At 44.7% G+C, this 567392-nt stretch overlaps 2 protein-coding genes across 2 annotated transcripts; one reads left to right on the top strand and one right to left on the bottom strand.

The window, feature by feature from the left end:
• The first annotated feature begins 221236 nt into the window (after positions 1–221236).
• On the top strand, positions 221237–517287 carry LOC115480232 (fibrillin-2-like). Its single transcript, XM_030218752.1, has 64 exons — positions 221237–221409; positions 287671–287753; positions 294037–294135; positions 300819–300914; positions 304913–305008; positions 336199–336396; positions 337931–338056; positions 339714–339839; positions 345929–346081; positions 358376–358567; positions 359490–359633; positions 361482–361601; positions 362309–362434; positions 369717–369839; positions 375428–375703; positions 376192–376245; positions 379548–379673; positions 380764–380889; positions 386278–386397; positions 387762–387899; positions 388060–388110; positions 390115–390240; positions 391716–391943; positions 393679–393804; positions 395741–395869; positions 398764–398889; positions 400207–400332; positions 405016–405138; positions 415742–415867; positions 418963–419088; positions 421799–421921; positions 422009–422131; positions 425054–425179; positions 428167–428289; positions 432196–432318; positions 432719–432880; positions 433242–433310; positions 434445–434570; positions 435787–435912; positions 436446–436595; positions 437475–437546; positions 439382–439507; positions 446105–446230; positions 449442–449567; positions 454911–455027; positions 457614–457742; positions 458162–458281; positions 465043–465168; positions 466210–466362; positions 468008–468073; positions 468209–468334; positions 470997–471116; positions 472626–472748; positions 473570–473701; positions 474583–474708; positions 476828–477034; positions 478211–478336; positions 483419–483541; positions 486531–486647; positions 488199–488327; positions 490025–490144; positions 497389–497623; positions 500919–501104; positions 512990–517287. Exons 1-64 carry the CDS (start codon positions 221237–221239, stop codon positions 513360–513362), a joined length of 8637 nt encoding a protein of 2878 aa, XP_030074612.1. The 3' UTR covers positions 513363–517287.
• Positions 517288–536210: 18923 nt separating this feature from the next.
• LOC115481081 (cortexin-1-like) lies at positions 536211–536486 on the bottom strand. Its single transcript, XM_030220096.1, has one exon. It carries the CDS (start codon positions 536466–536468, stop codon positions 536211–536213), a length of 258 nt encoding a protein of 85 aa, XP_030075956.1. The 5' UTR covers positions 536469–536486.
• Between the last annotated feature and the right edge of the window lie 30906 nt (positions 536487–567392).

Here is a 567392-nt window from a genome sequence, read left to right as displayed (position 1 = left end):
ATCATAAAACAAAAAAGAATTCCCCACCTCTACTAATAATTAAAAAAAAAAGCCTTACTAAAACAAGGCTCATCCTTACAAGAATACAACAGACCAAAATTATATACCACTGTAAAATAAAGAACACAATCCATTCCCTCCCCAGACTTTGCTTTATGTCTGATATCAGTTACCCTGAGCTCTACTGTAATGTGGGGGAGGGAAGGGGGAGGTATTTCTTTCTCTTTGTGTTCTGAGCACTGCTACAGCTAGGTTGGTTCTTGTGTCTGACCTCGAACACCCCTCCTGTGTAACTAAACAGGAAAGAACCCTAGATACAACAGAGAAAAGCAGGGGCAATGAACAAGATACAGGAACTGCTGAGAAGGCAGGAGAAGAGCAAAACTAATAAACATACATTTTTAGAGCTGGGGATACTCCATGAAACTAGTAACAGATTGAAAATAAATTTGAGAATATATTTTCAGTCAAAACAATAAAACCTGTGGAATTTGCTTTTGCCAGAGAACATGATCAAGGCACGTAATATAGCTGTGTTTGGAAAAGGGTTGGAAAGTCTTTCTGAAAGACTTGTCCATTGGCAATTATTAGCTAGAGAGAAGGGTTTCTCCACTTCATAATTCTGGGAATGAGCATCATAGAATTTACTTTCCTGTAGGGATCTTTTCAAAAGACATGACCTGGCACTGTGAGTGACAGGATGGTTGAACTCATTAGAACACTAATCAGATCCCACCCAATTGTGTTCTTAGGTTGAAGTCACCAGTACTTACTTTTTATTTATTTATTTATTTATTTATTCATTCTTGTATCCCACTATTATCCAAAAGCAAGTTTTGGTGCAGACCTGAACTTCTCAAGGAATAAGTTTACAAATCTGTTATTGAGAATGTGGAGTTTGGTTGCCTCCTGTGCAGGCAGGATAGGTGTTCATGAGGGTTCCTTACTTCCTTCAAAAACCTCCCTTACAATCTTTTGTTGTTGTTGTTGTTGTTGTTTGTTTGTTTCCTGTCTATTCTGGTGATTCCTTATTTACCTTCTCAGCTCTGCAATCTGTATTTGATTTGTAGAACAAAAGAAGACAGGCTGAAATGAGCATGGTCCTAGAGCCTTGACCTGTTGGTGCAGAGTGAGAAAGCATGAGGGAGATGATGGTCTCCTGATGAGAACTTGATAGGAAGGCATAAGGAAAGAGTCCATGCATAGTGGGTTCTTGCTAAGAGCCAAAGGGAAAAGCTGTAGGATTCTGATATGTGATACTACCTTGGGGGACAGGCAGAGTTGAAGCTACCCTTACAGTAGTAACTGCAGTAGTTTTACTGTCTGTAAGCATTCCAGAAAAAAAAAAAGGGAGCCAGTAGGAGAAAGAGTTGCCCCTTGTCCCATTTTCCCCCCAGCATAGCTCAGTAATATGCTGTAACCTAGCACTTGTAGGAGGGGGAGGGGTGAAATTCATTCTGCTTTCATCTGTATCCAGAAATTTAGTGGCAGTGTAAAGCTACAACAAATATGCTGGCATGGCTCTTCTCCCATCAGGCTACAGAAGTCTGACCTCAGTTTGGGCAAAGTCCATGCAATGCTTTATGTGTCATGAACATTACTGAGCAGGTATATCCCATCCAGACAAGCCTAAGGAGCAACATGGGATAAGTAAGAGAATGCTATGAGACATCTACTAAGTACAGAGACACATTAAGAGAGTGCAGTGAGACATCACTACAAGATATGTTAAGAGAGTGACATGGGGGTGGGGAATATAGCATAAACCATGGAAGATGCAAAAAATAGAGTACCATAGGATATGCTCAGCAAGTAGTGTGGTGTATGTCAGGACAGCGTCATGGGCCTTATCAAACACCATGGCATGCATCATGAGTGCCAAGGGAAGAGCTAATAGGATACATTCAAGGATCACTGCAGTACATATTAAGAGAGTATCATGGAACACACACCAGGTATAGCAGGACATCTCAAAACAGCACTATGGGCGTCAGTCATAAACAACACAAAATGTATAAATCATAGAATATGACGAGAGCACCATGGGATATTCTCTGCAAACCAAAGCATAAAAATGTACACAGTTATTATGTGCAGGTGAATCTTCATAAAATAAGCTCCTGTATAGCCAAGATATACTGTATTTTCAATTCAGTTATTAGGAAGGGAGGCCGCAGGAGCGGAAGACCTAGGTCCACTATGTATAAAGATATACGTGAGGAGGAGTAATGTGACCAGCAAGGCCCTTCCAAGAAACACCAGGAGACGAACACATTTTAAAACACTTGCTGTCTTTAAAAAGAAGGGAAGTGTAACCAAAAGATGAATGCAGTATCGGTGATTGCTGCAAAAGCAGAAAAACACTAAAGCAAGTGTTTTAAAATTTGAAGCACATACACTTCAATCCATTTTCACCAGATTTTGAAGCACATATATTTCTACCCATTCTACTGAGACCCCTGAGGCAGGCACTTAGCCGAAACATGGTGCCATGTCGGGTATTAGACGAATAAAGTTTTTTCATCATATTGTTCGTCTTCTGGTGTTTCTTGGAAGGGCTTTGCTGGTCACACTCCTCCTTCTCACGTGTATCTTTATACATAGTAGACCTAGGTCTTCCACTCCTGTGGCTTCCCTTCCCAATAACTGAATTGAAAATATATCTTGGCTATACAGGAGCTTATTCAGTTATTGACCTGCTTAAACTATGGTATGACCACTCAGGGTTTATAAAAACAAAAAATGTATTCATTTTATCCCTTTAGGGTTCAGTGTCAACAAAATCTAAATCACAGCCTGGGAAAATAATGCTCAGAAAGTACAGCAGAAGAGTTAATGTTTACTTTAGGAGGGCCAGAAGACCCAAGATGGCCACATGAGAGTTCTTGCTACTGGAATCATGTTTCCTGATTTTTGTTTCAGTTTCCTACTATTTTCTTTCATATTGTGAAGAGTGAAGGCTTTTCCTTAGAGTCCACCATCCATCCTCCTCTTATGCAGCAGATTTTAGACCATTTTGCCAGCATTACATCTGGGGTTTTGGAAGACAGGGCCCCCACTACTAGTGGCAGCAGGATGTTCAGTTGGGAGTGGTTGTGTTATTCAGTCTTCGCCAACCCTTACAGCTTGCTGACTGCCTGCCCTTCTGTGGATAACTTTTCTCTCCCCTTGAAAGACTCTATTAAAATCCTGGGCACCATATTTGATACCAAGCTCACTTTCAAACTGCAAAGTGACTCTGTCTCATCCGATCCTCTTTCTATGCAATGCATCGAATCCATTCTGCACGTCCTTATCTCTTCACCTTCCTTAATCTGCACCCTTATCTTTGCACTAATTATGTCTCACTTTAATTACTGCAACTTACTTTATGCAGGACTTCCCTTTACTTTCTCAAATGTTTACAATTCCAGTCTATGGCTGTCAAGCTTCTCCATAGATCTCATCATTTTGATCATATGACACTGTTGCTCCATTTGGAACACTGACTTCTGATTTCCACACACATTAAATTTAAAGTCTTATTTTTAGTCTACAAAGGCTGACTGCCTCTGCTCCTTCCTACATCAATGATCTTCTCATCCCTTATGGCTCTCCACACAGTCTTTGCTCAGCTAAGAACAACCTCCTCATCTAACCATCCCTGCCAGCCCTCCACGTGACCATCTCCCGTGAAAGCATTCAGTTACCTGGGTCCTGAACGTCTAGTAACGCTATAGAAATGATAAGTAGTAGTAGTAGTGAACTCTGGAACTGTCTCCCACTGCACCTTAAGAATCAGCAATCAGTCTATGCCAGTGGCATAGCTAGGTCAGAATGGGGCCTGGGTGGAAAAATTGGGTCTCCCCTAAAACACCATCTCTTCCAAGGTGGTAAGGACTGGGGGGGGGGGGGGGGGGGGGGGGGGGAAACGACTGTTAGAGCTCCAGTAAATAAACCCTGCAAAACACACATTCCACACCTATGTAGAAAACCTGTCACAGTAATAAAAATTGAAATCCAAGCTATCAGAGATGAACATTTCCCAAAGCTGATATATATTACAATTAATAAATTCAGAAACAAAACATATTTTTTTTTTCTATCTTTGTTGTGTGCGCATTGTTTTGGTCACAGTGTTTTCTGCTTTACTCGGTTTTTTCTTAACTTTCTCCATGGCTTCCTGTCCTTTTGACATTTTTTCTCTCTGTCTGTCCATTATCCATTTTTCCTCTTCATCCCTATCCGTCCTGTCCAGTGTCTTCCCTCTGTGTCCCTGTCCATATTCTCCCTATATGTTCAGTATCTCTTCCCTGTCCCCAAATTACTCTATACAGCATCCTCTGTGCTGCTATCCCTCCTCTTGTATATAACATTGACCATCTGTGTCCCTGTCTCCATGCCCAGCATCTCTTCTCTGTCTTCCTGTCCCTCCCCATGTCCATTTTTCTTGCACCTCCCAACCCATGACCCCCTTCCTTCTTCTTTTCTTTCTCTCCCTCCCTCTTTAGTCCAGAATGCCTCTCCTCTTCTTCTTCTTCTCTCTCCCCCCTTCACTTCAGGGTGTCTGTCTTTCTATCCCCCCTCACTTCGTGGTGTCTCTCTCTCTCCTCCTTCTTGGTCCAGGGTGTCTCTCTCTCCTCTCCCTTCTTGGTCCAGAGTATCTTTCTGTCCCTCCCCCATTGGTCTAAGGTGTCTTTCTCTGTTCCTCTTCCCCCTTGGTCCAGGATGTCTCTCTCTTTATCCCCCCTCCTTGGTCTAGGGTCTTTCTCTCTCTCTCTTTGGTCCAGGGTCTCTCTCTCCCCCCCACCCCTTGGTCCAGGGTGTGTCGCTTTCCCCCTCTTGCTGCAAGATGTCCCTCTCTCTCTATCTCTTCCTCCCTTCTTGGTTCAGGGTCTCTCTTTCTCTCCCTTCCTCCCCTCTTCCCGCAGCCAGATGGGCATCTCTGTAGCTTCCCACCCGCTGGTTCTCTAGATAATAAACACAGTTATGCACCCTGGAGTAGAGTCAAATGGCAAAGGCCATAAATCGTGAGGCCCAGGAACTTACGATCTGATCTTATATCCTTACAGGCAAACAGGCCTGGGAAAGGAGGAAGCATAAACAAACATGGGAATGTGGTTTAGCAGGTGAGGGAAACCGGATGGTTTTGAAAGAAGACCAGATGATCCCGGGTAAGATAGCTTGTTGAAGCGTTGTAAATCATTGTTAAATACAAAGTGTATAAAAATAGCTGTTTCAGTTCAGTATGTTGGAGTGATAGATACAGAGAGCATATGTATGCAGTAGTTCTATCCTCCCATGAGAAACTATTAATTGTATTAACACTTGGTAAGTAAATAAATTGCTTTTCTCATAAACAGCAGCCTTGGTCTTTTATCTCTACAAATTGTGGGTAACTGGTATATGAAGATTTTTAGAGGTAGTAGCGCTATAGAAATGATTTGTAGTAGTAGTAGTAGTAGGTGGTAAAAAGACCTAAACATTTATGTGGGTTTAATTCAGTTCTCCAAAGGCTGAAAGCTGCCTTTCTTTGGCTGGTGGAGCCTTTTTTCTGTGCATCTTGCCCAAAGAAGTTGCATCGGAGAGGTGGGATGTGCAGAGGAATAAGACACAAAAAGGTGCCCTAAATGACCACTGGAGGGATTCAGAGATGACCCCCCCCCCCTCTTACTCCCTCAGTGGTCACTGACCCCCTCCCATCCCCCCCCCCAAATATGAATAAAAATAATACTCACTAGCCTCTGTGACAGCCTCAGATGTTATAACCAGGTCCATTAGAGCAGCAGACAGGCCCCAGAGTAGTGTAGTGGTGGGTGCAATGCACTGTAGACAGGTGGACCAAGACCCATACCTCTCCTACCTGTTACAATTGTGGTGAAAACTGTAATCCCTCCAAAACTCACTAAAACCCCACTGTACCCACATATAGGTGCCACCTTCACCCATAAGGACTATTATAGTGGGGAACAGTTGGGGATAGTCTATTTTGGAGGGCTCAACAGACAAGATAAGGGAGCAACAGTGAGATGTGTACCTGGGAGCATTTATATGAAGTCCACAGATTGCCCCCTAGGGGCACTGCTCTCCTGGGATGTCTGGGGGACCAGTCTGCTAAAAATGCTGGCCCCTCCTACATCCCAATAGCTTGATTTTCTATGTTTTTCACTTATATGTTTTTTTTCTTCAAAAATAGCAAGAAAAGATAAATGCACAGAGCACAAAACCTTGTTACAAACAGTATTTTTTGGGAAAAAAAAAGATAGATGTTTTGCGGTTTCAAAAATTGCCATATTTCCTATTCGGATTTTGAATGTTTAGTGCAAAATGTCCAAAGTCTGACTTAGACGTCATATTGAAAATGCCTCTTCTAGTGAGTCATCACTTTGAGAAGTTTTTCTCTGCAATGCATGCATATCACAAGAAGGAGTGTTAGGGGTGGAATTTGGGTGTTTCCAAAACATGGATGTTTTTCTGCCATAATGGAAGAAAGCAAAAATTTCCAGGGCTGATAGTTAGATTTTTTGGTCTAGACCTGTTTCAATCATAACTAAGTCAAAAAATGTGCCCTAAATGACCACTGGAGGGATTAAGGTGAGACCCTCCCTTACTCCTCAAATGGTCACTGACCCCCTCCCAATCCCCAAAGATGTGAAAGAAACAGTAAATACCAGCCTCTATGACAGCTTCAGATGTTAGAGCCAGTCCTATTAGAGCAGCAAACAGGTCTCTGGAGTAGCCTAGTGTTCAGTGCAGTGCACTGTAGAGAAGGGAACCCAGACCAATATTCCATTCTAACTGCTACACTTGTGGTGGAGCGTGTGAGCCTTCCTAAACCCTACTGTACGTACATAGAGGTGACACCTGCAGGCATAAGGGCTACTGTAGTGGTGTATAGTTGGGTACAGTAGGTTTTTGGTGAGTTTTGGAGGGCTCCCCATACAATATAAGAGGTCAACAGTGAGATGTGTACCTGGGACCTTTTATATGAAGTGCATTGCAGTTCCCCCTAGGGTGCCAAAATCCTGGCTGGTGGCAGTAATAGGACATTCTTGAGAGGTCATTATCCCTCTTGCCTGTGCTTCTTCTCTTGAAATGGGAGTCATGGTTGTTACCAGCGCTGTCACCTTGTATATCTGTAGGCACAATACAGATACACTCTTTTTGGGGCGTTATTGGGTACCTAACCCTTAGTGTAAATTCTGAAAGAAATAGGTCCCAGATAAGACTAACATTAGTAAGGTGTCAGATACAATATGTATTCCCCTTATCCTTAGATCCAAGCCCACTGCATCAAAATAATAGAAGGAACTAACTCCACACCCAAGTATTATAAAAATAGGGCAATTTATTTACAATAGCAGCAAACATGGAATAAGAAAGACAGAAATGAAGACAAAGTCAATCTCATTACAGAAATAATTTAGAGTAAACACACATAAATCCCTTACTAAACTCTGATATGCAAAGAGTCACTCTAAACCACAGAGCACTACAAAGGTACGTGGCACATATAAACTGATGAAGTCCTTCAGATATCAGCATGTCCCTCAGATGTCAGGCAGGTCCAATGCAGGTCTGCTCCTTGAGATGGGCTGTTGACACAACAGCCCTCTATCTCTGATAACAGCCTTTTTATAGAGAAATCAGAAGCTGTAAGTGTACTGCTGATGTACTTTCTGTCCTTGTTGTAATGTAAACAGAACATTGTAATTCCCCCATTGTTATGACTTCAGGGGTCACATGATTGTCTCGCTGACACCACATTCAAGGGCACCTTAACTAAGAGCCACGGTTGCTTAAACAATGTACAGTTTGGCCAGCCACAGTGTCTCCAAGAGTCCTTGGCTGTCCCAGCCATGACGTCAATGCTGATAACAACCTTATTGTCCTGGAACATTGGGAACCTTGTACTTTCCATGTGCCAGGTACAGTAAACAAAAGTGCAAACAGTTGTTCTGTCTTTATCAAACTGGATGTCTCTGCAATGGCTAGAGATGAAACCACTGAGTTTGCAAATTGTAATCAGGTTGTTAATGCTAGATTGTGCCATATATTTATGACCTATATATTTGGCCATATAGGCACATGTAGGTCTGTACATAGTGCTTGTTTTGCCCTTACATATCTAGCAGGGAGGCTAGTACGGTGTTAGCAGGTGAGGTCTTCTATGTAGTTAGCATCTATTAAATAAATGAAACAGTTCTTTGATAAGGTGCAGTTGATCTTTAAATATGGTACAATCATTGGTGCTTTGTCACATGGACTACTGCAATGGTACATTAGCAGGGTGTAAGGGCTTTGACTTGAGAAAACTACAGACTGTCCAAAATACGGCAGAGAGACTTGTCTTCAATAAAGCCCGGTTCGATAGCACGACGCCTCTTCTTGCTAAACTTCACGGCTTCTGATCAAGGAGCGCATTGAATTCAAGGTTTGCACCATGGTTCACAAAATCATCAATGGGGATGTCCCAGGTTACATGCTGACTATGATTGACTTGCCAGGCAGAAATGCTGACCCGTCCTCAAGATTATATCTCACCTTGCACTATCCCAGCTGGAAAGGCTGTAAGCACGGATCTATTCAGGTGTCAAGCTTTCCCTTCATCAGTGTGCAACTGTGGAATGTACTTCCTAGAGACATCACCAGTCTGAGAGACTACCTTACCTTTTGCAAGGCACTAAAAATGCATCTGTTTACCAAAGCATTTTCTCCGGAAACAATATAGGACTATCGCCTCTGCCAGCTGGCATTCATGGATCCTGTTTAGTCCTATTCTTTTGTACTGTTATATGTAAAGTATCCTTTCTTTCTTGCCCTTCTACTCTACTGTTCTCATTTGTATCTAATATCACCCAGAGTTCTCTCTCTCTCCGGTTTATGTAAGCCACATTGAGCCTGCATGTCTGTGGGGATAATGTGGGGTATAAATACCTTAATAAATAAATAAATGAATATTTATGTTTTCACGTGTATTGTTGCACTATGTGTGTTCACTTTATAATGCTTTTATTAATAAGTCCTTGAGAGATGCCTGAATAGTTTTCATTGCTCTGGGCACAATACCAAGTGAAAATATCGCTCCATATTTGTCTAATGAGCATTCTAGGAGGTTTTTTGGTAGATACGAGAGACTTGATTTCAGTTTTCATAAGTCTTTGTAGGGTTTAGCAGTAGCAAGTTAATATAACATTCTTATTTTCATTGTTTCCAAATGGAGTTGAGTTGTGCAAATACACTGTCTGGAAAAAAAGTGAGTTTCCTAAACATTTTGCAATAACTTCGAACTTGTACAGAATTAATACAAATTTTACGTGCACAAAGTGACATCTGTTTGTGTCACCAATGCCAAATTACATAGAAATCCATTGTCCTGTTTAAAGAGATTTTTTAATTTTTATAAACTGCTGTCACAAATCTCAGTTTATGACTTGACTTACTCGCTGACATCATCCATGATGTTACTGTGCATTGATAAACAAACAAAATTTCAAAAGAAGTTCGAGTTTTAATTAAAATACTCACAGTTGAAAAAGGATACAGTTCTAAAAGATCAGATTTAAACATTCAGACTGTTCAGGTGAACATTAACTGTATTAGAAACTCTAGCTTTTGGGTAATGTTATTTAAAATTTGCCATCTCAGTAACGTTAAGGAGGATTTCTACAAAACCAAACAACATTGCTTGAAATAGATGTCACTTTGTGCATGTAAAATTTTAATTAAAACAGTGCAGGTTTGTAGTTGTTATTGCAAAATGTTTAAGGGGCTCACTTTTTTCCAGACACAGTGTAGATTAGATCTTTTTTCTTTTTTTGGCTCTGCAGTTTCTTCTGGTTCTGTCTCAATGGCAGCTTTCATTGGTAGGCCAATGGCTGAGACTCTCCTCAAAGGCTGTGAAATGCTCCTTCAGCAGCATCCCTAACTCTGGTAAACCTGGAGAGCACAAGCCAGACCTGGGATGTGAATCTGGATTTTCCACATGGCTGCATTCAGTGCTGCTGCTGAGCCATTGGGGCCAGTCCAGGGATGAGGGGATATTTTAAATGAGGCAGGATGGTGACTAGACTATGGGCAAGCATTTGTGGCTTCTTGCCCTGGGTTCAAGCTGATACAGTGCCAAAGTCATCTTCCAGATGACTTTCTGTCCCCAATTACACATGCTGGTGATATCAAGAATGTGACTCTGCATATTGGGAATTGGAAAATGAGACTCACTCGTATTGTAATGGAGCGGATAGTGAACTGCTTTATTCCAAGCAAGGGAGCTTATTTAAAATTTTTTGTAAAAGAGAGATCCCCCCCCCCCCCCCCCCCCCCCCGATATACAGAGTCTCTGAACTACTTCAAAGTAACAAGTTTTGGTGATCCAAGCCCACAGTGCATATGAACATTTCAGCAAATCAAAGGGCAAGAAGATATTTATGAAGTCTTGCATGCCCTAACCACACTGTAATCCCAGCTGTGTGCCTGCAGAGATCTGTGTGGATGATGCTTTCTTGATGAGGACATGCAAAGATTCCAATGTTTACACAGTGCTTTCCCCCAGACTTGCTAGAAAGAATACTCAAAAAATCTCTGTAGCCCAGACAGACTATTGGTTTGATTTACAACAGGCACACTAGGCAGAAGAATTCCCTTCAACCATGTCTGTTTACAGCTGCCAGTGCCTGCGGTTGATGGCCAGGTTGCGAATATTTATTTTTGGATACATAGCAGACTGAGAGTATGGTTGTTGATCGTTACTAGGATAAAGTGAATTGGTTTGCAATCGCATGAGATGAGTGGGATCATACTTGTGTGATGGTAGGAACTGGTATGAACAGGATTATGTGTTGGTGTGAGAGTATGTGATCGAGGGATTATTCTGAGATGGTACATGATAAATGCCGATATGCAATACTGAGAATGGTGTGTGACTTACTTCCCCTGTTTGCTGAGCTTTCAAGAACCAGAATATTGCTCATCAGACAATGGCATGCTGTATTTATACAGTCATGGCTTTTCACCAAGAAAGACACTTGAGTGAGCAAAGCTTTCCCCAGACATCTGTTGCAAGTACTTCAAAGTTTGATTAATTGACTCAGATAGCATGTTACCATTTGGTAACATTTAAAAACAAGAGATCAAGTGTAGCAGAGCTGAATTCAATGAGGAATACTTAATCTAAAACAAGATTTGCTGAGAATGAATGTAATTGTCCTCTGGGAATTACTCCACATTTTTTTCCCTAAATTGCAGAGCTGTGTCTCATTCATTCACTGGTTCATTGGCACAATCGTCTTTCACAGAGCTCCTTCCCATCTTTAAGATCTTGGCGTCATGGTTGAGTTTTTCTTCTGGCGCCTGAGTGTTGGGTGAGAGCAGGGGCGTAGCCAGACCTCACGGTGGGAGGGGGCCAGAGCCTGAGGTGGGGGGGCACATTTTGGTATGCTGCCACCCCCCCCCCGCTGCCGCCCCACCATTCCTTGTCACCTCGCCGCTGCAAATACCTTGGCTGGCGGGGTCCCCAACCCCCACCAGCTGAAGCCTTCGTCCAGCACTGGTGTCCGGCACCACTGTGTTGCCTTCACTGCTCTCTCTTCCCCTCACGTCCTGCATGCTCCTTTTAGTGAAATTGAGCATGCTTAGTTTCACTAAGAGGAGTGTGCTGGAAGTGAGGGGAAGAGAGAGCAGTGAAGGCAACACAGTGATGCCGGACACCAGTGCTGGACGAAGGCTTCAGCTGGTGGGGATTGGGGACCCCCGACAGCAATACCAGGGGCCAAGAAGAAATTTGAAGGGGCCCAGGCCCCTGTGGCCTACCTAGGCACACCACTGGATGAGAGATGCTGTGAAAGGCCACTGCAATGGAGCCAGCAGAATTCTATGTACGCTCTGAAAAGAGACAGAACACAGAGGTTTCACCAGGCAATTGGCTGCCAGGGAGGAGGAGGAGTTTTCACCATTTTTATTTTAATTACAAAGGTGTCTGTCTACTGAGCCTGTGCATGAATAAACCCTACATGTAGTATGAAAATAAAAAAGCCACCAGATTATTCCATCATAGGGCTGATCAGTGTGTTTCACACAAACAATATAGAAATGTAATGTCGACAAACGCGTGGAGGGGCATAATCGAACGGAAACGCCTATCTCCATGGGCGTTTATCTCCGAGAACGGGTCCGTGAAGGGGCGGGCTGAACCGAATTTTTGAAAAAATGGACGTTTTTGAGCTGGGCGTTTGTTTTTTTTTAGTGATAATGGAAACTAAAAACGCCCAGCTCAAAAACGTCCTAATCCGAGCCATTTGGTCATGGGAGGGGCCAGGATTCGTAGTACACTGGCCCCCCTGATATGCCAGGACACCAACTGGGCACCCTAGGTCAGTGCGGTGGACTTCAAAAAAAGCTCCCACATGCATAGCTCCCTTAACACGGGTGCTGAGCTCCCAACCCCCTCCCCCAAAACCCACTACCCACAAATGTACAACACTACCATAGCTCTTAGGGGTGAAAGGGGCACCTACATGTGGGTACAGTGGGTTTTGGAGGCCTCCCATTTACCAGCACAAGTGTTACAGGTGGGGGGAGGGATTGGCCTGGGGTCACCTGGCTGAAGTGCACTGCGGTACCCACTAAAAGTGCTCCAGGGACCTGCATACATGCAGGCCTCTAGGACTGGTTGCTGCTATATAACATTGGCACACCAGTTGACACCTGGACTAATCTCTCCGAAAATGTCCTTTATTGGAATAACCGCCTTTACTCACAGTTAACTGCAGAGCAGAGGTTGTGCCCCACTGGCAACGAGTCTCCCTGGTACTGAGATTAGCAGCAGTGGCGTAGCAAGGGCGGGGCGGTGGGGGCGGTCCGCCCCGGGTGTCATCGGGTGGGGGGGTGCTCCGCTCCCGCTGCTCCGCCTTTAACATTTTTTTTTCAAAGCGCCGGAGAGTGGCAGGCAGCGCGCCTTGTGTCTGCCCTGCTAGTAAAGAAGATCTCTCTGACGTCGTCGTCCTTCCCTGAGTCCCGCCCGCCCTCGCGGTAATAGAAAGTTGCCTCAGAGGGGGGCGGGACTCAATGTGGGAAGGGCGACGACGTCAGCGAGATCTTCTTTACTAGCAGGGCAGGCGCGCTGCCTGCCACTCTCCGGCGCTTTGAAAAAAAAAAAAAAGTTAAAGGCAGGACAGGGTAGGAGCAGCAGGAGAACGGATCTCGGGGGGGGGGGACTCAGAGGGGAGAAGGGGATTGGGGAGGGGGGGGGGACCTCAGAGGGGTGCTTAAAGGGGATTAGGGAGGGTGGGGGAGCTCAGAGAGGGGAGAAGGGGATTGGGGAAGGGTGGGGAGCTCAGAGGGGCGCTTAAAGGGGGTTAGGGAGGGTGGCGGAGCTCAGAGAGGGGAGAAGGGGATTGGGGAGGGGTGGGGGACCTCAGAGGGGTGCTTAAAGGGGGTTAGGGAGGGTGGGGAGCTCAGAGAGGGGAGAAGGGGATTGGGGAGGGGTGGGGGAGCTCAGAGGGGTGCTTAAAGGGGATTAGGGAGGGTGGGGGAGCTCAGAGAGGGGAGAAGGGGATTGGGGAGGGGTGGGGAGCTCAGAGGGGCGCTTAAAGGGGGTTAGGGAGGGTGGCGGAGCTCAGAGAGGGGAGAAGGGGATTGGGGAGGGGTGGGGGACCTCAGAGGGGTGCTTAAAGGGGGTTAGGGAGGGTGGGGAGCTCAGAGAGGGGAGAAGGGGATTGGGGAGGGGTGGGGGAGCTCAGAGGGGTGCTTAAAGGGGATTAGGGAGGGTGGGGGAGCTCAGATGGGTGCTCAGAGAGGGGGGAAGGGGATTGGGGGGAGGGGAGGGGAGTGCTCAGATGGGTGAAGGGGTCTGAAGCTGGAACTGGGGTCTGACATGGGGGCAGGAGGGAAAATGGGTCCATGCCTGGGGCAGGTGGGAGAATGGGTCTGGGGCTGAAAGGGGGGGATGCAAGGCATGTGGTGGATGAAGGGGACTGGAACTAGGGGCAGAGAGAGGGGACAGATCCTGGATGGAAGGGGGGCACGTGAGGGAGGGCAGACCCTGGACGGATGGGAGAGGGAGGGCAGACGGATTGAAGGGGCAGAGAGAAAGGGCAGATGGTGGGTGGAAGGGGAGAGAGAAAGAAGGCAGACTGGGGCAAATGGTGGATGGAAGGGGCAGAGATAGAGGGCAGATGTTGATGGAAGGGGGAGAGAGAGATGGCAGACTGGGGCAGATGGTGCATGGAAGGGGCAGAAGTGGATGGAAGGGAGAGAGGGCAGACAGTGGATGGAAGGGGCAGAGAGAGAGGGCAGACACTGGATGGCAGAGAGAGAGTGAAGACAGATGCTGGATAGAAGGAAGACAGTGAAAAGATGAGGAAAGCAGAAACCAGAGACAGCGAACTGTAAATATATATTTTTATTTTTTTGCTTTAGGACAAAGTAGTATTGTAGCTGTGTTAATAAATGTTTATAATAGAACATGTAAATAAGGTAATCTTTTTATTGGACTAATTTTAATACATTTTACTTTCGGAGAACAAAACCCCCTTCCTCAGGTCAGGATAGGACACTGTAACAGTACTATACTGAATTGACCTGAGGAAGGAGGTTTTGGCCTCTGAAAGCTAAATGTATTAGTCCAATAAAATGATATTATTTGTTTTATTTCTATTTGTTAATTTGTAAAGTGGTGATTGGTATTTGTTAGTTTTTTCAAATTTACATCTGCTGTCTTTATATTTTGCACAGTACTAGAGGACATTTTCTGTTTCTGTGGTGTTGCATTGTATGCAGAGCCTGGCATCTTGGGGGTTCAGTTTAATTTTTGTCTAAATAGAAAGTTTATGATTACTTATTCTATAGTGGATTAGGGTGTATCTATTTGTGAAAAAGACATGGCTTTCGGTTGGCATTGACTGTGCAGGATCGACGATCTGTACTAATCTGTCTGTTTTCGTTTTACAATAGGTGAATTGATGTTCTAGTGCTCACTGTAGTGTTTAAGATGCTTTCCTTTTCCTTGTGTGACTCGTACAAATTACTGCTTATGGTATGGTAGAATTGCTCTATAGGTCCTGAGTGTTTTGTATTCTCGGTATGCCTAGTACTGGATTTCGGGGGGGGGGGGGGGGGGGGGGGGGGGGGGGGGGGGGGGGGGGGGGAGGGTGTTAAAAAATGACCGGCCCCGGGTGTCAACTACCCTAGCTACGCCACTGATTAGCAGTAGGTCAGAGCTGGCAGAATGCTGTACAATGCCCTCTTTCAGTCACATTCAAGAGAAGAACTAAGTTCTCTAACGTGGCTAACACAGGAAAGGGAACTAAAACTGTCTTACAAAAATGGCCACTACCACATGGACTACAACAGGAAACACAACAGGGCACACTCTGACCCAGTAGGCAGGGGGAAAAGCACCATGGGAGAAGAGCCTACCAACATCGTGAGACTGTAACACAAGCTAATGAAATTACGGGGCCCAATACCCTACACCCACCACAATGCAATGCTGATGTGACCCTGTACTGCACCCGAGAGCCACATCTGACCCAGGGAAAGGCTGTGAGAGGATCAAACATATTCTGTTGTCATGGAGGTGGGTACGGCATTTGAGGCTGGCATACAGGCTGGAAAAAAAGTTTTTAAAGTGGGGTTTTTTTTCGTGGGAGGGGGTTAGTGACCACTGGGGGAGTCCGGGGAGGTCATCTGGGCAGTTGGAGCACTTTTTTGGGACTTGTTCGTGAAAAAAAGGGTCCAAAAAAAGTGACCCAAAATCGCGGTCAAAACGCCTTTTTTTTTGATTATCAGCTAAAGACGCCCATCTCTCCTCGGCTGATAACCACGCCCCAGCTCCGCCTCCACCACACCTCTGACACGCCCCCGACAACTTTATTCGTTTCCACGACGGAGTGCAGTTGGAAACGCCCAAAATCGACTTTCGATTATACCGATTTGGGCGCCTTTGCGAGACAAACGTCTATCTCCCGATTTAGGTCGCACTATAGGCGTTTTTCTCTTTCGAAAATAAGCTGGAAAGTGATGCATATTGGGAAGAATAATCCGAATCATAATCTGATGCTAGGAGTCAGCACTCAAGAGAAAGACCTAGGTGTCATTGAGGGGCATTTTCTGAACAGGATAGAAGGTCATTTTCGAAAAAGATAGACGTCTATCTTTTGTGTTAGAAAATGCCATGGACGTCTTGTGATTTGGACGTCTTTTTTTTGCGTCCATTTTCAAACAAAAGACGTCCAACTACAAGCCTTCCAAAACAGATGAGGAGTGGCTTAATGCTTAGTGCAGTGGGCTTTGATTTTGGGGAAGTGGGTTCAATTTCTACTGCAGCTATGCATTATAAAAACAGGTCTAGCTCAAAACATCTTAGTTTTAGTCTTGGATGTTTTTGTTTTGTTCCATTATGGCTGAAAGACGTCTAGTCTTAGGAATGCCCAAGTCCCACCTTGAACACACCCCTGGCACCCCCCCTTGAGATTTAGACATCCTTCTGACGGACTTCAGAGAAAGACGTCTAAAAATAGGTTTTGAAAATACTGATTTGGACGTCTTCGTGAGATAAACGTCCAAATGCAGACTTGTATCACTTTTTGGACGTTTTTCTCTTTTGAAAATGAGCCTGATTGTAGACAATATGCTGAAATCTTCTGCCTAGTGTGCAATGATGGCCAAAAAAGCAAACAGGATGCTAGGAATTATTAGGAGAAGAATGCAAAATATTATAATGCCTCTGTATTGCTCCATGGTGCAACCTTACATTGAGTATTGTGTTCAATTCTGGTCGCAGTATCTCAAAAAAGATATAGCGGAAATAGAGAATATTCAAAGAAGAGTGATCAAAATGATATAGGGGATGGAACTGCTCCCATATGAGGAAAGGCTAAAGAGGTTAGGGCTCTTCAGCTTGGAAAAGAGATGGCTGAGGGGGGATATGATTGTGGTCTACAAAATCCTGAGTGGTGTGGAGCGAGTGGAGGTAAATTGATTTTCATTCTTTCAAAAAGTACAAAGACCTGGAGACACTCAATGAAATTGCATGGAAATACTTTAGAAACAAATAGGAGGAAATAATTTTTCACTCAAACAATAGTTAAGCTCTGGAACTCATTGCTGGAGGTTGTGGTAATGGCGGTTAACATATTTGCCTTTAAAAAAGGTTTGGACAAGTTCCTGGAGGAAATGTTCACAGTCTGTTATTGAGATGGACATGGGGAAAGCCACTGCTTGCCCTAGGATTGGTAGCATGGATGGTTTTACTAATTGGGTTTCTGCCTTTGTGACCTCGATTGGCCACTGCTGGAAGCAGGATACTGGGCTAGATGGACCATTGGTCTGACCCAATATATACACTCATCCTTCACTTGGACTAGCTAACTACAGTTCCTTATATCTTGTTTAACTGTACAAAGAACTTGCCTTGACTTTAGCTATCCATCTATTTATCCCAACTGACTGTAACACCCAAACCTTATTCTACCACAACATTACTGTATTTGTTCATACCAGAATTGGCGAACACCTTTACGGTACTATGTAAGCCACATTGAGCCTGCAAATAGGTGGGAGAATGTGGGATACAAATGTAACAAATAAATACATAAATCTTGTCCCTATCTATATATCTGCACTTGGCCCCTGGGCTACGTGGTGAGCTGTGATGTAGAAAAGCATTAGCATCATATTTATATTATTTGAATATTCTAATGCATGCTTATTAGATGCTTCATTAGTATTACGCTGACACGTATCATTTGAATTTCAGTGAGTGTATAGTTTTGATACTATTTCATGGTAGTTCTATTATTAGGTTTCAATTTGCTGTTTTCACATTTACCTCATTTATTATATTTGGTCATTTTACTATTGTCATTCTGTTAATAAAATTGTAAGTTTTATATTAAACTGCACCTGCTGTATACCACCGTGGGTGAATCTCTTCATAAAGATGGTTTGTTAATTAATTAACAAACTAATAAATAAATAAATAAATAATAAATCTTGCTGCTGTCAGGTTCTCAGGTTCAGACCAGCCCACGGGGACGGGCTCTGGAGCAAATGTGAGCCCTTGGGCTGCTGACGAGGAGCAACAGCAGCAGGCAAAACCCACCAACCAACACTGGGCTAGCACCCCGGCACCAGCAAGGACTGCAGGCACCGCCCAGCAAGCCGGAACACATGGACTGGAACCCCCTGGACTGGAGGACACTGGACTGGTCTGCACTGGACTGGAACACACTGGACTGGAGTACACTGGACTGGAGTACACCGGACTGGTCCACACTGAACTGGAACACACCGGGCCGGAACGACTGGAACACACTGGACTGGAGCACACAGGACTGGAGTCCACCGGACTGGTCCACACAGCTTCACCTGCACTTAACCACTGACCCCCCAGGAGTTGAGCTCCTGAGTTCGAGCGGCCGGCAGGACTTACCGGATACAGGATAACACAGGGACCAGGATACCAGAACAAGCTTGAAACAGGAGTGCTCCTAGGTACTGCATGAACAGAAGTGTCCCTATGCACTAAACTAACAAAAGTGCTCCTAACAGTAACCCAACAGAAGAGCTCCTAACAGTAAACCAACAGAAAAGCTCCTAACAGTAAACCAACAGAAAAGCTCCTAACTGTAATCACCAAAAGTGCTCCTAAGCACTAAACTAACAAAAGGATTTCCTAAGCCCTATACTAACAGAAGTGCTACTAATAGCACCACTAGGGTAAGCAGGGGAGCCACAGGGAAAGAGCAGGGATACTAAACACCTAAACTACCACAGGTGATACTAAGCACCAAGTCACAGCAGTGCTCTACAACACTAAACTAACCAAGGTGCTCTTAAGCACCAAACTACCAGAAATGCTTCCAAAGCACCAGACACAGAAGTGCTTCCAAAGCACCACACACAGACGTGCTTCCAAAGCACCAAACACAGAAGTGCTTCTAAAGCACCAAAAGGGAAAGCAGGGGATCCACGAGGGAAAAGCAGGGAAGCTAAACACAAGTCAAAAGTGCACACTGCACTAACACTAACCTCGACCTAAAGCAAGACGCAAACGCAAACGTTGCAAAGGCCCTGAAGGAAAGAACACCACTTCCTTATCAAGGCCATGCCTGATGATGTTACCACTACCAGACAGCGGCAGCCAGCATACTGAAACAGAGCTAGAGCTAACTCAGGCAACATGCACAGGTGCAGTATAGTGAAGCAATTAGAGTCATGCTGCTGCAAGCAGCCAGCACAGAGAGACAGAGCTAGCTCAGAAAGGACAGACAGAAGAAACAGAAGCCAGCTAAGAAGCTGACCACCAGAAATAAGGTACGTCTGGGAGAGGTCACGGCCACAATCGTGACAGCTGCTGGCTTACACTGGTTTTAAGGCGAGTTAAGAGAGAATTAAGGGTATCAGAGAGAGTGTGGAATAAAATAAAAGATAATGAGAATTTAGAGTCGTACAAGATTAAATTGAGTGAATAGCAAGGACTCTGCGGAGAAATGAGAAATGCTTTGAATAAACCAAGAAATTATTCCACCCTGTAAATTTTTTTAGTTTAATGGGGAAAAAGATAACTTAGTTCAAAATGTAGATCCCCAGGTATATGCAGTTTGGTTATATCAGAAGCTTAATGTTAAGACATCAGTTGTTGGATCTTTGAACTCGAACGGATCTTACTTGGACTGTTTTGATCACACCACATGGCCCCTAATATGTAACCTGTTTTCTCTTAAGTTAATTGTAAGCCACATTGAACCTACCACTAGGCTGAAAAATGTGCGGTATACGTGCAATAATTAAATAAAATAAAATAGTTGGGTAAATGCATTGATTATTTTTATTGTTGGTTATGTTTTTGTGTTTTATTGATTATGTATGTTTTTCTTGTTATCCACTTTGGACAAAGATAGGATACAAATATAATAAATAAATAAATCTCTATATATCTATTTGTAATGTGCCAACAAGAGATTTAAACTTTCTGTACCATTTCCCACCTTTGTGCAGGCTGGTCCCTTGCTGGTCTTCTTCAGCTTATGTTGATTTGAGATGTTACTATTTGTCACGCGCCGCCCACTTGTGGACCTGGGCCTAGTGACCGTGAAGACCTCTAGTACTGCACCATCCACCTGTAGGTGTGGGCTGAGTAACCATGAAGACCCCTTTCCCACTTAAAACACTTCAACATTGTCCAAAACATTGTAGTCCAGAAACACCCCCCCCCCCCCCACTATATTCCAATAAAGACAGTTTCGTTTCCAAGCATCCACTTGTAGAGCTGTAAGGACTTTCTTATAAGTCAAGGGTCAGACGTAACTTCGGAGCCTGCCCTCATCCCTTATTCCTCTTAGTTACATCCACCCACAGGCAAGATTCCAACAATCCATCAAGTAAGAATCACAAGGAACAATAATAGCGGTTCAGTAACTCCTTCATTGCAGTGCAGTGCAGTCTTCAGCTTTTGGTCCAGTGTCCTCTCACTCAGTCTTCACCCAGGAAAACTCTGATCTGTCTCAAGTTCAAGTCTCACTCTCTTGTAGATCAGTAGACTCTTCCTCCAAACTTCACCCTGTTATTGGATTGGATAGAAACTCTGGTCCCCTGCTGTGATTGGAGGAACTAGGTAGGCTGTCTTCAGGTGATTTCCCTTCACTGCAGTTATTCCCAGGGATTGATCTTGTGCCTGGGACCTCTTTTATATCATTTCCAGTGGGGGATGAACCTAATTCTGGGCATCTAGTCCCCATTTCCACTCTTCCTTATCCCCAGGTTCTTCCTAAATGATGGGACATAGACCCCATCACACTGTTATACCAGCATATTTCCCATTCAGACAATATTCCAGTGAACTCATATTTCAATACTGCATGAGCACAGATGGAGCTACTTCTGGGGTGGTCTAGCTGAACCTTTTGATATTTGGATGAAATCAGAGACAAGGATATTTTAAATCATAGCAATCAAAAGGGTGAGACTGGATATGTCATGATCTGATTTTTGGATGGCAAAATTTAAAAAAGAAAAAGAAAAGGTGCTTACACTGAAAAGCTCATTCAGGCCTGGTTTTACCCCACTGCATGCATGGAGAAGTAGTATCTGTTTAGGAAAATCAGAACTACAATTTGACAAAACTAGGACATGGATCAGCCAGCGGAGAGAGTGGGGCACTGTGAGCTTTTGCTGTGGAGCTGTCAGGGGATGAGCTAAGGATACTAACAAATATCCCTACAGAGCACAGATCAGCTTGGCAGACAGGGTTAGCAAGCCTGCTGGTTTTCCACATACCTTTCACCAGTAAGACAGAGGGGCTGATTACATGCACACATCTAGCTAGGATCCTGGGTCTGTGAAGTACAGAGCCTGGTTTGTCTCCTTGAATCCGTGGAGATAATTTTACTAAATCAAAATGGAAAGCATGCCAGGCCTACAAACTATAACTGAACACAAGACCCTATCACTGCACCCCTCCCCCCATTTCCTCCTGAAGATGTTGTCATAGTGCTCAGGTGGGTTGTTACAATGATGATGAGATCAGTGCATGCATGTAGGCACAGCATTCCAGACAGTGGCTTCAATCATACGGGGGCAAACTACCCGCTAGTCCTATAGAATACGCCACTCTTCTAGACTGTCTAGATCCAGAAGAAGGAACACACCCAGCAGACAGAACCTGGACCGAATTCGAACTACTATCAGAAGACCTCATCTCTAAAACTCTCAAAAGATATGCCAAATCCAATTGCAAACTAGACACATGCCCAAATAGCCTCATGAAATCTTCTCCTCAACAATTCATAATAGACCTAAAGAACCATGTAAATTACATGCTACAAAACGGACTCTTCCCAAAAGAAAAAGGAAAAATCTTACTCACCCTAATTCCTAAAGATACAAAGAAAAACACAAGCGAAATAACCAACTACAGGCCAGTAGCATCCATACCACTAATAACCAAGATAACCGAAGGAATGGTAAGTAAACAACTCACAAACTATCTAAACAAACATTCAATACTGCATGATGCCCAATCAGGATTCCGGTCGAACCATAGCACAGAAACAGTATTAGTCACCCTTATGACTAAATTTAAACAAATAATAGCAACTAGCAACAATATACTCCTCCTACAATTTGACATGTCAAGCGCCTTCGACATGGTCGACCACGGAATCCTACTACACATACTTGAATACTTTGGCATTGGAGGAAATGTCCTGAACTGGTTCAAGGGGTTCCTAACCCTGCGTTCGTATCAAGTCACATCAAATTCAACCACGTCCAAGGCATGGACACCTGAATGTGGAGTTCCACAAGGATCACCTCTCTCACCAACTATTTTTAACCTAATGATGATCCCTCTAGCAAAACTCCTATCAAACCATAACCTCAACCCATATATATACGCCGATGATGTGACGATATACATCCCTTTGAAACAAGACATCAAAGAAATCTTCAATGAAATCATCAAAGTCTATACATCATGAACACGTGGGCAGATGCATTTCGTCTGAAACTAAATGCAGAAAAAACTCAATGCCTGATACTCACCTCCCAATACAACACAAATGAATTCAACGCAATAAACACACCAAACCTAAACCTTCCAATCTCAGAAACGCTAAAAATCCTTGGAGTCACTATCGACCGCCACCTAACTCTCGAAACTCACGCAAACAACACAACTAAGAAGATGTTCTACTGCATGTGGAAATTGAAAAGGATAAGACCATTCTTCCCAAGATTCGTCTTTTGCAACCTAGTGCAATCCCTCGTCCTCAGCCATCTGGATTACTGCAACTCACTATACGCAGGCTGCAAAGAGCAAATACTGAGGAAACGTCAAACAGCCCAGAACACAGCAGCCAGACTGATCTTCGGAAAACCAAAATATGAAAGGGCAACACCACTACTAAAGAAACTACACTGGCTTCCACTTAAGGAACGCGTCACTTTTAAGGTATGCACATTAGTCCACAAGATCATTCACGGTGAAGCCCCAGCCTACATGTCCGAGTTGATAGACCTACCACCCAGAAATGCTAAAAGATCATCCAGAACATACCTCAACCTCCACTTCCCTAATTGCAAGGGCGTGAAATACAAGACGCTACACGCGTCAACCTTTTCTCACACGAGCACGCAGCTTTGGAATACACTGCTGCGCAACTTAAGAACGATTTACAAACAAGCTTCCTTCCGCAAATTATTGAAGACCCATCTGTTTGAAACAATTTATGGAAAGAGCCAAAACACATAGAGTCCACACTCACTGATCATCAATGCATCATACATCCACTTCTGACTCTCATCCCCCGTAATTCCACATCACTCATATATTTACTCACAGAAATATGTACACCATATGTCTTTGTGTCTTAATACTGCCCTTTAAGCTTCCCATTGTCTCTTTCCAATGTTTCAATGTTGATGTCTCATTGTTATATTCCTAACGATACTTCGATGGTCTCGCATAACTTGTACAATGTAACCCATAACCAAGTTGTAACAAATGTATTTTCATTATTCATATATTATTGTAAGCCACACTGAGCCTGCAAAGAGGTGGGAAAATGTGGGATACAAATGCAATAAATAAATAAATAAATAAATAAATAAAGATCAGAGCATTGAGACAATAAAGTACTGAGAAGTCCCCGCCCCCTCCCCCGCAGGTTCTGTCCCCATCCCATCCCTGCGGGCTCTGTCCTCATCTTCGGAAGTCTCAAAAACTTATGATTTTATATTTAAATCTTTTTATTAAAGTTCAAAAAGGAACAATATGCTGTGCAACTGTTGTTTATAAATCACAAATAGAAAACAATAATAACAACGAGCAACTATAACAACCCTCCTCACCACCACCCTCTATCCTTACTACTATTACTACTTAACATTTCTAAAGCACTACTAGGGTTACGCAGCGCTGTACAGTTTCACAAAGAAGGACAGTCCCTGCTCAAAGGAGCTTACAATCTAAATGATGAAATGTCAAGTTGGGGCAGTCTAGATATCCTGAATGGAGGTATAATGGTTATGTGCCGAAGGTGACATTGAAGAGGTGGGCTTTTTTATTTATTTATTTATTTATTTATTTATTTATAAATTTTAATCACATTACAAGCTTCAAAAACTTGAGTAGGAAAATCAGAAAGAAAACTTTTATATAAGAGTATATACTTAAATAATGTAATAAGTAAAGAAAAAAAAAATTTTTTTTTTTAATCTTGTCTTAGACCACCAAAGTGGGAGGGTCGGTTAATTATATTTAGGAGAGAATCATAATACAAAAGAAAAAAATCACAAAGAAAGGCTTAACGATATATCCACTGTATAATTATCCACTTATCCCTGGAACCTATACTAGATTTCTCCAAAGAGTTTCATGACAATTTTTTCTGATCGATAAATTGTTTTAAGTGAACAGGATTAAAGAAAAGATATTTAACACCCAGATATTTTATGTTGCATTTACATGGGTAATTCAAATTAAAGGTAGCTCCCAAAGCCAAAATAGCTGGTCGCAGTGCTATAAATTCTTTTCTTCTGGCCTGTGTCAGTTTGGTAACGTCTGGGAAAACCCAGATCTTCCCTCCATAAAAAGGAGTCTGTAAGTTTCTTAAGGCCATTTTTCTCACAAAATCTAAGTCTTGTTGGAATACGAACGATACCAGCAATGTTTGTCTGTCTGTTGTAGAATTCAAAGAAGTTTCCAACAGTTCTGAAACATTAAGATCTCTTTGTAAGTTCGAAGAGTCTTGTAAGTCTGCATTTGTTTTGGTTTTTGTTGGGAGATAGTAAATTTTGTTCAATGGTGGTATATCAGTTGAGGCAAATTTTAAATTTTCGATCAAATACCTTTTAAATATGTCTAAAGGCGAATACACTGGTGTTCGGGGGAAATTTAACAATCGGAGATTTAATCTCCGATTGTAATTTTCAAAGTATTCAAGTCTATGATGTATCTGTGTATTGTCCTGTATCAATTTTGAGGTAATTTCCTTCATCTTAATAGAGTCCACACTTAAAAGGTTTATCTTTTCATTCATTTCATTTTTCATATCTTTAAATGCAATATTTAAATTCTGTACATTTTCAGAAAGTTTGTCAATCTTGCCTGTTGAAGTCTTCATAGTATTGTCCAAACGCTGGAGGACTTCCCAAATCGCCTCCAGCGTAACCTTCACAGGTGGGGCGCTTGTTGTTGTTAGCCTTTCTCGAAGGGTCGCATTGCACTTTGGCTCCGTTGTTAAGGGAGCTCCGGCAGATATTTCGACATGCTGGCCCAGCAGCGAGGCTCCTTCTCCGCTTTCCGAAGTCAGAGAATCACCTTCCAGGTCTTGTACTGTTGGCTGTAAAGGCGGGAGCTGTGTCAGGGGAGACAACGAGGTGTCTATTCCCAGGATCTCGGCGTCTCTCCGTACCGATAGATCAGCGGGACCACCCGGCATCAAGGAAGTGGATTGCCGCATTAGGAACCGCTCCAAAGTCTGCTGGTTGGGCGTTGATGTCAGGGACGTCTGGGCTACCACCCTAACGGTTCCCTTCCTCTTAGTATGGGGCATTACGTTGAAATAAGAAAAGTTTTTTCTGCTGTATCTTTAATATGTCTGTGATGGAATTTGAGTGGAATCTTTTGTTGTGCTGTGAGAGAAAAGGCTGAAGTTAGTTCCTCTTGAACGTCCTCTGCTAAGTCTTCCCACGGCAAAGATTGCACATAATGCCTCAGTTGGAGGTAATGGAATTTGTCCGAGGGACGTAAAGAGTATTCTTTCTGTAGCTCTGGAAAGGATTTAAGTTTTCCCTCCGGGGTAACAACATGTAGTAAATATCGCATCCCACTGCGTCCCCATCTCTGAAAAGCTGGATATAGTAAGCCAGCCTCAAAGGCCGGATTTCCACATATGGGTAGGTATGGAGTGGTCCTCGCTGAAAAGTTGTGAAGTTTACAAATCCATTTCCACACCATTCTTGCTGTCTTCATTATTCCAGAAACTCTCAAAATGTAAGGTATCTGGGGCCCCCTTACATGTAAGTAGGTACTAAAATGTATTTCAGGGTGCTGCTGTAGTTCAAGTGCTGTGTTTGTGAAATCTTGAGTTCCTCTGAACCAGTCATTTATATGGCGCATGCCACTGGCCACTGTCATAAATTTGATGTTCAGGAGTCCCAAGCCGCCATATTCTGTCGGGATACATAGCACTGAGTATGGGAGGCGTGGTTTTTTCCCCCTCCATACGAAGACCTGCACTGTTTTTATCAATTGTTGCTCATCAGTCCTCTTTAAAAAGAGCGGGAGGGTCTGAAATGTATACAGCCATCTAGGAACTATGACCATATTGACCAGGGCAATTCGTCCCATTAGAGAAAGTGGCAGCGCCCTCCAGGCCAACAACTGTTTTTTTGTGTCCCGCAAAAGCCGCTGTACATTGAGTTCATAAAGTTTGGACAAATCCATGGGGATGTGGACTCCCAGATAGGTCAGCGAGATCCGCGCCCATTGTAGGGGAAAAGTTCCAGGCCAGGTTGTTTGTATCTCCGGGAGCACTGGAAGTGCTGTGGATTTGTGTAGGTTTAATTGGAAGCCAGAGAGACTCCCATATTGTTCAATGATCTTTAGTAATCGTTCTAGGGTTCTGGAGGGCTCCCTCAGTACCACCAATAAGTCATCTGCGTAGGCCAGAATTTTTATTGTATGACCCACTAATGTAACCCCTTGTAGGTCTGGGGCTGCGAGGACCGTTCGTATCAGGGGCTCCAGAGACAATAGAAACAGCAGGGGAGACAGGGGGCAGCCCTGCCTGGTACCTCTGTAAATCTGAAACTCTGTCTCCCTGATACCATTCACCAATACACTCGCTCTGGGTTGACAGTATAGAGTTTCTACCGCTTGTGTAAACCACCCCCTTATACCCATCTTTTCCAATGTTTGAAACATGAAGTCCCACCCGACCCGGTCAAAGGCTTTCTCAGCATCAAGACTCAGAATCAGGGTGGGTACCTCGTTTTGTCTACTTGCTGCTATTGTCAAAAGGAGCTTCCTGACATTATGTACCGCCTGTCGGCCTCTCACGAATCCCACCTGCTCTGTACCTATCAGTGAGGGCAAGCATTGTGCCAGCCTATCTGCCATTATTTTCGCCAATACTTTTGTGTCTACATTTAATAGCGATATCGGTCTATATGATTCCACTTTGTCTAAGGGTTTCCCTGGTTTAGGAATGAGCGTTATCAACGCTGTGTTCGCATATCGTGGAAAACTCCCTTCCTCAATGACCTCTTGGAAATATTCCAGGAGTGCTGCTAAGGCTTTACCAGGCAGGATTTTATAGTATTCCCCAGAAAAACCGTCTGGGCCCGGTGCAGACCGCAATTTTAACGCTTTGACCCCCCTCTGCAGCTCGGACATTGTCAATGGCTGGTTTAAAGTTTCCAGCTGTTCCTCCGTTAATTTGGGGAGGTCTATGTGCTGCAAATAATCTCGTATTGCATGTGCATTTGGAGGTGATTGCTTTTGATATAAAGTAGTAAAATATTCTGTAAATGTCTGTCCTATCTTTCTATTGTCAGTTATGAGTTCTCCCTTATGGTTTTTTAGGGAGGTCACCATCCGTGGACCGCCTACAGTTTTAATTAATCGCCCCATCATTCTGCCTACCTTGTTCCCAAACCTCTCTAATTTGTATTTATAAAACAAAGAAGACTTCACCTCTTTCTCATGCAGCAGACTATTTAATGCTACCCGAGTGGCTTTTAAATTTTCCAGGGTAACCAAAGAGGGATGATGTAAGTGTATCTTTTTAGCCCTCTGTAGCTGTCGTTCTAAGAGTAATATGCTAGCTGCTTTTCGTTTATTCTTAACGCTACAGTAAGCTATGATAGCCCCCCGCAGAACTGCCTTTGAAGCTGACCAGAACAGCTCAGGTTGGAGATCTGCATGTATACCATTATGCTCTATGTATTGCTCCCAGCTGTTTTGTACATGCGCCCGCAGGTGCGGGTCGGTATGTAGATGAGCCGGATACCTCCATCCTGTCCCCCCCTTGAACTCTGACCTAAGCTTAAGGTCTACCCATACCAGGGCGTGGTCGGATATTTCTTCGGAACCTATGGTTGCTGCCTCCACCAGATGAAACAAGGGACGGGCCAACATAATATAGTCTATCCTGGCATGAGAGCCATGTGCCCTTGACCTATGTGTATAATCGCTCTCCCCAGGGTGGAGCACCCTCCACGTGTCCACTAAATCTAACATAAGAAAAGTTTTTAAGGTAAGTTTTAGGGAGAAACCAAGAGGAATCAAAAGAAACTCAAGCAGCGATGGAGTAGTCACCAGCGCGAGCAGTTGTTAGCGCCGCCATCTTGCTCCGCCCCCTTTGAAGAGGTGGGCTTTGAGTAAGGATTTGAAGATGGGCAGGGAGGGGGTTTGGCGTATGGGTTCAGGGAGTTTATTCCAAGCATAGGGTGAGGCGAGGCAGAAAGGGCGGAGCCTGAAGTTGGCGGTGGTGGAGAAGGGTACTGAGAGGAGGGATTTGACCTGAGAGCGAAGGTTTCGAGTAGGAACGTAGGGGGAGATGAGGGTAGAGAGGTAGTGAGGGGCTGCAGATCGAGTGCATTTGTAGGTAAGTAGGAGAAGATTGAACTGTATGCGGTACCTGATCGGGAGCCAGTGAAGTGACTTGAGGAGAGGGGTGATATGGGCATGTCGGTTCTGACGGAAGATAAGATGAGCAGCAGTGTTCTGAATGGATTGAAGGGGGGGATAGATGGCTAAGTGGGAGGCCAGTGAGGAGTAGGTTGCAGTAGTCAAGGCGAGAGGTAATGAGAGAGTGGACGAGTGTTCGTGTGGTGTGCTCAGAGAGGAAGGGGCGAATTTTGCTGATGTTCCAACCCCAACAATAGCTGATTTCTACTACCCCCAAGGAATCCTAAACCACCCTGTTAAAATGTCCAGGGGTACAAAACACAATTCGTTCTGTATGCCCTAGCGAGAGAGAAATATGCCTTATTAAGCACTTTTATGATTTTTCAATATGTGGATGAATAATAAGTTATCAACAATCTCAGGATTCAGTCTGTTTCTACTGTCTTTCACAGTCCTTCTTGCAATAGTTTTTCTTTGTTAATTTGTACAGCGCTGCGTAACCCTAGTAGCGCTCTAGAAATGTTAAGTAGTAGTAGTAGTAATATTGCTGGTAGCAGGAATATACAGGAGCCCCCATGCAAATTTTGTTAGTTGCGGCCAGCATGTTTGCTTGTTTTTCCAAAAAAATCAAAATATCATTGTCTGCATCACTCAAACATAAATAACAATTCAGTTCATTAACAGGCTTCAAAGTAGAAAATGACACGGGGACAAAGTTTGTCTCCGTCCCCACATGCTCTGTCCCCATCTCCGCCCCGTCCCCATGGGATCTGTCCCCATCCCCTCCTGTCCCATCCCCGCGGGTTCTGTCCCTGTCCTGTCCCCATCCCTGCCCCGTCCCTGTGGGCTCTGTCCCCATCCCCATCTCCGCGGTTACCACGGGTCCCCATCCGCATGTCATTCTCTACTACAGATCCTGCAGTCTGCAGCCACTGATCCCACAGACAGTCCTAATCTATCCTAACACCAGAGACTATCCAAGGTGATTGACTCAGGAGCATCATCAGAAAACACTCCTTGATGGAAAAGCCAGGGGCTGAATAGCATGGCTTCTTGGAGGAGGGAGATGGAAGCAAAATCAAGAGCAGAATTAAAGCAAGTCATGGCATAAGCACAGAAGTTATGAAAAAGTATAGGGAGGGCAGCATTGAGGTTGAGATTTCATGATTGCTGAGTTTAATTATCAGGGGCAACTTGCTTGCATTCCCTCATAAATAAAATAGCCAAGAGCAGATGTGCAACGTATCAATTTTAAAATTTGCCGAGTCAATGTCCAGCAAAAGATTGCCATAATAAGAAAATATTATACAATTCAGTCCCCATACTTACCTTGTAACTGAAACATCTGCACAGATGCTGCATAATCACAGACCCAGGGCCGGTCTTAGGTAGGGGCAACAGGGGCAGTCACATAGGGCCTTGCGCTCCCAGGGGCCATGTGCCGGCCTTGGCATGTCCCTCTCTCTCCTTCTCCCCACCTAAAATCCAGTCTCCCTTCCTGTGGGATCTGGTACTATTCTCTCGCTTCCCGCTCCCTACATCGCTGTCCTCGTTTAATCTTCCGTGCCACTGTCCTCCGGCAGCATCAGTGAAGTAAGCAGACTGCCTTCGGCAGCCCCAGAAGCTTTCCCTCTCCTACAACGTATCCTGCCTATGCGGGGCAGGAAGTTGTAGAAGAGGGAAAGCTTCCGGGGCAATAATAATCAAACGTATATACATGTGTCAATTTTTACAGGCGGGTTGAGGTTGGGCGGGGGCCCCACTGAACTGGACCCCACAGTTGCTAAGACCAGCCCTGCACAGACCCACCAATTAATGTGAAAAAAGATGCAAAACACGAACTGCAGCTCCTCCCGCCTTGCAATGCATTTTGGCAAATACGCTTCTATTGAGGGGCCAGATATCTTGACAGTTGCAGACCGTGATCTTACCTCGGTGAGACTGCGTTAAAATATATGGAGGAGTAGCTTAGTGGTTAGTGCAACAGACTTTGATCCTGGGGAACTGGCTTTGATTCTCACTGTAGCTCCTTGAGACTCTGAGCAAGTCACTTAACCCTCCATTGCCCCAGGTACAAAATAAATACCTGTATATTGATCAAACTTATGTCATCCACAAATCAATTTTGCAGCTGTATTCTGCAAAATTTGTAAACGGCTCCAAGATAAATGAGAACACCCAATGTAAAGTGTGTTATAATAATCTAGTTGAGACAGCACCAATGCCTGAACTACTACCTGAAAGTTTGATGTATTCATCAGGCATTGTCACTTTTATCTTATCCTTCTGTCTGTCCTTCCCTTATCCTTATTGATCCTGTCTGTTTGTCCTGATTTAGATTGTAAGCTCTTTTGAGCAGGGACTGTCTTTCTTCATGTTCAATTGTAAAGCGCTGCGTACGACTGGTAGCGCTATAGAAGTGATTTATAGTAGTATATAATATGGAAACCACTTTGATTGTAGCCACAGAAAGGCAGTATATGAAGTCCCATTCCCATTCCCCTTTTCTGAGTCTTGTAAGGTCCTCTTTCAATTTTTTCACAATCCTCTCGTGATTGAACAACCTCAAATAACTTTGTGTTATCAGCAAATTTAGGGGCCCTTTTACAAGGGCACAGTAGGGCTACCGCATGGGTAGCATGCACCAAATCAAGCCTGGTGGTAGTTCCGAAGTTGGCGCATGCAGTTTCCCACAGTAGAAAATAATTTTCTACCGCAGGGACGTTCCCGGCAGTATTTGACAGTGCAACCACATTGACGCGTGCTGCTCGATTTCCATGGGGTTAACGCATGAGCCCTTAACACCTACTAAATAGGTGGTGGTAAGGTTTGCCGCTTGCCAATCCAGAACTGCCACTTGGCTACCGCAGGAGCCCGGGTAGTTCCCACCCCCAGCACACGCTATTTCTGGCACTACAAAAATATTTCTATTTTTTATGGTGCCAGCGCTTACCCGGTAGATCTCAGGCAGCGGGCTACGCCTGAGTTAGCACAGGAGTCTTTACCACCACCCCGAAATGGTCTCACAGCAAGTTGCTCACTTACGGCATGGCCATTTCTTTTCCAGCAAAAGAGACAGTTTTTTACCCGCTGCAGTAAAATGGGTCTTTTTACCAAGCTGTGGTAAAATGGGGCTTGCTCTAGCATCAGTGCGTGTTTTGGATGTAAGATGTGGTGCCCTTTTACCGCAGCGGGTAAAAGGCTGTCTTTTTTTTTTTTTGCTGGAAATGGCTGTGCAGTAAGTGAACCACTTGCCATGCAGCCATTTCAGGGGGCAGCACTTACCGCCTCCTATTGAGGTGGCAGTAAGGGCTCCCTCGCTAACCTGGCGGTAACTGGGCAGCAATTAATGCCGGGTATGACAGTAGCTCTGGATTGGCGCATGGCAACCCTGTTGCCATGCAAATCCTTTAATAAAAGGACCCCCCAGGCAGTAAATTAGCTGCATGCTAATTTTAATATTCACGCACTGACATTTACTGTCCTATTTTAAAAAGTCCTTTTTCCCGCCACAGTAAGAAGTAGCCCAGCGTGCACCAATTTCATGCACCAAAACTAGCGCAGGCCACTTTTTTCCATGGCATAGTAAAAGGGTCCCTTAATTACCTCACTAGTTATTCCCATCTCTAGATCATTTACAAATATATTAAAAAGCAGCATAAAAAAATGAACTGCACAAACTTGGCAGCTTCCATATAGAAATGGCAATTGTGCAGCTTCCATATGTAAGTAGTGCCGATTCCATGTGTAACGATCCCATTTAACAAATCTTAGACATGTAAGTTCTGCGAATGAAGTCGTGTGACCACACGTTTTAGTTTGCTTCATTTGAAGGGGGGGAAATAAACAGGGGATTAAGGACAATGCAGCGAGAAATTGTAATTTAAGACTGATTAACTTTATGAAATTGCCTACAGTTATCAGCTAAGGACATGTTTTTGAAGTATCTCTCTGAATCAGCTCCACGTTTGGTTATATTCCTGCACAAAAATGAATGGGTGGTGATAGTGGTAGCCAACTTGAGACATTTAATCCATCTGAAGGAATGGAAGTTTCTGTATTATTAGAGAGAAAAAGAAGACCAACACTTCCACAAGGGAAACCAGACAAGTCAAAACAATGGAAGATCCAAAACACCAAGTCGCAAGATGATCAGCATAAAAAAAGTTTATTCGTCAACAGTAAAACAGGGTATGTTGGTAGAAATGACCCAACACGGGCCATGTTTCGGCTACAAAGCCTTTTTCAGGGGCCCTGTAAACAACGCCACTAGCACATAGGGGTAATTCTGCTACTTATCTTGAAGAAAAGAAGGTGCATTTAAGGCAGTATTGCTGAAAGGGTCACATCTTGGGTCATTTGTACCATCGCATCCTGTTTTACTGTTGATGAATAAACTTTTTTATCCTGATCATCTTGCAACTTGGTGTTTTGGATTTTCTACTGTTTTTGCTTGTCTGTGTTATTAGAAACATCAAATTCTGAGTTAGCGCCACAATGATTGTGGCTTTGGTTTTGACTTCTGACAAAGATTCCTTGAATGTTCTTTAGACAAGAAATTGAAAATTTAAATCTATCCAAATGTTTGTAAAGATACTCAAAGGAAGAAAAACCAATCCATGCTATCATGGCCTGGGCTTTGCAAATTGGAGAACTGTTATTTTATTTGTTTGTTTTAAATTTTCTTACAAATGTATTATAAAGTACAGATCTATTAAATATGTGTGTTTTGATCCTGTGCAATTATTAGTTTTCACTTCTAACTGAGGGGTTGCTGAGAGAGAAAGGAGGACCTCTTCTCCCTGTTTGTCACCAAGTTAATCCTCTTATTGCAGAGGGTGTGGTCTAGAACTGTTAGACTGGCTGTTATTATTTTTGTATTTTGGGGGGAAATATTTTTGATTTTGGACAGCTCTTCTCATACATTATGGAATTTAGGTTATTTGACTGTTTTTTTTTTAATTTCTTTATATTTTTTATTTTGATATTTGAATATTTATGTTTTTTTCTGTACATGTGCTTGTACTTGGAATTCAATTTACAAAATAAAAACAAACTAATATAAGAAACAAAGAAAAACGTGCAAAGACCACCATCAGAATTTTTAGCAGCACAGAACAATAACCAGCATATATACTGGGAATAATTCAACAAAATAACCGCCAGCAAAGGTACCCGACGGCAGGAGAGGGTTGGCGGTGGGAGAGGAGGTCAAAGGGGTTGGTGGTGGAGGGGCCAGGGCCAAATCTACGGGGGCCCATGCCCCCGTGGCCCCACGTAGCTACGCCCCTGCTATCTATTATACAGACAATGCAACTGAATACAAAGAATACTCATATTAAATATACATAACAATATGGGGGCAGAACAGAGACAGAAGAGTGATGTTAGATAGTGAAGAAAAAGAGGGGTTGAGAGAGACAGAGGGACAATGTTGAGTGGGGAGTATAAGAGAGACAGAAGATCATGGATGACTGGGTGGGGGGTAGAGCTGTACCAAATAGCATATTTTACTATCTGCCAAATACAAATAATGAAAAATATTATTTGGCCGAATATGAATAATAGGAATTGAACTTTAACATAACTAATAATAAAAGAAGCAATGTGAAATCAGAGATCCAGTGTTTATGTCAGTAGGATGTAGTACAGTAGAGCCCTGGATTATTCATATTCAAATTTAAATCACTATTCGACAAAATACTAATAATGTATTTGGGGTACTATTCGGGGCAAATTGAATTGAATGCAAATATTCAGTACAGCCTTAGTGTGGGGGGGGGGGGGGGGTAAGAGAGAAGGAGGATCTTGGATGAATATGGCAAAAGAGAGAGAGAGAGAGAGAGAGAGAGAGAGAGAGAGAGAGAGAGAGAGAGAGAGAGAGAGAGAGAGAGACGATCCTAAATAGCCTTATCCCAGAGTTAGTGAAAGACTGGGAAATAAGAGAAGAAGAATAGGAGGGCCTGAGTGAGGGAAAGAGATGGAAAGCTGTAGGTAGATGGCAGTAAAAAAACAAGATTGAATGATATTTGAGTGGACAGAGAGAGAGAGAGAGAGAGAGAGAGAGAGTAAAACAGAGAGAGCTGAATGGAAAATATCAATGTCAGAGATGGATTTATTTATTACTTATTTAAAAAAATTATATTCCGGACTATCCAACGTTCTAGGCGGATTACAACCTTACATACACAATAAATCACTTCATACAATTTTTCCAACATTACAGACAAACGCTAGACACATATAATCTGCTTTACAGTATACATTATTCTCAGTATTCTATTGTTAAAGTACATCAAAACGTTGTGCTTCTCATATCAGCTAGCTAGATTCCCCCATAAGCCTCAGTGAATAGCAATGTTTAATTTGTTTCTTAAAATCAAAGTTTCAAGTTCTCTCAATTGTTTTGGAATTTTATTCCAAAGCATTGGACCGGCAGTATAGAAGATTTTATTTCTATATTCCTCCAATCTAATAAAATGATAGGATACCACATCAAACAGACAGTGCTCTCCAGATCTCAGTGAATGTCTAGGTTGGTACGCATGCAATTTCAGTGCCAGTGCAGGAGATACTAGTCTGTCCTGCAGTGGAAGAGGTGAAGAAGACATGAAGAGAGAGAAACTTGACAAATGGATAGGAGACCCTGGAAACAGTTAAGAAAAGATAAGAAAACAGTAACCAGAAAGTGGGACCTACACAACTAGAAAAGTGGCCAGAAAACAAAGGTAGAAAAAAAGAAGTTTATTTTTCATTTAGGGTGAAATAATGTGGAAGTTGTGTTAGTCCACATTAAGATTAAGAATAAATAAAAATAAAACAAACAAACAAACAGAAAATAAAGTGATATCTTGTTATTGGTCTAAATACATTTTTGACCAGATTTTGGAGGCCAAGACCTCCTTCCCCAGGTTAACTAAACTATCTTGACCTAAGGAAGGAGATTTTGGCCTCCAAAAGCTAGTAAAATATTATTAAATTAGTCCTATAAAAAGGTATCAACTTATTTTCTATATATTTTTCTATATTAATTTTTAATTTAGTGAGTGGAATGTATCAATTTTTAAAATTTACATATGCTATCTTTATTTTGTACAGTACAGAAGAAAATGCATCACTGTTTCTATTTCTCTGGAGTTACACTGTATGCAGAGGTCAGCTTATTGGGGTTTCAGTTTAATTATTGACTACATATTACTGATTTTAGTTTGTGGTTACTTTTTCCATACTGTGTTCTGAATTTGTGAAAGAAGCCAGTTATTCTGATAGCATTGAATGTCAGTGTAGAATCGATCTGTACTAATCCAGTTTATTTAGTAGGTATATTAATGTTCTAGTGCCCACTGATATGTTTACAGTACTACCTTTCCCTAGGTAGGCCCTTGTTGTGTGACTCCTAGAAGTCAGTGCTATTATGGTATTGTGGATTTGCTTATTACTAGATTTTGGATTTGGATTTAACTCACAACATTCTTGATTGTAGCTCAATGTGAGTTACATTCAGGTATGCTAGGTATTTTCCTGGAGGGCTTACAATCACTAACCACTTATGATCAGAGCCGGTGTTAGGGAAGAGGAGAGGAAGTACAACCAAGACACTATCTGTGGGCCTCTATGCCACAGGGAGCCCCAACCCTGCCCAAAACTAAAGAGGGCACAGCCTACCATAGGGCTTTAGTGTCTCTTCTCAAATTTACTTCATCTAACCTCAGCCCTTTGTGACATGGAAAATTATGTGGGGAGTAGGGTGATTGTATGTGGATTAATATGTGTGAGAAAGTGTGAAGGCAGTAGGAAGTGAGAGCATAGGAACTTTGAAAAATAAAGTGAGAGGAAGGTGAGGTGGTTAGTTATAGTCGGTGGCTGTGAATAAATGGAAGGCAGAGTGCTGAAGGAAAAAAAGGGTAGAAGTGGAGGTGTTTCTTTCCAAGTGTTATGCTTCTCTGTAGGGTTCCAAAGAAAACCAAAGACTTACAAGGAGAGCCTTTGTGGGTGGGAGATGTGAGAGGTGACAGTCTGGAGCTGGAGATGGTGATACAATAAGTTGGAAAAGATGAGTAAAGGAAAGAATGCATGACCCAGGACTGAGACAGTCCATATGAAAGCAGTACAGAAAAGGAGCAGAGACTGAAGCCAACAGGCAGGGTAGAGAGGACAATGTCTGGGAGAACAGAAGGCCCAAAAGAATAGACTTGACCAAAGCTGCCTTAGCTGGGAATATGTTTTTCACTGTGAAAGAAACCAATGTGGCAGGCCAAGTAACTAGAGATGTTCAGCCCTTCCGTGGCTCTGGAATTTGGCAGAACTGAGGCCAGAGTGGTCCAAGAATTTGTGGGTGAAAGAGAGTAAAGCATGAATTAGTGGCACTGCACAGTACTCCATCAATGATATCAGTCGCTCTGCATGCTGCATAGACCCCAGTGGAAGTTGTTGGAATGTGGTCAGGGCTGGAAAGAGAGTCTAAAGATGTCTGCTTGCAAACACCGATGGGGAGCAGATACCTGGCCAAATACGTAGTGGCTAGCAATAGATGAATGGTGGTTCCAGAAATCAGTGCTAAGAAAAATTCATTAGTCTTTACTGTTCTGTACATACACAGGAAAAGTCCAGAAACAGGCTTAAATTTAAGCATTTTTAAATCACCTCTCTGAGACTTAGCTCATACAATAAAGACACAGAAATATAAAATCCACACGTAATGACATATAGCATAGGAACATAAGAAACATAAGAATAGCCATACTGGGTCAGACCAATTGTCCATCTAGCCCAGTAACCTGTTTTCAGCAGTATTTAATCCAGGTTACAAGTACCTGGCAGAAACCAAATAGCAGCAACCAGTAGTGTAGCCAGGTTGAGGACGCGGGGGGAGCGGAGAGCGGACTGCTGACGGTGCCGTTGGAAGTCCATTTGGGGGAGTGGCCGCTCCCCTGGTGACCCACTTATCTACGCCTCTGGTGGCAACATTTCATGCTATGAATCCCAGGGCAAGCAGTAGCTTCCCCATGTCTGTCTCAGTAGCAGACTATGGACTTCTCCTCTAGGAAGTTGTCCAAACCTTTTTAAAACACAAGAACGCTAACTGCTGTTACTGCATCCTCCAACAAAGAGTTCCACAGCTTACCTATTCGTTGAGTAAAAAAATATTTCCACCTATTTGTTTTAAAAGTATTTCCGTGTAACTTCCTTCAGTGTCCCCCGATCTTTGTACTTTTCGAAGAGTAAAAAATCGATTCACTTCTGGTTCTCAGCTTCTAGAATAGGAGGTACTGTACTGGTCAGTTTCCATGGAGCAGGAAACTGAGAAGATCTAAACTGCTCCCCTCCTTTCCCCCACACCTTGAACTAGATAGTGAACATGTATGATATGGTGACTAGACCTATGAGGCAAGAAGGCTCCTAGGACACTAGTTCAAATCCCAAGTCTTGTCACTGACTTTGTGTGACTTTAACACAAGTCTACCTATCTTCCTATATCTCAGTTCTAATCTTTTCCTCTTCTGTCCTCTTAATAACCTTGGGTGTCATTTTAGAAATAGAGAAAATGACAGCAGGTAAAGGTCATATGGCCCATCCAGTCTGCCCATGCATATCATCTACTATCCCTTCCATTCTCTAAGAGATCCTATGTACTTGTCCCATGCTTTCTTGAATTCAGATAGTCTTCATCTCCACCTCTCCACTGGGAAGTTGTTCCTTGCATCCACCACCCTTTCCATAAAGAAGTATTTCCTTAGATTATTCCTGAGTATCCCTTTCACCTTCATCCCATACCCCCCCCCCACCCCATTCCAGAGCTTCTTTTCAATAGAGGCTCGCCTTTCTTCCAAACTATATATATATTGAAATCCTTGTCTGTCCCCATACTCTTTTATAATAAAGACCATTGATTATGTTAGTAGCTGTCCTCTGGACCAGGGGCGAACTGACAGTGGTCGGGGTCCCCAGGCAGTAAGGGTCATCACCTCCCCCCCCCCCCACTACTGCCCGCAGTCCCACCACTCCACTGCCACCCCCTCATGCACATCACAACCTCACCACCACCACCACCACAATTGCTGCTCCCATCCCACACACTACAGACCCCTGCAAGGGGGTTCTACCTTGAAGGTCCCTGGTGGTCTAATGGCTTCTTTGGGGGCAGCTGAGCAGGAAAGAATCCGACTCTTTCCTGCCCATGGCTGCTAATGTGCCTGAGGCCAGCTCCAGCGTGTTTTCAAAATGGCTGCTGAGACTTCCTGGGGCAGTCTCACAGGTCTCGGGATTCTTACGAGACTGCCGCAGGAAGCTTCGGCAGTCATTTTGAAAACATGCCAGCGTTGGCCACAGGCATACTAGCGGCAGCAGGCAGGAAAGAGTGGGATTATTTACTGCCCAGCTGCCCCCAAAGAAGCCACTAGACCACCTTCAAGGTTGAACTACTGGCAGGATGGGCAACTGGGTAGAGCCTCTTGGCAACCTAGAGCCTCTGGGCCATTGGGTACTGCCCGGTTGCCCGAATGGTCCGTCTGTCCCTGCTCTGGACCAACTTCATCCTGTTTATATCTTTTTGAATGTGCATTCCCCCCTAAAAGGAGTTTCATCAGAAAATTATAAAGAGGCACTATCACTTTTTTTTCCTGCTGACCATTGCTGTCTATACACCAAGCATCCTTCTGGCTTTTGCCATCACCTCATCACCTTTTTTACCTGTTTGGACACCTTAAGATTATTATGATCACTCCCAAGTCCTGCACAGAAGTACTTCACCCCATATACTGTACTGCTCCCTTGAGTTTTTGATGTCAGGACCTCCCACGGCAACCTCATAAGGTTGCCGTGAGAAGTCTCAGCAGCCATTTTGCGATTGGAATCAACATGGGCAGGAGGAAGTCTGCTATGGTTCTCAAAATTAGCAGCTGAGAAGGTAAGGAAAAAGATATAAACTTCATAACTATAAAAAATTGCAAAAAGAGTAAGTCAGTAGGTTTGATGAGTCTCACAAACTCTACATAATGTCTTGAATCTTGGCACTAGGCAGACAGCACACTTCCCGGGATGTCATGTCTGATTGGCAGATGAATGCCTCTGTACCCCTCAGAAAGTAAACACCAACCACCACTACACTTCACTTCCTAATAATCAGTGATCTGGCAATGTTGGGATTTTTAAGCTTCGGGTCCTCCTGTTCTAGGGATATTTTCACCTCTTCCATTTCCAGGACTGCATATTGGTTCCTTTGTGTCCAGTTGCCATGTTTCAGCATAGCTTCTTCATCCCTGTGCTGGAGCTCCTTGATCCCTCACAAAAATTTAATTTTTTGTTGTTATGGATGATTCTCAGCCTCGCCACCTCCTTTCTCAGTTCTTTCACTTCTTTCATGAGGGATTCATTCAATCCTGTTTCTTCTCCCTTCTGTCCATATGAGACATACTGAGGGGCATTTTCAACATGATGTCCAAATCTAATTTTGGACATTTTGCAAAAAAAAAAAAGTCCAAATATCCAGTGCCAAACTTGGTAATTGTTTTCAAACCAGAAAAACATCTATGCTTTTGGTTCAAAAATCACCTTATTTTAGACATTTTTGTGCTCAGTGCGTGGGTTCAGTAGGTATTTTATGGTTTGTGGGGTCATCACAATTTCCACCACAAGTGTAACAGTTAGAGTGAGATATGGGCCTGGGTTCTCTTTTCTACAGTCTACTGCACCGACCACTAGGCTACTTCAGGGACCTGCTTGCTGCTCTAAGAGGAATGGCCATTATTATCTGCAGCTGTCATAGAGCCTTGTAAGTACTTTCACTTTCACTTTGTAGGGGGGGTGGGAAGGAGTCAATGACCACTGGGGAATCAAGGGGGGGACCATGCCTTTATCCCTCCAGTGGTCATCTGGTCAGTTTGGGCATCTTCTCGTCACTTAGTTGTTATTGAAACGGGTCTTGCAAAAAATGTCCTAGTTTTTGCCCTGGACGTTTTTACAATGTTCCATTATCACAGAAAAACATCCAAATTGTAAGCCTGCTCTGGTCCTACCCAAAACACGCCTCCAACACACCCCCTTAAGATTAGATAAACTACATAGAAAAACATCTTTAACATAAGTTTGAAAATAGCGATTTGGACACTTCTGCTAAAAAAAAGTCCATCTGCCGCTTTGTGCCATTTTTTGGACATTTTTCTGTTTCGAAACTGAACCCCATCGTGCCCTAGCACTATGTGTGTGTGCGTTTGTGTGTGTGAGACACACCGGTTTTTCCCTGATCACCATTGCTGTACAGTAAATGATCCGGTTGATGTGTTCCAAAGTTGTTGATTCTATAGCTTCAACCAATTTGTTCAGGTTTCTCAGTGATTGTATTAGATCTTTTATAGCAGTAAATTTGAGTGCAGGGAGTCTTTGACACTGTTTTTGTTTTCTCTTGTGGTTTAGGATCTACTGTCTTCTCCAGGTTTTTACCATTTCTATTACTAGGTCTTAAAATTGATGAAATAGCGTGAGACCTGTCAATAGAAATAGCAAGAAGCTAGAGACAACCATGTCGGGTGCAAAAGAAATGCAAATCACAAGGATGAAATTTCTTTATATCACAGGGCTTTATTTTGACATCGCTCAACATGGCCATGTTAGGGGACAAGACAACAGAGGGAGAAAGGGGACAAGACAACAAAGGGAGAACTAAGAACAAGATCCTCTAGAAAAGTCAGGCACCGGTGTTTGGTGCCTCTAGCAATCACAGCAAAGTTGCTCACATCATATAATTGTACTGAGTAACTGACTCATAGTTACTGTAAGTGTGGGGCCTCTAGGAGCACTGGGCCCTGTGCAGCAGCAGCTGTCCCTGTTGTTCCTGCTTAAGACTTGCCCTGCAGAAACAACTATTGGGTTCATACCATTGAAAAGGTTATAGAAATGGAGCAGGTCAAGATCTTATGAGACTAGTAGCGCTATAGAAATTATTTGTAGTAGTAGTACTTTAAAATGCAAACACTGACCCTATACTTTCTCGGATAGCGTCTTTGTCAAGACTGTTTTCCAGAGATTACAATTACCTATGCTCTTCAGTGATCTTGTTTATTGTTGAAACACAGTGCTGTGTCGGGTCTTGAAGAATAAAGGTTTCAATTACTTAATTCATCATCCTGCTGTTTTTTTCATGGGAGAGCCGTGCTGGTTACACTATTCCTTTTCCGGATACTTACAGCACATCATGCTCATAGAAAAGAAAAATGTATGGTGTATAGAAGTGGCAATATCCAGTGGTAATAGAATTGATGAAAAACAGGTGGGAAAAGTAATAAAATGTCATGATTTAAAAACTGCAGTGGAAAGATTTTGGATGAAAAAATTATTGATTAATATTAATTGTGATTGGAACTCTTGGAGCAATATTTATTTATTTATTGCATTTGTACCCCACATTTTCCCACCTTTTTGCAGGCTCAATGTGGCTTACAGAGTGTTGTTATGATATAGTCATTACATGATCTTAAATACAATCGATAATAAGCTGAAGGTAGATGAGGATTTAGATGGAAAGGTGTTAGGTAAGGTCGCGTGTGAGGTGTTTTTTTTTTTTGATGCACTTGAATGGTTGAGTCAGTTGGACTCCTAAAATATTTGGAAATTGTAAGTTTAAAAGACATTATCCCACTAATTTTGAAAAAAAAAATCCTACCCTACTTGGAACAACATACATTTTGGGCAATATCTCTATCATTCCCAGGTCCTTGGGTAGGACCTGAATTAATGGAGTTAAAACCAATCAACATTGGCTGTGATGGGAGGATAGTAATAATAAGTCCAATCACTGCATGTATCATAACTGGTCATAAACGATTATTGTTAAATACGGTTATAAACTATTGTAGTAAACTTCAGAGTCAGTTGTTACTTATGGGTTGAATCCCAACATTCATTGCTTACAATTTGGGTCTTTTATTTCAGCAGTGATACATTGCCCTACCCAGCTATAAAGTACACTTCCCCATGCATTCTTCATACCAGTAGCATGGAACTGGTATGAAGAATGCCCAAGAGAAGGAGGTACTCCATGGGTATAAAGAACAATACGCACTGTACAAGGCATAGATTAAAGAGAACACAAGGACACTTATTAGGCAGCTCCATGGTGTTGAGAATGCATTTAGTTCTGGTCGCAGTATGTCAAAAAAGATGTAGTGGAATTAGAAAAGGTTGAAAGAAGAGCGACCAAAATGATAAAAGGGATGGAACTCCTCTCATATAAGGAAAGGCTAACAGGTCTGCAAAATCCTGAGTGGTGTAGAACGAGTAGAAGTAAATCAAAGACTAGGGGACACTCAAGGAAGTTGCATGGAAATACTTTTAAAACAAATAGGAGGAAATATTTTTTCACTCAATGAATAGTTAAGTTCTGGAACTCTTTGACGGTGGATGTGGTAACATTGGTTAGTGTATCTGGGTTTAAAAAAGGTTTAGACAAGTTCCTGGAGGAAAATTCCTTAGTCTGCTATTGAGACAGACATGGGGAAGCCACAGCTTGCCCTATGATTTGTAGTATGGAATATTGCCACTATTTGGGTTTCTGCCAGGTACTTGTGACTTGGATTGGCCACTTTTGGAAACAGGATACTGGGCTAGATGGACCATTGGTCTGACCCAGTATGGCTACTCTTATGTTCTTAAGTCACATGAGCAGTAAAGTTGGAATACGATTTCATGTTGGGCTGGGAGTCATTGCAGTTTACACAGTAGGGGCACAGTGAGGCAGACAGAAAAGGGGTCTGGCAGTGGAGTCATGAATAATTTGGCATAAGCATGCAATCAGGTCTGGGAGGCCAGCCAAGATGTAAGTGATGTGTTGTAATTGGGAAAGCACAAAAGACTGTAGGGAGTATTCAGCAAGCCTCAGATAAGAGAGAACTCAAGATTTTTGGCAAAGGAAAGTAGTGTGGTTGCTTTATTAATCCATTTGAAGGCATAGAAGTAAAGGTCAGTAAACAAAAAGTAAAAATAGTGAATACTTCAGAACCTAAGGATTTTTGTGAAGGGAAAAAAAATCTGCTAGTTGCCTAGCTGAGCATTATCAAGATGTAGAGCTGAATTCCTTGCTGACAGAGACGTTGTAGAAGGAGAGAATCCAAAAAAGTAGCTGAGTCCTTGGAAGGAGTGAGATTGAGGATGAGTAAGAGGAGAAGAGGACGTCAGTATTGCTGGCGTTAACCTTTAAATGATGGACAGAGAAAACCAGCCTGAAACTGTAGCTAAACAAGATGACAGTTAAGAGGCAAAAGCAGGAATGAAATGAGAAGAGGGGTTGATTGCCCACATGGAGAAATAGCATGATTTGGATGACAGTCCTGAGAAAGAGTGTGTAGATGGGAAATTGAAAAGGATCAAAGAAATATCTGCAGAAGCTAGAAGAATGGTCTAATGTTTGGCAATTAAAATTCAATGCGAAGAAATGCAAAGTGATGCACTTAGGGAATAGAAATCCATGGGAGACGTGTGTGTTAGGCGGTGAGAGTCTGGTATGTACAGACGGGATCTTGGGGTGATAGTATCTGGGGATCTGAAGGCGACGAAACAGTGTGACAAGGCGGTGGCCGTAGCCAGAAGGTTGCTATAGACAGAGGTGTGACCAGCAGAACATAGTAACATAGTAACATAGTAACATAGTAGATGACGGCAGAAAAAGACCTGCATGGTCCATCTAGTCTGCCCAACAAGATAAACTCATATGTGCTACTTTTTGTGTATACCCTACCTTGATTTGTACCTGTCCTCTTCAGGGCACAGACCGTATAAGTCTGCCCAGCACTATCCCTGCCTCCCAACCACCAGCCCCGCCTCCCACCACTGGCTCTGGTACAGACCGTATAAGTCTGCCCAGCACTATCCCCGCCTCTCAACCACCAGCCCCGCCTCCCACCACCGGCTCTGGCACAGACCGTATAAGTCTGCCCAGCACTATCCCCGCCTCATATTTATGTGCAGAACAACAGGCACTGATGTGGGCTGCCGATTTTGTTTTCTTTGAAAATGCGCACGGTGAAACCACCCTTGCTGCAGAACCTTTGTGCCCATACATTTGGCAGGCTTTGACTGATTAGCTTTCAAGTTCTGTGTGGCTTGAATTTTCATCTCATTAGCTTACTGCATAGCTGCAAAATATTTTCTTGATCTCACAGTAGAAGATGCTTACTCCACTGCTTTACCACATAGCTTTCTGCATCAGCCCATCTGAAGACAGAGAAATGCCTACAGTACCTGAAACATAGCTTGCATTGAACTCAGGTTTGGAAAGGCAAGTAATGAAATCTTGTGTAAATTTCCCATTTCTACACTGCCCTGTCAATCTACAATCCATCCAATGATATTGCCACTATGGTGACACTTAGTGACAGCTTTAGTAGTGTTCTTAAATATAAACTCCTGCCACATGGGATCAAGACCACCAGGTCTCACATGTCACCTAATGGCTAGCAGATGACCATGGCTGTTAGTTTTCATTTAATTTTGATATTTAATAATATTATCTTTGCTAAGTAAAAAAACAGCAGTACACATGGTTATAATTAGAGGCTCCAGTCTTGAAAGTCATGCTAAGACAGGAAATTTCTTTATATACTGGAGGTGGCAGTGAAACAGATAGGAAGTGATGTCATCTTTCCCCATCCACCCACGCACGACGTTGCACCTGCATGGTTTCCAGTCCTGGGGCTGGAGAAACCCTTTCAGCTGTTCCTGGAAAGTTTGTTCAGCCTCACCCACAGGGCACTAATGGACATTAGAAAGATTTTTCCAAAGGAATAGCCCACAAAGAAATGTTTGTGCTCCTCTCTGGGGTAGTATTGCAGAGTCAGCGTTCAGTAAGCTGCTTTTATGCAAAAGCAAGTTCCTGCTGTATGGGACTAGCAGATGTTTTACCAAAATGCAGTACTGGAATGAATTATTTTGGTGCCTGGGATATACTACAAAAATTGCATCCTCTAGCCAAGGCTCAAATCTCCTCTTTCTCCCCTCCACAGCAGTGCTGGGAAGCATTGTTTTAAGTATGGTGCCCTGGTCAGCCCACCCTAATTCCAGCCCTGCCAAAATGTTAAAGCAGTGGTGTGTACAACATTTATTTATTTATTTATTTATAATTTATATTCCGCTCTATCCATAGTCTTCTAGGCAGAGTTCAACAAACACAGGCATAATAAGAAGATCTATACATAAAAACTAAGCCATTAACATAAACTTGGCCTAAACAAGACAGAAATACAGTCAATTAAAATATAAAGTAAATACAACTAAGTCCCCACTACAAAGACCCCCCTCAGTAAACATCAGTCTGCATTGTATGCCTGTTGAAACAGAAATGTTTTTAACGATTTCCTGAATCCACTCATCTCCTTCAATTCTCTAATGCACAAAGGAAGCTCGTTCCAAATTGTGGCTCTGCAATATAAAAAAAATTGAGTGTCGAAATTCCTCCAACCTAGCATCCTGGTAATTGGGTAATCTAGAACTGTAGCCATGTAGTCGCTTGAGCATAGTTGTAATGTGCTTGAAGCAACTTCACTCCCCTAACAGCTTTGCCACATCATTTTGGGTGATTTGCAGTGCCCTGAGCTGACATTTCCTGATACCCAGGAACAAATCATTGCAATAATCTAAGCTAGGAACAACTGCACTCTGTACTACTGTACGAAAAGTGTCTAGACTCAGTAGACCTCTCAAATGTCGCATTGTCTTCAGTTTACAAAATACGTTTCTAATCACATTTAGTACATGATGTTTCAGTGATAGAGTGGCATCCATTATCACCCCCAAGTTGTGCATTTTGTTAACAATAGGAATAGATTCTCCCTTAAAACAAACTCCTTTGGAAAACTAGAATCTAACTGGTGTAAGCAAGAAAGTAAGTGTAAGTAAGTATAAGTATTAATTAAGTATAAGTAAGTAAGTATAAGTAAGTAACTAAGTAAGTGTAATTAAGTATAAGTGTAAGTAACTAATTAAGTAGGTAAGTATAAGTAAGTATAAGTAGGTAAGTAAGTATAAGTAACTAAGTATAATTAAGTAAGTATAAGTAGGTTAGTAAGTATAAGTAAGTAACTAAGTAATATAAGGAACTATAATTAAGTATAAGTAAGTAAGTGTAAGTATAAGTAGGTAAGTGTAAGAAAGTAATTAAGTATAAGTAAGTATGTGTAAGTAAGTATAAGTAAGTAAAAGGGCCACTAAGTATAAGTAAGTATAAGTAATTAGCTAATTGTAAGTAAGTATAAGTAAGTAACTAAGTATAAGTAAATATAAGTAAGTATAAGTAAGTTAGTATAAGTAAGTATAAGTAAATATAAGTAAGTAAGTATAAGTATAATTATAAGTAAGTATGTAAGCATAAGTAAGTATAAGTAACTGCAAGTAAGTAAGTAATTATAAGTAAGTATAAATAAGTAATTAAGCATAAGTAGGTAAGTAATTATAAGTAAGAATAAGTAATTAAGTATAGGTAAGTATAAGTAAATAAGTTTAAGCATGTATAAGTAAGCAAGTGTAAGTATGTATGAGTAAGCAAGAATAAGTAAGTAAGTATAAGTAAGTAAATATAAGTAAGTAAGTAAGTATAAGTAAGTGTAAGTATAATAGGTATAAATAAGTGTAAGTATAAGTAAGTTTAAGTATAAATAAGTAAATAAGTATAATTAAGTAAGTAAATATAAGTAAGATTAAGTAAGTAAATTTTAGGTAAGTAAGTAAGTAAGTATTAGTAAGTAGGTAGGTAAATATAAGTAAGAATAATTAAGTAAGTTATTATAAGTATTGATAAGTAATTATATCTAATCTAAGTATAAATAAGTATAAGTAGGTAATTAAGTATAAATAAGTAGGTAAGTAATTATAAGTAGGTAAGTATAAGTAAGTAAGTAAGTAAGTTAGTATAAGTATTAGTAAGTAATTATATCTAACTATAAATAAGTATAATTAAGTAAGTATAAGTAAGTGTATATATAAGTAACTATAAGTAAATAAGTATAAGTAAGTAACTAAGGGCCCTTTTAACCAATCTGTGGTAAAAGTATAAGTATTAGTAAGTAAGTATATCTAAGTATAAGTAATTATAAGTAAGAAAGTACAAGTAAGTATATTTATGTAAGTAAGTATAAGTAATTAAGTATAAATAATTAAGTAAGCGTAAGTATATGTAAGTAAAAGTAAGTAAGTGTATGTGTAAGTATAAGTAAGTAACTAACGGCCCCTTTTACCAAGCTGTGGTACAAGGGGGCCTGCACTGGTGTTGGCATGTGTTTTTGATGTACGCCATGGCCCCCTTTTACCACAGCTGGGTAAAAGATAGGTCTTTCTTTTCTGCAGGAAATGGTTGTGCCTCAATAAAGCACTTGCTGTGTCACCATTTGGGGTGGGAGCCCTTACCACCACCCACTGAGGTGGTGGTAAGGGCTCCCATGCTAACCCAGCAGTAACTGGGCAGCAAGCAGCACTGTCCGATTACCACTGGGTACACACCGGCACTACAAAAATATACAAAAAGTAAGTAAGTATAAGTAAGTAAAAGTGTGTAAGTAAGTATATGTAATAAGTGTAAGTATAAGTAAGCAAATAATAAATGTAAGTATAAATAAGTATAAGTAATTAAGTATAACTAAGTATATGTAAGTAAGTCAGTGTAAGTATAAGTAAATAAGTAAGTGTAAGTAAGTAATAAGTATAACTAATAACTGCAAAATACAGCCAGCAACAGTCAGTGTTTCTTTAACACTAGGCCACTGCTAGATAAGTTAGACCAGATATTCAGTGCTGGGCGCTATCTGGGCACCAGCATTGAATATTCTTCTTTGGCGGCACACGGGAACTATCTGGGTAAGAAACATAGAAACATAACGGCAGATAAAGGCCAAATGGCCCATTTAGCCTGCCTATCCTCCATAATCACTAACTCTTCCTTTTCCTAAGGAATCCCACGTGCTTACCCCATGCTTTCTTAAATTCCGACACAGTCCTCGTCTCCACGACCTCTACCGGGAAGCCATTCCATGCTTCTACCACCCTCTCCGTGAACGAATACTTTCTTAGATTCCTGCTAAGCCTATTACCTCTTAACTTCATCGTATGCCCCCTCGTTCCAGAGTTTCCTTCCATTTGAAAAGGCTCACTTTCTGTACATTAATAACCCTGAGATATTTAAACATCTCTATCATATCTCCTCTCTCCCTTCTCTCTTCCAGCATATAAATGGTGAGGTTCCTGAGCCTGTCCCTATATGTTTTATGTCCAAGACCGCTTACCAATTTTGCAGCCGCCCTCTGGACCGACTCCATCCTGTTTATATCCTTCCGTAGGTGTGGTCTCCAGAACTGCAATATTCAGAGCTATACCCACATAGCTAACCAGCTTTTCATGCAATCCGACCTGCTCAGTTAGCTATGTGGCTATGGCTCTGCAGATCACTGGTGTCTGCACCACCTCTGGACTGCCTGAGCACTAATCAATGCCGTGGCAGTAAGAGAGGATATTAGAGTTCACAGTTTATTAAAACTTGCCAGATTGCGCTGAGGCCCCCTTTTACAGCAGCAGGTAAAAGGTTGGGGTTTCTTTCAAAAAGAAATGGCCATGCGGTAAGTGAACCTCTTGCCGTGTGGCCATTTCCGGGGGGAGCCCTTACTGCGATTTAGGTGACGGTAGGGGCTCCTGCACTAACCCAGCACTACAAAAATGCAAAATATTTTTGTAACAGTGGAAATGGCACACGCTGGAGGTTGGAACTACTGCTGGGTTCCTGCAATAGCCGACAATAGTATTGGATTAGCGTGCGGTAAGCCCATTGCCTCACGCCAACCTTTTAGTAAAAGGGCCCCTATGTGAATTTTTTTCTTTTGCTTTCTATGAAAAGGAGACTAGAGAATGACACGGGGACAGGGACCCGTGGGGAAGGGGACAGGGACAGAACCCGCAGGGACGGGGCGGGGACAGAGCCTGAGGAGGTGGGGTGGGGGCGGCGATAGATCCTGCTGGGACGGGGCAGGGGTGGGAACAGAGCCCGTAGGGATGGGGACAAACTTTGTCCCCATGCCATTTTTTACTTCGAAGGCTGTTAATAAATTGGACAGCTATTTATGTTCGAGTGATGCAGGTGATGATGTTTTCATTTTTAGGAAAAACAAGCAAAAGTGTTGGCCACAACTGGCAAAATTTGCATGAGGGATCCTGTACATTCCTGCTACCAGCACATCTTCTGAGAAGACATTTTCTATTGCAGGAAGGACTGTGGAGGACAGGAGAGCTAGACTGAATCCTGAGATTGTTGATGACTTTTTCATCCACAGATTAAAAAATCATAACAGTGCTTCATATGGCATATTTCTCCGCCACCATGGCATACAGAATGGGTTGTATTTTGTACCCCTGGACATTTTAACAGGGCAGATTAGGGTTCCTTGGGGTAGTAGAAGTCAGCTATTGTTGGGATTGGAAGGGAAGAGGGTGGTTGTGGTGGTGGGGGGTTATTATAATTGCTCGTTGTTATTATTGTTTTCTATTTGTGATTTATAAACAACAGTTGCAGAGAATGTTGTTGTTTTTTATACTTTAATAAAAAGATCTAAATATAAAATCTTAAGTGTTCAAGGCTTCTTCAGATGAGGACAGAGCCCGTGGGAACGGGGACGGAATCTGCGGGGGCGGGATGGAGACAGAGCCTGCGGAGATAGGGACAAAATCTGTGGAAACGGGAACAGGGACGGAGACAGAACCTGCAGGGGTTGGGTGGCGATGGAGACAGAACCCACAGGGATGGGATGGGGACAGGGACAAACTTTGTCCCCGTGTCATTCTCTAATGGAGACTGAACATCAATAAATCAAAAATGTAAAGGGACTTTTTACTAAACTGTGGTTAGAACTAACAGGTGCTTACTGCAGGAAAAATGTACTTACAGCGGGGTGCGTTCAGGTGCCTCGTGGTAATTCTTGCTTGTGCCTGTTCTACCCATGCTCTAAAAAAATAAAATGTATTTTTTAGCACTGGGGGTGGGTTGGGGGCAGAGAGTAGGTGATTAGCGTTTGGTTAGCACATGAGCCCTTACCGCCTACAAAATAGGTGTAGGTAAAGGCTGACGAATTAATGGCCACGTGCGAATGAGAAAATTAGTGCACAGCCATTAATGCTGGAAATGGAAAAATCAGCCATTTTACCTAAGCAGTAAAGCATGGACTTAGCACATGGGAATGACACATGTTAGCACACGCTAAGGCCAGTTTTTTTTTTTTTTACCACAGCTTAGTAAAAGGGCCCCAAATTTAATTTCTGCATATACTTTACTATGCCTGTCTCAACCTCTCCCTGCCCTTTTTCTACAATACGCTTTCTGTCACCTGCATATGTGGGACAGACAGCAATTTTCAAAGGAGCTTTTTCTGCATGTAAACTCTTTTTGAAAGTTGTCCCACTGTTACTGTGGCACTTGGCAAAGTGCAGAGATTCTATGCTGGTTGTTGTCTGGTCTCCTAGTAAGTAATAGTATCTTAGGGTGGAGAGTTCCTAGATGCAGTGAAGTAGCAAGGTCGGCTGCCACCCGGGATGGATCACCGCTGCGCACCCCTCCCCCCCGGGTGCAGCGGCGTCCGTCTCCCCAGGGTGCAGCACGACACCCCCCCCCGGTGCAATGACACCCCCTCCCAGGCACATCAAGCCCCCCCCCAGCGCAATGACACCCCCCTCCCCGGGTGCATTCTTGGCTGTTGGAGGGTGCAGAGAGCAGCCGTGCACCTGTCGGCTCCACTGGCTCCCTGCTCCCTCTGCCCCGGAACAGGAAGTACCCTGTTCCGGGGCAGAGGGAGCAGGGAACCAGTGGAGCTGTCAGACGTGCGGCTGCTCTCTGCACCCTCCAGCAGCGTGCACCTGGGGCGGACCACCCCCACCGCCCTGCCATTCCTACGCCACTGCCTAGATGACTCAGGCACCAGTTTCTTTCAGCTCTGCTTTTCCGGTCACAGTGCCCTAGTGCTATTCCTAACCTGCAGGCCGAGACTCAGAACTTCCATGGTAAAGCCAACAGTGCAGAGCCCATACTGCTGGGACAGCACAGAAAACTAGCTTGCCAGTGATCAAAGGTCATAGTATTCAAATTATATGTGCGCTGTGAAAGCAAAAGCAAGAAGGGAGGGGGAACATGCTTGACACATGCACAGAAGAGTTTTGCGGTAAGCTCAGCTCTTGTGCGCATGCGCCAGGCAAACCCGAAAGCACACACTAGCGCCTGTTTTTGGCACATTTAAATATAAACTCTTCAATTTTTTTTTTACTTGGGCTTGCTTGGACTGGCAAACATTTATTTGTTAGTACCAGTGTTCACAGGCTCGCACAGACTTTCTTCCATTTCCAAAAGAAATCATAATCAGCAGATTTAAACATCTGCTCTGAGCTGACAGGTTAGGTTTATAGCAGTAAGGGCAGCTTTTGTTTTCTATGCTGTTCCTTGAGGGGAAAGGGAAATGGGACTTCAAATATTGCCTTTGTGTGGTATCTGTAACTACATTCAAAGCAGTTTACATGGTATATGCATGTACTTTGGGGTAAATGGAGGGTTAAGTGACTTGCCCAGAGTCACAAGGAGCTGCAGTGGGAACTGAACCCAGTTCCCCAGGACCAAAGTCTGCTGCCCTAACCACTAGGCTATTCTTCCACTCTAAGCAGTGGGAGGAAATAAGAAATGACCTCATTAACATCTGATTGCCTACATTTGCATGCTATTTGCATTAATCTTTGGCTTGCACATAATTGTCTCTCATGCTAGAGTCCTTTGAGCATTCTGCGCTCACTAATGCTGGCACTAATCACCTGTAGCATCGGCATTACATTTTGAGCATTGACCTGTTGGCATGAGAAATTAGGAAACTCTCTGCAGTGTCTGATGAAGTCAGGTGCTCACTTTAAGTTTCCAGTTCAGCATTCCCAGCACTTCCTAGGCACCCTGTTAGTATACAGTCAAATAATGCAGATTTTTCCTGCTGTTTGTAGACCTCTGTTGTGTTACAGTAACATACATAGTAACATAGTAGATGACGGCAGAAAAAGACCTGCATGGTCCATCCAGTCTGCCCAACAAGATAAACTCATATGTGCTACTTTTTGTGTGTACCTTACCTTGATTTGTACCTGTCCTCTTCAGGGCACAGACCGTGTAAGTCTGCCCAGCACTATCCCCGCCTCCCACCACCGGCTCTGCCACCCAATCAGTGAATTGCAGAGCAAATTACTTTAGTTTGTGGGATGAGCTGGCCTGGCGGCACAGTGGCAATGCTGTTTACTACTGTGTGATTTTATCCCTGGGCCAGGTCTTCCATTCCCCAGGTCGATCAGGGCCAGTAATGGAGGCTGTGTCCCCTCAGCCATGGTTTGTGGCATGTTGCTGAGGACTGTCCGTGTGATGGCTGAGCTACTTGGCAGATGGACATGGGTTAAAAATGTGTGTGTGTGTGTAGTAGTAGCTCAACAGAAGCCAACAAACATAGGGAAATTGCTGAGCCAAAAAAAAAAAAGGAATTATTAGGGAAGGGATAGTAAATAAGACCAAGAATATTATAATGCCTCTGTATCGCTCAATGGTGTACTCAATGCACCTTGAGTATTGTGTTCAATTCTGGTTGCTGTATCTCAATAAAGATATAGTTGGGTGCTTCCAGGACCAGGTTTGGGAACCACTGGGCTAGCTGCTAACTGGTTATTTTGTGTGATATAGGCGCAGATTTGGAGGGGCACCAAGAATAAAAAGTAGCACCCAATGCCAAAACTCGACTGAAGATGAAGAAATTGTCTTTGTCTGGCCTGAGTGACTCAAGATACATCAGGAAATATCATCCATGAGCATTTTTAAAAATGCTCCTCATTGCTGGCTGAATATTGACCAGGTAATTTAATATCTGATGTGGTACAGTGAGGACAGAACTAGAAACCCCCGCGGTAGACAGCAAGAAAGGAAGAAAACAGAATCTCCTTAACTCTGGCCCAGTACAGGATGAGTTCTTAATCTTAATTTCAGATTGTGGACCAGCGGAAATGTGATTCCAAAGAAAAGGTGTTGGCTGTTTAGCAAACCCAAACACAGACACTGAAAATGCTCAAATAGACAGTGCATTGCACTGTCACGTCTTTTAAGTGTGCTTAAATCTGTTAACACTCCCTGAAGTGTATTACCACACTTAGGGCCCTGTTTACTAAGCCATGCTATAGGCGCACTAGCGTTTATAGTGTGCACTAAAAATTAGCACTTGCTAATGCTAGAGATGCCCATAGGAATATACAGGTGTCTCTAGCGTTTGCGAAAAACAGAAGAAACCAGTCTTCGCAAAAAACAAATGACAAAACAGCGAAGATGACTCAAAAAAATTTCAAGAAGGCAATGTTTTTAATGTAAATACAATAAGACCAAGTTTATTAAACATAAAACAAAAAAATATAAAAATTAAAATAAGGAGGTGGGTGAGTGAGACTCAACACAGCTGTGTTTCGGCCTATCAGGCCTGCATCAATAGTCTTTTCACCATAGGAAAGCTCACTTCCTATATTTACATCATTTAATCCAGCAATTGAGATGGCGGTAATGGCTCTCATGCTAACCTGGCAGTAACTTGGCAGCATGCGGCACTGCCCGATTACCGTTGGGTACACTCCGGCACTACAAAAATAGATACAGTGGGGGAAATAAGTATTTGATCCCTTGCTGATTTTGTAAGTTTGCCCACTGACAAAGACATGAGCAGCCCATAATTGAAGGGTAGGTTATTGGTAACAGTGAGAGATAGCACATCACAAATTAAATCCGGAAAATCACATTATGGAAAGTATATGAATTTATTTGCATTCTGCAGAGGGAAATAAGTATTTGATCCCTCTGGCAAACAAGACCTAATACTTGGTGGCAAAACCCTTGTTGGCAAGCACAGCGGTCAGACGTCTTCTGTAGTTGATGATGAGGTTTGCACACATGTCAGGAGGAATTTTGGTCCACTCCTCTTTGCAGATCATCTCTAAATCATTAAGAGTTCTGGGCTGTCGCTTGGCAACTCGCAGCTTCAGCTCCCTCCATAAGTTTTCAATGGGATTAAGGTCTGGTGACTGGCTAGGCCACTCCATGACCCTAATGTGCTTCTTCCTGAGCCACTCCTTTGTTGCCTTGGCTGTATGTTTTGGGTCATTGTCGTGCTGGAAGACCCAGCCACGACCCATTTTTAAGGCCCTGGCGGAGGGAAGGAGGTTGTCACTCAGAATTGTACGGTACATGGCCCCATCCATTCTCCCATTGATGCGGTGAAGTAGTCCTGTGCCCTTAGCAGAGAAACACCCCCAAAACATAACATTTCCACCTCCATGCTTGACAGTGGGGACGGTGTTCTTTGGGTCATAGGCAGCATTTCTCTTCCTCCAAACACGGCGAGTTGAGTTCATGCCAAAGAGCTCAATTTTTGTCTCATCTGACCACAGCACCTTCTCCCAATCACTCTCGGCATCATCCAGGTGTTCACTGGCAAACTTCAGACGGGCCGTCACATGTGCCTTCCGGAGCAGGGGGACCTTGCGGGCACTGCAGGATTGCAATCCGTTATGTCGTAATGTGTTACCAATGGTTTTCGTGGTGACAGTGGTCCCAGCTGCCTTGAGATCATTGACAAGTTCCCCCCTTGTAGTTGTAGGCTGATTTCTAACCTTCCTCATGATCAAGGATACCCCACGAGGTGAGATTTTGCGTGGAGCCCCAGATCTTTGTCGATTGACAGTCATTTTGTACTTCTTCCATTTTCTTACTATGGCACCAACAGTTGTCTCCTTCTCGCCCAGCGTCTTACTGATGGTTTTGTAGCCCATTCCAGCCTTGTGCAGGTGTATGATCTTGTCCCTGACATCCTTAGAAAGCTCCTTGCTCTTGGCCATTTTGTAGAGGTTAGAGTCTGACTGATTCACTGAGTCTGTGGACAGGTGTCTTTCATACAGGTGACCATTGCCGACAGCTGTCTGTCATGCAGGTAACGAGTTGATTTGGAGCATCTACCTGGTCTGTAGGGGCCAGATCTCTTACTGGTTGGTGGGGGATCAAATACTTATTTCCCTCTGCAGAATGCAAATAAATTCATATACTTTCCACAATGTGATTTTCCGGATTTAATTTGTGATGTGCTATCTCTCACTGTTACCAATAACCTACCCTTCAATTATGGGCTGCTCATGTCTTTGTCAGTGGGCAAACTTACAAAATCAGCAAGGGATCAAATACTTATTTCCCCCACTGTATATTTTTGTAGCGCTGGATATGACAGCGTGCTAGGGGTGGGACGTACCGCCGGGCTGCTGCGGTAGCCTGGCGGTACTTCCTGTTTAGTGAGCGGTCAGCCCGCACAGGGCTTAGTAACAGGGGCCCCAAGTAAGGGCTTGAGTTGCTCAGATTCATTTTGGAATGCTTGAGAATTCAATACACACAAAAACCCAAATAGTAACTGCCAAAAACTTTGATATGTAGGAGAAATTTGTCAGTAAAACCTTGAAAATATTCATCTTGGCCTTGAATAAAGATGGAGGCATTGGAAGAAGAGCCATCATAGGTGCTTCATGAATATCCTACATTTATCCAAATTCACAAATGCTTTTTCGTCACCTCTGACATCCCACTGCAGGAGTGTAGCCAGACAACAAATTTTGGGTGGGCCTAGGCAAAAAGTGGGTGGGCACCAAGTGTTCTCCCCCCTCCCAACCACCACCAAAAAAAAAAAAAATTTCAGCTGGCGGGAAAGTGCTTCTTTCCACCTTGGTAGTATGCAGCAGGCATGCTCTGAAAACTGAGCGTGTGCAGGTGCCAGTATCGTGGAGAGTAACGTTTTTGTTACCATCAGGGGGAAGTCTTCAGCTGGCTGAGCTTGAGATCCCCATCAGCTACCGCTAAATGTGTGCTACTGTTGGGTGGGCCTGAGCACTAAATGGGTGGGCCCCAGCCCACACAGGCCCACCTGTGGCTATGCCACTGCCCCACAGAGCCAAAAGTATTAGTATTGCTCAAGTCTGAGCCTGAGCCGGAGTAATGCCACAGTGGAAGTGATTTTGATTGATAAAAATTTCCTCTGCTTGGGGTCAAATAGGAAAGTTACCTACAAAATGATAACAGCCTTCTTAAGGGGCCCTTTTACTAAGCTGCAGTAGGGCTAATGCGTGGGTAGTGTACGCCAAATCGACACCACCGCCCGGGTAGCACTGGCACCCGGCAGCAATTTTGAAGTTGGCTGGCTGTTTCCTGTGGTAGAAAATATTTTTCTAATTTCTACCGCGGGGGTGTTCCTGATGGTAATTGGCAGCATGGCCACATTAGCATGCAGTAACCACATGAGTAGCACATGACCCCTTACCGCCAGGTCAATGGATGGTGGTAGTAGTAAATAGCCGCATGCTACTTTTGCTTTTAGCGCACGGCCATTTACTGCCCCATAAAAAAGCCTTTTTTCCCAGTCGCAGTAAAAACTAGCTCAGCGCACACCAATTTCAGGCATCCAAACTACCGTAGGCCACTTTTTACCGCAGCTTAGTAAAAGGGCCCCTAACTTTCTCATACAAAGCTGTTTTTAAAGGATCTGTGCCATTCTCCCTGATTGGGGTTAAAGCATTCCCGTTTCAGAAACAACTTTGGTCATCCCTAATTTCAAGATTCTCATCTACAACAAGCCAAAAGCAAGGCTTGTTCAATAAACATTTTTTCCATAGGTACGTAACTGGAAAATGTCCTTCTTGAACAAGGCTTATTGTTTCCTAATCAAAGTCAACAGTTTCCTTTTTTCCACAGCTATATTACTCCTTTGATGTATTTATTTATATATTTAGGTTGCCTAGTAGGTCTCTCCTGTGCCTTCTTTTCTTTTAAGTTGAAACCTGGCTTGGATTTGGTACATAAGCCTTCATTTGCACTACTTGGGCAGCGCTGGTCTTAGGCAGGGCAACAGGGGCGACCACACAGGGCCTTGCGCTCACAGGGGCCCCGCGGTCATGTTTGGCCGGTTGTGTCCCCAGCATGAATTTTGCACAAGTTGAGAACACCCGTCTTGCCCATCCCCACTCCTGCAAATTGCCTCAGCTGCCTGTGTACTTGCACCCGGCAAAGTCACTTACTGTCCTGATGCCTGGTCCACTGATGCCGGAACTTCTATCTGCTGTGGCCCACACCCTTCTTCCTCAAGGTTGGGCCGCGGCAGAGAGAATTTCCAGCGTCAGCGGACCAGGCCTGAGGAGAGTAAGTGTGGATTAGTCAGCTGAGCTTTGTTCTTCTTCTTCTTACTGTGACACTTGCAGGCAGCACAGCACAGATTGGTGATAGTTGACATTTGGCAATGTCAGAAGAATGTACCTTGGTGATTAACATCTTTCCTTTGTTTGTATATCTTTCTGGGGCTAGGTGGGGCGTGGGGGACACCACCAAACTGGTCTGCTCAGGGCCCCACACTTGCTAAAACTAGCCCTGTACCTGGGAGTTTCTCCCCTCCCCCTATTTTGTATTCTTTCCTTGCTCCGTCCCCTCCCACACAGAAAAACATACTTATTTGGGTCATTGCACTGATTAGGGGCCCACAAAGCTTAGGGGCCCTTTTACTAAGCTGCGGTAGGACTAACACGCAGTTAGCACATGCCAAATCGACACTACCACCGGGCTAGCACGGGCGCCCAGCAGTAATTTTGAAGTTGGTGTGTACTATTTCCCACAGAAGAAAATATTTTTCTATTTTCTACCGTGGGGGGTGTTCCCAGCAGTAATCAGCAACACAGCCACATTAGCATGTGCTAACCGATTACCACATGAGTAGCATGGGGCCCTTACTGCTAGGCCAATGGGTAGCGGTAAGTGCTCAGGTAGTGAATGGCTGCATGCTACTTTTAATTTTAGTGCATGGCCATTTATTGCCCCACTAAAAAAAGCCCAGGATAGGGCAGCCACTCCCCCCCCCCCCCCCACGATCGTCACCGCTGCTGCCCCCCCTATCGCCGCTGCTGCCGCCACCGCAACTTACAAATACCTTAGCTGGTGGGGATCCCGAAGCTCTGCCAGCAGAAGAGGTCTTCCTCCAGCGCTGCTCTTCACTCTACCCATTGCCTGCCCCTACGACTGTGTTTCCTCTTAGCGCATGCTTGGTTTCAAAATGAGCATGTGCGGCCTGAGGAGAAAAGGAGCCGCTTGGCAAACATGGGCAGAATGAAGAGCAGCACTGGAGGAAGACCTGCAGTGTCTGATCCTCCAGGTCCTCCCCAGCCTCCAAGGGGGGGGCCCAATGCCGGAGTTTTCTTTCTCCTGCTCCTGTAGGGACGCAATCACTTGGGTTCTGTCAGGAGCAGGAGAGAGAGAGACCCCTGGCGCCGGGCCCGGGGCATTTTGCCCCCCCCCCCCCCCCCCGGGGCATCTGTTTTCTGCACCTTTAAATATAAACTTTTCAATTCTTTTTATTTGGAAGGCTTACATTTAAACACAGGAAACAGGCGCCAATGTGTGCTTTCACTTTTGGGTTTGCTCGGACTTGCCCACATTTGTTTCTCACTACTGGCGCTTAGGGGCTTGCAAAGGCTTGCTTCTGCTTCAAAATTAATGAAAAACTGGCAGATTTTAAAAGAACGAATCGTGAGAAATTCTCTCTTTGAACTACCTAATGCCTGCTCTTAGCTGGCATTATTTTATTTATTTATTTGTTACATTTGTATCCCACATTTTCCTACCTATTTGCAGGCTCAATGTGGCTTACATAGTACCGGAGAGGCATTCATCAGGTCTGGTAAAGAACAAATACAAGGTTATGTTGTGGTCGAATAAGGTTCATGTGTTTCAGGCATATTGGGATCAAGAGGAGGAAAGATAATGTAATGACTCTACGAGCTTTGGTTTTGCTGTGTTGCAGAGTGTAGGCACTTATGTTGGGTTGGTAGGATATGCCTTTTTGAACAGGTTTTTTTTTTTTTGTGATTTCCTAAAGTTTAGATGGTTCTTTTCACCGCTTTTGGCAATGTGTTCTATAGTTGTGTGCTCATGAAGGAGAAGCTGGATGCATAGGTTGATTTGTATTTGAGTCCTTTGCAATTTGGGTAGTGGAGGTTTAGATATGTTCGTGATGATCTGATTGTGTTTCTAGTTGGTAGATCTATGAGGTAAGGGCTGCTTTGTTTTGTGCACAGTTCTCTGAGCATTGGGAGAGAATAGGAAATGACCTCATTAAAATCCATTTGACTACATTAGCATGTTATTTATACTAATCTTAGGCACACTCATGGTTTCCCGTGCTGGAGCCTCTGAGCAATCTGCGGACACAAATGTGGGCGCTAGTCCGGTGCTAATGGCCTCTAGCGTCCGTGTTCGCTTCTGAGCATCAGTGCATTGCTGTCTGAGCTACCAGCCAACTCATAGCTATATTGCTTCCATCTCATACTCACATACTCACACCCCTCACACACTTTCACTTACATACCATTAGAGCAGAAGATCTCAATCCTATCCTTGATACACACCCAGCCAGTCAGGTTATCAAGATATCTACAATGAATATTCATGAGATATATTTGCATGCAAATTTATCTCATCCATATTCTTTGTGGACATATTGAAAATGAGACTAGCTTGGTGTGTCCTGAGGACTGGGTTGAGAACCAGTGCATAAGGTAGTCACCATCGACATGTCAACATGAACAGGCTGATACAGGCCTGGTTTTTGCCTCATCGCCTACACAGAGTTCTGATTGCCCTGTGAAAAGTAGGACTACATTTTCATGCATGCAATGAGGCAAAGCCTGAACTGGATCAGTCTGTTCACGTTTGACGTGAGTGAAATGACCATCAAATCCAATACACAAGAGAAACAAGATGGTCAAGTCAAACAGCTTGATTCAGCTCTGATTTTCACACAATGCATACATAAATTTGTAATCCAGGTTTTCATAAGAAAACCTGACTATGAGACTGGACACGAAGAGCACCAGGAGTATACTGGGCTGTTTGATTCATGTGGGTCAGTTGACAAACTTGGGGAAGTGGGGTGGAAACAAAACTTTCAGTCTCTGCCAGTGGAAGAGTTTTGTCAACTTCACTGCTCTCCCTGGGTTTCTCTTTGATTTTTGGAATTTAAAATCTCAAAAAGAAAAGGGAGGAGGAGTGTGTACGAGAAAGGGCACTGTGTCCCAGCTGTGGAATGCAGAGGTAATAATTTCCAGGGTTTTCTTTTTTTTTTCTTCCAGCAGGCATGCAATTATTACAGTGGAATGTGAAATGTATAGGTTTATCCATTTATATAATACAGTCCATAAGAGTGCAAAATAAATAAGATTCTACAGGATGAAACTGGGCAGTGCCCTTCTTAAAGATGGTGGATTATAAGACCTATATGTTGAATACAGAGCATAGTTTTGAGGAGCAAGAGGCAGCTTTTTTAAGGGGTCATCAGTAGCCCTTTGGCCTCTCCCCAGAGACAGAGCTGCATTCCAATCAGATACCTCTCTTCCCCAGCCCTGAGAGGCAGAGGATCTGCGGGAGGCTTTCCATCTGTGGACCACATCTTGTACCAGTTAATGTGTTTTGCTTTCTTGGAAACTTGGCTAATTTCCAAGGTTTACACACTCAAATTCAAGGCCTAAATGTACGTTTTATCTTTCAGAAGTATCTAGGCAAGGTGTATGCTCTCGTATTCTCCCCACCTCTGTGGGATTTATAGACATGGGCAGGGGCAATGGAACATCTTTTTTGGCTGGAGGAGCCAAACAAAACAATCTCTGGTCCTGCTCCAAGATCTCTAGTTGCTGATTCTGTGTTTGGCAAAATATTGGTCTGGTCATGACCCAAGTGGCTGACCCCCCATTCCGCTCCCTGTAAGTTGTCAATCAAAGGTAACTTCTGTTATTAACCAAAGGTGAAAAAAGACTCAGAAGACTTTTGGCAGGAAGTTAAGAAACAATTAGATCCATCGGTTTCTACCCCTGAGCAGATGTTAAACAATTGGAATGATACTGTCACCTTAATTTTGAAGGATAAAGCTCCCTTTCAGACTAAAAAAATGCAGACAGTTAATACTACTACTACTTATCATTTCTATAGCACTACTAAGCAGCACTGGACAGTAAGAGACAAGAAGAGACAGTCCCTGCTCCAGGGCCGCCGAGAGGGGGGGGGGCAGGGGGGGACAAAATCTCCTAGGCCTGGGCCTCCAAGGGGGGCCCAGCGCCAGGGTCTCTCTCCTTCGCTCCCAGGCTGCCGGCGCTGCAGTGCCCGGTCTCACCTGCCCGCCCTCGGCTCCATCAACAGCACCCCTCCGTCTGCCACCAGGCCCCTGCATTCAAATCTGCAGTGCCTCACCTCCGTGTGAAAGCGGCAGATCGCCTCCCTTCGGGCCTTCCCTCACTGTGTCCCGCCCTCGTCTGCTGTAACTTCCTGTTTCTGCAAGAGCGGGGCACAGTGAGGGAGGGCCCGAAGGGAGGCGATCTGCTGATTTCACATGGAGGTGAGGCGCTGCCGATTTGAATACAGGGGACCCAGTGGCGGACAAAGGGGGGCTGTCGACAGGGCTGGGGGTGGGCGGGTGGAGACTACAGCACCGGCGGCCTGAGAGCAGGAGAGGGAGGTGACAGTGGTAGCAATTGGGGGTCAGGGGTGGCCTTGCCCCAGGCCCGGCTCAGTCTCTCGGCAGCTCTGCCCTGCTCGACAGAGCTTACAATCTAATTAGGACAGACAAACAGGACAAATAAGGGAATTACTAAGGTGGGAATGATAAAACATGGGTACTGAACAAGTGAGTAAGAGCTAGGAGTTAAAAGCAGCATCAAAAAGGTGGGATTTTAGCCTAGATTTGAAGACAGCCAGAGATGGAGCTTGACATACCGGCTCAGGAAGTCTATTCCAAGCATGTGGTGCAGCAAGATAAAAGGAACAGAGTCTGGAGTTAGCAATGGAGGAGAAGAGTGCAGATAAGAGAGATTTACCCAGTCCGGGGAGGAGTGTAGGGAGAGATAAGAGTGGAGAGGTACTGATGAACTGCAGAGTGAATACACTTGTAAGTCAATAAGAGGAGTTTGAACTGTATGCGGAAATGGATAGGGAGCCAATGAAGTGACTTGAGGAGACGGCTAATATGAGCATAACGACACTGGTGGAATATAAATTGTGCAGTAGAATTATGAACAGATTGAAAGGGAGCGAGATGGCTTAGTGGGAGACCTGTGAGAAGCAAGTTGCAATAGTCTAAGCAAGAGGTGATAAGAGTGTGGATAAGGGTTCTGGTAGTGTGCTCAGAAAGGAAAAGACAAATTGTGGTGATATTATAGAGAAAGAAATGACTGGTTTTAGTAGTCTGATGAATATGTGCAGAGAAGGAGAGAGAGGAGTCAAAGATGGTACACTGAGACTTTAGCACTTCTTAAAGGAAGCTGTAGGAAATTTGAAAGAACGTGGAGAAAATTGAGGGATCAACAATCTATATATATAAAACTCACCCTCAACGTTCTATTTTGACTGACGTCACTGAAGCCAGGTTCGTAAGTTCGAAGCTCTGAAGCCACGAAAATCACAGTCTCTGGCCCCACCCTCGCATCAAACGTTATGATGTTGAGGGCGGAGCACATTCTCACCTCCAACGTTCTACTGCACTGTAGCTCTTCTCCGCCCTCGCCTCAAAACGCGACGAAGTCGAGGGCGGGGCAGACATTACTCTATGGGTTCGTACTGCAGGGGCATTGACATCACGCTAAAATCTTCTGTTTCTGTTTCGGCAGGTCAGTGGGGTGGAGGGGCCTTCGGAGAGGGGGGAGCGCCGGCAGCGACGACATGGGTGGGGGTGGAAGGGGGTGCACTGGCAACAGAGACATCAGGGGGAAGGGAACGGTGACGGACGCTGGGGGGGGCGTGGCAAAAGGGGCAGGGTGAGAGGACATTCTCAGGGAGGCTGCAGGGGGGCAGGGACACAATATAATCGCTGGTTGGCTGCACGGGGGGGGGGGGGCAGGAGACACACCAAAATCGCAGGGTGGCTGCAAGGGGGCAGGGGACACAGGAAAATCACTGGCTGGCTGGACGGGGGGGGGGGGGGGCAGGGGAGACAGCACAATCGCTGGGTGCCTGGAGGGGGGACATAGGAAAGAGGACAATCGCTGGGTGGCTGCAGGGGGGCCAGGGGACACAGGACAATAGCAGGGTGCCTACAGGGAGGGCAGGGGAGATAGGATAATCACTGGGTGGCTGGAGGTGGGGCAGGAGACAGACAACAAATGCAGGGTGGCTGGAGGGGAGGCAGGGAATATAGAAGACTCACTGGGTGCCTGGAGGGGGCGCAGGGGACACAGGAAACTCGCTGCATGGCTGCAGGGGGGCAAGGGACAGAGGAGACTCGCAGGTTGGCTGGAAGGGGGGCAATGGAGAGAACGCCATCGGTGGGTGGCTGCAGGGGGGCAAGGGAAAAAGTATAATCGCTAGGTGGCTGGAGGGGGAGCAGGGGAGAGAGGAGAATCGCACGGTGGCTGCAGGGGGACCAGAGGAGACACACTCGCACCCAGCACTCTCGCTCTCTCTCACACACACACACTCGCACATTCACTCTCACTGTCTCACACACAGTCAATCTCACACATACTCTCTCAAACATACACACTACAAGGAAAACCTTGCTAGCACCAGTTTCATTTGTGCCAGAAACGGGCCTTTTTTTTACTAGTCTTATAATAAATGGAAATACAGACTTCAGTCGTTACAAAATTGCAGTTTCCAATGCTAAGAAATCCTATTTTGAAACCATGATAAGGCTCTAGAAATGTTAAGTAGTAGTAGTAGTAAGTCTATAATCCATCTAAAACATTTTTTAAGATAGTTAAACTGAAACTAATCATTTACTGTCAATCCAGAAGCTCTACAACCAAATGCTCAAGAGCTTGCTTTATTTATTTCAGCTAAAAGTTAGCAAAATTAGACAATCTTTTTCTAATATGAAATCTATTCAACAAGTAGAGTTGGAACACAGTGATCAGTTAAATAATATCCCTGGAGATATATTATGGGACAGTTTCGCTGAAGTTTCTTTAAACTCTGCCACTTCAGTCATCAAGAAATTGTTTGCAAAATCTTGCCCATTGGACACCTGCCCCTCTTATCTTTTGAAAAACATTCCTATGAAAGTCTTACACTAGTCAATTAAATTTGTAAATTTATCTCTACCAAGAGGTTACTATCCTGATCAATTGTCTGATATAATAATAACACTTATGCCAAAATCGCTAGAGGCAGATTTTAAAAGGTTGACAATTATAGGCCAGTTACCAGTATTCTGTGGCTTGCGAAATTCTCTGAATTCTGTATTGATGTCCACCTGAAGGACTATATGCTCTTTGATATATTACATAACACCCACCACGGATTCACACGTCTGCACAGTATGGAAACACTGCTGCCAGCTCTCACTACAATTGTCAGAGCAGAATTGAGTAGAGAAGAACGGATTGTGCTCCTTCAGTTTGACATCTCCGCAGCATTTGATGTCGTAGACCATTTGTTATTGTTAGCTAGATTAAGCAAACTGAGAATAGCAGGAGTTGTTCTGGAATGGTTTAGCAAATTTTTAAGAAAACAATCATATGTGCTAAAGAAAGATATATTCTTCTCAAAGAGTTCCACAGGTTTGCCCCTCTCACCGCTGCTTTTTAATATTTATCTAAGTTCTATAGGCAATTTCTTTACTAACCTAGGAGCGTCTGTACTATCATACACGGATGATATTTTTTCACTGAGCCCAGTATTAGGTAGATTCAAGCACACTATTGCTTCTTTAAATGATCATATTGAATTGGTCAACACTTGGACAAGTCAGAATTTTTTGAAATTAAACAAGTTAAACACAAAGTCTGGAGACTATCGACTCCATTCTTAAAAAGGAGTTATTATTGTCTTCAGGGGAATCTCTTAAAATTGAGAACAAATCTAAGGTATTGAGAGTTATTCTAGACTCCAAACTTATGGGAATCAAATAAATGACTTGATAAGGAAATTCTTCTATAAACTCAGACAGCTTACGGCAATTCACTCTTTCCATGACATTAAAACATTTAGAATTCTGGCTCAGTCAGTTCTCACATTACAGATTACTGTAATTCGCTGTATTGTGGCCAGGGGCGTAGCCAGACACCCAATTTTGGGTGGGCCTGGGCCCAAGATGGGTGGGCAGAAGAACTCCACTCCATTCCACATGTGATTTGGTCTCTCCTTTTCTCAACTACATGCCATATGGTCTCTCAAACATCCCCCCTCTCCCGTATACCTTTTACATAGCAGATTTTCACCAGCAGCAAACAGCAACTAATGCACACTGTTAATGTTGGCCCCACAGCCTTCCCACTGATGCAAATTCCTGTTTCCGCATAGGCAGGAATATGTCAGAGGGAAGGCTGTGGAGCCGGTGTGAGTAGTATGTATCAGTCGCTGCTTGCTGCAGGCGAAGATCTGCTATTTACAAGGTATGCAGGAGGGACAGTTGTTGGGAGTTTTCAGCTGGTGGGGCTTGGGAATCCCTGCCAGCCACATCATAGGTGTGTTGCTACTGGGTGTGCCTGAGCCCAAAGTAGGTGGGCCTGGGCGCACCCAGGCCCACCCTTGGCTACGCCACTGCGGCATTTCCATTATTTATTTATTAGGATTTATTTACCACCTTTTTGAAGGAATTCACTCAAGGAGGTGTACAATAAGATTAAATCAAACTTGAGCAATAGACAATTACAGCAGTAAAAATATTCAAATAACAATACAAAGTATGGCATAGTATGGTAAAATTATGTATAATACCTGATAATTTTCTTTCCATTATCATAGCTGATCAATCCATAGACTGGTGGGTTGTGTCCATCTACCAGCAGGTGGAGATAGAGAGCAAACTTTTGCCTCCCTATATGTGGTCATGTGCTGCCGGAAACTCCTCAGTATGTCGATATCCAAGCTCCATCCGCAGGACTCAGCACTTAGAGAATTACACCCACAAAGGGACACTCTGCCCAGCTCACCACCACCGAAATGGGGGAGGAGAATTAACCCAGCTCATCCCCACACAAGTGGGAGAGGGGAATCCGTCCAGCTCATCCCCGCGGAGCGGGGGAGGGACACCACACCCGCCGATGCGGGGGGATCTGGCTTATCCTGCAACCGCAACTGTGGGAGGAGCTGACTGACCCTAACACCGCCGAAGCGGGAGGGGTACAAAGCTGCCCTACTGCCGCACGAAGCGGGAGGGAGCGCCGGCAGAATTTAAGTCTCAATCCAGCCCCGTAAAACGGAGGGGAGAGGAATGCAGCAGCTCACTGTAACACAAATTCGTCTCAACTCTTGAAGAATCCATTGAAAAACTTGAACACGAAGTCCTCCTGAACAGGAACTGAAGACTAAACTTGAACCTGAAATGCAACCAGAATATAAACAATACAGATATCTGGGAGGGGCTATGGATTGATCAGCTATGATTAATGGAAAGAAAATTATCAGGTATGATACATAATTTTACCTTCCATATCATCATGCTGATCAATCCATAGACTGGTGGGATGTACCGAAGCAGTACTCACCCAGGGCGGGACATAGAAATCCCTGACCGCAACACTGAAGCTCCAAACCGGGCCTCCGCCCGAGCAGCCACAGTCAAGCGGTAATGCCTGGAGAAGGTATGGGCCGATGCCCAAGTTGCCACCTTGCAAATCTCTTCCAAGGAGACGGACCCGGCCTCTGCCATCGAGGCCGCCTGAGCTCTAGTGGAGTGAGCCTTCAGCTGGATAGGCGGCACCTTCCCCACGGCCACATAAGCCGCTGCAATGGCTTCCTTGACCCATCTTGCCACTGTAGGCTTAGCAGCCTGCAGACCCTTACGAGGACCTGCAAACAGGACAAACAGATGATCCGACTTCCGGAAATCATTGGTCACTTCCAAGTATCTGATGATGACTCGTCTCACATCCAGATATTTGAGAGCAGAGTATTCCTCTGGGTAGTCCTCCCTACGAAAGGAAGGGAGACAGAGCTGCTGATTCACATGGAAGCGAGAAACAATCTTGGGCAGGAAGGAAGGCACTGTGCGAATAGACACTCCTGCCTCAGTGAACTGCAGAAAGGGCTCTCGACATGAGAGTGCCTGGAGCTCGGAAACTCTTCTGGCTGAAGTGATAGCCACCAAAAAGACTGCTTTCAACGTCAGGTCTTTCAGAGATGCCCTCGACAAGGGTTCAAAAGGCGGCTTCTGCAAGGCTCTTAGCACCAGGTTGAGATTCCACGCAGGCACCACTGAGTGCAGAGGAGGGCGCAGGTGATTAACTCCCTTGAGAAAGCGCACCACATCTGGCTGCGAAGCCAGGGAAGCACCCTTCAGGCGGCCCCTGAAGCAAGCCAGAGCCGCTACCTGGACTTTAAGGGAACTGAGCGACAGGCCTTTCTCCAGACCTTCTTGCAGGAACGCCAACACTCAAGAAATTGGAGCAGTGAAGGGAGAAAGTGAGCCTGCTTCACACCACGCTGCAAAGGTACGCCAAACCCTGGCATAAGCAGTAGAAGTAGAGCGCTTCCTCGCTCTCAGCATAGTGGCGATGACCTTGTCTGAGAAGCCCTTCTTTCTCAGATGCTGCTGCTCAATAGCCAGGCCGTAAGACCAAAGGGGGAGGGATCCTCCATCACCACGGGACCCTGATGCAACAGGCCCTGCTCCACTGGCAGCCGCAGAGGATCGTCCACTGAGAGCCTGATCAAGTCCGCATACCAGGGACGTCTGGGCCAGTCCGGACCCACCAGGATTATCCGGCCCGGATGCTTTGCCACCCGGTCTAGCACCCTGCCCAACATGGGCCAGGGCGGGAACACATAGAGAAGCTCCTGTGTCGGCCACTGTTGGAGAAGAGCATCTACTCCCAGGGATCGAGGGTCCTGTCCTCTGCTGAAAAAGCGCGGCACTTGGCAATTGGCCGATGACGCCATCAGATCTAGGCTCGGCTAGCCCCAGCGCTTCGTGATGTCCAAGAACGCCTGAGCAGATAGCTGCCACTCTCCGGGCTCCAAGGTATGGCGACTGAGAAAGTCCGCCTTGACATTCATGACTCCGGCAATGTGGGCCGCTGACAGCTGTTCCAGGTTCGCTTCCGCCCACTGGCATAGATTCATGGCCTCCTTGGCTAGTGGGGCGCTCTTGGTACCTCCCTGGCGGTTGACATAGGCCACAGCCGTGGCATTGTCCGACAGGAACCGTACTGGCTTCAACGCCAGTACCGGGATGAACTCCAAAAGCGCCAACCGAATGGCTCTGAGTTCCAGGAGGTAGATAGACCACTTTGCCTCTGCAGGAGACCAGAGCCCCTGCGCTGTCCTTCCCAAGCAGTGGGCTCCCCAGCCCGACAAAGAGGTGTCCGTCGTGACGACAATCCACTCCGGGGTCACCAGAGGCATTCCTGCAGACAACTTGTCTGTCTGCAGCCACCAGCTCAGTGCCTTGCGCACTGCTGGGTCCAAGGGAAGGCGCACAGCATAATCCTCCGACACCGGAGTCCAGCGCTGCAGCAGAGAGTGTTGTAGTGGTCTCATATGAGCCCTGGCCCAGGGCACTACTTCCATCGTGGCCGTCATAGAGCCCAACAGCTGCACATAGTCCCAAGCCCGAAGAGGAGAGGCTACTAGGAACTGGTCCACCTGAGCCTGAAGTTTGACAATCCGATTGTCTGGCAGGAACACTCTGCCCACTTGGGTGTCGAATCGAACTCCCAGATACTCCAGGGACTGAGTCGGGCGCAGCTGGCTCTTCTCCCAGTTGATGATCCACCCCAGGGAGCTCAAAAGAGCAATCACCCGGTCCACAGCTTTGCCGCACTCTGCATAAGAGGGGGCTCGGATCAACCAGTCGTCCAGATAAGGATGGACTTGTACTCCTTCCTTTCGCAGGAAGGCCGCGATGACCACCATTACTTTGGAGAAGGTCCGCGGAGCAGTAGCCAACCCGAAAGGGAGGGCTCTGAACTGGAAGTGTCGGCCCAGGACTGCAAAACGCAGAAAGCATTGATGAGGAGGCCAGATGGGAATATGCAGGTATGCTTCCTTGATGTCCAAGGAAGCCAAGAACTCCCCTGCCTTCACTGCCGCTATAACAGAGCGGAGAGTCTCCATGCGAAAGTGCCGCACTTTCAAGGCCCGATTGACCCCTTTGAGGTCGAGGATAGGCCGGACAGAACCTCCTTTCTTTGGTACCACAAAGTAAATGGAGTAACGTCCCTTGCCAATCTGATTTTCTGGCACCGGAACGACCGCACCCAGGCGTATCAGGTTGTCCAAGGTCTGCTGCACTGCCACAGCTTTGACCGGAGACTTGCAGGGAGAGAGTACAAACCCGTCTCTTAAGGGCCGGCAGAACTCTAGCTTGTAGCCGTCTCTGATTACTTCCAGAACCCAAGCGTCTGAAGTTACCCTGGTCCACTCGCCCAGAAACGAGGACAGGCGTCCTCCAATCTGCACTGGGCCATGGACCAGGGCCCCGTCATTGGGTACGAGACCCTGGGGGAGGACCGGAGGGCGCACCTCCGGGACGGCGGTCTCTGCGAAAGGAATGCTGCTTGGGGGAGAAGTTCCTTTTGAAGGAAGAGGGGGCAGAGGAGCCCGACTTGCCCGGGCGGTACCGACGGGCTTCCTGAAACCGTCCTCTGGAGTTACCAGGGCGAGCACCACTGGCCCGAGCCCTGACCTCTGGTAACCTCTTGCCCTTAGACGTGCCGAGATCGGTCACAATTTTGTCCAGCTCGACCCCAAAGAGCAGCTTGCCTTTAAAAGGCAACTTAGCCAGGCGGGACTTAGATGCGTGGTCAGCAGACCAATGCTTCAGCCAAAGCCACCGCCGCGCAGAGACTGTCTGAGCCATACCTTTAGCCGAGGCTCTCAAGACATCATACAGTAAGTCTGCCAAATAAGCCAAGCCCGATTCCAGGGCCGGCCAGTCAGCCCTCAAGGAAGGATCCGAGGGGGAAGCCCGCTGCACAATCGTCAGGCACGCCCTGGCCACATAGGAGCCACAAACTGAGGCCTGCAAACTTAAAGCAGCCGCCTCGAAGGACGACCTTAAGGCCGCCTCCAATCTTCTGTCTTGGGCGTCCTTTAGGGCCGTGCCACCTTCCACCGGCAACGCCGTTTTCTTAGTCACCGCAGTGATTAAAGAATCCACGGTAGGCCAAAGAAAGGTCTCCCGTTCACTTTCAGGCAAAGGATAGAGGCGGGACAAAGCCCTAGCCACTTTGAGGCTCGCTTCCGGGACATCCCATTGAGCCGAAATCAAGGTGCGCATGGCATCATGCACGTGGAAGGTTCTAGGCGGGCGCTTCGTCCCCAGCATAATGGCGGAGCCAACAGGGGCTGAGGGAGAGACGTCCTCTGGAGAGGAAATCTTCAAAATGCTCATGGCCTGCATTAACAGGTTGGGCAAATCCTCTGAGCGAAAGATCCGCGCTGCAGAGGGGTCATCCGCTCCATCCGAGCGGGAATCCGTCTCCTCCAAGGAATCCCCAAAGGACCGTTGGGAGAACTCAGATACGCTGCCCTCATCTACATCAGAGGAGACAGAGTCCTCTAAGGCCTGGAAATCCACCCGAGGGCGTTTACTTCCGGGGGCCTCAATCCCTTTATCGGACAAGGGAGCAGGGGCAGCGTTTTGCATAAGGAAGGCCTGATGCAGCAGCAAAATAAACTCGGGGGAGAAACCCCCCAGACTGTGCACTTCAGCAGCCTGGGCCACAGCCCTAGACGCACCCTCAACCGGCGCTCGCAAGAGCGGGGGAGAAACATGCTGCGCATCCAAGATGGCGTCCAGTGAAGGAGCCGCGCGGGAAGAACGGCGCTTAACTTTAGCCGCTTTTCTGCCGTCGCCCAAATGAAGGGCGGCCATGGCATTAACGTCTCCCACCTCAAGGGCGGCCCAAGAAGAAGCCGTCCGAGCAGCGTGGCCGGCCAAGATGGCGGAGGCGAGCAGCGGGGGATGGGCGTTTATGGCGGGAAAAACTGCCGCACCGGAGGAAGAACCGGGACACTGACCGGCCTCCAAACTGACACCCAACAAGGGCGAATCAGACTTTAAAACCCCCGCATCCCCGCTAGACGCGCACACGCGGTCCGGGGAGTGATTCTTTGCGCCCTCGCCCTCCGACGCCATCAGCCACGTGGAGATCAATCGGGGAACCCCCTGCCCGCTACAAAAAGGTAAAATTACCTGCTTTCCGCTCCGAGCTGTAACGACCTGGTGTCCCAGTGAGTAGCTGCAATAAACGTTTAAATAAACGTTGAAATAAACGCCCTTAAGGACGTCCAAAATTTTTTTTTTTTTTTTAAACGGAGCCAGCGGGAGGGGGGAGAAAAGGAGGGACCTGGCACCACCAGGTTTGCACTTGCTCAAGAAGAGCCCTCAACCCCAGGCACTCAACAAAACCTAAAAATTAGGCTTGGAGACCTAGCCAGAGCTGCTGCTGTGTGTGACCACCACCTGCTGAGATAGAGAACATACTGGGGAGTTTCCGGCAGCACATGACCACATATAGGGAGGCAAAAGGATTGCTCTCTATCTCCACCTGCTGGTAGATGGACACAACCCACCAGTCTATGGATTGATCAGCATGATGATATGGAAACTACTTACAATGTGAACACAATATGTAATAGAACATTTTAATTGACAGAGTAGGGTATAAGCAAAGATGGAACATATAGATAGGTAAGAGAGTAAGAGGATTTAGAAAATAAGGTGACTGATTTAAAGAAAGGTGTACATAAGGTCAGAGAGATGGTTAAATATTATCTCAGGAGTGGCTAAACATGCCCTGCTGCAGTATGTACAACCCGTGCCACTCCTTGTGGGTGTGAGTGAGACTAACAAGTTAGTCACTTCTTCCATTAAAGGCCTGGTTGAAGAGCCAAGCTTTCACCTGCTTCCTGAAGTAGAGAGAGAATTGTGTTAAGCGGAGCCTTTCAGACAGTGTGTTCCAAAGTGTGGAGGCTACTCTAGAGAAGGCTCGCTTGCGGGTATCACATTGTGTAATGTCTTTTGGAGAGGGTGTGGTTAGTGATAATCCTTGAGAGAACCTTAGTGTCCTTGGAAGTGTGTAGAGGATCATCCTATTCTTCAGGTACTTAGGGCCATTTCCTTTAAGGTTGCCAGGTTGAGTCCTGGGAAAGGTAAATTTGCTAGATCTTCTCCACTCTTGAGTGATTTACATTGGCTGCCAATAAAAAAAACAAGTGAAATTTAAATTGGCAGGCTGAGGGAGTGACACAATTACTTTGTATTACTAAAGACATAATACACCATTTTTACAAAATATGCAATTGACTTTTCCATCTGTTTGAAATATTTGTTACAAGTGTTACTTTTTTGTACCAAGGAGCCAAGATCTGGAATGCTTTACCCAAAGAATTAAGGCAGATAACTTCTTTTATTAACTTTAGGGAAATACTGAAAACCTATTTGTTTTCTGATTAACATAATGATCTTATTATAAATTGGATGTACGTTTGATACTGTAGTTCCCTTTTTGAAGAGGCTTTGTTTATGTGATCTGCTTTGAAACCTTTCAGGAGAATATGCAGACTAAAGGACAGTGGAGGAGTGGCCTAGTGGTTAGAGCACCGGTCTTAAAATCCAGAGGTGGCTGCTTCAAATCCCACTGCTCCTCCTTGTGATCTTGGGCAAGTCACTTAACCCTCCATTGCCTCAGCAAGTACAAACTTAGATTGTGAGCCCTCCTAGGACAGAGAAATATCCAATGTACCTGAATATAACTCATCTTGAGCTACTACTGAAAAAGGGGTGAGCAAAATCCAAATGAATAGAATAGACCTCAGAAACTGAGTCCAGTACAGTGCTGCTGTTGTTAACATTTTCCACCAGCAGATTATGGATCTGTTTTGCTAAGGACTCTCCAGATCATCATCTCCTCATATTTTCTCAGAAAAGTGATGTTTATTAATCCATGACTGTGCTGTAGGAAATATACTTCCTCCTTAGGTTCACGCTTTCTGAGCCAGCCCTACCATTTAACAACTGTGTTTTTCATACATGGCCCTGCTTTCTGCCCTGCTATTCAGCACCTACTGACTTCTGCAAATGAGACCATGTAATTAGTCTTTGCGCATCCCCCATGGACTGCCTCTGCAAGCTTTCCTGCTCTCCTGAGCACATAGCTGATGACATCACAGTTTGGCTCATTGCAGTGACTTTCCATGATGTAATCACCATGTACATAAGTACATAAGTAATGCCACACTGGGAAAGACCAAGGGTCCATCGAGCCCAGCATCCTGTCCACGACAGCGGCCAATCCAGGCCAAGGGCACCTGGCAAGCTTCCCAAACGTACAAACATTCTATACATGTTATTCCTGGAATTGTGGATTTTTCCCAAGTCCATTTAGTAGTGGTTTATGGACTTGTCCTTTAGGAAACCGTCTAACCCCTTTTTAAACTCTGCCAAGCTAACTGCCTTCACCACGTTCTCCGGCAACGAATTCCAGAGTTTAATTATGCGTTGGGTGAAGAAATATTTTCTCTGATTTGTTTTAAATTTACTACACTGTAGTTTCATCGCATGCCCCCTAGTCCTAGTATTTTTGGAAAGCGTGAACAGACGCTTCACATCCACCTGTTCCATTTCACTCATTATTTTATCCTCTATCATGTTTCCCCTCAGCCGTCTCTTCTCCAAGCTGAAAAGCCCTAGCCTCCTTAGTCTTTCTTCATAGGGAAGTCGTTCCATCCCCACTATCATTTTAGTCGCCCTTCGCTGCACCTTTTCCAATTCTACTATATCTTTCTTGAGATGCGGCGACCAGGATTGGACACAAAACTCAAGGTGCGGTCGCACCATGGAGTGATATAACGTCATTATAACATCCTCACACCTGTTTTCCATACCTTTCCTAATAATACTCAACATTCTATTCGCTTTCCTAGCCACAGCAGCACACTGAGCAGAAGGTTTCAGTGTATTATCGACGATGACACCCAGATCCCTTTCTTGGTCCATAACTCCTAACGTGGAACCTTGCATGGCGTAGCTATAATTTGGGTTTACTTGCATCTTTAGGGCTAATACTGGCATTCTCTCACCAGAGGCACCTCCTTTGTTTACTGACACTGCCAAAGAGAGCTTGATATTCCTGAAGCAGAACCATTATACATTTCTTGGGCAAATAACAGTATCACCTCTATTAAGGACTGTACCAAGTCAGAATCATCGTCTGTGTGACACGCAAGCTGATGCTCCTGCCCCACCTATTGCGTCGTGGCCAAGAAGAAGAGACAATGGATGGGAATCAATTTTGAAGTCCTCACCTCCCTTGCACCCTGTGCAGTGGAACCACCCACGCAGCCCTCAGTATGGCCCTTGCTGTACTCAAATGATGTGTGTGTTTGTTCTTGTATTACATTTTAATTTTTTGACAAGCTAAGAAAACCCTTCCATTCTCATTTCCACCCTTAGACTTTCTGCTAACATTGGTTTACAAATCTGGATAAGCCCTTAGCTAAGTCTCCAAGAAGAAAGATTGAGGAAAACGCCAAGAATTTTCTAAGTTTGCCTACAAAAAAAGAACAAGGACATCTTCAAATGGTAGCAAATGTTGGTACAGATGGGGGTAACATTGTGTTGTTGATTTGCACATTAATGTTATCTTGATGGCTAAAGGAAAGAAAGTGGCAAACACTCACAATATTTGCTCTTTTGTATTTCTTACCAATGGTTGTTTACTTTGATCTTCTCTTTTATCCCAACACATGGTTTCAACATGGTTGAAACAGGGCCGTGTTATGATTTTTGTAGACTTTAGACACTTCCCTCCCTTGTCCAATTTGCAATTTTTGACACCCCGATTTTTGACATTTTGCTTCACAGTTTGTCCGAGTCTCCACCATGCATACTGAAGAATAAAAGAGTAATACTCAAAAAAAGCTAAGTCTACCTCATCTTCAGGAGGAAGCTAAAATCTTTTCTCAAAATATTCTTTGTGAACTTCCGCACTGCACTCATGAGTCTTCCTGACCATATCTTCCCCTTCCTACTCATGTCTCTCTCTCCTCTCAAGGGGGCCCTTTTACTAAGGCACGTAGGCACCTATGCGTGTCCAATGCACATCAGTTTGGAACTACCACCTGGTTACTGTGAGCCCCGGGCGGTAATTCCATTTTTTATGCGCGTCCGATACACACGTCCAAAACTATTTTTTATTTTCTACCGTGTGGCGCTAACCGGGCAGTAACTGGCAGTGTACACGCACTGATGATTACTGCCTGGTTAACATGTGAAACCTTACTGCTTTGTCAGTGGGTGGTGGTAAGGTCTCAGGGCCAAAATGGACACGCACCAATTTTCATTTTGCCACACAATTTTCATTTTGCCACACATCCATTTTCGGCCAAGAAAGGCCCTGTTTTGCAGGTGCGCTGAAAGATGAGCCTGCGTACGTCCAATGCACATGTCTACACCAGCGCAGGCCACTTTTCGGCACACCTTAGTAAAAGGACCTCAAAGTCTCCTACCTGGGTTCATCTTGTCACACTCCATTTATTATATTCTAAACGCTGTAACCCCTAAAATGAGGATATTAGCAGTATATAAGACTTAATTTGAATTGAATTTAATATCCATTGAAAATATCTCTTCAGGACACTGGAATGCTGGAGAAAGTTCATAAGCTTTCAATATAAACGTCTAGATTTATTTTTCAGAAGTCTCTTATTGTTTGCAATTCGTGCAACGTCGAAGGGTTGCACCACAGAAATTTGGGGAGTAATTTTATAAAGCCACTGTTGCTTATATAAGGCCACTTGTGTGCATACATGTACCTTTAAAATACTGACTGATGTAAAAGGTTTGGACAAGTTCCTGGAGGAAAAGTCCATAGTCTGCTATTGAGATAGATATGGGGATGCCACTGCTTGTTAGAAAGTAAAAATGTACAGTGAACACCAAAATCCTTCTGTAATACTAAATGTCTACTCTCTTCTTATTTCCGCTAGTGTGGAATAGTGTGTCAAATGTCCGAGTGTGTGCACATCTGGGAAACAGTGACCATCAAACGGTTTGGTTTGATATAACGGCTGAAGTGGAGGGCGGCCACTCTAAACTCAAAGTCCTGGATTTCAAGCGTGCTGACTTTAGTAAAATGGGGAATACCTGAGGAAGGAGATGATGGGCTGGGAGGACGAACAGGAAGTGGAAGGGCAGTGGTCCAGGCTGAAAGAAGCAATAAATAGGGCCACAGACCTTTATGTAAGGAGAGTAAATAAAAGCAAGAGGAAAAGGAAACCGATATGGTTCTCCAAGCAAGTGGCTGAGAAAATAAAGGCTAAAGAGTTGGCGTTCCAGAAATATAGAAAATCTCAAGAAGAGGAACACGGGGAGGAATACCGGATGAAACTGAAAGAAGCCAAGAGAGAGGTACGTCTGGCGAAGGCGCAAGCGGAAGAACAAATGGCTAGAAATGTAAGGAGGGGTGACAAAAATTTCTTCAGGTATATTAGTGAAAGAAGAAGGACTAAAAAGGGGATTGTGAGACTAAAAGATACAGCGAACCGCTATGTAGATAATGATGAAGAAAAAGCCAATTTACTAAATAGCTACTTTTGTTCGGTTTTCACTGAAGAAAATCCTGGAGAAGGACCGCGAGGGACTGGCAAAAGTACACCTGAGAATGAAATGGATATAGCACCGTTCACGGAAGAGAGTGTGTATCAACAACTTGGAAAGCTAAAGGTGGACAAAGCCATGGGACCGGACGGGATCCACCCCAGAATATTGAGGGAGCTCAGAGAGGTCCTGGCGGGTCCTCTTAAAGATTTGTTTAATAAATCCTTGGAGACGGGAGAGGTTCCGAGGGACTGGAGAACGGCGGAGGTGGTACCTCTTCACAAAAGTGGTGATAGGGAAGAAGCTGGAAACTACAGGCCGGTAAGCCTCACTTCGGTTATTGGAAAAGTAATGGAAGCCATGCTGAAGGAAAGGATAGTGAATTTCCTAGAAGCCAACAAGCTGCAAGATCCGAGACAACATGGTTTTACCAGAGGGAAATCGTGCCAAACGAATCTCATTGAATTCTTTGATTGGGTAACTGGAGAATTGAATCATAGACATGCTATAGACGTAATCTACTTAGATTTTAGCAAAGCTTTTGACACGGTTCCTCACAGGAGGCTCTTAAATAAACTAGATGGGCTGAAGATAGCTCCCGAAGTGGTGAACTGGATTAGGAACTGGTTGACGGACAGACGACAGAGGGTGGTGGTAAATGGAGTTCGCTCGGAGGAGGGAAAGGTGAGTAGTGGAGTGCCTCAGGGATCGGTGCTGGGGCCGATTCTGTTCAATATATTTGTGAGTGACATTGCCGAAGGGTTAGAAGGTAAAGTTTGCCTATTTGCGGATGATACTAAGATTTGCAACAGAGTGGACGCCCGGGAGGGAGTGGAAAGCATGAAAAGGGATCTGAGGAAGCTAGAAGAATGGTCTGAGGTTTGGCAATTAAAATTCAATGCGAAGAAATGCAAAGTGATGCATTTAGGGAGTAGAAACCCACGAGAGACATATGTGTTAGGCGGGGAGAGTCTGATAGGTACTGAGGGGGAGAGGGATCTTGGGGTGATAGTATCCGAGGATCTGAAGGCGACGAAACAGTGTGACAGGGCGGTGGCCGTAGCGAGAAGGTTGCTAGGCTGTATAGAGAGAGGTGTGATCAGCAGAAGAAAGGAAGTGTTGATGCCCCTGTACAAGTCGTTGGTAAGGCCCCACCTGGAGTATTGTGTTCAGTTTTGGAGGCCGTACCTTGTGAAGGATGTTAAAAAAATGGAAGCGGTGCAAAGAAAAGCTACGAGAATGGTATGGCATTTGCGTTCCAAGACGTATGAAGAGAGACTTGCTGACCTGAACATGTACTGTATACCCTGGAGGAAAGGAGGAACAGGGGTGATATGATACAGACGTTCAAATACTTGAACGGTATTAACCCGCAAAAAAATCTTTTCCGGAGATGGGAAGGCGGTAGAACGAGAGGACATGAAATGAGATTGAAGGGGGGCAGGTTCAAAAAAGATGTCAGGAAGTATTTTTTCACGGAGAGGGTGGTGGATGCTTGGAATGCCCTCCCGCGGGAGGTGGTGAAGATGAAAACGGTAACGGAATTCAAACATGCGTGGGATGTGCATAAAGGAATCCTGTGCAGCAGGAATGGATCCTCAGAAGCTTAGCTGAAATTGGGTGGCGGAGCAGGTGGGGGGAAGAGGGGGTGGTGTTTGGGAGGCGAGGATAGGGGAGGGCAGACTTATACGGTCTGTACCAGAGCCGGTGATGGGAGACGGGACTGGTGGTTGGGAGGCGGGAAATACTGCTGGGCAGACTTATACGGTCTGTGCCCTGAAAAGACAGGTACAAATTCAAGATATGAGTTTATCTTGGGCAGACTAGATGGACCATGCAGGTCTTTTTCTGCCGTCATCTACTATGTTACTATCCAGCTTATAATCGAACGAGAAAAACGCCCAAGTTCCGACCTAAATCGGGAGATGGGCGTTTATCTCACAAAAACGAATAACGCGGTATAATCAAAAGCCGAATTTGGGTCGCTTTCAACTGCACTCCGTCGCGGATGCGGACAAAGTGGACGGGGGCGTGTCGAAGGCGTGTCGAAGGCGGAACTGGGGCGTGGTTATCACCCGAACAGAGATGGGCGCCCTTCGCCGATAATGGATGCGTTTGTAGCTAGAATTTAGGGCACTTTTCCTGGACCCTGTTTTTTCACGAATAAGGCCCCAAAAAGTGCCCTAAATGACCAGATTACCCCCAGAGGGAATTGGGGATGACCTCCCCTGACTCCCCCAGTGGTCACTAACCCCCTCCCACCACAAAAAAATGATGTTTCACAACTTTTTATTTTCACCCTCAAATGTCATACCCTCCTCCCAGGCAGCAGTATGCAGGTCCCTGGAGCAGTTGTTAGGGGGTGCAGTGGACGTCAGGCAGGTGGACCCAGGCCCATCCCCCCTACCTGTTACAATTGTGCTGCTTAATGCTTATTAGTCGTCCAACCCCCCCAAACCCACTGTACCCACATGTAGGTGCCCCCCTTCACCCCTTAGGGCTATAGTAATGGTGTAGACTTGTGGGCAGTGGGTTTTGAGGGGGATTTGGGGGGGCTCAACACACAATGGAAGGGTGCTATGCACCTGGGAGCTCTTTTACCTGTTTTTTTGTTTTTGTAAAAGTGCCCCCTAGGGTGCCCGGTTGGTGTCCTGGCATGTGAGGGGGACCAGTGCACTACGAATCCTGGCCCCTCCCACGAACAAATGCCTTGGAGTTATTCGTTTTTGAGCTGGGCGCTTTCATTCTCCGTTATCGCTGAAAAGCAAAAACGCCCAGCTCACACATTGGCGAATAAAACATGGGCGTCTATTTTTTTCATAAATACAGTTTGGTCCGCCCCTTCACGGACCCGTTCTCGGAGATTAACGCCCATGGAGATAGGCGTTTCTGTTCCATTATGCCCCTCTATGTATGTTATTCATGATGTATTGTAAGCCACATTGAGCCTGCAAAGAGGTGGGAAAATGTGGGATACAAATGCAACAAATAAATAAATAAATACACTCATCATTTCATATAGCTTTCTTGTAAAGAACAGCTTGTGTATTATATTGTGCATTTTATAAATGTATTTTATACACTCTTTTTTTGTAAAAGTACAGTACGTACAGGTTTTTGATGTAACAATACTCACGCACAGCTCTATGAATATCTTCTTCCTCATGGGAACCCACTTTATCTTCCATGAATAAGCAAATCCATGAATACTAAACATGCAGATAGTGACAATGGACTGTATTCATATTTATATTTGGCCATTTTTACTATTCTTATGCTGTTAACAAAATTGTTTTATGTTAAACTGTACCTGCTGTACACCACCTTGATTGAATCTCTTTATAAATCCCAATAAATAAATAAATAAAGTTACATGTGGTTTATAGAATAAAACTTATGCACAGGAATTGCACATAACTTTAGGCACAGCCATTTGCATCAACTGGAAACGTAGTGCAAATCCTCACACCTAAATCAGACACATATTTCCTTTATTCTATAACTGCATGTGTAAATTCTAGGAATGCCCCTGATTCGCCTATGACCCTATTTCCATGCTCTCTTTTTGGACTTGCATGTAAAACTTAGGCATGGATCTGGCACCAAAATTTATGTGCGTAACTCCTAATTAAATCCAGTTAGTGTTTGTTAGGATGCCAATTATCAACACTAATTGACTCATTCAATTAAGCTGTGCACACGCCTTTCAAAGCATCATATATCAAATCTGGGGGTTGATGGGGGTGCAAGGGTCTGAATCTCTCAAAAGATTCCCAGAGAGTTTTGTTACAGGTAATTAAAAGTCAGTGACAGGACTTCTCAGCACCAGGTTAATCACGGACTGAGCTGAGCAGTCTGCAGCACTTTCATGTGTGTTGACAGCTACATACATAAGAGCGCATCTCACGAATAGAGCTCAGCAGCAGTGGTGTGCTGTCTCACCATACCAGAACTCCATGACCCGGGCCCTTTTACTAAGCTGTTGCAAAAAGTGGCCTACGAGAGTGCGAGCACATCTTTTGGGCTGCGCTGGGCCAGTTTTTACTGTGTCCTGGAAAGAGAGCCCAGAAATGGATGTGCGGCAAAATTAAATCCAGCGCGTGTCCATTTTTGGCCTGAGACGTTACCGCCATCCATTGACAGTGTTAAGGTTTCATACGCTACCCAGGTGGTAGGCATGCAGCATGCACCCACTGCTGTTTACTGCCAGATAATATTTTCTACCACGTGTTTTCAGAATTATCATTCATGTCATTCTGGGTCAGGCCAGTAGTCCATCTAGCCCAGTAGCCAATCCAGGTCACAAGTACCTGGCAGAAACCCAAATAGTAGCAACATTCCATGCTACCAATCCCAGGGCAAGTAGTGGCTTCCCCATGTCTGTCTCAATAGCAGACTATGGCCTTTTCCTCCAGGAACTTGTCCAAACCTTTTTTAAACGTTAACCGCTGTTACCACATCCTCCGGCAATGAGTTCCAGAGCTTAACTATTCTTTGAGTGAAAAAATATTTCCTCCCTGATCCACCCATGCCCCCTTTTGTGTTATGCACTACAACATTTAGGTGTTACAGAATAGGGCACAGGGCAGATCCATGTATAAGCCCAAACATGTGTCAATTAACAGCAATTATTAATGGCTCATTAACTAATTAGTTTGCATGAGGAACTGGTATCCACGCCCACATTTGGGTGCCCAAATTTTGGTGACCTATATAGAATCCGGAGGACACTGGTTTCTTTGTGAGAGCTTACATCTCTTACTGCTGCTGGAGTGGCAACAACAGCATGGCACATTGTTACCCGTCTCTCCCCAGCTAGATGTCCTAGGTGATCATTAGTTTTTGCAGCCCTGATTTTATGCTATGTTCTTTCTTAAATAGGTCAGAGGACAATTCTTAAAAAACAAACAAACAGAGCTAGGCCACCCTAGATGAGAGCCAGACAAGAAGGAGAAAGGAAACACTGTGATTGGTGGTTCCTTGATGACCAACTCCGCTCTTCAAGTCATTTCATTGGCTCACTCTCCATTTCCGTATACTGTTCAAACTCCTCTTACTGACTTACAACAAGTGCATTTATTCTGCAGCTCCTCGGTATCTCTCCACTGTTCTCTCTCCCTACACTCCGTACCGGGAACTCTGTTCATCAGGTAAGTCTCTCTTATCTGTACCCTTCTCCTCCATTGCCAACTCCAGACTCCATTCCTTTTATCTTGCTGCCGTTCCTAAGTCGTTATGTCAAGCTTCATCTCTGACCGTATTCAAATCTAAAAGCTCATCTTATTGATGCTGCTTTTAACTCTTAACCCCTATTCACATCTGTTCTGCATCCATGTCTATTTTAATCATTCCCACAATAAATAACTCCTTAACCCTTTAGTTGTCCTGCTTGTTTGTCCTGTTTAGATTGTAAGCTCTGTAGAGCAGGGACTGTCACTTACATGTTCAAGTGGACAGCGCTGTGTGCATCTAGTAGCACTATAGAAATAATAAGCAGTAGTAGTAGTAGATATGAGCTGGGATCCTCTTTTGACCTTGAGATGACCTCTGGATGTTCCTGGGACAGATAGATGTAGAGATGTAGAGAGAGAGAGGGGAGGGGGATGAGACAGCAGAGCACCTGGATGACCCTGCTGTGATCCTGAATACCTATCTCTCAGTGAAGCATGATATCTAGAATTAAGAGCAGCTAGAGATGGACGGGATGTTACTGGAGCCCTGAGTCTTGACGTGTGTAGTTTCACGACTGAACAGTAAATGGAACAAATTACACCCTATTTCGAAAAGAAGGCAGACTTAGGAAGGGTGGCGGTATCTAAATTAATTAAATTAAAAAAATAGTTATATTCTACCTTTTCAGCCAAATAGGATGTACCAAGAGGATTAAAGATATTAAACATCATAGGCAAACCTTCAGCCCTGTGCCTCCTCCAATTATCTGTGAGGCCTCTTTGCCCCCTATCAATCATGGTCACCCCTCCCAGAATAATCTTGGTAAATGGTCTATTTGAAAACTACCCACCATTCCTAGTGGTAAAAATACTTAATTATTTTTTTCTTTTGGGGGTTGTCAAGAACTAGTATTTTGCTTTGACTGCAGCTGCTTGTGGTGCCCCCCCCCCCCCCCCCCCAGGAGCTGCTGCCCTAGGTGATCGCCTAGTTCTGCCTAGTAGTTGGGCCAATATACAGGGTGAGGCACAAAAAAGTAACCCTCTAGAGTTTTTTGCCGTTTTCTCAGCAACCACTTTGAATTTCAATGATAAATTTTACTTATTTAGTCACGCATTTACGTATTACTATTAAACAACATTTAATTATCTTAAGCTATGTTGATGTTACTGACGTTTTAGCATTATTACCTAGCGTCTCTGCACTGGTCACTGACCCCCTCCCACCCCCTCTAAGAGGTGACAGTGAAAGTACATACCAGGCTCTATGACAGCTTCAGATGTTATGGCCAGAGCAGCAAGCATGTCCTTGGAGTAGCCTAGTGGTCGGTGCAGTAGACTGTAGAGAAGGGGACCCAGGCCCTTATCCCACTCTAACTGGTACACAAAATACCTACTGAACCAGTGGTGTGCTGGAGCCGGCTTGCACCAGCTCGCAAGAGCTGTTTTTTGAGTTTTTAAGAAGTTTCGGAGTGTGGTTACTTTAATGACCAGCTCCCAAAATTTGGGCTTGGGCTCCCTCCTGAACTCACTTTTACTTTGCTGGTGTGGATGCCGAGCCCTGCCAGGCAAATAGACTGCCGCAGCTCTGAGCATGCATGAGATGTCCCGGCATGCTGCTCAGAGCTGGAAACAAGCATCAGGGAGTAGGGACAGTCCATTTATTTGGATGGCGGGACTCAGCATCTCTGCCAGCAAAGGTATGCCTAGCATACCTACATGGGGTAGGGGTGGGGTGGATGGAGGGACAGAAAAGAATGCATTCCCCCCCCAGTCTACCCCTCCCCCCCAATTACAGGGCTGGCTATACCTGGAAAGAGAGCTCATTATTAAAAATTTTCTAGAACACCACTGTACTGAACCCACATATAGGTGATAACTGCAGGTATAAGGGCTATTGTAACATAGTAACATGGTAGATGATGGCAGAAAAAGACCTGCATGGCCCATCCATTCTGCCCAAGATAAACTCATATGTGTATATCTTACCTTGATTTGCTTCTGTCATTTTCAGGGCACAGACCGTATAAGTCTGCCCAGCACTATCCCTGCCTCCCAAACACCGGCTCTGGGACAGACCGTATAAGTCTGCCCAGCAATATCCTCGCCTCCCAACCACCAGCCCCCCCCCCCCCCCCCCCCCCCACCGGCTCTGCCACCTAATCTCAGCTAAGCTTCTGAGGATCCATTCCCTCGGAACAGGATTCCTTTATGTTTATCCCACGCATGTTTGAATTCCGTTACCATTTTCCTCTCCACCACCTCCCGCGGGAGAGCATTCCAAGCATCCACCACTCTCTCCGTGAAAAAATACTTCCTGACATTTTTCTTGAGTCTGCCCCCTTTCAATCTTGTATCGTGCCCTCTAGTTCTACCGCCTTCCAATCTATGGAAAAGGTTCGTTTGCGGATTAATACCTTTCAGATATTTGAACGTCTGTATCATATCACCCCTGTTTCTCCTTTCCTCCAGGGTATACATGTTCAGGTCAGCAAGTCTCTCCTCATACGTCTTGTAACGCAAATCCCGTACCATTCTCATAGCTTTTCTTTGCACCGCTTCAATTCTTTTTACATCCTTAGCAAGATACGGCCTCCAGAACTGAACACAATACTCCAGGTGGGGCCTCACCAACGACTTATACAGGGGCATTAAAACCTCTTTTCTTCTGCTGGTCACTCCCCTCTCTATGCAGCCTAGCAACCTTCTACTTACGGCCACCGCCTTGTCACACTGTTTCGTCGCCTTCAGATCCTCAGATACTATCACCCCAAGATCCCTCTCCCCGTTGGTACCTATCAGACTCTCCCCGCCTAACACATACGTCTCCCATGGATTTCTACTCCCTAAGTGCATCACTTTGCATTTCTTCGCATTGAATTTTAATTGCCAAACCTTAGACCATTCTTCTAGCTTCCGCAGATCCTTTTTCATGTTTTCCACTCCCTCCCGGGTGTCCACTCTGTTACAAATCTTAGTATCATCCACAAAAAGACAAACTTTACCTTCTAACCCTTCAGCAATGTCACTCACAAATATATTGAACAGAATCAGCCCCAGCACCGATCCCTGAGGCACTCCACTACTCACCTTTCCCTCCTCCGAGCGAATTCCATTTACCACCACCCTCTGGCGTCTGTCCGTCAACCAGTTCCTAATCCAGTTCACCACTTTGGGTCCTATCTTCAGCCCGTCCAGTTTATTCAAGAGCCTCCTGTGGGGAACCGTGTCAAAAGCCTTGCTGAAATCTAGGTAGATTATAGTCTATATCACATCCCTGATTTAATTCTCCAGTCACCCAGTCAAAGAATTCAATGAGATTCATTTGGCACAATTTCCCTTTGGTAAAACCATGTTGTCTCGGATCTTGCAACTTATTGGCTTCCAGGAAATTCACTATCCTTTCCTTCAGCATCGCTTCCATTACTTTTCCAATAATCGAAGTGAGGCTTACCGGCCTGTATTTTCCAGCTTCTTCCCTATCACCACTTTTGTGAAGAGGGACCACATCTGCCGTTCTCCAATCCCACGGAACTTCTCCCGTTTCCAGTGATTTATTAAACAAATCTTTAAGAGGACCCGCCAGAACCTCTCTGAGCTCCTTTAATATCCTGGGGTGGATCCCATCCGGTCCCACGGCTTTGTCCACCTTTAGCTTTTCAAGTTGTTTATACACACTCTCTTCCGTGAACGGTGCTATATCTACTCCATTTTCATTTGCACTTTTGCCAGTCCATCGCAGTCCTTCTCCAGGATTTTCTTCTGTGAATACAGAACAAAAGTATCTATTTAGCAAATTTGCTTTTTCTTCATCATTATCTACATAGCGGTTCACAGCATCTTTTAGTCTCACAATTCCCTTATTTGTCTTCCTCCTTTCACTAATATACCTGAAGAAATTTTTGTCACCCCTCCTTACATTTCTAGCCATTTTTTCTTCTGCTTGAGCTTTCGCCAGACGTATCTCTCTCTTGGCTTCTTTCAGTTTCCTCCGGTATTCCTCTCTGTGTTCGGCTTCTTGAGTTTTGGTGTATTTCAGGAATGCCAACTCTTTAGCCTTTATTTTCTCGGCCACTTGCTTGTTGTAGTGGTGTACAGTTGGGAACAGTAGTTTTTTTGCTGCTCCTGGAGGAAACACCATACAATATAAGGGGGTTATGATGCGATGTGTACCTGGGACCTTTTATGTGACATTCACTGCAGTACACCCCTCCCCTCCCCCACCCCACCCAGGATGCCCTACTGCTCTGCTGAGCTGTCTGTGTGGCCAGTCTAGTAAGATTGCTGGCCCTCAGACAACCGAATGGCTTGTTTTTGTGCATTTTTCCATTGGACATTTTTTACTTGAAAATGGCCCTTAAAGGAAGGCGCACTGAGCACAAAAACATCTAAAATATATCGACTTTTGAACCAAAAACAAAATGTTTTCTGGTTCGAAAATGACCATGTTTGCCATTGGAATTTTGGACATTTTTTGCCAAGCGTCCAAAATTGGATTTGGATGTCATATCGAAAAAGCTTCTCTACATGTGTGTATTTGCGCATGCCCATCAATAAAGTACACAACACTAAATCGATGCACATATTTTTATGTGAGTCACAATTCTATCAGACGTGCATAAGTGGCCAGTTTGGTGTGTAAATGATTAGAATACCACCATTTGCATGCATTCATGTAACCTAGTGGTTAGTGCAGCGGTCTGAGAACCTGGGGAACTGGCTTTGATTCCGAGCGAGTCACTTAACCATCCATTGCCCCAGGTACAAAATAAGTGCTTGTTTATAATATGTTAACTCAAAGATCCTTCTTTATTATGCGTAATCTCCGTCAAGTATGTAAATCTTTTGGACAGGAACATTTTCGTTTAATAGTACAATCATTGGTCTGAGGGCTTTTTTTCAGGGGGTACTGTGTACCGGCACCTTTTCAATTGTCTGCTAAAATTGACCCATTTGTGTGTAGAGCTCAGGCTCAGGCTCTACACACAAATTCTGCCTTGTCATAGATTCTGTGACTGGTTGCAGGGGGCCTGGTTACTGTGGGGTGGATCGCTCAGTGATCACCCCACCCTTGAAGGGTGGCCTGACATTTGAGTACCTGCACCTTTTACGCTAGAAAAAAAAAACACTGATTGGTCTTGAGTCTCCTGGATTATTACAATGTCATTTACTTGGGTTCCTCTAAGCAGCTGCTTAAAAAGCGTCAATCTATCTCAAATACGTCATTACATTTAAAGAACCATGAGAGTTTATGAACACATTGTATAAAATGTGGCTGGCTTCCTGTATATGCCATGGTTCTTTTTTAATTTTTTTCTTATTTTATATTGAAAGTACTTTATTGGTTGGCTCCATCCTATCTTTTAAATAACTGAGGGGCCCTTTTACTAAGGTGTGCCGAAAAATGGCCTGCGCTGGTGTAGGCTTATGTTTTGGATGCGTGTAGGTCCATTTTTCAGCATGCCTGCAAAAAAGGCCTTTTTCTGTGGCCGAAAATGGATGTGCGGCAAAATTAAAACCAGCGAGCGTCCATTTTCGGCATGAGACCTTACCACCACCCATTGACTTAGCGGTAAGGTCTCACTCTTTAACCAGGCAGTGATCATCAGCAGACGTACACTGCCAATTACTGCCAGGTAAGTGCCACGTGGGAGAAAATTTCTACTGTGTGTTTTGGACGCACATAAAAAATGGAATTACCGCCCAGGGCACATGGTAGCCGGGTGGTAGTTCCAATTTGATAGATGTTGTTAGTGCATAGGCACCTATGTGCTTTAGTAAAAGGGCCCCTTTGTTTTTCAAAAGAAGACTAGGATGACTAGATTTGTAACTTTATTCACTTTTCCATCATTAAGGAATATGAAAAGGTCTAAATTATTGGATAATCTTTTCTCATTTCAAGCAGCTAGACTAGCTAAAGTTATTCAGACTCTTGCTTTCAGCTACGTTATAGTCATTTTAGAAGTCAAATTAAGACATACAGTAATACCTCGGTTTTCGTTGACTTGGGTTATCGTTGGTTTCGGTTTTCGTCGATTTTTTCTGCGAAAAATTTGTCTCGGATTTTGTCGGCGTGTCCACGTGATCTCGGTGCTAATTTTGCAAAAACAAAGGGCGACCCATGCGTTCTTATGCTCAGTGTGGCGTTGTTTCTCATTGTGTGAGCATCACCCCGCACGTCTAGCCAAACAATTCCATTGCTTACCAGTGTTTTTGTGCTTTTCTTATTGATTGCGAGTGCTAATACTATAATTACATGTAAGTGATTACTGCGTATAGAGTTTTTAGTATTAAACACTATATTTATTCCCTATAAAATGTGTTTTTGGTATGTATTTTGGAGTGTCTAGAATGAATTAATTGGATTTACATTGATTCATATAGAAATAATTGCCTCGGTTTTCGCCGATTGTTAAGTTGTGTGCACTAATTTGGCCACATGACCAAATTGCATACACCTTAATTGATTAACAAGCCAATCAGCGCTGATAATTGGTTCTTAACAACCAATTAGCAGCACTAATTGTCTTTAATTAGAATTTAAGCGCACAACTTTCTAGGCATATTCTACAATGTGGTGCATGTAAATTCTAGTGCATACAGTCAAAAATGGGGTGTGGTCATGGGTGGATTGTAGGCATTTCAAAATATGCGCATTATTATGGAATACACCCGATCTGCGCCTAACTTAGGCGCAGGTATTTAGACCTGGTTTTAAGTGGTCTAAATGGGTGCACCTAAATTTTAGTCGCAAGAACGACGCATGAGCATATTCTATAAACTAAGCCTAACTTATAGAATCACGCTAACCGCATGGTTTTTCGGTGCCAGTTTTGAAGGCACCATTTGTAGAATTTAGCCCGATATGTTTTGAATGTTAATAAGCAATTATGGGTAAATGCAATCAAATGTTATTATTTGCTTTATTTTCCTGGTTATGTAAATGCCAGAATATAAGTTGTACTGTTATGTGTGGAGGAATGGCCTAGTGGTTAAAGTACTGGCCTTGCAATCCAGAGGTGGCTGGTTCAAATTCTACTGCTGTTCCTTGTGACCTTGGGCAAGTCACTTAACCCTCCATTGCCTCAGGTACAAACTTAGATTGTGAGCCCTCCTTCCTATCTATTTGTTTAAAAAGACTAGTGATCAGTGCTTTTCATTGCCAATTTCAGCCTAAATTGCAAATACAATTTTATTCTGCTAGCTTTGTAGAAATGAGGAAGGGGTGACAGTGAAGGACTGACACAAGAAATAAAGGGAAGAAATTATCAGACAGCAAAGTTCCACGTTAGGAGTCACAGACCAAGAAAGGGATCTAGGTGTCGTCGTCGATGATACATTGAAACCTTCTGCTCATTTTGTTGCTGGGGCTAAGAAAGCAAATAGAATGTTGGGTATTGTTAGGAAAGGAATGGAAAACAAAAATGAGGATGCTATAATGCCTTTGTATCGCACCATGGTGTAACCGCACCTCGAATATTTTGTTCAATTCTGGTCGCCATATCTCAAAAAAGATATAGTGGAATTAGAAAAGGTGCAGAGAAGGGTGATGAAAATGATAAAGGGGATGGGACGACTTCACTATGAGGAAAGGCTAAAGCGGCTAGGGTTCTTCAGCTTGGAGAAAAGGTGGCTGAGGGGAGATATGATAGAGGTCTATTAAATAATGAGTGGAGTGGCATGGGTAGATGTGAAGCGTCTGTTTACATTTTCCAAAAATACTAGGACTAGGGGGCATGCGATGAAGCTACAATGTAATCTGAGAAAAAGTTTCTTCACTCAATGTGTAATTAAACTCTGGAATTTGTTGCCAGAGAATGTGATAAAGGCAGTTAGCTTAATGGAGTTTTAAAAAGGTTTGGACGGCTTCCTAAAGGTAAAGTCCATAGACCATTATTAAATGGACTTGGGGAAAATCCATTATTTCTGGGATAAGCAGTATAGAATGTTTTGTACTTTTTGGGAATCTTGCCAGGTATTTGTGACCTGGATTGGCCACTGTTGGAACAGGATGCTGGGCTTGATTGACCTTTGGTCTTTCCCAGTATGACAATACTTATGTACTTAGAAGGAAAATTATCAAATTAGGGAACATGATAGACCCAGAAACACAATAAAAATTTCACAAATGACTTTCTATTAAAAATCCATAATGTTTTATGCTAAATTTTTGTCACAATAATTGACCCTGAAGGACAGTACTAGGGTGAATGGAAGTCCCAGTGCATCTTCATTTTACTATTAGAAACAAGAGTTTTTTGTATAGCGATACCACAAACATGGATTTAATTAATTTGGAGTTCTGGTCTCACGATAGCAGCTTGTAATTTAAATCAGTCAAATTATGTTGTTCCTTCACTGTACAAAACTATAATTTCTTAATTGTAGGGGTTGTTCTTTTTGCTTAGTGTGGTTTCAAGATGACAGGAAACCACTGTTTTGAGGATAATTTTAAAAAATTTCTCTCATAATATCCAAAGCCTGCACCTCCTATACTGAAGGTTGAATCTCTGCCCTTATAAACCTAAGCCTGAGTCAACCACAGCTGGGACAATATCCAGCAGGTCGGTGAATGGGTAAAGCTATCCAGAGAGCTTTAATGGACTTTTTAATAGACTTAGGGGTCCTTTTACTAAGGTGCACTGAAAAATGGCCTGCGGTAGTGTAGACGCATGTTTTGGGTGCACGCAGAATTATTTTTCAGCACACCTACAAAAAAATGCCAGACATGCGGCAAAATGAAAATTGCCGTGCATCCATTTTTTTTGTTACATTTGTACCCTGTGCTTTCCCACTCATGGCAGGCTCAATGCGGCTTACATGGGGCAATAGAGGGTTAAGTGACTTGCCCAAAATCACAAGGAGCTGCCTGTGCCTGAAGTGGGAATCAAACGCAGTTCCTCAGTTCCCCAGGACCAAAGTGCACCACCCTAACCACTAGGCCACTCCTTTCATGTTGGGTCTAAGACCTTACCGCCAGCCGTTGACCTCAGGGGCGTAGCCAGACACCCAATTTTGGGTGGGCCTTAGTCTAATATGGGTGGGCAGAAGAACTCTGCCTTGTGCCACAAGTGATTTGGTCTCTCCCTCTCTCGACTGCATGCCATATGGTCTATCAAACATCCCCCCTCTCCTGCATACCTTTTAAATAGCAGATTTTCACCGGCAGCGAGCAGCAACTAATACACATTGCTCATGTTGACCCCAAAGCCTTCCCTCTGATGCATCTTCCTGTTTCCGCATAGACGGGAATACATCAGAGGGAAGGCTGTGGGGCCAGAGTAAGCAGTATGTATCAGTTGCATCTCACTGCAGGCGAAGATCTGCTATTTACAAGGTATGCAGGAGGGACAGTTGTTGGGAGTTTTCAGCTGGTGGGGCTTGGGGATCCCTGCCAGTCACATCATAGGTGTGCTGCTACTGGGTGGGCCTGAGCCCAAAGTGGGTGGGCCTGGGCCCACCCAAGCTCACCCTTGGCTATGCCACTGGTTGACCTAGCAGTAAAGAATCCAGACGGTAATGACCTACCTGTGTCAAATGGCACTTTACACGCGCCCGAAAATAAAAAATATTTTTCAGATGCACTTATTGGATGCATGCTAAAAATGAAATTACCTCAAGAGCCATGTGATAGTCGGGTGGTAACTCCATTTTGGCGCACATTGGGCGCGCGTAGACGCTTACGTGGCTTAGTAAAAGGGCCCCTTAGCTGGTTAAGTCCTATCACTAAATATAACCGACTAAAGTTATCCTGGAATGTTAGGAACTGCCTCCCTTTGATTTATAGTCACTCTCAAGCTCAGGAAATGCAAACCTAATAAAAATATGATTATGATCAAGTGTCCTGTTTACCAGTACAACATTCATTATAAACGTCCACAGCTAGCAGAGAGAACAGAATTGTATTTATAGCCCTTCCACCAAAGAGAGGTTTACTACAGAGCTCCTGAACCTCATTCACCCCAGTGAAGCTTCTTGGGTTCATTTCAGCCAACTGAAAAGACCTGGGCCTTAGGTTAGGGTTGTGATACTGCTCTTAGGATCCTTTTTACAAAGTTGCAGTAGGCTTAACGTGGGCCAACTGTGCCCTAAAAGGGCACTACCACAGGATGCGCTAAGGCATTCTGTGGTAGTTTCCTACTCAGCGTACACTAATCCTGCACTGGAAAATATTTTTTATTTTCCAGCTTGGGAGGCATGCCCATGGGCAGAGAGTAGACATGCCTGCACTACTTGGGTAGTGCGGGCACATTACCATGTGCTAGCCAATTAGCGTGGGAGTAGTGTGGAAGCCCTTACCGCCTCCTAAATAGGTGGAAGTAAGGGCTCCCGTGGTAATGGCCACATGCTAATGGGGAAATTAGCTCATGGCAATTACAAGAAAATATGGCAAGGTGGCCATTTTAGTTCCACGATAAGTGGCCACAGTGTGCAGAAGACCTACATGTTGACACCAGTGTCAGCCATTTTTTAGTATGGCTTGGTAAAAGGACCCCTTAGAGCCTAATTCTCTAGGGTTATTTTTCCCATTCTGTGTCAGTGGGAAAATGCTTAGACAATAGGGTCCTTAAATAATTATGGGTCAATATTCAATTGCCCTTATATGACAGGTTAGTTTCCACAAAATCCAAATCCACAGCCTACTCCTTGATACGCTGTCCTCACTTGGATTCCAGGGCTCTGTTCTTTCCTGGTTTTCTTCTTATCTCTCCCAGCGTACCTTTAGTGTATACTCTAGTGGATCCTCTTCTACTTCTATCCCACTGTCAGTTGGTGTACCTCAGGGATCTGTCCTGGGACCTCTTCTCTTCTCCATCTATACTTCTTCCCTTGGTACTCTGATCTCATCTCATGGTTTTCAGTATCATCTTTACGCTGATGACTCCCAGATCTACCTCTCCACACCATAAATCTCTGCCGAAATCCAGACCAAAATATCAGCCTGCCTGTCTGACATTGCTGCCTGGATGTCTCAGGGCCATCTGAAACTAAACATGACCAAGACTGAGCTTCTTCTTTCCCCCTAAACCAACCTCTCCTCCTCCCCCATTCTTTATTTCTGTGGATAACACTCTCATCCTTCCTGTCTCATCAGCTCGTAACCTTGGGGTCATCTTTGACTCCTCCCTCTCCTTCTCTGCACATATTAAACAGACTGCTAAAACCTGTCGTTTCTTTCTCTATAATATCAGCAAAATTCGCCCTTTCCTTTCTGAGCACACTACCAGAACCCTCATCCACGCTCTTATCACCTCTCGCTTAGACTATTGCAACTTGCTTCTCACAGGTCTCCCACTTAGCCATCTCTCTCCTCTTCAATCTGTTCAAAATTCTGCTGCACGACTAATATTCCGCCAGGGTCGTTATGCTCATATTAGCCCTCTACTCAAGTTACTTCACTGGCTTCCTATCCATTTCCGCATTTCAAACTCCTCTTATTGACCTATAAGTGCATTCACTCTGCAGCTCCTCAGTACCTCTCCACTCTCGTTTCTCCCTACATTCCTCCCCGGCAACTCCGTTCACTGGGTAAATCTCTCTTATCTGCACCCTTCTCCTCCACTGCTAACTCCAGACTCTGTTCCTTTTATCTTGCTGCACCATATGCCTGGAATAGACTTCCTGAGCCGGTACGTCAAGCTCCATCTCTGACCGTCTTCAAATCTAAGCTAAAAGCCCACCTTTTTGATTCTGCTTTTAACTCCTAACCCTTGTTCTCTTGTTCAGAACCCTTATTTTATCATCCTCACTTTAATATTCCCTTATCTCTTGTTTGTCCTGTTTGTCTGTCCTAATTAGATTGTAAGCTCTGTCAAGCAGGGACTGTCTCTTCATGTTCAAGTGTACAGCGCTGCGTACGTCTAGTAGCGCTATAGAAATGATAAGTAGTAGTAGTAACTCCCACTCCGGATCCAACACCCCCCGATCTCACCTCAAAATTTGAGCTCTACCTACAATCCAAACCTTGCCCCCCGGACCTCTCTTCACCCCCAGGTCTTACCTGGGGGAGGGGTTACCCTGGTGTCTAGTAGGAAGAGGCTGGAGTAGGCCCCTTTCTGCTTCTGCCCCATTGGCTCTTGCAATTGCCCTTATATGACAGGTTAGTTTCCACAAAATCCAAATCCACATAGTAATTTGATGTTCCAACAGAAATAAGATTTCTTGAATTAAACAGCTAGATTATGAAAGTCTTGAAAATGTGTGTGTCTGTTCAGGAAGATGAATCCTTATTTTTCTGGTGCTTCTTTTAGAAGCCATATTCGCTGTTTGGACTTGCATTAATCACCAGAGGAATTGCGTTTGATTCCCACAAGTCACCCACCCTCCATTACACTAGGTACAAAACTCAGACTGTGAGCCGACCAGGGACAGAGAAAGTACCTGCATATAATATATAAACTACTTTGGCTGTATCACAGCAAAGATGGTATATATGATGGTCAACAGTGGGTTGAGATCCTGGGGAACAAGGTTCAATTTCCTCTGCAGCACTGTGTGACCCTGGGCAAGTCACTTAGCCCTCCATTGCCCCAGGTACAACATATATTGTGAGACCATTAGGAACAGTGCAAAGTACCTGTAATAGAAACTGTAAACCACGTGGAGGGGCAACTGGGATGACCATCTCTAAGGGCGTCCATCTCCAGGAACATCCCCGCGAAGGGGCGGGGAAATCGCTATTATCGAAACAAGATGGGTGTCCATCTTTCGTTTCGATAATACGGTCGGGGACGCCCAAATCTCAACATTTAGGTCGACCTTAGAGATAGTCGTCCTTAGGTTGTCCTTAGAGATGGTTGTCCCCAGTTTTCAGCAATAATGGAAACCGAGGATGCCGATTTGGGCGACCCTGAGAGAAGGACCCCATCTCCCGATTTGTGTCGGAAGATGGGCGCCCTTCTCTTTCGAAAATGCCCCTGATAGTCACCTCAAGGCATAGCCGCTGAGAGGGGGGGGGTCAGAGGGGGCAAAATTCCACAGGCCCGGGCCTCCCGGGGGGGGGGGGGCGGCACAGGGGTCTCTCTCTCTCTCTCTCTCTTTCCTGCCCCTGATGGGACCCGGGTGATCATGTCCCAACAGGGACATGCTCCTGCTCCTGAGAGAGAAAACTCTGGCGCCCGGCCCCCCCTTGCATTGCCTGCCTAGCAGCTGCTGGGCCCTCAGGCTACTCATGCTCAGTTTTGAGACTGAGCATGTGCGACCTGAGGAAAGCAGCCACAGGGCAAGCAATGATGGGCAAGAGGAAGAAGCCACGCTGCCTGCAGCTGGCGGGGCCAACCAAGGTAAACTGGTGGCAGCGGTGGTGATGACGATTTTGGGGGGACAGTAGCGGCAGCAGTGGCGGCGATGACAATTTTGCCCTGGGCCCAGCGGCGGCGTCCCTGCCCTGGGCCCGGCTCAGTCTCTCGGTGGCCCTGCCTCAGGGATCACTTGTGGTATATCAAGTGCTGAAAATAATAATAATAATATATCAAACACTTCACCCTTATTCACATGATTAATAGCATTTACTTGCATGATTGCTGCCACTAATTGCAATTATGCACTAATCCTGGGATTCTATAAATGACGTGCAAAATTGTGCGCAATCCTGAGATGCACACGCAACTAAATTGGCTAACGAGCCAACTAGTGCCAATAATTGGATGCTAACGATCAATTATTGGTGTTCATTGGCAACAATTTAGATTTGTATGCACATCTTGCTTAGTGCTATTCTATAAAGATCCGTGTGCAAATCTTATAGTGCACAACTCAAAAGGGGGCGTGGCCATGGGAGGAGCATGGGTGGGTCAGGGGCGTTCACTAAAGATGTGCACAGTGTCACTGAATACCAGGGGTCCACGCCTAAATTATGCACCAGGATTCAGTTGTTGTAAATCCTTATGCCCAGACTTCGGCACAAAACACTGTTTATAGAATAGTGCTCCATGTGGATTTTTTTCATTGCTGTCTTTTCAATGCCATTTACTGAATCTAGTCCTTTACTGCCTTTGCCAACTTAGCAGATCAAAGCGATTTACATAAGATTAAAAGAATCAAAAGAAACAGAAAGGAACTACAATATTCACATAGGAAAGATAAAAGCCAACCATACAGTTAAGGTCAAAGATAGAGTTGGGACCTAAGGAGAGGAAAGGGGAGGGGGAGGGAAAAAGAGGAGCAGGGTATGGTACTCCTGTAAACAGATGGTCCAAGAAAAGAGAAAAAGGAAGCCCGGCTAGATGGTACCAAAAGCTAACGTAAAAAGCCAATGTCTTTAAGGATACTTTAAAATTTTCATAAGATAATTCACCTCGAATTTCTTTCAGAAAAGAGTTCCAATTGAACAGGCCATCAAAAAAGAAGGCACAGCAATGTGTTAATTTCAAGCTGGCCTTTTTTGGCCTAGGGAGAACCAAACGGTGGTCATTAATTGAATGTAAAGTGCCAGCAGGGGAATAGGGAATGATAAGAGTCAAAAGATAACATGGAAGACTTAGCTGGAAAGGCTTGAAAGTGAGCGTGAGAAGTTTGAACAGGATTCTTTGCTCGGCAGGAAGCCAATGGTAATTTTTTTTAACAGAGGTGAAGAGCACTTTGAAACAACATGCATGAAAGAGAAGATGAATGGCACTGTTTTATAGTAAATAAATATAATCACTTCCAATAAGAGAGTAATAGGGGTACTAATATGTAACTTAACACTGAGAATGGATTAAGGGAAGAGTATCCATTATAAAGACTGCTGCCTTGGCTCAAAAAGTCAGATTTAATGAATGGGCCACTTTTAGGCAATCATTTAGGCCCTGATGTCCGTTATCTATTCTTCCCTTAAAGTCCTTAATTTCCATGTGAACTTCTACCAATTGAGTGCACAAATTTATATGTTTATATATGAATAAACCTACACCAATTAGATGCACAATTTTTGACACACACACACACACACACACACACACACACACACACACACACTCACATATATATATATATATATATATATATATATATATATATATATATATATATATATATATATATATATATATTTTGGGCTAGCTATTCAGCTTGCCAGGAGTAGCTCCTGCCTGATTAAATAGCACTTAACTAGTTAAGTTATTTGGTTATCACTGATGAATATTAGTGCTTAGCAACTAACCGTTAACCAGCTATGGCGTACGGCTTAGCTAGTTAAGCACGAGTATTCAGCGCTAACTAGCTAAGTTTAGCAGTTAAGATAGGCCATTTTATTTCAAAGGGCTTTTCCAGCTCTTTAGTTTAGAATTTCTGTATTAGAAATGTTATTTGTGATTGTTTCTGGATAGTCTTGTGATAATGTTTTATGTTTATAATTACGATTGTATTTTGTTGCCCGCTCAGAAGTGTAGATTATGCAGGCTAGAAATGTTACAAATAAATAAACAGCAGGTCTATCTTTAACCGCTAAGCACTTAACCAGTTAGTGCTGAATATTGGCTTAACTGGTTAAGTTGCTGTGCAGAAAAGTGAAACCAGATATTTAATGCCAGTCGCTGGATTCAGCCTGACATTGAATATCTGGTGTTGGCACCGGCAGTGGCAGCTAACCACGCTGCCAGCTGAATATGGGGGGAGGGGGTTGTGTATAGTAAGTATCCCTTAGGATACTCTCAGTTTCTGCTATAAAAATAACACATATCAATTCATCGATACCAGTATATTAAATCATTTTTCTTCAATAAACAATTTGAATGTAATGGTACTTATCTGAACCACCCTACTACAGAGTAGCTCATTTGGTATTCCTTCATCAGGGACAGATTTACTCCATCCACCCCTCTTTTGCATAGATTATGCTCCTGGTAGATGCTATCTTTTTGTGCACCTACTTTTGATGTGCTTATAGTTTTTCATTAGCCATTGTCCACACATAAAATCTGATTTATGCAAGGGATAGGCTGTGAGGCATATTTTCAAAGCACTTAGCCTTCCAAAGTTCCATAGAAACCTATGGAACTTTGGAAGGCTAAGTGCTTTGAAAATATGCCTCTTTATCAAATTTCTCCCAAGGTGGCCACAGCTTCCCAAGGCTGCTTAGGCCCGTCTGATGTCACAATGCTGGCCCCTCCCACTCACAAATGCAGATGGCTGCTAAGGTGTTTTTGTGCTGTATTCTTGATGTTGATACTCCCATTTTGATTCCTGGAGGAAGCAACTGTGAGCGGCTAAAGGAGAAAGAGGTAAATTTCACTCCATATGATGAAAATTTCTGCAGCATTATTTGGGTGGGGTTCAGGAGGAATCGGGGCCTAATTTGTAATTGTTGTTTATAGTTTGTGTTTGGTAACTGGCATTTGGCAAATGCAGGGGTTGATATAAAGCCGGTGGTGGTGATCATTTTATCAGTCGCTGCTAGTGTTATTCCTGGATATTCAGTGCCAGGCCATGTCCGGACACTGGCATTGAATTTTCCTGTTTCTGTGACTGGCTGTTATGTGGTTATGTTCATATTTATTTATTTATTTATTTATTTCAGTACATTTATACCCCGCCTTTTGCCGTGATAGTGTTACAGCCCCAAAGCGGCTTACAATGAACTAATTTGCTTATTTCCGATCTGACGAAGAAGGGCAACCTTCGAAAGCTAATCAAGAAATGTATTAAGTTATGTCCAATAAAAAAGGTATCATCTTATTTTCTTTTCCATGTTTTATTTTGATTGATTTCTACTGATAACCTTAAGAGTGGACTAACACGGCTACCACACTCCTCTACTTAATGAACTAATTAAAATAAATCAAAATAAATACATTACAGTTACATTTTAGTAATTCAGCATGTAACCACATAAAGATAAGACTGACTTTTATGTGGTCTGATTGTAAGTGCCGACTCCACCCACAAAATAGCCAGCTTTGAGTTTAACATTCTGTGTGATATCCAGCGGCACAAACCAGTTACATGCTGCTCAATATCAGCAGATAGCCCTGATCAAGTGATTTAACCAGCCAGTAGCCATTTCTAGCCGGTTAAATCGCTTTGAATATTGGCCTTGCAGTTTTGTAATTGTAAGTTTTTGGCCACGTTTGCTCTGTATTCCAATGTAAAGATCTATCGGCCCAATATTCAAGCGGTAGCAGTGGGGGCCATTTTTCCCACGTGCCAGGGCCCTTTTTCTTGCAGCTGGTAAGCCAGTTGTCTTTTTTCTGGAGCCATATGCTAACCCTAATGGTAAAAAGACCTAAAAAGATGGCCATGCAATAAGATTACTCTTACTGCGTGGACAGGTGGTGGGAAGCACTTACTGCCACCCATTGAGGTGGTGGTAAGGGCTCCCGTGGTAACCCAGTGGTAACCAGGTAACACATGGTGCTGCCCAATTACTGCCGGGTTAGTGCCACAGTAAAAATTCCAAAAATATTTTTCATTGTGCCAGAAATGGTGTGTGCTTGAGGCAGAACTAACACCGGAGGCCACATTGGGTCTTCAGTAGTTCCAGGTTGCTGCATGAAAACCCTTTAATAAAAGCGCCCCATGAGAATAAAGTTAGGTCAGGGAAAAGGCTCTCCTAATGACATAGCTCTGTGCTTAGCAGCTGAATACCACCCCTGTCCTTATAGCTAGTGTTGGTCACCAACAAATACATATATTCATCAAGGCTGCTCTTCTGTGGATAGTGGCACTGAATATATGTGGAAAATTAAAAAGCTGTAGCTGGCATTTAAAACAAATGCTGACCACCAGATCTGAACATTAAGCTGTTACGTAAATGCTCAATCTGGTTGCATACCTGTTTCTTTTTATCTAGTTTAGGATTATATTATTACCTGATATTGTGATTTATTTTTTCTGTTTGTTGTTAATTAGCATCTGTATAGCCAGCCTAGATGTTTTATGACTTTTAATGAAGCGTTACAAAACAAATCCTCAAGAAGAATTACAAGAAGCCTATGCCTACTTTGTGTTAGACTGAATTTTTTTTTTTAAAGTTAGGGGTAAGTTTTCTGCTCTGTCAGAAAAGACACCCAGGGCTCTGTTCGGGGTCATGTGTTTGATAATACTGCTTTTCTGTGGTACAGTCAAAGCAGTTTACATGTTATATACAGGTACTTCTCTGTCCCTAGTGGGCTCTGGAGGAGTGGCCTAGTGATTAGAGCACCTGTTTTGCAATCCAGAGGCAGGGCCGCCGAAAGGGGGGCAGATCGCTTCCTTTCGGGCCTCCTTCCCTTCCTGTGTCCCGCCCTCGTCTGACGCAACTTCCGCGAGGGTGGGACACAGGGAGGGAAGGAGGCCCGAAGGGAAGCAATCTGCTGCCCTGCTGCCTGCAGCGCTTTCACATGGAGGTGAAAGGCGCTGTGATTTCAATGCAGGGGGCCCGGTCCGGTGGCGGACGGAGGGGGGAGCGGCGACCTTGGGGGCAGAGGGGGCGGGGCCCGGCACAATCTCTCGGCGGCCCTGTCCAGAGGTGGCCAGTTCAAATCCCACTGCTGCTCCTTCTGATCTTGGGCAAGTCACTTAACCCTCCATTGCCTTAGGTACAAACTTAGATTGTGAGCCCTCATGGGACAGAGAAATACCCAATGTACCTGAATATAACTCACTTTGAGCTACTACTGAAAAAGGTGTGAGCAAAATCCAAATAAATAAAATAAATCTAAGGTTTTGGTACCTGGGGCAATGGAGGGTTAAGTGCTGTGGTGTGCTGGAGTGGAGTCTCATGGGCTCATGACAGCAGCTGTTAGCCCATGAGAGTCTGCTCCAGCACACCACCTCTTTTCATCATACACAGATCCCACCTGCCAGAATGCTGCAACACCCGAGAACGCTTCTTTAGACTTTATACATCTGCTGAGACATTATGGAAATGAGTGTTATAAATGTCCATTCATTAGAGACCATGATAGGCTGTTTGTGTCATAAAATAAGGGGAAAAAGAATCTCCACAGCAAACTAATCCCATGAAAGATTTTCCACTCAGATCTCTCAATCATGCCAATGATTCCACCTGTAAGATCTCCTGATACTGTGAATGATTTCAAAAAGAGGAAAAAAAGATTTATATGATATACTTTTCACTGATCTTTTCCAGATTATGAAACATACAGTCAAGCACTTTCTCCAAGTATAGAGGGGTATCTAGTCACGATTTCCCTTGAATTAGTGTGTGTGGTGGTGGTGGTGGTGGGGGGGGGGGGGGTAAACAGTCCTAGTAATGTAATCCCTTTTTCCATAGGGAACAATACTGGTTGAGGATATGGGGTTCAGAGGCTGTGACAAAACTCACCAACTGCAGCGTCCGGAACAGGTTCTGGGAAAGGGACCAGCAACGCTGGGAGGTCTCAGTCCTAGGGGATCACTCACTCCTTTACAATCCACTCCAAAAATAGTCCACAGTCACAAGGATTATTCCAAACCAGAGAAGTTTATTGGCAAAAATAGCAAAACAGCAAGCAAAGTAGGAAAATACAGGAAAATTAAGAACCTGAAATCTCCACAGTTTCACACTGCAGACACAACAGAGCTGTGTAGTAAATGAAGACCCCAATCCACTGTAAATCCAATTGCCATTGAGAGCTTGTCTCTTCTATCTCAGGGCTAAATCTCAAGAAAATCCTCTTCTTTTTCCAAATACCATCAATTCTCAGTACCTGTTGGAGACCCAGGTCTCAGGCTCCTATCCATCTGTCCTAGGAATCCACAACCCCCCCCCCCCCCCACCTCCAGGACACCGCTCATAATGGGCTTCTTCCAAAATCACATAGGAGACATTTCTTCTCTCCACTGTGGAAGAAACAGATGTCTTCCCTTTGCAAATGAGAGCACAGCCTCTCTTGGCTGTCTCCAACTGCTCATCGAGTCACCAATACCCATACCTTAAGTTTCACTGATCCCCTCCTTTAAAAAAAAAAAAGATCTACTAGGAGAAAGGTGAAAACCTTCATCTTTATTATGGAGTCTCTAAGGCCTATCCAGCCTACCCATTTGCCCATCCAGTTGTAATGTTGCAGACCAACTTGATCTCTGGCTTTCCTTTCACCTTACCTCACTTAAGGCTCCTCTAGGCTTATCCCAGGCTTTTTTTTTTTAAAGTCTGTTTCTATTTTTGCTTTCAGCCTCCTCTCCCGGAAGGCTGTTCCATGTTTCCACTACTCTGTCTGTAAAGAAATCGTTCCTCATACTACTCTTGAACCTAGCCCCTTTGGGGACCATTGTACAACAGTGCACTTATATGTAGGTGCCTAGAAGGTACGAATGAAAAAAGACCACAGAGGTGGAGGAACAAACAAACCACTATGGTATTGCAGCAAGGAATGGGAAAAGTAGGGTTGTAGACGGTCTTCCAACACAGAAAACAGATTAAAAACATTGTTCAGATCTTTATTGGAGCTGTTGCTCCTCCAATAAGGATTTGAACAACGTTTTTAAACTGTTTCCCGTGTTGGAAAACCATCTACAACCCTACTTCTTCCATTCCTTGGTGCCTAGAAGGTGACTATTTGGCACAATACAGGCCTATAATTTAGGCATGAGCACTTATGCCAGCCATAGAGCTGGTGTAAATGTGATGAAATGACGGAGATACATGTGTAACTTATGGTATTTAATGGCACCCAGACTCCGCCCATACTTTTGCCCCCCTTTCAAATATGTGCTATGTAAGATATGCGCATATTTACAGAATAGCACATAGACAGTTTTTGGCATTTATGCATTGTGTACACTCATATGTATCTATATGCTATTATTACAGTCGTTTACGCATGCATCTTTCACAGAAATATTAGCGTCTAACTTACAGACTTGATCTCCATGAGTCTCATACCATTATCTCATGTTCTACAACTCCCTTCTATCTGAAAAATGCTGAACTATTTTGTGTACCTTACAACATCTCCATCATATCTTTCCCCCCTTTCTCTCCTGACATTCTCCTAAACCTTTTGGAGGGTGGTTTGGTTACTGGTTGCCTAGGCTATCAAGGCATATAGAACACATAGTTGTGCTCAAAGCGTGATCATGTGGGTGATGTAACTCTGGGGATTACTTTGCTTGGTAGCTAAGTATTGCTTTGTTAAAAAATATATATTTTTGGATTTACACAAATATTGGTTTAGACACTTAGGGATTAAATTTTGAAGAGAAAAACATCCAAAAAGTGTCATAAAGCACCATTTGGATGGATTTCTTCTCAAATCGTCCAAATCGGTATTTTCCGAAACCTGTTTTGGAGATATTTATCTAATGCATTTCATGTGTATCGAGTCCAATTTACAAGGGGGTGTGCCAGAGGTGTTTCAAATGGCGGCCTTAGGGCGTGCCTAACACTTGGATGTTTCACAGCAAATAGGTGGTAAATAAATCCAAATAAACAAATAAGTAAATAAATAAATAAATAATGGAACAAAACGAAAATGCCTAGGATGAAAACTTCAACATTTGATATATCTCTCAGTGCATACCAATAAAGCAGTGTGTAAATACAATACAAGATGGGAAGTACTGTATGTGGATGAGGGAAGAGACAGACTAAATGGTCCAGGTGGTCTTTATCTGCCCTTAGTTTGTTTCCATGGTGTGACTTGATGGAGCCAGGTGTCTGCAAGAGAAAGACAGGGGTCTATAGCAGCAGGAGAAACAGGCGGCCTGATAAATGATCTTCAGGCCAGCAGGCACCCCACAGCTCCCAGCAGTAGAAATGTTACAAAATCCATATATCTAAAGCTGTTTGGGGAGAGGATAAAGAAAAAGTTTTGACTAGCTATGGGGGTTGTTCATTTGGTAGTACAAAGAAAAAGACCGGAAGATTCCTATTTTTGAATTCATTCAGTAGGAGCAATTACTTGTCAAATTTTTGCGGAGTGCTTCCTGTGTAACCACCCCCAGAGTGATGAATCAGAATAAGGCCAGGTGTCGCTGGGCTACTGCTACACCTGCATCCTTATTCCAGGCAAATGCTCCTGTTCCTCAGGTGACCAGAATTGCACACAGTATTTGAGGTGTGGTTGCACCATGGAGTGATACAAATGCATTATAACATCCTCATTTTTGTTTTCCATTCCTTTCCTAATAATACCTAACATTCTATTTGCTTCCTTAGTCTCCACCGCACACTGAACAGAGGGTTTCAATGTATCATCAATGATGACGCCTAGATCCCTTTCCTGGTCAGTGACTCCTAATGTGGAACTTTGCATTACTTAGCTATAGTTTGGGTTCCTCTTTCTAACATGCATCACTTTGCACTTGAGCACATTAAACATTATCTGCCATTTGGATGCCCAGTTTCTCAATCTCGTAAGGTCCTATTGCAATTTTTCACAATCCTCTTGTGATTTAACAATTTTGAATAACTTTGTGTCATCAGCAAATTTAATTACCTTACAAGTTACTCCCAACTCTACATCATTTATAAATATGTTAAAAAGCAGTGGTCCCATCATAGACCCCTGAGGAACCCCACTATCTACCCTTCTCCATTGAGAATACTGACCATTTAACCCTACTCTCTGTTTTCCATCTTTTAACCGGTTTTTAATCGACAAAAGAACACTACCACCTATCCCATGACTCTCCAATTTCCTCTGTAGTCTTTCATGAGGTACTTTGTCAAATGCCTTTTGAAAATCCAGATACACAATATCGACTGGCTCACCTTTATCCACATGTTTGTTCACCCCTTCAAAGAAATGTGATAGATTGGAAAGGCAAGATTTCCTTTCACTAAATTCATGTTGGCTTTGTCTCATTAATCCATGCTTTCAAATATGCTCTGTAATTTTGTTCTTTATAATAGTCTCTACCATTTTGCCTGGCACCGATGTCAGGCTCATCGGTCTATAATTTCCTGGCTGGATCACCTCTGGAATCTTAAAAAAAAAATTGGCATTACATTGGCCACCCTCCAATCTTCGTGCTTGATTTTAAAGATAAATTACATATTAGTAGCAATAGTTCTGCAAATTAATTTTTCAATTCTATCAGTACTCTGGGATGAATACCATCTGGTCCAGGTGATTTACTACTCTTCAATTTGTCAAATTACACCATCACATCCTCCAGGTTTATAGAGATTTCATTCAGTTTCTTTGACTCGTCAGCTTTGAATACCATTTCTGGCACTGATATCTCTCCCAAATCGAAGGACGGTCTTAGGGCGTGCAAAGAATTCATTTACTCTCCTCTATGGCTTTGTTTTTCCTGAGTGCCCCTTTTACCCCTCGGTGATCTACCAGTCCAAATGATTCTTTTGCCAGCTTCTTGCTTTTAATATACCTAAAAAAAAAATTTACTATCCAGCTTATTTTCGAAGGAGATCGCCGGCCATCTTCTGACACAAATCGGGAGATGGCCGGTGATCTCTTGAACCCGGCCAAATCAGTATAATCGAAAGCCGATTTTGCCGGTGTCAACTGCTTTCCGTCGTGGAGCCGGCCAAACTTCAAGGGGGCATGTCGGTAGGGTTGCGAAGGCAGGATGGGGGCGGGATGGGGCGTGCTCATGAGATGGCTGGCTTCGCCCGATAATGGAAAAAAGAAAGCCGGCCCTGACGAGTATTTCGCCGGCTTCACTTGGTCCCTTTCTTTTCAGGACCAAGCTTCAAAAAGGTGCCCCAACTGACCAAATGACCACCGGAGGGAATCGGGGATGACCTCCCTTTACTCCCCCAGTGGTCACCAACCCCCTCCCACCCAAAAAAATTTTTTTTTTGCCAGCCTCAAATGTCATACCCAGCTCCCTGACAGCAGTATGCAGGTCCCTGGAGCAGTATTTAGTGGGTGCAGTGCACTTCAGGCAGGTGGACCCGAGCCCATCCCCCCCTACCTGTTACAGTTGTGGTGGTAAATGGGAGCCCTCCAAACCCCCCCCCAAAACCCACTGTACCCACATGTAGGTGCCCCCCCTTCTTCCCTAAGGTCTATGGTAGTGGTGTACAGTTGTGGGGAGTGGGTTTGGGGGGGATTTGGGGGGCTCAGCACCCAAGGTAAGGGCGCTAAGCACCTGGGAGCTATCTTTGAACTCCACTGCAGTGCCCCCTAGGGTGCCCGGTTGGTGTCCTGGCATGTCAGCGGGACCAGTGCACTACAAATGCTGGCTCCTCCCATGACCAAATGCCTTGGATTTGGCCGGGTTTGAGATCGCCGGCATTAGTTTCTATTATCGGCGAAAACCGATGCTGGCCATCTCAAACCCGGCCATCTCTGACATTTGGCCGGCCCCAACCGTATTATTGAAATGAAAGATGGCCGGCCATCTTTTTCGATAATTCGGTTCGGGACTGCTCTTTGCGGCGCCTGCCAAATAGATGGCCGGCCATCTATTTGGCCGGTGCCGTTCGATTATGCCCCTTCACATGTTTTTAACGCAATCTTTTTTTCAAAGTCCCTCTTTACCTTCCTATCAGCACTTTGCAATTGACTTGCCATTCCATATGTTGTTTCTTATTATTTTCAGTCGGGTCCTTCTTCCATTTTCTGAAGGATTTTCTTTTGGCTCTAATAGCTTCCTTCACCTCACTTTTTAACCATGCCGGCTGTCGTTGGTCTTCCTTCCTTCTTTTTTAATACACAGAATATATTTGGCTTGGGCTTCCAGGATAGTATTTTTGAACAGCATCCACGCCTGATGTAAATTTTTGACCTTCAAAGTTGCTCCTCTAAGTTTTTTTTTTCCACTGTTCTTCTCATTTTATCATAGTCCCCTTTTTGAAAGTTAAATGCTAAAGTATTGGATTTCCTGTGTGTATTTACTCCAAAGCCAATATCAAATCTGATCATGTTATGATCACTGTTATCAAGCGGCCCCAGCACCATTACCTCCTGCACCAGATCATGCGCTCCACTAAGAACTAGGTCTAGAATTTTTCCTCCTCTTGTTTGCTCCTGTACCAGCTGCTCCATAAAGCAGTCCTTGATTTCGTCAAAGAATTTTACCTCCCTAGCAACAATATTGGGGTAATTGAAATCACCCAATATTATTGTGTTGCCTGTTAGCCTCCCTAACTTCTGATAACATTTCTACATCTGTCTGTTCATCCTGGCCAGGTGGACGGTAGTACACTCTTATCACTATCCTTTTCCTCTTTACACATGGAATTTCAATTCATAGGGATTCCAAGATGTGTTTTGTTTCCTGCAGAATTTTCAATCTATTTCATTCAAGGTCCTCCTTAACATATAATGCTACCCCTCCACCAATTTGATCCACCCTATCACTACAATATAATCTGTACCCTAGTATGACAATATCCCACTGGTTATCCTCCTTCCACCAGGTCTCAGAGATGCCTATTATATCTAATTTTTCATTTAGTGCAATATATTCTAACTCTCCCATCTTATTTCTTAGGCTTCTGACATTCACATACAGATATTTCCAAACCATGTTTGTTGTTCCTATTTACATTTTGCTCAGCAGTTGACAGTGTTAATTTGCAATCTTTTGTCTGCTTTTTATTTAAAGACCTGGTCTACTATTGTCCTTTTTGCAACCTGGCTATCAGGATACCCTATCTTCCCTGTTTTGGTGATAACTTTGAAAGATACCTTGCTCTGAACCATGCACTTTTGAATGACTGTCTGCTTTCCTCCACCTCCAGGTTTTAGATTAAAAGCTGCTTTCTCTCTCCTTTTTCAATGCTAATGCCAGCAGCCTGGTCCCACTCTGGTTAAGGTGGAGCCCATCATTCCAGAATAGGCTCCCCCTTCCCCAGAATGTTGCCCAGTTCCTTACAAATCTAAAACTCTCCTCCCTGTACCATCGTCTCATCCACCATTGAGACTCCAGAGTTCTGCCTATCTCTTGGGCCCTGCGTATGGAATGGGAAGCACTTCGGAAAATGCTAGCCTGGAAGTTCTGGATTTGAGCTTTCTACCTAAGAGCCTAAATTTGGCTTCCAGAACATCTCTCCCACATTTTTCTATGTCATTGGTACCCACATGTACAAAGACAGCCAGCTCCTCCCCAGCACTATCTAAAATCCTATCTATATAGAAAAGTAGGTGTCTACATTCCTTTAGAGAACAGAATCTGACTAGGTGCCCTCTGTGTCCAGTTTTAGGTACCATGTTATAGAATGGTGCTTTTTACGCCTTCTTTAGTGCTGATATAAATGTCTGTGTTGGCATTGCTGTGCTATTAGAACTGGATCTGGGCAGGGGCATAGCCAGACACCCAATTTTGGGTGGGCCTGGGCCCAAGATGGGTGGGCAGAAGAACTCCGCCTTGTTCCACAAGTGATTTGGTCTCTCCCTCACTCTCCTGCATGCCAAATGGTCTCTCAAACATCCCCCCATCCCCTGCATACCTTTTAAATAGCAGCTTTTCACCATCAGCGAGCAGCAACTAATACACACTGCTCAAGTTGACCCCACAGCCTTCCCTCTGATGCAACTTCCTGTTTCCGTATAGGCAGAAGTATATCAGAGGGAAGGCTGTGGGGCTGGTTTGAGCAGTATGTATCAGTCGCTACTCACTGCAGGCGAAGATCTGCTATTTACAAGGTACGCAGGAGGAACAGTTGTTGGAGTTTTCGGCTGCTGGGGCTTGGGGATCCTTGCCATCATAGGTGCACTGCTACTAGGTGGGCCTGAGCCCAAAATGGATGGCCCACCCTTGGCTACACCACTGGATCTGGGAGCCTATTTTATAAGTGCACAGAGGCATCTGTGTTGCCTTTTTAAATTCTCCAAAAAACAATATAGTGGAATAAACCATGTAGTGATACACACCTTTCTTATAATGGAGGCAAAGACCTGAAATTAATCCCACGTGGTACTTCACAGAACTTCTCTGATATATAGTAGCCACTAGATAGATCGTCATCATAGGTCAAAAATCTCCAATTTTTTTTTCATAATTTCTCATGATTTATTTATTTATTTATTTGCTGCACTTGTATCCCACATTTTCCCACCCATTTGCAGGCTCAATTTGACTTACAAAATGTTACAACAACATTCACATTATTAGAATAATATAATTATGCATATTTGCTTCATTGTTACATAAATCTTTTTAAACCATCTTCATCAGTCATAGAAAACGGGAGCATCCGAGTGAAACACACTTATCTTCAACATCCTAACAGGGTCCTGTTTCGCCCGTGGCTTTATCAAGAAAATTGGGAGCGGAGCACTACTTTACATAAAGAAACGGAGCGTGTTACAAAGAAGATTGTGAGGCCGATATTCAGAACGCAGGATTTAAACCGGCTAACTCCCACTGTCAGCCCTAAATCCGGATATTCAATGTCGGGCAGTTTTTGGGGATTTTGTATTGAATATCCGGTTTATTTTTGGCCGGTTTAAAGATAACCGGCTACATTGATATTTAGACTTAGCCAGTTATCATCAAACTGGCTAAAGATATTCCACTGTTTGATGCGACACTAAACCCAGTATGAAAATCGGCAGATAGTCTGTTATATCACATAATATAACCTACTAGCCACTAACCAGGGCTATTAAGCAGCGGATAGCCAGTTAAGCGCTATTAAACCGGTTAGCAGCTTTTCCGGCCCGTTAAATAGTGCTATCAGGTGGATTGTGATTGGAGCACAATAGATCTCTGGAGCACAGTTATTTGGGAATGTAGTGTATCCCTTGATAAAGCCACAGGTGAAACAGGACCCCGACGGGATGATGAAGTTAGTTGTGCTTCATTCTGATGCTCCCATTTTGTATGACTTTGATGAAGATGTTTTAAAAAGGTTTATCAATTCAACATCAAAATGAGTTTGAAAAATACGTTTTGTAAGTGTCTCTCTTTGTTATTAGAGGATTAAACCAACGAAATCCTTAATTCTCAATTAATCAACTAGGAACCTCAAAGCTCCTAATAGGGACAATACTAAAAGTATCTCATAAACCACTATTACAGTCAGGAGTAGAGTACTATCATAGGTCCCAGTGAAAGGAACAAAGGAGAAAAAAAGATCAAATGCAAAAACTCACGTGTACATGAGAAAAACAAGTGATCTTAAAAAACTCTCTCTTTCCTTCACTATTTATTCTAATAAACAAAGTGAGACAATAAAACTACAAAACCAAAATGCCAGGAATACACCCGGGCAAGCTACCAACGATTCAACATGTGTTAATTAAGGATTTTGTTGGTTTAATCCTCTAATAACAAAGAGATACACTTGCAAAACGTATTTTTCAAACTCATTTTGATGTTGAATTGATATTGTATTAGTTTGAATATCCCTTGTGAAGTATAGAGTTTCTTTAAAAAGGTTTATGTAATAATTAAGCAAATCATGAAAAGATTGGAGTTTTTCAACCTATGATGACGATTTATCTAGTGGCTACTATATATCAGAGAAGTTCTGTGAAGTACCACGTGGGATTTATTTCAGGTCTTTTCTTCCATTATAAGAAGGGTGTTTAGCACTATATGGTTTATTCCACTATATTGTTTTTTGAAAGTCTTTTTAAATTTGACTTAAAATACGTGCCTTTGCAGACTTCTGACCTAGGTGCCCTGGTATCAAATCGAGCCCATGTAGTGGGACTACAACTAGCATGGTTCCATTTTGCAACTCAGGGTTAGAGCACATTTCAGCAGCTTTTATGACTTAAATCCAGGCCCTCCCCCATGTCAAAGCCTTATTGATTTGAATGTTATCAATTATAAATACATTTTCTGAAAACTCTTTCTTGTCTTTGTTCTGATTAGGCGGTATAGAAGCAGTAAAGAAAACTCTTCAGAGCATGTGTTTTGTATTCTGAGGCTTTATTAATTAGGGCTGGAACCTTAATGGAGGATTATGATTGAGGAATTCAAAGATTGCAAGGGTATCAATAGTACAGAAGTACAAGCATTTTTTTAATTGGAAAAAGAATTAATAATACGGGAAGAGGGGGATATTATTACACCACATAACCCCCAGCTCCTTAGTTTTAGAAAGTGTAGCCTCATGCATGCGTCCACCTGTAGGTACTATCTCCACCATCTTTGGTATATGATCTGACAAGTTTTCATACTAAATCTAGTACTTAGAAGCACCCCCTCCCCCTGCCAAAGTCATGCTGCCAAGCATGTAAGCACCTAAACAGCTGCCAAAACGTTTGAGGCTATTGCCCAAATATCTGGCTAGTTAGGTCCCCTGATCATGCTGGAGGATACAGAGTCACTCAACGTGTAATTCAACTCTAGAATTTGTTGCCAGGGAATCTGGTAAAAGTAGTTAGCTTAGCGGTGTTTAAAAAAGGTTTGGATAGCTTCCTAAAAGAAAAGTTCATAAGCCATTATTAAAATGGAATTGGGGAAAATCTGCTGCTTATTTCTAGGATAAGCAGCATAAAATATATAGTACTGTTTTGGGATCTTGCCAGGTACTTGTGACCTGGATAGGCCACTGTTGGAAACAGGATACTGGGCTTGATGGACCTTCGGTTTGTCCCAGTATGGCAACACTTATGTACCACCAGCTTCCTCTAGGGCCATAACAAAGTATGTGTGGTTGCACAGGGTGTAAGGGATGTGGGGGGGGGGGCACCAAAATTGCGACCCAATGCCTCCTCTGCTTCGTTGCAACATGGTGAGCAAGGCAAGAACACTAGAAAGTGGAGTGGAGGAGTGGCCTAGTGGTTAGAGCACCTGTCTTGCAATCCGGAGGTGGGCGGTTCAAATCCCACTGATGCTCCTTGTGATCTTGGGCAAATCACTTAACCCTCCATTGCCTCAGGTACAAACTGAGATTGCAAGCCCTCCTGGGACAGAGAACTATCCAGAGTACCTGAATGTAACTCACCTTGACTACTACTGAAGAAGGTGTAAGCAAAATCTAAATAAATAGGAAGTATGTCTCACAAGACACATTTCCAGCTTGGGACACTCCTGGCCTACCAACATGGGCCCAGTTAGTATCTGGAGAGCTGAAGTCTGTTTGTTCCAGCCCAACTATCCCATGCCTTGTGGTCATTCTGCCTTTCATTTTCTTAGCATCTGTCTGGATGATGCATGGCCACTGCATAGATGAAAATAAGCAATTATGGGTTTCATTTACAGTAATATTCTTAACCAAGAAATGTGTGTGGTCTCACTTAAAATTTGCCAGCACTATATTTACAATGTAACACACATATATATTTATATATGTAATTTTATATAGTGCTTTACATTCCATATTTTCTGTAATTTTAATAAATACTCCCAAGGTTTCTTGGAGACTGTATTGTTTGACGTTAGTTTAAAAGGAGCCTATATACCATCTGAAAGCTATTAGTGTCCACAAACTGTTAGCAATTCAGAAAATCCTTTTGTTTTGCAAAATTGCACAGTCCAATCAATGTTTTCTGATTACCCCTTTACCTGCAGTGTTTTGCTTTTCAGCATGCAGCATGTGTGGACCAGAGAGCACATATAAGACAATTTTCAAACAATTTTACCTGGGTAAATAGCCAGGCACTATTTAGTGGGAGATAACCGGTAATCTCCCATTGAATATTGCTGGATAAACCGGCCAGAAGCAGTTCCTGGACCCGGGGGGGGGGGGGGGGGGGGGGGGGGGGGGAGGGCAAGAAAACATCTACTAGAAGTCTATTCTATATAAGAAAAGTAGGTTCTTACTTTTATTTCCAGCATGGTAGTGCAAAGCACTTTCTGCATGCCTATTTTGTGTCAGGGAAGGTGAGTCATTGGACCACTGCCGGATACCGACTAGTGGCAGGCAAACCACCCAGGCAGGGCAAAGCACTAGGCAAGAACCAGGCAAGGCAGACCCGGCTCAGCTGGGGGCAAGTCGGGCTAGCCAGGCAGGGTCCAAAGCAAGGTTCGAGCTGGAGCTGAAGACAAGCAGGGCTGGAACTGGAGCTGAAAACAAACAGTACTGGAACTAGAGACAGGCTGGGCTGGAGTTGAAACTGAAGACAAGCAGGGCTGGAACTGGAGACAAGCTGGGCTGGAGCTGAAGCTGGAGACAAGTAGGGCTGAAGCAGGGCTGGAGCAGGGCCGCCGAGAGACTAGGCCGGGCCCGGGCCAAGGCCGCCTCGCCTCCGCCCCCCACGCCACTGCCGCTCCCTGCCTCTGCTGCCCCCCGTCGCTCCCCCCGCCACTGCAGTCCCCGGTCTCACTTGCCTGCTTCCACGGCTTCAGGCCCCCTGCATTCAAAGCGGCAGTCGCAGATCACCTCTCTTCTGGCCTTCCCTCCCTGTGTCCCGCCCTCATCTGATGTAACTTCCGGTTTCCATGAGGGCGGGACACAGGGAGGGAAGGTCCGAAGGGAGACAATCTTTGATTGCCGCTTCGAATGCAGGGGGCCCGGAGCCAAGGAGGCAGGCAGGTGAGACCGGGGAATGCAGCGCCGGTGGCCTGACCCCGGCGCCAGGCCCCCCTTGGAGACCCGGGCCCGGGGAATTTTGCCCCCCCTCTCGGCGGCCCTGGGCTGGAGCTGGAGACAGGCAGGGCTGGAACTGGACCTGAAGATAAGCAGGGCTAGAGATGAAGCTAGAGATAAGCAGAGCTGGAACTGGAGCTGAAAATGAGCAGGCCTGGAATTGAAGCTGAAGACAAGGAAGGCTGGAACTGGAGTTCAGATCAGGAAAAGCATGTCAAATCAGAATGGAGACAAAACCAGGCATGCACAACTAGGCAAGAAACCTTGTTACAAAGGCCGTGCCCGAAAGTCCCATGGTTCCTTATAAAGGCCCTCACTAATAATGTCACATCTTCTGGTGCCCTGGAATGAGGCTTGAAACGCACTGCAGAACACAGCAGGGGCATCAATGAGGTTAGATTGAGAACTGGAGACGGTATGAGCATATCTAGCCCATTATAAGGGTTGAAGACAGTAGGCGGAGCTTGCTGGTTGCAGGGGCGTAGCCAGACCTTGGCAGGAGGAGGGTCCAGAGCCCGAGGTAGGGGGGCACAGTTTAGCCTGATGCAGGACCCCCCTAACCACTTTCAAACACTCCCCGCCGCCCACCCTCCCCTGCCGCCACCACCACTGCCAGGTACCTTTTCTGGCCGGGGTCCCCAACCCCCGCCAGCTGAAGTGTTCTTCATCACTGGTCTTTGGCGTGTTCGCTGATCTGTTTCTGTGAGTCCTGACTTCTGACATCTTGCGTGCGCACGTGCAGGATGTCAGGAGTCTCAGGACTCACAGAAACAGCTCAGCGAACACACTGGAGACTGGCGCTGAAGAAAACTTCGGCTGGCGGGGGTTGGGGACCCATGCCAGCAAAGGTACCTGGCGGGGGAGGGTCGGCTATGGGGGAGGGGGGTCAAAAGTGGCAGGGGAGGATCGGCAGCGGGGGGGGGGTCGAAAGTAGAGGGGGCCAAGGCTAAATCCGTGGGGGCCCACACCCCTGTGGCCCCACCTAGCTATGCCCCTGGCTGGTAGTAGGCAGAGATTGCCACCATTTTCACTCACCCATAACAATAGCAAATGCTACTGAAAGCAGTAGCAAAAGATTATTAGAAATAACGGACTGCTTGTGTGTGGTCCATCTGTAACAATTCAAAAGCTTTTCTAGTTGGATAGGTAGTGCCTTAAAAGGTGGAAGACAAGATATTTTTTTAAAACTTGACAGCTTTTTAATTTATTTGAAAGCTTCCAATATGTAGATATAAATATCATGCAGTAAAAATTGAATATCACTAAAACAGCTTAAATAATTATTGTAAACAGAAGAAATGAAGATGTGATTCCATGTGCCCCAATGAAAGGAGAGTTTCATTTTACTTCCATTTAATTTCAATATATTCCATCTTTATAACACCAGGCTTCCCAAGGCAGTTAAGATGAACCCATCAGGAAATAGGATATCCTCACTGAAATTTGGCCATCTATCTTGTAAAGAACAGTGTAGAAAATGAGCACAAAATATAGAGTTTATAACTGCTGTTTCGTAGAGTTTACATTTTAGATACACAGATGGGATTATTCTGTTTTGAGCATGTTTCAGGGACAAGTGGTTTTATAAGTCAAAATAAAAATATTTTTTTTTCATGCAGATGTCTTTTGTTTATACATAACTAAATGGGCTATAATCCCCCAATGCATGTAAGGACTGGATAAAGGAATTAAAACAAAGTTTAAAGCAAATGCCCTTAATATGTAATATTTGGTAGCAATAATGAAACAGTGATGGAATATTCATGTAGCAAGCAGCCTGGGCCAACAGATTTATTTTCCACTGAGCATAATTAACTTTGTGTGAACTTGGCAGTTGATAGTGTGCTGATCTGGATAATGTTGGCACATTTAGACTGACTCTGGACAGAACTTCTGCATGAAGGAAGCCCTTCCCTCATTATTCAATACCCCCTCCCCTATGAAATAGTAGTAATAAAAAGAGGCAAGTGCATTTTTATCGTATACCACTGCATTACAAAAAGAGCAAGGTGCCACATGCCATCTTTTTCTTTTGATGTAGGCACAGGAAAATAAGATGTTAAATGCTCCCATGTTTCAACCTAATTAATGTTGTTGTTGTTGTTTTTAATTATACTTATAAGTAGTAAGTTTTATTGTTAAGCACCTGATTATGAAAATATGATGGCCCTTTACTAGATGAAAACATCTCTACATGAATACAGGGAGCCCCTATAACCAGCCCCTCCAAATGACACAATGATTTACAATTTAGAGCTAATTACTACTCTAACTGTACATCCATATGCTGCACAAAGTGGCATGTTTGAAAATATAAGTGAAATCAAATATAAATGCTACCAACAATAAACCAATGTGGATGCAGAAGCTCATAGGTTTGCTTGCTTTGTTTCAGGTGAATGGGGATGACAGCTCCATGGAGGAGAGGGAAAGGGAGACAAACCTAATTGGCTTCAGATTTTTGATGTCATGCTGTCCCCTGTTCTCAGTCTACTCTCCTTGATGGGCACCAGGGAGAGGCTAGAATACTAGGACCAGGGTTGCCAGGTGGAAAATTTTTTTCCAGCCCAAAGGAGCCCAAAATCCAGCCCAAAACCCGCCCAAACTCAAACCCCGCCCCTGACACCCCCGCCCCGCGTCATCACCCCCGCCCCCGCCGTCATCAACCCCGCCCCCGCCGTCATCGGCCCCGCCTCCCCCGTCATCGGCCCCGCCTCCCCCGTCACTAACCCCGCCTCCCACGTCACTAACCCCGCCTCCCACGTCACTAACCCCGCCCAGAAACGTCATTAACCCCGCCCACCGCGGCCGAAAAAGCCTGCGAAAAAACCGCCCCGAAGCCAAAAAGGAGCCCAAAAAACCGCAACCCGCCGCGGGCAAAAATTTCCCGCGGCGGGTCGCGGAAAACCGCCCAATTGGGCGGTAAAACCGCCCACCTGGCAACACTGACTAGGACATCAAATTTGAATAGTCTCTGGAAGGAAGCTAGAATGCTGGAGCATCAGAATGAAGCTTGGATAATCTCTAGAATGAGGCTTGGAAAACAGGGAAACAGGCAGCAGAGGCATCAGTACGGGAAAAACGTAGTGCCAGGGAGGCAGTCTGGAGAAGCCACAGAGCCTGACCACTGGAAGAAAAGGTGAGTTGGGACGCGGGGACACGGCCATGGAAGTGACACTTTGCAGACGCAGATATTTATATCAGCCGTAGAGACCATGCTCCTCCCAAACTCCACCTATATGAACACCCACCTGCAAAGTATGTGACACATAGAAATAAATCAAGGGCTTATTTCCAAAACCCGCTAGGACCATTTTAGATGTGTCAGTGAAAAATCTATTTTTCATGTAACATATTTTTCATTTCCCTTAAGAGGTGGAGTAAATATGCATTCCAAAAGCTAAACCATGATAATTATGACTGTTTAAAATCTTTCATGAATTATCTGTTATGTATGTACCATCAAGCCCAGTATCCTTTTTCCATCAGTGGCTAATCTAGGTCACAAGTACCTGGCAGATCCCAAAAGAGTAAAACAGATTTTATGCTGCTTATCCTAGAAATAAGCAGTACATTTTCTCAAGTCCATCTTAATAATGGCTTATGGACTTTTCTTTTAGGAAATTATCCAAACCTTTTATAAACCCTGCTAAGCTAACTGCTTTTAACACATTCTTTGGCAACAAATTCCAGAGTTTAATTACACATAATGAAATATTTTGTCCAATTGTTTTACATTTATTTATTTGTTACATTTGTATCCCACATTTTCCCACCTATTTGCAGGCTCAATGTGACTTACATAGTACCGTATCGGCGTTCACCAATTCCGGTATGAACAAATACAAGGTGGTAATGTGGTAGAATAAGGTTCATGTGTGACAGATATATTAGGGGATCTTAGAGAGGAAGAGTTAAGTTATGTCCATTACGAGCTTTGGCTTCATTGTGTTGCAGATATTCAGGCTTTCCGAGCACTCTACCAAAACCCTCATCCACACCCTTGTCACCTCTCGTTTAGACTACTGCAATCTGCTTCTTGCTGGCCTCCCACTTAGTCACCTCTCCCCCCTCCAGTCGGTTCAAAACTCTGCTGCCCGTCTCGTCTTCCGCCAGGGTTGCTTTACTCATACTACCCCTCTCCTCAAGACCCTTCACTGGCTCCCTATCCGTTTTCGCATCCTGTTCAAACTTCTTCTACTAACGTATAAATGTACGCACTCTGCTGCTCCCCAGTATCTCTCCACACTCGTCCTTCCCTACACCTCTTCCCACGCACTCCTTCTTATCTGTTCCCTTCTCCACTACTGCCAACTCCAGACTTCGCGCCTTCTGTCTCGCTGCACCCTATGCCTGGAATAAACTTCCTGAGCCCCTACGTCTTGCCCCATCCTTGGCCACCTTTAAATCTAGACTGAAAGCCCACCTCTTTAACATTGCTTTTGACTCGTAACCACTTGTAACCACTCGCCTCCACCTACCCTCCTCTCTTCCTTCCCGTTCACATTAATTGATTTGATTTGCTTACTTTATTTATTTTTTGTCTATTAGATTATAAGCTCTTTGAGCAGGGACTGTCTTTCTTCTATGTTTGTGCAGCACTGCGTATGCCTTGTAGCGCTATAAAAATGCTAAATAGTAGTAGTAGTAGTTATGTTGGGTCGGTGGGGTATACCTTTTTGAACAGGTTTGTTTTTAGTGATTTCTGGAAATTTAGGTGGTCATAAGTTGTTTTTACTACTTTTGGCAGTGTGTTCCATAGTTGTGCGCTTAACTAGGAAAAGCTGGATGCATAAGTTGATTAAATAGGAAAAGCTGAATGCATAAGTTGATTTGTATTTGATTCCTTTGCAGCTTGGGTAGTGGAGATTTAGGTATGTTCGAGCTGATTCTATTGTGTTTCTGGTTGGCAGGTCTATGAGGTCTGTCATGTATCTCGGGGCTTCGCCGTAAATAATTTTATGAACCAGGGTGCAGATTTTGAAAGCAATACGTTCTTTGATTGGGAGCCAGTGCAGTTTTTCTCGGAGGGGTATTTACTGCTTAGTAGCTTCATTTTGTGTCCCCTAGTCCTTGTATTTTTGGAAAGAGTAAACAAGCAATTCACATGTACCTGTGTTCAACTCCACTATTTTATAGACCTCTATTATATCTCCCATCAGCTGTTTCTTCTCCAAGCTGAACAGCCCTGGACTCTTTAGCCTTTCCTCATAAGGAAGTTGTCCCATCCCCTTTATCATTTTCGTCACCCTTCTCTCTACTTTTTCTAATTCTACTATACCTTTTTTGAGATGCAGTGACCAGAATTGCACACAGTTGAATTTTAGAGAAACCTATGCATTTCATTTTATGCCAGTCCTATCACATAAATCTTGAAATTGAATCATATGAGAGGCATTTTCTATATGACGTCTAAATCCAAATCCAGTAGCAAACATGGCTATTTTCAAACCAGAAAAACGTCCAATTTTTCGTTTTGAAAATGGCCACTAGGACTGGTTGAAAAATCTCCCATCTGTAACTGGATCACTTGGCAGCTCTATACATAGCTATTTGATAGTGGGGACATAAAACAAAAGATCAGTGCCAAACAGATGTAGAAAAGGAAAAGAAAAAGACAAGAGGCGAGAGAAGAAATGGAAAGGTCAACCTGGAAAAGAATTTGTACGTTTGACTCATGGAACATTGAAAAAAAGACTGGGACCAGCCAAATTCCCAAAGGTAGAAAAAATATTTTTATTTAATACTTTGTAAGGACTGAGATGTACCTGCTTTCTAAAATGTACATTTTTTGTATTTTTATTTTGCAAAGTACAGGAGAAAATGCATTTCAGTTTCTTTTTTACCAGTATTGCACTATTTATAGAGTCTGGCTTCCTTGGGCAGAGAGGAGGGGGTTCTCTATTTCAATTGTTGCTACTGTTGTTGTTGGTGGTTTCTTTTGTTTTGGGTTTTTTTGTTTGTTTTTTATTTATTTTTTTTTGTGGCTCCCTATTCTATATTAGATTGGAATATTGTCACAATTTGGGTTTCTGCCAGGTGCTTGTGACCTGGGTTGGCCACTGTTGGACACAGGATACTTGGCTATATGGACCATTGGTCTGACCCAGTATGACTACTCTTATGTTATATAGATGAGGATCTGTCCATGTTCTGCATGTGTGCCTGAGGTGAAGAATTCTGCTAGCACGTAGCATCTGTGTAGGAATATGTAACAGTGCAGCTTGTTCCAGTTTCCCAATAGTAGGTTAATTGGTGCTCTAGAGCCCAGTGTAATATATATAGCACTGCCTGTTCATAGGTGGGTTAGGGCTGTTATGGTGTGGTAAGTTTTGTGTTCTAGGGCAGTGTTTCCCAAGTTGGTCCTGGAGTACCCCCGCCAGTCAGGTTTTCAGACTATCCATAATAAATATGCATGACATTGATTTGTATATACTGCCTCCATTACATGCAAATCTTTTTCATGCAGATTCATTGTGGATAGCCTGAAAACCTGAATGGCAAAGGGGTACTCCAGGACCACCTAGGGAAACACTTCTCTAGGTCCCACTGTAATATTTATAGCGCTGTCTTTTTGGAGGTGGATTAGGGCTGTTATGGTGTGGTAAGTTTTCAGTATAGGTTTTGGGTGTCTTTTTGCAGGGGTTTGTGTTATTTCACAAAATGTCTAGCCCTATTTGAAAGTAGGCTCTGGGGCAAGGGCCGCCTTTGGTGGCTCTTGTCACCTAAAATAAAAGCTCAGGACTAGTGTTCTTCACATCCTGTTGAATCACCACACAAACAAATGCCCATCTGATTTAAACAAGGTGTCTAGCAGAGGAAGCAATGTGTGTGCTATTCCTGAGGTGATGGTCACGATTTGAATATTTTTACTTTGTAGTTAAGAAGACAGGTTGCCTGCTCTGGCCAGTCCAGGGATCTCTTCTGCGCCCTGCCTCTTGATGTAACTTACTGTTTCCTAGTAGGCAGGACGCAACTGAGACAGCCTGTATTAATCAGTGCCCACTACAGCCCCTGAGCAACAACACAGACACTGCTGTGTAGCTGACACCAACCGGTGCCTATTTTATAAAAGTCTGCTCCCCCTGAGATCAAAACCTGGCTAAGCCTCTGCACCGCTCTACCAGCCAGCTCACTTATGGATACTGCACCTCCAGACCTACTGTCATCTGCCGGACAAGTCCCTTGCTTTCTACAGAAGTTTCCCGTTTATGTGCCGACTTGTCAGGTCTGGAGAAGAGAGATTTTTGGAGGGAACCTTGTCTTTCCTTCCTCTATTTTCTGCTTTCCAAAAGCTGGCTGAACAAACGGTAACCAAGGTGCTCAGGCCTTGTGGATCTCAAACGCTAATCCTGGCTTGGGGTCAATTAAAAAAAAAGTGACCCCCAAGGAGGTCCCATTGTGGGACACCCTCAAAAAAATGAAAAAAAAAAAAAAAAAAGATCCAACAGAGAGTGATGATACCTCATAAAAGTGGAGAATTTAGTCTGCTCTGTTACCTTATTTCTAAGCAGATAATCTGAAGAGATGCAGAGCTTCCCTAGTCAGTGGGATTGAGGCCACTGGCCAAGACCCAGAACAGAGTAAAGAAGGGCAAAATATGTTGTGTGGATACTGCCCCTGAAAATCATTAGATATTATTTGAATATTTGCCCTAGGCAATGCTGACTGCTGCTTTTGGATTTTTGCCATGGAATATGAACCTGGTAGCATTTGTTTAACTTCTGAGATATGTCATTTATATTTACCTACATTTTTTTCTTTCCTTTTGCTCTGTTTAATATGTATGAAAAACTTTAGGGCCGAAACAAATATCTAATCCAATGGACAGATGGAATGGATAATGAAACCATGGCTATATTAGTTTGTGCTGGCAGGCAACCTCAAAGCCCAGCACCATATTTGGGGTGAGGAAAGAATTTCAACACTGCAGAATTGGCTACAGATGCCCAGTGATGTCTCTCACTTACTCCTGGAGATAAGACTGTTTATCCCTGAACCCATTCCCTATGCTCTCCGGTTCTAGAGGCGACATGCTCTGAAGCCCTTAGCCCTCCTGTCCAGAGCCAGCCCAAGGTATTGGACACCCTATGCAAACCTTCAGCGCTGTATCCTCCCAAGCGGCTCAAGGCCTTGTTTCCCTCTCGCTTCACCCTAATGCAGCATCTTTCCTTCCCTTTTTTACTCCCTCCCCATCTCCAACATCTCCCCTTCTCTTCCTTCCCATTAGGTATCTAGCATCTCTTCTTCCCTTCCCTACCCCACCATCCTGCATTTTCCCTTCTCTTCCGCCCTTCTCCATGTCAAATATGTCTCTGCTCTTCTTTTACATGGACTATTTTTTCTCTTCTTCCACTGCCAGTGCCGCTCCCCCCCTCCCCCCCCCCCCCCCCCCCCCCCCCCCCCCCCCCCCACTACACACACCTCCACTTGGGCTTTCTGACTCCTGCAACTCAAAGGTCATTGTCAGTCTGGTGGCGGACCTTCTGCACACACACCCACTCAAGGCCTCCTCCAACATAGATTTCCTGTCGGAGGGGATAGGGCATGGTAGGCCTTGAGAGCTTGAATGTTCTCAAGGCTTGCTGCTGCACTGGCAGAGGCTTTTAAAGTGCTGGATTGCTGCTGTTTTGCAGGCTGTGCCAGTGTTGCACCACTGCCCCCTGCCCCCAGTTCTGCCATGTTCCCATCCCAGAGGTGACAGGCACAGCATCCCTGATCCCATCCCCTAAGTCCTCCAGTCTAGAGGTGCCAACCAATCCTTGAGCCATTCATTTTCTATTCATTTTTACTATATTTTATCCAAGTCAACTGAATCATACAAAGCCGATTTATTTTCTGTTGATGAAAATAGTCTATGATATTGCTGTCAGTAAGGAAATTATGTACAAGATGGGCCTGAAAGCCTTTTGTCCGCCTTTGTTTTTTGTGTGTTTCTATTGCATCAGAATTCAATATACATTTAGAGGTCCTTTTACTAAAGGTTAGTGCATGCTAACTGAATTAGTCCACATTAAATACTGTAAAGCCCATAGGTATAAAATGGTCTTCTTAGCATTTAGCGCATGCTAATGCCATTAGCACGTGCTAAGCTTTAGTAAAAGTGCCCCTTAAAGACATATCAGATTCTTATATTTTACTACTGAAATAAAAATTCTATACAGAGTGACCTTTCTTACATAGGAAAGATGGAACATTGGGAAAACTTACAACCCATGCATTCCTCCAGCTTGTGCACTAGATAAGAACAATCAGATTTGCCCCTGGCGGATTTGGCCTTCTCTGGCGACACTAAACAGGAAAGAAGTAAGGCCTGGAGGACCTAAAGCTACAAACATTCCAGCCAGGAGTGGTCAGGCTCTGACATCAAGGGCTTCACTTAACTCAGAACAGAAACAGACTCGTGGCAAATTGCAGCCAGCTTTCATGAAAATAGCTCCTCCACACGAGCCAAAGAAATGAAAAGGCAAGTCTATTTCTAACAGACTGAAATAAAAATAATATTACCAGGTTCCAGTGATGATGCAACCCCCACCCCAGAGGAAAGAGCGCAGTTTGGAAAGGAATTCCTGGCAGCTGCCGTCATGAGAATCACAGATGTGAGCTGCTGTCTCATAATTTTGAAAGCCAAGAGAAAGGCCAGAAAGCATTTACGCTAAGCATGTGAAAACTAAATTATTGTGTCCATTTTTTGGACTGTTTTGCCCTGCTTGTATCTGTAAAGCATGTTGGGTGAAGGACTGATAAATTCTGCTCATATACAAGTACATATACAACCCACTACTGTAGGAGCCCTTTTACTAAGCTGCGGTAAGGTGAGGTGCACTCAGGTATCCCTTGGTAGTTTTTGGATTGACATGCACTTCCTATTTGTTAAAAATACTTTATACGTAGGAATGTGCAGGACGTCAGGACTCACAGAAACAGAAACCAGATCAGCGAATGCGCTGGACTCGGAGACCGGCGCTGAAGGGGACTTCAGCTGGTGGGGGAGGATTGGCGGCGGCGGGGAGAGGGGGGTCAAAAGTGGCAGGGGACGGCGGCACCAGGGGGGGCTAAAATGTGCCCCCTCACCTCGGGCTCTGTATCCTCCTCCTGCCGAAGTCTGGCTACGCCCCTGGTTTGGGGATAGAGTGTAGGTATATTCTGTGTTTATCGGTTAGCACAGCTACATTGCCACACGCCAGCTGACTAGTGCATGATTAGCACAGGAGCCCTTAGTGCTTAGAAAATAGGTGTCAGTAATTGCTACCATGTTACAGGAAATGGAAAACACGACTATTTAAGGTCCAAGAAAACAAATAGGCAGGCGATTCTCAAGATCCAGCACGGAATAGAAAAAAGATGCGAATCGCCGATGGCAATGTTGACAAAAATAATTTATTCACCACATTATTTAAAATAGGCCTGACATGCCCGCGTTTTGACCTCCTAAAAGGCGTGTTTCGCCCTCCTAAATGGCTGCGTCAGGGGGCTAGCATATAACAACCCAGTGGTGCAGTAAACCCAATTCCATCTACTGGACTAAAACAACTCCTCTCCTGAGAAGCAGCAGCAGCAGCATTTCGTGGTGAATCTGGCTAAAGATGGCCTCAGTGCGTGGAAAAGCCCTGTGCTAATGATAGCACGGGCCACCTTTGAGCACAGCTTAGTAAAAGGATCCCCTAATTTGACAGAATATTTCATTGCTGTAGCCCAAATATTCTGGGTGTTGATGCTTAATCAGCCCTTCATCCCCACACCAATATGACATCCCCATTTCCCCTATGGGTAGGGTGTATTGGATTATGTTCCAAAACCTTTGCCTCAAATCCACGTAACATGCACATTTAGATCAAATTCATTAGATTGCAATCATAAAATGGAAATGGTGCTTGCAATCCGCTAACTCCTATCAACAGGTTCAAAGCAGATAACACAAAAATACAGATTACAAATGAGAAATAATAAAAATGGAAAACAGAAGCTAAAAAAAGAACTGAAACCCAACAAAAAATGTTTTAAAACAAATAAGTCTTCAGTTGTTTTCAAAATAATAAATAAAAAGAAATTATCCTTATCCCAGCAGGCAGAGAAAACCACGCTGAAACTGCCTGATAGGGAAATGAAGATGATGTGGAGGGGCATTTTCGAAAGGGACGTCCAAGTTGCGATTTGAACATCCTTGCAAAATGGTGAAATCCAGGGGTGGGGGAAACCTGTATTTTCGAAACAAGATGGACGTCCATCTTTTGTTCGAAAATACCGTCAGAGACGTCCAAATCCTTAAATGTGGACATCCCTAGAATGAACGTTTCTGACTTAAAGCAATTTTCGAAACCAAAGACGTCCATGTCAAAAACGTCCTAATGCAAGCCATTTGGGCATGGAAGGAGCCAGCATTTGTAGTGCACTGGTCCCCCTCACATGCCAGGACACCAACCGGGCACCCTAGGGGGCACTGCAGTGGACTTCATAAATTGCTCCCAAGTACATAGCTCCCTTATCTTGTGTGCTGAGCCCCCCAAACCCCTCCCAAAACCCACAACTGTACACCACTACCATAGCCCTCACGGGTGAAGGGGGCACCTAGATGTGGGTACAGTGGGTTTGTGGTGGGTTTTGGAGGGTTTGCTGTTTCCTCCAAAAATGTAACAGGTGGGGGGGGGGGGGGGGGGATATGGGCCTGGGTCCGCCTGTCTGAAGTGCACTGCACTATCCACTAAAACTGCTCCTGGGACCTGCATTCGCTGTCTTGGACCCGAGTATGACATCTGAGGCTGGCATAGAGGCTGGCACGACATATTTTTATTTATTAATTTATTTTTAAAGATTTTTTTTTGAGGGTGGGAGGGGGTTAGTGACCACTGGGGGAGTAATGGGTGGTCATCCCCGATTCTCTCCAGTGGTCATCTGGTCATTTCGGGCATCTTTTTTGCCTTATTCATAATAAAAACACGTCCGGGTGAAGATGTCCAAGTGTTCATCAGGGACGTCCTTGTTTTTCTCGATTATGGGTCAAGGATGTCCAAGTGTTAGGCATGCCCAAGTCCCGCCTTCACTACGCCTCCGACACGCCCCCTTGAACTTTGGCCGTCCTTGCGACAGAGTGCAGTTGGAGATGTCCTAAGACGGGTTTCGATTATACTGATTTGGAAGTCCCTGGGAGAAGGACGTCCATGTCGAAAGATGGAAATCCTTCTCTTTCGAAAATGAGCCCCATAGACTTTTATAGTTAACTTTAACAAACAAAGAGAAATAGACCAAGCAAGATTCCACAGCCCGTGACAAAAAAGGAAATAATGGAAAAGAGAACAAAGAGTATATGTATTCGGGACAAGTACCTCTAACCGTTTTATGAACCCAGCGTGATAATTTGAAAAAATATGTGTGCTTTAATGGGCAACTGATGAAGTTCCGTCAAGGCAGGTATAGCATGGTCAGATCTTTTTTTCTCAAATTCATCTTAGCTGCAATATTTTGCATTACGTGTAATCTATCAATCAGGTTTGCCGAAAGAAGACAATATAGCCAATCACAGTAATCCAATTTAGCAAGTACCATTGCCTGGACCAAATTAAAAAATGCTTTTCCTCAAAAAGTGCACAAATTCTTCTAGAACAATGGGGCTCACTTTCAAAAGAGAAAAATGTCCAAAAAGTGGCATAAATCTACATTTGGATGTTTTTCTCACAAAAATGTTCAAATTGGTATTTTTGAAATCAATTTTTAGACGTTTTTCTATGAATTCCATCAGAAGTGCATTCAAATCACGAGGGGGTGGGATCTGGGCGTTCCTAACACTTGGATGTTTTTCTGCCGTAATAGAACAAAACAAAAACATCCATGGCTATAAATTGGATGTTTTTGTTTAGACCTGCTCTATTAACAAAGAAGTCACAAAAATGTGCCATAAATGATCAGATGGCCATTGGAGGAAATTAGGGATGAGCTTCTCTTACTTCCCCAGTAGTCAGTAACCCCCCCCCCCCCCCCCCCAAAATGTGATTTAAAACATTACTTACCAGCTTCTATGCCAGCCTCAGATGTTATACTCAGGTCCATTAAAGTAGCATTTAGGTCCCTGGAGTAATCTAGTGGTGGGTGCAGACAGGTGGACCCAGGCCCATACCTCCCCCTATTTGTTACACTTGTGGTGGAAACTATGAGTCCTCCAAAACTCACAAGAAACCACTGTACCCACATATAGGAGCCCCCTTCACCTATAAGAGCTATTGTAGTGGTGTACAGTTGGGGGTAGTAGGTTTTGGGTGAGTTGGGGGAGGGGTTCGGAGCAGCAGTGAGATACGTACCTGGGAGCATTTATTTGAAGTTCAGTGCAGTGCCCCCTAAGGTGCTTCATTGCTCTCCTGGGATGTCTGTGTGGCCAGTCTACTAAGAATGCTGGCTCCTCCTACATCCTAATGGCTTGATTTTGTACATTTTTCACTTGGACATTATTGTTTTGAAAATGGAGCAAAACGATAAACACACAGAGCACAAAAATATCTAGCAAGAGACCATTTTTGAAAAAGACATTTTTCTGTTTTGAAAATGGCTACATTCCCCACTGAATTTTGGACATTTTTAGCAAAACATCCAAAGTTGGACTTAGACATTGTATCAAAAATGCTCCTTAATGTAACTTTAAAAAAGTAGTTTTAATAACTGCATCAACATGTGCCTTCAAAGATAAAGATGTATCTAAAATGACTCCAAGAATCTTAGAAGTGGTTTCAACTTTTTAAGCCCGTCAGAAAAAGATAATTCTGTAGGGATATTATGGCCTACCCGGTCTAACCAAAACAGTTTTGTCTTATCTCTGATAAATTTAAATCTGTGTGCTGAATTTAGCATTTACAGTGTTATGATAGAAGATGTGATCAATGGTAAGGATAGAGGTAAGTTAATTCATCGAAATTCAGATCTGTGCGTCCCACTCTTTAAATGTTTCCTCCAGATTTTTTCTCTGGCACAATCCTGGAACAATTCTATCCTGAAAGGTCTTGATTTGTTTGTCCTCTTCACAAGTCTTCCCCTCCCCCACCCCTCATTCTAATCCCTGATTTCATCCAGGTTTGTGTCTTCAAAAACAGCACCTTAGATGGGCTGAGCATGTTTGGCATAAACTATGGACTCTTAATATCCGATCACAATTCAAACTTGAATTTAAATCTTTAAACTGTCAGCTTAAGTGGGCAGAAAGCAATTTTTTACCAAGCAACTTGCTTCCTCTCACAATCCAGCCAGAATGCTTTTTCGATTTATGCAACAAAATACTTCACAATGTGTGTCCCCTGTTCCTATTTAGGCCCCCCTTCATATCTACTAGCCAAATCTATGAGCCACCCTCTGCTCATACAGTCAATAACTCCTCTCCCCTGTCTGTGACATCTAGTTCTACCCCCTGGACTGATTTTTCTCTCCCTACCATCACTACATTTACTTTCTTCAATGCATGTCACTGCAAATTACCACCCTATATCCAGTGTGTTTTTTTCTAGCAAAAAAGGTGTCAGTACTCAAATGCTAGACCACCCTTCAGGGGTGGAGTGATCACTGAGGGACCCACCCCACAATAGCCAAGCTCCCTGCAATCAGTCACAGAATCTATGACAAGGCAGAATTAGTGTGTAGAGCCTGAGCTCTTTCATTAAAACGGGGAGTCTATAGGTCAATTGTAGTAGACAATGGAAAAGGTGCTGTTACTCAGTACACCCAAGTACCCCCTGAAAAAAAGCCCTGCCTATATCAAACCTCTGTTTTTCAAAATTAGCTGAAAATATTGTTTATCAACAGCTCCTGGAGTTTGTCGAGAAAAAGCTTATTCTCCATCCTCGTCAGTCTGGCTTTCGTTCACATCATAGTACCGAGACCATTATTAGTGCTTTTCTCAATGATCTTGGCTCTGATCTGGATAAGGGCTATATCTCCTTGGTTGTCTTGCTTGATCTCTCTGCTGCATTTGACCTTGTAGATCACTCTCTTCTTCGTGCTCATCTTTCTGATTTAGGTATCTCTGGGTCTGTTCTAAATTGTTTTTTCTCATTTCTTACTAACCATTCATTTGTGGTCAATTCCAATTCATCACCTTCCTCTTCCTACCCTCTGTCTTGTGGGGTTCCTCAGGATTTGGTGCTGTCGCCGCTTTTATTCAGCATCTTTGTCAGCCCATTAGCCACCCTTATTTGATATTTCAAAACTGATTTTTCCAGTTTTACCTCATATTGACATACAACCTCTCCAAAGATGTCTCATTTTCCTTACTGAATAGATCACCCAGAATAAACTGAAGTTAAACCCTGAAAAGACGACGGCTTGCTGGGTCTCTGGCCCTTTCTCTCAGCCCAACCTATCATCTCTGCTTTTTGACCCCAGTTTCTACCTTTCGCTATCTAGGCACATGGTTTGAATCTCAGTTGATCTTTTCAAGACATATCTCTGAAGTCATCAAAATTGGTTTCTTGTCTCTTCACAAGTTACATTCCCTTCGCTCCATTCTAGACTTTCCATCTTTACATAGAGCCATACATGCCTTCATTACATCTAGGTTTGACTATTGTAATACGATCTGTTCTTGGCTTCCAGCTGCTCAACTTAAACATCTCCAGATTCTATAGAACTGTGAGGCTCGCTTCTTTTGTAAAGCTAAGAGGTTTGATCATACCTCTCCACTTCTCTTTCATTTGCACTGGTTACCCGTCAAGTTTTGTATTTCCTTCAAGATCTTTTCATTGGTTCACAAGATCTTATATTCTGGTGAACCTGTCTATCTTTCAGTATTGATCATCCCCTATACCCTGTAAACACTTCTCATGACGCTTGGCTGTGCTTCGACTTTCCCAGACCTGGGCCCAACTCCATACCAGGTTTACTAGGTAACTCTGGATACTTGGCAGTTCAAACAATATCAAACCAGTCAGAAATTCCTGTATTTAATTAGGAATAGTCTCTTCCCTGGGGCTACATGCGACCGCCTCCCCGGGCTTAGTTCATAGCTCCAGCACTCTTATAGCTTCAACTCAGCAACAAAAAGGAAAACAGAAAACAAGCTCTTTTCCCACGGGTACTAACCCAGCCCCGAGTCCCACAGTCCAAATCCTTTCCTCACCGAGTTCATCAAGTTCATCAAGGTTGCTAGCAGGCCCTGAGATTGCCACTTTTCCACCCGGGCTAAAGCAGAAATATCCATGGGCTCTACCTGCATTCCTTCACCAACCTCTTTAGCCTTGGTAATCACCTCCTCAGGCATCCCACTCCATAGGCTCTATCTGTCTCTCCCCTCTCCCCAGCTGCTCCCAATCTTTATCATGAGCATGCTCAAAAGCCTCCTCCTCCTCCCCCCTGGAAACCTGGGAGTTGTAGTCTGATTCCCCTTCTCTAAGGGAATCTAGTGGCCTCCTCTGGGAGTTGGGGGCATTACCGCATTGGCTAGTCTTCCTAGAGGGTTCAGGTGATCCTTCCCAAGGATGCTGGGATTGGTAGTCCCTCCATTGTTCCCACTCACGCCGGCCTTTCCAGCTCCCCGGTCCGGAGTTCCGGCTCCTGGATCTACCTAACCCCTCACAAGTGCCACAACCCTGACATTCAATCTCTGGTCACTAGATGCCAGTTGACTTGTATTTCCTCATACAAAATGGAGTTGGCTAGTGGTCAGAGCACCAGGCTTGATAGCCAGAGGTGCCTCGTTCAAATCCTACTGCTACTCCTTGTAATCTTAGGCAAGTCACTTAATCCTCCATTGCTTCAGGTACAAACTTAGATTGTGAGCTTTTCTGAAACAGGGAAATGCCTTGAGCTACTATTGAAAAAGGTGTGAGCAAATCCAAATAAATACACGCCAATCTGTTTTTTCCTAACTAGCACCAAAGCTTTGGAATGATCTTCCAAACAATATTTGTAGTGAAGAGTCTTTCCCCAAATTTAAAACTCTTCTGAAAACACACTTCTTTCAGTCAGCGTTTCATTAAATCCCATACAGTTATGAGTCGGGATCAGGTATGCAGGGTTTGTTTTTACATTGCACTTCTGAATGACTAATGTGTCCTCTTTCCTATGTTTAATGGTGTTCTTTTCTATTTTAGTTATATGTTTTTAATGTTTTATGTACACCGCTGAGATACTTGGAATTTGCAATATATCAAGCCTAATAAACATAAATATAAACATATCATTGGCATATGAAACAAAATTGACACCAATAGATAAGAAATTGAAACAGCATGGTGGAGTCCAGCTATCTGAAATATTATCAGCCATTTTGACCTTATAATGCCTGAGTCACTTCAAGAATTACATACATAGTAACATAGTAGATGACGGCAGAAAAAGACCTGCACGGTCCATCCAGTCTGCCCAAGAAGATAAATTCATATGTGCTACTTTTTATTTGTACTGTCCTCTTCAGGGCACAGACCGTATAAGTCTGGCCAGCCCTATCCCTGCCTCCCAACCCCCAACCCCACCTCCCACCACCAGCTCTGGCACAGACTGTATAAGTCTGCCCAGCACTATCCTCGCCTCCCAACTACCAGTCCCGCCTCCCACCACCAGCTCTGGCACAGACCGTATAAGTCTGCCCAGCACTAGTCCCGCCTCCCAACCACCAGCCCTGCTACTCATTCTAGGCTAAGCTCCTGAGGATCCCTTCCTTCTGCACAGGATTCCTTTATGTTTATCCCATGCATGTTTGAATTCCGTTACCGTTTTCATCTCCACCACCTCCCGCGGGAGGGCATTCCAAGCATCCACCACACTCTCCGTGAAAAAAATACTTCCTGACATTCTTCTTGAGTCTGCCCCCCTTCAATCTCAATTCAATCAAGAATTATACAATGTACCATCAAATGAACACTTCAGTTGGTCCTTCATTATAGATATAGTGAATTATGACCCTACATCCTCTAAATTCTCAGTTTGGCTTCAGTCTCTTCTTTACACATGAAAAACTGCTTCAAAAATATACCATTATTTACAACAAGCCACCTCTAACTTATGTCTCCCCTTACAGTGTGACTGGGAACAAGACCTAGGTCATCAACCAGATCAAATTGATTGGAAAACCTTCTGGATGAAAGTATGAGACTTACTATGTTTGCATCTATCTCACAAGCCTCGTATTACATTACTCATAAGGCATGTTGGATGCCCTACAAATGATCAAAGTTTCCCTCTACTACTACCATCTCACCTATATGTTGGTCATGTAATCACTCACCTGGAGACTTACTTCACCTTTTATTCCAACGTTTGGGAAAGGATAACTTCCATTACAGCTGTTGAAATTCCTGACCAAATAGCATTATTTTGCGTTCCTTCCTCATGTCCTGAGATAACTCTTCCCGACTGCTTTTCTAACTTATTTAACATTATGCTAGCCATAATTTCTCACATGATCATCCTTCAATGGAAAGATAGTTCTAAAATTACCTTCCTGGAATGATGGTCATAACTATGTGCTATTAGAAAATATGAGTTAGCAAACTTCTTACGCTTTCATAATTTTTCTCATATTCAAAACGTGTGGCTTCCTATAGACAAATTTAGTGTCAATGACAGCAATAGGTCCTGAATGTTGTTTGTTTATGAACTCAATGACACTCACTTTTTTATATCTTTATATATAATACACAGTGAAATCATTATTATCATCCAACCATATACTCTTTTATTTCTTATTCCTTAATAAATTATTATTGTTGTTGTTAATATAACCATATTGTTAGATGCTTTGTGATTATTACTTATAGACGTTCAAATATTTGAAAGGTATTAATCCGGAAATGAACCTTTTTTGAAGACGGGAAGGCGATAGAACTAGAGGACATGACTTGAGGTTGAAGGGGGCAGACTCAGGACTAATGTCAGGAAGTATTTTTTCATGGAGAGGGTGGTGGATATGTGGAATGCCCTCCCGCAGGAGGTGGTGAAGATGAAAACGGTAATGGAATTCAAACATGCTTGGGATAAACACAAAGGAATCCTGTTTAGAAGGAATGGTTCCACGGAATCGTAGCCGAAATTGGGTGGCGACACCGGTAATTGGGAAACAAAATGGGAGCTGGGCAGACTTCTATGGTCTATGCCCTGATTGTGACTGAATAGATAGGGATGGGCTGGAGTGTAAATTTTAAGGGGCTTCGACGTTAGCTCCAGAATTTAGTACAAGAACATTGCTGGGTAGACTTCTACGGTCTGTGCCCTGAGAGAGGCAGGGACAAATCAAACTCGGGCATACATATAAAGTATCACATACCACGTGAATGAGTTTATCTTGTTGGGCAGACTGGATGGATCGTACAGGTTTTTATCTGCCGTCATTTACTATGTTACTATCTTTTGACAGAAAATTTCAATAAAAATAAGTAAAAACAAAAGGACCCCCTCATGTTACCATGGTGTCTAAACGTAGGTGCCTTGTTGTCAGTCCTATGCTATACTATATGATTCTTATAGTCTGTTAAACTCCAATTGGATTCAAAGTGGATAACACAAAAAGAGATCCCACATAATAGGAGAATTACATTCAATCTGCATCATCTCATAAGAAATCAAACTTTTTCAGAAAATAAGTAAGTCTTAAAAACCTTTTGAGAAGAAATATGTATCTGAATTTTCCAAATCTTCAAAGGTAAGTTGTTACAAGTTTTCAGTCCCTGATATAGAAAAGTAAACTCTAAGAGCCTGTTTTACAAAGCAGCTTTAAGCCCAACGCGGGCTTATCGCTCGCTAAAAAGGAAGTACCGCCGGGCTACTGCAGCAGCCCGGTGGTAATTCCTACCCCCAGCGTGCCATTATATCCGGTGCTACAAAAGTATATTTATTTTTGTAGTGCCGGTGTGTACCCGGCGGTAATCGGGTAGTGCCTTGCGCTGCACGGTTACCGCTGGGTTAGTGCGGGAGCACTTACTGCCATCTCAATGGGTGGCAGTAAGGGCTCCCCCCCCCCAAATGGCCACATGGCAAGTGCTTCACTTGCTGCATGGCCATTTCCTGAAAAAGGAAAGACCTACTTTTTACCTGCTGCAGTAAAAGGGGGCCTTGGCGTGCATCAAAAACGTGCACCGATGCCAGCGCAGGTCCCCTTTTGCCGCAGCTTGGTAAAAGGGGTTGGGGCCCTAAGTAAGAGTTCTTCAGAATCTTCTTAACAGATGGTTAGTTTAACTTTAAGTAGCATTATTTTGGGGCTGAACAAAAAGATGATGAGAAATCAAGATAATGAACTAAATTGCTAAAATTATCTCCATACAGAGATTTATGTATTAAGCAGGCCAGTTTAAATTTTATCCTAGACTCAACAGAAAGCCAATGTAAATCATACAGCAAAGGCATAGCTCTCTTGTATCTACCCAATCCATAAATCAATCTTGTCACTATATTCTGTAAAAACTGCATTCTCCCGACTAACTTAATCATAATTCCCCCATACAGTGAGCTACAATAATGCAGGTATAGAAAAAGAATGGCTTGTGCCAAACTTCTAAAACCATATGGATGAAGCATAGAGGTCTAGATTCTTTATATGACACCTGAAAAATTTGCGCAGTAAAAAAATACACGTAGGCGTATTTTCTAAAGTACACCTGCATTTTATAGAATAGGCTTAAATTTCCAAGCGGTATATAGAATACGCTGAGCGCCTCTCCATGCGACCAATTTTGTTCCATTTAGGCCATGTTTTATTTGACGTAAATCCCAATGCCTATATTAGGCATGGAGTGGGTGTATTCTATAATAATGTGCATAGATTTTAGAAATGCCCATTCCACGTCCATTACCATGCCCCCTTTTCAACTGTGCGACTTGGAATTTACACACACCATGTTATAGAATACACTTGGCAAGTTGTGTGTGTAAATCATAATGCCAATCAGTGCTGATAATTGCTTGTTAACATCGAATTGACAGCACTGATTAGCTAGTTAACCAATTAAGAGGTCTTTTTTTTATAAAGCTGTGGAAAAAGGGCCCTGCAGTAAGATTACCATGGGGGGAGCACTTACCACCAACCATTGAGATGGAGGGAAAGGGCCATGTGGTAGCGGTGGGAGTTGTTTTTACTGCAGTAGGTAAAAAGCCCCTAAAAACACATGGCCAATGCAGTAAGATTACCATGGGGGGAGCACTTACCACCAACCATTGAGATGGTGGTAAGGGCTCCTGCGGAAACCTGATTATCGTTGGGTTAGCGGCATGCTAGAAATGATTGTTCGTAGCACCAGAAATGCCACATGCTCAGGGTGGAAATACTGCCGGCAGCCACGTTTGGCTGGCAGTAGCTCAGGGTTGCTGCACGGCAACCCTTTAGTAATAGGGCCCCTAAGTTATGCCTATTATAAAACATGCTTTGATTTCCACACGGAAATTAAGGTATGATATACAGAATCTGGGGGAGAGCGTATTGCCCTCAAATATCTCAGCCTAAAAAAAATTTTTTTTGTTAATGCTTTTAATTGTAATTTAAAGGACAAATTTGAATCAATAATTCCTAGTACTTTGGAATTATCTTCAGTTTTGTAATTTTTCTCCTAAAATAAGATTGTTTAATTGGCAATAATTCATAAGCTCCACACCATACTATATTGGTCTTCAGTCTATTTAACTTCAAAAAAATTTCCATAGCCCAGTCGTCTGTCTTCTCAATGATCTCCTTCAAAAACTTTCTACTAACTTCAAATTTATCTAAAGCTGTACATAGCAAAAAAAAAAAAAATCACCCGCGTATGAGAAAACCATAAAACAGCCCATCTTACTCAGATAGATATTAAACAGGGAAGGTGATAGTGGGGAACCTTGCGGAACCCCACAATTAGATTTCCATTCCAATGATACATGATCTCCATATGATCTTTTCTGTAAAAATTCTCCAAACCAATTTAAACTTCCCCACCCACTCCAAACTAACTCAATCTAGTCAACAATTGTTTATGGTCCACCACATCAAAAGCAGCTGAAATATCAAATTGCAGCAAAATCATCTGTTTTCCTCTACTTAAAGACATCCAGGTTTCTGTAATCATCACTAGCAACAAGGTTTCTGTACTATGTGAAAATCTAAAACCATGTTGTGAATCATGCAATAGATCAAATTTGGTCATATAATCTCTGAGTGGAGTATTGACAATAAAGTGTAAGGGGCCGATATTCAAAGTGATTTAAGCGGGCAGGAGCCTCTCTAACTGGGGATATTCAGCGGCTCTTAACCGGAGAGTGCCGCTGAATATCCTCTCAGACTGCCCAAACCAAAAGTGGGCAGGTCAGGGGTGGGGCTGGGGAGGAGCTCCAGGTTATGTGGGTGCCAGCAATATTCAGTGCTAACACTTGCGTAGATAAGCGGCTTAATTTAGTACAGTTCATAAACTGTGCTAATAAGGCTGCTCAGCCATGTGGGTGCCGGCAATGAATATTGGGCCAGCATCCATATAACATTTGTTTTGTTTTGTTATTTTAAGGTCCCCGAGCCCCCACCCACCCTCTCTTTCCCTCCCCATCGCCCAGTCCATGGCAAGACCCCCCCCCCCGCTGCAAGACCCCCCCACTCCCACAGCCATCCAGATGTATCCCTGGTGGTCCAGCATGGTAATTGGGGGTATGAGCTTAGCCCCCTCACTCTCGCCCCTGTGGTACCTGCATAAAATGGCTGCAGTGACCTTGTGTAGCAGATCACAGTACTACATGAAGTACTGTGAGCTGCCGCGAGAGGTTGTGGCAGCCATTTTAGACAGGTGCCACAAGGGGCAGGAGCAAGAGAGCTATACTCTTGCCCCCAACAACCCTGCTGGACCACCAAGGGTACAGGTAGGCCGGGGGAAGGGCTTAACTGGATGGCTGGGGGGTGGGGAGTCTTCTAGGGGGGTTCTTGACATAGGCTGGAAGGAGGGAGGAGGGAAAGAAGTGGCATTGTTGGGGGTGGGAGGGGACTTGGTGGCTTAAAAAAAAAGTTATGCGGGCCCTGGCCCAATATTCTGCTGGAGCTACATAACTCTTATGCGGGCCCGGCTGAATATCAGTGAGGCCCACATAAGTTACAGTGCCCAGGCTGCCCAAAATTATCCCCAGATATTCAGTACTGATGCCCGGATATGGCCCAGCACTGAATATTGAGGGATAATTTAGCCAGCGATGATCAACGTTTAAAAAAACACTGACCACCACCAGCTGAATATAGGGGGGAGTTTAGCAAGTCAAGGAATACTTGTAACTGGTCTATATTTTTCAACTTTAGACAGGTGCACCCCTATTGACGTAGGAATTCGTGTTAACATAATCCCCCTGATTCTATAAAGGTCGCAAAAAAATTGTGTGTGCAAATTTAGGCGCAGTTTCAATTTGCACACACAATTTAATTGAATAGCAAGCCAATTAGTGCTAATAACTCTTTTTTTTACAACCAATTAATTGGCACTTATTAGATTTAATTGGGTGTTATGTGCGTAAAGTTAGGCGTGGGATCCGAGCCTAAAATTTATATGAGGCCTGAAAAAGGGGGCGTGGAAAGGGGATGGTCATGGGCGTTTTGGGGTGGAACAGGAGCATGGTTTTGAGTTATGCATGTATTTACAAAATAAGGGTGCTCCACGCCAAGCATTTGCACCTCGTTTTCATTGCTCACATAGTCGCGTCTAAATTTAGGCATGACCATAATGCATAAGTGCTATTCTATAAATTTTGGGTGTGGCCTATAGAATACTGCTTAAGCAGTTTTTTTTTTTCCGGCACCATTTATTCCTGCATCATTTATTGAATCTAGCCTCATATGTGCTGTCAGATGGATGAACCCCAAGATGAAACTGACAAATCTTGTCAACCAAGCGACCATATGAGAAGGTGCAGCCTTCAGTAATAAGAGGGATAAACATCTAAATAACTAGTCCTATAGAATTGCCCCCCATACAGGGGAATTCTATAAATGGTGTCTAGTGTTGCGCTATTTCTGCACCGATTTTTTGGTGCGGAAAAACATGACGGAATCAAGGCGCTAAAATGGCCCAAAAAATGGCACTACACTTACATGTCCTGTTATAGAATAGCACCTAAGTGTTTCTGCGCAGATATGAAAAGGGGCGTAATGATGGACCGGACATGGGAGGCACAGGGGCGGTTGTTTAAATTGCATGCAGTGCAATTCAGGGGATCCAAGCCCAACTTGCAAGCCAACATTAACACCTGGTTTTAGTTGGTGTAAAATGCTTGCACCAAAAGTTGGACGTAGATTCAGGCGCTATGCGCTATTCTATAGAGGGCACCCATTTCAGAGAATTCTTTATTAGAATATGAATACCATTCAGCAATTATTTTTTTGGTGCCAATTTTTCATCACCATAAACTGGATCTAGCCCATAATGCATGCATATATTTATCCCCTATGTTGTAAAATTACCACCTTAATACCTCCTCTTTACTGCCTTTGTGGCCATTTTCATACTCATAAAAACATGTTTTCCTCCTTCATTGTATTTATGGTTATACTTGTACATTTTACTATTGTTATACTGTTAACAAAATTGTAAATATGATCTTAAACTGTACCTACTGTACACCGTCTTGGGTGAATCTCTTCATAAAAGCAGTTAATACATCCCAATAAATAAAGCGAAGTTACTTACCTGTAGCAGGTGTTCTCCGAGGACAGCAGGCTGCATATTCTCACATGTGGGTGACGTCACGTCGGCCCGGAGGATTTTGTAGCAAAATCTTAAAAGTCTCTTCACGAGTGTTCTGTCGCGCGAGCTATCCCATCGCGCATGCGTGCGCACGTCTTCCCGCTCGCTGCGCGGACACGCCCCTCAGTTAAAGTACAACAGATGAAAAGAAAAAGAACTCCAAAGGGGAGGTGGGAGGGTTTGTGAGAATATGCAGCCTGCTGTCCTCAGAGAATACCTGCTACAGGTAAGTAACTTCGCTTTCTCCGAGGACAAGCAGGCTGATATTCTCACATGTGGGGTATCCCTAGCCCCCAGGCTCACTCAACAGAATAAACAATGGTCAATAGGGCCTCACAACGGCGAGGACATAACAAAGACTGACCTGAAACAAGAAACCGCTAACTGAGAGTGCAGCCTGGAACAGAATAAAATTGGGCTTAGGAGGGTTGGAGTTGGATTCTAAACCCCAAACAGATTCTGCAACACCAACTGCCCAAACCGACGACAGCGTCGGCTGTCCTATTGAAGGCAGGAATGAGATGTGAAAATGTGGACTGAGAACCACATCGCAGCCTTGCAGATCTGTGCCATAGTGACTGAGCTCAGAGGAGCCACTGATGCAGCCATGGCTCTAACATTGTGAGCCGTGACATGGCCCTATAGGGTCAGACCGGCTTGGACATAGTGAAGGAAAAATGTTGGCAAGACAATTGACTAGTTCAGATGGAACCCTGACACCACATTCGGTAAAAACGTAGGGTGCGTGCGGAGGCTACTCTGTCACGATGAAAGTTTAGGTAATAAGCATGAACCACGAGAGCCTGAAGCTCCGTGACCCTACGAGCTGAAGAACAGCCACTAAGAAAATGACCTTCCAGGTCAAGTACTTCAGATGGCAGGAATCCAATGGCTCGAAAGGAACTTTCATCAGCTGGGTGAGAACGACGTTAAGATCCCATGACACTGGTGGAGGTTTGACAGGGGGCATTGATAAAAGCAAACCTCTCATGAAGCGAAGAACTAAAGGCTGTCCAGAGATAGGCTGACCGTCTACACATTGAAGGTAAGCACTAATCACACTAAAGTGAACCCTTACGGAGTTGACCGGAAGACCAGACTCTGAAAACAGAAAAGGTCCTCAAGCGCGGACTGTGTAGGATAAGAAAAAAGGGTCTAGGGCCTGGTGGGCACACCAGACGGCAAACCTCTTCCATTCAAAAGAGTAACATCTTTTAGTGGAATCCTTCCTGGAAGCAAGGAAGACTCGGGAGACTACTTCAGAAAGACCCAAAGATTCAAATCCTACGCCCTCAACATCCAGGCCGTGAGAGCCGAAGACTGGAGGTTGGGATGCAGAAGCGCCCTCTCGTTCTGAGTAATGAGAGTTGGAAAACATTCCAATCTCCACAGTTCTACGGAGGATAACTCCAGAAGAAGAGGGAAGCAAATCTGACGTGGCTAGAAGGGAGCGATCAGAATCATGGTTTCAGGATCTTGCTTGAGTGTCAGCAAAGTCTTCCCCACCAGAGGTATGGGAGGATACGCATACCGAAGACCTGTACCCCAATGTAGAAGGAAGGCATCCGATGCTAGCCTGCCGTGGGCCTGAAGTCTGAAAAAGAAATGAGGGATCTAGTGATTGGTCTGAGTGGCAAAAAGATCCACCGAGGGAGTGCCCCACGCTCGGAAAAACTTACTGGCAACTGTCAAGTTCATTGACCACTCGTAAGGCTGCATTACCCTGCTCAACCTGTCAGCCAGACTGTTGTCTACACTGTGTAGATAAATGGCTCGGAGAAACATGCCGTGTTGGCAAGCCCACAGCCATATGTGCACGGCCTCCTGATATAGAGGACGAGATCCGGTACCCCCTCACTTGTTTGTGGAAAACATGGCAACCTGATTGTGAGAATAACTCGGTTGGATAGCCGATCTCTGAAAGCTTGTAGAGCGCTCCAGATCGCTGGCAACTCCCGGAGAGTGATCTGAAGACGCTTTCTCTGAAGGAACCAAGCTCCTTGAGTATGAAGCCCATTTCCATGTGCTCCCTACCCTAGGAGGGATGCATCCGTCGCTATCATTGTTTGTGCTAGGGAATTGGAATGGGCGTCCCAAAACCAGATTGGATCGAAGTATCCACCACTGAAGGGAATTCCGAAAGTCGATGGACAAATTCCCTGCAGCTTGATACCACTGGGAAGCTGGGGTCCACTGAACTGATCTCATGTGTAAACGTGCCATGGGAGTCACATGAACTGTGGAAGCCATGTATCCCAGAAGGTTCAACATCTACCGAGCTGTGATCTGTTGAGACGCTTGAATCGTGGAGGCCAAAGACCGGAGGTTGTCCGCTCTTGCCTCGGGAAGATAGAAACAAGCTGTCTTTGTGCACAACAGAGCCCCTATGAATTCCAATTTCTGGACTGGAATGAAATGGGACCTTGGGTAATTGGTAACAAAGCCTAGTAGCTCCAGCACTTGAATAGTCATCTGCACAGACTGTAAGGCTCCTGCCTGGGAGGTGTGCTTCACCGGCAATCGTCTAGATAAGGGAACACCTGCACTCCCAGTCTGCATAGAGATGCTGCAACAACTGCCAGGCACTTGGTAAAGACCTGGGTGCAGACGCCAAGCCAACTGGCAATACACAGCACTGAAAATGCTGCGCTCCTAGCCGAAGCCGTAGATACTTCCTGTGAGCTGAAAGTATCGAGATGTGGGTATAAGCATCCTTTCAAGTCCATAGAGCATAGCCAATCGGTTCCTGAATCATGGGAAGAAGGGTGCCCAGGGAAACCATCCTGAACCTTTCTCGAACCAGACAATTGTTTAGGCCCTTCAGGTCCAGGATGGGAGGCATCCCCCCTGTTTTCTTTTCCACAAGGATGTACCTGGAACAGAATCCCAGCCCTTCTTGCCCTGGTGGGACGGACTCGACCGCATTGGCACTGAGAAGGGTGGAGAGGTCCTCCACAAGTACCTGCTTGTGTTGGGAGCTGAAGGACCGAGCTCCCAGTGGGCAATTTGGAGGTTTTGGTTGTAGATTGAGTGTATCTTAACCGGACTATTTGAAGAATCCACCGGTCGGAGGTTATGAGAGGCCACCGTTGGTGAAAACATTTAACCTCCTTCCAACCAGTAGATCCTCCGACACGGAGACATGCATTGCAGCTATGGTCAACTGGAGCCAGTCAAAAAACCTGTCCCTGTTTTTTGCTGGGGAGCTGCAGGGGCCTGTTTAGGCGCACTCTGTTGACGAGAACGAGCGTGCTGTTGGATTAACCAAACTCCCAAGCTGCCGCACTGAGTTCCACAAATGAATGCTCGTAAAGATCTGGTAGGATTTTGGATGCGAGCATGCCAATCTGATTCACTTTCTTCCCTTTTTGGGAAGAGGTGGATAAGAAAGAAGTTTCTCCCAGTTCCTCATCAGCACTTCCCTGAGTGTATCATGACAGGAGCTACGGCAGAAGACTTAGGTGGAGATGTAGGATCCAAACCCTCGAGCATCTTGGCTTTAGGTTCATTCACAGTCTCCACAGGGAAGGGAATAGCCTCAGACATTTCCCGCACAAAAGATGAAAAAGACAAGCTCCCCGGTCGAATTAGATGGAAGACCTGTAGAATCCTCGGCAGAGAAAATCCATGACCGTCATCTTCATCAGATGAGCCCTCATCGGATGGGATGAGTAACTCAAAAAGAGCAACCTGGATCCGAGCTCATCTCGAAATGGAGGTGCTGTGACCTCGATGATGATATCAAGAAGTGAACTCCTCAGGAGACTCCGGTGAAGCTTCTTCCACCGACGCCGATTGAGAATCGACCCAGGAGGCTGCCGACACCGATACCGGAGGCAGTACCGGAGGCGGTGGGAGATATGGTGCCTCAGGAGCATCCAGCACCGTCGGTACCAGTCCTTCCAGTGCTGAGCGCAAATGGTGCAGCATCTCTTCCCTGAAGACTGGAAACATAGCCTTGATGCGCTCCTCTACAGAAGCTATCGGGAAAGGCTGAGGTCCCGATGCGGACATCGGAAGCAGAACCTGCACGTTGATACCACCATAACAGAGGGAGAGCGATCCTCTCGGCGTCGACGCTTCTCGGGTGCCAAATGCTTCGACAACCCGGAGCTCCCAGTACCCTGCGGGAAAGAGAACGATGACGGTGCCTTGTGGCCTTGTGGACTCCTTGGTACTGGCGAGGAGGACATGGAAGGGGCCTGCAAAGCAGGAGGCACCGAGTTTGAGACCCACTGGATGCATCACTGCTGCCAGCATGCATCAGTCTCTGCCCTCGACGTCGACGGTACCGATGTCCTCGACGTCGATGGTACCGATGTCCTCAACGTCGATGGTACCGATGTACAGTACCCATGTCCTCTACGTCGATGGTACCGATTCCCCAGGGGGGCCTGCAAAGCAGGAGGTACCAAGGCAGTTTGAGACCCACTGGATGCATGCATCGGTCTCTGCCCTTAACGTCGACGGTACTGATGTCCTCAACGTCGATGGTACCGATGTACTGTATCCATGTCCTCGAAGTCGATGGTACCGATTCCCCAGGGGGGCCTGCAAAGCAGGAGGTACCAAGGCAGTTTGAGACCCACTGGATGCATGCATCGGTCTCTGCCCTTAACGTCGATGGTACCGATGTCCTCGACATCAACGGTACTGATGTCCTCAACGTCGATGGTACCGATGTACGGTACCCATGTCCTTGACGTCGATGGTACCGACTCCCCAGGGGGGCCTGCAAAGCAGGAGGCACCAAGGCAGTTTGAGACCCACTAGATGCATCACTGCTGCCAGCATGCATCAGTCTCTGCCCTCGACGTCGACGGTACCGATGTCCTCGACGTCGATGGTACCGATGTACGGTACCCATGTCCTCGACGTTGATGGTACCGATTCCCCAGTGGGGCCTGCAAAGCAAGAGGTACCGAGGCAGTTTGAGACCCACTGGATGCATGCATTGGTCTCTGCCCTTAAAGTCGATGGTACCAATGTCCTCGATGCCGATGTCGATGCCGATCTCCAGACTGAGCAGGTTCGCTCTCTGGGCCTCTCTAGAAAGCTGGGTGCGCTTTTTCATTGCAAGGCACATCTTACAGCTTTCCTGAAGATGGTCAGGCCCGAGGCACTGAATGCACCAGGAGTGCGAATCAGTGCCAGAGATGATCCGGCTGCAGCGGTGCATAGCTTGAAACCGCTGGGCGTCGTTGATGACATCGCAGGAAAAAACACCTCAGCGAAATCATAGGACGCAACAGACACAAAAAAAGAAAATTGAGGAAAGAAAATTCCCGACCGAGCTACCTAAGAACGGCCGCACGAAAAAGAAAAAGAAATCTAGAAAAAACCACGATAACCAAGGTTTTTTTTTTTTTAGTATGTTTTTAAAACAGTACCCAAAAGGGTAGAATACGAAGAGAACTTTAAACCCCGAAGCCTAGAGAAAACATGAAGCGCTAAGCAAACTCTGTGTCTCCTCAGACTTGGAGAAAGAAAAACTGAGGGGCGTGTCTGCGTGGCGAGCGGGAAGACGTGCGCGCGCATGCGTGATGGGATAGCTCGCACGACAGAACGCTCATGAAGAGACTTTTAAGATTTTGTTACAAAATCCTCCGGGCCGACGTGACGTCACCCACATGTGAGAATATCAGCCTGCTTGTCCTCGGAGAAATAAGAATAGCCATAGTGGGTCAGACCAATGGTCCATGCAACCCAGTATCCTGTTTTCAGCAGTGGCCAAACCAGGTCACAAGCAACTGGCAGAAACCCAAATAGTAGCAACATTCCAGAATTCCAAAGAGTAGCAACATTCTGGAATCCCACAGAGTAGCAAGATTCCTGAATCCCAAATAGTAGCAAGATTCCAGAATTCCAAATAGTAGCAAGATTTCAGAATCCTAAATAGTAGCAACATTCCCTTCTACCAATTCCAGGGCAAGCAATGGCTTCCCCATGTCTGTCTCAATAGCAGACTATGGATTTTTCCTCCAGGGACTTGTTCAAACCTTTTTTAAATTCACAACGTTACAGGTGCGTTTTGTTACACTACACAGCTCCCTAATTTTTCACTTAAACATCGCAGGGTGGCTGGAGGGGTGGGGAAAGAGGGGGGCAACTACCCTGGAACTGGGAGGGAGGGAGGGAGGGAGAGAGGGGGGGCAACGACCCTGGAACTGGATGGGTGGGAGGAAGGGCGGACCCTGGAACTTGGAGGGGGGCTGGACCCTGGAACTTGAAGGGGGGGGCAGGCGGACCCTGAAACTGGGAGGGGGGTGACCCTGAAACTGGGAGGGAGGGGTAGAGGGGGGTAATGACCCTGGAACTGGGTGGGTGGGTGGGTGGACCCTGGAACTTGGAGGGGGGGGCAGGCGGACACTGAAACTGGGAGGGAGGGAGCCCCTGGCACACACTCTCATTCTCACACACACACACACTCACAGCTCCCTAATTTTTTACTTAAACATTGCAGGGTGGCTGGAGGGAGGGGGGGAAGAGGGGGGGCAACTACCCTGGAACTGGGAGGGAGGGAGAGAGGGGGTGCAATGACCCTGGAACTGGGTGGGTGGGTGGGAAGGAGGGCGTACCCTAGAACTTGGAGGGGGGCCAGGCGGACCCTGAAACTGGGAGGGAGGGGGAGAGAGGGGACAATGACCTTGGAACTGGGTGGGTGGGAAGGAGGGCGGACCCTGGAACTTGGAGGGGGGCGGGCGGACCCTGAAACTGGGAGGGGGCCCCTGGCACACACTCTCATTCTCACACACACACACACACACACACACACACTCTCGCACACAGTCTCACTCTCTCTGTCACACACACTCACACATTCACTCTCTCTCTGTCACACACTCACTCTCACACACAATCTGTAAAACACACACACTCCGAGGAAAACCTTGCTAGCGCCCGTTTCATTTGTGTCAGAAATGGGCCTTTTTTCCTAGTGTTCTTATATTCTAACTTGGGAGGGGGAGGGTTCGTTACAATCCTGCTACAAAAGTGCTGAGCAGCCCTCCAACTACCCGGGTGAGGCATGTTCCTTTTGTTCTTTCGTGCACTGACAAAGCACAGCTAGTAAGGTGGATGCAGAAGCAAAAGGTATGAAAACTGACATGTTCATCCTTTCCTAAATCATTTCCAAGCCATACCCCCTCCCCCCACCTTTCCAGCTGAACATCTCATTCGCTTCTTCCAAACTACTACTCACTACCAGAAATAGTCAATTCATCTCATTTGAGTTTTTCTTAGAAAAGGCATTTGAGCTTGCACTCCTGGGCCTGTTCATCTGGTATGTTTCTCTGGTAGAACTCACAGAGTATATTTGTAGTAGTGATTCAGCCTGAAAGAATGAGGATTGTATTTCTCTTTCATACAATGTCTCCTTGGCATGTGTTGGGACATAGAGGCAGACAGACAAATGTTTTCCATAATAGACTTTGATTCATTTTTTTTTTTTACTTGTGTTCAAGGAATAGTGAACCAAGAGTGGAGACCAGCCAGTTAGTATGCCGATCATTACATTATTTTTGTTTCTTTTCAGAAAAATTCTGGAATGCTGCATTGCTCTGGGATGAAAGCCTTTGTTTTCCAAGCCATTTCTACCGTTTCCCAGGGCCGCTTCATCTTTGTGTGCCTGTTTGCAAAAAATAAAAAAAACAACTTTTATATTAAGAGGCCATTAATTCACCAATTGCACTGAAAATCGACCCTTTCATTCTATAACTTGGCATTCAAACTTATGCACTGTCTGTGTGCACAAATTTATATCATACTAGTACTTATGTCAGTAAGTACACATAACTCTATATAGAGTGAGTAAACAAAAAGTAATCCCCTAGAGTTTTTTTTGCTGTTTTCACCGCAATGCTTAGAATTTCAATGTGAAGTTTTACAGCTTTATTTGTCGTTACATTTATGTGCCGAGCGAAATGAGATTATCTTTAAATACAGTGATGTTACACACTTTTTAGCCTCACCATCCATGATTTTCACACATTGGAAAATGTTTGTAACTGTAAAACTACCATTATTTAAAAAAAACAAACAAAAAAACCCCCCAAGGTTCCAGCTTACTCTTAATGGCGTCACAATGACATAGACCTTTGTCTGGGGAGCAATGTTGGAGGCCTGTCACAAGCTCCACCCGAAACCACAAGCAATCACTGAGCTCAAGGAAGCGCTGCAGATGATCTCGGACAGCCTGGCACAGGGACTGATCGACTAGGCTGTTAAGAACTTCTCAAAGGGGCCCTTTTACAAAGGCGTACCAAAAAGTGGGCTGCGGTAGTGTGGGCGCGTGTATTGATTGCGCACTGGACCATTTCTCCACCGCGTCAGGGAAAAAAGGTGTTTTGGAGGCAGGGAAATGGACATACGTCAAAATGAAAACCAGCGGGTGTCTATTTACGGCCTGAGCCCTTAACGCTACCCATTGACTTAGTGGTAAGGGCTCATGTGTTACCCGCACGGTAACCGTCTAGCGTGTGCCAACTGCAGATTACTGCTAGGAACGCTCCCGCAGTCGAAAACAGAAGATTATTTTCTACCGTGTGTTTTTGGCGCATGCCAAACTCGGAATTACCACCAGGTGCATGCGCTAGCTGGGCAATAATGCCGATTTGACATGTGCTGTACTTACGTAGGCCCTCACGTGCCTCTGTCAAAGGGCCACAAAGTGACTGAAGGCCTGTGTTGGGGGTGGACACTCTGAGCATTCACAGTGATTGTGAAATTCTGACACCATGTTAATTTGTATCATATGAATGATGCTATTTTACTGTGTTTTAGCTCGAACATTTTTAACGTGCAAAAATCGCTAGGTAGTAATGCTAAAATGTCAGTAACATCAACATTGCTTAAGATAATTAAATGTTTAATAGTAATACATAAGTATGATGACTAAATAAGTATGTAAAATTTCTCATTGAAATTCAAAGCGATTGCTGAGAAAATGGCAAAAAACTCTAGGGTGGTTACTTTTTCTTGCCTCACCCTATAGTGCAATTTGAGCACTAAAGTCTAACTTCTACATATGGAGTCTGAAAATTCCGAATGGAAAAAAAATACGCCTAGGCGCATTCTCTAAAGTACGCCTAAATGTTGAAGAATAGACAAATTTCCGCACAGTATATAGAATTACGCTGAGCATCTCTCCAAGCGATTAAATTTATTTGTGGCCATTTATGCCGCACTTTACTTGGCATAAATCCCGACATCTAAATTAAGTGCAGAGCAGGTATCCTATATAATAAAATGCACCTCCAACATTCTGAAGCCGAGAAAGTGAAGCCTTCAAGCCTTGAAGCTTTCCTGCAACATTCTGGAACTACGCGTCGTCAATTGAGGAGATGGAGCCTTACAGAGCGCACGAATGCTTCAAGGCTTGAAGGCTTCACTTTCTCACACACACACTCTGTCTCTCACATACACTCTCTCTCACACACTCTCTCACACACTCTCTCACACACAGACTCACACACACACTCTGTCTCTCACACACTCTCTCTCTCTGACACAAACACACACACACACTCTGTCTGTTTGTCTCTCTCTCTCTCACTCATTCTCTCTCACATACACACTCCATCTCTCAAACCCACACACTCTCTCTCAAACATACACACTCCGAGGAAAGGAGGCATGGAACTCGGAGGGAAGGGGGGGCCAAGAACTCAGAGGGGAGGAGAGGGAGGGAAGAGAGAGGGAGAGGAGAGAGAGGGAGAGGAGAGAGAGGGAGAGGAGAGGGAGGAAGGGAGGGAGGCCTGCACCTCGGAGGGGAGGAGAGGAAGGGAAGGAGGGGGTCATGGAACTCGGAGCCCCACACACACACACACTCACTGTCTATCTCTCACATACACTCTCTCTCAAACACTCTCTATCTCTCTGGCTCTCTCTCACACACACACACACACACACACACACACTCACACACACATACACTCTGTCTCTCACACACTCTCTCTCTCTCTGTGACACAAACACACACACACTCTGTCTGTCTCTCACTCATTCTCTCTCTCACTCACACTCACACTCCATCTCTCACACACACTTTCTCTCACACACACACACACTCTCTCTCTCTCAAACATATACACTCAGAGGAAAACCTTGCTAGTGCCCATTTCATTTGTGTCAGAAATGGGCCTGTTTTACTAGTATTCTATAACAGTGTGCATAGATTCTAGAAATGCCCATATGCTGCCCATGGCCACGCCCTCTTTTCAACTGTGCGACTTAGAATTTACCATGTTACAGAATACACTTAGTGAGTTGTGCGTATAAATCTTAATGAATGTCAATTAGTGCAGATAATTGCTTGGCAAAATACAATTAACATAATAACATAGTAAATGACGGCAGATAAAGACCTGTACGGTCCATCCAGTCTGCCCAACAAGATAAACTCATTTACATGATATGTGATACTTTATATGTATACCCGAGTTTGATTTGTCCTTGCCTTTCTCAGGGCACAGACCGTAGAAGTCTACCCAGCACTGTTCTTGTACTAAGTTCTGGAGCTAACATCGAAGCCCCTTAAAATTTACACTCCAGCCCATCCCTATCTATTCAATCACTCCTTCTAAACAGGATTCCTTTGTGTTTGTCACACGCATGTTTGAATTCCATTACCGTTTTCATCTCCACCATCTCCCGCGGGAGGGCATGCCACATATCCACCACCCTTTCCGTGAAAAAATATTTCTGACATTACTCCTGAGTCTGCCCCCCTTCAACCTCAATTCATGTCCTCTAGTTCTAATTATAACAACGCTGATTAGCTAGTTAGAACGATAAAGTTACGCACATTGCTGAATTCGTTGCCAGAGAATGTGGTAGAGGCGGTTAGCTTAGCGGAGTTTAAAAAAGGTTTGGATGGCTTCCTAAAGGAAAACTTCATAGACCGTTATTAAATGGACTTGGGGAAAATCCACTATTTCTGGGATAAACAGTATAAAATGTTTTGTACTTTTTGGGATCTTGCCAGGTATTTGTGATCTGGATTGGCCACTGTTGGAAACAGGATGCTGGGCTTGATGGACCTTTGGTCTGTCCCAGTATGGCAATACTTATGTACTTATGTACTTCGATTTCTGTGTGGAAATTAAGGCACGATATATAGAATCCCAGTATAAGCGCTTTTCTGTATTTAACACACACAACTCACTTACCCCTGGATTCTGTATAGGTCACCCAAAGTTGGGCACGGATCCCAGATCTGCACACAAACTAATTAATCAGTTAGATGCTAAGAATCAATTATTGGAGTTAGCAAGCACTTAATTGGCAGTAATTAAGAGTTATGCATGGATATGCCCTAAGCCCTATTCTATAACTTGCACACCTAAATTTCATAGAGCACAACTCCAAAGAGAGCGTGGCCATGGGAGCGGCATAGACAGGTCAGGGGCATGTCCAGAATTTAGATGCAATGTTATAGAATACCTGCATTTGCACACCTAACTGCTATCACTTGGGCACTAACATTTATACCAGCCCAAAGAAGGACCAGATTCTATATATGTGGTGCCTGAAAAAGCTGCACTGTAAAAAAATACGCCTAGGTGTATTCTCAAAAGCAGTGATGGCGAACCTTTCAGAGACCGAGTGCCCAAACAGCAACCCAAAATCTAATTATTTATCGCAAAGTGCCAGTACTCATTATGGGTGGGGTCACCACATATGACTCCACCCCTATGATAGCCACACCCCCGTACACCAGCCATGGCTCATATAAACAGACATCATTGAAAATATTATACTAGTATAGGAGAAAAAAATAACATGATTTTCTTTCATTATAAATCATTTCTGTAAGTTGTTACAGCTCCAGTATACCCAGTGCAAAATAAGACAACAGATGTAAATTCTCAAATTGGACATATTCCAAACACTAAAATGAAAATAAAATGATTTTTTCTACCTTTGTTGTCTGGTGATTTTGTTTTTCTATCCATATTGGTCCTAGTCGCTGATTCTGCTGCTCTCTATCTGTTCTCTTAACTCCGTTTCCAGGACTTCCTTTCCATTTATTTCTTTACTTTCCTCCTTTCTTCTTCATTTCTTGCCCTCCATCCATGTCCAGCCACCCTCCTCTCCCCTCCAGCCACCCATGTCCAGCCACCCTCCTCTCCCCTCCAGCCGCCCATGTGCCAGCCACCCTCCTCTCCCCTCTGCCCTCCGCTCCAGCCACCCTCCTCTCCCCTTGCCCTCCCCTCCAGCCACCCATGTCCAAACACTCTCCTCTTCCCCCTGCCCTCCCAATGGCAGGCCTCCCTCCCACCCAGCACCAGGCAGGCAGGCAGGCAGGCCTCCCTCCCACCCAGCACCAGGCCACCCAGCACCAATCCTCCCTCCCACCCACCCAGCATCAGGCACCAGGCCACCCTCCCACCCAAGCACCAGGCAGGCCACTCACCCACGCACGCACCCACCAAAGCACCAGGCAGGGCACCCACCCACCCAAGCACCAGGCAGGCCTCCCACCCAAGCACCAGGCAGGCAGGCCTCCCACCCACCCACCCAAGCACCAGGCAGGCCACCCTCCCACCCACCCAAGCACCAGGCAGGCCTCCCTCCCTCCAACCCGAGCACCAGGTCTCTCTCCCTCCCACCCGGCACCAGCCCGCCCGGCCTCCATCCCTCCCTCTCTCCCTTCGAACCCGAAGAAATTTAAAAGTCTTCCCTTGTCCGTCCGAGTAGGCGGCATCAGCATCAGCAGTAGCAGCGAAACGCATGCTGCTGGTTCGGCGCGTCTTCAACCTTCCGTCTCTCAAGCTCTCTGGTCCCGCCCTCATTTCCTGTTAGGTCAGCCTATGGGAATCGCTGCTGCTGCTGACACATTTTGGAAAAGAATAAAATAAGGCAAATGTGAGGAGAGGGTTGAGGAGGGAAGGAAGGAGATGCCAGGCATGTCACGGACCGAGAAAGGGATCTGGGAGTCATCGTGGATAGGACGTTGAAATCTTCAGCTCAATCTGCTGCGGCAGCTAAGAAGGCGAACAGAATGTTGAGTATTATTTATTTATTTATTTACAACATTTATATCCCACAATATTCCCACCAATTGCCTCCATTCCCCTTTTCGTAAAACTTATGGAGAGCCTGGTGAATAAGCAACTCAATGCTCACCTGGACAAATTTAATGTTCTGCATGCCTCACAATCGGGATTTCGACCGCTCCACAGTACTGAGACCGTGCTTGTCACTCTCCTATCTAACTTCAAGCAAGAGATAGTTGAGGGGAAGAGCATTTTATTCTTGCAGTTCGACATGTCCAGCGCCTTTGATATGGTTCACCATGATATACTTCTGCGGCTCCTCGATTACTTCGGTGCAAGCGGAAATGTATTAGCCTGGCTTAGAGGTTTTCTAACATCCAGATCCTACCAAGTACAAGCCAACTCCACTCGGTCATCTCACTGGAAAGCTGACTGCGGAGTGCCGCAAGGCTCCCCGCTATCACCTACCCTGTTCAATGTGATGTTGATCCCCCTGGCAATGGCTCTCTCCAAATTGGGGCTAAACCCGTTTATCTACGCAGATGACATCACTATCTACATCCCGTTTGAGGAGAACCTGAATGAAATTACCAGTCGGATTCGTCACAGCTTTAACACCATGCTTGACTGGGCCAATTCTTTTCGATTCAAGCTCAACGCCGAGAAAACGCACTGCTTGGTCCTCTCCTCTCCTTATTGCAAACTCTGGCCTCCTGCGCTAATTACTCCTGAGCTCACCCTACCTATCTCGTTATCCCTAAAAATCCTGGGTGTCTTGGTTGATCGAACCCTGATGTTGGAGCAGCATGTGAACTCTACAGTCCAGCAAATGTTCTACTCTCTCTGGAGGCTTAAGCGTATCAAGCCTTACTTCCCTCGGGGTGTTTTCCGCAATCTGGTCCAGTCTCTGGTGATTAGCCGTCTTGACTACTGCAATAGTATGTACGGAGGTTGTGCAGGTATGCTCCTAAATAATTGCAAACGGCCCAGAATACAGCTGCCCGGCTCATCTATGGGAAATCCAGATTTGAAAGCTTGAGACCATTGCGTGAGCGGCTGCACTGGCTTCCTGTGAAGGACTGCATCGTGTTCAAGACCTGTGCATTGGTGCACAAAATTATCTATGGAGATGCCCCTTCCTATATGGTCCCTCTTGTTAACCTACCGCCCAGGAACTCCCAAAGATCAGTCCGCTCGTACCTCACTCTCCATTACCCTGCTTCTCGTGGCCTCAAATATAAGGCCATCTATGGTTCCTCTTTTCCTTATCTCAGCACTCAACTGTGGAATGGGCTGCCTCGGGAGATCAAAATCACTTCAGATCACCCAACCTTTAAGAAACATCTCAAGACCTTCCTTTTTGGCAGAGCATTTACCAGAGTCCTGCAGGAGCTGCAGCCTTTTAGCCCACAGCTCACTTTGTGATACCCAATCACCCACCCTCTCTTCCATTCCCTCATCAGACTTCTCTTTCCCCCTCCTGTGACCCTGTCCACTGTACTTTGTGTTATTGTGTTATGGTTTGTTTATTAACTATTGTATGCCACATTGAGCCTGCCCATGGGCGGGAATATTGTGGGATATAAATGTTGTAAATAAATAAATAAATAATACTCAACATTCTGTTTGCCTTCTTAGCTGCCGCAGCACATTGAGCTGAAGATTTCAACGTCCTATCCACGATGACTCCCAGATCCCTATCTCGGTCCATAACTCCTAAAGCAGAACCTTGCATGACATAGCTGAAATTCGGGTTCCTCCTTCCCACATGCATCACTTTGCACTTGTCAACGTTGAACTTCATCTGCCATTTGGACGCCCAATCCCCCAGTCTCACAAGGTCCTCTTGTAATCTTTCACACTCCTCCCGCGACGCGATGACCCTGCACACATTAGAAGTTAGGCGCACCTGCATTACAGAATGTGCTTAACGAGTTGTGTGTGTAAATTCTAATGATTGCCAATTAGTGCTCATTATTGCTTGTTAAAATCTGGGCATTTCATGGGCGTTCTGAAATTTACGCTCACTGTTATAGAATATGACCCAGTGTTCCTAAATTTGCATGCGGAGATTTACGCTACGTTTTCATTGGTGTAAATGGAGGCAAGTAGTTTTAGGCGCTGAGATATCAACTAGGCGCCACTTATAGAATATGCTTAGCACTGATTTCCGCGCCAATGTTTTAGGTTCCATATATAGAATCTCCCCCTTAGTGTGTAAATGCAAGGGGGGATTCACAGGGGAGACGCATGAGTGGGGCATGGGCAGATCAAACATTTGAAAACAACAAAACAAGCGGAAGATATCCAGAAGGACCAGACTGAAGCCGCAGATGTTGGAAACCAAAATAATTTATTACGACCCAACACGGTCCGTGTTTCGGCCGAAAAGGCCTTCTTCAGGGGTCTTCAGACTGGCATATACAGGTATTCCTCCAAAGGATCTCACAAAAGTGAGACGATCATCCAGTCTACCAAGCACCTTCTCCTTCCCTCTACTGTTTCCAGTTGGTGTGAGATCCTTTGGAGGAATACCTGTATATGCCAGTCTGAAGACCCCTGAAGAAGGCCTTTTCGGCCGAAACACGGACCGTGTTGGGTCGTAATAAATTATTTTGGTTTCCAACATCTGCGGTGGCGACAATGCAATTACAAAAATGCTATAAGCAATGGCGGTGGCGACAATGCCACTTAAATAAATAAGATAAAGGAAATGATGTTTTTTGAAAAACGTCATTTCCTTTATCTTAAGTGGCATTGTCGCCACCGCCATTGCTTATAGCATTTTTGTAATTGCAAACCGTATCTACGAGAGGAGTACAACAGGCTAGTTTCTGTTTTAATATCTAAAAATTTGTCTAGAAGAGAGGAGGTTATAAGGACCCCTGAGGCAGGCCTTTTGGCCGAAACACGGCTGTGTTGGGTCATTTTTTATGTGAATAAACATTTTTCTTGGTATCCTCACTTATTCTCCTCACTTTTTTGTTTCACAAAGAGGATGGAACTCCTCCCATATAAGGAAAGGCTAAAGGGGTTAGGGCTCTTCAGCTTGGAAAAGAGAGGCTGAGTGGGGATATGATTGAAAACCAGCAATTTTGAGAGTCAGGTTCTTGAAATCCCTGTAACTGGTCCCTATTTCTGCTTCCCCACTACCCCCAATAATAACTGCTGTCTCCAGATGCTGAAGATGTTGCAGATCTGATGTCCGTAGATTCTGAGTAGCATATTTGCAGGTTTTTGTGTCATTTCACAGTATCTGGCAGTGGAGGAATTTTGTGTTGCTATTCCTGAGGTGACATTAGAATTTGAATATATATTTGTTTTGTATTATGATAGGTGAGAAATTTGGGACTAATGTGTTACATACAGCTTTTTGATATGGGATAGGCAAATTCATACTAAACTTACAGTTAAACAATGAAATATTTGGATGTGCTTTGTTCAGCTGTGAATTTTAGTGTTATGTGTGTCAAATAAATGAACGTTGTCTGTCAGGTGTATCACAACAGAAGAAAGGTTGAGAACCAATGGATTAGATCAGTAAAGAACTTGGGGGTCCTTTTACCAAGCTGCAGGAAAAAGGGCCCTGCGCTAGTGGTGGGGGCTGTTTTTACTGTGCGCCAGGACCCTTTTTACCACAATGGGTAAAAAGTCCCCAGACAAACATGGGCATGCGGTAAGAAAACTCTTACAATGTGGCATACGGCGGGGAGCCCTTACTGCCACCCATTGAGGTGATGATAAGGACTCTCATGGTAACCAGGCAGTGCGCGGCGATGCCCAATTACCGCAGGGTTACCCCGTGCAAGCTATTTCCGGGAGTTTTCTTTTTCCCTCGGAAATGGCGCATGCTGGGGTTGGAACTTCCACCAGTGGCCGCGTTGGGCCAGCGGTAGTCCTGATTTAACATTTGTAAAAGACCCCCTTAAGGCAGTTTAAAAAGAATTAAAAACTTTGCTGTTTTAACAAGCTTATGGAGCAAACTGAAAAAAGATAGATTGAAGCTGATACACATAATTAGAACCTGGTATATTTAAGATGTACTGAAAGGTAAATGGTTTTGGTTTAATTTTACGATTAGAGCTATTTTGTTTTATATGTATGTTGATTACTGTACTTTTATCATGTATGTTTTATTGTTCTCCGCCAAGAATTCCTAGATTGTGCAGATTATAAATAGGTAAATAAATAAATACGCTCCAGACTGACATTCTGTGCTCCCCTGTGCACCACAAAATGTTTATTGGTCCGGCAGTCAGTAGGCTCGGTTGATTTTTCACATTATAGTAGAGCAAGGTAAGAGATCCCGTGGCTAGCATCCAAAATGTGACTTCCATCTTGGATTCCATAATCATACAATTAACTAGAAATAAGTACAATATACTAGCTGTAGGGCAACAGATGATAATAGTATTCTTAGAAATCTAGCAAATAGCATAGCAATTTCCCCCCTCCACCCCTCAAGAATAAGCCCTCAACTTCCTAAAACGTATAAGCCAAGCCAGCAAAAAGGCGACTCCACAACCTAACTGTAAAACACCATTAACAGTTCCCAAATGCCTCACATGAAGGTGAATTAGTTTTTACCCAAAGGCGGATCTACAGTTCATGGGTCAACAGACCCTGCAGAGATACCTTCCATCAAAGGGCTGTCCAAAAACTCACTCACCTAACCAAGTCTTTATTTTTTTTATGGAATGTCATATAATTGAGTTCCGAACAGGCCTGTAGGGGGACTGAGTTACACAATATTGGGGCAAAAAAAAAAAAAAGACAAAGCACAGTGCTTCATGCCTATTAGTTTTACCATCAGTGTTATTCTCTACTAGAATAAAGAGCCCTTCCTGCCTGTGCTATTTAGCTGGTGCATTATTGAAATGCAGGGACAGAGCCTGATACCTAGACTGAGGCTAGGTGTTTGTAGGCAGGCAATGATAAGGTACATGAATTACAAAGTAACATATTAACATAGTAGATGACGGCAGATATACACCTGTATAATCCATGCACAAAGTATGATATCATATCATACCTTGTGCTATGAGTTTATCTTGTTGGGCAGACTGCATGGACTATACAGGTCTATATCTGCCGTCATCTACTATGTTAATATGAATACTTGATCTTGATTTTTCCTTGCCATTTTCAGGGCACAGTCCATAGAAGTCTGCCCCAGCACTGACCTTGTTCTCCAGTTACTGAAGCTGAATCGGTCTAGTTGCCTGTGATCAGGGCACTGACCAAAGAAGTCTACCTAGCACTGGCTTTGCTTCCCAATTACTGGTGTTTTTATCTAATCACCAAATAGCGAGGTGTGGTAGCTGTGTTAGTCCACTCTTAAAAGGTTATCAATAGAAATCAAACAAAATAAAACATGGAAAAGAAAATAAGATGAAAAAAGGTATCATCTTATTTTCTTTTCCATGTTTTATTTTGTTTGATTTCTATTGATATCTAATCACCACTAAGCTTATTTGGTTCTATGCCTTCCATACAGGATTCATTTGTGTTTATCTCATGCATTTTTTCATTCCGTTACCGTTTTTATCTCCACCACCTCCTGTGGCAGTGCATTCCAGGTATTTACCACTCTCTCCATGAAAAAGTACTTCCTGATGTTATTCCTGAGTCCCCCCCCCCCCCCCCCCCGCAACCTCAACTCATGTCCTCTAGTTCTACTACCTTCTCGCCTCTGGAAAACGTAGATTAATACCTTTCAAATATTTGAATTGTATGTGAACATATGAATTAAGCTGCCATAAGCATCATGAAAGGTGGGCTAAAAATTCCAAAGTTATTGTTAGGCAGGCAGCAGAAGTCACAGAAGCCCCAATATGAAAACTTCTGTTCTAACATCTGGAACTGGACTCATTCCATATAGGCAAGCTGAACTGGGATTTAAACTGATGAAGGTAAAACATTCTATAATACTGGGAAGAGTGCCCTGAGCCATTTTCACTTAAACAGATGAGGTGCATGGTAAAATCACTAGAGATCTTAGAGGTTTTGAAGAATAAGACAGAAATTGAGGGCCACAGAGAAATGAGAGACAGAGAGACAGAGAGAGAGAGAGAAAAATCCTTTAAACACAGAGTTGGGGGACGGAGAGAAATCCTCCACAGATAGACCGGGGGGGGGGGGGGGGGCGGGGAATAGAAATCCTTCATACATAGAGTTGAGAGAGGGAGAGAGATCCTTCAAAGATGGAGAGTGGGGGGGGGGGGGGGGGGGGGAGAGAGAGAGAGAGAGAGAGAGAGAACCAGAGCGAGACTTAAGAAATCATTCATAGTTGGGGAGGAGGGAGTAAAACCTCCACAGAAAGAGAGAGAGAGAAATCAATCCTCCACTGATAGACAGAGACAGAAGGGGGGAGAAGGGAAATAAATCCTTCATACATAGAGTTCAGAGAAGGGAGGGAGAGAGATCCTCCACAGATAGAGACAGAGAAAGATCCTTCACAGAGAGAGAGAGAGAGAGAGAGAGAAACCCAGAAAGAGACTTAAGAAATCATTCATAGTTGGGGAGGAGGGAAGGAGTAAAAGCTCCACAGAAAGAGAGAGAGGGGGGGGGGGGGGAAGGGAGAGAAATCCTCCACTGATAGACCGAGACAGAAGGGGGGGGGGGGGGGGGGGGAGAGAAATCCTTCATACGTAGAGCTGAGAGAGAGAAAGAGAGACTGACTTAAGAAATCATTCATAGTTGGGAGGGGAGGGAGTAAAACCTCCACAGAGAGAGAGAGAGAGAGAGAGAGAGAGAGAGAGAGAGAGAGAGCAGCAGCTGCAATCAGTAGCTACAGCACACAGATAAATAATCAGATAAGATGCAAAGATAGATGGGTGGGTTGATAATCAAAGAGGTACCCAGACAGACCCTGCAGATATGAAGGTAGATATTTAGACAGATGGAGAGGGTAGATGGTTTAGAGAATGCCTCTGCTTTATACTTTTTGATCTGTTGACTCTACAGATGCTGTCACCTCTTGTTCAATCAGATCCCCTGGGGGTCACAGCTGCCCCTTTGTGGAATGTTTGTTTTCTTTTCCAGGGCTTCTTTCTCCTGCAGCCCCCTGTGGTTCTGCTTTTCCTCTGTCCTGTTCACAGAAGAAAGCTCTTTTACTTATATAGCACTAACATACATTGTGTGTGCGCACACACACACACACACACACACGCGTGTGTGTGTGTGTGTGTGTGTGTGCTTCTGTGTACACAGCTGCTTTTTGCCCCCTCCTTCCCTCTTTCCCATGGCTCTTTCCACTCACACCTGAGCACATTGTCTGCATTGCACACCCCCAGATTCTGCCCTTGAGATGAAGCTTTGGCTTTGGCCCTGACCACCCACAAAAGCAGCCCCCACTGCCCCCCCCCCATGGTACGCCACTGCATTATGGTATTGCATAGAAGTTCCTGAGTGATAGAGTGAGTTATAACATAAGTTAGGAAGGTGGGGCTGGTGTTTCGGAGGTTGGGATAGTGCTGGGCAGACTTATACGGACTGTGCCCTGAAGAAGAAAGGTACAAATCAAGGTAGGGTATTTATTTTATTGCATTTGTATCCCACATTTATCCCACCTCTTTGCAGGCTCAATGTGGCTTACAATTCTTCAAGGGTGATGGAGGTAGAAGAGAACATACAATTGGTTTAACAGGTATACACAAAAAGTAGCCCATATGAGTTTATCTTGTTGGGCAGACCGGATGGACCGTGTAGGTCTTTTTCTGCCGTCATCTACTATATTACTATGTTAGATAATCAGCTATAGAGAGTTCATTTTCAGCATGAGAAATAAAGTGGTAGTGCATATTGCGTAACTTTCATTAGTAGCAATGAGGTTAACTAGTCGAACCATTGCAGTTTCTTAAGGAAAAGAGTGACATGATCATTCTTAGTTAACCCATATAGCAAATTAATTATCAAACACGGCAACTGGATTTTTCAAGGCATGTACTTCATTTCATGAGCTTGGGCCACTTTCTCCAGTGCAGTGATCTGTTCTCATCTTCTCTCCAGGAGTCCTCATCAGCACAGACTGAGGATACCTTCTTTACATTCATGTTGGTCCTTGAGCAAAACTGGTTACTTTGTCGGCCATGATGTCTTTTATTGCAGCAACATGAAACTTGTCCAGTGATGTTGATATCTGTGAGATTTGGGCCCATGCAGATGCTTTGTTCAGGTGACCTAGAAGTAGGGACCTAAATAGACTCAAAAGCTTACTACTGAACAGAACATAAGAACTGCCATACTGGGCCAAATCAAAGGGCCACGTACCCAGTATCCTGTTTACAACAGTGGCTCTTGCCAGCAGAATCCCCCAAATTAGCAAGATTCTATGCTACTGACTCCCAGGGATAAGCAGGGGATTTCACCAGGTATCTATATAATAATTTGTACCTCAGGTTCTCTGTCTGTCTGGGTTTGTAACATGTTGCTGACGTCAGCTCGCCTCCAGCGTTCCCTTCCCTCTCACTGTCCCGCCCTCGCATAGAGACGAAATGACATCAGAGGAGGGCGGGACACTGAGAGGGAAGGCAAGGGAACGCTGGAGGCGATGCGAGCCCAGCCTGCTTGCTGCTGCTCCGACCTTAGGTAAGATGGACGGCTTACAGGCAGGATGGCAGCAAGGACAGAGTCACTGGCCATGGAGGAGAGGGGAGAATCGTTGCACATGGATGAGATGGGAGGGCAGGGCACAGGACAATCACTGCACATGGATGGGATGGGAGGGCAGGGCAGAAGCGAATTAATGGATTTCGATGGGATGGGAGGTGAGGGGACATTTGCGGGACACGGATGAGAGGGGAGGGCATGGTAGAGGAGAATCGCTGGACATGGAGGCGAAAATCGCGGACACGGAGGGGAGGGCAGGGCACAGGACAATCGCTGGACATGGAGGGGAGGACAGAATCGTGGGACATCGAGGGGAGGGGAGGGGAGGGCAAGGCAGAGGAGAATCGATGGACATGGAGGGGATGAGAGGCGAGGGGAGAATCGCAGGCAGTGGCGTTCCTAGGGGGGCTGGCACCCGGGGCGGATCGCCGATTCGCCCCACCCCCCGGGTGCAGCGCCCCCCCCGATGCAGCGTGGACCCCCCCCCAGCGAAAGGACACCCCGCGAAGGAACCCCCCCCCCCCCCCCGCCAGGTGCACACCTGTCCTCCGTTGTTCCATGCTTCTTCTCTGCCCCAGAACAGGAAGTAACCTGTTCTGGGGCAGAGAAGAAGCATGGAACAACGGAGGGCAGGCGCGCACGGCACCCCCCCGGCGGCGTGCACCCGGGGTGGACCGCCCCCACTGCCCACCCTAGGAATGTCACTGATCGCAGGACATGGAGGGGAGGGCAGGGGAGAGAGGAGAAATCACTTAGACGAGAGCCTTTCTATGGCCCGTTTCATTTTTGACGAAACAGGCTTTGTTGCACTAGTAGCTTAATAATGGTTTATGGACTTTTTCTCTAGGCATTTATCCAAAAGTTTTTAAAACGCAGCTACATTAACTGCTTTTACCAAAACGTCTGACAGCAAGACCAGAGCATAACTATTCGTGAGTGAAAACATATTTTGTTTTAAAAGCATTACTAAGTAATTTCATGGTGTACTCCCTAGTCTTTGTACTTTTTGAAAGAGTACACACTTAATTCATGTTTATGCATTCCACTGAAGTCAGAATTTTGTAAACCTCTATCCTATTACCTCCTATCCCCCAGCTGTATCTTTTTCAAGCTGAAGAACCCTAATCTCTTTCCTCATATGAGAGGAGTTCCATCCCCTTAATCATTTTGGTCGCTCTTCTTTGTTCCTTTACTAATTCCGCTATATCTTTTTTGAGATACAGAGATCAGAATTGCACACACCGTGGAAAGATATAGAGGCATTATAATTTTCTTGGTATTATTTTCTATTCCTTTTCTGGTATTTCCTAACATTCTATTTGCTTTTTTGGCTGTTGCCGCACACTGAGCAGAAGATTTCACTATATTATCCACAATGACACCTACATCTTTTTCCTGGGTAGCGGCTTCTAATATAGAACCTAGCCTCGTGTATCTACAATTTGGGTTATTTTTCTCAGTGTGCATCACATTGCACTTGTTCACATTGAATTTCATTCTCATAAGGTCTTCCCGCAATTTCTCACAGATCACATGTGCCATAAAGAAGTACATGGCTCTGACTCTGTGGCAATTGTATGCAATAAAAGTTTTCTAAAAAGAAGGCCTTGCTATTCGCTTCCCATTGTAATGAATACCCGCTAGACTCCGTCACTCTTCTCAACCAAAAGGATCCCCATCAGTAAATCAGTGAGAATTTTAGGAGTAGTCCTTGAGTCTGATCTGACATTTCATTCACACAATTCAAATGTTATGGGGAAATGCAGGGTGGAAGGCGATTGTAATGGTGTACAGATATTTACAGTAGGTTTTGTTCTATTCCTGGAGGGCTCAGAAAACAAAATAACTCCAGACTTTGTTCCTTTTCCCTCGCTGCACCTTATGCCTCCTGGAATAGACTTCCTGAGCCTGTACGTCTAGCTCCATCTCTACCTGTTTTCAAATCTATGCTAAAAACCCACCTTTTCACCACTGCTTTTGGCTCCTAGCCACTACTCAATTTGCCCTCCCCTTGTTCCTTCTCACCCAGTACTTCCCTTGTCCTTAATTGTCTTGTCTGTCTGTATTATTTTTAGATTGTAAGCTCTCTGAGCAGGGACTGTCTCTCTATGTTGGATGTTCAGCGCTGCGTGCGTCTGGTAGCGCTATACAAATGTTAATAATAATAATAAAGGCATTATGCTGGGAACTGTACCTGGGAAGCATTGTTTAAAGTCCATTGCACTGACCACTAGGCTGCCCCTCCAATCTGCAGGGATGTCTGTGTGGCCATTTCTCTCAAAATGATGCCAGCCAGCCATTCTAGTGCCTGACTTTTTGGCATCTATAAGGTGGACATGCTACTTTTTTCTGTTTGAAAATGACTCTAAGATAGACTTTTTTTTTGACGGAATGAGCTAAACATCTCAATTCTGACTTGGACTTTTTTTAAAAAAAACCCTTTTAGGGGCCATTTTACTAAACCGCGTAAGCATCTACGTGCACCCAACGTGCGCCAAGATGAAGTTACTGCCCAGCTACCGTGTGGCTCTTGCAGTAATTTCATTTTTGGCGCACGTCCGATACACATGTCAAAAAATAATCTTTATTTTCTGGCGCGCGTCTGCTATGCACGCCAAGTGGCTTTCGATGCGCCAGTGGTGTAACTAAGGGTGGGCCTAGGTGGGCACAGGCCCACCCATTCTTGCCTCAGGTCCACCCAGTCAGCAGCCCGTGAAGCCCCCCAAACTCTTCAGTGGTGTTGCCTCACTACTCTCTCTCCCGCTTCTCCACTCATGGCTTGGCATCTGCCCGTCTCTCTCTGTAACTCCCCCCCACTCCCCGTTCTACCTCAGAGCTATTGCTGGTGGCAATTCCTATAGGCATCCTGCATCAGCCCTGCAGGCTTCTCTCTATCATATCCTGCCCTTAATGATGTCACTTCTTGTTTCTTTGACGGGAATGTGGTAGAGAGAAACCTGCAGGGCCGGAGCAAGTTGCCTATAGGAATTGTGATGGGCAACAGCTCTGAGGTAGGACTGGGGGAGGGGGTTCAGAGAGAAATGGGCAGGCGTCAGGTAATTAGAAAAACCCACTATATTGTATGTATGTACAGGTGTAGGGGTGGGGGTGGGAAGAGCCCACCCAGGTTAACTCTAGGCCCACCCAAAATGGCAGGTCTGCCTACGCCCCTGCGTTGCGCGTAGGTCATTACCGCCCAGTTCCCGCATGAGACTTTACTGCTAGGTCAATGGCTGGCGGTAAGGTCCCAGACCCAAAATGGGTGCACCAATTTTGATTTTGCCGCACGTCCTTTTTCAGCAAAAATATAAAAAAGGTATTTTTTGCAGGTGTGCTGCAAAATGGATCTGCACACGCCCAAAACACATGCCTACACTACCGCAGGCCATTTTTCAGTGCACCTTAGTAAAAGGTTCAAGTTTTAAACCTATGGGGAAAAGGCTATGGAGAGTAGCTAATAAAGTTTGTTTGCTTTTTTTTTTTCATTTTAAAATTCTAACTGTTTATGAATATCCTACAATTCCTCTTTTAAAACCTAATCTTTAAGCTGTGGCAGAAACTTCAAGTTTTAAACCTATAGGGAAAATGCTATGGAGACTAGTTTTTTTTTGTTTGTTATAGTTGTACCCCGCGCTTTCCCACTAATGGCAGGCTCAATGCGGCTTACATGGGGCAATGGAGGGTTAAGTGACTTGCCCAGAGTCACAAGGAGCTGCCTGTGCCTGAAGTGGGAATTGAACTCAGTTCCTCAGTTCCCCAGGACCAAAGTCCACCACCCTAACCACTAAAGTTTACTTGCTTTTTTTATTTTAAAATTCTAACTGTGTTCATCAATACCTAACAATTCCTCTTTTATACCCTAATCTTTAAGTTACCAAGCTCAGAATAAAATAATGTCACCCACAGAGATGTCCTCTTCTCTCAGAACTTCTCAGAAAGAAAATTGATTGGGACCTTTCCTCTCTATATAGTTTGGATTCTAAGGAGACTATTTCAAACAATCCCTTTGAAGCTAGCCCAGTTATCAAATTACCCATAAGTACATAAGTATTGCCACACTGAGAAAAGACCAAGGGTCCATCGAGCCCAGCATCCTGTCCACGACAGCGGCCAATCCAGGCCAAGGGCACCTGGCAAGCTTTCCAAACGTACAAACATTCTATACATGTTATTCCCGGAGTTGTGGATTTTTCCCAAGTCCATTTAGTAGCGGTTTACTACACTGTAGTTTCATCGCATGCCCCCTAGTCCTAGTATTTTTGGAAAGAGTGAACAGACGCTTCACATCCACCTGTTCCACTCCACTCATTATTTTATATACCTCTATCATGTCTCCCCTCAGCTGTCTCTTCTCCATGCTGAAAAGCCCTAGCCTCTTTAGTCTTTCTTCATAGGGAAGTCGCCCCATCCCCGCTATCATTTTAGTCGCCCTTCGCTGCACCTTTTCCAATTCCACTATATCTTTCTTGAGATGCGACGACCAGAATTGAACACAATACTCAAGGTGCGGTCACACCATGGAGCAATATAACGGCATTATAACATCCTCACACCTGTTTTACATACCTTTCCTAATAATACCCAACATTCCATTTGCTTTCCGAGCCACAGCAGCACACTGAGCAGAAGGTTTCAGTGTATTATCGACGACGACACCCAGATCCCTTTCTTGGTCCATAACTCCTAACGTGGAACCTTGAATGACGTAGTTATAATTCGGGTTCTTTTTTCCCACATGCATCACCTTGCACTTGCTCACATTAAACGTCATCTGCCATTTAGCCGCCCAGTCTCCCAGACTCGAAAGGTCCTTCTGTAATTTTTCACAATCCTGTAGAGAGTTAACGACTTTGAATAACTTTGTGTCATCAGCAAATTTAATTACTTCGCTAGTTACTCCCATCTCTAAACTGTTCTACTTCCTCACACCTTATTTCGCACTTAATTCACGTCAACTGCAGTGCTACCTCTCCAGCTGACAAGAACAGAGAATAACTATCTTTTAGAACAGTTCAAGCCTAGGTACTATCATTTTTATACTTTCTTTCCCCCCTAGTTTTAAACTGAACATTTCTCTAGAGGTAGAAACTAAACAGCCGGCTGTTTAGTTTCTACCTCTAGAGAAATGTTCAGTTTAAAACTAGGGGGGAAAGAAATTGTACACTATGGAAACTAGTTAATAATACTTGCTTCCCTCTCTTATATTTTTATTTTCTTTCTAAGACTGAACTGGGCCCTTTTGTGTCTTCTAGAGACTATCTGTTAATGCTGTGACAGAAACTTCAAGTTGGATAAAGGCGAGCCGGTTGATATAGAGGGGCATAATCGAAAGGGCGTCCAAGTACGCAATAGGACGTCCTTACGAAAACGTCAAAAATCAGGCATGTATAATTGGAAAATAGTATGGGCATTTTTCGATAATCGATTATCCCTGTAGCAAAACCACCAAATGAGGAGCGCATAAGCGTGACTAAATTGGGCGCCCTAACACGTTCGATTATCGCAGGTGCAAATGACCAAATCAGAAAGTGTGTAAAAGAATGTACATAGGTGTACCGCAAGTACAGTACATGCTGTTCTGGACATCCAGGTACGGGAAAATATGAGGAACGTTTATACGCGTCAACTACAGAAAGATCATGCTGCTCCACCGAATATTCCTCATATGTGCCCTTTCTGAATGTCCGGAACTGCATGCAGCTATATGCATATTGTGTATATGTGAAAAGGGTTGGGTGCTTCATACTCATCTATATAAGGCAAGTTCCGCACGCATAACAACCAGGCATGCACGTCAAAGACGTCTATGCTTACGACGGCGTCCACGTGCTGATAGGGCCATATATGGGATGGTCATCCGTATATGGAGCTGTGCACGAAACGACATCCGTCACGCAAGGATGTCTATATAAGGCACTTGTTTTCCAACACGTGAAAAAATGGCGCACCGACGTGAGCCTAATTTCGGGCACGAAGAAAGCCTACTGCTGGTGCGGCTATGCCTAAGGCACCGCCATCGGCTATTTATCAGCCACCACCACCTGCCCCCCAGGCTCCAGCCCATGAGAGCCTGGTCCCGCATTAGGGACAGGCTTGAAAGGTAAGTGTTTGGCCCACACCCCCCCCTCCTTTGCCTACACGTATAACAGCTCCGTCATCAATGTAACCAGTAACTGGAGTGTGCATGCAAGGATAATGAGTACTATGGGTACATACACAATCACTAATAAAATGTATGTTCTTGAAAGGACGACCATTCCCACATCCCTACAATAATGTATTTCGTTATTTAGTTATTTCTTGCCTGTGAACCCCACATTTTCCCACCCCTCTTTGCAGGCTCTATGTGGCTTACAACACATCTGAATAGTGGAAACATGATAGCAATTAAACGTATACCATACTTTATAACATGGTAATGATAACACATATAAAGTAGTTTTACAAGCATAAATTATAATGCATACAAACGGTACTTTCTGGCCTCATGGCCACCTCTATGGCATCATCTGCATAGGAGCCAACTCGGTGGCTGCTGTGGGTGCTTGAGCACCCCCAATATAGAATAAATGCCTTGTATGGATCCAGGGAGGGGTGATCTCCACTGGGGGTAGCACCCCCAAAAATTGTAAAAAGGAGGCTTCTATGAATCTGGACCAATGGAGGTGATCCCCTCCCCCCCCCCCAACAGTGTTGACCCTCTCTCTGCTATTTGAATAACAAATGAATGTGTGTGCAGAGGGCAAGAAGGACCATCCCCTGACTCCTGCTCTACAAACTTATATCTTACAGACGCTTCGGCGTTCACCGGGACCTCGAGTCCCTACGGAGGAGGTTCCACCATGTGAGGCGGGAGAGGCCCGAGCTCATCCGGGCAGTGCGACGGCACCTCAGGGCTCGCCGTAAGTATTCAAAAACAGGACACCTGTACTGATTTGTAAATATATTTATTGATTAATGCAAATGTCCTGTACAATATGTGGCTAATAGCCAACTAATAAGTAATAACATATTTATTGGTCCCAGATCAAGGATGCAGGTTGCAGGTGCCCTCCCATGACCGTGGCTGCAACTTCCAACGACCATCCCCCCCCCCCCCCCCCCAGATGAATGAGATGACATGCCTCACTTTAGTCTCCCCCTTTCTGGGGTGGGTGGATAGTGTGTCCTGGTAGACCTGCCTGAGGTGCTAAACACCCTTCCCACTGCCCCCCTCCCCTTAAAAACAACAAAAACAGGTCACCAAACCCTCGTCGCATCTCACAATGCAAACATGCTGGTCACCAATGAGTGTGGTCTGCCAACATGTCCTGTGTGTTTTGTGTCAGTGCAGCTTCCAGGGTTCCCTGTCATGTCATCTGATGCATCTCAGTCCCCCATGGGTATAGGCCACGCCTCCTCACACCTTCCCCCATCCCCTGGCTCAGGCCACCCAGCTACTGCACTATGCAAGCCATGTTGCATGTGCTCATCTCATCCATACTCTATTTACATACACAGGGCTCCAGCACCAGCAGGAGGAGCAGGCTGACAAGGAGGGCCACCTGCAGGAGGAGGAGCCAGGCCAGGAGGAGGACTTGGAGGAGGAGGAGGAGGCAGGCCAGGAGGGGCACCTGGAGGAGGAAGAGGAGGAGGAGCCAGGCCAGGAGTCCCACCAGGGGAAGGAGGAGGAGGACTCGGAGGAGGGGGTCCTCATCATTGATGAGGACATTCTGGAGGACCCCTCCCCACCTGCAGCTCCGTCTGAGCCATCTCCCTCCCCTCGGCCATCTCCATCCCCTGAGGCAGCTCCATCACTTCAGGTAGCTCCATCCCCTGGGCCACCTCCAGCCCTTGGCCCTGCGACTGTTGTGCACCTCCTGCAGCACCTGGTAGATGGCCAGAACCAGGTGCTGCAGGAGCTACGAATCATACGGCAGGGTAATGAGCAGCTGCAGGGCCCACTTAGGGTGGTCCTGCTGCTGCTCATTACCCTGCTACAGAGGGCCTTGATTAGAGGCCATGGCCACCCGTCCTAGATGGGGGGGGGGGGAGGGGGAGGGGGTGACAGTTTGTATTTTGGGAGGGGTTGTTGGGTGGGTGGGGTGTTTGTATGTTGGGGGGAGGAAATGTTGGAGGGGGGGTTGGGGGGATATGTAGGGGTGTTGGGGAATTTTTGTGGGGGGGGGGGGAATTTGTAGGGGTGGGTGTGGGGGGAATATGTTGGGGTCTGTACATAAAGAATATTTTTCACATTTTAACTAACAGTGTGTGCGTTGTGCATTACATATAACCACATGGTGCTGTTGATGTGAGAGGAGGCAGCAATATGCATTGCATGAAATGTGGTGTGAATTTGAAAGCTGATGCATGTCTGTGATAATGGTGCCCATACAGAAGGCCACCTGTTCATTCCAACCTCCATGGCCCTATGTGCATGGGGGTGGGCCGTGGATGGCTATTTACTGTTGAGGGACACAAATGGCCATCCAGCCTCTCTCCCTCCCCCTTACCATACAGCCCCACAGCACAGAGTGGCATTAATAATAGATTTGTTGTCTAGCACTTGTGATCTGCCAAGTACACTCTTGCACATAACCCTAGGTAGCACATACATGATGTTTCCTCAGTGTGATCACCAGACACCCTTACCCACAAGCATACCAAATTGGTGGTGGGGGGCCCACCAAGGACCTACAAACAGCTGCCTCATCTTTTCACATTCTATGCATCTGCAATGGTATATAGTGCTGAGGAGAAAAGGGAAAACAATGGGAAAACCATTAGATGGAGGCTTACTGCATCACAGTTGCAATATAATACAAGAGTTACAGAAGGGCACAAATAAATATGGTGTTCATTATTTGCTCACACCTTTTTAAGTAGGAGGTCAAGGTGACCTACATTCCAGGTCTTTCCCTGTCCCAGGAGGACTGTAAGTTTGTACTTGAGGCAATGGAGGGTTAAGTGGCTCGCTCTAGATCACAAGGGGCAGGAATGGGAATTGAACTGGCAACCTTATGATTACAAGGCTGGTGATCTAACCACTAGGCCATGGCAGCCATCAGGTAGGTTGTAGCTACCTGCAGGTAATTTGGGTTTGGACCTGTAACCACAAACTCTCTCCCTCACCATGTCTTAAGGGCTCAGTAGGCAGTACCTGTGGCCACCTTGAAACTAGTTTACAGCCTACATGTTAGAAATGTTGTTGTTCCAGAACTATGGAGGTTTGTAGGACTGTGTTCAATACTGTGCTAAAAACATGATTTGCCTATATAGTTCCCCCTCCCTCTCCTATCAAAAGTGAGAATGGGTGGCCATTTCATAAATGGGGACTGGGGTTCAGCACACAAACAAAGGATTGAACCTACCGGGAACCAATACAGCAGCTGCAACAGCTGGCCCACAGCATTGAGGACCTGGCAAAACCACACAGTACGGGGCTGATGGCCTCCAACCAGTGCACAGGAACCTGCTGAAAAGAAAGCTAAGACATGACTGCAGACTACATACAGTGAATGAACACTCCTTGATAATGAGCAGAAAGAGAAGAGGTGGCAGAGAAATAAGAGCTTACCATGAACGTCTGTTTCTATCTTCTGGAACATTAGCTGGACATCTGCCTCAGTGAAATGACCCTTACCGAGGGAGGGGTGCCTGATTTGGAGCGATTGTAGCAATTTCTTAGCTCCCACAGACTGCCTGCTACAACCAGGCACAGAGAATGGGAGACAGGAAGAGGGCCAAAGGATGGATACGGAAGAGTTGTGGGCTGAGGGCAACCACAAATAACAACCCACCCAAAATACACAGGTGTCCCGAAGCATACCTTGCCAAACACAAACCTTAATATAAATGTGGGTAACACGTGAGAACTCACGTGAATCAGAAGTCCCAGCGCATAAAATGGCGGTTTAAATGGCAATCAAGAAGGGGAAGGCAGGTGGGGACGCCCATAGTTATCTACCCATTATCGAAATCAGGAGCTCCAAATCGCTTTCTCAGCTGGGCACGTTTAGGAATTATGTGTATAATCGAAATTACAGCGTCCATATCAGACACGCCTATCCTCCGTCCAAAATGGGCGTTCCTGGCGACGATATAAACGCCCACTCCGTATTTTCGAAACCCCATTGGTACAATGCCGCCACGCCAGCCCCCAACCCGGAAGGGTAATTTCTCCGATGCCGAGGTGGAGCTTCTGGTGCAGGAGATACAGCAACGGCACACCAACCTGTTTGCTCCCCACAGGGCAGAGACTGGCTGCGACCACCAAGCAGCGGGAATGGGAGGCGGTCCGTGACAGGGTGAATGTGGTCTTCCACTGTGCAAGGGACGTGGAGGACTGTAAGCACAAGTGGCGCAAGCTGAGGAGGGATGTGAGGAGGAAGGCTGGGGCCAATCCCGCAGCACATGACACAGCCAACCTCACCCCCATGGAGCTGATGGTCCACGCTCTGCTACCCCAGGAGGGCATCCACGGGATTGGGTCCCTTGACACCTCGGCCCAGCCTGAGGGCTCAGGTAGGTTGTCCATTATGATGTTGGGATATCTGTTGTGCTGCACTACACTGTGTTATATCACCTTTATGATGGTGTCTCACCTCCTACCCCCTACTCTGTACCCTTACTCTCTATTCCTACCGTAGTCATTGGCTTCCCTCTTACTTGTCCTGTGTGTGCAGCTTAATTACAGTGTAAGGTGTCTGAGTAGTGGCAGTATTAATGTGTGTCATAGGAGCAGACTCAGTGGGTGTTTGAGCACCCCCAATATTGAGGAAATATCATGTAGGTGTCCAGGGAGGGCTTATTTGCACTGGGCTTAGCACCCCCAATAATACTTTACACTTGGCTCCTATCCTATGGGTGTGTGTAGGTTACTACTCTACTCTGTGGCACAACTTTGGGCCTCTTCCTTCCCTACTCCCTCCTATTTTCCCATCATCACCAAACTGTGCCTATTTCCTTCTGTCACCTTTGTGCTTTAGTTAGTGTGGGCCACATGCATGCAACTTAAGGAGCCTGTAATCGGGGTCATCAAGTAGTTCTAGGCAGTGTACCAAGTCAGTAGTAACACAAGACACGCTCAAATGTCCTTCACTTTAACTAATATACAACAAACAGCTTGTCCGGGTCCACAAAGTTGTGAGCGGTGTCCTTGTCTTGGCTGTCCATCCACCAGCTGTACCCAGCTGCCTGTGGGGCTGTCGTTCACATGGGTCTCAAACCCAATCCTCCTCACCATCTCTTTGCAGTGTCATCAAGTGTGGGGCTATGTAGATGAATGCTGAAAGACAAAAGTGGGTTATTTTCACCAACACACTTCCTCACCCTTGTGCTATACAGGTGATGACTCTGATGAGGCTGGCCCTAGTGGCCTCCAATCACAACAAAGGCCTACACCAGCAGGACAGCCTCAACCTCCACCGCCTGCAGCAGCAGTCCAGCCTCTACCACCACCACCACCTGCACCATTGCAGCCTCTACCTCCACCACCTGCACCAGAGCACCCTCTACCGCCACCACCTACAGCAGCAGTCCAGCCTCTACCACCACCACCTGCACCAGTGCAGCCTCTACCTCCACCACCTGCAGCAGCAGAACCAGCACTAGAGGCCCAACCTCCACCAGCACCACCACCAGCAGAGGCGGCACCTCCACCACCGGTTGAGTTTTCTGATGTGGAGGATGCATATAGGGGGCCAGCTCCTCGCCAGAGGCCCTCCAGCCAAAGGAGGCAACTCCTGCGGCTGGCCACTGATTTGCTGTGGCACAATGTGGGCTTGGAGGAGTACCGGCAGCAAAAATTAGAGCTGCAGCGGGAAGCACTGCAGGCGCAGCGCCAAGCCCACCAGGAACTGCTCCAGGCGCAGCGCCAAGCCCACCATGAGGTGCTCCAGCAACTGCAACAGCTGCAGCACAGCATTGAAGGCCTGCGCCCTCAGGTCACAGCACCTACTCCACCGGTGGTGGTGCAGCAAGACCTGCTATCCACTTCCTCCTCCAGTGGGCAGCAACCACCACCAGCTAAGAGGTGGGCCTTGAGATCAGGCGCCTCCGCAGCCACTAGTGCAGCACCCACCAAACCAGCTTCCATTCTGGGTCCTGTGGCCAGGCTACAGCCAACAAGGTGGCCGGATTTCCACAGCGCAGCCGAAGCCGCAGGCTGCTGTGTGGATACGGAGGAGGATAGTGGGAGTAGCCCATCGGAGGAGTCTGAACAGACTTCCCCTGCAGCACCAGCTGCAAAGGAAGTCTGTGGGAGGGGTAAGAGGGGACGGGGGAGGGGACAGGGAAAGTGATGGCACATGCTGGAGGGTGAGGGTTGATGGGTGGTGGTGGTGGTGGGTGTGATGTGATGGTAACACTTATGTGAGTATTACAAATAAATGTGCACTTACTTTCACACAAAACTTGTTTCTATGAGTCTTTGTCTGGCTCTGACGCCAAGCTGGTAAGCAGTGAGCTCTGCTCTGTGGGCTGGGGGTGGAGGGGGCTCCTCTTCCTGCTCATCTGGGGCCTCCTCTGGTGGCTGTGGCTCCTCTGGGAGGGCCTGTCCTCTGCGCTGGGCCAAATTGTGCAGCATGCAGCACGCCACGAAGATCTTGGCCACCTTTTCTGGACTGTAGAGCAGCTCTCCTCCAGACCGGTCCAGACAGCCGAACCGGTTTTTCAAGAAGCCAAAGGTCCGCTCAATGATCCCCTGGGTGCTCCGATGCCTCCTGTTGTAGGTTTCTTCTGCCCCTGGTTGTGGATGCACCACGGGGGTCATGAGCCATGTCCTCTGCGGGTAGCCTCGGTCACCTTTGGAGAGAAGCAGAATGAGATAGATGAGTGTGTATTGCTTGGAGCAGGTACGGGGGGGGGAGGGGGGATTAGGATAGTGGATTGTGGAGTGAGGTGGAGGAAGGCAGGGCGGAGGGTTGCCCAGTGGAGGAGATATAGTATGGGTACATCCAAGTTGCACTTACCTAGTAGCCATCCACCGGTGAACTCCCCTCGCTCAAACCTGCGGAAGATGCCCGAGTGCTGTAGGATGTAGGCATCGTGGGTGGAACCGGGGTACCTGGCACACACGTCTAATATCTCCCCCTGGGCATCACACACAACTTGCATGTTCATCGAATGAAATGCCTTCCTGTTTCTGTAGGTGGCTTCGTGTGGCCGGGGGGGTCTGAGTGGGACATGTGTGCAGTCAATCACACCTATGACCGAGGGGAATCTAGCAACAGCATAGAAGGCGGCCATGTTGTTGTGCAGGGCCTGGGGGGTGGTGGGGAAAGTGATGTAGTGAGAGGTGTGAGTTAGAAAGGCATCCAGGAACTGGGTGAGACAGTGTGAAATAGAAGCCTGGGTGAGCCCTGTGTTAGCAGCTAATATAGATTGAAAACTCCCAGTGGCCAGGACAGAGAGAGAGGCAGTGATTTTGAGGTGGACAGGGATGGGGTTATTCCTATGGGTCTGGGGCTGAAGGAGGGGTTTCAGCTGCTCACAAAGCTGCACAATGGTGGCCTTATCAAACCTGAACCTTGTCAGACACTGCTGGTCAGTGAGTTGTAGGAAGGTGGTGCGGGGCCTGAACACTCGGGGCCCGTGAATACCACCTGCGGTGTGTGGCCTGTTCCTCTAACATGGAAGCCACCAGTGAATTTAGTGCATCCATTTCCCCACCAGTGCAAGTATTAGTAGTAGTACTGAAACAACAGCAGCACACAGAATCTCACTCCGAACACACCCTCTGGCCAGTCACTCCCCAAACAGTACAGGGAACACAGAGACAATGGGAAGTCAGGCAATACAATATACACGTGGGAACAGTGAATGGAGAGGGATAGGGGGAAGGGACCGATAGAGCAAGGAGGAGGAGTAGGGAAAGGTCAAAAGGTAAGACACAAAAGAGGCAGGTGAGGGTGACAAGGTTTCGGACTAGGGCAGACAGACCAAAGTTACAGGTACTCCACACACTCAGCTTTCTCTGCAACCACCAATTCAGCTCTCCAAACACCGATCGCGCCACTCTCCAACTCCACACAATCGCTAATGGGTCTAAAGACGATTCCCCCCTTGCTCTGGTCGCTTTTATTTTGGGTCTAAGCAATAACGCCCATGTTCGCGCCCACCCTAAGTCATTTCGCTATACGTTGTAGACGCCCACCTCGTAACACCGCCCTTAACATGCCCCGACACGCCCCTTATTTGGGCGTTTGTATCTGACCGTACGAGCGAAACGGACGCACTTAAAGTTTTGTTTCCATTATACTGATTTAATCGTTTTTGTGAGATAAACGTCTGTCTCCCGATTTAGGTCGCACTATAGGCGTTTTTCTCTTTCGAAAATAAGCAGGATAGTGTATCTGGATTTTCAAAAGATGTTTGACAAAGTACCTCATGAAAGACTCCAGAGGAAATTGGAGAGTCATGGGTTAGGAGGTAGTGTTCTATTGTGGATTAAAAACTGGTTAAGAGATAGAAAACAGAGAGTAGGGTTAAATGGTCAGTATTCTCAATCGAGAAGGGTAGATAGTGGGGTTCCTCAGGGGTCTGTGCTAGGACCGCTGCTTTTTAACATATTTATAAATGATTTAGAGATGGAAGTAACTAGTGGGGTAATTAAATTTGCTGACGACACAAAGTTATTCAAAGTGGTTAAATCGCGAGAGGATTGTGAAAAATTATAAGAGGACCTTACAAGACTAGGAGACTGGGCATCTAAATGGCAGATGATGTTTAATGTGAGCAAGTGCAAAGTTTTTTTTTTCTGTTTCTGATACAAATCAAGGTCAGGAATACATATAAAGTAGCACATATGAATTTATTTTGTTGGGCAGACTAGATGGACCGTACAGGTCTTTTTCTGCCGTCACCTACTATGTTACTATTACTATGTTAGTTGAGTAGCAGAAACTGCACCTATCCTGCAGACATAGACACTTTCACCTGTTCATGATTAGGTGTAAATGTCTGCATCTAGATTGTTCTCATACATGTATAGACTATCGTATTTTGTTATCTATGTATGTAACATATAGTAACATAGTAGATGATGGCAGAGAAAGACCTGTATGGTCCATCCAGTCTGTCCAACAAGATAACTCATATGTGCTACTTTTCTGCCATTTTCAGGGCACAGACCGTAGAATTCTGCCCAGCACTAGCCCCACCTCCCACCACCGGCTCTGAATTCTGCCCCTGTAAATGTCACGATGCATACTTTTATGCTGATCAATATTTTATAAGAGGCCATTTCCATGTGTATGTGGCCACATGAAAATGAAATTACTTACTCAGTGGCTAAATTCAACTCTCATAATTGCAGGATCCCAGGAAGACCCCTGGAACTTGGCTCCTGGACCTGAAGTGTCACTGCAGTGATCAGATTAGGTAGGGCTGTATTCATTTTATAAGCACAAAAAAGGTAGACCCCGGGGGGGGGGGGGGGGGGGGGGGGGGGAGGGGGGAGTGGGGGGGGGGGGGGGGAAAGATATAAAATAGTGTCAAAAACCCCAGGTAGATGCAGATGAAGTCTCATGGTGTTAGATCCCAGAGCTGGAAGCCAGAAGGAACAAAATTCATAACAGATAAAGTAACTGTGAACTTTTCAGCTCACCCAGTCCAACCTCATAGTCAAACAGAAATCACCTACATAATTTGTATTTGAAGATCAGCTGGTAGTACAGATCAAAAGTAGGTGCATTCTTTATTTCAGCTTTCTTAGGAATGTAAAGCACACCGGCATTATTTAAACTTTGAACATCCTACTACTGCTGCTTTAAAGTGCTATCAGATGTACACAGTGCTGTACAGACACACCCAAAAGAGAGACAGTCCCTGCTCCAGAGAGCTTACAATCTAGTCAAGACAAACATGCATAAAAAACGAGAGCCTACAAAAATATATTTATTAGAGTGTTGCTTAAGATTTAAACATAACCTTGAACGTGTGAGTGGAGGCGTAGCCAAATGTGCAGTGACCTGAGAACCAGCGGGATTGGGTTCAATTCCCACTGCAGCTCCTTGTGACTCTGGGCAAGTCAACCCTCCATTGCCTCAGGAACAAAATAAGTACCTGTATATAATATGTAAACTGCTTTGACTATAACCCCAGAAAGGAAATATATCAAATCCTGTGCCCTTTCAGTCTGAATTTGAATTTGGCTAAAGACAGAGAACAGGATGCACTGAGCCTCTGATATAAACACCTTCTCTTGAGGTGTTGCCAGAGCTCTCAGTACAGGAAATCTGTTCCACATAAATGGCACAGCAAGGTTGAAAGAGCAGAGCAAGGAGTTAGCAATGGAGGAGAAAGGAACAGATAAGACTGGGTGGATGAATGGAGGTCATGTGGAAGGGAGTAAGAAGAGAAAAGAGAAGTAATGAGGAGCTGCAGAGTTTATGCATTTTGTAGGTAACCAATACAAGCTTGAACTGTATGTAGAAGTGGATGGGGAGTCAATGCAGTCACTTGGGGGGCTACATGGTCATAACGATGCTGAAAAAAGATTAGTTATGTGATTCATTTTGAAGGGACTGACAACCAAAATGCAAATGAATGTGATGAAGTAGACTCTAGAGGCTAACTGAATTTTGGTTGGGTTCAGCTTTAGCACTGAAACAGGCCTGAAATTTGGATTTAACCATGTTTTGCTTTCAGCTGAAACTGAAATTCTTTCCCCCACCCCAACCGAAAACACAACCACTCTCTGCACCCCTGACCAAAAGCACTGCGCTTTTACCACCCACAGGCCCTCCCCAGACCTACCTTAGAAGCCCAGGTGGTCTACTGGCCTAATCAGAAACTATCCCCTGGCATGGGCAGGAGTGACTGGGGATCACTCCTGCTCTAACTAGGACACTAGACCACCAGGGCTTCTAAAGTAGGCCTATGGGAGGGTGTACTTTTGGTCAGGGAGGGGGCAGTGGCTTTCAATAATGGGGGCTGAGTACCGGGGGGCCATCTTTCTTTTGGGGGGCCAGGGCCAGGGGGGATTATGTGACCTGCTTTTGGTTGGGGGACCATAGCCCCCCAGTTTCAATTTTGGCTTCGGTTTTGACCGAAACTGTGTGGTGAATCTCAGCCACAGATTTGGTTTCAGTCGCCCTCTAGTGGACTCTTGTCACCAAAAAATGTGCCTCAATACATTGGTTAGTCTATCAGTCTGTCACTTTGAAAACAGGCAGCTCAATATTGGTTTATTTCTGCCGTCATCTACTATGTTACTATCCAGCTTATAATCGAAAGTAATCGCCGGCTAATTCCCGACACAAATCGGGATATGGCCGGCGATTTTGCAAAAGCGGCGAAAAGCGTATAATGGAAAGCTACATTTGTGATAGCTTCGCCGCTTTCCCTTCACCTCGCCGGCGAAAGTTCAAAGGGGCGTGTTGGCGGTGAAGCGAAGGTGGGACATGGGCAGGCTTGGGTGTGGCTACCAGATGGCCGGCTTTCGCGGATAATGGGAAAATAAAACCCGGCGATAAGCAGTATTTCGCCGGGTTTACTTGGTCCTTTTATTTTCACGACCAAGCCTCAAAAAGGTGCCCCAACTGACCAGATGACCACCGGAGGGAATGGGGGATGACCTCCCCTTACTCCCCCAGTGGTCGCCAACCCCCTCCCACACTAAAATTATTAAAATACAAACCTTTTTTGCCAGCCTGTATGCCAGCCTCCAATGTCATACCCAGCACCCTAACAGCAGTATGCAGGTCCCTGGAACAGTTGTTGTTGGTTGCAGTGGACTGCAGAAAGGCAGAGCCAGGCCCATCCCCCCCTACCTGTTCCACTTGTGGTGGGTAATGTTGAGCCCTCCCAAACCCCCCAAAACCCACTGTACCCACATGTAGGTGCCCCCCTTCAGCCCTTAGGGCTAGGGTAATGGTGCACACTTGTGGGCAGTGGGTTTTGGGGGGGATTTGGGGGACTCAGCACACAAGGGAAGGGTGCTATGCACCAGGAAGCTAATTTGGTTGTTTATAAAAGATGTTTGAAGTGCCCCCTAGGGTGCCCGGTTGGTGTCCTGGCATGTGAGGGGGGCTATTGCACTACAAATGCTGGCTCCTCCCATGGCCAAATGCCTTGGATTTTGCCGGGTTTGAGATCGCTGGCAGTATTTTCCATTATCGCATAAAACCAAAAGTGGCGATCTCAAACCCGGCGAAATCCAAGGCATTTCACCGGGCCACACCGTATTATCGAAAAAAAAGATGGCCGGCCATCTTTTTTGAAAATACGGTTCCGGCCAGCTGTTGCGCCGCCGCCAAAATAGATCGCCAGCGACCTATTTCACCAGCGACGTTCGATTATTCCCCTCTATGTTATTTTAAATGGGTAGCAGCACCGGCTACTCAAATAAGTGCCACTTGCTGGGGCAACCATCAATTTTCGGTGGCATTTTCCAGATAATGCCGCTGAAAATCGTTACAGACCACCATAATGCTATCTGGGAGGAACAGGAAATTAACCAGAGTGGTGATATCCAGTGCCACTATGTGTATAGCTCTCTGGATAACAGGACAGAAAAATTGCTTCTCTTGAGTTATCCGGATAGTGGCACTGAAGATCGCCATTATCAGGGTGACTCTGTGGTCCGTGGCATGCTTAGACATTCAGAGCTGCTATCCAGATACCTGCTAATGCTTAATATCTGTGAATAGTTTTAAATGTTGCAGCCGGTGTTTAGGAGAAAACTGCGAAGTTTAAAATTAACCTGAGTGCTTTCTGACCTACTTTGGCTCAAGCTGTAGTTTTGGACCCTGTGCAGCCCCTACCCCCTCACACTGCCCCCCCTCTCTCCACAGACTGTCCCGACCCTCCTGCTCTGGGGTTACTGATAGTGTGCTGGCAGCCAGCTGCTTTCCCATGGAATTCCAATACAGTGGAGACCATGTGCTGGGAGGGGGGGATGGGAGAGGCAGAGCCCCCAAAGCAATACACATTCCTTACCCAAATTAAGAAAACATTTGCAAAAAAAAAATCGTCCAAAAAAACAAAACAGAATTTGTTATGGAAACAAAGAAAATGTGTTTAGGGAAAGGAGTAGTTCTTTGATCAGCTGTGGGAATAGAGTTTTACAAGGCTCTGTTACCATGTGTTTTCTGAGGGCTACAGATGAATAGTCAAGCAGATTCTGAAAGAAATGGGATTCTCTCCAGGCTTTCAGGACCATATAATTTTTCTTTTTCACACATTTGAAGACAAAGGGACCCCATGTGATCTAAAATAAACTCATGTACATGATAGGAGAATTCTTGTGGTGGTGGAATAAAATGCATCATAGCTTGCCAAAAATTCATGTGTTCTCCAGCAACCACAGATCAGCTTAGTAAACTGGGAGGACACAACCTGTAACTGCTGAGAAGGGCAATCAAAATGATAAAGGGGATAGGACAACTCCCCTTTGGGAAAAGGCTAAAGAGGTTAGGGCTGTTCAGCTGAAGAAGAGATGGCTGAGAGGAGATATGAGAGAGATCCGGAGCTGTCAAGTTACCCATTCCAGCAGGAAGACTTTTTTGGCCAGTCCTGGATTTCTGCCAACCTCATCATGGTGCATTATGGGACCTGCAACACTGATTTCAATGGATAGAATCATGAACTACAAATACTACACTGCTTTGAGATGTAAGTTTAAAACCAGGACCGTCCGAAAAGCCTCCCTCCTGGAATGGCTAACTTGGCAGTTCTGGAGAATCTATAAAACCCTGTGTATTGGGGAACAGATAAACATGAATTGATTGTTTGCTCTTGTAAGAAATATAAAGACTACTGGGCACATCATGACCTTACTAAGTAGTAAATTTCAAACAAATGGCAGAAAATAGTTGCTTATTCAACACATAATTTTAAGCTCTGGAGTTTGTTGCCAGAGGATGTGGTAAAAGCAGTTAGTGTAGCTGGGTTTTAAAAGGGTTTGGACAAGGTCCTGGAGGAAAAGCCTATAAATCCTTAATATGGTAGGCTTGGGAAAGCCACTGCTCATCTTTGGGGATAAGCAGCATGGAAACCTGTTACATTTTTGGGATTCTAGAGCTGGGATTAAACAGGAAATGGATTTTCCCATTAAGAACTGTTGGGTAAGTCTTCTAAATGATTCAGACTAGCAGGAGACAGGATGCTGGACTCAATGACATTGGGCTGACCCAGCTGGGCCAGTTTTATGTTATTATAATTTTAAATACTTTATTACATCGTCTTTTCATGCAACAAACCAGCAAATAATGTGTTTTGGCTATTCATTTGGCAAAATCATTTAGGTACCTCATTTTAGTTTTGTTTTCAGGTGTTTAAAGATTTGGAGGCAGACACCATGGGGCAAAAGGTGGGGAACGTAAGGAGCAGGATTCCTCATAAGTACTAAGTATTGCCACACTGGGACAGACCAAAGGTCCATCAAGCCCAGCATCTTGTTTCCAACAGTGGGCAATCCAGGTCACAAATACCTGGCAAGTTCGGAAAAAAGTTCAATACATTTTATGATGCTTATCCCAGAAATAAGCAGTGGATTTTTCCCAAGTCATTTTAATAATGTTCTATGGACTTTTCCTTTAGGAAGCTGTCTAAATCTTTTTAAAACCCCACTAAGCTAACCGCCTTTACCACATTCTCTGGCAACGAATTCCAGAGTTTAATTACACGTTGAGTGAAGAAAAAATGTCTCTGATTCGTTTTAAATTTACTACTTTGTAGATTCATCGCATGCCCCCTAGTCCTAGTATTTTTGGAAAGAGTAAACAAACAATTCACGTCTACCCATTCCACTCCACTCATTATTTTATAGACCTCTACCATATCTCCCCTCAGCCGTCTTTTCTCCAAACTGAAGAGCCCCAGCCACTTCAGCCTTTCCTCATAGGGAAGTTGTCTCATCCCCTTTATCATTTTTGTCGCCCTTCTCTGTACCTTTTCTAATTCCACTATATCTTTTTTGAGATGCGGTGTCTAGAATTAACACAATATTAGATGTGCGGTCGGGGTGTGGCAGGATTAATCTCTATGCTCTGGTAACCATGGCCTCTGCCTTCCCCAGTATTTCATGTAGCTTAGCTGCCATGTCAGGTGATATCTTTCTATTAATGTAATCAATTTCTTGTTAGCATTCAGGAACAAAAGATGACATTTTACCAGAAAATACATGTGAATTGTAAACTGCATTTCAATCAATGGGTGATCAGAAGGTATTCCCTGTCCCCAGAGGGCTTACAATCTAATTTTGTATCTGAGGCAAGGAAAGGTTAAGTGAATTGCCCAGGATCACAAGGAGCAGCAATGGGATTTGGACCTGACTTTTCTGATTGTCAACCTGGTGCTCTAACCACTAGGATCTCTTGTGATAATGATCAGCTGTTCCTCTGATAGTGAACACCCTCTCATGATAATGATCAGCTTTTCCTTTCTTTGATAGAAAGCATCACCTTTTGTGATAATAATCTGCTTTTCCTGTGATAGTGAACAACTCTTGTGATAACGATCAGTTCCTTCTGTGACTGCATCCATATGTGTAATCTACAGTGATGGGGATTAAGTAAGGTTTATAAAATGGCAACTGGGTCAGGAACAGGGAGGGAGGAAGAAGGGGGAGGAGGTGGTAAAGAGAGTTAACCTTCTCCCCAGTCCTTTAATCAGCACAGAGAACTGCATAATAAATGTCTGAGTCACAGGCTGGAGGATAAAAGGAGAACAGGTCCACTTTCTCTTTACTTGAGATTTTTCTTTACTTCATCTGTTTTATGAAGAGACAGGAAATTCCCCTAGCTTTACTTGGCTCTCCTCTAGTGTACCCTGTTCCTCTCTGTGTGCTTCTTGCACTTCTAGTCGGTACCACACTGCCTAGTCAAACTCAGTTCCAGTGTACCCCATTCCTGCCTGTGTGCATATTGCACTGCTAGTCTGTTCCAGTCCTGCCTGTTTAGTCCAATCCCAGTTGGAAGGTTCACCTGCCACTGCCGTTTGTGGGCAGTGGCCCAAGAGCTCACTTTTTTCTATGAGTCCCTGCATAGGAGCCGACTCTGTGGGTGCTTGAGCACCCCCAATATTGAGAAAATTCCTTGTATGTGTCTAGGGAGGGGTTATTTCCACTGGGCTTAGCACCCCCAATAATTTTGAAAAGTTGGCTCCTATGAGTCCCTTACAGTTTGCAAAGGCTCCCCCCCCCAGGCCAAGGCCCTGACCATGATAGTGATAAACCTTGAGAGCAGCAAGCAAAGGGGTGGATCACTTTCTCTTCTACAGGAGGTAATGGGCCCTCAAAATAATGCCCCTAAGCTATGCTGCTCTCAGGCTGTGAGGTAGAGGTGAAAGGGTCTAGGCTAGTTTTAGTGCTGACTGGGCAAAACCAGCCTGACGGTGTTGCACTGTAACCCCTCTCTATCCCCTTTTACATCTGTTTCAGCCCCACTCTCATATCACCATCTCTTGTCTCTCCTTCCACCCTACCTCCTGTCTCTCCTCCACTTTCAATCCACATCACCTCGTGGCTCTCTTCCACTCCCCACCTGCACCTCCTTCAGCCTCCCTTTCACACCATTTTTTGGCTCTCCTCCGCTTTTCTCCCACACCTTCTGCCTCCCTCTCACACCATCTCCTGTCTCTTCTCTACTCTTCTCCCACACTACCTGCTGTCTCTCCTCTGCTGCCCTCCCACAAGGGTTACCATATTTGCGGAGACAAAAAATAAAAATGGTTCCTACCTTTGCCAAAGAAATATTTAATCATAGTAAATGTGTACATGGCTTTTAGTTAATGAACACATCCAACAGTGACTGACTTACAGTACAGCAGTAGACAATAATCTACTTTTCCAAAACTTCCAGATATAGGTTTGACTGAGTCTGAATCCAAGCGTACTAATCCAAAGAGCAGATCCCTCAATAACGTTGGCTGGCTTCTGAGATACATGTGAAAGTCTTCGCATGACATATGCTTAAAAGTTGTGCTGCATGAACAAAATTCCTTGGAGAGATTCAACCAGCAGGGAAACAGAGAGATCAGCAATATCTTTCTGTCTTTAGCACCCACATGTCTCCAGACTGACAAATAGAACAGAGCTGGCTTCTGTCCTTATATGGGTAGATGTGTTGGTCATAGGCACATAAAAGAAAAAGAGGATATTTTCTTTAAAAAAAAAATCCTGGAGGACACATCTGAAGAAGTCCAAAAGGAGGACATGTCCTCTTAAAAGAGGATGTATAGTAACCCTACCTCCCATTCATAGGAACATAAGAATAGCCATACTGGGTCAGACCAATGGTCCATCTAGCCTAGTATTCTGTCTCCAACAGTGGCCAATCCAGGTTACAAGTATCTGGCAGAAGCCCAAACAGTAGCAACATTCCATGCTACCAATCCCAGAGCAAGCAGTGGTTTCCCCATGTCTGTCTCAATAGCAGATAATGGACTTTTTCTCCAGGAACTTGTCCAAACCTTTTTTAAACCCAGATATGCTAACTGCTTTTACCACATCCTCTGGCAATGAGTTCCAGAGCTTAACTATTTTTTTAAGTGAAAAATATTTCCTCCTATTTGTTTTAAAAGTGTTTCCATGTAACTTCATTGAGTGACCCCTAGTCTTTGTAGTTTTTGAAAGAATAAAAAATTAATTTACTTCTACTCATTCTACACCACTCAGGATTTTGTAGACCTTAATCATATCTTCCCTCAGCCATCTCTTTTTCATGCTGAAGAGCCCTAACCTCTTTAGCCTTTCTTCATACAGGAGGAGTTCAATCCCCTTTATCATTTTGGTCACTCTTCTTTGAATCTTTTCTAATTTTGCTATCTTTTTTGAGATACAGTGACCAGAACTGAATGCAGTACTCAAGGTGAGCTCGCACCATGGAGTGATACAGAGGCATTATAGTATTTTCGGTCTTATTTACCATCCCTTTCCTAATAATTCCTAGCATCCTGTTTGCTTTTTTGGCCACCGCCGCACACTGGGCAGAAGAGTTCAGCATATTGTCAACAACACCTAGATCTTTTTCTTGGGTGCTGACCCCCAAGGTGGACCCTAGCATCAGATAACTATGATTTGGATTCAGATTATTCTTCACAATGTGCATCACTTTGTATTATTTCATCTGCCATTTGGATACCAAGTCTTCAAATTTCCTAAGGTCTTCCTGCAATTTTTCACAATCTGCATATGTTTTAACAACCTTGACTAGTTTTGTGTCATCTGCAGATTTAATCACCTCACTTGTTCTGATCTCCACCTCTTCCCAACCCAGCTCATGCTCCATCTCCTCTGTAGTAATTCTCTGTCAGCACTATAACTGGGAACAGCTTCAAATCTCATGATCAACCCTTCCTGCCTGCCTGACTGTTCCAGAATTTAAAAAAACATGGGATAAGCATGTGGGATAGCTTAGGAACAGGTGGAATTGGGGGTTACAGAGGATGGGCAGACTGGATGGGTCATTTGGCCTTTATCTGCTGTCATGTTTCTATGTTAATCGGCAGTGAGATCTGACGGTGTTCATAGTTATGTGCAGATTATGAAGAAATTAAGTGGTTGGTCCTGACTCTCCCTGTTCTGCAGGAGTTTCCAGATTTTATGCAGGAGATGGCCCTCTAAAGCAGGAGTCTCTGCTACTCAGTGAAGGAGACTTGGTAGGTCTGCGTTCTCCAATGATCAACACTTTGTGTTCATGCCATGTACAAAACATTGGTATCAACTTGGTTTATGTTTCTCAGGCTGGCATGCACAGGCCCTAGGGTGAGGGCTGAACCAACTATTGCTTCACCTAGTGGCCAATCAAAGATTAGGGGCTGACCAATGGAACACTAGTAACATTTTGTACTAAAATGAAGAAAGTCCAGATTCAAGGACAGAGTGTATCATAGGGGCAAAAATCATAGTTGCATGGGCAAGGAGGTATAAGCACCATGGTCCAGTGGTGCACTGTAGCCAGAGGTGGTAACTTCAGCTAGGGGTTCCAGAAGACTTGCTGTGGTCCCAAGTGGCTTGAGTCAGAGTTTCTTGAAAGCAGTGGCATACTATGGGTCTCCAGAGCCCCATATTTACAAGGCCTCCTCACCCCTCGGCTTGCTTTCTGCTCTTGATGTCCCAGTTTCTCTTCTGGTGCCTGGATGCCATGACCCCCTCCTGTCCCCCTCATTTTGGTAATGAGGGGGAAAGGCTTGAAATTGTGCATGGTCAAGATGGTATCAATGTAAATGAACAAAACTTGGTCATCATAATCAGTGGTCCTAAGGGGCTTCAATGTTAGTCCCTCTTTTCAAGTTTTAAAGCTTGTTTGGGGGGGGGGGGCACAATTGGATCTTCATTGCTCTACTCAATAGTTGCTTGTGAGTCTTTGAAACAGGAGCTAGCTACAGTACGTTTTCTATGTATGGGAGAAATATCAGAAAATACAGGGCACTGTTCATGATGTCTCCCCGTTGATAACCAGATGGGAAGGACTAAGAGAGACTGTGTAGAGAGATATAGATAGGAGGGAATAAAATAGGGAGACCATTCATGATGTCTTAGTGGAGGAGTAGCCTAGTGGTTAGTGCAGTGGACTTTGATCCTGTGGAACTGGGTTCCAGTCCCACTGCAGCTCCTTGTGACTCTGGGCAAGTCACTTAAAGCTCCATTGCCCCAGGTACAAATAAGTATCTGTATATACTATGTAAACCACTTATAGTTGCAAAAATCCACAGAAAGGCAGTATATCAAGTCCCATTTCCCTAAAACACAGATAGGTTGAAGCAGGGTCAACCTTGGAGTGGGAGGAATCTTGGCAATCACTCTAGGTAGCTGCCAAATGTCTGACATCAATTGTGGGCCATGAGCAGAGTGGACTGAACAGCAGAGGGAGAATATAACTAGAAGAAACATTTCCCTACCCTCTGCTCTCCCATCTTGGGGAGCAAAGAAAGAAGTCATGCCTGATGGCTCCCAGCTGAAGAAAGGAGATTGCCATGCCGGGAGTATTTATAAGATGGTTTTCACCATAACATAGAAGCATAGAAAATGATGGCATGTAAAGACCATACAGCTTAGTCAGTCCGCCCATCCACACCAAGTACTTATCTCTACTATCCTTTCCTCTCCCTTAGAGATACTCTGTGCTTTCCCCATGCATTCTGAAATTCTGATACAATCATCTCTCCACCACCTCCACTGGGAGACTGTTCCATGCATCCACCACTTTTTCCGTAAAGATGTATTTCCTTATGTTACTCCAGAGCCTATCCTCTTTCACCTTCATCCTATGTACCCTCATTCCAAAGCTTTCTTTTAATTGAAAGAGGCCCACCTCCTGTGTAGTATGCCACAGAGGTATTTAAAAGTCTCTACCATATCTCCCTTATCCTACTTTTCTTCCAATACTTTTTCAGATCTTTTAGTCTGTCCTCATACTCTTTATGAGAAAGACCAACTGACCATCTTAGTAGCCATCATTATAAAGCATATGGGAAAGGATACGAACAAGCAAATTTTGTTGACATTTTTGGTTTTGTTTCCAGTGAAAGCACATCCCAATTTTCTACACAACTATCTTTTTGCTCCTCATTTGTGAAATTAAAAAAAAAAAAGCCTGAACTCTCCCTTCACTACTACATCAAAAGACTGTTTCTAGAAACATTTATACTGTTCTTGGCCCAGTACATGCTGGCTACCCCCTCCCCCCCAAAGGCTGATCTTACAAATGAAACACATACTCCACTCTTCACCTAAAAAATGTCCTGTCTAAAAGGGACATTTAAATAAGTGAATACTATGACCAGGCATAGATGGTGTGGTTCTCTATATTGCAATTCTCACATATGGATGGGGATTGCTCAGTCCTCTGGGAGAGTTTGTGGAGATGAGATATGGGAGAGGGAACAAGAGAGAAAATGCTGAATAAAACTTATAATTCTAGATAGTGGTTTTCGCCTGACACAGGTTGAAATGGGGAAGAAGCCCCTTGGCTCTTGCATTCTCTCTGCTTCCTCCTCCTCCTCCTCGGTTTTCTTTTGACTTGCCCTGTTCCAGGACATGCTGAAACAATCTGTGGTTTCTCTCCTGGGCAGAGTCAGATTCCTAGAAAACAAAAAGGGCCTCTCACAAGGAAAGAGCAGCCCAGAGTGGTGGAGAGGAAAAAAGGCAGAAACATGGCCCTTCTCATAGAGGTTCCAACCATCCTGCATTGTCAGGGTTCAGCACTCTTTCATGTTAGGAAGGGATAGAGATACATGGGCAAATGGCCAGTAATTTGGCACCAGAATAGGCAGGTGTAGTATGCTATCAGAGGGGTGATGCTTGCTAAAATCCAGGAAAAAGGACTAGGGATATCAATGTTTGAACTGAGAATGAATGGGCAGAGCCAAGCAATGGTAGCCAAAGCTGGTGACATGCTGACCTGCATTTAACAGGAGTAGAAGTGAGGAATAAGGAAATCATCCTACAGATGGACAAGGCATTATAGACCCCATTTTGAGTATGGGATTCCGTACCTGGGGGCCCTTTCAATAAAACATAGTGCGCAGTACTAAGTGGCCCCTAGGTATAAAATAAGATACGTAGCATTTAGCATGCACTAAGCTTTAGTAAAGGTGCCCCCTAGTGTTAGAAAATTATAAAGAAGGGAAAGGGACTTGATACACTGCCTTTCTGTGTTTTTTGCAATTCAAAGAGGGGCATAATCGAACGGGGCGCCCAAGTTTTCCTGAGGATGTCCCCGCGAAGGGGTGGGGAAACCCGTATTATCGAAACAAGATGGGCGTCCATCTTTTGTTTCGATAATAAGGTCGGGGACGCCCAAATCTCAACATTTAGGTCGACCTTAGAGATGGTCGTCCCTGATTTTCGGCGATAATGGAAACCGAGGACGCCCATCTCAGAAACGACCAAATTCAAGCCATTTGGTCATGGGAGGAGCCAGCATTCATAGTGCACTGGTCCCCCTCACATGCCAGGACACCAACCGGACACCCTAGGGGGCACTGCAGTGGACTTCAGAAAAAGCTCCCAGGTGCATAGCTCCCTTACCTTGTGTGCTGTGCACGTCCATTTTGGCCCCTAGACCTTACTTCCACCCATTGACTTAGTGGTAAGATCTCACGCATTAACTAGGTGGTAATGGTCTACGCACGTAGAATGACGATTACCGCCCGTTTTCCCCCACGCACTGGAAAATAAAAATTATTTTCTGGTGCATGTAGCGGATGCATGTAAAAATCAAAATTACCGCCCAGGCCATGCAGTAACTCTGAATTGACGTGTGCTGGGTGCAGATAGGTGCCAATGCATCTTAGTAAAAGGACCCCTAAGTGTCTTGCCTAGAGTCACAAGGAGTTGTAGTGGGAATTGACCCCAGGTCCCCAGGATCAATGTCTGCTGTACTATCCACTAGGTTACTCCTCCAAGGACAGCTAAACTACCAAAATGGACCCACATGCTATAAAATTGTCCAGCCTGGAATTATTTACATTAATGGGTGGAGATTTAGTTACACTATTTATTTTATTGCATCTGTATCCCACATTTTCCCACCGTATGGCAGGTTCAATGTAGCTTACATATTGCTAAAAAGGTGGTTACAAAATTTAGATTTGTAGAAGTCTAGTACATAATACAGAAGTACAACAAACGCTTGGGTTGATATATTAGCATATTGTGAGAGAGGTTAATATTATTGTTTTCCCATTTCTGAACTTTTCGTGATGTATGGTGGTGTGGGATTAGGCAGATCCAGGGGGGAAAGACTTCTTGAAAAGATGTGTTTTCAGTTTTTTTCTGAATTGTAGGTAGTTTTCTGTGAGTTTCAGGTCTTTGGGTAGTGAATTCCAAAGTTGTGTGCCTAAAAAGGAGGGGCTGGTGGCATGTGAAGATTTGTATTTTATACCTTTGTAATTGGGGTAGTGAAGGGTTAGGTAGGTTTTTGCTGTTCTTGCCACGCTTCTTAATGGTAGTTCGATCAGTTCCGTCATGTAATCTGGTGCGAGTCCGTAGATGATTCTGTGGACTATTGTGCATATTCTGAATGTTATGCGAGCGTTAATAGGAAGCCAGTGTAAACTTCTTAGGAGGGGTTTTGCGAGTTTGAAGCGTGTTTTTCCGAAGATGAGTCTGGCAGCCGTGTTTTGTGCAGTCTGTAGTTTTCTTATGATTTGATCTTTGCAGCCTATGTAAATACTATTGCAGTAATCTACATGGGTTAGCACCATGGTTTGGATCATGTTGCGGAATGAATCCCATACACAAAGGACTCTGCAAAGGATGTCACAGGTGATCTTTTTAGCAAAGCAGCTAGAAACAAAACAAAAGGGGCACCTTCTAACATTAAGGGGTAATAAATTCATCACATCTGAACAAAGGAATTTATTTAGCGGAGAAATTACGTAACAATTTACCAACAGAGTCAATCATAGCTATAACATAAAGCAACCTTGAAAATAAATTGGGCAAGGTTTTGGAGGAAAAAAGATACTGGTGGGAGGACTCCAGGCCATCAGAAATAGGCTGACCCTGCCCTGGTTTTGCCCCATTGTATGTTGGATCTTGTAGTTCTGATTTTTAGGGAACATGACTGGAAATCAGAACCAAAATCCCAACATGCAATGGGGGGATAACTAGGACTGGTGCAACCTATCCTGGATGACCTGGAGCCCCTGATAACCCTATCGATGGGGCTGATGCTGTAGTTCAGTGGTTCTCAACCTAGTCTTTGGGGCACACCTAGCCAGTCGGGGGTTCAGGATATCCACAGTGGCTATGCATGAGATTTCATGCATGTATAATCATGGATATCCTGAAAACCCGGATGGCTGGGTGTGGCCTGAGGACTGGGTTGAGAACCACTGCTGTAGTTGAACACCAGAGATACCAAGTTACTCAGTTCCAGGCTGGAGAATTTAGGACAGTCCTGGATTTGTAACCAGCCCATCCTGTTGCATTATGGAACTTGCACTAAAAATAGTACATTGCTTTGGGATGTATATTTGAAAACAGGACTGGCCAAAAAGTCTCCAGACTGGAGCTAGGTAACTTGGTATGTATGGAGCACTATGAAAAGGCATAGATCTAACCCAATCACCATTATCATAGTCAGGAGAGAATTCTATTATTTACTTTTTTCATTTTTGCAGGATCAGTTGTAAAGGTCTTACTTGAGATTATCACATAGAGATATGCCTGCCTTCACTGCTCCTCAGGTCATTCCAATCCATGCAATCCAATCCATGAGAAAGGCATTCTGGAATTTGTGCTTCCTGCTTTGTCAGTATAAAATGCAGGACTAAAACTCCTTGAATGTTTGCAGTTGGGTGGGTGGACTGAAAAATCCAGATGTTATCAACATGTAAATTCTATGTGGAAAATACATCCAGGTCAGAGACTTTGAACTGGATCCCAAGGTAGTTTACAATGATGAGCTATTCATATTCTTTGTAAGGCAATACAAGTTTCTAGCATTTGGTGTCTCTGGCTTCCAACACAGTGTCTCTTTTTTTCTTATTATCTGCTTCTTGTCTCTCTTTTTGTTTATGGCTTGTATCCTCTGTTTTACTTTTCTGTTTCAGTTCTCCCCAGGGATGACCCTGCCACTAGGTGGAGTAACAATCTGCCTAGGGCAGCAGAATAAAGGGGAGGGGGGATTTGGCAGCATGGCGTCGGCATTGCCAGCAAGAAAGGCAAAACACCAGCAGTGCAGTGGCAGACCTTTGAGTACCCATGCACACTTATGAGCAGCCCTGGCCCATCCTCTGATGGGATATTTATGTTTAAGGGTGCAGATCGCTGCAAGTCTGGAGCACACGTGGGTACTCAAAGGCCCCACACCAAATTTCTTCCTTGGGAGGAGGATGGAGATACAGTGGTGGCAGCAGGGGGAAGGTGGAAAGGAGAGAGGGAGGGGAATGTGGGTGGGAAGGAGAGAGACTGGATATGGCGGCGAGATAGGGAGGGAAAAGCAGATGGTTAGCACAGTGTGGAGGGAGGCGAGAAGGAGAATACTGGATACCTGAGAGTAAGGAAGGGGAGATGTTTAGACATTATGGATAAGCCGCCAGAAAATTTCCATCTATTTATTTATTTGGATTTATGCTATTTCCCTTGTTGCTTATGGGAATTGTTGTTGTATTCTTGTTTTTCTGGCTATTTTATCATTCGCCAATAACAGTGCACACTCTTTAGAAAAAGTTGCACGATGTGGAAACAGGATGCACTCTTTTCTCAATAAGGCATGCATTCACACACATGTTTGCGCATCCGCAATGGTTTGCACATGTGTGCTCTCTCTCTCTCTCTACGTAGTGTGCACCGTTATCAACGAATGACAAAACACAAAATATTCTTTTTTTCTGCTTGTTTTCATTTGGTAATGACATACAATGACATAGTATCATTGACATCTCCTGTGTCATTACATTTCCTATGTCACTACAACTCCCAGTCCCTATTAGACACCGGTGGGGGGGGGGGGGGGGGGGGAGGTGTTAGGGATGGAGAGTTGCTGGACTATAGGGGGGGAGGGTGGTAGGGAAGGGGAGACACTGCACCACTGGGGGGGGGGGGGGGTGTACGGCTGAAGGTTCACCTAAGACATCAGATACTGTTGGACCAGCCCTGGTTCTCATGTTCCCTTCTTTGTCTCTTTCTTTCAGAGAAGATAGTTTAATACTTTTTCTTTCTTCCATCTCTTTCTGCTCAAATCTCCTGCTTCTCTCTTATTTGTTTTTCTTCCTCCTCTCCTCTCCTCTTTCCATTTTCATTTTTCTGCCTACTCTCCCCATTCCTTTGTTTTTATTTCTTCTTTATGCTATGGTGTCACCTGGGGTGGTGGGAGAGCATTGGTGGCAGTATATCAAAACTTTTAATAAACATAATGAGCATAGCAGCCCTGGTCTGGGAAAGTGAGTTTGATTCACAGTGAAGATTTTATACAATTGTTCACTTGTAATTGCAGAGCATCATTTTGCTCCACCCCCCAACAGTCAAAGCTGAGGTCACAGTGTCAGAAAAAGCTTATATATAGGAGATAAATCTGTTTCTTGAGTTACAGACAGCCCAGGATTCTAAGAACAGGCGTTGTCTTTGGTATATTATAAGGGTGGAATTAGAGCAATGGCTTCTACCATACCTGCTCTGCTTTTGCCCCCAGCACTGAAATGTCTTAATGCCAGCCTTGGAGAAAAGTCTAACCTCTCTCCCTTCTCTGTCCTGTTTCCATCTTTCTTTCTCTCTCTGCTTTACAGAGCCAGGTTTAGTCTTCCTCTTCTTCAACTGAACAGCACTCAGTTCCCCTCACTCACCACCACCACCACACACAGCCTCTCTTCCACCCTCCCGGACCCACCCATCAGCCCCCCCCCCCCCATCCCCTCAGGCCTACCTTAAACCCTTGAGATATAGAGGCCTAACTAGGGCAGGAGTGATTCACGATCACTCCTGCCCTTGTCGTCTCTACTGCCAAAGTGGCTGCCAAGACCTTCAGCAACAGTCTCACTCCTGCCCTGGTTAGGCCACTAGACCACCAGGACACCCAAGGTAGGCCTAGAGAGGGGGTGGTGGGAGGACATTGGTGGTTTAAGTTGGGGGGGGGGGGGATAAGATGTGGGCAACAATTTTGGTCAGAGAGGAGTTTCAGTTTTGGCCAAAAATGCACCAATATGTTTAGCCAAAATTGAAACGTGGCCAAATTAGAATTTCAGGCTGCTTTTGGCGCCGAAGCCACAATTTGGTCAGCCTCTAATTAGAGCATCGAGTCAGTATTAGCTCAGAGGAAAAAACTGCTCCTTACTACTACTACCTAGTACTATTCAATGATGGAACAACCAGGACCTGATGATTCTCCAAGAATACAGACCAGCTGAAGGATGAGGCTCCTCCATGCTGGAGTCTGCATTCTTCTTAACTTCTTCTGCATGCTCTGATTCCACTCTCATAAGAAGCTGAAGTCCATTAAAATTGTTGACCATGTCTCTGAGCATCTCCTGGAGTCAAATGCTAGGAAACATGGCAGCATTACTCCACCCACCTGTGATGTCATCAGGGGGGTATTGAGAACATATAGGGGGCAGCCTCATACCGGAGGTAGGCGCACTGACTTTGTCGCGCTGATAAAGGAGTGCACTCCTTCATGCGGACTTTGGGAGCAAGTTATTGTTTATTGTTTATATTCGTGGTATAGTTTAGGTTGATTATTAATAGAAAGTGTTTTAATAATAGCCCTGTTATGGTTGGGATCGGTAGATATGAAGATTTAGCCTTCAGCTCCTATGTTGAGAAAACTAGAAATAGGGAGTTGATTCTTATTATTATATCTAATGAGGTAGCACAGTTATCTGTGGAGAATTTAAATTTAGTTTTAGTGAATGCCAGATCAGTTAGGAACAAAATTCCCCTTATTTTTTTTATTTAATTCAGGAAGAGACAATTGATATTTTTTGTGCAATGGAGTCATTTTATTTATTTACTGCATTTGTATCCCACATTTTCCCACCTCTTTGCAGGCTCAATATGGCTTACATTATGCCGCCATGACTATCGTCATTAGCGAAATAAGAAGAACAAAATATTATTTCAGTTAAGGTTCATAGGAAATCATAAAAATTAGAAATAAAGAAAATGATTAATACATTACAGATGTGCAAAGAGTAAAATGACAATATGATTAAAGTAACCAATTTAAGGAATTCAGTGTTGATTGTTCTAATACAAATGTGAAATGAGTCTTTTATGAAGAATTCATATTATAGGTCTTCTTGAATAAGTGTGTTTTCAGTGACCTCTGGGAAGTTGCTAGGTCGTGTGTTGTTTTCAAGGTATTCGGCAGTGCATTCCAACGTTGCGCGCAGATGTAGGAGAAGCTGGATGCATATAATGATTTGTATTTGAGTCCTTTACAATTAGGGAAATGGAGGTTTAAGAAAGTACGTGAAGAACTTTTAGTATTTCTTGCTGGTAGGTCTATTAGGTCTGACATATAAGTTGGGGCCTCTCCGTGGATGATTTTGTGAGCTAAGGTGCAAACTTTGAATGTAATTCGGTCTGTTAATGGAAGCCAATGTAATGTTTTCCTAAGGGGTCTAGCACTTTCGTATTTCACCTTTCCAAATATGAGTCTAGCTGCAGTATTTTGGGCTGTCTGAAGTCTCTGAGAGGAGGATTTAGTTGTGGTGAATCAACTTTGTACCCCAAGTTATTCTGCGTTCTTTCAAGGTAGGAAAGGAAAAAAGAGTGGGGGTGTATTGGTTATTTTTAAGGATTGTTTAGATTTTGTAAAATTTGACGGGATTGGGGAAACTGGTATGGAAATTTTAGTACTTACATCTTTTATGCTTAATATAGAGCCTCTTTTACCAAACCGCACTAGCGATTCCCAGTGTCGCAATGCCGACAAAGCCCATTCATGTTCAATGGGCTTTATTGGCACTGTCTCGCAGTTTAGTAAAAGAGGCCCATAATTTTAATATATGCAACACCAGGTGTCTTATATCAAGATTATTCTCCACTGATTGAGTTTTTAGTTACTCTTAAATTGTTTTGGGCAAAGGCTTTATTGCTTGGAGATTTTAATTTACAGGTTGATATGGCATTAGAAGATGACATTATTGTTAATTTTTTTTACTTCATTAGAGGTGCTGGGTTGGACACAGGTGATTGAGGTTCCCATTCATATTGCTGGCCATATTATAGGTTTAGTGTTTGTGCCAAGACTTATGCAGCGGAAGACTTTTGTTGATTGTTTGTTCTATCCCTTGAATGGGAGAAAAAGGAAGGAGAAAGCCCAAACCTCACAGTCAAGTGAACAACACCAAAGGAGTGAAGCGAAAAAAATGCAAGGATTCCAAACTTTCAGTATATAGGATCTTTAATATAGTCACCGATTTCGTATAGGTTTAGTGTTTGTGCCAAGACTTATGCAGCGGAAGACTTTTGTTGATTGTTTGTTCTATCCCTTGAATGGGAGAAAAAGGAAGGAGAAAGCCCAAACCTCACAGTCAGGTGAACAACACCAAAGGAGTGAAGCGAAAAAATGCAAGGATTCCAAACTTTCAGTATATAGGACCTTTAATATAGTCACCGATTTCGACACATGAAAGACCCAACATGGCTGTGTTTCGGCGTGTGAGCCTGCTTCAGGGGTCAAAGAGCCTATAGCATATGTTGGTGCAAGATGGTCCTCTGTATGTGTGTCAAAGTATGATTGATAAACCGTACTGGCAGAACAACTCTTTCTGCGCTCAACATTGTGGCTCCTGGGAAACCCAGCAAATTTGCATGCAGTATGCTGCCAGGTTTCCCAGGAGCCACAATGCTAAGCACAGAAAGAGTTGTTCTGCCCAGTATGGTTTATCAAATGTACTTTGACACATATACATAAGACCATCTTGCGCCAACATATGCTACAGGCTCCTTGACTCCTGAAGCAGGCTCACATGGTAAAACATGGCCATGTCGGTCTTTCATGAGTCAAAATTGGTGACTATATTAAATGTCATATAAACTGGAATTTGGGATCCTCACATTTTTTTGCCTCACTCCTTTGATGTTGTTGCTGTCCCTTAGTCAGACCATGCTTTAATTTCTTTGGTCATATCCTGTTATAAGGATTCTGCCTCTGCGAGGGTGAATAATGTCATTTTAAGTTGCAAACCCTTTGAGATTTGTGATTTGAGAGGGGCACTGGTTGATAATACGTCTTCTGTGGAATTATCTGAGAATGAAAGCGTAGACTTAATGGTGAATAAATGGAATGGAGTAAGGTATTATCTGATTCATTGGATAGTGTTGCTTCTTTTAAGAAATATAAACACAAGCGACTAAATAAGGTTCCTTGGTTTTCAGAAGAGCTTAGATTGTTGAAGCAAGAATTAAGAAGGATTGAAAGAGAATGGAGAAAGTGCCATCAAGGATTACTCAGGTTAATTATGTGGATAAAATGGTTGAGTATGAGAAGGCTACATCTGTTGTTAAATGTATGTACTTTGTGTTGGATTATTTGTAGTAAATAATTAGCAGATTTTAGTACACACAGCTTCAGCTTTAGAAATGTTAATTTCTTTCTTCATCTCTCTCTCATTCACCCCTGAATAATTCACTGCTGAGTCACTTTAAAGTTGAAGTAACAAAACATCTGTTTACTCACAGTTTGTAGTTAGATTATAATCAGACAGGCTTATATATACATATTACTATACATTTGTATTATCAGCTCCTTCCATGTGCTTAGATGGTAATGGATGCTCACACCACCATAGATCCTCTCAGGTTAGGAGAGATCATGAGCTCCATGTGCTCCATGTGCTGCATGTGCTGCATCTGCTGTGTCTAACCCCCACAGGAAGTTGCATAGCTGTGTGACCTCTCTAAGTAATTCACATCAGAGGTCACAGAGTAATCACAGAGAAATAATAGGTGACAGGCAATGCATGTAAAATACAATTACATTCCAACAAACCCCTTCTCATGCATAACTGTCATGCAATTATTTATTCATACAAAGTCCAAGCTTTATACGCAGATTCACAAAATGTTCTCTGGGTAACGGTTTGGTCATGATGTCAGCTGTCATCTCACTGGTGTGACAATAGTGTAGACTGATGACCCCTTCTTTCGCCAACTCTCGCACGTTGTGGTATTTCGTTGCGATGTGCTTGGTGCGTGACTGAACCTTGTCATTCTGTGACAGTCGGATGCAGCTCTGATTATCTTCCATTATCTGGATTGGTCTCTTTTCAGCTATTCCAAAATCCAGCAAAAGTTTTTCAATCCACATCAGTTCTCTGCACGCTTCCGATACAGCCACGTATTCAGCTTCTGTAGAAGACAAACTCACAATACTTTGTTTATGACTGGCCCATGAAATTTGTACATTTCCATACATAAACACATATCCACTTGTGGATTTATAATCAGAATGATCCCCTGCCCAATCTGAATCACAGTAACATATTAGTTTTGGATTACTATTGGCTGAAATCTTTAATTTACAATCAATGGTACCCTTTAAATACCTTACCATCCTTTTAACTGCAGTCCAATCTGATTTGGTAGGTGAGCTGACCCTTCTGCTCAAAATTCCTACTGCATTTGCTATATCAGCCCTGTATGTGGTAGCTAGATATAAAAGCTTACCTATGGCTGATCTATATTGGATGTTATCTGGTAAAGGTTCTCTTACTGTTTCATCCTTCAGAAAATCAGTGATCATGGGAGTGCTTACAACTTGGGCATCTTGCATACCTAAACTTTCAATAAGCTCATTTATTTTCTGCTTCTGGCTTAGAAGATAAGAACCATCATTTTGTTTCTCAATTTCTATACCAAGATAGTATGACACATTTCCAAGTTCTTTTATCTCAACATTGAGGTTTAAACACTTTACAATGTCCTTGTACTCTTGCTCACTTTTGCTTGCAATGAGCAGATCATCAACAAAAGCTAAAATGTATGCATATTGTCCATTTGTGCACCTAGTGTACAAGCATTTATCTGCTTCACCTTGCTTAAATCCTAAATTTGTCAATATTTCATGCAATTTTTCATTCCAACATTTTGCACTTTGCTTTAATCCATAAAGACCTTTGTTTAATTTACACACTAGCTGTCTTTGTTTTGTATTTATGAAACCTGTTGGCTGTTCCATGTACAAGTCTTCAGTTATATCCCCGTGAAGAAACGCTGTTTTCACATCAATGTGGTTGACTTGCATGCCTTTTGAGACTGCAATGCTCAGAAGTGTTCTGATTGTCGTGTGTTTCACTACAGGTGCAAACACTTCATCAAAATCTTCTCCATATTTTTGAAGATATCCCTTTGCCACTAATCTGGCTTTATACCTTTCCACTTTTCCTTGTGCATTCCTTTTTAACTTGAATACCCATTTGCATCCTATAGCTTTCTTGCCAGGAGGTAATTTTGTAAGAATCCAAGTATTATTTTTATCCAATGCATCAATTTCTTCTTGTGCAGCTTTATGCCATTCAGCAGCTTCTTCTGCTGGCATTTTCTCAATCTCATCCCATGTTAAGGGCTCTTGAGCTTCTGCTGACTTTGTTAGGTAAGACAGTCTTGGGGTTGGAACACCTTTGTTTTCCCTGGATGAGCGTCTGACAACAGGTTGGTCCGACCTTTCTGCATCCTCTAAATCTGAGAGTCCTTCTCCAATTGATTCCCCTTCTCCAACTGTACTGTCTTCTTCAATGATCCTTTCTGTGTCTGCTTCCTCTGCCTGTTCCTCGTTAGATACAGATGAGTTGCTTTCAGACATCTGCCTTGGTATGGCATGTATATACACTGGCATGTCTATTATGGTTCTAGTTTCATATTCTGGATGATAAGGCTCATCTGGGATAATCCAGCCTTTATCAACCCTCTTGTTTTCATCAAAATATGTAACATGTCTTATGCCAACAATGCCAGTTTTCAGATTCAAAATTCTATATCCTTTGTGTCCTGGAGCATAGCCAACTAAAATGCCCCTTTCTGTTGTGGAATCCAGCTTATGCCTTCTTTGCTTTGGTATATGAGCATATGCTGTACTTCCAAATGTTCTTATGTGTGACAGGTTTGGCTTCCTACCATGCCATGTCTCATGTGGTGTGCGCTCAGCGCCTTTAGTTGGCATTCTGTTTTGTAGGTACACTGCTGTGAGAATGGCTTCCCCCCATAGTCTTTTAGGGAGATTGCTATCTGACAGCATACATCTGGTCATTTCCACAAGTGACCTAAATTTTCTCTCTGCAACAGAATTTTGCTCTGGTGTATAAGCTACTGTTGTGATATGCTGAATGCCTTCTTGTTCTAGAAATGTGCGCATGCTTTGTGAAGTGAACTCACCACCATTGTCGGTCTGAAGAACCTTTGGTTTTCTTTCAAATTTATTGCTCACCATGGTTACGTATTTCTTCAGCATGTCTGTGACTTGACTTTTCTCTTTCAGCAAATAGGCCACACAATATCTAGAGAAATCATCCAAGAATATTAGCACAAATCTGTTATTTCCCAATGATGGGATATTAAACGGTCCACATAAGTCACTGTGTATTAAGTCCAGCACTTTATTACTCCTATTTCCTGTGTATGCAGGAAATGAGGGTCTCACACCTTTTTGAGTAACACAGTCTATGCATTTCTCCATTTTACCAGCATCTGCATTTATCTGAATGCCGGTGGCCAGTTGCTTACTGTAAAGATCCTGGATCACCTTAAAATCACGATGTCCCAGGCGGCGGTGCCAGATTTCCAGACTACATTTACCATCATTCTTCCTTACTTGCGCCAGATGTGAGGCTTCACCTGAAATGTTCAGCTTATAAACATCATTTTGCATAAAAGCTTCAGCATACACTTCATCATTTTTAGAGATTGTGCACTTACTGTTTTCAAAATGAATCACAAATCCCTTCTTATCTAATGTAGATACACTAAGCATATTGCAAACTGCTTGGGGAATATACAAAACATCACTTACAGGAATTTCTTTAACTTCATTAGACACTTTGCATTTTAAGAATCCAATACCTTTTGCTTGGATCTTAGCAGTCCCTGCGTTTGCAGTTTTAAGAATACCTTCCTCTGGACACATTTCCTGAAAGAAATTCTTACAATTGGTTAAATGGCATGTGCTCCCTGAATCCAAAATCCAAGTACTTTCATTTGAATTATTATTTACCATAGTCAAAGATTTTTCTGCCATTAGAAAGCCCTTGTGTTTATCTTTGTCCTTCATACATTTCCTGGTTTGAAAATTCTTTAGTTCCATTGGCTTAGGTGAGCTAGAGGGAGTGTTTTGTGTTTCCTTACACCATTTAGATACATGTCCCTCCTTTCCACATGAGTAGCAAATCAGCTTGCCCTTGGGTGGAGTTTTCCCATAGCTCCGCCTTCCTCTGTTCTTTGCCAAGAAATTTGTTTCATTTCTCTCTGACTGACTTTGAGAACACATCTCCTCAGAATCATTTATTATGCATTCCTGCCTTAGTTTTGATGTTGTCTGTTCAAAAGATTGCCCTTCAATGGCCTCATTTACAGACCTAAAAACATCAAACTTCTTTGATAGTGAGGTAAAAAGAAATGCTCTTTTCAATGCATCACACATGGGAATTCCAGAAAGTTCTAACTTTTGAAATGAAGACATAAGATGCATAATGTGATCATTACATTTACTTTTATCCCTTAATTTGGTTTCATTCAACTCTGCTAACCAAATTGGTTGCTGCTTTGCATATGTAGTTGCATACATAGTTCTCAGTTTATATAAAATGTCCTTTGGTGTATCTTTTCCCTCCACTAATATGGCTTGTTTCTCTGAGAGAGCTTCCAAAAGCATGCACTTCACATAATAGTTTGCATTGTCCCATTCAGCCATATTTTCATCTGTTCTGTCTTGGTCTAAGCATATATTTAATCTTTTTGCTCGAAGGAGACATATGAATCTTAATTCCCACTGCTGATAATTAAACTCAGTTAATTTAGGCACCTTGAGAGAATAGAACAATGGTGAATTTCTTCCCTCAGCCATTTTCTTAGCCTTCTGTCTGCTGTGTGGGGGGAGAGAGAGACAGACTGAATCTTTCCTTTAAAACTTAAGAGAAAAATGTGGCCTTTTTTTCTGCCTGGTAATATTTCTCTTCTTTTTCAATTCCTGAGCCCTGGGCCCATAACCCTTTTGTTGGATTATTTGTAGTAAATAATTAGCAGATTTTAGTACACACAGCTTCAGCTTTAGAAATGTTAATTTCTTTCTTCATCTCTCTCTCATTCACCCCTGAATAATTCACTGCTGAGTCACTTTAAAGTTGAAGTAACAAAACATCTGTTTACTCACAGTTTGTAGTTAGATTATAATCAGACAGGCTTATATATACATATTACTATACATTTGTATTATCAGCTCCTTCCATGTGCTTAGATGGTAATGGATGCTCACACCACCATAGATCCTCTCAGGTTAGGAGAGATCATGAGCTCCATGTGCTCCATGTGCTGCATGTGCTGCATCTGCTGTGTCTAACCCCCACAGGAAGTTGCATAGCTGTGTGACCTCTCTAAGTAATTCACATCAGAGGTCACAGAGTAATCACAGAGAAATAATAGGTGACAGGCAATGCATGTAAAATACAATTACATTCCAACACTTTGATGAAGTAATCAAAAAAGCTTCTTTGAGTTCAAAGGAATTATTTTCTGCTGTTTCCACATTGGTGCAAGAGGAAGGAAGAAATCATATGTTGCTGTCCTCAATTTCTAGTAATGACTTTGCTGATGGTTTTGTGCAGAAGGTACAAAAGATCACCAGTCAGTCTGATTTGAGGAAATTACCAGATGAATTGAACTGTCCTTTACTGGTTAATGAATGATGAACAACTTTATGCTCTGTATCTTCGGATATGGCAAAGAAAACTTCCTCTAAAGTTAACAATAGTGCCTGAAAAGTAGATATTTGTAAGCATGCAGTGATTAAAATACTTAGGGCGTCTTTTACTAAGGTGCGCTGGCGTTTTAAATGCACATTAAAATAGGCATGCACTAAACGCTAAAGACGCCAATGTATATGCTTGGAATGCCCTCCCGCGGGAGGTGGTGGAGAGGAAAACGGTAACGAAATTCAAACATGCGTGGGATAAACATAAAGGAATCCTGTTCTGAGGGAATGGATCCTCAGAAGCTTAGCTGAGATTGGGTGGCAGAGCCGGTGGTGGGAGGCGGGGCTGGTGGTTGGGAGGCAGGGATAGTGCTGGGCAGACTTATACGGTCTGTGCCCTGAAAATGACAGATACAAATCAAGGTAAGGTATACACAAAAAGTAGCACATATGAGTTTATCTTGTTGGGCAGACTGGATGGACCGTGCAGGTCTTTTCTGCCATCATCTACTATGTTACTAACTATTTGTGTTGTCCGCCAACAGCAGGGTTTCTGTGCCATGCCCTTTTGTCATATGATTTTGCTTACATGATGAGAAAAGGAGTGTTTCATTCAGGATTGTGAAACATGGATTACAGCATTCTACAGTTTAAATCTGGCAAAACTGTTCATTCTCAACTCCGCCTTCCCCAGAAGAGTAGTCAGGGACTCCCCCTTCCCTCCCCTTTGTAGACTGCCTGAGTGTCTTTAGCATTTAGCGCACACCTATTTTTAACGCATGCTAAAAACGCCAGCTCACCTTAGTAAAAGACCCCCTTAAAGAGTTAACAGTGCCTATTTTTTTCAGAGCTTATAAATAAAAGTTTTGATACCAGTGTAATTCTAGTGGTTCTGAAGAAAGCAGTAGTGAAACCGCTATTGAAGATTAGTAAAGCGGATAGGAGTTCTGTTGAAAACTATAGGCCAGTTTATGGTTTATGGCTAAAGTAATGGAAAGAATAGTATATGAACAACTTGTGGGATTTCTTGATACACATATTTTAAATCCTAATTAATTTGTCTTCTGGTCACACCATGATACAGAAACTCTGCTGTTATCACTATTTGATATAGTGTGTACTGGTTTTAGTGAAGGCCAACATTTTTTGTGGTCATTCTTGATATTTTGGCTGTGTTTGATACCATTAATCATGTAATTTTGCTTAACAGGCTGCATTCTATAGGCCTAGACTAGAAGATAAGGATTTGAGATGGTTTTCTTCATTTCTTGATGGTAGGCAATTTTATATTTCTTAGAGGAAAGATGCTTCAGACTGTAAGCGGATTTCCACTGGTGTGCCACAAGGCTTTTGTTTATCAGCAGTCTTGGTTAATATTTTTCTTTTACCTTTATATTGGTTGCTTAATTGTTTGGGCATTCAGTTTAGACCAGTGATGGGCAACCTTTTGAGCTTGGTGTGTCAACATTCGCCAAAAAACCGAGCATAACTCGGGTGGTGTGTCACTTCGAGAAAAAAACCATAATTTCGCGATATTTATAGTTTAAATAACAAAAATGTATAATTGTAATATAAAACTGTATTTAATAAACCAAAAACTAATTATTTAACTTACCTACTTAGTGACTTCTTTGTTCATCTGTCAGTCGGTTTCTTTTGTTGGTCTTGATATTATTTAACTTGTGTGGGGTGCCATGAACTAAGATAAGTGAGGGGGAGGAGGAATTCTTTAACTAATCTGCCTATTAGTGACTTTTTTGTTGCTGAATTTCATTGGCTAAATCTTCAATTGAAGGTTGGTATTTTGTACACTTCAAGCCCAAGCAAGCGCTACTAACTTCATCTGTCAATCTGTTTCTTTTGTTGGTTTTGATATTATTTAACGCTGAGAATAAGGTTTCACAAAAGTACGTAGAGGGAAAAATTGTGAGTAAAGCCATTGCTATATTTTTCAGGGTGCTAAAAGTGTCTGGTAATCGGATCCAGGCACTCCAAATTTCCTGGTAACTCAGATATTCTCTTAATAATTGCATCTTTATTCTGCATATCGTGAAATAGAACTGGTGCACATCTTAGGAGAGTTTCTTTAATAAATTCTCCCTCACTGAGTGCTTTTCCATGCTGAGCTATGGAGTGAGCAATGCTCAAACTTGCAGATGTTAAATTTGTAGAACCTTTTACAAATTTAAGGATGGACTTAGATTGGCTCTTATAAAAGTGTAGCTGCCTGGAAATGTATTCCTTCCGTTCATCCTCACTTTTTTTCAAGAGCTGGGAATGATTAGTTTCAAAATGTCTATTTATATTCCACGTTCTGCTTACTACCGTTTCAGTACATAGAACGCAAAATGATTTGCCATTTTTTTCTATAATGCCATACATCTCGGTCCATGTCTCTTGAAAGGGTCGGCTACTGCTACTACCACTTCCTTTACTTAACCTTGGTTTTTTATTTTTTGAGTTCTCCATCAGGGGGGCAGAGACAGAAGATAGAATTATAGATAGCCTGTTAGCCCTAACTAGCCTAACTGACCACCTTATGTAAATTAAGATGGCTGCCGCTATTTCTAATGGCGGGAAACGGCACCCATAGCACATGCCCTCGCCTCTCCCAGCCTCCCCCTCACCTATCTCAGTAATGGTGGTCAATTACAAATCCACGACACCCCAGAACAGTGGATTGGATGATGGTTGCTGGTAATGGTGATCACAGGGCCCTCAGAGATGCGTCCCCCACGGCATTCCGCTGCTCTCTGCTCCGCCGGCCGGAAGTGAGGAGCCGGGGCAGAGGGAGCAGCAGGGAGGGAGCCAATAGGAGCGCACACGGCACACCCCCAGCGGGTAAACATGCACCGGGTGATTTCGCCGGGGGGGGGGGGGGGGGGAGGTCGCGCTGCACCGGGGGGGAGGGGGGGCGCATCGGCGATCCGCCCCGGGTGTCAGCAAGGAACTCCGCTGCTTCTCTGTATGCGGCCACATGCGGCCGCGTGTCACTGAAAATGGCTACGCGTGTCAGTACTGACACGCGTGTCATAGGTTCGCCATCAGGGGTTTAGACTATACGCAGATGATATCCAGTTTTTGGTGCTGTTTGACAATGATGCTTAAGTGGAGGAGTGGCCTAGTGGTTAGAGCATGGGGCTTGACATCCAGAGGTGCTGCTCCTTGTGATCTTGGGCAAGTCACTTAACCCTCTTTTGCTTCAGGTACCAACCTAGATTGTGAGCCCGACAGGGAAATACACAGTGTACCTGAATTCAATTTACCTTGAGCTACTACTGAAAAGTTGTGAGCAAAATCCAAATAAATAAACAAAATAAACATTTGATATTTTGAGGGGCCCTTTTACTAAGCCACTTGGAGGGGCATAATCGAACGGGGGCGGCCATCTCTAATGACGGCCCCGTAAAGTGGTGTACCCGACTGTATTATCGAAACAAGTTGTCCGGCCATCTTTCGTTTCGATAATACGGTCTGGGCCGGCCAAATCGCAACATTTGGGCCGCCCTTAGAAATCAGCAGCATTAGAGATGGCCGCCATTGGTTTCAGAAATTGCTCCCAGGTGCATAGCTCCCTTACCTTGTGTGCTGAGCCCCCCCCAAAAAAAACCCACTACCCACAACAGTACAACACTACCATAGCCCTTAAAGGATAATGGGGGGGGGGGCACCTACATGTGGGTACAGTGGGATTCGGGTGGGTTTTGAAGGGATCTCAATTACCACCACAAGTGTAAGAGGTAGGGGGGATGGGCCTGGGTCCGCCTGCCTGAAGTGCACTGCAGTACCCACTAAAAACTGCTCCAGGGACCTGCATAGTGCTGTGATGGAGCTGGGTATGACATTTGAGACTGGCATAGAGGCTGACAAAAAAATGTATTTTAATTTTTTTTTTGGGTGGGAGGGGGTTGGTGACCACTGGGGGAGTAAGGGGAGATGATCCCCGATTCCCTCCGGTGGTCATCTGGTTAGTTCAGGCACCTTTTTCAAGGCTTGGCTGTGAACAAAAAGGGACCAAGTAAAGTCGGCCAAATGCTTGTCAGGGCCAGCCTTCTTGTTTCCATTATCGGCCGAGGCTGGCCATCTCTTAACCACGCCCCCGTCCCTCCTTCGGTACACTGCCGACATGCCCCCTTTAACTTTGGCCGTCCCTGCGACGGAAAGCAGTTGAAGCCGGCCAAAATCGGCTTTCGATTATACCGATTTTGCCGGCCTTAGGAGAAGGCCGGCCATCTCCCGTGTCGGAAGATGGCCGCCCTTCTCCTTCGAGAATAAGCAGGATAGGCACCTACGTGCACCCAGTGTTCACCAATTCGGAGCTACCGCGTGGTCCGGGTGGTAATTTCATTTTTGTTATGCGTCCACTAATTGGGCGGTAATTGGCAGTGTGCGCACGCTGATGATTACTGCCTAGTTAACGTGTGAGAACTTACCGCTAAGTCATTGGGTGGCGGTAAGGTCTCAGGCCCAAAATGGACGCACGCCATTTTTTATTTAGTTGCACATCCATTTTCAGGCACAAAAAAGGCCTTTTTTACAGATGCGTTGAAAAATGGACCTGTGTGCGTCCAATACACACGTCTACACCAGCACAGTCCATTTTTCAGTGCACCTTAGTAAAAGGACCCCAAGATTGATAATGTGCTCAATTCACTGCTGGATGACAGCAAAGAGTCTGAAGTTGAATGTTAACAAAACGCAAATTTTAATGCTAACTACCCACTTTTCTGCTGATGTCTTTCATTTTGATGGTGATGATATTCCTGTAGTGCAAAAATAGCAAAATCTTCGGGTTATTGTAGATGAGGGTTTAACTATGAGAGCTGAAACCCTGAAAATTATGTATTTACTTATTAGGATTTATTTACCACCTTTTTGAAAGAATTCACTAAAGGCGGTGTACAGTAAGAATAAATCAAACATAAGCAATAGACAATTACAGTTACAGCAGTAAAACTATTCAAACAGCAATACAAAGTATGGCATAGTATACTACTTACAATGTCAACATACTATGTAATAGAACATTTTAGTAGGCAACGTAGGGACGTATTTTGCAAATTCAGGTTAGTAAGACATTTGAAAGAGCAGTTGAAGCCATGCAGTTTTTGAACAGTTGTGCAGACTTGTGACTCCCTGTTTCAACTATTACAATACACTATTGCTAGGGATTCAGAAACCCCAAATTAAAGCACTAAAAGTGGCTCAGAATTCACTTGCGAGGGTTTTAACTGGTTGTAATCAATAAGAACATATTATTACACCGATATTAAAAAGGCTTCACTGGCTTCCTTTTGAATACAGAATCCAATTTAAGATTATTTGTCTGGCTTTAAAATTTTTAGTAGGACAAATATTTAAGGTTCTGGCTGTCAAACTCCGCATATATCAGCCAACTCGGTCGCTTAGGTTAGCAGATCAGTTAATATTGGATATACCATCTTATCAAATCAAAATGAGTTTAGGAACTCAAATTTTTTTTATATTGCAGGTCTCTCTTATTGGAATGGACTTCTCAGGATGAGAAAGATTCAGGCTGTAAAAGAGTTTTAAAAAGAATTGAAAACTCTTCTTTTTTTTTTCAAGCATTTGGTGGTGGTGGTGGGGGGGGAGATGGTGGGGGGGGGGGGGTGAATGAGTGATAATTTTGTCCCTTTTCATTTTTGGGAATATCAGTTTCATCTGATGTGTATTTTGTAAGAAAATGTTATGTTAATGATTTTTATGTGTGTATAATTTGTGATCTACCAAGAACTTTGGATTGCACAGAATATAATTTTTTAAAAAATAACTCTGAAACACTGTCCTAGCAAATTCCAAAGTCCTCCTGTTCTTACATTTCTACCCTGTGACCTCTGGAATTTCAGAATCTCTGCCCACTACTGCTCCTTGAATCCCAGGCAGTCTACAAAGCGGAGGGAAGGGGGAGTCCCTGACTGCTCTTCTGGGGAAGGCGGAGTTGAGAATGAACAGTTTTGCCAGATTTAAACTGTAGAATGCTGTAATCCATGTTTCACAATCCTGAATGAAACACTCCTTTTCTCATCATGTAAGCAAAACCATATGACAAAAAGGCATGGCACAGAAACCCTGCTGTTGGCGGACAACACAAAACCACAGAAAACAGATACAAGCAGCCTTCCTGGCCCGTATCTAAACCCTGAAAACTGCATCCTTAGAATGCCTTAATCCTGTAAAAGTATTATCTCAGTCTCTATCCAGTGACTCTGCTGGGGTTTGTATATCGCTTAAATTTAATCTAGGGAACCTGGAATTTATAAAACTCAATATCCTGTCCTGAGAAAGGATGCTGGACTGGAAAGGCCTTTGACTAACGACCAGACCAGTTTGGCAAATCATATTGGGACCCTTTTACTAAACCGCGTAAGGCTGTATACGTGCCTAACGCACACCAAAATGAAGTTACCGCACAGCTACCGCGTGGCTCTTGCGGTAATTTCATTTTTGGTGCGCGTCTGATAGGCACAGCCGAAAAATAATTTTTATTTTCAGCCACACATAATGGACGCGTGCCAAGCGGCATTTGGCACGTGTAGGTCATTAGCGCCCAGTTACCGCGTGAGACTTTAACACTAGTTCAATGGCTGGTGGTAAGGTCGCAGGCCCAAAATGGATGCGTGGCAATTTTGATTTTGCCGCACGTCCATTTTCAGCAAAATTTTTTTTAAAAAGGCATTTTTTACAGGTGAGCTGAAAAATGATTCTGCGTGCGCCTAAAACCCGCGCCTGCACTACCGCAAGCCATTTTTCAGCGCACCTTAGTAAAAGGACCCCATTATGTCTCTGTCAAATGAGCTAAAAAGCAAAACCCTTCTATCAGCCAATCAGTGCAAGGGGCCCCTTCAGTCTGAAGACATCAAGAAATTGCAGACGAAGGCAGAGAAAGTAAATAATAACCTAGTTGAACTTACAATACAGCTGCAGTGCTTGCTGCTACAGCTGCTGGCTGCCCTTCCCACGGGTGACAAGGAAGGGGGAAGAGGACCGAGGTGCTAGAGCCTTCAGCAGAAAACCCAGCCCCTTTCCTTGAAGTGAAAACCTTTTGGCTGAAGAATGCAGGAGGAGGCCTGCCCCTGCTCCTCTCCCTCCTTCTGCACCCCGGCTGCAAAGCCCTCCCCTCAGCCCAAGCTAGAACAGCCTCTCTACCTATTCCCTTTCCTCCTAGAGTAAGGGGCATTTCCACTCACTCGCTTCTCTGCCCTCATCTCCACCAAACAAAGGATCTTGGGGTACCCCACCAATTCCAGCAAAGGTATTTTCATCTTTTTTTCCCCCCTCTCTTCCACAAAATTCAGTCTCAAGCCTTCTTTGCAAGCTAGGATCTGATCTATTTCTGTTCAGCTGGAATTGACTTTAGACCTTTAATGTTCACTAATCGTTTTTCCCTTTTCTTTCCATCCCTCTGGTTTGACATTTATCACTTTTCTTTCCTGCTCACATCAATATCCGCCCTCCGGCTTTAGACTTTAGCTGTAGGCACATCCCTTGCACAAAAGGACCACTTTGAAATATCTTTTGCCCTGGTTAATCATAATCAATATTTTATTAACAAGTTTCCACCAGGGCTGGTTTTTAACAGCAGGCAAACCTTTGCCTCCCCCTCCAGAAGGAATTTTCTTTCATTCAGCTAAAGCTCTGTTTCAGGCTTTAATGTTTTCTGAGTATCATGCCTCAGAAAAAGAAAGACAAATATATTTTACTGTGGTTGCTCACAAAGAAGAGAGATTTGGAAACTTTGTGGTTAACTTCTTTGACATTTTAAACAGAAAAAAAAGTTTTCTAAAATAAAAAAAATAAAATAAAAGTTTAGAAAAGCTTTATTCTTTGTAAGCCTTAGTTCTGTTCCAGATAAAAGGATTTTTTTTTTCCTGGCCAGTGTACTGGGTGGGAGGGTGTTTCTTTGTTGTAGTGAGTTATCTATTTGCAGCCAAAACTTTTTTCTGCTTCTCTTTCTCTCTCCTTGCAACTTTTGCCCTGTCCTGTCTGTCTTCCTTGGCCTGAAGAAGCACACGCTTATCTCACTTTTTATTTTTTTTCACTTTTATTCTTCAAAGAAATGCTCTCATATGATGCTTTCAGGGTTATACTTTTGTCTGTGTGCTTTGGAGAGATGTAATTTAGCACTGGTCAAATGTGGCGTTCTGGCTTGGATGGGTTATTTGGGGGAGGGGGTGCTGGGATATTTGAGACGCTTAAAAATCATCCCTTTTGTTTCCAAGCCTTTTATAGACCCCTCACCTCAGTCATCACTACAGTGCAGCCCCCAGAAACACTTTGGGGCTGCTACAGAGAACAGAAAAGGAATTTTGGCTTGACCAGAATCTCTCCAGTCTGCTGCTAAAGGGAATTCGAGCACAAGGTCTCTGTCGAGTTAGGACAAAAGATCTGACTTTTAGTGTTTTCTTTTGAATGAATTAACATAAAACTTCAAATGATTAGGCATTTCAGAAAGCTGGAGTGGGACAGTAGGTCTGTAACCCAGCTTCCAACTGAGATGTTATGCTATTACTATTATTATTTTTTATTTTTTGGCTGGAGGTTAAGCAGACTTTTTTTTTTTTTGTAACGTAAGAGAGCTGAAGAAGGCTTCAGATTTTTTTGTCCTCTGTCCAAGCCCCGCTCACCACAATGCCGGGCAGTAGAAATGTGTTTGCACTTAGTATAAACTTCCTCTGGAGTTTGAATGAAATAATTCTGCCTGAGTGACTTATGGGAAAGACCAAAGCCTTTGCTTGCTGATAAAATCTTCTGTTCAAGCCTGGCTTGGGGGGGGGGGGGGGGGGGGGGGTGCCTTCCTTCCTCCTTGATGAAGGGTGGGATTTTCACCCCCATGTAGTTATCTTAGTCTGACTGTGTTCTTCAGCTGAGGTTTGTTCCCTGGGGTCTGCACACATATATACATAATACATATCCATATGATATACAGGGATACAGGGACATCACATGTCCCCTTATATACACATAATGGCACATAAACATGGGAGTACTCACACATACATATGACTCACCCTCAATAACTTCAGATATTAATACTGTTTCTATTCATTCAGTTTTGAATAATGCAGGGTCTATGATCAGGAGTGATATAATATATATCAGTTCACAGTCCTGACTTGTAATAAATTTGGGGTCCTTTTTCTGAACTGCGCTACGAAATGAGTTAGCGTGCCCTTAATTTGGGGTCCTTTTACTGAACTGCGCTACAAAATGAGTTTAACGTGCCCTTAATTTGGGGTCCTTTTTCTGAACTGCGCAATGAAATGAGTTTAGCGTGCCCTTACGAGTGCTAAGCCCATTTCTAGCATAGCCGTGCGTCCATTTAAAAAAATTATGACAGGAACACTTATCACCTCCTATTTAGGTGGTGTTTAAGGGCTCCCGCATTATGGATGCACTAATCAGTTAGGGGCCCTTTACTAAAGGTTTGCCACGTGGCAACCCAAAACTACCACCAGCCCAATGCAGGTGCCGGTGGTAGTTTAACCCCCCCAGCGCCTGCCATTTCTGGTGCTAGCGGAAATATTGAAAACATATTTCTGTAGGGGGTTATCCAGCAGTAATTGGGTGTTGCAGGCTGCCCGGTTACTGCCAGATTAGCGCGGTAGCCCTTATCGCTACCTCAATGGGGTGGCGGTAAGTGACCCCCTGGAAATGGCCGTGCAGCAAGGAGGTCTTTTATAAATTGTCAGTAAGCCCACGTTGGGCTGAATCGGAACTACCGCTGGCCCGATGTGGCCGCTGGCGGTATTTCTGCCCTGAGCACACGCCATTTCCGTGGAAAAAGAAAACCCCTGGAAATGGCTTGTGCGGCAGTAATCTGGCGATAACCAGGCATCGCCGCGTGCTGCCCGGTTACTGCCGGGTTACCGCAGGAGCCCTTATTGCCACCTCAATGGGTGATGGTGGTAAGGGCTCCTCGCCACATGGCCACGCGGTAGTTCTCTTACCATGTGGCCATGTTTGGGGGCTTTTTACCCACCGCAGTAAAAAGGGCCCTGGCACGAGAAAAACGGTCCCTGCCACTAGCACAGGATCTTTTTTCTTGCAGCTTGGTAAAAGGACACCCAAGTGCAAACTTACCGCACGGCCATTTCATTTTTGGTTATTTTTCACCCACTGCGGTAAAAGGGGCCCTGGCATGTGGCAAAAACAGCCATCGCTGCTACCACAGCGCCCCTTTTACCATAGCTTAGTAAAAGGTCCCTTTAGTGTGACGGTAATGTGCACACGCTCTCTGATTAGCGCATCCATGTCCATTCTCTACTCCTAACAGGCCCCACCACAAAAAAATAAAAATGATTACCATGTGAACGCAGATGGCAAAACTAGCATGGAACACTTTAGCGCATCCTGCATTAAGCCATTTTTGCTCTGTTAGGTGTGCATTAGCGCCTAACTCAACTTAGCAAAAGGGCCCCTTTATTACTATTTTATTATTTATTTATTCTCTTTAATGTGGCTCATCTTTCCTCAACATCATTTCTAGGGACCAAGTTTTGATCTCTGTTTATTTTCAATAGTTTTAATCTAGCTTCAACGAGGGGAATTTTATAACAGGGTCTCCTAAAACAAATTTGGGAAAATGCATAAAGACCAATATTATAACCCCTAAGACAGTCCAAAATGCATCAGGACCATCAAACACAAGACTTCAGAGATTGTATAATTCATGCCTCCGATGCTACCAGTTCTTTGTAATTGTAGGTCTTTTCTGTAGCGTATCAAAGCTTTTTGAAAAAGGTACATTACTAGCCAACTCTATTCAAAATAAAAAGGCAAAAGAGCTCTACTTAGCTTTTATTCCAATCAATCCCCAGAATTATGAGTCACCAACATGATCGTGTTTCGAGCAGAGCTCTGCATCAGAGTAAACTGAATCTGAAAAATAAAGTTCTTATGTTAGTGTTCCATCTAATATCTGTAATTCACAATAATACTTTGCTGCAAACTCAAGAGCAGTTTCCATACCAACGCCAAACCTCTACTTGATTCTCTGTATGACTGCTTGACTGAGGGAAAGAAGCAAACATGGCGCCCCACTTTATATACAAACTTTCAAAATTAGGTCACCAATCAGAGAGCTGGAAAAGTTCAAAACATCCAATTACAAGAGGGACAGTTATTATATCCTTTCGTTCAAGCCCTCTGGTTGGATGGTCTTCAATCTATGAATCCATTGTTGCTCTTGACTTCAAATCAGTTCTTGTTTACCGGTAATATCCCCTTTTCAGCCAGGGTTCAGTGCGGTTTACATTCTAGGTGAGACAAAAGCAAATAGTGTTAGTGTGAGGTATGAGAAACATTAGAGACTAGGAAAAAATGCCCGTTTCTGAGCGCAATGAAATGGGCGCTAGTAAGGGGCCCCCTCCCCCGAGCTACTTGCCTTGTTGGGGGTTGGCGTTCGCCTCGCGTTTTGGCCCTCCGAGTGTTATAGCTCCGCCCTCGACGTCATGACATTTTGACGCGAGGGCGGTGCAGACCCTCCCTCCATCCCATTTGCGTTGTTCGGGGTTCACGTTCGCCTCGCGTTTCGGCCCTCCGAGTGTTATAGCTCCGCCCTCGACATCATGACGTTTTGACGCGAGGGCGGTGCAGACACTCCAGGGCATACCGGATATCTCGGGCGCCTCAACTTCCGTGGAGGCTTCAGAACGTTGGGGTTGCCTTTTATATATCCGTGGAGGCTTCAGAACGTTGGGGTTGCCTTTTATATAGAGAGATCATTGTTGTAATGCATGAGACTAAAAACATTAAGGAAAGGATAATGGATGATACTAGGAAGTAGAAGTCATGATGGATTGTTATGAAGCAGTCTTTGGGAAGAGAAAGGTTTTTAGCCTCTTCCTGAAGCTAAGGTAGCTGTTTTCTGTTCCAATGGCAATAGGTAGAGAGCTCCATATTTTGACTCCCAAGAACAGGGAATAGAGAGCTGAAAATCTTCTGATTTCTAAGTGACTTTTGGAATGGCGATGCTAGCAACGGTTGTTGTTTCAGTCTGTTAGACTGGACCAGACATAACGAAGCGGTCTTAGTCAGAAGTTCAGAGGTGAAGCCCTGTAGGATTTGAAAAACTAAACAAGCTGCTTTGAACCTGAGTCGTTCTGCTATGGAAAGCCAGTGCAGTTTGTTTAGATGAGTTGAAACGCTAATATCTGTTCAATCTGTATGTTAGTTTAGCAGATGTATTCTGTATGATTTGCCATTTTTTTCTGATATTGACACTTAATACCAAGAAATAGAACATTACAGTAATCCAAGTGAGGTAGGACTAACATTTGACGATTTAAATATCTAATCAAATGTCCTCTTCAAAGACATTTTATGAAGGTAACATCACAACTCCACCCCAGGAATGCCTATACACAGCACGTGTAGAAGCACATATGTTATTGTTGGCATGTGTAACCATCTGCCTCATTTCAGAAGAGCCCTTTTTCCATACGTAAAAGAAGCTTTACATACGAAAAATCCTTTCTAAAATGACCTTTGTAATGTTTGGAAAATACTAAGCAAAATGCTTGAGTTTGTTACAAACTGAGTTTATTCTATCATAAAAATCAAGATGCAGCAGGAAGCTGAAAGAGGACTTTATTTTGTATATGCTATAGGGCTTTTCAGCTTATGACTTAAAAAGAAAGTGAGCAGCATCTCCATCATGAGAACAGGAATTGAACAGAAAGCAACCAACACATTTCTTTTCATTTATTAGTTTTCTATTTGGTCTTATCCAAAAAAAAGTTCTAGCATATGTGGTGAGTAAGCTAATGGAAACGCTTCTAAAGAGGAGGATTGTGAGATTTCTTGAACTAAATGGAATGCGGGACCCGAGGCAGCATGGCTTCACTAGTGGCAGGTCATGTCAGACGAATCTGACTGTTTTCTTCGACTGGGTGACCAAACAGTTGGATGTGGGAGGGGTGCTTGATGTGGTATACTTGGATTTCAGCAAAGCCTTTGACACAGTTCCACACAGGCGACTGATAAATAAATTAAGTGCCCTTGGTATGGGACCTAGAGTAATGGATTGGGTTAAAAATTGGTTGAATGGTAGGAGACAGAGGGTAGTGGTAAATGGAGCTTGCTCTGAAGAAAAGGATGTCGTCAGTGGAGTACCGCAGGGATCGGTCCTAGGGCCGGCTCTTTTTAATATCTTTGTGAGTGATATTGCGGAAGGGCTATGTGGTAAGTTTTGCCTCTTTGTGGATGATACTAAACTCTGCAACAGGGTGGACACCCTGGAGGGTGTGAATGACATGAGGAAGGACCTAGCAAAGCTGGAAGAATGGACCGATATTTGGCAACTAAGGTTTCATCCCAAAAAATGCAGGGTCATGCACTTGGGTCGCAAGAATCCGAGGGAATGGTACAGTATATGGGGTAAAGTGCTTCAGTGTGCGAAGGAAGAGCGGGACTTGGGGGTGATTGTGTCTGATGACCTTAAAGCTTCCCAATAGGTAGAAAAAGCGACGGTCAAAGCCAGAAGGATGCTTGAGTACATAAAGAGAGGCATGACAGCAGGTAAAAGGAGCTGATAGTGCCGCTGTGTAAGTCTCTAATGAGGCCTCATTTGGAGTACTGTGTGCAGTTCTGGAGACCGCATTTACGGAAAGATATAAACAGGATGGAGTCGGTCCAGTGGGCGGCTATGAAATTAGTAAGCGGTCTTGAACACAAAAATTATAGGGACAGGCTTATGAACATCAACATGTATTTTATTTTTGTTACATTTGTACCCTGCGCTTTCCCACTCATGGCAGGCTCTATGCGGCAGGCAATGGAGGGTTAAGTGACTTGCCCAGAGTTCACAAGGAGCTGCCTGTGCTGGGAATTGAACTCAGTTCCTCAGGACCAAAGTCCACCACCCTAACCACTAGGCCACTCCTCCACTCTACGCTGGAAAAGAGGAGTGAGAGAGGAGACATTATAGAGACATTTAAATATCTCAAGGGCATTTATGTACAGGAAGAGAGCCTTTTTCAAATGAAGGAGAGCTCTGGAATGAGGGGGCATATGACAAAGTTAAGAGGGAATAGGCTTAGGAGTAATCTAAGGAAGTACTATTTCACAGAAAGGGTGGTGGAGGCGTGGAATGGCCTCCCGGTGGAGGTGGTGGAGTCGAGGACTGTTCCAGAATTTAAAAAGGCATGGGATAAGCATGTGGGATCACTTAGGAACAGGAAGAATTAGGGGTTACAGAGGATGGGCAGACTGGATGGATCATATGGCCTTTATCTGCCGTCATGTTTCTATGTTTAAAAAAATCCCCATGCACATATATCAAATACATACCAGACAAATAAAGCACAGTCAGTTATTAACATAAAAACCTACTAAAACAGGCAATGAAAACATCATGAAACATCTCCAAATGCCTGACTGATTAAAATAGTTTTTTAGCCTGAACTCCTAAACAGAACAGTGCTACCTGGTGGCCTCACAATAGATGTCATCTTCAATATAGTAGGTTTAAATATGGCTGCTGTAGTGTTCAACCAAGTTTATCTCAGAAGAAGCACCAGTATCTTTTAACACAGTACGGAAGCTCTCTGGGGCCCAACTATTTCTTAAAAGCAGCCCTTCACTCCAGGAAATCACAGATGAAGAACATTTAGATCTAGTTGAAGCTTAAAAATGCAGGAATTGTGCCCTAAAACATAACACAGTGCAAAACATCCAAACATTAAAATAAAGGAAGAAGCTTATATTGAAAACGTTTATTGTGACAGAGCTTAGGGCTTAGGCTGCTGTTGGATATCACTAGTTCACCCAGCTGTGCCGATTTGTGTCAGAAGATGGCCGGTGATCACTTTCGAAAATGAGCTGGATAGTTACTGGTCTCCTGCCAAACAGTAAAGGCAAAACAGTGGAACGACACTCTTGAAGAACCAAAATAGCTTTATTCCAACCAGCATCTGTAGCACAAAGAAAAGGACCTGACATGGCTGTGATTCGGCAAACAATGCCTGCATCAGGGGTCAAAAACATCTAAAAAGCAAACAAATCAATATATCAATAAAAACATAAATAACTATATTGAATCAATAAATATATAGGCATAAAAAAAGCAATAAATACATAGGCATAAATAAATAAAATCAAATACATAAGCATAAATACAATGTTAAATAAAAGAACAACAAAAGCATTGATGACATAGCAATCGTGAGCAAAAACTAAAATGAATAAATGAAATGAGATTGAAGGGGGGCAGACTCAAGAAAAATGTCAGGAAGTATTTTTTCACGGAGAGAGTAGTGGATGCTTGGAATGCCCTCCCGCGGGAGGTGGTGGAAACGAAAACGGTAACGGAATTCAAACATGCGTGGGATAAACATAAAGGAATCCTGCTCAGAAGGAATGGATCCTAAGGAGCTTAGACAAGATTGGGTGGCAAAGCCGGTGGCGGGAGACAGAGATGGTGCTGGGCAGACTTATATGGTCTGTGCCAAAACCGGTGGTGGGAGGCGGGGCTGGTGGCTGGGAGGCGGGGATAGTGCTGGGCAGACTTATATGGTCTGTGCCCGGAAAAGGACAGGTACAAATCAAGGTAAGGTATACACAAAAAGTAGCACATGTGAGTTTATCTTGTTGGGCAGACTGGATGGACTGCGCAGGTCTTTTTCTGCCGTCATCTACTATGTATGTTACTATGTTTCATGCACATGTTTCTCCCTCCCCGGGAACTCAGCCTCTTAGTTCTGTAGGAAAATGATGCAATGCTTAGTGTTGTCAGCTGAGTTGTATTTCTTTCTGGATTGATGTTTTATCACTCCCCACATTCTTTAAACTAGAGACCTAACGTCAGTCTTGAGACGTTTTCCACAGCATTTTTGTGCAGTGATCAGTTGGATCAATAGCGTCTTCCACCCATCTTTTTTGTTTGAGTTGTGACTACAACTAGTTTGATACATTCCATCACAACCAGAGATACAGACAGAATAATCTATACGGCACAAAAAGACTCCTGAGGTAGGCCACTGGGCCAAAACACGGCTGTGTTGAGTTGAGTTTTTATTAGATCTTCTAAACTACATAGCATCATTGTCCCATTTTGTCATATTTGCTGTCTCCTTATTGTTATCACTCCCCACCCCAGTACATATATGGACTTCTTTAGATTTCCCTAGGAAAAACAAAACATGCAACCTGGTAGAAACCTGGAAAATATGGAGCTAGTAAATAATGCATAGGTAAGCGTGTAATGAGTTTTTGTTCTGAGCTAATACAAGAGCAAAGAAAGACAATTTAAATATATACATTTTTGACTGGAAAAAAATCTAAGAAACATTTTAGTTCTGGTTGTCCTGAGCTTGGTGTGTCTCATGCCTCCAATTCTCTCTCTCTCGTCCCATTCCTATACCCAGCACTTTCCTTCCTCCTCCCAGTTCTGAATCTGCTGCCCCTGATTGAGCCATCACTTTTGCCATTTCTTCTGGTCCCCCTGTGGGCTAATATTTATTTGTGACATTTATATCCCACATTATCCCAAATAAGTTTGAGTTCAATGTGGCTTACAATAAACAGTATAGGAAACATACCAAAGAATAATACATAAGAAAGTAATTTGTTGTAGGAATCCAGTTTTACAATACAGTATCATAAACATACTGGGATAACTATGAATCTATTATGAATGAGAAATTGTAAATGAAGCAGAGAGAAAATTAATGGTAAATAGAGTAATAACCAATTGTAATAATTAATTGTTTGAGATATGGTTGTTCTTTGTGAGGGTTTGTTTGAACAGGAACGATTTGAGGATTTTGCAGAATCTAGTCTAATCCTGTATATTTCTTATTTTGGGTGGTAAGGAGTTCCACCATTTGGTTCCCAGGTAAGTGAAGTCAGCAGAGTGGACAGTTTTGTAGATCACTTTTTTGCAATTTGGGAGGTGTAGGCTGAGATAGTTTCTTGCCTCATATTTAGTATTTCTTTGAGGTAAGTTTATTAATGGTACCATATAGTCTGGAGCTGTGCCATTTAGTATTTGAAAGATAAAGATGTCAAGCCTCTTAAGACTTGTTAACTGTAAACTCTCAATATCTTGAAATATAACCTTGGCACACCAGCACACACCTGAAGTCTCTATATTTTCTGAAATTTCCTTTATTTAATAAATATAGATAATTTACTCACAGTCAGATGTTCAGAAGTGTTGCCCCAGGGCACAGAGACTCCGTAATTCTGAGAGCAGTATCAGTGGTTGGAGATAGAAATCTGGAGAAAGGCAGCTTTATTGCAGAGGTGGGAAAATAGTTGAACAGGTAGCTCAGAGCTGGGTGGCTAGAAAGTGCAATATCTTATTATTAAAAGGTATGTTGCAAGGTAAAAAAAACAACACGAGTTCATTCCAAGGACTTTAGGAGGACAAGTGCTGCCACCACCAGTTCCAGCCTCTTGGACCAAATGGGATAAATGGGATTTGAAACCCCATTCCAAAGCCATAGAGCTTTCCGTGAACTGGGTTTCTTGCATTATTCTCCCCCAGTGAAAGGCAAGTGGCCCCGGTTATATCTGAAATTACAGAAGTGATGGAGTAGCCTAATGGTTAGTGCCACAGGCTTTGATCTTGGGGAACTGGGCTTGAGTCCCAGTGCAGTTCCTTGTGACCCTGGGCAAATCATTTAACCCTCTATTGCCCCAGATACAAAAAACACCTTAGATTATGAGCCCACTAGGGACATTATATAATGTGTACAGCACTATGCATGGCTAGTAGCACTATAGAAATGATAAGTAGTAGTAATGATCCCATTACTGGGGGAGACATTAGCTATTCTTGCTTTTTTGACATTGTGTTCCAATGCATTGTGGTATTTGTAGACCTATTTGCAACTTGCCCTGTGGCCACCAGAATGCATCAGAACGGTGTTGAGAAGAAGCCAGGACAGATCTGAAGACTTTTTCCAGAAACTGGGTCATTCAGCAGCTCTGGAATTACAGTCCTATTCACCCCATTCCAAGCCTAATCCTGAGATTTGGGCTGGGATTTTGAATCATGTTCTGAAATCATGATTTGTTTGGAATAGAGCAGCTTTAGACTGCATTTATTTATTTATTTATTTATTGCATTTGTATCCCACATTTTCCCACCTATTTGCAGACTCAATGTGGCTTACAATATTACAACATGACAGGTGTCAATCAAACATAAGTAAACGAATTACATATAAAGAAATAAATGTAACATAGAAGGGTATAATCTATTCAGAAATCAGAAAACAGTCAAACTATCAAGCAAGTAGTAATGTTTTACAGTTCTTATAACTAAATTAATTATGGTAAGCCTTATTAAAGAGAAGTTTTTAGTGTTTTTTGAAAGTTGGTGTAGCAAATCAAGGGTTCGGATATTGCTTTAAAGATTGTTTATTCACACATCAATAGGCACACACATATTACATAACACTCTTATGCAGTTCACACATCAGTAGGCACCCACATATTACATAACACTCTTATGCAGTATACATACATCACCACAGGATTGTAGCCTTCATCTGAGCTGCAACATCAATCGGGGAAGCACCGATGACCGCCCAGAGATTCTGCGGGACAATTCCACACTGGAGAGGCGTCCCTCAACCAGGTACAGAGCTTCTGTTTCAGCCAGGACTTCACCTCTTTTTATAACAGCTCACAAACAAGTGTGCCTAGAACAGAACAATGAGTGGCCAATCTGCATTCCTCTCTCCTAGGCACCCTCTGATGAAAACACCAGCCTTTGGACTTGTTTCTCAGCACAGTCCTGTAGTGAGTTACCCACCGCAATGTGGGTGCCTATTGATGTGTGAACTGCATAAGAGTGTTATGTAATATGTGTGTGCCTATGAATGTGTGAATAAACAATCTTTAAAGCAATATCCGAACCCTTGATTTGCTACAGTTGGTTAAGTCATAAATAGTTTTCATAATTTGTACTGTTAGATTTAAAATTCACGTTAGTACAGTGGCCAAAAAGAAGCAGCTCACTTTCTGACAAATTGGAAAGTATTTCTGGTTTTATATATCTGATCTCTAGATAGGCCCTGTAATATTGCATGGGGAGGGGGTGGATTGGATGGGTCATAAGAACATAAGAGTAGCCATACTGGGTCAGAACAATGGTCCATCTAGCCCAGTATCCTGTTTTCCAAACAGTGGCCTAGCCAGGTCACAAGTACCTGGCAGAAACCCAAATCTTGGCAACACTCCATACTACAAATCCCAGGGCAAGTAGTTGCTTCCTATGTCTGTCTCAATAGCAGACTATGGAATTTGTCCAAACCGTTTTTAAACCCAGACATGCTAACCGCTGTTACCATATCCTCCTGCAAAAGGTTCCCGAGTTTAACTCTTCATTGAGTGAAAAAATATTTCCTCCTATTTGCTTTTAAAGTATTTCCACATAATTTCCTTGAGTGTCCCCTAGTCTTGGTACTTTTGGAATGAGTAAAAAATCAATTTATTCTACTCGTTCTACACCACTCAGGATTTTGTAGATCTCAATTATATCTCCCCTCATTGGTCTCTTTTCCAAGCTGCCATTTTCTGTATTTCTTTGTTGACTTCTAGAAGTTACATCTCATTGCTTTGTGGAATTGCTATCTTTATGTTTTCTGTTTGAAATCAGTACTAAAGGTTGGAGAATTCTGGAGTATCCCTCCAGAAGTGGAGTGTCTAGCCGCTCTAGGTCATGGTGGCCAGGGAACACCAGCAATGGCACTGCTGTTTAACTGTAGTGTTCATTATAATCCATTTACAGCACCTCAGAAGTTCAATATAGGGTTGAATTTCTCAATCAATAGTAGAGTCTCCAGCTGAGCCTTTTTCTGTGGTGCACTAATTGTTTTATCTTTGTTTCATTGATCTGCCTTTCCAGTCTGAAGAGCTGGCGATATCTGTAATTTATTTATTTTTTTACTTCAGGGCTGTCATCTGGAAGCTCCGTGAAGGGTAACCAGGAGGATCCAGGTCAAAGGGGTGGAGGAGGTGGGAGAAGTGCTCATTGACTGCCATCATGGTGGTGTCATGGTTGGCTAAGTTTCTGCTGGGATGCACATTGATGTCACATCTGGAACATGCCCAGGGCCAGCATGACCAAGGAGACTTACCCTTGGACAGATTTGCAGGCTATGAGGACAGACAGACTGTCAACAGAGTAAGGAGGCGAGGACAAGACACTCTGAGAGGGTAAGGCCCAAGTTTATTGCTTATTATCATTTACTAAGGACTTACTATACCACCTTTAGTGTTTACAGACTAAAATCAGAAAGGAACGCAATCATCAAAAAGATAGAGAAAGTAGGTGTAGAAGAGTTGCAATGATAGTATAATACTTTCAGGAGACAAAAGAAACTAGGTAGATGAACCAGGTGAGCAGATCTGAACTGATAAGGTAAACTGTGGTCTACTAATTTGGTGAATAGGTGCTGGTAAATAGATAAGCCTTGAGATGAGCCTTACATTTTGTATAAGACAGTTAAGCTCATTGTGCAAATGGTAGTGAATTCCCTAAAGTTGGAACTAAAAAGAAAAATGTTGACTGACTTGTTGAGTCCAAGCAAGCACAAGACGGAAGTGGCAAGAAGAACAATAAGATGTTAATTGAAATGCCAATTAGAGTGGAAAACTGCATGGAGTTCTTTGTGTATGAGAGTAAGGATCTTGAATTCAGAATTTTATTTATTTAGATTTTGCTTACACCTTTTCAGTAGTAGCTCAAGGTGAGTTACATTCAGGTACTCCGGATATTTCTCAAGGAATCAATGATGTTAGTAAAGGAGTGGTATAATTCAGTCAAATTTACTTACAAGGCAATATAATCCTGATGGTTGTATTCTGGACAGTCTGTAAACATCTAAGAGCTGTTTGGTGGAGACTAGCAAACACTACATCACAGTAATCCAAACAGGATGTGATAGTAGTGTAAAGAACGGTTGGTTGGTCAGGTTTATCCAGAAAACTACATATAGATCTAAATTAATGAAGAGCATAGAAACAATGTTTCACTACAGAAGAAATGTGAGGATCAAAATTAATTTAATTGAATTCAACACATTTATATTCCGCTTGACCAGCCAGTTCTAAGCAGATTACAGGCAATATTCACATACAAAAAAAAGACAACAATAAAATACAGTGCAGAACCAAACTGATCATAACAATACATAACAAAAATATAATAATAAAGGCCAACCCCCCCCCCCCCAAATTATAAACATCTTTATAGACCCACTGCACTCTTGAATTACAAAAACCACCTGTTACACAGAACCAGTCAAATATTTATGAAAGAGCCAAGTTTCTAAACCATGCCAAATTATCATATAGCCCTTAAAATGACAAATAAGAGATGAAAGAAGATTCCAAAGCTCAGTCTCTTTACCAACTAATGTATGTTGTTCCATAGTTTTCAATGTACAAAGGGCTTTGGATCGATTCACCAGTTTTATTTCTGTCACTAAACAGAGACATTTTGAGGGCATATACATTTTCACAAAATCAGTTAAGTAACTAAGACTGAGACCATAAAGAATTTTATAAACCAAAACCAAAATCTTAAACTCAATTCCAGTCTTTAAGGGCAACCAATGTAACTGGATCACATGGAGGGGCATAATCGAACGAAAACGGCTATCTCCATGGGCGTTTATCTCCGAGAACGGGTCCGTGAAGGGGCGGACCGAACTGTATTTTCGAAAAAAATAGACGTCCATGTTTTATTCGACAATGTGTGAGCTGGGCGTTTTTGTTTTTCAGTGATAATGGAAAATGAAAGCGCCCAGCTCAAAAACGAATAAATCCAAGGCATTTGTTCGTGGGAGGGGCCAGGAGTCGTAGTGCACTGGTCCCCCTCACATGCCAGGACACCAACCGGGCACCCTAGGGGGCACTTTTACAAAAACAAAACAAAAGGTAAAAGAGCTCCCAGGTGCATAGCACCCTTCCCTTGTGTGTTGAGCCCCCCAAATCCCCCTCAAAACTCACCGCCCACAAGTCTACACCATTACTATAGCCCTAAGGGGTGAAGGGGGGCACCTACATGTGGGTACAGTGGGTTTGGGGGGGTTGGACGACTAATAAGCATTAAGCAGCACAATTGTAACAGGTAGGGGGGATGGGCCTGGGTCCACCTGCCTGAAGTCCACTGCACCCCCTAACAACTGCTTCAGGGACCTGCATACTGCTGCCAGGGAGGTGGGTATGACATATGAGGGTGAAAATAAAAAGTTGTGAAACTTCATTTTTTGTGGTGGGAGGGGGTTAGTGACCACTGGGGGAGTCAGGGGAGGTCATCCCCGATTCCCTCCAGTGGTCATCTGGTCATTTAGGGCACTTTTTGGGGCCTTATTCGTGAAAAAACAGGGTCCAGGTAAAGTGTCCTAAATTCTAGCTAAAAACGCATACTTTTTTCCCATTATCGGTGAAATGCGCCCATCTCTGTTCGGCAGATAACCACGCCCCAGTTCCGCCTTCGCCACACCTCTGACACGCCCCCATCAACTTTGTCCGCATCCGCGACGGAGTGCAGTTGAAAACGTCCAAAATCAGCTTTCGATTATACCGCTTTATTCGTTTTTGTGAGATAAACGTCCATCTCCCGATTTAGGTCGGAACTTGGGCGTTTTTCTCGTTCGATTATAAGCAGGATGGTCAAATCTCCAACACCCTAAAACTAATTTCGCTGCAGCGATCTGCTTGTACTGTCTGTATTTGTTTTTGTAAGAGACCCTTAAAAACCACATTACAATAATCTCCAAGATATTTGAATGTGTGTGTGTATGTGTGAGGCGAGGAGGAGATGACCTTGCTTAAGGAGGACAGTTTGCATTGCCTTTCAACCCAACACCTCCTCAGATGCTAAAGGCAGACCGTCTTACAGGATAAAAACCAGACTCTCTGGATGTCACTCTAAAGAGAGAGTGACAATTCATGGAGTGTCTCAAGGATTGATTCTGGGGCTGGATCTGCTCAGTATCTGTGGTATTGTTATTGCAGAGGAGTTGGAAGGAAATATTTGTCTTTTTGAATGATACTACAGTCTTGGACAGCGCTGAGGGAGTAGACAGAATGAGAAGTGATCTTAACATGTCTAAGGAGTGAACGAATGTTTGGCAGCTAAAATTCAATGCAAAAATACAAGATCATAGGGTTACAGAAATCTAAAGAAACAGTACATAATGGGGGTGGGGAGGTGAGAAGCTAATTAATTAGTTCTTATTTATCTATCTATATGTTCCATCTTTGCTTACACCTTATGCTGTCTATTAAAATGTTTTATTGTGTATTGTGTTGACGTGGAGGGGCATAATCGAAGGGGATGCCCAAGTTTTGCTGAGGACGTCTTCGCAAAACGTCCCAGTGGAGGGGCAGGGAAACCCGTATTATCAAAACAAGATGGACGTTCATCTTTCGTTTCGATAATACGGTCGGGGATGCCCAAATCTTGACATTTAGGTCATCCTTAGAGATGGTCGTCCTTAGACTTGGTCATTTCTGATTTTCGGCGATAATGGAAACCAAGGACGCCCATCTCAAAAATGACCAAATGCAAGCCTTTTGGTCATGGGAGGAGCCAGCATTCGTAGTGCACTGGTCCCCCTGATATGCCAGGACACCAACCGGGCACCCTAGGGGGCACTGCAGTGGACTTCAGAAATTGCTCCCAGGTACATAGCTCCCTTACCTTGTGTGCTGAGCTCCTAAAACCCACTCCCCACAACTGTACACCACTACCATAGCCATAAGGGGTGAAAGGGGGCACCTACATGTGGGTACAGTGGGTTTCTGGTGGGTTTTGGAGGGCTCACATTTACCACCACAAGTGTAACAGGTAGGGGGGTAGGCCTGGGTCCGCCTTCCTGAAGTGCACTGCATCCACTAAAACTGCTCCAGGGACCTGCATACTGCTGTGATGGACCTGAGTGTGACATTTGAGGCTGGCACAAAAGATTTTTAAAGAGTTTTTTTGAGGGTGGGAGGGGGTTAGTGACCACTGGGGGAGTAAGGGGAGGTGATCCCCGATTCTCTCCAGTGATCATCTGGTCATTTCGGCCACCTTTTTATGGCTTGGTCGTAAGAAAAACAGGACCAGGTAACGTCGTCCAAGTGTTCGTCAGGGACGCCCTTTTTTTCCCATTATGGGTCAAGGACGCCCATGTGTTAGGCACGCCCAGATCCCGCCTTCGCTACGCCTCCGACATGCTCCCGTGAACTTTGGTTGTCCCCGCGACGGAAAACAGTTGGGGAAGCCCAAAATCGGCTTTCGATTATGCCAATTTGGGCGACCCTGTGAGAAGGACGCCCATCTTCCAATTTGTATCGAAAGATGGGCGTCCTTCTCTTTCGAAAATAGACCTGATAGTAATGTAGCATACTACGCCATACTTTGTATTGTTGTTTGAATATTTTTATTGCTGTAATTGTCTGTTGCTTATGTTTGTCTTATTCTTACCGTACACCACCTTGAATGAATTCCTTCAAAAAGGCAGTAAATAAATCCTAATAATGAAATCATTAAATAAATAAATAAATAAATAAATAAATAAATAAATAAATAATGTGCACTGATCATAAGAGGTGGGCTCAGCCAGAGCAGAACAGTGTTAAAAGATGGGGACTAGAGCCAGAGGGATGTCAGGATGAATAGGGAGAGGCAAATCCAGCTTAAAACAAGGAAGGGATCAATATTCAAAGCTAGTTATCCAGGTAGCAGCAGCTGTGACCCAGATAACTAGCACTCACAGGGACCAATCAGTGATATGCTGCTGAATATCATGTCTGACTGCCTCAGCACTACAAGGGTAATTCCTAGGGGCAATGTCTCCAAAAACGCTGACCACCATAGGTTAAATATTACCGCCAAAGTGATCATACTTTGGAGTGGCAGAGTAGTCTAATGTTTAGAGGAGCAGGCTGAAAATTATAGAAGCCCAGTTCAAATCCCACTGCTGCTGCCTGTGATTTTGGGCAAGTCATTTACGGCCCTTTCACTAAGCCGCATAAGCGTCTACGCGCGCCAAAATGGACTTACCATGTGGCTCTTGTGGTAATTTTATTTTTGGCGTGCGTCTGCTATGCGCGTCTGGAGAATATTGATTTTGCCGCATGTCCATCAGAGGTCACCTAACCTACTGGATCTTGCATGTGGCAACCTCTCAGCACACATTGCCAGCGAATCAGAAGAGTGTTACATGTGTGCACCAGAGTGTTCCAAGTTCCGTTCCTTCCTTGCCAGCAATGTTGCTGCTCAAACCCAGAGAGAGTCGACCGGAATTTTTTTTTTAGGTACAATTAAATTCTTGTGGGGATGAGTGGAGACAGGTAAGATTGCAGTGGGGATGGGGTAGGATTCCAGCAGGGATGGGTTAGATTTCTGTCCCAGTGCAACTCTCTACGAAAAAGCCCATTCAATTCCCACAGGCTTCTTCGCATTCAGCGCATGCTAATTGGTAGCGCTGCTTTGTAAAAGGAGCCTGTAGGCTGTAAGGTCTCCGGGGACAGGGAAATACGTGTAGTGTACCTGAATGCAACTCATCTTGAAGCTACAACTAAAAACAAAAAAGGCATGATCTAAATACCAAATCCCTTCCGTTCCCTTTGCACAGATTATTGATGAGGTTTTAGAGGCTGCCTCTCAAAATGGATATAGAGAGAGGTTAGAGGACATCCTGAGAAAGGCAATCAAAATGGTATGGGCTCTACATCAGTAGTCATGCAAGAGAAAACTAAGGGGCCCTTTGACTAAGCCGTGGTAAAAAGTGACCTGTGGTAGTGTAGGCGAGTGTACTGGGTGTGTGTGTGCTGGGCCACTTTTTACCGCATCTACAAAAAAAGGGCTTTTTTTAATGGGACAGGAAAAGGGCCTACGGTAAAAATGAAACAAGTGCATGCCCAAAATCAGCCTGAGCCTTAATGCCATCCATTAATCTAGTGGTAAAGGCTCACGCGCTACACGCATGGTGACCGGTTGGCGTGCGCCAAGTGCCGATTACCCGTGTAGGAGGAAATAAATAAATAATTCATCCACGCGTTATGGGTGTGCGCCAAATCTGAAATTACCGCCAGGAGGAGTGGCCTAGTGGTTAGAGCACCGGTCTTGCAATCCAGAGGTGGCCAATTCAAATCCCACTGCTGCTGCTTGTGATCTTGGGCAAGTCACTTAACCCTCCATTGCCTCAGGTGCAAACTTAGATTGTGAGCCGTCCTGTGACAGAGAAATATCCAGTGTACCTGAATGTAACTCACCTTGAGCTACTACTGAAAAAGGTGTGAGCAAAATCTAAATAAATAAATTAAATAAATAAAAGGGCCCCTAAGGGATCTAAATATACATACCTTAGAGGAGTGACAAGGGGTGTAAATTAAGAGGCCCTTTTACTAAAAGGTGCTCAGCCCTTGGGAGCCCTTTACTAAAGGGTTGGTGAGCCGAAATAGACTTGCTGTGCGCCAATCTAGAACTACCGTCGGGCTTTCGCAAGAACCTGGCAGTAGTTCCCACCCCCCAGTGCGTGCCATTTCCAGTGCTAGGGCTTACCTGGCAGTAATGGGGCAGCCCCAACAGTTAGTCTGACAAGACATCAAGATCATTTAAAAGCTAAGTAAAGATGACATTTTTGTCTTAGTAGTAAACGGTAGAAGAAACTGAATTTTAAAAAGTATATAAAGAAAATATAGTACAAATACTCATAGGTATTTTATACCCAGTGGCAATCCTAGGTCGGCTGCCACCCAGGGCGGATCGCTGCTGTGCACCCCCCCCCCCCCCCGGGTGCAGTGGCGTCCTTCCCCCCAGGGTACAGCACGACACACACCCCCCCCCCCCCCCCCCCCGGGGTGCATTCTTGGCTGCTGGAGGGTGCAGAGAGCAGCCATGCGCCTGTCGGCTCCACTGGCTCCCTGCTCCTTGGAACAGGAAGTAACCCGTTCCGGGGCAGAGGGAGCAGGGAACCAGCGGAGCCGACAGTCGTGTGGCTGCTCTCTGCACCCTCCAGCAGCGTGCACCCGGGGCGGACCGCCCCCACCGCCCCACCCTTGCTACGCCACTGTTTATACCAAAGACCGATGACTAGAAAAGGTGGGAAATATTCACCATATGTGAACTGCTAATGGTGTACCGCCAGCTAACGGAGTACTGCCTCTGATGGTCTGAAGATACCATATATGTGTGAATAAGTATAACAGTAATCAAACACATAGTACTATATAATATATTTATTTATTTGTTACATTTGTATCCCACATTTTCCCACCTATTTGCAGGCTCAATGTGGCTTATATAGTGCCGTATCGACGTTCGCCAATTCCGGTATGAACAAATACAAGATGATATTGTGGTAGAATAAGATTCATGTGTGATAGACACATTAGGGGTTCTTAGAGAGGAAGAGTTAAGTTATGTCCATTAAGAGCTTTGGTTTCATTGTGTTGCAGGTATTCAGGCTTTTATGTTGGGTCGGTGGGGTATGCCTTTTTGAACAGGTTTGTTTTTAGTGATTTCCGGAAATTTAGGTGGTCATACGTTGTTTTTACGACATTTGGCAGTGCGTTCCATAGTTGTGCGCTTAAATAGGAAAAGCTGGATGCATAAGTTGATTTGCATTTGAGTATAACATTCTGATTACTGAATATATAAATAAAGTGGGCACTTTTTGATACTTTAGTAGTGGGGCAGTGCCACACGCTGCCCAATTACCTCCAGGTTAATGCAGAAAACCTTACCATCAACTAAATAGGTGGCAGTAAGGACTCCTCCCCCCCTCCCCCGGAAATGGATGCGAAGCAAGTGGTTCACCTACCATATGGCCATTTATTTTCGGAAATCCCCAGCCTTTTACCCGCTGTAGTAAAAGGGGGGCCTCGGCGCGCATCAAAAACACGCACTGACACCACCGCAGGCTCCCTTTTACCACATTTTGATAAAAAGGGCCCTTACTGTGCAGTTAGTGTGCAAGAACAGGCTATCGCAAAATGCATTAAAGTAGTGGTTTCCAAACCTGTTCCTGGAGGCACCCCAGCCAGTCAGGTTTTCAGTATATCCACAATGAATATTCATGAGATAGATCTACATGCACTGCCTCCACTGCAAGCAAATCTATCTCATGAATATTCATTGTGGATATCCTGAAAACCTGATTGGCTGGGGTGCCTCCAGGATCAGGTTTGGGAACCACTGCATTAAAGCATTTTGTGGTATTTTGCCTGTTTTTGCATGGTAAATCCTGTATTACTGATTTAAAAAAATATTTTGTCAGAGAAGGCGTGTCATGAGTGGAGAGTAGCGCTGCTGGTGAACCATTCTTGTGGTCCATGAAATGGGATAGCTTCAGTAATGATTGGAATTACCCACTTTAGTACACAGCTGGAATTTCATGTGGAGACTGAATCATCCTTTTGAAATGTTTATGCTTATTAAAATTTGATTAACCGCCCTTTAAATATACAGCACACATCAAGGTGGTTTATGGATTTTTCTTCCATGAATTTGTCTAAACCCTTTTAAACCCAGTTATGCCAGATTTATTGATACATTTCAAAGCATTTATAGCTTGCCAAGCGAAATCAAATGTCCTCGGCAGGTCCTAAAGCTAACATAAATGGATATAAATTACAAAACAATACATACGGTAGACATATATACATTTTACAGTTATTTAAATAAAATAATGAATGTATTAGCATAAGTCACATTACACTGAACTAATATAAATACCTTGAACAAAAAACAGGCCTTTGCTTTTGTACCAAATCTAAGTAGGGCCGTCGAGAGACAGACCGGGCGTGAGGCAAGGCCACTGCAGCTGCCGCCGTCCCCCCATTGGGTCGCCACCACCACTCCCCCCCCCCCCCCCCACTTGGGCTGCTGCTGCCCCTCGTCTCCTTTCCTTCCTGCGTCTGCTCCTTCCTCAGTCTATCACTCTCCTGCTCCTGTGTGCCCAGACCCAGGTTATTGCATTAACGTAATCACCCAGATCCCAACACACAGGAGCAGGAGAGAGACAGACCAAGGAAGCAGAACCTTCTGGTACCGGGTCCCCCTTGGAGGCCAGGCCCTGGGAATCTGCCCCTCCCCCTCTCAGCAGCCCTGAATGTAAGATAATCTTCCAGGCAGATCTCTTCTAGTCTCTTTGACCATTTCCTTCAGCAACAAATTCCACAGCTCGATTATTCATTGACTGGAAAAAATACTTTGTCTAATTTGTTTTACATGCACTTCTCATTAGGTGTAAAACTAAAGGACACCCTATGAAACTATTTGAAAGGCTAAATTACTGTGTCATAATTTTGAGACCTCTATCATATCTTCTCTCAGCAGTCTCTTTTCCAAACCGAAGAGTCACTCCTAACCACTTTATCCTTGACTCATAGGAAAGTCCTTCTGTCCCCTTTGTCATTTTTGTCACCCTTCTCTGAACCTTTTCTAGTTCCTCTATGCCTTTTTTGAAATGGAACAACCAGCAGGACCATTCTGAGCTATGGTTACAGTTGCACCCTGTGGGGTAGATTCTATAAGTTGCTCCTAAAAATCAGTGCTGAAAATTTAGTGCACTTCGCACGATTCTGTGAGGAGTATGAGTCCTTTATAGAATCACACTTAGGTCATAAACCACGCCTAACTGTAGGTGCCTGCAATTAGGCCTGCTTAAATGCCAGCGCCTATATATTTTGGAAACGTCTCCAGAAATGCCCCTATCCATGCCCCCAAATATTTATGCGCATTTACACACAGATCCTTATAGAATATGATGTGCATGTAAATCCTAAGTTTTGCCAATTATTGCTGATAATTGTGTGTTATCACCCAATTATCAGCACTGATTGGCTCATTACTCAATTAAGCTATGCACATAAATTGGGCACATGTCATATATAGATTCCGGACCTTCGAGACTCACCCACTGAGAGGAGACCGTGGACTGGGAGCAAGTTTTGTGTCCTTTGTGTTTATATCAATTGCATAGTCTTTGGTATGGCTCTGGCAACCAGGACTGGTCATAATTCTCAAGATAGTCACACCATGATTCGATAGAGGGATTATAAGATTCCTCATTTCTTTCTGAATAACTCCTAATATTCTATTTGCATTTTAACTGCTGCCACACACTGAGCTGAGAAGTTAAACATGCTGGATTGGATTTATTGATTTTATATACCACATTTATACCTTAGTGTCAAAGTGGTTTACAGTTTACAGTTATTAATGCAAAATACAATAAACATACAGTTCCATGGTAAGACACATTAGGTAAAGAGTTCCAAAGTGAAGGTTCAGCATATGAAAACACTCTTTTTCTAGTCATTGAAAGCTTAATGTTATCAAGACCTGGAAGAAGACATTTTTGTGATGAACAAATTCCCACCGAGAAATATGCTTTGTCAGTTTTTTAGAAAGATAGACTGGAAGTCTCAAATGAATCGATTTGTGTACTAAACACATCTTAAGGGTGATGTGAGCAGCCACAGGCAGCAGTGCTGTTGGTACAACACTAATGTAATATGTTTAAATCTTTTAGACCCAGCTATTAATTGAGCTGCTGTGTATTGCCCCAGTTGCAGGCTGGATTTACTCAATCCAATCAAAAGGGAGTGACTAGAGCATGCATTATCTTTATCAAATACCTTGTCAATACAGGTTTCAATTGCCGTATCATATGAAGCTGAAAAAAAGCAAGATTTTACAATATTACCAATTTGAAGATTCCATTTCAGTGCATTTTTACATTGAAAGCCTAAAGTTGTTATGTCTTGCAATAGTGGAAGGGATTTACCGCACTAACCACATTGCTGATTTGTCAGCATTTAAAATTAGGTCATGCTTCCACACCCAGACAGTAAAAATTTGAAATGTCTTCTTGTTAAAGCCAGAGATGACATCTTCTATACCGCTTGCAACTTGTCCAGAATATGGCTGCTAAACTTATTCAAGGAGCCCAGAAATGTGATCATGTAACACTCCTTCTGAAACCCTCTCGCTGGTTACCATCTCACCACCGCATCACCTTTAAGATCCTCCTCCTTGTGTTCAAAATTAGCACTTCAGGGGAACCCGATTTCCTCCCCTTATATCACCACGAAATCCCTCCGATCCTTAACACAGCATCGTCTTGTGACCCCTACCTTTAGAGACATTGCCCATACGAAAATTAGGCACTCTGTCTTTTCAGTACAGGGACTTGAGCTCTGGAATAAGCTGCCGAAGCACCTCAGACTTCAATGTTCCCAGAACATTGTAAAGACAAGCTTAAAACCTTCCTTTCTATGGAAGTATTTCATTGCTCTCTTTCCCCCCCACCTCCTGTAGGAATGGAGTTCTCCCCCCTCCCTACACCACACTATCATTTCTGTCTAGTCTCACAATTTTCTTATCTTTAACTGTAAGCCGCCTAGCTGGTATTTCTGATGGGTGGGGTAGCAAGTCATAAATAAACTTGGAAACTTCTTGATTATCTTTCATGACACTGACAAGCTGAATGTCATCTGCTATAATAATTCCAAGTTCCTTTTTCCTGGGTGGTGACTCCTAATGTGAAACCTAGCTTTGTAAACCATGTATACCACCAGGGCGTGTGCGTCTGCTGTGCTCATTTTCTTCTTGCAGCCTGGGCATTTTTTAAAAGCTGGTTTCTTTTGTGCAGGGTCTGCCATGTTGTAGAGAGAGCAAGAAATCCGACCGTTTGCAGGGCGGATAAGGTAAACTGAGGCAAGACGCTCAAGCAGGGACATGCTCAGAGGGACCTGCTCAAAAGGTTCCTTTGAGCTCTGGGAGAGCAAATCCGATTCTGGCTCGTCGGATGACGTCACCAGTGTGTGGCTGACTCATCCTGCTTGTCCATGGAGAAATTCTGTGACTGGTTGCAGGGGGCCTGGCTATTGTGGGGAAAAGCCGGATTAATGTTTTCCCTGTCTTCAGAGCACAAGTACAGTATGCACGCCGACGAAATCCGAGGCAACCGATGAAAACCGAGACAAATGTTTTGAAAAAAAAAAAACCGACGAAAACCGAAAACGACGATAACCGACGTCAACGAAAACAGAGGTTTTACTGTATTTATATTTTGCATTTGGGCAGGGAGCATGGGGAAGGGTGGGGAGAAAATTTGGTGCCCACCCACTTTGGGAGGGTCACTGCCCCCTCCCTCCCTTCCCCACATCAGCTGTTTGACTAAGCCATTGAACACAATACAAAGATCTGTGATTCACATATCCCAATTAATAAATTCAAAATAAAACACTTTTTTCTACCTTTGTTATCTGAACATTTTATTTTTCCATCATGTTGGTCCCATTTTGTCCCTTCTGCTTTCCTTTGTGTTGTGATAACTCCCTTTCACAGTGGTTGATGTCCATTTGTCTTTTTTCCATTCCCTCACTACACTTGTCTCTGATATACAGATCTTTCCTTTTTAGCTGTTCTCTCTCTTTTTTTTCCCCCTGCCTCTTGGTCAACTCAGATTTTACCCATTTCTCACCTTTCTCCTTCTTTTTACTTTTCAGCTACCTGCCAGCTTTCCTTCTTCTTTCTCCCTTTCTCATGCTCTAGCTCTCCCATTTCCCATCTCACTCCTTCCCCAGCCTCCTATTCCCTTCTATCTTTCATCTACTCTTCATTACCACATTTTTACCTCTGTACATACAATCCTCCTCTCATTCATTTCCTTGCACTCTCCCCTCCCCCGGCATCTCCCACATGATTCCACAATTTCCAGTATATGCCCTTCCTCCATTCTTGTAGCTCAGCATCTCCTCTCCCTCCTCCTCATGACCTGACAGAACTCTATCCTTTTTCCTCTTCCATCTTCCTGTCCCATCTGTCTTCCCTCCTGTCCCTCCCCCCCCCCTCCCCCCCCCCCCCCCCCCCCCCCCCCCCCCCCCCCCCCCCCCCCCCCCCCCCCCCCCCACCAGGTCTATCATCTCACCTCCTCTCTCTGTCTTCCCCTTCATGGTCCAACATTGTTCCTGCTCTTCTTCTCACCTAAGAACTTAAGAATAGTCATACTGGATCAGACCAATAGTCCATCTAGCCTAGTATCCTGCTTCCGACAGTGGCCAATCCAGGTCACAAGTACCTAGCAGAAACCCAATTAGTAGCAACATTCTATGCTACCAATCCCACAGCAAGCAGTGGTTTCCCCCATGTCTGTCTCAATAGCAGACTATGGACTTTTCCTCCAGGAACCTACCTAAACCTTTATTAAATCCAGATATGCTAACCGCTGTTATCACATCCTCCAGCAGCGAATTCCAGAGCTTAACTATTGTTTGAGTGAAAAAATATTTCCTCTTATTTGTTTTAAAAGTATTTCCATGTAATTTCATTGAGTGTCCCCTAGTCTTTGTACTTTTTGAAAGGGTGAAAAATCGATTCACTTTTACCTGTTCTATACCACAGGATTTATAGACCTTAATCATATCCCCCACCCCCACCCCAGTCGTCTCTTTTCCAAGCTGAAGAGCCCTAATCTCTTTAGCCTTTCCTCATATGGGAGGAGTTCCATCCCCTTTATTATTTTGGTCACTCTTCTTTGAATCTTTTCTAATTCCACCATATCTTTTTTGAGATATGGCGACCAGAATTGAACACAATACTCAAGGTGAGGTCGCACCATGGAGTGATACGGAGGCATTATAATATTCTTGGTCTTATTTTGCATCTCTTTCCTAATAATTCCTAGCATCCTGTTTGCTTTTGTGGCTGCCGCTGCACACTGAGCAGAAGATTTAAGCATATTGTCTTCAATCAGTGGCGTAGGAAGGGCGGGGCGGTGGGGACGGTCCACCCCGGGTGCACGCTGCTGGAGTGTGCAGAGAGCAGCTGCGCGCCTGTCGGTTCCGCTGGTTCCCTGCTCCCTCTGCCCGGGGCAGAGGGAGCAGTGAGCCAGTGGAGCCGACAGGCACGCGGCTGCACTCTGCACCCTCCAGCAGCCAAGAATGCACCCGGGGGGGGGGGGGGGGGCTTGATGCACCAGGGAGGGGGGTGTCGTGCTAAACCCTGGGAGGACGGACACCGCTGCACCCGGGGGGGGGGGGGGGTGCAGCGGTGATCCGCACCGGGTGGCAGCCAACCTAGGATTGCCACTGTCTACAATGACACCTAGATCTTTTTCTTGAGTGCTGACTCCAGGTGGACCCTAGGATCAGGTAACTATGATTCAGATTATTCTTCCAAATGTGCATCACTTTGCTTTTGTCCTCCTTAAATTTAATCTGTCATTTGGATGCCCAGTCTTCCAGTTTCCTAAGGTCTTCCTGTAATTTTTCACAATTCACATGTGTTTTGACAACTTTGAATAGTTTTGTGTCATCTGTAAATTTTATCACCTCACTAGTCATTACGATTTCCAGATCAATTATAAATATGTTAACTAGAACTGATCCCAGTACAGATCCCTGCAGCTCTCAGCTCCTTTGAGCAGGGACTGTCCTTCTATGTTAAATTGTACAGCGCTGCGTAACCCTAGTAGCGCTTTAGAAATGTCAAGTAGCAGCAGCTCTCCATTATTCACCCTGCTCCATTGAGAAAAAATAGCCATTTAACCCTACCCTCTGTTTTCTGTCCAATAACCAATTCCTAATCCACAATAACATTACCTCCTATCCCATGACTTTTAAATTTTCTCAGGAGTCTCTGATGAAGAACTTTGTCAAACCGGCTCACCTTTATCCACATGTTTATTTACGCCTTCAAAGAAATGAAGCAAATTGGTGTGGCAAGACTTTCCTTGGCTGAACGCATGCTGACTTTGTCCCATTAAGCCATGTTTGTCTACATATTCTGTAATTTTATTCTTTATAATAGTTTCCACTATTTTGCCCGGCACTGAAGTCAGGCTTACCAGTCTGTAATTTCCCTGATCACACCTGGAACCCTTTTTAAAAATTGGCATTACATTGGCCACCCTCCAATCTTCAGGTACTATAGACAATTTCAATGACAGCAGATCAGTAATTTCATGTTAGTTCTTTCAGTACCCTGGGGTGTATACCATCCAGTCCAGCATCTATCCCTCCCTCCCGCCCCTTGGTCCATTTTTCCTTCTCTTCCTCCCTCTCATCTCCTGGTCCAACATATCTCTGTTTCTTCCTGACTGCCTTTCCATCCAGCATCTTCCACTCTCTTTCTTCCCGACTGCCCTTCCATCCAGCATCTTCCCCTCCCCCAGGCCTGCCTCCCCTGGGTCCAACATCTCTCCCATTCTCTTTTCTCTCCCTCCATCCTATTGTCCACAATCTGTCTTTCTCCCCCCCCCCCCCACCCCCCCGTTTCTGGGCCCATCATTTCTTTTTCTAGGCCCCTCCCCCACCTCTAGTCCGGTATTTCCCCCTCTCTCTCATCCCTCCCCGTCCCACCCCTAGGCTAACTTAAAACAGCACCAGAGGGCCCCGCGGTCCGGGCATCTCCCCCCTTCTCCACACCATGATCCATCTCCCTCCCTTCCCCTCACCTTCCCGGTGTTCTTTAAAAATCGATTTCCCTTCTCAGAGGAACTCCGGTGTGCCAACAAGTCTCACAAGCTGCCTATGGCTGCCCTGAGCTTTCCCTCTGCCGCAATCTGCCCAGGCAGAAACAGGAAGTTGCATCGGGGAGGGGGGGGGGGGGGATCACGGCAGAGGAAAAGTTCCAGGGCAGCCGCAGGCAGCTTGTGAGAATGGCTGCTGCGCCGTGGCCCCTCTGAGAAGGTAAATACATTTTTAAAGAAGATCCGGAAGGTGATGGAAGGGACGAAGAAATGGACTGTGGTGGGGAGAAGGGGAAGAGATGCCCAGACTGCGGGGCCCAGGGAAGCTGCTCTATTTGCTCTTCACCCCCCTCCCCCCCCATAATGGAAGCTGGGTGAGGGGGGCAGAATGTAATTCATGTTACCAGGTTCTTTAGTCATGCGGAGATGAAAATATTCTACACTGTTTGTAGATTATTTAGGATTATTTTTCCCTATGTGTATTCATCCACATTAAATTGAATTTGCTAGTTAGTTGCCAAGTTCCCCAGGCTGTGCACTGCTCTGTGAAGAACCTGATTGTGTGCTTCTGATGGGTCTTGGCAGAACTTGCTGTTAACTCAACTCTTTGATGGAGGAGTAGCCTAGTGTTTAGTGCAGTGGACTTTGATCCTGGGGAACTGAGTTCGATTCCCACTGCAGCTCCTTGAGACTCTGGGCAAGTCACTTAACCCTCCATTGCCCCTGGTATAAAATAAGTACCTGAATATATGTAAACCGCTTTGAATGTAGTTGCAAAAATCTCAGAAAGGCGGTATATCAAGTCCCATTTCCCCTTTCCCTTAATGGAAGAAGGCTGGAGTTGGGAGTCATGGACCTACATTTGAAGCTATTTTCCTCTTCATTCCCCTCTGGACATTCAGGCAACAGAGGCCATTCTCCTTTTTTATATGCAGAGCTTCTATTCTTAGGTGTTTATTTTCAAGATAATTATGGGGTTCCTTGAGGCAGTGGCGTAGCTACGGGGGTGGGTAAGTGGGTGGAGGGGCCTTGGGGGTCTGGCCCAAGAACTGAAGCACCCTTTTACCTTTGCTGGTGGGGATCATGAAGCCCCATCAGCCAAATAAATACAGTGCCTCCGCTCCCCTCCTTCTCGGCTGCTTCTTTCCTGCAGATGTTGGCGGCACTCGGACTCGTGCATGAGCACTGTATTTATTTGGCTGGCGGGGCTTCAGCAGCCCTGCCAGCAAAGGTATGGTTAGTGCATGCAGGGGGAGGGGGGAAGGGGGAGGGGGGAGAGAGGAATCATTGCCCCCACACAGTCCACCCCTAGTTACCCCCAAAAATGGAGGGCTGGCCATACCTCTGCTTTAAGAGTACTGAAAAATCTGTGTTTATCAGTGTTCTCACACCAGTTTCTATTGCTGAGTACTTTTCTGGTGGAATCAAATATGTACAATTGTGTCAGTTAGGAGTTATCAAGACAGAAAAGTTACAAAAACTAAGTGGAGGATACAAGATAAACCAGAGAAGGAGTGAGAGAGTATTAGAGGATGTGGTATTTTTCAGGTATTTATCCAACAAACACCTGTTTTAAAGTCTTTCCTTTCAGGGATGTTATTTTGGGAAAAATCCACAATTCCAGGAATAACATGTATAGAATGTTTGTACGTTTGGGAAGCTTGCCAGGTGCCCTTGGCCTGGATTGGCCACTGTTGTGGACAGGATGCTGGGCTCGATGGACCCTTGGTCTTTCCCAGTGTGGCATTACTTATGTACTTATGGGTTGAAACCTAAAAGCAGAAACATAGAAACATGACGGCAGATAAAGGCCATATGACCCATCCAGTCTGCCCATCCTCTGTAATCCCTAACTCTTCCTTTTCCTAAGCGAACCCACATGCTTATCCCATGCCTTTTAAAATTCTGGAGCAGTCCTTGACTCCATCACCTCCACCGGGAGGCCATTCCACGCCTCCACCACCCTTTCTGTGAATTAGTACTTCCTTAGATTACTCCTAAGCCTATTTCCTCTTAACTTTGTCATATGTCCCCTCATTCCATGGTCATGGATTTTAATATACTGTCTTTCTGTGATACAACCAAAGCTGTTCACATTTATTATATGCAGGTACTTTTTATACCTGGGACAATGGAGGGTTGGGTGACTTTAGAGCTTTTTTCTAAGAATATCTCTATTTTTATTGTAAACTGCCTTGATCTGAAAAGGTTGGGCAATATATCAAACTTTAATAAACTCTAAACTATTTCTGTGCAACAGCTCAGAAGCAGAGTCTACAGTAAGCGTTTACATAATCTTGTGGTAACATTCTTGACGTTATGCAGCATATTTGCGTATACACAACAAAAAAGGAAGAGCAACCCTACATATAAAATCCAAGCAGGAAAAAAGTAGGGATGCACGAATAACCTTCCAAACCAGCCACAGAGATGTAGGTGATTCTGAAAATATTTGATTGATGAATAGCACTAAAATGTGCAGGTAGACTCGACACAGACCCTTGTTTCGGCACACAGTGTCTGCCTCAGGAGTCGTTTCCACATGCAGTTCAGTGGTGGTCACGTTTCTGATCGCGTACAAGGTCGGTGAAAGGACACTTCAACTATCGTTGCACCCTTGTGGTGTTTTTTTTTATTGTAACACCCCTGACCTGGGTGCGCCTGGATTCGGGGCCCGACCTGATTGAAGTCTCCCAAAGGCAGTCTTTGCTGGTCCCTTACTCTCTTGGTGCTCGGTGCCTCCATCTGGGGAAAGAAGCATTAGCGGGTGGGCCTACCCTCTTCTGCCCCAGGAACCCAAAAATACAAGTCCAAATGCAAACTGCGGAAAACAAGGCTGGCTGTTAGATTAGGTAGGCTGGGGAGATTTTTTATATTCCCTCAAGTCCAATGAACACACAGGAGTCAGCAGTTCATGCAAACTCAAACTGTTTATTCTTCAACTCTGCAACAGCAGGATCATCAATCCATTACAACTCTTCAACATTGAATGCAAAGCTTTTAAAACCACAATCCTTCTGATATTCCCCTAGGAAAGTCCTGTATTTTCCTCCCTTGGATTTATTTACAGATGCTCTTCAGCAGTACTATATACACTTTTTACAGACTCATGCCCATGCCTATCCCAGAGAATAGTGTCCCAAAGACTGTGCTCCTCTCACTTCACAGGTCCAGACCCCCTGTGGCCAAACCTCCCTCCAACGTGACCTCTACGTTAGCTCACCATGGCCTTGGGATGGGCACTCCCTGGAACCGATCCCACGCTTCCGGGCTGGGTCTCTCCTCTGCCTACCCGTAGCTCTCCTCTTTTACAGTTGTTGCTTTGCTGAGCCACAACTCCTCTATACAACCAGTGGTCACACTTTTCCTATTTGGGATTCCCCTTATTCCTCCAGTCAGTTGCAGGGGATCATTGGGCAACCAAAGACACCCCCCCCCCTCCAAGGGCAAACACTTCTCTTTATCTCCTTCCAATCTCCTCCCCCCATGTCACTCTTCAGTCAGTCTCAGGGCACTATTTCTGTGCATTTTATTTCAAAACTACTCCCCTTGGGCTTGGTCTCCCCCCATCCAGGGACCCCCCCCCCCCCAGCCACTCCACAAAGGGACCCACTCTCCCAGTAATCCCCAACCCACAGGGGATTACATGATAAATTGAGAAACAGCAAGTTTTGCACAAGATACAAAGCCTGATAATCAAAGGATTTATGCTCCAAAATTGGCGTCTTTAAAAATTTAATAGGGCTGAGTGTCTAAATCAGTGGTTCTCAACCTAGTCCCATCTAGCCAGTCAGGTTTTCCAGATACTCACACTGAATATACATAAGATAGATTTGCATAAAATGAAGGTAGTGCATTCACATTTACCTCATGCATATTCAGTGTGGATATCCTGAAAACCTGACTTGTGGGTGTGTCCCACAGACTGGGTTGAGTACACTTGGCTTAAAATGTATACTCAGAATTGCACTGGACTCCTAAATTTAGGGGAGCATAAAAAGGGGGTGGTGATGGGGCAAATCTAGAAAAGGGAAAGAAGTTAGGAGTTTAGCACTAGCCTCATAAATTAGGTTCATGAGTCTAGACAGGCCTAAATTTTTAAGCATAACTTTTAAGATGTATTCTCAGGTGAAACTTAGGCTAAGTTTGGCTGAAAATAGGACACAAATTTAGGAGCTTATCCTTTTTGGAATATCAGACCAAAAGTTACAAAATGATCATACGCAATTCTTATTAAGTTCCTCATTCAAACTGCCTTGCATGCAAAAGACATGGGGAACCGATATTCAGACTGCGGGAGGCAGCCCGGTTAACTCCTACGGTTGACGATGATGCCGGATATTCAATGCCGGGCCATTTCTGGTGACTGGCATTGAATCCGATTTATTTTTGGGCTGCTGTGAACATAGCTAGCCAAGTTGATATTCGGCGCTGGCCGACTAAGTTTATAGAGGCCAAAGATAGGCCTGCTATTTGGGCAGCCCGATTTGTTTGCCAAACTTAATTGGCCACCCTCTGGAGTGGAGGAGTGGCCTAGTGGTTAGGGTGGTGGACTTTGGTCCTAGGAAACTGAAGAACTGAGTTTGATTCCCACTTCAGGCAGCTCCTTGTGACTCTGGGCAAGTCACTTAACCCTCCATTGCTCCATGTAAGCCGCATTGAGCCTGCCATGAGTGGGAAAGTGCGGGGTACAAATGTAACAAAAAAAAAATATCAGTGCTGACTGGCTATGTTGCGTGACATAGCCGGTGACCGGGGTAGCTGCTTACGTGCTAATATTCAGCTGAGATAGCCGGCTATCTCGCGCTAAATATCAGTGCTTAGTCAGCTTAAGGCTTTAACCAACTAGGAGCCATTCCTGGAAGGGGGTGGGGGAATGGTTTCTATGCTTGAGAGTAGTAAGACAGATGAACCACACACACACATGTTTCAAAGCAGTTCCAGAAGCCTTTGTGGCTGGAACTGGGAACACCAAGAAGAGAACTTTTTAATTTAATCTGTAATTTGAAGGTTGCTGTTTTTCAAAAGCTTGTCTTTATTGGTTCTTGGTCCACTCCTCCTGCAGCATTAAGAATAGGCCGTGGCAGTTCTATGGTGATTTCAGTATATAATTTCCTCTTCACTACCAGCACATTTACTTACATTTAAAGAGCATCCGTACCCACTGCATTTTGTGTTTATCTAGACAGTTATTTGGTTGGTGGCTGAAGCTTGAGCTTAAAAGATGTCATTTGGTGCAAAGATGGAGAACTGTTCCTCCGGTGGAGATGAGGGATAGCAACCATACCCTATCAGCTAGATTTACTAAAATGCATTAACATGTTAGCAGGCATTATTAGTAACTAAGGTGGGAAGTATCAAGGTGCAATAAAAGGTAACTTTCATGAGATTACCACTAGGGGTGCCATTTTCAAGATGGCACCAGCAGGGCAGGAGCAACCGGGAGCATCACGCTGCAGCTCTGAGGCCCAATGCTCCCAGCGTAGTAAAATAATCCTAGCTTTTGTCTGGGGTTATTTTACTATCACTTTATGCCCATAATGCATCTTTTTTACATAGTAGTCAGCTGCCTTTTTTGCATCTCATTACTAAGTAACCCACAGTGACCTAAATATCACAGTGGTAGAGCAGGACAAGTTCTGTTAGGAGCCCTCTAAATCACATTAAGGAACAAATAACATGACTTAAGGTCCTAACTCAGCTTGATAACCTCCCCACTAAGTCCTGCAGCATAAAATGTGACCTGCAGTAAAATAATGTATATTAACGGTGTTACCATATGTAAATACAGTAGTGCATGTTAGTAACTTTAGCTGCATATGTTTATGTCAAAAATGTGAAACCAGCCAGTGTTTGGTTGTTTCAGAGGACTTGCATTTTATTCAGAGGTACAGACATTGCAAGGGTCTAGTACAAAGGCAATCTATTCACAGTGCTTCTCAACCCAGTCTTCAGGGCACACCCATCCAGTTGAGTTTTCTGGATAGCCACAATGAGTATGCATGATTTAGATTTGCATGCACTGCCTCCTTGGTATGCAAATCTCTCTCCTGCATATCCTGAAAACCTGACTGGTTGGGTGTGCCTTGAGGTTGAGAAGTACTGCACTAATGTCTCACCTGTTAGTGTTCAATAATGTAGGTATTCCACTCTTCTCCCACCCTGATCCCCATTTAAAAGCTTCTCCAGGGGGATCAGTTTGGGTTTTGGACTTCGGGCTCTACAAGCAGCAGCACTGCAGTGTCCTGCCAGTGTGAATTTAACAGTGTTTGCCTGTCTGGCCACCACCCCATAACTTGAGGTTGTTCAATCACAGAAACATAGTAGTGCCTGGCCAAGGACACCATTCCTCTGGTAGACTCTACTCACATGCTCCCATGACTCAGTATGCTAGCAGCATTTCATGTGTCTCTTCTAAGGAATAGGATGGCAACTACTGGAAATGCCCCAAGATTTATAAAGTAAAGTGGAGGAGTAGCTTAATGGTTAAAGCAGTGGACTGACAACCAGGGAGGCCAGTTCAAATCCCACTGCTTGGGCAAGTCACTTAACCCTCCTTTGCCTCAGGTACAAACTCAGATTGTGAGCCCTTCAGGAAGAGGGAAATACCTGTACCTGAATGTAAGTTGCCTTCAATTACTACTGGGAAAAAAGTGTGAACTAAATTCAAATATTTAAATAAACATAGTGAATGATGGCAGATAAAGATTATTCCTTGTCATTTTTCCATACTGTTGAAAGTAAGTGGGTATTATCCCCTCCTACCAGCAGATGGAGATAGAGAAAAAGCTGACCTTTACCAGTGACCTCACTGGTATAACCTAGTGGTGCTGAATGGAAAGCCCCATTATTTTCTCTACCTCTAGCAGATGGTAGGTTGTGCTAGCTTAGCTTTCCACTCTGCTGGCCAAGGCTGCACAGTGTGGTTGAGCCTAGTGGCCGCTTCCAAATTACCCAAGTGCACAGCTTGGCTCCCCTGCTCCCAGTTGTGTTTTTTAGTAACTACTGGGTGAGGCTTTGGCTGTCCTGTGTGACCCTGCCTGAAGGGTGTGGGCCCTCTCTCTACCCTTTGCCCGCACACCCTGCTTGAGTATTTTTCTCTCGGGCTCCCCCTACAGTTCCCAGGCAATTAAAATAATAACAATAATAATTCTAATTGGGCGCTTAGCTTTATTCTCTTATTCAGGGGTTTCCCATGTGGTTTGGCCTAAAGCGACAGGCTGTCACTTTTACTCTATAGCATTTGTGCGAATTGGGGTGATGGAACCTGTTCCACTAGCAGAGCAAGGGTTGGGATGTTACTCCATTTATTTCATGGTCTCAAAGAAGCGTGGTTCCTTTCAACCCATTCTGGATCTGAAAGGAGTGAATGCTTGTCTGTGAGCTCAACATTTTCACATGGAAACCCGCCACTCTGTCATTGCCTCAGTTCATCCAGGAGAGTTCTTGATGTCCTTTGACATCACAGAAGCCTATCTGCACATTCCCATTGCAGCCCATCATAAGAGGTATCTTTGCTTTTGTGTACTAGGGCAATACTTCCAGTTTTGAGTCTTTTTTCTTTTTGTCTGGCCACAGTGTCTCACACTTTTTCCGAGGTAATGGTGGTGGTGGCTGCACATAATAATAAAACTTTATTTATAACCTGCTATTTCTGTAAAAGTCTAAGCGGGGAACAAATCACATGCAAAGTATAAAAACAAAAAAACATAACAATAAAAACAATTTCATCACTCAAAAAACTATACAAAAATTTGCTATATAACTCTTAAAATAAAACATACTACAAGGTAGATATACATGTTAATAGAATAAAACAGTATCATACATTAAAGGAACCAAAAGCCTGAGAAAATATATATTTTTAAAGCTTTTTAAACTGATCTAAATTCTGTATTAAAACGAATTTCAATGGGCAATGCATTCCATAATTTCGGACCTTTGATATAAGAAAAATAGAAGATCTACATTCTTCCAAATAGAACTGATGAAATGAAGGCACATCAAGTAGCTGTTTCTGAGAAGATCTCAAAAAACGAGCAGGGTTGGTAACACCTTAAAGTGGCACTGAGAGTTGGGGAAATGTTACCATTCAATATTTTAAAAACTAATAATAAAATTTTAAACTCAATCCAAAATTTTACAGGGAGCCAATGCAGCGATTTCAAAATTGGCGTAACGTGATCATAGCGTGAGCCTCCTTTAATCACTCTAGCTATGGAATTTTGAACAACTTGCAGTGCCTTCAACATATTACTGGTAATTCCCATTAACAAACCATTACAGTAATCTAACAGTGGACAAACTACAGACTGAACAGTTTTACGAAAGTTTTCAACAGAAACCATCGATCTAATACGCCGTACAATCCTTAATTTATAAAAAAGCCTTTGCTATTATATTTCCAACCTGATTTTTCATGGACAAGGTAGTGTCGAGTTGCACCTCCAAGTTTCTAATCTGTTGGACAATAGGAATGTTAACAGAGTCCATGTTGAAAACCTTGGGATAATCCACTCCTTTAGTGCCAGAGAGGAAAAGAATTTGCGTTTTCAAAATGTTCAATTTTAAACGATTACCCTCCATCCATTGCACTATTTTGGTAAGATAAAGTCTTAATGTAATAAAAGTATCTTCAAACAAGTTCTCGACAGGTAATATGAACTGTATGTCATCAGCATACAACTTGTATTGCGCCCCCAAACATCTGAATTGCCAGGGCAACCAGGATCACCCCTACCTGTATGACTGGCTGATTTGGGCTAACTCAAAAACGGAAGCCAATTTGGCTACCTCTAAGGTCATTTTTCTCCTGAAGGACCTGGGTTGGATTGTGAATCAGCTCAAGAAACACCTGGTTCTCTGACAGACCCTGGAGTACCTGGGAGTCTGCTTCAACACCACTTGGGAGATGGTTTTTCCTTCCGGAGGACCACACGGAGAAGCTTTGGGTGCAGAAGTGCAGATTGTGTGAGCCAGTGGCACCCAAGATGTGGGACTACCTACAGCTCTTGGAGTCCATGGCAGCATCACTGGAGGTGGTGCCTTGGGCGAGGGCATATATGCACCCATTGCAATGGGCCCTTTTGTCCCGTTGGGCCCCTGTTTCCCAGGACCTTGCGCGTCCTTTGCTTCTCTCTGCCAAGGCATGGGACAGTCCTGATCAGCTCCTGAGGGGGTACCGCTGGAAACACTGGAGTAGATATTGGTCAGATGTGAATTTCCATGTTGAGAAGCCCATTGTTTGAGTCGGGTGGCCCAGGGGGCCTTGTCCGCACAAGAAGCAGCTTGGTCCATCAACCGCCTGGTCTGCCTGGTCCTCTGGAATTCTTGGCTCTCCTTCAGGGGAAGGCGGTCAGAGTGATGTCATACAATGCCACAACAGTAGTCTATATCAACAAGTAGGGGGCACCAGGAGTCTGTTGGTGGCCTGGGAAGCAGTGTGCCTCTGTCACTGGGCAGAGAAACACCTGCAAGCAGTGTTGGCAGTGCACATTGTGGGCAAGGACAATGTGAAGGAGGATTTTCTCAACCACTCTCTCCTGAACAGAGGGGAATGGGAAGTGGGACTGCAGGCTTTTCAGCTCATTCTAGACCAATGGGGCCCTCCCGGTCTTCGACCTGATGGCTTCCAGAGCCAATACAAAGGCGGACTGGTTATTCAGTTACTGGAGGGAGCCAGCCTCTTGGACGATAGATGCTGTGATACAGCCCTGGCCGCAGAAGAAGCCTTTACATGTTCCCTCCATGGCCTCTACGTGTTCCTTCCATGGGCCCTGATCAGCCAGCTGTTGCACAAGATTGCAGGTCATCCTTATCTGATCCTGTTGGTGGCTCCATATTGGGTCTGGTGGTTGTGGTGCACAGACCTCATACGCCTGTTGGTGGGCAAGCTTCTCCCGTTGCCTAGGGGTCAAGACCTTCTCATGCAAGGGCCTGTGGAAATGGAAGATCCAAATCCCTTCTGGCTTACAGTCTGGCCATTGAGAGGCAGTGTTTAGAAAGGCATGGCTTTTCTCTGGCAGTGGTTTCTACACTGCTCCATTTGCAGAAGTCTTCCACCTCCTGGCTTATGTCAGGGTTTGGAGGGTTTTTGAAACCTGGTGTGCAGGAAGGTCACTGTCCCCTTGAAAGACTCAGATTCCAGGTATTTTGGGGTTTCTGCAGCAGGGCTTGGTTCAGGGCCTAACACTGGGCTTTCTGAAGGTGCAGATGACTGCCCTCTCTAGTTTTTGCGGCAAGATAAAGGGCATCTTCCTGACTTTTGCACAGGGAGGTGGTTCAGTTCCTAAAAGGGGTGGTGCATGTGCATCCTCTGCTGCATCCATCTGTTTCTTCGTGGGACATGAATCTAGTCCTCCAAGTGCTTGCTGAGGCTCCTTTTGAACTGTTGAGATTGGCTTCCATCATGGACCTCACACTCAAGTTGGTCTTCGTGATGGCTATAACCTTCAACCAGGAAATCTCTGAGCTGTAGGTTCTGTCTTGTCGAGATCCATATCTCTCCTTTGAGGGGGATTCGATCTCCCTTCACACAGTTCCTTTCTTCCTTCCTTCCTAAGGTGGTTTCTCCATTCCATATGAACCAGGAGGTCTGTTTGCCTTCCTTTTTAGCAGAAGGCTCTAATGCTGTGGATCGGAGGCTATACAAACTGGACATCCACCGGACATTGCAGCAGTACCTGAAAGAGATGAATGACTTTCATCTTTTGGATCACCTCTTTGTGTTTTCCATGGTTCAGGCAGCCTCCAAGGCTTTGATTGTGATGTGAATCAAAGGGCTATTGAGGCCACCTATATTTGCAGAAATCATCCAGTCCCTCAAGGCTTGAGGGCTCACTCCACTCAGGCTCAGGCCATGTCCTGGGTGGAGGTCTGGGCTGTGGCTGCAGATGAAATTAGTGAAGCGGTGATGTGATGTGGTCATCACTTCCTTCCTTTGTGAAACTCTACAGGTTGGATGTGCTGGCTAGGGCCTATTTGGACTTGGACAAAGCCATCAATCAGGGGTCTTTGTCTTCCCCTGCCCAGTAGATCTGCTTTGGTATCCCACATGTGCAGAGCAGTAAGGCCAGATGACAAGAAAGATGAAATTATATCTTACCCAGTGGTGTGCTGGTAAATTTTTAACAACAGGCTCTCTCCCCGGTCCACCTCGGCGCCCCCCCATCCACCTCGGCGCCTCCCCAAATTGCAGAGCTGGCTATAGCCGGTGGGTGGGGGGGGGGGGGGGGGGGGCAATGCATTACTCTCTCCAGGAAAAAAAATTAAATGATTCCAGGTTCCAATCTAATTCATGTTTAATGTGGGATAAAATGCCATAAATAAGTAAATAAATATAAACTTTTAATGTTGAGCACCTGATTCTCAAAGGGAACATATTCCAAACACTATAATGAAAATAAAATGATTTTTTTCTATCTTTGTTGTCTGGTGACTGTTTTTCTGATCATGCTGGCCCAGTATCCGATTCTGCTGCTATCTGTCCTCTTAACTCCGTTTCCAGGGCTTCCTTTCCATTTATTTCTTTCCTTTCCTCCTTTCTTCTTCATTTCTGGTCCTCAGCTTCTGCCTATTTTCTTCATCCATGTGCAGTTTTACTCCTCTCTTCCTTTTCCCTTATCTCATCTCCTTCCTCACTCTTCCCTCCCCTCCATCCATGTCCAGCATTTATTCTCTCTCCCCTCCTCTCCCCCTGCCCTCCATCCACCCATGGCCAGCGACCCTTCTCTCTCCTGCCCTCCATCCACCCATGGCCAGCGACCCTTCTCTCCCCTGCCCTCCATCCACCCATGTCCAGCAGTGACCCTCCTCTCCCCTGCCCAGCATGCACCCATACCCAGCGACCCTTCTCTCCCCTGCCCTCTATCCACCCATGTCCAGCAGTGACCCTCCTCTCCCCTGCCCTGCATGCACCCATGGCCAGCGACCCTTCTCTCCCCTGCCCTCCATCCACCCATGGCTAGCGACCCTCCTCTCCCTTGCCCTGCATTCACCCATGGCCAGCGACCCTTCTCTCCCCTGCCCTCCATCCACCCATGGCCAGCGACCCTCCTCTCCCCTGCCCTCCATCCACCCATGTCCAGCAGTGACCCTCCTCTCCCCTACATAAGTACATAAGTAATGCCATACTGGGAAAAGACCAAGGTTTCCATCGAGCCCAGCATCCTGTCCACAACAGCGGCCAATCCAGGCCAAGGGCACCTGGCAAGCTTCCCAAACGTACAAACATTCTATACATGTTATTCTCGGAATTGTGGATTTTTCCCAAGTCCATTTAGTAGCAGTTTATGGACTTGCCCAGCGTGCACCCATACCCAGCGACCCTTCTCTCCCCTGCCCTCTATCCACCCATGTCCAGCAGTGACCCTCTTCTCCCCTGCCCTGCATGCACCCATGGCCAGCGACCCTTCTCTCCCCTGCCCTCCATCCACCCATGGCCAGCAGTGACCCTCCTCTCCTCTCCTCTGCCCTGTATGCACCAGCAGCTCCCTTCTCTCCCCTGCCACCCCCTCCCAACTTGTTCCGCAAATTCTCCTGCTTCCTCCCTCCCTCCCGATCCGGTCCCTCACCGACCCTTGCCTGCCCGCTGCCATCGCTGATTTTCCTCCACCACCCGATCGCACTTCAAAATGGCCGCCGAGACTTACAGAAGTCTCACGAGGCCACCTCTGGAAGTCTCGGCGGCCATTTTTAAAGCGCAAACAGGCAGCGGGGGAGAGTCAGTGATAGCAGCGGGCAGGCAACACTGCCTGCCCTGAAGAATTCGATGGTCAAGGTAGGATCGGTGAGGGACCGGATCCGGAGGGCGGAGGGAGGGAGAGCCGGCTCGCCCTTTCCAACAAGCGGCTCGCAAGTCCGGGTAAAATTTAACAACCGGATCTTGCGAGCCGGAGCGAGCCGGCTCCAGCACACCACTGATCTTACCTGATAATTTCATGTCCTGTAGTTAGCTGTACCGTTCTGCAACCCACCCTCGGAAGACTAAGTCCCGGGGCTCTCATGGTGCTCTGTGCTTTTCCTTACAGTTTCAAAAAAAAAAGAGAAGAGTTCCATTCAAGCAGTCCTGGAGTAGGCAGGGTAGCGAGTGCCACTCTGTGTTATGCTCGCTCGATGTTCATTGCAGCTCCAGTGGTTGATGGGGTATGGGTGTGCATTACAAAGGGACATTCTGCTACTTTTACAGATGTATACTGGATCTTTCCACTCTGAACCACTAGGTTATATTAGTGATGTCACTAGTAAAGATTAGCCTTTTCTCTACTTCCATCTGCTGATAGGAGGGGATGACATCCACTTGTTCAGAATGGTATGGCTTACTAAAGGAAAGAAAATAATTGGGTAAGATATTATTTATTTATGGCATTTGTACCCCACATTATCCCAAACAAGTTTGGGTTCAATGTGGCTTACATCAAACTTTTAAAGCAAATTACAATACAAGAACTTTAACAAAAATATGAAACAATAATAGGTAAAAACATTCAAGCAGTAAGATAACTAATTTTGAAATAATTTTGAAACAACAAACAAATTAACAATCACCAACAGTGGCAAGGAATTCACTAAATAAGAATGCTTTCAACAATTTACGAAATTTCAATTAGTCAGTAATATATCTGAGTGACTTTAGTAGGGAATTCCATTTCCTAGTGGCTTGGTATGTGAAGCTTGCACCAAAATTCACCAAATGCCCTATCTAGTCTTCCGAAACCTGAAAGAAGAGCTCCTGTGACCCCCTTTTTTTTTCATCTCTGGGGTAAGACCTAAGTAAACTGTGGTACACATGATTATACCACTTCATTGGGTAGAGCATAGGTTGACTTTATGTGTGTCAGTAAGACCCTACATTATGGCATATATACAACAATCAGAGGCTTGTGCCCTGTGCTGCCTCTGCTCAAGCAGTAGCATCACCTGAGTTCTGGGCATGGCAGCACTTCATGGTTAGACTTTGGTGACTTTACTGTCAAAGGTTTGTTTTCCTTGGTAAGCAGCACTGATGCTGCCCATCCCTGAGTTTTAGCATGTTTGGAATGTTGACTCCAGATTTTCTCAAATGTCAGGAGTTAGGCCAGCTCACAAAGGATTGCGGTGTTCCTGGTTCCAGGTCTGGAGAATTTTGAGACATCGAGGATTTGAAATCATCCTGTGCCTATGTGCAGCATATAATGTGGGTATATTTAGCACCGACAGCCATTCACAATGGCATTATCTGCAGTCATGATGCTCTTTTGAATGTATAGGACATGCTGAGGGAGAGAGGCTTGCAACTTGTGCTCTGGTGTAGGATGGGTAGGAGGCAGATTGTGCCCTGGAGCTGGATGTAGATGGAGTAGATATGCCATAGTGTGAGAAGGGGGAAGGGACAGACTGAGCTGCAGTGCAGGAAATGGAAAGGCGGGGGGGGGGGGGGGGGGGGGGGGGGGAGGGAGGAACGAATGTGCCAGGATACACTGTAGGCAATAAATTTAATAAAACCATGCTCATGTTACTATGGTTCTTTAGTCATGCTGAGTTGAAGTTATTCTGCAGTGTTTGTAGATTAATAGGTAACACATTCCTGACTCTGGCAGCTGAGTTTTAAATTCATGGCTTCAGGGTGGTTTGTTACATAAGAATATCCTATTTTGCATGGTCCAGTATTCCATTTTCTGAGCCATATCATCACTTACCTGCTTCTGAACTTTAGACACAGGTAGGCAGCAGATGTTGAAAACGCCGGCGTTTTTCGGTACAGCGCTGGAGAAATACCATCCGGTCGGTGCTGCAAAATAGCTCCCTAATGTTCAGCACTAATGACATGCATATTTAGGCATGATGTCAGCTCTGGATATTAGGGCGCTGTTTCCAGTTCTGCAGGAGAATTGTGCCTGGATATGTGCTCAAGAGCAGTGTTGCCAGGTCTGTGGCCTTTCTCCCACAGGAGAAAAGCCCAGACCTGTCAAACTTAAAGCCCTGGTGGTCCAGTAGACTCCCAGACCCTCAACCCCCACAAATACATAAATACCCTCCCACCAAAAATACATAAAAACCTGGTGGTCCAGTGGGACCCTTACCAGGCCAGGCCTGACCTGACCTCCCACCCATCCGAGGGCTAACCTGGTGGTCTAGTGGAGGGCCTGCCACCCCAAGCCCCCCCCCCCCATACCTTAAAGCAGAAGGAGGGACTAGCACTCCTTCCTTCTTCCTGCGAGCGCTGCCTCAAAATGGCAGCGCCCTGCCCTGCCCAGTACATCCTGGGATGCACTAGGTAGGGCTTAACTACCAAATATGGGAGAGACTCCCTTATATGAACATTAGGGGTTTAACTACCATATAAGGGAGAAACTAAAGGGCACACGATAGATGTGGTCTATTTAGATTTCAGCAAAGCCTTTGACACAGTTTCCCATAGGAGGCTCAAGAACAAATTGAATGGGTTGAAGTTAGGACCCAAAGTGGTGAACTGGGTTAGAAACTGGTTGACTGACAGACAGCAGAGGATAGTGAATGGAAGTCAATCAGAGGAAAGAAAAGTAAGTAGTGAAGTTAGGGTTACCATATTTGTTCCCCCCAAAAAGAGGACACATGCCCTGCCCCCTGCCCACTCCAACCCCCACCCTACCCCCTGTCGTATACCACCCCACCCCTTTCACACCCCCACCCCCTAAGGGTGTCCTATCCTCCCATCCTCATACCTTACTGTACTGCCCTGGTGGTCTAGTGACCTCTTTGGGGCAGGAAAGAGCCACCTCTTTCCTGCCTGGAATGGCTGCAGACCGTCCTGCTCCCTCCTGTATCAGCGCTGATTCAAAATAGCTGTTGAGAGTGACCTTGCAAGACTTCTGCAGAAGTCTAGCGAGGCCGCTGCTTCAACTCTCGGTGGCCATTTTGAATCAGCGCCGGGACCGGAGGCAGCAAGAGACAGTCTGCAGCTGCTCCAGGCAGGAAAGAGGGGGCTCTTTCCTGCCCTGAAGAGGTCACTAGACCACCAAGGCAGTACAGTAAGGGAAGGGGAGAATAGGACACCCCTAGGCTCGCCCGCCTATTTGTCCGCAAATCCGGACAAACGGGCAGCCAGCTGGCAAAACCCGCCCGGTTGCCCGGCCTTGTCCTCAAAAAGAGGACATGTCCGGGTAAAACTGGACATATGGTAATCCTAAGTGAAGTGCCTCAAGGATCAGTATTGGGGCCAATTCTATTCCACATATTTGTGATCAACATTGTCAAAAGGTTAGAAGGAAAAGCTTGCCATTTTGCAGATGACACAAAGATTTTCAACTGAGTGGAGACCCCAGAGGGAGTGGACAACATGAAAAGTCATCTAAAAAGTATAGAAGGATGGCCTAATGTTTGGCAGTTAAAATTTAGTTCAAAGAAGTGCAGAGTGATGCGCATGGGATGCAGAAACCCAAATGAACTGTATTTGCTAGAGTGTGAGAGGCTGATAAACACAGACCAAGAGCAGGATCTTGGGGTGATAGTGTCTGAGGATCTTAAGGCAACAAGATAATGTGATAAGAATGGCTGTAGCCAGAAGGACGCTAGGCTACGTAGAGAGAGGCATATCCCATTAGTGCAGCAGCCTAAGAACCAGGAGAACTGGAATCAATTCCTACTGCAGTTCCTTGTGTCTCTGGGCAAAACACTTAACCATCCATTGCCATAGGTACAAAATAAACACCTGTATATAATGTTTAAACCACTTTGATTGTAACCATAGAAGGCAGTATGTCAAATCCCTTCCCCTTTAATATGCAAACTAATCTTTTTCAGAGATGGGCAAGCAGCAGAACTAGAGGACTAGAGGCCATGAGTTGAGGTTGTAGGCTGGTAGACTTAGGAGCAACATCAAGAAATACTTTTTCCACAGAAAGGGTGGCAGATGCCAGGAATGCCCTCCTGAAGGGGGTGGTGAAGACAAAAACAATGATGGAATTCAAGAAAGCATGGGATACATACAAAAGATCTGTATCGCGAAAAAGGATGGAATCAAATTAAATGAAACAAATTACTTCATTGCTGGTGAGCTTTGACAGCAACTCTAGAGGTTGGGAAGACAGACCAAATGCTGGGCAGACTTCTATGGTTTGGGTCCCATAAATTGCAAAGGATCATGATTAAATGACCTCATAGCTGGAATGAGGTTTGACAGCAACTCCAGTAGTTGGGAAGTAGGACCAGTGACAGGCAGACTTCTACAGTGTGTGCCCAAAATTGGCAGGGTTGAGACAGAGATTAAGTAATCTCTATCTCATTCAAAGCGTGTTATAATTACCGGTGCTGCATATCTCTATGAAGAGGAGGGGTATTAGTGAATAAGTTATGCTAGATCAGTGGCATAGCTATGTGGGGTCATGGGGGCCTAGGCCCTCCCAAATTTCCTGTGGACCCCTGGGTTTGCCTTTAGTGCAGGACGTGAGGGGAAGACAGAGCAGGGCAGGCAATGCGGCGTCACCTGAGACCGGCGCTGGACAACGCTTCATCTGGCAGGGGTTGGGGATCCCCGCCAGCCAGGGTATTTGCTGTGGCAGTGGGTGAGGAGCAGCAGGGCGGCGGGGCGGCAGACCAAAATGTGCCCCTCACCTCGGGCTCTGGCCCCCTCCCACCGCGCGGTCTGGCTATACCCCTGTATAGCAGTGGAGGAGGGGTTAGACATTCTTAGGGTTCAAAGCAATGGAATCGGGAGGAGAAGATATTCTTACGGTTGAAAGCAAAGGTATTATGTTTCAAGATTGCATCAATTAACTGCCTATATAAGATTGGCAAGATGGCAAGTTGTCAGCGTTCCTGTTTATAATGCCAGTTTTTAATCATGAGGAAGCATAACACGCACAGAGTGCCAGATACAACTCTTCCACCTTGTTGGGTACACTAGATAAAAGGTATAGGTTTTTAACTGCTGACATTTATTATGTTGCAAATGTATTACAATAAACTCAATAGTATTAAAATGAGCATTCCGTGGTACGCACAGACATTTCCGTGCAATGCACAGAAAGGAGCACCTACCTTGAATGTTCGAAATTTTCTGGCAGGTCTGGAGCTGTTGTTGCATGAGGGCAACTTCTCGGTGGAGCAATCTGCTTGCACTTTTTAATAGTATCTGCATATCTGTGTGAAATGTGCCATGTGTGTGTATTATATGTGAATGTGTGTGTCCTCGCATGTAAGTAGTGTTAAGTTGTGGGGGAAAAAAAAGGGAACTCCATGTGACATTTTTGGACACACGCCTACGATATGGTTGTTACCTTTTTTTCCTGGGCATACGTACAATATCTATGCTGACTTCAGAACTGCTCTGCACCAAGCCGCTTGCAGAATTTCTGCGCATCTCATTTGCATGCGATTTCCTTTGAGCATTGATTGCAGTTTCAAAACTGCGAATTTGAACCGTGGATATAGACATACTCGGTATTTAATGGCGACTGTTGAGCTTGGGGGCCTATGTTATGTTACATTTATCTGCATGGTCAGAAGCTCAGCAAATTTTTTAACCAGAAGCACAGCCACTCCTGCTAAGTTGCTGAAGCCAGAGAGGAAATTTCATCTCATCCATAAGTTAATACTTATTGTCTTTCCATACCTGGGTCGTCTGGCCACAGGGCTGCCTGTACATTCCTCAATACACAATAGAATCTTCATATGCCTAATGTTAAAAGAACACTCACATGTTCCAGATTAAATCCAAGTCATTCATCCTAGTGTTGGCTGGTGCTAGACATGAGGCCCAGGGCAGATACAAGGGATGGGGCCCCAAAGCTTGCTTGCTTGCAGGCTGTCCCTCTTTCAACTTCAGGCAGGTTTGGGCCCCTGGTGACATAAGGGCCCAGGGCAGTTGCCCTGTTTGCCCACCCCTAATGCCAGCCCTGCCTAGTGTCATTAGATTTGGTGTGTGTTTTTAATCACAACCCTAAGCAAGGATGCAGACATCACAGGGGATCATAATAATGATAACAATCAAATGCTGGGACCTCCTAGTCTGCAAAATTCCTGAGCTGTGAAAACGGCCACATCTGTAGATCTGTGTCCTGTTACTTTTCAGTTGTTTTTTTCTCATATTGAAGAAACGAGATTCAGTCTGTTTCGGAGGCTGGCTTGGGCCACAGGATGATTTACTCCTGTGCGTAAGTTTTTACACATCTCTGAATTTCACACATCAAAGGCCTAAGAATTTACACTATAATCACTGAGAACAATCACCCACCTACAAAACACCCAGACTGTACAGCCATGATGACTGAAATCTTCGCCGAATGATTGCATTATGTGGTAATACACCAACAACAAATTAAGGGGTCCTTTTACTAAGCGTCAGTAAGCGCTAAAGTGTGCTTGCCGCACGCTAAAAGGCACTACCGCAGCACGTGCTCAGGCATCCCATGGTACTTATTTATTTATTTGTTACATCTGTATCCCACCTTTTCCTACTTATTAGTAGGCTCAAAGTGGCTTACATAGTTCCATAGAGGTGGTTACAGTATAGGGGTACTATTACAGTGACAAGTACAGTAAAGAAGTATTGGTAAATAGGTTGGGGTGATTCAGACAAAATGTTAGGGTGTGATCATGCATCGGGGTTGAAAACTGTCCGTTTCCTGATTAAAATGCCATATTTCATTATTGTGGGATAGGCACATGCCAATCCTGCACTAAAAATTATAAAATACTTTTTAATGCGGGGGAGACATGTTTGGGGTCAGAGAGGTGTGCCCTGCACTAATTGGTGAATCACCATAGCTGATTAGCGCAGAAACCCTTACCAGTAAGTGCTCCAGAGCTAATGGCCGTGCACTAATTGGGAAATTACTATGTGGCCATTAATGGAAAAAAAAAAACAAAATTGCGGCCATTTTATCGCCGCACTAAAAGTGGCCTTACTGCATGGGAAATCCACATGCTAAAAATAGCACGGCTTAGTCAAAAGGCCCCTAAGAAATTGAGCATCAGATGTTGAAGGAGACTAAGTTGTTTCAGGTCCGACCAGTGGAGGCACTACAGGAAGCCCTATGCTGGTAGAAAATCAATTGCTGTTTTCTTCTGGGCCTGTGTGGTGTTCAACAGCTGCTCATCATTCTGGCACATCCACAGGGAAAGAGGGAGAACAGCACCTGGAGGTTTCTGAAGAGTTCTGAGGTTGTTAGCAGTTAAAACATAACCTTAATTTTTTTCATAGTTTCCAAAGGTCGGGGTCCTGATCTTAAATGCATGGCAATTCGTATGTTCTTAGGTTCAGGCACTGGAACATGGAACGTTCCATGAATTCCCAAAAGAGGGCTCTTTATGAGAATGACCTATGGACTTGCTCCACAAATACTCTATTAGAGCCAAAAGTAGGGAAGAAATTTGTTTTTAACCTGCAGGGTAAGTAGTCTAATGGATAGAGCAGCAGGCTAAATAACAGGGGGAGTCAGGTTCAAATCCCACTGCTACTCCTTGTTATCTCAGGCAAATCGCTTAACCCTTTATTGCCTCAGTTACAAACTCAGACTGTAAGCCCTCTGGGGGTAGGAAAATATTCAGGGAACATACTATGTTCCAGTGCCTGAACATACGCCTAAGCAATTGCCGCGGTAGTGGCATTTTCACAGCTCAGGTACTGTACATAACTTGCCTAACTTCTGAGAAAGACATAAGTCAAATCTGGTTCCCTTTCCCTTCTGCTTCTCCATAATTCTGTCTCAGTCAGAACCAAAGCTGGGTTCTTGTTTGATAATCCTTTGATCACATCTAGCGGGGGAATTTTCTCTTATTTTATATCTCTGCTTTTCCAACTAGACTTCTACAAATCTAAATTTTGTAACCGCCTTTTTAGCATTCGACCACAATACAACCTTGTATTTGTTATCAACCGACTGGCGAACACCTTTACGGTATTATGTAAGCCACATTGAACCTGCCATACAGTGGGAAAATGTGAGATACAAATGCAATAAATAAATAAATAAACATACCAAGGCCCTGATGCTCAAAGCTTACTGGGCTTGCAACATTTGAATTAGACTAGTAGTAGCCAGTCTAGTGGGCACGTTATTCAGCATCTAATGCACGAAGGGGCTCTGCATCGCTTTTACTGTAGCAGCTACTGATAATGCAAATGTATAATGCAAAAGGAGCACCTACCTTTAACGTGCAAAATTTTCCTGCAGGTCTGGAGAGGGTGACTTCTCGGTGGAGCACTCTGCTCGTGTTTTTTAATAGTATCTGCACGTGTGTTTGAAATGAACAATGTGCGTGTGCCATTTGCATGTATTATGTGTGTGTGTGCCAGCCTCTATGCCAGCCTCAAATGTCATACCCAGCTCCCTGACAGCAGTATGCAGGTCCCTGGAGCAGTTTTAGTGGGTGCAGTGCACTTCAGGCAGGTGGACTCAGGCCCATCCCCCCAACACCTGTTACACTTGTGGTGGTAAATGTGAGCCCTTCAAAACCCACCAGAAACCCACTGTACCCACATGTAGGTGCCCCCTTCACCCCTTAGGGCTATGGTAGTGTTATACAGTTGTGGGTAGTGGGGGTTTAGGGGGGGCTCAGCATTCAAGATAAGGGAGCTATGCACCTGGGAGCAATTTATGAGGTCCACTGCAGTGCCCCCTAGGGTGCCCGGTTGGTGTCCTGGCATGTGAGTGGGACCAGTGCACTATGAATGCTGGCTCTTCCCATGACCAAATGGCTTGGGCGTCCTCGGTTTCCATTATCACCGAAAATTGGGGTCGGCCATCTCTAAGGATGACCATCTTTAAGGTCGACTTAAATTTCGTGATTTGGGCGTTCCCGACCATATTATCGAAACAAAAGATGAACGTCCATCTTGTTTCAATAATTTGGGTTTCCCCGGGACGTCCTGCGAGGACGTCCTCAGGAAAACTTGGGCACCCCTTTCGATTATGCCCCTCCACGTCAACCCAAAACTTCTTTGCTTTTAAACTTGGTTCTGTCAGAAACACAACAGGGTAAGTATTATTGAGCTCAGTTTAAGTCTTTTTTTTTTTAAAAAGTCCATACATGCGCTGGGATCCTAACTTGTCCTTGTCTTCCAACTCTCTTGTTTTTTTTTTAAACTTTTACTATTTGGAAAAATGTCCAATTGACAAAGTATTGAAAAACAGGACATTGTCTGAACCTATAAAGCAGAACAATTGCAATAAAGTCCATATGTTGACATTATTGAGCACCCTCCAATCGAACATTCCTCCCTATCCCACTTGCCCCCCCCTTCAAGAAGCCAATGCAAGAATTCTAATAAACATACATAGAAACTTCAATTAAGCAAGGTCTGAGCAAGTCCAGTTAAAGGGATTAACATAGGAAAAAGGAGATCAAGAAGGCTGAGCTGAGCCACCAGAGCCATGCATGATAAGTGTCCCAAACTTTATGACAATTAACCAGGGTACCATTTTTGATTGCAGTAAGTTTAGTCATCTGATGAATATGGTGCAATTTTCCCGAGTACTGTATCCATAGTGGGCAAGCCAGCTTTCCAATAAGTCGCTAGTGAGATCTTGCAGGCTGTAAAGAATACAGAAACTAGCTCAAGATATTCTAGCTGCACTACCACTGGTTTAACAAACAGTACTTCGCTTTATAAGGATAGAGAACCAGAAGTATTTGATGTAAAGTCCAAAAGGATTGGGCCATAGGGCAAGACCACCAGACATGATACATATCACCAGATTCTCCACAATGTCGCCAGCAGTGCCCCGTGCCATAAATAAACACCTTAAAAAGTTGCTGTGGGGTGTAATACCATCTATAAAGTATTTTATAACAATATTCCACCAAACTACTGGCTATAGACACTTTTAGTAGATATTTAAATATAATTTCCCATTGTTTGGGCTCCAGGGAAATACCCAGACCTTGCTCCCATTTGTTGGTGTGGTACGTAATAGGATTAGTGGAAGACAGAAAAACCTTATAAAGATGGGAAATATATCCTCTGTGACCCCCTCCCCGCAAGACTCGCTCTGAGTGTCTCCTCCATTCCCATTTCACCTTTAGCCCTACGAAGGATGAAATCTTTGAGTGTCAGGCAGCCCATATTCATCCTGTAGGTCCGAAAAAGGCATCATTTCTCCCTCCTCCCAAACCTGACCCAGAGTGCGAAGTCCCTTCTGCTCCCAGAGCTTACAGCACGAATCCAGCACCCCTGTCTGAAAACCCAGGGCATAGCGAATGGCCATTTGTAAGTAATATTGCCTATCAGGGAATAAGGTACCCCACAAAGCATACCAAGTGGTATGCAGAGCTGGTGGTTGGGAGGCGGGACTAGTGCTGGGCAGACTTATATGGTCTGTGCCAGGGCTGGTGGTTGGGTGGCGGGGATAGTGCTGGGCAGACTTATACGGTCTGTGCCAGAGCTGGTGGTGGGTGGCGGGACTGGTAGTTGGGAGGCGAGGATAGTGTTGGGCAGACTTATACAGTCTGTGCCAGAGCTGGTGGTGGGAGGCGGGGTTGGTGGTTGGGAGGCAGGGATAGGGCTGGCCAGACTTATACGGTCTTTGCCCTGAAGAGGACAGTACAAATAAAAAAGTAGCACATATGAATTTATCTTCTTGGGCAGACTGGATGGACTGTGCAGGTCTTTTTCTGCCATCATCTACTATGTTACTATGTAAGTGTGCAGCGGAAACGCTATACTAAGGTAGCCAGACCACCGCCCACAACAGGATCTGGCCCAGCCAGGCCTGTTCCAAGCGAACCAGATAGCTCTAGCAAAAAGATAGTTCGTGCTTACTTGGTAAAGTGGAGAAAAAGCCCTCAGAAACCACTGGTAAAATACCAGAGGTTTGGTGCGTGATTATGTAATTTTCAATATATAACTCATGCAGCGGTTCTATCATTGGGAACGGGTAGGGGGAGTGCTATACAAACGTTTTGGCAAGAGCATCATCTTAACAGCATGAATCTGACCAAGCCAAGAAAGATTTAGCCCCTCACAGCGGTTCAAGGTCAGCAATATGCTCCTGCACTTTAGAAGGAAAATTAGCATTAAAAAAACATGCCAAAGTGGGAGTGATATTGATTCCAAGATATTTAATATAATGCTTTGCCCAAGAAAAAGGAAATTGCGTTTGCAATAGGCCTACTTCACACTGGGGGAGAGAAATATTAAGAATTTCTGATTTTGCATATTGATCTTACAGCCTCACATTTGACCATATGTTTGTAACATAGGGAGTAATGCCTGCAAGGATGTGCGTGGGCTAGTCAAGGTAAGCAAGATGTCGTCTGCAAACAGCAAGATCTTATGCTCTTCATCACCCCAAACAACCCCTCACACTCCCTCCTGAGCTTGTACGGCCCATGCCAGAGGCTTCATAAAGATAGCAAAAAGGAATGGAGATAAGGCGCAGCCCTGCTGAGTACACTCTCTGTAAAGCTCAAAAGAAGATGTATATGCGTCATTAATCTTAAGGCTTCCTAAAGGCTTGATGTAAAGAAGCTGAATCCAATGAAGATAAGGTCCCCTAATTCCGATCCGTTGCAAGACCAGAAACAGAAAAGGCCAGTGCACTCTATCAAAAGCCTTTTCGGCATTCAAGGAGAGCAAAAACATAGGCACCCTTTCCGTCTGAGCCTAATATAAAAGATGTAGTGTTTTTCGGATATTGTCAAATGTCTGATGTCCGTGAATAAAACCGGTCTGGTCTTTATGAATGATATATGGTAAAGTCTTCTGCAGACAAGATTTTTGTAAACAATTTATAGTCAATGTTTAATAATGAGATTGGCCTATATGAAAAGCACTACAAAGGATTCTTACCAGGTTTAGGCAAGACGGAGATTAAGGCCATACGCTGAGAGTAGGGAAGTTCAGTAAGTTTGACCAGTCTATTAAATACATGGAGAATATGGGCCAGAAGTTTAATGAAACATTTATAAAATCTGTTGGGGAACCCGTCAGACCCTGGGACATTTCCTAATTTAAGATCCTTAATAGCTAGTTCAGCCTCTGACAAGGTGATGGGCCTCCAAGGCTTCAGTATTCACAGGCGAGAGACAAGGCAAAGAGAGCAAGTCTAAATATCTGTGGAGGTCCACATCTGAGGGTGATATGATTGGTAAAGATTAGAGAAAAATTGGACAAGCACATCCTGAATAGAGTTGGCATCTGTATAGACCTTGCCGGTCTCATCCTGGATACCAGGAACACAATTACGTCCCCATTGTTTCTTCAATTTTGAAGCCAGCATCTGACTGGCATGGATACCAAATTCAAAGTGAGATTGATGTACTTTCTGCAAATTTTCTGCAATCTCTGCCAATCGCAGCTCCTGAAGTTCCAGGGGTATGCAATGAAGCTGATTTCTCAAAGTTGCGGTAGACCCCTGGGTCTTAGCTTTGTGTTCCAACTCATCCAAGCGAGCCAGCAAGGTTTCTTCTGCCCAGCTCTCTTGTTATCTTCTTTTGTTCATCTGTCTTGACAAAGCAGCTTTTTCTTTCTTCCAGTTTTGCCTTTGATACCTGTGCTAGCTTTAACAAATAAAAAGAAAAGAAACTATCCTTCCTCAGTGTGTACAGTTCTTTGAGTTCCTGCCTATAGACTCTTTAATGACTGTGGAATATCTAAACAAGGAAATGAAAAGATGATTCAGGATCCTTCTCTATAAAGCCTATCTGTCCTGATTATTCCCCTGCTCTGAGAGCTTCTGGCAGGGTCCACAATATTCAGACTTCACTCTTACGCAAATGAGTTGCTTATAGAAGATGGTCCTGATTTAATTCCTCTCAGGGTAGGTTCTGGTCCTCTTTCAGAGTGAACCAGCTATGATTGGAGGCTGTATAACTGCCTCTTAATTGCACACAACTAAGGTCACTCCCCCTGATATTCAGCGCTATTTAACTGGCCAGGAATGGCTTCTGGCCGGTTAAATAGCATTTAATTGGCTATCCGTGAATATTTAGTGGGTGACAGCCAGTTATCTCCCACTGAATATTCCCAGTCAGCACTTAGCAGCTAACCACTTATGTTGCATGATATAACCGTCTATCTGCTAATATTCAGCGCATTGCCAGCTAAGTTTTGCGACCAAATTGGGCCACCAAAATAGCAGGCTTATCTTTGGCTGGTTTAAACTCCCATCGAGTTCCAGGCCCCCTCTCTCCAAATTTTAAAAGTCATCTATTTTACCTCGTCGGGGTTAGGGCAGCAGCAGCGGTAAAAAGCATGCAGGCTCGGCTCGGCTCGGTGCTTAGTTGTTTTCCCTTCTCTCTCTCTCTCTGCTCTGGTTCCGCCCTCATTTCCTGTTTCCACAAGGGTGGGACCAGAGCTGAGAGAGAGAGAGAAGGGAAAACAACTAAGCACCGAGCTGAGCCGAGCCAAGCCTGCATGTTTTTTACCGCTGCTGCCGCCCTAACCCTGACGAGGTAAGATAGATGACTTTTAAAATTCAGAGGGAGGGGGCCTGGAACTCGAAGGGAGGGAGGGGGGACAGGGGAGAGGGAGGGGGGAATGCACCACCTGTAAAAAAAAAAATTCAGCACCCCCAATCATTTTGAAAAGTTGGTTCCTATGGTTCCAGGATTTGGGAGTACCAAAGATAACTTTGAGGTACTGCTTCTCTCAGTCTTGGAGTACCAGCTCCCCTCTTTTTCCAAATAAACATTCTATACTCTGGTAGTTTTATTCAAGATCAGTTGTGACAATCTTGACCTCTCTTTCTTCCTCTCAAGGTAATTCACAGCTGTATATATTTACATCCCTCCTGTCCTTTACTCATCCTTTCGTGACAGGAATAAATCCAAGGCTGTTTCCAATACTCCTGATTTTCACGCCAGTTCCTTGTAGGAACAGACCCTTTAGACAGTCCTTCTTCCAGCAGTGCACCTCTCAGGGCTACACTCCAGCCTTAGACAGGCTCCCCCTGTCCTGATCCAGCTTCCAGGCTGGACTCTCGTTATCCACCTGCAGCTCACTGTCCTTTCTCATAGCCACTTATGTAGCAACATCTCTTATAATCAGCTTGTATTTCTTGCACTCCAGGATCCCCCAATACTCCCAAAAGTCCGGTCTGGGGTACAGGCAACTAAAGACCTCGTGTACCTCACCGCAACTCTTTTTATTAAACCCGAACTCCACCCCTGCTGTCACTCTTCACAGGGACACTCTTTCTCTCGGCAACTTATTTCAACACCACTCCCTTGAGCTGGGCTTCCTCCCACCCAGGGACATCCCAACTCTCTAGCCCACTGGCCCCCCCCCCCCCAGGGCCTCAAAAAACTCTCCCCCCAGTTAAGAAAAGATGATTTTCCTGGTTCCATCACAGGAATTCATCTTCCCTTGTCCTCAAGGGCTAAACCAAGTTTGTTCTCCATTCCCATTGGAGCAACACAACCTCACACAATATCAACTTTATTCAACATATAACATCATTTTTAACTCATTTCCTTTATACCTGTCACTCTTAGCGACCTGCAATTTGGCATAACACTTTGTTCATCATCTACATTTCTTCTTTACTACTTCAAATAACTAACACTGTAGGCTCTCGTAAAACCCATATCATGCGGTATTACATATACATGTCATCAGACACTAAACTGTATTTGTATGCAAAACAAATTCCCACAATTTTAAGCTCTTGAGAAGTTTATAATTGACTCCAATATATGTTAATCAAATAAAAGCCCTAGCAGTGCTCCTACCACTGTGTAAGCAAACAGCACTGCTCAGGAGCCACCCACCACTCTTCCGGGACCCCCTAGAGCTTGAATAAAGCCCTGAGAGCCCCAGGTAAAACAAACAAACAAAAAAACCCTCTGTTTATACTAGGGGGCTATTTTAACATAAAAACATCTAGCTTAGTATCCTGTTTCCAGAAGTGGCTAGTCCAGGTCACAAGTACCTGGCTGAGTCCCAAAAAGTAGCAAAATTCTATAGAGGTCTTTTACTAAAGCTTAGCTTGAGTTATCTGCAACAGGGCCCATAGGAATAAAATGGGCCCTGCTGCAGATAACTAGAGCTAAGCTTTAGTAAAAGATCCCCTATGTTACTCAAAACCAGGGATAAGCAGTGGCTTAATGATTGTTGGACTTTTCCTTTTTTAAATGACCCAACTTAAGTGACTCAACCCTGCAACACCTCACTATTAAAGATTGTATTGGACATTAATGAACTCTTTTACCTCAACCCAACTTGATTGAATCTTATTTTCCCTATCCCAATACAACATTTTGTACCTATCCCGTACCGGATTTGGCGAATGCCTTTAAGCCACATTGAACCTGCAAATATGTGGAAAAATGTGGGATACAAATGTAACAAATAATAATAATAAACCCAGCAAAAGTAACTGTTTTTATCACTTGCTCCACAACGAGTTCCAGAGCTTAAATATACATTGAATGAAAAAACATTTTCTCTTATTTGTTTTAAATGTTTCTACTATTAACTTCATGCAGTGTTTACTTGTACTTTTTGAAAGAGTGAACAATTAATTTGCATTTACCTGCTCCACTCAATTCTTGATTTTATAGACCTCTATCATACTGTATTTCCCCTCAGCTATGTATCTCTTCCCCAAGCTGAAGAGTCCAACCTTAGTGCTCAGAGACAGCTCTCAACTGTGGCAGCTAGTACCTTCAGTGTTAGGGATACGAGTCCTCTTTACTCTCAGGGTGACACTTCCACATCCCAAACTTTTTCAGTCCAAGCCCTTTCATGAAGCTTCTCTTTAGATCACCCACAGTTCTGGTACCTTGGATGCACCCCCTAGTGCTTTTCACATACATCAAAGAACTTGGTTAGCAGGCTACAGATGTTATGCAAATTAAGCAACCAACAGGCAGATCAGCTGTTCCTAGCCTTCACCAACCACTTTGTTGGGGGGAATTCTTCTTCACCCAAATAGTTCATACAATACTCTTCCAACTGAGCCCTCTTTACTGGAGAACTAGGGTCAAAGTTAAAACAGCCACCACTCCTTGAACAGGAGTTTAACTTTCTCCATAAACATACGGTCCTGTCCTCCACCCCTGGCTGATAGTCCAATTTTCATTTCAAAAGGGCCCAGTGTTTGCCTCACATAGTAGCAATACTCATACAGCACACTTCAAGGTAAGTACCTTTTCCTGCTCTGGAATGTGGCTTCCTACCTCAAACATCTCCAGGTCTTCTGTGGAAATCCTCTCGGTCACCAGTCCAGCCTCCTTAGGAGTCCAATCCCCGGGATTCACAGCCCATTCCAACCGGTCTCTTAGGTTACCTCCAGGACTCCATCCTTCTTGCTTCTTCAGGCCCCCTTCCCTTCTGGATACCTTCTCCCAGGAAGTACCTTCTATAGGGCTGCTAATAGCCCACCCCACCCCTTGTGGGCTCCTCCTCCTATTTCTAGTAGGGTCCAGAACTTGCTCCAGGGTGCTTCCTTTTTAAAGGGGAACTACCCTCTAATATGGGCCCTCCCTGACTATAGATTCCTGGCTGTTCCTGGAGCTCCATCTAGTGACCCTTTTTATATAATTTTATAGGCTTTTCATCGTGAGAGCTCCCTCTGGTGGCCTCTTCTTGGTGGGGCATCACCCATACTTACCATGATATTCATTAGAGAGATTTGCATGAAGTGAAGGCAGTGAGATTAATCCAGTTTGAGAGATTTGTGTTTATACGAGTTGTGAACCACAAACTTCTGCAATTAAAGTTTCCAGTTTATATGTCATGGATTAATAGGAAGACGCCTGCATGTTATATGCTATATACGACACAATTATTGCGGACTATGTGGAGTGATTGAAAATGTTTTTTTCTTCTTCAGTGACATTGAACTGTGAGCTAATTCTTTGGACTTTTGATTTAAAGAACTGGTTGCTCAATCATTAGCTTGGTTCTATGTGGTATCATATGACTGTAATCACTGCAGGTGTTCAAGTATGGTTAACGTTTGGGGTTCAGTAAGATTTTAATATATACATTTTCTAATGATACTAATAACGCTTTCACTTTTTTGTATAATGTAATTCAATGATTTAGTATTTTTGTATTATAAATATTCATTGTGGGGGGCGTGTCAAGATGGCTGCCTAACCGGCTGAATGGCAGAGAGAGCTCTGAGCGTTTGGGGAGAAAAATTTATTCCTATTTTCTAAATAATGCCTCATTCCAAAAGAAAGGGGAAGCTAAGGTTAGATTCTCAGCCTACCTTGACGTCTTCTCCGGCCCAAGCGTCTCTTGAGCGGTACTTCGCCGGTTTTTCCAGGTTCCAGAGGGAGGAGGATCCCATAGCGGGAGCTCTCGGAGAAGCGCGATCCCCGCTGGGAGAGGAAACCTCCCTTTCACCACCATCAACATTCTTGATTCCTCCGTGTCCAGCGTCGACGGCGTCCCTGGAGGGAAACCCCGCCGATTCCGGAAGTGTATCGGCAGGGGTAACCAGCGAGGACCCGGGCATGCAAAAGTTGACTCTGAAGCCTGAGGGAACTTGTCTTTCCTCAGTGAAAAATCCGGAGGTGACACTGGAAACGATTGGGGTGATGTTGGACATGATGAATTCTACACTACAAAAAACCTCAGGTGATGTGTTAAACTTAAATGCCAAGTTTGAAGAGCTAAAAGTAACTGTTGAATCTGTTAAAGATAATCTAACAAAGCAAGTGGCTAATCTTGGTAAAGAAGTAGAATCATTTAAGGAGTTTAAGACTATGTTTGTTAAAGATAATATGGACATAAGAAGAAAAATTGAACAATTAGAGAATCATAACAGGCGGCTTAATCTCCGTCTGTTAAATTTTCCTAAGCTATCGGGGGTAACTCCGATTGAAACATTTAGAAGATATTTGAATGAGATTCTCAAAATTCCCCTGGACGCTATTCCTCCGGTGAACAAAATTTACTTTATTCCTAAATCAAAAGGGGAACTGCGAGGAACAGAAAATATTACTCCGGATCTGCAAAACATTTCTGACATTTTGGAACAATCTTCAGAAACAATACTTGACAGAGCTACATTGTTGATTTCTTTTGTTTTTGAACAAGACTATAATAACATATTAAGACTGTATTTTCGTAATATTAAGGCTCAATTTTGTGGTTCTAAGGTCTGGATTTTTCCAGACGTAATTAAACAAACACAATAAAAAAGAAAAGCTTTTCTTACTTTGAAACAGAAAACAATTGATATTGGTGGTTCTTTTTTCTTGGCATATCCATCTAAATGTGTGGTTAAGTTAGGTCAGACTAAATATACTTTCTTTTCACCGGAACAATTGAAATCGTTTCTAGACATGAAACAGTTGAAGTAATTTATAACCTGGAGTAAAAGCAGCTTTTACTTGATAATAATGTTGATTTCCTTTTCTTTTGAAACTTCTCTGACTCTATCACTCCCCCCTCAATTTTTGAGGTCTAAGGAAGGCTAAACTATCTTTCTCTTAAATGTATAATTACCTTTTAATCTTCTTGTCCATTGTAAGATTTATTTTTTGAAGTTTTTTTTTTTTCTTTGTATTTACTGGCAAAACACTGGATGAGAATGTTATGTTGTATATTATTTGCCTGTGTTTCAAGCAAGGATTACCTTGTTAAATGTATAACAAAATTATAAATAAATTAAAAAAAAAAAAAAAATATTCATTGTGGATATCCTGAAAACCAACTGGCTGGGGTGCCTCCAGCACCAGGTTTGGGAACCACTGCCTTAATCATTTTAGTCACCATTCTCTCTACCTTTTCCAATTCCACTATATCTTTTTTCAGATGTGGCAACCAGAATTGCCCACAATACTTAAGGTATGGTGTTGCTATAGAGTAAACTACAACACAGATCAGCTTCACTGAAATCAATTGTAGATACTAATCAAAACCCAACCAGTGAAGAGTGACATTGCAAGGAGGAAAAAAAGATCTCATACAACTGTTGCAAATAAAGAAAAAACGCTTTTATTTAGCGGTTCTTTTGCACACAGTGCAGAAAGTAATCATGGATCAAAAAAATCCCTAAAAATATTTTTTATGTTTTCTTATCTTGTTGATTTGGCTTATTATATCATTCAGGTTCACTGAGATTTGTTTCAATTCCTCCGTATCATCACCCTTAAATACCATTTTTTGCACAGGTAGCTCCCTTACATCTTCCTCAGTAAAGACCAAAGCAAAGAATTCATTTAGAGCCAGATGCACTAAACCTATCGAGCCAGCAACGTGGTTTTTAAACCAGTTCTAGCCAGTCTAGCGAGCAAGTAGTAAAATGAGACATGCACAAAAGGGTTCTCTGAGCCATTTTACTATCACGGTAGCAGCTAACGAAAATGGAATGCAAATGATCTAAAAGGTATTATAATGAGTTAATCTACTCTAATAAAAAGCACCTCCAACGTTCTGAAGTTGACTCCGTGGCAGTGAAGGGTTGTAGGGTTCATGCAGCCTGTAACGCTGTATCCATCTCCTGTTGTGACGTTAGCACACTACCTGGTTCGTCACACACGACGTCACACGCATGAGGGTGTCGTCATCCCACCCTCCCTCCCTTCCAGTTCCAGGCCCCCTCCCTCCGATTTTTAAAAGTCATCTTCACTTACCAAGTCAGGGTTACGGCGGACGGCAGCAGCGGTAAAATGCGTGCAGGCTTAGCCCTTCTCTCTCTCTCAGCTGTGGTCCCACCCTTGCGGAAACAGGAAATGAGGGCAGGACCACAGCTGAGAGAGAGAGAGAAGGGCCGAGCCTGCACGCCTTTTACCTCTGCTGGCGGCCGTCGTAACTACAACGAGGTAAGTGAAGATGACTTTTAAAATTCGTAGGAAGGGGGCCTGGAACTGGAAGGAAGGGAGGGAGGGAGGGAGGAAGGGAGGGACGGCGACCCTGGAACTGGGAGGTAGGGAGGGAGGGACGAAGGGGGGACCCTGAAACTCGGAGGGAGGGAGGGAGGGAGGGATGGACCGTGAAACTCGGAGGGAGGGACCCTGAAACTCGGAGAGAGGGAGGGACCCTGAAACTCAGAGGGAGGGAGGGACCCTGTAACTCGGAGGGAAGGAGGGGGGGGGAACCTGAAACTCAGAGGGAGGGAACAACCCTGGAACTCGGAGGGAGGGAGGGAGGGGATGACCTTGGAACGGAGGGAGGTAGGGAGGGGGGATGACCCAGGAACTCGGAGGGAGGGAGGGGATGATAACCCGGGAACTCGGAGGGAGGGAGGGATGGACCCTGAAACTCGGAGGGAGGGAGGGGTGGACCCTGAAACTTTGAGGGATGGAGGGATGGACCGTGAAACTCGGAGGGAGGGACCCTGAAACTCAGAGAGAGGGAGGGACCCTGAAACTCAGAGGGAGGGAGGGACCCTGTAACTCGGAGGGGGGGGAACCTGAAACTCGGAGGGAGGGAACGACCCTGGAACTCGGAGGGAGGGAGGGAGGGGATGACCCTGGAATGGAGGGAGGTAGGGAGGGGGGATGACCCGGGAACTTGGAGGGAGGGAGAGTCTGACGACCCGTGAACTCGGAGGGAGGGAGGGGGATGATGACCCTGGAACTCGGAGGGATGGGGCGCCCCTGGCACACACTGTCAATCACACACACACTTTCTCTCTCTCATAGACACACTTGCACCCAGTCTCACTCTCTCTCTCTCTCTCTCTGTCACACACACACACTCGCACATTCACTCTCTCTCTCTCACACAGTCACTCTCACACACACTCCAAGAAAAACCTTGCTAGTGCCCATTTCATTTCTTCCAGAAATGGGCCTTTTTTACTAGTTAGTATTATAATGTGCATGCAAGGCAGATGCACAGCCGTTTTCCGACCCCATGCACAAAATACCTTTACCGTGGAAAACCTAACGGGAGGTCTGCACCTCTCGTTAATGCCTGGCTGTGGCTGCTGTGAGCTGTTGTGGGTGCAAGCACTTCTGTAGCAATTTATTGGCGGCTACAGACAGCTATATACACGCAGCTAGACTGCGTGTATGATGCCGTCTTTGGCATTGTGCAGCAGATGGAGAGACAGTGAGACCCTGGAAAGAGAGAACAGCAAAGATCTAGGGAGACCCAGATCTCTCTCAGCCAATCACAGTGCATTTAGGAGAACTGCAAAGATCTAGGGAGACAAGCAGGTCTCTCAGCCAATCACAGCACGTTTAGGAGAACTGCAAAGATCGAGGGAGACAAGCAGGTCTCTCAGCCAATCACAGCGCATTTAGTTAACAGCAGTAACAGCTAAACACGCTGTGATTGGCAGGCACTTATTTTTAGTGTTATGCTTCTTGCATTAAAAAAAAAAAGTAGAAGTGTCTGCCAATCACAGCGCGTTTAGCTGTTACTGCTCTTAACTAAACGCGCTGTGATTGGCTGAGAGACCTGCTTGTCCCCCTAGCCTAGATCTTTGCAGTTCTCCTAAATACACTGTGATTGGCTGAGAGAGAGACCTGGGTCTCCATCGGATCATTCTCTCTTCTCTTTCCAGGGTCCCACTCTCTCCCTCTGCTGCACAATGCCAAAGACGGCAATTTATTGGAGGTTGTAGATGGCTATTATACACGCAGCTTGTCTGCGTGTATGAAGCCGTCTTTGGCATGCGCAGAGCAGCCACTCATAAGGCTTGGCTGCTCTGCGCTTGCTCAGCTGGCCGACTGGCTTCCCCTCCTTAGGAAGGAAATCGCGTGTAAATGAGCTAACAGTGAGCAGCTCATTTGCATGCGATTTCCTTTGTGCATGCCCATTTTTTTTCTGAATTGCTAAGGGATCGGTAAGGGAAGGGCTTTTTCCATGGAGTTAGTGCATCTGGCCCTTAGTGTTGCCGCTATGGCCTTGTCCTTCCTGAGTGTTCCTTTTATTCCTTGATGATCTAACAGCCAGCTGATTCCCTCACAGGCTTTCTGCTTCTAATGTACCAGGGGTGTAGCCAGACTGCCAATTATGGGTGGGCCTCAGTCCAAAATGGATGGGCATGGAATTCAGCCCCTCCTGGCCCCCCTCAACTGTGCTGTCCCCCTACCCTCAAACACAAAATATTAAGTACCTGAGCTGGTGGGGATCCTCAAACTGCACCAGCAGAAGATTTCCTCCTCCTCGGGCAGCCAGTGCTCTTCTAAATAGCAGCTAGCAGCACTTGACTTGAGCTGACGCTGCTGCCAGTAGCCCATACATGCTCAGTGCTTCCGCCTGGTGAAAACAGAGCATGTGCAGAGGGGCCGGTGTGTGGTGCCAGCTGCTGTTTGGAAGAGCATTGACTGCCTGACAAGGAGGAAATTCTGGTGGGGTTTGAAGGCTCCCACCAGCCACAGCAAGAGAGCCACAATTTTGGGTGGGCCTGAGTACAAATTGGGTGGGCTCAGGCGTACCTGTAGTTACGCCACTGTAATGTACCTGAAAAAGTTTTGCTATGAGTTTTTGCCTCTATGACAAGCTTTTTTTCAAATTCTTTTTTATCCTTCCTTATCAGTGCTTTACATCTAACTTGCCAGTGCTTATGCTGCTCCCTGTTTTCTTCATTTGGATCCTCTTCTGTTTTTTGAAAGATGTTCTTTTGACTCGGCCTTTTTCACCTCACCTTTTAACCATTCCAGCAGCCGTACGACCTTTTAATAATAATCCAACCCAGTTCTCTTCTTCTGCTGTCTCAGAATTCTACCCTTTCAGATACTGGCAGACTGAACTGAGATCATGATTGGTCCTATGATGGCATCCACTACAGAGGCCAGCATGCCCCTATAAACCAGGAGGTAGTCAATCCTGGACATCATGGAGTGGGCCCTGGAGAGATGAGTATAATCCCTCTCTAGAAGGTGCAATGTATGCCACACATCCACCATGTCCAAGGATGTACATAACAGAGATGCCTTTCTGGGTCTTGGTCAGATCCCTCCCCATGGGATGTGACCTGTCCAGGGCAGGGTCTGCCACATGATTAAGGTCAAGTGGCACAAAAGTTGTTGAATAAAATGACTTCTCATATGTGTTGGGACATATACATTACAGAGCAGATAGGGTTTGCAATCTAAGGTTACCAAGGCTGTGACCTATTTGCCCTTAGGATTTTGCACTACTTTGCATATTAAGACATAAGCATCGCCACACTGGGACAGACCAAAGGTCCATCTAGCCCAGCACCCTGTCTCCAACAGTGGCCAATCCAGGTCACAATCACCCGACAAGATCCATGGAACAAAGCATTTTGTATTGCTTGTCCCAGAAATACTGGATTTTTCCCTACGTCCATTTAATAACATTCTAGGGTCTTTTCCTTCAGGATGCCATCCAAACCTTTCTTAAATTCTGCTAAGCTAACCGCCTTAACCACATTCTCCAGCAACGAATTCCAGAGTCGAATTACGCGCTGAGTAAAGAGATTGTGGGGGTTGCCTGTTGCATACTGCATACAATTTAACTTATTACTGATGATCCACTGTGTGTTACATCAAGACTCTTCTTTTTATCTGAAACATGCGGTTCAAAAGTATGTGCTATCGTAACAGTTGCGATCGGTGGTAGCTTGTGACTTGGTCTGCTTTGAATTGACTGCACTTGGATGTGATGAGGAAGAGGACCTTTTCAATTACTGGACCAAATGCATTTAACAAGTTGCCTTGTAGACTGAAAAATGAAACTCACTTATTGTTGTTTAAACATCAACTGAAAGCTCATTTATTGTGTTCGGCCTTCTGTGCCCCTGCTGGAGACAGGTAGTTGCTGCTTTGGGAGTAATGGATTATACTAGACTAGCCGTTAAGCCCGTTAAAACGGGCGAGATTTGTGTTTTGCAAAATGTAATAATTCTCACCTCCATCCATCCATGTCCAGCAAACCTCCTCTCTCCCCTGCCCTCCCCTCCCCCGATCCATGTCCAGCAACCCTGCTCTCTCCCCTGCCCTCCCCCCCCATGTCCAGCAGCCCTCCTGTATCCCCTGGCCTCCCCCGTCCACCAACCATCCTCTCTCCCCTGCCCTCCCCTATATCCAGCAACCCTCCTCTTTCCCTTGGCCTCCCCCCCCCCCCCCGTACACCAACCCTGCTCTCTCCCATGCCCTCCCCCCATGTCCAGCAACCCTTCTCTCTCCCCTGCCCTCCCCCCATGTCCAGCAACCCTCCTCTCCCCCCCCTGCCCTCCCCCCATGTCCAGCTACCCTCCTCGCTGCCGCTCCCTCCCATCTCCATTACGGACCCCCTGCATTGACATAAAAGCGCCTCTCACCTACGTGTGAAAGCGCTGCAGGAAGCAGCAGATCGCTCTGCTGTTGCCTGCAGCGCTTCCACACAGAGGTGAGAAGCGCTGTCATGTCAGTGCAGGGGGGCAGGAGCGGCGGCGACGTCGGGAATGGGGGGGGATGGAGGTTGGTGTGCTGGCGATTTTGCTTCGTCTCCAGGTTCCAGCGGCAGCGTCCGTTTCCCTCTCTGTTCCGCCCTCTGACATCATCACATCTTGACACGAGGGCGGGACAGAGAGGGAAGTCTCTACTTCGCATTTGCGGGTGAGTCAGTCACTTGTCATTTATATAGTTAGATAGTGACTGCAGTGATTTCTGTTATTATTGAAGAACGTTGTTTGAACATGTTGCATATTGAGTATGTTTAGATGTTGGTCTTTGTAATATGATTTTATGTATGTTATCTTTGATAAGGGCGGGTTACAAATAAAATCTAAATCAGGTAAACCACTTATCTGTGCCTTTCTCCTCCATCGCCATCTTCTCACTCCGTGTTGCAGTCATATTGTTCACAAGGTAGAAAGCAATCTCCCTAACTTGATCGGCTCTTTCTGTCTCTATTCATGTCCTGCCTGAAAACCCATCAGTTTGTGGTTGGTGGAATGAAGGTTCTGAAAATTTAAAAACAAGATGGAAATAGACATTAAGGGGCTGATATTAAGACCACGGGAGGGAGCCTAGCTAACTCCCGCTGTCGGCGGTCAGCTCGGGTGTTCAATACCGGCCCATTTCTGGTGATCAGCGTTGAATATCTGGTTTATTTTTGGGCTAGGTTAATTTCCGGAGATAGCCGGCTAAGTTTAAACTGGTCAAAGGTATTCCAACTATTTACATGGCCCGATATTGGCCACTTAGAATAGCCAGTTATGCGCTGAATATTCAGGGATAACTGGCTATATTGCGTGATATAGCCAGTTATTTCCTAGCTGCTAACAGGGAATATTCAGTGGGAGATAGCCAGTTATCCCCCACTGAATATCGCCGGATAGCTGGTTAGAGATAAAATTGTGCATATCTAGAATTCTTTCAATTCAATACACGTTATTCAGGTTGGTATAGGAATGGGAGGGACACATACTGGATGGACATTAATCTGAAAACTGGAGAAATGTTCCGCCCCAGATGAGAAGACAAGCTAGCCAAATGACTTGGGAAGGGTTCTTAAACATTAACTCATGTGCAACTTGGCTAATCTGCTATAGAAAATTAGGGCAAGTACTCGGTTATATGCCAAACTTTAGGCATGACCACATATGCCATGTCTATGGCTAGTGTAAATAGTTGTGCCTAAATTACATTACAGGACACTTATATCTTGCACATACCTTGAGAGTTCAGTGTGGCTTACATGTCAAGAAGACTGGGCATTCCCAGGAATATTATAATAATAAAATCATAAAATATTAGAAACATACAATTCAGAGAAAAGAAAATTACCAGAAATGATACATAATAGTTACTGAAGCAAGAATTTTCTAAATAAAAAGGATTTTAACAGCTTCTGAAATTACATAACTGGCCTGACCTCTTATATTAGATGGAAGAGGTACCAACATGATAACTCTTATATTTAATTCTCTTAGGATTGGGATAATGAAGCAATAGGAAATCCCCAGAATGAACATTAGCGTTCCTAGGGGATAGATTAATAAGAGACACCGTGAGGGAGATAATCTCTAAGGACGGCCCCGTAAAGGGCCGGGGCAACCCGTATTATCGAAACAAGATGGACGTCGCATCTTTCGTTTCGATAATACGGTCGGGGACACCCAAATCATGAAATTTAGGTCGACCTTAGAGATAGTCATCCTTAGGTCGTTCTCGAGATGGTCGTCCCCGGTTTTCGGTGATAATGGAAAGCGAGGACATCCATCTCAGAAACGACCAAATCCAAGCCATTTGGTCGTGGGGGGAGCCAGCATTCGTAGTGCACTGGTCCCACTAACTGAAAGGAAAAAGCCCTTCCCTTACCGATCCGGAAAGGAACGGGCATGTATGAAGGAAATTGCATGCAAATGAACTGCTTGCTGTTAGCTCATTTGCACATGAGGATGTCCAAAATGTGGATGTTTCTGTCACTCCTCCATTCTACTCCACTCCCTTGAAATTTGGCCGTCCCTGTGGGGGGCAGTTGAGGACGTCCAAAATGTTTGAAAGAAGGACGTCCACACCTTCGTTATGCCTCCGCTGACACACACATACCTCCCCCCCCCCCCCCCCCCCCCGGGACCTGCATACATTCCCCACCCCCCCAGGGATGGCCAAATTTCAAGGGAGTGGAGTGGCCTAGTGGTTAGAGCACTGGTCTTGTAATCCAGAGGTGGCCAGTTCAAATCCCACTGCTACTACTTGTGATCCAAAATCCAAATAAATAAATAAAGAGGGTGCCAGAGGCATAGCAAAGGCATGGACATCCTTCTCACAGAAACATCCACATTTTGGACGTCCTCAACTGCCGTTGCAGGGACAGAAACATAACAAAGGACATCCTTTACCCATACTCTAAAAAAAGACAAAAGTTTTTGAAGTTGTTTTTTTCGGGGTGGGAGGTGGTTAGTGACCACTGGGGAAGTCAGAGGAGGTCATCTGGTCAGTTCAGGCACCTTTTTGATGCTTGGTTGTGAAAAAAAATGGACCAAGTAAAGTCGTCCAAATGCTTGTGAGGGACGCCCTTCTTTTTTCCATTATCGGCCGAGGACGCCCATCTGTTAACCACGTCCCCATCCCGCCTTCGGTACACTGCCGACACGCCCCTTGAACTGTGGTCGTCCCGACGGAAAGCAGTTGAGGATGCCCAAAATCGGCTTTCGATTATGCCGATTTGGGCGACCTCAGGAGAAGGACGGCCATCTCCCGATTTGTGTCGGAAGATGGGCGCCCTTCTCTTTCGAAAATAAGCTTGCATGTAATGAGGGGTTAACCCATGTAAAATTTAACAATCCAAAGAGCAGGAATTCTGTAAAACATGCTCAAGAATAGTGGGAACACCCATGCCCCTCCCAGATGAACACCCCCTTTGCAGTTACGTGTAAGAACACGTGGAGGACCATTTTTGATATGACGTCTAAGTCCAACTTTGGACATTTTGCTCAAAATGTCCAGAATCCGAGTGGTGAATTTAGCAAATTTCAAAACAGCAAAATGTATATATTTTTTTCGAAAGTGGCCACTTGTTAGATGTTTTTGTGCTCTTTGTGTTTATCCTGTTGTCCATTTTTGAAAAAAAAAAAAAAAAGTCCAAGTGAAAAATGCACAGAATCAAGCCATTGGGATGTAGGAGGAGCCAGCATTCTTAGTAGACTGGCCAAACAAACATCCCAGCAAAACAGTGGGGCACCCTAGGGGGCACTGCAGTGACTTCGTATAAAACCTCCCAGGTACACATCTCACCGTTACCCTCTTATATTGTATGGGAAGCCCTCCAAAACTCACCAAAAACCTACTGTACCCAACAGTACACCACTACAATGGCCCTTATTACACCACTACAAAGGCCCTTATGGCTGCAGCTGACACTTATATGTGGGTATGGTAGGTTTTTCTTGGGTTTTGGAGGGCTCACACTTTCCACCACAAGTGTACCAGACTCATCTTCGGAAAAAACACGCTTTGAAAGCGAGAAACCCCTCCTAAGAAGCTTACATTGGCTCCCTATTCACGCTCACATAACATTCAGAATATGCACAATAGTCCACAGAATCATCTACAGACTCGCACCAGATTACATGACGGAACTGATCGAACTACCATTAAGAAGCGTGGCGAGAACAGCAAGAACCTACCTAACCCTTCACTACCCCAATTACAAAGGTATAAAATACAAATCTTCACATGCCACCAGCCCCTCCTTTTTAGGCATACAACTTTGGAATTCACTACCCAAAGACCTGAAACTCACAGAAAACTACCTACAATTCAGAAAAAAACTGAAAGCACATCTTTTCAAGAAGTCTTTCCCCCCTGGATCTGCCTAATCCCACACCACCATACATCACGAAAAGTTCAGAAATGAAAAACGATAATATTATCCTCTCTCACAATATGCTAATATATCAACCTAAGCGTTTATTGTACTTCTGTATTATGTACTAGACTTCTACAAATCTAAATTTCACAACTGCCTTTTTATCAATGTGTAAGCCACATTGAACCTGCTATACGGTGGGAAAATGTGGGATACAAATGCAATAAATAAATAAATAAAATAGATTTAAAAAATAGCGATTTGAACGTTTTGGCAAGCAAAACGTCCAACTGCTGCTTTATGCAATTTTTTAAATGTTTTTCTCTTTCAAAAATGAGCCCCTAGGCACCCAGTTATAGAATAGCAACTAAGTGCACTTTTGCGCCTACCTGTCGTTTCACTCCTGTTGCTGCTTAACTGCCATTATCTGCCATTTTCTCACCTAAAGGCAAATAAATTATGGCGCCCTATATAGATTTACCCTAGTAGGGGGCAATGCTATAACTTGGCATCAAGATGTAGGCACCACAATGAAGGGCCCTTTGCACTAATTCTGTAACAGCTTCAGGACGTGCCTTGGCTATTACAGAATACTACCGCAAAGCCACAGCGGCATGCCAAAATTTAGGCATCTATTTACTGTTATTATTTGGATTTATTATTTTTAACCCGCCCTTGTCCAGGGTGGCTAACAATAGTACATACATAAAATCACATTAAAAAACAAATACAAAACAAATTATCGTTTATTTATTTACTAGACCGTCACTTATTACAAAGGTAAATCAGAACGGTTTACAATATAAAATAACAGTAAAATAACAGCAAAACAATAAGTAGACATACTCTGAAATCCATTTATGATAGAAAAGCACTGCAAAAAGTCAACACACATACAGATTTCACAAGCTATAGTCATAAAAACATTGATAAAAATCGAAAAACTAAAAAGTTTTTTCCCTTTATTTCTATTTTAAGCGTTTTTTTCAAATGACTCTCGAAAGAAATTTGTTTTTAAAGCTTTATGAAAATGAGTATAAGAATCTTCAAGCCTAAATTATTTAGGAAGACAATTCCAAAGTGAGGGAGCTAAGAAAAAAAATGCCGATGTTCGCGTTGATTCCCATCTAGCTTTAGATGGAGATGGAATTACAAGTCTATTGTCTGTCAATGACCAAAGTGTCTGAGTTGGTGTATAGGGGATAGTAAGGTTAGACAGATATGATGGACTAGATAAATAAAAAGCTTTGTGTGTCATTGTCAGAACTTTGAATTTTATCCTTGCTTCTGTTGGAAGCCAGTGCAATTGAGGTAACAATGGAGTGATCCTGTCATATTTTGAAGCTCTACAGATAATACGAGCTGCTGTATTTTGTATCATCTGTAATCGTTTTAGATTACGTTTTGAAAGACCTGCATACACTATATTACAATAATCTAAACGTGATAAAATATAGGCGTAAGTTAGTGTACGCAAAGAGGATTTATCTATGGAGTTTCTAAACGAGCGTAATTTACGTAGTTGATAAAAAGATTTCTTTATCATGTTGGATATTTGCTCACTAAAGGATAGGGAAGAATCAATAATAATACCAAGATACCTAAATGACTGTACCGTAGGTATTTGTTTACCAAACAAAATAGGTATTAGAGATGGAATAGGCCCAGGGCCCGTTATCCATGATGTTATCGTTTTTTCTGGATTTAGTACTAACTTATGCTTCGTTAGCCAATCGGCCACCTTCTCGAGGCATGTTTGAATCGGCGTTAGATCAATGTTTATTGCCTTCACATAGTGAATTAGGAGGAAGTCGTCCGCATATGAATAAAAACTAATACCTAAAGGCTGGATGAGCAATGAAAGTGGACTAACATATAAATTGAATAACATAGGAGATAAAACCGATCCTTGTGGTACCCCACAAAAACTAAAGTATGAATTTGAGGTAGATTGATTTTGAATGACTTTGAATTATATTTTTATTAAAGGTTTTGTCATACAGAGAATACTGGCATTTATAATCTGCTTAACCATCAAATTCAAGGTGGAATACAAAAGTAAACACAAAATCAAACAAACCCCCCCCCCCCCCGGAAATTAACCCCACCCCCCCAAAAAAAAAATATATCATAAGCATAATCAAAGTCAAAGTTCCATGGCAACACCCGGAGACAAATTGCAGGGTTACACAAATTCAAGGAGTGCTATGTGGCTCCTGACAAAAAAGGTCTAAACGAGCCCAGGTCCTCAAAACAGACTTAATGTTTCGACGTCTATGGGCCAAAATTGTTTCATATTTTCTGATCACGCATATATAACTCCACCATTCATTATAATTCAGGTACACATTATTTTTCCAATTGGAGACAATTAAATGCAAGGCAACAGCTAGCAGTATGTTATACAATTTCTTATCAGACTCCAAAAGAGGGATAGTCGGACAAGAAGCTCGTAAGATCACAACCTCATAAGAGAGCGCAGTGGACTCAGGCAAGTGAAAGATAAGACACATTTTTGACCAAATTAGTTGCCAGTAAGCTCTGACGTTTTTACAGTAGAAAACCATATGTGCCAGTGAACCATCTCTTTCTTGACAAGACCAGCAGTTGAAGTTGACAATCTTAGTGATTCTGGCCACTCGAGCAGGAGTCCAATAGGCTTTGTGAAAGATGAAATATGAGGATTGAGATATTGCTGCTGACTTCGTGGGACGTATGGAGTTAACCCAGAAAATAGACCAATCAAATTCAGATGCATCCAAACCAAATTCCGCTTCCCAAGTCATCCTCAATGGAGCAACTGCATCGGCATATAGATCCTGAAGTTTTTTATATAGCAGAGAAGCCTTCTTACGACCTGATGTAATGGTGTGACAAAAGGAGATAAACTCTGAAGGATTCGAGATAAGTGAATTGGAGACCTGAAAGGTTGAAATATATGTGGAGATGTCCTTCCATGTGCTAGAATCTAGCAAAGAAACATTATACAATGCAGACAGAGCAGCAGGCGATAACAGAGTACCAGCAATATACAGTTGCGACAGCTGCCATACACCCCTCTCTTGCCATTCCGCTGTTTGAGACTGCAGGAGACCAGCTGGAAAACCAGAGTTATACCAGAGAGATATATCCTCCAAAGAGATAGCACGGATTCCAAGGCCAGCCCTAAACGTACGGATATCTGAGGCAGAGGCTTTTAACAGCTGAATGCGTCTGGTATAGGGGTACAAATCTGCATACGGGAGAAGAGATAAAGGGCAAGGGTGCACCAACGCTGCCTCAAAAATCTGCCATCGAGGCGTGAGATGAGATACTTCCCTTTGGAACCACCGTAAAGACTGGGCAAGCCGAAAAGCCTTGTGATAGTGTTTAAAATCAGGAACATTAAGACCTCCCAAGTCTTTCGGTAATTTAAGCTTCTTGAGCGCAATGCGGGGAGGCTTCTGCCTCCATAAGAACTTAATTAGGAGGGAATCAAGCTTGTTATAGAGTGAGTTGGGAAAGGAGAGGGGGGTCATACTAAAAATGTAATTTAGTTTTGGAGCCAGAACCATCTTGATAGCCTCTACCCTCCCCCACCACGTTAGATATAGCGGAGACCATACATTTAGGATGGAAGCAGTTAAAGATAAGATTTGGTCCTTAATGAGGGACAGACTTTGATCGACAGATTTGGAATACCATACTCCTAAATACTTAATTTTGTGAGGCTCCCAGGAAAATGGATATTGAGATACCTGAGCTCTATGCACGAAGGAATTGAGCGGCATTATGGCTGACTTAGACCAATTTATCTTATAACCAGACAGAGAAGAAAAAGAATTGATTACTTCCAATACACTGGGAAGAGAATTTGGTGTGGTATATAGCAATATATCATCAGCATAGATGGAAAGTTTAAACATCTCCCCTCCAACATAGACACCAGAAATATGCGAGTGAGCTCTAATAGCTATAGCTAATGGCTCCAAGGCAATGTTGAAAAGGAGAGGTGACAATGGACAGCCTTGTTTTGTGCCTCTTCTAAGAGGAAAAAAGTGAGAATTATTACCAATCACTGAGATTCAGGCCTTTGGATTAGTATACAAAACTTTAATCATTTTAATAAAGGATGAACTAAAATTAAACCAAGCCAAGATGTGAAACAAGTAAGGCCATTCAATTCTATCAAAGGCTTTCTCGGCATCAAGTGAAACCGCTAGAAAAGGCTCATGAAAGCCCTCAACATGCGCCAGAATATTCCAGAAAAGTCTAGAGTTATCGCTAGCCAATCTATCTACTGTAAACCCATTCTGATCCCTATGGATTATGTCTGGAACAATATGTTGAAGGCGGAGAGCCAAGATTTTTGCATAAATTTTGTTATCTATGTTAATCAGAGAAATAGGTCTATAATTCTCAACTTTGGACGGGTCTCTGTCTGGTTTGGGTATAACAACAATCGTGGATTGGTGGAAGGAGCCATTTTGACCCTCATGCAATAAGAGAGAATTATAGAGGGCTTGCAGCTTGGGCGCCAGAAAATCCGCAAACCTCTGATAAAATTCTACAGTGAAACCATCATTTCCTGGTGATTTACCTGGAGAAAGAGAATGAATGGCATCTAGAATCTCCTTATGGGAGATTGGTTGTTCTAAAGCATGATTTTGAGAGACATCTATAAGAGGCCTATCAAGATGGTTCCCAAATTCCCCAAAGGGCCCCACAGAAAATTGAACTTCAGAATCATATAATTTGTTATAGTACAATTGGAATTGCTGGGCAATGGCATCATCTTTGACGTGTATGACCCCCGAGGAGTCAACAATTTGCGAGATCCTATTCCTGCTTTTTTTAGTTTTCAAGTACTGCGCAAGAAGGTGGCTTGCTTTATTACTCTCAGCATACAATGTGGATTTATGAGCATGAATAAGGTCCAACGCCTCCCTTGAGAGAGTGGTATTTAAATCATATTTTAATTTCTGCAAACTCAAAAGAGTAGCCGGTTCATTATCTACAATGAACTGATTTTCCAACAGCTTAAGTTTGGCAGTTTTCTCCAGCAGGTCCATTCTGCGCCTACGATTGGCCATGGCAGAATAACTAATGATATGACCTCTGACAGTAGCCTTAAAGGCATCCCACCACAGGAGAGCTTTATGCTCCTCTAAGAGATTAAATTGAAAAAACTCATCCATTTTAGACTGTATAAATTGAATAAAAACGTCATCCTGCAACAGCATGGATTGAAATCTCCAAGACGATTTACTCTGGACTGGTAAGATATCAGCTAACTGAAGAGATACAGGCGAGTGATCAGAGAGAACTCTACTAAGTATCTCCGAATTACATACATGAGGTAATAAATTAGTGGAGATTAAAAAGTAGTCAATCCGTGAATAACTGCCATGAGGAGGAGAGTAAAAAGTGAAACCCAGGTCTGTGGTCCCCCCGATTTTGAATGACTTTGAACGAACGGTTTGTAAGGTAAGAGGTGAACCAGTCATAAATCGTACCTGAGATCCCAATTTCCTTTAGCCGTTGTAATAATAAAGTATGGTCTATCAGATCGAAAGCTGCGGACAGATCAAGTGAAACAACTAGTGCAATATACCCTTGCTCTAATCTAGAATGGATTTCACTTAAAAATGATATTAAAATCGTTTCTGTCCTGTAACCTTTTCTAAAACCTGATTGTCTGGGGTGTAATAAATTCTTCATCGCGACGTAGGATTGCAGTTGCTTAAACACAACCGTTTCCAATATTTTAGATATACATGGTAGATTGGAAACTGGACGATAGTTTCCCGGAAACTGAGGATCTAATGTAGGTTTCTTTAATATAGGCTTTACCAAAGCCTCTTTAAGAACTTGAGGGACTAGTCCTTCTATGAGGCTTTTTGTAATGATCGAGTGAAGATAACTTTGCAGTTTACAATTAAAATAGCAATAAAAGTAGGGTGTAACTACACTTCAAGACAGGATAGAGAATCAATTTTATTACGTTTGTACCCTGTGCTTTCCCACTCATGGCAGGCTCAATGCAGCTTACATGGGGCAACGGAGGGTTAGGTGACTTGCCCAGAGTCACAAGGAGCTGTCTGTGCCTGAAGTGGGAATTGAACTCAGTTCCTCAGGACCAAAGTCCACCACCCTAACCACTAGGCCACTCCTCCACTCCAAGCAAGAACAAAGAAAAGAAAGCTGGATAGACAGAAAGAAGACATCTTAACAGTGTAAGGGAAAGCAGGTACAGGGTTGCAGCTAAGACTGGTATCAGTGACACCACTTACCAGGGGTGGACTGACAGGGATCCGGGCCCGTGGTCATGGTCCCCTCTGGGTCCCACATCTCTCCCTCCATCCCCCCCAGATCCAACATCTCTCTCCTGTTTCCCCTCTCCAGATCCAACACCTTTCCTCCCCCCCCCCCATGATCCCACATCTCTTCCTCTTTCCCTTCATCCCTCCATCCCCCCAGATCCAACATCTCACTTCCCTCTCCAGATCCAACATTTTTCTCCCCATTTCCCTCTCCAGATCCAACATTTTTATCCCCTCCCCTGATCCAATATCTTTCTTCACCCCCCTCCCCCCCCCCCCCACCGATCCAACATCTCTCCCTCTCATTTTTTTCTCCCTTGCCCAGATGCACCGCCAGCATGTACGTTTTTCAAATGGGCCATATGCCCAGATTTTTGGAAAAGTTTACTATTTAAATAATTAGAAATTATTAGGAAAAGAATAGAGAATAAAACAAAATATTTAGGAATTATTAGGAAAGGAATTGAGAATAAAACAGAAAATGTCATAATGCCTCTGTATCGCTCCATGGTGAGGGGATGGAATGACACTCATACGAGAAAAGGCTAGAGATTGGGGCTCTTCAGTTTGAAGAAGAGATGACTGAGGGGAGATACAACTGAGGTCTATAAAATCCTGAATGGGTAGACTCTAATCGATTGTTTACATTTTCAAAAAGTGCAGACTAGGGGACACTCCATGAAGTAACATAGTAACACATTTAGAGCAAATAGGAGACAATATTTTTTCACTCAATTTATAGTTAAGCTCTGGAACTCATTGCCAGAGGGAGTGGTAGAAGCAGTTTTTAAAAAACGTTTTGATCAGTTCCTGAAGGAGAAGTCCACAAACTTTTATTAAGATAGATCTGGAGAAAGTCACTGCTTATCCCTGAGGTTAAGTAGCTTGGAATCTTGCAACATTTTGGGATTCTACCAGGTACAGTACTTGTGACTTGTACTGGTCACTGTTGGAAACAGGATACTGGGCTAGATGAACCTTTGGTCAGACCCAGTACAGCAACTCTTATGTTCCTAAAATACTAGTCAATATTGGTGGTGCTCACATAACTTCCTGGCTGCATCGACTGCCCCTGGATCTCCCTGGACAGTCCTGTGGCGGTCAGAGGGGATATTCAGTAGCACTGCTTAGTTAAGTGCCACTGAGTATGCCCTCCTGAGGTGTTCAGTGGTTTTTAACTGAGCAGGATTCTCTCCTGCCCAGTTAAATACTGTTAAATATTGGGCCCATGATGTCCAATTATGCATTCTTAAGGATCATTCTGAAAGGAGTGATGCTGAATTTATGATTGTTGAGCTTGATTATCAAAATCTAAATGGGGGGGGGGGGGGGTCTAGGGTCCTGAAAGTTAATGAACGAGGAGGGAGAAAGCAAGAATGAAGGTTTGCCTAAAGCACTTGATACCCTTGCACCAGTCCTGGCTGGCTATGTGTCTTGCAGGAATGATCGACTCTCAAGGGCTGTAGATCTCTCCAGGTGTAGAGTTACTACTGATTGAGAGTTTCCCATCTTCACCTCTCTATAACCTCTTCATCTTGTGATTTACCCTTCATCTGCTATCCTTCCACCTTCCTGTGTTTGTTGCTTTCCTAGTGCTCCTTCTTTTCTTTCCTTTTTCCTCTTTCCAGTCTCTCCATCAAAAATACCAGTATGTGTTAACTGCAAGCTTATGGAGAATACTTTTTTTCCATGCTTTTTGGCAATCCCTGCTCACAAAAATATTTTGGGCAGATATTGTTCATTTTTTGGAATGACTGTTGTGTGCAAAGATTCCATTTATGCCAGTAGGTTTTCTGTTGAATAAGAGGGATATCCATGGAATACAGGGTAAGGGACAAAGATGCTTAGTCTGTAAGTCTGCCATACTTGGGAAGAAATTCCATAACTTTCTTATGTTGGAGGCTCAGACTGCGACATGTAGTCAAGCGTCAGAAGGTATTCCTCAGTATTTGGGATTGTTATCTGCAAACACATTCTCCATGAGCATATAGCTTAGTTTTAAATAACTTAAGTGCCCATTGACTTACTGTTGACTCTTTTCATGGATGTTATGGTCCCCTTAGTGGGGTTACAGGGGAACTGGGGGAGGAGGGGTGGGGCAGGATGAAATAAAGAAGGGGGAAAGGAGGAGGAATTTTCTCTCCAAGTTTATACTTTGTGCAACTGGTGCCAGCTGCATGGGGTTATAAGAGTCCAGGCCCCCACCCATTGAAACTATGTCTCATGTCTGATATGGGGTTTGGGAATGGGAGGGAAGGTATTGTGTATTTTAACAAATGTGGAGGGGCATTTTCGATATGACGTCTAAGTCCGACTTTAGACGTTTTGCAAAAAACGTCCAAAATCTGAATAGGAAAGAAGTTCATTTTCAAAAAAAGAAAAACGTCTATCTCTTGTTTTAGAAAATACTGTTTCTAACAAGGTTTTGTGTTTTGGACGTTTTGTTTTTTGGTCCATTTTCAAAATAAAAATGTTCAAGTGAAAAACGTAGAAAATCAAGCCATTGGGATGTAGGAGGGGCCAGCATTTTTAGTAGACTGGTCTCCCAGACATCCCAGAAGATAAATGGGGCACCCAAGTGGACTTTAAAAACATGCTTACAGGTACACATTTCACCATTGCTCCCTTATCTTGTCTGCTGAGCCCCCAAAACCCACTGCCCACAGCTGTACACAATAGCCCAAAGGGGTAAAGGGGGCACCAATATGTGGGGACAGTGGGTTTCTGGTGAGTTTTGGAGGGCTCGCAGTTTCTACCACAAATTTGACAGGTAGAGGGAGTCCCCCACGCCATGGTGCACTGCACTACACTGACCACTATACTACTCCAGGGACCTGCATGCTGCTCTAATAGACCTGACTCTAACATCTGAAGCTGTCATAGAGGTTGCCAAATCATATTTGTATTCACATTTGTGTGTGTGTGTGTGTGGGGGGGGGGGGGGGGGGTGGTTGGGGGTCAGTGACCACTGAGGGGTATTGGGGGATCACCCCTGATTCCCTTCATTGGTCATTTAGGGCACCCTTTTGTGCCTTATTCGTTATAAAAATGGATCAAGCTCAAAACATCTTAGTTTTAGTTCTGGATGGTTTTGTTTTGTTCCATTATGGCTGAAAAACATCCAAGTGTTAGGAGCGCCCAGATCCTGCCCTTAACACACCCCTGACACATCCCCTTGTGATTTGAACACACTCTGGCGGACATCATAGAGAAACATCTAAAAATTGGTTTGAAAATACAAATTTGGACGTTTTTGTGAGAAAATTGTCCATTTATGCCACTTTTTGGATGTTTTTCTCTTTTGAAAATGAGCTCTCTCTTTTGAAAATGAGCTCCTTTGGCAGCCCCTTTTTCCCAGGCTAGTAGAACTTGGGGTACAGATAGAATTAATGGAGCAAGCAAAGAATTTTGAGTTCATGCGGAATATAAATAATATAAAGAAAGAAATAAGAACCTTTACATATCCTTCGGCGGCGGCCTATAACACTTTGAATTTGTTGCAGGTGAAAGGTGTAGCTGATTCATTATGACTGCATTGGCCTGGTTCCTGCCATATAATGTCAGACATCAATGAAGAAGGAACTGAAAACTAATGATTTCCCAATGTCATTTTCAGGCCAAATGCGTGTGGATCCCGATATCACTCCTACTGTTGTCCTGGATGGAAAACTCTCCCGGGTGGAAACCAGTGCATTGTTCGTGAGTATTCAGATGGTCCCTTCAAACAGTGCCCAGTATTATATATCTGCTGTCTCTTATCTCCTCCCCCCCTCCATGCATTGCCTACAAATGTTTTTTCTCCCCACCCCTATTCTTTGTGTCTTGCTGCCTCCTTAGCCCTGCATGTTCTGTGCCTTGACCACTATGCATTGTCAGCAGAGTGTGGTGATGGTGATGGGGCCCTTCTTTGTGGACATATGAGATGACAGAGATTGAAAATGAGGGTAGGGAAGACAAATCTGTTCCTTAGTTTTTACAGCATGGCCTCTGAGCAGTGTCTCTGATCTGTGTGTTGCTTCATACATGGAAGATGGAATTCTTAAAATGCTAATAAACTGAAAAACTAATTCTGAAAATGGGGCAGACAATGCCTATATTCTACAAACCTGTTATCTGCTGCTCCCACATGCCTCTGCTGTGTGCCTAGTTCTCATGTCTAAATGGAAAATGAAAGCATATGAAAGTCATGCTAAGGTAAAAGGTCATAAACAAAGAATGTGGAGGGGATTAATTTTTGTTCTAACCCTACAGGAAGGATGCCCTTGTCCTCCCTGTTGGAGGAGATTTAATGCCCTGAGTCAGCTGCAGAGATCAGGGTGGTCCTGGGAAAACATTTACCGGATATCTCAGCCCAACAGTAGTGGTTTAATGAATGGAGGAGCACTGAAGGGATCGAATGGACTCCGAGGTGAACAGCCTCCCTGCAGGTCATCTGTGGTCAGCATTTCCCAGTGGCATGCACTGACTCTTTCTGGTATACCAGATGGGCTGTAATGCAGTGAAATCTTGGGAAGGGTCGATGTACTGGCTTTCTCTTGCTGTGCTTGGGGGTTGCTGTCACTTGCACAGATGTGATAAGAAGGCTCATGGGTAGGCATGCCGTATCAGTACAGTGCTGAATGAGAGGGGCAGAAGACCGTGAACACAGCACAGGATCAATCCTGTGACTGGTAGGGCTGAAGGCTGGATGTATAAATATGTGAGCATCCACCCGACCTGATGCTTAGAAAAAGACTTGTGAGTAAAATAAAAGATGCTTGGCTGGGGCCATCACAGAGCCAAAAAGGTGGTAACTAGAACATGATTAGGGAAGATGGGACATGTCCCCTCTTTCTTGCTTTTTCTTCTGCAGGAGTATGCACCATTTCCTCCTGTTGAAAATCTAGACCACAGATCCCCAGACAGATTCATGAAAGCCCCTCACATGGTTCTGACGGTTTCCTAGATAGGAGGTTGGGGTGAAGGGGAGGTATGTTGCACTTTGAATGGGAAAGAGTCAGAACAAAGGAGAGCAGCACCTACAGAATACAGTAGCTAAGATGTGTGCTCCCCCTACCTTCTTGAATTTCTCTTCTTAGGGATCTGCATGATGCATTATTGGCTGCCAAAGTAAGAGCAGATCACTCTCCTGCTGGTTGACTGGGTGCTCTGTTGCAGCTGTGAAGATAGTGGAATGGTTTTGCAAGAGCAGTGGCTGAGGCCTTGGTTGAGGTGTTGATGCCCCTTTACAAGGCGTTGGTGAGACCCCACTCGGAGTATTCAGTTTTGGAGTCCTTATCTTGCTAAGGATGTAAAAAGACTTGAAGCGGTTCAGAGAAAAGTGACGAAAATGGTAGGGGGGTTACTTAGCCAGACATACATGGAGAGACTTTTTGACCAAAACATGTATATCCTGGACGAAAGGAAAAACAGGGGTGATATGATACAATCATTCAAATATTTGAAAAGTATTCGTTCGCAAACAAACCTTTTCCAGAGATGGTAGAACTAGAGGGCATGAATTGAAGTTGAAAGGGGGCCAACTCAGGAATAATGTCAGGAAGTATTTTTTCACTGAGAGCGTGGTAGATAGCAGGAATGCCCTCCCACGGGAAATAGTAGAGATGAAAACTGTAACGGAATTCAAAAATGTACGTGACAATGCCCTAAAAAATGCAAGCATACATATGATGTGTTGCTTCATACCATATGTTGGGCAGACTGGATGGACCGTGCTGGTCTTTATCTGCTGCCATCTACTATGTTGCGTATGTCTAGTAGCGCTATAGAAATGAGAAGTAGTAGTAGTATGTTACTATGTTTGTAATGAGTTATGGATATAGATATATTGATCAAGAATATATAAAGGGGTCCTTTTACCAAGTTACAGGAAAAAGGGCCCTGCGCTAGTGGCAGAGGCTGTTTTTCCCGTGCATCAGGGCCCGTTTTACCGCAGTGGGTAAAAAGCCCCCAGACACATATGGCCATGCAGTAAGAAAACTCTTATCACATAGCCATGTGGCGGGGATCCCTTACCACCACCCATTGAGGTGACGATAAGGGCTCCCACGCTAACCCAGCGGTAACCAGGCAGCACACGGCGATGTTCGATTACTGCTTAGCTACCGCTGTGCAAGCCATTTTCAGGGGTTTTCTTTTTTCCCCAGAAATGGCGCACATTCAGGGAGGGACTACCACCGGTGGCCGCATTGGGCCGGCAGCAGTCCCGGAACAGTGAGTGATAAGCCCGCGTTGGGCTTACCACCCACTCTGTAAAAGGACCTCACAGTGTTTGGAAAAAAGGGACCCCCCCAGACCTTGTCATCAAACTTTGTTTAACATCATAATTTAAGCAAATGTGGTTAGTCTGTACCAAAATAAATGTACAGCAACACTTTGCATAACTGAGTGCCAGAACTCACTGCTTACTTACTTTTTCTACCATGCTAAAGTGACATCACTGTTGATGTAATTGTTTACACTACCTATGAAAAAGGTGTTTACTGAAGAAGACAGAATCGTTATAAAGTTTTTATGGCAAACTAAACACTTTGGTGCAAAATGACTTATTGCTGAATTTCCAACAAAGAACTGGACATGGCGGAGGGAGGTCCTGAAATAAACTTCTGAAAAAGATTGAAGCTGATACAACAGAACATGGAAAGGGTAGTGGCCAACATTCATGCTCTTGTGTTGAGTCAGGAAGACCAGCCACAGACTCAAAGATCTTGGAATTTCACAGACATCAGCAAATGAAATTGTTTGCCATGCCCTTCACTTGGAAAGTGCAAAGCAACTGAATAACCAAAGCGAATAAGCAAGCAAGGCTGCAGCCAGCAAAGATATTCCTAAGACATTTTCTATCAAGCCTTGTCAATTTTATCATCATTACAGATGAAAAAAATATTCACCATTGCTCATCTGACAAACAGCCTAAATGATTGAATTTATGCCAGTATGTCAAAGAAACAGATTTCAGACAGTCACTTGCTGCATATCCATTCAAACTTCAGCAGCTCAGTCATGGTGTCTGTTGGAGTGTTGGCACTCGGCAGAACATCAATTCACTTTGTTGAACTGGGCATAAAAGTAGAAGGCAAGTATGCTGCCGATGTAGGACCTGCTTCCAGTTATTCTTAAGCTATCCTAGTATTTCATCTTTCAGGAAGACAGACAGCGCACTGGCTCACCGAACTCAAAAAACGGTGCAGCTATCAACAAAATAAATTCCGGACTTCACCCAACCCACAGTCCTGACTATCCAACAGCCTGGACCCAAGTCTGGTGGACTACAAAGTCTGGGCAGCAAAGCAAGATAAGGTGTACAAGACTAAGGTTAGAAATGTTGATGAACTCCACAATTTCATCCTGACTGCAGGGGAAGAACCTGATCAGCAGTGAGCAATGCTGCATAAGACAGTGGCATACACATCCCCATGCCCATGTGTTCGCTGGCAGAGGATATCCTGAACAAACTCTGTGACTGAAATTAACCTTATCACTTACCTTGCAGGAGTAACTCTGTGTTTATTACTAATTTAAACAGGTCACATAAGTTTTTGATAAACTTATGCTAGACAACTGTTATTGTTCCAGTCTTTGGATCTTGTATTTTAAAAGGTATGCAGCAACAGCATTTTTGTGTGGTAATCAGGCTCATTTTCGAAAGAGAAGGACGCCCATCTTTCAACACAAATCAGAAGATGGGCGTCCTTCTCACAGGGTTGCCCAAATCGGTATAATCGAAAGCCCATTTTGGCCGTCCCCAACTGCTTTCTGTCGCGGGGACGACCAAAGTTCTCGGGGGCATGTCGGAGGCGTAGCAAAGGCGGGACTTGGGTGTGCCTGACATATGGGCGTCCTCGACCGATAATGGAAAAAAAAGGGCATCCCTGATGAGCACTTGGACGACTTTACCTGGTCCTGTTTTTCTTAAGACCAAGCCACAAAAAGGTGCCCGAACTGACCGGATGACCACCGGAGAGAATCGGGGATGACCTCCCATTACTCCCCCAGTGGTCACTAACTCCCTCCCACCCTCAAAAAACATCTTTAAAAATATTTGGTGCCAGCCTCAAATGTCATTCTCAGGTCCATCACAGCAGTATGCAGGTCCCTGGAGCAGTTTTAGTGGGTGCAGTGCACTTCAGGCAGGCGGACCCAGGCCCATCCCCCCCACCTGTTACACTTGTGGTGGTAACTGTGAGCTCTCCAAAACCCACCACAAACCCACTGTATCCACATCTAGGTGCCCCCCCCCCTTCACCCGTAAGGGCTATGGTAGTGGTGTACAGTTGTGGGGAGTGGGGTTTGGGGGGGGGGGGGTTTGGGGGCTCAGCACACAAGATAAAGGAGCTATGTACCTGGGAGCAATTTCTGAAGTCCACTGCAGTGCCCCCTAGGGTGCCTGGTTGGTGTCCTGACATGTCAGGGGGACCAGTGCACTACGAATGCTGGCTCTTCCCACGACCAAAGGGCTTGCATTTGGTCATTTCTGAGATGGACGTCCTTAGTTTCCATTATCGCCGAAAATCAGAAATAACTAAGTCTAGGGACGACCATCTCTAAGGACGACCTAAATGTCAAGATTTGGGCATCCCTGACAGTATTATCGAAACGAAAGATGGACGTCCATCTTGTTTCGATAATACGGGTTTCCCCGTCCCTCCATCGGGACGTTTTGTGAGGATGTCCTCAGCAAAACTTGGGCGTCCCTTTCGATTATGCCCCTCAATATGTATATATTTCTGCATGTTTACTGAAAATTTGCTATAAATAGGTGCACAGTAACTCATGAGGTAAAATACACAGGTTTCTTTTTTTAACAATCACTGTATATATATATATATATATATATATGTATATATATATATATATAACTTTAAATGAAACCCTGTTATCACTTACCAGAGAAGTCAGAGTCTCAGAATTACAGTACCATATAAACAAAATTATTTAAAAGTTGTTTTTAAAAAATGCAAACTACTTTAAAAATCATAGCTTCCTCCCTCCTATGGTAGGTGATACCAGGATTAATTTACCATCCTAGACTGAAAAATATGTTCAGCCGTCCTCTTTTAATTCAGCAAGTAGTTGGTATAAAGTCATCCCCCCTCCACCATCCAGTGTCCCCAGGTGCAAGACAGAAAATGGGAGACCAGATTCTCAGGAATCAGAAAATAGAAGAGATGCCAGGAATCCTCTCCCTGCTCCCTTCTCATTCTATAAAGAATGTTCATTTCTTGATGAAACCAGGAATACTGATTCTGTCCTTTTTGCGAATACACAAGCCCACTCTTCTTTGGATAAGATTATCTTGCTGGGATTCATTCGGGTACTACAGAGTTTAGTGTTGACAGGTCTGGATTATTGCAGTATTTGTTATATGGGACAACGTGCTTCACGTATACAAGCATGCGTGATGAATTTGACAGTCCGCTGTTCATATTTTGACAGTGGGCTGTCAAAATATGAACACATTAAATCTTGGTTTCAGAAGTTAAATTGGTTAATCATGCATAATAGAATTAAGTACAAGTTGTTGATGCAGGTTCATTATTGTGTGCATCATGATTCATCTCAATATTTGTCAGATTGTATTCATCTATATTTCCCACCGTGGGCGCTTCATTCGGACAATACTTGTTTGTTAAAAGTTCCGGACTTTCGATTGTTTCGTTTGGAACAGACAAAGAGGTGTATCTTTTCTGTTTCTGGACTGCAAGAGTGGAATAAGTAATAAATGAAATGAAAATTCATGCAACAGATCTGGCATGGGTCACTGTCTGCCACATTTTATTGATGTCCTTTTACAAATACAGTTGCAATGAGATCATAGACACTCTGATGTCACACATCTGTCCAATCAAGGTGATGTCACAATGGCTTTTGATGGCACCTTCATAATCCTAATGGTGACTTGGGCTCAGTAGCTGTAGCTCCTTGCACAATTTTGCATTTGGCATTTTCTCATTCATACTTTTCTTGCTGTTTCTTTCCCCAGCAATTTGCCGAACCTCCTGTGGTGATGGATTCTGCTCTCGCCCTAACATGTGCACATGCTCCAATGGACAGCTATCCCCAACCTGTGGCACTGGAGGAGGTAAAAACCACCACACACACAGATACACATACCCGCATATCCCCCAACCAACCTTTCAAGGCACAACACACAGTAAATGACAGCAGATAAAGACCAACATGGTCCATCCAGTCTGCCCAACAAGTTAGCCAGAGCTGTGCCTGCTGCTCTGTGTGGGCCCCAGTCACCCATGCTTAAATGTTGGTTGTGAAGTCTCCACCATACCAACCATATAGGCAGCCAAACCTGATGGTGTCTTGGTGATAACCACAGATATTGTTGACAGTATTCAACTTACCAGTCAAAATGTCTCCCCCTCTCCTCTGAGCTGCACAGCACCTTCACTCGCAGCAAATAACCATAAGGTGATCTACAACAATAGGAACGAGCTTTGTAGGTGCCAGTGGGTGATGAGCACCCCCAATATTGAGCAAGCTCCTTCATCGTGTCTAGGAAGGGGTAGCTTATATTGTGGTTGACACCCCCAATCACCTTGAATTGTTGACACTTATGCTACAGTTGCTGCAGCTTCACCTGTCTTTTGCCATTTGCTGGACACACACATACTCTTATTGAATTCTGGAGAATAAAATTTAATAGAATACTAAATGAACCCTGTAAGTGCCAGTGGCTTGCCCTTGCCTCTGTGGCAGCTGTAATATCAGCAGCAGCCACATAGACACTGGCACTTACAGGGTTCATTCAGTATTAGCAGTCTGTCCACTTTCTAGCCATGTCCATAAGAGATCAGATAGGCTTTTCCCAAAATATTTTCCTTTCTTTACTGCCATAAGTAAACTGTCAAGCAGGGACTGTCTCTTCATGTTCAAGTGTACAGCGCTGCGTATGTCTAGTAGCGCTTTAGAAATGATAAGTAGTAGTAGTAATGTTTTGTCAGGTAACCAGGTGCTAGTTGATACTTTAGAGTTATTTCTGGAAAGAGCTTCTTTTCTTTTCTTTTTTTAAATTTAGTTATAGAATTTTAAGTACAATACATCAAATCAAATCAATTTAAATAGAAAGGAAGATAATAGGGAATCTATCCCAAATAGTTAGAATGAAAAATCACAAAGGTAAAAGAAACATAATTCTTATTTATCCTCATCACTCCTTATAGAACAATACAAAGGCAAGATCCAAGAAAAGAAACTGAGGAGAAACTTATAAGGCAAAGTAATATAAAACTAACATAACGAAAAAGCCTGGATCTTCATTTACAGTATTGGAGCTCTATCATATTTGCCAACAATTCAGATATATAACTCAAGATATGCCTGTATCCCCCCCCAACCTCTGCAGTTAAAGTGGATCTCTTTATTTTCCAAGAAAACTTGAAACTATGAAGGTTCAAAGAACACATACTTATGAGATTTGCAAGTCGCTATGGGGTCCTTTTACTAAGGCGTGCTAACGGATTTAGCGTGCACTAATGATCAGCGCATGCAAAATGATAAGATGCTCTCAGGAATATAATGGGCGTCATTGTTTAGGGGGTCTTTTACTAAAGATTAGCACATGTTATCTGCAGCAGGGCCTATAGGAATAAAATGGGTCCTTTCGCAGACATCATGAGGCAACCTTTAGTAAAAGACCCCCTTAGTGCATGCTAATCACTAGTGCATGATAGATCTGTTAGCTCGCCTTAGTAAAAGGAACTCTATACAAGGAATCTTACAAATAGGGCTGCAGTTCAAGTAACATTTTTAATCACAATTAATCTTGTGATTAAAAAAAAATTTATCGCGTGATTAATCGTGCGATTAAAGTCGAGCCATAGCCAGCTGTTCATGTGGGGGCATAAGGATGGACTGTGGGGGTACACATTTCCTCTCCCTCCCCCCACAGCCCCCCCCCCCTTCACATTAGATATCATATTTTTGCTTGTGGGGATGCCAAAGCCAGTCGAAGAAATCCACTGCCCAAAGCATCCCCTTTCCTCCTTGTACTGCCTCAGGAGCGAGGAAGTCAGCGGGGTGCCTCCAGCTACTAATGCTGGCACTCCCCGAGCATGCTCAGTTCGTGCACAAGCTGAGCATACTTGGGGACCGCAAGCATTGGTGGCTGAAGGCACCCCGCTGACTTCCTTGCTTCTGAGTTAGTATGAGGAGGAAGGGGGTGACTCAGACAGAGGATTTTTTCGGCTGGCGGGGCTTCAGCTACCCCACCAGCCATTGAACAGGTACTGTAGCTTTGGGGGGGGGGCCTTCATCCATTCTCTCTTGTGCCCCCCTGTGTCTTCACCCATTCTCTCTTTCTATGTGTCTCCCCCCCACCCCATGCCTTATGCCTCCCCTCCTGCATTTTCCCTCCATTCCACCCATCCTGCCCGTGTTCTCTCTGAATTCTCACCACTCTCCCACATTCTCCCTTGCATCCTCACTTCCACACCCGCTATCTCTCCCAGACCACTGCTGGTGACTTACCCCTCCCCTCCTCTCCTCGTTTACCTTGTTACTTGTCTTGCAGTCTTCGCTCTGCAGCGGCAGCATATTGAAACTGTGCCTCAGCCTGCACCGGCCTTTCCTTCTGACCTGGCACCTCCTTCTGAAAACTCCTTGGGGTATCTGATCAGTGATATTCATTATTTTAGTCACAGTGGGGCTCTTTTACTAAGCAGCGTTCAAAACTGGCCTGAGCTATTCCCAGCACGGATCTTTTAAGCTCACTAAGGCCATTTTTAGGTCTGTTGGAAAATGGCCAATTTTCCTATTTTTTCACTAATGGCCACATAAGTACACAAGTAATGCCATACTGGAAAAAGACCAAAGGCCCATCAAGCCCAGCATCCTGTCCCTGACAGCGGCCAATCCAGGTCAAGGGCACCTGGCAGCTTCCCAAATGTACAAAGATTCTATACATGTTATTCCCGAAATTGTGGATTTTTCCCAAGTCCCAATTTTTCTACTAACATGTGGCCATTACCGCATGAGCAATTATTGACACCTGTTTTGTAAGGGCTCATATGCTAACCAGGCACTAATCGGTTAGTGCACAGCAATGTAGCTGTACTAACCGATTAGTGCAGAACATGCCTACAATCTGCCCCCAGAACCGTCCCCAGCGCTAAAAAACAAAAACTGTTCTTTAGCACGTGGGTAGCGCGTGCACATGCAAAAACTACCGGGGGACACATGAATGCACCCAGTGGTAGTGAATTTTAACCTACAGTAAGCAGTGTGTACTGCAGCTTAGTAAAAGGACCCCAAAGTAAAATATCCATCACTCACAGATTGTTCAAGCCTGGAAAGGGCGGGACTAGGAGGGAAACCCAGCCTCCAGGAAGGATGCAGATAATTCAATGGCGTAGCCACGAGTGGGCCTGGGTGGGTAGGGGGGCAGGGGCCCACCTGGTTTCAGTTCAAGCCCACCCAGCGGCAGCATGCATTGTTAGTGTAGCTGGCAGGGAACCTCAAGCCCTGCCAGCTAAAGAACATTCATGGTGGGCTCTCAGCATCCCTGAAGCAGGCCATTGTGCCGAAACACGGCCGTGTCGGGTCGCTGTTATGTACATATAATTTTTTAAGTGAATAAATATAAAACAGTTGGTATCCTCATCCATTCTCCTCACTTTTTTGTTTTATCTGGGCTCTCAGCATCACCATGCTACCGATTCCAGGGCAAGCAGTACCTTCCTCTATATCTATCTCTATAGCAGACTATGGACTTTTCCTGTAGGAACTTGTCCAAACTTTTCTTAAACCCAGATATGCTAACCGCTGTTATCACATCCTCTGGCAACGAGTTCCAGAGCTTAACTATTCTTTGAGTGACAAAATATTTCCTGCTATTTGTTTTAAAGGTATTTCCATGTAACCATAGGAGCGAACTTTATAAAATTATTGGGGGTGCTAAACCCAAAAGAAATGACCTCTCCCAAGACAAAGTCAAGGAGTTTGTTCAATATTGGGGGTGCTCAAGCACCCATAGTACCCACAAAGATGGCACCTATACATGTAACTTCATTGAGTGTCCCCTAGTCTTGTTGCTGCTATTTGGGTTTCTGCCAGGTACTTATGACCTGGATTTGCCAGGATGCTTGGCTAGATGGACCATTGGTCTAACCCATATGGCTATTCTTATGTTCACTCCGGTCTGAGAATGCAGTCCAGCTTTCAGTGCCAGTGTTTCAAAGTTTTCATTATGAAAAACCCTGCAAAACTGCCTTTTCATTTATAGGTCCTATAGTGTGGAATTTGTTACCTGTTTACATTCGAAAGGTCACTGCTACAGTACAGTTTAGGATACTTTCGAAACATCACTTGTTTGTAAAGGTTTACTATCTACCTTAATCTGACATTTATTTGTGGTATCTTGTGATATGCTTCTAAATGTGTAGGAGGTCAGGGTCACAGTAGTATGTACTTATTTTATATAATAGTTTGTGGTATGAGGTGCTTATATATGGGTATGGGATTGGGTTGTGTGTGTTTGATGACTGTTTAGTATTAATTTGGGATGGTGGGATTGTGTGTTTCTATTTGTTTTAATTTGATTTTGAATGTTTTTTCTGTACTCCACCTAGATATAGATGGATTATAAATAATAAACTAAAACTAAAAACTTTTGCCATCGTGTCTGCCTGGTTAGGTATACAGGCATCGGCACAAAATATCGCTAGCACCCACATAACTGCTGGGCCCTCCCCAACTCCACCCCATACCCCTCTCCTGCCTGATTTCAGTTTGGCTGGTTAGTGCCGATATTCAACAGCACTGCCTGGTTAAATGACGTGGCTGATCCGCTGAGCAGAATTTAAGTAGGCAGGAGCCTCTCTTGCCCATTTAAATTGCTTTGAATATCAACCCCAATATATATAACAATCTACTATAATAAAACGCACTCTCAATGTTCTGAGGACACTGACGTCACTGCAGGCACTCATACACCGGTTCGTAAGTTCATGGTGGTGAAGCCACAACACTCACCATGTCTTCATGCCCCGCCCTTGCGTCACACGTGATTACGTCGCGGGCAGAACAAGAAAACAAGGCAAATAAACGCACGGGGAACGCGTGTTTCCCTACTCCTCCCCTTCCAAGAAATCCCAGCCGCCGCCGCCGCCGCCGTACCCATCACCCTGGCCCCTTTCGCCTCATCGCCCCGCCCCTTTCAAGGTACCGCCCGGCCCCGGTAGCACACTCTTCCCCTCATCACCTTCCCTCCCCCCTGTCACCTCCCCTACCCTTACGCCACTATCCCTGGTGGTCTAGCGGTACCTGTACGCTCAGGCAGGAACGAAGGAACCCCCTCTTTCCTGCCCGGAGCGCTGCTGCTAGCTGCCCGGCTGCATCGTGTCTGAGTCCGGCTCTTGGCGATTCAAAATGGCTGCCGAGAGTTGAAGCTGCCTCGCGAGACTTCAACTCTCGGCGGCCGTTTTGAAACGCCGAGAGCCGGACTCCCACATGATGCAGCAAGGCAGCTAGCAGCACCGCATCGGCCAGGAAAAAGGGGGCTCTTTCTTTTCTGCCCCGACCGAACAGATACCTCTAGACCACCAGGGAGACTAGTGAAAGCGGAGGGGAAGGGACTCCCATGCCCGCTAGCGCCCGTTTCATCAGAGACAGAAACGGGCCTTTTTTACTAGTAATATAATATTGGCTCTGCAACAGAGGCAGTCAGAAGGAGGCCAATATATCCGTCTACTTGCCCATCTGGAGATCCATGTTGTTGTACAAAATGGATCTCCAAATGGGCAAACAGGCTTTCAGTTAGCGGTCTACTACATCCAGCTTCTTGATCAGATGTGACGCTGGTACTGTCCTGGGTCATTAGGAGAGTCTGTATCTCTCCTATAGTTCACTGTCATGGGCTTCAAACAGGAAATGCTGAGTTTGCTGATAGCCGTCAGAAGGCAGTAGCCTTGATGGCACTAGTGAATCATTCATGAGGCCTATGGGAATCCCATAGACTGGCTCCATTGATAGACCACATCATTTGTAGACTGCAGACACTTTCATTGGCCATAGAGTAGCAAAGAACTTTGGAAAACATGTAGTTATTCTGTCTGCTGGTGCATCAGTATTTAATGTCTTTTCATATGTAGTCAAGGTTGTCAGTTGTCCCAAAGAAAATTCCTAAAATGTTTGAGTATTTTTTAAAAAATGGCTTGGAGGATTAGTAGAGGAAACAACCTAGTTCTGCAATTTTAGCTGTGATATTGCAGCTATTTTATTTGAGTTTTGCTCTGTATATTGAAATTTAGTTGTATGTTATCCAATATGGAAATGAGATGGTCAAGGACCATCTTTTCCAGACCTAGAGTTAGCAGAATTCCTATATATTTTGTTCCTCTGGGGAACCACCTGGATGTCCACCAGACCAATGTCATCCTTGATTTGTAGGAGGAGAGTGGTAAGATTTCACAGTTACTCATTTCTTTTATACCTGCAGGTACCTGAACGTTTTTCTCTCAGTGACGTTCAGACTGCAGTTGAGTCTCTTTGATCGATAAGCACTAATAGAGTGTCATCAACATACAGAAATGTTTTATAATCGTTGTGAGCTGCAGTGATACCTTGTAAATCATGCCTCTTTCATAACAGCATCATCACTATATAAAGAATGGTAATGATGGGGCATCCTTCTCTGGTGCCCTGATGTAGGTACAGAATGTAGTATATCTAACTTTAGACAATGTTTTGCATATTTGCCAGAGGTATGCGTGATTCTTGTTTACAAAACCCTCTCTTTCTTTCCCCCACCAGTACAGAACTGTAACGTGAGATGTATGAATGGAGGGAACTGCAGCAAGGATGCCTGTATCTGTTCAAAAGGATACATTGGAACGCACTGCGACCAACGTAAGTACCTCCCACTTCAACCTGGATTATATCTCCTGTGTATCTGTTGCGAAACTCATCGCAGGTCTTTCTCACCAACTTCCAGACACCCTAAAAAGCAGGTGCATAGCCAGACCTCGAGGTGTGAGGGTGCACATTATGGTCTGCCTCCCACCCCCCACCCCCACCGCTGCCTTGCTGCCCCCCACCCACTGCCACCCTGCTGCCCCCACCCACCACCGCTGCTGCTGCTGCACATACCTTGGCTGACAGGGGTCACCAACCCCCGCCAGCTGAAGCACATTTTCCAGCGCTGGTCTCCAGTGCCGCTGCATTTTCTGCCCTGCTCTCTCTTCCTCTCGTGTCATGTCCAGCATGCTGAAAATTTATGGTTAGTCCAGTTGTTCCCAAACCTGGTCCTGGAGGCACCCAGGCAGTCAGGTTTTCAGCATATCTACAATGAATATTCGTGAGAGAGATTTGCATGCAGTGGAGGAGTGAATTCAAATCTCTCTCATGAATATTCATTGTGGCTATCCTGAAAATCTGACTGGCTGGGGTTCCTCCAGGACCAGGTTTGGGAACCACTGGGTTAGCCCCTGTAGTAGCTTCAGTGAGGGTGGGTCTGGAACCTTGAATAACACAGCCACAGAGTGGTTTTATTTGAGAACAGAAAAATGAGTTACTTGTTCCTCTCACAGGTTAGGAGAAAATAAATACACCAAGAAGTAGTTCTTTTATTCAAAAGATTCTCTCCTGTGGGACCATGGTGCGCACTGATCTGTCTCTCAAAAGGCCGCACAAACGGCTTTTTTCTGGTCTGGAGTCCCAAAGTTACGCTACGCTATGCTAGATATTGCTTCTAGTCCGCATATACCTGAACAGGCAAAACAGATTACAATAATAAGAAAAGAAACTGGACAAACAAAATCCAGGAATTACGTGTATCACAACAGCAGAAAACAATTTATTAGACCAAAAATACTTTTCAAATAACCAAGTTTTTAAAGTTTTTCAGAATATCAATAAGGCCACAGACTGATAATAAAGAGAAGAATTGAAAACCAATCTGAATTTCAAGTGTCTAACAGATGGAAAATGTAAGAGCATCAAATTAAGAATGTTGTAAGGAGAATTAATACGAAGTGCACTGGCCCAGTCACAGAGATAGGACGGCGATAGGCCATTTAAGATCTTATGAAAAAAAAAAACCAAAGCTTTAACTGGGCTCTGGCCTCTATAGGAAGCCATTGCAAGTTCAACAAAAGTGGAACAGCCGATTCATACAGCTCTGTCTTTCCAAATGCACTACAATTGGCCAGGCTTGGCCCTCAGTTCAAATGTTTCAATTTCAGCAGGGTTCCAACATAAACTTGGGCTACCTTAGTAGAGTTTATGCAGTTTACACTTCTATGCTCGAGGTCTTCTCTTCTGGGCCTTTCTGACTGATCTGTGCTAGAGGGTTTTATCCTGCTTTGACCACACCTACCCAGTTTGGCACTTGCTGGATCACCTCTTCCCTGCTCTATAGCCTGCCTTTTAAGGTGGCTTGGTAACTGTGAGGGAGTGCTGTGATGGGGACATGGTTTTTTCCTATAGACGCCCTCACAGCCCAAAATAGGTGATTTTCTTGGTCGGGAGCCATTTCTGGCTGGTTAAATCACTTTGAATATCGACCCTTAAGATTATATCATCTGTATGTACACACCAATATTGTATGGCATTCACTTGGACAGAGTGTGGGTGATATGCACATTTATAAGCATATATTATAAGATTTTATCATCTGTGCACATTCTTTAACAATCTAGGTGATAGCATTTACATCACCTCTATGGCAGGTGTAAGTACTTGAGCCTAAAATATAGGTGTGTGACCTGTTACTTTAGTATAAAGAAAAGTATGCATTAGTCGGTATTTTATAAGAGGTCATTCACCTGCAGATGTATCCACATACGTGCAGGAATGAGCTCCTCTAAGCTGCACTGGAATCTTCTTCCTGAGTTCCTGTTTGGGAGGGTAGGGGGGAAGGTGCTTCAATATTGTATTTTCAATTATGATGGACAAGCAGTTTCTGTAGGATTCCCAGAGGAACACTGCATACAACATATGCAACAACCAGGGCCATGGTGGGGCCCAGGACAGAAATTAAGGAGGGGTGCCTTGATCCCTGATCCCCTCTCCTCCCACCTCCCCTCGATCTCCCCACCTGCACTGCTACTACACGGTCTGGGTATCTCTTACCCTTCTTCCCACCACGGTCCGTCTCCTCCTCCCTTCGCCTCACCTTGCGGTCTTCTTAACAAATTTATTTCCCTTCTCAGAGGGGCCCTGGCACAGCAGCCATCCTTACAAGCTGCCTCTGGGTGCCATGAAGCTTTCCCTCTCTGCTGCGATCTGCCCAGGCGGAAACAGGAAATTTTGTCAGAGGGGGGTGTATCGCAGCAGAGAGGGAAAGCTTTGGGGCAGCTGGAGGCAGCATGTGAGGATGGCCCCTCTGAGAAGGGAAGTACATTTTTAAATAAGATCAGGAGGGTGAGGGGAAGGGAGGAGGAGATAGACTGTGATGGGAAGAAGGGGAAGCGATGCCTGGACCGCGGGGCCCCCTGGAGCTGTGGGGCCCAGGGCAGTTGTCCTGTTTGCACCCCCCCACCTCCTCAACACCAGCATGTTGTTTCAGAATAAGGTCATTTACTTGCATAGCTTAATAGCTTAATTAGATGCTAATTGACATTAACAGCCATTAATAGGCTATTGGTGTTAATTGGTGTTAATGGGCACTAATTCGCAATTACATTTCATTGCAATCTGTTCTTGTATTCCACTAATATCAATGAGTTCAAAGCGGATCACAAACAAGGACAACTAGGTAAAACACCCAAAGAACCATGCAAAAAAAAAGTTTTTTTAAACTTCTGCAAACAAAATCTAGGTCTCAAAAAAACTCCAAAATGTTAAATTTATTTAACACTAAAATAGTAAATACAAGAATAATTAAAATCCTGACACTGCCATGTTTTGCCCTCTCAAGAGGCTGTGTCAGGGGCATTCCTAGCCTGTTCACCACCCGGGGCGGATCGTCGCTGCGCCCCCCCCCCCCCCCCCCCCGGCATTTCATCCCCCCAAAGCCCATCACATTCTGCCGGCGTGTCACCCCCCCCCCCCCGAAGCGCATCACCAGACCTTTTCCTCCCAGCAAGGGGCTGTGCGGAGAAGGTGTGCAGCTGTTGGCTCTGCCGGTCCCCTGCCCCTGAACAGGAAGTAACATTAGAGGGGGCAGGGGACCTGCAGAGCCGACAGCTGCATGCCTGCTCTGTACACCTCCTTGCTGCCTGCACCCAGATGAACTGCCCCCACCATCCCGCCCTTGGTACACTACTGCCTTAAATAAATATATCATAAACTACTACTACTACTTATCATTTCTATAGCGCTACTAGACGTACGCAGCGCTGTACACTTGAACATGAAGAGACAGTCTCTGCTGGACAGAGCTTTCAATCTAATTAGGGCAGACAAACAAAAGATAAGGTAATATTAAAGTGAGGGTGATAAAATAAGGGTTCTGAACCTCAGTGCTGTTGACAGAATGCTTCACTGTAATGAATCCTAGATGCTGAGATTCTGTTATAGAATGTGTTCCTACCGTCTGGCCTCGGGGCATCTAAATGGAGGTGCTCAGTTATAGAATTGATCCCAAGGAGAATAGAAACCAGAAAACAGGTGGGATTGGCCTGTGAGCTCTGTTTCACTTTAATGGCAGAGTAATTTTTACCTTTTCATCCCTTCTACCCAAATGGAATGCTGGGACTTGTAGTTTCGATATCCTTAAGGAAAACAGGCCAAGTCTTCAGATATGCAGTAGGGCTAAAAGCCCGGATTAGATCAAATGATGGAGGCAGCTGATCAGCCATATGACAAGATATAAGATGCCATTTAAGGCACAGAACAGCTTCCTTCCAAGAGCTCTTGAAATATTTTTTCTACTCAGGCTCATCTGTACTTCTTTTTTCTCACAGCGGTATGTGAGAGTGGCTGCCAGAATGGGGGGCGCTGCATCGGGCCAAACCGCTGCGCCTGTGTCTATGGCTTCACCGGACCCCAGTGTGAGAGAGGTAAGTTCATCTCCAAGCACCCGGAGGAGGCTCTTCCTCTTGGTTATTGTGTGATGGTTTGGGTGCAAATATTAAATGGAACTGCCACTGATAAGGCTTCTGTGTTTTCCTGCATACATGGTAATCTTGCAGGTACATGGGTGAATTGTCATCATTAGTCACTTTGCCGTGATACCCACAAGCAGGGCCGCCGAGAGACTGAGCCGGGCCCGGGGCAAGGCCGCCCCCGGGGCTCCTGCCGCCCCCCCAACCCCTACCACTGTGGCCTCCCTCTCCTGCTCTCAGGCCACCGGCGCCGCAGTTCCCAGTCTTCACTTGCCCACCCCCAGCCCCGTCGACAGCCCCTCTCCGTCCGTGACCGGGCCCCCTGCATTCAAATCGGAAGTGCCTCACCTCCGCGTGAAAGCGGCAGATCGCCTCCCTTCGGGCCTTCCCCCACTGTGTCCTGCCCTCATCACTTCCTGTTTCCGCGAGGGCAGGGCACAGTGAGGGAGGGCCTGAAGGGAGGCGATCTAACAGTTTCACATGGAGGTGAGGCGCTACCGATTTGAATGCAGGGGGCCTGTCACTGTGGCGGACGGAGGGGGGCTATCGACGGAGCCGAGAGCAAGCAGGTGAGACTGGGGACTGTAGCGCCGGCGGCCTGTGAGCAGGAAAAGGAGAGAGACCCCAGCACCAGCCCGGGGAATTTTGTCCCCCCCTCTCAGTGGCCCTGCCCACAAGCCTCCCTGTGAATCCAAATGCCTGGAAAAGGATAGCATGGAAGTAAGAGTCAGCCCTTCTCCTCTCTATGTTGTACTGGGACAGACCAAGCATCCATCTAGCCCAGTATCCTACTTCCAACAGTGGCCAGTCTAGGTCTCAAATACTTAGCAGAATCCCCCAACTTCCATATTACAGACCTCACAGATAAGAGTAGCTTTCCCCAGGTTTAGCTTTATAACAGTTTATGTACTTTACCTCCAGGAACTTATCCAGGCGTTTTTTTAAACCTACCTGCACAATTACCACATATAACAACAAATTCCAGGGCCTATTTTTTGAATGAAAAAAAATATTTTTCCTTTGTGTGTTTACCTGTTCTACTCCACTCAGGATTTTGTAGACCTCTATCCTACCCTCCCTCAGCCATCTCTTTTCCAAACTGAAAAGCTCTAACCTTTTAAGCCTTCCCTCATATGAGAGGTGCTCCAGCCCTTTAATCATTTTGGTTGCCCTACTTTGAGATGTGGTGACCAGAATTATACACAGTACTCAAGATGAGGTCTCGCCACTGAGCAATTCAGAGACATTATAATATTCTTTGCTTTATTTTCTATTTCTTACTTAATAATTCCTAACATTCTGTTTGCTTTTTTGGTCACCACCGCACATTGATTTTCAATGTACTATCCATAATGATACCTAGATCTTTTTCTTCGGTGGTGACCCCTAATATGGAACCTAATATCATGTAGACACAGTCACGAGCCATTTCTCTTCATTCCCATATCTTTTTCTATATCCTGCACTGTCTGGAATCCCCAGTCCAGCCAAATACTGTCTACTTCCTGTCACTTCTTCCCTCCCACTGTACCCCTCACTGTAAAATTCATTGCCTTTCTCTCTCAGACTGGAAACATGGTGTAGAAAGTTTTAGTCCAAGCTAAAAATGTATTACTGTGAGTTAGGTTTTGATGGATTTGGTTGACTCAGGTCGGGGTGGACACTGCAACACCAAGTTGGCAAACTACTAAGCTCTTTGATTTGTACCTCTCTTGTGCTGTGATTATTATAGGAGTGTGCATCCCAAAATGTTCATTTTGTTTAGTTTTCCATGCCATTTTCATTTTGTTTTGGCTTTTTTTTCTTAATTATTTTTTGTTTTAGGAGCAGTGTCGTAAATAGATTTTTCCTTTCACTTTGGGCTAAAATTACATGAAAAGCCATGGAAAATTATTTATTATTTATTTATTAGGATTTATTTACCACCTTTTTGAAGGAATTCACTCAAGGTGGTGTACAGTAAGAATAGATCAAACATAAGCTATAGGCAATTACAGCAGTAAAAAAATTCAAATAACAATACAAAGTATGGCATAGTATACCACTTACAATGTCAACACAATATGTAATAGAATATTTTAATTGATAGTTAAGGGTTTAAGCAAAGATAGAACATATAGATAGGTAAGAGAGTAAGAAGAGTTAGAAAGTAAAAAAAGGTGACTAATTTAAAGGTCAGAGAGATGGTTAAATATTATCTCAGCTAGGGTAGGAAATGTCAAACCAATGCACATCCTTAGATAATTGTCACTTATCTTGTGATACTGTTACCCCTATTTATTTTATTGTTTATGGCTTTGCTGTTGGCTACAAAAGGTGATATGTTAAATACCAAATAAATGAGACTGCTCTCACTGATTCCAGGCGACACCTCCTGCTTGCCAGGTCTGGTATTGTCAGCATGTCCTGGCTCATGTAGTGATATACTTGGAACCACAGCAGTTGTCTGTGTTCTTGCATACCTGGACCCTGCTTCATGCTTTATCACAGGGGACAGGAGCTGAAATAAACCTGCTAGAAACAGCAGTGTTGTATGCTAGACAAAAGGTAGTGTCATAACTTCATCTGAAGATTAATTTGTACAAATCCTCACACTAATCTGTAAATGGTGAGTGCCTCAGTAATCCAGTGTTGTCTGACATGGGAGCATTATGTAATATCACCCTGTCTCTTCTACACTTGGTGACCTGAGACTCTCAAGAATTTTGAGGTGTTTGTTTATATCCAGTGGTGTGTTGGTAAATTTTAAACAACAGGCTCTCTCTCTGGGCTGGCGGAACGTGGTAAGCAGGGTATGCATTGCAGAGGGGCACCAGAAACTACCATGCTTACCCTGCACTGCACTACAGCTCTCCCAAGAAGACCTACATTGATCCTTGAAGGCCACCCTGGTGGTGTAGTGGCCTCTGTGGCTGCGGGTGCAGGGAATAATCCCACTCTTTCCTGCCCTCTGCCACTCCTCCATCTCCTGCTTTGCTGTTCTGTGCTGCGGTTGGCGCCGCTGGGTTTTCAGAATGGTTGCATATAACATGCAATACAATATAGTGCATTTGATATCTGTAGGTTTTTTTTGTATGTACTCATGCTGTCGTATGTTTAGCTCTGTATTATACTTGTTTTGTGTGTTTTATTGAATGTTTTGTATTTCGCAAAATTAATAAAATAAATGAAGACTAAAAAAAAATGATTAGCAAAGGAACAGAGAATAAAACAAAGACTATCATAATACCTTTGTATCACAAAGGTATTATGATAGTCTTTGTTTTATTCTCTGTTCCTTTGCTAATCATTTTTTTTTAGTCTTCATTTATTTTATTAATTTTGCGAAATACAAAACATTCAATAAAACACACAAAACAAGTATAATACAGAGCTAAACATACGACAGCATGAGTACATACAAAAAAAACCTACAGATATCAAATGCACTATATTGTATTGCATGTTATATATATATATACTGTATATATATATATATATATATATTTCCTCCTCCCCCCAAGAAACCCTGCCACAATGAAGCTCCTACTACACTGATGTAGACCATAAAAAGTTAGTTAATAGGTGCCACAATAATGCACACTTCTCAAATCTATTAAGCTTCTCAGCTATATAACACCTCATAACTATATACTAAACCAACATTGTTCCTCCACATATTATAGCTTGCTAAACCAAGGTCTTTCCAATTTTCCAAAATAACCTTAGTAGTCAATGTTAAAGGAAACTCAAAAAGTGGACCCACTTGCTTAGGAGTAATATGGGGAATGTCTACAGATTTGAAGATGATAATTTGGAAAGAAAGTGGAGTAGTAATGTGAAATAAAACCTGGATAGTCCAGGCATTCAGGTAGCAGGGCTCATCACTTACTTTGTGCTGGACACCCTGCTCACTCTGCGGATCTCGAAATAGCCCTACTCAGTGTCCAGGTCATAGCAGAAGGAGGCATTGGCATGCAGCAAGGGTTGACCACTACTCAGTGGCTGCAGAAGCTCCACAGCGAACCCTTGCCCGACAGCTTCTGCAGGTAGCTGCAAAGCCCTGATGCATGCTCTCACCTTCCCCCTGCCGTAGGCTCCGAGCCAGCCTCAGGCGAAGATCCGGCACCCTGATGGCTAAGCTCTCATCATCCTCCTCCACCTCTAGCATAACGTCCCCCTACAGCTCTTCGCTACAGCAATGGCAGCAACAGACTCCGAGTCCTCACACCGTACATTTGGGAGCCACTAACCTCTCCCCAGGGAGATTGCACACTCTGGTAGTTATAGTTGCGAGACGGTTGTTGAGCCCTGTCAGCCGGGGCAGGAGCGATCCTTCTATGATCCTGCTCATGCGGTCTCCGCTTTCTAGTCCGTACTGAAAATGGCTGCCATGAGTTCCCGCGGCATTCTTGTGAGACTATCGCTGAAACTTGCGGCAGTCCTTTCAGTATGGAGAGACAATGAGTGAAGACTCCATAGAGAGGAGTATAGGAGGATTACTCCTGACCCAGCTGACCAGGCTCAACAACTGTCTCGCCCAATTTTTAAAAACCTAACTACCGGCTCTTGCGAGCCGGTGTGATCCGGCTCCAGCACACCACTGTTTATAGCTAATACAATTATATTATAAAGATGTATAAACCAAGAATTACCCAGGACAGTGATCATGCCATTTCTGGTTCCCTCTGGCTCTGGGTTGGCAAGAATCAGGTTAACCCCAAGCAGGAGTGGACTGACCATGGGAACAATAGGGCACTGCCCAAGGGCTCACAACAGTAGGGGACCCATTCTCCTCTAGCTTCTATCTAATTTAATTACTTTTGATAGGTGGTTAAGAGTACATAACCCTTATTGTCTGAAGGCCCAGAACACTGTCAGTCTGCTCCTGACCCCAAGTGTGACCTACTAGGAACATGCACTACCATCGTTGCCTTGTGGGATTCTGGGTAGGGTACAACTTAAAGCACACCAGTTTAGATGTGTGTGTTGGAGGTCGAGTGGGTAGGCATCCCTCACATCCCATTGATATTAGGTTGGGAATATAGGGCTTCCTCCTTTCTTCTACTTACATAGCTGGGGCTTTGGATTTTGGGGAGTTTGTGTGTCTCTTGAAGAACAGGCTGGAGGAACCTTTCATTAGACTGGTATGATCTACCAGAAATAAGGACACGTGAGAGTCCCTACCGGATTACATCCCTGCCATCTTGTGCTTGTACAATAAAACTGGATTTGGGGTCATGTGATGGGGTGGGAGCGGTAGCTGTGTACTAGTGCTGCTCAGAGGTCCCCGCTCATCTTTCTGCCCTCCGGCGCTCATTTAACCTATGATATCCGACCTCTTGATGAGCTGGTAAAGGTGCATGGAACAATTTCTTGTCCCAATGCCGCCCGGAACAGCGATGAAGGGAACAAAAATTGAGAAGGAGAAAACGATCCCGGCCGGCGGGGACTCCAAGATGGCGGCCGGCTCTCCGGGTGGTGAGGCAGAGCTTTCTGAGAGGCAGCTGGTGCAGCTAGCGAAGATGGTGGGAGCTGCGCTGGAGCCTAGATTCATCTCACTGGAGGGGCAGCTCGGGAAGCTGGACGGGTTGTTGGCAGACATAATAGGACGAACCGCAGAGGTGGAGAAGAGGGTGTCAGATATGGAAGACACGTGGCAATGATGTGAACCAGAGCTGGTCAAACTAAAGGAAAAGCTAACTGCATAGCAAGAAAAACTGGATGAGCTTGAAAACAGGGCGCGACGGAGCAACTTAAGGTTGGTGGGGCTCCCGGACAAGAACTTGAGCTCAGTTCTGGAGCAATGGCTCACTAAAGAATTTGCGCTCTCTGATAGCAGAGGACCCCTTTGTATTGAGAGGGCACATAGGATTGGAAGGCCGCAGCTGAATTGCCAACACCCCAGAGTGGTTATCATCAAAGTACACAATAATGATCATAAAGAGGAGATACTGCAGGGATATCGGTTGAAAAGAGAGACTTTGACATACGCTGGGGCGCAGATTCGTATATTTCAGGATTATTCCGCCAGTGTCCAGGAGAAACAGAGATTTCACCCGATTTGTACTGCACTAGTAGAAAACAAAGTACGCTTCATGCTGTTATATCCGGCTATCCTGAAGGTGCAACACGAGGGGAAGTGGACCTCCGTTGACTTAGATCAAGCGGCGAAACGGTTTCTCAATCGAGAGATGCAGGGGCCCAGTTCCTCGACCTGACACCTGACACTTAATTTCAGCAATCCCCTCCTGGAGGGGAGGGTGATGCTGAAGTGGTGGTGTGAGTTTGAAGTCCAGTTCTTCCCGAACTTTGAGTAGCGGAGGACATTCAACTTGTGTAAGGGTGTGCGGAGGGGGGGGTGTTGGGGGGGCGGGAGGGGAGAGGGGATCTCAGTATGCTGTGACTTTACCTCAATGGGGGTTGTCTCCTCGAGGCTGGTTGGGTTTCTGTGGGGTGGGCAAGGGGGGGCAGGGGAGGTGGAAGAGTTCGGGGGGGGGCAGGACCCGTTGGGTCGTTAACTGCTACTCAAATTGTGGTTACAGGGGCGGGAAATTTATTAACAGTATATGCTTCCATGCCTTATGACAAACATTTTTTCCCTGAGTTGCTGAAGGTACTTATGCCCTACCAGGGAGCTAACCTTATTATAGCAGGGGATATGAATACTCTTAGATTGTACAGGGAATAGAAGCAGTGGGCTCCTGGGAGGATCTGACAGGGGCATGTTGCGTTCCTTTTCTGCCTCCCTGAGGGTAGTGGATGCTTGGAGGCACCTGCACCCGGGGGAACGGGATTACTCCCATAGGTCGCGGGCTCATGAGACTTGGGCACGGCTGGACTATATTTTTGTGTCTACCTTTCTTTTCCCCTGGGTCACGGAAGCACAGATGGAACAGGTGGTGGTGTCCAATCACGCCCCAGTTTGGATACAGCTGGAGGCCCCGAGTGGGTTTTATCCGGCGAGGTGTTGGAGGTTCCCTGGTTACTTGGCCAAGGACTCTGATTTCCAGGGGGTTTTATGAGAAATATGGGAATCCTATCCGCCTTATTTTCAAAAGAGAAAGACGTCCATATTTCGACCCAAATCGGGAGATGGACGTCTTTCTCCCATAGGCGCCCAAATCGGTATAATTGAAAGCCGATTTTGGGCATTTTCAACTGCAATCTGTCACGGAAATGGCCAAAGTTGACGGGGGCGTGTCGGAGGGGTGGTGAAGGCGGGACTGGGGCGTGTTTATCAGCCAAGGAGAGATGGGCGTCCTCGGCCGATAATCGAAAAAAGAAAGGCTTTTTTAGCGCGAATTTGGGTCACTTTTTTTGGACCCTTTTTTTTCATGAACAAGTCCCAAAAAAAAGTGCCCTAAATGACCAGATGACCACCGGAGGGAATCGGGGATGACCACCCCTGAATCCCCCAGTGGTCACTAACTCCCGCCCACCCAAAAAAAACAACTTTAAAAAAGTTTTTTTCCAGCCTGTATGCCAGCCTCAAATGTCATACCCAGCTCCATCACAGCAGTATGCAGGTCCCTGGAGCAGTTGTTAGTGAGTGCAGTGGACTTCAGCCAGGTGGACCCAGGCCCACCCCCCTCCCTACCTGTTACACTTGTGGTGGTCAATGGGAGCCCTCCAAACCACCCCCAAAACCCACTGTACCCACATCTAGGTGCCCCCCTTCAGCCATTAGTGCTATGGTAATGGTGCAGAGTTGTGGGGAGTTGGTTTTGGGGGGGGGGGATTTGGGGGGCTCAGCACCCAAGGGAAGGGAGCTATGGACTTCAGAGATAGTTAACTTTTTTTTTTAATTGTTACAAGTGCCCCTAGGGTGCCCGGTTGGTGTCCTGGCATGCGAGGGGGACCAGTGCACTACGAATCCTGGCTCCTCCCACGACCCAATGCCTTGGATTTGGTTGTTTTTGAGCTGGACGCCTTCAGTCTTCATTATCGCTGTAAAACGAAACTGCCCAGCTCAAATCCGCACAAATCCGATGCATTTGGCTGGCATAAACCGTATTATTGGAAAAAAGATGGACGCCCATTTTTTCTGAAAATACGGTTTGTCCCGCCCCTTCACGTACCCCTTTCTCGTAGATAGACGCCCATGGAGATGGGCGTTCACGTTCGATTATTCCCCTTCACGTATTTCACAATGCACAGCATCACTCCAACCCTCAGCTTTTTTGGTGTGCTGCGAAGGTGGTGTTACGTGGGGAAATCATTTCTTATGTTGCAGCAAGACGTAAGAGGATTGCGGCCAGCATTTTGAATTTGCAGCGGAGTTTAAGCAGGGCAAAGTGGGTATATTTAAGGGCCCCCAACACAGGCTAACAGGGAGATACATGTATTGCTGCAGGTGTCGGTTAATTCCCTGTTGCATGAGCAGACACAACATCATATGGTGTATCAAAAATTTCGATTTCACAGATTTGGGAACTGACCTGGGGGTCTCCTGGCACAATTGGTGAAACCAAGTGGAGGGAATGGTCAGGGCAGGATAACAAATTGCCCGGATATGGTGTTATAGATATTGCGGAACCATTATTGTAACCTATATAAGGGAGGGGAGTTACCTCCTCGGACAGCTGTGGAGAATTTTTTAACCCGGGCTGGAATGCCAAGGCTGTCGGAGGCGGTGATTGAGGAACTTGAGTCCCCTTTACAGTTTAAAGAGCTACAACAGGTGATAAAGGGGCTGAAGTCCTATTCTGCATCGGGTGCGGATGGGTACTCGGGGGGAGTTTTATAAGATCTTACAATTCTCTCTGGTGGGGGGGGGGGGGGGAATCTGTTTGATTACCATCAGTCAGTTATTCAAGGGGGTAATACTGCGGTGTTATCACTTTTGCTTAAACCAGGTAAGCCGTCGGAGGACCCTGAGTCGTATCACCCTATTTTCCTGATTAATGTGGACATTAAAATGCTTGCGAAGATTTTGGCTAACAGGCTGCGACCCTATATTGCTGATCTGATTGGTTCTGCTCAGGTGGGGTTCATTCCTAAGCAACATCCGGTTTGGCATGTACAGAGAATTCTTCTGTCGATGGCACAGAGTAGACGTAAGGGTTATTTGGCGATGTTAGTGAGTCCATATGCGGCTAAAGCCTTTGATCAGGTAAACTGGGGCTTCCTATTTTAGGTGCTGGGATGGATAGGAATACCAGAGTGGTTCCTAGGGGCGCTGAGGACACTTTATTCGGGAATGGAAGCGCAGATAGTGGTTAATGGGAGTAGGTCGGATCTTTTCGAGGTGGGGCAGGGAACTAGGCAAGGGTGCCCTTTATCCCCCTTCTTATTTGATATCTCCTTAGAACCTTTGATTCGGCTGTTAAATAGCACACCTGAAATTCGGGGAATCTCGGTGGGTGCAGAGGAGACGGTGGCTTTGGCATATGCAGATGACATTATGCTCCTCTCTCTGACCCGGAGCATTCTCTCCAGATGGCTCTGGAACTTATAGAACAATATGGTGCTTTATCAGGATTCTCATTAAATTTGCAAAAATCTTGTGCGCTAGCTCTTGACGAAGATTTGCGGCACTCCTGGAGGGGCAAGTTTCCGCTGTGGTGGGAGGATTCAGTTCTAAAGTATTTGGGTATCTGTATTACTAAGGATTTGGCATCTTTATACCAGATGAACGTGAACCCCCTAATTGAGATGACCAAGTGGAAGCTAGCATTATGGCAAGCTTTACCTTTGTCATTGTGGGGCTGGATAGCGCTGTTTAATATGATCCTGGTGCCCAAGTGGCTCTATGTGCTTCAACAGTTGCCTTTATTTCTGCTAAGGAGAGAAGAGAAGGTGTTGGGCCGGTTGATACAGTCTTACTTATGGCGAGGTAAGCACCCGAGACTTCCTATAGCTTTGCTCTCTATACCGCGGGAGAGTGGGGGGATGGGCCTGTTGAGTATTAGGTCTCTGACGGTTGCGTGTTCGATGCGACATATAAACAACTGGTTTAGAGGCACCTCAGAGGTTTTTTTTAATGGCAATAGAGACCTCGCTGTTCCTGGAAGTTCATTTCAGTCATCTGCTGCACTCAGGGGGGTCAGCTGCCTCAGCACGTTTTCCATCGCCATCCGTTGCTGGCCTTGATGAGAGCTACTTGGTGGTGGTTATGCCAGCACCATCAGAACTACTCTGCTACTCTCTATTTGTAACAATCCTTCCTTCCTCCCCCGATTCAGGGGGCAAGTGTGTTTAGCTCGTGGGCAAAGAAGGGTGTTATTTATTTAGCTCAAGTTGTTAATGAAGAGGGACACATTATGCCGCATGCGGAGTTGCAACATCAATATGGGATCCCTCCGGGACAATATTTTGCTTACTTTCAACTGCAGCATTATATCTCCTCTTTGACTTGGACTGACCTAACGGAAGATGTGATAGATATTTTAACAGAGGCCTATTCACTAGGCTCGCAACAGTCTGTGTTGTTAAAGATCCACCATCAACAGCTGAAAGATACAATGGCTGAGTTGGATTATGCTGGGTTGGCCCTGAGTTGGTCAAATGAGCTGGGCTGTGTGGTCTCTTCGGATCTGTGTAAAGCATATATTAAGAACATATACTCGCAGCGGTTGTTGATTCTTCAACGAGAAAAACTTTACCGCTTTTTGCTGCGATTGTATATATCCCTGCGACGGGCTTTTCGGGCAAAAATATCGGGAAGCGGGTCTTGTTTAAAGTGCAGGGGAGGTCTGGCCACGTTGGGGTACATGTTTTGGTCCTGCCCTCAAGTGAGCAGATTCTGGAGGGGGATGTTAGGGATGGTGGAGGCAATAAGAGGTTGCACATTAGTCCAGGACCCACTGCTTCTATTCAATAAGTACTCGTTTACGACAGTGCCTCCAAGGGGTTTTAAGGTTTCATTGGGATAGCTATATTCTTTGGGATTAATTCCATCTTGAGCTCTTGACTTTCCCCTTCGGGCCCCTCTTTACAACTGTGGAAGATGATACAGCAGATGAGGGTAGATAGATGTGGGGTTAAACAAATGGACAGTGTACTGGGGGTTCGCTTTAAGGCTAGATGGGAGTCTCTGTGGGCTACTTTGCTCCCTAGAGGGAGAATTTATATTTTGAACTGTTAATCCACATGGTTGTGCTGGGAGGGGGAGGAAGGGGAGGGTGGGAGGGTGTTTAGGTGGGGGGATAAGGAGGGAGAAAAACAAATAATAGATTATACTGCTAATGTTTTGGTGGAATCAGTGGAGTTAATATATGATTGGTATTGGAATTGCATTTTACTTTACTGCATGTATAATGAATGTTCATCAATAAAAATTGTCGAAACATAAAACTGGATTTGACTCTAGCACCCTTTCATATGCATCTAATTCAGGCCCTGGATTCATTACTAATTCTGGAATGATAGAATCTTCTTTGGGGCATTATGTACACTAGGATTAAGGTGGAGGAGTGGCCTAGTGGTTAGAGCACCAGTCTTGCAATCCAGAGGTGGCCAATTCAAATCCCACAGCTGCTCCTTGTGATCTTGGGCAAGTCACTTAACTCTCCATTGCCTCAGGTACAAACGTATTGTGAGCCCTCCTAAGACAGAGAAATAGCCAGTGTACCTGAATGTAACTCATCTTGAGCTACTACTGAAAAAGGTGTGAGCAAAATCTAAATAAAATAAGTAAATAAATAAACTCCAGTCCCGTTTCTAGTCTGAATGCAAACAGGAATGACTCCAGAATGAGTTCATTTCACTGACAATATCTTAGCTGTGTGTAAAAATACAAGAGGTTTGATTCTCTTAAAGAAGGGGATCATATGTTTCCTTTGTTACACCTTCCAATATGCTTGTTTACCATTGTTAAAGAAAGATGTCTGGCTCTGGGGATGATTGGCTATGCTGGAGGGGGAACTGAGACTTTCCCCGATGTGTGCTCCCAACATACCTGATTGTTGGGGCGGGGGTGAAATGGTTTCTGTCCTGCCAAATTTGCAAGAACAGTAAATGCTACTATGAGTTTCTAAGGAAGGGGGGTGGTGCTCAGCTAAGGGCCCCAAATGTGCAACCCCTAGGAGATTTCTGTCTGCAAGCTCCAAAGGCAGCATGTTAGGGGCTTTGTGGGGAGAGTAAGTGGTTCTTACAAAACCCCAGAGAATTCATTAGGTTCAGACTTCTTCTAGGAGACAAAACAAGCACTCCAGCTGTGTATACAAGGTCTAGCAAGTGCCAAGACAAACAGAGAGCTTGGCTGGCTAGGAAGGATACATTACATGCTGCAAAGAGGCCCCTTCAGGTTAGCGTCTGACCCTCACTCGGATGCCAGCCAGAATGCAAGGGTGCTGCTGACCTCATGGTACTAATCCCATCAGTGACGGAAAGGCTTAGTCCTTCTCTAGAACAGTTATACTGTCTTATGCCAGTGGGAACGTAGCTGTCAGCTAGCTGCTGGCCACATGTCCCTGTGGGTGGGAAATTTCATGCATACAAAGGCATTGGCAAGAGTTGCCCTTGTGGTTATTGGGGATCATGACTGTGTTCTTCTGGAGATAGAATAATACTTTACTCCAAAAGATAAGAATCACAGTTGTTGTTGAGTTAGGACCTGTGTTGTTAATGGCGCCAGTGTGGACAGGTCCCCCGATGTGTGTTGCTCCTCAACCCAGGGTCCTTTCAGGTTTCCCCGGTGGTGGAGCCTTATTTGTGTTGCTCCTTAGACCGGGACCGTTTCAGGGTTCCCGCTGGTTGTGCCTTTGAACAGGCGCCCGATGCAGCTCTGGCGCCAGGACCCCCTTGGGCACTGTCCTTGGACAGGGGCCATTTCAGGGGTTCAGTGCGGCCCCAGGCCGCCGATGGGTGCTGTGCTCAGCCCAGGACCGTTTCTGAGTTCCCGGTGATAGAGTGTGTGAGCTGGTGCCAACTACAGCCAAGCTTCCCCGATGTGACCCCAACTCAGAGCCGGGCCATTGCTGAGTACTTGGCGAAAAGCCATGAGGGGCAAAGGCGGGGGGCTTACCTTGATGTCCATTTTGTCCGAGTTCCCAAAGGGAGGGCCTGTTGGTGTCTGAGGCATGAGCTGGCTGCGGAGCACAGAAAAGTTGCTGCTGGTGCAGGGTTTTGTATCACCTCCTGCAGTGACAGTGTTGTGGAGAAAAGAGTCTCGCCTGTGCATGTGGGCGCGGTACGTGCAGCCATCAGGGCCGCCGAGAGACTGGGCCAGGCCCGTGGCCCCCCCCCAGGTCGCCGCTCTCCCCCCTCCACCCATCCCCTTCGTCCGCCACCGGGCCGGACCCCCTGCATTAAAATCACAGCGCCTCTCACCTCCGTGTGAAAGCGCTAAAGGCAGCAGGGCAGCAGATCGCTTCCCTTCGGGCCTCCTTCCCTCCCTGTGTCCCGCCCTCGCGGAAGTTACATCAGGCAAGAGTGGGACACAGGGAGGGAAGGAGGCCCAAAGGGGGGCGATCTGCTGCCCTGCTGCCTGCAGCGCTTTCACACGGAGGTGAGAGGCACTGTGATTTCAATGCAGGGGGCCCGTCCCGGTGGTGGACGGGCGACGACAGAGGGCGGGTGGGACTGCAGTGCTGGCCCCCTTTGGAGGCCCGAGCCTGGGGAATTTTGTCCCCCCTGCCCCCCCCCCTCGGCAGCCCTGGTGGCCATAGAGCAGACAGGCAGCTTGTGCAAGTGGGCGCTAAGCCGTGTGGCCACTTAGAGCAAACAGGCAAGGTGAAGTATAGACCAGACTTTCTTCTTGTGGCTTTAGCACCTTCATATCGGTGTCTGTATCTCAGACGCTGTATCTTGATGTTCTAGCGATGTTGTAAGTTTGTGTTAATAGTTTGTTGGTGGAGAGCTGAAAAATCCAACCGTTGGGTATGGCGGAAAACTTAGACTGAGGCAGGAAGTGGTAGTGAGGGGATGCTCAGAGGGGTTAAAAAAAAATCTCTCTGAGCTAATGGAGAGCATTTCTGTCCAATGGGCTGTCGGATGACATCACCCATGTGTGGCTGACACATCCTGCTTGTCCTAGGAGAACTGGGGGGGGGGGGGGGGGGGGGGGGGGAGGGTAGATGCACTAACAAAAATGTTAAAGCCTTTCCCTTACCGATTCCTTTGCAAATCGGTAAGAAACGGGCATGCATCAAGGAAATCACATGCAAATGAGCTGCTTGCTGCTAGCTCATTTGCATGCGATTTCCTTCCAAGCCAGTCGGCCAGCTGAGCAAGCGCAGAGCAGCCAAGTGTTATGCTGGCTGCTCTGCGCATGCCAAGGACCGTCCTTTATGGACGTCCTTCACTCAAAAAAGTGGAGGAGGAGTGGCCTAGTGTTAGGGTGGTGGACTTTGGTCCTGGGAAACTGAGTTCAATTCCCACTTCAGGCACAGGCAGCTCCTTGTGACTCTGGGCAAGTCACTTAACCCTCCATTGCCCCATGTAAGCTGCATTGAGCCTGCCATGAGTGGGAAAGCTTGGGGTAGAAATGTTACAAAAAAAAAGAAAACAAAAACAAAAGGACGTCCCTGATGAGCAGGACGGGCTTTTCTTCAAACTCAAGGGTGCCCGAAAGGTAGAGACAAAAAGAATCCAAATTGCTCACACTTCCACTTCCGATGTTCTCACTGCTTATCTTCTGTTGTGGAGAGTGCGAAGCCCTCCTTAGGCACAGCTCCCTGCACCGATGCTGATACCGGCACTATCAGAGTAGAGAGCAGAGTCCCGCGAGCTGCGCCTCGTGCAGCCCGCACAGGACCGGCATGCGCTCCTCTCTCATGGTTTCCGCTATTCTCTCCCTGCTGGCGACACGCAAAGCTGTAGTCGGCTGCAGGACCACCCGAGGGAAAGGAAAAGTGCTCTAGTGGGTGGTCTCTCTTCATCCTCCTGTCCTCGCTCCATTCGCTTCCCCGTTAATTGCCTTCTCTCACCTACAGGGTTTCTCTCTCTCCCCCCCCCCCCCCCCCCCCAGTTAACCTCTCTTTTTTTTTTTTTTTACTTCCGATTCCCTCACAGCAGCCCCAACGAGAGGTGCAGACCTCCCGTTAGTGTTTCCACGGTAAGGGGATCGGAAAACAGTAGTGCATCTCATTATAATACTAATTGGACACATTATAATACTAATTTGCTCATCTGCATTCCGTTTTCGTTAGCTGCTACCGTGACAGGACAATGCCCTTTTGTGCATGTCCTGGTTTACTACTTGCGCGTTAAACTGGCTAGAACCAGTTTAAAAACCACGTTGCTGGCTCGTTACGTTTAGTGCATCTAGCCCTGGGTTTCTCTAGGGTTCCTTTATCACATCAGGAAAGTGGTGTGCTTAACAATTAATTGTGTACAGGCATGCATTCAGTAGAAGGGAGTGGATGACCTAGTAACATAGTTCTGGCACTCCCTACTGTGTGGAAGACAGAAACAGTTTTAAAGTATTTTTGTTCCAACTGCTTGACAGACACAGAACACAATTTCTTTTCAGGATTAGAGGGCCAGTTCTGAAAACCAGGCTTGCAAGTCAACTTTGAACAGAAAATTTAGTCATGGAGTTTCCCTTTTGAAAATCCCATGGCAGTCAGTGCTACAGGGATTGTTTTAACCCCTCTTCCACTCTGTGCTTTGTAAGCAGTGGCGTAGCTACAGGTGGACCTGGGTGGGCAGGGGCCCACCCACTTTGGACTCAGGCCCACCCAAAATTGTGACACTAATGCTGTAGCTGATGGGGATCCCCAAACCTTGCCAGTTGAAGATTTTTCTTCCCTTGGGCAGCCAACGTTCTTCCAAATGTCAGCTAGCAACACTTACCTTCTGCTGACACCAATACCTTCTGCACATACTCAGTTTTTGCACATGTAAAAGCACTGAGCATGTATAGCCTGTCGGCAACAGCATCAGTTTGAGGCAAGTGCTGCTGGCTGCTGTTTGAAAGAGTGCTGGCTGCTCCAGGAGGAGGAATAAATCTTCAGCTGGCAGGGTTTGGGGATCCCCACCAGCTCAAGTATTTAATATTTGGGGTTTGTGGGCAGGGAGGAGTGGAGAGAGGAGCAAACTGGAGGGGAGCCAGTGGAGGGGGGGGGGGGTGAATTCCATATCCACCCACCTTGGGCTTAGGCCCACCCAAAATTGGCCATCTGGCTACGCCCCTGTTTGTAAATGCAGAGATTTCAGAATGAAACCCCTCCCCTAGCTCTTTGCACTCTTTGTGGGGGCAGGGGAAAGCAATATTCAAAGGGGCTATTCGCATGGGAGAAACACCTGAGCACCTGAAGGAATTCTTTTGAAAATTGCCTCTTAAATAAATTGCACATTGCATTCATCTAATTGTGGCCCCTCCTGCCTCACTGCTTTTTGGCTGGGTGAATGCAAAGCTTGAGTGCCCCTCTTTGTACTCTGGGAGCGTGGGATGACTGGCAAGGATGGGGCTAGACTGCAGCCAGAATTTGGTTTCTTTGCGTCACTTGTTACACTGGTTATGGGCAGCAAAGAATGTCTCCTTCACCCAGTTATAGGATGAGTGTTTAGAGGCTGACCCTCTGTGTCAGGGTTAATGCTGAATGCAAGTGCTGAGTGTTGTTAGGAAAAAAAAATCTGTCTTTCATAAGGACTCTCTTTCTGTGTGACTCCTACCAGGAGTGTGTGTGTTCTATGTGTGTGGAGGAGTAGCCTAGTGGTTAGTGCAGTAGACTTTGATTCTGGGGAACTGAGTTCAATTCCCACTGCAGCTACTTGTGACTCTGGGCAAGTCACTTAACCCTCCATTGCCCCTGGTATAAAATAAGTACCTGAATATATGTTAACCGCTTAATTCACTCTATAACTCATGTACTTTGAATCAATTACCACTCTGTATTTCTCATACTGAAAGTGGCGTCCGCTACCAAGGTACTATGTAAGCCACACTGAGCCTGCAAATAGGTGGGAAAATGTGGGATGTAAATAAACTGCTTTGAATGTAGTTGCAAAAACCTCAGAAAGGTGGTATATGAAGTCCCATTTCCCTTCCCTTCCCTAAGTGCCTGGACCCCCTCCTTTTTGGAGCTATCTCCGTTGAAACATCAGTGCTGAGCAGTGGTGTAGCTATGTGGGGCCACGGGGGCCTGGGCCCCTTCAAATTTCTTCCAGGCCCCTGGTTTTGCTGGTGGGGGTCCCCAACCCCTGCCAGCTGAAGTCAAGCGCGGCGCTGCTGCGTTGCCTGCCCTGCTCTCTCTTCCTCTTCACGTCCTGCACACTCCTTTAAGTGAAACTGAGCATGGGGCCCCCCGCCAGCCAATGTACTTTGCTGCAGCAGTGGGTGGGGAGAGGCGAGGTGGTGGGAGGGGTGAGAAGGTGCGGGGGCGAGGTGGCGGAGGGGGTGGCGGCGGGGCAGCAGACTAGAATGTGCCCTCTCACTCCGAGCTCTGGCCCCCTCCCACTGCGAGGTCTTGCTACGCCCCTGCTGAGTTCTTACTGGGATACTGTCAACATTGACTGGGTGCCCCATGATGTGAGGAGTGAGTATTAGAATTCAAGAAAGTATAGGTCAGGCACAGAGGATGTCTAAGGGGCAGATGATCAAAAGCCCCGTGCTGTTCCAAACAGCGCTCTAAAAATAGTGCTGGAACAGCACGGGGCTTTACCGGACCAATGATCAGAGATAATGCATACAAATTTAAGCAGCGCAATTATCTCTGATCATGGGGTAGAAGTGTGGGTGAATTGTGCCGAGCATGCGCTCAGCACAATCCTCCCGCACTTGTTTGACAGGTCTGGACTGTCAAAATCCCAAACCTGTCAAACACAGTACATAAGTAATGCCACACTGGGACCACCAGGCCCTGACTACCCCTGCCCTGAGCAAGGCAAAACGGGGGCTGAAAGTCCGGCGGACCCACCGGATCTCCAGCCCTCCCTGAACCTGGTGGAGGTGGGATTGTCAGGAGGGACTGGAGGTCCGCTGGACCTCCAGTCCCCTGTCACTGGGGGGGGGGGGGGGGGGTTGCGTCGTTGGGGGGAATGGGGGTCTGCCAGCATGCAAATGCATGCTGGACAGGGCTCAGCATTCTTCCTCAATGATCTGCAAACCCTAATGCCAGCTCGGAGCTGGCGTAGGGTTTGCCTCGGCCAGTGGCCCAATATTTGGCGCGCGGTCGCTGATCATTGGGGATGAATGCGTTAAGCGCTGATTAGCATGCATTAGCATGCTACTTGTGCTAAGAGCCTTCGAGTGTGTTGTTTCACACGCTTGAGGGCTCTGATCATGGGGCAGCAGCAAACGCCGGTGGTAGTATGGCGTTAACAGCCTCTAGCGCCAGCGTTTGCTTTTGATCATGAGGGTATAAGGGAGAAGAAAGAACTGTAGAGCTTATTAGAAAGAAAACACACAGTCATGACCACACATGCATATTGTGGTTCCTAAGCTGTAACATTTAAGAGACCTCCTTGATTAATTAGGAAGTAAATTTTAGGTTTAATAGTTTTCATGCTAATGAAGCGTGAGACCCTTTGTAATGTGAGTCCCTAAGCTGCTGCTTGTCTGACTTATACGTAAATCCAAACCTGCGCACAGTCAGATAGTGGCTGATGAATCACAACTCTTGGGGTCTTTTCTGCACCTTTTCATGTGATGGGGTTTCATGTTTCAGAATCCCAGTGCTGGACTGGAATTTTGATATGGCCTTTAGCTGGAGCTGGTGACGCTGGGGTCGAACATTAACCGTCATTGTTCTTGGCCCCCCTGATGCACGTGTCTGGAATGAATGAAATGAGCCTCAGCAGAGCACTGGGCAGCTCAGGCTCCCATGTCGTGTTTGGCTTAAAGAGCTCTCTGGGGATTTGTTCCTTCTCATTCCCATCCATATGGAAGCAGTTAGCTAAGCTCTTGCAAATTAAAGCTTTGGAAAAAGAAAACAGTAGATGCATTGTGCAGGAAGAAGGCTGCTGCGTGGATAAATTTCCATTCAACGGGATGAAGGGGGGAGAGTTGTCACAAGATGTGAGAAGGAAGATCTTGCATCACAGAGCCCCATCTCTTGCCCCTCTGTCTGTTCCACCCCCATTTTCCTTAAAACACCAATAATGGAGCAGAGCAGGGTCTGTTACAGTGTTGGGAGGAGGATGTCCTTGCTTCCAGTGAGCTCCATTTTGCTCAGGACAGTTGAATCCAGTCCTGGTTTTATCCCACACCCTTATGAAATGTAATAGGGCAGGGATGGGCAACCATGGTCCTCCAGGGCTCCAACCCAGTTTGGGTTTTCAAGATTTCCACAGTGAATATGCATTAAATTTATTTGCCAACAATAGAAGCAGTATTCAAATCAAGCTCATGCATATTTATTGTGGAAATCTTGAAAACCTGATTGGATTGTGGCCTTCGAGGACTATGATTGCCCACCCCTGCAATACAGATATCAAAACTAACAGCTCCTGCAGGCAATGAGGTAAAACCAGTGCTGGATCAAACCTGTCCTGAACAAATGAAGCCAGCTGACAGCTCTACCCACATCTCTTTTTTAAAATTTTATTTTATATTTATTGCATTTTAAACATTTTTCCAAGCATTAAACTTGAGACAGAAAAGCACTTTCAGAAAAAAATTATACAAACAGGAAAAATAATTCACAAAGAAAAGAGTAGCGCTATATACAGGGTTAGGCAAAAAAAAAAAAACCTAGAATTTTTTGCCATTTTCTCTTCAACTGTTGTACGTCCTTATTTAGTCATCATACTAACATATTACTATTAAATACCATTTAATTATCTTAAGCTATGTTGATGTTACAGACATTTTAGCGTTACTACGTAGCGGTTTTGGCGCATTAAAAATATTCGAGCTAAAAAGCAGTAAAATAACATCGTTCAAATGATACGATTAACAACGAGTCAGAATTTCGCAGTCATTGTGAATGCTCAGTGTCTACCCCCAGCTTTAACACAGGCCTTCAGTCACTTTGAGAAGTTCTTAACAGCCTTGTCGATTGGTCCCTGTGGTAGGCTGTCCCAGATCGTCTGCGACACTTCTTTGTGTTCGCCGATTCATTTCAGATTTAGGTGGAGCTTGTGATAGGCCTTCAACATTGCTCCCCAGACAAAAAGTCTATATCACTGTGATATCATTAGCAGTAAGATGCTACCCTGTTTTTGTTTTTGTTTTTTCAAATAATGGTAGTTTTAAAGTAGAAACATTTTTGAATGCATAAAAATTGCTGGCTGGTCACACTAAAAAGTCTGCAACTTTACCGTGTTTAATGATAATTTAATTCCACTCTGCACATAAACGTAGATTCCTGTTTACTAAGGCGCATTAGCATTTTTAACATGCCCACAATTAGCGTGCACACTAACCATGTAAGCGCCTATAGGGATATTGTAGGTTTCTACACAGTTAACACGTGTTAAAAACGCTAATCCACCTATAACACAGCTTAGTAAACAGGGCTCGTAGATTGTACCAACAAATAAAGCTGTAAAATTTAACGCTCAATTTCAAATTCCAAGCAGTTGCTGAGAAAACAGCAAAAAAACCTCTAGTGGGTGCCTTTTTTTTTTTTTTGCCTTACCCTGTAGTCCACAAATGGGAAAGTGGTTAAGATCAGAAAAAAAACAAATTCCATGACTGTAAGGAAAAATATCAAAACTCAAAAGACTAGACTAAAGAGAGCCGTAAAATATTCCAAACATTCAGTCTTAGCTACACTCATTATCCCCACCGATTGATTTAAGCAGCTGTAATCTCTTAGCATCTATGAAAATTTTCAATTGCTCAGAGTCAAAAAATACACATTTAAAAGAATATATTACACAGCATTTACAAGGAAACCATAACAAGAATTTGCCCCCAAGGGCCAACACCTGTTACCTCAGAACTAGAAATGTTTTCCTGCACTCCTGTGTAGCTGTTGTTAAATCAGGATATGTTCACATTTTTTGTCCCAAAAAGAGCTGTTGCCTGTGGCAAAAAAAAAAAAAAGGTTTCATAACATGATCATGGTCCTGTGGAAACACAAAATTAAATAGCAGAGTAACACGAGTTGCCACTTCAGATTCAAATTTTTCTAGAAAATTAGTTTTATCTAACCTGTCCTGTAATACTTTTTCCAAATTCAAACCTTGGGCAGCTCCTTAATCTTGCTGCCCTGGAGACTTAGGGGCCTTTTTACTAAGCCGATTAAGTGTCTATGCACACCCAACGTGCACCAAAATGGAGTTACTGCCCAGCTAGCTACCTTGTGGCCCTTGCGGTAATTTCATTTTTGGCTTGCGTCCGCTACGTGCACCCAAAAGCTTTTTTTATTTTCTGGTGCACATCAACTACGCATTCCAAGTGGCATTTGGCACGCGTAGGTCATTACTGCCCGGTTACCGCATGAGACTTTACTGCTAGGTCAATGGCTGGCGGTAAGGTCTCAGACCCAAAATGGACGCACGGCAATTTTCATTTTGCCACACGTCCATTTTCAGCAAATATTTAAAGAGGCATTTTTTGCAGGTGCGCTGAAAAATGATTCTGCGCGTGCCTAAAACACGCGATTACACTACTGTAGGCCATTTTTCAGCGCACCTTAGTAAAAGGACCCCCTAAGACTTTAAGGAAATATAATATGCTTTAGAGATCGGGGAAATAATCTCCTTAGGTATCAGTAGCAGTTCCTGCAAATATTTCTTAAATAAAAGAGTTGAAGAATAAACTGGATGCTTAGGAAAATTAAGAAAGTGCAAATTCAGGTATCTCAAAAAGTTTTACAAGTTTACAGTACATCTATTTGTAATTATTTTATCATTCACTAGGACATATTGCACTTTTTGTAACTCTGATGTCTCTGCCCCATTTCGTCTGCATATTCTTAACCATACCATCCGTATAAGGTTTTCATCACCTTCATCAAAGAAGCAATTGCAGCATGCACAGTGGTCAAAGTGTCCCATACTGAATCAGGGGAGATATTTGCAGGTCTTACCAAAGGTGCAAGAGTGTTTAAAGACTCCAGATTCATCTCAATCTTCAGGTCCTGAGGCAAGGGAAAATCCCCTCCATTGGGTCCAGAGTTAGGCAAATTAGCTGCAAAATTCACCAACCACTAAATTAGGGTCCTGTTACCTGATTGTGGTGAACCAGGTGTTCCTGCTAACAGAGCTGTCCTCTCCAGGAGCCATGCCTACTTGTAATGGGTTTCGCTGCAGCTCACCTTCGGTGGCAAACACCAATGCAGGTGGAAGAGTTGCTTGATGCTGGGCTCAATATGACATTAGCATCTCCCACGACCACAGCTTCAGTCAGCCCTGCGGGAAGGTTCAGCACAGTCAAATGGTCGAATGCTTTGCAAATTGAAACTTGTCGGTAAGGGCTGGCAATGTGAGACTTCTCCATATTTCTTCAGGGAAGCACAGAGCGAAGCACTCTCATGGCTCACTTCAGAGAAGACTATTTTCCAATGCATGCAGTCTAGTGTATTTGTGCTCGAGTGTTTAATGGTTTTACACTCTCCATTGCCTATTTAACCTGAACCATATTGACCTCTGAAGAAGGCTTTGTGCTGAAACACGGTCCATGTAGGGTCTTTTGGGTCAGTTTTATTTGGTGAATAAACTCTTTGGACGCTCTTACTCTTTGGTTGCCCTGGTCATTTGGAATTTTCTTCACCTCCACCTCTGCTGTTTTGTGCTCACTTCAGGCAGCCATCTTGGCCAGTCCTCCAGCAGCTCTGCCCACATCTCCTATAGTGCACTGAGGACTTCATAAGACAGACCATTAGATCTTTTTGGTCTCCCTGACTGAGATGATAACTAGAGTCAAAGAGACTTGTAGCACCAGTATAAAGCACTATGTGATTTCACATCCTGCTCTGTTCACACTTATAATGTCCTTTTGAGTTTGCATTTAAGACTAGATTTGGTTTCAGAATGTCACTGAAATGCACATAATCCTAAACTAGCTACTCCCAGTGTAACTAATCCAGGAGTAAAGTTATATCCCTGGTGGCATTAGATACATTAGGGTTAATGTGGAATTCATTCTTCAGTCTCCAGACTCCTCCTAAACTGCTGTGAATCTGGAGTGATTACACCCTTTGCTGCTGCATCAGAGGCATAATTGAAACCAGCAGGAGCTACAAGTCCATGCATAAAAATGACCTTGATACTCAGCATTGGACAGCATCTGAGGAGAGAACAGGGGTGCTCCAAGACCTGAGTTTTACAGAGAATAAGGTTTAATGAAATGGGTAGCTTTTTCCACTTCTGAGTATGTCTGGGATTACACAACTTGCACCCACTGGGTAGCACACCAACCTGACAGATTCTGCCATCAGCAGACTTTTTACCTTTGAAGGGTTCTATCTTATTTAGTACATATAGTACATAAGTACGTAAGTAATGCCATACTGGGAAAAGACCAAAGGTCCATCAAGCCCAGCATCCTGTCCCTGACAGCGGCCAATCCAGGTCAAGGGCACCTGGCAAGCTACCCAAACGTACAAACATTTTATACATGTTATTCCCGAAATTGTGGATTTTTCCCAAGTCCAATTAGTAGCGGTCTATGGACTTGTCCTTTAGGAAACCGTCCAACCCCTTTTTAAACTCTGCCAAGCCAACCGCCTTCACTACGTTCTCTGGCAATGAATTCCAGAGTTTAATTATGCGTTGGGTGAAGAAAACTTTTCTCCTATTTGTTTTAAATTTACTACACTGTAGTTTCATGCATGCCCCATAGTCCTAGTATTTTTGGAAAGTGTGAACAGATGCTTCACATCCACCTGTTCCACTCCACTCATTATTTTATACTAGTAAAAAAGGCTCGTTTCTGGAACGAATGAAACGGGCGCTAGCAAGGTTTTCCTGGGAGTGTGTATGTTTGAGAGAGAGAGCAAGAGTGAATGTGCGGGTGTGTGACAGAGTGAGACTGTCTGTGTGACAGTGTGTGTGTGAGAATGAGAGTTTGTGACAGGGCCCCCTCCCCTGTTCCTAATGGCCCTCATCCCGTTCCCTCCCCTCCTTTTCCTCCTCCTTCCCACAGTTTGGGTTCCTTAAGGCTTTCAAAAGTCTATGTACCCCCCCGTGGCCCTAATGCCCAGTATCTGGATACCCCACCGCTTTCCTGCTCACCCCTCCCCCAAGATGTAATACTTTCACGTCCTTCATTTTTTAAAAAAAGTGTCCTATCTACCCTGTGTACAAATGCCCGGCATTCAGATTGTGTTCCTCTCGTAAATTTTCCATTTCTTTAATTCATTCAGAACTTGCCCCCCCCCCCCCCCCCCCCCCCCGAACACTTTTGGTTCCTTCAGTCTTTTAAAACTGTCCTATGTACCCTGTGTGCTAATGGCCAGCATTCAGATTGTTTTCCTGTCCCAAATTTGCATGTCTTTCAGTCATTCACAACTCCCCCCCCCCCCCTTCTCCAGTTTAACACTTTGGTTTCCTTCAGTCTTTTAAAACTCTCCTATCTACCTTGTGTCCTAATGGCCAGCATTCAGATTGTTTTCCTTTCCCAAATGTTCATGTCTTTCAGTAGTTCAGAACTCCCCCCTCCCCCCCATTTAACACTTTACGTTCCTTCAGTCTTTTAAAACTCTCCTATCAACCCTGTGTCCTAATGGCCAGCACTCAGATTGTTTTGCTTTGCCAAATTGTCTGTCACTGATGTCACTGAGGTCAGTGCGTGCCTGCCTAGCAGAGCCTGCCTAGCAGACCACTTCCGGCAGGCATGGTCCCAAGCACATCCTGTTGGAGGTGAGAATTATTATATAGGATACCTCTATCATGTCTCCCCTCAGCCGTCTCTTCTCCAAGCTGATTTGATTTCTCCAAATTGTTATTTTGAGAGGCTTGCAATGTTACTCCAGTTTTCATGGCTACAAGTTCAGTTTGACATCACAAGGCATCAGTATTGGCCAATCATACTGCAGTGCTCTTAGCACAGTTGTTTTGTAATGTCACAAGGTAACTTCTTTGGCCAAATTGCATTGCAGCACTCAAGGAGCAGTTGAATTCTGATGTCACGAGGCACCTGATATGTTACTGCAATCTTTGGCAGCTACTCTTTCAGTTCTTCATCCATAAGCTGGCATTTGCATAAGCTGGGTCCTTCACTGGAGGGATTGGACCCCTGGTGAACGAGGACATATGGGTCAAGCATAAGCATGGCACTGTTTCTTGATTACAGACCCGAATGCTCTGAAGCTAGTAGTTAATGAATAGATGATCTGTGTTTCATTTATTTTATTTATTTATGCATTCTTGTATCTCACTGTTATCTAAGAACAAGTTTTGTTTCAAAGTGGTTTACAAATTACATTCTGGTTAACAGTTACAGTATCGGTTTGCGTTTTACAGTTGAGTCTTTGTGCTGGTTTACAAATTACGGTTTACATTTTGATTAGGGACTTATAATGAAGGTATAGTTATATTATTTACTGTAGAATTTTTTAAAGAGCTGTGTTTTCAGTTCTTTTCTGAAATGAAGATAGTTCATGATGCTTCTTGTGATCTTTGGTATTGTGTTCCACCATTTGGAACCCAGGTAGTTGAATCTGGCCATGTAGATAGATTTGTAAGTTATATTTCTGCAATTGAGTAGCTTCTGGTTTCCGGACTTGCATTTCTTGGGGATACATAACATAGTAACATAGTAGATGACGGCAGAAAAAGACCTGCACGGTCCATCCAGTCTGCCCAACAAGATAAACTCATATGTGCTACTTTTTGTGTATACCTTACCTTGATTTGTACCTGTCCTTTTCAGGGCACAGACCGTATAAGTCTGCCCAGCACCATCCCCACCTCCCAACCACCAGTCCCGCCTCCCACCACCGGCTCTGGCACAGACCATATAAGTCTGCCCAGCACCATCCCCACCTCCCGCCACTGACTCTGCCACCCAATCTTGGCTAAGCTCCTTAGGATCCATTCCTTCTGAACAGGATTCCTTTATGTTTAACCCACGCATGTTTGAATTCCGTTACCGTTTTCATTTCCACCACCTCCCGTGGGAGGGCATTCCAAGCATCCACTACTCTCTCTGTGAAAAAATACTTCCTGACATTTTTCTTGAGTCTATCAGGTTAGCATGTATTCTGGAGCCAAACCGATCTTTTTGATATATGGTGCTTTCACCATACCATGGAAAAGGATTATACTTATCACTCTAGTATATATGATACATGTTTGCGTATAGATATGTGGCTGGTGGGGAAAGAATAAGCACAATTTGTGTCCACTTCTGGGACTGAGACAATGGTTTGGGCTGATCATGCTCCAGTTTATTTGACCTTGCCCTTGACAGAGCAGAGCAAGGGCAAACATTTTTGGAGGCTGGATGAAAGTATTTTTCTTATATCCCCCAAACACCTTGCAAATTGAAAAGGATCTTACGGAATACTTTGACTTTAAAGATTCCTCTGAGGTCTTCCCAGTTGTTTTCTGGGAGGCTCTGAAAGCAGTGCTTAGGGGTAAGCTGATAGCATTGGGGGCATATCAGATGAAGCAAAAGGCACACAAGAAGGCAGATATGTGCTACCAACTCTATCAGCTAGAACATTCGCATAAATCTGGGTAGGTGACAGCCACCCAAAAGATAGAAATTAGCAAACTGTGCACAAGCATTAGATATGGAGGAGATTAGTGCTAAATTGCAAATTTTACATCAGGTATATTTTAAGACAGCTGGTAGGGCAAGGAGGTTGCTTGCATATAAATTTAAAAAACAGCAATTGCGCATGTCAGTGCTGCAAGTGACAGACCATCAGGGACGGGCTTGTACATCATTGCTGGACGTACAGCACACTTTTACCCATTTTTATCACACTCTGTGTACTACTAGTACTTATCATTTCTATAGTGCTACTAGACGTACGCAGTGCTGTACACTGAACATGTAAGAGACAGTCCTTGCTCAACAGAGCTTACAATCTAATCAAAACAGACAAACAGGACAAATAAGGGATAAAGACAAAGAGTAGCAAGGTTCTGGAATCCCAAAGAGGAGCAAGATTCCATGCAGAATCCCAAAGAGTAGCAAGATCTAGGGATCTAGGTGTCATCGTTGATGATACGTTGAAACTCTCTACTCAGTGTGTGACAGCAGCGGCTACGAAAGCAAATAGAATGTTAGGTATTATTAGAAAAGGAATGGAAAAAAAATGAGAACATTATAATGCCTTTGTATCGCCCCATTGTGCGACTGCACCTCAAATACTGTGTGCAATTCTGGTCACCACATCTCAAAAAACATATAGTGGAATTAGAAAAGGTACAGAGAAGGGTGATGAAAATGATAAAGTGGATGGGATAACTTTCCTATGAGGAAAGGCTGAAGTGGCTAGAGCTCTTCAGCTTGGAGAAAAGATGGCTGAGGTCAGATATGATATGGGTTTATAAAATAATGAATAGAGTGGAACGGGTAGAAGTGAATCGCTTGTTTACTCTTTCAAAAAATACTAGGACTGGGGGGCACCTAATGAAGCTACAAAGCAGTAAATTTAAAATGAATTGAATAAAATATTTCTTCATTCAATATGTAATTAAACTCTGGAATTCGTTGCCAGAGAAGGTGGTAAAAGCAGTTAGCTTAGTGGGGTTTAAAAAAAGGTTGGATAGCTTCCTAAAAGAAAATTCCATAAGACATTATTAAGATGGACTGGGGGAAAATCCACTGCTTATTTCTAGGATGAGCAGCATAAAATGTATTGTACTGTTTTGGGATCTTGCCAGGTACTTGTAACCTAGATTGGCCACTGTTGGAAACAGGATACTGGACTTGATGGACCTTCGGTCTGTCTCAGTGTGGCAACACTTATGTACTTATGTAAGCTTCAGAAATCCCAAAGAGTAGCAAGATTCTGGCAGAATCCCAAAGACTACTACTACTAATTATCATTTCGATAGCACTACTAGCCATACACAGCACTGTACACTGAACATGTATGAGACAGTTCCTGCTTAACAGAGCTCACCTTACAGTCTAATCAAGACAGATAAACAGGACAAAGAAGAGATAAGGAACTTACTTAAGGTGGGAATGATAAAACAAACATGGGTGCGGGGAGTTAGGAGTTAAAAGCAACCTCAAAAAGGTGGTCTTTTAGCCTAGATTTGAATACAGCCAGAGCTGGAGCTTGACTTCCTGATTCAGGAAGTCTATTCCAGGCGTATGGTGCAGCAAGATAAAAGGAACAGAGTCTGGAGTTTGCAGTGGAAGAGAAGGGTACAGATAAGAGAGATTTACCAGATGAACGGAGTTCCCAGGAAGGAGTGTAGGGAGAGATAAGAATGAAAAGGTACTGAGGAGCTGCAGAGCGAATGCACTTATCATTCAATAAGAGAAGTTTGAATTGTATGCGGAAATGGATAGAGAGTCAATAAAGTGACTTTAGGAGAGGGCTAATAAGAGCATAGCAATACTGGTGGAATATAAGCCTTGCAGCAGAGTTTTGCACAGATTGAAGGGGAGAAAGATGGCTTAATGGGAGACCTGTGAGATGCAAGTTGCAGTAGTCTAGGCGAGAGGTGATAAGAGTGTGGATAAGAGTTTTGGTAGTGTGCTCAGAAAGGAAGGGGCGAACTTTGGTGGTTTTATACAGAAAGAAATGACAAGTTCTATATACACTGGAAAAGCAGGTGCCTTAGTTGGATATTGGGTGCTTTCTGGAGGCTATACCATTGCCTCATCTCTCTCCAGCTGTGGCAACTCTGACCCAGCTGTTGCTTCTGATAACAGAAGAACAGACCAACCGGGCTGTTCAAGATTTGCCTCTAGGAAGGCCTCGAGATCGGATGGGTTTTACCACAAAATTTAAAGCCAGGGAAAGATCCGGACAGCTGAGGTTCATATTGACCCATATCCATATCGCTTCTGGATATGGACTAAGATCTTGGCTAAGTGGTTGCAGATTTACCTGCTACAACTAGTTCATGATGACCAGGCCAGCTTTATCAGGGGTCACAAAACATTTGATAATATTAGAAATGTTTATCATCTGTTATGGCGTGCAGGATGGGGGAGGGAGTCGGCGTTGGTTCTAGGAATTGACACAGAAAAAGCTTTTGATAGAGTGTATTGGCCCTATCTATTTCAGACCTTTGATAAAGTGGGAATCTCCGGGAGATTTTTGAATTGAATTTGGACTATTTATACTGCACGGTGGCTAGCATCCGCATTAACAGCACTTATACAGATAATTTTGGACTAGCTAGAGGGATGCGCCAGGGTTGTATGTTATTCCCTCTCTTTTTCGTTCTGGAACCTCTGGTGTAAATGGTTCGCCAGAGTGAAGGGGTGGTGGGCATTTCATGTGGGGGTCTCCAATAAAAAATACTGCTCTTTGCAAATGATGTGCTTTTTACTCTCTCAGATCCCCTATTCTCTCTGCCAGAGGTGATGAGTATTTTAAATGTGTTTGGGGCGGTATTGGGTTTCTCCATTAATAAGACCAAATCTGAGATTCTCAAGCTTTCGCTCACTGGGCCTGAACAACTAGCTATCAAGTGAGCCTTTCCCTTTTGCTGGGCTTCCTCTTACCTCCGATATTTGGGAGTTAACATCTAGCTTAGAGTGACTGCACCAGGCTAATTATCCTTCTTTATTGATAAGCTTATAGGAGGACCTGGATAGATGACATAACATGAATATCACCTGGGTGGTACTGAAGGGCAGGCAGTATTTTGCAGTGATTTCCCTTCTCCATGCGGAAGGTTTCCCTCCAGAACAGCAGAATTTGATTTACAAAGTGTGGGTAGGGAAGGGGTTTATCACCCTGAGTCTGTTCATGGATGATGGGGTCATAGTAGAATATTATGATCTGCAGGAAGAGTTTGGTCTTGGACAGAGGGACATAGTCCCCTACTGACAAGTCTTTTTTGTTAGACATCGGGCTTGGGAGGAATTGCTTCTGGAGCCTACATTATTAGAACGGGTGGTCCAAGGGGGTAGCGGTAGAGGGAGTATTACAAGGGTTTATTTGGGCCCTGCTGCGTCAGATACCCCTGCCAGTTAAATATCAAGAAGCATGGGAGGGCATCCTGAAAATCCGACTGACTAGGTGTGCTCCAGGAGAGGGGTGAGAAGCACTGCCCCAATGTAAGCATAATTGTATGCAGCTGTGGGTTATACCAGTGGTTCCCAAACCAGTCCTGGGAGCTTCCCAGCTGATCAGGCTTTCAGGATATCCACAATGAATATTCATGAGAGAATGTATGCCTCTAGACCAGCTTATGGGCCCTTTTTACCAAGCTGCAGCAAAAGGGGGCCGGCGCTGGCATCAGGGCGTGCTTTACATGCATACCGAGGTCCTCTTTTACCACAGCTGGTAAAAGGGAAGGTCTCGCTTTCATTCAGGAAATGGCCAGGCGGCAAGTAAAGCACTTGCTGCGCGGCCATTTCGGGGGGGGGGGGGGGGGGGAGCCCTTGCCGCCACCCATTACCTGCCTGATTACCACTGGGTACAGTCTGACGCTACAAAAATAAATACATTTTTGTAGCGCCGTAAATGATGGCGCGCTAGGAGTGGGAAGTACCATCAGGCTGCTGCCAGTACTTTCGGTATAGCGAGCGGTAAGCTTGCATTGGGCTTACCGCCACTTAGTAAAAGGAGCCCTAACTTACTCATAGAATGCTGCTTAAATATATAGTCGGTAGTGCCACTTAAACAGCTGGCACTGCTGCATATACAAATATGGTAAGACACTGGCACCGGCTGATCAATATCAGACCCATAGAAACAAGACATGCTGCCAGCTCTGAATATATTTCATATCTAAATTTCTATGAAGCTGAACAGAGTTACTGTCAGTTTTGGCCAATCCTGGTTTTGAACTTACACCCCAAAGCAGTGTGGGATTTGTAGTGCTCATTGAAAACAGTGCTGCAAGTCCCATAATGCACCAGGATGGGGCAGTCAGAAATCTAGGACTGCCCAAAATCTCCAGCCCAGGGCAAAGCTTCCTGCACTGGCCACCATAAAAACTCACCGCCCCTGCTGAGCTCCTATCTCACTGTCCCTGCCTCTGCTTTTAGCTTCCTATCTCATGACTCTTAAGTTCTCTGGGGCAGAAAATTCACCCTCAGTTTTATTATCCACTTATTCTATCCCTGCTATGACTTCTCTATGTCTTTCTCGTATCTCTTGAACACCCTTGAAACTAGCAAGAGGGTTCTGCTATCTGTTTAGTAATGGGGACAATGCCAGGATGTGACACAGAATTATAGCCCCCTTTCGCCCACATGTTTTGTTACATCTTATTTCTGTTTCCTCCCATAGATTATCGCACTGGCCCCTGCTTCACTCAGGTGAGCAACCAGATGTGCCAGGGCCAGCTGAGTGGCATTGTCTGCACCAAAACTCTGTGCTGTGCTACCATTGGCCGTGCCTGGGGGCACCCCTGTGAAATGTGTCCTGCCCAGCCTCACCCCTGCCGTCGTGGATTTATTCCTAACATACGCACAGGAGCCTGCCAAGGTAAGGAGTGGGTATGGGTATCCCTAGGGAAGGCTCCTACATGCATAGCCTGAAGACTCCCAAGGAGCAAATACCACTTCAGCTCTGTTTACAGATAAAATACGTCCTCACCTCCAGAGTCTAATACAGTTTCTTGACTTTTGTTCTCTTGTTCTATAAGCACAGTTCCCCTGACATTCAAGACCATTTAACCGCCCAGGAACAGCACCTGGCACTTAACCGGCTATCCAACAATATTCAGCGTGGGATAGCTGGCTTTCTCCTGCTGAATATTCCTGGTTAGCAGCTAGGAGATAATCGGTTATATCGCGCAATATAGCCGGCTATCCCTCAATATTCACCACATAGCTGGCTTTTGTAAGCTGACACATTGGGCCGCTTAAATAGCTGGAATATCTTCGGCCTCTTTAAACTTCACCGGCAATCTCCGAATACCAATTTAGCTGGTTAAGTTTAAACTGACCAAAAATAAACCGAATATTGAATGCCAGTCACCGGAAACAACCTGGCATTCAATATCTGGGCTAACTGTCGACCATGGGAATTAGCCGGGCTTCCTCCTGCGGTCTGAATATTGGCCACAATGGGCTTAGCAGGTCTGCTTTCTATGCTGAGGAGAGCAGAATAATCCCAGAAAGTTTAGCTGAGAGTTACAGTGGATTAAAGCAGTGATTCCAATCCTGGAGGCACCCCAGCCAGTCAGGTTTTCAGGCTATCCAAAATGAATATCCATGAGAAACATTTTCATGCACTGCCTCCACTACTTGCAAATTTCTCTCATGAATATTTATTGTGGATATTCTGAAAACCTGACTGTCTGGGGCGCCTCCAGGACCAGTTTTAGAAATCCCTGATTTAAAGTGTTTGTTGCCATGTTGACACCAGACGAAAGAGTTACACAGGAGGTTGCAAATCTTTTACTGGGCTGACTGAAAGAAGTTACGTGTTTGTAACCTCCTCTGCTTTATAAATCAGCTCATCCTCATCTACCCCCTGGACTGAAGATGGCACTACCTTTTAAAGGGTTGGACCCTGGCACTTGGCTCTTTTTAGCTAGCTGAGACAGGAGGCTAGGACAGGGGTGGCGAACCATAATCCTTGAGGGCTACAGTTCAGTGAAGTTTTCAAGATTTCCACAATGAATACACATGAAATTGATTTGCATGTACTACTTCCATTGTGGAAATAGTCAGGTTTGCAAGATTTCCACAATGGAAGTAGTACATGCAAATCAATTTCATGTGTAGATGGGTTGTGGCCCTCAAGAACCGTGGTTGCCCACCCCTGGGCTATAAGACTACTTCTGATGGCTTTAGCTCCTGATCAGTGGAAAATCAGCGTCTTGTTATGCCTCCATATATAATCCTGTATTGTATTTTTCTTATTTATTTTCAATTATTAGTATTAGGAAAGGGAATTTTTCCTGAAATAGAGAAATGTATCAACTGCTCTGCTGCCTTCAACTCTGAAATAGTTTGGTTCAGGTCTCTAATTATACTTACCATCATCCAAGTCCTTTTCTGTCTCAATCTAGATGTGGATGAATGCCAAGCCATACCCGGCCTGTGTCAGGGGGGTAACTGCATCAACACCGTGGGATCCTATGAATGCAGATGTCCTGCTGGTCACAAGCAGAGTGAGACCACCCAGAAATGTGAAGGTAAAACCCCAGACTCCTCTGATGTCCTTTCCCTGTGTCTATCTTTGTAGCTTTCTACTTGGTCCAGATGAAGCACTGAGATAGAAAATGAAGAATGGTTTGGGGAAATGAGGCTGTGGAGGGCAGAGGCCTCAGTCTGAGATAACCAGCACATCCAGTGTTGGTCTGATCCTGCCTACTTGGCCCTTCTTTGATTTATTTGGATTTAGCTCACACCTTTTTCAGTAGTAGCTCAAGGTGAGGTACATTCAGGCACTCTAGGTATTTAACCTTTCTTGTCATATGTCAGGTTTCTGGTGTCTCCACAAGATGAGTCTGTGTATTTATCTCTGTCTAGTTCTTGCTTCCTGGCCTCACCTAACAATCTTTTGGATGGTGATCCACAGTTTCCCAGCATTCTCCAGACTGAGGCTAGCTATATAGTTTCAGCACACCACACACACAAACTCCCACCCTTTCCCCATTAACCATATCTCCATCGAGCAACTGTCCATATTAACTGTATCCTCATAAATTCCTGTTCCTGTTTACCACATCTCCTCTTCGTGTGTGTCCCAACTGTATTTATGATTATGTTGACTGAATGCCTGCTATACTGCCTTTAGATGAATACCTTCAAGGAACAAAAATAAAAGAAGTGGGAATAAAATCCAGGCTTATCCAAAGAACTGGAACCAAACCAAATATTAAAAATCAAACAAACAATATTTATTGATTTTCTTTAAAACAGAACTCATTAATATATTCTTTAAGAAATGACTCGACTTGACACAACGTTGTGTTTTGGCCTAGTGGCTTACATAGGAGTCTTGTAACTGTAGTCAAAAAAACTCATGAATTGATGATATGAAAAATCTCAAGCTTCAAATGATAAGTAAAAATCTTGAGACAAAAACGTGAAATAGGTTTTGAAAAAGACCGTTGTAAGTCAAACTTCTGTCATACGGATCTGCGTGAGCGCGGTGGGGATGCTACTGAGTTCTCCACGTAGGTGGATTCTCTTTAGATACCTTCAAGGAACGCCATAATACGGATAGAGAAGAAGGGCAAACAATAAAATAGAGCAGAATTTCAACAACAAAGGACACAGAAGTACCCATCATAGTAGATGACGGCAGAAAAAGACCTGCATGGTCCATCTAGTCTGCCAACAAGACAAACCCACATGCGCCACTCCTTTAAAGGAAAGTGCAAGCAGACATGATAAACCAGTCCAGAACCTCCAGAGAAATTTCCAATAAGTCACAGCCCCATAAAGCTCCCGTCCCTAATAATCATTGCTCCATGAGTTGGTCTTGTATGATGGGTGGGGATGGGGAGGAGGAGGAATTCGTTACCAGAGAATGTGGTAAAGGCAGTTAGGTTAGCGGAGTTTTAAAAAGGTTTGGACGGCTTCCTAAAGAAAAAGTCCTTAGACCATTATTAAATGGACTTGGGGAAAATCCACTATTTCTGGGATAAGCAGTATAAAATGTTTTGTACTTTTTTGGGATCTTGCCAGGTATTTGTAACCTGGATTGGCCACTGTTGGAAATAGGATGCTGGGCTTGATGGACCTATGGTCTTTCCCAGTATGGCAATACTTATGTACTTAGGAGGAGGAGGAGGAGATGCTCTTCATGGCCATGATGTGTTGTTCTGTTCCTTCTCTCTTCAGATGTGGATGAATGTAGCACAATTTCTGGTGTGTGTGACGGAGGCCAGTGCGCAAACACTGCCGGGAGCTATGTCTGCACATGTCCTCGTGGTTTTGCTACCAGCCTGGATGGCTCTCGCTGCCTGGGTAAGACAATAGAGGGGGGAAGTACTTTTCTCTTGGCTTTTCCTGCAGGTAATACTTGATACACCTGGTCTGTGTTCGTTTGCCCCCATGGTGCCCTGCTAATGTCTTGCCAACGGCAAGAGCAAAAGAAGTTCTGTCTATGAGGGCACAAGAGCATGGCTGGTGTGTAGAGAGAGGCCTATAGCAATATAGTTCCCCAAAGGCTGCAGGATATGTGATGCCTTTTAACAGTTCTGGATAAATGAGGCCCCACCCTGTCATAGGATGAGTCAGTTTACTTTGCAGCCAGTTGTAACAGACATTTCTCTGGGATCTAGCCTGCTAGAAGGAGTAAAGATGAATTAATTATAATCAAAATCTATCTGGGGCCAGCCTGGTGTGGATGAAACCCAATTTAATGCCCGAGTCAGGTCTTCTGCACCTTGGTTGACTGGACCTAGAGGATGCTGCTGAGGCAGTGTTCTCAACGCCTTGTCATCATTTAGGGTGATACTTGGTGGCTGGATTCCAAGATACAAGCTTCCCAACCTCAGGACTGTTGCAGCAATGACCAGGCTAGGAATCCTGAGAGGATCTATTAAAATAGAGAAAAAATACCCATGTAGGCGTGAATGAAGGCTTATGATATGGAAGTAAAATTAGAATCAAAGAACTACTGGGCTGGCAGCTACTCTCCAAACCTCTTACCTTTGAAAGGAAAAAATGGACCCTTGCAATAGACAAAGAGACTTCCTTTATCACCCTTTGAACGCCAGAAGCTTCTACTTCAGTAAAAGAGGTTCTTTGTGGTCTTACTTGGGAAATTTTATACCCCCCCCCCCCCCCCATGTCACTCTTGAAGTGGCAGAAGTTACTGCTGTAGTGGTGATCATCTCTCCTCTTCCCTGGATCAAGTGTGTCACTTCCACCTTCGAGGGAGAAGGAAATGGTACAACTGCTGCTCTACTAATATAGTAGATGACAAAAGATAAAGACCTGTATGGTCTATCCCAGGGGTGTCCAACCTCAGCCCTTGCCAGGTCAGGTTTTCAGGATTTCCCCAATGAATGTGCATGAGATCTATTTGCATACAGTGAAGGCAGGGTATGCAAATAGATCTCATGCATATTCATTAGGGAAATCCTGAAAACCCGATTGGATTGCGGCCCTTGAGGACCAAGTTTGGACAACCCTGGTCTATCCAGTCTGCCCAATAGATAAATACTCACCAACACAGCTGTCCCACCTCACTAGGGCTGATGGTCTCTCAGTTCCCAGATAAAGTGTAGAGTTCTTGCTGCAATGTTTGCTCTTGAGAAAATTGGATTCTTTGCAGTCTATATATAAGAAATGTTTAGCATTAAAGTAGTTTAAACTCTACCTTCTAATGACTGGGTGTAGTAATGGCTAGGTACCGAGCCACACTGGAATGGGAGGTCTCTGACATATGAGGCTAACAGCTCCTTAATTTGGCAATGATGTATGAGACGTGGAGGAGCATTAAAAAAAACCCCAAAACGTTTAAGTCCAAAAAAATCCCCATTCTGCTCATACCGTCCAAAAAACAGCCATCTCACAGTCATAATCAAATAGGAAAAATGTCTACATTTCCTGTTCAATTATGGCTGTGAGATGGACATTTTTGCACTGAAAATGTCTAAAATGAATAGCCATTTCCAAAGTGAATCATCCAACTTTTGAACGATAAAACACCAGTGACATGAGCATCTGTTTGACATCATTTTCAAAAACATGGCCACATAGACATCTGTGTAGGAGTAGCCTAGTTGTTAGTACACTGGACTAGAAACCAAAGGACACAGGTTCAAACTCCATTATAGCTCTTTTAGTACAGAAGCGTAGCCAGACCTTGACAGGAGGGGGGGGGGGGGGCAGAGCCCAAGGTGGGGGGCACATTTTGGCCCGCCCTCCCACAGCTAGTTCCGTCCCCTTCTGCGGCCGCTACCGCCTTTCCGCCGCCATCCTCCTGCCGCTGATCCCCCTCCCACCGCGAAGTACCTTGGCTGGCAGGGGTCCCCAACCCTGGCGCCCTTTTTTGTTTTCAGTCACTGTGCATGCTCATTTTAATGAAAGTGACAGGGCGCCAGGCAATGCAAGACCAGCGCGGGACAAACGCTTTAGCTGGCGGGGGTTGGGGACCCCCACCAGCCAAACTGGGGCCCCAAAGCCAATTTGGGGGGCCCAGGCCCCCATGGCTCCCCGTAGATACGCCACTGTTTTAGTGTAAACGTGATCCCTCCAGGACCTGAAAAATACAGGGGAATTTTCTAAAGAGAAGGGCGCCCATCTTCTGACACAAATCGGGAGATGGGCATCCTTATCTCAGGCTCGCCCAAATCGGCATAATCGAAAGCCAATTTGTGGCGCCCTCAACTGCTTTCCATCGCAGGGACAACCAAAGTTCACGGGAGCATGTCGGCACCGTACCGAAGGCGGGACTGGGGCATGATTAAGAGATGGGCGTCCTCGGCCGATAATGGAAAAAAAGAAGGGCGTCTCTGGCATTTGGCTGACTTTACTTGGTCTATTTTTTCTTGCAACCAAGCATCAAAAAGGTGCCCGAACTGACCAGATGACCACCGGAGGAAATCGGGGATGACCTCCCTTTACTCCTCCAGTGGTTACTAACCCCCTCCCACCCTAAAAAAAAAAAACTTTAAAAATATTTTTGCCAGCTTCAAATGTCATACCCAGCTCCATGATAGCAGTATGCAGGTCCCTGGAGCAGTTTTTAGAGGGTACAGTGCATTTCAGGCAAGCGGACCCAGGCCCATTCCCCCCCCCCACCCCACCTGTTACACTTGTGGTGGTAAATATGAGCCCTTCAAAACCCACCAGAAACCCACTGTACCCACATGTAAGTGCCCCCCTTCACCCCTTAGGGCTATGGTAGTGGTGTACAGTTATGGGGAGTGGGTTTTGGGGGCTCAGCACACAAGGTAAGGGAGCTAGGCACCTGGGAGCAATTTGTGAAGTCCACTGCAGTGCCCCCTAGGGTGCCTGGTTGGTGTCCTGGCATGTGAGGGGGACCAGTGCAGTACGAATGCTGGCTCCTCCAACGACCAAATGCCTTGGATTTGGTCATTTTTGAGATGGGCATCCTCAGTTTCCATTATGGCCGAAATGTTGAGATTTGGGCGTCCCCGACCGTATTATCAAAACGAAAGATGGATGCCCATCTTGTTTCGATAATATGAGTTTCCCCACCCCTTCGCCGGTATGTCCTTACAGATGGGCGCCCTTACAGATGGTCGTCCCCATTCGAAAATACCCCTCTTACTGTACCTGAAGGTACACCAGTCCAATAGCCTTCAGGCTTGCAGTTGTCTTACATATTTAGGTACAGTAGATATTTTTCTGTTTCTAGAAGGCAGGGCCGGTCTTATGTAGGAGCAACCGGTGCGGCTGCACAGGGACTTGTGCCCCCAGGGGCCCTGCGCTGCCAACTAGAGACCTGCATGGGAACTATTTTTTTTCTGTTTATGTTTTTTCCTTCTGTTTCCTCTCCTGCAGCAGATCCAGCACTGATCCCTTCCCTCCTCGTGAGTCCACAAAAACATGATTTTACTTTGCTGGTGCCGGCAGTGGTAACGGGAACAAGCTGTCTGGACCGACCAGGTCCTTCCCTCTGCAGAGTTCCGCCCATGCGTAAACAGGAAGTTACATCAGAGGAGCGGAATGGTACTGAAGGAAAGACCGGTCGGTACAGACAACCTGTTCCTGTTGCCGCTGCTGGCACCAGCAAAGAAATCAGGTTTTTGTGGACTGGGAGGGGGAGGGTGGCAGGACTGGACTGAAGGGAAAAGAAGGGAGAGGTAATCCATAGAGGAAGAGAAGAGGAAACAGAGGGGAAAACAGGGGGACACAGAGCTGCTGGGCTATAAGGGGGAATGAGAGATAGGAGACAAGAAGTGCTGGACCATAGGGGTGAAGGGGAAGGCAGGGCAAACCGGGGGGGGGGGGGGGGGGGGGGGCAAAATTCTCCGGGCCCGGCCTCCAAGGAGGGCCCAGCATCAGGCCTTCAGAAGGCGCTGACAATCACCGTGGATACAGGAACAAAACTTTTTAGCGCCCTGGAGGAACGGTAAAAAGTTTTATTCCCGCAATAAAAAATCTCTTTGTCCCTGCAGGTCTCACTTACAGGATCCTGCAGCCGGCAGCGATTCACAGTCAGAAAGGGCGGCCATCTCTGTGGCCTTCCTTCTGCCACATCCTGCCCTCTGTACTGCAACTTCCAGTTTAACGTCAAAACAGGAAGTTGCAGTAGAGAGGGCGAGATGCAGCAGAAGGAAGGCTACGGAGATGACCTCTGACTGTAAATCGCTGCCGGCTGCAGGAAGCTTTAGGTAAGACCAGCGGGGAGGAGGAAGGAAGGGAAGAAAAGCGGCAATGGTCAGGGGAAAGCAGTGAGGGTGGGGGTCTCAGCAGTGGTGGTGGGGGGCCAGCAGGGAGGCCCTGAAGTGTTTTTGCCCCTGGCCCAGCTTTGTCTCTTGGCCGCCCTGGGGGAAGGGAAAGGGAACAAGTAAATGCTGGATCATAAGGGAGAAAGGTGGAGAGAGGGGGCAGGAAATTGATGGACCATTGGGGTGGAGGGTGAGAGGGGAAAGAGAATTGCTGGTCTTTAGGGGGTGAAGGAGAGGGGAGAGGGAATTGTTAGATCATAGGGATGTAGGAGAAGGGAGAGGAGACAGGGAGTGCTGGACCATAGGGGTGGAGGGGAGGGGAGAGAGAACAGGGTATGCTGGACCATAGAGGTGGAGAGGAAGGAGGGGAGACAAGGAAATGCTGTACTATAGGGGTGGAGGAGAAAGAGGGGTGGGCAGGACAAGGGAAATGGGCTATAAGTGTGGTTGGAGAATGACAGAGAGGAAATGTTGGGGTAGAAGAATGTAGGAAGGAAGAGGGAGGGGAGATGCTTGGCATGGTGAACATGTGGAAAGACCATCAGGGTAGATGTGAGTCATTGGGAGGCGGGCTAAAAAGGAGCAGGGTTGGGCGGGGCTAGACAAGGGGCTGGGGGGCCCCACCGAACTGGTCTGCACAGGGCCCCACAATTACTAAGGCTGGCCCTGCTGGAAGGCTCAGAATTATTTAAGAAAAAAGAGTTATCCTACCATCGCATCTGGGAACCTTATATCCAGTGGTCTGCAGGACCTGGTCCTTCCTTGTTGACACATTAATCTCGGTTCCTGAAGATAATAGCAGGCGTATGGGAGGGGGGGGGGGGAGGGAGAGAAGAGGGAGGTGGGACGGAGAGCATTGATTGTAATGTTATTTTGTTGTGAATGATTAGCACTGGAGATGTTTTCCAGTTGATTGTTTTATTGTATATTGCTAAATTTCATAAATAAAGGTTTAAAAAAAAAAAAAGAAAAAAGAGTTGAAGTGGGACTTGAACCTGGGTCCCTTGGTTCACAATACACTGCACTAAGTGCTAGGCTACTTCTCTAACCTGCATGCTACTTTGTTCGGAATTGCCATAATACCTGCAGCTGATATAGAGCCTGGTTTTCCTTTCTAGTTTTATCTGCAGAAGGGGCCAACAACCACTGGGGAATTAAGGAGAGGTCATGTCTTAATCCCTCCAGTGGTCAGCTGCTCAATTAGAGCAACTTTTTATAACATGGACATGACTAAAACATATCTAAATAAAAACATCCTTCTTTTTAAACATGGATGTTTCTTCCCATTCAAAAATCCCTGTTGGACGTCCTACTTTTGGGCATTCCTTAGATCTGCCCAAAACATGCTGTTTGCTATTTGGAGAAACTGCGGTGTGAAACGTCCAAATTCTGACTTTCCAAAATTAGGATTTGGATGTTTTTAGCAGATGGACCATTTTTAAAGGCATTTTAGGATGCCCATCTGCTTTGAAAATGAGCACCATAGTCTTCCACATTCCCTCCCCTCTTGAGCAAGAAATGGCATGCCCACAAACTGCCTAACTTCTGACTTCCAATTCTGGATCCGACACTCCCGATTCATTCCATACCACAATTCCACTCCTGAGTTTTATATTCTACATCAGAACTGTGGGCTGTCATTATGGCAGAAGACGACCTGCCACTTACTGTTCTCTCCCCTCATAGATCAGCGCATTGGCATCTGCTTCTCGGCCCTGATCGGTGGGCGCTGTGCAGCTGAGCTGCCAGGACACTTCTCCAAGATGCAGTGCTGCTGCGATTCCGGGCGGTGCTGGGCATCAGGACAGACACCGGAAATGTGTCCAGTCAGAGGATCAGGTGAGTGAGTGGAGCAGGACAAGATGTATAAAAATGTATGGGAGGAAGCCACAAGAGGAGTCTTTGATGGTTCCATGGAAGTTTTGCATGCCCATAGTATTTGTCTGAGATTGTTGAGAATTTTGAACATGTTGCTGTAATGTCCTCGTTTAGCATTTCTACATTTGTTCCAGTGTTGGAGTAGGTCTGATCTGTGACATTCAGAGATTAATTTTCAAAAGTATTTCTGCCCGTAAAGCCAGTGTTTACATGCATAAATAAGCTTTTACCAGCCAATATTCAGCTTGCGGGAGCCAGGCTGGCTAAGTCTCATGATTGGTGCTAAGCCCAGACATTCAGCGTTGGTCCGTTTCCAGTAACTGGCACTGAATATCTATTTTGGATTTTTTTTGGGCCGGTTTAAACTTAACAGGCTATGTCAGTATTCAATGCTGGCTGGTTAAGTTTATAGCAGTCAAAGATAGGCCTGCTATTTAGGCGATCAACTTTGACCACTAAACTTAGCTGATGAAGTACTGAATATTTGTGGCTAGCCAGTTATGATATAACTGGTTAGCTGCTATGCGTTAACCACAGATATTCAGCAGAGATAACCAGCTATCTCACGCTGAATGTTAGTGCTTAGCCAGTTAACTGCTATTTAACTGGCCGGGAGTGGTGCGGTGGAGGCAGTCCGCCCCGGGTGCACTCTGCAAGGGGGTGCAGGGAGCAGCTGTGCGGCTGCTCCGCCAGTTCCCTGCTCCCTCTGACTTTACTTTCTGTTCTGGGGCAGGGTACTGGCAGAGGTGACAGCTGCGCAACTGCTCTTTGCACCCCCAGGAGGTGATGCGCCGGGGGGAGGGGTGGGGGGTGATGCGCCGGGGGGGGGAGGGGGTGATGTGCCGGGGGGGGGTGCGCAGTGGCAACCTGCCCCGGATGGCGGCCGACATAGGAACGCCACTGCATTCCTTGCTGGTTAAATAGCACTGAATATTGGCCAGTTATAAAATTGGCCCTTCTGATATGCACATAAATATATGCACATATGAATAGTATGCGCATAAGATTGCGTGCAGGGGGGGGGGGGAACCTCCTGTTTGACAAGTCCGGGCTTTTTTTTTAATGACAGCCTGGACCTGTCCAACAACTTCTGGGGGACGATTGTTCTGCCGCAGAAGTACCCCAATGATCAACGCTAATAGCATGCATAAATTTACATGCTATTAACTTTTATCATCGGGACTTTAATTCCCCATGCTGTTCCAATGCTAATTTTTCAGCGCTGTTCAGAACAGCGTGGGGAATTTCATCATCAGCCCCTTAGGACTAGACTCAGTCACTGTTTCCTCTAAGCTGAGAGGGAGTCCTCCAACTGCATTGCTGCCAGTAGGGGGCGGTGCATCAATATTGTGTTTTCAGTTGCTAGTAAGAGACAGATTCTCTGGAGTCCTACAGAGCTTGCCTGTCCCTCACTATTGAAAATACAATGGTGAAACAGCACCTCCCACTGGCAGGACTGTAGGTGGAGGACTTAGAGGGAACAGTGGATTCAGTAAAATGGAGCCCAAATTTAGGCGCCAAAAAATGGGTGCTGAGCGCTGTTCTATGAATGGTGCTCTGAGTTGGGCACCATTTATAGCATAGTGCCTAGTGCCAGAATCCATGCCCAGTTATAGGCATGACAATTTACACCATCTGAAACCTGGTATAAATCCCTGCGTCTAAATTAGGTACGGATCCCCCAAATTCTCTAATCCCGTGTGCATCGTGAGTGAGCGCCCCTGACCTGCCCCCTTTTTAGTTGCATGCTAAAAAATTTACACATGCATTTTTATAGAATAGCGCCTAGCAAGATGCATGCGTGAGTTCAAATTGCTGCCAATTAAGCACCAATAATTGATTGTTACCGCCCAATTATTGCTAATTGACTTGTTACTTGATTAAATTGAATGCACAAATTGGACCCATGCAATTTTGAGCACCATTGCTTAAACAACTGAAAAAACAACTACCAAACACCAGTCAATGCCAAATTAATACTGTTGTCAATGGGTACCTGTATTTATCTGTGCTTTGCAAACTTTTGTTTTTTAATTATCTGGGTTGTGTTCAACATTTGTGTTTGCTAGGCTGGGTTTCGGAATAAATGAAAAATGTACCTCTATCTCGTGCTCGCAGTGCACTCATTTTTCATAATTCCCTGACAGCTTCGTTTATTTGGGGCAGCTGCTTAATTGGGGCAAAGTATAGGAGTCCCCATGTGTCCCAATTAACTGGAATCTATATAGAATTGTGGGTATGTGCCTGTATAAAGTATGTGCATAATATGCGTTTCTATGACGTAGTGGCCCAAACTTTGCTCCACAACACACCTTCACTGAATGTGCATACAAGTACATGAGATTGCTATTGCACATAATTTTAAGTGTGGGTAACTTTAGAAGTGGTACTGTAGTTCTGTGAGGGCCTCCATTTAGACCCCCTGATGCTGCAAACCTGTTCTGTAACAGTATCTGGGCCCAGATTCCATTATAGAGTGCTAATATAACCCACATTGGCACGCCTTATAGTTAGGAGTCCACAGAAGTCTTATAGTATTCTGTAAGTTATGCATGTAACTGGGAGTCCTGCATGTCCCACCCATGCTCCTCCCACAAGCACTCCCCCTTGTGGTTGCACACTATAGCATTGACATGCACCCTTAGAGAATAGTACTTAAGGTGTTCTCATGCTACTTTCCTATGCATTTATGCATGCAAAGGGGTGCATAACCATGAGTGCCTAGTCTGGTTCACAAAATCATCTAAGGAGAAGCCCCGAGTTACATGACAGACTTGATCGACTTACCAATTAGAAATACATCCGAATCAACACTATCTTATCTAAATCTGCACTACCCAAGCTGCAAAGGACTTAAATACAAAACAACTTACGCATCTAGTTTTTCCTACATAAGCACTCAACTGTGGAACGCATTACCAAAAGCCTTGAAAACGACGTACGACCACCTAAAATTCCGTGAATCACTAAAAACCAACCTGTTTAAAAAGGCATACCCTACCGATCCAACTTAAATGCCTAATCTCTGCAACACAACCAAACTAAAGCACATAATGGACATAACACAACTCTTCCGTTCTCCGATTCCCTAATGTGGGTGTGCCACATGAACTTGATCTTAACACAACATCACTTTGTATTTGTTCACACCGGAGCCTGCAAAGGCCTCTCCGGTACTATGTAAGCCACATTGAGCCTACAAATAGGTGGGAAAATGTGGGATACAAATGTAACAAATAAATAGATAACTTACAGAATAAGTTATTAGCATTCCCTGACACATTTACATGACTGCACCTATGCCATCTCTATGGTTGGTGTAACAGTGGGAGCATAATTGTATGATGTGTTACACTGAAGAAGAAGACCTAGGTGTCTTTGTAGGCAATATGCTGAAATCTTCTACCCAGCGTGCAGTGGTAGCCAAAAAAGCAAACAGGATGCTAGGAATTATTAGAAGAGGGATGCAAAATAATACCAAAAATATTATAATGCTTCTCTATCGCTCCATGGTGCGACCTCACCTTGAGTATTGAGTTCAATTCTGGTCGCCGTTTCTCAAAAAAGATATAGTGGAATTAAATTACCCGCATATAGACTGGGGTAATGTAACATCTGTACACGCAAGGGACATAAGATTTCTTGATGAAATCAAGGACAGCTTCATGGAACAGCTAGTTCAGGAGCCGACAAGAGAAGGAAAAATACTAGACTTAGTCCTTAGTGGTGCTCATGATCTAGTGCAGGGGGTAACGATACGAGGGCCGCTTGATAACAGTGATCATAATATGATCGGTTTTGATATTGGCATTGAAGGAAGTGAAACTAGGAAATCAAGTACGCTAGCGTTTAACTATAGAAAGGGTGATTACGACAAAATGAGAAAAATGGTGAAAAAAAGACTGAAAGGAGCAGCTCGCAGAGTAAAAAACTTGCATCAGGCGTGGATGCTGTTTAAAAACACCATCCTGGAGGTTCAGGACAAATATATTCCACGTATTAGAAAAAAGGGAAAAAAGACTAAACGTCAGCCGGCGTGGCTAAACAGTAAGATAAAGGAAATCATTAGAGCCAAAAAACAATCCTTCAGAAAGTGGAGAAGAGAACCAACTGAAAGTAACAGGATAGATCATAAGGAATGCCAAGCCAAATGCAAAGCGGAGATAAGGAGGGCAAAAAAGGACTTTGAGAAGAAATTAGCGTTGGAAGCAAAAATACATAGTAAAAACTTTTTTAGATACATTAAAAGCAGGAAACCGGCCAAAGAGTCGGTTGGGCCGCTGGACGAAAATGGTGTTAAAGGGGCGATCAAGGAGGACAAAGCCGTAGCGGAGAAATTAAATGAATTCTTTGCTTCGGTCTTCACCGAGGAGGATTTGGGGGGGACACCGGTGCCGGAAAGAATATTTGAAGCGGGGGAGTCGGAGAAACTAAACAAATTCTCTGTAACCTTGGAGGATGTAATGGGTCAGTTCAGCAAGCTGAAGAGTAGTAAATCACCGGGACCTGATGGTATTCATCCCAGAGTATTAATAGAACTAAAAAATGAACTTGCGGAGCTACTGTTAGAAATATGCAATCTGTCCCTAAAATCGAGTGTAATACCGGAAGACTGGAGGGTAGCCAATGTTACTCCGATTTTTAAGAAAGGTTCCAGAGGAGATCCGGGAAATTATAGACCGGTGAGTCTGACGTCGGTGCCGGGCAAGATGGTGGAGGCTATTATTAAGAATAAAATTGCAGAGCATATACAAAAACATGGACTGATGAGACAAAGTCAGCACGGATTTAGTGAAGGGAAGTCTTGCCTCACCAATCTAATGCATTTTTTTGAGGGGGTAAGCAAACATGTGGACAATGGGGAGCCGGTTGATATTGTATATCTGGATTTTCAGAAGGCGTTTGACAAAGTGCCGCACGAAAGACTCCTGAAGAAATTGCAGAGTCATGGAATCGGAGGTAGGGTATTATTATGGATTAAGAACTGGTTGAAAGATAGGAAGCAGAGAGTAGGATTGCGTGGCCAGTATTCTCAGTGGAGGAGGGTAGTTAGTGGGGTCCCGCAGGGGTCTGTGCTGGGTCTGTTGCTTTTTAATGTATTTATAAATGACCTAGAGATGGGAATAACTAGTGAGGTAATTAAATTCGCCGATGACACAAAATTATTCAGGGTCGTCAAGTCGCAGGAGGAATGTGAACGATTACAGGAGGACCTTGCGAGACTGGGAGAATGGGCGTGCAAGTGGCAGATGAAGTTCAATGTTGACAAGTGCAAAGTGATGCATGTGGGTAAGAGGAATCCGAATTATAGCTACGTCTTGCAAGGTTCCGCGTTAGGAGTTACGGATCAAGAAAGGGATCTGGGTGTCGTCGTCGATGATACGCTGAAACCTTCTGCTCAGTGTGCTGCTGCGGCTAGGAATGCGAATAGAATGTTGGGTGTTATTAAGAAGGGTATGGAGTCCAGGTGTGCGGATGTTATAATGCCGTTGTATCGCTCCATGGTGCGACCGCACCTGGAGTATTGTGTTCAGTACTGGTCTCCGTATCTCAAAAAAGATATAGTAGAATTGGAAAAGGTACAGCGAAGGGCGACGAAAATGATAGTGGGGATGGGACGACTTTCCTATGAAGAGAGGCTGAGAAGGCTAGGGCTTTTCAGCTTGGAGAAGAGACGGCTGAGGGGAGATATGATAGAAGTGTATAAAATAATGAGTGGAATGGATCGGGTGGATGTGAAGCGACTGTTCACGCTATCCAAAAATACTAGGACTAGAGGGCATGAGTTGAAGCTACAGTGTGGTAAATTTAAAACGAATCGGAGAAAATTTTTCTTCACCCAACGTGTAATTAGACTCTGGAATTCATTGCCGGAGAACGTGGTACGGGCGGTTAGCTTGACGGAGTTTAAAAAGGGGTTAGATAGATTCCTAAAGGACAAGTCCATAGACCGCTATTAAATGGACTGGAAAAATTCCTCATTTTTAGGTATAACTTGTCTGGAATGTTTTTACGTTTGGGGAGCGTGCCAGGTGCCCTTGACCTGGATTGGCCACTGTCGGTGACAGGATGCTGGGCTAGATGGACCTTTGGTCTTTCCCAGTATGGCACTACTTATGTACTTATGTACTATGTACTTAAAAAAGGTTCAAAGAAGAGCGGCTAGAACGATAAAGGGGATGAAACTCCTCTCATATAAGGAAAGGCTAAATAGTTTAGGACTCTTCAACATAGAAAAGAGTCGGCTGAGGGGAGATATGATTGAGGTCTACCAAATCCTGAACGGTGTGGAGCGGGTGGAGGTGAATTGATTTTTCACTCATTCAAAAAGTACAAAGAGCAGGGGACACTCAATGAAATTGTATAGAAATAGTTTTAAAACAAATAGGAGGAAATATTTTTTCAGTCAAAGAATAGTTAAGCTCTGGAACTCATTTCCTGGAGGAAGGTTTATCCTATATAATAATTCTCACCTCCAACGTTCTGACTTGTCTGGGACTGTGGCTCATTCCGAGTTGGTCTGCTAGGCTCCGTAGATCAGGCTGACATCACCGTAGCCATTATGATGTCAACTTCAGAACCCAGGAGAAAAAAAAAACATGCCTCACAGCTGATTCATGTCCAGAGGAGGGCCGCTGGATATGGGTGGCTGGAGGGGGGGGGCAGGGGAGAGAGGAGGGTCGCTGGACATGGGTGGCTGGAGGGGGGCAGGGGAGAGAGGAGGGTCGCTGGACATGGGTGGCAGGAGGGGGGCAGGGGAGAGAGGAGGTTTGCTGGACATGGGTGGCTGCAGTGGGCGCAGGGGGAGAGGAGGGTCGCTGGACATGGGTGGCTGCAGGGGAGCTGAGGAAAACCTTGCTAGCGCCCATTTCATTTGAGTCAGAAACGGGCCTTTTTTACTAGTAGTCTATAATTTAGATGGACATGGGAGAAGCCACTGCTTGCCCCGGGATTGGTAGCATGGAATATTGCTAATATTTGGGTTTCTGCCTGGTATTTGTGACCTGGATTGGCTACTGCTGGAGGCAGGATACTGGGTTAGATGGACCATTGCTCTGACCTAGTATGGCTGTTTTTATATTCTTTAACAGAATCTGGGTGCCCACTTGACCTTGGAGTACCTCATTGGAGGCACCCATTTCTGGAATTACCCCCATACTGCTTATGTGTTGGCACTGTTACATAGTAACATAGTAACATAGTAGATGACGGCAGAAAAAGACCTGCACAGTCCATCCAGTCTGCCCAACAAGACAACTCATGTGTGCTACTTTTTGTGTATACCCTACTTTGATTTGTACCTATGCTCTTCAGGGCACAGACCGTATAAGTCTGTCCAGCACTATCCCCGTCTCCCAACCACCAGCCCCGCCTCCCAACCACCGGCTCTGGCACAGACCGTATAAGTCTGCCCAGCACTATCCCCGCCTCCCACCACCGGTTCTGGCACAGACCGTATAAGTCTGCCCAGCACTATCCCTGCCTCCCAACCTCCAGTCCCGCCTCCCACCACTGGCTCTGGCACAGACCGTATAAGCCTGCCCCGCACTATCCCCGCCTCCCACTACCGGCTCTGCTATCCAATCTCGGTTAAGCTGTTGTAAAATTACTCCTACGAAAAATCGCAAGGAAGAAGCTAGGTTGGAAACAGTGGCATGAGGTGTGAAAGTAGGGTTGTTTTTAAGCAGAGGTAAATTGGAGCAATCACTGTGGTCCTACATTTTGAACATTCCCATGCTGCTGTTGTAGCCACCCATGCCCCCAACACATACTGGCTGATACCACTTTTGCTCAATCCTGTGAGAGTTCCAGCACCCTGGGAGCAGCAGTGACCTGTATGGTAAAGAGAGGTACAACCTATGTTTTCAGCATTCAGAAAGACATCTCCCCCTCACCTCTCTAGGTGATTCACCCCAGGCTGTATAGCCCTATTTGGAGGGCTTCTTTTTGCTATTAAAAGGTAGGCTGGCTGAATATTTGGTCGTTAGCATCTTTAAGGTAGATGTTCAAAAACACTTACGAAGCACCCAACGCTAATCATATAAATGCTTTTATTAAAAAAAAAATCATTGCTTGCTAATGGATACATTTTGGGTGAACTACTTAATGTCCAACCAAAATTGATCCATTTTGGGCCCGATAATCAGCCAGTGGTGATTAACGTTTTGCTGACTGCAGCCAGTGTTATTCCCAGAAATTCAATGCCGGTCTATGTCTGGGCTCCAGCATTTTCAATTTCCAGGAATACAGAGCCGGTGAAAACATAGCCAGTTAACTGTGATATTCAGCACATAAGCAATGTAACTGGCCAGGAGCCATTTCTAGCTGGTTAAATCGCTTTGACTATCGACCCATATGATCTCCCAGGGTCGGATCAAAATTATCCAGGTAGCGATGATATTGAACCAGTATGCTCACTATTGAGCCACTGTGCAGTGTTTAAAGGGGTAAGTTATCCATATCAGATACTTTAGGAGTATATTTTCAGTGGTTCTACATACATAGATAGGGCCACTGAATATTAGGCATAAATGTAAGCAGTATATATCATCTGCTTATCTGTATGTAGCAGCCATCTTTCTACTAATATTAGCCCCGTCAGAAGTCTTCTTGGCTCTTTTTTGCGGTATGTTAAATTATTATAGTTTTCTATTTGCCTGAAGACTCCCTAGATGGCTGAACTTGGTTTCTGTGGTGAATTTCCTGGTGTTCACATGTCTAAGTGACATGGAATTATTTAGGAGTTTTCTTGAACCTCTGTTTTCTTGATTAGGCCTGTCTCTGTTACATAAATTTCTTCCTTATTAATCCTCCATGGACTGGAAAGGTGTGGGATTTGTGAAGTAAAGCTGCAAGGAACAGGCCCTGGTAGTAGGGGTTCTTGTCTATGGCATTGCAAGGGGGTGACACGGACTGTGTTTCACAACAGTGTACAAGTTTAGCTGTGAAGCTTTAAGCACTAATCCCCTATACTAGAAAAAGCCAATGACTTTGTCTTTGGGACAACTCTGTTCTCATAGATGGTGTGAGGCCTATGCTATTGCAAAGCTGTATATGCGTCCTCAAGGTAGCTGTGATGGTTTTTCCAGATGGTGATGAGGCCTATGTTTATATTCATGGGTGACAGTGATGGTTCTTAAAGAAGGAGATGAGGCCTTTCCTTGAGGCCCACCCTGTGATGGTTTTCACAGATGGCAATGAGGCCTTGCTAGTGCAAGACTGTGTTTGTATTCTTGGGTGGCTGTGATGATTCTCAAACACAGGCTTGTGCTAGTGAATGCATATGTCTGTGTTATCAGGGTGGCTGTGCTGGTTTTTGAAGATGAAGATGAGATCTGTTCTTGGGGTGGCTTAATTTATTTACAAAGGCTTGATATACAATGAATCACATTTCAGTGCTGCTTGGCAGTTTTCAAACACACCATAAAAAGAGGGATGAAAGAGTAGGAAAAAAATGGAAGGAAGAGTTGGAGGATGTATACTAAGGCAAGCAAAGAAGAGGACAGAAGAAAAGGCATATATCCCACAAATAGATATAATCTGAGAAGGGAGCAGTTGGGTTAACGGTTACTTGTAATGTCCATAGGTTCTAGAATAGTCAGGCTTTGGTCTGCTTTTTAAATTTGGGAAATGAGAGTTCAAGTCTGATTTCCACAGTAAGGAGTTCCATTGCTGTGGTCCAGCATATCTAAAGGCAGCATCATGGGAAATATATAGGGGTAAATATTTAGCCAACGGTGGGCAGCATTTTTTGGCAGATATTATGCCCAGATATTTAATGCCAGACTGTGTCCAGGCCTGAAGAACAACCCATGATCAGAAGGCCATAGTCCCACTCCAAGTAAAAACCAGTGAGTGATACCTTGGCATTTTTTCTGTTGATAAGGATTAACTATTGTAGCAGTGGTTTTTGTATTACAGTATGATGCCAATTATCCAGACTATCCTCGGCAGGGGGTGATCTGAATAATCATAAATTTGTATGACTGGACAAACCAACATGGACATCCGGTTGCGTTTTTCCTGCGGTAAAACAAAACAAATTTGTTGATTACCATGCCTCTCTATTTCCACATCTCTTGTAGTTCTGTCTCTCCTGTTCCCCCTCCCTCCCCCATGGCCAGCAATCCGGCTTCTCTCATTCTCCCTCACCCGGGCGATCCTCCAAACCTGCTTTTATAGTATAGCAAGCAATGAACATGGTGCCTCTCTCTATATCAGCCTCTCTCTAGACCAGTGCCTCCCTCTGTAGCGTACGGTCTCCTTTGATGGAACTTCCTGTTTCCTGCACTACAGAGAAAGGCAAAAAGCTAGGGAGAAGCAGCATGTGTTGAGCTGCTGACTGTAAAAGCAAGTTTAGAAAGAGAGGGTGAATGAGAGATGCTGGTATGGATAATTGGACATCTGGTTAATCGATGTTTGGATAATTGGCGTCATACTGTATATCTTTTCTGCGGAAAGATTTTGAGACAGGACTACAGATACTTAGAGTCCTGAAGCAGACATACTATTGTCAAAACACAGGACTGTGTCGAGTCCATCCTATTTGTTTTTTTTTTTTGCAATAAAGACTTTTTATCAACCTACCTCTGGAGTCCTACTTGTTTTTGGTTGACCTACATCCTTTCCCTATTTCGTTGGACTATAGGCACTAGCACTGAATATCCAGTTATCACTTATCCGGTTAAATGCAATATTCAGCACTTAACTACCTAAATGTATCTAGACAAAGATGGGATTGTGCTTAGGCGGTTAAGTGCTGAATATTTGGCACTTATCTGCATAAGTTCCAACTCTGCGCATAGACCACCCACAAAATAGCTGGCTTTGAGCTTTGTAATGTGCAGGTCTGGCATTGGGGGGTTGGGGGGGTGGGGGGGGCAAACAGGGCAGCTACCCAGGGCCCCATAGCTCCAGGGGGCCCCTTCCCCTTCTCCCCACCACAGTCCATCTCCTCCTCCTTTCCCAATCTTCTCTAAAAATGTATTTCCCTTCTCAGAGGGGACCCGGCGTGGCAGCCATTCTCACAAGCTGCCTGAGGCTGCCCCAAAGCTTTCCCTCTCTGCCACAATCCCCCCCCCCCCCCCCCAATGCAATTTCCTGTTTCCTCCTGGGTGGATTGTGGCAGAGACGGAAGGCTTTGGGACAGATGGAGGCAGCTTGTGAGAGGCAGGAGCCTCTCCTACCTGGCTTAATTGCTTTGAATATTGACCCCCATAGACATAGATAAGTAATAGGGGGAAGAAGTAGAACAGCCTGTTGAGATGAAAACAGTGTACATAGAAGGGGGTCTAAGGAATTAGTAGGTTGGAGAGATAGTCAAGGGCAGAAGGAGTGAGGCCTTTATAAAGCAGGGTGTGGATTTTCAACTTGATTCTTATGGAAACAGGGAGCAAACGTTCAGAGTTCAGAAGCAGAGATAGATGATCATAACGATGGGCATTATAGAGACTGCAGTCAACTGAATGAGTTAGAGATGTTTAAGGGCAAAAAGTGGTAGGCCAGCGTAGAGAGCATTGCAGTAGTCTAAATAAGTTGTAACCAGGGAGAGAATTAATGTCTCAAGGGTGGGTGGTAAAAGGCTTTCACTGAATTGATTCTATGGAATGCAAAGAAAGAGGATCATGACAGTCAATCTATTTGGTTTTTGAATGATAGTTTGGAATCAAAGGCTACACCTAATATCTTGACAAACTCACCAGAAAAGATGGTGAGACCATCGATGGAAGGTGGTGAAGGTGATGGAAAGCAGAGGTTCAGAAAGTTAGTTGTGTTGACAAACAGTAGCTTTTCTTTAAGCCAAGTGGGAAACTAATTGCAGACTGGTGTTGAGGTGAAAGAGACTGAATGTCTGCATAGGAGCAAGAACTACAGCCTTGGGACTGGATGAGGGAAAAGAGGGGGATAAGGAAAATATTGAATAAAGTTGGTGCCAGAATAGATCCAAGACACACCACAGATGATAGAGTGGATGAAGGACAGAGAGCCGCTATGAGCAATATAAAAAGAACACTGAGGGGAAAGATTTAAACCATGACAAGAAAGGTCCAGAGAGACCTAAATTGTGCAAGTGAGTGAGAAGGAGATTGTGGTCAACAAATCAAAGGCAGAAAAAAGGTTCAAAGAGATTAAGAGAACAGGAGAGTACTGATCCAGTGGTGTCCTGATTTCATTTCACAGTGCAGTGAGAAGTGATTCTGTAAGTTCCAAAGATAGGATGAAGCCCCTGCTAACACTGGAAACCTTTCCTTTCAGATGAACATCGCCGGCTGTGCATTGAGGGGCTTCCTTTGGGCCCAGGCTTCCCTGGTACCTATCCTGGTTATGGGCCTGGGGGTGGTATTGGACCTGGAGGTATCATCCCCGGAGGCACTGGACTTAATGGAGGAAATGGACAAGGGGGTTTCTCTGGTCTCCCTGGAATGGGTCCCGGAAGCTCTAGTATTGGTGAGAATGAGTCTTGCTTTCTTTTATATATGAGGATAATGCTCTACTCTTCTCTGTGTATGTGGGAATGGCTCACTTTCTATCAAAATATGCAGGAATGACTTACACCTTCTATCAGAGACAGACCAAACAAATAGTAGGGATGCACAAAGGCTTCCACACAAAGAAAAGGGAGACCCAAGGAAAAAGTCCAAGTTTAATATCCAAGCACCAATTACCACTCCATTTCTAACAGGACAGTGATTGCATTTATACAAATCTTATGATTAACAATACTCCTGGTACTTGCCGTTGTTATATGACATCTAAAGTCCACCTAAGGCAAGTATGACTCTCTATACAATACTGGCTTGTATATAGAGGAAAAGACTTCAGAGACTCGGTCTCAGCTGGTGTCTGTATAATTAGAACAGCCAACCGGTTCGCTCAGGGCGCGTTTAATTTAATGCACATGCTGGCAAGTATTGTCATCAGTCAGAAAAACCTCTATTAACTATTTTAAATACAATTTATTGTGGAATGCAAAGTAGTACAAAACTAGTGCTTAGCTGTGGTCTGTGCTGAGACTATTGAGAATGCCCATGCCCAACAGCGAGCTCCTGTTTCGCTCAATGCTTCATAAGGAGCTGGACCTCATGTCTTCTCACAGCAAACTTCCAGTACCACAGAATTTTCTGTATGGAACCAAATCTGCAATGTGTTACTCTTACAATCACATACCTCTTGTCATTCTTTTTTTTTTTTTTTTTGTTGCAGTTCAGTTCTTTTCCATAGATTAATATTATATCATGGTATCAATTATTCTAACATTGTTTATCCAGCAGCATCAATTTACACAGTGCTGTACAGCTGCATGAGGCTCCACCCACTTGTGTCACACCGTACAGCACATTACATTCTTCTCTTTACTCACTGATTTTAGGGACAGCCACGCTGAATCAGACTGGAGATATCTGCAAGCTCTTTACCAACCTCTGCCAAAACGGACGTTGCATCCCTACACCCAGCAGCTATCGCTGTGAGTGTAACATGGGTTACAAACAGGACAGTCGCCTAGAGTGCATTGGTAAGCAACACCCTACTGTGTGTGTAACACAGGATACAACCCCCTCCCCTCCTCGATATTCAAAACAATTTAACTGACCAGGAATGGCTCCTGGCCAGTTAAATAGCTTTTAAGCTCCTAACCATGGAGATTTAGCTGGAGATAACCAGTTGTCTCCCACTGACTACCCCAATTAGCAGGCTATATTACACAACATAGCTGGTTGATATATTATGAGGCATATTTTCAAAGCACTTTGGGAGGCTAAGTTCCATAGGTTTCTATGGAACTTTGGGAGGCTAACCTGCTTATAATCGAACGAGAAAAACGCCCAAGTTCCGACCTAAATCGGGAGATGGACGTTTATCTCACAAAAACGAATAAAGCGGTATAATCGAAAGCCGATTTTTGGACGTTTTCAACTGCACTCCGTCGCGGATGCGGACAAAGTTGATGGGGGCGTGTCAGAGGTGTGGCAAAGGCGGAACTGGGGCGTGGTTATCTGCCGAACAGAGATGGGCGCATTTCACCGATAATGGGAAAAAAGTATGCGTTTTTAGCTAGAATTTAGGACACTTTTCCTGGACCCTGTTTTTTCACGAATAAGGCCCCAAAAAGTGCCCTAAATGACCAGATGACCACTGGAGGGAATCGGGGATGACCTCCCCTGACTCCCCCAGTGGTCACTAACCCCCTCCCACCACAAAAAATGAAGTTTCACAACTTTTTATTTTCACCCTCAAATGTCATACCCAGCTCCCTGACAGCAGTATGCAGGTCACTGGAGGAGTTGTTAGGGGGTGCAGTGGACTTCAGGCAGGTGGACCCAGGCCCATCCCCCCTACCTGTTACAATTGTGCTGCTTAATGCTTATTAGTCGTTCAACCCCCCCAAACCCACTGTACCCACATGTAGGTGCCCCCCTTCACCCCTTAGGGCTATAGTAATGGTGTAGACTTGTGGGCAGTGGATTTTGAGGGGGATTTGGGGGGCTCAACACACAAAGGAAGGGTGCTATGCACCTGGGAGCTCTTTTACCTTTTTTTTTGGTTTTGTAAAAGTGCCCCCTAGGGTGCCCGGTTGATGTCCTGGCATGTGAGGGGGACCAGTGCACTACGAATCCTGGCCCCTCCCACGAACAAATGCCTTGGATTTATTCGTTTTTGAGCTGGGCGCTTTCATTTTCCATTATCGCTGAAAAACAAAAACGCCCAGCTCACACATTATTGAATAAAACATGGACGTCTATTTTTTCCCAAAATACGGTTCGGTCCACCCCTTCACGGACCCGTTCTTGGAGATAAACACCCATGGAGATAGGCGTTTTCGTTCAATTATGCCCCTCTAAGTGCTTTGAAAATGAGCTTGATAGTGTATCTAGATTTTCAGAAAGCTTTTGATAAAGTTCCTCATGAGACACACTCCTGAGAAAATTAAAGAGTCATGGGATAAGAGGCAAGGTTCTGGTGTGGATTAGGAATTGGTTATTGGACAGAAAACAGAGGGTAGGGTTAAATGGTCATTTCTCTCAGTGGAGTGCATTTCCATCAGTCACTGGTTTTAGGCTTGCAACAGTCCAGTTACAGCCCTAAACAGCAAGACAGCATTGGAGTTACCTGTACAGGGATTTAGTAAATCTCCTGTCCTGGTTGGATACCTGGAAGAACCAGATTGGTGCCACGATGAACCACCTTGAATTGTTGAGGCATGGCATCAGCTGTGTATGTGACAGCTGATACTGGGGTAATCACCTCTACCATAAGGTGTGCCTCCTGCTGTGCTTATGTCGCTTTAGGCATTCAGAGCATTGCTGCCCCCTTTGACAAATTTGAAGCAATGCCCTGTTATGCTTCTTTCCATGCTCTGCAGATGTGGATGAGTGTTCCAGCAGCCCATGTGTGAACGGAGACTGTGTGAACACGCCAGGGTCCTATCACTGCCGGTGCCACGATGGATACCAGAGCAACCCCACCAAGCAGGCCTGTATAGGTATGTATCCGCTATTAGAGTTGGATGGATTATATAACTCACCCCCCCTTACTGTCCTATGGGGTGGGGGTACCATAAATAGGGGATTAGGCATACATAGATGCTTCTCTTCCTTCATTGTTCTGTGGTGAGTCAGATCTTGATCAGTGTGTGTCCCCCATCACTGTTCTTTGGCATTTTTAAAGTTGAACATCATGTTTCATTCCTCTTAGTGGTGGGTTTGGAGGGGGAATAGGTTAGGGACGCCAGACAATGCTTATCAGCAGGAGATGGAGTCTGGGAGCACTGTGAGATTGACACTGTGCTTCTCCCACTACGAGCTGGACTTGGAGAAAGGTAGATCTACGAGGTAGATCAGCAAGGCACACGAAGGAAGAAGGAATGCAGAAGGAGAAATGGCGGCAAAAGGGACGAGGAGTAATGTGAAGTTGTGAGAGAGGGAGCAGCAAGGCAGGAATGAGATGTGGATGAGGAAATTTAGCTAGCATTATCTGGATGGCATAAAAAGGGAAGTGAGTACTAAAATAGTGGTTCATATTTTAGAGTATCCCTTGCACTATTCAGGCATTACTTTGTGGACAGAGTTTGTATTATTGCAATTGTAGATCAGAAAAGTCAGGGTTTATGGGGAGGGATGATGCCTCTCTGACTGACAAAGGTTAGGCTGACCTGATATCAAATCCCTACCTGTTGTCTCTCCCTTCCAGATTTAGATGAGTGTATCATGAATGGTGTGATGTGTAGAAATGGGCGCTGTGTGAACACCGATGGCAGCTTCCAATGCATCTGTAATGCTGGCTTTGAGACCACCCCTGATGGCAAGAACTGCATAGGTAAGCAGCTGAGACCACTAGGGATGAAGTCTTCTGGGGCAAGCTATAGTCCATTAAGTTCTGTTGATAGAATACAGCCCGATGTTCAAAAATATTTAACCAGCCAGGAAAGGCACCTGGCCAATTAAATACCCTCAAGCCGCCTATCCACCGATATTCAGCGGGAGATAACTGGCTATCTCCTGCTGAATATCCCAGTCAGCAGCTAGCCCGGTTACTGGCTATGTCATATCATTGCCTGATGTGCAGCGGCTGACTGGTTAAGTTTAGCGGGCAGATAGACCCGCGTAAATAGCAGGTCTATGTTTGGCCGCAGAACATAGCCAGTCAGCCAATGAATATTGACTTAACCGGATATGTTTATGGTGCCAAAAAACCCCGCAAATTCAATGCTGGTAGCTGGATATGACCCTGGCATTGAATTTCCGGGTTCGCCAGTGACAGCGGGAAGTAGCCTGTCTAACTCCTGCTGTCGGGGCCGTAGTCTTTGTGGAGAATCATGGTTCTATAAACCTTTTTGCTACAGAAACATCTTACCCGATAGCCTGCACTACTGTAGAAACAGCCCTGTGACCCACAGCTGTGCTATAGGAGCACAGAAACATACCGGTTGGTATTCAGCAGGCGGCGGTCAACGTTTTTATGTCTGCTGCTGGTTGTATTCTCAGATACTCAGTGCCAGGCCATGTCAGGACTCCAGCATAGAAGATCTGGTTGAATGTTGCTGCCAAACTTTATGCAGTTAGGTACAATATTTAGCCCTCCAGATTCTATATATGATGCCTAGAAAATCCACGCGGTAAACATTTCTAACTAAGCATATTCTATAAGCAGCGCCTAGATTTAGGTGCAGTATATAGAATACGCTTAGTTGATATCCCAGAACCTAAAACTACGCACCTCTATTTATACCAACAATAACATGGTGTAAATCCCTGTGCGTAGATTTACACGCACTAGGCAATATTCTATAACTACGCATGTAAATTTTGGAACACCCATGAAATGCCCATTTCCCCACCCATTACCACACCCGTTTTGAACTGTGTGCATTAGAATTTAGGTGAAGTTCATTACAGAATACGCTTAGTGAGTCGTGCTCATAAAAATTTTAATTATTGCCAATTAGTGCTCATTATTGCTTGTTAAGTGCTGTTATCAACACTGATTGGCTTGTTAAGCCAATTAAGATACAAGCATTGTTATAGAATGCGCTTGGATTTCAGCACTGAACTCTAGGCACGATACATAGAATCCGGGGGTAACTGCATAAGAAGAACCACATAGAGGTAGGACTGCTTTTTATGCGGTTATCTTATATGGTGAATATTGACACTTAACCATATAAGTACCGACTCCACCCCTAGAATGCCCACGGCTGGTTTCTGCTTAGGCGATAACTGTGGATATTCGGGGACACTAACCAGTTAGGTGCCGCTGAATGTTTACATTTAGCCCCGAACAAGTGATTTAAGTGACCAGGAGCTTCTCTGGGCTGTTTTAAATCGCTTTGAATATTGGGTGGATAGAGTCTGATATGATAGAGGTATATAAAATAATGAGTGGAGTGGAACGGGTAGATGTGAATTGCTTGTTTACTCTTTCCCAAAATACTAGGACTAGGGGGCACGCAATGAAGCTACAAAGTAGTAAATTTAAAACAAATCAGAGAAAATATTTCTTCACTCAATGTGTATTTAAAGTCTGGAATTCATTGCCAGAGAATGTGGTAAAAGCAGTTAGCTTTGCGGGGGTTTAAAAAAGGTTTGGATAGCCAGGGCCGGTCTTAGCAAGGGCGGGGCCCTATGCAGACCAATCTGATGGGGCCCCATCCTAGCCCCGTCCCCACCCTAGCTCCAGGGTTGGCCACCCCTCCCTCTGAGCTCCAGGGCGGCCACCCCTCCCTCCGAGCTCCCGGGCCATTCCCAGGGTTCCCCAGCTCCCTCCCTCCCAGCTCCAAGGCCGGCTGGCCGGTCTCTCTCTCTCTCTCTCCCTCCTACCCACCAGCTCCAAGGCCCCCCTCCCTTCCCGCTCCAAGGCCTGCCTGTCTCTCTCTCTCCCTCCCTCCCTCCCACCCACCAGCTCCAAGGCCCTCCACCCAGCTCCCACCCACTGGATCCAAGGCCTCCCACCCACCAGATCCAAGGTCCAGCTCCCTCCCACCCACCAGATCCAAGGCCTCCCGCCCACCAGATCCAAGGCCCCCCACCCAGCTCCAAGGCCCAGCTCCCTCCTACCCACCAGATCCAAGGCCCAGCTCCCTCCCACCCACCGGATCCAAGGCCCCCCACCCAGCTCCGACCCCCCTCCCTCTGAATTTTAAGTTACCTCATCGTCGACATCGGAGTGGCCGGCAGGTAGTAGCAGCAGCCATGAAAAGCGTGCGAGCTGCTGGGCTGCGCTTCGGGGGAGCCTTCCTTTCCCTTCCCTCGTTCAGCTCTGGTCCCGCCCTCGTTTTGAGGGCGGGACCAGAGCTGAGCGAGGGAAAGGAAGGCTCCCCCGAAGTGCCGCCCAGCAGCTCGTACGCTTTTCACGGCTGCTGCTACCTGCTGGCCACTCCAACGTCGTCGACGAGGTAACTTAAAATTCAGAAAGCGGGGGGACTGGAGCTTGGGCGGTCGGGGCGTGGTGACTTCAGGCGCGCCGCGCAGGGCCCCCTTGAGCACGAGGCCCTATGCGGTCGCCTCGGTCGCCTCGCCCTAAGACCGGCCCTGTGGATAGCTTCCTACAAGAAAAGTCCATAAGCCATTATTAAAATGGACTTGGGAAAATCCACTGCTTTTTACTGGGATAAGCAGCATAAAATGTATTGTACTGTTTTGGGATCTTGCCAGGTACTTGTGACCTGGATTGGCCACTTTTGGAAACAGGATACTGGGTTTGATGGACCTTCGGTCTGTCCCAGTCTGGCAACACTTATGTACTTATGATGCAGATTAAGGTTCATCTAGTCCGGTGATGGCGAACCTATGGCACGCGTGCCAGAGAAGGCACGCAGAGCCCTCTCCCTTGGCACGCGCGCCGTCGCTGGTCCGCCCACGCTCCCTCCCTCCGAACACCAGTTTGCCGCCTCCCGCCCTCCCTCCAACCCAACAAGCATCAGGCCGCCCACCCGTCCTCCCTCCCTCCCAGCACCAGGAACCCCCCTCCTCCTGTGATATTTAAAAAGCGTACCGTCCTCCTCGGGATTAAGGCAGCGTGCAGTGTGCAGCGGCAGCGAAGCGCATGTTCTTCGATCGGCGTGCCTTCGGCCTTCCGTCTCTCAAGCTCTGGTCCCGCCCCTCATAGGCGGGACCAGAGCTTGAGAGACAGAAAGGCCGAAGGCGCGCCGAGCGAAGAACATGCACTTCGCTGCCGCTGCACGCTGCCTTAATCCCGAGGAGGACGGTACGCTTTTTAAATTTCACAGGAGGAGGGGGGTTCCTGGTGCTGGGATGGAGGGAGGACGGGCGGGCAGCCTGATGCTTGTTGGGTTGGAGGGAGGGCGGGAGGCAGGCCTGGTGCTGGGTGGGTGGGAGGGAGGCTTGGTGCTGCTGGGTGCTGGGAGGGAGGGCTGCCTGGTGCTGGGTGGGAGGGAGGGAGGGAGGGAGGCTGGGTGCTGCTGGGTGCTGGGAGAGAGGGCTGCCTGGTGCTGGGAGGGAGGGCGGCAGGCCTGGTGCTGGGTGGGAGGGAGGTCTGCTACTGGGTGCTGGGTGGGAGAGAGGCCTGATGTTGGGTGGTGTGTGGGAGGGCAGCACGCCTGGTGCTGGGTGGGTGGGAGGGAGGGAGGCTGGGTGCTGCTGGGTGGGTGGGAGGGAGGGTGGCAGGCCTGGTGCTGGGTGCTGCTGGGTGGGAGGGAGGCCTGCTACTGGGTGCTAGGTGCTGGGTGGGAGGGAGGCCTGATGTTGGGTTCTGGGTGGGAGGGCGGCAGGCCTGGTGCTGGGTGGGAGGGAGGCAGGCCTGATACTGGGTGCTGCTGGGTGCTGGGAGGGAGGGCTGCCTGGTGCTGGGAGGAAGGGCAGGGGGAGAGGAGGGTGGCTGGACATGGGTGGCTGGAGGGGAGAGGAGGGTTGCTGGACATGGATGGAGGGCAAGAAATGAAGAAGAAAGGAGGAAAGTAAAGAAATAAATGGAAAGGAAGCCCTGGAAATGGAGTTAAGAGAACAGATAGCAGCAGAATCAGAAACTGGACCAATATGGATAGAAAAACAAGATCACCAGACAACAAAGGTAGAAAAAAATAATTTTATTTTCATTTTAGTGTTTGGAATATGTCCAGTTTGAGAATTTACATCTGCTGTCTTATTTTGCACTGGGTATACTGGAGCTGCAACAGCTTACAGAAATGATTTATAATGAAAAAAAATCATGTTATTTTTTCCTCCTATACTAGTATAATATTTTCAATGATGTCTGTTTATATTTGCCATGGCTGGTGTAGGGGGTGTGGCTATCATAGGGGTGGAGTCATGTGGTAACCCCGCCCATAATGAGTACTGGCACTTTGCGATAAATAATTTGATTTTTGGTTGCTGTTTGGGCACTTGGTCTCTGAAAGGTTTGCCATCACTGATCTAGTCTATCCAGTTCTATTCCTGGTGCAGTGCCACAGACCCCAGCTTCTTTGCAACTTGGGATCCTCTCAAAGCAATCCTTGTGGTGCTTAATGACCTCGTAAAGCAGCTGGTTACTTGATGTGGTTTGGTGACTTTCCCAGCAGCGGTTTAGCAATTCAGTGGGAACCCCCTTTCTTAAGTTTCAGGGAGTTTATTCTCCTACTCTCCCACCCCCTTCCTCCTGGCTGGACAGTCAGTTTTATGTTACTACCAAACTGGTTGCTTACTTACAGAAATGAGCTCTTTGCTATGGCTTCTGGGAACGCAGACTCTGTGCTGTTTCAGAAGAGCATAGTATGGTCCATCCAATCTACCCAACAAGATAAACTCACAGTGATGTTATTGCAGCTCTGTTTCCTGCAGCACATGGAGCTTTCTGACATCACAATGTGCTGCTGTTCATGTCACAGAATGGATGCATCAGGTATCAGCAAAGCCAAACAGTCTGCTTTGGTCTAATTGTTCAGCTCATCTAGCCAGACACACACACAGGATGAGTTAATAATAAAAAGATATTTGTCTGTGTAGTTCTGCTGGATGAATGCAGCACCAAACAATGGTGAGAAGCATTTAGGTATAGTAAGTCTCTTCCCAAAAGAGTTTACAGTCTAAGGGGTCATTTTACTAAGGTGCACTAACAGATTTAGCATGCTCTAAAAAATTTGGCGTGCATTAATGTGCCGATGATCAAAACTCCTGCGCTGTTCTGAATAGCGCCATAAAAATACAGCCGGAACAGTGCAGAAGAGCAATGTCCTAATGCTCAAAGCTAATGAGATGCAAATATAGGCGTGCTCATAGCTTTTGAGGATTAGGGAGCTCAGCATTTTGGCGCAGAAGGGTTTGGCGGTAAGCTCAGTTCCTGTGCGCATGTGACTGGAAAACCCAAATGTGAAGCACACATTGGCATCTGTTTTCTGCAGCCTAAATGTAAGCATTCTTAATTTTTTTTTCTGGATGCTTATATTTAGATGCAATAGATGCCAGTGTGTGCTTTGTATTTCTTTTTAAGCATGGTCGCTTTAAATTTAGATGCAGGACAATAAAGCTAATGTTTGGGTCTGCTGTTTCTCAGAAGCAGCGCTCATCCTCCTTCTTCTAAAAGCAATCAAACCCGGTAGATTTTGCAGAAAGAATCATGAGAGAAGCAAGAGAATCATGGGACATTCTCTCTTCTAATACCCTTTGCTCGGACCTGGCGTTATTTTTTACAGTAGTAAGGCACCATTGTTTCAGGTGCTCTTTTCTGATCATTGGGGAGGAATATGAAATGACCTCATTTAAATAAGATTGACTACATTTGCATGCTATCTGCGCTAAGTCCTGGTATGCTCGTTGTTTGCCATGCTAGACCTCTTGGATCATTCTGTGCTGGTAAATTTGGGCGCTAGTACAGTGCTAATGGCGTCTAGCGCCCACGTTTACTTTTGATCATTGACCTATAAGTGCCATGCAGCCCATAGGTATAGAACACTAATGGGCTCATTTTTGAAAGAGAAGGACGATCATCTTTCGACATAAAACGGAAAATGGACGTCCTTCTCCCAGGGATGCCCAAATCGGTATAATCGAAACCCGATTTAGGACGTCTCCAACTGCACTCCGTCACAAGGACGGCCAAAGTTCAAGGGGGTGTGTCGGAGGCATAGCGAAGGCGGGACTTGGGCATGCCTAACACTTGGATGTCCTTGAGCCATAATCGAAAAAAACAAGGACGTCCCTGACAAACACTTGGACGTTTTCACCCGGACCTGTTTTTATTAAGACTAAGTCACAAAAAGGTGCCTGAAATGACCAGATGACCACCGGAGAGAATCGGGGATGACTTCCCGTTACTCCCCCAGTGGTCACTAACAACCTCCCACCCTCAAAAGACATCTTTAAAAATATGTCGTGCCAGCCTCTATGCCAGCCTCAGATGTCATACTCAGGTCCATGACAGCGCATGCAGGTCCCTGGAGCAGTTTTAGTGAGTACTACAGTGCACTTCAGACAGGCGGACCCAGGCCCATACCCCCCCTACCTGTTACATTTGTGAAGGAAACAGAAAGCTCTCCAAAACCCACCACAAACCCACTGTACCCATTTATAGGTGCCCCCCTTCACCCGTAAGGGCTATGGTAGTGGGTTTTGGGGAGGGGTTGGGGGGCTCAGCACACAAGGTAAGGGAGCTATGTTCCTGGGAACAATTTATGAAGTCCATTGCAGTGCCCCCTAGGGTGCCCGGTTGGTGTCCTGGCATGTGAGGGGGACCAGTGCACTACAAATGCTGGCTCCTTCCATGACCAAATGGCTTGCATTTGGCCATTTTTGACATGGACGTCTTTGGTTTTGAAAATTGCCGAGAGTCAGAAAAGTCCATGTCTAGGGTGGGGTGCAGCAGCAGAAGGAGCAGCAGCGGGAGCAGTAGCAGTGGTGGTAGGGTAACGGCGGGGGGGGGGGGGGGGGGGCAGCGACGGGGCCCTGAAGATTGCTTGCCCCGGGCCATGCTTTGTATCTCAACAGCCCTGCATTGCTCTACCCGGTGGGAAGCTCTTCCCAGTGTGGAGGCCATGATGTGTGACGCTTCAGGGGTCTCAAAGAGGAGCCCATAAAAGGTGGAGGTGGGAAGAAAGAGGTGTGTGGGAGCTGATGGGTTTTTTTTTTTTCTTTTTTGGTAGATTCATGCTGCTTTATTTTCTTTGCAGATCATGATGAATGTGCCACTACCAATATGTGTCTGAATGGCATGTGCATCAATGAGGATGGCAGCTTCAAGTGCATCTGCAAGCCAGGCTTTGTGCTGGCACCAAACGGACGTTACTGCGTGGGTAAATATCAGCAAGTCTAAGCTGGGGGCTTAAGGCTCCTTCATTACTACTTATCATTATTATAACACTACTAGACATACACAGTGCTGTACACAAACATGTAACATTTAAGACAGAGCAACCAGGCCCAAGGATTCTCCATTGCACATAGACCAACCAGATGCCAAGGCCCTACCAAACATGCTGACTAGCTGAGAACTCAAGACTTTTCTTTTTAAACTGACTCACTGGAGGCCTAAGATTCCTTTGTGCATATAGATCAGTTGAGACCCCAAGAACACTGTTTGCATGCTGTGACTCGCCCTTGGCTTCTCCAAATATGTTAAATGGCTGGAGGTCTGAGATAGATATGTGCATGATAACCAACTGATGATACAGTGTTGCTCCATGCATGCTAACTGACTGAGGACCCATGCTTCTCTGTGCATGTTGATTGATCTAGGAGCTGTCAGATAGCTCCTGAAACACTTGCAGAGCTTTTCTGGACTGTGGAAAGCTCCAGTTTCTGTGCTGTAAAAGCCCCATTCCTCTCCGTTCAAGCACAAGGTCGAACCTGCAAATATTCATGTTACCCAGCTTCATTGGCTCAAATATGACAGGTTTCATGTTTTCAAATCTGGATTTACCCAACTTGTTTCAGACATGGAAATACTTTTAAAACAAATAGGAGGAAATATTTTTTCACTCAAAGACTAGTTAACATAAGAATAGCCATACTGGGTCAGACCAGTGGTCCATCTAGCCCAGTATCCTGCTTCCAACAGTGGCCAATCCAGGTCACAAGTACCTGGCAGAAACCCAAATAGTAGCAACATTCCATACTATCAATCCCAGGGCAAGCAGTGGCTTCCCCATGTCTGTCTCAATGGACTTTTCCTCCAGGAACTTGTCCAAACCTTTTTTAAATCCAAATATGCTAACAGCTGTTACCACATCCTCCAGCAGTGAGTTCCAGAGTTTAACTATACTTTCAGTGAAAAAATATTTCCTCCCCGAATGTGAGAAACAAACAAGAAAACTTAAAATAATTAATTTAGGCCAAAGGCATCCTGGAATAAAAATGTTGTTAACTTTTTAAATATCTCCAAGGAGTGCTGCAATCTGAGATTAAGAGGAAGAGCATTCCAAAGTGTAGGAGCCGTTACACTAAAAATCAGAGCCTAATTTTTTCCAAACAAATGAAACGAAAAGATGGCATCACTAACGGGAACATAAGGAACCAATAATCTTGATAAATACTGTGGGAAACCTGAGTAATAAACCTTATGGACCAAATTTAGTTAGCCAAATTCCCCCGGATTCTATATAGCATGCCTAGAGATCTGCGTCGAACTCCAAGCGTATTCTTTAACAACATGCGTAAGTTAATTGGCTCTGAAACTCATTGCTGGAGGATGTAGTAACAGTGGTTAGCGAATCTGGGTTAAAAAAAAGATTTGGACAAGATCCTGGAGAAAAAGTCCATAGTCTGTTATTGAGATGGACATGGGGAAGCCACTGCTTGCCCTGGGATTGGTAGCATGGAATGTTGCTACTAATTGGGTTTCTACCGTGTTTCCCTGAAAATAGGACCTACCCCGAAAATAAGACCTACTGGGGTTTTCCTGCAAATTTAAAATATAAGACATCCCCCCAAAAGTAAGACCTACCAATTTTTTTTTTAAGCAGGGCCGCCGAGAGCCACCCGAGGTGGCCCCCCCCCCACCCGAGGTTGCCGGGCCCCCCCTCCGTCGCTCCCGGAACTAACCTGAAGCTCCTTTCACCTTCGCAAGTTCGTATTCGAAGCAGCAGCGCAGCAGGGCAGACCTCTCCTTCCTTCCGTGTCCCGCCCTCGCCTGACGTTACGTTACGTCAGGCGAGGGCGGGACACGGAAGAAAGGAGAAGTCTGCCCTGCTGCGCTGCTGCTTCGAATACAAATCCGAACTTGCAAAGGTGAAAGGAGCTTCAGGTTAGTTACGGGAGCGACGGAGGGGGGGCCGGCGACCTCGGGTGGGGTGGGGGCGACCGATGTTTCCCAGAAAATAAGACATCCCCCCGAAAATAAGACCTAGCGCGTTTTGGGGAGGAAAAATAAATATAAGATAGTGTCTTATTTTCGGGGAAACACAGTACCAAAAAATACGGGAAAAATACAATTCTCCTAAACAAAAAATTAGAACAGCAAAAGGGAGTGTTATTAACATCCAGAGACATTGATCGTTGCTTGAACATCATGGATTTATGAGCTAACACATTTTGGCTAAAATTGAACACTGAAAAAACTCATTGTCTTATTATCTCATCCGCATATAATACTTATAAGCCTACTACCCTCGTTACTTCATCTTATTCTCTCCCTATCTCTGATAACCTTAAAATTTTAGGAGTTGTTATTGATAGACACCTTACATTAGAGAGTCAAGTTACGGCCGTTATAAAGAAAATATTTTATTCGATGTGGAAACTAAAACGTATAAGACCCTATTTTCCAAGGGATATATTTGGCAACATGACGTAATCATTGGCATTAAGCCATTTAGACTATTGCAATGGATTATATGCGGGTTGTAAAGTTCAGCTTCTGAAAAAACTCCAGACAGCCCAGAACACTGCTACCAGATTGATATTCAATAAAACGAGATATGATAGCGTTACATCTCTTCGTCGGATACTACACTGGCTCCCAATTATGGACCGTATTACCTTCAAGCTTTGTACTCTGGTCCACAAAATAATCTATGTTGAAGCCCCGGATTATATGATTGATTTACTTGATCTTCCAGCGAGGAACAGAAACAGATCATCTCGTAATTATATGAATCTTCATTATCCCAGTTGCATTGGTCTTAAATACAAAACCACCTACGCGTCTAATTTCTTCTACTTGGGAACGCAGATATGGAATGCAATACCGAACTGTGTGAAAACACTGCATGATCATCAAGATTTTAGGCGCTCTTTAAAGACCTATCTGTTTTGTAAGGCCTACCCTACTGATGCTCCTCAATAGACTCTACATTATATTGCCTCAAAGGACCATTTTATTCCTTATTATTTTGTACTTTATTTTACACATGTACCCCTCCCTTACCTGACCCTATTATTTATTGTCTTGTAAGCCACATTGAGCCTGCTTGTGAGTGGGAAAATGTGGGATACAAATGCTGCAAATAAATAAATTAATTAATGAGCATCAATGGTGAAAAAACAAATAGGACTACTCAAATAGTAGACAACACTTATGTATGGTGTGTCAAGTTCATAAAATGAGTGAGCATTGAGGCATCATACACCAAAGTAGACCAGCTATGTGATCTCCTATAGCCTCCAGCTATTTCAGATCTGCAGCACCAAGTATAGATTAATCATTTGCCCCTCAAGCTGTCAAAACTGTTTTTTTTATATATTTAAGTTTTAATTTTTGCACCATCTTTAAAATGTGTTCGACAATGAAAGAAGAACAGCAGACAACAAGCAGCAACCTTTATACTTAGCTGACATCGATCTGGCATCGATCCAGCGCAGCGCTGAAAAAGATGAAAGCTCCCAACGCCCACTGTGAGAGGAGCAGGGCGTTTCAGTTCCGTGGAACCTGCTTCGGGGGTACTGGCAAACCAGGTCACTGAATGAAAATGCGGCCGCGATACTTTAACCGGAAATTTGACGGTTCTAAAAATAAAAGATTTAAAAAGTGGATCTGGTGAATTGAAGTGCTGCAATAGACCCATTTGGGATCCATTTTTGGACATCCAGGATCACCAATTATAGAATGTAGTTTGAATGTTTAAAGTAGAGGTGCATGCTGACTTGGTGGCTAGTAAACTACAATATGGAGCGTTCCCAGTTGACTCCCCAGGTCGAGTCTTTGATCCTCTGAAGAATGTCTCTTGGCTCAGATCCATCACTGCAATGACCAACAATAACCAGATGAGGTATATGAGATGGGATGAATATAAAATAGAAGAAAAATCCCTGGATGGTTGTGAATGAAGGTTGGAGGTGCCAGATCCCAGCCCAGGTTCCAACTGAGTTGCAAGTATAAAAAAGCAAGAGAGAAACTCCCAAATCAAAAAAAAAAAATGTAGGTTCCTCCTGTTGAGGCCTTGGAAGCTAATTACTGGACGACAGTTTCATCCATGGAGGTCTCAGCTGTCAAAGTGGAATTTTACAGACAGAACGCAGAGTTGCCTTGATGAGAAATTCATTCACAGGTACGTTGTCCTGAAGCAACCACTGCTGTTAGTGCCATTCTGGGTGATATTTCCCTTTGCCCTTTTCTTCTTTTCAGACAGTGGTAGAGATGTCCTTTTTTTGAAATAGATTTTGCAAAATGAAATAAATGGACTAGTGGATTATGTAGAGCCAATACATGCCAGGTCCAGCATGATCCATTTCTTTAAGCTGTTTTATTTTTCCCCATTAGTTTAGCAATGGGACAAAACCAGTACTGGATCAGCCTGTGTGGGATGAGCTAAGTAAGATGGCATCTCAGAAATAACATAGCCATGACTTCTCCATCCTATGACTCTTGGTATAGAGGAGGAATGCTGGTCTGAGATGGTTGATGATGTCTTCCAATGCATGTGACGAGATCAGGACTATGCATTATCTGATGATGATACTGAGATAGGCTGGCTAGCTAAGATCACAATGCGGAAATTCAAGTCTGGATTAATGGTTTAAGGGTGACGTGGAATCAGGTTGCAAGAACTGTGGATGTGAAGACTGGTGTGCCCCATGTCTTTCTCTAAGCGTCTTGTGTAAGTGCCCCATGTCTGTCCTGTAAACACCATTCTTTTCCAGCCCTGCCCCCTCCCTTTCATTTACTACTCCCTTGGATTTCTTTAACCCAAATTGAAGGCTGTGGGCCTGATATTCAGCCAGCGGTGATCAACATTTTGCTGACGCCACCGGCATTGAACCTGGAAATTCAGTGTCGGGCCATGTCCAGGCACTGGCATTGAATTTCTGAGTTTCCAGAGCCAACTAACACATAGCCGGTTAAGTGCAATATTCAGCGCTTCAATGGCTATGGGTTACCGCATGAAGATAGGACTGACTTTTATTCGATCCTGTTTATGCAGTTCAGACGGCTGCTTAAGGGGCTGGCTTTCATTTTGACGCTAACAGTTATTTTCAGTGGCACTAACCAATGCTGAAAATTAGCGGTTAGCCCCGACCAGGAGATTTAACTGGCCAGAACTGTTTCTGGCTGGTTAAATCACTATAAATATGGAACTATGTGAGCTTTTGTGTTAAATCTTAGCTACCAGTCTTGACCACTTCTTGAGCTTTCTCAGCTTCCTCCTTATTTTGTCTGGTCTGCCAGGGATGTCTAGTCCCTTGCAGATGGCTGCATCAGTTGTGAAAACACAAAGCTTTGCTGTTAATTGCTCTCCTGCTGTCACATTATTTATTTATGGGGATTTATTAACCGCCTTTATGAAAAGATTCACCCAAGGCAGTGTACAGTGATTAGTTTGAAAGAAGCTACTGGAGCAGTTAGGAGCAACTTAGTGGTTAGTACAGTAGGCTGAACACCTGGGAACTGGATTCGATTCCCATTGCAGCTTTTTGTGACCCCTGGCTGCTGTTTCCTTTCTTACAGATATCAATGAGTGCCAGACTCCAGGAATGTGCATGAACGGACGCTGCATTAACACAGAGGGTTCCTTCCGCTGCGAGTGCCTGGGTGGCCTCACAATTGGCATTGATGGACGTGTCTGTGTTGACACACACATGCGCAGTACCTGTTATGGCACCATCAAGAAAGGGACATGTGCCCGGCCCTTCCCGGGTGCTGTCACAAAATCAGAGTGCTGCTGTGCCAACCCCGATCATGGCTTTGGCGAGCCCTGTCAGCCGTGTCCAGCCAAAACTTCAGGTGAGAGGCATCACATGGATAGGATGATAAAACATTAGTGGATGGAACAATGTATGGAATCCTGGGATTGATTAATGAGATCGCCTTGTGGTGCTCAAGTGCAAGGAGGTTTAATAAGACAGGAGACTAAGTGACGTCAACACGTTGAATCCATCCCTGTACACTCAAAACAAAGCAAACAAACCTCCTCCTCCTCCTTTCCAACTGGAACAGCTTTAGACTTTTTACAGATGGACCACACATAGGTAATCTGTTATTTCTAATAATCTTTTGCTATTGTTTTCAATAGCATTTGCAATTGTTTGGTGAACGAAAATGGCGACAGGCTGATCTGCCTACTGCTGGCAAGCTCTGCCTACTGGCTTCCAGCTCATATAATGGACTAGATATATCGCTTCATCTCCTGTTTTGTTAAACCTCCTTGCTCAAGTGTCTCCACTGCTTCTTGTGACAAAGAGCTTACTGTATTTTTAAAATTTGTTTTCCAGCCGAATTCCAAGCTCTTTGCAGCAGTGGTATTGGGATCACCGCAGATGGCAGAGGTAAGAGGCTTCACATCAGTCCTCTCAAAGCTCTGAGGCCCCACAGGACTCACTCAGGCCCTCTGAATTCAGAAGGACTAATACGCAAATGGTAATTGGTCGGGAAGAGAGGTGGTAGTATGAGGCCGAGGACTGCTTCTCTCCGTATTTGGGTATAATCGGTTTGTTTCAATGAATTTAAAACACCAAAATAAGTTTCTTATGGCATTCTGTGTTCTGCAGAGGCCAACATGAACCAAAGTAGGCAACTGGTGCCTTTTCATTGATATAAATCAGTGTGCATTCTTGGAAAATCAATGAGGTCGATATTCAAAGCAATTAACCAGCCAGAAACACCTCCTGGAAAGTTAAATCGCTTGTTCAGGCTATCCACTGATATTCAGTGGCACCTAACCAGTTAGTGCCACTGAATATCATCACAGACTGCTAAACTAAAAGCCAGCTATTTTGTAGGGGGGTAGTGGTGGTGGTGGAGTGGCATTTATCCAGTTAAGTGCCAATATTCAGCACTTAACCATCTAAATTTAGCGGTTAAATCAGACCGCATAAAACTCAGCCCTGTCTTTATGTGATGTCACTAGTTGCTGAATATAGCCGATTGCATAAACCCAGATATTCAATACCGGTGCCTGGACATGACCTGTCATTGAATTTCCGGGAATAACGCCGCTGCCAGTTGAATATTGACCCCAATGTCTTTTCAGTGATGTTGATTCAGTTTACAATGATGGCCGGGTAATGCTCTGAGAAGCCAACATTATAGCTCAGCAGTGGTGGTATGCTGTAGCACTAGCTGTGCAGTGCATTGTGGGGCTTGACTTAGGTGTAGCACTGCCATTTTGATGTGAGTGGAGAACAAGAGAGAGACTCTTTATTGTGCCAAATCCTGATCTGAAAACCCCATCTGCTTAGTTTTGATGTCCCTTCTGCTATTCTTTCCTTCTCCAGTCACCCTCTGTACTCCCTCTCCTTCCTCTGCTCCCCCTCCCCTTCCTCTGCTCCTTTCCACTTCCCCAGTTTCTCTTCGATATCCCCCTCTCTAGCTCCCTCCAGCTGTCCTTCATTTGCCTGACCTCCTGTTGCTGCTATTGTCAGCTTGTGACTCCTTCAAATGTTTGGGCATCACTCTGAACTCACAACTCTCTTTTACCTCACACAGACCGCCTTTTATCAAGTGTGCGGCAATGCTGACACAGCCCTTCAAAGTGAATGGGCTGTGTCAGCACTACTGCACCGGCAGCCGCTAGTGTGGCTTGATAAAAGGGGGCCACGGTTCTTCTGTTGCCAGATCCTGTTTTCATTCTCCCCGATATATCTATTTGTTTTGTAGTTACTTGGATGGCCATGCATGTGCCACATTACTTTGCTGTCTCGTCACTTCTCACTTTGACTATTGCAGTATCCTTCTACCTGGTTTCTCTAATACTCTCATCAAATGTCTTCAAACACCTTGATCCATCTTCTCCCATGTGCCCATAGATCTGACCTTGTTATCTAGTATTTGCACATCATCACTGCTACTACTACTACTACTACTACTTAACATTTCTAGAGCGCTACTAGGGTTACGCAGTGCTGTACAATTTAACAAAAAGGACAGTCCCTGCTCAAAGGAGCTTACAATCTAAAGGATGAAATGTCAAGTTGGTGCAGTCTAGATTTCTTGAATAGAGGTATAGTGGTTAGGTGCCGAAGGCGACTTGAAGAGGTGGGCTTTGAGTAAGGATTTGAAGATGGGCAGGGAGGGGGCCTGGCGTAAGGGCTCGGGGAGATTATTCCAAGCATGGGGTGAGGTGAGGCAGAAAGGGCGGAGCCTGGAGTTGGCGGTGGTGGAGAAGGATACTGAAAGGAGGGATTTGTCTTGAGAGCGGAGGTTACGGGTAGGAACGTAAGGGGAGATGAGGGTAGAGAGGTAAGGGGGGCTGCAGATCGAGTGCATTTGTAGGTAAGTAGGAGAAGCTTGAACTGTATGTGGTACCTGATCGGAAGCCAGTGAAGTGATTTGAGGAGAGGGGTGATATGAGTATATCAGTCTAGGCGGAAGATAAGACATGCAGCAGAGTTCTGAACGGACTGAAGGGGGGATAGATGGCAAAGTGGGAGGCCAGTGAGGAGTAGGTTGCAGTAGTCAAGGCGAGAGGTAATGAGAGAGTGGATGAGAGTTTGGGTGGTGTGTTCAGAGGAAAGGGCGAATTTTGCTAATGTTATAGAGGCTTCCTATCACCTATTGTATCCACTTCAAGATCCTCACTGTGACACGTGGGGTTGTCTATCGTTCTTCTCTTATTTCCCCCTATACTTCCTCCAGTCCTGTGTGCTCAGCCCTAGCCCATCATCTTTCCCTTCTCTGTCCACTGTTCCTGATTAGAGTCCACCCGCCATTCTGCATTTTTCTGCACTGCTCCCACTTTTTGGAATTCCCTCCCTATTACCCTTTATTCTAAACAGTCTTTTGTAAGATTCAAGTCCTTGTTAAAAACTCATTTGTTTTCCCTGGCTTTTCCCAATGGGTAGAACATAGAGTTGATCCAATAGTGGCATGCGGTCTCTTGATGTGTTGATTTTATCTTCAATTTTTTTTTTAATTTGTGCCCCTTTCCAATTTGTCTCTCTCTTCTTTCTCTGCTTTCTTTTTTTTTGCCTCCATTTTCCTCTGTCCTGTCAGTTTTATGGAGTTTCTTTCTTCTTTGTAGGATTTTATTGTAAACTGCTTTGTTTGTCTCAATTATCTGACCTAAAGGGGGCCGAGCTGATGTCGGCTAAGTGAAAAGCTGGATAATACAGAAAACAGTGGTGACCCCTTAAAAAATGCACAGAACACATACTTTATGCATAAAAAACAGGCATAGGGTATCTGTATTTAAAATACAGTATTGTTTATTAACACTAACCAGCAGTGTGTGAAGCTGGAAAGCAAGGAGAAAACCTATACTTCTTAATAGCAACGCAATGACATTACTGGGGGGGGGGGGGGGGGTCTGTCAGATATGCCAAATGGTCAAATTAGTGAAGGCTGGATAATCGAAACTGTACAGTATATCAAGCACCAAATATACTAAACTAAACTGTACCTTTGCTAGGCTTTCCCTACTGTCTTTCATTCCCTAACCTCCCTCAGTTATTTCCCACCCCAGTCTCCCTCAGATGCTGTCTTTTGCCCCGGGCTTCCCCTCTTTCCCACCCTACTGCTGCACAACCTTTGTCACTCCTTCACCTTCCTTGGCCTGTACAGACTGTCCCATCTCTAGGAAAGTTGACCAGTATTTTACTATAGTCTCCGCTATGACCATCTTTTCTCCTAGATATTAATGAATGCGCCCTGAATTCAGAGATTTGCCCTAACGGCATTTGTGAAAACATGCGTGGCAGCTACCGCTGCATCTGTAACCTGGGCTATGAATTGGACCCAACAGGCAAGAACTGTGTTGGTAAGTTGAAGAATTGAAGTAAGATTTCCCCATTCTCCTGCCCTTCAACCCTACATTTGTTTTATCGGATTCTGCCAGCTCCTGATCCTTATAGTCATACAAGGTATGTACACCTCCCCTTCATCCCCATGTTCCATAGAGGAGATTCCCCATCCTCTCACCCCATGACCCTGTTGCATGCTGGAGCAAGATGGGAAGTACAAAGTCATTGGGATAAATAGATGAGTGGTAAACTGAAGGCAAATTATGTGTACAGTTGAATAAGGTAGACTTTCTCTATGTCCTGACCTTAGGTCCACTATCCCTGTCCTTTGTTTCATTATCTAGGGCCAAGAGGGTGGCAACACTCTCTTCTCGGCCCTAGATAATATTCTCTATCTGCTTGACTGTAGCTCTATTAACAGTCTCTCTGCTTGGTCTAAGACTTGTTAATGTTCTCTCTTCTTATGCTTAGATATGTTGGTGCTCTTTCTTCTGGCTCCAGCTATATTAGTACTCTTTCTAATGTAATCTGTTTTACTGTTTTATTGGCTTTATTGACTTGGTATATTTTCTCTGTGTAATGTTTTTACTGTAATATGCCCCACTAACGGTCCCTTTTACTAAGCCGCGAAAGCGTCTACGCAAGCCCAACGTGCACCAAAATGGACTCACCGTCCGACTACCGTGTGGCTCTTGTGGTAATTTCATTTTTGGCACGCGTCTGAATAATGTTTTTTTTATTTTCTGGCACTTAACGGACACGTGCCAAGTGGCATCTGATGCGTGTAGGTAATTACAGGCCAAATTCTTTACCGCTAGTTCTATGGTTGGCAGTAAGGTCTGAGACCCAAAATGGACATGCAGCAATTTTGATTTTGCCACACGTCCATTTTTTGGGGGAAAAAAGAGGCTCTGTCTTACAGGCACGTTGGAAAATAATTCTGCGTGCGCCCAAAACTCCTGCGCCTACACTACCGCAGCTTAGTAAAAGGACCCCTTTATTCACTGCTTTATATGATTTCTAGACTAGAAAAGCATATAAATGGATTCATTAAGTAAATGTATACACCCTACCAGACCTATTAACACTCTCCCTTCTTGGTCCTAGATGTGGATGAGTGTTCAGTGAATCGCCTGCTCTGCGATAATGGGCTGTGTCGGAACACACCTGGCAGCTATGCCTGCACTTGCCCCAAGGGCTTTGTCTTTAAGAGTGACACAGAGACCTGTGAAGGTGAGCGCACCCTGCTGCCACGTTTCTGTCACTGACAGAGATACAGGGAGACCTGTGAAGGTGAGCACTTCTGCTGGCTCTCCACCAATGCGGTTGCTGACAGAAACAAACACAGACTAAGAGAAATGTGTGAAGGTAAGTGTCCCCTGCTGACATCCCTCTGCAGGACCCGCTCCAGACCATGAGAGTGTGAGAATGGTCAGTGCTGGTGGGATTCTTGTGTCAGGGTGTGCGTTTCTGCAGCTGCTACTGGGCTTCAGCAGGATACCAGGAACATTTGCAACAGGGGTATCACAAACTGCAAACGCCTTGCCTCCAAATGCTTCTGTCCCACCAACTAGTAACACCCCAGCAAGGGAAGCCAGTGGATGGGGTGCAATTAGACAATTCAATAACATGATCATTGCTCTGAAATTTATGGAAAACAATAGGTAAAAACTACAAAGTCCAAAGACCTATAACATGTAAAGAGGCAAGCAAATGGAAATCTGAGACTGACAAATATTAAGTAGAAGAAATAATAGGGTTAAAGCATCCGGTAATCGGTTCTGTAACGTATGAGACAGGCAACTGAAACTCATTGAGTGTGAATAATCAAGCCTAATTATCACAAAAGAAGGGATTAGCAATATGAACAAAGGGTCCTTGATGGTTAATATGTAGTAAGTACTTTAAATATGTATGGTGGTTGCCCATTACAGAGTAACTCGTATGTAAGAAAAAGTATCTTATATAGAATCTTATTCTGTATCTAGTGTTACTCAATCAGCAGAGGGGAGACATGGTCAAAATGTTTTGCATTGTAAGTTATTTTCACTGCAGTGTCCTGAAGAAGCTGAATCCGGTGGTAAACCTGTGAGGATAGAGTTACAGTAGTCCAGTTGATAAATGCATGAATCAGTCTTCAAAGCATTATTATCTAGAAAAGGTTTTATTGATCTAATCTTCTGAAGTGCAGAAAATATTCTCCGAGAAAGAAGTAAGATATAGGGGCCAAATTTTAAAAAGCCATCGATTAATATTTGAAGGGAACAAAAATTATCCTGAATTGAGATGGGGATATGATTGATAGCTGCACAAAAAGGAGGGGAGGGATTTCTTCTGGAAAACTGAAGAACCTCAGATTTGGCAGGGTTCAAAACCAGTCTATAATCTGATAACAATGAAGCAATCCTGGTTAGATTTGGATTAAGGGCTTGCTGAAATTTAAGATCCCAGGAGTCATGGAAGGCAAGAAATTGGATATCATTAATGTAAATATATACTGTTAAACCCAGGTCCTGCATGAGGGTTGCTAAAGGGGCTAGAAAAATACTGAACAAGACTAGGGCCAGGATTGAGCCCTGAGGAATTCCACTTGATAGTTGCTAAGAGGAGGGAGTTTGATAACCCAGGCTCACTTCAAAAATATGTGATGAAAAATAAAAACAGAACCAATTCAAGGGAACCTCTTTAATCCCGGATTCATGGAGTCAAGATAAAAGTAGTAAATAATTTACTAGGTCAAAAACCAAGCTAAGATTCAAGTGCTTTTCTTGAATCCAAATGACAGACAGTGTCACTTAACATTGATATCAAAACCATTTCAGTACTGTGGATTTCCAGAACTTGACAAACTGTGAAAGTATTGCTTTCTCTGTTACCTTTCCTAAGAAACTGAGGTTAGCAATAGAGCAGAAATATCATAGAAAGGAAGAAGGGTAAGTTTCTTTACCCAAGGTCTAATTGACAAGCACTTCCATAGAGAAGGTACTACACCAAAGGTGAGGCTTGAATTAATTTAATCCAGATAAACAGGAAGTGATTTGTTCAAACAATCTTTCAATAATTGAGCAGGGGCTACATCTGATGGTGATCCAGATGCTTGAGTCTTTTTGAATTAGCTTCTACAGGCCAAGAAAGAAGAGAGGTAAAAAAGAAGAAAAGGAGCTAAAGGCTAAGGAAAAAGAACAGGAAGATGCAAATTGGGCTGGAAGAGAGCAGGGGCGTAGCCAGACACTCAAGTTTGGGTGGGCCTGGACCCAAGGTGGGTGGGCAGAACTCCACCTTGTCCTACAAGTGATTTGGTTTCTCCTTCTCTCGCCTGCATGCCATATGGTCTTTCAAACATCCCCTCTCCCCCATATACCTTTTAAATTGCAGATTTTCACCGGCAGCAAACAGTTGTTGGGAGTTTTTGACTGGTGGGGCTTGGGGTCCCTACCAGCCACATTATAGGTGTGCTGCTACTTGGTGGGCCTGAACCTAAAGTGGGTGGGCCTGGGCCCACCCCAGCCCACCCTTGGCTACGCCACTGGAAGAGAGACTGGAATAGGAGGAAAAACATACAAATCACTAAGTGAAGAACCTTGAAGCAAATTTAGCATGTTCAATGCATAATCATCAACTGTAAAATCCAGGGCCTGGATCTCAATAATTTTGCTGGAACAAAGTTGCTTGACAATATTACAGTTGATGTATGTGGTTGCTTGCAGAACAAACTTCTTTAGAGATACAAGGTCTTTTTATGTTCTTTAAACATAAAACGAAAGTCTTATATTCACATTGTAGAGATTTACAGCGTTGTAAACTGGCTGAGATTTTATGCTTCCGCCATTATCTCTCTGCCCATTTTAGTGACCTCCTGAGAACAGGGGCGTAGCCAGACACCCAATTTTGGGTGGGCCTGGGCCCAGGATGGGTGGGCAGAATAACTTTGCCCTGTCCCACAAGTGATTTGGTCTCTTCCTCTCTCGCCTGCATGCCATTTGGTCTCTCAAACATCCTCCCTCCGTCACATGCAGCAACTGATTCAAGACCCAAAGCATGTCTACATCTCTGTATCTAAAGAGAAACAATTTGTTTTGAATTGGCCTAGTCAAAGTCCTGACTTGAACACAGTAGAGAAGCTGTGGCAGGACCTGAAACAAGCAGTTCATGCATGAAAACCTATCAATGTGTCTGAATTGAAGCAGTTCTGCAAAGAAGATTCCTTAACAGCAATGTGAGACATATCAAATTATGGGAAGCATTCATTTGCAATTGCTGCTAAAGCTGGATAACTTTGTTTCTTAAATAAATGATGTAAAAACAATGTTATGTGCTTAATTAGCACATATGAGTTATCTTGTTGGGCAGACTGGATGGACCGTGCAGGTCTTTTTCTGCCGTCATCTACTATGTTACTATGTAATACACACTGCTCATGTTGGCCCCACAGCCTTCCCTCTGATGCAACTTCCTGTTTCCGCATAAGTGGGAAGGCTGTGGGGCTGGTGCGACTAGTATGTATCAGTCGCTGCTCACTGCAGGCGAAGATCTGCTATTTACAAGGTATGCAGGAAGGACAGTTAGGAGTTTTTGGCTGGTGAGGCTTAGGGATCCCTGCCAGTGGCGTTCCTAGGGGGGCTGGCACCCGGGGCGGATCACCGATTCGCCCCGCCCCCTGGGTGCAGCACCCCCCCCCCCCCGATGCAGCGCGGACACCCCCCCCGGTGAAAGGACACCCCCGCAAAGGAACCCCCCCGCCGGGTGCATGCCGCCGGGGGGGGGAGGGGGTGCCGCGCGCGCCTGTCCTCTGTTGTTCCATGCTTCTTCTCTGCCCCGGAACACCTGTTCCGGGGCAGAGAAGAAGCATGGGACAACGGAGGGCAGGCGCGCGCGGCACCCCCCCCCCCCCGGCGGCGTGCACCCGGGGCGGACCACGCCCACGGCCCCCCCCTAGGAACGCCACTGATCCCTGCCCCTGCCAGCCACATCATAGGTGTGCTGCTACTGGGTGGGCCTGACTCCAAAGTGGGTGGGCCTGGGCCCATCCAGGCCCACCCTTGGCTACGCCACTGCCTGAGAAGTCTAAATTTGTTAGAGAACCATGGTTTACATTTGTACATATTCCTGGTGATCTTTATTGGAGCAGAGAGCAAAGTGCTCAGATCATCAGAAGACACTGTAGACAGAGGCAGGGCATGATAAACTAGCAAAAAGCTTACTAGATGTGAGGCATTCAAAGATAGCCACAAAGAATCGATGGAAGAAAAGAAATGAGTTTCAGTTTCTTTTGGACAATAAGTAGAAAGTGCAAACAGTTCTACTCCCCTGCCTCTTTTCGTAGGCCAATTATGTTAAAAAGAGGAGTAGTCTGGAGGACAACTTTATACAAGTTCCTTTTCCCTTAACCAAGTTTAGGTTACACCACACACACAGGGCTAGGTTTGAATAAAGATATTGTAAAGAACATTTTGGTTTTAGCAATCAAATATTCAGTAAACCTACCTGGAAATGTGAAGACATCCAAGCTTTATTAGGTAGAAGAGAAAGGTGTTGATATTCAGCTGGCAGCGCTCAGTGTTTTGCCGACTGCTGCCGGCATTATGTCTGGAAATTCAGTGCCGAGTCATGTCCAAGCTTTGGTGTGACTTTGGCTGGTTAAGTGCACTTAACTGGCCAGGTGCTGAACCTGCCCCGGAATGCCCCCCCAAATAGTCAGATTTGCTTTAAGTGCTAACCAGTTATTTTCAGTGGTACTAACTGCTTAAGTGCCACTGAAAATGGTGAATTAGCCCTGAACAGGCTAGGAGCCATTTCTGGCTAATTAAATCACTTTGAATATTGATCCTGAAGCTCTAGGGATACAAATTAAGGAATACATCATTGGACGAGTGAAATAACCAAACCAAGGCTGGTGACCAATTTGAACTGGAATAGTGTTAGGTGGCATTGTGGGATAGAAAAAGGGATCAATAGATGATCAAAACGTCAAGACAAAATAACAAGAAAAGCATACCAGGAGATGTATGAAGGAGCATGCAGAGGAGCAAGCTCTTTGCATTCTACTACTACTACTTAACATTTCTAGAGCGCTACTAGGGTTACGCAGCGTTGTACAATTTAACAATTGTACAATTTAACAATTTAACAATTCGGTGTGAGCCCAAGGGGCTGTGTACTGCTGAATTAAGTGTCTTAAAATCCAACAGGGACATCTGGTAGTTTACCATGGAAGTGGGCAGAGTCACAATGGGTCAGAAAAAACAGGGAATATGGAGAGTCTGTAACACAATATTAAGTAAAACAAAATAACAGTAGCAAAGTACAACATCCAATGTGGTAGGCTGCATGCTGCTGAATTGAGTATCTTCAAAATGACCAGTAGGGCGCATCACAGAAATGAGTGGACTCAGAGAATAGGTCATTAAGAGCAGGGAATACAGAGAGTCTGTAACACAAATTTGATGATATGCACATTTTTGCTTTGAGTAACATCTGCAATATTTCAGAATTACATAAGCCAGTTACTCTTGGCTCATGTAGAGATTTTTGTTTTTGCTCTTTTTGAATCCACAACATTTCTCTAATAGTCCTGTTGACTCTAGACAACTTCTACATCTAACAACTACTGTCTTTCTACAGATGTGAACGAGTGTTTGTCCAATCCATGTGTGAACGGTGTCTGCAGGAATAATGCTGGCTCCTTTGTATGTGAATGCTCTTTGGGAAGCAAGCTGGACCCCACCGGGACTATATGTGTGGGTAAGATTCCCTCTCACACTCGGTCTACTTCACATTCTCTTCCAGAACTTATTCAAAACTCTCATCCATTGTAACATAGGAACTCAGTTTTTTTTTTTTTAATTAGGATTTATTTACTGCCTTTTTGAAGGAATTCACTCAAGGCGGTGTACAGTAAGAATAGATCAAACATGAGCAATGGGCAATTACAGTAGTAAAAATATTCAAATAACAATACAAAGTATGGCATAGAATACTACTTACAATATCAACACAATATGTAATAGAACATTTTAATTGACAGTGAAGGGTATAAGAAAAGATGGAACATATAGAGTATGTAATAGAGTAAGAAGAGTTAGAAAGTAAGGTGACTAATTTAAAGAAAGTTGCACTTGAGATCAGAAAGATGGTTAAATATTATCTGAGCTAGGGTAGGAGTGGATAAACATATCCTGCTGCAGTATATGCAGCCCGAGTCACTCCTCGTGTGTGTGAGTGAGACTAACAAGTTAGTTACTTCTTCCATTCAAGGCCTGGTTGAAGAGCCAAGCTTTCACCTGCTTCCTGAAGTAGAGATAGTCTTGTGTTAAGTGGAGCCTTTCAGGCAGTGCATTCCAGAGTGTGGAGGCTACTCCAGAGAAGGCTCGCTTGCGGGTATCACATCGTGTACTGTCTTTTGATGAGAGAAAGGGACCAGACTGACACATACAGTCCTCACATTTGAGTTTCTTCTACTTGGAGTAGATGAGCATTCAAACTCCCATCACCACCCTCCACATCCATCTCAAGCATGGCCAGGATCTGCTAGAGTACTGGCCTCTGCCACCTCTACTGGTAGGCCACCGGCAGAAATTCATCCATATGAATTCTCTGCTCAGGGCAGGGCCAGTGATACGGGATGGCAACCAGGGCAATTGCCCGGAGCCCCCGTATCACAGGGGACCAAAAGCCTGCCTGAAGCAGAACGAGGCAGGGCCTGAAGGTGGACTTTGAGGCCCCTTTATCAGTTTCTGTATGTCTAACACTGACTCAGGCTCAGTTGATAATAACTGTGTAAACTTAAATACAGAAAGAGAAGGCAGAAAGCACAGGGAGTGAGGTACAGTGAGTGAGATACAGAGAGTGGAGGTGAGAGGATGGGAGGTACATGAGAGACTGTGATACAATATTTAATGTGATCACACCTGGGCACTGTGCACACACCAGTGGATCATGTTTCTGATGTGGTATGTTCATAGCAGGACACTGTGCATATGTCACCAGCTCATTCTATGGGGTGGTTTGATACCAGCTCCACAGTGTGAAGCTGTCCATGCACAGCTGAAGTTCCTAAGTCTAGCTGCAGACATATCTGAATACTTTCCCTTCTTTTGCCTTTACAGACAGTATGAAAGGAACATGCTGGCTAAACATCCAGGATGGTCGCTGCGAAGTGAACATTAATGGAGCGACACTGAAGTCGGAGTGCTGTGCCACCTTGGGAGCTGCCTGGGGCAGCCCATGTGAACGCTGCGAGATTGGTAATGCCATTTCTGTCTCTCTGCATTGAGGCCATGCAGTGAGGGTAAAGGGTTCCCACCTGAAACCCTGCTGCTTTTCCAACCTGATCTCATCTGGCGACCATCAGGTATCATATGTTCATGTTTTATTTAGTCTCCCTCCTCTATTCCTCTCCTCTAGATGCCGCCTGTCCAAGAGGTTACGCCCGGATGAAGGGAGTGAACTGTGAAGGTGAGTCTCACAGCACCCAGAGAGCAGGAGCAACAAGGATAACAATAAATGGGACTTGATATACTGACTTTCTGTGGGTTTTGCAACTGCATTCAAAGTGATTTATATAGTATATACAGGTACTTATTTGTACCTGGGGAAATGGAGGGTTAAGTGACTTGCCCAGAGTCACAAGGAGCTGCAGTGGGAATCAAACTCAGTTTCCCAGGATCAAAGTCTGCTGTACTAACCACTAGGCTACTCCACCACTCCGATATTTACCAAGGTCAATATTCTAAAGGGTTTAACCCGGCAGAAGAGGCTTCTGCCCGTTAAAACTCGCTGAGGTGGCCAGCTGATGATATGCAACAGTATTTATCTGGGTAGTGCTGCTGAATATCTCTACTAACCAGCCATTCCCTAACCAGCTAGGCTAGGGCCGGTCCAGGGCCAGATTCTATGTGGCACCTGAAAAATCCATGCGGAATAAATTTCCACCTAAACGTATTCTATAAGCAGCGCCTAGATTTAGGCACGGTATATAGAATACATTTAACTGCGCATCCATTTGCAGCAAGGAAAATGTGGCATAAATACCGGTGCGTAGATTTAGGCGCAGAGGGCATATTCCATAACAGTGTGCGTAAATGTTGGAACTCCCGCAAAATGCCCATTTCCACACCCATACTCATGCCCCTTTTTGGCTGCGTGCATTAGAATTTAAGCACTCTGCGTTACAGAATACACTTAGTGAGTTATGCGTGTAAATTCTAATTATTGCCTATTAGTGCTTATTATTGCTTGTTAAATGCTGTTATCAATGCTGAATAGCTTGTTAAGCCAATTAAGTAACACGTGCTGTTATAGAATATGCTTGGATTTCAGCGCGGAAAACTAGGCATGATATATAGATTCCGGGGGTTAGCAGCGATATTCAGCCCTCTAATTGGCTAAGCAAGTGCATAAAAAAGCCTGTCCTAACTTTAGGCACCAAGCTAACCAGGCACTGGTCTAAATCAGTGGTGTAGCAGACCCAGTATTTTGGATGGACCCTTCCACGCCCCCACCCCATTTTTGCTGCCTGCACCAGCCCTACCAGCTTCCATCTTCCACGTCCCAACAGACAGGAAACAGGCAATGACATCAGTGAGGGTGGGACGTGGCAGATGGAAGCCTATGGGACCAGCACAGGCAGCGCAGGTGCCGGGGATGCCTGTAAAGTATACTGGGGAGGGTCGGGATTCAGAGACAGAAGGGCAGATGCCGGGATTCTGTGGAGGAAAGAGGGGAGAGAGTAGTCTGGTGCCACCACTGGGTGGGCCTGAGCCAAGAATGGGTGGGCCTGTGCCCACCCGTAGCTACGTCACTGACTCTGTATATCGGCCTTGTTCATTTCTGGGTCAATACTGGAGGCCAGACATGCCCCACATTGAATATCTGAGATTAGTTCAGCCCGCAGCTGAGGGCTATTTACAAGCTATTTACTGCTGTGGGCTGAATATCGGGTCCATCAGTTTTCTAGCATTGCTGAACATACACTGTATAGTGGTAAGTGCTCAGCTACAATATGACCCCGCCCAAAGAGCTTATAATCTAAGTGAGTACCTGAGGCAATGGGAAATACTGACTTTATTCAAGGTCACAAGGGGTATTAGTGGCAGACATAAGCATAGTTTGGAAGGAGGGTGTGGAGGGAGCTGTGCCCCCACCAAGCGTGCAGGTTCTAATACTTGAATAGGTTCCCCCTCCCCCCTGCAAATATGATTTCCTCACCCTTTATTCTTTCCATCCCCAAAGTAAGCAGGCAGACTATGCCGATGGTGGCATCCCTGTTTCTCAGTGCAGTGCTCGTACCACTAGGCCATTTTCTCTTCCACTAAGCCACTTCCTCATTCTGCTCCAAAGGGGCAGTCTGTGAGACAATATTTCCTCAGAAGTCCCAGCCTTGCCCTATCTATGTTTATGAATGCATTGCCATGAGACCACAAGGTCGAATCTGACTGCACTCTGTTTGGTTTGACACAGATGTGAACGAATGCTCCGTCTTCCCTGGGGTGTGTCCCAACGGCCGCTGCATAAACACTCCTGGCTCCTATAAATGCGAGTGTCCAGAAGGGCTGACCCTTGATGGAAGTGGCAGAACTTGTGTTGGTAAGGACAGGAACACACACCAGATGGGGGGTGGGGGAGGGGTTAGCAGCAGCAGGATACTGATTGTAAATATGTCCAATGTTTTATTTGTACCTACTTCTGCATTTTAATTTCTGTTTATACTCACAAGTCTTGCCTTTTATCATTTGGCCCTGTATATTGTGTATGCCACCATCCTTCTCCTCCTCTCTCTGTACCTCTGTCTGTGTCATGTCACTCAGTGTAACATGCCATACCACACTCTTCCTCTTCCTTCCTTTGTGTCTTTAAGATTCCATGTCCTGTCATATAAGACAGCATGTGGATGACGCTCCAGATAAAGATAACTATTTATTGGATAACAACAGGACTCGACACAGCTGTGTTTCAGCCTAAAAGGCCTGCGTCAGGAGTCTTGATGTGTCTATCGTCGTCAGTATCTCATTCAAAAACTTGCTGCGTTGTATGCACCAAAGCAGAGCAGGGCTATTTAATCTCTTCCAAAACTGAGAGGTTGTACTTGGAGTCGATAATTTTTGGAAGAGATTAAAAAGCCCTGCTCTGCTTTGGTGCATACAACGCAGCAAGTTTTTGAATGAGATACTGACGACGATAGACACATCAAGACTCCTGACGCAGGCCTTTTAGGCTGAAACACAGCTGTGTCGAGTCCTGTTGTTATCCTATAAATAGTTATCTTTATCTGGAGTGTCGTCCACTTTTTGAGTCATCTTCGCTGCCTTATGGCACAATACTTTTTCTTGCGAAGACCTGCTTCTTCTGTTTCACATCAATACAAGACAGCATACCACTCTCCATCTCTTTCCTCCATGTTTCCAACCTTTTGCATCTTATTGCGCAGCTGTGGCACCTTCCTTGTGTGTCTGTGATGTTCTGTGTCCTGTCCCACAACACAGTAAGCCCCAAAAAACAGCAAGGCAGACAATCCACAAAATCCAACGTGGAGATAAACAAAGCAGACCAGTCAGTAATGTAAATCAATCTTTATTATAGGGTAAACACCCCAAAGGAAAATGCCCAACAGAGGCTGTGTTTCGCCCTAAAGGGCTGCATCAGGGGCTCTAAAATAAGGTCTTCATACATGGCAATGGTTAAAAAGCATATGCCCTAGTTGTCACCAAATGTAGTAAATGGACAAAGAACTAAGGCACAATAGTAGGCAAAAAACCAGCATACAGGTTTCGTCAGGGGTAAAATCGCACTCCAGAGAATGACAGCGTGTAACCACACACTCTTCAATCTTGCTGGAAAAAGATTTGGGGCGTTTCCCCTATAATAAAGATTGATTTATATTACTGAGTGATCTGCTTTGCTTATCTCCACTACACAGTAAGCCATCCTCTCTGATGTTGTGTGTCCCGTGACAAAACATAGTATGACCCCTTCCTTAAGTGTCTGTTGTGTTCTCTGTCCTGTCGCTTGGACGGTTCCCCCATCCTATGTCTGTGACATGCTGTTCCCTCTCTTCATGGCAGATGTGCGTGTAGAACAGTGTTATCTACACTGGAGTGAGGATGAATGCACAGCGCCTCTCCCTGGGAAGTATCGACTAGACATGTGCTGCTGCTCTGTGGGATCCGCCTGGGGCATTGACTGTGAAGAATGCCCAGTGCCGGGCACTGATGAGTACAAGGCCATCTGTCCCCGTGGCCCAGGATTTGCCAACAGGGGAGACGTTCTGTCTGGAAAGTCCTTTTATAAAGGTAAGAGGATGACACTCAAATTTCATACAAGGCAGTTTTCAAAGTCACTTACCCAGTTCAATTGTAACTCTACACATGCAAATTGACTAGGTTGAAGATTGCCTTCCTTTGCTCAGCTAAAAATCTGTGTGAGCTTCCACAGCACATGTTCTTTTAGTTTACTTAAAATTGGGCAGCTTGGTATTCAGCCACTGAAGTCGGCACTTTTTTGGTAATGTTTGTTTATGTTTATTCAGACCACCATTACTTCAGACAAGATCAAAGCGATTTATAATAACAACATTTAAAAAGTTAAAAATGGAAAGGAACACCATGATAATAGGAAAGAAAACTGCATTCATTCTACAGAAATATATGAAAACAATTATTATGTAACCTAAAGTAAATTACATTTAAACTACAAATAACGTTTAAATTAAAAAAAAATAAAATTAAAAATACAGATACAAGCCCTCTAGGAACGTGACAGGAGACATTCTACTACAGTTTAGGACCCAAAAGCCAATTGAAAATAATTAGTTTTCAATTTAACTTTAAAATTCATTCCAGACCTCCAGAGGAAGATCATTCCATAATCTTGGAGACAGAAAGAAAAAAACAGATAATCTAGTAGACCCCAAAATAAGCAAATCTAGGCGTGGTGCAAAAATAAAAAATCTGGGGCCTGATATACTGGACCATCTCAAAACAAACTTGAAAGATCAATCACAGCTGCTTAAATTTAATTCGAAATCCCACAGGTAGCCAGTGGAGTATCACCAAGACAGGGCTGATGTGATTTAAACACATTTATGTGGCTAACGTCAGAGTTAACAGTCCAACTCCCTTTCTTTCAAAATTCGGAGTCAGCCAATGCTTAACGTTTTGCTGGGCAACTCATTATATCTTTAGGAGCAGGAAGGCCAGAAGGCATTTGGTGAGGGGGAAAGGGTGGGACCAAAAGTTATGTGTCACATGCCAATATTTAGGACTTTGCCCGTATAAGAAATAATATTAAAATATCTTTCCATGTAGGAATAACTTTATATGAAATTGGAGAGACTAGATGCCTGTAAACATGTGCAGATACCACCTGTCTGCACATAAGTTTGGCCTACCTGAATGAAAGCACTTTCGGGGATGGGGTTAGGTTGGGGGTTAGCGTTTACAGTGCATACTCTTATAAAATATGTAGATAAAATAAACTGGGAAAGTTGTGAACTCTGGTCAGCGTGGGCCTGATGTTCAGACCATGAAAGGTAGCCGTGCTGCCTCCCACAGTTGTCGCTGAGCTCTACCATACCTAGGGCGGTGAGGGCGGTCCGCCCCTGGTGCCGGCAACGAAGGTGTGCATGGAACTGGCGCGCTCTGTCGGCTCAGCCGGCCCCCTGCCCCGAAACAGAAAGTGACATCTGAGGGGGCAGGGGACCAGCAGAGCTGACAGCACACACCTGCTTCGCGCACACCTTTGCTTGGAGGAGGGGTGTGTGTGTGGGAGGGGGGGGGGATGTGCTCCACCCCAGGTGACATTTAAGATAGGTATGCTGCTAGCGCTGAGTTGGTTTATTGTAGTAGAAATAAAACAGGACTCTATGCTACAATAACCTGACTTGTGGTAAAATAAACTAATTAATAATAGCCCACTTCCTCTAAATCATTTGTTTATCTTTATCTGGTGGCTGCCCCACTGAACATTAACCTCCAGATTTATAGATGAGACTGCGTTTCATGGATAACAGAGTTCTCTGTCTTACAGATGTGAATGAGTGTAAAGTATTCTCTGGTCTCTGCTCTCACGGCACGTGTAGAAACACCATCGGCAGCTTTCGATGCAACTGTGACAGTGGCTTTGCTCTCGATGCAGAAGAGAGAAATTGCACAGGTAAGCCTGACATTTTGGAAGTGCGATTTTATGTTTAACTTGAGGGAATTATGACTGCTGTCAGCACCTGCTCTCCTACACCTTTTCGAACTACACTGTTGCACATTTTCTATTTTTAATCTCTTTGTAACACAGTAACATGGCAACACAGTAAATGATGGCAGATAAAGACCCACACAGTCTATCCAGTCTGCCTAACAAGGTCGCCAGAGCGTGCCAACCATTCTCTGCACCCCAGTCACTCATGCGTGAACTCTGGCTGTCAAGTCTCTATCATGCCAACCGTAAAGCCAGCCAGACATGATGGTGTCTTGGTTATAACCATATATCATCCCCAAATATTGCTGACAGTATTCAACTTACCAGTCAAGATGTCTTCTCCTCCCCATGATTTGTGCAGCACCCTCACTCGCAGCATGTGACAATAAAGTGATCTACAACACTGAGCTGCTGAAGCTTCACTTGTTTTTTTGTCATTTACGGGACACAGACCATAGAAGTCTGTCTAGCAACGGCCTCGGTTCCCCCAAAGCTAGAGTTGCCAAATCTTCTTCAGTCTTTTGCCATTTGCGAGATACAGAGCATAGAAATCTGTCTGGCATCGGCCTTAGTTCTCCCTTGCTAGATTTGGCAAATGTTTTTTCAGTTTTTTGCCATTGCGGGACACAGACCATAGAAGTCTGTCTGGCATTGGCCTTAATTCCCAGTACTATTACCCAAATTAACCCCTCAACAGCCATGTTGCATTTTCATAGTCTTTCTATTTAGGCATCCCCTATGTCTGTCCCACACATTTTTTAATTCACTGATTATTTTTAGCTAACTAATGCTTTATTCAAATTGCAAGCACAGATGCAAATAAACCAGAGATCTTTACTATTTTCAAGTGGGGACCAGTTTGTCAAAAAACTTTAATGTGAGAACCAAGACAAAGCAGCTGAGACCATATCAATCTCTATCATTCTCTCTCCACCCCTATGTTGTTGAAGCTGGATCTACCTTGTCTCCAGCTTTTAATTTCCTCCCATTCTTTCTCTGGAGCCTTGTTTGTCATGCCACCTTTTCTTCCAACACCACATAGCTTGCAGTGAGTTTCAATTGCATGGTGCTATCTCAGCTCTGTGAGAATAGAGTGGGATTTTTGGGCAGCACATAATTCAAATTTTCTGAAAGCAGCATTGTAAAGGTATTAAACAGAATGAATGTTATGGAGATATGCTAGCAGCAAGTCTGAGGAAAAGGTGACGTGAGATTGTGAACTGGGGAAAGAGTCTGATTGGGCCGTCACTGACCCCCAGGCCTTGCAATGAAAAACAATGAAATGGACTATCTTCCGGCAGTATCCTGTGTATCATTATGTAAAAGACCCGACACAGCACTGTGTTTCGGCTACAGTGCCTGCCTCAGGAGTCTTTTTGGATACATGCAACATAAACAAGAATATTGTCCAAATATAACAATCACAATCTTTAAAAAGACCTGATTGCCAAAAAAGTAAACAATCCTCTGAACAGGGGTTGAAAAATGAAGCAGCAATCCTGCTTCATATTTCATCCGCTGTTCAGAGAATTGTTTATTTTTCTGGCAATTGCGACTTTTTAAAGATTGTGATTGCTATATTTGGACAATATTCTTGTACGTTTACGTTGCATTTATTCAAGAAGACTCCTGAGGCAGGCACTGTAGCCGAAACACAGTGCTGTGTCGGGTCTTTTATAGAATGAAGTCCTTTATCGCATCTACATTGTTCTTCTGTTTTCTTTGAAAGTGAGTGTTTGACTACACTACTCCTTTTTGGTTGGTGTTATGCTCCTTCACTCCAATGGATTCCTCCTATCATTAAGTAAAAACATTCACATTGATGCATGCCCCTTGCCTACACTTGGTCGTACTCATGCACACCAGTGACTCATGCTGCCTTTCTGTCCCTCCTCAGATATTAATGAATGTCACATCTCCCCGGATCTCTGCGGACATGGCACATGTGTGAACACTCCAGGCAGCTTTGATTGTCAGTGCTTCGATGGCTACGAGAGCGGCTTTATGATGATGAAGAATTGTATGGGTGAGCACTCGCTGGCTTCTGCAGCCAGAATCTGAAAGCTGGCAAGGGAGAGGTTTACTGGTAGGGCTGATCGGTTCAGTTCTTTTCTAATTTATACCTACATTTTATCCTGACTGAAAGTGGTTTACAAAATGAAACAGTACAGAATAAAGGTTCTCCAGAAGAGACATCCTTATTTTGCACCCCAAATAAGCAAATACATGCACACATTCACACCTTCTTCAGATTAGGTGTAAATTTACGCAGTACTGGGGTCATTAAAAGAGTCTGTTTTAATAAAAATAAATAGTTGCCCATGTGACCTTTACCTAATGAGCATAAAATAGGCTCTATTTGCCCCATATTAATAATCCAGCCAATATTCAGCCCACGGGAAGCAGGTTGGCTAAGTGCCGTGATCGGCACTGAGCCCGGATAATCAACACCGGCCTGTTTCCAGTGAGTGGCGTTGGATATCTGGGATTCTTTGGCCGTCTTAAACTTAACTGGCCAAGTCAATATTCAGAGCTTGCCAGTTAAGTTTATATTGGCCAAAGATAGGACTGCTATTTAGGCGGCCCGCTTTGGCCATGAAACTTAGCCGTCGAAGGGCTGAATATTCACGGCTAGCAGATTATGTCATGTGATATAGCCGGTTAGCCGCTAAGCGCTAATATTCAGCAGAGATATTTAGTGGCTCCTGGCCACTTAGATAGCATTGAATATTGACTGGAATAAAAATAACAAAATATAGCATCATAAAATACACCATGATGGAGTTTCAGCAGCTCCTCTCAACCAAGTCTGTTTATGTCTGTTGATATGATATAAGACTGTATTAATCACTCTCTAGAGTTTCAATTATAATTGTATCAAATGACTTTTTGAAACAATATGTGGCAAGAGGATTGAAGAAGATTGTTGAGATGATGTTATGATATCACTTTCTTTGGTTGTGGAAACACATTCTTGCGTTTTCTGTGAGGACGGGAACAGCGCAATTATCAGCTGAAAGTGGAGTGTTTTCATCGCAGTTCTCACAGAGATGTATGGTCATCGGTGATAAGGATATATGCCAGCAAGAGACAACTGCTGTGTTTGAACAGCACACACAAGGACAGTATACTTGTGTGCTGTTTTGTAAGACTTCCAGAGATTCATAGTGGCTTGAAGAGCTGATGTGCAGGTGGAGCGCTGCAGCACTGTGACTAAGACACCAATGGGTGCAATTGCTATATGTTGACCATTTGAATGAAAACTGACATTACTGAAATGTTGCAATGATGGTCCCAAGAAACGCAAGTAGTGATATGTAAATATAGTGATATAAACAAAAAAAGCAACAGTAGGCCTTCAAGACTGAGACAACAGGAGTATTTTATTAACAGATGACCCGACACGGGCCGTCTTTCGGCGTTATACAATGCCTGCCTCAGGCGTTCTATCAGAACAAGTTGTTTTCACAAAAGGAATGGCTAACGCAGGAGTTTATTTCCTATTTTGCGGCTGTCTTTTTCGATAGGAATGCTTGACTTAAAAGGTTTTCTCCATTCATTTTCAGAGGCATTGGACATTTATACATCTTGCACACTTTACAATCAAACCCTGACCCCTGAGGCAGACGTTGTCTAACGCCGAAACACGGCCCGCGTCGGGTCATCTGTTAATAAAATACTCCTGTTGTCTCAGTCTTGAAGGCCCAGTGTTGATTTTTTTGTTTGTATACTTTCTATGTATGCTGTATACCCTCTCTGTTTGTTTTGTAAATATAGTGATATGTCATATGATTTAGTATGAAGTATGAATGAATGGGGTTGAGGTATGCATTGTATTCTAAGTAATGTATAATAAAGTTGGACATTTGATACAATTATAATTGAAACTCTAGAGAGTGATTAATACAGTCTAATAGAATAATCTCTGGTGTTAAGAATAAGTGTCCCCTTATTAAGAATATGATATGATATAAGACCAAATCTTGATCCAAAAGTAAGACTACAGGTTACGCAGGTGAAAGAACTTGGAGAGTTGGCCTTTCTTCTCATTTTTGTATTTTTGTCTATAACAGCATCTGCCCACTTCCTCTCTCCTTCCCTTTATAAGTATTGCAGGCACAACACTACTTGTAGAAGAGTGTTGCAAGATGGTTACATGTTATCCGAACAGCTCTGGGTACAGCTCCAGTAACTGAAGAGGGCAAAATGAATTTGCACAGTATTCTGAGAGGGAGGGCACGTAGTTTTTACATGCATGTACCATTATAAAATTACTCTTTGATGTAGGATGGTACCAGAGGAAGGAGGTATCAGTGTGGTGGTTCCCCCTGGTGCCTGAGGTCCTTTGTGACCACATGGATCACACACACTAAAAAAAATGGCCTTTGTAAATGGGGACTTCTGAAGGTTCAAGAGAATAACCCCTCCCCCCTCTCATTACACCTGAGATATGGGCAACACTGCTTACCTATCCCAAGGCCAAAGTGTGGTCTTTTGTCTGAAAAACAGGAAGGTATGTCTTCTCACAGAGACAGAGATAGAAAAACATCATGATTGGTTTCCATCAAAGACAGAGAGAGCCCTAAGCTTAAATATCACCCCTCCCCCCCAAGGATACGTCTCCTCCGTTCTTCTCCCCCCCCCCCCCCCCCCCCCCACCTCAAAGCTTGGTTTCTTGGCACAGAGAGAGAAAAAGAGAGAAACTGAGGGACCCTCCAGATCTGGTCTCTGTCATGTAGAGAGAGATCACTAGGCCTAGTTCATGGCAGAGAGAGAGAGAGTGAGAGACTCCTAGACCTGGCTCCTAACAGAGATTGGAGCCCCTGCACATCTATACTAAGAAACTTGTACTGTAGCAGTTGGGTTGTCCCAGTGTTATCACTGCTTCCTAATGAAGTTGCCTTGCTTCCTGGTCTGCAGACATTGATGAGTGTGAACGAGATCCCTTGCTGTGCCGCGGTGGAACCTGCTTCAACACAGATGGCAGCTTTGAGTGTATGTGCCCACCTGGGCATGAGCTAACGCCCGAGGGGAACGCCTGTGTGGGTAAGGAGAAAAAACACTGTGCCTCTCTGTAACTATCTCAGGTCCCTATTCTGTACAGCCCTGGCATATCTTTCATACACTTAGCTCAATGTAGGGCAACATTGAAGAGGTGGGCTTTGAGCAAAGATTTGAAGATGGGTAGGGATGGGGCTTGGTGTAAGGGCTCAGGAAGTTTATTCCAAGCATAGGGTGAGGCGAGGCAGAATGAGCGGAGCCTGGAGTTGGCGGTGGTGGAGAAGGGTACTGAGAGGAGGGATAACATATTGGCAGTTTTGGCCTCAGGACAGAAATTGTTCCTTACCATCATGTGAAATTATAAAACATGTCAGTAAAAGTGCCATTATTGTGTACAGTCTTAAATAGGGCTACAGTACTCCCACAGACCCAATTGTTCTCCACTATACAGCACTACACTCCCAAACCCCTCTATATAGTCCTGGGTAGAAGCTCCAATCCCTACTTCAGAGTGTTGGGAAGCAAGTTGAATGGAAAACAAGCCTGCTATACGGCAATAAGGAGCAAGAAGTATGGGTTCCAAACCTATGTACAAAACATTGAGGAGCAAGGTGAATAGATTCCAAGCCTTGCTACATAGCCCTGAGGAATGGGAGGGATGGGCTTGAAGCTCAACTAAATAACACTGGGATGAGAAGCAGAAGGGTTGGGCCCAAAGCCCAGCTGTGCAGTTCTGAGGAGCAAGAGGACTAGATTCAGAGTTCAAGTGTATGGTACTATCACTAAGGCACCATCATTCTTCTGTAACGTAATATCACAGGAGAATGACAGAGTCCTGCTGATACACACTATATAATATTCCAAAGGAGTGAAGAAGTCCTGTGTGCCTCAGAAATGACAGAGCCTTGGAGCTGCCGAGAGACAAAGCTAGGCCCAAGGCAAACAACCTTCAGAGTGCCGCTGCTGTCGCCCCACTCCCCCTGTCACCGCCGCCACTGCTCCCCACTGCCGCTTCTCCCCCCTGCTGCTCCCCACTGTCGCCCCCTCCCACAGCAGCAAACGAAAGAGTGCTCTGCCAGCTACAGGTCCTTCTTCCTGCCGCGTCCTGTTTCCATGTAGACAGCACGCGTCAGGAAGAAGGACCTGTGGCCGGCAGAACAGTCTCTTTTGATTGCTGGCATTGGGCCCTCCTTGGTGGCCGGGCCCAGGGAATCTTGCCCCACACCACCCCACTCTTAGCGGCCCTGCAGAGCCTTGACAACAGATAGTGTACTATGAAGGAATGATAGACTCCCCTAGATAGAATACTGCAATATTACAGCGTAACATTTTTCTGACAGTGTTTTCATCTGCTTTCTCCAGACATCAACGAGTGTTCCCTCAGTGCTAACTTATGCAGAAATGGCAGGTGTGTGAATGTAATCGGGACCTATCAGTGCACTTGTGATTCTGGATTCCAGTCTACTCCGAACAAGCTTGGATGTGTTGGTAAGTGATTTGATGATTTGAACCACATGAGAGGGGCTTTGGGGACTCTCATTGTAACTCACCTGAGCTTCTGGGCCTATATCCGTGCCTTGAGACTTCCCACTGAGGACTTCTCATCAATCTCCATGGCCTCTGGAGCCAGTCATGAATCTTGAGGGCCCTCAGATGCATCCTAATGATGACTGAAGGTGACGTGTGAATCTCGAGGGCCCCACAGTGTATGTCACTAAATGAAAAAGGGCAGTAGAGATCTAAGCAGATGCCAGGTCTGGAGGAACTGCATTGCTTACCAATGCAGTGCTGCGTGATATTAACATATCTTGACTAGATGGGCTCAGCCTATTTAACTGAGAGTTTGACACTAACCCCTCAATATTCAAAACCATTTAACCGGCCAGAAATGGAACTTGCCAGTTAAATGGGACATAACCAGCTATCCGGCGATATTCAGCGGGGGATAGCTGGTTATCCATTACAGAATATCCCCAGTTAACACCTAGGAGATAACCAGCTATATTGTGTGATATAGCCATCTATCTCTGAATATTTAATCCATATCTGGCTATTATTAGCTGGTATATCTATAGCCAGTTTAAAGTTAACCAGTTATCTTTACATTTCAACTTAGCCGGTAAATTTTAAACCGCCTAAAAATAAACCGAATATTCAGTACTGGTCACCGGAAATGACCCGGCATTGAATATCCAGACTGACCGCCGGCCACAGGAGTTCGGGCTCCCTCCAGCGGTCTGAATATCGGCCCCTAAGTTCCTCACAACAGGCTTTCTTGTCTGTGCCATCTCTTTCTCTGGCCAAGCTTGTTCTCACTTACAGATCTGCATGGTGTCAGGAAGTATTCATGCTAAAACTAGCTAGTTCTCTTTTATAAAATATCTAAAAGCGTGTGGGGGGGGGGGGGGGGGGGGTCGATATTTCATGGCTCCTGCCCTAATAAGTGCTACTCACTGGGGCCAGCCACTGATTTTCAGATGCATTATCTGGATAATGTCACTGAAAGTCTTTACTAACCAACCCAGCATTATCCAGATAGTGTTGGGACGGAGCCAATCTGGGTATTGCCATATTCAGCACTACTACCTGGATAACTATATAGATAAGTTATCAAAGCAAAATAGCTGTCCCGACTTTGGGGTCCTTTTACCAAGCTGCGGGAAAAGGACCCCTGTGGAGACAATGACATGCGGATTTGCCATTCATCGAGGCCCCCTTTTACCGCAGCGAGTAACAGGCTTTTTTTTTTAAAGGAAATGGCCATGCAGTAAGTTATCAAAAATTCACAAAACTGTACAGAGTATAAGAAATCAGAAACTATCAAATTGCTTAGCAATACTCTGATGATAAATTGCAATTTAAGCATTCAGTTTAGATTTTAATATATATTAAAAAGTCGCCTCAAAAGCCCAGGGTATCTTTAGAATAGGACACCTCTGTAATGGCTAACATCATTGGCTCCTCCTCCAATCGCAAAAACTACCACAGAATAAAAAACTTCCAAAAAACCTTTTTAATCACAGAAGAAAAAGTCTGTGGTGGAAAAAAAATGGAAGGCAGGGTCAAAATGAATATATCCAATCTAAATACTTAAAGAAGCAATAATTTGTTTAAAAAAATTTCAAAGATTGAAAATTGTTATTATCAATCATAAGATATTGAAAGTAGCATAGGACTAAAATGCTTCTGAATTCACTGAATTCACTTTAGTTAGTAGTTCACATGCTCATGCAGTAAGTTAACCACTTGCCACACAGCCGTTTCCTGGGGGTGCCCTTACCTATTTAGGAGGCAGTAAGGGCTCCTGTGCTAACCCGGTGGTAAAAAAATAAAAGTAGTTTTTGAGCACTAGTAACGGAGCACGCTGGGGGCAGGCACTACCTCCGGGCTCGTGCGGTAGCCCAGCAGTAGTGCCGAATTGGCCCGTGATAGGATTGCCGTGCCTTTGTAAAAGGGCCCTTTAACAGGTAGTTATCCAGGTACCATTGCTGCATATCAGAAGTAGTTTAGCTTATAGTATTAGAATTTTGCCATACAGTCTTTCATCAAATCAATAGCAAAGCGGTTCAGGTTACCTTTATTTGATATACCGCTAAGGAGAGTATCATTATAGCAGTGTACAATATAAATAACAGCAAGAGAGTCTCACTGGGTCCTAAAAATCAAACCATACATGCATATATTTGCTGATAAAGGAAAGTTTTAAAAGCCTCCTTAAACTCCATATGAGAATGTAGTTTATGCAAATTAAGCGGAAGTGCATTCCAGAGTAAAGGGCCAGCAGCTGAAAACATTCCCCCTGATATTCAAAACCATTTAACTGGTCAGGAATGGCACCTGGCCAGCTAAATGGCACTTAACCAGCTATCCGCCACTATTCAACAGGGTATAGCCGGTTATCCCTGCTGAATATTCCCAGTTAGCGCCTAGGAGACACCTGGCTATATCATGTGATATAGCTGGCTATCCCCGAATATATATATATATATATATATATATATATATATATATATATATATATATATATATATATATCATATCCAACTATTGTAAGCGACCACATCAGGCCACTTATAATAGCTGGCATATCTTTAGCTGGTTTAAAGTTAACCAGCTATCTTTGAATATTGACTTAGCCGGTTAACTTTAAACCGGTTAAAAATAAGCCAGATGTTCAATGTCTGTCACCGGAAATGTCACGACATTGAATATCCAGACTGACCTCCAACTGCGGGAGTTAGCCAGACTCCTTAGCCAGGCTCCTTCCCGCGGCTGAATATCAGCCCCATTGTGTTCCGAAAGCAATGGCACCACTAAAAGAGATTGATCTACAGAACGGAGAGTCCAAGCAGGAGAATAAGGTGACAAGTATTGAACTAGGATAGAAGGTTGACTGGTTTGTAAGGATTTATGAATCAAAGTCAGTATCTTAAATTGTACACAAGTATCTATAGGCAACCAATGTTATTGGTAAAGCAAAAGGGTGACATGGTCATATTTATGCTTACCTGTAGTCAATTTAACTGCTACATTTTGAAAGACCTGGAGACGTCACAGAAGATATATATTCAGTTCTGGTAGCTGGGTACAGCCCGGTGCTGAATATCTGGATATCAACTTAAATGACACAGTCAGTGGCATTTAAATATTTGGGGATGGAGGTAGTGTGTTGCCCAGGCTTTTTATATGAATTCAGTGAACTTCATTTTGAGAATATGGTATGTTGTATCTAGAGATTGGAGTCAGGAGTGTGGGAGTAGATGATTCGTTTGGTTATAATAATTTCATATCTTTATTTTTTGTTATTATGCTGTGTTCTATTGAAAGAATGGGATAACTGCATTGAAAGAATGGGATACATCCAGAAAAGGAAAAGAGAACAAACTCACTATAATATTAAGTACCTTCAGTTTTTGAGAAAAAAGGGGGAACAGTTTTATACAAATAGCAACCCACCCTTCCTCCTCCTCAAGGACACACCAGGTCATGTTGCTTTATTATTTGTTGCACAGGGTCTCTCAACGAAAAGGTGAGAGTTCAAACATGACAAATAATAAGATGAAGTTGAATATTCAGTGACTTTTAAGAGCTGCTCCCTGAGGATCAAAAGTAATGAGTGACTCTTCAGGGTCCAGGGCTGAAAGAGACTGAGGAGGCAAAGAGGAGATGACGGACAAAGATGAAAGCACTCTTGGAGCGAAGAAGGGATGCAAACAGGGGAGAAAGGGTCACATAAAACATGGCTTACATCCCTCATGCTGCTGCTTATCTTTGTGCCTCAAGTGTCACTCTTAAATTGGTTGGGATTTCAAAGCTGTTAGTTTAGTTCATGATCCTAAACTTGAAACCAGAAAGCATCACAGAAGCCCCACTCTAACCTCTGCAGTCTATTGACTGGATTTACTTTATGCAGATATTCAACTCAAATCTACCCATGCTGAATATCATAGTCTTTTGCATTCATTGGTGGCCTGCTGTTTGGGCAACCTCAGTTACCTGGACATGTTTGGACAATCTGCGCAGAATATCAGTGTTAGCTGGTTATTTTTGGCCAAGGCTGAGAGTCCTATATGTGCTTAGATTTATTTAAATATTAAGCCACACTTCTCCTCAGCCAAATTATATCCAGGCAAAGCTCTCGTCAGCTTAATGCACCCTATAGTTTTCTGGCTTTCTCCTGTTAGTCCTACAGCTGAGTTGTTGGTCAGTCTGAAAGTGTGGTAATGAGCCCTCTAGTGGTTGACCTTGAAATTAAAACTAACAAGAACACTCCAGTTTAAAAGTAAAAATGTATTTTTTTATGTATTTATTAGGCTTTATTTACTTCCTTTTTGAAAGAATTCACTCAAGGTGGTGTACAGTAAGAATAAATGAAACATAAGCAATAGACAATTGCAGCAGTAAAAATATTTAAATAACAAAACAAAGTAAAAAAAAGTTTTTGTAGCTGCCATTCTGCCATATTTGAGGCATTATTTTAGAAGTTAAAAAAACAAAAACCCCTCCTGGCTGAGGATGGCTACTGTCTCAGGGCTTAACCAGATATTATAAACTTCCAGGCTCCTTTGTTGTACACTGGTTTATCTTCTGTGTATGTGCTGGCGGCGGTAAGTGCTTTGCTTATAGTACGTTGACGGGAGAGTGCATGACAGAAGATCTCTTCCCTTGCAGATATCGATGAGTGCACTGTCTCAAATGGGGGCTGTGATACCCACTGTACCAACTCAGAGGGAAGCTATGAGTGCAGCTGCAGCGAGGGATACGCACTGATGCCGGATAAACGGACCTGTACAGGTAAGCGAAGCAAGCAGCAGTAGTCCCTTGCTGAGAATGAGCTGTGTTTTTGTATGATCCCAAGCTTCCCACTGAGGACAAGCTGAGCCTCTCACTTAGAGTTGGAGCACCTGTCACAGTTCTGGTTAAAGGGCATTTTTACTGACCACTGTTAGGGTTACCATATTTTGTCCCCCAAAAAGGAGGACACATGCCCCGCCCCACCACACACCCTGCCCTGCCCCTTTCAAACCCCACCCCACCCCCTTTCACTCCCTCGCTCCGACCCCTGTCACATTTTCCCCTCCCCCCTCTCACACACCCCATCACCCCCCCTCCCCTTACCTTACTACTGCCCTGCTGGTCTAGTGATCTCTTCGGTGCTTGGAGCACTGCCCTGCATGCATCCTTCCTGTTGCTGATCTCGACGCCGATTCAAAATGGCTGCCAAGAGTTGAAGTCTCGCGAGGTCACTTCAACTCTCGGCAGCCATTTTGAATCGGCGCCGAGATCAGCAACAGGAAGGATGCATGCAGGGCAGCGCTCCGGGCAGGAAAGAGGGGGCTCTTTCCTGCCCCGAAGGCGGAAGAGGTCACTAGACCACCAGGCAGTAGTAAGTAAGGGGAGGGGAGGCTAGCAATCTGCCCATTTGTCCGGATTTCTGGACAAACGGGCAGGGTGGTGGGCGGGCCATCCTAGGACGGCCCGCCCACCAGCCTGCCCGTTTGTCCAGAAATCCGGACAAACGGGCAGATTGGCAAAACCCGCCCGGTTACCCGGACATGTCCTCAAAAGAGGACATGTCCGGTAAATCCGGACATATGGTAATCCTAACCACTGTAGACACACACACACACACACAAACACACACACATACAACGTAAGAAATATCAGCAGGGCTTTTTTGAGGGGGTACTGAGTACCGGTACATTTTCCATTGTCTGCTAAAATTGACCCATGATCCCCAAGTTTTAATAATAGAGGTCAGGCTGTAAACACCAATTCTGTCTTGTCATAGATTCTGTAACTGGTTGTAGGGGGCCTGGCTATTATGGAGTAGGTCCCTCAGTGATCACCCCATTCCTGAAGGGTGGCCTAGCATTTGAGTACCGGCACTTATTTTGCTAGAAAAAGCACACTGAATATCAGTAATATGACCCAGCCCAATGCTTGGTTCATGTCAAGGGAGGTCCAATCAGATCTCACTGCAGTTAAATTATGATTCAATTTTATCATGGCAGCATAGAAATTTTGCAGTGCTAGTGTTGTACATGACAATTTGGAGACCACGTGTGTCCCTTCAAATGCAGAGCTGAAGGAAAGACACCTCCTCCCACCAATATTCAGCTGGTGGCAGGCAGCGCTATTTGCTACTTCCACTGGCGCTGACTTTGGATAGTCGATGCTGGGCTGTTTCCGGTGAGCAGTATTGAATATCCAGGGGTTTTTTGACCAGCTTTAACTTAACCGGCTAGGGGCCCTTTTACTAAGGCACGCCAAAAAAATGGCCTGCGTTGGTGTAAGGTGCTGAAAAATGGACCTGCGTGTTGTTTTGGACAGGCGCAGGTCCATTTTTCAGCGTGCCAGCAAAAAAGACCTTTTTTTGGGCCAAAAATGGACGTACGGCAAAATTAAAACCAGCGCACGTCCATTTTTGGCCCAAAACCTTACTGCCACTCATTGACTTAGTGGTAAAGCCTCATGTGTTAACCGGGCGGTAATCGTGAGCACTCTTACACTGCCAATTACTGCCTGGTTAGCACCACGCAGTATCATATTTAAGACACTCTTACTCCTCAGCAAACAATATACAAAAAACCAGGACTTATCTGTGTAAGAAGGCTAAAAATCAACAAGGTCCCACCAGCGGTGGCCAGCGTTTCGCTTATCGCGGCATCAGGGTGGAAGTGGCTGAGTTTTAAAGCGACACATAATACTTCCATGCTCAACTATGGGTAGGCCTGGGTGGGCAGAGGCCCACCCATTTTGGCTCAGGCCCACCCAGCAGCAGCGCCTCAGTCCCCTCTCTTACTTTCCTACTCTGACAGCCTGACATCTGCCCCATCTCTGATTCCAGCCGTCCCTCCACGGTGTACCTTACAGACGTCCTGGTGGTCATAGAGATTCATCTTCACAGCCTGCTCCAACCCCTGCAAGCTTCCTTCTGCCATGTCCTGCCCTCGCTGACATCACTTCTTGTTTCTCACTGGTGGAATGTGCAAAGGGAAGCCTGCGGGGGCCAGCGCAGGCAGCAAAGATGAATTACTGCAACCGCCAGGACACCTCTGAGATAGACATGGGGAAAGCCACTACTTGTCCTTGGGATCATCTTGCTTCTATTTGTGATTCTGTCAGGTACTTGTGACCTGAATTAGCCACTTCTGGAAGCAGGATACTGGGGTAGATGGATCATTGGTCTGACCCAGTATGAATATTCTTATGTTCTTATGATGGGGAGATTCAGAGAGGGGGCAGAGCCTATCTTTGGAAGCGGGGGTTTAGAAAGGACAGAGGAAATGCTGAGTTAAGGGGGGTTTGGAAGGGCCCACCCAAAACTGTAGGTTTGGCTATGCTACTGCAGTGAAGTACATATTACTGCTTCACTACATTGTGGGAATGTGCCAACATGGTCCCAGTCATAGGAGCCAACTTTTCAAAATGATTGGGGGTGCAGAAAATATATATATTTTTTTACAGGTGGTGCATTCCCCCCTCCCCCTCCTCTCCCCCCTCCATTCATATCCAGTGGAGGAGGGAACTGAGTTCGATTCCCACTGCAGCTCCTTGTGACTCTGGGCAAGTCACTTAACCCTCCATTGCCCCTGGTACAAAATAAGTACCTGAATATATGTAAACCGCTTTGAATGTAGTTGCAAAAACCTCAGAAAGGTGGTATATCATTTCCCATTTCCCTTTCCCTCTCTCCTCCATTCATATCCAGCAATTCTCCTCTTTTCCCTATCCTCCCCTCTCATCCATGTCCAGCGAATTCTCCTCCCTCCCCTCCCTCCATCCATGTCCAACAAGTCTCATCTCTCCCCTGCCCTCTCTTCCATGTCCAGCGATTTCTCCTGTCTCCCCTCCCCTCCATGTCCAGCGATTTCTCCTCCCTCCTCTCCCTTCCATGTCCAGTAACTCGCCCCAAACACTGCCTGCCCCTTTTCAGCCCCCCCTCTCCTCTCCTCTCCTCTCCTCCGAGTTCCAGGCCCAATCCCAGCCCGACCTCTTCTCCCACAACAGTCCTCCGTCCTCGCCTTCCGCCCAGGATTTAAAACTTATCTTACCTCGGGTCCCGGCAGCAGTGAAAGGCGAGCAGGCTGGGCTTCAGCCTTCCCTTCTCGCTCAGATCTGGTCCCGCCCTCGCGGAAACAGGAAATGAGGGCGGGACCAGAGCTGAGAGGGAAGGCTGAAGACGAACCTGCTCACCTTTCACTGCTGCCGGGACCCGATGTAAGATGAGTTTTAAATCCTGGGCGGCAGGAAGACGTGGACAGAGGACTGTTGATGGAGAAGAGGGCAGGCAGGTCGGGTTGGCTGGGGTTGGAACCGGAACTGACGGCAGGTTAAAATATTGGGGGTGCTCGAGCACCCATAGCACCCACGGAGGCGGCGTCTATGGTCCCAGTGATTCATTGTTCCTGGATAACTTGGGTTATGTGAGATGATTGCAGACCCTAAGCAGCAGGATTTGGTGTTATAGATTATTTTAAAATGAAGATCCCAAGATTTGAACCCCAGACTCTGACTTTTAAACCAAGGCATTAACCACAGTCAATCATTGTCATCAACCATCGTATTGTCACAGCATGGTCAGTCTTTTGCAACTATGGTAACCAGCCATATCTCAGTGTTGTCTCACTGTGGTTGGCTATTGGTAAGCATTGTTATACGAGGAAAGACCAAATTAATTACATCCTTTCTAACCATTTGTGAGGAACATACTGAATCCTGTACAATGAATGCCCTGCTGGATCCTTCATCTGTGGTCTCCATGTAGTGATACTTGAATAAAACTGATTTTCTCCGAGGACAAGCAGGCTGCTTGTTCTCACTGATGGGTGACGTCCACGGCAGCCCCTCCAATCGGAAACTTCACTAGCAAAGTCCTTTGCTAGCCCTCGCGCGCCCGCGCGCACCGCGCATGCGCGGCCGTCTTCCCGCCCGAAACCGGCTCGAGCCGGCCAGTCTTCTTTTGTCCGCACTCGGTACGGTCGTGTTTTCGCCGTGTCGAGCCCCGGAAAGTCGACCTCGCGCGTCCAATTTGTTTTGAACGTGTTTTTTTTTTCCTTCGGGAAAGCTTTGTCCTAGTCGGGAAGTGCTCCGGAAACCCCCCGCCGGGTTTCGTGTAAATCCTCCCCGTACTTCCAGCTTTTTTGCCCCGGTAAGTTTTCTTTCGTCGTCGGGGTAGGCCTCTTTTCGGCCTCGGTCGAGATTTTTTCTCCCTCTAATTTGGTGCTTCAAATTTCGCCATTTCGGCTTTTGATTTCGCCGGCGTGATTTTTCCGCCCATGACATCGAAGCCTTCCAGCGGCTTCAAGAAGTGCACCCAGTGCGCCCGGGTTATCTCGCTCACTGATCGACACTCGTCGTGTCTTCAGTGTCTGGGGGCCGAGCACCGCCCTCAGAACTGCAGTCTGTGTTCCCTGCTTCAAAGGCGGACTCAGGTAGCGAGACTAGCCCAGTGGAACGTGTTGTTCTCGGGCTCTTCGTCGGCATCGGCACCGGGATCTTCGAGTGCATCGACGTCGTCAGCGTCCAGACCATCTTCCTCGGCCGCCCCTGCATCGAGTGCATCGAGGCATCGGGCCTCTGCATCGGCGCCGAGACATCGGATAGCTGCATCGACGTCGGTGGTACCAGGACCTCGTCTGCTGATGTCGTCGGACGGTGGTGCATCGGGTGGAGTGCAGGTGAGGGCTGTCCATTCCCCTGCTGGTGGCGGTGAGCCCTCGGGTGGGTCTCCTCCTACCCTGAGGGCTCCTGCGGTACAGCCCCCCCGAGATCGACCTTCTTCAGTCTCGGCCCCGAGGAAGCGACGGATGGATTCGACGTCCTCCTCGTCGGTGCCGGGGAGCTCTGGTGACATGCTTCGGAAGAAATCGAAGAAGCATCGACACCGGTCTCCTCCCCGTGTCGGCACCGAGAGCTCTGGGTCGCCGAGGGATTCGGCACCCAGCAGGCATCGGCACCGAGAGGACCGCTCACCCTCTGTTCAGGAGGTGTCGATGCGCTCCGCTCTGGACAGCCCGGAACAGCCTCCACGCCCGGAACAGGTACTGACGTCGACGCCTGCATCGACCTCTCAGCCTTTCTCTGCAGCCGCTCTAAACGAGAGCCTCCGGGCCGTTCTCCCAGAGATTCTGGGAGAGCTGTTGCGCCCTACCCCTCCGGTACCGGCGGTGCTTGCGCCACCGGTACCGTCGAGCGTGGCGCCGGCTGGCCCATCGCCCAGGTTGAGGTCCCCGACGTCGGTACCGCGTGCGGTACCGACCGCGGCCACCTCCCAGGAAGGCTCCCCGACTACGTCGGCGGAGGGAGCTTCGCCGATGCGGGCGAGGGAGTCTACCTCTCGACGCCCCCATCGTGGACGGGGTTCCACGGAGTCGAGCAGGGCGAGGTTGCAGACACAGGTCCGTGAACTTGTGTCTGACACCGAGGGTGAGGCCTCGTGGGAGGAAGAGGAAGATCCCAGATATTTCTCTGACGAGGAGTCTGAGGGTCTTCCGTCTGATCCCACTCCCTCTCCTGAGAGACAGCTTTCTCCTCCCGAGAGTCTGTCTTTTGCCTCCTTTGTCCGGGAGATGTCTACGGCCATCCCCTTCCCGGTGGTTGTGGAGGACGAGCCCAGGGCTGAAATGTTTGAGCTCCTGGACTATCCTTCTCCACCTAAGGAAGGGTCCACTGTTCCCTTGCACCATGTCCTGAAGAAGACATTGCTTGCGAACTGGACCAAGCCATTAACTAATCCCCACATTCCCAAGAAGATCGAGTCCCAGTACCGGATCCATGGGGACCCAGAGCTGATGCGCACTCAGTTGCCTCATGACTCTGGAGTTGTGGATTTGGCCCTAAAGAAGGCTAAGAGTTCTAGGGAACATGCTTCGGCGCCCCCGGGCAAGGACGCTAGAACCTTAGACTCCTTTGGGAGGAAGGCCTACCATTCCTCTATGCTCGTGTCCAAGATCCAGTCTTACCAGCTCTACACGAGCATACACATGCGGAATAATGTGCGGCAGTTGGCGGGCTTGGTTGATGCTCTTCCCCCTGAGCAAGCCAAGCCTTTTCAGGAGGTGGTCAGGCAGCTGAAGGCGTGCAGAAAATTCCTGGCCAGAGGAGTTTATGACACTTTCGATGTTGCGTCCAGGGCCGCTGCTCAAGGTGTGGTGATGCGCAGGCTCTCATGGCTGCGTGCCGCCGACCTGGAGAATAGAATCCAGCAGCGGATTGCGGACTCGCCTTGCCGTGCGGATAACATTTTTGGCGAAAAAGTCGAGCAGGTGGTAGAGTCTCTCCACCAGCGGGACACCGCATTCGACAAGTTCGCCCGCCGGCAGCCTTCAGCTTCTACCTCTACAGGTAGACGATTTTTCGGGGGAAGGAAGACTGTTCCCTATACTTCTGGCAAGCGTAGGTACAATCCTCCTTCCCGACAGCCTGCGGCCCAGGCTAAGCCCCAGCGCGCTCGCTCTCGTCAGCAGCGTGCGACTCAGCAAGGCCCCGCGGCTCCCCAGCAAAAGCAAGGGGCGAGCTTTTGACTGGCTCCAGCAGAGCATAGCCGACATCCAAGTGTCAGTGCCGGGCGACCTGCCTGTCGGAGGGAGGTTGAAAGCTTTTCACCAAAGGTGGCCTCTCATAACCTCCGATCAGTGGGTTCTCCAAATAGTCCGGCAAGGATACACTCTCAATTTGGCTTCAAAACCTCCAAATTGTCCACCGGGAGCTCAGTCCTACAGCTTCCAGCACAAGCAGGTACTTGCAGAGGAACTCTCCGCCCTTCTCAGCGCCAATGCGGTCGAGCCCGTGCCATCCGGGCAAGAAGGGCTGGGGTTCTATTCCAGGTACTTCCTTGTGGAAAAGAAAACAGGGGGGATGCGTCCCATCCTAGACCTAAGGGCCCTGAACAAATATCTCGTAAAAGAAAAGTTCAGGATGCTTTCCCTGGGCACCCTTCTCCCCATGATCAGCAAAACGATTGGCTATGCTCTCTGGACTTGAAGGATGCCTACACACACATCCCGATACTGCCAGCTCACAGACAGTATCTGCGATTTCAGCTGGGCGCACGCCACTTCCAGTACTGTGTGCTACCCTTTGGGCTCGCCTCTGCGCCCAGGGTGTTCACAAAGTGCCTAGCTGTGGTAGCAGCGGCGCTTCGCAGGCTGGGGGTGCACGTGTTCCCATATCTCGACGATTGGCTGGTGAAGAACACATCCGAGGCAGGAGCCCTGCAGTCCATGCAGATGACTATTCGCCTCCTGGAGCTACTGGGGTTTGTGATAAATTACCCAAAGTCCCATCTTCTCCCAGTGCAGAAACTCGAATTCATCGGAGCCCTGCTGGATTCTCGGACGGCTCGCGCCTATCTCCCAGAGGCGAGGGCCAACAACTTGTTGTCCCTCGTCTCGCGGGTGCGAGCGTCCCAGCAGATCACAGCTCGGCAGATGTTGAGATTGCTGGGCCACATGGCCCCCACAGTTCATGTGACTCCCATGGCCCGCCTTCACATGAGATCTGCTCAATGGACCCTAGCCTCCCAGTGGTATCAGGCCGCCGGGGGTCTAGAGGACGTGATCCACCTGTCCACGAGTTTTCTCGAATCCCTGTATTGGTGGACGATTTGCTCCAATTTGACTCTGGGACGTCCCTTCCAAATTTCTCAGCCTCAAAAAGTGCTGACCACGGATGCGTCTCTCCTGGGATGGGGAGCTCATGTCGATGGGCTTCACACCCAAGGAAGGTGGTCCCTCCAAGGAAAGCGATCTACAGATCAATCTTCTGGAGTTGCGAGCGATCTGGAACGCTCTGAAGGCTTTCAGAGATCGGCTGTCCCACCAAATTATCCAAATTCAGACAGACAATCAGGTTGCCATGTACTATGTCAACAAGCAGGGGGGCACCGGATCTCGCCCCCTGTGTCAGGAAGCCGTCAGCATGTGGCTCTGGGCTCGCCGTCAAGGCATGGTGCTCCAAGCCACATATCTGGCAGGCGTAAACAACAGTCTGGCCGACAGGTTGAGCAGGATTATGCAACCTCACGAGTGGTCGCTCAATTCCCGTGTGGTGCGACAGATCTTCCAGGCGTGGGGCACCCCCCTGGTGGATCTCTTCGCATCTCAAGTGAACCACAAGGTCCCTCAGTTCTGTTCCAGGCTTCAGGCCCACGGCAGACTGGCGTCGGATGCCTTCCTCCTGGATTGGGGGGAAGGTCTGCTGTATGCTTATCCTCCCATTCCTCTGGTGGGGAAGACTTTGTTGAAACTCAAGCAAGACCGAGGCACCATGATTCTGATTGCTCCCTTTTGGCCGCGTCAGATCTGGTTCCCTCTTCTTCTGGAGTTATCCTCCGAAGAACCGTGGAGATTGGAGTGTTTTCCGACCCTCATCTCGCAGGACGAAGGGGCTCTTCTGCATCCCAACCTCCAGTCCCTGGCTCTCACGGCCTGGATGTTGAGGGCGTAGACTTTGCCTCTTTGGGTCTGCCAGAGGGTGTCTCCCGCATCTTGCTTGCTTCCAGGAAAGACTCCACTAAGAGAAGTTACTTCTTTCATTGGAGGAGGTTTGCCGTCTGGTGTGACAGCAAGGCCCTAGATCCTCGCTCTTGTCCTACACAGACCCTGCTTGAATACCTTCTCCACTTGTCTGAGTCTGGTCTGAAGACCAACTCCGTAAGGGTTCACCTTAGTGCAATCAGTGCATACCATTACCAAGTGGAAGGTAAGCCAGGACAGCCTTTAGTTGTTCGCTTCATGAGAGGTTTGCTTTTGTCAAAGCCCCCTGTCAAGCCTCCTACAGTGTCATGGGATCTCAATGTCGTTCTCACCCAGCTGATGAAACCTCCTTTCGAGCCACTGAATTCCTGCCATCCGAAGTATTTGACCTGGAAGGTTATTTTCTTGGTGGCAGTTACCTCGGCTCGTAGAGTCAGTGAGCTTCAGGCCCTGGTAGCCCAGGCCCCTTACACCAAATTTCATCACAACAGAGTAGTCCTCCGCACTCACCCTAAGTTTCTGCCAAAGGTTGTGTCGGAGTTCCATCTAAACCAGTCAATTGTCTTGCCAACATTCTTTCCCCGTCCTCATTCCTGCCCTGCTGAACGTCAGCTGCACACATTGGACTGCAAGAGAGCATTGGCCTTCTATCTGGAGCGGACACAGCCCCACAGACAGTCCGCCCAATTGTTTGTTTCTTTTGATCCCAACAAGAGGGGAGTGGCTGTAGGGAAACGCACCATATCCAATTGGCTAGCAGATTGCATTTCCTTCACTTACGCCCAGGCTGGGCTGGCTCTTGAGGGTCATGTCACGGCTCATAATGTTAGAGCCATGGCTGCGTCGGTAGCCCACTTGAAGTCAGCCACCATGGAGGAAATTTGCAAAGCTGCGACGTGGTCATCTGTCCACACATTCACATCTCATTACTGCCTGCAGCAGGATACCCGACGTGACAGTCGGTTCGGGCAGTCAGTTCTTCAGAACCTGTTTGGGCTTTAGGATCCAACTCCACCCCCCGAGGGCCCTGTTTGTTCTGTTCCAGGCTACACTCTCAGTTAGTTGGTAAATTTTTTAGGTCAATCTCAGTTATGTCCTCGCCGTTGCGAGGCCCAATTGACCAATGTTGTTGTTTTGAGTGAGCCTGGGGGCTAGGGATACCCCATCAGTGAGAACAAGCAGCCTGCTTGTCCTCGGAGAAAGCGAATGCTACATACCTGTAGAAGGTATTCTCCGAGGACAGCAGGCTGATTGTTCTCACAAACCCGCCCGCCTCCCCTTTGGAGTTGTGTCTTCCCTTGAAGTGTATTGTCTTGCTACATACTGGACTGGCCGGCTCGAGCCGGTTTCGGGCGGGAAGACGGCCGCGCATGCGCGGTGCGCGCGGGCGCGCGAGGGCTAGCAAAGGACTTTGCTAGTGAAGTTTCCGATTGGAGGGGCTGCCGTGGACGTCACCCATCAGTGAGAACAATCAGCCTGCTGTCCTCGGAGAATACCTTCTACAGGTATGTAGCATTCGCTTTATGTGCTACTAGTAAATGCGTTGGAGTTTCCCACATGTGGACCCAGCAGCCACGCATGGCAAGGTATTTTAAGTATGAGTTTCTCTGTTGCATTTACTTCCTGGAATAATCCACTAGTATCTTTTGAGAATCTTCTTAATGATCCTACCTTGTAGTGTTTGGGGTGCTGAGCAGTCCCTGCAGTTCTTGGGCAGACCCAAGAAAGAAAGGGACCCACTTGCAGTCACTTTTGGATCTATTGAGATGAACCTGTTGCTCTGGGAACTTTTAAGTTAAACTTATGCTACTGGTCCTGGTCATTTTCTGCTAACTGCATCTCTTTGTCTCATCCCTCTTTGTAAAACACAGCCAGTTATTCCAGGAAGTTACTTATTTCTCCATCTCGTTCTTTAGATATTGATGAGTGTGAAGACAGCCCAGATATCTGCGATGGAGGCCAGTGTACCAACATCCCTGGGGAATACCGTTGTCTCTGCTTTGATGGATTCATGGCATCCCTGGACATGAAGACCTGCATTGGTGAGAATCAAACACTTCGGGCTGACCGAATCATGGTCTCAAAATATTTGTGACACACATTTTCTATACTGTCAAGCACTTGTAGGTCATCAGCCGGGTGTTTAGTGCAGTTGACACAGCTATGAGAAGGGGAGCTTCCTGATGCAGTATCCATCAACAAGGACCTATTGTTATTTATGTATGTATTTATTTATTAGGATTTATGTACCGCCTTTTTGAAGGAATTCACTCAAGGCGGTGTACAGTAAGAATAGATCAAACATGAGCAATGGGCAATTACAGCAGTAAAAATATTCACATAACAATACAAAGTATGGCATAGAATACTACTTACAATGTCAACACAATATGTAATAGAACATTTTAATTGACAGTGAAGGGTATAAGAAAAGATGGAACATATAGATAGGTGAGAGATTAAGAAGAGTTAGAAAGTAAGGTAACTAATTTAAAGAAAGTTGCATATGAGGTCAGAGAGATGGTTAACATGTAGATAGGTAAGAGAGTAAGAGGAGTTAGAAAGTAAGGTGACTAATTTAAAGAACGTTGCACATGAGGTCAGACAGGGTAGGAGTTGATAAACATGTCCTGCTGCAGTATGTGTAGCCCCTGTCACTCCTTGTGATTGAAGAGCCAAGCTTTCACCTGCTTCCTGAAGTAGAGATAGTCTTGTGCCTTCCAGAGTGTGGAGGCTACTCCGCAGAAGACTCGCTTGCGGGTATCACATGGTGTAATGTCTTTTGGAGAAGGTGTGGTTAGTGCTAGTCCATGAGAGGACCTTAGTGTCCTTGGTGGTGTGTAGAGGATCATCCTATTCTTCAAGTACTCAGGGCCACAAATAAAATATTCACCTCCCGATATTCAGCAGGCAGTGCGGTTAGCAGCCGCCAGTGGCACTAACCCTGGATGTTCAATGCTGGGCTGTATGTTGTGACCAGAATTGAATATCCGGTTTCAGATTTGTCCATGGCAACTATTCCGTGCTAATCAGTTAAGTGCTTACCCCCAGATTCTATATGTGGCGCCTGAAAATCCAAGTGGAAACTGAAGCGTATTCTATAACAATGTGCATAACTTAATCGGTTAACTAGCTAATCAGCACTGTTAATTGGATGTTAAAAAGCAATTATCAGTACTAATTGGCATTAATTGAGATTTACGCACACAACTCACTAAGTGTATTCTATAACATGGTGCACCTAAATTCTAAGTCGTATAGTTGAAAAGGGGGCATGGCCATGGGCAGGGTGTGGGCATTTCTAAAATCTATGTGCATTACTATAGAACACACCCGATCCATGACTAATTTAGGTGTCGGGATTTACACCAAGTAAAACATGGCCTAAATGGACACGACCAAATTTAGTCACGTGGCGAGCTGCTCGCTGTATTCTGTATTCCACGCAGAAATTTAAGTCTATTCTATAAAATTTAGGTGTACTTTAGAGAATACACCTAGGCGTAATTTTTTGGGTGCGGATTTTTCAGACGCCATATAAAAAAATCTAGCCCTTAGTGGTTAAAGATAGGCCTGCTATTTATGTGGCCTATCTTAACTGCTAAACTTAGCCAGTTAGCACTGAATATTTGCACTTAACCGGCTAAGTTGTGCGGCATAGCCAGTTACTGGCTAGCTGCTAAGTGCTAATATTCAATGTAGATGACTGGCTATCTCGTGGCTCCTGTCTGGTTATGGTTTAACAATTTTTATTAACAAAGCATAGTTACCATAGCCAACAAAATAATTGAACATTGCTTCTGGCCAGCTAAATAGCGCTGAATATTGGACCCTCATAATATATAAACTGACTGCCACCAGCGTTATCCCTGAAAATTCAATGCTGGGCCATGCTAGGCTCTGGCATTGAATTTCTGGCTATACAGAGGCAGTGAAAACATAGTCGGTTAAGTGTAGTATTCAGCATTTAACTGACTGTGGTAAACCGCATAATATAGGACAGACTTTTATGCAGTCCTATTTATTGAAACATAGAAAAATAAAGGCAGATAAAGACCATATGGCCTACCCAGTCTGTCCATCCATGCAATCTACTCTCCCTATCACTCCCTTAGAGATCCTATGTACTTGTCCCAAGCTGTCTTGAATTCACATACTGTTTTTGTCTCCACCACCTCCACCAGGAGGCCGGTCCACGAATCCTTCACCCTTTCCATGAAGAAGTATTTCCTCAGGTTACTTCTTAGTCTATCCCCTTTCACCTTCATCCTATGCCCCTCATTCCAGAACTTCCTTTCAATTGAAAGAGACTCGCCTCCTGTGCATTTATTCTGCATAGGTATTTAAATGTGTCTATCATATCTCTCCTCTCCCATCTTTCTTCCAAAGTATACATATTAAGATCTTTAAGTCTGTCCCCATACGCTTTTTCACGAAGACCACTGACCATTTTAGTAGCCGCCCTCTGAACCAACTCCATTCTGTTTATATCTTTTTGAAAATATGGTCTCCAGAATTGTACACAATATTATATTTATGGGATTATCTTAGCCAGTTGAGTGCTGAAAATTGTCAATTAACTAGCTGAGGGGTCCTTTTACTAAGATGCGCTGAAAAATGGCCTGCGGCAGTGTAGGTATGTGTTTCGGACGTGCGTAGATCCATTTTTCAGCGCACCTGTATAAATGCCTTTTTTTTTTTTTTTTTTTTTTTGACCGAAAATGGATGTGTGGCAAAATGAAAATTGACTCACGGCCATTTTGGGTCTGAGACCTTACCACCAGCCTTTGACTTAGCGATAAGGTCTCAGCATTAAATGGGTGGTAATGGTCTATGCATGTCAAATGCCTTCTAGTGCCCGGTAGCGCTGTGCACCAGAAAATAAACATTATTTTCTGGTGCGCGTAGGGGACATGCATCAAAAATGAAATTACCACTCGGGCCATGCAGTAGCAGGGTTCTGCTACTGAGCTCTGAGATCAGGCCTTGGCTCTTAGATCCATGCACTAAGCTTAAAGGCTCCTGCATCCTAGTTCTTACAGTGAACATAAGGGTCCCTATCACTTAGGACAGTGCAGTGACTAAGAGATTTGTCTCTTGTTAACACCCCCAATCTTTACAATATTTTCCTGTCCAGATGTGAATGAGTGTGACCTGAACCCCAACATCTGTCTCCACGGGGATTGTGAGAACACTAAGGGATCATTCATCTGCCACTGCCAGCCCGGGTACTCTGTGAAGAAAGGCACAACCGGCTGCACAGGTAGGAGAACAAGGACACAGAGTCCACGCCCTGGAGCCCAACTTCCATGAGGAGGATCACACTCCATCAACAGGGGAGAAAGGCTTGTATTGGCACCTTCTGCAGTGCAATGCTAGTTATGTCACTGAAGGTGCCTGCCTGAGCCCCCCCCCCCCCCTCCAGCAATGTACCCAGGAATTTTCATAGGGGGTGTGTCTTGTCTCTTCCCTCTCCGCCACTCCAGGCAACATCAACGGCACTCATAGGCTGCCTGCACCTGCAGCGGGACATTCTCTCTGAAAACCTGACCGACTGGGGTTACCCCTGGACAGGTTTGGGAACCCCTGCCCTACAGATACATTCTGACTTGTATCCTTGGAGAGACAGAGTCTGGGGACTGATGCCAGATTTTAGGCACTATCTCCCAATATTCAGCAGCATTTGACGGGCCAGGATCAGCACCTGGCCTGTTAAATGCCAGAAAACCGGCTATCTGCCGATATTCATTGGTACATGGTTGGCCATGTACCGCTGAATATTGCTGGTTAACAGCTAGCAATATAACTGGCTATCGTCTGATTTTTAAAACGTGACCAGCCAAGATTGGTGGCCATGTTTGGCCACGTGCAACCCTAGAATATCTTTGGCCAGTTTGAATTTAACCAGCCAGTGCTGAATATCAGCTTGACCAGCCAATGTTAAACCGGATATTCAATGCCGGTCACTGGAAACGGCCCGGCATTATATATTGGGTCTCAATGCAGACACGGGAGTTAGCTGGTCTAACTCCTGCAGTCTGAAATTTGGCCTCTGTGATATCACAGATGACGTTGGAGGCAAGGAAAGCAGAGCAAAATAGAGACAGAAAGAGAAAAAGATACGCAAATAGACTAACCGCTAATAGTCCCCGATATTCAGACCATGGTAGATAGCCAGGCTCTCTCCCATGGTCCGCACTGAACCCGGATATTCAATGCCAGATCATTTCCGGTGACTGGCATTGAATATCCAGGTTTTTTTCAGGCAGTTTGAAGATAACCAGCTATGTCGATATTCAGACAAAGCTGGTTATCTTTAAACCGGCCAAAGATATACCAGGGTTTGATGCAGCCAAATATGACTGACAAACCCGGTTTAAAAATTGTTGGATACACAGTTATATCACATGATATAACCGGTTATCTGCCAGCCGCTACCATAGATATTCAGCAGAGGATAGCCAGTTATCCCCTGCCGAATATCAGCAGGTAGCCGGTTAAGCGCTATTTAACCAGTCAGCATCTGCTCTGACCAGTTAAATAGCGCTAAATATTGAGTGGACACACTGGCAAAAAGAACAAATTATAGAAAGAGAAGAGTAAAAGAGAGGGAGAGAGTCACTGTACAGAAGGACACAGAAAAAAAGAAAAAACAAAAGATGGAAAAGAGATAATCTCACACAAGAGATAATGAGAAGGAGACAGGATGAGTAAAGGAGGCAAAAACAAGGGAAAGAATGAAGAGTAAAGGCTGATGGAAAAAAAAAAAGATGGAGAAGTAGAACAGGTGACCGTGGGAGCTAGGACTGGGATATCAAACGAGAGTTGAAGGGGGGAAGGAAGAGATAAGATCAAGGAAGAGAGGAGGTTATTAATCCTGTGCATGGATAGATTATTCCTGAGGAACTTCAGCGCAACTGTGCAGCACAGAATTCCCCACCCCTGCAGAACACACAGAATTCTGCAATTCGCGTGCATAATTCTGCAAGGTGCCGGCATCAGGTTTCTCTCCTCCTCCCCCGCAGAGATTGCTCCACTTCCTCCCTCTGCTCCTGCAAGATGAGAGTGTGCCATGGGGAGAGTGAGAGGAGGGGAGAACAAGGTGAGATTGTGCCCTGGGATTGGCGGGAGGCAGTGAAACCTGAGAGTGTACCCTGGAGATGGGAGGGGAGCAGAGAAAGGTGAGAGTGTGCCACTGGTGTGAGGAGAGATCAAGCTTAAGGGTATACCATGGGGGAAAGTTGGGGAGAGATACAAAGATAACTGGGGACAGGAGGAGAAAGAATGAGAGGTTAGGTAGTGTGCCTGAAGAGAAGAAGAATAAGAGGTAGGAATAGGTGCCTGGGGGGAGGGAGAATGAGAAGTGGGGGTATTGTATGAGGTAAAAGACTTGGGGGGGCAGACAGGGGTCTTGTTGGGAGTTAGAGGGAGAGAGAACTACAGTTAGAGTGACAGATGGAATGGGGAAGCTGGAACCTGAGGAGGGAAAAGGTAGGAGGGAATTTCAAGCCTTAGGATGGGGAAATTCTGTGCAAAAACACTCCAAATAATCAATGCAGAATTTTCAAACATTTGGTGCACAATACCCCCAGGAGTATAGAGTGCACATTGAGAACACAAATACTGGAATGACAGAATCCCAGGAAGCATGTCAATCCTTGTGGTGTCGCTGCTGTGTTGCGCAGACACCCCACTGTAGTGTGACCTGAAGAATAGGGGTTGTCAATTCTTCAGGTCACACTGCTGCTCTGCCAGTAACAATCCAGTGCTGCCAGTGAAGACTGTGCACTGCATGTCACCACTTGATGCTCCCTGTTATAGTCCTGTACTGTGTGATGATTCTTTTGAGAGCTTTGCACTGCAAGTCCTAGTCCTGTGCTAGTGGTAACAGTTCTGTGCTGCCTTTCTTGCTCCTGTACTGTGTGTGATAGTCTGTGCTGCATTTGACCAGCATCTCTCCTTCCTTTGCGCAGACATCAATGAATGCGAGGTGGGGGCCCATAACTGTGACATGCATGCCACCTGCATCAATGTGCCCGGCAGCTTCAAGTGCAAGTGCGGTATGGGCTGGGTTGGGGATGGCCTGAATTGTATTGGTAAGTAAGAGCATATTGTGTGTGTGTTGTCTTGCTGCCATTTCCCCCTGTAGGTGCACGCAGTAAATCCTGTCTCTTCTCTTCTAGACTTTGATGAATGTGCCACTGAGGAACACAATTGTAATATAAACGCCAACTGCCTGAACACTCCCGGATCGTACCGTTGCTCCTGCCAAGAGGGATTCACTGGTGATGGATACTCCTGCTCAGGTAAGGCCTCACTCCCTTCCCCACCCTTTTCATGCCTCTTCAGATACGGACCTATTTATTTATTTATTTAGATTTTGCTCACACCTTTTTCAGTAGTGGCTCAAGGTGAGTTACATTCAGGTACTCTGGATATTTCTCTGTTCCAGGAGGGCTCACAATCTAAGTTTGTACCTGAGGCAATGGAGGGTTAAGTGACTTGCCCAAGATCACAAGCAGCAGCAGTGGGATTTGAACCGACCACATCTGGATTGCAAGACCGGTGCTCTAACCACTAGGCCACTCCTCCACTCATTACAGGATGTTGGGCGCAGGGAGAGTTCTCACATATTCAGTCCCCCAGATATGTGATACTAAAGGCTTAGACACATACCACCCAATATTTAAAACCATTTAACCATCCAGGAAGAGCTCATAGCCAGTTAAATGGTACTTAACTGGCTGTCCGGCAATATTCATCAGGAGTGCTTAACAGATAACTGGTTATATCACATGATATAACCGCCTAACCGTCGATATTTAGCGCATCGCTGGCTAAGTTTGGTGCTGAATATCGGCTTGGCTGGTTACTGTATGTTTAACACAAAACCTTATAGGAATAGATGTTATTTTAAATTTTATCAAATTACTCTTTATTAGTACAATTATTCCATCATTATTTAAAATCCACACTTTATATAGTCCATTTCAGTTGTATTCATGTTCTTCCAAAATTCATAACATATATTAATGCTGTTTCAGCTCATTGTCCATCAATTCTTTGTACAAACAATTCCTTGGAGCTGCAAGAAAGGAATTGTTTGTACAAAGAATTGATGGACAATGAGCTGAAACAGCATTAATATATGTTATGAATTTTGGAAGGCAAAACACACAGTGGATCCAAAAAAGTCCTCTCACAATGAGTGTCTTCCATGGGATGAATTTTGGAAGAACATGAATACAACTGAAATGGACTATATAAAGTGTGGATTTTAAATAATGATGGAATAATTGTATTAATAAAGAGTAATTTGATAAAATTTAAAATAACATTTATTCCTATAAGGTTTTGTGTTACGTAATTGGTGGGATAGTTACATAATTGTTCCCTTGAGGTAGTTGATATCTGGTTATGTTTAAACCAGCCAAAAATAAATCGGATATTCAATGCCAGTCACTGACTGAAACGGCCTGACACTGAATATCTGAGCTCAGCACCAACCGCAGAAGTCAGCCTGGCTAACTCCCGCAGTTTGAATATCAGGCCCATAGGGAGCAATTCTATAAAGAGTGTTAAAAGTTAGATGCCAAAATGCAGTGCACTGTGTACAAATTCTTTAATGGCAAGAGTCCATTACAGAATACTAGCATAAGTTGGTTAGCATGCCCACTTCCACCTCATCAGTAGTGAGTGTAAATGTACACACTTAAAAGTAGCTCTTTAGTATGTAGTTTTCTATAACCTACATGAATAAATGTTTGACGTGGAGGGGTGTTTTCAATATAACGTCTAAGTCCAACTTTGGCCGTTTTGCTAAAAACGTCCAAAATTCAAGTGTAAGGAATGTCTAGCTTTTTTTTTCTCGAAAATGACTATTTGCTAGATGTTTTTGTGCACTGTGCAAAACACAAAACGTCCAAGTGAAAAACACATGAAATCAAGCCATTGGGATGTAGGACTTCATAAATTGCTCCCAGGTGCATAGCTCCCTTACCTTGTGTGCTGAGCCCCCCAAAACCCATTACCCACAACTGTACACCACTACCATAGCCCTTACGGGTGAAGGGGGGCACCTAGATGTGGGTACAGTGGGTTTGTGGTGGGTTTTGGAGGGCTCACATTTACCACCACAAGTGTAACAGGTAGGGGGGATGGGCCTGGGTACGCCTGGCTGAAGTGCACTGCACCCACTAAAACTGCTCCAGGGGCCTGCATACTGCTGTGATGGACCTGAGTATGACATTTGAGGCTGGCACAAAATATTTTTAAAGATTTTTTTTGAGGGTGGGAGGGGGTTAGTGACCACTGGGGGAGTAAGGGGAGGTCATCCCCGATTTTCTGTGGTGGTCATCTGGTCAGTTCGGGCACTTTTTTGTGCATTGGTCGTAAGAAAAACAGGGCCAAGTAAAGTCATCCAAGTGTTCGTCAGGGATGCCCTTTTTTTTCCATTATGGGTCGAGGACATCCATGTGTTAGGCACGCCCAAGTCCCACCTTCGCTACGCCTCCGACACGCCCCCCGGGAACTTTGTCCATCCCTACGACGGAAAGCAGTTGGGGACGTCCAAAATCGGCTTTCGATTATACCAATTTGGGCGACCCTGTGAGAAGGACGCCCATCTTCCAATTTGTGTCGAAAGATGGGTGTCCTTCTCTTTCGAAAATGTGCCTGATAGTATACCTGCAGAAAACTCACCTTGAACTACTACTGAAACAGGCAGGAGCTAAATCCAAATCAATAAATAAATAAATATGATAAGGGTCTATAAAATCATGAGTGGTCTGGAGCAGGTAAATAATAAACATTTATCTTTTCAGATAGTTCTAGAACTAGGGAACATTCCATGAAACTAACCAATAGAGGATTTATTACAAATTGGAGAAAGGCATGTGACAGGGGTGTTCTGTCTGTGAGATGCATTGTGCAGGCATGTAATAGTTGTCTTCTGTGACATATTAACACATAGGTGACAAGTGTGCTCTGTCTGGCATGTAATATTGGTGTCTTCTGAGACATATTAACACATAGGTGACAAGTGTGCTCTGTCTGTGAGTGTGAGATGCACTGTGCAGGCATGTAATAGTTATATTCTGTGAGACACATTAACACATATGTGACAGACAGGTGCTGTCTATTAGACTCATCACACAGGTGTGTTCCATTTCTCAGAATCACCATGTAGGCATTTGACAGGCGTGCTCTGTCTCTTTGTCCCTTTGCAGATGTAGATGAATGTGCTGAAAATGTGAACCTGTGCGATAATGGGCAGTGCTTGAATGCCCCAGGAGGATACCGCTGTGAGTGTGAAATGGGGTTCACCCCTACTGAGGACAGCAAGGCCTGTCAAGGTAAGAATGCTTATGTGTTCCAATGACAAATTTAGAGCACATTCTGCTTGGAGATCACAGTATCGCAGATACTCCAGCTGCAAGGTTTCACTTCACAGATAGAGAGGAAGTTATCACGGTGAGGTAAAAGTCAGGCTTTTACCGCAGCTTGATTTATTAGGGGCATCACAAACTGGCATTAACCCGGTTGCACAGGTTACTGATTCCCTTGATAAATGAATAATGCTGGTTTTGGTATTTTTCCTGGTATAACATGGCTTGCAGTGTTCACTGCAAGCTGCATTATAGAATTTACATAGTAATGAGCTCCTCTACATATTTTGCATCTCATTACTATGTAACCTATTATGACTTAAATTTCACTGCATTACAGCACCACAACCTGTGTTAGTGCCCTTTAAGTAATTTTAAGGGGCAAATCATGCATGTTATTCCATAATGCAGTTTAATAACTAATATGACCTTAGCTCCTAATGAATGAAAGCTGTAGTGTGTGTCTACTTGCTATACGACATTAGATTTTCTTCATAAATGGAATTTGCAATTTGTTTGACAAGTGAGGTTCCTCACAGGAAATGGGCAGAAAATTGCATAGCAATTTACAGAGGTGAAATACATTGAAAATTACTCTGTTTCTGTATGGCTAAAAGTCTGCCCATTGTTCCATTGCTAGGAGGTGGTAGGAGCCAAAAGAGGGGCAGAATTCAAAGATGCATTGGGTAGACATAAAGGGAGCCATTTTCAAAATGGCTCATCCAGATCCAAATCCATGGGAAATTTGTACAAAATAAAGGGGAAGTCAGTAGTCACTTTCCAGGAAAAATTGCTCATGGGTAAAACTGGTTCAGGGGCTTTGCACCTGCACTTTGTGTGGGCTAAATCTGGCTGGGTAATAGTTTGCAAATGTTTTTAAATGCAATGTACACATGCTATTTTATAATCCTGTCTAAACACATCCCCAAGAATGCCTCTTATTATATTAACTATAAGCAGTGCTTTTTTTTGTGCCGGTATGCGCCGGTACGGCGTACCGGCACCTTTTTTCTGGGTCCGGGGTATCACCTGCCCGCTCCCTGCTGTTTGCACCCGGCCGTGATCCCTGCCTTGTAAAACATTTCCTTTTTACCGAAGTCGCAAACCGGCAGCCTGAAGACTGAAGAAAGCAAACAGCAGGCAGACTTGCCTCCTTGCATTGCGTCGCTTCATTTCCCTGCATTCTCAGCATGTCCCGCCCTCCTCTGATGTAATTTCCTTTCCTCGAGGGCGGGACACGCTGAGAATGCAGGGAAACGAAGTGACGCGATGCAAGGAGGCGAGCATGCCTGCTGTTAGCTTTCTTCAGTCTTCAGGCTGCCAGTTCGCGACTTCGGTAAAAAAGAAAAGTTTTGTAAGGCAGGGAACACAGCTAGGAGCAAACGGAAGGGAGCAGGCAGGGGAGGGTGGGCAAGTGGGGCTGGGGGTTGTGTGGGCAAGTGGGGCTGGGGGGGTGTGTGGGCAAGTGGGGCTGGGGTGTGTGTGTGTGGGCAAATGGGGCTGGGTGTGTGTGTCGGGGGGCAAGTGGGGCTGGGGGGCTGGGCAAATGGGGCTGGGGTTTGAATGATCTCGGGGCAGGTGGAGGCTGGGGCGAGTCACTGGACATGGAAGGGAGGGGGAGGATAGGGGGCAAAAGAGAATCGCTGGACATGGAGGGGAGGGGAGGGAGGAGAATCATTCTGGACATGGATTGGATGGGATGGCAGGGCAGGGGAGAGAGGAGAATGGAGAATTGCTGGGCAGGGGAGAGAGGAGAATGGAGAATTGTTGGACATGGATGGGAGGAGAAGGCAGGGAAGAGAGAATTGCTGGACTTGGATAGGAGGGGAGAGGAGAGGAGGGCAGGGGAGAGAGGAGAATCGCTGGACATGGAGGGGAGGGGAGGAGAATCATTCTGGACATGGATTGGATGGGATGGCAGGGCAGGGGAGAGAGGAGAATGGAGAATTGCTGGGCAGGGGAGAGAGGAGAATGGAGAATTGCTGGGCAGAGGAGAGAGGAGAATGGAGAATTGTTGGACATGGATGGAAGGTGAAGGCAGGGAAGATAGAATTGCTGGACTTGGATAGGAGAGGAGGGAAGGGCAGGGGAGAGAGGAGAATCACTGGACATGGGAGGGGAGGGCAGGGTAGAGAGGAGACATGCTGGACATGGAGGGGAGGGAAGATAGGAAGGAGGTGCACATGGATGGGATGGCAGGGGAGGAAGGAGAAATGCTGGAAATGGATGGAGAGGAGAGCAGAGCAGGAGATAGAGGAGAATTGCTGGACATGGATGGATGGAGGGGTTGGCGGGGAAAGAGGAGAAATGCTGGACATGGAAGAAGAAAGGAGGAAAGTAAAGAAATAAATGGAAAGGAAGCCCTGGAAACGGAGTTAAGAGAACAGATAGAGAGCAGCAGAATCAGACACTTGGACCAGTATGGATAGAAAACAGTCACCAGACAACAAAGGTAGAAAAAATCATTTTATTTTCATTTTAGTGTTTGGAATTTGACCAATTTGAGAATTTACATCTGCTGTCTTATTTTGCATTGGGTATACTGGAGCTGTAACATCTTACAGAAATGATTTATAATGAAAAAAAATCACAAGTTATTGTTTTTCTCCTATACTAGTATATTTTCAATGATGTCTGTTTATATGCGCCATGGCTGATATAAGGGGTGTGGCTAATGTGGTGACCCCGCCCATAATGAGTACCGGCACCTTTTTTTCTACAAAAAAAGCACTGACTATAAGTATGCATACTCTGGAACCCTCTACATATTTTTAGTCTGCTTATGGGTGGTCAGTTTTCAGACAGACTAGATGTCTTTTAAAAACTGTGTTTGAAGGGACCTTCAAGGAGAGATAGAGATGATCACAACTTGAGTAAGATCTGTGACAGCATAGTAGGCAGATACAAATGGGAAAACTTTATCTACTCCCTCACATTCTGCTTCTCTTTTACAGACATTGATGAATGCACATTCCAGAACATATGTGTGTTTGGAACCTGCCAAAATCTGGCTGGAATGTTCCGGTGTGTCTGTGATGATGGCTATGAGCTGGACCGAAGCGGAGGCAACTGCACAGGTACTACCAGAGAGGAGCTCAATGAATGTCAATTGCACAGGCCCCACTGAGGAGGGGCCTGCTGAATGTTGACTCTGCAGATATCACTGAGATGGGAGGGGGGGCTGCTGAATGGCAGCTGCATAGGTACTTCTGGGAAAGGGCCTACTGATTATTGACTGTACAGGTACTGGGGAGTAGCCTTCTTAATGTCAACTGCAGATATACCACTAGGAGGGGCCTGCTGAATGTTAAGTGCACAAGTACCACTGGGATGGGGCCTGCTGATTATTGAATGTACAGGTACTGAGGAGGGGCCTGCTGAATGTCAACTGCATAGATACCAAGTTTCAAGTTTATTAAGATTTTCTAATCCGCTAGCCGAAAGTTCCATCTAGGCGGCTCACAATGCACAAATACCAAAATAAAAGAGAGAAAATAATAGTATGTGTACATAGACAATCAACAGAGAGTGGGGGAAGGGGGGAAGAACATATAATCAAGAAAAAGAGAGGGGAGGGACAAACAAATAGGAAGTTCAGGGAAGGTAGCAAGGCACTCTGTAGGTAGGAAGTCTAACAAAATACATCTTTTTTAAGTTCAGTCTTAAAAGATGGTAAAGAAGTCTGTTGTTGAAGTGAGGTGGGTAGAAGGTTCCAGAGATGTGGTTCTTGAATGGAAAAGAGTGAAGCATAACTATGCTCATGGAGAACTTGTTTATAGGTCGGTACAATGAGTAAGTTCTGATCTTGAGAGCGAAGAGTACATGGCGGGGTATATTGTAACAGAAGTTGAAAACGGTAAGGAGGCTCCTTTGAAGCTAAAGTTTTAAAGACCAGTAAAAGCAACTTATATGTAATTTGATGAGTAACTGGGAGCCAATGAGATGCCTTTAAAAGCGGTGTTATGTGATCAAATTTCTTGGCTTTGGATTATTCGAAGAGCAGTGTTCTGCACTAGTGGATAGCTACTACTACTACTACTACTACTATTTAGCATTTCTATAGCGCTAAAAGGCATACGCAGCGCTGCACAAACATAGAAGAAAGACAGTCCCTGCTCAAAGAGCTTACAATCTAATAGACAAAAAATAAATAAAGTAAGCAAATCAAATCAATTAATGTGAACGGGAAGGAAGAGAGGAGGGTAGGTGGAGGCGAGTGGTTACAGGTGGTTACGAGTCAAAAGCAATGTTAAAGAGGTGGGCTTTCAGTCTAGATTTAAAGGTGGCCAAGGATGGGGCGAGACGTAGGGGCTCAGGATAGCGATGTAAATCTTTAAGCCTAAGACTTTCATACAGTGAATTACAGTAATCAGCTTACGATATGATGAGTGAGTTCACAAGAATATATGGAGGGGCATAATCGAATATCATCAGCGTGAATGTACAATGTAACCCCAGAGTTTGGGCCAGCGTGAGCAGAGGTGAGAGAAAATGTTAAATAGAATGAGAGATGGAATGGAGTCCTGGGAAACTCCAGATGCAGGGGAGTAAGGGACAGAAGCAGAATTGTTATAGTGAACATGGTACTGATGGTTAGCAAGATAGGATTGAAACCAATTAAGGACAGTTCCTGAGAGGCCTATAGTGTAAAGACGTTGCAATAATAGTGAACGATCAATCAGATCAAAAGCTGCGCTAAGTTCCAGAGAGATAAGAAAAACACACTGCGAGTTATCAAGATGGGTATGGATATATGTGGTGATGCCTAACAGGGTAGTTTCTGTGCTATGGTTTTATCAAAAACCGGTTTGATGCGAATGGAGGGTGTTCGTTTTCAATAAATTCTGCAAGTTGATTGTGGACCGTGGCTTCTACCACTTTGGCTAGGAATGGTAGGTTAGTAATAGGCCAAGATTGTGAAAGATACTTGGCTTTAGGGTATACTGTTGCAGATTTCCAAGAACTAGTGACCTGTCCGAGACGTACCACTGGGATGGGGCCTGCTGAATGTCAACTGCACAGGTACTGCTGGGAAAGAGCCTGTTGATTACTAACGGTACAGGTACTAGGGAGAGGCCTGCTTAATATCAACTGTACAGAAACCACTAGGAGAGAGACCTGCTGAATGTTAACGGCACAGGTACCACTGGGATGAGGCCTGCTGATTATTGAATGTACAGGTACTGGGGAGGGGCTTTGCTGAATGCTAAGTGCCCAGGTACTGCTGGGAAAGGGCCTGTTGATTATTAAGCGTACATGTACTGGGGAGGGTTCTGTTAAATATCAACTGTACAATCACCAGAGAGGAACCCACTGAATGCCTTCATACTGGTTTATAAGATACATATCCAAACTCAGGCAAAGGTGAATATAAGTCTACATGTCCCATCTTAGCAGCCATGGATGACAAAATATAACTTTAGTATTCTATAAAGACCATTAAACGTTAGGTGCCAAAATGCAGCACACTGAGCGTGAATGCTGTGAAGGCATCTGGGTGCCCAGATTCCTCTATAGAAGACTAACATAAGGTGGCATTTACAAGTTCACATTTAGACACTCCCACTTATGCCATGTGAATAGCAGGCATCTGTGCATGTGCCTAAATGTAGTACTTTATTGGGTAAATGTCAGTATTCTATGTGTGCAAAAGTTTCACGTGCCCATTCTCCACCCATGTGCCTCCCCCTGTGCATACCCCCTTGCATTTACAACTGTGCAACTTACACACTCGTATTATACAATACCGTCGAGCATGCACCTTGCACTTACACACATGAATGTTACATTGGCACTTGTAAATGCATTCCTATTTGTTTTAAATTCTATTGGCCCAATATTTAGCACTATTTAACTGGCCAGGAACAGCTTCTGGCCAGTTAAATAGTGCTTGGCCAACAAACTGCTAATAGTCAGGGCGAGATAGCCGGTTATCTCAGCTGAATATTAGCACTAAACATTCAGTGTTCTACAAGATCCAAATTCCTCTCACATCCCTAGTTTAGCTCCTTCTCCACTGCAAGAGAAATCATCTGTAGACCCTCTTACATAGTAAGACAAGGTCATGTGACTGGATATGTGTAGTCATGTGACATATGCTTTATTGACTTATGCTTATGAAAAGGAGAACTGGGGTTGTATATATATGCTGCTGTATCTTCATTAGGGTTTGAAGAGGGTTTCTGATGATAATGAAGTCAACAACAGGGAGGGAAATCTTTGTGTAAGCTAAGGGCTAAAGTTATTCAATACTGTCCCTAGATGAACTGAGGTAAGTGCCAGCTGTATTGACTGCACCCAAACTTAGGCCACATGAAGGAGTGCACAGGAGAACCCCAGCCCTCCCCAAAAACCCAACCAGGCCAGAGTAGGGAAGCCCACGTAGCAGAGCAGGGCCACAAACGAGGAAGCAAAAAAGCCTGTGACTAGGGTAATCAGGTTCAAAGGGAAGAGGAAGCGACCTCCAGGATAGACTGCAAGACTGCTCCTCTTAGGAATGATTTTAATGCCTTACCGCCAGCAATATTAGCACAAAAAACCATTAGCAAGAAAGTTATTTTACTTGTGGCAAAACTGACTCAGATTTATTTTGGTCAAAAATTGATGCTGTTGATTGATAACTCTCTGATAAGTTCAGAATCCATGATAGATATCTGGAATTCTACTTTTCAGGAGATTTTGGAGGATATTGCTCCCCTAGTTAGACAATTCCATTCTTGTAGAACTAGTGCACGAACTAGTGCACCTTGCATCACAGATAAACTTTTGAATCTTAAGAGACTAGTGTATTACGATACATTCTAGACTCCTTTCTCCACCCCCCCATCCCCCGCCATGTTGGAAAGAAAGTATTTCTATCACTATTCTGAGTCTTCTGCATTTACACTGAGTTTCCTGCCCCCAAAATCTTTACACTGACCCTTGTTACCTTACCCTGCCTCTCTAGGCCCACACTTATATCAAGCCTTCTATTTTCCCTACAGATATAAATGAGTGTGCTGATCCTGTGAACTGCATCAATGGTCTGTGTGTGAACACCCCTGGCAGCTACCTCTGCAACTGTCCCCAGGACTTTGAACTGAATCCCACCGGGGTGGGGTGTGTGGGTGAGTGCAGTTCCCATATCTGTCCAGCAGTGCACATTGAGTCCCTCTGGAAGAAACCCTGCTTTTTAAGGTGGTTTTAACTCGAAGTCCTGATACATCACTCTCACCCTCACCTATTTTGGCAGAAGGGAATGAGAGCTGCTTGATTCAGGTTTTCCTATATTTATAAAACCTCAGTTGGGACTTTGTCAATATGTGCTGTGTACAGCTGGCTTCTCTGTGGAGCACAGACTGGAGCATCTCTCACCTAAACTTATTCACAGTAAGCTCTCTTCCACAATAAGAAGCATCTTCTCCCTCTACCATCACGAGTAATGCCTATTGGGCTCTGTCCGTGTGGTGTTGCCTGAACTGGCCCAGGCAACTGACTGTTTTTTCTTGTCTCTCCTGTGCGGCCCAGACACTCGCATTGGGAACTGTTACCTGGATACACAGCCTCGAGGTGATGGGGGCATTTCCTGCAGCGCAGAGATTGGTGTCGGGGTAACTCGAGCCTCCTGCTGCTGTTCTTTGGGTCGTGCCTGGGGTAACCCGTGTGAATTCTGTCCATCTGTTAACTCCAGTAAGTGAAAAAAACTTCCTTTTCGGGCAGGATGGGGATATCAGGTCACAGTATTGTGCCTGTGTGTAGTAAAGACAATAAAGCACTGTGAAGCTCTAGGCCAGTAGTGGGACCACCAGTTAAAGTAATTCCACTGCAAGCATTCAGAGTATTTCTGGAAAATCTGATAAATATTGATAATAAGTGGCTGTTGATAACAGCATTTTGATAAGATATTGCATGAACTTAAAAATAAATCTCTACATGGTAGCAATACTGTGAAAAAACAGTAGTCAAACTCTGAGTTCATAATAACTTCCCACGGATTAGTATGTGGTGGCAGCCTATGCTTAAAGGGTCTGACCTTTCCCTTCTTTTTCAGCGGAATACAAGACCTTGTGTCCTGGAGGAGAAGGTTTCAGGCCCAATCCCATCACTGTTATCCTGGAGGGTGAGTTTAACACCTCTCCTTCTCTTTCATGAACTGCTGAGGCATGGCTGAAATGCAGCAGATGAGAACTTTCTCTATACACAAGCCATGTTTTCACACATTAGACTGTGTATTGCTCCAAACTTTGTATGTTATATCATGCAAACGTCCGTGTGTGAGATATCATGTGATCCTAGACCCTGTCACTGCATGCTGTATCATGTCACTTTGTGCTGTAATGTACTTTTGCCAAGCTTGTCACTCTTTGTACTTAGTGCACAAATCCCCCAGTGGAAAAGTGGGGATCACATCCCACATACCTCATTCCACTCTCCGACCTGTGCACCTCTGTCTTCTGTCAAACTTGTATACCCTCTCTCTGCTTTCTCATGCATCTCTTCTTTCTGCTCTCACAGTGCTGGTGTTCTCTAGTTATTTCTCACTCCAGTGGTCCTTGTTCACACTTATCTCCACTGTTATGTGTAAATGTTTCTCTATTCTCCCGTATGCACCCTTCTCTGCTGCCCTGTGCTTATGTCATTTTTTACTGCAGGGGCATAGCCAGACACCCACTTTTGGGCATGCCTGAGCCCAAAGTGGGTGGGCACGACAACCTCGCCCCCTCCCCAGCGATCAGGAGGTCACTTAACTTTAGTCCCCCGACCTCCCCCCTTCGGTACCTTTAAATCCTTTAGGTCTTCACCACCTGCAAGCTGCAACTCATTCCTCTTGTTTGCGCTGGCTCCGAGCCTTCGCTCTGATGCAACTTCCTGGTCCCGCAAACAGAAAGTTGTGTCAGATGATCGGGCTGGCGCAAGCAGGGGGAATGTGTTGCTGCTCGCTGCCAATGAAGAATTAAAGAATTTAATGGTACCAGGGGAGAGAGGGTCAGGGAGTGGAGTTAAGTGACCCCCCATGATCTCCTGGAAGGAGAGATGCTGGGAGTATTCAGCTGGCAGGGCTTGGGGATCCACTGCTGGGTGGGCCTGTGCCCACTCGGGCCCACCTGTGGCTAAACCACTGATCTACTGATCCTGTATGAGACTGTCTCTGCTATCTTCTGTCACCCTTCCCATGGTCCCATAGAATTCTTCCACCTCATGTTTTCTGGGGAATTACCCCTGATTTACTGTTACTCTCCCCCGTTGTGTGCAGATATTGATGAATGCCAGGAGCTGCCAGGTCTCTGCCAGGGAGGAAACTGTGTTAATACTTTTGGCAGCTTCCAGTGTGAATGTCCTCCTGGGTACTATCTGAATGAGGACACACGCATCTGTGAAGGTAAATTGGGGACGTGGAGCACTGCCCTCTGAGCGCTGCCAGGGCTTCTAGGGCAGAAATATATCACTGTATGAATATATAGCTCAGTACAGCTGCAGGAATTATGATGCTGTTTAAAGAAGAGGTGTAGTGACTGATTGGGGATGGTGGTCTTTTCATTAGGTGCCGTAGTACCTACTGAGTGCAGTCTCTAGATCAGCTCCCAGTAAAGCTGCAGTGAGTGGGGGTGGGGTGTTTTCTGTCTTGAACCTTGGAAAGCTGCAGTAAGCCTATCATTTATCTCCACATTAAAAATAATCTATAAACTGTAATGCAGTTCTTGAAAGCCAAATTATAAAAAAAATATTCAGTAATCTGCCTCACCAAAGAGCAGCACCACACTCAGCTGTTAAATGAGAGCTGGGTCATCTATATTAGTTCTATATATTCATATCGCTCTGTGATGATGTCTGCATGTACCAGTCCTGCAACTCAGAATACTTGGGGGGGGGGGGGGGGGTCTTTTACTAAAGATTAGCTCAGGTATCTGTAGCAGGGCCCATTTTATTCCTGTGGGCAATGCTACAGATAACTCGAGCTAATCTTTAGTAAAACGCCCCCCTGGATTTGTTTTTAGATCAAAGTTTGAGATCTGTTTTTTTCTTTTAACCTCCTTAACTGTTGTTTATGAGGGTTCTGCAAGTATAGCAAAGAAGTGATCCCAGGGCAAATTTGTGAAGGAGAGTCTTGAAGGTTTAAAGATCGGGCAGAAAGCCTGCAGTCAATCTGTTTGAACAAGGTTTGCCCAAGGATTGAATTTCCTACACCTTTTGGAAGGGAAAAAGTCCACAGGGAAAACTGCAAGTTTCCCAAGAAGGTACTTGCATAGAATTTTTTAAGGATTAAGTTTATGGAGCAGAGGGAAGTCCCACTGACATTTTTATGGAAAGAAAATTGAATGCCTGTAGAGATCATCTTAACTCATGTAAGAAAAGATAAGCTGATAGTCAGATTTATATAGGGTGAAAGCTGATTCCAGAATGCAGAACTTACTAGATGTCTAGAGGGTCCCATGGGGGAAGGGTTGGGGTGTAAATGCCTGTGGAGTACCAAAGATCATACAGTAAATATCTCATTGTCTTCTGCCCAAGCTTCAGGCAGGAACCTAGCTGTGACAGGGAGCACAGCATGATAAATTTGACATCAAGTAATAGTCTTCTGATTTATTGCCTTTCAGATATCGATGAATGTTCTGCCCATATTGGAATCTGTGGTCCTGGCACCTGCTACAATACCCTGGGAAACTACACTTGTGTGTGTCCTGCAGAATACATGCAAGTCAACGGTGGAAATAACTGTATGGGTAAGGAGCAACCCCCACTTCAATAGCAACCATGTTCTTACACGCTGTGAGAAGCATAATTTCAGTGCAGACATCTCCACAAAACTAACTCTTCTTCTGTTATAGTAGGGGCGTAGCCAGACTTCAGCAGGACGGGGGTCCAGAGCACGAGGTGAGGGGGCACATTTTAGCCCCCCTCCTGCCATTTTAAACCCCCCCCCCCCATTTTTGACCTCCCCGCCGCCACTACCACCTTTGACCCCCCCCCAGTGCCAACCCTTTTGACCCCCTCTTCCCCCCGCCGCCAACCCTCCCCCGCCGCCGTTGGGTACCTTTGCTGGCGGGAGTCCCCAACCCCCGCCAGCCGAAGTCCTCTTCTCCGGCGCGGCCGCGTTGCTGATCTGCAAGGGCAGGCTTCTGTTTCTGTGAGTCTGACGTCCTGCATAGTGATAGAAAAGGTTCTACCCGCTGATTCGGAAGTAAATTAAAACCCAACATGGTTTCCATCTTTTGAATAATGCACTAAACTAGAGCTGTTCCTTGGTGCCCTGCAGACATGAGGAAGAGTGTGTGTTACCGTCATTACAATGACACCTGTGAGAATGAGCTGTCCTTCAACATGACCAAGAAAATGTGCTGCTGCTCCTACAACATTGGCAAAGCGTGGAACAAACCGTGCGAGCCCTGCCCGATCCCTGCCAGCAGTAAGTAATATCTCACTGTGTCCTGGTCGATCTTTGCAGTAATCTCTGTCTGATCTGTCTGAATCCTACTGGTACTATCTCACTCTGACCTGCTTGATGCCTGCCAGTAATCTCAGTCTAAATTGTCTGAGTCCTGCTGGTGTTATCTCACAGTGACCTGCTCAATCTCTGTTAATAATGTCTTACTCTGACCTGCTCGATCCCTGCCAGTAATCTCAGGCTGATTTGTCTGAATCCTGCTGGTGTTATCTCACAGTGACCTGCTCAATCTCTGTTAATAATGTCTTACTCTGACCTGCTCGATCCCTGCCAGTAATCTCAGGCTGATTTGTCTGAATCCTGCTGGTAATATTTCACTCGGACTTACCCAATGTTAATAATATCTCACTGTGACCTACCCGATCCCTGTAGTAATCTCACTCTGATCTGCCTGAATCATGCTGGTATTATCTCACACTGACTTGTCCAATCCCTGTTAATAATGTCTCATTCTGACCCTGCTCGATCCCTGCCAGTAATCTCAGACAATATGATCTGTCTGAATCCTGCTGGTAATATTTCACACTGATTTGCCCAATCTTTATTAACACTAACTCTCTGTAACCAACCCGAATCTCTGTCAGCCATAAGTAGCATCTCAGTGTATTACAAAAATCTGTAACAGATATCAAGAAATCCTCGGACAAGCACAGAAGATCATAGCTGTAAAGGAAAGCTGGAGATCAACTGAGAATCGAATTGGGCAGACTAGATGGGCCTTTTGTCTTTCCCTGTGCTCAGATTTAGCATTTCTCTGACCAATCCTGGCTGCCATTTATTAACCTACTGACAGTGTTTTCAGCTTTTGGCATTAACTCTTCGTGATGGTGATTTTTGCAGCTGAATATCAGGTGCTCTGCGGAAACCAGTCTCCTGGATTCATTATTGATATTCAGACCGGGAAACCTATTGGTGAGTGATTGTGATTTATACATGTTTCTGAGATTTTAAATGTCACTATGAGAGGGTAATTCTATAACAGGTCGCTAGGATAAGAGAGTAAGCAGGTGTTTATTTCAAGCCTATTCAGCACCTACTTTTAGAAAATGTGCTTACATTTATGACACGATCTCTTACACCAGTTCTATGTCTGGTGTAAATGTCTGTGCCTAGATGTGAGCCAGAATATATGTAAATGATAAAATACTATGATTTACACACATTGGCATGTTCCACCCATGCACACGACCACTGGCAAAGTATCTAAAAAAAGATATAGTGAAATTAGAAAAGGTTCAAAGAAGAGTGACCAAAATAATTAAAGGGATAGAATTCCTGTCATATGAGGAAAGGCTAAAGAGGTTCGGGCTCTTACAGCTTGGAACAGAGATGACTGAGGGGGGATATGATAGAGCTCTACAAAATCCCAAGTGGTGCAAAACGGGTACAAAGACTAGGTGACACTCAATGACATTTCATAGTACTACTTTTAAAATGAATAGGCGACAATATTTTTTTCACTCAACGAATAGTTAAGCTCTGGAACTTGTTACTGGAGGATATGGTTTCTGGGGTTAGCGTATCTGGGTTTAAAAAAGGTTTGAACAAATTCCTGGAGGAAAAGTCCATAGTCTGTTATTGAGATGCACATGGGGGAAGCCACTGCTTGCCCCGGGATTGGTAGCATGGAATGTTGCTGCTATTTAGGATTCCGGAATCTTGCCGCTCTCTGGGATTCCAGAATGTTGCTACTATTTGGGTTTCTGCCAGGTACTTGTGACCTGGATTGGCCACTATTGGAAATAGGATACTGGGCTTTTCTTATGTTCCTATGTTCTTATGTTCAAGCATACCTTTTTGCTAGTTTCTATAAGATCTCACGTTCCTGTCACCTAACACCAGGCAGCTCCTTATACAATTACCCCTGAGTAGGGTAATTCTAAAACGTACTCGCATTAGAATAAATGTCAAAATTCTACCTCAGTGCTATTCTGTAAATGCAAAGCAAAAAAAATCCCCTACTTCCCTGGTAGAGAAATTAAATAGAACAAACATAACCAGGAAAATGTACAAAATCTAATAAGAGAGGAGTGCCCTGAGAGTGGGTGGTAGTCCCTCAAGACCACTAATGGGTGAAACATAGCACTTCATTCATTGGGTCGCTCACTCACTATTGTGATATTTTTGTGTGCAATATTGTGTTATTTTGGTGCAATTGTGCCCCATAAATGCTAGTCAAACAAATGCATTACAGTTAACCAACTCAGCTACCATGAATGACAAATCAAAAAAGCTTGAAAAACTTATCACTTATCTTATGAGCCCTGCGTCGGTGAAACTAGACACTAAGGGCTCTGATGATTAAATCGCTCAATAGTCGTGAAGAAAAGACTGCTCAGCCAGTGGCAATCAGCATTTTTGTTAAATGCTTGCCATAGCTGGCTAGATTAGCCTCAGATATTCATTGCCAGGCCATGTCCGGGCATTGGCACTGAAAATTGGGGGCTAAATCTGGTGGGGCTGGCTGCCGGAGCTTATGCGGCTGCCGGAGCTTAGGATCCTGCCCACTTAAATCACTTTGAATATTGTCCAGATCATGTTCCAGATAGAAACAGAGTAAACAAACTCCTTCACCTCATGCAGCAGAGTAGTCCAGTCTGAACTTTACAGAATGCAGAGCTTTACACAGGGTACAGAATAAAGGGGAGCAGATGGGGGTGTCTGCCAGCCTAGCAATCTGACTGGCCAGACGCTTTGCGATGTACCATTCATGAAGGGCATTTTGTTGGTTGTGTCACCCTGTTCAGATATTGATGAGTGCGGTGAGATCCCGGCCATCTGCAGCAACGGCGTCTGCATTAACCAAATTGGCAGCTTCCGCTGCGAGTGCCCCATGGGCTTCAGCTACAACAACATCCTTCTGATCTGTGAGGGTAAGCACAGTGCCTCCAACGATCTGGCCCACTTCCAAAGAAATGTTTCTGCCTCCCACTCGGTCTCTGGGCATTACCTTACTATCACATCAATTTCTATCATCAATGTATTTTTGTTTTTCCCTTTCATATTGCCATGGGGCCCGATATTCAGCCTGCAGTGGGCAGTGCGTTTGCTGTTCACCGCCGGCATTAAACACGGATATTCAAGGCCAGCCCGTATCCAGCAACAGGCATTGAATATCTGGGTTCATTTTGGCCGCTGTAAAGTTAACCGGCTATGCCGCTATTCAGCTTGAACTGGTTAAATTTAAGCGGCCTATTTTAACAACTCGACATAGCCAGTTAGGCACTGAATATCTAACTTAACTGGCTATGTTGTGCAATAGTTGGTGCTAACTGGGATATTCAGCGGGAGATAATGGTTATCTCCCGCTGAATATCCATGGTTAGGTGCTTAAACCCTAATTACCTGCCAGGAGCCATTCCTGGCTGGTTAAATAGTTTTGAATATCGAGGGGATGGACTATTGTACATGTGGCTGAAACTTTTAATTTTATGAACATCCCCATTACCTCTAGGCACTCAGGCTACCTCTGTGGACTCCTGATCTGGCACTAGGACAGGCCCATCTCCAGGCACCCAGGCTCACTGTCCTGGGGCATGGCTTCCCTTTCCTGGTTACTGAGACTGGCTCTGACTCCTGATACTTGGGCCTCACCTTTTCAGACCTAGCTGTGCTTCCTCTGATATTCTCATTATTCTTATCAGTGCGACTGCTACCCTTATTAATTTAGTTTAATTTACTGTAAAAAAAAAATGTATATACTGCCAATCTGATGTCATAGACAATTTATTAACACAACATTTAGAAATACAATTCTTCACAAAATAAACACTGAGGGGGTAATTCACTACAGTTGCCTAAACTTAGACACAAGAATGATGCGAGCTAAGCGCAAATTCTGTCAGTAATTACATGCGAAATTCTAGTTACAGAATACTAGTAAAAGTCAGCAAATATGTGCCAAAATTTAGGCATGGTCGCTTACACAATGTCTGTGGCTAAAAAGGTGGGCTAAGTTGTAGCCTAGATTTGAATACAGCCAGAGATGGAGCTTGACATACTGACTCAGGAAGGTTTTAGCAGTCTGTTTGATATGTGCAGAGAGAGAGGAATCAAAGATGTCCCCAAGGTTACGAGCTGATGAGAGTGTTATCCACAAAGATAGAGAATGGGGGAAGAGGAGAGGTGGGTTTAGGAGGAAAGATAAGAAGCTCAGTCTTGGCCATTAAAATATGTAATCGTGATTAATCGTGCGATTAGAAGTGTTATTTATTCATTTTTTCCCCACTGCAGCTCCTTGTGACCCTGGACAATGGAGGGTTAAGTGATTTGCCTAGAGTCACAAGGATTTGCAGTGGGGGAAAAAAATAACATACCTTTAATCACGTGATTAATCGTAATTAAAATTTTAATCAAAATGTAGCCCTACTAAAATATTTTTTTTAATAAATGTTAAACCTTATAACATTCTGTAAATAAATACATTTTCAGTTGTTTTCTGGAAAATCCACAAATCCTTTTCATTTTGAAGTTCGCTGGGTAAAGAATTCTGGCCCCTTGATAGCTGGTGTAAAAATCTGAGTAAAAATGAACAATGAGACTTACAGATGGAGTCTATTTATAAAAACAGGAGAAAGGTTCTTCACAAAAGTTCTCAATGTCAGGTCAACATGCAATTCTATATCCTGCAAAATCCCTATAATACTAGGTTCAAGGCGGGGTTATAGACATCAATAATAACAAAAATAAAAATAAAAACATATAGCACATATCACATGAAACATTCATTTCTTAAAAAGACAAATTTTCAAATTCTTTCTAAATACGAGATAAGATGAACTCTGTCGAATATGCACAGGTAAAGCACTCCATTGTGTAACCAGAAAATACAAAAAGACCCTGCATACAATCTCTTATAACGTATGCCTTTGTAAGATGGAAAGAATAACAGCAAATGCTCATTACTACGAGTCCTAGATAAATTACCCAAAACATTTATCAATAGGGGAAATTATCAGAGACATCTCCAGCAAACATCTTGAAAATCAAACAACAGAGTTAAAATTTAATTCGGGCTTCAACCATCAGCCAGTGAAAATCAGAAAGCAGAGGAGTCACATGATCAAATTTAGATCTACAATAAATCAATTTAGCTGCTGTATTTTGGATTATACATATTTTCTTCAAGAGCTTAGAGGACAACCGTGTATATAATGCATGTTAAGAGCCTTATGATCCTACAGTACATTTCTACAATTATGGCAGACACTTAATTCCTTTGTTCCCTTCCTGGTCATTGCTGCTTCTTGTGTTTCCTATCACCACTAACAGTGACAGAATTTACCACAGGCTACGCTATGGGGCCTTCCCTCTGCCACTAAAGCAGAAGTGGAATGGGGGTGGGGGGGTGCACAGCAGAGGGAAGGCCCCAGAGTGACAGGAAGCAGCCTATGGGGATTACTGTGACTGCCAGCAAGAGATTCAGTAGATGTTCCTTTGACAAATTACAAATAAACAACATGAAGAGCTTAGCGGCCCCAACATATCAACTCTTATCCCACAAGCAACAACAAGAAGAGCTTGGTAGCCCCAGCATTTTACTTCTCATCCTCAAAGCAACCAAAAGAGGAGTGCCACCCTTCCAGAGTCACAGCAAGAATATAGGGCCGTAGTTGTGTGTGGCCACACAGAGCGCAAGGGAAGCCAGGGAGCCAAAATTGCACCCTGTTCATTGGCTTCCCTTGTTCACTTCATGAAAGTAGATGGGGGGGGGGGGGGGGGGGGGGAAGCACTTGGGGGCAGTTTGTGATGCTTTTGTAAGGAGGGCTTAGCGGCCCCAACATATCACCCTCAGAACAACAAGACAGTGGCTCCATCATATCACCTCTCAGTGGAAGGTGATATGTTGGGGTAACCAAGCCCCTGTTGCAAGACACAGCAAGATGAACTCGGGGGGGCCTCAGGATATCAACTACCATCCTCAAAAAAACAACAAGAGCAGCAGCTCCATTCACCTGATGACACCTGCCTACCTCACACTCCCTCTCCCTTCTCTCTGCCCCATCACATTTTCTCCATGTTTTGTTTCCCCAGACTTATCTCTACTGTTCCTTTTTACAAATTCACTTCCATTCCCTCCCTTTTCCCACACCAAAATCTCCCCTCATTACCCCACCCTTTCCTCTCCCCACCACCATCACTTCTCTCTTGCACCCACTCTTCCCAACTCCAGAGTAATTTTTTGTGTTGTTTAACCAGCACTGAGGTAGAGCAAAGAACTGGAGTAAAGCTGCACAGCCCAGGGTTTGGGGGTGGCCAGGGCAGATGAAGCTTTTTACTTGGAAGGGGAGGCCAAAAGAAGATGGCTTTCCCACTATGGGGGGGGGGGGGGGGGGGGGAGAGTGGGGGGAGCACACAGAGCTGCAGTCCTGAGGAGGCCAGATGAAGATGGTTTACCGTGGTTGGGGAGCTGGCATGGAACTGTTTTTGGGCAGTGTCAGGCCCTATTGCATGGCCGTGGTGAGGGGGAGCCCAGAGAGAGAGAGAAAGAGCTTTCTGGGGGCAGTGCAGAGATGTATTCGGGCAGTGGCAGGCCTGATTGCACGGCTGCCGTGAGAGGGAGACTAGAGAGAGAGAGAGAGAGAGAGCTTTCCAGGGGTGGCACACAGCTCTATTGGGCAGTGGTAGTCCCAATTGGACAGCCACAGTTAGGGGGAACTCAAAGAGAGCATTCCGGGGGGGGGGGGGGGAAGGCCATACAGAGCTCTATCGGGCACGGGCCTGTATTCGGGCAGTAGCAGGCCCAATTGCAAAGCTGCGGTTAGTGGGAGCCAAGATGGATGCAGCTTTTTGCCGGTGGAGAGGCCGGCTCAAAACTGCAGATGGTTTTTCAGCAGTGGGGGCAGGGGCCTGATACTGAACCTGGCTAACAGTCAAAAACAAATGCGGCTTTCAAGGCACACCACTGAACCTACAGAGGCACATTGAACGCAGCTCAGAGCATGCTGTCCTAAGAAAGCTCTCTGCTCATGCCTCTGCAGCTTCTGTGCCTGCTCTGGCTCAACTGTGAAAGACAGTGAAAAGGGAGAGGAGGGACTCCAAGATGGAGTGAGTCAGCTTTTTAAATTTTTGGTCTTTCAGCTTTTTTGTTGTTGTTGGGAGCCACTTACTACTACTACTACTTAACATTTCTAGAGCGCTACTAGGGTTACGCAGCGCTGTACAATTTAACAAAGAGAGACAGTCCCTGCTCAAAGAGCTTACAATCTAATAGACAAGTGAACGGTCGGTCCGATAGGGGCAGTCAAATTGGGGCAGTCTGGATTCACTGAACGGTAAGGGTTAGGTGCCGAACGCAGCATTGAAGAGGTGGGCTTTAAGCAAAGACTTGAAGACGGGCAGGGAGGGGGCTTGGCGTAAGGGTTCAGGAAGGTTGTTCCAAGCATAGGGTGAGGCGAGGCAGAATGAGCGGAGCCTGGAGTTGGCGGTGGTGGAGAAGGGCACTGAGAGGAGGGATTTATCCTGTGAACGGAGGTTACGGGCGGGAACGTAAGGGGAGATGAGGGTAGAGAGGTAGTGAGGGGCAGCAGACTGAGTGCATTTGTAGGTAAGAAGGAGAAGCTTGAATTGAATGCGGTATCCGATCGGAAGCCAGTGAAGTGACCTGAGGAGAGGGGTGATATGAGTATATCGGTTCTGGCGGAATATGAGATGTGCAGCAGAGTTCTGAACAGACTGAAGGGGGGATAGATGGCTAAGTGGGAGGCCGGTGAGGAGTAAGTTGCAGTAGTCCAGGCGAGAGGTAATGAGAGCGTGGACGAGAGTTCGGGTGGTGTGTTCAGAGAGGAAAGGGCGAATTTTGCTGATGTTAAAGAGGAAGAAGCGACAGGTCTTGGCTATCTGCTGGATATGCGCAGAGAAGGTACTTACCATGTACCCCTTGAGGAGGTCTTGCGTACACCTTGGGGTACACTTACCACGTGTTGGGAAACCCTGGTCTAAACTCTCTTATTCAGATTCTCTGTGCAAGAACAAGAGAAAACTTAATAACAGTTGGAAAGGTTTATCTATTGTACTTCTATGGATTTACAGCCTGTCTCACTGACACAGACTACTCAATAATTACCATGGATTCTTTTGGATTCGTATTAGATAAATGAAACCTTTATTAGAGGAGCTAAATTCTACAATGATTAAGGTATATACAATGATTAGCTATATAAACACAATGATTAGCTATATATAAACAATCATTACATCACTGATCTCTACATCTAATCAATGCTAAGAGTTCTTAGACCAGGAAAAGAAGCAATAATCATTACACTATACATACAACATCACTGGTCCTTACATCATCCAGGCTCTTAACATCAGCTGAGGGGGTGCCCGTTACAGCAAAAGCCAGGAGCTTTTTAGACCAGGAACAGATCCTCTGCGCAGTACATACGTTACTCACAGATGAGCTCATGATTTCACTGCAAGAAACTCCCCTTTTTATTAGGCTCAGAACTCATGTTCAGAGCTGAGGAAAATTACAGAATGCTTCTCTGTCTAGGTAAACAAGCCATACTGTGGGAACGTGGTCACATGCTCTCCAACTCCAGGTGGCCAGGCTGGAGCTGAGAAGCAAGCTCCATACGCCTCTTCACATACCAAATAAATTACAGCTGTGTCTTATCTTCCACATTCCAACTTGTTTTCACATAATCAAAGTTAAACAATCATTTTTAAACAGAATTACTTCTAATCAACAATACAGACCCCAAGTGCACTGGTTGGTCAAGACAGAGCTGAAAAACAATCTTTAAAATTCACTTCCATTACATATCTATTCAACTTAGAAATAGTAAGCACCTCCATAAAATATATTATAAGCAATATTTCAGCAGATGGTATTCTCGTGCGTGGATACTTCAAAATAACAATAGAATTTTAACTTTCATGTATCCCATCACAGACCAGGGCTGGCTCAAAGGGCTTTGGTGCCCTGAGCCAACTTTTTCATTGGTGCACTGCCCCTCCCCTCCCCTTCCTGCATTCTGGTATCTGTGCCTCCACTCTGCCCCCCCCCCACCCCCATCCCCACCTGTGATCCTGTATCTCCCCTCCCCTCCTGCTGGACCAGATGAGGCAATGTCAAAATCCCAGTCCAGCATGTATTCCTCTAGGAGTTTAAAGGTAGATTGAACTGGGATTTTGGCGCCCTTTATCACCAGCGCCCTGGGCCAGAGCCTCACCTGGTTCATAGGTTGAGCCAGCCCTGTCAATGAAGGGAGACCAGCACCGGAATAATATGATCTCTATAAGCAGCTTCATGGCTGTGTTTTGTACCTACTGCAAAGCCTGAACCACTGATGCAGGCAAATCAGCAAACAGTGCATTACAGTAATCATTAAGTGAAAGTACCAGTTGGTACATAACCATACAAAAATCCTCCACAGAAAGAAACTAATGCAACCAACATAGCATGCTCATTTTATAGAATATACGATTCATTAAGAACTAAAAATTACTCCCCTCTTCCTCAGATATTGATGAGTGCAGCAGTGGGGAAAACCTGTGCCAGCGCAATGCCGACTGCATCAATATTCCTGGCAGTTACCGGTGTGAGTGCTCCACTGGATACAAGCTCTCTCCCAGCGGAGCCTGCATTGGTAAGTAGCTCACTCATCCTGGCATGGGGCAGGGACATTCTTCCTTGCTACCACACAGTCTGGCTTCATGCTCCTCCGCACAGAACAGTCAGCACAAGTGTGTTACAGAAACATTGCCAGGTTGTTAAAAGGGAAATAAGAAAAGTTTGAGGGTGCAAGTACCCTCCAGGGAACTCATTCAGAGAAAAGAAATAACCACCCACTATTCGAAGACATTTAAGCGGACAGGAGGAGAGGCTCCTGCCCACTTAATCACATTCTCTGGCCTGACCACCAATATTCAGTAATATTTAACTGGACAGTGCCGCTGAATATTGCACAAAATTTTTGTGCCAAGCCACACAGGGGCATTACGAGGACGGAGTTCAGAGGAGCCAGCAGTTATGCAGGTGCTGGCACCCGCTTAGCTAAACTGGTGAATTTAGAACTGTTTTCAAGCAGTCCTATATTTGCCCGCTTAGCTATGCGGATGCCAGCATCAATGGTTCACAGCCAAAGTGCGCTGATCTCCTTCCTACGTTCATCCAGCTAAACTATCTGCATAGTGGCTGAACATCCCCTAGTGCCGGCATCTTACTGCCTATCTGGATATTGACCAGCAGCCAATCTCTTGATACTGCCACTAAATATCCACATTTTGTTGCCCACAGTGAGTGCCGTGTGAAAATAACGAATAGGTAAAGACAGCAGATGTAGACTAGGGGTGAGCAGCCATAGCTGAAAGTGACAATACAGTGTCCATTGTTAGCATCATCATTATGATCACGGTTTCCTATGAGAAAACTTCACGTCACTTAAAGTCAGTTGCCAGAAACTAAAGACTTTGAAGTTTGCCCTCCATTTGGCTTATGCAAGATAGCACAATACATCAGTGCCAGGACTGGAGTTAGAACTGTGAGACTTGCCCAAGATTGCAAAGGATCAGTAACAGACAAGGGAAATCGAGGTTGAGTTTCTGTTCTGCGTTCCGCTGGCACCCATTGTTTTGATTTTGTTTCTGTGTTTACCCATCTTTTTTGTATCAGCCATAAGAGCAATCTTGGCTTACAAACAGGCTTATTTTCGAAATTGGAAGATGGGCGTCCTCCCAGGGTCGCCCAAATTGGCATAATTGAAAGCAGATTTTGGACGTCCCCAACTGCTTTCCGTCGTGGGGACGACCAAAGTTCCAAGGGGCATGTCGGAGGCGTAGCAAAGGCGGGACTTGGGCGCGCCTAACACATGGGCGTCCTCGACCCATAATCAAAAAAAAGAAGGGCATCCCTGACGAGCACTTGGACGACTTTACTTGGTCCTTTTTTTTTGTTACAGCCAAGCCACAAAAACGTGCCCGAACTGACCAGATGACCACCGGAGGGAATCGGGGATGACCTCCCCTTACTACCCCAGTGGTCACTAACCCCTTCCCACCCTCAAAAAAATTATTTAAAAATATTTTTTGCCAGCCTCTAGGCCAGCCTCAAGTGTCATACTCAGGTCCATCGCAGCAGTATGCAGGTCCCTGGAGCAGTTTTAGTGGGTGCAGTGCACTTCAGACAGGCAGACCCAGGCCCATCCTCCCCCACCTGTTACACTTGTGGTGGTAAATGTGAGCCCTCCAAAACCCACCAGAAATCCATTGTACCCACTAGGTGCCCCCTATACCTATACCCTATAGGTGCCTTGTAGCGCTATAGAAATGCTAAATAGTAGTAGTAGTAGTAGTGGGTTTTGGGGGGGCTCAGCACACACGGTAAGGGAGCTATGCACCTGGGAGAAATTTCTGAAGTCCACTACAGTGTCCCCTAGGGTGCCCGGTTGGTGTCCTGGCATGTCAGGGGGACCAGTGCACTACGAATGCTGGCTCCTCCCACGACCAAATGGCTTGGATTTGGTTGTTTCTGAGATGGGCGTCCTTAGTTTCCATTATCGCTGAAAATCAGAAATGACCAAGTCTAAGGACGACCATCTCTAAGGTCGACCTAAATTTCCATATTTGGGCGTTTCTGACCGTATTATCGAAACGAAAGATGGACATCCATCTTCTTTCGATAATACAGGTTTCCCCACCCCTTCACGGGGACGTCCTGCGAGGACGTCCTCAGAAAAACTTGGGCGTCCCTTTCGATTATGCCCCTCAAATAACTTTGGTGACCCCTTTGGTAGACAGTTTGTGTCTGCCGAAACACAGCCCGTGTCGGGTCAAGTGTCTGGTGCCTTCAATAAAGTTTCCTAAGCAACATTTCCTACGTTGGTTTGTCATTGGGTCAACCTCTACTTTACTTTGTTCTAAGGGATTTTGACTGACATCCCAGGCCTCCTGCAAACATGTGGTTCAGATTTCCAGCCGCCTCCTCCGATCCAACATAACTCCCCACACCCAGCAACACAACATAATCACGAATCGTACTAGACAACTTACTATCATCATTCCCCTCAACCCAATGATGCCTGAATCACATCTACCTCATCTGACCACAACACAGTCGTGTATTTGTTATCAACTGTAACGGCAAATGCCTTTACGGTTACTTGTAAGCCACATTGAGCCTGCAAATAGGTGGGAAATGTGGGGTATAAATGTAACAAATAAATAAAAATATCATTCCCCTATAATTATGGTATTCAGTGGCATATGTAGCTTGAGTGCTGCCCGGAGCAAAGCACCCCCCCTCCTCCAGGTGCGTCACTCCCCCTCCTTCCCTCCCTCCTCCAAACAAGAGGGGGCACTGTGTAGTTGTGTGGCTGTCAGCTTTGCCAGTCCTCTGCCCCCCTCTGATGTCAACTTCCTATTCCAGGGCGCACAACTACTCCGTACACCCCCTTACTGCCTGCACTCAGGGCGGACTGCACCTACTGTCCCGCCCTTGGTATGCCACTGATGGTATTGTGAATTCAGGGCATGGCTTTGACTTCCTAAGCAACATTTACACCTAAGCTTTTTACTTGTTTGATGCTAATAACTTTCAGGTGACTGAACTCATTTGAGAGTCTTGAAAAGAACTTATCGGGATAATGTCAAGAGTTACCCAGATAAATCCTTGTTTTCTTTTTGTTTTGTTTTGTAAATCTTAGTACTGTCCAGTTGATAACTTTTGGCTGGACAAGTCAACATCCAGTCATTCTAATATAATTGAGAAACAGAGGTATTGCTGTGTAACTGTGCTGCTGACCCTTGATTTCTCTGATTTTTCTTTGGTATTTCTGTGGTGCTCTATGCACGCTGCATTAGGCCGCAATGAATGCCAAGAGATTCCCAATGTGTGCAGTCATGGAGAGTGCGTGGACACTGAGGGAAGCTATATCTGTGTCTGTCATAATGGCTTCAAGGCTGGCCGGGACCAAACCATGTGCATGGGTGAGTACCAGCTTTCAGCTTTGATATGCTTTTTGTTTTGTATGTTTTATGTATCTTATGTGTGTATATTGTACCTCGCCTTGGATAAGGGCAGGTTATAAATAATTAAATCTAAATCCGTGTGTCCGCTCAGCTTTTCCCCTTAAAATCCCCCATTCTCCTTAGTCCAGCAACACCCCTATGGGGCTTCAGCCTCCCTTTTCTCCTTCTGCTTTCTTTCTTCTCTAATCCCACATTTAGCTTACACGTCCTATGGGGAAAAAAAACGTCAAAGATGCCAATTCTGTAAAGAGGTGGCTAGATTAAGGTGCCACAAGGGGGCGTACTTAGCATCAATTTTATAGTGGTATTAGGGTATGCCCAACCCATTATAAAATACTAGCACAAATCTGAGTTGGTGTGCCGAACATTAGGTGTGATTGCTTATGCCAGGTGAATGACTGGCATAACTTGGCGTGTTTATGTGCGCCTCACAATGAACGCAGCTGATAGTATTCTGTAAGGCGTAGATGTTGCAGCACTGTTCCCTCTAAACTGAGCGGGAGTCCTCCACCTACAGTCCTGCCAGTGGCGGGTGCTACTTCACTATCACATTTTCAATAGTGAGGGACAAGCAAGCTCTGCAGGACTCCAGGGAATCTTCCTGTCCCTAGGGATTGAAAACACGTCCCCCGATATTCAAACCCATTTAACCGGTCAGGAACGGCACCTGACAGTTAAATGGCAATTAACCGGCTATTTTGCAATATTCAGCAGGAGATAACTGGCTATTCCCCACTGAATATCCCCAGTTAGGGATAACTGGGTATATCATGCGATATAGCCATCTATCCCCAAATATTCATACATAGGCAGCTATTGTAAGCTGCCACATTGGGCTACGTAAATAGCTGGAATTTCTTTGGCCATTTTAAACTTAACCGGTTATCTCTAAATATTAATTAAAATAAACTGGATAATGGATATTCAGTGCCGATCACTGGAAACAGCCTGGCATTGAATATCTGGGCTGAACGCCAACCGCAGAGTTAGCCAGGCTCCCTGCCGTGGTCTGAATATCAGCCCCACAATATTGAAGTACCACCCTCCACTGGGAGCAGTGCAGTTGCAGGACTGCTGCTCAGCTACTCCTGCTCAGTGGTTGCTAGGTGGAACGCTCATGCTCTGCCCAAAGGTACGGCCCATTCATGGTTACTCACTAAGGGCTACTTTCAGTAAATGATGCTGAAGTGTCTATCAATAGAAGACAACCCACTACTTTGACGCAAGTAACGGGTTGTCTTCTATTGACAGCTTCCAGGTGACTTTCAGTTGCTGCTAGAATCGGACTTTGTTTCAATAACATCTTTCCACCCCATAATACATTCAACAGAGCATTTTTGAACACTGAAGCAGGCGGCTCTCCACTGAAATACGGCCTGTGTCGGGTCCTTTTCAGTTGGTGTTTTGTCAATAACAGAGTGTTCTAGTTCTTTGGTCCACCCCTACTCTGTTTCTAGATATTTTCAATGCAGGGACTTTCTCCTTTCCTTTTGGTTGGTATTTGTTGCTCAAGTCTAGTCACTGGGAAAAATCCACGCTAAGCACTATTCCATAAAGGCTGCTCCAAGCTAGGTAGATTCTAGCACCCAACTTTCAGCACAGTGATTTACACTTGCTGAAACCTGATGTAAATCCTGGCGCCCCGCCTCACCTGAAACACTGGGTGGGCCTACCTACCATATAAGGGAGTATCTCTCTTATATGGTAGTTAGACCCCACCCAATACATCCCAGGATGCACCAGATGGGGCAGGTTGCCATCATTTTGAAGATGACGGTGCCCAGAAGCAGGAGTGTGTAGGCATTGCTCCTGCCTCCTATGAGGTATGGAGGAGTCTGGAGGGTCTGGAATTCCTCTAGACCACCAGGCCAATGGTGACTAGGGGGCTAGGGTGGGCCCGGTATGGCCTGCCCTAGCCTAGCTTGGGGGGGGGGGGGAGGGAACCACAGGGTCAGACCTTACCAGGGGTCACAGGAGTACCAAGGCCTTTTTGGACTAGAGAGAGGGAGGAGCCAGGGGGCCATCGGACTACTAGACCACCAGAGAACTTTTTTTAAGGTTGGGGGAAGAATGGGTTAGGTCGGGGTGGGTGCCAATAGACACGCATATGTTTGCAGGTGGGAGGATGGTGGAAAGAAGTGTTGGGTTAGGGGGTAAGGGGCTTATTGCCACAGTATGCTTTTTTTATGTCAACTGTCACACTGACAGGAAAATTGACATTTTTTGCGCTGAGCTACAGATATGCAGCGATTTTAGCACAGTATGAATTTGCATTCTTATTATTTTGAGAATGCCGCAGCAATTTCTCTGCACTTGATTCACAGTAGAGTTTCCCTGAACTGCGATACAATGAGCATCAGCCCCTAAGTTAGGTCAGCAAAATAGCAGGTCTAACTCAAATGGCAGGGACCAGCCACTGCACAAATGTACATTCAGTGGCGCTACTTAAATGTATAGTACTGCTGAATATATTAATAAAGTAGTATTAATTCTTTATTTTATCCAGGGGTTGTCATGACTAAAAATCAGGCCCAAAAGAGCTAACATAAGCTATTACACCATCATACCAGCAATGTCCCACACGGCCTCTCCTTTCTACAGTCACCCATCCTCCATAATCCATCACCACCATCCCCATTACCAATACTGCCTTCTATCTCCCAGATGTTTTTTTATCCTTACTTCCTCCTGCAACCTCCTCCAACACAGCCTCTCCTTCAGTCTCTCTTTACTCCTTCCCTCTGGGCTCTGTGCAGATCTCTCCCTCTTCAACTTTTTCTAAGTAGTGAAAGATCCTTAGTACTTAGAATTGGCACCTTTGACTTAACAGACAGGCTGAACTGTATGATACAATGAGAAATCTTCCAGCTCTCATCACAATGTGCCCTGCCCTGGGCCTGCTCTTGATACATCATAATGCTTATAGTCATGTGACTGCTTGTCACTTCTGGAAAAATGGATTAATACTTAATCTTTAAAACTTAATAGGGACAAAACCAAATTTCTACATATAGGTCAGTGTAACGACATATGGAATGATAGCTTGTTAAAACTAAGTGGTCAGCATTTCTCATTTGAGAATAACATAAAAATCTTAGGAGTTATTTTATCTGTATGTGTGATGTGCTGTGATGTGACATGTTTCTTGTAGACCGCCAACTCCCACTTATCAGTGGTTCAAAGTGGTTAGCAAAAATTAAGCTATAAACCTAAAAAAAAAAAATCACATACAAATTAAGAAATAAACCGTTTAAACAAAAAAATCTTCAATTTCTTCCGAAACAAAAAATAACTAAAGGAACTTCAAAGTTCAATAGGAAGTGAAAGCCAGAACTGAGAGACTTTATAGCTTAAAAAAAAAAAAAAGACTTCTCCAGGATCTGTTTATATCTAATGCCAGAAAAAGAAGGCATTAGCAGGTGAAAAGGATCTCTAATTCTTGGCACTCCATGACAAGATAGAAATGTAACCCAGTTAAGGGATCCTTTTACTAAGGTGCGTTGAAAAATGGCCTGTGCTGTTGTAGATGCGTGTATTGGATGTGCGCAGGTCCATTTTTCAGCGCGCCTGCAAAATAGGCCTTTTTTTTTAGGGGGGGTTCGAAAATGGGCATGCGGCAAAATTGTAATTGGCACACATCCATTTTGGGCCTGAGACCTTACCACCACCCATTGATTTAGCGGTGAGGTCTCATGCGTTAACCGGTCAGTAATCGTCTGCGTACATACAATGCCGATTACTGTCCGGTTAGCACCACGCGCCAGAAAATAAAATATATTTTCTGGCACGCTTAGGGGACGCACGTAGAAAATGAAATTACCTTCTGGGCCACTCGGTAGCTGGGCAGTAGTTCTGAATTGGCATGCGTTGGGCGCATGTAGGTGCCTACCCAGCTTAGTAAAAGGGCCCTGAAGTATATAATCGGGAGATGACCCATCAAAGATCTTAAAACCAAACACGCCAGCTTAAATAAAACCCTAAAATGTATTGGGAGCCAATGCAGAGATACAAGTTCTGCAGTCTGGGTCACTATTGCTGGAGTCCCATGTGAACTTTGTAATTAAGAAGTCCTTTCTTATGATGAAACGACTTAGGAAAATTAGAAATGTGTTTGTAACTAGTACATTTAGGCTTATTGTCCAAAGTTTGATTTTGTCAACCCTTAACTATTGCATCAGCATTTATGCAGGCTCAGGGTCGCCAAGAGACTGAACCGGGCCCAGGGCAGGGCCGCTGCTGCCCCCCCCCCCCCCCCCCCCCGATCACTGCTGCCCCTCCACCCAATCTCTGCCACAGCTGAAATTCCTTGGCTGGCGGGGATCCCAGGCCCCCGTCAGCAGATAACATCTTCTTCTTCCAGCGCTGACTGCCTGCCCCTGCGGCTGCTTTTCCTCTTAGGGCATTCTCGGTTTCAAGACCGAGTATACGCACCTGAGACGAAAAGCAGGTGCTCAGCAATAGGCAGAAGAGCAGCGCTGGAAAAAGCTCCGGGTCCTCCCCAGCCTCCAAGGGGGGCCCGGTGCTGGAGTTTTCTCTTTCCTGCTCCTATCGGGACGCGATCACTTGGGTCCCCTCAGGAGCAGGAGAGAGAGAGAAAGAGACCCCAGCGCCGGGGACATACTGCAGGACATATTTTCAGCACAGAAAAGCGATAGTGTCACTTTTATTACAGGACCTCCACTGGTTACCAGTAGCAACTCGTGTACACTTGTAAGGTATGCAAACTGATTTTTAAGATATTTCAAGGGACGCTCTAGCATATTTGTCAAATCGGATTTGGAAGACTAATAGGAATAGAGGCCTTCAAGACATCTGTCAATTGCATTTCCCAAGTTCAAGTGGATTAAAGAACAAAACTAGTTTTTCAGGTAGCCTTATTTTATGAACTACCTATGCTATGGAATTCTATTCCTTTCTATTTAAGTAGAACTCAAAATTATATTGTTTTCAGGAAACTTTTTAAAACTTTCCTTAAATATTTAGGGTAACTGCACACTTTCTTCATGGGAGCCTTTTGGTTTAAGGGTTATTTTTAAGATAGTTTTAGTCAGAAACAGGTTAGAAGAGAATCTTATTATATTCTGAATTTGTTTTATTATTTCACTGGGTTTTGCCTGTTTCTCTTTTCTTATTAGCTGCACTGAACCCTCAAGGGTAGTAGTAGCATACAAGAATTTTATGTAATATAATGTAATGTAATACATCACCTTGTTCGATGTTCCAGAATACTGAGTGACCTCTTGACCTGGCTGCTAGCTCTGAGAACTCATCCTTCTCTGGTTGCGTTTTTTCTCTTCCCAGACATCGATGAGTGTGACCGGCAGCCCTGTGGCAACGGCACCTGCAAAAACACCGTGGGCTCCTATAATTGCTTATGTTTCCCAGGCTTTGAGCTCACACACAACAATGACTGCATGGGTAAGAGACTTTCTGTACACCATCTGTATTTTGATTTAGGGTACATGTATTGCAGAGCAAAGAAAGAGAAGCAAATCCCAGCTGTATCGTTTCCTAGGTTCTTTCCCTCAGTGTAGTCCCTTTAATTCCTTAACTAGGTGCATATGTACTGTATTGCTGTCAAAGCACTTTGGGAAACTTTGGTTAAACTGAACATAGAAAATAAACAGATTTTTAAAAAATCTCTGGATATCATTGGTGAAGCACTCAGTAAATCTACTCAAATGTGCCACCCAAGTATCTTGTTGAAGAATCTCTGCATGAGGTGCCAGAGAAAACCAGGAGCCACAGGGCATGGGTTTTGGGTAACAAAGAAAGGGAAGAATGGATGAACAAGGAGGGTACAGGGTTAGGCAACAAAAAGAGGTCTTTTTCCTCCCTGATTTGGAAACTATAAAAAAAAAGTTTAAACAATTTTGTGTTTATAAGAAGAATTATGTTGAGGGGCATAATCGAACTGGGCGCCCAAGTTTTCCTGAGGATGTCCTCGCAGGACGTCCCTGCGAAGGGGTGGGGAAACCCGTATTATCGAAACAAGATGGGTGTACATCTTTCGTTTCGATAATATGGTTGGGGACACCCAAATCTCAACATTTAGGTCGACCTTAGAGATGGTCGTCCCCGATTTTCGGCGATAATGGAAACCGAGGACACCCATCTCAGAAACGACCAAATCCAAGCCATTTGGTCGTGGGATGAGCCAGCATTCATAGTGCACTGGTCCCCCTCACATGCCAGGACACCAATCAGGCACCCTAGGGGGCACTGCATTGGACTTCTGAAAAAGCTCCCAGGTGCATAGCTCCCTTACCTTGTGTGCTGAGCCCCCCAACCCCCCCCAAAAAAAAACCACTCCCCACAACTGTACACCACTACCATAGCCCTTAGGGATGAAGGGGGGCACCTAGATGTGGGTACAGTGGGTTTGTGGTGGGTTTTGGAGGGCTCACATTTACCACCACAAGTGTAACAGGTAGAGGGGGGGATGGGCCTGAGTCCGCCTGCCTGAAGTGCACTGCAGTACCCACTAAAACTGCTCCAGGGACCTGCATACTGCTGTTATGGAGCTGGGTATGATATTTGAGGCTGGCATAGAGGCTGCAAAAAATATTAAAATATTTTTTTTTAGGGTGCGAGGGGGTTAGTGACCACTGGGGGAGTAAGGGGAGGTCATCCCCGATTCCCTCTGGTGGTCATCTGATCATTTAGGGCACATTTTTGTGGCTTGGTCGTAAAAAAAAAGGACCAAAGTCGTCCAAGTGTTCGTCAGGGACGCCCTTCTTTTTTTCATTATCAGCCAAGGACGCCCATGTGTTAAGCATGCCCCCAGTCCCGCCTTCGCTATGGTTCCGACACACCCCCGTGAACTTTGGTCATCCCCGCGACAGAAAGCAGTTGAGGACGCCCAAAATCGGCTTTCGATTATGCCGATTTGGGCGACCCTGTAAGAAGGACACCCATCTTCCGATTTGTGTCGAAAGATGGGCGCCCTTCTCTTTCGAAAATAAGCCTGAGAGTGATACAAATTTTGTGTTCATCCATTTTTTGGAACGAGTTGGCGCTTTTTAAGTTGGATGAAACCCTGATTTGTGTATATTGTAGCATTTTGTATGAATACTCGCTGAACTGCATGTACATTGGGCTAGAGGCTAGGACCCCTAAGGTCTGCTGGCGAGGGTCCTCAAGCCTCACCAGCAGAAGCCTTCCTCCAGCACTGTTCACCGCCACACTGCCTGCCCTGAATCCTCACCCCCCCCCCCCCCCCATGTGTATGTTCAGTTTTAGTGAAATTGAGCATGCATGAGGTTTTGTGCATGCTCAATTTCATTAAAACCAAGAATGTGCGCCACGGGAGGGAGCAGGGTAGGCAGCGTGACAGTGAACAGTGCTGGAGAAAGGCTCCTGCTGGCAGGGCTTTGGGACCTTTGCCAGCCTAGGTATGTGGGGTTGCGGCAGCAGGTGAGGAAGCGGGACAAAATGTGTCCCCTCACCTTGGGCTCATGACCCCCATATTGATGTCTGGCTATGCGCCTGGTTAGCACTTAACATGGTTTAGTAAAAGGGTCCCTTAGTTATTTTTGTACTGCTTTTAATTACTGAAATCATAAAACCCATTTACGTTCCATTCTCTTTTGTAATGTTAATAAAGCTATGGATAAATCTTTTGAGTCTTTAAAACCTAGAATCCAGGGCTGTGGAATCAGAGTCATGGAGTCGAAAGCAATTTTGGGTGGAGTCGGAGTCAGTGCAAAGGTACCGACTCCAACTCCAGCTTCAAAATAAAAACTTACAACATTATAATATATGATACATTTATCATTTTGTAAATATGTACCAGTACTTTAGATCCAAAACAAAAAATGTAAAAACTTAATATCAATAGGACTTGGAGTCAGACAATAGAAAAATAGAGGCGTCGGAATCGAAGGTTTGGTATATCGACTCCATTCCTAGAATCTGTGGCCGAGTCCTGAGCTTGCCTGTCTTAAACCCTGTGTTGTGATATCCTGGCATATCCCCTCTGATTGATCTTTCCTTCTCACTCAGACATTGACGAGTGCTCATCCCTCGTGGGTCAAGTTTGCCGGTATGGTGAATGCATCAACAGTGTGGGCTCCTTCCAGTGCCTCTGCCATGAGGGATACGAGACCACAACTGATGGGAAGAACTGTGCAGGTAAGAGCATGCATTAACAATCACTGCACAAAAATTGAGTTGTCCTGAGTCACAACCAGGAAGCAGTCGGGCAGCTTCAGCTCTTATCATAGTAAGATTGCTTTCTTATTATTGTTATGTGACTTACTCTGTGGAAACTGCAGAGAAATTAACTTTTGGTTCAGAACTTTTCCAGTGCGGATCATCTTCTAGTGTCTGGCCATTACTTCCCTCTGCCATTGGGCATCAGTCTATTGGCTCTATCCTTTGCCCAGTCTTGCCAGTATAAGCTGCAGGGATGGTCTCATGAGAGCAATGATGGTGCTGCTGTCATCTAGCCATGGCATGGCTCCACTTCACTGATGCTGACAGCCATGACCACTCACCACCTTAACATTAGAAAGGGCCAAGAAGTACTGATCATCTTTTTTTGTCCCCAGATATTAACGAGTGTGTGAGCTTTCCCGGCACCTGTTCCCCTGGAACCTGTCAGAATTTGGAGGGCTCCTTCCGCTGCATCTGCCCGCCAGGATATGAAGTGCAGAATGACAATTGCATTGGTAATGAGTCCTTTCCTTGATTCTGGCTACAGTTCAGACCAACCTTTATACAAAGCAAGAGCAGGTCAGTGGTTAGTGCAGAGAACCATTGAAGCTAGGGTTCAAATCCTTTTTTTTCCTTATGACTTTGGGCAAGTCACTTCCCCTTCTATTGCCTTAGGTACAAAACTTAGGGCCTCATTTACTAACCTGTGTTAACCAGTTATAGGGTAATTCTATAACAGAGTGCCCACTATAGGTGCTGGTTATGGTGCCAATTTTAAGCATATTCTATAAAGAAAATAAGCATCTAATTTTCTTTATAGAATACTAGCATAAATGGCTGAAAATCCGCATATATTAAGGCATGATCACCTACATCAGCCCTTTAACTGGTTTAAATGCCCCACCTAAAAGTTAATAGGCAAAAATCATCCCAGCAATCAGATCACATTATATGTCACCATATCCAAAAACATATATTAAAACATACTCATTCAAAATTTCAACTTACGAGTTAATAAAATATTTTTTGAAAAGGATCTTCAGACATCACAACACAGATACAGCATCCCAATAGTGTATTAAGCAGTACTGTGGATATTGTCATTGATCCAAATTTTTAACTTTCTTTTATTGCAAACTTACCATTCTGTTTAATAAGCCGTGCAGCAATGCCAACACAGCCCATTAGCGCACGGCAGCCGCTAGCATGGCTTAGTAAAAAAAAGGAGTTAAGATGATCAAAAGCCACTTAGCTTAAGAAAAGAGTGGAACTTCTGTCGACATGGCCAAGTTTCGAATTCTTCAGAGCAGAGGTCCAACTCATTCCATGCAATCTCCCTCTCCACGTAAGGAAAGACCTAGATGCTACCACACGCAGTACGTTCCAAATTCTATAAATGGCGCTGATAATTTGGCACTGATAAAATTCGGTGCTCAATGTTGTTCTATAAAGGACGCTTCGGGTTGAGCACTTTCTTTTAGAATAGCATTGTGCACCGAATTTGGCGCTCAACTTTGGGTGCGAAGACTTACACCAGCTGAATTGTGGTGTAGATCTTGGTGTGTAAATTGGGTACAGATTCCCGCTATTCTATAACACTGCATGCATCTTTTGTGAATGCCCTTGACCTGCTCATGCCCCTCCCATGGCCATGCCCCCTTTTGAGTTGCCCAGAAGGCCCATTGTTACAGAATAACATATAACCAGATTGGCACCCAAATCATAATTAGTGTCAATTAAGTGCTTGTAAACTCCCAGTAATTATATCGTTGGAGTCCATTGCACCAATCTGGGCAACCTTGTGCATAAATGATAGAATTGTGTAATTTACTTGTGTACCTGAGCACTCCACCCAAACTCTACCCATGTCCATGCCCAATAGCAAAGTGTGTGCTATCAAATTATGGCTCATACTTTTCTTCTAGTCTGGATAAACACATGCAGACTACGAAAAATTGCAGGAAGACTTTACGAAACTGGGAGACTGGGCATCCAAATGGAAGATGAAGTGTAATGTGGACAAATACAAAGTGTTGCACATTGGGAAGAATAATCCGAATCATAGTTACCTGATCCTAGGATCCATCTTGGGAGTCAACACCCAAGAAAAAGATGTAGGTGTCATTGTAAAAATAAGCTGAAATCTTCTGCCCAGTTTGTGGTGGCGGTGGCCAAAAAAAACAAACAGAGGATGCAGGAGGAGGAGTTTAAAGTGCATACAATACTCAATGGGTAACCAATGGTATTTCTTAAGTAAGGGAGTGGCATGATCCATTTTACGAGAATGACAAAGATGCCTAATAATAGTATTTTGTAGGGTCTGAAATTTTGGAAGTATGAATTTAGTGATACCAAAGTAGACAATATTGATTCTTGTCATGAATAAAGATAGAATCAAAATGTGTTCCAAATTAAAGAAATACTGCACGGATCGTAACTGCCACAAAATAAAGAAACCTATTTTCTGAAGCGAAGAGACCTGAGGAACAAAACTGAGCTTGGTATCAATAATGACACCCAAGTAACGGAAGCTAGTTACAGGAATAATGATAGTACCAAATAGGGAGAGCGCACCAGAAAGCGGAATGAGACAACTGCCCAGCCAACAGGCAATCATCTTGTCACAATTCAGTATTAATCAGTGTTCCAGCAGCCAGTTGGCCACTGTATCCAGGCAACACTAAAGAGGAGAAATGTCAGAAAAGGCAGGATCTGTATGGTAAAGTAACACGATGTCATCGCATAAATATGAAATGAAACGTTGAAATTCTGGATGAGGATGACAAGAGGACTTAGGAAGATGTTAACTAACAGAGAAAGAATAAATGACGTGTAAATGACTAGGATACCACCATTTACGCACCTTCCTGCTGCCTGTAACTAATCTTCTAGAATTAACCTCTTATTGCACATTAACATGCAGCAATTTGAGTTAAGTGCACACTTAGTAAATAGGCACCATTAAGAATAATGAGACCTATGTTAATTAACATGAATTAAGTTGCATTAATGCATATTAATAAATGAGGCCATGAGATTGTAAGCCTTCTGAGGCAAAGAATTACCTACAATACATGAATGGAACTTGTCTTGAGCTCATCCATATCCACATCCTCAAATGGTACATTAATCCAGCCTTCAGGAACTAACAAAATTCTCTCAGTTGCTGAACGTTGTGGCACATAATCACCCCAGAATGAACCCAGAAAACTACACCTTAGGGGCAATCATACTGCCCTCACAATCTGCTTATTTCTAGCACTTCTCCCATCCCCAGCAGTGTCATTAAAGCTTGCCTTTTCCCAGTGCTTCCTACAAATCTATATATAGATCAACCATCAACACCCCAAATGCTGCCATCTTATGATCTTACTAGCCGTTAAGCCCGTTAAAACGGGCGAGTTTTTTGTTCTAAATTTAATAATTCTCACCTCCATCCATCCATGTCCAGCAACCCTCCTCTGTCCCCTTCCTTCCCCTTCCCTCCATCCATGTCCAGCAACCCTGCAGTCTCCCCTGCCCTCCCCCCATGTCCAGCAGCCCTCCTCTCTCCCCTGGCCTCCCCCCCTCCACCAACCCTCCTCTCTCCCCCCATATCCAGAAAACCTCCTCTCCCCTGCCCTCCCCCATGTTCAGCAACCCTCCTCTCTCCCCTGCCCTCCCCCCATGTCCAGCAACCCTCCTCTCTCCCTTGGCCTCCCCCCGTCCACCAACCCTGCTGTCTCCCCTGCCCTCCCCCCATGTCCAGCAACCCTCCTCTTTCCCTTGCCCTCCCTGTACACCAACCCTGCTCTCTCCCCTGCCCTCCCCCCATGTCCTCCTCCCATGTCCAGCTACCCTCCTCACCACCGCTCCCTCCCCCCTCCATGCCGGGCCCCCTGCACTGACATGACAGCACCTCTCACCTCTGTGTGAAAGCGCTGCAGACAGCAGAAGATTGATCTGCAGGGGGCCCGGCACGGAGGGGGGAGGGAGCGGCGGCGGCAACGTCGGGGAGGGGGGTGGAGGTTAGTGCTTCGGCTATCTCGGCGTCCTCCATTACGTTCATCCTGTTCTGTACTCTCCGCCCCTCACCCCACTTCTTGATCTCGGCAACCTCCATTACATTCGGCCTGTTCTGTACTCTCTGCCCCTCGCCCCACCTCTGACTCCTCCTCCTTTCTGGTTCTGGAGCTGGTGGAGGCGGGGCTTGGACTTTTCCTCTCTCAACGTTTGGGCTCTACTGCGCATTTGCGGGTGAGTCAGTCACTTGTCATTTATATAGTTAGATATCAAGAGCCAGAACCAATTGATATACTCTCACTGTTTACCCCAAAGCTAGCTGACATCTTCTTAACCCATCTCACCTGCCATAGAGATGTCCAGCACCCTTCTGTGCACTCAAGAGCCAGCCAGTTCCCTCCTGTGCCCTCAGCTGATACCCAGAACCATCTCCTTCCTGTGCCCTCTCACTCTGTTCCAGAACTGAATGATACCTTTTTGTTTCCTCCTGTACCACCCAGAAGTCAGCTGGTCTCCTTCTGTCCTGCCCTGGCTCCCTCCTATACCCACTTCATGTCCCAGAGCCAGCCAGTGCATACCTGTGCATTCTACTGTGACACAAGTGGCGCAGATTCTCTTTACATTCCGGAATGGGAATCTGTGTTTGTTGGGGATAATGGAGATTCTCTTCACTGCATCCACACAGGTGGGAGACAACACTGGGATGAGCAGAGTCAGATTCCCTCTCCCAGAACTCTGAAATCTTTGAAAAGCTCCAGCACTATTCTCTCTGCTCAGCCTTGCTCTCACCACTTTCACAGTCAGTCATCAGGATTTCCCCTTCTCTGATTATTTCGTCTGTCATTAAATCGTGTTTGCTGTGCAGGAATAACTTGAATTTAAAAGATGTTTTAACTGTAAAAAGGGATACATATTCAGCCAGCAGTGGTTAGTGTTTATATGTCCGTTGCTGGCTTTCTTTCTGGATTTTCAATGCCAGGCCATGTCCAGGCACCGGCATTGAATATCTGGTTGTTTGCTGTCTGCTAAAACTTAAAATTCAGCCCTGAACCACTTAAAGATAAGACTGCTATTTACTTGGCCCAATTTAAGCAGTTATATTATGCAGTTAATGACTGAATATTGGCACTTAACTGCATAAGTGCCAACTCTGCCCCTGGAACACCCACAGGCAGTGGCAGCCTTACCATTAGAATGTCTGTGATATTCTAATGGATTACAAACATAATAATGGTTAGAGCAGTGGTTCCCAAACCTAGTTCTGGAGGCACCCCAGCCAGTCAGGTTTTTTTGATATCCACAATGAATATTCATGAGAGAGATTTGCATGTACTGCCTCCTTGGTATGCAAATCTCTCTCATGAATATTCATTGTGGATATCATAAAATCTTGACTGGCTTGGGTGCCTCCAGGACTAGGTTTGGGAACCACTGGGTTAGAGCATACTTTCTAGAACTGCTCAGTTACATGTAATTTATTTCTAACATCTGATGAGTTGGAAAGAATAAATAAAACAGAGGTAAAATACAAAGTTTTATATGGACAAACAGAACTTTTTGTGTACGACAGACATTCTAATGGTAGGGCTGTCACTGCTTGTGGTACTACAGCCTGCCTCTGAGGAAACAGGAAATTACATCAGAGAGGCAGGCCACAGTAGAGAGAAGGGGCCTGGACCAGTGGTAGGGCAGCCTATGGGAATTGCTGCTGCCACTGTTGCCACCTTCTTTTAAAAAAGAAAAGATAAGTTCGAGGAAGGGGGTTGAGGAAGAATAGAAAGGGGGAGATGTCAGATTTGTCGGGGGGGGGGGGGGGGGCGATGGAGGAGAAGCCGAGGAGGCAGCTCATTCCATACCTCAGTCAGCAAATTCTCTTGGGCTGCCCCTGCCCACAAGTTAGATGATTTCAGCTCAGGGGTTAACTGCGAACATTCAGTGGATCTAACCAGTTAAATGCTGCTGAATATTCACAGTTAGCCACAGACAAATAACTTAAGTGGCCTGGAGCCTTCCCAGGCTGTTTAAAGTGCTTTGAATATCAGGCAGAAAACATCCATCATAGACATACACCAGCTATATGTTAATTGTATAGGACCCAATCATGATTGTGAAAAACACAGTTGGATGTCATGAAGAGCTTTCAAGATCAGGAGCCAAAACCTGAGAGAATTCCTAGAGAAAAAGCAGTTGAATGGAGAGTAAAAACAGTGAGCATTCTGATAAGAAAGAGAAAGCTGCAGAGAAGAATGCTTATAAGAACTCTCAAAAAGACGTCACAATATACTTAAAGAAAACAATGAAGGAAAAGAGACTATTGCAGTTTTTCTTGCCGTTCAACCCAAACAAGGTAGGTTGACAAAATGAGAGCATTATTTTCTTGAACTGTGGACTGTATTTTTATTGCCAAGAAGAAAATGCCAGCCTCTCCACTACCTGAGAGTTACGGTGACATCAACAGCACAGTTGCATCTTGTATCCACTGAGGACATTTATAAGGTGACAACCTGGTCATCCACACATACATTCATGAAGTCTTATTGCCTAAAATAGAGTACTAAAGCAGACAGGGTTTTTGGACTAGCAGTACTCAACAATGTATGTTCCTGACCTTCAACCTATTTCCTCTGCCTAATACTCAGAAAAGGTTTTGAGTATAAGATGAAGCAGTAAGGATCAGTGGAACCTTTGCCTTTGGATCCTAATTGTCCATAGACAAAACATAGTTGCATACCTATAACCAGTGTTCTCTGGGAACAGCAGGACCCTGCAGCCACATATTCCAACCTTTCCACCTGATGCTTAAACTAGCTAAGAAGAGAGAAAACTGCTGAAGCACAGGAAGACTCGCACAAACTCACAAATGTTTTCCATAGATTTTTGAGTGCTATTGGAGAGGCTACCCAACTCAACTCTATCCCACTGGCATAGCTGTAGGATCCTGCTGTTCATGAAGAACACCCATGACAGGTATGTAACTATGCTTTCTCCCAAGGTTCAAGGTCCCGTGTGTATCTGTCTTTGTAAGAGGGCTGCTCCTTTCCACAGCAAGACAAATCTGGATGGGTTGGAGAGGGCTTGATGGCAACTCCAGTAGTTGGAAAGTAACTCCAGTGCCAGTAAACTTCTACAGTATATGTCCCAAAAATGGCAAAGACAGAACAGAATCACAATCAAAGCATATGCTATGTTGGGTAGACTGGATGGACCATACAGGTCTTTGCTGTCATCTGCTATGTTATTCACTTCACATTACTGTTACTACTTCTTCCACCAGACATCAACGAGTGTGACGAGGAGCCCAATATCTGCCTCTTTGGTACCTGCACCAACACTCCTGGCAGCTTCCAGTGCATCTGCCCTCCTGGCTTTGTTCTCTCTGACAACAGACGCAGGTGCTTCGGTGAGTGCCAAGTTGCAACATTACCCGTTGTGAGCAAAGGCTGGGAAATGAGTGCATGCCATGAACTACAGGGTAGTCCTGCCAGCAGGCAAGGGGTAACACCAGTAGTGATACAGGATACAAAAGAGATCTTGGCACAAAGAGGAGTTTGCCGTACAAGTAAGGAGAAAAATGGAGATGGGGTGCAAACCAGTACTAACAGGTCAATAAAGAGGAGGGTATTAGCAAAGATTTGGGATGTCAGTGATGCAGAGAAGGATAGAGATGGGGATAAAGTGGGGGGGTGGGGATGTCAGCACAGACACAGTAAAAAATGTGAAATGTCAGGAAGTTAGTTTGATAAACCGCATATAAGCAGACTATCTGAGTGGTTTACAATAAATCAATAAATACTAATATTAAAGCTCAGAAAAGAACTACAAAGCAATAGAAAAGAGATAGACAGAAAAGTTATAAAATCATAGTGCTGGCCTGGAGCTCGCTGTTCAGGAGGAGTGAAGGAAGGAAAAGGGGGCGTGAACTGTATCTGTAGATACTATTATTCAGATAGGAAATACATAGTGAAATAGGAAGATTTTCAATTCAGATTTAAATGTAGGATGGGAAGGACAAGGGATTTGGGTTAGCAGTAGCAATATAGTAATAAAGAGGGGATGTCAGCAGAGATGCAACGATAGAGGGAATATTAGGGATGTGGGAATGGGAGGGAGATATAAACAGGGGTATGCCATAGACACAAATGTGCCCATGAGTAATCTCTCTCATTGTTACAAACAAAGAGCTAGCCTTCAATAATCTTTCTCTTCCCCTTTCTTGTCACACACATATATCCCCCCCCCCCCCCCCCTTCTCATTCTCTCAGTTACAGACACAAATATTCTGGGCAACCTGTTTCTTTCTGTAAGAGACAGAGATCTCCCCTGAGTGATCCCTGTCCCTTTTTCTCTGTTAAACACATAGATCTGTCCCTGGTAATCTATCTCACTGTTACAGACATAAATGTCCCAGTGGGTAATCTCTCTCACTCTTTTTTCCTCATAGATACCCGTCAGAGCTTTTGCTTTACCCGCTTTGACAATGGAAAGTGTTCTGTTCCCAAAGCCTTTAATACGACCAAGGCACGCTGCTGCTGCAGCAAGATGCCTGGAGAAGGCTGGGGTGACCCCTGTGAGCTGTGCCCCCAGGAAGGAAATGGTAAGCAGCCTGCATATTTTCACAAATTACTCTCCTATTGCTGTTAACATATAACCAGCAAAATGAGAACCCCATAACACAGAAAGTCACAGGATGACACCATGTGCATGAGCAGTGCAGGAGGGTATATTACAAGAGGTCTGAGGAGGTCTCTATAGGAGGGTCATGTAAATTGCAGGAAGTCCCTGTATATATAGGTTCAGAGACATTCTTTAAGGTAAGAATAGGTGCTGGGAGGTACAGGAATACTGCATGTCAGAGGATGTGCTAGATATACAGTTCCTCCCTCCACAGATTCGAAGGAGTGGGAGAGGAATCTTTCTTCAGAGATTCCCACTGGAAGCGCTGTGGAAGTGCTATCATTTTGAACTCGTTGAGTAACTTAATGTCAGTAGAAGCTGGTACCCTCTCAAGATCAGGCATCCCTTGACACCAGTTTGGTCTGCCTAATTGGAAACCTGGGCCTCTGTGTGCATAGAGGTTCAGGGATACCATTGGAGTGTATGGGATGACCCTGTGAATGTGGGAGGTGCAGAGATACTTAAGGAGCTCAGAGGAGGTCCTTGGGCCTCTGGGAGGTGAAGAAGTGACCTCTGAAGACAATATTCAAATTTGTCCACACTGGTTTTTCTTCAGTTTTCACAGAGAACATGTGAGCATACTTTTCTTTTCAAAACTGCTTGGAGACATTTACACCTGTTTTTTGTACAGGTACAGGACAAGACTAAGGCATAGACAAAGTAGTGACATGCAGGGCCATGGCTAGACACCCAGTTTTGAGTGGGCTTGAGCCCCAAGTGGGTGGGCACAGGAATCCTGCCTCCCACTTAGTATCTCCTCCCCCCCCCCCCCACCTACTACTACTACTACTATTTAGCACCTCAGGCGATATGGTATCTCTTCACTCCCCCCCCCCCCCCCCCATTACCTTTTAAATCTTTCAGTGCTGTGTCGGCAGCGAGCAGCAACTCATACTGGCAGCTTTCGCTAGGTCTGAGCCTTCCCTCTGATGCATCTTCCTGGCCCCGTCAAAGGGAAGTTCTACCGTTTTTAAAAAATACATAGCAGTGCCAAAGGCAGCAAGAGAGGTGAGGCTTCACCATCTGAAGAAGACAGTGGTAGTGTGGAATGGAATCAGACATCAAATTCCAATGGGGACTGCACTCCTGTCTTCTTGATGATTTGAAATGTCCTATGTGGTTCTTCTTTTGAAACCATTGTGTCCTCTGCCGTAGGTGGTCCGAGGTCAGAATATGATCCTGTATGTTATGGGAGGTTGCAGGGATTCTGCAAGTGATCAGAGGAAGTAAATGTGTCTTAGAAGTTCAGAGGCACTGCAAGAAGTCATCATATATACTCGCAGTGAAGGTAGGGTTACTATATGGCTCCAGAAAAAGGAGGACAGATTAAGCCAGTCCGGGTTTTACTTTCATTGCTTTCAATGGAAGTAAAATCTGGACTGGCTCAATCTGTTCTCTTTTTTCTGGAGCCACATGGTAACCCTAGGTGAAGGGATACCGCAGTAAGAAAGAAGAGACCCTTTTGTTTAGTAGAGGCATGAAAATACTACAGGAAGTCAGGGAATGATCATACCAGGCTTGGCAGAAAGACTGAAACATTAATTGTATGCTTTCTCTGTACTCAGTTGCCTTCCAGGAATTGTGTCCGTATGGCCATGGAGCTATCCCTGGTCCAGGTGACTCCCGAGAGGGTAAGCATTTTACCGTCTAAGAGGTGGGAGACTCCAGAATTATTGTTTTCTGTCTCTCACTGTGAGACCGTATATGTTCTGTCTCATAGCTTGAGAACTCTATACCCTCTCTATGACCATCTGTTCTGTTTCCAGATGTGAACGAGTGCGTGGAGAATCCAGGCATCTGTGTAAATGGGGTCTGTATAAACACTGATGGTTCTTTCCGCTGTGAATGTCCGTTTGGATATAATTTGGATTTTACTGGCGTCAACTGTGTTGGTGAGTGTCATGTTCTTGGGCAGAGTCATCATCTAAGAAAAGCTTTTATCTGAATAATCATTCAGGGACCTTGAACAGAGCTTCCTACCCTCTCAACTGCATCATATTTGAGTGATATCTACTGTAATCCCCTTGCCCTTTGGATCCCTCTATGGGCCCTTTTTGAACTCAATGGGAGCAGGTCTATAACAGGGCACCTGGTAGGAGTCTATTCTATAAAGGAACAAAGGTGCCTACTTTCAATTCAATTCAAGTGAGGTCTTCGATACCGCTACTATCCCCTATCCTGTTTAGAAGGAATGGCTCCACAGAATCTTAGCGGAGATTGGGTGACAACGCTGGTAATTGTGAAGCAAACCAGTGCTGGGCAGACTTCTACAGTCTACGCCCTGATTGTGACTGAATAGATATGGATGGGCTTGAGTGTAACTTTTACAGGGCTTCGACATTAGCTTCAGAACTTTTAGTACAAGAAGAGTGCTGGGCAGACTTCTATGGTCTGTGCCCTGAGAATGGCAAGGACAAATCAAACTCGGGTATACATATAAAGTATCACATACCATGTAAAATGAGTTTATCTTGATGGGCAGACTGGATGGACTATACAGGTCTTTTTCTGTCGTCATTTACTATGTTACTATTAGCTCTACAGGGATCTCTTCTGTGCTTCTACTCCCTCTTGCTGCTTACTAAGATTGCCCAGGACTCCCTAGGGCAATTCTTCTGTCCTGAAGGCACACTGAGCCAGTCAGCTTTTCAGGGTTATTTATTTATTTATTTATTACATTTGTCCCCCGCAGGCTCAATGCGGGAGATATGATTGAGATCTATAAAATAATGAGTGGACTTGAACAGGTAGATGTGAAGCGTCTGTTCACGCTTTCCAAAAATACTAGGACTAGGGGGCATGCGATGAAGCTACAATGTAGTAAATTTAAAACGAATTGGAGAAAATGTTTCTTCACTCAACGTGTAATTAAACTCTGGAATTTGTTGCCGGAGAATGTGGTGAAGGCAGTTAGCTTAGTGGAGTTTTAAAAAGGTTTGGATGGCTTCCTAAAGGAAAAGTCCATAGACCATTATTAAATGGACTTGGGGAAAATCCACAATTTCTGGGATAGGCAGTATAAAATGTTTTGTACATTTTTGGGATCTTGCCGGGTATTTGTGACCTGGATTGGCCACTGTTGGAAACAGGATGCTGGGCTTGATGGACCTTTGGTCTTTCCCAGTATGGCAATACTTATGTATGGACCGTGCAGGTCTTTTTCTGCCGTCATCTACTATGTTATGTTACTTATGTACATAGTAACAATATAAAGAATTACAAAGTCATAAGAAGAATATACAATTTGTGGAACGAATATTAATGGGGTTAATGGATAAGTAAATTGAACATAGGAGGAATTTGGATGCAGACGGGTTACCACACAATATACATTTGCATATACTAGAGACCCATTCTGGCCAATATTCACACTATTAAACCAGCCAGAAATGGCCGCTGACTGGTTAAATAGCATTTCGGTGCCTAATCGCTAATATTCAGTGCAAGATAACTGGTTATCTCTGCTGAGTATTGCTGGTTAGCACTGAAAAGATAACCAGTGATATCACATGATAACCAGAAATATTCAGCGCTGACCAGCTAATTTTAGTGGCCAAATCGGACTGCCTAACTAGCAGTCCTATCTTTGGCCACTTAAACTTAACTGGCCAGCATTGAATACTGACATAGCCAGTTAAGTCTGAACCAATCAAAAAAAATTCGGCTATTCAATGCCAGTGAACGGAAACGGCCCAGCATTGAATATCCGGAGTCAGCGTCAATCATGGCCCGTAGGCGGGCTACCTCCTGAAAGCTGAATATTTGCCTCATTGTATGCAAATTTATGTCATGCATATTAATTGAAATCTGACTAAGCTAGTGTGCCTCTATTACCATTACATCGTGTCTTGTATCCTGCAAACTTCCCAATTGGAAATTCAATACAAGCCGCAATATTAAGAAGCTGGGCAAACCCAGGAATATACAAAGATCATTAATTCTAACAAGTAACCTAGTTATTAGATATTAGCAAATTTAGTGTATAAAAACGAATTACGAGATTTCCAAAATAGTCCATAATGCGTCAATTTGCAGAGCTTCAAAGGTAGCTGATTCCACTATTTGGCTGCCATAAATTGAAACATGTTCGTAAAAATGTGCCGGGCTAGGATACATAAGTTCTAAATATCACCTGGCTGTGCCCAATCTATAATGATTAGACAATAAAATTTCATTATTCATATGATCTGGCACTTCACCATGAATAATGGGAAAAAACAAAGTATATATATAGTTAAAGTAATTTATATCATGTTCATTGTTGGTTTAATCATGAATGGATAATGAGTGTGATTGTTGGGCAGACTGGATGGACCATTCAGGACTTTATCTGCCATCATTTACTGTATTACAATGTTAGTTTAAAAATTGTTCTAGCCTCCACGGGCAACTGATGCAATCTTCTAAACAGCGGGGTAACCCTTTCAAATTTGGCTACTGAAAATATAAGATTTGCTGCCGGAGAGGGTTGAGAAGCTCTGTTCTAAGGATGTCCCGTTACTGGTGGAAAGGTTAGGTCTGATGCTGGTCTTCTCTTCTTCTTCACTTTGACAGACACGGATGAGTGCTCCATTGGTAACCCATGTGGCAACGGCACCTGTACAAATGTAGTAGGCGGTTTTGAATGTACTTGTGATGAAGGGTTTGAACCAGGGCCAATGATGACATGTGAAGGTAAAGCTCCAGCAGTGCTCTTGGTCGCTCTAATGTATTATCCTAGTCAGATTAGAGCCAGTGCCTGTCTATCTGTAGAGCGTGAGCAGCACTGGCAGCAGAGTAAGCTCACACACACACGTACACGATAGGTATCGTTCCATTTGAAGTATATGTGCTACCAAAGCAAGCATGATACACACAATGGACTAGATTCTATATATCACACCTAAAAAAAAAATCAGTGCTGAAAAAAATATGCCTAAGCGTATTCTATAAAATACACCCAAATTTCCACGTGGTTTATAGAATACACCGAGTGCCTGTCTGCGTGACTAAATATAGTTACGGGCAGTTACGCCAAGTAAAACTTGGTGTAAATGCTGACGCCTAAATTAGGTATGGACCGGGTGTATTCTATAACAACGCGCATAGATTTTAGAAACACCCACGACCCAGCCGTTACACACACATGGCCACGCCCCCTTTTCAACAATGCGACTTAGAATTTACATGCATCTCTTTACAGAATATGCTTTGTTGTATGTGTAAATTCTAATTAATGCCAATTAGTGTCAATAATCGCTTCTTAATTGGCAATTATCGGTGCTGATTGGCTTGTTAAATGATTAAGGTGCATGTGCAAATCTGGAATACGACTGGATTTGCACGCGCAACTTAAGTCACACTATCTAGAATCTGGAGGAATAAGTATAACATAGGCAGCAGTGATGCAAATTGTCTCTCTGTTTCCCATATATATACACACACCAAGGGCTAGATTCAGAAAATGGCACCCAAATTTGGGTACCAGGCAAAATCAATGCTCAGTGCTACTCTGAGATTAGCGCCCTTTATAGAATAGTGCAGAGTGCTGATTCACGCCACTAAAATACAGCGCCATAAATCCTGACACGCAAGATGGATATAACTTTTGGGAATGCCCATGCCTCACCCACAGTGGTGTTCCTTAGTCTGCTTTCACCCGGGGCGGATCACCGCTGCGCACCCTCCCAGGGTGCAGCATCATCGTTCTCCCCTGCCCCGGTACAGGAAGTAACATCAGAGGGAGCAGGGAACTGGCGGAGCCGACAGCCGCATGGCTGCTCCCTGCACCCCTCCTGCTGTGTGCACCCGAGGCTGACTGCCCTCAGTACTCTGCTGCTCACCCATGCCCACGTCCCCTTTTGAGATGTGCATGAGAGAATTTAGGCGCGGTTCTTTATAGAACCACACATAGGCAGTTGTGTTTGCAACTCCAAATTAGGGCCAATTAACACCAATAATTGTTAGCAGTCAATTATTGAGTGTTAATGAATCATTAACTAATATAATTGCATGTGCAACTCAGGATCACATCCAAATCTGGGCGACCTTTATAGAACCCAAGGGACAGTATCTTACTGGACCAGCAGCAACAGTACAGATCTCCCACACTTACAATGCCTTACCATATCTTCATGCAGTAAAGGTAGAGGTTAAGTGTATGAACTGCTATACATGAAGGTGACACTGTTCCTCACTTTGCAGACATCAATGAGTGTTCCCTCAACCCTCTGCTCTGTGCCTTCCGCTGCATCAATACGTTTGGATCCTACGAATGTACCTGTCCCTCTGGATACACCCTCAGGGAAGACAAACGAATGTGCAAGGGTAGGAACTAAATGTTCGTCAAGGATAATACTGTAAAGGTTTTGCATTAGTAGGGTAGGGGTCTGTGATAAAATATGCATTAGGAGAGCTGGGAGCAAGGGACTAAGTACAGAGGGGAGTCTGAGAGGGATATCTGGGTACAGCTGGTGCCTATGGATTGAGGAATCTGGGTACAGCTGGTGCCTATGGATTGAGGAATCTGAGAACAGCAGGGTTCATATTGATATGAAGGTCTACATACATTTGGGTGCATGTGAGTCTGGAGCAGTGGCGTAGCCAAGGGTGGGCCTAGGTGGGCCCAGGCCCACACACCTTAGGCTCAGGCCCACCCAGTAGCAGCACACTTATGATGTGGCTGGCAGAGATTCCCAAGTCCCACCAGCTGAAAACTCCCAACAACTGTTCCTCCTGCATACCTTGTAAATAGCAGATCGCAGCGTGCATTAATTGCTGCTCGCCGCTGGTGAAAATCTGCTATGTAAAAGATGTGAGAGAGGGGGGATGTTTGAGAGACCATATGGCATGCAGGAGAGACCAAATCACCTGTGGGATGGGGCAGGGTTATGCCCACCCATCTTGTGCCCAGGCCCACCCAAAATTGGGTGTCTGGCTACGCCCCTGGTCTGGAGGCCAGGAGTGGTTGGGTCTGGTAATGGGGTCTAGTTGCAGTGGGGTATGGGAGCAATGAGATCTGTATGGATCGAGTATCAGCATGCAATAGGGTGCTTGAGCCTTAGAATCTGGGGGTGGGAGCAAACACATCAACGTCTGTTTGATCTGAAGGGGTGACCGTCTGTTCCCTCTACCTGTGACTGTTGCAGATCTGGATGAATGCACTGAAGGGCTTCATGACTGCGAGTCAAAGGGGATGATGTGCAAGAACCTTATCGGGAATTTTATGTGCATCTGCCCACCAGGAATGCAGCGCAGACCCGATGGCGAGAGCTGCATGGGTAAGGATGACTTCTGTGGCTCTCCTAGGACACAGATTTATGCATGGTCTGGGGTGGAAGTGCCACACTGCCTACATCCAAATGTTTCTCTTAGCCATTCAGTGTGTACCACAACCTCCATCCAAATGACAATTCTTACCCTTTGTTTTCAGTTTCTTCGGTGACAAAAATATAGCCTTAGGAATACTGTAAATTTACAGTAATCCACTTAACTGACAAAAGTACACGTCATTTTTTAGCCCACAGTTCCTGGCTTGATATTTGAAAATTTACCCCTTGAAGTGGAACAAAGTGGAAACAGGAAAGTCATCACCTTTAGTTTCCATCAGCTTCACATTCCCACCATGCACTGCAAGTGACGTTTCTCTGCCCTTAGCTAGTAGAGGCAGATATGGCTGTCAGGCTTATGAAGAGATAGGATTCCTGAAAGTAGGTGCATTGGTGCCGTAGCTGAAATAAGAAAGAAATACTGGAATCATGGATGAGGATGTCAAGAGCTGTCTGCTAATGAAGAAAGTCACTTGCAAAGCTTCGAAGGCCTTAGTACTGATGCAGGAATACCAAATAATAACAATCAACCCAAACTCCCTGTCATCAGTTCTGGTTTCCTACTACTCTGCTACTCTCTGTTCTGCAGAAAGTGTTAGGATGCAAAGTTAGAAAATCAGAACTAAGTATAGTTTAGCCCTGCTATGGAAATGAGAAGCATTTATAGAACGAAACACACATGGGGTCCATGAGAAGCCCCAAGCATCATTCCCAGTCTAGAGGGAAGTCCCGCTGATACTGGAGGAGGTAGTACTGGAATGTCTCACATAGTGAGCCTTGAACAGCTGCATTTTTGTGGTGTGGTTTGTAGCTCATCTCTTTCTTGCACATAGATGAGAATGAGTGTCGTACCAAGCCTGGAATCTGTCCCAATGGCCGCTGCGTTAACACAGTGGGAAGTTACAGATGTGACTGCAATGAAGGGTTCCAGGTCAGCACTTCTGGCACCGAGTGTATCGGTAAGTACAAGCCGCCTCTATTCATAAGACACAGTGCCTCCACCAGCAAGTGTATTGATAGGTACAGTTCTTCTCTGTGTGCAGAGATAACACCTGCAGCACCACATGTAGTGGGAGACGTGGAGGCTCATTTTCAAAGCACATAGACTTACAAAGTTACATGGGTTACTATGGGCTCAGTTTCAAAAGAGAAAAACAAACAAAAAGTGGCATAAAGCAACATATGGATGGATTTCTTCTCAAAACTTCCAAATCGGTATTTTCAAAACCTGTTGGGCAGACGTCTATCTATTCATTTCATCTGCAGTGTGTCCATATCACATGGGGGGGGGGGGGGGGCGTGTTGGGGGCATTTCAAAGCAAGCTTAGGGCATGCCTAACACTTTAATGCTTTACAGCCATAATGGAACAAAACCAAAGCGCCTAGGTCAAAATGTTCAATGTTTTGGTCTAGACTTGATTTTCTAACGGATAAAACACAAAAAGTGCTCTAACTAACCAGATGACCACTGGAGGGATTCATGGATGAGCCCCCCCCCCCCCTTATTCCCCCAATGGTCGCTGACTCCCTCCCACCCCAACCCCAAAATGTGAATAAAAATAGTACTCACCAGTCTCTATGGCAGTCTCAGATGTTATAGCCAAGTCCATTGGAGCAGTATGCAAGTCCCTGGTGTAGTCTAGTGGTGGGTGCAGTGCACTGTAGACAGGTGGACCTAGGCCCATACCTCCTCTACCTGTTACACTTGTGATGGAAACTGTGAGCCCTCCAAAACTCTCCAGAAACCTACTGTACCCACATATAGTTTCCCCCTTCACCTATAAGAGCTATTGTAATGGTGTACAGTTGGGAGTAGTGGGTTTTGGGTGGGTTTAGGAGGACTTCACAGACAAGATAAGGGAGCAATGGTGAAATGTGTACCTGGAAGCATTATATGAAGTCCACAGCAGTGCCCCCTAGGGTGCCCCATTGCTCTCCTGGGAAGTCTGGGGGACCAGTCTATTAAAAGTGCTGGCCCCTCCTACACTGTTCACTTGGCCCCTCCTACACTGAGCCTGCAAATAGGTGGGAAAATGTGGGATACAAATGCAATAAATAAATAAATAAATAAATACATCCCAATAACTTGATTTTGTGTGTTTTTAACTTATGCAGTTTTTTTATTTTTTTCGAAAATGGCCTGAAAAATAAACACAAAGCACAAAACCTTATTTGAAATGGTATTTTTGAAAAAAAAAGTACACTTTTTTTTGTTTGTTTTTCAAAAATGGGTATATTTCCAATTCAGATTTGGTACATTTAGTGCAAAACGTCCAAAGTTTGACTTAGATGCACTATCAAAAATGCTCCTCCACATAACTTTGTAAGTCTGTGTGCTTTGAAAATGAGCGCCATTGTCTCCTCCATGTATAGATAAGTCTATTTTTAAGTACAGATGTCCTCCGTATCTAGAAACAATGCTAAAAAGTAGGAATAGAAAATTCAGAGGAAAAGCATTGTACCAAGTGAACAGAACACACTTGAACGGCACTTGTGCTTAAAGTTGTTCAAAACCAGCTTTCTGGTGAAAGAGACAGAATATCAGTATTAACATTGTTTTCTGTGCGTTTTGAAATACTGTCCAGTATTAACTAATTTCTTCCTTAACTCTATGGCACTGAACTTTCAAGTGAGGTATGTGTGTGTCACAAATTACCAAAAGAAATTATTTAAAGTTGGCACTTTTTTCCTGATTGTTAAGCTCATCCTCTTCCTCTCCACAATTCCCTAATGTGTCTGTTATACATGAACCTTATTCTACCACAATATCACTTTGTATTTGTTCATACCAGAACTGGCGAACGCCTTTACGGTACTATGTAAGCCACATTAAGCCTGCAAATAGGTGAGAAAATGTGGGATACAAATGTAACAAATAAAAATAAATAAAATCATCTCTTCCGTATTCTTTTGCAGTGGGGAACTAAGCATTTTCAAGTTTTTTTGTCCACAGCCCATGGCATGGGGTTGCCCACTTTCCTCCTCAGCCTTTGCAAAGTTGGGTACAGAGGCTGGAAATAGGAGTGCAGCCACAGTACTGACTCGTCCTCTCTTTCTCTTTTCCTTTGCTCTTCCCAGACACCCGTCAGGGGTTCTGCTTCATGGAGGTGCTACAGAACATGTGCCAGCTGTCGTCCACCAACCGTAACCTGGTCACCAAGTCCGAGTGTTGCTGCAATACTGGGCGGGGCTGGGGGAGCCAGTGTGAGCTTTGCCCATTGCCAGGAACAGGTCCCTACAAGAAGATGTGCCCTCTTGGGCCTGGATATACCACTGATGGCCGAGGTGAGGGGCCACAGGATGTTGTTTTAATGGTCTCTTGCAGGGAGACAAAGAAAAGTCTAGGGCTCAGATTAATAAGTTATGGTTTATTTGCTAGTAGTTTATTAATAGCTTATGGTTTATTAATAGTTTATGCGTGTGATAAACACAAGGGAATCCTGTTTAGAAAGAATGGATCCAAAGAAGCTTAGCAGAGATTAGGTAGGAACACCGGTAATTGGGAAACAAAGGCAGTACTGGGCAGACTTTTATGGTCTGTGCCCTGATCATGGATAAATAGACTTGGATGAACTAGAGTGGAGCTTTTCAGGGGCTTCGATGGCAGCTTCAGAAATTTTAGAACAAGGACAGTACCGGGCAGACTTCTATGGTCTATGCCCTGAAAATGGCAAGGACAAATCAAGATCAGGTATAATATGAAGTATCACAAACTATGCAACGAGGAGTGAAGTTATCAAATCAAAATCACAGAAAAACACTTCACTAATATCTTGTTCAGCTATAATTATTTGCAGAACTACATTCAATCAATGCAAAAAACAGGAAGAGGGAAAAGCCTCAGAAAATGCAGGACATTTTACTCAACATTTTGTTAAATGAGCCTACTGCATCAATCATCAACATATTTATTTATTTATTAGGATTTATTTACCACCTTTTTGAAGGAATTCACTCAAGGCGGTGTACAGTAAGAATAGATCAAAGATGAGCAGGAGGCAATTAGAGCAGTAAAAATATTCGAACAACAATACAAAGTATGGCATGGTATACTACATACAAAATCCTCTATCCCAATCGAGAGTTGGCATAATTTTTGTTCAAATTTTATATCTAGATTTTTTTATTATAAAAAAGCAAATTCCACTTTATATTCATTTCGGCTACTTAGCTTTAGTGCAATGTGAAAGAAAGCTGTATTTCGTGTAGCTTGATAGCATGCCTGTTACTGATGGAATTCAAAGATGTAAATCTTTAAGGGAGTGCAGAGTTCTTAGTGGTGGGTAAAGTTGGATCAACAGAAATAAGTAGGAAGTGGTACATGACACTAGGCAGCACAATGCTGATTAGAAGACACTTCTAAGGTTGATGATTAAGTGAGACATTTGCAGCGAGGAGTGATGCATGGGATACTGCAGTGCATGAGAAACTGTAACCGAGCTATTGACTTTATTGTTTCAGACATTGATGAATGTAGGGTGCTGCCCAATCTGTGTCAGAACGGACAGTGCATTAACACTCTCGGCTCCTTCCAGTGTCACTGCGCGCTGGGATATACCACGGATATCACAGGGACGTCTTGTATCGGTGAGTTTTTGGTATGGGATGAGTCAGCTCCTTCTAGTGCTCAACTTGCAAGGAATGCTCTTCTTTTGGTCACGCGTTAGCACTATTAAGACCAGATTATTGCTGGGTTTTCTCCTCACATCAGGGCTTTCTCCTTCAGGTGGTACGAAAAAGAGGCAGGTGCACCATAAAGAAATAGCCAAAAGAAAGCGTGCCCAATAACAAATAAATTAAAATTAAAAAAAAATAAAAATACAAAAAAACCCAGAGCTTTATATGTAAGTAATTTTATTATGATAAAGCAATAACACAAAAACCCAACATCGAGGGTTATTGTCGTTTACATATAACAGGTAGTCAAACACTGTCTGCCTGATATTCAGCGCTATTTAACCAGCCAGGAATGGCTGCTGACCAGTTAAATAGTGTTTCGGTGCCTAACCACTAATATTCAGTGTGCGATAACTGGTTATCTCTGCTGATTGTTTCTGATTAGCGCCAGATAACCAGTTATATCATGCGATAACCAGCAATATTTAGTGCTGACCAGCTAAAGGCCCTGTTTACTAAGACACGCTAGCATTTTTAGTGCACACCTAAAATTAGCGTGCACTAAACGATAAGAGGGGCACAATCGAAAAGGACGCCCAAATTTTGCTGAGGATGTCCTCACAAAACGTCCCAGCGAAGGGGCAGGGAAACCCATGTCCATCTTTTGTTTTGATAATACGGTCAGGGACGGCCAAATCCTGAAATTTAGGTCATCCTTAGAGATGGTCGTCCCTAGACTTGGTTGTTTCTGATTTTCAGCAATAATGGAAACCGAGGACACCCTTCTCAGAAATGACCAAATGCAAGCCACATGGTCGTGGGAGGAGCCAGCATTCATAGTGCATTGGGCCCCCTGACATGCCAGAACACCAACCAGTCACCCTAGAGGGCACTGCAGTGGACTTCATAAATTGCTCCCAGGTACATAGCTCCCTTACCTTGTGTGCTGAGCCCCCCAAAACCCATTACCCACAACTGTACACCACTACCATAGCCCTTACAGGTGAAGGGGGGCACCTAGATGTGGGTACAGTGGGTTTGTGGTGGGTTTTGGAGGGCCCATATTTACCACCACAAGTGTAACAGGTGGGGGGGGGATGGGCCTGGGTCTGCCTGCCTGAAGTGCACTGCACCCACTAAAACTGCTCCATGGACCTGCATACTACTGTGATGGACCTGAGTATGACATTTGAGGCTGGCTTAGAGGCTGGTACAAAAGATTTTTAAAGATGTTTTTTGAGGGTGGGAGGGGGTTAGTGACCACTGGGGGAGTAAGGGGAGGTCATCCCCGATTTTCTGTGGTGGTCATCTGGTCAGTTCGGGCACCTTTTTGTGCCTTGGTCATAAGAAAAACAGCACCAGGTAAAGTCGTCCAATTGCTCATCAGGGACGCCATTTTTTTCCATTATGGATTGAGGACGCTCATGTGTTAGGCACGCCCAAGTCCCACCTTCGCTATGCCTCCGACACGCCCCTGTGAATTTTGGTTGTCCCTGTGATGGAAAGCAGTTGGGGGTGCCCAAAATCGGCTTTCAATTATGCCGATTTGGGCGACCCTGTGAGAAGGACGCCCATCTTCCGATTTATGTCGAAAGATGGGCGTCCTTCTCTTTCGAAAATGAGCCTTTAAGTCACCCATATATTCCTATGGGTGTCATTAGCATTTAGCGCATGCTAATATTTAGTGTGTGCTAAAACCTCTAGTGCGCCCTTAGCACTGCTTAGTAAACAGGGCCCTAAGCTTAGTGGCCAAATCGGACCACCTAAATAGCAGTCCTATCTTTGGCCACTAGAAACTTAACTGGCCAGCGCTGAATATTGACATAGGCGGTTAAGTTAGAGCCCCCCCACCACCAAAAATGGGTATTCATTGCTGGTCACCAGAAACGGCCCGGCATTGAATATCCGGGGTGAGCGCCAATTATGGAACTTAAGCAGGCTGCCTCTCGTGGGCTGAGTATCAGCTTTTATAGGTTCTTCATGGGATTGAAACAAGAATTATCAACCTTTTGTATGTGGTAATTGTTATCCTTAGGAGAAAGAAGACCGCAGAAGCGGAAGACTGTGTTCCACTACGTATAAGAGTCCACACAAATGAGTAGTGCGACCAGCAAAGCATTTCCAATAACAACAGGAAGATGGAGCTACAGTGGAAAAAACTTTTATTCTTATAATGCCCGACACAACACCATGTTTTGGCCAAGTGCCTGCCTCAGGGACCTTGATATGAATGTACATACTTGGGAGTTTTAAGCACTTGCTGTCTTGAAAAAGACATTCAGTGCAGAAAAGAAAACAAGGAAGAGTGCAATGTGGGTGAATCACTGCAAAACAGGATACACTGTGCCGTGTCAGGAATTATAAGAATAAAGGGCCCCGTTTACTAAGCTGCGTAGGCGCATACGCGCACCCAATGCGCGCCAAATTGGAGTTACCACCCAGTTACCGCGTGGCCCTTGTGGTAATTTCAATTTTGGACACTACATGCGTCTGAAAAATATTTTTTAGTTTCTGGCGCGCGTAGTGGAGGCGTGCCAAGTGGCATCTGACATGCGCAGGTCATTACCACCCAAATTCTTTACCGCTAGGTCAATGGCTGGCGGTAAGGTCTCAGACCCAAAATGGATGCGCAGCAATTTTGATTTTGCCGCACGTCCATTTTCGGCAGAAATTTTAAATAGGCATTCTTTGTAGGTGCGCTGAAAAATAATTCTGCACATGCCCAAAACATGCATCTACACTACCGCAGGCCATTTTTCAGCGTGCCTTTGTAAAAGGACCCCAAAGTTTTTTCCACTGTAGCGCCGTCTTCCTGATGTTATTGGAAGTGCCTTGTTGGTCGCACTACTCATTTGTGTGAATTGTTATCTTTAAGCATGATATCCACCACATACACAGATACTGTGCTTAAAGGTATCAATTAGCACATACAAAAGGTTGATAATTCCTGTTTCAGTCCAGTGAAGAACATACACTTCCCGATATTCAAAAGGCCTTAAACAGGCCCCTTCCCAGTTAAACCCCGTTGAGCGACCCGGCACACGACATTGAGCAGCGCTTAACCAGTTAGTACCGCTGAATATTGCCGCTAACCGATGAGGTTAGGGGCGGGCCAGGGCAGAGTGTGGGCGGAGCACCTACTTTGACGGTTAGCTGCGATTTTCAGTCTACTAACCAGCTAAGTAACTGCATAAAGTTAACTAGGCACCGGTCTGAATTTCGGCCAGTGACTGGTTAGCTACCAGGTGACTGCTAAGACCCAATATTCAATGCTGGGAGCTGCACATGCCCCGGAATCGAATATCCAGGGTTAGTTCAGCCCATAGCTGCGAGTGGCTCAGACGCCGCTTACAGTCGCAGGTTGAATATCGGGCAGACAGTGTTTTGATTACTTGTTATATGGAAGCAACGGTAGCCTTTGATTTGGGGTTTTTGTGTCATTGCTTCATCGCAATAAAATTACTCAGATACAGAGCTCTGTTTTTTTGTTTATTGTTTTGTTACTGTGTGCACTTTCTCGTTCAGGACCAAGAGCTTTGGAGATGAGTAAGAGAGAAGGCATTAGAAACCCAAGTTATGAACCTGCCCCATCTTCTTCAGTTCAGCCACTTACCAGAGCAGCATCCTGCTCCAAATCCTACTGTTAGATTTGAATTAGTGGGTTCAGTGTTTGGAGCAGTCTAACACTGTATATTATAGAGATAATTCTATAAGAGGGAGCTTCTCACCCGATGCCACGCAGTGAGAATTACTATTATAAAATACTAGTGTAAACTGGTGTAGGGGTACCTAAAATCTAGGCAACATCACCAGCTGTTCTGCCTCTGAGTGTTGTTTATTTTTCTTATTTATTTAAAACATTTCTGGCAGATTCTTGGCAGGTTAGCAAATAAAACATACAAAATCATACATTATAACTAAAAATGTGTCCAAAATAAACTGATACATAGAATAACACACAGAGAGCTGTAAATATTATCAGGTGTGCATAAAGTAGTTAGATACCAAATTTAACCGGAAGCTGTAGTAATAGCAGGCAGGGAAGGAGAAGGACGCCCTGTAAGCAGGGCCGGTGCAAGAATATTAAGCGCCCTAGGCAAACATTTAGCCTTGTGCCCCTCCCTCCATTAATATTTATGTCCCTCCCCCCCCTCCCCCAATTTATTGTAATTCCAATACCACTCCTCCCAGAATAATCTGGGTAAATGGTCTATTTGAGGCCTTCCCTCCCTCCCTACAGGTAAAAGCATATGCTGATGGTTCCTTGTGTGGTTGTCAGGGCCTAGTATCTTGCTTTGACTACAGGTGCTGTTTGGAGCTTCCCAAAGCTGCTGCCCTAGGTGACTCCCTAGTTTTGCCTAAAGGTTGATCCAGCCCTGCTTGTTGGAGAAGCTGAATGCGTGAGGTAGAACTGATAGGATTTATGAAAGAAGAGGAGTTTGACCCTGGGTTAGGGTTACCATATTTGGTCCCCCTAAAAAGAGAACACATGCCCCGCCCCACCCCTGTCACACCCCCTCCCCACCCCCTGTCACGTATCCCCCCCCCTTCACCCCCGCCTCCCCCCCCCACACCCCCCCTAAGGGTGTCCTATCCCCTCCCCTTACCTTACTCTACTGCCCTGGTGGTCTGGGCCCCCTCATTCCTGCCCGGAGCACTGCCCTGCATTCTCTCTCTTCCCCTTGCAATGCTGACGGTCCCGGGCCGTGTAGAGTAAGGTAAGGGGAGGGGATAGGACATCATTAGGCTCACCCGGCAGCCTGCCTGTTTGTCCTGAAATCTGGGCAAACGGGCAGGCTGGCAAAACCCGCCCGGTTGCCGGGCCATGTCCTCAAAAAGAGGACATTTCAGGATAAAACCAGACATATGGTAACCCTACCCTGGGTCATTCTAACAAGACTGAGAGATTTCAGAACTTTCAGTTACAGCTAAACTTAGAGACGCTTCCTGCTTTCCACAGTGCACGTCCAGTCAAATAATGGCATCCTGTCCCAGCCCTCCGCCCACGCTCTTTGATTAGTAATAAGTGTTTTGTCTTTATCTGGACCGCAGATCTGGATGAGTGTGGCCAGTCTCCCAAACCCTGTAATTTCATCTGTAAGAACACAGAAGGCAGCTATCAGTGTTCCTGCCCCCGAGGGTATGTGCTGCAGGAAGATGGCAAGATATGCAAAGGTAAGGCCAAGCACCCTCGGGAGGCTTGAGGACCAGCAGCTCTTTAGTCATGAAAGGGTTGATGCTCAAAACTACCACCAGTGTTAACATCAGGGGCGTAGCCACGGGTGGGCCTGGGTGGGCCCAGGCCCACCCACTTTCCCTCCAGGCCCGCCCATCCATGATCCTACATCTTCTCCACCTTCGTGCCAAGTCTCCCGCATCCCGCTTTGGCGGGTCATCTCCCGGTCTCCCGCTGAACTCCACTGCTGCAACTGCTGCCGCCGCTTCTCTCCTGAGCAGCAGCAGGAACAAAAACAGGCGCTTCGCCGACCCACCACTTCAATTCAGCCGGCATAAGAAGAAAAACAAGCGCGGGGCCGCCCACAGCAGCCTTCAGTCATGCACTGTCGGCTCTGCCTGTCCTCTGCTCCCGGAACGGGAAATTGACGTCAGCGGGGGCAGAGGATGGGAGAGCCGAAAGCGCATGAGTGAAGGCTGCTGCGGCGGCCCCGCGCTTGATTTTCTTCTTGTGTTGACGATGCTGCTCCTGCTTCAGAGGGCCAGAGTGAGAGAGGAAACGTGGTTGGTAGGGGAAGGGTGTCTGAGAGAGCAGAGGGGAGAGAAAAAAAGAAGAGGACGCTGGAGAGTACAGAGAGAGATAGTGAGAGATTGGGAGAGACGGGGACATGGAAAACAGCAGGGGAGAGCCAGAGAGAGAGAAATGGGGAGAGAACATGGAAAAGAGCAGGGGAGAGAAAGAGGGCAGAGCCATGTGGGAGATGGGGAGAGAAGGGACATGGAAAAGAGCAGGGGAGAGCCAGAGAAAAAGGGGACATGGAAAAGAGCAGGGGAGAGCCAGAGAGAGATGGGGAGAGAAAGAGGGGACATGGAAAAGAGCAGGGGAGAGACAGGCTGCTGGGGAGAAGGAAGGGGAACAAGGGGGATACCCTGACTGGTCAGATGGAGAGACAAAGAGGAGAAATGCTGGATGAAAGGAGGGTGAAAGAGGAAAAATGCTAGAAGGAGGGACAGAAAGAGGGAATATGCTAGATGGAAGAGGGGTACACAGAGAGAGAGATGAGTAGAAAGATGGGGAAGAGAAGGAGGGGACATGGAAAATGGCAGGAGAAAGAGAGAGAAGCTGCTGGAGAGAAACTGGGGGAGACCTTAGCTGGTCAAATGGAGAAATGCTGGATGAAAGGAGGGAGAAAGAGGGAAAATGCTGGAAGAAGGGAGCAGAAAGAGGGAAGACACTGGATGGAAGGGTAGGAAGAGAAAGAGGAAAGCCACTGGTAGGATGGGGGGGAGAGAGAGGACATGCTGAATGGAAAAGGGTAGAGAGATAACTGTCTAGAAGGAAGGGGAGATAGAGGGAGACGATGGATGGATGGATTGGTAATAGGTGGAAGGATGGAGAGAAAGAGGGATGACACTGGATGGAAGGGTAGGAGAGAAAGAGGGAAGGTGCTGGATGGAAGGTTAGGGAGAGAAAGAGGAGACGCTGGATTCAGAGAGAGGGAGAGACACTGAAAGGCTAGGGAGAGAAAGGGGGGAGAGGATAGAGTTAATGAAAGACTGGAGAATAAGAGGAAGGGGCATGGGGAGAACAAAAGTGAGGAAAAGATGAAAAGGGATAGGTAGATGAAGTAAAAAGAGGGAAATTAAAGAATGGATAGTAAGAATTCATTAAATCTGGACAGAGAGTGAGACAGAAAAATAAATTGAAGAAAACAAAGAAAAAGGAGAGAAAAATTACAAATGAACAGGAAACCCTGGCAAGAGAGTTAAGAGAAGACAAAGGCATGCAGAATCTTGACTGGGACCAACACAATTAGAAAAAGTAAATGGCTAGACAACAAAGGTACAGAAAATAATTTTATTTTTAATTTAGGATAAAGTAATATGGTGTTAATAAAGTTTCAGAGACCAATACTTCCTTCCTTAGGTCAGGAGAGGATACCGTAACAGCATTATACTGACCTGAGGCAGGAGGTTTTGGCCTCTGAAAGCTCACTGAAAAGGATTAGGTTATTAAATAAATTGTCTGAAATCTGATGCACTGAAAAGCAGCACTTTACCCTGTGTGACAAATGCATCTGAGTGTGACTAAATTTTGCTGGGGGGGGGGTGGGTAGAGAGAAAATTTTGTGCCCACCCACTTTGGGTTCAGGCCCACCCAAAATTGGCAGTCTGGCTACGCCACTGGTTAACATGCAGTTGACACTGAGTTTGTGTGCATGTTATACAGTGCCGAATGCTCAGAGGGCTCGAGTGTAGGTGTTACCCTGCATGCTAAAGGGGGCAGCGAATTGTATTTAAATGCATTTAAGTGAATGTTAATGAGGTCAATAAGTACTCCTTCCCAATACACGAAGGATAGCGCTGCAAGGCACAGAAAGAAATAAGGGCTTCAACGCCAAACATTTACCGCCAGGTCAGAGGCAGCATAGAAAGTTTTCAGGAGAAAAGTTCTTGTCAGTTTTCCACGTTGAACTGCGGGTTTGCAAGCAGAAGGAGGACCTAGGTAGCTGAATTCTGTTTCATGTGAGATGGTGGTGAAAGAAGAGAGAGATGGTAGGACTAATAAGTTATTGTCAGAGGAGCGCAGGAGGTGAGAGGGAGCATAGGGAATAAGGAGTTTGTTGATGTCGATGGGAGCAGTAGACTAATAGAAGAAGTTTGAATTTGATGTGAGCAGATATTGGGAGCCAGTGTTCGGAGTGGAGTAGTGGGGTGACATGGTCAAGCGATGGGAGTTATGAAGAAGTTTGACAGCAGTGGATTGGATAAGTTGTAAGTGTCTAAGGGAATAGAGAGGGAGACCTGCATAGAGTGAATTACAGTAGTCGAGGTGGGATATGACAAGTGCTATAATGAGAGTGTAGAGCAGAAAGGCTGGAAGAAATGGACAGAACGGATGGGGTGCACAGTAAAGAATGCGGAACGAACAACAGAGTCGATTTGTGGTTTGAAAGTAGAATGTCTTACGAGCTTTTCCTTGCCTTAGATCTGGATGAGTGTAACACTAAACAACACAACTGCCAATTCCTGTGTGTGAATACCATCGGCAGCTTCAACTGCAAGTGTCCTCCAGGATTCACCCAGCACCACTCCTCCTGCATAGGTAAGTACTGGGACCACACAGGCTCTCATTTCATGTCATTATGATTACCATCATATTTAATATTCTACCTGCTTCCCAAGAGTATACAAGCAGATTGCAGATTAAAACTGGCCAAAATACAGCTATAAAACAGGTAAAAAACAATCCTTATAATAATATCCTAATTTCAGTCTCTTTAGCAGAACTTTTAAATGGAAAATCTTACCAAGCATGAATGTAGTCTGAGCACCTGAAAGCGTACAAAGCAGGGCTTGTGGATTTCCATGCTGAACAACACCAGTGATGATACTACAGGTTGATAATAGTGTCAAGTCTCTAAAGTTGTGTTCTTTCCTCAGGTTGCAGCCAATGTACAGTGTACTACTACTACTTAACATTTCTAGAGTGCTACTCGGGTTACACAGCGCTGTACAGTTTAACAAAGAAGGACAGTCCCTGCTCAAAGGAGCTTACAATCTAAAGGACGAAATGTCAAGTTGGGGCAGCCTAGATTTCCTGAATAGAGGTATAGTGGTTAGGTGCCGAAGGCGACATTGAAGAGGTGGGCTTTGAGCAAGGATTTGAAGATGGGCATGGAGGGGGCCTGGCGTAAGGGCTCGGGGAGATTATTCCAAGCATGGGGTGAGGCGAGGCAGAAAGGGCGGAGCCTGGAATTGGCGGTGGTAGAGAAGGGTACTGAAAGGAGGGATTTGTCTTGAGAGCGGAGGTTACGGGTAGGAACGTAAGGGGAGATGAGGGTAGAGAGGTAAGGGGGGCTGCAGATTGAGTGTGTTTGTAGGTAAGTAGGAGAAGCTTGAACTGTATGCAGTACCTGATCGGAAGCCAGTGAAGTGACTTGAGGAGAGGGGTGATATGAGTATATCGGTCCAGGCGGAAGATAAGACGTGCAGCAGAGTTCTGAACGGACTGAAGGGGGGATAGGTGGCTAAGTGGGAGGCCAGTGAGGAGTAGGTTGCAGTAGTCAAGGCGAGAGGTAATGAGAGAGTGGATGAGAGTTCGGGTGGTGTGCTCAGAGAGGAAAGGGCGAATTTTGCTAATGTTATAGAGGAAGAAGCGACAGGTCTTGGCTATCTGCTGGATATGCGCGGAGAAGGAGAGGGAGGAGTCAAAGATGACTCCGAGGTTGTGGGCAGATGAGACGGGGACGATGAGGGTGTTCTCAACTGAGATAGTGGAGGGAGAGGAGAAGTGGGTTTGGATGGGAAGACAATAAGCTCGGTCTTGGCTATGTTCAGTTTCAGGTGGCAGTTGGACATCCAGGCAGCAATGTCGGATAAGCAGGCCGATACTTTGGCCTGGGTTTCAGCAGTGATGTCTGGTGTGGAGAGGTAAAGCTGCCGTGTTCTCAGGCTGCAGCCAGTGTGTAGTGTGAAAGGAGAGGGAGACCTGCCCTGTCCTCAGGCTGCAGCCAGTGTGTAGTGCGAAAGGAGACCTGCCCCGTCCTCAGGCTGCAGCCAGTGTGTTGTAGTCTGAAAAGAGAGCTGCGCTTTGCCCAGACTGTAATCACTGTCTAAAGAAGTCTGCCATAAACTCATCTGGGATATTTTGCAGATAATAATGAATGCACAGCTCAGCCCAGCTTGTGTGGTGCCAAGGGAGTGTGTCAGAACAGCCCAGGCAGCTTCAACTGTGAATGTCAGAAAGGATTCTCACTGGACAACACTGGCAGCAACTGTGAAGGTAAAATACCATCTACCTCCATAGCAGAGCACAGCCAGTGCCATGGCTGGTTTTCTTTCCGTGCTATTGTTTTGCACACTGGTCTTCCTAGAGCAAAAAGTCTCAGTGGAGGGGAGGGGAGAAATAGGCTGTGTGCCAGGAGTCCATTTCCCAAACCAGTGCATTTCACGTGTCCATCCTGAGCCCAAATCTAGCTCCAGCCTTTGCTTCTGAGTCGGTTAATGACACTCAGACATATATTATGAGAGGCTTCTCCTAGGGTTAGTGAAGCTGAGAGATGCAGTGTGTAGACAGACCTGTCCCAGGATATGTGACACTCTAAGGTGCAGTATGGAGAGAGACCTGTACCGGTAACACTGATGCTCAGAGACGTACAGTAGTATGGGGTGTGAGGAATGATCTGTTCCACTGTTAGTGATGCTGAGAGACAAATTGGGGATTCTATAACAAGAACAGATCAGAGGATCCCAGAAGAAATCAAATCATCACCAATCAAAAGGTCCAAAACCAATTTTATTAATGTAGTTCAGCATTCTAATAGAATTGGTTTTGGATCTTTTGATCGGTGATGATCTGGTCTCTTCTGAGATCCTCTGGCTTGTTCCTGTTCTGGTGCAGCGCCTTCTATAACAGGGCAACTAGAATTAGGCCTCCAGAGGGCATGTGGTAGGAGCCTTTTCTAGAAAGGAACATAGCTGCCCAACTGGCCAGTGGTGTACCTACCTTGTTTGCCACCTGGGGCGGAGCAACCCTCCTCCATATGTGTTCTCCGAGCAAGGGGGGTACATTGAGCAGTTGCGTTGCTGTCAGCTCTGCCTGCCCCCTGCCCTGGAACAGGAAGTTGACATCAGAGGGGACAGGGGACCTGCAGAGCCGACAGCCACACGACTGCTCAGCGCATCCCCTTGCTGCCTGCACCCGGGGCGGACCGCCCCCACTGCCCCACCCTTGGCACACTGGTTATTAATTTAGGTGAAAATGCATATGCTGGCCATAGAGCTAGTGCAAATGCCTGCGTGCACACGGGCTCCGCCCCTGTGTATACTCTTCCTGCATATGTAAGTTAAATAGGTATTTGCAGAATAGCGCTCAGGTGCACACTGACATGTACCTGTATGCTAGATTTCTAAACATTTACATGCATAAAAGTTAGTGCCTAGGTGACAGAACTGCCCTTTTCTTCATAATTCTATAAAAATCACCAAAATTTGCATGTGCAAATTTGGGCATGCGCCCAATTTGCACATGCAATTTAATTGAATAACAAGCTAATTAGCACCAATAATTGGCTTTTTAACAAGCAATTATTGTCACTAATTAGATTTAATTGGAATTTATGTACGTAAATTTAGGTGTGGGATCTGCACCTAAATTTTACGCGCGAGTAAAAAAAAGGGGGTGAGGAAATGGGAGGGTCATGGGTGGAACGGGGGTGTTCCTAGCATTTACACTCATTGTTATAGAATTAGAGGGGGATACACACCTAATTTAGGCACGTATATTTGCACCACGTTTCAGTCGGTACAAACAGCCACACCTAAAGTTAGGCATAAGCACTATTCTATAAGCCGCGCCTAACTTTAAACATGGCTTGTAGAATAGCGCTTGTTTTGGTGCCATATATAGAATTCACCCGTTTGTGTGTAATGAGACTATTTCTTAACAAGATTTTCTGGGGGTGGGTTGTCTATTTCCAGATGTAGATGAGTGTGATGGGAACCATCGCTGCCAGCATGGCTGCCAGAATGTACTGGGAGGGTACCGCTGTGGGTGCCCTCAGGGTTACATGCAGCACTACCAGTGGAACCAGTGCGTTGGTGAGTAAAATGATAGCTTCTGTTGCCCTTTGTACCTATCTAGAATGATACTGTCCATAAAACCTCTTCCAGGGTGAGAAGATCACCAGTTAGAAACATGGGCTGGGAAGCAAACACCTGCAGGAGAATATCTGCATTTTGCTTCTTCCTGTACCTTTTCTCCTCCCTGCTGCACACTGTTTAACAGAAACCGGACATCATGCTTTGCATTCACATTTAGTTAAAAAAAAATGAGAGGGAATGAATATGGCAATTCAGGGGCTCTGAATTCTTGCACCTTCCTGCAAGGACCAAAATCACCAATACAAAGTCCTGCAGCTGTCCTTTACACAGCTGTTTATTTATTTATTTGTAGCATTTATACCCTGCTCTTTCCCGCTCAATGGCAGGTTCCGTGTGGCTTACAAGGTATGGTACAAAGTCTCACATAGATGACACAAAGTATGGTACAAAGTATCAAGAGATGTTCACGTTATAAAGAGTAGAACAATATGAAGAGATGTGGGGGAGAGGATTGGAGTATAGGTAGTGCTGATGGTGAGGAATTAAGTTCAAGAATTAAGTTGGTTTGTTTGGGTAAGCTTGTTTGAAGAGGTAAGTTTTCAGCAGCTTTCGGAAGGGTGTTCATTGGTTGTTCTGATGTGTCAGGGTGTTGCGTTCCAGAGTTGGATCAGGCGACCCTCAGGGGGAGGAATGCTGGCTTCAGCCTAACCCCTGGTAAGCCTTTCCTCAGCTGAGAGGTGCCCACCTCTACCACCGGCTGCCTTTCAGGTGCTGTGGAGGACTTGCAGCTCATCTGCATATCCTTACAGCCTTCTCCGGGGTGACACCCAGGTCCACCCCGATCCACTCAGGGCCTCCGCTCTAGGTGCCCAGCACTCCCACCAGGTGCTGTGGAGGACTTGCAGCCCTTCTGCATTTCCTCACAGCTGTATCCGGGGTGACTCCAGTTCCACCCCGATCTTCTCAGGGCCTTCTCTCCAAGTGCACAGAGTTTCCAGGTGCTTTTTGGCTAGGATCAGGCGACCCTCAGGGGGAGGAATGCTGGCTTCGGCCTAACCCCTGGTAAGCCTTTCCTCAGCTGAGAGGTGCCCACCTCTACCACCGGCTGCCTTTCAGTTGCTGTGGAGGACTTGCAGCTCATCTGCATATCCTTACAGCCTTCTCCGGGGTGACACCCAGGTCCACCCCGATCCACTCAGGGCCTCCGCTCTAGGTGCCAGGGCATTTTTCTCTTTGTATCTAATCTTTTTCCAGTTGCTAAAATACCTTAATCGTTATGGCCCCTTTTCACATTCTCTTCCTAGCTCTGTCCCTTCCTAATCTTTTCCCTCACCCCCTACCTCTCTCCGCTACAGGAACTCACTTCCCATCCATTGACTTCATCACCTCACCTTCTCTCCTACCCTCTTCCTCCCTCTTGGCTTTTAATCTCCGTCTCTTTCTTCCGTCCATTTTGCCTTCCCCATTCCACCTAAATACCTCTCGCCTTCGACGCCTTCGTGGCCACACCTCTCCTACTCTCCTCCGCTCTCTTTTACTTCTTCTCTTACTCTCAGCTGGTGACATCAATCCCAATCCTGGCCCTCCTCACCAACTATTATCCAAACTCTACAGATCTCACCGTGACCTCTCTAACCTCATCTCTATTCCTCTACTCCCCTCCTCTTCTCTGCCCTTCTCTTGCGCCCTATGGAATGCCCGCTCTATCTGTAACAAACTCCCCTATATACAGGACCTCTATCTCGCGTCACCTCCATCTGCTCGCCATAACAGAAACCTGGCTCTGCCCTGATGACTCTGCTTCAGTCGCAGCCCTGTGCCATGGCGGTTATCTATTTTCACATACTCCTCGCCCTGCTGGCCGTGGGGGCGGTGTTGGACTACTTCTCTCTCCCTCCTCCAGATTTCAACCCCTTCTTCCACCTCAATCTCTCTGTTTTTCCTCCTTTGAAGTCCACTCTATCCGCCTTTTCTCTCCTCTGCCTCTTCGAATAGCGGTCATTTATCGTCCCCCTGATAAGTCCCTTTCATCCTTTCTCAGTGACTTTGACGCCTGGCTTGCCTTCTTCCATGATCCTTCCTCCCCCTCTCTCATCCTTGGTGACTTTAATATTCCTGCTAATGATCCTTCCAACTCCTATATTTCCAAGTTACTCGCTTTAACGTCGTCCTTTAATCTCCAACTATGCTCCACCTCCCCCACTCATCAAAATGGTCACTGTCTTGATCTCATCTTCTCCTCCAACTGTTCACCTTCTAGTTTCCTTGCCTCTGATCATCCCTCCTCTGATCACCATCTTATAACTTTCACACTTAAATCTCCTCCCTCCCTCCCAGTCCCGTCCTATCCTATCTAATTTATCTAGGAATCTTCACGATATTGACCCTTCATCTCTATCCTCCCATGTTTCAAACCTCCTCTCTACTGTGGCACCATCCACGTCTGTCAACGAGGCTGTTTCTTCTTACAACAATACTCTATCCTCTGCCTTAGACACTGTTGCACCTTTGATGACCCGCCCTGTAAGGCGTACAAAACCCCAACCTTGGCTGAATTCTAATATCCGCTACCTACGTTCCTGTACCCGCTCCGCCGAACGCCTCTGGCGGAAATCTCGGGCCCTTGCTGATTTCTTACACTTTAAGTTCATGCTGACCTCCTTTCAATCTGCTCTTTTACGTGCCAAACAGGATTATTATATCCAACTGACCAACTCTCTTGGCTCTAATCCTCGACTTCTCTTCACCACATTGAACTCTCTCCTCAAGGTGCCCCCTCCCCCAACTCCCCCTTCATTATCTCCTCAGACCCTTGCTGAATTCTTTCACAACAAGGTTCAAAAGATAAACCTTGCTTTCTCTACCTCACCAGCTCTCCCTCCACTAGTCCGTTCCCCTCTCTCTCCTTCCCCTCATTCCCTTTCCTCCTTTCCTGAAGTTACTATTGAGGAAACTACACGTCTCCTTTCTTCCTCAAAATGTACCACCTGTTCCTCTGATCCCATTCCCACCCACCTTCTTAATGCCATCTCTCCTACTCTTATTCCTTTTATCTGTCACATTCTCAATCTCTCACTTTCCACTGCGACTGTCCCTGCTGCCTTTAAACATGCTATGGTCACACCTCTCCTTAAGAAGCCTTCACTTGACCCTACTTGTCCCTCTAATTACCGACCCATCTCCCTCCTTCCTTTTCTCTCCAAATTACTTGAGCGTGCTGTTCACCGCCGCTGCCTTGATTTTCTCTCCTCACATGCTATTCTTGACCCATTACAATCTGGTTTTCGCCCTCTCCACTCAACCGAAACTGCGCTTACTAAAGTCTCCAATGACCTATTACTGGCTAAATCCAGAGGTCAATATTCCATCCTCATTCTTCTTGATCTTTCCGCTGCTTTTGACACTGTCGATCACAACATACTTCTCGATACCCTGTCCTCACTTGGATTCCAGGGCTCTGTCCTTTCCTGGTTCTCTTCCTACCTCTCCCTCCGCACCTTTAGTGTTCACTCTGGTGGATCCTCTTCTACTTCTATTCCTCTGCCTGTCGGCGTACCTCAGGGTTCTGTTCTTGGTCCCCTCCTCTTTTCTATCTACACTTCTTCCCTTGGTTCATTAATCTCATCCCATGGCTTTTCCTACCATCTCTATGCTGATGACTCCCAAATCTACCTTTCTACCCCTGATATCTCACCTTGCATCCAAACCAAAGTTTCAGCGTGCTTGTCTGACATTGCTGCCTGGATGTCTCAACGCCACCTGAAATTAAATATGACCAAAACCGAGCTTCTCATTTTCCCCCCCAAACCCACCTCCCCGCTCCCCCCGTTTTCTATTTCTGTTGATGGCTCTCTCATTCTCCCTGTCTCCTCAGCTCGAAACCTTGGGGTCATCTTTGACTCTTCTCTCTCCTTCTCTGCTCATATCCAGCAGACCGCCAAGACCTGTCGTTTCTTTCTTTACAACATCCGTAAAATCCGCCCCTTTCTTTCCGAGCACTCTACCAAAACCCTCATCCACACCCTTGTCACCTCTCATTTAGACTACTGCAATCTGCTTCTTGCTGGCCTCCCACTTAGTCACCTCTCCCCTCTCCAGTCAGTTCAAAACTCTGCTGCCCGTCTCATCTTCCGCCAGGGTCGCTTTACTCATACTACCCCTCTCCTCAAGACCCTTCACTGGCTCCCTATCCGTTTTCGCATCCTGTTCAAACTTCTTCTACTAACCTATAAATGTATTCACTCTGCTGCTCCCCAGTATTTCTCCACACTCGTCCTTCCCTACACCCCTTCCCGTGCACTCCGCTCCATGGATAAATCGTACTTATCTGTTCCCTTCTCCACTACTGCCAACTCCAGACTTCGCGCCTTCTGTCTCGCTGCACCCTACACCTGGAATAAACTTCCTGAGCCCCTACGTCTTGCCCCATCCTTGGCCACCTTTAAATCTAGACTGAAAACCCACCTCTTTAACATTGCTTTTGACTCGTAACCACTTGTAACCACTCGCCTCCACCTACCCTCCTCTCTTCCTTCCCGTTCACATTAATTGATTTGATTTGCTTACTTTATTTATTTTTTGTCTATTAGATTGTAAGCTCTTTGAGCAGGGACTGTCTTTCTTCTATGTTTGTACAGCGCTGCGTATGCCTTGTAGCGCTATAGAAATGCTAAATAGTAGTAGTAGTAGAGTTGGCTGCCTATAACGGAGAAGTTGGACGCATAGTAGGTTTTGTATTTGAGGAATTTGCAGTTGGGAAGATGAAGATTGAGATATGTACGAGAAGATTTGGACCCGTTCCTGGTTGGAAGATTGATCAAGTTGGTCATGTAGCTTGGAGATTCGCCAGGAGGATCTTGTGGATCATTGTGTGGGCTTTGAAGTTTATGCGTTCCTTGATAGGGAGACAGTGAAGTTTTTCATGAAGTGGTGTTGCACTTTCAAATCATGATTTGCCAAAAAATGAGTCTGGCTGCTGTGTTTTGGGCGGTTTGTAGTTTTTTCATGATTTGGGCTTTGCAACCGATGAAGATGCTGTTGCAGTAGTCGGCATGGGTGAGTACTGTGGATTGTACTAGGTTGCGGAAAGTTTTCTGTGGGAGGAATGGTTTTACTCTTTTCAGTACCCACATCATGTTGAACATCTTCTTCGTCGTGGCTTTTGCATGAGTATCCAAAGTTAGGTGTTTATCTAATGTTACTCCTAGGATTTTTAGATTGTCAGATATTGGGATTGTAACATCTGGGGTGGTCAGGGTGGTTGGGAGCAGAGTAGTGTGTTGTGATGAAAGGATTAGGCATTGAGTATTTTCTTTGTTCATTTTCATCTTGAAGGTGTTGGCCCAGGTTGCTAGGATGTTCATGGCAGTAATTATTTTCTCCGAGGTTTCTGTAAGGTTGGATTGGAAAGGGATGAATATTGTGACGTCATCAGCGTAGATGAAGGGGTTAAGTCCGGATTTGGATAGGGATTTGGCCAAAGGAATCTTTATAAGGTTGAAGAGGATTGGGGATAGAGGTGAGCCTTGGGGGACTCTGCATTTTGATGACCATGCAGGCAATATTGATGAGGTTGATTTGACCTGATATGATCTGGTGGTGATAAAACTTGTTCTTGTTCACCATTCCTGGATACTGCATTGAGAATATGGATCCTGAAGCACAGGATGTGTTTTGATTTTCTTTTTGAAGGGCAGTGTATCAAGTTGTATAAGTAAATAAATAAATAATAGTTGGAGGCAGAGGTACAGAAATATCCCTCTAGCTACCTGATCCATTTGGTTGTACGGGAACAGATAATGTATTTATCTCTGAGTGGGTCTGAGCTCTGTATTCCAGAGCAAAAAAGGTATGTACAAGAAAAGAAAAGTTGTTATCTGTAATGGAGGTTCTGAGTAGACTAGAAGTGTGCACAGGGACAGGAACAACAGAAAATCCATAGGAGTGTGAGGAAATGGTAGCAATATGATGGGGATAGGTAGGGAATGGAAAGAACTGAGTGAGGATGGAGTCCAAATTATGTCTCTGTGCACATTTCTACTTGGAACTCCTGCCACAGCCCATCTTCAGAACATTCTTTTTCAGCTGCAGGACGCAATCAAGGAACGTAGAACCAGAGCTCTGTCTCTGTAGTTGGACCGCACGATCATTAGGGACTTTGATGTTCAAGAAAGCAATGTTAATAATAAGAATATGCTGGCTGATATTCAAAATGATTTAACTGGCCAGAAACAGCCACCGTTTAGTTAAATTGTTCACAGCTATCCGGCCTTTTTCTGTGGCACTTAGCCGATTACCTCTGCTGAAAATGACTAGTTAGCGCTGAATTCAAAAGCAGGTTTTCCAGGGGCGGAATCAGGTTGTGCTGATATTCAGACCCTCACTGCATAAGTAAACCGCTTAAATCAAGCCGCATAAATCGCAGTATTATATTAAACTTCTGGATGACTCTGGCCAAGAGAGGGAACAGAAGAAATACATATAGTAGATCATGGATCCATGCAATCAAAAAAGCATTACGCACCTTCTGATTTGGAGCAGAACAGTCAACATTTTGTGTTTTCCTGAGAAGCAAACAAGCCTGTGTGTGGGAGTCCCCACTAAATATGTATGATCTGTGTGACTTTGCTGTCAAGGGACCATGTTTCGTGGTCTAACCTATGACTGAACTTGTCCTTCCTTTTATAATGACGTAGTGACGTCAGTTTCGGTGTCTACCCTTGACGTCAAGCCTAAAAAAAAGCCTTCCATTCTAGTGATACATTTAAACCCAAAGGCGCCACTGTGCGTAAACCAAAAATCCATTTTTGTTCTCGTTGTCTAAGTATACATCTGATGTTACCTTTCCTTTCAGTGAAACAGGGAACCCCTGTCAGGATTTAAGTTCTCAAGATAAGTAACAATCATTTAAGATAACATTGAGTCTAAAACATCACAGCTTGTACAAGCTTTCCAAAGGAAACAGGTTATTCTATATCTCAAAATGTTTTGTGGTCAATTGTAATAATCAAGTGGATGTTTTTTTTATGACTAATGATTGGGGGAGAGCCACCCACATATATGAAGGTTTTACCTTACAAGTGGATGTGAATCTCGGTGAGTCTGAAGTCTTTTTTTCTCCACTGTTGAGTGATAGATATATGCCATATGACCCTTCTAGAGATACAGAATACAAGAGGTGGTAGTTTGTCCAATTTGTGTGTTCCTCTCTGAAATGTCTCCTGACTGTGTTCTTGTTTCAGATGAAAATGAGTGTTCCAGCCCTTCATCCTGCGGCACTGCTTCCTGCTACAACACCCTTGGCAGCTTCAAATGTGTCTGTCCTTCTGGCTTTGATTTTGACCAGTCGTTTGGTGGGTGTCAGGATGTGGATGAATGCACCTCAGGAACTGGCAACCCCTGCAGCTATGGTTGTTCCAATACCGATGGTGGCTACCTCTGTGGCTGCCCTGGGGGCTTCTTTAGGGCTGGACAGGGGTAAGCACTACATTCATAGCTATCACTGGTGGACATGGCAGTATTTCCAACAGAACTCAGTGTCATTGTGCATCTCCAGTGCAGTTCTGGTTTTCTAACTTTCCTCTGGGCTCCATTTGGGGGCCTGACCATCCTGCATCACCACAATATGCTGTGATGGGCTCAGAAACTTCCAGTGTAAGAGAGGCCATCTTTGACAGTAGGGTGTAATGGACATGAAGGAAGGTTGAGTGTACCTGTATTCCCCAGCCAGCTTGATATAGGGAGTTAGGAGTCTAAATTTTCTGAGAGCAAAAAGTTCCCTCATTGAGCACCTACATTTAGACACCAGTTTTACTAGGGTCTTAAATATAGGCACCTAAAAAGTGGGCAAGGCCAAGAATGGAGGCAGGTTGGGCTAAGCATATTAGACACTCAGGGCCCAATATTCAGCGCTATTTAACTGGCCAGGAATGGCTCCTGGGCGGTTAAATAGCGCTTGGCTGGCTAAGTCCTAATATTCAGTGTGAGATAGCTGGTTATCTCTTGAATATTAGCGCTTTAAGGCTAGTCGCTCATATTCAGCACTAAATCAGCTACATTGAGCAGGTAAGATAGGCCTGCTATTTAAGCAGCTTATCTTTAGCTACTATTAACTTAACTGGCTAGCACCAAATATTCACTTAGCTGGTTAAGCTGCCGCAGCCAAAACTGAAACCGGATATTCAATGCCAGTCAGCAGATACGGCCCAGCATTGAATATCCGGGGTGACGGCGGAAGCTAATCATGCTACTTGCCGCTGGATAAATATCAGGGGATTGTTATTGATTTCCAATGCTCAGCACCTAATTTTGGAGCCTAAGGGGGGAATTCATCAAGCAGCATTCAAAGCCTTAAGTCACATTATTTGGCCTTTAACACTACTTAAATGGCGCTTCCACTGCCTGACAAAAAAATATTATTTTTTGTCAGGCGGTGGAAGTGCCATTTAAGTAGTGCACAGAAACATACTTTATGCATAAACAATAGGCATAGGGTATCTGTATTTAAAATATTGTTTATTAACACTAACCAGCAACCAGCGTGTGAATCCAGAAAACAGGAATAGATCCTGTGTACTTCTTAAGGCAACGAGATGACATCACCGGGGGGGGGGGGGGGGGGGTCTGTTGAATATACTGGATGGTTGGATTAGCAAGGCTTAGATCATCGATGATCTAAGCCTTGCTAATCCAACCATCCAGTATATTCAACAGACCCCCCCCCCCCCCCCCCCGGTGATGTCATCTCGTTGCCTTAAGAAGTACACAGGATCTATTCCTGTTTTCTGGATTCACACGCTGGTTGCTGGTTAGTGTTAATAAACAATATTTTAAATACAGATACCCTATGCCTATTATTTATGCACAAAGTATGTTTCTGTGCATTTTATAAAGGTTACCATTGTTTTTACTTATCCGATAACGGCTCGGTCCTGTTTACTTCTGATATTCGAGACTGTACTGTAAGCTCTTTCATTAAAACTTGGGGTCCATGGGTCAGTTTTAGCATACAGTAGAAAAGATGCCGGTACTCAATACCCCCCAAGTACTCCCTCAAAAAAAGCCTTGGTTTTGCATCTTATTACCATACAAGTACCATAATGTGACTTGCAGTGATAGACTGCAAGATGAGTTAGGGCCCAAAAATTGTAGTAAAATAACCCCCGTTTTTTGCTGAGGTTATTTCACTGCCCGGCAACATCAGGCTGTAAAGTTGCAACTCGCCACCCTTGGCATAAGTGTTCCCTAACATAAGCCCTTCCCACCCCTTCAAGTTCAAGCCCCCCACTCCCCACCTCACAGGTAATCCTTGCCCCATCAAAGTGTTACCTTGATATCATTGGTGGTCTGAAGGGGGCCAGGAGCTGTTCGGGTAGAAGCGATGCCGAGTCACTACTGCCCAGTCTAACGCCGCTTCCAAAATGGTGAGTACCAGTAGGGGTCATATTTCCACATAATCCTTATATGGAAATTTGATCCCTAGTTGTAGTTGCATGAGACTACCGCTAGGCAGGGGCGTAGCCAGACCTTGGCGGGAGGGGGATCTAGAGCCCAAAGTGTGTGTGGGGGGCACATTTTAGCCCGCCTCCCCTCCCCCGCCACTTCCACCCCCCCCCCACCCCCGCCACTGCCACCGCCGCAAGGTACCTTTGCTGGTAGGGGTCCCCAACCCCCGCCAGCCAAAGCTTTTTTTTGTTCAGCGCCGGTCTCCGGCGTGCTGCTTTCGCTGAGCTGTGCTTTCTTGAGTCCTGACGTCATGCACGTTCCTTTAAGTGAAACTGAGCATGCTCAGTTTCACTTAAAGGAACGTGCAGGTGCGCCGCGTTCACTGATCTGTGATTTCTTCCTCCTGACGTCCTGCACAAACACAGCATGCCGGAGACCGGAGCTGAAGACGGCTGGCAAGGGTTGGGGACCCCCGCCAGCAAAACCAGGGGCCCCGGACTAAATCTGGGGGGGGCCTAGGCCCCCGTGGCCCCACCTAGCTACGCCCCTGCCGCTAGGGGCACCATTTTGGATGTGGCACTGGACTGGGCATTGCTGTTGCCCAAAGACCTCCCAGACCCCACCCCTGGACAACCAACCAAGGAAACCTTTTGAGGGGTCAAGATCTACCTGTGAAGTGGGGGGAGGGGAGTGAGGGGCTTGAACTTGAGTGGGCAGGGCTTAAGCCAGGGGTGGCCGGGAGCTGGGGGGAGACCTAACTCTAGCATCTCAGGAGTATCGGAATGCAGCTGTGCAGCCTGATGCTTTCAGGCATATAGAATAACGCAGCTTGCAAGGTACTGCAATCTTGCAGGTTGCTGAATCCAGCAGTAAATTGAGGTGCGGTAAAAAGCGAACTTTTACCGCACCTTGATGAATTCCCCTCCTAAATGTAGGGAAACAAAATGACAAGTACATTTTAGGTTCCTCATCTATGTACTTAAAATAGGTGCCTATATTGAAATGACATTGCACCAGTGCAGCTGTGATTTGAAAATGGGCCCTGGTTTTATTTAGCCTGTGTTAGCTTCTTCCTTTCCCCCTCTCTCTCTTCTTGAAGCTTTTCTCATTTTCTCTATTTTTCCACCACCCACATCAATAAAATAGAAACTCTATACTCTGCTGATTTTGATGGGCTGGTGTGGTATATCATTCTCATAGATATTCTAGAATTGAGATCTTTTTTCTTGTTGCCTCATTTGTGAGGAAAAGATGCTAAATGTCTGCTTTATTGTTTCCGTCACTGACCTGTATGACTGATGCAGCATTTTATTTCCCTGCATCGTAGGCACTGCGTTTCTGGGCTGGGCTTTGGCCAGAGCTCCTACTTGCCAGCCCCTGCTGAAGAGGATGAAGAGAACTTGCTATCCCCTGAGAGCTGTTATGAGTGTAAAATTAATGGTTATCCAAAACGGGGCCGCCAGCGTCGCAGTGCCAACATAACAGGGCCTCATGAGGTAACAGGGAGCATCATGTTTTTGACTGTCTGTGCTGCCAGTGTCTCTTGCTGTTTTAACACCATCACCTTATGCAAGTTTGGCTGCGAGAATCATGAATGAACAGAACCAAATGAACCAAAGCAAGGGTGCTGTCACACAGTGAAACACAATGGTGGTGACATCTAGAAAATAATATAATGAACCACGCAAGTTTTATATCATGGGTGCTTCTTAAAATGTTTACTAATTTCAAGCATACAGTGGGGTAGAGTTTCTCAGTGGTGTGCAGTAAAATGGCTGATCTGCCCATATGCTGTATGGGAAATACAGGGGCCCTTTTACTGAGGCACATAGGCACTGGCACTACCGCACAGCTACCGCATGCCCCGGGTGGTAATTCCATTTTTGGCGCATGCCCAAAACACCCGGTTAGCGTGTGAGTCCTTACTTCAAAGTCAATGGGTGGCGTTAAGGTCTCAGGCCAAAAATGGAGGTGGACTGGATTTCATTTTGCCGCACGTACATTTTCCAGCACAATAAAAAAAATCCCTTTTTTCCAGACACGCTCAGGAAATGGACCAGCACACGTCCAAAACACTTTGGGCCCACAGAAAGGGTGTGTTGATTTTTGCTACACGCCTCTCTGCTGCTCTATGAGGCTTAAAACCACCAGCTCAAACTATAGTATAGTTAGTTATGTTAAAAATTTATAACCCGCTCTATCTAAAATTCTAGGTGGGGTTCAAAAAATATGCACAGTAAAATACAATAAAAACAATATCCCCAGGATTCTATATATGGCGTTAATCAAGGCTGTTAATTGGATGTTAATAAACAATTATCAGCACTATTAAGATTTATTCGCACAACTTGCCAAGCGTATTCTGTAACATGGTGCTCATAAATTTTTAAGTTGCATAGTTGGAAAGGGAGCGTGGCCATGGGCGAGGTGTGGGTGTTTCTACAATCTATGCGCATAGTTATAGAATGCACCCACTCTACGCTTAATTTAGTTGTCGGGATTTACGCCAAGTAAAACATGGCGTAAATGGCAGTGACTAAATTTGGTCGCGTGGAAAGGCGCTTGGCATATTCTATATGCACGTAGAAATTTAAGCGTGTTCTATAAAATATAGGCATACTTTAGAGAATACGCCTAGGCATATTTCTTTTCCGCGTGGAATTTTCAGACGCCATATAGAGATTCTAGCCCTATGGAGTATATATGGCGCCTAAAAAATTGGCGCTGTAATCAGTGCCGACTAAGCATATTCTATAATCGGCATCTAGATTTAAGCGTATGATTAGTTGATATTTCAGCGCTGATATCTGCGCACATCCATTTATGCCAACGAAAACCTGGTGTACATCTCAACACGCAGATTTAGGTGCACTGGGCCATATTCTATAACTAGGTGCCTAAATTTTAGAACGCCCATAAAACACCCATAACCCTGCCCCCTTTTGCCTCCATGCGTTAGAAGTTCGGCGCACATCGTTACAGAATATGCTTAGCGAGTTGTGCACCTAAATTCTAATCAGTGCCAATTACTGCTCATATTGCTTGTTAAGTGCTGTTATCAGCACTCATTAGCTTGTTAAGCCAATTAAGTACGCGCGATGTTATAGAACCCATGTCGATTTCGGCACCTAACTGAGCGCACTATATAGAGTCTGGGGGTATATGCTTAAACGTTTCTCAATATTGCTATTAATATTTGTCCAAAAAGAAAATTAAATGCTATCAAAAGCTTGCTGAAATAAAAATGCTTTTAGGTGGGTTAGTGCAGCTATAAAGCCGAGCACTAACCGATTAGTGCATGAGCTCTTACCACCTACATAATGGTGCTCACGCGCTAATGGGAAAAGTAGCGCTTGGCCATTGATAGTGCAAATAAAAAAAAATTGATCGTTTTACCCCTGCAGTAAAAATGGCCATGAGGTGTGGGAATGACCCACGTAAGGACGTGCTAAAGCCACTTTTTACCACAGTTTATTTATTTATTTGTTGTATTTGTACCCCACAATTTCCCACCTATTTGCAGGCTCAATGTGGCTTACATAGTACCGTCAAAGGTGTTTGCCCAGTCGGTGGATAAGAAATACAAAGTTGTATAGTGATCGTATGAGGTATAAGTGGAGGGTCGAAATGGATGAAGATTGCGTGTTGTCCTGTGCGATCATAGTCATGCTGTGTTGGTAGGTGAAGAGGGTTTCGTGGGGTCGTTGGGGTAGGCCTTTTTGAAGAGGTTGGTTTTCAGTGATTTCCTGAAGTTCAAGTGGTCTTGGATTGTTTTCACAGCTTTTGGGAGCCCAATCCATAGTTGTGCGCTTATGTAAGAGAAGCCGGCTGCATAAGTTGTTTTGTATTTCAGTCCTTTGCAATTTGGGTAGTGTAGGTTTAGGTAGGATCTTGATGATCTGACTTTGTTTCGTATTGGTAAGTCTATGAGGTCTGTCATGTATTCTGGGACTATGCCATATATGATTTTGTGGACTAAGGTGCAGGTTTTGAAGATGATCCATTCTTTGATTGGAGGCAATGCAACTTTTCTCGGAGGGGTTTGGCACTTTTGAAGCGTGTTTTGCTGAATATCAGCCTGGCTGCTGTATTTTGGGCGGTCTGGAGTTTTTTTATGAGTTGTTCTTTGCAGCCTGCTTAGATTCCGTTGCAATAATCTGCATGGCTTAGGACCATTGATTGTATTAGGTATCGAAAAGTTGCTCCTGGGAAGAAAGGTTTTAATCATTTGAGCTTCCACATTGAATAGAACATTTTCTTTGTTACAGAATTTGGTAAAAGAATCCCTACATTTTTAATGGGTCTCATAGGGTTTCTATTTATTTAATGACTGAATATATAACTCACCTAGGGGTCCTTTTACTAAGGTGCACTGAAAAATGGGCTGTGCTAGTGTAGGCGCATGTTTTGGACATGCACAGATCCATTTTTCAGTGTACCTGTAAAAATGCCTTTTTTGTGGGGGGGTGAAAATGGCCGTGCAGCAAAATGAAAATTGGCGCACATTCATTTTGGGTCTGAGACCTTACCGCCACCCATTCACTTAGCGGTAAGGTCTCATGCATTAACTGGGCAGTAATGGTCAACACGCAAATAATACCGATTACCGCCCAGTTTTCGCCACACGCCGGAAAATAAAATATATTTTCCGGCACGCATTGTGGACGCGCGTAAAAAATGAAATTACCGCCCGGGCCACATGGTAGCTGGGTGGTAACTCAGCATTGACGCAAGTTGGGGTGCACGTAGGCGCTTACGTGGCTTAGTAAAAGGACCCCCTAGGCTCCACAATTCAAGGTGAGGCACAAGAAACATTTAGAGGCCCTTTTACTAAGCAGCGGTAGCGGCCAATCCAGAACTACCACCGGCCCAACGCGGGCACTGGCAGTAGTTTGACCCCCTGTGTGCGGCATTTTTGGAGCTAGGGAAAATAGGTTCCTATTTTTTACCACAGCAGTTACCCAGTGGTAATCAGCACTGCCCAGTTACCACCGAGTTAGTGCGGGAATCCTTACTGCCACCTCAATGGGTGGCAGTAACTGCAATCTTACCGCATGGCCATTTCTTTTTTTGGCCTTTTTACCCACTGCGGTAAAGAGGGCCTCAGCGCACGGCATGCTAGCACAGGGCCCTTTTTACCACAGCTTATTAAAAGAGCCTTTTACAGCCTAACACATAGAAACTTACCCCCTCATTCTATATCTGATTGCTTAAATGTAAGGGGATAGGATTGATTTACTGCTTTTCTGTGGTTACAATCAGAGCAGTTTACCGTATTTTTCGGACTATAAGACGCACCGGACCATAAGACGTACCTAGGTTTTTCCTTTTTCCCTCCTCTAAAACCTAGGTGCTCCGGTGCGTCTTGTCCGAATCCCTCCCTCCGAGTTCGGGATCGCCCTCCCCCCGGCCCTGTCACCACTTCTCCCTACTCACGTCACACGATCTTCCCTGGTGGTCTAGTGACGTTGGGGCAGGAAAGAGCCCCCTCTTTCCTGCCCAGCGCGCTGCTCTCCATCCTCCTGTATGCATTGCAGCCTGAAGGTCTCTGCGAGATTCAAAATGGCCGCCGAGACTTCAATTCTCTGCGGCCATTTTGAATCTCGCCGAGACCGTCAGGCTGCATACAAGAGGATGGAGAGCAGCGCGCTGGGCAGGAAAGAGGGGGCTCTTTCCTGCCCCAACGTCACTAGACCACCAGGGAAGATCGCGTGACGTGAGTAGGGAGAAGTGGTGACAGGGCCGGGGGGAGGGCGATCCCGAACTCGGAGGGCGGGCGGCCTGCCAGCCAGCCAGCCAGCCAGCCAAATCTACCTTCGGACTATAAGACGCACCCCCCATTTTCCTCCCAAATTTTGGGGGAAAAAAGTGCATCTTATAGTCCCAAAAAATACGGTACATATTATATACAGATACTTATTTTTTAGCTGGGGCAATGGAGAGTCAAGTGACTTGCCCAGAGTAACAAGGAGCTGCAGTGGGAACTGAACCCAGTTCCCCTGGTTCTCTGGCCACTACACTAACCATTGGGCTACTCCTCCACTCTATGAATGTAGGCATGATTTATGCACCTACATTTACAGAATATTGTCATTTATGCAGTTAAGTGTACACTTGCCCACATGAATGCAGCCGCATGCTCAGCACTACAAACAGTTCAAAATCTGGCAATAAGAGTTATATATTTTGTTCTATTTTTTATTTTATACAGAACTTATAGCTCGCAAAGGAGTGAACACAATGATCAAATAATACAATTCCTTACAGCAATACCACACTCATAAAAATAGGCACAAATTAACCTATACAAACAATTCAGTAAAAAGAACCTCCACATATTTCTTAAACAAAAACAGTTATAAGCAACCTTCGAAAAACATAAAATTCACTACTTGTCTTTAAGTTCCAATGGTAAAGAATTCCAAAAAATAGGGACCTGATAAGAAAAAGAAGATGACAAAATTCCTCACTGAAGGAAAGGACAATAAAAGCTGTCCGCCATAGGCGGTCGGTGGCCCAACTGTTTGGGGGGGGGGGCTAATGGGGGCGGGGTTAGGGGTGGGGCCAGGGGTAGAGCTTAAATCCATAATTGTCTGATAACACACAGAAAAAATAAATAAATAAAAAGTCACAATTAATACCTTTTATTAAATTTAGATATTAGATATGTATCATATGTCAAAGAATAAAGTGGTTGCTCAAAGCATATACTAACCACAATCGTAACTACAAAACACTACGCACAACTTTGTGCAAAAACACACTCAGAACCTTACTGTACCATACATATTACACTGGGCAGAACCTAATACACCAATATACCACCCATACGGAAAATGCAGACCGTCAACAATATGAAACAAGGGATCATGATATCACAATTCTCAGGTTGAGCTACAAAACATCCTAATTCATGTTTAATGTGGGATAAAATGCCATACATAAGTAAATAAATATAAACATTTAATGTTGAGCACCTGATTCTCAAAGTGGATATATTCCAAACACTATAATGAAAATAAAATTATCTTTTCTACCTTTGTTGTCTGGTGACTTTGTTTTTCTGATCATGCTGGCCCAGTATCTGATTCTGCTGCTATTTGTCCTCTTAACTCCGTTTCCAGGGCTTCCTTTCCATTTATTTCTTTCCTTTCCTCCTTTCTTCTTCATTTCTGGTCCTCAGCTTCTGCCTATTTTCTTCCTCCATGTGCAGTTTTTCTCTCTTCCTTTTCCCTCGTCTCATCTCCTTCCTCACTTCCCTCCCCTCCATCCACCCATGTCCAGCAACCCTCCTCTCCCCTCCATCCACCCATGTCCAGCAACCTTCCTCTCCCCTCCATCCACCCATGTCCAGCAACTCTCCTCTCCCCTGCACTCCCTTCCATCCTCCCATGTCCAGCAACCCTCCTCTCCCCCTGCCCTCCCCTCCATCCACCATGTCCAGCAACCCTCCTCTCCCCTCCATCTACCCATGTCCATCAACCCTCCCCTCCCCTCCATTCACCCATGTCCAGCACCAGCAACTCTCCTCTCCCCTCCATCCACCCATGTCCATCAACCCTCCTCTCCCCTCCCCTCCATTCACCCATGTCCAGCACCAGCAACCCTCCTCTCCCCTCCATCCACCCATGTCCAGCAACCCTCCTCTCCCCTGCCCTCCCCGCCATCCTCCCATGTCTAGCAACCCTCCTCTCCCCCCTGCCCTCCCCTCCATCCAGCAGCCCATCTCCCTTCTGCCAGCCATTTCCTGCCTTCTTCCAGCTCCCTTCCCACCGATCTCCTGACCCCTGCTCCCCCCGTCGCCGTTGTCAATCATCTGACGTCTGCCCGATGGCCCTCGTTCCCGTCCTGCCCTCGCCCTACCTTAAAATAGTGTAATTCTCCTCGAGCGGGCGGCACCGGCATTGCAAGCAGCAGCAGGCTCCAGCGTTCCCTCGCATGGCTCCGCCCTCTTCTGACTTGTTTCCACAAGGGCGGAGCCATGCGAGAGAACGCTGGAGCCTGCTGCTGCTTGCAATGCCGGCGCCGCCCGCTCGAGGAGGATTACACTATTTTAAGGTAGGGCGAGGGCAGGACGGGAACAAGGGCCATCGGGCTGACGTCAGATGATTGATGATGGCGACGGGGGGAGCGGGGGTTGGGGGATCGGTGGGGTTGGAAGAAGGCAGGAAATGGCATCTGAGGACAGACGGGGAAGTCTGCAGCTCGCGGGGTGGGGGCAGCGGTTGGGCATACCGGGCGCCTATGCTGTCCGCGCAACTGGTCTGATTTACCCCCTAAAAATACATTCATTGCAGCAGCCAAATAAGGTGAAGCCTCATCCTACAGCATCCTAAAAACTGTAACCCCCAACTTAAAACAAATCCGAGCCTCAACCAGAAGCCAATGTAAATCTAAAAAATAAGAAGACAGAGGCTCAAATTTGTTCAAAGAGAAGATTAGATGAATGGTTGTGTTCTGCACATCCTGCAAACTTCTCAAGAAGGATTTAGCACAATCTACAAACATTAGATTGCAATAATCAATCCTGGACAAAATCAAAGTCTGAACAATAAGCCTAAAAATAGAAATATCAAAATGCATTTTAACACAACAAAGTTTTTTAAAAAGTTGATAAAAAGATTGATTAACAACTGAATTAATAACGCGTGGCTTCATACTAAGGGGTCCTTTTACTAAGGTGAGCTGAAAAATGGCCTGCGCTGGTGTAGACGCATGTATTGGATGCACGCAGGTCTACTTTTCAGTGCACCTACAAAAAAGGCCTTTTGAGGGGTGGGGGGGTGAAAATGGACGTGCGGCAAAATAAAACTTGGTGCGCGTCCATTTTGGGCCTGTGACCTTACCTCCACCCATTGACTTAGTGGTAAGGTCTCACACGTTAACCTGGCAGTAATGGTCTATGTGCATAGAATGACTATTACCACCCGGTTTCCGCCACGCACTGGAAAATAAAATGTATTTTCCGGCGCATGTAGCGGACGTGTGTAAAAAACAAAATTACAACTGGAACCACGCAGTAGCTGGGCGGTAACTCCGAATTGACACTCGTTGGGCACATGTAGGTGCCTACGCGGGTTAGTAAGTACTATCCACCTCCACCCCCAATATCCTGAACTCTGTCCTTAAAGTAAAACAAACCATCCCAACAGTTACAGTGCGGAATCGAATATACTTGATTAAATTGGATGAATCAGTAAAGTCATATTTTTATAAACTTCATCGGTTACCAGTGATGGCTAGGGTTCATTTTAAATTATGTACCTTGGTTTTTCGGTCTTTATATGGAAATGTATCTTCTTATTTGGTTGGTTTTTACCTCTTTTAGATAGACAATTATTGTGAAGTCAGTTTTTATTAAGATTTCCTTCAGTAAGTTCAATTAGATTTTTTAGATAACTATCTTCATCTTTGTCTTATCAAGCTGCCATAATGTGGAATTCTCTTCTTATTTTAGTATGTTCTCAGAGGAATATTTAAGCTTTTGTAAGCAACTTAAAACTTTTTTGTGTTTAAGAAATATGGGGCCCTTTTACTAAGGTGCGTAGGTGCATGTCAAATTAGAACTACCACCCAGCTACCACGTGCCCTGGGTAGTAATTGTAATTTTGACGTGCGTCCAAAACGCGCGACAGAAAATAATTTCTACTTTCTACTGCATGGCACTAACTGGGTGGTAATTGCCAGTGTACGCACACTAACGATTACTCCCCGGTTAATGCATGAGACCTTACCACTAAGTCAATGGGTGACGGTAAGGTCTCAGGCCCAAAATGGACGCGCTGATTTTTATTTTGACGCACATCTATTTTCGGTCAAAAAAGGCCTTTTTTGCAGGCATGCTGAAAAATGGGCCTGCACTCGTCCAATACATGCGCCTACACCAGCGCAGGCCATTTTTCGGCACATTATTGCTTGTTAAGTGCTGTTATCAGTGCTTGTTAAGTCAGTTAAGTTACATGCGATATTATAGAATTCACGCTGATTTCAGCACCTAAATGTAAGCACACTATATAAAATCGGGGGCTTAGCAACTAGACCAGTCACTGGCTATGGTGCGCGACACAGCCGATTAGCACCAATATTCATTGGCTGACCAGCTAAGTTTAGGGGCCAGATAGACCCATATAAATAACAGGTCTATCTTTGTCCGCTATAACTTATGCGGTTATCTGATAAATATTGACTTAACCGACTATGTGCACAGCGGCAAAAAAACCCCGAAATTGAATTTCTGGGTTCACTACTGACCATGGGAGGCAGCCCGGCTAACTCCTGCAGTCTGAATGTTGGCCCCTGGGTCTCCAATCTAAAATGTATCTCGTGTATATTGATCACGGGCAGCCCTGTAAACCCTGCTAGCTGTGGGAGTCATCAGAACAAGTTTGAAAAGCCATTCAAGAATATAACGTGACGTGGAGAGGCATAATCGAAAGGGGCGCCCAAGTTTTCCTGAGGACGTCCTCGCAGGACATCACGGCGAAGGGGCGGGGAAACCCGTATTATCGAAACAAGATGGGCGTCCATCTTTCGTTTCAATAATACGGTCGGGGACACCCAAATTGCGAAATTTAGGTCGACCTTAGAGATGGTCGTCCTTAGAGATGGTCGTCCCCGATTTTCGCCGATAATGGAAACCGAGGACGCCCATCTCAGAAACGACCAAATCCAAGCCATTTGGTCGTGGGAGGAGCCAGCATTCGTACTGCACTGGTCCCTCTGACATGCCAAGACACCAACCGGGCACCCTATGGGGCACTGCAGTGGACTTCATAAATTGCTCCCAGGTGCATAGCTCCCTTACTTTGTGTGCTGAGCCCCCCAAAACCCACTCTCCACAACTGTATACCACTACCATAGCCCTTAGGGGTGAAGGGGGCACCTAGATGTGGGTACAGTGGTTTGTGGTGGGTTTTGGAGGGTTCACATTTACCACCACAAGTGGGGGGGATGGGCCTGGGTCCGCCTGCCTGAAGTGCACTGCACCCACCAAAACTGCTCCAGGGATCTGCATACTGCTGTCATGAAGCTGGGTATGATATTTGAGGCTGGCATACAGGCTGGAAAAAATATTAAAAAAAATTTTTTAGGGTGGGAGGGGGTTAGTGACCACTGGGGGAGTAAGGGGAGGTCATCCCCGATTTCCTCCGGTGGTCATCTGGTCATTTAGGGCGCATTTTTGTGGCTTGGCCGTAAGAAAAAAAGGACCAGGTAAAGTCGTCCAAGTGTTCGTCAAGGACGCCCTTCTTTTTTCCATTATCGGTCGAGGACACCCATGTGTTAGGCATGCCCCAGTCCCGCCTTTGCTGTGCCTCCGACACGCCCCCGCGAACTTTGGTTGTCCCCGCGACAGAAAGCAGTCGAGGACGCCCAAAATCGGCTTTTGATTATGCCAATTTTGGCGACCCTGTGAGAAGGACGCCCATCTTGCGATTTGTGTCGAAAGATGGGCGCCCTTCTCTTTCGAAAATAAGCCTGCTAGTATTCCAAGATGCCACCAGACCTCTTTTCCTATAAGGCTGCTCAGTACAGACTAGACTGGCAATCTAATCCCTCTGGGATACTGATTCAGTGAGTTCACCCAATCCATGCCATGCATAAATGTGCAGTTATAGAAAGAAATTTACAGCCCATTCAGTCTGCTCTTTGTACCACAGGCACTGCTCCATTTCCTAGGGGTTACTCTGTGAGTTTCATGTCACAATCCTTTATTGTAAAGTTTTCTTATTTGAATTTTGCTCACACCTTTTTTAGTAGTAGCTCAAAGTGAATTACATTCAAGGGCACTGGGTATGTCTCTGTCTCTGGAGGGATCACAATCTAAGTTTGTACCTGAGGCAATAGAGGGTTAAGTGACTTGCCCAAGATCACAAGGAGCAGCAGTGGAATTTGAACTTGGCACCTCTGGATGGCAAGACTGGTGCTGTAAGCACTAGACCATTCCTCCAGTTTGTGCTGGAAAATGCTTCTTGTACATAGTTAATTCCTTAGAGGTATTTGAATATATACCCTGAATTCTATTAATGGCATTTTAAATTACAAAGGTTGGACACACGCTCAATTTGCACACACAATTTAATTGAATAGAGTCAATTAGTGCCAATAATTGGGCCTTAACAATCGATGAGTGCTAATTGGTATTAATTAGAATCTACGCATGGAAATGTACACATGCAGATTGAAAAAGGGGGTGTGGCCATAGGAGAGTCATGGGCAGATTGGGGTGTTCCTGCAATTTAGGTGCATTGTTATAGAATAAGGGGGATTCATGTCTAATTTAGACACGGGGATTTACACCAAGGTTTCATTTGGTGTAAATGGTCATGCCTAAATGTAGTGGTAGTTCCCGGTGCTTAAGCGCTACTCTGCAAACTGTGCCTAAGTTTGAGTGCCATTTCTAAAATTGCGCTGTTTATAGAATTTAGTCCATATTGTAAGGTGTCTAACTAGTTGCCACGCAGACAGTTCCCATCCACCAATTCCTGTCTGGACAATTCCCTCCTAGGACTGTTCACCCCTGGCTATTTCTTACTGGCATGTAGTTTTTGTTGGTGTTCTATTTGGAGGGGGGGGGGGGTTCTTATGCATCGTATTTATTTTAATGCAAAGTGTTGTTGCATGGCGTGGATGTTTTGGTAATATTTTTTGTAAGTTTTTATATATAGATTATATTTTTTGGTCTTTATTAATTTGGATTTTGGTTTATTTTAATTTTTTTGGTGTGGTGTGGCATGTTAAAGGTAATGTTTGGGAGGATGTGGGGGGGGGGGACATTGCCCCCCCCCCCCAAATGATCTGAAAGGGGAAAGGGAATGAGATAAATTTCAGACTGTAATGCTTCATGATTGTTAAGGGTGGGAATTGTCTAGGTGGGAACTGACCTAGAACCTATTGTATATGTAAGTAAACTCTTAGCTGAACTGCAGTGAAGTCAGTCAGGAGTCCTTCTACCAAACTGCAGGAAAAAGGGCCCTGCACTAGCGGCGGGGACTGTTTTTCCCATGTGCCAGGGCCCTTTTTACCGCAGCAATAAAAAGACTCCAGACAAACATGGCCACGCGGTAAGAGAACTCTTACCACGTGGCCATGTGATGGAGAGCCCTTACTGCCATCCACTGAGGCGGCGATAAGGGGTCTCGCGCTAACCTAGTGGTAAGTGGGCAGTGCACGGTGATGCCTGATTACCACCGGGATTCCACTGTGCAAGTCATTTCCGGGGGTTTTCTTTTTCTCCCGGAAATGGCGCGCGCTCATATTGGGCCAGCGGTAGTTCCAGAAGACCGAGCGGTAAGCCTGCGTTGGGCTTACCGCCGCTCTGTAAAAGGGCCCCTCAGTCTTGAGCAGCCGAGCTGGTTGTAGAATTGGATTTTCTGATCCTGCTGCTTTTTCCTTTTAGAGTGACCCCCTGAGTTTGGCCAGCGTGGACACTGAAGCTCTGCTTACGATGAGCCTCAACATTTCGGAGCTCAGCGCTCACAAACATATTCTGAAACTGCTTCCTGCCCTGGAGGCGCTGGAGAATCACGTGCGGTATGTAATCTCCCATGGCAACGAGGAGGGCTACTTCCGCATTCACCAGAAGGAGGGGCTGAGCTACCTGCACTTGGGGCGCCGGAGGGCCATGCCTGGCACCTACACACTGGAGATCAGCAGTGCTCCACTCTACAGCAGGCAGGAGCTGCGAAAACTAGAGGACCAAAATGACCTGAATTACCTGGCAGGAGAGACTGGCGGGGCATTGCACATGAGGCTCCAGATCAGGCTGTTTTAGGAAGTAGCGCAGACAGCGGGTGTTGCCATGCCTTTCCACAGACACCACTGATGGAAGCTCCTGGCTCTTACCTATCCATTCCTTGGCACTGAAATTCTACCCTAGGTGGGAAATGTGTAATATGTGCTTTTAATCAACCAAGAGTGTCTGCGCCATTCTGTAATTTTTTTCCCCTTAAATATTTGTAAATTGTTTGAATTTTTTAATGCTTGTTTCTTATATTTTATGTGGCTTGTGCATCAGACATTCAGAACAATAACAGAAGGGGCAGAGTTTAAGGCTAGTTATGTTCCTCACTAGACAAGTCAAAAGGTAAAGTTATTTAAAAGAGTTAGGAGAAGGGGTTCCTTCCTCCCTCTCTCCCTCATGAGCTGTGATTTTTCCTACCACCGGCTCTTGATAAACTTGTTCATCCTCTTATTCCAGTCCCAAGGTTCACTTCTCTCAGATTCGACAGCAAACACTTTCCTCCTTTCTTTTTGGATCATGCTTTGAACGTATATTTACTTATATTTATTTTTTTTTTCTAATGGTGATAAACTGACGTTCACATTTTGGGGTGAGTTGGTACTTGTTCCACCCCTGAGGCACTCCTGTTGGGAGTTCCCCTGTATTATTGCTGCGCAGGCCTACACGAAGATGCCCTAGACTCCGGCAGGTCAAGGCACCAGTGGGCTCACTGAGAGGTTAATATGTTGCAATCAAATTACAGCAGGTGGTAGAAAGGGGAAAAGGTTTCAGGTCAGGGCAAGAATAAGAAACGAATACTCGATGAGTCACCCATGAGAAAATGTGAACTCTCATTTTAATAATTTCAAAAGTTTAGTCTGTCTTATCTGGAATTCTTTAAGATAGACCAGAAAGAAATGTAGTTCCATAATAATCGTGACTGGAGTTAGGCAGTTTCTTATAATTAATGGCCTAGTGGAAGGAGGCAGAAGCCCTGAGGCCTATACAGTTGGATTGTGCCCCTGACCTCGGAGGTCACCATGGAGGTAATATTCAAAACTTTATATTTGCATAAACATAGGAGGCAATATTCAGTGGGTGCCAACTACATAAAGTTATATGGAATTTTCAGCCAGATTATGCATTCAACTATGAGTGCTGAAAATTCCAGCGTAGCTTTAGACAAATAACGTATGTGTATAAAGTTAGTCCTACCATTTCTGTGTTCACAGTTCAATGTATAAATGATCTGTTCTGTGAAGAACTTTAAGCCCTGTCTGGATGTTACATACATAACTTTGTCTATTTACAACTTATACTGCCAAAAGAGGAATTTTTAGAACAGAGCAATTATGTGGTTGGACCTACTGGCAGCCATATAAGTGTTTTTGAAAACTGCGTCCATATTTACCTGCATAAAAAGGCCCTTTTAAAATTTCCTAAATTGCCATATGTATTCTCTGGTGTGTACTTTACACTTGCTTCCCTATCATATATATTGTTCATATTTTCAAAAGGAAATCCTTTGAAAATTTGCTAGCTGGCTCACAGGTTTCAAAATTGCCTTTTTATAACTATTTTTAAAAAAAGGAAAGTAAAAGTCCTCACTTTCACTTCATTATAAGTGACCAATCTGTTTCAAAGCTATGCTGATTTAGCTAAGGCTGCCCAAGTCAACCAATTCAAATAAGACACATTAGACCAATTCTGACTTTTTGAATTTCTATCCTAGTGCATTTCATTTACCTAAAGCACAGCACTTTAAACTTGACAGATTTTTATGGTCCCATTCTCACATGTCCTACTGTCACTCAGATCGCCCTGGAGTTAGGATGGTTTCTTTAGGTCACATATAAAGGATAACTGACCTCCAGGAAAAAGATTGTAGCTTTCACACTGACCTCCAAAGTCCTGCCACATTATCAGAGTGTGTGATCGGATGTTCCACTTCAAAAAACCTTCTTGAATACTTTTCAATGCATGGGTGAGGGACTTGAGGCTCAGCAGCCAAGCAGCTTCAATGCAACTGTCACTTAGGACACAACCACCCACAAGAAGCACCTATACATACATACATACATACATACATACATACATACATACATATGCCAGCCATGAATGGTCTCTTTACCTAAACTCACTCAGCACACAGACATTTACACCCACACCACACCCATGAGAGGTGTCTATCTATCTACATACCTACATCTTAAAATACGTACTCAAGACATGAGCATCACCCAGAAATCATCTCCTTCTCACCCCCATCCCCCAGGAGTGGTTTCTCTATCTATCCACACCCATGCTCAGCACACACATTCCAACCCTGAAAGCTCTGTCTGTTCATACACACCCAACACTATCACAGCCACATACAGAACAGAGAAGTAGTCATTTAGACTAAACCAAGAAGAAAAAAAATTATTGTTATGAATTGAAGAAGAGAGTTATGTTAGTAGTAATTTTTGTCTGACGGAACTTTGTACCACTTTTGGCTACGGGTATCCCAAGATCAGATTTCCAACAGTTAAGAGTCTTTAAGACTGTTTCATTCCTCTACACTCAACATACAGTTACCAACCGTTTCATGAGACTCCTGAGGCAGACATTTTTGCCAAAACACGGTGCCGTGTCGAGTCTTTTGTGTCAAATAAACTTGTGTTTGTTTCTATCCTCATCTCCCACATGATTCCTTGGAAGTGGCCTGTTGGCTACACTACTCTTTTGTTCCCGTCCAGTAGTAATTCTCTGTCTTACGCATATTGATTTTTGTTATCCTGAAAACAAGATCACTTAAGTGTGCCTCTAGGACAGGAATGGGGACCACTGCCTTATGGCTGCAGCCCTGCTCTGAATCCCACTCAAGTAGGTCCAATTTAAATTCACTATATGAAACTTCAGCAGCTAGGAAAATTCATTTCTGAAACTGAATGTTTAGCAGGCAGTGATACCTTGTACAGACCTCTGAAATCCCACGGGCCCCTTCTTCAGATGGGACCCTTGTGGCCTCAAAACCACATAGATATCATCTCTGGATAATTCTTATAGCAATTCAATAAAATATTATGGCCTGCAGGGACAGTACAGCTACTAGAACCTTCCATTGCTGAATAATGACATTTGTTAAAGCTTCAGTGTCCATGGCTGTTGCATCTTTGTATTAAGCACTGTGCCTATGAAGCAGTATGTGTTTGATGTTTGCTAATGAACCAAAAAATATGGGGTATGACTAGGGCAGTGTAGGATATACCTTTGTCTATGGCTGAAGCTAAATATTGTGGTGTCAGGATAGCATGAAATGTAAAAGGATCAACAGGCATGAATGATTTTACAAAACTGCTAGGTAACCCAGGTTCTGGAGGGAGACTTTGTGCTAGTTTTGGTTTATGGGGTTCTCCCTGTCACTCCCAGCCACATTCCTCATGGTGCATCTGGGTACCTGCTGGTGCTATTTGAACCCCCAAATCTAATCCAGGTAACTTCAAAAACCAGGGCTTGGGCACTTAGCAGACCTGACTTTTAACACACAGGAAAAGTGACATGCATTGGATCTGATGTCTTTTACTACCTGCTATCCCAGCTTAACATTGTTTGGTAACACAAGGCAGCAGGATGAGTTACTTCACAGAGGCTAAAGAATTCCGTTTAGCACTGAAAATGTAAAGGTGCTAAATTGCATGGTGGTGCAGCTGCCCTCACTCCATGTCAACTAGGTGTTTCAAAGCCAGTTCTGGTGTTCCAGCTCTGATCCATGCACAGCAACAAGGATCAGGACTAAGATGAAAATGCATGGAGAATATAGGTTGCTAGAAAACCAAGGACTGGTTTTGGCTCAGGACGACAGAGTCAGGGTTGCTAAAGCACTACAACAAAAACACAAGACTACCTCAATTTAGGGTCACCAGCTAATGCAGGACAGGTAGGGTCAAGTCTGTTTTTACCACACTTAGGGCCCTGTTTACTAAGGTGTGTTAGTGTTTTTAGCGCGCTCGCTAACCATGTAAGCACCTATAGGGATATTGTAGGCACGTACATGGTTAACGTGCGTTAAAAACATTAATGCGCCTTTAACACGGCTTAGTAAACAGGGCCCTTAGAGGCCTGTAAACAAATGTTTGGCCTGAATGCCTCCAGCTCAATCAAGGGTTAGAGCACAGCAAACCTTTGCTTGCAAGTACCTGGGGTGTTCCCCTGTTTTATATAACCTTTTCTCCGACCTAGTCCAGCCATTGCAGTGATGGCCAGGAGCTATAGATTATGGCTTCCTCAAGAGCCCAATATGTGCATGTACCTTAAGTCTAGACTAGACGGAGAGATGGGAGTCTCAACCATTACTCAATGGTGACACTGTCTAGTCTAGACTTAAGGTACATGCACATATTGGGCTCTTGAGGAAGCCATAATCTATAGCTCCTGGCCATCACTGCAATGGCTGGACTAGGTCGGAGAAAAGGTTATATAAAACAGGGGAACACCCCAGGTGCTTGCAAGCAAAGGTTTGTTGTGCTCTAACCCTTGATTGAGCTGGCGGCCAGCCTTGGGAATAGAAGTTGGGCTTAGGCATTTAACACAAATTTTCTACCTGGGAATAGACAGCACTGCTACTGAACCACAATGTTTTGTAGGGAAATCAATAAGGGGGTCGTTTACTACAGTGCGGTAGTGTTTTTAGCTCACGGTAGAAATCAACTGGCAGTAAATGCCAAGGCGCCCATAGGAATATAATAGGTGTCTCGGCATTTACTGCCAGTTGATTTGAACCACGAGCTAAAAACGCTACCGCACTGTCGTAAAAGATCCCCTAAGAAAATCTAATTTACAAATCCATGTATGTAGTGGGGCAAAACCAAGACTGGAATGGCCTGTTTACATTGACCTGAATGAGGTTGCAACCCTAACCTGAAGAAATGCTGTCCCCATGAACACAAATAGGGGAGCAATTTTCATAATCTGGTGCTGTTAAATTATGCAGATCATCTGTACAGTTGCCGGCTGCTCAGTATATAAACATTCCTGCTGTTACAGGGAGGAGGAGTAAATTAAAGAGTACCTACACTTTTAGCTTTATTATTGTTTCAAATTTTGGTACTTTGTTGTGTTACATAATTTTAATAGTATATGTGAAGGCTGTATTGAAGATGACAGAAAACTTGAAACCTCTTTTTGCATGGCACAGCTCTGGGAGCCCACGGGAACTGAAACCCTGCAGAAATGCCCAAGAGCCTCTTGACTTGAGACTTAGCCACAGCAAAGATGTTCTGTTTCATTTTTGTACCAAAAAAGGTGCTTTCTTTCCATTCTACTTATTTGTTTGTTTTCTGTTGTTGGTTTTGGGGGTTTTTTTTTTGTTTTTATTGTTGGTTTTTTTTTTTTTTTTTTGCAAAGACAGGGTTTTCTCAGAGTTCATGTTGAGCCAAAACTGTTACAAATAATAAACATTTATGTTCAATCCTGAATTACCTATTGTTTAAAATTTTGCTTTTTTTTAAATTTTATATATGGAAAAATTGATCTGTGTTCTGCACATACAGTAAGCGACTATTTGACCTTTTTATCTTTGTGGATTTTTTTTATAGCAGCAATAAAATTATTTTGGATTAACGTGTTTTACTCCTGTGTGTTCTGGTTGAGATGGGAAATGGAGAGGAAAGTATTTTAAGGTTACATTAAAAACTCAGGGGTCAAGCACTAACAGGTGCTTACCGCAGCTTAAAATGCCTTACCACGAGGCGCACTCAGGCGTCCCATGGTAATTTTGGCATCTCTACGCTGGGGGGTGTCGGGGTGGAGAGTAGGCGTGTACTGTGCTAGAGGTATATTTACTGAAGTGCATTAGCTTTTTTTACTGCGCCTTTAAAGTTAAGGCCTGTTAAACGCTAACACGCCTATACATATTCTATGGGCGCATTAGCGTTTAACTCGCATCAACCATTTACATGTGTTAAAAAACGCTAACGCGCCTATAGCGCACCTTAGTAAACAGTTAACATACCCCTATCGGTGCCGCACACTAACCGATTAGCACGTGAGCCCTTACCACCTACAAAATAGGTGGTAGTAAGGGCTCATGCGCTAAAGATAATTGTCATTACTACCCGGCTGAAGCTAAGTACTCTATTTTGTTCTCCTGTGCACATGTGTGACATTTAGGATTATTTCTTCCGATTTTTTTGAATACTGAATGATTTGAGTTATTGTCTGTGCACCTCTGGGATAAAATAGTTATAGTTAGCTTCCTCCGTTTTTTACTGCAGACCTTTTTTCTCCAACTGGAGTTGTTTTACTCTGTAGGTGTTTTCGGAGATGGCGGGAGCCAATGATGAGATCCCATTAAGGTGTTGTCCAAACATTTGGTACCCTGGGGGCTTATGAGGCTTTATTTATTTAAAATATATTAATTGATATATTGCAACATTATTCCTAGAGCTGTCTGGCAAATATCGCGAGTTCAGGGCAACAGTGTGATTAGTTTCTTGAAGTAGTATACTATGCCATACTTTGTATTGTTTTTGAATATTTTTACCGCTCTAATTGCCTATTGCTCATGTTTGATCTATTCTTACTGTCCACCACCTTGAGTGAATTTCTTCAAAAAGGCGGTAAATAAATCCTAATAAATAAATAAATAATGGCCACGTGCTAATAGGAAAATTAGCATGTGGCCATTAATTTAAAAAAAACAGAAAACTCACCCTGGCCAGGAACAGCACCTGGCAAATGGTACTTAGCTAAGTGTCAGTATTCAGCACGAGATAGCCAGCTATCTTGGCTGAATATTTGCGATTAGCAGCTAGCCAGATGACCACCTATATCGCGTGACATAACCAGTCAGCGTCAATATTCAATGTCTGGCCGGCTATGGGGGTCCTTTTGTTAAGGTGCGCTGAAAAAATGACCTGCAGTAGCGTTTTGGGCGTGCGCAGAATCATTTTTCAGTGCACCTACAAAAAAATGCCTTTTTAAAAATTTTTTGTTACATTTGTACCCTCTGCTTTCCCACTCATGGCAGGCTCAATGTGGCTTATATATTATATACAGGTACTTATTTGTACCTGGGGCAATGGAAGGTTAAGTGACTTGCCCAGAGTCACAAGGAGCTGCCTGTGCCTGAAGTGGGAATTGAACACAGTTCCTCAGGACCAGAGTCCACCACCCTAACCACTAGGCCACTCCTCCACTCCAATATTTTTATGGAAAAGTAAACCTGCAAGAATTTTGTTATCCAAATTACTAATGCCCAGACATTCAGGAGGTTTGCAATTGCCAGACTTCTACCTTTACAAACATTTTTGCTTAGAGGAGAATTGACATGAGACAAATTCTCAAACTGTTGATGCTCCTACATGGTTGTTTATTGAACAAACTCTGGTAAATCCCTTTTCACTTGACAAACTGCCACTACTGGCATCACCGGCAATAACTATTAATTGGCCAGTTATAAATGACACCCTTAAAGCTGTTCTCATTTTAGAGTCCACTTGTAAGTTTTCTATTTCTTCTTCTATGAAGGCTTCAATTTGGACTCACCCCAATAGAAAGATTGGCTGTAATCCTTTTATATGGAAAGAATGGGTATGGCCATCTTTCATTTCGATAATACAGTTGGGGCCAGCCAAATGTCAGAGATGGCTGGGTTTCAGATGGCCGGCATCGGTTTTCGCTGATAATGGAAACTAATGCCGGCGATCTCAAACCCGGCTAAATCCAAGGCATTTGGTCATGGGAGGAGCCAGCATTTGTAGTGCACTGGTCCCCCTCACATGCTAGAACACCAACCGGGCACCCTAGGGGGCATTGCAGTGCTCCCTTACCTTGGGTGCTGAGCCCCCCAAATCCCCCCCAAAACCCACTCCCCACAACTGTACACCACTACCATAGCCCTTAGGGATGAAGGGGGGCACCTACAGTGGGAGTACAGTGGGGTTTGGGGGGTTTTGGAGGGCTTAACAGTTACCACCACAAGTGTAAGAGGGAGGGAGGGATGGGACTGGGTCCACCTGCCTGAAATGCACTGCACCCACTAAAACTGCTCCAGGGACCTGCATACTGCTGTCAGGGAGCTGGGTATGACATTTCAGGCTGGCATAGAGGCTGGCAAATTTTTTTTGGGGGGGTGGGAGGGGATTGGTGACCACAGGGGGAGTAAGGGGAGGTCATCCCCGATTCCCTCCGGTGGTCATTTGGTCAGTTGGGGCACCTTTTGGAAGCTTGGTCCTGAAAAAAAGGGACCAAGTGAAGCAGGCGAAATGCTCATCAGGGCCGGCTTTCTTTTTTCCATTATCGGGCGAAGCCGGCTATCGTGACCACGCCCCATCCCACCTTCGCTACCCTACCGACACGCCCCCTTGAAGTTTGGCCGGCTCCGCGACGGAAAGCAGTTGGCACCAGCCAAAATCGGCTTTCGATTACACCGATTTGGCTGGGTTCAGGAGATCACCGGCCATCTCCCGATTTGTGTCGGAAGATGACCGGCGATCTCCTTCGAAAATAAGCTGGATGTTCTCAGAAAAATATCCTCTTTGAAAATTTGGCACCTTCCTGATAATATTTTAAATATCTACAATTAAAATCTGGAGTCACCAAGTGGATAAACAAACATCATGTGGTATACCAAACTCCAGATATACTGAATGTGTTTATCTCAATCTCTCAGCCAAAGGGAATTGCTTCTAAATTTTATTCTGTTTTATTGCCACTTAACCATTCAAAAATTAATGCCCTTCAAAACATATGGTTAATGGAAATGGTTTTGGACCAAATCTATGAAACCTATTACATCGATCCCAATATTGCAATCCCTCTTTCTTTTGGCCCATAAAGCATTATGGACACCAGTTAAACAACATAAAGTTGATTCTTCATTATCAAACGTATGCTGGTCCTGTAATAGTGGTATAGGTACCCTAGAACATATGTGTTTTTCCTGTCCTGACCTTCATTTATTCTGGTCAGCTGTATGGGAGTGCATAAGTGCCATCCTTCATATCAGGTTTTCCCTCTCATATCAACTCATTATTTTTCTATCTGCAGGTTTAAAAAAGGCAGACCGTAATTGTAATTACAAATGATTCGATGCATTATTAGCTATAGCAATTTCCACTATTATTAATAACTGAAAAAAACCACAAATTAGTCTCTTTCTGCTTTTGGTGGGCAAATGTGTGTACAATTCTCAAATATGAGAAAATTTTAGCAGAATGCAATAATTCTATGCGACATTTTCAAAAAACGTGGGACCCGGTGATTAAATTTTGTCAACTTTAATAATACGGGATTGTACTCCATGCTCATTTTTTCATTTTTGTATGGCTTTGTATGGTTGTTTATTTAATTTTTATTTTTTAATGGTTGCACTGTTATAACAGAGATATCGCAGTGTATAGAATTGTCGTTATACCATGTCTATGACTGTTTAATGTTGGTTTATTTGTTCACTTGATCATCTTATAGGGTTGTTCAAGCACTTTTGAATTTAAAAAAACAAAACAAAAAAACCTAAGATTACATAACTAAAAGAGAGTCTTACAAGGAGTGAACTCCATGCAGAGGAACAGTATGGAATGCTTTAGGGCTTATGGCAAAGGGAAGGGAGCTATATTTGCCTTTCATCTGCTTAAAATACTGGCTGGCTGGGAACTGCACAGGATTCTTATACAATTCTCAGAGTCAGTGTTCTTAGTCTCTATCTGCTGATAGGGGTGCATAATCCAAGCATCATGACTGGTCTGGATGGTCTAAAGGAAAGAAAATTAGCAGGTAAGACCTAATTTCTCCATTCTCTATAACTCTACTACTACTAATAACATTTGTATAGCGCTACCAGGCGTACGCAACGCTGAACATGAGACACACAGAGACAGTCCCTGCTCAAAGAGCTTACAATCTAGGTAGGAATATTCTTCTATTGGAGTTAAAGACTTCTACCTTTCAAAAGAAACAAAGCAGGGCTAGAGTGAGTTTGTTTTTATTTTAAATAAAATAAACCATAAATCATTACTTTGGGGGATAAGCTACAAGACCACAACAATTACAAAATATGACAAAACTATATATTCAAGTATATAGTATTATTTTAAATGATTACTATGTGTGGGATGGAAGGAAACATCAAGACAAGCCTTAGCTTAGGAGATAGGAGTCCCCATATGTAGGGCTGGCCATTTTGCTCATCCATGCCAAAAAAAACAACATTGCTTGCCTGTCACTGGTGCTCTACATGGACAGCAGGATTACTTGCCCCACATTCCTTCCCACTTAACTACTTCTCTGCATGTTGTTAGCTCCAATGTGGGCTTCAATGAGGACTGCCTGCTGCTGTCACTCTGCCCATATGGTATTTAATCCTGTTGTCCATGTAGAACATCAGTTACAGGTTAAAAGTTTGCTTTCTTGTATCCACAATATTTAGAAATAAGGCTCAAACATGCTGTAAGTAAAATCTTTTAAATAAACTAACAATCTGCAACTAGCTGTTTTCCCTTCATCTAAATGCATAGTAACCATTCCACTGCACACCACCAGAGGTCAGCACCACCTAAATCAACTCCCACTAAAGTTTAAACAACTAGCAACTCCTTAAATAACTCTATGCTTTTAATCCATTCCCAATTAAGGTCCAGAAGCATCCCTTGTGTGGCTGTTCCCTCATAATGCCACTGTACAGATCTTCCTCAGCACCCTAAGCAGGTATTAAGCTGGCTGTACATGTAAAGTATGACTACATCACGAACATATGAAGAGTGGATCTTTAACAGAACTGCAAGCAGGCAGGCATCATATGCACAACAATTTTTAAAGGAATTTGCACAGTTAGGTAAGCAGTTACTCAGATAAATTCCCTGAACAGAAAATTGCTTTTCCCTCAGTGACTTAATGTTCATACACTATGTAGAGATAGAAACCAAAAAATAGGGAGAAATGTGAAAATGTGGCAGATTCGGGAAAAGATTTTAACTATCCTCTACTAAATAAAATAAAATACAATAAAGTTAAAGATACAGTGGCAGCAGATGTGAATAAGAAAAAGCTATAAGATCTCATAGCGCACAACTATTTCAGATCAAAGCTTACAATACAGCATCAATCATTTGCATGTGTCTTTTTATTAAACACATATTATATAGAAAAACAAAGGAAGTGACCATTTATCTTAAATTATGCCCATGCACTTCATGCTAGCAATTCAGAATGTAGTAAAAGCAGTTAGCTTAGCAGGGTTTTAAAAAGGTTTGGCTAGCTTCCTAAATGCCCATAAGCCATTATTAAAATGGACTTGGGGAAAATGCACTGCTTATTTCTAGGATAAGCAGCATAAATGTATTGTACTGTTTTGGGATCTTGCCAGATACTTGTAACTTCGATTGGCCACTGTTGGAAACTGGATGCTGGGCTTGATGGACCTTTAGTCTGTCCCAGTATGGCAATACTTATGTACTTACGTAGGGTGATCTCTCTTTTTGGATTGCTAGCATGAAGTGCACAGGCACAATTTAAGATAAGTGGTCGCTTCCTTTGTTTTTCTATATAATGTGTGTTTAATAATATTTCAATCAGAAGAAAGGCCACTTGGGCAAATGATTCTTGCTGTATTGTAAGCTGAAATAGTTGTGTACTATAAGAGATCGTATAGCTTTTTCCTATTCATATCTGATGCTGCTGTGTCTTTAACTTTATTGTACTTTATTTGATAGAAGTTGGTTAAATTTTTTTCAGGATCTGTCACGTTTTCACATCTCTCCCTATTTTTTGGTTTCTATTATTGATGCGGGAGGGTGTATAGTTTTTTCCCCTGTTCCTATTTGATTGATGTCTGTGTAGAGTTATGGCATGGAAACCAAAGCAACACTTGCAGAGAACCTTCTCTTTGAAAAGCAGGTTGTATGCAGTTTACCTCAATCTGACCCGCTGGTAAGCTCCAGAACATTCTCCTTAGCTTTCAGATTTTTTATTCTTCATATACTGTCATAGCGTACACACTATCACAGCAGTTTACAAATTTAATAATGCAAGAGATTAAAAGAAAAGAACTAGAATAACCTTAGGAAAGAGGGAGATAGAAGAGGTAGTATGCCACAGTCGCTGGAATGGTCCTCTCATTAGATGAGATAGTTGCTTCAGCTGTTAAATTTGGTGGGGGGGGGGGGGGGGGGCAGCAGCAGGAACCAAAGGGAAAGCAGGAGCAGAAAAATATTGTGACACCCTGTGTTGCCAAAGGAGCAAGCAGCTAGAACAAACAGAAGCCCGCTGTTGTATGGATTGGAACTCTAGGCGAGGGGAGCTCCACTACCTGAACACACAGCAGCAGTGGGTGACAGAGAGGGCAGGCTCCTCCACCCCAACAGTGAACCCAGTGTTGGTGACTGCAAGGGCAGTGCACTGGAAGGGGATGAACACAGCAAACGCTATGGCCATACTGTGGTGGCAGATGATGTGCACTTAGCGCTTCTCCTACAACTGGGATGACTGGAGAGAAAGATTGGGAGCTGGCAAAGAAACTCTATTGGGGCTAAGCATACTAACTGCTATGTTCACTTCTCCCATTGCTTTATGTGCTCCCAATGTGAATTGTAATGGGCGAATGGGGGGGAGAGAAAACAGGGTTCACCTGAATCCTTCACTGAATCACTGTTGCTCTCCCTGCACACTTGAATCAAATCAGACACCTCTCTTCCCCTCTTCTGACCCCCCCAAGGTCCCTCACACATACACACACACACAGAAAACCCTAGCCACCTCACCTACAACTGACACCCTGACACACACTATTCCCCTGCTGCACCCCCAGCACAAATACAACCTCTGCTCCTCCCACCACACCCCTGCTGTTTGATACCACCCTATGCCTGATGCCCCTTGCCTCAGACATCCACATACTCACAAACCACTCCTTACATCCCGTGGAGGGGCATAATCGAAAGGGGACAACCATCTCTAAGAGCGTCCATCTCTAAGGACGTCCCGGCGAAGGGGCGGGGAAACCCGTATTATTGAAACAAGATGGATGTCCATCTTTCGTTTTGATAATACGGTCGGGGATGCCCAAATCTCAACATTTAGGTCGCCCTTAGAGACGGTCAACCTAAATGTTGAGATTGTCAACCTTAGAGATGGTTGACCCCGGTTTTTGGCCATAAAGGAAACTGAGGACGCCCATCTCAAAAACGACCAAATCCAAGGCATTTGGTCATAGGAGGAGCCAGCATTCGTACTGCACTGGTCCTCCTCACATGCCAGGACACCAACCGGGTACCCTAGGGGGCACTGCAGTGGACTTCAGAAATTGCTACCATAAGTACATAAGTACATAAGTAGTGCCATACTGGGAAAGACCAAAGGTCCATCTAGCACAGCATCCTGTCACCGACAGTGGCCAATCCAGGTCAAGGGCACCTGGCACGCTCCCCAAACGTAAAAACATTCCAGACAAGTTATACCTAAAAATGCGGAATTTTTCCAAGTCCATTTAATAGCGGTCTATGGACTTGTCCTTTAGGAATCTATCTAACCCCTTTTTAAACTCCGTCAAGCTAACCGCCCGTACCACGTTCTCCGGCAACGAATTCCAGAGTCTAATTACACGTTGGGTGAAGAAAAATTTTCTCCGATTCGTTTTAAATTTACCACACTGTAGCTTCAACTCATGCCCTCTAGTCCTAGTATTTTTGGATAGCGTGAACAGTCGCTTCACATCCACCCGATCCATTCCACTCATTATTTTATACACTTCTATCATATCTCCCCTCAGCCGTCTCTTCTCCAAGCTGAAAAGCCCTAGCCTTCTCAGCCTCTCTTCATAGGAAAGTCGTCCCATCCCCACTATCATTTTCGTCGCCCTTCGCTGTACCTTTTCCAATTCTACTATATCTTTTTTGAGATACGGAGACCAGTACTGAACACAATACTCCAGGTGCGGTCCATTACCTTAGGTGCTGAGCCTCCAACCCCCCCCCAAAACCCACTCCCCACGACTGTACACCACTACCATAGCCCTTAGGGATGAAGGGCGGCACCTACATATGAGTACAGTGGGTTTCGGGTGGGTTTTGGAGGGCTCCCATTTACCACCACAAGTGTAACAGGTGTGGGGGGGTGGGCCTGGGTCCGCCTGCTGAAGTGCACTGCACCCACTAAAAACTGCTCCAGGGACCTGCATACTGCTGTGATGGAGCTAGGTATGACATTTGAGGCTGGCATAGAGGCTGGAAAAAAATGTTTTGTAATATATTTTTTTGGGTGGGAGGGGGTTGGTGACCACTGGGGAAGTAAGGGGAGGTCATCCCTGATTCCCTCCGGTGGTCATCTGGTCAGTTCGGGCACCTTTTCGAGGCTTGGTCGTGAAAAAAAAAAGGGATCAAGTAAAGTCAACCAAATGCTTGTGAGGGACGCCCTTCTTTTTTCCATTATCGGCCGAGGACGCCCATCTCTTAACCACGCCCCGTCCCACCTTCGGTACACTGCCGACACGCCCCCGTGAACTTTGGTCATCCCCGCAACAGAAAGCAGTCGAGGACACAAATAAAATCGGCTTTCGATTATGCCGATTTGGGTGACCTCGGAAGATGGGCGTCCTTTCCTTTCGAAAACAAGCCTGTTAGTACCAAAAAAAACTAGCTTCCTGACTGAAGCTCTGATGGGAGGGAGGGCGTCCCTTGTGGATTTCCTTGATCAATCCTGATCCTGAAATTTGAGCACAAAAATAGTCCGGGATGTCTAAGGGGGGGGGGGGGGGGGGGGGGTGACTCACACAGCTTCCACACTACTTTATGAGTGTATATACTTGTATTCCCGAGCTTTGGATTCAGCATCTTAACATGTTCGGAGTGCCCTATCTGCCACTTCCAGTTCAAAGACTGGTACTATATGTCCTAGTACACGTCAGTGTCCTGAAGAGACTTCAGGATAACTCTAGCTCTCTAATTCATGACAAGTTGGGAGGAGGGGCATGCCCCATTTTGTAGCTTGACTTACATCATAATGGAATCACTTGGGATAAACACAGACCCACTGCTAGGACAGTACAACCCTGGTCTTTAGTTCATAGACCTTTTTTGCCCTTTCTCCTAATAATTTGTTCTTGCTTGTGACACCAGCAGCCTAGGGACTGAAATGAAAATTAACTGTGCAAGGGGCAGAAAGTTGCTGAAAGAAGAATACAGTAAGGCAGAGTTGGTCCCCGATATATCATTTTTAATGGACAGTGAAACATACATTGGTACACACACCTGTAACTAATAAAGAGCAAGTGCCAAGAAAGCAACACTTGCGTTCTCGTGAGGAAGGCAACACTTTTTAACACAACCCTGACACAGAGGGAGAGAATCACAACCTCCAATACATTATACAAACCGGGTGGCAATGGGTACCAGAAACTGTACTTACTCTCAGAGACATGCAGTAGCATTAACATCCTGCATCGCTGAACTGGCACATATATGCAGTGTCTAACCTAGCTCATATACTGTAAATATTCTGATGCATTACTGCATAGGAATGAGCACTCAGGTTAGGTTACTAGACTGCAGGGCTGCTACACTGTCTGTCATGAACACATCTGAGTAGAATAGAGGGATCACATTTATTGTAGACCTGGCCTTCATGTTTACATTAGCTACAAGATAAGAGCACATAGTACAGGAAGGTATGTATACAGCAGGAAGTGCATATAACCGTTCTCAGAGGCATCTCATTGTGATGATGGAACTTGTTCCCCCAGGAGATCCTGAGATTCCTGAAATCTCTAGCAGGGAGGTAGGCCAGTGACAACCTACTATCCTAAGTCCGATTTTGCCACTGGTCTACTACTGGTTATTAATATGTGGTTCTCAAAGTGATGGCCGTTCTTAATACCAGACTAGCCATCTTTATCATTCTGCCTAGCATAGCATTGTGGCCCGCCTTGGTTAGGAATGGTTCACTCTGGTTTCATAATATTACAATTATGCTATTCCAATCCATAATATGATGGCTCTGATTGTGGCTTTAGCTCTAGTTGACCATGGTTTGACATTACAGTAACTGTAATAGGTGATAATGATTGAGAGGAGTTGACAATAGGATGATTATACTGTGGCGGGCAGCTGATCATAGTTGGGAATAGTGGTTCAGGGTAAGGCAATACTTTAACTTTGGTTGTCAGCAAATATTGTTGTCATAAAACCTTACAAAGACATTGCCTAGTAGGTTCTAAAAAAGTGCTTGCCAAACCTTATACGGCTGCGACCTAATTTTAAAAGAAAATACATGCATGTGATCCCCAGCTGTACCTTCTTGCCCTTGCTGCTGCTCCTGGGCCTGATATATTATCAGCTACACCACAGCTGCCACCTCCCCACCTCCATTCAAGCCTACGAAGGCCTAGTTACAGCATAGCCTTGATGAAAGGCACAAGCTGATGATATGGGGGGGGGGGGGGGGGGTCCCTGACATGATCGTGACCCAAATGTGGATTTTGCCAGTCCATTTAAGGGTGAGACCCACTGTTTGGAAAATGTTGTTCTAGGATAACCATGCATTGGTTATGTGTAAAAGGAAACCTTCAGGTTGTGTGACTCTGAGTTTATATCTGCTCTGTTTGCTAACCAAAATCATGTTTTTATGTTCCACTTACAAATAGGAAAATATGCTGTCATTTTAAAACATTGGGGTCCTTTTACTAAGCTGTGGTAAGCACTAATGAGGTTAAAATCCACTACCGTGGGGTGTGCTCAGGCATCCCGCGGCAGTTTTCAATCTGCGCATGCTTCCCACATGCTAAAAAATACTTTTTATTTTGTAGCGCTGGGGGCATGTTCGGGGTGGAAAGTAGGCGTGTCCAGTGCTAATCTGTTAGCGTAGCTGTGTCGCCACATGCTAACCGATTACCACCTGGTTAGGACAGGAGCCCTTAGTGCAAAGTAAATAGGACTCCCACGCTAATTGCCACACCCTAATGGGTGAAATAGGAAATATGGCCATTTTGCTCTCCACAGAGCTGTATGGACGCCTAGTCAGTTGATATATCATTTTCTGTCATTTCCCATCCAAAATCTAGACAAAAATCTAACAAAATATGATCATGCTTTTATGTTATTTGAGCATGCACTAAAGCATTTTAGTATATCCATTACTTTCATTTCTTTAGTAAATTTATAGTCTACTAATCAAACATTTGCTTTGATTAGTGAATTACAAATACATCAAAAATATAGAACCATCATACAGTATGTGAACTGTAAAAATACAGCAAGCAGGAAACATAATTATAAATTCAAAATAATAGAAATGTCAACATTTCAAAATGAAATGTAATACAAAATGACATTTTTTTCCATGAACACCCGTATTTACCAATAAAAAAAAGGCAGAACACAGAAGTTGCACTTTCTGAAATTGTCTAGTCTCAGCATTCATAGCCCCTGACAGAGTGGGGGTTTCAAGATCACAACTGTTGTTCAGTGGCTACAGCTATGGCCCAGGGTCTACATAGTGGGTTCAAAAGGGAACCTCGCAGTTTGTGGCCCCTAGCTGAGGACTTTTGCTGCAATGACTGGGTTAGCTGGCAGGTGGGGAGAGGGTTTAAAAGAGGGAGAACAGAGCAGGGGCATCATCAAAGTGTTTAGAAATAAGGAAGGCAAAGAGAGACTTTGAAAAAAGAAGATTGCGTTGGTGGCAAAACATATAGTAAAAACATTTTTAGGTATATTAGAAGCAAGAAGCTGGTAAAAGAATCAGTTTGACCCAGGGGTAAAAGAGGCACTCAGGGAAGACAATAGTCATACTGGAAAGTATTTGCTTATGTTTTCATTGAGGAAGAGATACCAGTGCCAGAAATGGTATTCAAAGCTGATGAATCAGAGAAACTGAAACAAATCTCTCTAAACCTGAAAGATGTAATGAGGCAATTTGAAAAATTGGAGAGTAGCAAATCACCTGGAGCAGATGGTATACATCTCAGAGTACTGATAAAATTGAAAAAAATAAACTTGCAGAGCTATTGTTGGTAATATATAATTTATCTTTAAAATCAAGCATGGTACCGTAAAATTGGAGGGTGGCCAATATAAAGCTAATTTTTAAAAAGGGTTCAGGAGGTGATCAGGGAAATTATAGACCAGTGAGCCTGACATCAGTGCTGAACAAAATGGTAGACACTATTATAAAGAACAAAATTACAGAGTATATACGTAAACATGGATTAATGAAACAAAGCCAACATGGATTTAGTCAAGGGAAATCTTGCCTCACCGATCTACTACATTGAAGGAGTGAATAAACATATGGATAAAGGTGAGCCAGTTGATATTGTGTATAAGGATTTTCAAAAGGCATTTGACAAAGTACTTCATGAAAGACTCCTGAGGAAATCAGAAAATCATGAGATAGAAGGTAATGTCCTATTGTGGATTAAGAACTGGTTAAAAGATAGAAAACAGGGAGAATGGTTAAATGGTCAGTATTGTTAATGGAGAAGGGTAGTGGAGTTCCCCAGGGGTCTGTGCTGTAACTGCTGCTTTTTAACATATTTATAAATGATCTAGAGATGGGAATAACTAGTGAGGTAGTTAAATTTGCTGATGACACAAAGTTATTCAAAGTTATGCAATAAAATGATATAACATTATAAAGTATGACAATAATAAATAAAAAAAATATGCAGTGACAGTAAGGTTAAAAGAGTTTTGATCAGACTGTCAACATAGTAAAAAAAAATAATAATAATATATAAATAAATATCACTCCATTTACATTAAATAATAAGTTTAAATGTTATGACAGAATAATAAAGACAAACATCAAAATGAATATTGAATGAATGGTCCAAAGCTTGCCTCATAGAAAATACTATTTCAAAGAGATAAAACTTAATGTAGATGGATGTCATTAGCTGTATATCTTTCTCAAGCTGAATCTTTCAATGAAAATATAAGTAAAAAAGAATGTCATCACATGGTAAAACAAGTGAACTATATAACAATATGACATTATGCCTATGAAATGAATTCATTGAGGTAAAAGTGTGGGGGAGGGGGGGGTTCTGTTTGGAACAACCAAAACCTCTAATATAAGAATTTGAATGTGACCTAGCCACTGGCTAAAAATATTAAACTAACATGAAAAACTGAAGCTAAAAGCCATAACTCTCGTTAAAGGTATGTGTAGTACAGGGGCATAGTCAGACAGCAGATTTTGGGTGGGTCGAGGCAAGAAGTGGGTGGGCACTAAGTGTTCTCCCCCACCTCCCACCAAAAAAATATCTCAGCTGGTGGGAAAATGCTTCTTTCCACCTTGGCAATCTGCAGCAGGCATGTGCTGAAAACTGAGCATTCGCAGGTACTAGTATCATGGATATCAGCATTTTTGTTACCATCAGGGGGAAGTCTTCAGCTGGCAGAGCTTGGGATCCCCACCAGCTACCGCTAAACGTGTACTACTGTTGGGTGGGCCTGAGCCCTTAGTGGCCCACCTGTGGCTATGCCACTGGTGTAGTATGGAACAAATTATGTGAGAGACATCCAGATACTCTCTTCTTTTTATTTGCTCATGATACAGCTGTATGTTGTCGAATGATTAAAGTTAGAAGTAGGATATGTCTTGTCGGCGGTCAAGTCTAGTCAGACCATCCTAAAACAAAGCAGCAAGAAAATAAAAGGAAAGAGCAAGATAAATCCAAAAGGCATAAAAATGTATAACAGATGTAAAAAGTTAAAAACCATGAGAAAAAAAATGCTGCAGTCACTCATTTAAGGCATGCGTAGTATGGAACTAATATGGGAGAGACATCCAGACACTAACTTTTCTCTATTTACTTATGGTGCAACTGTATGTTGTCGAATGATTAAAATTAGAGCTAGGGTATGCCTTGTCGGCAATCAAGTTTAGTTACACTGTCCCAAATAAAGCTAAAAGATAACTTGTCAAAGGAGCGAGTAAATGGCAGGAAACAGATGAGTGAACACAAAGGGTATAAAAATATAATGTAAACTATCGGTCAGCACCATATAATAAAAGGAGTCCATGATAAATATTGAATATAATAATGATAACATCAAAAGACCAGACAGTAAAGGAGGCCCCCGAGTGAATGAAAACAATTTGTAAAAAAGGCGCCATACATGGGCGGCAAACAATAAGGAGAAACAGTGGGTGCAGGTAAAACATAAGTGTTGCCATACTGGGACAGACCGAAGGTCCATCAAGCCCAGCATCCTGTTTCTAGCAGTGGCTAATCCAGGTTACAAGTACCTGTGGCAAGATCCCCAAACAGTACAATACATTTTATGCTGCTTATCCTAGAAATAAGCAGTGGATTTTCCCCAAGTCCATGTTAATAATGACTTATGGAAAACTTAAAATAACTAAAATTAAGAAAATTCTTTTCTTTTTTGAAAAGCAAAAAGGCAACTTACTGAAGACAAAAAAATAAAGAAAACAATGAGAGGCTAAAGAACAAGAAAACTCTTCAAAATTTGGGAGGACTTTGTTTTTGTGTCCATTCAGAAGAGGTGAATGAACAAGACTGAGGAGACTGCTTCATGCGGGGGAGGGGGAACGATGCACGCTCACAACTTTACATTGGTCTAATCTCTGGGAGGACTGTTCCATCCCAGCACACTGTGATGATGTCCAAAACTTGTGTGCCTGATTACACCCTGCTTGTGGAGAACATGCACACCTAAAGAATGCACCCACTTATACATGATATGAGAAAAGGCATTCGTGGGGGGCATAGTTTGGCCAGATCTGGGGATCTCTGACCTAACATTGAAAAACAGATCTCTTTAAGATGAGTGAATTTAAAAATGCATTTTGAATAACATATCCTATATAATAATTTGCACCTCCAACATTCTACTACTACTACTACTTATCATTTATATAGCGCTACAAGGCATATGCAGCGCTGTACACCATAACGTCTGGATGCCTGGGTTCGTAACATCCATAACCACTCACTGCCCCGCCCTCACGTCAAAATGTAATGACGTCAGAGAGCGGAACAGTGAGAGGGAAGGGAAGCCAGCGCCAGCCAGCCAGAGAATGTTCGTGTACAAATTCGAGGGGAGGAGAGAATCGCAAGGGGAGGGAGGGAGGAAGGGGAGGGCAAACGAGAATGGATGGGATGGGATGGGAGGACAGTAGAGGAGAGAATCGCAGGACATGGATGGGAGGGCAGGGAAGAGGAGAATCGCTGTACATGGAGGGGAGGGGATGGAAGAATCACTGGACATGGAGGGGAGGGCAGGGGAGAGAGAAAAAAAGCTTACTTGATAGCCTTCCTAGGGTCCATTTCATTGTTGAGGAAACGGAAATGGTTCCACTAGTATTCTATATAAGCTTTAAGAAGTGGACTATGTATGAGTAGTTTTGAATTTGAAAAACGTTTGGAGTCTATTGGTAAATGATAAGGTGGATATTGTAAATCTTGCAGTGTAAAGTTGACACCAGCAAGTTACACTGCTGAGACCATCAGACTAAGTTAAATTCATCCGTGGAAAGAAAACATACTTTAATGTATTTTATAAAATAAACATGTACATGCACATACCTGTGCAAGAGCATTTGTATGCTCACTGTGGGAGCCTATTTAATACAGGCACATGGGTGCCTAAGCTGCATTTTTAAAATGGGTGCCCAGTTATAAAATTACCCCCTGCTGTCTTGCCTACTACCTACCGAATAAAGCACTTGAGGACTGAGTACATATAAAACTCTTTCTAAACAGACATCTGAGCAACATTCACATCACATACTACAAACACATTTTTTTATAATGATCCCTTAAGAAAAAAAATATATATATATGTATATTGTATGGTTACCGAAAAGGCAGGCTTCTCTTCATGGTGGTCTCACACAAATCAGTGAGTTAACATATTACTGCATGTTACCCAGCGCAGGCTCAGCTAGCTCTGGTTTTACCTTGCTTCTTGCATTGGACATGTCTGCTCTGAGCTTCCTAAGAAAAGTGGACCTGATGATTCCATGAGGGGTGGGGGAGTGGTATGTACAGATCGGGGCTGACTCAATCTGTACTGGGTGATGTGCAGTCCACCAGCAACCCTAGGCTCCCTAAGTTAATCATTTGCCAACCATAAAAGATTGCACGAAGGAGAAGAAACCTGAAAGATCTAGTAAAGGACCACAAGCATCCGTAATCATTGTGAAGGAGTGTGATGGGCACAGCAAGCATGTATCTCTTCTCCTTCACATTAAGGAGATACCTAAGTAACACTTAGTAACACTTTGGTTAGCATCCCTCCCCACCCCATCACCCCTTGTATTTCAGTCACTAAAACAGAGGTTTTCAACCCAATTCTCGGGGATATCCTGGTTGGGAGTGTCCCGAGGACTGGGTTGAAAACCCCTGAACTAAAAGGAAGAGGAGAAAAAATACAGGACTGACTAGAACCCCCCCCCCCCTAAAAAAAAAAAGCCCTTCCACTGTTCCCTCCTCCACCCCCACAAATTAACCAAACTAGAAAAGACAGACAATTTAGATAGGATGGCCTACTATCCTGCCTTTAGTGGAGAGGTTTCAGTGTTCACAGTAAAGAACTATTTTGTCAGCTCTGTAAACAAGGTTTCAAGAAATGTCTAATTTCACCCAGTCCTTGATACATGCCCTTCATAACATCCCTTGAAATCTGCCCATCCTTTTATTCCATTAGGCCTGGAATGTTCTCAAACCGTTCAAGACACTAAACCTTGTGACTCTGGGCAAATCACTTAACCCTCCATTGCCCCTGGTACAAAATAAGTACCTGAATATATGTAAACCTCTTTGAATGTAGTTGCAAAAACCTCAGAAAGGCAGTATATCAAGTTCCATTTCCCTTTCCCTAAACAGACCTAGACCCAGCTAGGCAGGTCATAGGGCAGTTGCAGTCTCTCCACCTCTTTGTCAGATCCTTTGCTGCCAATTTACACTAAGGCATAGTCAAATTGTCCCCTCTCCAGTCCCTCCTTGTGGTCTGTCCATGAGGAAGCTGGCATTCGACTGTACGGATCCAGGAGTATACGGAAACAGCGCACCATCAGTATTACCAAGAATACCAGCAGGAATATCACCATTGCAAAGACGGTCTTCTGCTCAGAGTCCATCCCCATGCTGTTTGCTGAATGGTCCAACAGGGTTGGGGACAACAGCAGGTCATAATCTGTGCTGTATTCTGAATTCATTATGGCTGCATAGCATGGGACTCCTTCTGAACTTCAAAAGGTTTTAAATAAGATAAACAAATGAAGATCTCACCTCCTTGGGTAGTTTTCTGAAAAGGAAAGTAAATGTCAGTTTTATCCATAAACCCAACTTCCTATGCTTAAAGCAACGTACAACATTCTCAAAACATCAAATTAAAAATAGAAAGTTGCAGAACAGACACTGAAACTCCAAAAGCAGCATAGTAAGAAAAACAAACATACAAATGCAAAATCCAGCCCTAAACAGTACTGTAAGCATAAAACACATCAAGTAAAAATAAAAATTAAAAAAACAACAAAAAAAGTAAATAGCAGCTCATACAAGCAAACTAACTCATTGTGTAATTCACAATAAAACCAAATACATCAATTCTTAGTACCTGTATATAATATGTAATCTGCTTTAGTTGTACCACAGAAAGGCAGTATATCAAGAATCTAATAAACAGCGAAGTTACTCACCTGTAGTAGCTGTTTCTGAGAACAGCAGGCCAAGTATTCTCATGGTTGGGTGACGTGGAGAGGCGTAATCGAAAGGGGCGCCCAAGTTTTCCTGAGGTTTTTCCATGAAGGAACGGGGAAACCAGTATTATCGAAACAAGATGGGCGGCCATCTTTCATTTCGATAATACAGTCAGGGATGCCCAAATCGCAAAATTTAGGTCGATGTTAGAGATGGTCGTCCCCGATTTTCACCAATAATGGAAACCGAGGACGCCCATCTCAGAAACGACTAAATCCAAGCCATTTGGTTGTGGAAGGAGCCAGCATTCGTAGTGCACTGGTCCCCCTGACATGCCAGGACACCAGCCGGGCACCCTAGGGGGCACTCCAGTTATCTTCAGAAAATCTCCCAGGTGCATAACTCCCTTACCTTGTATACTGAGCCTCGCAACCCCCCCCCCCCCCAACACCCACTCCCCACAACTGTACACCACTAACATAGCCCTTAGGGATGAAGGGGGGCACCTAGATGTGGGTACAGTGGGTTTGTGGTGGGTTTTGGAGGGCTCACATTTACCACCACAAGTATAACAGGTGGGGGGGATGGGCCTGGGTCTGCCTGCCTGAAGTTCACTGTAGTACCCAGTAAAACTGCTCCAGGGACGCCCTTCTTTTTTCCATTATCGGCCGAGGACGCCCATGTGTTAAGCACACCCCAGTCCCACCTTCGCTATGCTTCCGACACACCCCCATGAACTTTGGTCGTCCCTGCGATGGAAAGCAGTTGAGGACGCCCCAAATCAGCTTTCGATTATGCCAATTTGGGCGACCCTGGGAGAAGGATGACCATCTCCCGATTTGTGTTGAAAGATGGGCACCCTTCTGTTTCGAAAATAAGCCTGATAATCTGATGGAGCCCGGTGTGGATGCTGACTAGCGAGAAGACTGTAGAGGTTGCTAGCAGTGTCCCACTGTGCATGTGCTGGTACCTTACCACCTGATGCGCAAGCGCGGTTTCCTCAGTCATATAATATAGCTAAAGAATTCAAGGGGAGGTGGGATGGTTTGTGAGAATACTTGGCCTGCTGTCCTCAGAGAACATCTGCTACAGATGAGTAACTTCAGTTTCTCTGAGGACAAGCAGACCAGTTGTATTCTCTCAGTTGGGAATCCCTAGCTACCAGGCTCACTGAAAACAACAGTGCTAGGACAATGGGGACTTGAAACATCGAGGCCTTGGTCAATTAACCTGAAAACTATATACATTGTAGTTGTGAAGGTGCAGTCTGGAACAGAACAAAACTGGGTCTAGGAGGGTGGAGTTGGATTCTAGACATCAAACAAATTCTGCAGAACTACTACTTATAATTTCTATAGTGCTACTAGACATACGTAGCGCTGTACACTTTTGTCTGACTGAACTGGCTATCACGTTGGGTATCCTGCTCAAGGCAGTAATGAAATGTGAATGTGTGGACAGAACACCACGTTGCCTTTTCTATGGAGGCTCTGACATTATGAGCCTTGAAATGACCCTCTAGAGTCAGCCCAGCCTGGGCATAAGTAAGGAGATGTAATCTGCTAACCAATTAGAAATTGTGTGTTTGCCAATAGCTACCCCCATCTGATTTGGGTCAAAAGAAACAAAAAGCTAGGTGGACTGTCTATGGGCTTCAGTTCACACCAGACAGGTTTAAAGCGTGCTTGTAATCTAAAGTATGCAGTATACTTTCATCAGGATGGGTATGTTATGTGGTTTCGGGAAAACTGTTGGTAGAACAACTGACTGATTAAGAAGGAACTCCGACACTACCTTAGGAAGGAACTTAGGGTGCATGCAGAGATCTAATCTATTGTAATGAAACTTAGTGTAAGGTGGATCCACTACTAGGGCCTGAAGTTCACTGATTCTACAAGCTAAAGTGACCACCACCAAAAACATAACTTTCCAGGTCAAATACTTCAGATGACAGGAATCAAGTGGCTCAAAAGGAGCTTTCATCAGCTGGGTGAGGACAACATTGATATCCTGTGACACAGTGGGAGGTTTGCCAGGGGCTTTGTCAACAGCAAGCCTCTGATGAAGCGAACAACTAGAGGCTGTACAGAGATGGGCTTACCGCCTACATGTAATTGCGCTGAGATGAACCCATACCGAGTTGGTTTTCAAACCAGACTCAGAGAGATGCAGGAGGTATTCAAGCAGTTTTTGTGTAGGGCAAGTGAGGGGATCTAAGGTCTTGTCCTCACACCAGATGTCAAATCTTTTTATGAGTAACACCCCTTAGTGGAGTCTTTTCTGGAAGCCAGCAAGATGTGAGAGGCAACCTCAGACAAATCTAAGGACCCAAATTCTATGGTGTCAACATCCGAGCCTTGAGGGCCAGGAATTGGAGGTTACGATGCAGAAGGGATCCTTCGTTCTGCGTAATGAGGGTTGGAAAACAGTCCAATCTCCACTGATCTTTGGAGGATAACTCCAGAAGAAGAGGAAACTAGATCTGCCTTGGCCAATAAAGAGTGAAAAGGATCATAGTTTCCTGGTCTTGTCTGAGTTTCAGCAAAGTCTTCTCTATGAGAGGTAACGGAGGATATGCATACAGAAGACCCTCTCCCCAATGTAAGGGAAAGGCATCTGATGCTAGTCTGCCATGTGATCTAAGCCTGGAACAGAACTGGAGGACTTTGTTGTTGAAATGAATGGCAAAAAGATTTGCCAAGGGGTGTCCTACTCTCAGAAGATCTTGCAGTTTATGTCCATGTTGAGAGACCACTCATGTGGTTGCAAAATCCTGCTCAGTCTGCTGCTAGGCTGTTCTTGCTTGCCAGGTATGTGGCTTGCAGGACCATTCCATGAAGGAGGGCTCACTGCCACATCTCCACTGCCTCCTGACACAAGAAGGATCCTGTACTCCTCCTTGTTCACATAGAACATTGCAATCTGACTGCCCATTTGAATGAGAATAATTTGGAGGGCCTTTTACTAAGGCGCGCTCACGTTTTTGGCACACACTAAAATTGTGGGTGCGCTAAACGTTAGAGATGCCATTGCATTCCTATGGGTGTCTCTAACGTTTAGCGCATCCACAGTTTTAGTGAACTAAAATTTATTTATTTATTTATAGTTCATTTGTATCCCACATTTTCCCACACATGCAGGCACAATGTGGCTTACAGTTAATTTAAGAAAAAAAATACAAATTGAGATAATACAGTTAAAGATGACTAAAGATAGACAGGAGGAGCAGTAGCTAACAATGGGGAACTAAGCAGGGTAGGAGAGTGCGATGGGAATACTAATCAGCAGAGCAACTAGGGGAGTACGTTTTAACAAAGAAATAAGCTTTCAGCAATTTTTTGAAAAGGGTGTGGTCCAATTGCGTTTTGAGGTGTTGCAGAAGAGCATTCCAGTGCTTAGGACTCCAGTAGCAGAAAGAAGAGGTGAAAATCAGCTTATATTTGACGCCCTTGCAGTTTGGGAAGTGTAATTGGAGATATGACCATGCTGCAGGTGTTGCATTCCTTGGTGGAAGATCAATCAAGTTGAACATATAGTCCGGAGCAAGGCCATAGATGATTTTGTGGGTTAAGGAGCAGACTTTAAAAATGATGCGTTCCTTTACTGGTAGCCAGTGTAGGTTGTAGCGCAGAGGTTGAGTATTTGCAAATCGTTGTTTACCCAGAATCAGTCTTGTGGCTGTGTTCTGGACTGTCTGGAACTTTCTCAATAAAGAGACCTTACAGCCCGAATAGATCCCACTACAATAGTCTAGGCGGGAGAGGACTAACCAATGCACAAGGGTACGGAACAGCTCTCTGATAAGGAAATATCGTATGCGCCGGAGCCTCCACATAGCATGAAACATTCTTTTGGAGACCAGATGCACGTGATTATCGAACTGTAGGTGCATGTCCAGGTTCACTCCTAAAAGCCGCAGACTGTTGGAAATTGGAAGAACATAATCCTTAATGGGAAGCGTAGTATCGATTATCCTGTGATGTGGGGACAAGAGTATGAGACATTGAGTTTTATCCTTGTTTCGTTTAAACACCTGTGCCCAGTGTTCAATAGTGGAGAAGCTAGCTTCAATGAGATTAGCAATTTTGGATAAGGAGTTTTGAAAGGGGATGTAGATGGTAATATCATCAGCACAGATGAACGGATTGAGTTAAGCCTTTCTTCCCGAGAAACATCTTCCGTACCTTGGTACAATCTATGGTAATTAGTCACCTGGACTACTGTAATACTCTGTACGCTGGCTGCAAAGAACAAACTATTAAGAAACTCCAAACAGCCCAGAATACCGCATGCCAGACTCATATTTGGAAAGACCAAATACGAAAGTGTGAAACCCTTAAGAAAGAAACTTCACTGGCTTCCACTCAAGGAACGTATCGAATTCAAGATCTGCATGATCGTACACAAGATCATCCGTGCAGATGCCCCACTGTACATGTTTAACCTTGTGGACCTACCGCCCAAAAACGCCAAGAGATCAGCCCGCAAATTCCTCAACCTGAATTTCCCCAGTTGTAAAGGACTTAAATATAAGCAGGCATATGCCTCTACCTTCTCCTATAGAAGTACACAGATATGGAACGGGTTACCCCCAGCCCTAAAAACCATGGATAATCTAAGTAACTTTCGCAAATCTCTGAAGACACATCTCTTCAATAGAGCCTACAAAAAGAACCCTTAAAGACACAAATTCACCTCCTAAACTATCCTATCTAACACCATATTCTCCAATTCCTCATCCATCTTTAGCTTACCATCGATTGTATCCATTATCCTGTCATGACTTTGTCATAACAACACTCTGTAAGCCACATTGAGCCTGCAAATAGGTGGGAAAATGTGGGGTACAAATAAATAAATAAATAAAATTGAGGTCTAATTTTGCTAAAGCTGAGGCTAATGGCATCAGCATGATATTAAATAATGTTGGTGACAGAGGTGAACCTTGGAGTACCCCGCAAGATGCATTCCATGGAGCAGAAGTGGCAGAATTCACTGTGACCTGGTAAGTTCTTGAAGTCAGGAAGTCCTTGAACCAGTGTAGAACAGACCCTCCTACACCGAATGAGTCTAGAAGATGAAGTTGTAGGTCATGGTCCACCATGTCAAAGGCGCTTGGCGTATCGAATTGAAGCAGTAATACCTTCCGTCCAACAGATAGCTCTTGTTAGAAATTTGATAAAAGGGTGACTAGAACTGTCTCTGTGCTAAACTGAGCATGGAAGCCAGACTGCGAATGGTGAAGGATATCAAATTTTGCCAGGAAAATGCGAGCGCTCCTTAGTAAAAGACGCCCTCGGTTCTGTAGCTGATCTATGAAAACCTTTAGAGCACTCCAAATAGCCCTGAGCACGAGGAAGTTGATATGGTAAGTCTTTTCCTGAGCAGACTAAGTTCCCTGGGTGTGAAGCCCATCTACATGGACTCCCCATCCCAAGATGGATGCATCCATTATTAACACCTTCTGAGATGGTGGAATTTGGAATGATAGTCCACAGTCATTGTCCCAATTGTCCACCAGAGAAGAGCATGAGTCAATTCTGGAGGAATCTGGATGACATCCTCTAGGTTCCCAGCTACCTGAGACATGCCATGGGAGTGGCATGCACTGTCGAGGCCACGTGACCCATTAATATCAACATTTGCTGAGCTATGACCTGCTTGCTGCTTCAGGTTGAGAGTTATCAAGGCCTCTGTTCTCGCTTGAGGAAGAAAAACCCGAGCCTGCAATGTATCTTGTAGGGCTCCTATTTACGCCAATCACTGAACTGGGAGAAGGTGGGACATGGGGTAGTTTATGACAAACCCTAGCAGCTCTAATAGCTCAGTGTGCTGCAACGGCTAAGAAAGTGCACAGAATGTTGAGTATTATTAGGAAAGGGATGGAAAACAAACACGAGGACGTTATAATGCCATTGTATCGCTCCATGGTGCGACCGCACCTAGAATATTGTGTCCAATTCTGGTCGCCGCATCTCAAAAAAGATATAAAGGAATTAGAGAAGGTGCAGAGAAGGGTGACAAAAATGATAAAGGGAATGGAGCGACTTCCATATGAGGAAAGGCTGAGAAGGTTATGGATCTTCAGCTTGGAGAAAAGGCGGCTGAGGGGTGATATGATAGAAGTCTACTAGTTAATGAGTGGAATAGAGCGGACAGATGTGAAACATTTGTTTACACTTTCAAACAACAACAAAACCAGGGGACACAAGATGAAGCTAGAATATGGTAGATTTAAAACAAATAGGAAAAAGTTTTTCTTTACTCAGCGTGTAGTTAGACTCTGGAACTTGTTGCCAGAAAATGTAGTGACAGCAGCTGGCCTTACGGAATTTAAAGGGGGTTTGGACAGATTCCTGAGAGAAAAGTCCATTGAACATTATTAAGAATTAAGTTTGTTTGTTTTTTTTTTTTGGGGGGGGGGGGGGTTGCCGGGTTCTTGAAGTCTGGATTGGCCACTGTCGGAGACAGGATGCTGGGCTTGATGGACCCTTGGTCTTTTCCTAGTATGGCGGTGCTTATGTACTTATGTACTTAAGTAGGCCCAGGGGGAAGGGCTCTGTCCAGTCATAGGGGTAGAGACTGGGTGCTGTTTGGGGCCAGGGCTGGGCTGGTTTCTGCTTCAGCTGATGCCAAGTGGCAAATTTTGGCTGCAGATTCAGCTTCAGCTGAGACTGATAAGCCTAGTTTCAGTCAGCTTCTAAATGTTAATTGGTATAAGACAGGGAGTAAAATATTCAATAGGTATTCTAAACATATAATTGGCCATTCAAATTTATTCTTATCTTCAGTCATGGTTATAACTTTGAATGGCCAGTTAAATATATAAAAACACAGAAACATGTTTATACTGGCCAAAAAATTGTACCTATGTAACATATCAAAAAAGGCTTCTATGTTTCTATGGTGCTTATTTTAGAAACACTGTTTGCATTTTAGATGTGCATAAACCAGCATTTAGACATTTATTTTCCATAAACATCTAAATCCCGATTTTACATATGTCAAGGGAGTGTGGTCTGGGCCGGTTTTGGGCAGACCTCAAAATAAACATGGAGTCTCCATTTCAGAAGGGAAAGGAAAATCTACTGTATGTCCCAAGGAGATTAGATTGAAAAAAGGAGACAGCATGACATCCAAAAGTTGAAGCCGGCTCAGACCTGCCTCCCCCACGCAGCCGTCATCTCCGTACACCCAGAACAAAGCAAACAAACCTATGAGCTGCATCCATGTTCTCGTTCGCTATTGTTGGTAACATTTTTATTTGATCTCACTTATATTTTCAAACATGCCGGCTTGTGCAGCATACGGATGTACATAGAGGAAGTATCGATTTCATCGTTTAGAGTACTAATTTTTTCTAAATTGCAATTAGTGTGTCATTTGGAGGGGCTGGTTATAGGGACTCCCTAGCACCTTAGCAAGCATTTTATTCATGCATAGATGTTTTCACCTAGTAAAGGGCCACCAAAATAGACATCTTGTTATGAAAATCAGGCACTGAACATTCAGTTTCTATTTATAAGTACAAAGGCTTTTTTTAAACTTTAGGTTAAAACGACATCTTTTTTTTTCCTGTGCGTCCACCAAAAGAAAAAGATGGTATGTGGGAACTGTTCAGGCCTGTCAAGGCTGGCTGGATCACAGAACCAGAACTAGGGTTACCATATTTTGTCCACTGAAAAAGAGGACATGTCAAGCCCCCTGCCTGCCCCTGCCCCGCCCACACCGCATCCCTTTCGCATCCTCGCCCCGCCCTTTCTCGCTCTCACCCCACCCCCTGTCACATATTCCTCTCCCCCCGAGTCACATATTCCCCTCCCCTCCCCCTGTCACCTCCCCTCCCCTTACTTACTATCTACTGCAATGGTGGTCTAGTGACCTCTTCGGGGCAGGAAAGAGCCCCCCCCTTTCCTGCCCAGAGGACTGCCCTTGCCCTGCATCCTGTTGCTGTGACCGTCTCGGGATTCAAAATGGCCGCCGAGAGTTGAAGTCTCGCGAGGCCCCTTCAACTCTTGGCAGCCATTTTGAATCCCGAGACCGTCACACAGCAACAGGATGCAGGGTAAGGGCAGTGCTCCGGGCAGGAAAGAGGGGGTTCTTTCCTGCCCCAAATAGGTCACTAGACCACCAGGGCAATAGATAGTAAGTAAGGGGAGGGGAGGCTAGGATAGGTCCGCCGCCTGCCCACCCATTTGTCCAGAAATCCGGACAAACGGGCGGACTAGCAAAATCTGCCCGGACGCCCAGATGTGTCCTCAAAAAGAGGACATGTCCGGGTAAATCCAGATGTATGGTAACCCTAACCAGAACCCAAGCCCCTACCCAAACCAAACACCCTCAGCTGTATTTTTTCTTGACACCAGCCTGGGTAATTCTTAAAAATTTGCAGCAAAGCACAAACTACTTTCTTAGCAAGAATAAGCAGGGGGAAATTGGATACATAAGCAAAAGGGAAAAACAGCAAGTGAGGCACGTACTAAGCCTCTGGCTCCCCAAAGACCTAGGACTGTCAGTGCCCACCCTCGCCTTTCAGATCAGGCACTTATATAGAGTTTCTCAGCCCCAAAACACAAAGAACTGTTTTTTCAAGAATGCATCATCTAGGATATGTCATTCCTTTGGCATAATTGCCAAAACGTACATTAAAAAATTATATTTCCTTAAAAGATACATTTCAGTCCTTTTGTTAATTAAACACATTCTCAGTAAAAGTACCCTTATCTCACTTCAAAAGGTCAGGATCCAGTTCTTTCCCTTCCCTTTAGGGCTTAACAGGAATCCCATGGTCTCTTACCTTGTCCATCCCCTTGCTCCCTTCAAATGGTAATTAGTTCTCAACAGATGGAAACCTGCTGCATCCAGATAGTCTCCAAATGGCCTCTTTGAACACACCCTATCAAAAACAGTGAATTGCATGACTCACTGTCCTTCAATTACCTGGCCAAAAGAGGGGAGGAAGGGGGGGTTGCTTGCTTGTGTGCTGGGCACCAAATGGCCTTGTTTGTTTTGTAATCCACAGAAGAAAAAATGTCTCTACACTGTCTGTAGATTATGGTTTAACTTTATATTTAAGCATTACTAGCACTGGACCCGTTTGGTCTAGGTCTTCATCACTGCACCCCCACCAACACTCCCCCCCCCCCCCCCCCCCCCCACCAGAAAAGAAAAAAAAAGGAGACTGTTCCATTCTTCAGTGTTCAGCCACAGAGAAAGGGTAGGGTGCAGGGTCCATGAGCCAACCCAACTGCAAGTAAGGAAGGGACAAATAGGGGCTGGAGAGGGGACAAGAGAGAGGATGTGATACTAAAAGCAAACAAACCTGTGCCCAGGAACCAGGAGGAAAAATTAAACACAATCAGAGGGATCCAGTGTCTCAGGAGCCGTGATGAAGTATAAGAACCTCATGGGACATAGTTATGTGAAATACTTTTGCAGACATAAAAAGGATTTTAGGTGGGGTGCATAATTTGTGCAAACAGGGGGTGATGCGACCAAGCAAACAACAAGATAGGATCAATACAACAATAAAGGGAAATGGGACTTGATGTACTGCCTTTCTGAGGTTTTTGCAACTACATTCAAAGCGGTTTACATATATTCAGATACTTATTTTGTACCAGTGGCAATGGAAGGTTAAGTGACTTGCCCAGAGTCACAAGGAGCTGCAGTGGGAATTGAACTTATTTCCCCAGGATCAAAGTCCACTGCACTAACCACTAGGCTACTCCTCCACTCCACTCCATGCCTTGTAAAGGATAATAGACCAATAAAAATGGATCTGAAAGTACCATCTAAATGAAGAGAACCAAGAGGTTAAATCATCCCACCATGTCATGTCTAACAGGCCCTTGTAATTGTCTACACCAACATGTGTAACAGTTAACATGTCCTGTATAGCATTAACTACAATCTCAGACTTAGAATTCAAAAGGGTACAACATGTAGAAGAATTAATCGCACCACATACACCTGTATGCGCAAAGAGCATATTCACCGCAAAGCATGTGTCAGTAACATATTGAATGATATCATCAATTTGGTCTTGTAAAGCCAAGATGGCCTTATTCTGATGGTGCTCGAGTTCTACTACAGCCTGCAAACGTCTAATAGCTGCATCATATTTAGCAGAGAGCAGAGGGTCCAAATAGCAACCAAGGTGTGGAAGAAATCACATCATGAACTCGTTTAGACAATGGGGAAGTGGTATTTGTTGGAATGTAATTGTATTTTTACATGCATTGCCTGTCACCTATTATTTCTCTGTGATTACTCTGTGACCTCTGATGTGAATTACTTAGAGAGGTCACACAGCTATGTAACTTCCTGTGGGGGATAGATGCAGCACATGCAGCACATGGAGCACATGGAGCTCATGATCTCTCCTAACCTGAGAGGATCTATGGTGGTGTGAGCATCCATTACCATCTAAGCACATGGAAGGAGCTGATAAGACAAATGTATAGTAATATGTATATATAAGCCTGTCTGATTATAATCTAACTACAAACTGTGAGTAAACAGATGTTTTGTTACTTCAACTTTAAAGTGACTCAGCAGTGAATTATTCAGGGGTGAATGAGAGAGAGATGAAGAAAGAAATTAACATTTCTAAAGCTGAAGCTGTGTGTACTAAAATCTGCTAATTATTTACTACAAATAATCCAACAAAAGGGTTATGGGCCCAGGGTCCAGGAATTGAAAAAGAAGAGAAATATTACCAGGCAGTAAAAAAGGCCACATTTTTCTCTTAAGTTTTAAAGGAAAGATTCAGTCTGTCTCTCTCTCCCCCCACACAGCAGACAGAAGGCTAAGAAAATGGCTGAGGGAAGAAATTCACCATTGTTCTATTCTCTCAAGGTGCCTAGATTAACTGAGTTTAATTATCAGCAGTGGGAACTAAGATTCATATGTCTCCTTCGAGCAAAAGGATTGAATATATGCTTAGACCAAGACAGAACAGATGAAAATATGGCTGAATGGGACAATGCAAACTATTATGTGAAATGCATGCTTTTGGAAGCTCTCTCAGAGAAACAAGCCATATTAGTGGAGGGAAAAGATACACCAAAGGACATTTTATATAAACTGAGAACTATGTATGCAACTACATATGCAAAGCAGCAACCAATTTGGCTGGCAGAGTTGAATGAAACCAAATTAAGGGATAAAAGTAAATGTAATGATCACATTATGCATCTTATGTCTTCATTTCAAAAGTTAGAACTTTCTGGAATTCCCATGTGTGATGCATTGAAAAGAGCATTTCTTTTTACCTCACTATCAAAGAAGTTTGATGTTTTTAGGTCTGTAAATGAGGCCATTGAAGGGCAATCTTTTGAACAGGCAACATCAAAACTAAGGCAGGAATGCATAATAAATGATTCTGAGGAGATGTGTTCTCAAAGTCAGTCAGAGAGAAATGAAACAAATTTCTTGGCAAAGAACAGAGGAAGGCGGAGCTATGGAAAAACTCCACCCAAGGGCAAGCTGATTTGCTACTTATGTGGAAAGGAGGGACATGTATCTAAATGGTGTAAGGAAACACAAAACACTCCCTCTAGCTCACCTAAGCCAATGGAACTAAAGAATTTTCAAACCAGGAAATGTATGAAGGACAAAGATAAACACAAGGGCTTTCTAATGGCAGAAAAATCTTTGACTATGGTAAATAATAATTCAAATGAAAGTACTTGGATTTTGGATTCGGGGAGCACATGCCATTTAACCAATTGTAAGGATTTCTTTCAGGAAATGTGTCCAGAGGAAGGTATTCTTAAAACTGCAAACGCAGGGACTGCTAAGATCCAAGCAAAAGGTATTGGATTCTTAAAATGCAAAGTGTCTAATGAAGTTAAAGAAATTCCTGTAAGTGATGTCTTGTATATTCCCCAAGCAGTTTGCAATATGCTTAGTGTATCTACATTAGATAAGAAGGGATTTGTGATTCATTTTGAAAACAGTAAGTGCACAATCTCTAAAAATGATGAAGTGTATGCTGAAGCTTTTATGCATAATGATGTTTATAAGCTGAACATTTCAGGTGAAGCCTCACATATGGCGCAAGTAAGGAAGAATGATGGTAAATGTAGTCTGGAAATCTGGCACCGCCGCCTGGGACATCGCGATTTTAAGGTGATCCAGGATCTTTACAGTAAGCAACTGGCCACCGGCATTCAGATAAGTGCAGATGCTGGTAAAATGGAGAAATGCATAGACTGTGTTACTCAAAAAGGTGTGAGACCCTCATTTCCTGCATACACAGGAAATAGGAGTAATAAAGTGCTGGACTTAATACACAGTGACTTATGTGGACCGTTTAATATCCCATCATTGGGAAATAACAGATTTGTGCTAATATTCTTGGATGATTTCTCTAGATATTGTGTGGCCTATTTGCTGAAAGAGAAAAGTCAAGTCACAGACATGCTGAAGAAATACGTAGCCATGGTGAGCAATAAATTTGAAAGAAAACCAAAGGTTCTTCAGACCGACAATGGTGGTGAGTTCACTTCACAAAGCATGCGCACATTTCTAGAACAAGAAGGCATTCAGCATATCACAACAGTAGCTTATACACCAGAGCAAAATTCTGTTGCAGAGAGAAAATTTAGGTCACTTGTGGAAATGACCAGATGTATGCTGTCAGATAGCAATCTCCCTAAAAGACTATGGGGGGAAGCCATTCTCACAGCAGTGTACCTACAAAACAGAATGCCAACTAAAGGCGCTGAGCGCACACCACATGAGACATGGCATGGTAGGAAGCCAAACCTGTCACACATAAGAACATTTGGAAGTACAGCATATGCTCATGTACCAAAGCAAAGAAGGCATAAGCTGGATTCCACAACAGAAAGGGGCATTTTAGTTGGCTATACTCCAGGACACAAAGGATATAGAATTTTGAATCTGAAAACTGGCATTGTTGGCATAAGACATGTTACATATTTTGATGAAAACAAAAGGGTTGATAAAGGCTGGATTATCCCAGATGAGCCTTATCATCCAGAATATGAAACTAGAACCATAATAGACATGCCAGTGTATATAAATGCCATACCAAGGCAGATGTCTGAAAGCAACTCACCTGTATCTAACGAGGAACAGGCAGAGGAAACAGACACAGAAAGGATCATTGAAGAAGACAGTACAGTTGGAGAAGGGGAATCAATTGGAGAAGGACTCTCAGATTTAGAGGATGCGGAAAGGTCAGACCAACCTGTTGTCAGACGCTCATCCAGGGAAAACAAAGGTGTTCCACCCCCAAGACTGTCTTACTTAACAAAGTCAGCAGAAGCTCAAGAGCCCTTAACATGGGATGAGATTGAGAAAATGCCAGCAGAAGAAGCTGCTGAATGGCATAAAGCTGCACAAGAAGAAATTGATGCATTGGATAAAAATAATACTTGGATTCTTGCAAAATTACCTCCTGGCAAGAAAGCTATAGGATGCAAATGGGTATTCAAGTTAAAAAGGAATGCACAAGGAAAAGTGGAAAGGTATAAAGCCAGATTAGTCGCAAAGGGATATCTTCAAAAATATGGAGAAGATTTTGATGAAGTGTTTGCACCTGTAGTGAAACACACGACAATAAGAACACTTCTGAGCATTGCAGTCTCAAAAGGCATGCAAGTCAAACACATTGATGTGAAAACAGCGTTTCTTCACGGAGATATAACTGAAGACTTGTACATGGAACAACCAACAGGTTTCATAAATACAAAACAAAGACAGCTAGTGTGTAAATTAAACAAAGGTCTTTATGGATTAAAGCAAAGTGAAAAATGTTGGAATGAAAAATTGCATGAAATATTGACAAATTTAGGATTTAAGCAAGGTGAAGCAGATAAATGCTTGTACACTAGGTGCACAAATGGACAATATGCATACATTTTAGCTTTTGTTGATGATCTGCTCATTGCAAGCAAAAGTGAGCAAGAGTACAAGGACATTGTAAAGTGTTTAAACCTCAATGTTGAGATAAAAGAACTTGGAAATGTGTCATACTATCTTGGTATAGAAATTAAGAAACAAAATGATGGTTCTTATCTTCTAAGCCAGAAGCAGAAAATAAATGAGCTTATTGAAAGTTTAGGTATGCAAGATGCCCAAGTTGTAAGCACTCCCATGATCACTGATTTTCTGAAGGATGAAACAGTAAGAGAACCTTTACCAGATAACATCCAATATAGATCAGCCATAGGTAAGCTTTTATATCTAGCTACCACATACAGGGCTGATATAGCAAATGCAGTAGGAATTTTGAGCAGAAGGGTCAGCTCACCTACCAAATCAGATTGGACTGCAGTTAAAAGGATGGTAAGGTATTTAAAGGGTACCATTGATTGTAAATTAAAGATTTCAGCCAATAGTAATCCAAAACTAATATGTTACTGTGATTCAGATTGGGCAGGGGATCATTCTGATTATAAATCCACAAGTGGATATGTGTTTATGTATGGAAATGTACAAATTTCATGGGCCAGTCATAAACAAAGTATTGTGAGTTTGTCTTCTACAGAAGCTGAATATGTGGCTGTATCGGAAGCGTGCAGAGAACTGATGTGGATTGAAAAACTTTTGCTGGATTTTGGAATAGCTGAAAAGAGACCAATCCAGATAATGGAAGATAATCAGAGCTGCATCCGACTGTCACAGAATGACAAGGTTCAGTCACGCACCAAGCACATCGCAACGAAATACCACAACGTGCGAGAGTTGGCGAAAGAAGGGGTCATCAGTCTACACTATTGTCACACCAGTGAAATGACAGCTGACATCATGACCAAACCGTTACCCAGAGAACATTTTGTGAATCTGCGTATAAAGCTTGGACTTTGTATGAATAAATAATTGCATGACAGTTATGCATGAGAAGGGGTTTGTTGGAATGTAATTGTATTTTTACATGCATTGCCTGTCACCTATTATTTCTCTGTGATTACTCTGTGACCTCTGATGTGAATTACTTAGAGAGGTCACACAGCTATGTAACTTCCTGTGGGGGATAGATGCAGCACATGCAGCACATGGAGCACATGGAGCTCATGATCTCTCCTAACCTGAGAGGATCTATGGTGGTGTGAGCATCCATTACCATCTAAGCACATGGAAGGAGCTGATAAGACAAATGTATAGTAATATGTATATATAAGCCTGTCTGATTATAATCTAACTACAAACTGTGAGTAAACAGATGTTTTGTTACTTCAACTTTAAAGTGACTCAGCAGTGAATTATTCAGGGGTGAATGAGAGAGAGATGAAGAAAGAAATTAACATTTCTAAAGCTGAAGCTGTGTGTACTAAAATCTGCTAATTATTTACTACAAATAATCCAACAGTATTTACATATTCAAGTGCAAGGGTAAGGGATTCTTCCCTATCCTCAGAGGAGGGTACAGCTGAAGGAATATATCTGCGCACCCTTACAGGAAAAGGAATAGGATCAACCTTGGTATATGAAACAAAAGGAAGGAGTTGGGCCAAACAGCAAGTACTTTTCCATTTTGGAGGTAAGGCCTGGTAAGCCCAAGAACCCCAAACCCAATAGTGGCCCATTAGAGCCTCCAGTCCCTCCAGAAAGGGAAGGTGGGGATTATAACTTAGCATGTGTGCTAAATGCATAGATAATGCCACAGGTGTGCATTCATTCAAGCGTCAACATAAGGAACGTAGAAAGGTCAAGGGTTACCAGTTCAGGAATTGTGCATTTTAGAGGTAGTCATTCCAAACAGGATGGAGAAGTAGGTTGTGAGGGTAGAAGCTGCCAAGTGGGCAGTGAGAGGTTTTAAGTAACTGGAACAGAATGCAGAGCGATTAAGAGAGGGTTGAGACAGCCAAGTCCCATTAGGAAGAAGGTGCATCAGACAGGTAAAAGTATTGCCCAAAGCAGGGCCTAAACCCTTCTCAGAAACAGAAAGGAATGGGAGTAGTTGGATTAAATAGAACAGGGAAAGAAGCAGAAGAAGACAAATTAAAGGAAGACCACAAGTGAGTACGTCCATCCACAGAACCACTATGACAGAGTATAAGTAGGGAAAACATCTGTAGAGGGAAAACAAGTTAAATTACCAGAGATCTGACTAGGAGGCAGGGGGAGGGCCTGACATACAAGAGCCAAGTTAGAGCTAGGCGCTATAGTTACACAGACCACGCAATCAGAGAGATGTGATAAGTGCGCAGAACTGGCCAGGTGTTAGACATATAGGGGGTTGTTTACTAAAGCTGAGCTCGAATTATTTTATTCCTGTGGGCCCTGCTGCAGATAACTCGAGCTAAGCTTTAGTAAACAACCCCCATAGGTTATTTTCCAAAAGTAGGGCAAGAGAAAGGAAACAGAAGGAGGAGACAGCAAAAAAGCAAAGACAAAGGTGAGAATACAAGACAGGGTAGAAGATGATTTGTATTTTCTGCAATAGAAGTAATAAAATAATCAAACATACCCTCCCCCCCCCCAAAAAAAAAAAAAAAAGACTAGTGGGTGTCCAGAAATTCAGGTGTGGCATGTGGGGATATGCAAGGGAGGGCCACAAAAAATAAATACATAAAACACGGGATAAAAGAGGCACAAAAAGAAATGCAGCTACCAGAAAATAGAACTTCAATTGATTCTCAAAATATTATACCCTAAGAGATACAAAATAGGGCAAAATAGTACTTAGAAGAAAGAAAAGGACAATGATAATTTGAATAAGTCCATTAAGTCCACAAGGAGCAAATAAAATTCTGCAGCAGTAGTGTATAGAGTGTTTGGTGTAAATGTCCAAAACTTAAGATGAGTCGGGTGCAGGCTGTGCACTGTGGAAATGTGGTACCATGTATTAGAGTTCTGAGTTTGGACAGCAAAAGGTGTGGACTTGCAAACTTTCAGTAGACCCTTGAACTGAGGCCCATTTCATAAACGAGGTTGGTGGTTTCTCAGGTAGACCCGATCCCCAAGCTGGTAGCGACAAATTGGCACCAATGGCGAGCCTGGCCCTGGTGGGTATTGATGAGAAATACAGAGACATCATCAGTATTCAGAGAGACAGATAGAGAGCAGGTAGAGTAAAGATATCATCCAGGTAAAAGTAATCTTAAGGAAAAATATCATTTGGAGAGAGAGAGACCATAATCCTGTACTGAGTGTGGGGAAAAAGTTACCCCATGCCTGTAGCTAATGTACTACAACATTGATAAGAGACGGAACCCATGTAGCTAATGTGCTTAATATGGTATTCAGAAGAGAAACCTTTTGTTATGTTTTACACACAACTAATAGGTATTCAGGGAGAGAGACTGTTTGTACGTACTGATTGAACTACCCACAAAATTAAAAAGGTCAGAAATGGTCACTTATACTGATTGTAGCTGATGAGTCACACAAACATGCACAAACAAAAGACAGAGTTCCAGGAGGCTGTATATCAGATCGGTCTATTAGGACTCAGGACTGGGCTTAGCCTGCAAATAAACAAAGTGTTATACAAAATTGTGGATGGTATCCAAGTGGATTACCAAAACAGTTTCCTAGAGCTAGAAGTACTTCTTATGTGCACAAATAAGCAACATGGCATAACCACTCCAGAAGTAGAAAAGGCACAAGCACTACTCTTTAAATGCTCCTTGGAGAGTCTTTATCTCTGCAGATGATAAAGAGGCTTCTTGGAGTGCATTCAAATAAAAAACGAGAAAATATTTCTTTATATTAAAAATGATCTGGATAGTCATGTATGGATTAAACCCTGATTACATAAGAATCCTAAATCTGTAATTTGAAGTCTGAAAGAAAAAAAAGAAGACACTTGAATATTAATTCACAAGGTCACATAACTCCACTGTTCTGGCTATTTCATTCTTAGGACACTCATTCACAGGTTCCTTTATACTTTCCTAATGCAAGCAGGGTGGGGGAACTAAAAAGCATAGAAAATAGGTGTGTGAACAGCAGTATGAAAAATCCCTGTGAACAAGCAGCACCAGTCTGGTTGTGGTGTTTCCCATTAGTCTCCCTAAAGTACCTCTATCTGCAGTCAGAAAGTTTTATGATACGATGCCTCTGAACAAGCAGAGGAAGATAAAACACAAATAATACATTTTAACAAGGTAAAGTTACCAGTAAAAGGTTCAAACCTGCATGACAAAGAGGCAACAAAATGAGCTAAATGCAGCATAAACTTTTCTGGTTCCTAGTTCTGTTTATATTAACGGTTTGTTTAAAAAATATTATATATATATATATATATATATATATATATATATATCAGGGATTTGCTTGCTACATACAGAAATGCTTTGATGTTTCACTTATATATACTGTCATCTACCAACATTTGCTGATTTCCGAACTGACAAAGAAGGGAAACCTTTGAAAGCTAATCAAGAAATGTATTAAGTTATGTCCAACAAAAAAGGTATCATCTTATTTTCTTTTCCATGTTTTATTTTGTTTTATTTCTATTGATTACCAGAAATCTATAGAATTTAATTTCGTTTTAGGAAAATGCTAAGGGATATGTTTACTAAAATGCATTAGCGTTTCTAATGCACCTTTAAATTTAACGTGCCTATATATTTCTAGGGCGCGATAGCGTTAAACGGGCATAAACCATTTACGAGCGTTAAAAACGCTAACGTGCCCATAGCACACCTTAGTAAACATAGGCATTAGTATCTAATCATAAAACTAGTGTTCCCTATAAAAGGGATGATGGAGAACTACATGTGGAGGAGTAGCCTAGTGGTTAGTGCAGTGGATGTTGATCCTGGGGAACTGAGGATTCCCACTGCAGCTCCTTGTGACTCTGGGCAAGTCACTTAACCCTCCATTGCTCCTGGTACAAAATAAGTACCTGAATATATGTAAACCACTTTGAATGTAGTTGCAAAAACCTCAGAAAGGCAATATATTAAGTCCCATTTCCCTTCCCCTTCCTATCACTCTTGTAAAAACAAACATAATCACATTGGAATGTCTACCAATTAGTTTCCTGATAGCTTAAACATCATGAAACTTAAGAATTCTTATGCTTATCATGAAAACTAAATTTCTATCTAGAAACCATATACACAAAGGACACAATGAGATGGAATTGTATCAAATAAACAGTAGGTTTGGACAACTAGATTACAACTGAAAATACTAGGACAACACAGAGCAACTGCCCAGGGCCGCCAACAGACTGGGCCGGGCCCGGGTCAAGGCCGCCCCGTGCCCCCCCTCCACCCGAGGTCGCCGGGCTCCCCCTCCACCGCTACTTGGCCGGGCCCTCTCTCCACCCCCGGGCCCTGTGCACTAACCTTGCGCCTCCCTCACCTTCGCAGCAAGCAGCGGCAGACCTCTCCTTCTTTCCATGCCCCACCCTCGCGGACATTACATCAGGCGAGGGCGGGACATAGAAGAAAGGAGTGGCCTGCCGCTGCTTGCTGCGAAGGTGAGGGAGGCACTTTAAAATCAGTTCCGGGAGCGACGGCATTTAAAATCAGTTCCGGGAGCGAGGGCGGGCCGGACTGCGGCGGCGCCAGGCCCCCCCCCCCCCCCCCCCCGGAGGCCCAGGCCCGGGGACTTTTGTCCCCCCTGTCCCCCCTCTTGGCAGCCCTGCAACTATCCCTAATGAAACCTATACAAAAGTTTCTTTCTTTTATGAGGCAAATGCAGCTGTCAGTTCAGCCCACTTGCATTCAGTAAATTGCTTCTGTCTAGAGGAAAAGGTAATTAATCAAATCATTAAGTACTTGAGGTTTGCCTGTGTCAGAAACCTCTCTCCTTTTGTTTCTGGGAGAGAAGCAGACAAATCACAGACACAGGAAATACAGTGGAAAAGTCAGGGAGAGGAAAAAGAAAAGATCATGAATGAAATTTGCTCTTAAATGCCTCTACTAAATTTAGTTAAGGGAATGGATACAAATGCATTAGGCATAGTTTAGGACTTTAGTAGTCTGGAACTCAATCCTCAGGCAATCTTAGCAATACTGGGGAATAGAGATATACATCTTTTTTGATTCTCTGTGTCCCTCGGTGTCCTACATGTCAAACTTAAACTGTACTAATCACAAGTTTTTCGCAGTGCTACTTTTACTAAAGTTCTAGCCTCCCCTACACCTGGCTTAGATCTGTTAAATAACAAAATTCATTAAACTACAGTGGTGGAAATAAGTATTTGATCCCTTGCTGATTTTGTAAGTTTGCCCACTGACAAAGACATGAGCAGCCCATAATTGAAGGGTAGGTTATTGGTAACAGTGAGAGATAGCACATCACAAATTAAATCCGGAAAATCACATTGTGGAAAGTATATGAATTTATTTGCATTCTGCAGAGGGAAATAAGTATTTAATCCCTCTGGCAAACAAGACCTAATACTTGGTGGCAAAACCCTTGTTGGCAAGCACAGCGGTCAGACGTCTTCTGTAGTTGATGATGAGGTTTGCACACATGTCAGGAGGAATTTTGGTCCACTCCTCTTTGCAGATCATCTCTAAATCATTAAGAGTTCTGGGCTGTCGCTTGGCAACTCGCAGCTTCAGCTCCCTCCATAAGTTTTCAATGGGATTAAGGTCTGGTGACTGGCTAGGCCACTCCATGACCCTAATGTGCTTCTTCCTGAGCCACTCCTTTGTTGCCTTGGCTGTATGTTTTGGGTCATTGTCGTGCTGGAAGACCCAGCCACGACCCATTTTTAAGGCCCTGGCGGAGGGAAGGAGGTTGTCACTCAGAATTGTACAGTACATGGCCCCATCCATTCTCCCATTGATGCGGTGAAGTAGTCCTGTGCCCTTAGCAGAGAAACACCCCCAAAACATAACATTTCCACCTCCATGCTTGACAGTGGGGACGGTGTTCTTTGGGTCATAGGCAGCATTTCTCTTTCTCCAAACACGGCGAGTTGAGTTCATGCCAAAGAGCTCAATTTTTGTCTCATCTGACCACAGCACCTTCTCCCAATCACTCTCGGCATCATCCAGGTGTTCACTGGCAAACTTCAGACGGGCCGTCACATGTGCCTTCCGGAGCAGGGGGACCTTGCGGGCACTGCAGGATTGCAATCCGGTATGTCGTAATGTGTTACCAATGGTTTTCGTGGTGACAGTGGTCCCAGCTGCCTTGAGATCATTGACAAGTTCCCCCCTTGTAGTTGTAGGCTGATTTCTAACCTTCCTCATGATCAAGGATACCCCACGAGGTGAGATTTTGCGTGGAGCCCCAGATCTTTGTCGATTGACAGTCATTTTGTACTTCTTCCATTTTCTTACTATGGCACCAACAGTTGTCTCCTTCTCGCCCAGCGTCTTACTGATGGTTTTGTAGCCCATTCCAGCCTTGTGCAGGTGTATGATCTTGTCCCTGACATCCTTAGACAGCTCCTTGCTCTTGGCCATTTTGTAGAGGTTAGAGTCTGACTGATTCACTGAGTCTGTGGACAGGTGTCTTTCATACAGGTGACCATTGCCGACAGCTGTCTGTCATGCAGGTAACGAGTTGATTTGGAGCATCTACCTGGTCTGTAGGGGCCAGATCTCTTACTGGTTGGTGGGGGATCAAATACTTATTTCCCTCTGCAGAATGCAAATAAATTCATATACTTTCCACAATGTGATTTTCCGGATTTAATTTGTGATGTGCTATCTCTCACTGTTACCAATAACCTACCCTTCAATTATGGGCTGCTCATGTCTTTGTCAGTGGGCAAACTTACAAAATCAGCAAGGGATCAAATACTTATTTCCACCACTGTACATATGGGCTGCACAAAGGTAAACACAACATAATATAGCGAAGGAGGAATCATCTTACTGCTTGAAAAGTGTAACCAATCTAAACTTCACAAAACTGTTTCCTGCAGTGTTCTTCCTAAGATCTAAAAAGGGGCACACATCATTCTCTTACATAGTGCCTGAGTTACATATCTTTCAACCTAATATTCAAGGGGAGTTTACTGCAGATAAGTCATGTATATAGCCAAAGCGCTATTAACATATGCAAAGTCCAAATAAACACTAATAGGCTACCTCTGATAATTAGGGAGTCTAGTGGGTGCTCATGAAGCATTTGGTAATGCCGGCAGGGCTTTTATAGCATGCATGGCATAAATAATAAGGTACCATTATCTTGTACCCTATATGATACTGAATATACACCTCACTTCTCCTGGTTCTGTGAGGACAGAGCACCAGAGATAGTTGCTTGACTAATGGGCTCATTTTCGAAAGAGATGGACGTCCATCTTTCGACATAAAACGGAAGATGGACGTCCTTCTCCCAGAGACGTCCAAATCGGTATAATCAAAACTCGATTTTGTACATATCCAACTGCAGTCCATCGCAAGGACGTCCAGATTTCAAGGGGGCGTGTCGGAGCCATAGCGAAGGCGGGACTTGGGCATGCCTAACACTTGGACATCATTGACCCATAATCGAAAAAAGCAAGGACGTCCCTGACAAGCACTTGGACGTTTTCACCCGGATGTGTTTTTATTACGAATAAGGCCTAAAAAGTTGCCCAAAATGACCAGATGACCAACAGAGGGAATCGGGGATGACCTCCCCTTACTCCCCAAGTGGACAATAACTCCCTCCCACCCTCAAAAAACTCAGCACACAAGGTAAGGGAGCTATATTCCTGGGAGCTATATTAACTGGTCTGCATACCAACGAACTTTTAACTAAAGAAGCAAGACTACTGAAGTGTACATATTAGAAGAGATGCTTGGGAAATGTAAAAAATTCTGTGGAAGTCTAAAACCAGTGTTCAAACGCTAGCACTCCTCGGCTACCACATTCCAATGAGCAATTAAGCTAAGTACCTTACCATTGTCTTTCAAGCATCCTGCCTGATCCAGAGCAACCTCTCCCATTTGAGACAACCCCCAACAACCAAAGATAACCAGTGTCGCCAGGTGCACGGCCCCGAAACCCGCCCAAAAAGTTCACACCCCCACCCCGCCATCATCAACCCCGCCCCTGCCGTCATCGGCCCCGCCCAAAATGTTGCTAGCCCCGCCCACATCACTAGCCCCGCCCAAAACGTCATCTAACCCCGCCCATATATCACTGGCCCCGCCCCCAGCGGCCCGAAAAACCGCACAAAAACCACCAAAAAACCCCAAAAACCAGCCCAAAAAACCGCGACCCACAGCGGGCAAAAATTTCCTGCAGCGGGTCGCGGTAAAACCGCCCACCTGACAACCTTGAAGATAACCAGTTGCATACCCATGACACCTCCCTGTTAACTACCTGAAAGTGCTCTGAAGTTCCCCCCTCCCTCTGCCTCCCCTCAGTCTCCAGCCAAAGCCAGAAACAGGAGCCTATAGACTCTCAGGACAAGGAGGATGAAACTATTAGTTGCTAGGAGACAGATCAAAGGAAGACCCTGACTCAGACCTACTCCCCACCCCCCACCCCCGCCCATCTCCCTTGCTCATTAACTTATCACTGAAACCGGACCCAATACTGAAATGAGCAGCTGAAAGGCAAGCTAAATTAACACACAAGACCAGAACACCAGATTCCACACAAAGAACAAAGTCCTATCACGCATCCAATCATCAGAACACGGCCTATTAGAAGCCACAGGGAATTCAAACCAAAATAAATGCCCTCAAACTACTCCTAATAATCTACTCCTTAACACTGATCCACTCATCACTAACCACCCCACTTGCAGAAAGCAACATCATACCTATACAACACAATCATCAAAGACTGATCAGATACTCCACACCTCATCAAACTCACAACAATTTAAACAAAGGAAGAACACCAACATGCGGACAATCACAACAGAAGGGAAAGAAGGGCCCAAACAAATCCACCTTAACAAAGAAACGACAACTATTAAAAGTCCACACATTATAAGCTAATATAACAAAGCCTATTCTCTAATTGTTAAACCAAAGACTGCACCATGCTCTGTTGACTTAATCCAAGCTACTTTTTCTTGGATCAATTCCTAAATTGTGGTCGATAAGAGATTTTTTTTTCTATTTCTCTTTGTATTATTGTTTTCCTATGATGATGTTGCATATTTCGTGTATTTTATTCAAGATTTATTGAATATTGTAATTATTAAAATTTGAAAATAAAATTTAAAAAAAGTCCACACAACACTATACTCAGAAGATCCATTCCAAACAATCCAAGTGGGCTACATCAACGCCAGATCCTCTGTAAATAAAACAGCAATACTAACAGACTGGATCATGTCAGAAAACCTTGACCTACTCTTCATTAATGAAACCTGGATCCACGACCAAAAGGACCCTATAAGCCTAGACCTGTACCCTTCAGGATACAAAATCACACACTGGATAAGAAAATGAAAAAGAGGCGGAGGCATAGTACTAATCTATTGATCCCATTTTACCATCGAAACCACTGCCGAGTCCATAACACCTCAACTTGAAATTGCCTCAATCAGAATCCATAACAAAACCCTATATGATCATTTGAATTGTGTCCTGTTTTACAGACCTCCAGGTAACTGGAATGATGGCCAGACTAACTTCATGGACTTCATTTCAAACACATGTGTAACCAACTCCAATATACTAGTATTAGGAGACATTAACCTTCACTTAGAAGACCCAAACTTTATCAACACACGAGATTGTAAGGAATTCCTCCGCTCATGAGATCTCAAATGGCCACAAATGCAAGCAACCCACGTCAAAAGGCACACACTCGACCTCATCTCACATAAACTTTCAACAGACAAGAGCTTCATAATAACAAATATCAAATGGACAGAAACACCCTGGACCGACCACTATAAACTAAACTTGTCCCTTACATTGGCGGAAGAAGGGTTTGCAACGAATACAAGAACACACATCCTACAGCACGAGAGGTCAAGTAGACACGAAAACATTCTGGCAACTGATATACAATAACAAATGGTCAGCATAAACAGACTCCATATTCTACCTCATAGAATGGGACAAAAGATGTAAAAGCATACTAGATGAAATAGCACCCTTACGAACAAGAACCTCACGCAAGCATAACTCGATACCATGGTTCAACGATGAACTGAAAAAACTAAAAACACACTCCAGGAAACTTGAACGAGCATGGAGAAAAACAAAAGATGAACACACACTCAACATAGGGAAACAAATACAAAGAAAATACAAATACACAATAAGGCAGACCAAAAGAACATACTATAAAACTAAAATAGGAACAGATTCTGTTCTGTGAGTGACATTGCCGAAGGGTTAGAAGGTAAAGTTTGCCTATTTGCGGATGATACTAAGATCTGTAACAGAGTGGACACCCAGGAGGGAATGGAAAACATGAAAAAGGATCTGAGGAAGCTAGAAGAATGGTCTAAGGTTTGGCAATTAAAATTCAATGTGAAGAAATGCAAAGTGATGCACTTAGGGAATAGAAATCCACGGGAGACGTATGTGTTAGGCGGGGAGAGTCTGATAGGTATGGGCGGAGAGAGGGATCTTGGGGTGATAGTATCTGAGGATTTGAAGGCGATGAAACAGTGTGACAAGGCGGTGGCCGTAGCTAGAAGGTTGTTAGGCTGTATAGAGAGAGGTGTGACCAGCAGAAGAAAGGGGGTGTTGATGCCCCTGTATAAGTCGTTGGTGACTGAGGCCCCACCTGGAGTACTGTGTTCAGTTTTGGAGGCCGTATCTTGTTAAGGATGTAAAAAGAATTGAAGCGGTGCAAAGAAAAGCTACGAGAATGGTATGGGATTTGCGTTACAAGACGTATTTCAAAAACAGTTATTGAATAATGAGAGAAAAGCTTCCTTCATGCAGAAGTTCTGTCCAGAGTCAGTCTAGATGAGCCAACATTGTCCAATTCTGTTGTATATATTTATTTTTCTTAAGTCTGTGTGGTTATAAAAGACATTGTTTTTCTAAATCTTTGTCTCCCAGGCAGGAGGACGGAAGACCAAATGACAGCTGGCGTGGTTAAAAAGTGAGGTGAAGGAAGCTATAAGAGCGAAAAGAGAATCAATCCTTCAGAAAATGGAAGAAGGAACCGACTGAAAATAATAAGAAATGGCTTAAGGAATGTCAAGTCAAATATAAAGCACTGATAAGGAAGGCAAAGAGGGATTTTGAGAAAAAGATTGCATTGGAGGCAAAACACATAAGTAAAAATTTTTTTTAGGTATATTAAAAGCAGGAAGCTAGCAAAAGAATTGGTTGGACCACTAGATGACTGAGGGGTAAAAGAGGCGATCAGGGAAGACAAAGCCGTAGCAGAGAGATTAAATGAATTCTTTGCTTCAGTCTTCACCGAGGAAGATCTGGAACAGATACCGGTGCCAGAAATGATATTCGAAGCTGGCGAGTTGGAGAAACTGAATCAAATCTCTACAGACCTGGAGGATGTAATGGGGCAATTTAACAAACTGAAGAGTAGCAAATCTCCTGGACCGGATGGTATTCATCCCAGAGTACTGATAGAACTGAAAAATGAACTTGTGGAACTACTGTTAGTAATATGTAATTTATCCTTAAAGTCGAGCATGGTACCGGAAGATTGTTGACCAATGTAACAGCGATTTTTAAAAAAGGTTCCCGGGGAGATCCAGGAAATTATAGACCGGTGAGTCTTACTTCGGTGCCGGGCAAAATGGTAGAGACTATTATAAACAACAAAATTACAGAGAATATTCAAAAGCATGGATTAATGAGACAAACAGCCTTATTTTCGAAAGTGTTGGGCGCCCATATTTCGACCCAAATTGGGAGATGGGCGCCCATCTCGCAAAGGCGCCCAAATTAGTATAATCGAAAGCCGATTTTGGGTGTCTTCAACTGCAATCTATCGCGGAAATGGGCAAAGTTGATGGGGGCGTGTCAGAGGCGTGGTGAAGGCGGGACTGGGGCGTGGTTATCAGCCAAGGAGAGATGGGCGCCTTTGGCCGATAATCAAAAAAAGAGAGGCATTTTTAGCATAAATTTGGGTCATTTTTTTACCCTTTTTTTTCATTAACAAGTCCCAAAAAAGTGCCCTAAATGACCAGATGACTACCGGAGGGAATCGGGGATGATCACCCCTGACTCCCCCAGTGGTCACTAACCCCCTCCCACCAAAAAAAAAGAACTTTAAAAACTTTTTTCCCAGCCTGTATGCCAGCCTCCATCACAGCAGTATGCAGGTCCCTGGAGCAGTTGTTAGTGGACGCAGTGGACTTCAGGCAGGTGGACCCAGGCCCATCCCCCCCTACCTGTTACACTTGTGGTGGTAAATGGGAGCCCTCCAAACCACCCCCAAAACCCACTGTACCCACATGTAAGTGCCCCCTTTCAGCCATAAGGGCTTTGGTAATGGTGTAGAGTTGTGGGCAGTGAGTTTTGTGGGGGATTTGAGGGGCTCAGCACCCAAGGGATGGGAGCTATGGACTTGGGAGGTATGAAACTTTTTTTTTAATTGGTACAATTGCCCCCTAGGGTGCCCGGTTGGTGTCCTGGCATGTGAGGGGGACCAGTGCACAACGAATCCTGGCCCCTCCCACGAGCCAATGCCTTGGATTTGTTAGTTTTTGACATGGACATCTTTGGTTTCCATTATCGCTGAAAAACGAAACCGCCCAGCTCAAATCTGCACACATCCGATGCATTTGCCCGGCACAAACCGTAAAAAGATGGCCGCCCATTTTTTCCGAAAATATAGTCTGTCCCGCCCCTTCACATACCCGTTCTCGGACATAGACACCCATGGAGATGGGTGTTCGCGTTGATTATGCCCCTCAAAGCCAACATGGATTTAGTGAAGGGAAATCTTTCCTCACCAATCTATTACATTTCTTTGAAGGGGTGAACAAACATGTGGATAAAGGTGAAACAGTTGATATTGTGTATCTGGATTTTCAGAAGGCGTTTGACAAAGTACCTCATGAAAGACTCCAGAGGAAATTGGAGAGTCATGGGATAGGAGATAGTGTCCTATTGTAGGTTAAAAACTGGTTAACAGATAGAAAACAGAGAGTAGGGTTAAATGGTCAGTATTCTCAATGGAGAAGGGTAGTTAGTGGGGTCTGTGCTGGGACCGCTGCTTTTTAACATATTTATAAATGACCTAGAGATGGGAGTAACTAGTGAGGTAATCAAATTTGCTGACGACACATTTTATTCAAAGTAGTTAAATCGCGGGAGGATTGTGAAAATTTACAAGAGGACTTTACGAGACTGGGAGACTGGGCGTCTAAATGGCAGATGACATTTAATGTGAGCAAGTGCAAAGTGATGCATGTGGGAAAGAGGAACCTGAATTTTAGCTATGTCATGCAAGGTTCCACGTTAGGAGTCACCGACCAAGAAAGGGATCTAGGTGTCGTCGTTGATGATATGTTGAAACCTTCTGCTCAGTGTGCTGCGGCGGCTAAGAAAGCAAATAGAATGTTAGGTATTATTAGGAAAGAAATGGAAAACAAAAATGAGGACATTATAATGCCTTTGTATCACTCCATGGTGCGACCACACCTTGAATATTGTGTTCAATTCTGGTCACCGCATCCCAAAAAAGATATAGTGGAATTAGAAAAGGTGCAGAGAAGGGCGACGAAAATGATAAAGGGAATGGGACGACTTCCTATGAGGAAAGGCTAAAGCGGCTGGGGCTCTTCAGTTGGAGAAAAGATGGCTGAGGGGAAATATTATAGAGGTCTATAAAATAATGAGTGGAGTGGAACGGGTAGACGTGAAGCATCTGTTTACGCTTTCCAAAAATACTAGGACTAGGGGTAATGCGATGAAGCTACAAAGTAGTAAATTTAAAACGAATCGGAGAAACGTTTTCTTCACTCAACGTGTAATTGAACTCTGGAATTCGTTACCAGAAAATATGGTAAAGGCAGTTAGCTTAGCAGAGTTTTAAAAAGGTTTGGACGGCTTCCTAAAGGAAAAGTCCATAGACCATTATTAAATTGGACTTGGGAAAAATATTTCTGGGATAAGCAGCATAAAATGTTTTGTGCTTTTCTTAGGATCTTGCCAGGTATTTGTGACCTGGATTGGCCACTGTTTAGAAACAGGATGCTGGGGTTGATGGACCTTTGGTATGTCCCAGTATGGCAATACTTATGTACTTATGAGTGAGTGAAAGAGGGAAAATAAGATGAGAAAGGACAATAGGAAGACTGAGAAGGGGTAGAAGTGGGAGACAGAGGAATGAAAAGCAGAAAATGAAGGATAAAGCCTTGTAGCGCTATAGAAATGCTAAATAGTAGTAGTAGTAGTAGTAGTAGTTATGAATGGAGAAGCAGAAGAGGGAGAAAGATGAGAGGGAAGATCATTGTCAGACAGATTTAGAGAAAAAAGAAGACAGGAGGAGAGAAAAGAATGGAAAGGAGGCATTGATAGAAGAATTTAGCAGAAGACTGACAGAAGGAAAGTGGAAAAGAGGCTGGATTCAACCCAATTAGAAAAATAAAATGCCCAGACAAGAAAGGTAGAAAAAAAAAGTTTTAAAATTTTTTAGAGATTGGAATATGTCAACTTTGGGAAATGTGCATCTTTTCTGTTTTTCTATTTTTGTTTTTTGCATTATTGCACTGCTTATAGAATCTGGCTTTCTTGGGAATTCCATTTCAGCTTTTGTCTGCAGGTTCCTGCTACTACATCAACAGACACATCCTGATCACAGTAGACTGATCCATAAAATATAACTCCAGGACTGCTCAGAGCAATGTTCTTGTAAGGACTAAGTTGACATGAGCAAAAATTTTCAGTTGCATTCCCATGTGAGCACTTCTTACAGATACATGTGTAAACATTTGCAGAGAGGTTGGAAAGAATTCCATGAGCCACACTCTGCATGCTTTCCCTTCTTCTTCACGTGTAGTTTATAGCTACTCTGAATAAGTAACCATGAACTAGAAATAGAAATAAAAATTAAACTTAACCCCCAAGAAACCAGACTCTGCATACAGTGCAACACCAGAGAAAAAGAAACTGTGTCCACCTGTACTGTGCAAAATATATAGATTTCAAAAACTGACATATTCCAATCACTACATTACAAATTAACAAATATAAATAAAACAAAAAATAGAAAATATGATACCATTTTATTCAACTAAATGCATTTTCAATTAGCTTTCAGAGGCCAAAACCTCCTTCCTCAGGTCAGTACAGTATACTGCTGTTATGATATCCTGACCTGACCTGAGGAAGGAGGTTTTGGTCTCTTAAAGTTAGTCAAAAAGGTATTACAATTAGTACAATTTTTTTTATTACATTTGTACCCTGTGCTTTCCCACTCATGGCAGGCTCAATGTGGCTTACATGGGACAATGGAGGGTTAAGTGACTTGCCCAGAGTCACAAGGAGCTGCTTATGCCTGAGGTGGGAACTGAACTCAGTTCCTCAGGACCAAAGTCCACCACCCTAACCACTACGCCACTCCTCCACCTTATTTCCATTTTCAATTTTTATTTATTAATGTTTATTAACACAGGTACACTACTACTTTATCTTAAATTGAAA

This window comes from Microcaecilia unicolor, chromosome 11, assembly GCF_901765095.1.
Source record: "Microcaecilia unicolor chromosome 11, aMicUni1.1, whole genome shotgun sequence".
NCBI lineage: Eukaryota > Metazoa > Chordata > Amphibia > Gymnophiona > Siphonopidae > Microcaecilia > Microcaecilia unicolor.
The sequence above is the reverse complement of the archived record's forward strand: the minus strand, read 5'-3'. Positions and strand labels throughout refer to the sequence as shown.

Excerpts from the sequence above, each read along its gene's own strand:
- LOC115480232 (XM_030218752.1), top strand. The coding sequence starts at position 221,237 with ATGGTGGTGTCATGGTTGGCTAAGTTTCTGCTGGGATGCACATTGATG. Across the intron at positions 425,180-428,166 it reads GGACAGCAAGGCCTGTCAAG|ACATTGATGAATGCACATTC; the intron begins GTAAGAATGCTT and ends TCTCTTTTACAG. Across the intron at positions 446,231-449,441 it reads TCCCAGCGGAGCCTGCATTG|GCCGCAATGAATGCCAAGAG; the intron begins GTAAGTAGCTCA and ends ACGCTGCATTAG.
- LOC115481081 (XM_030220096.1), bottom strand. The coding sequence starts at position 536,468 with ATGAATTCAGAATACAGCACAGATTATGACCTGCTGTTGTCCCCAACC.